The following is a 576,716-nucleotide window of genomic DNA, read 5'->3' as shown; positions in this document are numbered from 1 at the left end:
CATACTCCACAGCCTTCCATACTGAAAGGATTGATTACATTGAACCCAGACAATTAGTAACTCAACAAGCAGACTATGAACCTATCCTGTACTGTGGTCTTTGTAACCAATATGCCAAGTATCATGAGCACAATTGCGACTACGATCCTCCATGGGATCCCTATGATGGGTACCCATCCGGCCATGATACTGATTAAAAATCAAGAAGCCAAGAGTCGGAAGAAAAGAACTCTCCTGCCTTTTAAAAAAATTCCAGAACAGCTCTCGGATGCTCCAGAACAGCTCCAGAAGCCCCAGAATAGCTCAAGAACCACCTTTGCAACCCGGTTACTATTCTAGGAACAATACTCGCACCAGCAAAGCTGCCGACAGAGTACTATTCACTACACAGTACCAGAACACTGTGCAGAGTTACTATTCAGAAAAGCAAGGGGATAGAACACTATTCATGAACAGTGACTGTTACTGTTCACCCAACAGTACCCTGATAAAATCATTGAAGTTACTGTTTACTTTCGGCTAAAAAGAAATTCACCCAAGAGTAAAAGCAGTTTACCTTCTGTGATTTTCGCAATCTCCTGAACAGAGCCAAGGCTTCCTCCAGCTATAAAAGGAACCCTTTGCTTCAGTCTTCAATAGGTTCAGTTTTGGAAGTCCAGTTTGTAGGCTTAGTTCCATACTACCTCAGAGCTCCAGTTTTACTTTGTAATAGAAATACTTTGTAAACAGATGGCCCTCTTCTTCTCTCCCCTAGTTTACACTTGTAACAAAAATACATTTGTAACCTATTTATGCTTCCGCCCTAAGACTACCCAGAACGGCACTCTCCCCCCCTGTCTGTAACTTACCCCCATAGTCCTAACATGGTAGTCTGTTTTGAAAGTCTTTTTCAAGGACCACGATGATGACTTATAGACTTAGGTTGTGGGAACTTTGGGTATGTTCCAATCTCCTAACTTCTGTTCTAGATCTGAAAGCTGGTACGACTCCGAGTTTACCATTCCATCCTCTTATGGAATCTCAGGGAGGGTTGTACTGCTAGATCTAATGCTGGTGGATGAATCACTCCTTCTAAACATCCTATTTATCATCCTCGATTAAAAGCCTAAGAAATCAATTACCACCTAGACTACATTTATCTTCCAATATCTGAATCTAACCTTAGATCTGAAACAGGGTGTTCAAAGAGACTGATGCCTTCTGTGACTCTTGTTACCACTTATAGCCACTTACTCCTACTCTGGTATACTACAACTCCACCTTACGCAAACCTTAACGCTCTCCTGGCTAAACTGGAATTACTGCTTGGCCGCGAGTATTGACACACTTAGGATATTAGTCTTATCGGGCAACAAAACTGACACAGAACCAGACTGACACTTCTCAATAGTACACATCTGCAACAAATTTTAGGCAAGAAACAAAGATAGGAAAAAGAAGATAACTGGGAAGTAAAGGATTAGCTCAAACAGGTAATCACAAGATAATAAATAGAAAGAATGATCGGGAGGCTCAGCCTACCACCAAAAGAAAAAATAGTAAACACTGACTAGGATGAAGTAATAGAAGAAGAATGCTATGTATGGGAGTGGAAGCTATCAGAAAATAGATGTAAAACAAAATAATATTTGTTAGGGATAACATACTCAAAATAATGTATAATGCTCAAAATAATCGATAACTATGGCAGTTGAACCGGCCAACTTGATTGAAATTTGAAAATAATTACAGTAACTTACAACACTTACTATCGGCCACAACTTGTCTCTGATACCAAAAGGGGGGTAAGTTACAGACAGGGGGGCGAGTATTGACACACTTAGGATATCAGTCTTACCGGGCAACAAAACCGACACAAAACTGGACTGACACTTCTCAATAGTACACATCTGCAACAAATTTTAGGCAAGAAACAAAGATAGGAAAAAGAAAATAATTGGGAAGTAAATGATTAGCTCAAACAGGTAATCACAAGATAATAAACAGAAAGAATGATCGGGAGGCTCAGCCTACCACCAAAAGAAAGAACAGTAAACATTGACTAAGATGAAGTAATAGAAGAAGAATGCTATGTATGGGAGTGGAAGTGCTATCAAAAAATAGATGTAAAACAAAATAATGTTTGTTAGGGATAACATACTCAAAATAATGTATAATGCTCAAAATAATGGATAACTATGGCAGTTGAAACGGCTAACTTGATTGAAATCTTATATATTATTTTTTATTTATAGTCAGTGATAATCTTGAAATGATATATTAAAATAAGTCAATACTGAAATATTTCTTTCTATTGAACCAACTGAAATGAGGTCTGAAAACGGTATTTTTTTTGATAACCTCTGAAAACAGTATTTAGACTTTAAACCTTAAAATATCACATTTAAATTAAGTGTTGCACTCAAAATATTGGAGAGCTTCTGTGCTTTACACGTAGAAAACATGTGGGCTTTCACTTGTTTCCTTATAATTTTGATCACTCTCTAATTTTTATCAGCTTTTCCAATTCAAAATATGATTATTTTCCTAGTTTTCTCAAGACAAAATCCCATTATTACCTTCCAAACTCATTCCTACTTCCCATCCTTAATCTGCATAGAAGGCAGAGCATATCATCTCTGATGCTCCACTTCACCGATCTCTCTCTGTTGTTACTTCACAGTTCACAGCAAAACCAACATTCTTAATTTTCATTGATGGACTTGGCCTATTCCATTGCTGCAAGCGTTATTGAAAAGATAAGTTCCCTTGCTTACAAAGAGATTTGTTCTGCATGGGTCGTTTCCAGCGATCTGAAAAAGCTGGAGCTCACCATGTCCACGATCCAAGCAGTGCTGTTGGACGCCAAGGAGAAGCAAGTGAAAAACCGAGGTCTAAGTGTTTGGTTGGGGCAACTAAAAGATGTCTTTCATGATGCGATGGATGTGTTGGATGAATTCGAGTGTGAAGCTCTTCGGAGGCAAGTGGTGTGAACTCTGGTTGCTTTGGGTATTAATGCTGTGACTCATGACTTCAACTCTTATTTTTACTTACCCATCTAAATAATAAGGTTAGCCATAGCCTATACTGCAATGATCATCAGCCCAGTGACCTAAAACAAATTGAAATGAATATGACTCTAGGCTTATTTTTTCTTGATTTTCAGTTTATTTATGTGTAATAATGGTGAATCGTGTAGTCCATATTTTGTTTTTGTGTTAGTTATTCCTCATTTGAAACGACATTTTGAAAATTTCTAATTAGTCAAGTTTATTCTTCGGTCAAATAGTTAGTAGACAATCTTGACAATTCCTCATTTGTGCAGAATAAAAGTGCATATTATCATGACTTCTTTCCTAATCTCTATATATCTAAAAGTTGAAGCGTAAAATTTACTATTACTACATTCCTATTGAGTCACATCATCCACCCATTTCCAACGTTCTCCCTCTTCTTCTTCTTTTTTTAACTCTTTTTTTCTCTTATTAATTTCCCAACTTAATGTTATATTTTCACCAACTTTTCCCCTCCCCTTTATCTTTTCATCTCTCTAGTACTATCTATCTTAATATTACTTTTCCTCAATCCCTTTTGAAAGCTCAATTAGTGTGAAAACACTAATGTTTGTTTAGACTCCTAATTTTAAATTACGGCTTAATTGTTTTTACTCTAACTTATTTAAGTGCGGAACAAGAGTAAATAATGCGCAATAAACTGGAACACTACTTTAAGCCAGAAGCAAGTACAATAAGCGATAAATGTAAAGCTTAAAGAGTAGAGAAGAGAGATGCAAACACAAGAAAATACCGAGACGTGTTACCAAAGAGGAAATAGAAGTACTAGGAAAAAAACCTCTTCACGGTCCTCCAAGCCAAAATCGATCCACTAATGTATAAGTTGGAATACACAAATATCAAAAGTACCCTCCAAGCCTAATCTACCCAATGTACTTGAGCCCTCCAAGCTTTAGCTACCAATGGACTTTTCGGAGTCTTGTCTTCACTAGTTATCTGGATCCCGCAATTCTGCTCGATTGCATCCGACACTCAATGGCTTCTTCCAATACTTCCCATAGGCACCAAAACTTCTCTCAACACTTAGAATGGGTGAGGTAAGTGTTTGGACTAAGAACCTCTCAAGGATGTGTAGATGGAGAGGTAGGAGTAAATGGAAACTCTAGAGAAATGATGTAGAGAATTGTGGGTAAACAATCTCTAACTCTCAAGTGTTTGGTTAGGGTTTTCTCTCTCAAAAGTTTCTTGTGAATACTCCTTCTACTTCTTACATTTTGTGGGTAATGAGGGTTTATATAGTGTTGGTAAAGGAATGAGAAAAGGCATACTCAAAAGCAATCAAGCAGAGAGTTTTGCGGGTCACTCGTGACTTGGCTTGAGTTGCGAATGACTCGCAAAATCCAGTCCGTCAAAAGACTCTTCAAATTCCAATATGTGCTTCTCACATGGCCTGTTTCGCGGGTTAGCAGTCACGAGCTAGTCGCGAAATCCTCATCTTCACAAATTCTTCATCAAACTCTCACACACAACCCTTATATTAAATCCCATAAAAATATAGGGAAATGATTGAACAAAATTATAATCAAATTTGACATAAAATTAAAACCAACATAAAACATAGTTGTAAATCACAACTTTACACCTCATCTTCCTTTATTTTTGACTTTTCTTATTCCCCCTCTTACTTTAAATTTATAATTCTCAATTTCATTCTATACATAGTTTATAGTTTTCCCACACACATAAGGTTATTTATCTCTCTCAAATTTTTTTTGGTCTTTTTTTTTTAATATTATTTTTCCTACATCTTTACTTTAAGTTGACAAGTTTTTTGTATTATTTGAAACTCTATTTTGGGTTGATGTGATTAAGTTATGTTTTTAAGTTGTTATCATTTTTCTTCTCTTTGATTTAATAGATATTATCCTATTGCATTATATATAAAGATAGTATATAATAATATAATACTATTTTATTACATAACATAACATGACTTTTAGATAATTTGGTGTTATTACAATATTTTTTATTTTTCTTTTTTCTTCTCATATTATTTTCTATAAATTTCTTATTATTCTCTCACATTCTCTCTCTCTCTCTCTCTCTTCATTTTTTTTTTTTTTTTTTTTATATTCTTTCTTACAAATCTTCTTTATATTGATGAATCATTGTGATTTTTAAAACTCTATTTTGGGTTCATACGTTTTGGTGTTGTATTTTTTAGTTTCCCATTAAAAGTAGCATATTTTTCTCTCTTACAATTTGGGTTTGATATTTTTTTTTTTTTTTTTTGAGTTAATACTTGATTATCTTGGAAGTAAGAGTTTGAATTTATATCAAAATACAATCTTGGCTATGCTAATAATAGATTGGCATTTGGTCCACTTCATTAATTCGGTCTGATTTCGTCTACTTCAGTCCACTTTGGTCAATTTTGGTCCAATTCGATCTACTTCAATCCACTTCAATTCAATTAGGTCCATTTGGTCTACTTCAGTCAATTCAGTCCAATTCGATCTATCAGGTCTAGTTTAGTCCATTCAATCCCATTTGGTTCATTTAGTCTACTTTGGTCAATTTAGTCCTGTTCAGTCCATTCGGTCTAATCCAGTCCAAACAGTTCATTTAGTCCACTTTGATCTATTCAGTCCAATTTGCTACATATAGTCAATTAGGTCTATTTGGTCCAATTTGGCCAATTTGGTCTAGTTAGGTCTATTAGGTCCAATTTGGTCCATACAGTCCACTTGAATTCGATCCAATTTGGTCCATTCCGTCTACTTAGGTCTATTCGGTCCACCTACTTCTATTCGGTCCAGTTTGTCCAATTCGGTTCAGTTAGGTCTATTTTGTCCAATTTGGTCCATACGGTTCACTTGGCCAATTTGGTCCAGTTCGGTCTACTTTGGTCAATAAGGTCCTGTTCAATCCATTCTATCCAATTCGGTCCATTCTGTCCACTTGAATCTATTCGGTCCGATTTGGCCAATTCGCTCCAATTAGGCCAATTAGATCTGTTATTAAATTTTTTTTTTTTAAAAAATCGGTCCAATTAGGTCTATTCGGTCCAATTTGGTCCATATAGTCCACTTAGGTCTACTTGGTCCAATTTAGTCCATACGGTCCACTTAGGTCTATTCAGTCTACCTAGGTCTATTCGGTCCAATTTAGCCAATTCAGTTCAGTTAGGTCTATTTGGTCCATACGATCCACTTGGCCAATTTGGTCAAGTTAGGTCTATTCGGTCAAGTTCGGTCCATTCAATCCAATTCGATCCATTTGATCTAAGTTGGTCAATTCAGTCCTATTCAATCCATTTGGTCCATATTGTCCATTCAGTCCACTTTGATCTATTCGGTCCCATTTGGTCAATTCGGTCCAGTTTGGTCAATTCGATCCAATTTGGTCCATACGGTCAATTCGATCTAGTTACACACACATATATTTGTTTATTTATTTTATTTTATTATTTTTTTCTTGAATGTATAATCAACCTCATGCAATTTATTTAAAAAAATAATGTTAAAATAAATGAGTAATTGCCATAAATATTAGATTTGTATATTCATAGCCTTAATGTTTAGAAAGACTTTCACTTAAATTTAGCCGGACCGAAGTGGACTAAAATTCTATGTTAATATGGCTTAAGAAAAGTGTAGCAATAATAAATGTTATGCTTAAGATTTTAGATATTACGAGTTTGAGATACATACATACATACATATATATATATATATATATATAATAAATTTGAATTTAGAATAGGTATTCTCAATCTAAACATGTTTTTTCCCAGTATGAAAGTGTACAAAAATGGACCGAAGTGGACCAAAATGAATCGAAGTGGTCTAAAGGGACCAAAGTGAACACAAATGGAACAAAGTATACCGAATGGACAAAATAGGACCGAATAGGAACAAGGAGGATTGAATAGGACCAAAGTGAATTGAATTGGACAAAGTGGACTAATTAGTAACAAATAGGACCATAGTGGACCAAATAGGACCAATATTGACTAAATGGGACTAGGTGGAAAAATTGGACCGAATAGGACCAAGGTGGATTGAATAGAACCAAAGTGGGCAAAATGGACCAACGTGGACTGAATAATAGTTTTGAATATTAATCATTTTTATTGCGTTTTTAGGGCTCATATTTCTAATTTCTAATGTTTAGTTTGTTTGTATTTTTTAATTCAAAACTAAAGAATTTAGCCCAGATAAAATAAAATCTCATACTTTTCAACCCAAAAATTAAGGGAAAAAAGAAGAAGAAGAATTTTTTAGCTAAACTTGAAAGGGCAACCTACAAAAGAATCAATTTAAGTCTCAATTTGTCTAAAATGGATCGAAATTGATCAAGTGAACCACATTGGACCGAATGGGGCCAAAATGGAATGAAGTAGACCTAATTAGATCAAATAGCAATTGTTTAATTTTTAGAGAGAAAAAATTATACATTATATTACAATTACAATTACAAAATAATTATTTATTCCTATGCATCGCGTGGGTCTGCAACTAGTCTTACTAATAATTAATGAGTAATACTACAGGCACAAATTATTTTACAACATTTTTACAAACTGTTGATGTGGTCAACTTTTTATTGTTTTTCATCTAGGTCCACCATTAACGTCATTTAATATCATTTTTTTATTTGCCAATAACTACTCATCACGTCAGCAGTTTGAAAATTTTTTTGTAAAATAGTTCGTATCTCTACTGTAAAGTTGTGATTTACAACTATGTTTTATGTTGGCTTTATTCCATGACAAAAAGTGTTGTAATTGCTTTAATTTTGTTCCTTGTATTTTGTGGGATTTTATTGTATTGGGTTTAGTATTAAGTTGGTGAAGACTCAAGCTTAAATGAAGATCAGTGAATTTTGCAACTAGCTCGCAAGAAGTTCGCGAGTAGGGTTCCCGCGAAAAGGTATGTGAGAAGCATATGACTGGAAGCTGAAGAGTTGTGCCAGGCTGTCAATTTCGCGAGTATTTCGCACGTAAGGCCTTCCCGCGAGATACCCGCGAGACTCTCTACCTAGAGGATTTTTAAGTGTGACTTTCCTACCCCTTCACCCATATTATATATACCCTCATTACCCACAAATGTAAAGGAGGTCATTCAGAGAGAAAAATCCTAGATAGGTTTTCCACAACACACACACCCATTTTTTAGAGAAAGAGCTACTCATCCTTAGTGAGAAATCCTTGTAGCCTCTTCTCCTTATCTCTCACATTGTCATACCTTGAGAGAAGATTTGTACCCAAACACAACCCACACCTTTTCAGAGTATAAAGAGTGTTTTGGAGCTTGGGAAGCTTTGGGGAATTGCCAAAAGAAGCCGGTGAGGCTTGGCAGATGCAATTGGGTGTATTACGAGATCTGGTAAGCTAGAGATGACAAAGGTTCGGTGTAACCTCATTGGAGCAAGAAGCTTGGAGGGCTTAGGTACACTGAGTAGATTAGGCTTTGAGGGTCTTCTGCTGTTCATATATCCCAAATTTATTCTCTAGTGGATCGATTACCGCTTAGAGGATGGCGGAGAGGTTTTACATCGAGGACTTCGATTTCCTCTTCGATAATACATCACTGTGTTGTCTTTGTATTTGCATCTTTTTTCCCTACTCTTTTACCTTTCATTTTACTGTTATGTTATTATGAATATGGGTTAGAGTAACTTGTTTGTTTATACGCTCGCATTTACTCTTTTCCGCACTTAGTAAAAGTTAGAGTAAAATCTATCGAGCCATAATTTTAATTTGGGGGTCTAAATAGCTCTTGTATTTTCACACATTTTCAAGCATTCATCTACCACCAATTTCATAGATGTGAACAATGCTGGCAATGCTAAAGCTGCCCTCATGGCACAGATGCTGCCAAAAGCCAAGGTCCTCTTCACATATTGAATGGAGTTTTATTTATATTGTTGATGGTTATGTGGTTTGGTCTCTAGTGCTGAAAGTTCTCTTTATAATTCATCAATTCTTTCATATATAAAAAAGAAATTCATCAATTCTTGAATTTTGATCATGGTTAGTTTTTATTTTTGATTTTTTGTACATGGATTGGATCTCATATAATGTGTTGCTTTGAACATCATAGTTAATTAAGGATCTGATTAAAGTTGTTTTCGAAAAACTATTTTAAATGAACTATTTTTCTGTAGCTATGACAATATTTATTTTGTAAATTAATTTACCTATATGTTATCCATTTTCAATTTATGTTAACTCACAAAGAAAATGACTCCACTAATCAAGATTAAAAAGAAAAAGAAAAAGATACAAATAATGGTGGTGAGTGTTTAAAGCTTTTAATTTTCTTCTTTTCTTTCAAAAAAAAAAAAAAAAAAAAATCAAAGTTGTCAATATTTCACCAGGAAAACATCATGTAAGTTGACTCAAATGGCATTGTTCTTTATTATCATGTTGATCCAATTTTCTCGATTGGGATATCAATGATTGGTCTCTTTGCTCATGTAGGTAACGTGGATACTTATACCCTTTTGTCCTTCTATTTCTGTGTCTCTCATATTTATTATTCAATGGTATCTTTACAGAAAATGAGGAAGAGGGGGGAGGGGGGGTGGTTATGCCTACGTGAATCAAGTATAAAACTGAAATTTTTTTATTCCCAATCTTGGGATTTTAATTTGTTTTCTTTGCAAACCAATTTTATTCATCCGTTATAACTTTTAAAACTAATTTCTACCAGTACTTGAGTGTTTATTTTTTTCCTGAAAAAAAAAAGGTTTGTACTGCTTGTGAATATAACAATTTTATAAGGTCAGTTTTTTTAGCATTCTAATTCAAAATAGTAAATGTTAACTTTTTTTTTTCTTTCTAAACTGTACAAAAAATAATAGAGACGTAAAAAATTCTTATAAAGTTTAAAACAATTGGGTGGAAAATAAAGGAATATTTGAAACAATCATTTTCTGGCTAACGAACCATGTGGCAAAATTCAGTTGATCACTTATTAGTAAACGACAGAGAGAAAGTAAAATTGACTACTTATTATTGCCCATTTGCATCCACTACCCAAATGCCACAGCCAGGAGTACAACAACTTAAAATTCTTAAAAAAATAACTAAGTCGGATCAGACTTTGCTTTCCTTTTTCCAAAAGTAGGATAAGACTTTACTTTTCCAGCATAAAGTAACAAGAACCAACTTCTTTTTTATTTATCCATTACTATTTTTATTTGTATGGAAAACACGTGGAAGATAAAAAATTTTGGTGTAAATGCTTTTTTGGTTCCTACATTTTGGGGTCATTTCTATTTTGGTCTCTACATTTCTATTTTACCACTTTTAGTCCTTAAACCAATTAACGCGTAACATTTAAGTCTTTACCATTAGTCAACTAACAGAAAAAACTGACGTGACTAATAGAACATTTTATTAGCTGACGTGACACTGACGTGGTGATTAAAATATTATTTAACATTTTTATATGCCACGTCAGCATTTTAATTTTTTTTTAAAAAGATATGTTAGACAATTTAAACTAAAAAAATAATAAATTAAAAAACAAAATTAAACTCAATCCCAAGACTTCTCAAACCCAGAAAAACTAAACTTAAATCAACCACTCCACAAATCTCAATCCCAAGACCCACGGCGAGCTGCTACCCATAGCGCCACTAACCCAAGTCCACCCACAGCACCACGACCCCACGCTGATGTCCACCGTGACAACCCAAAATCTCAGATCGACCACCACCAAAACCCAAATCGTAACCTACACATCATGTTCCTCAAAACCCAGACCCAAATCAATCATGCTCCTCCTCCACAAATCAAAACCCAAACCCATAGATTGGCTTCACCGGTGACAGATTGAAGATGTTGGAGGTGGGTATGGCTTCGGAGGGTGGGGTGGAGTTGCGTCTGAGTGGCGTTGGAGTGTGGGGTGGAGCTGCGTCGGAGTGTGGGTGGATGTTGGACCTTCGACGGAGTGTGGGGTGGAGCAACTTCGATCTATCGTTGGTGCGTGGGGGTGGAGCTGAAGGGTTTCATAGTGGTTGCTTTCTCTTGGAATTGGAATTGGAGGGCTTGTGAGGCTGAGGGTTGTGAGTTTTGGGGCGAGCGAGAGTGTAGGGAGAGAATAAGCTGGTTGAAGAAAAGGAAGCAGCAACGGCAGCCATTTTTAGTTTTGGCTCAAACGAAATGAAAGAAGTGTCAAAGAAAAGTATTGGGAGTTTTTAAACCCAAACCCAGATCTGCTCCAAACCCAGAAATGACGCCATTGGATCTACTCCAAACCCAGATCTGCTCCTGATAAGAACATAAAAAAGGAAAGGAAAAAAAAAAAAAAAACCATTCAAATCTGGGTTGGTGTTTGTGTACAATTGATTTTTGTGGAAGAATTTGTGTACAAATTTTGGAATATTTTGGTTTTCTATTCTTTTGTTCTTGGGATTGAATATTTTGGGTTTGTTGTTCTTGTGTGTTCATGATCAAGATGAATTTGGAATAGGAATTTGATAATTTGAATGTGAAATTTATGAGTTTATGGGTTTATGAGTTTATGGGTTTCTAATCTTATTGTTCTTGTTCAAGGATTTGAGATCTCCATTCATATGATTTTTTTTTTTTAATTCAATTTGTAATTTTTTTTATTTAGTTAAAATTAATTTTTTTTTTTTAATTTAGATGCTGATGTGTCCTTTTTTAATGTCAAAATAATTTTTTTTTAAATTATTATTTTAATGTGCTGTTAGCCACGTTAACTTTTTCTATTAATTAGCTGACAGTAAGGACTTAAATGTCATGCTTTAATTGGTTTAGGGACTAAAAGTTGTAAAATAGAAATGTAGAGACCAAAATAGAAATGACCCAAAAAATGTAGGAACGAAAAGAGTATTTAAGCCAAAAATTTATGGACTAAAAACAAGCCACGTCAAACCTAAAACTTCAAAGATTTTTATATTCAAACTCTCATATTACGTGATTTCGCAGCCCCAGGGTTTAAAAGTTTAAACAATAGGAACAGGGAAATTGAGATTTGAGAGGGCTTTGTTTCACACACAGATAAACGAATTTACGAGAATATTAAATAAAAAATTTAAAAAAAAAATCGTGAAATTTTCACAGAGAATGAGAGATTTTGGGCCCGTTTGATCATAGTTTTCAAAAGTTGTTGTTTAAAAAGATGTGAAAATTGTGGTTTAAAAAGTGTTGTTGAAATACGTGTTTTTAGTGTGAGTAAAAAAAAAAAATGTGTTTGGTATCATATTTTAAACAACGTTTTTCAATGTTCAAGAAATATAAAATATGTGTTTGGTATGTGTGTTTTAAATGGTAAAAAAAGCTGACCAATGTACTTAAATATTATTTTTTTAATCGGGAGAGAGAACATGCATTATATTCCCAGCTCCTCTTTTCCTTCTTCAAATCTTCTCTTCCCTGAGAGCAGAAAACAAAACCCACGGTGTAGTCGTCACCTCCATCGACGCTAAAGAAGGTCCACGGCTGGGCTTCACGTTCCTCAACATCTCATCTCCACTGTCAGCACTCCAAGACCCAGCAAGAAATCGAGCTTTTGTCGCCGCCGTCGTCATCGACGCTAAAGAAGGCCCACGGCTGGGCTTCACGTTCCTCAGCATCTCATCTCCATTGTCAGCACTCCAAGAACCAGCAAGAAATCGAGCTTTTGTCGACCCATTTTTTTATCCAGGTTCGAATCTCACTTTCACCTTGCTTGTGTGAGATTGATAGGGGTTATTGGTGATGCGGTGTGTGGGATTTTGACGCATTTATGAAGCCACTGTGAGGATTAATGGCGCTGGGTCCGTGAGGGGTGAGGTGCAATGGCGCTGGGTGAGGGGAGTTATGAAGGTGGGTGAGAGTTCGGACTGTGTGATCTTCTTTGTACCAGGCATTTGGGTTTGGGGCGTGAAGAGATGAGGGTACAAAGAGGAGACAAAGATTCAAAAAAGCTGATCAGGTGGGCTCCTAGTGTGTTCAATTTTATTACCGAAATGCCACTGAAAACACCTGTTTGTTGTTTAAAATCAGCTCCGAGTACATTCCAAAAAACGCTGTTCAAACATGGGTTTTGGAACAATAATTTTCAAACAACCCTGTTTTGAAAATGGTGACCAAACACATTTTTTAAAATTTTGGACACAGTGTTCAGTGTTTAAACACTGAACACTGTATTTTGAAAAGGGTAACCAAACGGGCTCTTTGATACTACATGTCCTCTTGGGGTTCATTAATAATATTGCATCCAAGTACATGCGGCCGCAACTTTTACATTCCGGTGGCGTTTCTGACTTCCTGGCACAATTTATAGTCTGCCAAAGACATTTAGGTGGTAGATTTGCCAAGGGAGGTTGTTGAAAGTTGTGTGTAAGAGAGAAATAATTTAGGTTTTGACATAGCTTGTTTTTAATCCTTAGATCTTTTATCTGTCATGTGTCTTTAGGACGGTTGTAATATATAGGCCATTAAGGCAGTTGCCTGAGGCTCTCAAATAAAATAAAATAAAAAAGACTCATCTTATATTATTTTATATTTTAATTAAGGTTTATTTACCCTTTTACCTAGACTAAAAAAAATTCAAGGCCCCTTTTATAGTTTTATTAGCTAAATATAGAATACATTGTATATTAAAAAGGCCCCACTATAATTCAAAATATAGAATTTTAGTCTGTGCTCAAAAAATAAAATATATAAAAAGTCTATAGACTCTAGCCATTATCACGTGGGATGATGTGATCACATCAACCCATTTGTGATGTGACTTTATTTAAAATTTGATCACATCAACCCGTTTGTGATTTTACTTAAAGTTTGACCATATCAACCCAGTTGTGACTTTATTTAAAGTTTTTTTATTTTTAAAAAATTAGTTTTGATTTAATTTTTCCCATTTTCATTGGTACTTATTTTTTTTAATATTTTAAGTAATTTATTTAATTTGTATTGTTTAAGCATATTTTCATTAGTTATCCTTTTATGATAATCTATTTTTTTTATTAGTACTAATTTATTTAATTGTATGATAAATAAATTTTATTTGTGCAAATTTTGAGTATAAAGTGATTGCATCATTTAGTAAGTTGTAATCTTACTTTTGATAAAATATCACATTAAAATCAAGTGTTACACTCAAAATATTGGAGAGCTTCTGTGCTTTACACGTAGAAAACATGTGGGCTTTCACTTGTTTCCTTATAATTTTGATCACTTTCTAATTTTTATCAGCTTTTCCAATTCAAAATATGATTATTTTCCTAGTTTTCTCAAGACAAAATCCCACTATTACCTTCCAAACTCATTCCTACTTCCCATCCTTAATCTGCATAGAAGGCAGAGCATATCATCTCTGATGCTCCACCTCACCGATCTCTCTCTGTTGTCACTTCACAGTTCACAGCAAAACCAACATTCTTAATTTATTTGATGGAGTTGGCCTATTCCATTGCTGCAAGCGTTATTGACAAGATAGGTTCCCTTGCTTACCAAGAGATTTGTTCTGCATGGGTAATTTCCAGCGATCTGAAAAAGCTGGAGCTCACCATGTCCACGATCCAAGCCGTGCTGTTGGACGCGGAAGAGAAGCAAGTGAAAAGCCGAGGTCTAAGTGTTTGGTTGGGGCAACTCAAAGATGTCTTTCATGATGCGATGGATGTGTTGGATGAATTCGAGTGTGAAGCTCTTCGGAGGCAAGTGGTGAAAATGCATGGAAGCACTCGTGAAAAGGTACTTGACTCCGTTTCTTATTCTTTTTTTAACCTGCTTGGCTTCAGTTATAAGATGAGTCAGAAAATCGAGGGCATAAGAGAGAGTTTAGAAGAGTTAGCAAAGGATAGAGCTCAATTTCATCTTGAGGAACGATTTGAAGATCAGCGTATTGGGGACAGGAAGAGAGAGATGACCCACTCCTTTGTTCGTGATTGTGATGTTATTGGGAGGGATGATGACAAGCAAAAGATAATAGATCTTTTGATGCACCCAGGTGACAATTGTAGTGTTTCTGTGATTTCTATAGTGGGAATCGGAGGTCTAGGCAAGACCACACTGGCTCAGTGGGTGTATAATGATATAAGGATAGCTAAACATTTTGACTCTAGAATATGGGTGTGTGTGTCAGAAGACTTTAATGTTTTAACATTAGCGAAAGAAATCCTTAAATCTACAGGTGGTGGAATTAAACAGAACATGAGTATGGATGAAGTGCAAGTTAATTTACGAAGTATTTTAAAGAAAAAAAGATTTTTCATTGTTTTGGATGATGTCTGGAATGAGAATCGTAACAAATGGTTTAGTCTGAAGAATTTGTTAATAGAAGGTGGCCAAGGAAGTAAAATTCTTGTCACTACACGTAGTCACAAAGTTGCCTCAACGATGGCTCCTGGACCAATCCATGACATAGAAGGTCTTGTAGAGGATGATTGTCTATCATTGTTTTTAAGGTGGGCATTCAATGAAGGGGAGGAGAAACAATATCCAAATCTTATAAGGATTGGAAAAAAAAGGCGAAAATCACATTTTGGTCCCTACATTTTGACCCGATTCCCGTTTTCGTCCCTAAGTTTTTTTTTTACCGCTTTTAGTCCCTCTCCAGAAAAGCGGTTCCATTTTAGTCCCTACCGTTACTTCATAAACGGATATGGCTGATGTGGCAAACGGTATTGGTAGTCAATAATAAAATAATCTCTACAGTACCACTGTTATTTATTCCCGCCCATTCCTAGTCACTTACCACTCACGTGACGGTCCCTAACCAAACAAAACCCCAAATTAGTCAGATGAGATCTAACGGCAAACTTGCTGAAAATCCCTAATCTCTTACCTTTCCTTACCCGTTGCTCATCACAAGATCACAAGACCGATCAAAGAACCCACAAATCGGCAAGCACAAAAATCCCACAAATCGGCAAGCTTCAGTGTGTTTGTGTGTGCTGAGCAGATTGCGAAGGTCGTATTTCTCTCCAACTCTCTCTCTCTTATGTTATGAATGCCATTTTAAGTGCTGGGTAATCGTTCTGGGTTTGAATCGCAGTTGTTGGGTTTTGAGAATTTGGGAATTTTGAGATGTTGTGTTTTGTTATTGCTCTGGAATTTCAATCTATCTTTGTTTCTCTCTCTCTCGTTGTGTCTCACTTTCACTCGCTCTCTTCCTCTCTCCCTTTATAGCTTTTGTAGTGGACATAATACTGACCATGATAGTGGAATATTGTTTGGCTGTTGTGTGTTGCTTTTGTTATTTGCGTCTCCCTTTATAGCTTTTGTTTTACTTTTGTTTATCAGGGACCACATTATCAGGGACCACATTACTGACTGTATTTTTGTTGGCAATTGCATTGTTTGTCTGTACTATGTGTCACTATTGTTTATCAGGGACCACTATATTGACCTTTGATAAACCATGGAATCTTTGTGTTGGTATTTGCACTGATTGTCTATATTGTGTCTTGCTTTTCAAGAAGTGGCTGGGTCCCTGTGATCCCTTTGTCGGTATTATATGCTTTTCTATTTGTTTATTAGCCTAACAAAGTATTATTAATATCTGTTTTCATTTTCATTCTGTTTTCTTCCCGTGACTTGCATGCAGGATGAATGAGCTTTTTACTCTGCATGTCCACCATGGTGGGCATTTCATGTGGAACCCTCAAGCGTATGTGGGAGGGACAGTTGATATAATGGATAACTGTGACCCAGATAGGTGGTCAAAAGTAGAGATTGAGAGTATATGTAGGGATTTTGGCTACTCTGAAGTAGATAAGCTATGGTATAAAATGCCTGGTGTGGACCCAGAGCGGTCAAATTTCCATCAGGTGGTTGATGATGATGCTGCTATGTTCATGACTGACTTGGTGAAGGGATATGGGGAGATTCATGTCTTTGTGGAGCATCCAGTGCATGAACCAGTTGAGTTACCAGTGGAGGATTTTGATCCCTTAGCTGTTGCAGTACCTGGTAGTGAAGTAGAAGGTGTAGGTGTAGAGGTTTTTGCTAGTGACAGAGTGCTTCAAAATGATAATGAAGAGTACAGACCTGATTTTTCACAATTTGGAGGCCATGATGATGCTAAATTTGTTAATGAGGAAGTTTGTGCTAGGAGGGCTGGCAAAGCACCAGTTGTTAATGACCAAGTTGAGGAGAGTAGTGAGGGCAGTGAGGGTGCATACTTGGGCAGTGAGGGTAGTGAGGGCAGTGAGGATGAGAGGAGTGACTTAGAAGAAGAGGCAGAGGCAGAGGCAGAGCCAGAACCAGAAGTGCAACCAATGAATATTGGTGAAGATAGTCCTGATAGTTGGGACAATCAAGCTGAAAATGCTGAGGTTGAAGCAGGACAAATGGGTGGTGGTGTCATGAATTCTGACTATGAGAGTGAGGAGTTGCTTAGCCTTGATGAATCATCATCAGGCAGTGAGGGTGGTGATGATTCAAGTGATGATGACATCCCTGTTGCTGAGGTTGACAATTCTATTAGGAGCAGCAAATATCCAATCTTTAGGCCAGTAGCCAAAGCTGAGAACCTTAGGTTTGAAAAGGATATGTTGTTCATCTCAGCTAAACAATTTAAAGATGCTATAACTGATTATGCAGTCCATGGTGGGTGGGGTATAAAATTTGTAAAAAATGACTTGGTGAGAGTGAGAGCCCGATGCCAGCCAGGGTGCAATTTTGTTGCCTACCTTGCAAAGGTGCCAAGGGAGAAGAGTTTTAGATTGAAAACACTAAACATGGAACACACATGCAGCAGAAGCTATAGAAATCCAAGGTGCATAGCATCATACATTGGGAAGAAATTAGTGAAGAGGGTTAGGAGACAGCCTGGCATAAAGCTTAAGGATATTCAGGAGGCTGTGCATGAGAAGTATGTGGTTGACATAAGTGCAGGCAAGGCAAGTAGGGCTAGAGAGAGAGCTCAAGATGCTGTTGATGGGACCCACACTGCACAGTTCAACCAACTATGGGAGTACTGTGATGAGTTGAGAAGGTGCAGTCCTGGGAGCACAATATTGATGAAGGTGCATACTTATGAGGATGGTGATTTGGCAGCTGAGCATGGATTGGCAACCGGGCTGCCATATTTTGAAAGAATGTACATCTGCCTTGAAGGTTGCAAGAAGGGCTTCTTGGCAGGGTGCAGGCCAATCATTGGTCTAGATGCATGCCATCTGAAGACCAAGACAGGTGGTCAACTGATGTGTGCTGTTGGCAGAGATCCCAATGATGAATACTTCCCATTCGCATATGCAGTAGTAGAGGCTGAAACAAAGGACAGTTGGACCTGGTTTCTTAATTTATTGCTTGCTGACATAGGAGATGACAAGCAATGGGTGTTCATATCTGACCAGCAGAAGGTATGATAGTAGCTTTATTGCTTGTTGAATTATTTGTAGTTAATGGTAGCTTCATTGCTTGCTGAATTAAATGATTGTGCTTTGCAGGGGTTGGTGAACACCTTTGTTGACAATTGGCCACAGTACGAGCACATGATCTGCTGCAGACATTTATACTAAAATTTGAGGAAAAATCATCCTGGTGTCATTATTAGAGACATTTTTTGGAAAGCAGCCAAGGCTACCTATCGGCAAGCATTTGAGAGGGCAATGAATGAGCTAAAGGAGGTGGATGAAGATGCATTCAAATGGCTGCAATCTCAGTCAACAACTATCTGGGCTAGGCACATGTTCAAAAGTGATGGGCAGAGTGACACGGTCTTGAACAACATGTGTGAAAGCTTCAACAGCACGATAGTTAAGTTCAGGAGCAAACCTATAATCACCATGGTATGCATAATTCTCCCTTTCATGTGCATTATGATCCATAGACCTATGTAATTCATGAATGATTAATTCTCCCTTTCTCTCTATGTGCTTGCAGCTTGAGTGTATTAGGCTATATCTGATGACTAGATTTCAAGCAAACAGAGAAATGATTACGAAGGTGGAATCTGAGTTGTGTCCTAAGATAAGGAAGAGGCTGTACAAGGAGAAGTTGGCATGCAGCAAGTGGATAGCATGTTGGGCTGGTCGTATGAAGTTTGAAGTGAAGAGTGGGCTTGAGAGTTTCATTATGGACTTGGAAGAGAAGAAATGCAGCTGTAGGAGGTGGGACATAGTTGGCATACCATGTTGCCATGCCATTTCTTGCATATTTTTCAACAGAGAAGATGCTGAAAAGTATGTCAATGCTTGCTACAAAAAGACTACCTACATTGATTGCTATGAACCCATTATAGAGCCCATCAATGGCCAGAATATGTGGGGTCCTACTGGACTGCCACCTGTGCAACCCCCTATCAAGAGGAGACCTCCTGGCAGACCTAAGAAGAAGAGGGCACTGGAGCCTGATGAACCTAGAAGTCACAGAAAAAAAAAGAGGCCTAGGCATCTCAAAACAATGCAAGTTATGTGGGAAATTAGGACACAACAAGAGGAGCTACAAGGGAGAAGTAGGAGGGAACTCCTCCTTGCCTGAGAGTGCATCCCAAGCCAGTGGGACCACTAGAAGGGTAAGTATACACTTTGACTTAGATATCCTCATTGTTTTGTTTTTCAGTTGGCAAACTATTAATTGTTATTGTGCTTATGCTTGCAGGCAGCCAAGGATGCTCAGCTAACAGTACACAAGGCACAACCAAGCTCTAATGATGATGTGACCACAAGTGCACCTCCAACCCCCACTGATAACCAGTCCAATCGAAGACCAAAAAAACAGAGGAAGAGAAGTGCAGTCACTACTGAAACCTTGAATGCAACTGGGAATGCAGCAAGATATATGGCAGCAATGAGATCTGCTAAAAGATAGCAAACTGAAGCAGGACCTTTTTTTTGTTGTGCTATATGTTGAAGCACTCTTCATATATTTATGTAACTGCTAGAACAATTGGCATATGTTTATGGGTTGACCAAATCCTTTTTTGTATGAATGTGCTTTGTCACATATTTTGTAATTATTGTGGTACACCAAAAACTACAATTGGTGTTAAATATTTTGTAATTATTCTCCCATTATTATGATGATTCAGCTTCCATTATTCAGATTTGCTTTGCTGGTTTTTAGCTTTGATTTTTAAAATGCTTAAACTCAAATTTGCTGGTTTTTAGCTTTGTTGGGCAGTTTGGTGATTATGCAGACTTGGTGAGCATTGGAGTTTAATGTGCTGGGAGTAGCCACTTTAATGTGTAATGATGTATGAATAAATGTGTAATGATGTATGAATAAAGAGCTGCTGGTTTGGTAAGTTATGCAGAAACTATGCAGGTTTGGTAAATTATGCAGGCTGCTGGTGATGCATGCAGGTTTGGTAAATTTTGCAGCCAGCTCCTTTAATACATAAAGAGAATTTTGCAGCCATTCAAAATTGCAGGCTGCTACTGGTTTCCATTCAAAATTGCAGTGTCAAATTGACAGTTGATGCACAGTTAATATCACAAGCACAAACACTTAACAATAATGCAATAAATTGGTACACAAATCATAGATTAATTAAAAAGACCATATTCCATTGCTAAAGTCTTGGATTGCAAAGAGAATTACACCAAAAAATCAGGCCTTTTCCCACTACTACAAACAACACATTCCAACACAAATTATGGCCTTTTTCCACTAGTACATACACCAAAATTCAGGCCTTTTGCCACTAATACATACAACAAAATTCAGGCATTTTTCCACTAACACCTACCCACCTAATGACCCATTCCCCCCCACCTATTTAGCCAACCAGAAGAAGCATCAAACAAAGTAGCATCCCACTTATCACCAGAGACAGCCCCAGGCAAATGAGCAGCCTCTTCTCTCTCTTCCTGTAGCCTACAATTTGAGCTTCAAGGGTCAAAATCCGTTGCCTCTGCTCTGGAATCAGCACCTTCCCACGCTCGCAGATTTCATCATCAAGCCACTGAAAAAATTTACACTTGCGTCCAACCTAACACCCAAGGACGAGATAAATGATGTTAAATGAACAACCAAAATCATGAAAAACAGTAAAAATAGTATTAGCAAATACTACCTTACCAGAAACTAAAATAGTATTAGCACAATGTTCTTGTATTAGCACAATGTTCTTGTATTAGCACAATTTATATTGTCAGCAACAAGCTGAGTTTTTTTTTTTTTTCCTTAAATTTTTTAAAATTTTTATTTATTTAAGAAAAGAAATTATGGGTTAGACTTAGACTAAAGGGGATTGCAAGATTGAAGCAAGATTGAAACGAAAATGAACCTGAAGTGCTTCCAAAGTTAAAAACCCAGAAATTTAAAAACATTACAAAGAGAGATACTACCTTACCCAGTAATTTGGACAACCGTAGAACCTTCTTCCAGGGTTGTCAGATGTCCACGAAACGACCACAACGGGTCTCTCCGAGCAGAAGCATCGGGCTGGGCCCCTTTTCCTCAAGCTTCCACTCGATGACATCGAGCTTGAATCCATGGAAAGCAGTTGATTTGAAGGTGTTTTTGAGTTCGTGATTGGTGAGGGACTTCAATCCGTGTGGTGACTGATGAGCGAGGAGCTGAGGAAATTTGGGGGTTAGGGATTTCTATTTGGGTGATTTGGGGTTTTGCTTGGTTAGGGACTGTCACGTGAGTGGCAAGTGACTAGGAATGGGCGGGAGTAACTAACAGTGGTACTGTAGAGATTATTTTATTATTGACTACCAATGCCGTTTGCCACATCAGCCATATCCGTTTATGAAGTAACGGTAGGGACTAAAATGGAACCGCTTTTCTGGAGAGGGACTAAAAGCGGTAAAAAAAAAACTTAGGGACGAAAACGGGAATCGGGTCAAAATGTAGGGACCAAAATGTGATTTTCGTCGAAAAAAAATTGTGAAAAAATGTAGAGGTGTTCCTTTGGCTGTGAAGACTCTAGGGGGCTTACTTTATTCAAAAACTGAGGAGCGTGATTGGATTTCTATAAGAGATAATGAGATATGGAAACTAGAACAAAAGGATGATGACATTTTACCTGTGCTAAGATTGAGTTACAATCAATTGCCATCATACTTGAAACAATGTTTTGCTCATTGCTCATTATATCCAAAGGATTTTAGATATAGTAATTTGGACTTAATCCAGTCTTGGATGGCAAATGGGCTCCTCCAGAAATCCAACAAAAGTGCTCAAGAGTTGGAAGACATTGGAGAACAATATATAAAAGATTTTTTATCAAGATCTCTCTTTCAAGAATTTGAAGACGTTGGTACTTTCGTGACATTTAAAATGCATGATTTGATACATGATCTTTCATTATATGTTGCACAAAATGATTATTGCTTAATTGAAAACACAAATAACTCCAACAACTTTGAAAAGGCTAGGCATGTGTCAATTTTGGACCATAATATGGGTGTTGATGCAATGATAGCTTTTTTAAATAAGTTGAGTAATAGCATGCGGGCTATTAATTTCTCATGCGAAGATTGGGTACCAACTGAACACACTTTTAATAATAAACCCTTGGTGGAAACATGCATCTCAAGATTTAAGCAACTGAGGCTGCTAAATTTAAGATATTCAAGGTTGGAGGAGTTGCCAAGCTCAATTAGTACTTTAAAGCATTTGAGATATCTCAACTTACGGGGGAATAAGCAAATCAAGAAACTGCCTAAGTCCATTTGCAACCTGCAGAATTTGGAAACATTGATATTACGTGGCTGTGAAGAGCTTGAAGAGTTGCCAAGAGATATAAGGAACTTGATCAGCCTCAGATATTTGTCAATAACCACAAAACAAACTCGTTTTCCCACCGATGGAATCGAGTGCATGTGTTCTCTTCGAATATTGCATTTTGATAAATGTCCTAGGCTAGAGTCCTTTCCTGAAGGGATCAAGTGCCTTACCGCCCTTCGCTTTTTAGGCTTTCAAAATTGTGAAAGCCTAAACTCTTTGCCACAAGGTTTGAAACATCTGACAGCATTAGAAGTTATGTTAATTCAAAATTGTGAAAAGCTTAATTTGATAGAAGGGGATGACTACCCAACAAGTCTCCGAAAACTCAGCATCGGTAGATTGCCAAAACTAGTGGCTCTACCACCATGGCTTAAAGGATCTGCCAATACTTTAAATTTCTTAACTATCTTTGGTTGTCACAACTTGGTGGTATTGCCAGAGTGGCTTTCAGATCTCAATTCACTTCAAAAACTTATGATTCGGTATTGCCCAAAATTATCCTCTTTGCCAGAGGGGTTGGGTCACCTCACTACTCTAAGAGAATTGGAGATTGTTCGTTGTCCTAATTTGAGGAGAAATTGTGAGCGAAATATTGGCAAGGATTGGCCTAAGATAGCACACGTCCCTCTGGTCAAATTGATTTAAAGATTAGGTAAGTGCTAAAATCTTCTTCCTCTTTTTAGTTTGCTCTGTTTATTTATCTTACTAAGCTAATGCTTTTTTTTTTTTTTCTTTTTCTTTTTTAATTTTTAATTTTTAATTTTTTACTTTTTTGAAATTCTATTTTTCGACCGTAAACTATATCCCATTTTACAAGTTCATCCCTAAACTAAGTTTAACTATTTTGCCTTCTAGATTTAGGTACTTGTTGCTGCTCAAGGTTTAGAAATTCCTTAGCAGCTGTTTAAGGTGGGATATTGAGAAAATTTTAATATTGAGTTATGTCTTTCTTCTTGCATGCATGGTCTACTATGTTATTTGGTTGGCTTTTACTACCATGGATAATGTTGATGATGTATAGCTTGGAATTTCATTGTTGTCACACTTATAAGTACTCAACTTATGAGTGTTTAATGAAAATTTGGAATTACAACTACCAACATAGAGAGAGAGCTTTAAATTTTACTACTTACGAACCAGTTACTTCTTAATGAATGTATGTATAATCATTTGATCTCCAGTTTAAGTTTAGTTGCAAAGAAGTGGAATAGTGTTATTACAACTGTTGTGAAAGTTTTCCTCTGCACCTTACAGGATAGAATCGACGAAATTTAAGGGAGAGAGGCATCTAGAAAAGCAACACAGCCTTTCACATCATCAACGAGGCTCAAAAGTGCTGAGGTGTATCCTAATTTTTTTCCCTCTAAAACTTTTTGATATGATTTGAATTAGTTTGGATTAATTAGATGAAACAAGGAACTTCTTTTTACCATTATTGTGAAACCTGCAGATAAGTCAATTTACATAGATCCCAAAACCCTTTTTTGTTCTTATATATAGTATTGGGTACACACGTATGAGTGAAGTCTCACGTTAAATAACAATGAGAAAAATGAGTGGTTAATATAGCATAGTTAGGCCAAAACTCATATGCTTAAGCCTTTTGAGTTAATTGATGTTTTACTTGTTATATTAACTACTCAATTGGAGTCTCTCCAAAATGTTATCTCCCCAACATATGGTTTTCACAACTATTAGCCCATCTCTCTCTTCCCATGTAAGAGTTCCATGATCAATGGATTTGTCACATTTCTTTCACACAATTTATAGCTTTTATCTATCTTCTTCAGTTAAGGTGGCACTACATTTTTTTTTCAAATGACAGCTCTGTTTTTTTATCTGATTAAAGTTTGGGAACACTTATAATAATATCACAAATCATTACATCTTATATGCTATGATATGTAAAGGCTCAATCAACAATTTTCCCCCAAAAGAAGGAAGTATCAGAAGATATTGAAAATAATTAGCTGAACAATCATTAAATTTACATTTTATTGTACTTGAGTTGGTAGGCTAAGCAATTGCATTTCGTAGAGATATTCCATTGCTTATGGAAACCGTCAGTAGTTTAGCCTTTAATAAGTAAGATTATCTACAAATTCAGGTCCAGAGGACTTAACAATAGGTCATTTGATAATAACCTCATCAGCTAAGTTCAGAGTAGCTTGTGTTGTGGCTAATATTTTGGCAAGAACACCCTTTTGGTGAACATTTAAAAACAATTTCTAACTTTTCTAGCTAATGATAAGAAATATATTTATAATGGAATTGTTGTTAATCCATTATTTGATGTCCTGATATCTTAATTTTAACTGATAATATCTTAGATAAAGTCCATCTTGCATTTAATCCTAACACACTAGATATTACTGTGTCCATATCTTCTGCTCAAGATTGCAGGACCAAACCACATCGCTCAAGATCTTCTTATTGTACTTTCTGTATGGTTTTTCCAGGCTCCCTTCTTCTTTATCAATGTTTTTTCAATTCGTTTTACAACTATTAAGCTGCAATTATGAGTACTTTGAACACAAAAACACGTAATCGTGAATATTAATACTGCTAGCATCACCATAACAGTGCTATCAATTTAGAACTAGGCATCTTATGATTATAAATAACAGCATGGGTGTTTGCTGGTGTTGTCTATGAATGAGGGAGAATGTTGCTAACATTGACTCCATAGATGGTCATTTCAGTAAATTTGATGAAATGAGTTCTATTGAACCTTGTGCATATAGGCACAAATCTGCACCTTAAATGTGTGCCTCTGTTGTTGCCATATAAATACATTGTACTTCTCCCAGTTGGTTGCTTCATTGTCTCCTATAAGTTTCCTTCGAACACAAAAGAAAAAAATCTTGATTTTTTCCTCTTTTTTTCAAGAATTCATTTTTAGCATGGAAAATAAATCCCTACAAGTTATCTGCGGTTGCATATTTACTCTTTTGCTGCATATTGACATAAGTGTGGCATGAGTAAGATCAATGAGTTCTCACTCAGCTGGCATCCTCCTCCCCTTGCAAGTGCTAGGTAGACGGTGAGGTTGGGGGCTTCAAGACCTATTGGGAGCGTATGTTCAAATAGGGGGAAAAAAAAGGTGTGGCATGGCAGTTCCTTTGTAATCATTGGTGGTGGCAGTGTTCAAACTTGTAAGAAAGGCAGACATCTAAATTTAACTGAACAAATGTTGATTTATGTTGGCAGCATGGAGTATTTTTCTAAATAGACCAGTTAATTTACTATCCTTTAATAAATTAATCCCTAATTACTTATATTTGCAAGATCAGATGTTCTTTATAGTCTATCAACTAATTTTCTTTGCATAATGTTTTCTTTTCCTCACTAAATTGCTCTTTTGGCTGGATATTGTGCTTATCTTGACTTAGAAAACGCAATGCGTGCTTCACTTGCAGAATCAATGTGTGTAAAAACACAAAAAATAAGAATATTTTTCATGTCCAAGTTCTGCTGAAAAATTGCCAAGTTTTGTCAACAAATTGACTAGAACTACAACCATAGATGCGTTGATAGTGTAAGTGATTAATTCTCACACATGATTGTGGCATTTACTGTTTGAATTCTTTTCTCAGGGAGAGAAAATGCCAAAATGGGGCAGAGTTGTTATCGTCTATCATCACCATTTTCATTCATTTAAAGAAAATATACTAACAACTATGGGTGGCAATATCTTTACCTATATTGGAACCTATACTATTACAGCTTACTCAATGTAAACGACAAAAGAGTGACGGGTCATTTGCACTCCCTTTCTCAGTATTATCATGCTTTAATATTTTCCTGCATGTTTGTATTTGTCACGTAAATGCCCTTCCAAGATATACAATCTCAAGCTCTTCATCCTTTTTCTTAATCAGGTTGAAGACATTGTATTCAGTCATTTTATCCTCCTTGTTTATATGTTATAAAGTGTATCTTATCAGTTCTATCATGGAGGAACTCGATTTACTTGCCTATATTAACTTTTATTTCCAGGACCAATCAAGTCCAAAATTAGGGCAAACTTTTGGTCATATGGATGAGGTTACCTGTGGACCTGTGATGGATCTGCCTTGTAATTCTATGCAGTTATATGACTGAGGATGATAAGAAGAGGACTTGTCAAGATTGAGAATAAGGTCAATTTTCTTTCACTTTTGATAATAAGTGGCATTAATAAGCTTCCAAGTTTCATAGAGATATGTTAAGTTAATGACATATGCCCTTGTCCATGTTGTTTTATTTTATTTTCAAAAAGTTATGTTGCCAGTCTCTTCAAGAGCAGACATTTAGCTTTTTGAATGGAAATTCGCATCACTTCTACCTCACCTTTTCATGGTGATAGTTTTCTATTGGGTTCTAAGAATTTAGGTTTAAATGTATTAGAACTTCATTTTGTAATGTTGGCAAACCATGATCAAAACGTTTAGTCTTGTTTTAGACTTGCTCAAAGTATGTTTTTGTGTAAAGTTGGAATCGAGTGTATTGTAGGATTTATTGTGTAATTTTATGTGGCTCGATCGATCAAAAATTAGACTCGTTCGATCGAAGCTCATGCAGGATTGTTTTTCTGCAGAATTTTCCAACTCAACCCAAGTCCCTTTGACGTGTAGGGTTTTATGTTTTGCCTTAAGTATAAAAGAAAAAACCCAAGCCACGTTTTTAGGTTGCTCTTTATGCTGTGTGTGTGAATCTCTTGTGAGATCTAGAAGTGCTTGCCTTCATACACACTTAGGGTTTCCAATCTCAAGATTGATATCCAGAGTTTGGTGATCAATTAGTAATAGGATGTTAGTAGTCTAAGTCACTATTGTGTAAACTTCAATTCTTTCATAGTGGATTTGTTTTACCTTGAGGATAGTTATGTTAAATCATTTCCAGGTTTTTTACCGGTTTGGTTTTCTTGAGTTATCATATTGTTGTGTTTTTTTTTTTCCGCACTTTACAATGATATGATATATTTGCGTTGACCTAGATTTGATAATTTGACTAAGTATTTACTTGGCTAATTTACTAGGTTAATCTGGTTGTGTTTTATGGGGTCTAAAAACGTACATTTTCTGTGCAGTTGCTTTCTCTTAATTATTCTCTGCTGGTCCTTTTGTTACTTCTTTAAGGACATCCTAATTCTATTTTTGTCATTCTTGTTTCCACAATTAATTTAGTTTTACTCTGTCTTGTTAATGTACTCTCTTTGTGTGTTTATGAACATTAGAGAAAGCCTTGTAGCTAAGTATCTATCAACTTTAAACCACTAACAAAAAATTAATAACAAAAACAATAAAATTTGAAATAATGAACTAAACTTTTAGTGGCTACCCTTTTCTTGTGATATTTCTAGAGAAAGTCACAATTTCAATCATAAATGGCCTTATTTCTCCTGATTTAGTGGTAATCTTGAAATCAAATTGTCTCATTTAAGTCTATAAAGACTTTAGATTGTATCATGTAAAGATGCATATAGGGTTTCAGGTCTATGGTGTCACTTTGTGAATTGATGGTATCAATGTCTCATGTTTTTTTTTTTTTTTTTTTTTTGGGTCTTCTTAAAAACATGAAGACTGGTCATAAACTGAGTGGAAAGATTAAAACAAAATCTTATGAAAAAATGATTCATTAATCAATTGCAGCATGTATATAAATGAGACCTTCCACTGTCAGCACCTCATGTAAACTAACAGTGCCAAGAGAGCCAAGTATTTTTGGTAAGATGATTGGATAAATAATACAGATTGCTTTTCCTTGAAAAATATGTTAAAATACTTAGAAAAGTGATTTCAGTCTATTGTGTCTAATATTATTTATGGATTTTCATATTTTAATTAACTCATTTTCATTTTCTTGTTTAATTGATTTTTAGAGGTTTTTTCAGCTCTTCCTTTTATTTTTATTTTTATGAATAGCTCTTCCTTTTTTACTTTTCTTAGATTTTTTGTTTTCACTTAATATTATCACTATCATCTTTATTTACCTGTTTCTTCTCCGATCATTGAGGTAATATTATATTATTTTAATTTTTTTTCCTTTAAATAATATTTTACTTTTCAGGTAACTGGTCTTGGGGTATGCATACATATGGGTTGAAAAGTAATCTGGCATCAATGAAAAATACTGTATGGGGGGATAAAACTTGACAAAGTCTGAGGTCTTGGAGTTGGGTTGTGAACATGGATTCATCATCAAAGAAGAAAGCAACTACCTTCATAGGTGGGGAAGTTTCTTGTGACAAACATGAAGCTGGACGATATATGTTCCAAAATGATGGAATCCTTGATAAGAATAGTCATGATCTTAAGACGACAGTTGTTTGAAAGGAAAAAAGAAAATCAGTGTCATATTCATAAATTGATGAATTATACTCATATATGGTACACGCCAATTTACTTGGCCACTTTTGAACACATGAAGTGACTTGAAGGATCTTTACACTTGAGATTACAAAAATCTAGCTCTTCAAGTACTATCATATGAATTAAGCATGTGATGACCATAACAATTTAAATTGTTTCAAGTTGATTAATTATGTCAAATTACATGCAAATCGTGAAGGCACCAACAAATCACCAAAAATACTAACGGCAATGGAAAGTAAATTTAACATAGTAATTTGTTGACAAACGGGGAAAACCTTGCAAGGCAAAAACCCCACCAAGTGATTTTAAGGTCACCACTTCCAAGAATCCACTAATCAACAATCCACTAATCAACAATCAAACAGTTACAAGTATAAGGAATCTTACCAACTACCCTTGGCCTATCTCGAAATACCAACCTATAGTTGAACCTTTGCTCCAATACCCAATTGGACTTGATTTTGTAGTAGCCTTCTTTTCCTTTGATGCACAAACCTCCAATTTGGGACTAACCTTTTGCACGGATCCCAAGTACATGACTAACTCTAGCAATTTGAATAGATGTTGTTGGTTGCAAAATTCTTCACTTGATCAACAATAAAGATTTGGAAGCACTCGGTTACAAAATCCTATGGCGTACAAACATAGTAACTTCACATAGAGAAGAATAAATCTCTTGGTCTCTATATTCATGTGTGACGGCCTTTAAAAATAAGCCTTCTATATGTCCAGGGTTATGAGAAAAGAAACCCTAAACAAATATGCAAGGCTGGGCCGAATTTCAGATCTGGAAATTTAGAAATCATAATTCTAAATAGATCGAGCTGCTATTAAACTATCTATCAAGTTTCACATTAAATCTCGATAACAGGCTTCTATTGAGCTATTTGTCGAGACTTAATGAACAACTTTTCTTCACTTGTTTCTTGGACCAATCTTCATGTCTTTAATACTTAACTTGAATGGTATGTTTCTTGATGTATTAAACTCATCTTAAATCTATCCAGATACAAGTAAAGTGCATTTTGTCAAAAGATTAGCCAATTACACAAAATATGACCCTAACACTATTGATTATCTAAGAAGAATTGGATCTCTTTGGACTTAAACTATTAGGGAAGTTAAATCTCCTATCATTCTTGCCTGGTTTAGCTCATAAAATAATTTTAAAAACTTGATAGTGACTTATAATTATTTGTTATAATATTATAGTAACCTTAAAGATCAATGAAAACATCATTTATGAGTCTTCAGGATCAATTATATCGAACACTATGTTTTGGTTTGTTTTGTTTGCTGTCCTAAATCAGCAAAATAATGTTTCCATCGATGTTTGTTGTATTGGCTATTAGTGGTTTATATTATTTTTTGTCCTAGAGTAATAGGTAATTTGTACAAAGAAAGATTATAAGAAATAATCCCCCCTCCACAAAGTAAAAATAAAGCAAGATATGTGGATTGCAATTATGACAGTATGTGGAACCGGGCCTCCAACAATGGCTAACTGAGGCTTTAGTGTTGTTCTGAGAGGGGAAGGGTTTAGGTTTTTCTATTTCCACATGACCTAGTATCATAAGAGATATCATTTATTATTGATTCTCTTTCTCTACTTGTATGGAGTTACTTAGATGAGACTTTTTTGGAGGGAATGGGCAGAGTAGCAGTGTGATGGGCAAGTATGTAGTAAGTTAGGCAACGTTTCAAAGTTTTAAGAAAAATAGCATCTCGAGTTTAGATCCATATTAAAACCCGAGTCCCAAAGACTCGCTTTGCAAGTGTTTGGCTGGACGATTTGGACTAAAAATGCCACATAGATCTCGAGTTTTTAAGACTCGAGTTCCATGCAAAAAAAAATTTCCCCTATAGTGGCGTTTTTAAGTCCTATAGTGATGTTTTAAAGACCTATAGCGGCGTTTTCCTGCAAAAAAAAAAAAAAAAAAAAAAAAAAAAAAAAAAAAAAAAAAAAAAAAAATTTATTAGTGTGATCACCCATACTAGGGTTTGGAAGCCCTATAGTGGCGTTTTTAAGCCCAATAATGACGTTTTAAAGCCCTATAGCGGAGTTTTTCTGCAATTTATAGAAATCGAGTCTTTAAAACTCGATTTCCACGTGGATTTTTTTCCATTTCAGACCCATCTGCTTACAAATCGAGACTTAAAAACTCGAGTTTTATCTTGGAACTCAAGTTTTAGACACTCAAGATGCTAGTTTTCAGCATTGTTTTGAAACGTGACAACTAACTAAATTTTTTGATATTTATTGTTATTTGGAAAGGGTGTTCGACTTTTTTGTGTGTGTGTTTTATATGTTTATTCAAAAATATGTATTCATATCTGTCCTTTTTCTTCAGCTCCCATCTCTTCGCTACTCATTTTTCTCACTCTATATGTTTACGCTTTCCACCTACTGAACTTTGATATGTCAAAACCTTGCTTCTAGCTTCGTTTTTGTTCTAAACTAACCTCTTCCACTGTGGTCCATTTCACTTGGGCTTAAATGAGCCCATCACTTCAGCCTTAACTTCATTTTCACCAAAGCCCATCCAAATCTCTCCAAATGTTAATTGAGCCCATCACTTCAAATTATAATATTTTTTTAGGCAAAAATGCAAAACACACTATTTTTTATCAAAATTCATTTTAGTCCACTAACTTTACTTTCGTTCAATTCAATCCTTTAAATTTCAACCTTATTTAATTCAATCTTCCTGTTATTCTCCTTTAAAAATGTGCCTTTAGTGACTTCCAAAACTATGTTGTTTTGATTTTCAAGTTTCTTTAATTAAAAAAAAATTCCATAAAACTATTTAAAAAAAAAACACACAAAATGTAAACAATTTCCCAACTATTCTTCTTTAGAATCATTGAATGTACACACACACACACACGCATACACACACAAAAAAAACCTCAAAAATATTTTCAACAAAAGCATCAAACTCACAAGTCATAATAACTATTCTACAAAAACAAATTCTTTCTCCTTGTTCTAGTTCTGCTCTTTTTCTTGGGAAAAAAAAATCCTAATAAGTCACAAGTCTATATATATCTAAAAACATAAGCGTAATATTTATTGTTGCTACACTCCAGTTGAGTCACATCAGCGTCTACGTCATTATCTTTTTTCTTTCCAATTTTCCTATAATTGTTTTTAACATTTATTTTTATAAAACATTTTCACTTCTCCAACCTTTCTCCATCTCTTACCTTTTCATCTCCTCACTACTTTTCCAACCTTTCTCCCTCCTTTACCTTTTCATCTCTCCACTACCCTCTACATTATTATCATTCTTCCTCACAAAAACAAGTTCTCTCTCTCTCTCTCTCTCTCAATTTTTTGGTGGATTTTTTAATTTTTCTTTCATCTCTGCTTTAGGTTGATAATTTTTTATATTTTTTACAACTCTACTTTGAGTTAATTAATGCGATTTAATTTTGTTTTTTAAATTGTTGTTGTTGTTTTTTATTCTCTTTGATTGTATTTAAATGTTGTCCTATTGTGTTATAAAGAATTAAATATAGCATATAAAATATAATATTATTTTATTACATAGCATGATTTGGATAATTTGGTATTTATTCTATTACATAGCATGATTTTTTATAGTGCTCATTTTAGATGTTGAACTATGAGACTTTACTAATTTTTGTTTATTTTTTAATCCTTTGTGATGGACAAAGTACTCTTAATAGTTGTATTAGAAGTACTCTATAATGTCATTTATTTAGAGAAAAGCAAAGACTAGCCAAATGAATAAATCGAATGGGTGACAAATTTTAGCTTTTGCAATTTCATTTTAATTATTATTATATTATAACAATGCATGTATAGTAATTTAATTCTTATATTTTGCTAATAATTGTTTATTTGATAATATGTTTTGGGTGGACAAAATTACAATTTCTGCAAAGAAAATAATCTTAATAGATTATCAACTACAAATTATTTTCCTAATTGGTCCAACTAATCATTGTTAAATTTTATTAATTCTTTTAGTTACATTTTTCGGTGTTTTGTATTGTAAGCAGAAAAAATACGGTTTGAAAAAGTTTTTTTTTTTAACTAAAAGAATAATTTCCAAATTTTATATTCTTTTTAATGATTCACAAAATGTTATAAATAACTTTTATTAAAAAATGAATATTTGACGAAGCAAAAATTTCTTGCTTGCCACATGATTGGTGGTGAGCATATGCGTAGCTTCTTCAAAATTTTCCAAACCCTAACTATTAATTCCATAGTTATTGTAATCCACAATAGCAAAATTCAATTTTTTTACTAAGTGAAAACCAGAGAAGATATATATATATATATATATATATATATCTGACCAAGCAGGTCTAGTAGTATATGCACAACTTGTATTACAATTTTCTACTTAACATTATGTCACAGTGAACAAGACTTGGGCTCCATTTTGGAAGAACCGAATTGGAAATTTTCTCATAACCGATTGATACCTTTTGTATACGGTATTTCATAATTGAGTAAACTCTTTGGTTGCTTTGGGTATTGATGCTGTGACTTATGACTTCAACTCTTATTTTTACTTACCCATCTAAATAATAAGGTTAGCCATAGCCTATACTGCAATGATCATCAGCCCAGTGACCTAAAACAAATTGAAATGAATGTGACTCTAGGCTTATTTTTTCTTGATTTTCAGTTTATTTATGTGTAATAATGGTGAATTGTGTAGTCCATATTTTGTTTTTGTGTTAGTTATTCCTCATTTGAAATGACATTTTGAAAATTTCTAATTAGTCAAGTTTATTCTTCGGTCAAATAGTTAGTAGACAATCTTGACAATTCCTCATTTGCGCAGAATAAAAGTGCATATTATCATGACTTCTTTCCTAATCTCTATATATCTAAAAGTTGAAGCGTAAAATTTATTGTTACTACATTCCTATTGAGTCACATCATCCACCCATTTCCAACGTTCTCCCTCTTCTTCTTTTTTTTTCTTTTTTTTTTTAACTCTTTTTTTTTTCTCTTATTAATTTCCCAACTTAATATTATATTTTCACCAACTTTTCCCCTTCCCTTTATCTTTTCATCTCTCTAGTACTATCTATCTTAATATTACTTTTCCTCAATCCCTTTTGAAAGCTCAATTAGTGTGAAAACACTAATGTTTGTTTAGACAACTAATTTTAAATTACGGCTTCATTGTTTTTACTCTAACTTATTTAAGTGTGGAACAAGAGTAAATAATGCGCAATATACTGGAACACTACTTTAAGCCAGAAGCAAGTACAATAAGCGATAAATGTAAAGCTTAAAGAGTAGAGAAGAGAGATGCAAAAACAAGATAATACCGAGACGTGTTACCAAAGAGGAAACATAAGTACTGGGAAAAAAACCTCTTCGCAGTCCTCCAAGCCAAAATCGATCCACTAATGTATAAGTTGGAATACACAAATATCAAAAGTACCCTCCAAGCCTAATCTACCCAATGTACTTGAGCCCTCCAAGCTCCAGCTACCAATGGACTTCTCGGAGTCTTGTCTTCACTAGTTATCTGGATCCCGTAATTCTGCTCGATTGCATCCGCCACTCAATGGCTTCTTCCAATACTTCCCATAGGCACCAAAACTTCTCTCAACACTTAGGATGGGTGAGGTAAGTGTTTGGACTAAAAACCTCTGAAGGATGTGTAGATGGAGAGGTAAGAGTAAATGGAAACTCTAGAGAAATGATGTAGAGAATTGTGGGTACGTAAACAATCTCTAACTCTTAAGTGTTTGGTTAGGGTTTTCTCTCTTAAAAGTTTCTTGTGAATACTCCTTCTACTTCTTACATTTTGTGGGTAATGAGGGTTTATATAGTGTTGGTAAAGGAATGAGAAAAGACATACTCAAAAGCAATCAGGTAGAGAGTTTTACGGATCACTCGTGACTTGGCTTGAGTCGCAAATGACTCACAAAATCCAGTCCGTCAAAAGACTCTTCAAATTCCAGCATGTGCTTCTCACATGGCCTGTTTCGCGGGTCAACAGTCGCGAGCTAGTCGCGAAATCCTCATCTTCACAAATTCTTCATCAAACTCTCACACACAACCTTTATATTAAATTCCATAAAAATACAGGAAAATGATGGAATAAAATTACAATCAAATTTGACACAAAATTAAAACCAACACAAAACATAGTTGTAAATCACAACTTTACACCTCATTTTCCTTTATTTTTGACTTTTCTTATTCCCCCTCTTACTTTAAAGTTACAATTCTCAATTTCATTCTATACATAGTTTATAGTTTTCCCACACACATAAGGTTATTTATCTCTCTCAAATTTTTTTTTGGTGTTTTTTTTTTATTTTTTATTTTTTATATATATTATTTTTCCTGCATCTTTACTTTAAGTTGATAAGTTTTTGTATTATTTGAAACTCTATTTTGGGTTGATGTGATTAAGTTATGTTTTTAAGTTGTTATCTTTTTTCTTCTCTTTGATTTAATAGATATTATCCTATTGCATTATATATAAAGATAGTATATAATAATATAATGCTATTTTATTACATAACATAACATGATGATGAATCATTGTGATTTTTAAAACTCTATTTTGGGTTCATACGTTTTGGTGTTGTATTTTTTAGTTTCCCATTACAAGTAGCATATTTTTCTCTCTTATAATTTGGGTTTGATTTTTTTTTTTTTTTTTTGAGTTAATACTTGATTATCTTGGAAGTAAGAGTTTGAATTTATATCAAAATACAATCTTGGCTATGCTAATAATAGATTGGCATTTGATCCACTTCATTAATTCGGTCCGATTCCATCTACTTCAGTCCACTTTGGTCAATTTTGGTCCAATTCGATCTACTTCAATCCACTTCAATTCAATTAGGTCCATTCGGTCTACTTCAGTCAATTCAGTCCAATTCGATCTATTAGGTCCAGTTTAGTCCATTCAATCCCATTTGGTTCATTCAGTTTACTTTGGTCAATTCAGTCCTGTTCGGTCCATTTGGTCTAATCCAGTCCAAACGGTTCATTCAATCCACTTTGATCTATTCGGTCCAATTTGCTACATACGGTCAATTAGGTCTATTTGGTCCAATTTGGCCAATTTGGTCTAGTTAGGTCTATTAGGTCCAATTTGGTCCATACGGTCCACTTGAATTCAGTCCAATTTGGTCCATTCCGCCTACTTAGGTCTATTCGGTCCCCTACTTCTATTTGGTCCAATTTGGCCAATTCGGTTCAGTTAGGTCTATTCTGTCCAATTTGGTCCATACGGTCCACTTGGCCAATTCGATCCAGTTCGATCTACTTTGGTCAATATGGTTTTGTTCAGTTCACTCTGTCCACTTCAATCTATTCGGTCCAATTCGCTCGAATTAGGCCAATTAGGTCCGTTATTAAATTTTTTTTATAAAAAAAAAATCGGTCCAATTAGGTCTATTTGGTCCAATTTGGTCCATATAGTCCACTTAGGTCTATTTGGTCCAATTTAGTCCATACGATCCACTTAGGTCTATTCAGTCCAATTTAGCCAATTCAGTCCAGTTAGGTCTATTTGGTCCATATGGTCCACTTGGCCAAATTGATCAAGTTAGGTCTATTCGGTCAAGTTCGGTCCATTCAGTCCAATTCGATCCATTTGATCTAAGTTGGTCAATTCAGTCCTATTTAGTCCATTTGGTCCATATTGTCCATTCAGTCCACTTCGATCTATTCGGTCCAATTTGGTCAATTCGGTCCAGTTTGGTCAATTCGATCCAATTTGGTCCATACAGTCAATTAGATCTAGTTACACACACATATATTTGTTTATTTATTTTATTTTATTATTTTTATCTTAAATGTATAATCAACCTCATGCAATTTATTTAAAAAAATAATGTTAAAATAAATGAGTAACTGCCATAAATATTATATTTGTACATTCGTAGCCTTAATGTTTAGAAAGACTTTCACTTAAATTTAGCCGGACCGAAGTGGACTAAAATTCTATGTTAATATGGCTTAACAAAAGTATAGCAACAATAAATGTTATGCTTAAGATTTTAGATATTACGAGTTTGAGATACATACATACATACATACATATATATATATATATATAAATATAATAAATTTGAATTTAGAATAGGTATTCTCAATCTAAACATGTTTTTTCCCTGTATGAAAGTGTACAAAAAGGGACTGAAGTGGACCAAAATGAATCGAAGTGGTCTAAACGGACCGAAGTGAAAACAAATGGAACAAAGTATACCGAATGGACAAAATAGGACTGAATAGGAACAAGGAGGACTGAATAGGACCAAAGTAAATTGAATTGGACAAAGTGGACCAATGTGGACTAATTAATAACAAATAGGACCAAATAGGAGAATAGTGGACCAAATAGGACCAATATCGACTAAATGGGACCAAGTGGAAAAATTGGACCGAATAGGACCAATGTGGACCGAATAGGACCAAGGTGGATTGAATAGAACCAAAGTGGGCAAAATGGACCAACGTGGACTGAATAATACTTTTGAATATTAATCATTTTTATTGCATTTTTAGGGCTCATATTTCTAATTTCTAATGTTTATTTTGTTTGTATTCTTTAATTCAAAACTAAAGAATTTAGCCCAGATAAAATAAAATCTCATACTTTTCAACCCAAAAATTAAGGGAAAAAAGAAGCAGAAGAATTTTTTAACTAAACTTGAAAAGGCAACCTACAAAAGAATCAATTTAAGTCTCAATTTGTCCAAAATGGACCGAAATTGATCAAGTGAACCACATTGGACCGAATGGGACCAAAATGGAATGAAGTAGACCTAATTAGACCAAATAGCAATCGTTTAATTTTTAGAGAGAATAAATTATACATTATATTACAATTACAATTACAAAATAATTATTTATTCTTACGCATCGCGTGGGTCTGCAACTAGTCTTACTAATAAATAATGAGTAATACTACAGGCACAAACTATTTTACAACATTTTTACAAACTGTTGATGTGACCAACTTTTTATTGTTTTTCATCTAAGTCCACCATTAACATCATTTAATATCATTTTTTTTATTTGCCAATAACTACTCACCACGTTAGCAGTTTGTAAATTTTTTTGTAAAATAGTTCGTATCTTTACTGTAAAGTTGTGATTTACAACTATATTTTATGTTGACTTTATTCCATGACAAAAAGTGTTGTAATTGCTTTAATTTTGTTCCTTGTATTTTGTGGGATTTTATTGTATTGGGTTTAGTATTAAGTTGGTGAAGACTCAAGCTTAAATGAAGATCAGTGAATTTTGCGACTAGCTCGCAAGAAGTTTGCGAGAAGGGTTCTCGCGAAAAGGTATGTGAGAAGCACATGATTGGAAGCTGAAGAGTCGTGCCAGACTATCAATTTCGCAAGTATTTTGCAGGTAAGGCCTTCCCGCGAGATACTCGCGAGACTCTCTACCTAGAGGATTTTTGAGTGTGACTTTCTTACCCCTTCACCCATACTATATATACCCTCATTACTCACAAAAGTAAAAGAGGCCATTCAGAGAGAAAAACCCTAGATAGGTTTTCCACAACACACACACCCATCTTTTAGAGAGAGAGCTACTCATCCTTAGTGAGAAATCCTGTAGCCTCTTCACCTTACCTCTTACATTGTCATACCTTGAGAGGAGATTTGTATCCAAACACAACCCATACCTTTTTAGAGTGTAGAGATAGGTTTTCCACAACACACACACCCATCTTTTAGAGAGAGAGCTACTCATCCTTAGTGAGAAATCCTTGTAACCTCTTCTCCTTACCTCTCACATTGTCATACCTTGAGAGGAGATTTGTATCCAAACACAACCCACACCTTTTCAGAGTGTAGAGAGTGTTTTGAAACTTGGGAAGTTTTGGGAATTGCCAAAAGAAGTCGGTGAGGCTTGGCGGATGCAATTGGGCGTATTGCGAGATCTGGTAAGCTAGAGAAGACTAAGGTTCGGCGTAATCTCTTTGGAACAAGAAGCTTGGAGGGCTTAGGTACACTGAGTAGATTAGGCTTGGAGGGTCTTCTGCTGTTCATGTATCCCAACTTCATTCTCTAGTGGATCGATTACCGCTTAGAGGATGGCGGACAGGTTTTACATCGAGGACTTCGATTTCCTCTTCGATAACACATTACTGTGTTATCTTTGTGTTTACATCTTTCTTCCCTACTCTTTTACCTTTCATTTTACTGCTGTGTTATTATGAATATGGGTTAGAGTAGCTTGTTTGTTTAAACGCTCGCATTTACTCTTTTCCGCACTTAGTAAAAGTTAGAGTAAAATCTAACGAGCCGTAATTTTAATTTGGGGGTCTAAATAACTCTTGTATTTTCATACATTTTCAAGCATTCATCTACCATCAATTTCATAGATGTGAACAATGTTGGCAATGCTAAAGCTACCCTCATGGCATAGATGCTGCCAAAAGCCAAGGTCCTCTTCACATATTGAATAGAGTTTTATTTATATTGTTGATGGTTATGTGGTTTGGTCTCTAGTGCTGAAAGTTCTCTTTATAATTCATCAATTCTTTCATATAAAAAAAAAATTCATCAATTCTTGAATTTTGATCATGGTTAGTTTTAATTTTTTATTTTTTGTACATGGATTGGATCTCATATAATGTGTTGCTTTGAACATCATAGGTAATTAAGGATCTGATTAAAGTTGTTTTCCAAAAACTATTTTAAATGAACTATTTTTCTGTAGCTATGACAATATTTATTTTGCAATATTAATTTACCTATATGTTATCCATTTTCAATTTACGTTAACTCACAAAGAAAATGACTCCACTAATCAAGATTAAAAAAAAAAAAAAAAAAAAAAGATACAAATAATGGTGGTGAGTGTTTAAAGCTTTTAATTTTCTTCTTTTCTTTCAAAAAAAAAAAAAAAATCAAAGTTGTCAATATTTCACCAGGAAAACATCATGTAAGTTGACTCAAATGGCATTGTTCTTTATTATCATGTTGATCCAACTTTCTCGATTGGGATATCAATGATTGGTCTCTTTGCTCATGTAGGTAACGCGGATACTTATATCTTTTTGTCCTATTTCTGTGTCTCTCATATTTATTATTTAATGGTATCTTTACAGAAAAATGAGAAAGGCCCCGGGGGGGGGGGGGGTGGGGGGTGGGGGGTGGTTTTGGGGGTTGGTTTTGCCTACGTGAATCAAGTATAAAACTGAAATTTTTTTATTCCCAATCTTGGGATTTTAATTTGTTTTCTTTGCAAACCAATTTTATTCATCCGTTATAACTTTTAAAACTAATTTCTAACAGTACTTGAGTGTTTATTTTTTTCCTGAAAAAAAAAGTTTGTACTGCTTGTGAATATAACAATTTTATAAGGTCAGTTTTTTTTAGCATTCTAATTCAAAATAGTAAATGTTAACTTTTTTTTTTCTTTCTAAACTGTACAAAAAATAATAGAGACGTAAAAAATTCTTAAAAAGTTTAAAACAATTGGGTGGAAAATAAAGGAATATTTGAAACAATCATTTTCTGGCTAAAGAACCATGTGGCAAAATTCAGTTGATCACTTATTAGTAAACGACAGAGAGAAAGTAAAATTGACTACTTATTATTGCCCATTTGCATCCAGTACCCATATGCCATAGCCAGGAGTGCAACAACTTAAAATTCTTAAAAAAAAAATTAAAAAAAAAAACCCTAAACCAATTAACGCGTGACATTTAAGTCCTTACCGTTAGCCTACTAACAGAAAAAACTGATGTGACTAATAGAACATTTTATTAGCTGACGTGACGTTGACGTGGTGATTAAAATATTATTTAACATTTTTATATGCCATGTCAGCATTTTAATTTTTTTTTAAAAGTTATGTTAGACAATTTAAACCAAAAAACAAAATTAATTAAAAAACAAAATTAAACTCAATCCCAAGACCCAGAAAAATTAAACTCAATCCTAGGACTTCTTAAACCCAGAAAAACTAAACTCAAATCAACCACTCCACAAATCTCAATCCCAAGACCCATGGCGAGCTGCTACCCATGGCGCCACAAACCCAGGTCCACCCACAGCACCACGACCCCACGCTGATGTCCACCGTGACAACCCAAAATCTTAGATCGACCACCACCAAAACCCTAATCGCAACCTACATGTCACACTCCTCAAAACCCAAAGCCAAATCAGTCATGCTCCTCCTCCACAAATCAAAACCCAAACCCATAGATTGGCTTCACTAGCGACAGATCGAAGATGTTGGAGGTGGGTATGGCTTCAGAGGGTGGGGTGGAGCTGCGTCGGAGTGGCGTTAGAGTGTGGGGTGGAGCTGCGTCGGAATGGCGTCAGAGTGTGGGGTGGAGCTGTGTCGGAGTGTGGGTGGATGTCGGACCTTCGACGGAGTGTGGGGTGGAGCAACTTTGATCTATCGTCGGTGCGTGGGGGTGGAGCTGAAGGGTTTCATAGCGGTTGCTTTCTCTTGGAATTGGAATTAGAGGGCTTGTGAGGCTGAGGGTTGTGAGTTTTGGGGCGAGCGAGAGTGTAGGGAGAGAATAAGCTCGTTGAAGAAATGGAAGCAGCAACAACAGCCATTTTTAGTTTTGGCTCAAACGAAATGAAAGAAGTGGCAAAGAAAAGTATTAGGAGTTTTTTAACCCAAACCCAGATCTGCTCCCAACCCAGAAACGACGCCATTGGATCTGCTCCAAACCCAGATCTGCTCCTGATAAGAACATAAAAAAGGAAATGAAAAAAAAAAAAAAAAACCATTCAGATCTAGGTTGGTGTTTGTGTACAATTGATTTTTGTGGAGGAATTTGTGTACAAATTTTGGAATATTTTGGTTTTCTGTTCTTTTGTTCTTGGGATTGAATATTCTAGGTTTGTTGTTCTTGTGTGTTCATGATCAAGATGAATTTGGAATAGGAATTTGATAATTTGAATGTGAAATTTATGAGTTTATGGGTTTATGAGTTTATGGATTTCTAATCTTATTGTTCTTGTTCAAGGATTTGAGATCTCCATTCATATGATTTTTTGTTTTTAATTTTGTTTGTAATTTTTTTTATTTAGTTAAATTTTTTTTTAAAAAAATTTAGATGTTGATGTGTCCTTTTTTAATGTCAAAATAGATTTTTTTTTTTAATTATCATTTTAATGTGCCGTTAGCCACGTCAGCTTTTTCTGTTAATTGGCTGACGGTAAGGACTTAAATGTCACACGTTAATTAGTTTAGGGACTAAAAATGGTAAAATAGAAATGTAGGAACCAAAATAGAAATGACCCCAAAATGTAGGGACGAAAAGAGCATTTACGCCAAAAATTTAAGGACTAAAAACAAGCCATGTCAAACCTAAAACTTCAAATATTTTTATATTCAAACTCTCATATTACGTGATTTTGCAGCCCCAGGGTTTAAAAGTTTAAACAATAGGAACAGGGAAATTGAGATTTGAGAGGGCTTTGTTTCACACACAGATAAACGAATTTACGAGAATATTAAATAAAAAATTAAAAAAAAAATCGTGAAATTTTCACAGAGAATGAGAGATTTTGATACTACATGTCCTCTTGGGGTTCATTAATAATATTGCATCCAAGTATATGCGGCCGCAACTTTTACATTCCGGTGGCGTTTCTAACTTTCTGGCACAATTTATAGGCTGCCAAAGACATTTGGGTGGTGGATTTGCCAAGGGAGGTTGTTGAAAGTTGTGTGTAAGAGAGAAATAATTTAGGTTTTGACATAGCTTGTTTTTAATCCTTAGATCTTTCATCTGTCATGTGTCTTCAGGACGGTTGTAATATATGGATTGGGATCCCGTGCAATATCTAGGGTATTGCACGGTGTGCAATTCTATTAATATAAACCGTCGATTTAATCTAACGCTTATAAATTTGACACCTTATATAAGACAACCTAACGATCTGTGTGATTCACTTTTACCTTTCCCTTCTCTATTCTTTTGTCTTCAGTTTGTCCAAATTTCAGAAAGAAACAGTCTCTCTCTCTCTTACCGTCTTACCCTTGATCTTTCTTTGGCACACCCATGGTATGTGAATAAATGAAAAGAAGAGTTAGGTCATGGGAGTGGAACAGAATAATTAATGAAAGTAAATGGGGGTTAGTGGGACAAAATTGTAATAAAATTAAATGTTGTGAATAGTTAGGTTCATAGGTTGTCGAAATAAAAATATATTTATATAATTTTTGTTTTAGTGTGGTATCTCTCAACTATGACAGTATGATTTTTCTTATATAAAGTTAGGAAAAGAGGTTAATGGATGTTTTAAAGTATTTATGTAGTGAATAATTTTTTTAAAAAAAATTATGGACAAATTTTTTACAAAAAAATTATTTTAATAAAAATTGTTTACCATTTTCATATTTCTTATAAAATAATATCAAAGTTTTCTTAAAATAATTTATTGACCCTTATTCAATAAATACCATTTAACACATTTAACTACTTAAGACCGTCCATGAAATTATCAAGCAAAAATCAAAAGTATATTATATAAAACCACATTCTAAGTAGATGTGTCAATTTCATATTATGAAATAATGTGTTTATTTAAAAAAAATATTATGTCAATAATATTTTTATAAAATTTTCAAAACAAATTAGAAATGATAAATTATTATTAATAAGAAAAAAAATAATTACAATTTTAAAGTTTACTTAAAATCAATCACAACTTCCCGGATATAAATTGTTGTCAAATTATTTTAAAAAGCAGGGCGAAGTCGCAATGTGAAGATATTCACTAGAAAGTACTTCTGTTTCACGTGACACAAGCCAACGTACTACTACTGTCCGTGCACTAGTAATCTCTACTGACAAAGCAAAGATTTTTGAACTTTGAATGAAGACTTTCGTCCTGACTACGGAGCGAAAATGACAACTCAATAATCCTGTCAACAAAACTTCAGAACTCCTCATTATGAAGGTGACTACTCAATCCTGTACTTGTAGGATTGCTTTTCAAATTTCATTGTTAAATGTGAACTGCCGACGTAAAATTGCTGAAAAGCAATCCTGTACTTGTCATTGTTAAATGTGACTACTCAATCCTACGAGATTACTAGTGCATGGGCAGTAGTAGTACGTTGGCTTGTGTCACATTAAAATTAAGTGTTGCACTCAAAATATTGAAGAGCTTCTGTGCTTTACACGTAGAAAACATGTGGGCTTTCACTTGTTATAATTTTGATCCCTTTCTAATTTTTATCAGCTTTTCCAATTCAAAATATGATTATTTACCCAGTTTTCTCAAGACAAAATCCCATTATTACCTTCCAAATTCATTCCTACTTCCCATCCTTAATCTGCATAGAAGGCAGAGCATATCATCTCTGATGCTCCACTTCACCGATCTCTCTCTGTTGTCACTTCACAGTTCACAGCAAAACCAACATTCTTAATTTTCATTGATGGAGTTGGCCTATTCCATTGCTGCAAGCGTTATTGACAAGATAGGTTCCCTTGCTTACCAAGAGATTTGTTCTGCATGGGTCATTTCCAGCGATCTGAAAAAGCTGGAGCTCACCATGTCCACGATCCAAGCCCTGCTGTTGGACGCCGAGGAGAAGCAAGTGAAAAACCGAGTTCTAAGTGTTTGGTTGGGGCAACTCAAAGATGTCTTTCATGATGCGATGGATGTGTTGGATGAATTCGAGTGTGAAGCTCTTCGGAGGCAAGTGGTGAAAATGCATGGAAGCACTCGTGAAAAGGTACTTGACTCCGTTTCTTATTCTTTTTTTAACCTGCTTGGCTTCAGTTATAAGATGAGTCAGAAAATCAAGGGCGTAAGAGAGAGTTTAGAAGAGTTAGCAAAGGATAGAGCTCAATTTCATCTTGAGGAGCGATTTGAAGATCAGCGTATTGGGGACAGGAAGAGAGAGATGACCCACTCCTTTGTTCGTGATTGTGATGTTATTGGGAGGGATGATGACAAGCAAAAGATAATAGATCTTTTGATGCACCCAGGTGACAATTGTAATGTTTCTGTGATTTCTATAGTGGGAATCGGAGGTCTAGGCAAGACCACACTGGCTCAGTGGGTGTATAATGATAAAAGGATAGCTAAACATTTTGACTCTAGAATATGGGTGTGTGTGTCAGAAGACTTTAATGTTTTAACATTAGCAAAACAAATCCTTAAATCTACAGGTGGTGGAATTAAAAAGAACATGAGTATGGATGAAGTTCAAGTTACTTTACGAAGTATTTTAAAGAAGAAAAGATTTTTCATTGTTTTGGATGATGTCTGGAATGAGAATCGTAACAAATGATTTAGTCTGAAGAATTTGTTAACAGAAGGTGGCCAAGGAAGTAAAATTCTTGTCACTACTCGTAGTCACAAAGTTGCCTCAACGATGGCTCCTGGACCAATCCATGACATAGAAGGTCTTGCAGAGAATGATTGTCTGTCATTGTTTTTAAGGTGGGCATTTAATGAAGGGGAGGAGAAACAATATCCAAATCTTATAAAGATTGGAAAAAAAATTGCAAAAAAATGCAGAGGTGTTCCTTTGGCTATGAAGACTCTAGGGGGCTTACTTTATTCTAAAACCGAGGAGCGTGATTGGATTTCAATAAGGGATAATGAGATATGGAAACTAGAGCAAAAGGATGACGACATTTTACCTGCGCTAAGATTGAGTTACAATCGATTGCCATCATACTTGAAACAATGTTTTGCTCATTGCTCATTATATCCAAAGGATTTTAGATATAGTAATTTGGACTTAATCCAGTCTTGGATGGCAAATGGACTCCTCCAAAAATCCAACAAAAGTGCTGAAGAGTTGGAAGATATTGGAGAACAATATATAAAAGATTTTTTATCAAGATCTCTCTTTCAAGAATTCAAAGATGTTGGTACTTTCGTGACATTTAAAATGCATGATTTGATACATGATCTTTCATTATATGTTGCACAAAATGATTATTGCTTAATTGAAAACATAAATAACTCCAACAATTTTGAAAAGGCTAGGCATGTGTCAATTTTGGACCATAATTTGGGTGTTGATGCAATGATAGCTTTTTTAAATAAGTTGAGTAATAGCATGCGGACTATTAATTTCTCATGCGAAGATTGGGCATCAGCTGAACACTCTTTTATTAATAAACCCTTGGTGGAAACATGCATCTCAAGATTTAAGCAACTGAGGCTGCTAAATTTAAGATATCCAAGGTTGGAGGAGTTGCCAAGCTCAATTAGTACTTTAAAGCATTTGAGATATCTCAACTTACGAGGGAATAAGCAAATCAAGAAACTGCCTGAGTCCATTTGCAACCTGCAGAATTTGGAAACATTGATATTACGTGGCTGTGAAGAGCTTGAAGAGTTGCCAAGAGATATAAGGAAGATGATCAGCCTCAGATATTTGTCAATAACCACAAAACAAACTCGTTTTCCCACCAATGGAATCGAGTGCATGTGTTCTCTTCGAAAATTGTATTTTGATAAATGTCCCGGGCTAGAGTCTTTTCCGGAAGGGATCCAGCGCCTCACCGCCCTTTGCTTTTTAGGTTTTCAAAATTGTGAAAGCCTAAACTCTTTGCCACAAGGTTTGAAACACTTGACAGCGTTGAAAGTTATGTTAGTTCAAAATTGTGAAAAGCTTAATTTGATGGAAGGGGATGACTACCCACCAAGTCTCGAAAGACTCAGCATCGGTAGATTGCCAAAACTAGTGGCTCTACCGCTATGGCTTAAAGGATCTGCCAATACTTTAAATTTCTTAACTATCTTCTGTAAGGTTGAATTTATTCAACCATCTAATTGGCTTTATTCCGTGCCAAATTTGCTTGTAAATCAGCATTTAGTAACCCTGTATTTAGGTGGGATTGTTGTAAGGGTAGTGAGTGAGATAGTGTGAAGATTGCTCAAGAGTGTGCAAGAAAACAGAGTGTCGCGGCTGGGACTCACGGGTGGACTCGCGGCTTCAACCCGCCAGAAGATGCACACGTGCCAAGCATGCTGGAAGATGAACAGTCATGCTAGCTGGAGCACTACAGGACAAAACAGGACAACTGGCCATACGGTTAACTCGCGACTGGAACTCGCGACTTAGTCAAGCCGCGAGGTCAAGCCACGAGCCACCCCTGTTTTGGAAAAACCTGACGTTTCGCATTCCTCTTCACTCCAGTATAAATACCCTTTTAACCCACGATTGAAAGAGAGCTTCCAGAGAGAATTTTGAGAGAGAAACCCTAAAGAAAAACCAGATTGTTTCACCCACAATCTCTACCTTAGAGTCTCATCAAATTCCCTCACTCTCTTCCTCTCCATTGTCAAATCCTTGAGAGGCATTATACCAAACCTGGTTCTCACCATTATCATCCCTGTGAGACAGACGTTTGGAGTTCTGGGAAGCAGTTAGGAAGGAGCCAATCTTTATTGGTTGATGCTACGGTGTAGTAGCGGAATCCGGAAAGGTAGAAAAGAAAAAGGTTCGGCGCAACCTCGTTGGAGCAAGAAGCTTGGAGGGCTTAGGTGCATTGGGTAGATTAGGCTTGGAGGGTCTATTGCTGTCCTTGTATCCCAACTGTATTTTCTAGTGGATTGATTACCGCTTGGAGGGCGGCGGAGAGGTTTTTCGCCGAGGTCTTCGGTTTCCTCTTCGATAACATATCTGGTGTTATCCCTGTGTTTGCATCTTCCTTCCTCTCTATCTCTGCCTTTACATTATCTGCTGTGGTTTATTTTGTTATGGCTTAGATAGTTGTTTAATCAATTTCATATTATAGCATATGTTAAGTTTCCGCACACTAGTTGTTTAACATATTGCGTGTGTTGATTAAATTGGTTTTTGGGGGTCTAAACGTTCAAAAGTGTTTTTGTACACGTTTTTGAACTTTCAATTGGTATCAGAGCGGGTACACAGCTATTTGGTTTCATTACCATTTGTGTGATCCTAGACCCCTGAGTTGTGGTTGTTGTTTTTGTTTATACCATGCTGAATTGTAGCTCAAGTGTTTGTGAAAATGTCTCTATGCATATGACTGAAAGGTGTCTTACTGATGACCTTGTAGAGTTATTAAAAACTAAGAAACATGCTAGAGTTTTTGTTCACATGCTGAAATTTCTTGAGAATCAGAATCTTGTCTTACACAGTAGCATATCTGAATCAAAATCATTGATTAAGAAATATAAAAGAAAGAATAGAATGTTGTGTGAGATGATTGAGAATCTGAAAATGAAAAATCAATCTAAAAGTAGCATGAAACCTGATGATGAGTTTGTGTTTGAAGGTCAAGATTGTCTGTCACATGTGAACCTATTTGTGCATACCTCATTAAAGGTGTTTAATGCATGTTTGTGGTATCTTGATAGTGGGTGTTCTCGCCATATGACAGGGGATAAGTCACTGTTTAAGTCACTCAAAGAAAAGGTGGGTGACTATGTGACCTTTGGGGATGGAAGCCATGCTCAAGTCCTAGGCAAAGGAACCATCGAGATACCCGGTTTGCCTCTGTTGAAAGATGTGCTGTTCATAAAAGGGCTGAAGGCGAATTTGCTGAGCATCACTCAAATTTGTGATGACGACTTCCTGGTACAATTCTCCAAGAAAGGATGTTTGATCATCAATAAAGAGGGGATTCAGGTTTTGGAAGGAAATCGGACTACGGATAACTGTTATGGAATAGTTCCCACGGCACCAATATCATGTAGAAGTGCTCGGGTGGATATGTTGGAGCTGTGGCATCACAGATTTGGGCATGCCAACTTCAAACAAGTAGCCAAAGTCTCCAAACTTGAAGCAGTCGAGGGACTTCCTAAGTTTGGAAAAGTAAAGAAGACCATTTGTGGTGCATGTCAAATGGGGAAGCAAATTAAGGCAAGTCATCACAAGGTAAATGTGATAGCCACCTCTTGTTGTTTGGAGTTACTTCATGTTGATCTGATGGGGCCCACCAGAACTGAAAGCCTAGGGGGAAAAAGATATATTATGGTCATTGTGGACGACTACTCAAGATACACTTGGGTTGAACTCCTTAGAGAAAAATCAGAAGCTTGTGAGAGGCTGGAGATTCTGTGCAAGAAACTACAAAATGAAAAGGGGATTCCAATAGCCAAAGTTAGAAGTGATCATGGGAGAGAATTTGAGAATGCAAGATTCGAGTCCTTCTGTGAGAAGAATGGTATTAAAAGAGAGTTTTCAGCTCCCAAAACTCCACAACAAAATGGAGTGGTAGAGAGAAAAAATCGTGTGATTCAGGAGATGGCAAGAGTCATGTTGCTTAATAAGCAAATATCTCAAAATTTTTGGGGAGAAGCTGTCAACACCTCGTGTCACATTGGCAATAGGATTTTCTTTCGAGCTGGTACAAAGAAGACTGCATATGAGATATGGAATGAGAAGAAGCCTAAAGTGAAGTATTTCCGGGTATTTGGAAGTAAATGTTATATCTTAAATGATCGAGAGAATCTTGGGAAGTTTGATGCAAGAAGTGATGAGGGTATTTTTCTTGGCTACTCTACTACAAGTCGAGCATATAGAGTGTTCAACAAGAGAACAAAGACTGTGATGGAATCCATAAATGTCAAGATTGATGATGCCTTACCTAAGGTGGAAATGATTGATGATGTAGAAGGGCCGAGCACCGAAGAGCCTGATGTTGAGGTAGAAGCTTTGGATATAGAAGGTGAAGAACCTATACCAGAAGTGGAATCGACTCCCATCAACCCAAGAAGGAAAACGAGATCGATGTCTAGAACTTCAAGTCCTCTTACTCCTCCAGAAGTTCATCCTCCTATCTCTCGTAGTGATGAAGTTTCCACTTCAAAAAGGCCTTCCTCAAGAATTCTCAAGAATCATCCGGAAAGTAATATCATAGGATCACTTGATGACGGTCTTCGCCTCAGGAAAGGAAATATTCTGCTAGCCAATCATGTAACATATCACTGTTATCTTGCACAGTTTGAACCAAAGAGGGTTGAAGAGGCTCTTCTAGATGAGAATTGGGTTGAATCAATGCATGACGAGCTGAATCAGTTTGTGAGGAATGACGTGTGGGAACTTGCTCCACGGCCTGAGAATGTTCATGTTATAGGCACAAAGTGGATTTTTAAAAACAAAACTGATGAAGATGGAGAGATAATTCGAAACAAGTCTCGGTTGGTGGCTCAAGGCTACACACAAGTAGAAGGGGTGGATTTTGATGAATCATTTGCTCCGGTGGCAAGACTCGAATCCATTCGAATCCTCATGTCCATTGCATGCACTTTAAAGTTCAAACTTTATCAAATGGATGTTAAGTGTGCTTTTCTGAATGGATATCTAAATGAAGAGGTTTTTGTTGAGCAACCAAAAGGATTTGAGGATCCTCATTTTCCAGATCATGTATTAAGATTGAAGAAAGCACTGTATGGTTTAAAACAAGCGCCTAGAGCCTGGTACGATCGTCTTACACATTATCTTCTAGATAGAGGTTTCAAGAGAGGGTATGCTGATCGAACTCTATTTGTAAAAAATGATGAAGATTATCTCCTTGTGGCACAAGTCTATGTTGATGACATAGTGTTTGGAGCAACTATCGAAGATCGTGCTACTGAATTTTCTGAGGAGATGAAGAAGGAGTTTGAGATGAGCATGGTGGGGGAGCTCACATTCTTTTTGGGTCTTCAAGTCAAACAACAGAAGGAGGGTATATTTGTATTTCAAGAGAAGTATGCCAGAAATATTGTCAAGAAGTTTGGCCTAGACTCCAAAAAACATGCCTCCACTCCCATGAGCTCTTCCACTAAACTGAATGTGGATTCATCAGGAGTTGAAGTAAGTCCCACATTGTATAGGAGCATCATTGGAAGTTTGCTCTACCTTACAGCAAGTAGACCGGACATTGCTTTTAGTGTGGGCGTTTGTGCCAGGTACCAAGCTAATCCGAAGGAATCTCATCTGACTGCTGCTAAACGAATCATTCGATATGTGAATGGTACTGCAAACTATGGTCTGTGGTATTCAAAAGACTCAAATGCGTGTCTTGCTGGGTATTCGGATGCTGACTGGGCTGGCAGTGTAGACGATCGGAAAAGCACTTCAGGCGGCTGTTTTTATCTTGGTAACAATCTTGTTTCATGGATGAGCAAGAAGCAGAATTCAGTGTCTCTATCTACTGCAGAAGCAGAGTACATCGCTGCTGGAAGTTGCTGCACTCAGCTTCTTTGGATGAAGAAATTACTTCATGACTATGGAATTCCTCAAGAAACAATGTGTGTCTACTGTGACAACACCAGTGCCATCAATCTTTCCAAAAATCCTGTTCAGCATTCAAAATCCAAACACATAGAGATACGTTACCATTTCATTCGGGATTTGGTAGAGGAAAGAGTTGTGTGTCTTGAGTTCATACACACTGACAATCAAAAGGCGGATATCTTCACCAAGCCTCTCGATGGTCCACGGTTTGAATCACTCCGTAAGACCATTGGTGTCGGTACAATTCCTTGACTCTCTTGTGTGTTGTGTGCTTCATTTTTTGTTACATCTGTCTGTGCTGGAGCACACATTTTTTTTTGCAACATGTTTCTTGTTTGTTTGTTCTTTTGTGTTTACTGCTGGTTATGTTTCATTCTTTTTGTTTCTTGAGTCAAAAATCCAAAAATTACATAAAGAATTTGAAAATCAAAACGCTTGATTGACTTTGTTGAGTTTTGTTTTAAAACTTGTTTTGCCTTGTACGTTTGTGCTAATGGCTTTGTGCATTTTCGAGCATTGCTTGTTTTCATGCACTCATATCAATGTGGGAAAAATCTTGAAATCTATGTGATTGTTGTAAATAGATCTTCAAACTTGTCATGAATGATTAGTGGATGGTTATGTTGATCTTGAAACATGCATAGACTTGTGTCTATATCTCTTCCCACTTTTATTTTTTTTTGCTAAAAAGAGCTCATCAAATGTAAATCTCCAAATGAAAAGAGATATTGAGCTGCAAAAGCCTGTCGCGCATTCTAGTATTTGACTAGGAAAAAGGGTAAGCGACCTTGTATTAAAAGTGAAATTTCTTTCAAAAAGGCCAAAGGCCTGTTCTTCAAAAGAGAAATGTTATATATCCCTCTCACAATGAGAGATGATTGCCTCAAAAGATCAAATGTTATGGCAAAAAGTGGAGTCAAATGAAAAGCTCCAAGTTATGTTATCAAGTTATGTGGGAAGTCATATATTCATATTTCTATAATTGAGATTGGTCACATGATCTAGTGCTAATTGTGTATGCCTTGGTTGAATTGATCATTGAAGCTTCACATTAGACAAAGGACTATCTCATTATTGATATCCACACACAACACACAAGTTTATGTTCGATAAATGCCATATTCATTTGTGTGATTGTACTTGATAAAATGTGTTTTCACATGCTCAATCTTTGTTAATTCAAGCACAAAAAGATTTTTGAGTGTTTTAGGTGTTTTTGGAAAGTATTTTGTTGAAAAAATTTGAAAATTTCAAAAATCCTGTTTTTGCCCTGTTTTGGCGGCTCAGTCGCGGGTATGTCAAGTCGCGAGCCTCAGTCGCATCTTCGCTGGTCAGTTTTGGCGACTTGTTCGCGAGTGGAAGGTCCAGTCGCGAGATTCACTCAGAGATTTTCGCGGCTCAGCTCGCGACTCACTCGTGGGTAGACCTTCCAGTCGCGAAAAACACTTAGAAAATTTTTTCAAAATTTTGTTCTTGAGTGCTTTGGCGGCTCGATCTGGCGTCTATGTGGCGACTTAATCCAGTCGCGAAAATCGCGTGTTTTGGACATACAGGGGCAGTTTTTAAAATTTTCTGTTTTCCCTCGATCTTTTTGTGACTGTTCATTGTCTTTTTCTTCTGCACTTTCCCTTTCACACCGTACCTCCATTGTCGATCTCCATTGTCTGCTTCTTCTCAGCTAAAAATCGTCGACTAACAGGTATGGTTCTCTGTCTTGCACTCTCATTTTCCTAATATATTGGTTTTTCCTCTGGATTATTCACTTTTGCGTGTGGGTTTAGTGATGGGTTTTGTGATGTAATCATTGTCCTTTCTTAGCCCATGGTAGCCTGTGATTCTGGTTTTGAGCTAATTTATTGTGTTGATTGTGTTCTTCATCTTGTGCTTAGCTAGGGTTAGCTAATTTTTGTCTGATCTGCTATTGCTATCATGTTTCATATTGATCTTGTGTGGTACCTTGTTGATGTGGTGTTGGTTTTGGTCCTTTTTCAGTTGATTATGTGGTTATATTTGATCTCTCTATACTGTGTAGTTCTAATTTGGGCCTTTGATGTCCCTCATGGACCATACTCATCCAGCTGTTAGGGTTTCTTCCTTGTTCTTACATATTCACTAACCCACTGCTGATATAGTCTGTTGGATTGTGTTCTGTCTTTTTCCTTGTTTATAATACAGACTGGTCATGTCTCCATTCAAAAAGGCTGCTGTGAAAGGAGGCTCTTCCAAAGGGAAGGAACCCGTAATTGATGTTGATGAAGACACACCTCTCCCGAAAGTGACTCGCTCTTCATCACAGCGATTTGATCCCAATAAGTTCAGATCCTTTTCAGCCTATCAGTCATATGAGAACTTTTTTCTTCATGCCACACCGTTACTAGAGAGAGCTGTGGATCTGCCATCACTTCACAACACTGACATTCCGATATGTTTTGCTCACAAGGATTGGAATTACCTTCTCTCTGATCCGGATATCGTGTATGAAGAGTTGGTTAAAGAATTTTATGCTAACGCACTTGTGGAAGGAGATGAACTTAAGTGCTGGGTTCGGCAAAAGAGCTTTTCTGTCTCTCCTACATACCTGGCAGAAATTCTTCACATCAACAGACCCATTTTTCGTCATTCACCGGTCTATGATGATTTATGTCCTGATGAGGAGCTTCTCAAACAAAGCCTTGGTCAAGACTTGGAGTTCTCACCCAATGGCAAATCCATCAGTGTTTCCTCCCTTTCTCCGAAACTGCGAGTGCTTACAATTGTGATGTTTCACAATTTGTACCATTTATCAAGTACTGGGTATATGAATCTCGGACGTGCTTTGTTTCTTCATGATCTAATCTCTGATGAAGAAATCGACATTTGTGCTCACATCTTTCATGTTCTGCGCAAAACGGTTCTTCGCAGTGAGTCTCGGATCTGCATTCCTTTCTGCAGTCTTATTTCACGGATCTTGAAGCTCAAGAGAATTTATCCAACGGCTGATGAGTCTCCTATTCCCAAACCAAGTCCGATCAACATGCGTACATACAATGCAAGTGTTGGACATAGTCGGAAGAGAGCCAAACCAGAAACTTCTGCATCTCACAGTGACTCTCAGTTCAGCAATCTCTCCCTCGATGAGAAACTTGATCGCATTGTTTCCTCTGTCCACGAGTTGAATACAAAAATGTCTGGACTCACTGCTTCTCTACACCATCAAAGCAACCGATGGGATATGAAGTTTACTTCTCTTCAGACTCAGCTGGATCAAATTCAGAGAAAACTAGAGGAGGATGACTAGCCTATTCCATGACAAAAAGGGGGAGTGATAGGCATAATCAGAGGGGGAGGATATTACCCTAAGGGGGAGTGTCACTATCTAAGGGGGAGTGTCTCTATTTTTTTTGTTGTTTCCTTCTTCTCTTTAAGTTGATATATTATGTGTTGTAAAACTATTATTCAGGTATTTGTTGGTTTGTACCCATATGCTTATGTAAGCTTTTAGGGTTATTGTCTTATGCATAGTTTGTAGGCTTTATGGTTTGTACCATGCTTAAGTGCAGTCTTTATGCTATGTTGAAATCAGTACTTAATCTAAATGTTCTGCATTTTGGTCTATGTACTGTCACTCTTGTGCCCTTGTAGGATTGTTCCTAGATGCATATGCCTTGTGTGCTATGCATTGGTTGAGTGTTGAGCATACAAGTGTCTTGCCTTGTGCTTGTTAACTTGTATGTCCTTGTGTTCATTCCAAGTGTGAATGAGCACTGTGATCACTATCTTGTGGTGATTCACTTGGTTGATCAAGCCATGGTTTGTTTATTAACTCCATTCTTGCTTGATCTCATATTGCCTGCTTCATATGCATTTATAATTTTATGCTTACAATGATCATGGTGTATTGTTGTGTTTCAGGAGTTTATGTTCATATGATTCAAGTGCTTCACAGCTTCTAGAGTTAGGTGTGAGTGAGTTTTGATCAACTGTTCCCAACTCACATGTTAAGTCTAGAGTCTGTTTTAGGGTTTTGTCACGGAATAGCCAAAGGGGGAGATTGTAAGGTTGAATTTATTCAACCATCTAATTGGCTTTATTCCGTGCCAAATTTGCTTGTAAATCAGCATTTAGTAACCCTGTATTTAGGTGGGATTGTTGTAAGGGTAGTGAGTGAGATAGTGTGAAGATTGCTCAAGAGTGTGCAAGAAAACAGAGTGTCGCGGCTGGGACTCGCGGGTGGACTCGCGGCTTCAACCCGCCAGAAGATGCACACGTGCCAAGCATGCTGGAAGATGAACAGTCATGCTAGCTGGAGCACTACAGGACAAAACAGGACAACTGGCCATACGGTTAACTCGCGACTGGAACTCGCGACTTAGTCAAGCCGCGAGGTCAAGCCGCGAGCCACCCCTGTTTTGGAAAAACCTGACGTTTCGCATTCCTCTTCACTCCAGTATAAATACCCTTTTAACCCACGATTGAAAAAGAGCTTCCAGAGAGAATTTTGAGAGAGAAACCCTAAAGAAAAACCAGATTGTTTCACCCACAATCTCTACCTTAGAGTCTCATCAAATTCCCTCACTCTCTTCCTCTCCATTGTCAAATCCTTGAGAGGCATTATACCAAACCTGGTTCTCACCATTATCATCCCTGTGAGACAGACGTTTAGAGTTCTGGGAAGCAGTTAGGAAGGAGCCAATCTTTATTGGTTGATGCTACGGTGTAGTAGCGGAATCCGGAAAGTTAGAAAAGAAAAAGGTTCGGCGCAACCTCGTTGGAGCAAGAAGCTTGGAGGGCTTAGGTGCATTGGGTAGATTAGGCTTGGAGGGTCTATTGCTGTCCTTGTATCCCAACTGTATTTTCTAGTGGATTGATTACCGCTTGGAGGGCGGCGGAGAGGTTTTTCGCCGAGGTCTTCGGTTTCCTCTTCAATAACATATCTGGTGTTATCCCTGTGTTGGATCTTCCTTCCTCTCTATCTCTGCCTTTACATTATCTGCTGTGGTTTATTTTGTTATGGCTTAGATAGTTGTTTAATCAATTTCATATTATAGCATATGTTAAGTTTCCGCACACTAGTTGTTTAACATATTGCGTGTGTTGATTAAATTGGTTTTTGGGGGTCTAAACGTTCAAAAGTGTTTTTGTACACGTTTTTGAACTTTCATCTTCGATTGTCACAACTTGGTGGTATTGCCAGAGTGGCTTTCAGATCTCAATTCACTTCAAAAACTTATGATTCGATATTGCCCAAGATTATCCTCTTTGCCAGAGGGGGTAACTCACCTCACTACCTTAAGAGAATTGGAGATTGTTCGTTGTCCTAATTTGAGGAGAAGTTGCAAGCGAAATGTTGGCAAGGATTGGCCTAAGATAGCACACATCCCTTTGGTCAAATTGATTTAATGATTAGGTAAGTGCTAAAATCTCCTACCTCTTCTAAGTATGCTCTGTTTATCTATCTTACTAAGTTAATTATGCTCTTTTTTTGTGTGAAATTACACCTTTGTACCTTAAACTATATCCCATTTTAAACTTTCCACCCTAAACTAAGTTAACTCTTTTGGTTTATAGATTTAGGTACTTGTTGCTATTGTGTTCAAGGTTTTGCATACTTCCTATAGGTTTTTAATATATGGTACTCCTTGTAGATTTTTAATATTATGCTCAAGGTTCAGGTTGTTATTATCATGCTCAAGGTTTAGAAATTCCTTAGCATCTTTTTCTTTTTTTTTTGGGAAACGATTCCTTAGCATCTGTTTAAGGTGGGATATGGAGAAAATTTTAACATTAAGTTATGTCTTTCTTCTTGCATTCATGGTCTACTATATTATTTGGTTTGCTTTTACTAGCATGGATAATGTTGATGTTGTATAGCTTGGGATTTCATTGTTGTCATGCTTTTGAGTACTCAACTTATGAGTGTTTAACGAAAATTTGGAATTACAACTACCAACATATAGAGAGAGCTTTAAATTTTACTACTTATGAACTAGTTACTTCTCAATGAATGTACGTATAATCATTTGATCTCCAGTTTAAATTTAGTTGCAAAGAATAGTGTTATTACAGCTGTGGTGATGAAAGTTTTCCTCTGCACTTCACAGGATAGAATTGACGAAATTTAAGGGAGAGAGGCATCAAGAAAAGCAACACTTAGCCCTTCACATCATCAACGAGGCTCAAAAGTGCCGAGGTGCATCCTAATTTTTTTCCTTTAAAACTTTTTGATATGATTGGAATTAGTTTGGATTAATTAGGTGAAACAGAGAACTTCATTATAACTACTATTGTGAAATCTGATAAGTCAATTTACATAGATCGCAAAAACCCTTATTTGTTCTTATATATAGTGTTAGGTACACACGTATGAGTAAAGTCTCACATTAAATAACAACTAGCATGTAACCCATGCAAATGTATGGATGCATTTAAAATTAAACACAATTTTTATTATAGAAATATAAATAATTAGTCAAATTATTTATAAAAAAAATAGCATGTAACGCATGCATATGTATAGATACATTTAAAATTAAACGCAATTTTTATCATAAAAATATAAATAATTAGTCAAATTATTTTTTTAAAAGTAAACGTAATTTGTCGTATATTAAAATTCTTACCTATATTTAATACTAATTATAATAATTTTTTTATAATTTTTAATAAGATAGAATGTGTGATGATCTTTGTTGTGTGGTGATTTTTATTGAGTATACGTGATTGGTTTTTTTTTTTTTTTTTTTTTTTTTTTTTTTTTTAAATTTGTTTATATTTTATAGTTCATTAATATTAGATTCTTAGTATTCTGCACTCATTAACTCACTTGGCACAAAGATTAAAAAATTTAAGTGGACACATAGCACAAACTTAAGTAGATAATTATGGTGTGGTCCCCACATAAATTTAGACACATGGTGCAAAATTGAATTTTAATTCCAAATTCTAATTAAACTTTCTCTAAGTTATACCTATTAATATATATATATATATATATATATATATATACACACACATGCATATACATGATACACTTAAAGATAATGAGATATACAATAAGATGCATAGTATAATTCCTATATTTATAATTTAAATGTTATTGATAGTTATTTTTATATTTTGTTAACTCTTTAAAAAAATTTGTAAGGATATTATTGGGTATAAAATGTAAATTGTCCATATATATATTTTAATTATTGTGAATCACTTTATTTTTTTTTTACGATTCATTTATTCTAGACTCTTTAGTTTTTATACTTAATAACTCACTTAGATAAATATTTATAATATGGTCTCACATTTGATTCTAAAATTAAGAAATAAAACTCTTAAAGAATAAATAATTTAAGATACATGATGCAAAATTAGAACTCTTATTTAGAATTATAATTTGAGTTTCTCTCAACTTCACCTATTATTATTATTTTATATATATATATATATGAGAAAAGTTCGTAATTAGTATAGCATAGTTAGGCCCTAATTCATAGGTTTAAGTCTATTGGGTTAATTGATGTTTTACTTGTTTTATTAACTAGTCGCAAATTCGCACGTTGCGCGTAATAATTTTTTTTATGGTGACCTCATTAATTTTTTTTTTTTTCTATTTTTTGCAATTTGGACTAAAGCTGCGTTTGGATTGCGCTGATTCCAGTGCGTTTGCGTTTTTCTCCTTTTTTTTTTTTTTTTTTTTTTTCACACGTTTTTTGACTTGCGGTTACTGTTCATGCACTGTTCAATAAACAGTAACCGCAAATTTTGACTTTTCAAACTTTTTCATCCAATTAGTGCACATCGTGTACTGTTCATGGACCCATAAATTTCACTTTTCAGCAACTTTTTCATTAAAAATGGGTCCTACGGTACTATTCACACATTTAAAAATTATTTTGCTACAGTATTTTTCAGTTTTCAGTTTCAATTTTCAGTTTTCAGCTGTATCCAAATGGACCCTAATTTAATAAAGAGTAATGTATTTTATAATTATATTTTCATTTATTATAGTAACAATAAAAAATGTAATATATATATATATATATATATAATTTACGTCGTACCAAAATGAAAACAATACAATTTTTTATAGGAATTCAAAAGGCAAGTTAGAGAAAATATTCATTTTTTAATAAAATTGATTTATAATATTTTATGTATCATTAAAAAGTATATAAAAATTGTAAATTATTCTTTTAGTTTTAAACAAACTTTCTCAAACCCTATTTTTTTTACCCTTCAATCCAAAACACTAGAAAACGTATCTAATAAATTAATAAAACTTAACAATGATTAACTGAACCAATTAGGAAAATTTTTTGTTGTTGATAATCTATTGAGATTATTATCTTTGCAGAAATTACAAATTCATCCGCCAACAAAGATTATCAAATAAACAATTATTAGCAAAATCTTAGAATTAAGTTTCTATATATATGCATTGGCTTTTTTGATAAGTAAGAAAGAAGTATATTCAAAAGGCTACCTCATGAAAACAGAGGCAGAACAGACAATACAGAGAAAGAAACAAACAGAAAAAAGAAAAGAGAACAAGAAAACAAGCAGAGAACAACAAAGAACTAAATACAAGGAGAGAGCAAAGGAACAAAGGGAGAGAATCACTAGAGGTGAGTCCCCAAGCCCTAGACCAATCAAAGAGAGAACCATAAAATAAGCGAACAACTGGTCATCGGATTTGTCCCTGTCCTCAAAAGTACGCCAATTCCGCTTCCTCCAAATACACCACATTAGGCACAACGGAGCTAGATTCTAAATGCTAGAAGAGTGCTTTCCAAACCAGTTCCACCAACTGAAGAGCGTTTCTGCAACCGATCTTGGCAAGACCCATGAAATCCCAAAAGATCTGAAAATCAAGCTCTACAACTTATAAGCTTTTTCACAATGGAGAAGCAAATGATTCACCGTCTCCCCATTGCAACGCACATAATACACCAGTCAACCAGATCAAAGCCTCTACACCGCAAAGTGTCCCTTGTAAGAATTTTCTCCCAAGTTGCAGTCCAAACAAAGAAAGAGACGTGCGTAGGGGCCTTAACCTTCCAAATACCTTTCCAAGGAAAAGTAAAAGGCAAGGGACTTCGAAGCTTGTCATAAAAGGAGCGAATGTTGAAATCCCCCTTCTTCGACAATTTCCAAATCATGTGATCTCCTTGCTCGGAGTGAGGTAAATAAGAATCCAAGGTATGGAGAAATTCATCCACCTCTCCCATCTCCCAATCATTAGGATCCCTAAGTAAAAGAACCTTCCAGCTTCTCTGAGCCTCGGTCCCCAATCTTTCGAGAGACGAGGCCACAGAAGCCTCTCTATTAGTAGCAATCCCATACACAACCGGGAAGGAAAGATGGAGTGGAGAGTCCCCACACCACTGATCTGTCCAAAACTTCACTTTATCCCCCACCCCTACCTCAAACTGGATAGACTTGCTAAAAACCTCCCAACCTTTTCGGATACTTCTCCATAAACCACACCCATGAACACCCCTACCCAACTTGGAAGACCAACCCCCCCACTCTTCCCCAAACTTCAAAGCTACAACCCTCCTCCAAAGACGAGTTTCCTCAACCCCAAACCGCCATAACCACTTTCCTAGTAAGGCTTTATTAAAGGTAGTTAATTTCCTAATACCCAAGCCACCATTTGCCTTAGGAGCACACACCTTATCCCACCCCACCAAATGAACCTTCGACTCCCCTCACAGGAAGTCCCTCTGAATCTTCTCAATTTTATTAGCCACATGCGACGGGATGGTGAAAAGAGATAAATAGTAAGTAGGAAGGCTGGAAAGCGTACTCTTGAGCAGCGTCAATCTTCCACCTTTTGACAAATACAATTTCTTCCACCCGGCCAACCTCCGATTAATCTTCTCCAAGATAGGATTCCAAACAGAAGGGGACTTATGGGAAGCCCCCAACGGCATACCAAGATAGGTCATAGGCAAGGACCCAATCTGACAACCCAGAATCTCTGCCAAGGCATGAATATTATTAACCTCCCCTCCTGGAACCATCTCACTCTTCAGGAAATTAACCTTCAAACCTGTCACAGCCTGAAAACAAAGGAGAAGCATCCGCACATGAAGGATCTACTCCACTTCCGCATCACAAAACAGAATAGTATCATCCGCAAATAGAAGATGCGAGACACATTTCCCTTTACCCCGTCTTCCATCAGCCTTGAAACCCCTGATCAAGCCAGCACCTTCAACTCTTTTCAATATCCTACTTAAGACCTCCATCATGACTAGAAACAACATTGGAGATAGTGGATCCCCTTGTCTCAGACCCCTCGTGCTACCAAAAAAATCAGTTGGAGCCCCATTAATCAAAATAGAAAACTGGACCGTTGAGATACAAGTGCGGATCCATCTACACCACTTCTCCCCGAAACCCATTCTCTTCAAAAGATCTAGAAGAGCCTCCCAATTCACATGATCGTAAGCTTTCTCAATGTCTAGCTTGCAAATAACTCCCGGGATCTTACTCTTCACTCGACTATCAACACACTCATTGGCAATGAGAACTGAGTCAAGAATCTGTCTACCTCCCACAAAACTATTCTGAGACTCAGAAATCAGTTGATCTAAGACCAGTTTCAAATGATTCGCCAAAACCTTAGACAGAATCTTGTACAAGCTCCCCACCAAGCTAATAGGCCAAAAATCTCGAATATTGGAAGCATCATTCTTCTTAGGAATAAGAGCTATAAAGGTAGCATTCAAAGATTTCTCAAACTTACTATGTTGATAGAACTCCTCAAAAACTACTAGGACATCCCTTTCCACCACTCTCCAACAACGGTGGAAAAAGGCCATAGAGAAACCGTCTGGACCTGGAGTTTTATCTCTAGCCAGCTCGCTAACGGCTAGAAGAATTTCCTCCTTCTCAAACCTCCTTTCAAGCCGACCCCTCTCCGACCCATCTATCTGATCAAACTCCAAACCTTCCACATAAGGCCTTCACTCCTCCGTCTCCTTATACAAATTTTTATAAAAATTTACGACCTGGGCAGTCACCTCGGATTCCTCCTCATAAATCACCCCATCCACCTCCAAAATACTCAGATTATTATACCTTCTGCGGGAATTAGCCACCCTATGGAAAAATTTAGTATTATTATCTCATTCCTTAATCCATAACATCCTTGATTTCTGTCTCCATGAGATTTCTTTTAAAGAGAGAAGATTCTTTACTTCAGTTCTCATCACATCTCTCTCACAAGCCTCAGCATCAGAGAGGCCAAATTCCCCTTCCTTGGCATCAAAGGATTTCAAAGCCTCTAATAATTGCGACTTTTTGCGCCCAACATGACCAAACTCCAAACGGTTTCACTGAATGATATCTTCTTTCAAAGCCTTCAACTTTTTGGCAAATACAAAACTAGGAGTCCCAAAAAAGGAATGACGATTCCAGCAAGAATGAACTCTATCAATAAACCCATCTGACTCTATCAATAATAATAATAATGAAAATACAATTGCAAAAGTTAAAATATGTCATTTATCTAATTATTTTCTTTTGACTAACCTTTGCTTTCTTCGAATAAGTGGTATTATAAACTACTTCTAATACAACTATTAAGAGTTCTTTCTCTACAAAAACTACAAATTCTTCCACCCGAAAGGATTAAAAAATAAATAAAATTTAGTAAAGTCTCATAGTTTAACATTTGAATGGATCACTAAAAAAAATCAAATTCTAACTTGCAAAACAACTAATTATCAACCCAAATCAAATCAAACCAATGGGATAAAGAAAAAGAACTTGTGATCAAGAATTAGAATGCCAAAATACCTAAATATGCATAAAAGTCTGTACAAATTTATCAAAAAGAGAAACAAATGTGATGTGACAATTAAATCAATAATGACAAAAAGAACCATTAATGGAAAAAATAAGTGGTTGAAACAATAAAAAATCTACTGAAAGAGAAACAAAATCAGAGAGAGAGAGTATTGACCTCTTTTGTTGTGGACAACTTGGAAGGAATAAAGGAGGGGTGGAAATGAAATAATAAGAAATTTATATAAAAACTAAGATGGAAGAGGAATGCTGGAAGTAGATGAAGGTTGAACAAAATGAAACTGTAGAATTTAAGAAGATATAAATGAGAAAATTTAAAAATCTATAGAGGGAATCAAATGAAAAAATTTTTAAAAAATGATTGGGGGAGATGAAAGATTAAATAATTAAGAAGATGAAAAGTTGAACGAAGTAAAAAATACAAAAAACAAAAAATATAAAGGATGCTAAAGATGTGGTGCAAAAAGAGTTTTGTGAACATTCTTTACATGCCTCAAAAAATAAAAATAAAAAGGCTATTTGTTATATTAGGAGTTAAAAAATGGCAACAAATCTTTAAGAATATAATAGATCATAATTAATTTCACTCACCAAATAGAAATATAACCAATTTTTCAGTAGAGCAAATCTTAAAATTTTCTCTCATTTCATTGTATATTTTTTTCTGGTCACTTTAAATACAAGAGAAAGTCAAGTATCTGGGCAATAGTACCACTAAAACATCAACAAAAGACCAAATCCAAAATTATCTCTTGCACACGATAATATTTTTTATATTCATATTTATTATTCATACAACATGCTGATTAAGAAAAATGAAACAAAAATAAAATAAATTATAGACAGAATTACAATTTACAATAGCCAACTATACTGATAAAACTAAATTAAAATAATATCTATCTAATTGGACTTTTTTTTCTTTCGTTCCATCACAAGCAATAAAAAATAGGAGAATAAATAGGTTAAAAAGTAGAAGGAAACAAAAGAAATACTATGGAAACTACCAAAAATAAGAATACACCATCACCACATTCACAATAATATGGAGGAAAAGAAAAATAAATTAATTTATACCATGAAAATTATATTTAATTAAACAAAAGATACCCATAACATGCATTACCATGCATGATGGCACGGTGGATGATTCACTCTAAATAATGTGAAAATTTTTGTGGAATTTAGTTAAGAATAATTCAAAAGTATTGTAATTGAATGAATTTTACCTTAAGAAGATTGATATAAGTTTCTTTGTAAATAGTGTCTTTTGTGTAGCCTTGCTCTCTAGGAAAGTATGTACGCTTCATTTAAGGTGTCATACTCGTGTTATATTACAATTCTTCAAAATTGTTCATGTAGTTCCCGTGGCCATATCCATGCTTCCTAGCTTTCTCTTCTCCATCTTTGCAATCTATTTGCATATAAAGATGCTCTATTTGTACTTGTGAGTTGCTCCGGTTATATTGGCAACTCATTAGTCATCATCATAAAAGGCATAATTTAATAGTAATTTATCTTCTTCTTCTTCTTCTTTTTATTTTTTATTTTTATTTTTATTTTTATATAAGATAGATTTTTTACTCTAACTTAATCTAAGTGTATATGTGTGTGAAGCTCCCTCTTGGATACTTGAACCCCGACCCTTGCCTCCCACACCCCACAGACACTTATACTTGTGAAGTGACCATCGCACCAAGGTGTGTGGTGGTGTAATTTATCTTTAGATATATGGATCATACATCATTTGGGGTCCCTCCTCATAAATGTTAAGATATAAACCTTTGTAACCGAAAAATGGGTAAATAGTATAATGATTAGGGAAATTTAAGGATTAGTTTGTTGCTTAGTACTCATTGAAGGGAAAAAAAAAATATATATATATATATATATATAAAAATAAATAATGTTACTCTAGGAAGATAGATTTAATGTAGGAGAGATTGAGAAGACCATTTTGTATGTAATTATTAATGTAGTGGTTTATATGGAGAGAGAAAATAAAAATAAAAAAAAAATAAAAAAACTCTATATAATCTTATGGCCAGCCCATCAACTTAATGATAATGGAATATTAAACATTTAAATTAAAGTAGATAATATGGAGAGGCAAAGCTATACGTAAAATTAAAACCACCCAGAATGAATGTGTAAAGTCAATAATCTATTTATATATATTTTTTTTAAAGAACTTAGGAATAAAAAATAAATAAGAAAAATAAAGATTATGTGGTCAATGAGGTGGCGCAACAGAAGCATAATAACAATAAATACTACATTTCAATTTTTAGATATATATAGACTACTCAATTGGAGTCTTTCCAACATTTTCACAACTGGGAAATTATTGTGTACTCCCGGAGTACCATAAATGCATACTCCCTCCTCTCACATGAATAGTGGGTCCCACTAATTAAATTCATGGTGGGACCCACCATTTATGTGAGAGGGGGGAGTACGCATTTATGGTATTCCGGGAATATCTAATAATTTTCCTTCACAACTATTAGCCCATCTCTCTCTTTCCATGTGAGAGTTCCATGATCAATGGATTTGTCACATTTCTTTCGCACAATTTATGCCTTTTATCTATGTTCTTCAGTTATGGTGGCACTACATTTTTTTTTTCTTTCAAATGACAGCTCTGTTTTTTATCTGAATAAAGTTTGAGAACACTTATAATAATATCGCAAATCATTACATCTTATATGCTCTGATATGTAAAGGCTCAACGAACAATCCCCCCCTAAAAGAAGGAAGTATCAGAAGATATTGAAAATAATTAGCTGAACAATCAATAGTTAAATCTACATTTTACTGTACTTAAGTTGGTAGGCTAAACAATGGCATCTTGTAGAGATATCCCATTGGTTTTGGAAACTTTCAGTAGTTTAACCTCTTATATGTAAGATTATCTACTAATTCTGGTCCAGAGGACTTAACCATAGGCCATTTGATTCTCAAAAAAAAAAAAAAAAAAAACCATAGGCCATTCAATAAAGAATTGAAATTATAATTCATCAGCTAAGTTCAATGTAGCTTTTTTTGTGGCTAATATTTTGGCAAAAACACCCTTTTGGTGAACATTTTTAAAAAAAATTTTAAATTTTCTAGCTAATGATAAGAAATATATTTATAATAGAATTGTTGTTAATCCATTGTTTGATGTCCTAATATCTTAATTAACTGATATAATCTTAGATGAAGTTCATCGTGCTTTAAATCCTAACACAAGATATTACCATGTGTCCAGATCTTCTGCTCAAGATTGCAGGACCAAGCCATATTGCATCGTTTGATGCTGCTTTGCCATGGATAGGAGCCCCTACTATCTTATTGTACTTTCTGTATGGTTTTTCCAGACTCCCTTCTTCTTTTCAATTTGTTTTTCAACTATTAGGCTGCAATTATGAATAATTTGAACGCAGAAACACGTAATTGTGAATATTAATATTGCTAGCATCACCATAACAGTGCTACCAGTTTAGAACTAGGCATCTTAGATTATAAATAACAGCATGGATGTTTGCTGGTGTTGTCTATGAGTGATGGAGAATCTTGCTAACAGTTGACTCCATAGATGGTCATTACAGTGAATTTGACAAAATGAGTACTATTGAACCTTGTGCATATAGGCACAAATCTGCACTTTAAATGTGTGCCTCTGTTCTTGCTATATAAATGCATTGTACTTCTCCCAATTGGTTGCTTCATTGTCTCCTATAAGTTTCCTTTGAACACACAAGTTATCTGTGTGTGCATATTTGCTCTTTTGCTGCATATTGACATAAGTGTGGCATGAGTAAGATCAATGAGCTCTCACTCAACTGGCATCCTCCTCCCCTTGGAAGTGCTAGATAGACAGTGAAATTGTTGGCTTCAAGACCCATTGGGTGTGTGTATAACTTATGAATAGGGGAAAAAAAAAAAAAAAAGGTGTGGCATGGCAATTCCTTTGTAATCATTGGTGGTAGCAGAGTTCAAACTTGTAAGAAAGGCAGACATCTAAATTTCACTGAACAAATGTTGATTAATTTTGGCAGCATGGAGTATTTTTTTAAATAGACCAGTTGATTTACTTTCCTTTAATAAATTAAGCCCTAATTACTCATATTTGCAAGATCAGATGTTCTATACAATCTATCAACTAATTTTCTTTGCATAATGTTTTCTTTTCCTCACTAAATTGCTCTTTTGGCTGGATATTGTGCACATCTTGACTTAGAAAACGCAATGTATGCTTCACTTGCAGAATCAATGTGTGCAAAAACACAAAAAATAAGAATATTTTTCGTGTCCAAGTTCTGCTGAAAAATTGCCAAGTTTTGTTAACAAATTGACTAGAACTACAAGTACTACAACCATAGATGCGTTGATAGTGTAAGTGATTAATTCTCACACATAATTGTGGCATTTACTGTTTGAATTCTTTTCTCGGGGAGAGAAAAGGCCAAAATGGGGCAGAGTTGTTATCCTTTATCATCATCATTTTCTTTCATTTAAAGAAAATATACTAACAACCAAAGGCGGAGCCATGTTGAAGGGTGGGGGGCCATGCGCCCCCTCTCCCCCCCCCCCCCCCCCCCCCCCCCCCCCAAAATTGAAATTTTTAAATATATATATATATATATATATATAAAATTATTTTAATATTTTCAAATTTTAGTCTAAAAAAATAAGAGTCGGCCCCTCCAAATATTTGAATTAGTCTGCTCTTAAAAAAAAAATTGGTCTAATAGTTATAGAGACAACTTTATTTTTCACAATTCTATTTTTATTGTAAAATGTGCTTTTATATTTGTTAAATATTTGATAAAGTTTGGTACCAAACATATTTGAATCTATCTTTTTCAACCTGTTATGTGACAATTAACAAGTTATTGACTTATTAAAAAAATCTTGTTACTAAAACTACATATGAAATGTCTATTTAGTTGCCACATATATAATAGGTTAACGGAAGATAGCTTAAAGTATGTTTGGAGTCTAACTTGTTCCTCCAAGTTTTGGATCATTTATGTTTTCGAAAATTTCATTAGTTCAACTGAAAGATTTTTTTTACTTACTTTAGTATAAAATCTAATAATTTGTACCGAAAATGAAACTTTTTATGAATTCACTAAGAAAATGATAAAAATGAATTTTATTTTATGAAAGATCACCATCAAACGTAATTTTGATTAAAAATACTAAACTCTTTTTTTTGTTGAGTGTGTTTATATATATATATATATATATATATATAACTTATCAAATATAAAGTGTGTGTATATATGTGTTTATAAGAGATATCATTTATTATTGCTTCTCTCTCTACTTATATATGTGTGTTTTATATGTTTATTCAAAAAAAAAATTATTAATATCTCTCCTTTTTCTTCAGCCCGTCTCTTCGCTACTCATTTTTCTCACTCTATGATTTCGCTTTCCGCCTACTGAACTTTCATATGTCTCCCCTCAAAAAAAACTTTCATATGTCAAAACCTTGCTTCTAGCTTCGTTTTTCTTCTAAACTAACCTCTTCCACTGTGCCCATTTCACTTGGGCTTAAATGAGCCCATCACTTCAGCCTTAACTTCATTTGCGCCAAAGCCCATCCGATTCTCTCCAAATGTTAATTGAGCCCATCACTTCAAATTATAATTTCTTTTTAAGGCAAAAATGTAAAACACACCATTTTTTACCAAAATTCATTTCAGTCCACTAATTTTATTTTTGTTTAATTCAATCCTCTTAGTTTCAACTTTATTTAATTCAATCTTCCCTTTATTCTCCTTTAAAAATGTGCCTTTAGTGACTTCCAAAACTATGTTGTTTTGATTTTCAAGTTTCTTTAATTAAAAAAAATTCCATAAAACTGTTAAAAATTAAACAAAAAAAAACATACACACACAAAATGTAAACATTTTCCCAACTATTCTTCTTTAGAATCATTGAACGTACATATAAAGACAAAAAAATAAAAAATAAAATAAAATAAAACCCTCAAAAATATGTTCAACGAAAGCATCGAACTCACAAGTCATAATAACTATTCTACACAAACAGATTCTTTCTCCCTATTCTAGTTCTGCTATTTTTCTTAGGAAAAAAAATCCTAATAAGTCACAAGTTAATAATAATCTTTTTTTTGGGTAAGAAGTTAATAATAATCAACAAACCATGTTAGCTCAAAAAAAAAAAAAAAAAAACCATGAAATTGTCTCTACAAAGGATTTTTTTTTTTGGGTACATATCAACATAATTAGATGGCATTAATCAAAGTTACTTTATAAGCTTTTCGCTCTTTTTCTACTTTTCTCATTTGCATTCTTTTTAAGGAATTCATCTTGTACATATTGGTGTAATAAGAGTTCAAAGACCAGCTTGTATTTTTTAGACTATTAATAGTGTGAATTGAGTCAAGTTACTTGGGTTGAAAATTTTGCTAACCCAAACTCAACCTATTTGAAAAAAGACCCAAAAAAAAAAAAAAAAAAAAAAAGTGGCACCCAACGACTGTTTAAAAAAATGGGACCAAACAGAAACCGAAACTGGTCCAATGAAAACCAAAGAACTAGTCTATTTTTCAATTATTTGACCGTTCTAATTTTTAAGACTTTGCACCCAACCCATCAAACCATGAAATGCCAACCCATTATTAACCCCATAAATTTATAATAACACCAAAATTAACCCCAAGCAAGTGAGTTTTTGTTTTACACCACCAAGAAAAGTTATGACAATTAGATCCAACCCATTATTAAATCCATAGTTAATGTAATCCCAAAAAAAAAAAAAACAAACTTTAATTTTTTTACTCAGTGAACACTAGAGAAGATATATTTAGTTTTGTGTGTGAAGGCTATATTTTTTAAATCTCATTTTACACTTAAAAACCTTGATTCTTCCTGGATACTAATTAGGCTAAATCCACTAAATGAACTCTATTGACTTCTAGATTTAGGTACTTTTTACTTTCATTTTCAAGGCTTTGGATACTCCCCATAGGTTTTTAATTTTTGGTACTTTCTATAGATTATTAACATAATGTTCAAGTTTCCAGCCTTTAATATGTGGTCCTCTGGCTAGGTTGTTACTATCATGCTCAAGGTTTAGAAATTCCTTAGGATCTGTGAAATGTGGGATGTGGGGAAAAAAATTAACATTATTTATGTCTTTCTCATTGCTTGCATGATGAACTATGTTATTTGCTTTGCTTTACTTGCATGGATAATGTTGATGATGTATAGCTTGGGTTTTCATTTTTGACACTTGATATTTTGAGTACTCAACTGATAAGTGTTTCTCAATGAAAAATTGGAATTACAGCCTATCAATATATATAAAGAGTTTTATATTTTACTAATGATCCTATGTTTATTGGTTTAATCTCAATTTTAGGTTAGTCTAGAGTCATTACAGCTTTGGTAAAAGATTTCCTCTACAATTTACGGGTAGAATCTATGAACTTTATGGGCCAGAGGCATCCGGAAAAACAACACTTAGCCCTTCACATCATCAAGGAAGTTCAAATCAAAAGTTTTGAGGTACATCCTAATTTTGTCCTCTTAAACTTTTTGATCAGAAGTGTTTTAAGGTATAATTGGAATTAATTTGGTTTACTCAGGTAAACAGGAACTTCTTTCTAACCTGTTATTGTGAAATCTGATAAGTCAAGTTACATAGATCCCAAAACCCTTAAATGTTCTAATATATAGTTTTCACAATAATCAAAGCTAATTATAGATGCTCCTGCTAAACTTTCATGCCTATTTTAGCTATTATCATTTTGTCAAAGGCTGTTGAACCTTAAGCACCTCTCTCTCATGTCTCTCTTCCCATGTGAGAGTTCCATGACCAGTGGATTTGTCACATTTAGTTTTGCACAATTTATAACTTTTATATGTATTCTTCATTTATGATGGCACTTTTAATAGAAAAAAGAAAAAGATGATGCTCCTGTTTTTTATCTGAAGAAAGTTTGAGAATTGCTATAATAATATTGCAAGTCATTACATCTTATATGCTATGATATGTAAAGACACGACCAACAGTTACCCATGAAAAGAAGGAAGTATCAAAAGATATTGAAAACATTTACCTTAACAATTCGTTGTTTAATTTACATTTTACTATGCTTAAATTGGTAGTTTTAGCAATGGCATTTCATAGAAATATCCCATTGGTTTTGGAAGCTGTTAGTTGTCTAGCATTTTAAAAATTATCTTATCAGCTATGTTCAGCGTAGCTTTTGTTAAGGCTAATATTTTGGCAAGACCACTCTTTTGGTGAACTTTTACTTGTAAATTTCTAACTTTTCTAGTTGTCCATAAGATATATTTACAATGGAATTGTTGTTAATCCATTGTTTGATATCCCGATATCTTAATTTTAACTGATAATCTCTTAGATGAAGCCCATTTTGCAATTAATCTTGACACACTAGATATGATTGTCTCTAGATCTTCTGCTCAAGAATGCAGGACCAAGCCATATCACATTATTTGATGCTGCTTTGTCATGGACAGGAGCTCCAACTATCTTTTAGTTCTTGCTGTAAGGTTTTTCCAGATACTCACTTTTTCTTTATAAATGTTTTCTATTCGTTTTACAACTATTAAGCTAAAATTTTAAATACTTTGTACATAGCAACATGTAATGATAAATATTAAAATTGCTTGCGTCACCATAACAATGATAGCAATTTAGAATTAGGCATCTAATGAATATAGATAGCAGAATAGATATTTGCTGGTGTTATCTGTTAGTGATGGAGAATCTTGCTACTAGTTTAGTCCATAGATGGTAATGACAATGAATTTGAAAAAATGAGTACTAATCAACCTTATGTGTACACTATAAGCACAAATTTGTAAGATCACACTTAGTGATTGGCATGTAGGATTTTCAATCTTCTTTTTCTTTTTCTTTATTCTTTTTCCCCTTTTTTGGGTGTACATTAGATTTAATATGGCAGTCGTTGCCTTGGAGTGCTTTAGGTTCTGAGTTCAGAATATCTGCACTTTAAATGATTGTGGTGTTAGTTGTTCAAGTTTCATTAATACATTCACTAGAATTGCAACTGCAGAGCTGTCATTGTCATCATCATTTTTTGTCATTTAAAGAAAATATACCCAACAACTATAGGTGGCCAAATCTCCGTATGTTAACCTATATTGATCAGGTTTGCAGTTTGTTTCATCATTGGAGCCTATATTATTTCAACTTACTCAATGTAGACAAGAAAAGAGTGTTAAATTTTTTGCACTCTGTTATTTTCTTTCTCAACATTCTTATGCTTTAATACCATCCTAAAAGTGATGTATGCTAGCTCTGTTTTTTTTTTTTTTTTTTTTTTTTTTTAATCTTTTCATTTTCTCTCTCTAAAAGTGAACTGAAAATGGTATTAATGAATTTACTTGGCCTGTATTTTCTTAGTACCTGTGGATTTTCTTTAGTTTATACATTATACTCATCTAACGATTCCATGTTTAAAATGTTGCAGCTAATCAATTCAACAACTGGCATCACAGAAACATTGGAAAGTCTCAACCTTTGCTTGTATTGTAAATAATTTTAATAATATTGTGGTTTGAATTAAGTGTCGTAATGGTTAATGGAGTAATGTGTGTTTATATTTATGATTTCATTCATTTTTTATTTATTATCTAATTTGCACAACATTTCAGTAGCTTGAGTCATGTGTTATCAATTGTTTGTTTCTGCTTCTTGGTTATTTGCTGTGCTTTATTGTTCAATTAACAAAAAAAATTGAAGTTTGATCTTTTTGTTGTATGGTATGAAATACCTTACGACATTGAATATTTTGTAAACCAACAATGTAAAAGTTGAATCTAATGGAAGTGGAAGACTACCAAAAGGTCTGCTCTAGCCATCAAAATTGTCATATCTATTGAGGAGGATGCATGGCCTCAATGATGTACAAGGACTGAAGACTGAAGATTGTTCTAATTCAAATTGAAAATGGCAGGGAGGTATTGGTGAGTGTTGCGTATAATTTGCCATTTATATCATATTACCATGTGAATTTGGCTTGCATTGTTTGCGAAGAATTTGTAATTTTAGCCCATCAACATATAGAATGATCTTTAAATTTTACTTCTTATGAACCGGTAACTTCTAAATTAGTGAATGTATGTTTGATGATTTGATCTCGAGTTTAAGTTTAGTAGCAAAGAAGTGCAATAGTGTCATTACAGTTGTGGTAAAAGGTTTCTTCTGCAATTTTCAGGGTAGAATTGATGAAATTTATGGGGAGAGGCATCTGGAAAAACAACACTTGGCCCTTCATATCATCAAGGAAGCTCAAAATTGTTGAGGTGCATCTTAATTTTGTCCTCTCAAACTTTTTGATTGGAAGTGTTTAAGGTATTATTGGGATTAGTTTGGTTTGCTCAGGTAAAACAGGTTAATTCTTTTTTAACCCATTGTTGTGAAATTTGAAAAGCTTATTCACATAGATCCCAAAACCTTTTCTTGTTCTTATATATAGTTTTCACATCAATCAAAGCTAAGTATAAATCCTTCTATGAAGCTTTCATGCCTATTTTAGCTATTAGCATTCTGTCAAGGATGTTGAACCTTAAGCACATCTCTCTCTTTCTCTCTCATGTCTTTTTTCCTATGTGAGAGTTCATGACCAATGGATTTGTCACATTTCTTCTGCACAAGTTATATCTCTTATGTATGTTCTTCAGTTATGGTGGCTCTACATTTTTCTTTTCTAAGATGACACCCCTGCTTTTTATCTGAAGAAAGTTCAAGATCTAGTATTATAACAAATTAGCAAAGACTCAATCAACAATTCCCTAAAAAAAGGAGGAATTATTTGAAGATATTCAAAATATTTAGGTGAACAATTAGTAGATAAATTTATAATTTCCTATTCATAGTTTGGTAGTTTAAACAATGGCATTTCATAGAGAAATTTCATTGGTTTGGAAACTATCGGTAGTTTAGCCTTTTATAAGTACAATTATATACCACTTATGGTCCAGCGGACTTAAGTATGGTCCATTTAATAAAAAATCAAAATTATCATTTCATTAGCTATGTTCAGCTTAGCTTTTGTTAAGGCTAATATTTCCACCCTTTTGGTGAACTTTGTATTGAAAACTTACTTTTCTAGCTATTGATAAGAAATATATTTATAATAAAACTGTTGTTAATTCATCATCTGATGTCCTGAGATCTTAATTTTAACTAATAATCTCTTAGATGAAGCCCATCCGTCTTGATACACTAGATATCACTGTGTCCAATGCTACTTTGTTATGGATAGGAGCCCATAATATCTTATTGTTCTTGCTGTATGGTTTTTCCAGATACTCACCTTTAATGTAGCAATGTTTTCCATTCTTTTTACAACTATTAAGCTACAATTATTAATGCTTTTAATTTTTTAAATAGACAAGTTGATTTACTTTCCTATAATAAATTAGGCCCTAATTACTATATTTGCATGATGAGATGTTCGTCATACAAATATCCTCTAATTTTCTTTGCATAATGTTTTCTTTGCCTCACTAGATTGGTCTTTAAGCAGGATATTGTGCATATCTTGACATAGAAAATGCAAAGGATCCTTCAACTTCTTTTTGTTATTATTGTCATCATTTTCTGTCATTTAAAGAAAATATACCAACAACTATAGGTTACCAAATCACTATCAGTTAACCTGTATTGTTTTGCAGTTTGTTTCATTGTTGGAACCTATATTATTACAACTTACTCAAAGTAGACAACAAAAGAGTGATGGGTCACTTGCACCCACTTTGTCATATTCTTTCTCAATATTATCATGCTTTAATAACATCTTGCATGTTTGGATTTTTCAGGTAGCTGTCCTTGTCCTTCTATGTAAAATTGATCATATGATAGGTGGCACCTTCCAAGATGAACAATCTCGAATAATAACACAAGCACTTATTAGACTTCATTGCTTGTTCTGCAATCTCACTCTTATAAATTTTCTTGACCAGGTTAGTCATTTTTAACCTCCTTGTTTATATATGTTATGAACTGAATCTTATCAGTTCTAGCATGGAGGAATCCATTTACCTGCCCATGTTATCTTTATGTCCAAGTCCATTCAAGTCGAAAATCATTTCAAGGTTTTGGACATATGGATGAGGTTACCTGGGGTGGGGATGCCTGAAATTTTATGCAGTTGTATGACTGAGGATGATAAGAACAAGACTGCTCAAAATTGTCTTCTGTCACTTTTGATAATAAAGAGCATTTATAAGCTCGCAAAGTTCTTAGAGATAGGTTAAGTTATTTATATTGCACTTGTCGATGTTGTTTTATTTTATTTCTCAAAAAGTCATGCTGCCAGTCTCTTTAGAAGCAAATCTTTAGCGTTTTGAATAAATATTTGCATCACTTCTACCTCAACTCTTCATGGAAATAGTTTTCTGTGAAGTTGCTATCTCTTAAATGTTTTTTGGTTCTGTGTTTTCTTGAAGGATATCCTGATTCTATTTTTGTGATTCTTGTTTCCTCTATTATTTTAGTGTTACACTATTAAAGATGTCTTCTTATTGTACTCTTATCAAGTGTATATGAAGTATGAACATTAGAGAAAACCTTGTAGCTGAGTATCTATCAACTTTAAATAACTTTCAAAAAATTTAAAAACGAAAATAGAAACAAAAAACTTGAAATAATGAACTAATATTTTAGAGGGTTCCTAGTGATCTTTCTAGAGAAAGCCATAGTATCAGTCATGAATGGCCTTATTTCTACTGGTTTAGTGGTAACCTTGAAATCAAATTGTCTCATTTAAGCCTGATAGAAAAAAGGCTCTCTTTTCAGGCTAGACTTCTAAGTTTGGGCTAAGTTAGATATTCACAAGGCGTACAACTTCGTTCCTTGGGGTGCTGCCTTCAATACCCTTGAGTACATGAAATTTCCTGAAATTTAGGTAATTTGGATTAGAGAATAAATCTCCACATTCTCCTTTGCAGTTATGATTAACAGACTTTGGATTTTATCATATAATGATGCATATTGAGTTTCACGTATATTGTCACTTTGTGATTGATGGTGTCAATGTCTCAAAGGTTTTTTTGGTCTTTTTAACAACATGGAGATAGATCATGAATTGAGTGGAAAGATTAAGACAAAAGGTTATAAAAAAATGATTTATTCATCCACTGAACATACATATAAATGAGGCATTCGACTGTCAGAAGCTCATGTAAATTGACAGTGCCAAGAGAACCAAGTATTCTGGAAATATTATTTTATTTTAATTTTTTACCTTCTAATAATTTCTTACTTTTTAGGTAACTAGTCTTGGTGTATGCATGCAAATGGGTTGAAAAAGACTGAATGGGGAATGCAATTTAGAAGAGGCTTTTGCTGTAAGGCTGAAGAATTGGTTTGTGAGCATGTAGTCATCATCAAAGAAGGCAACTACCTTCATAGATGGGGAAGTTTCCAGTGACAAACATGAAGCTAGACAGTATATGTTCGAAAATGATGGAATTCTTGATATGATATCATGATCTTAAGAAGACAAACGTTTGAAAGAAAAGGAGAATCAATATCATATTCTTGAATAAATGAATTATTGTCATATATGGTAGGTGTCAAATTACCTGGCCACTTTTGAACACATGAAGTGACTTGAAGGATCTTTGCACTTGAGATTATAAAAATCTAGCTCTTCAAGTATAAGTGTTGCTCTTGATGTGTATTAAGCATTTGATGACCGTAACAATTTAAGTTGTTTCAAGTGAAAATGCCTTTTGTTTTTCTAGGAAGAATTGGGTCTCTTTAGTTTGTCTTGGGACTAAACTATTAGGAAACTTAAATCTCCTATCATTCTTGTCTAGTTTATCTTGTAAAATAATTTTTATAATTCTTTGTTTTAATATTATAGTAATCTTAAAGATCAATGAAAACATAATTTATGTGTCTTCAAGATCAGTTATATCTAACACTACGTTCAAGTTTGTTTTGTTTGATGTACTAAATCTGCAAAATAGTGTTTTGATCGATACTTGTTAGATTGGCTATTAGTGTTGTGCTAGAGTAATAAGTAATTTGCATAAAGCAAGATTAGATGAGCCAATTTATTCCCACCCCCCAACAAAGTAAGAATAAAGCAAGAGATATGGACTGTGATTAAAATAGTATGTGGAGCCAAGCCTCCGACAATGGCTAGCTAAGGCTTTATGGCCAGTTTAGATTGAGGAAAAGGGAGTTAAAGTAGAGTAGAGTTGGCCATCTAATTTTCAGCCAATTCTACTCTACTTCTCTTCTCTCCCCTCAATCCAAACTAGCCCTTTGTGCAATGTTGGGAGGGGAAGGGTTTTGGTTTTTCAATTTCCTCATGCCCTAGTATCAGAAGAGATATCATTTATTATTACTTGTCTTTCTTGACTTGTATGTAGTTACTCAAATGAGATTTTTTTTTGTGTGTTTTATATGTTTATTCAAAAAAAAAAAAAAAAAAAAAAAAAACTTCATATTTGTGGAAATCTGATTATTTTAGCCATATGATATGAATTACCCAATGACTTTGAAAATTCTGGTAACTCCAACACTATGAAAAGCTTAACGGTGATAGAATTGGAAGACTACCAAGCAAGAGGTTTGCTTAACCCTTCAATTGCTACTTTCCAATATTAATTCATTTTGTAAGTTCTGAGTTTCATACTTCTAACGTAGTTATCTATACTGGAGGAGATAGCATAGTCTAATAGTCCTAACAGTACTGAAGATTGAAATTGTCATAACTTGTATTAAAAATTCATGAGAAACTATGAAGGACATGCCAAGTATAACCTCTTATTGTAGTGATTAATATTTACAAAGGCATAGAAGATGTTTAGGTATGTGCAAATTCTTTCCTCTCTTCTAGTTCTTCTCTTTTTTTTAGGAAAAAAGAATCTTAGTAAGTCATAAGTTAATCATAACCAACTAAGATATCTGAAAGTTACTTAATATTATTTCTTTGTTTAAATTGAAAATTTCATGGGTGTCTCCTTCAAGTCTTGGGTTTATGAAACTTTAACTTTTATTAGGGATCTTTTAATCAAGTCTTTGGATTGCAATGTCGAGGACTACTAAATCTACTATAACCAAATACCTTATTAACGAGAATTATTATCATTATTAACACTATCTTGGTAAACTCCTTAAAAATAAAAATAATTTATCATTCATTGTTCGATGCATTGTCTAGATTTCATGTGATCCACTAAGTCAAGTCATAGAATTAGAAAGAAAGTTGGGATTGCGACTTGCCAGGTTCTTAGACACGGCATTTACAACCTTTTAAAGATATATATATATTTGCTTTTAAAAAAAACTATTTAGACTTATTGTTTAATATATAATTGCAATTAACATAATTGAGCACAATATTCTAAGGCTTAAAATCCAAAATAAATCAAACTAATAAATTGAAAATATAATTTTCAAATTATCAATAGCATGAGTTAAGTCAATTTACTTTAGTGGATCATTTTGCCAAGTCAAACTTGACCCAATCTAAGCTTAGAATATATAATATTTTTTACATAAAAGTTGAAACTTAATATTTATTGTTGTTATACTTCTGTTGAACCACATCAGAAGCCATATAATCCACTTATTTCTAACATTTTCTCTCTCATCTTTAATTATTTTTCTCCTTATTAATTTATGACTTTACAATTACTTTTCCTCCAACATTTTCCCCATTTTTACCTTTTTATTTCTCCACTGTTCTATTCCTCAACCTTACAATTCCTCTATACCTGGACATGGCAAAACGGATCAGAATTTTCTAACTCGATCTGACCCAACCCCGATTTTTTTGACCCAAAGCAAAAACGAGTTGACCCGTGACCCAACTCGTGTTTTTTGTGGGTCAACCCGACCTAACTCGCAACCCAAACCATTTTTTTTTTTAAAAATTGTAAAAAAAATAATAAAATTAAGACAATATTAGTTTAATTGTTTGTTGTGAGTTTTAAGGAAACAATTGAGACATTTACATAACTGCATGCAAATGAATTGAAAGATGAATAGTTGAGCATTTTGTATTAAGTAAAGATTATTATATATCAAACAGTAAAGTACATCTCAAGATAATCTGGTTATAGTAGAGTAAAAAACATAGATTTAAAATTGTAGACATGTGTGAGAAACATTCATAAGTGTGAAAATAGTGAAGCCAAAATATCAAATTAGCATAAATTAAGAATGCTTAAACCTATTTTTTAACAATATAAGTTCAAAATAAACGGCTTTTCAAAATAAATTATGATATTTCATAGAACGTGTGTTGCTTAACAATGATATGGTATTCATAAAAGAGACTATGTATAAAAAAGTAAACAATCAAACTTTAATGTGTATTCTCAAATTGAAATAGAGTGCCAATTACAATTAATAAGAGATTATAAAATTAATTTTCAAGATTGTAAATTTCTTATATGTTTTTATTCTTTGTTAAATGAGTTATCCAATAAGTCATTTGTAATTTTATTTTATATTTTGGGATGTTGATATTGTGTAGAAATAAAACTTGTGCATTTGTTTTACTTATCTTTGTGTTATTTTGTTTTAGTTAGTAATGTTGGGATTTGTATAATTTTTTAAAATTATTAAACAAGTATTAATAAGTTTAACTGAGTTCATTCTTGATATAAGTGGTGAATTTAAAGTAATGCATTTTGTATCAAGTAATTTGTTGCATAACTTTCCAAATGGCAAATACAAGTTGTTTTCTTTATTAAAAGAAAAAAAAATTCATGTGAAAAATACAGGTCAACCCGGCTCGACTCAACCCACAATCCGATTGACCCGAACTAGTTTTTAACCCGCTTAAAATAACCCATTTTTGACTCGCAACCCGTTTGACCTGCAACCAGATTGACCCGATTCGAACCCGACACGACCCGCTTGTTTTGCTAAGTCTATCTATACCTCATCTTTTTGTTTATTTATTTTAACTCTTCTTTTCCCCATTTTATTTACTTTATATATTTGTTTTTCCCTCTTCCATTAAATCCAAATTTTTTCCACACAAAAATGTGAACTCTCTCTCTCTCTCTCTCTCTCTCTCCCCTTTCTTTTGGTGAATTTTTAATTATTTGTTGCATATCTAATTTAGTTTGATGATTTTTTTTTCACTGAAATCTATTTTGGGTTGATGCATTTGGTTATATTTTAATTTAATTGATAAATGTTATCCAATGATATTATATAATGATATAATGTTATTCTATTACGTAGCATAGCTTGGATAATTTTTTTGTTTACAATTATACATTTTCTTTTGAGTATTTTTCTACTCATCTTCTTTTTATACATTTTTTTCTATTTCTCTCACATTCTCTCCTAGAATAAATGGTTGAAAATAAAAAGAGGAGAGAAAATATAAATAATTTAATGATATGGAAGATGTGGCTGAATTTAAATGTCAAATAAAATTAGTTGAGAAGAAAAAAAAAAGTAAAAATTAAAAATATAACAATAAACACCAAATTATCTATATCATGCTATGCAATAGAATAATACTATATTCTTATAGTACTATTTTTAATTATTTATAATGTAATAGGATAACATTTTATAATCAAAGAGAACAACAGTAATATTTGAATATGCCTATCAATTATTTGAGTAATATCAATTATAAATTTGCGATGAGATTTGTCAACCTAACCCAACTCAACCCAATTTATCAACAGAAAACATCAGGTCAGATTCGTTAGATTATGGTTTGAAATATACTTGTGCAGAATATAAATTTATAATTAAGACAAAAAGGTATAACAAATAGATCAAACCCATAATGGCCCGTTCGTCTTGGGCTTGGGCCAATGAACACTTGCAAGGACAAAAGAATAGCATGAAGAAATACTTTCAACCATCACAACAATGACGACAATAAAAGAATACTCAAATACAAAACACACAGTGAAATTATCAGGAAAATGAAATGGGTTTCTCACTTTCTCTACCTTAAACCCCAAAGCCAAAATCTTTACCTTAAATCCCAAAAGGCAAAACCTTTACAGGAATTCCTTACAAAAATGAGTTTCTTTACACCTTCACTAATGAACCATCTTTGTCTCAATGCCTTTAGCAGAAGACCTCGCCTTTCCACTCTGCTCTGCTCTCTCCACCAGGTATCTCTCTCTCTCTCTCTCTCTCTCTCTCTCTCCATTTTTATTTCACAGTTTGTTGCTGTAAACTTTCTGGGACATTGTAATTTTCTTGGTTTTTGTTACTGCTGAAGTTTTGGGGTTTGTTTGATTTCAATGCCTTTGTGCTTGACCTTAATTTTTCTGAACTGGGTTCCTAGATTTTGCAAAGTTTCCTTCTTTTTCGTTTTTGTGTATTTTGCAATGACTCCAATGCATGTTTGCATGAGTGTGAAATTGAAAAGATTAAAAATAATATATAGAGTTCTTGCTTTCTCTTTGCTTAATTTACATGTGAAAGAAGAAACAAAGGCCCATCTATAGCTACTGTAATTATAGTTAAAAAAAAAAAGTAAAGAGGAAACTATAAATTACAAAGGGAAGCCAGAATTTTTCCGATATTGATTGAAACTAAAGAGGGAATAAGGGATTTTATTGCTGGAATGCTAGAGTTTGTGATGGTAATAATGGAAAGAAGGAAGATAGGAAGAATATGTGAAATTGATTAGTGGAAGGAGGCTAGTAGTTGCAAGGGCATAAACATGGTGAGTTGAGTGCAGTAGTTGCCCTGTAATTCTACTTATCCAATAAAGGAAAAAAAATATTCCCTATCAGACCTTAACATCGTGTTCAAGTAGTGAACTCTTTTGACTTCTAGATTGGGGTACTTGTTACTGGTGTGTTCAAGGTTTTGGGTAGATACTTAAGTTCCGTAATATATGGTACTACTAGTAGGATCTTAACATTGTGCTCAACTTTTAGGAATTCGTTAGTAGCTGTTTGAGGTGGGATGTGGAGAAAAAAATAGCGTTGCTTGCATGGTCTACCATTTTATTTTGAGTGTCTTAACTATTAATTTATTAATTGAAAGAGTGGTCTTTGCATGTTATGCTTTAATCACATTATTTGCATTGCTTTTGCGCATGTGCATAAGGCTTAGCACTTCCTTGTTGCCATTCTCATGATACGCAGCTGATGAGTGTGTTTACATGAAAATTTGGAACTGCTGTCTGTTAACATATAAAAAGAGCCTCAAAATGTACCACTTATGGACCACTTACTTCTTGATGAAGGTATGATAATGATTTCTTCTCAAGTGTAAGTTTAGTTACATATAAATGGATTATGGAGTAGTGTCATCACAGCTGTGGTGAGAGATTTCCTCTGCACTTTGCAAGGAAGAATTGTTGAAATTTATGGGCGAGGCATCTGGGAAGACAACACCTGCCCTTCACATCATCAAGGTAGCTCAAAAGCTTAGAGGTGCACACTAATTCTGTCCTCTTGTACTTTGTGATTGGCGTTTTAAATATGACTTGAATTAGTTTGGTTTGCCAAGGATAACAGGAAACTTCTTTTTAACTAACCCATCATAGTATAATTTAATCAGTCAAATTAAAACATAGATCCTAAACCCTTAACTTTTTTAATATATGTTTATTACATTAATCAATGATATATATTTTTTTAATAAGATCCTTTTGCAAGAATTTCCTGCCTATTCTGCTTCTGGGCTTGTGCTTAAATTGCTTATCCCATCAAGGGTTAATGCCCCCAAATTACCCGCCAACTACTATGGAGGGTGGGGTTAGTTGCTCATAGGTTTTAATGGTTAGAGGCAATTCTAAAGGGCTCTTCTTTAGAAAGGTTCTCTACATTATCTAACATGGAAAAAAAGTTCATGCCTATTTTAGCTATTATCATTCTATCAAGAGATGTTGGACCTTATAAAAAAAAGAAAAAAAGTCAAGGGATGTTGAACCTCAATGAGTAGATTATTACAAATTCTAGTCCAAATGGTTCAAAGGACTTCAACAAACCATGGTCCATGGAATAAGATATTTCTATTGTCATTTCTTCAGCTATGTTCAGCATAAATTTTGTCAGGGCTAATGGTTCAGCTAGACTACCCTTTGGTGTACTTTCATTGGAAATATCACACTTGTCTGGCAACTGATCATGGGAGATTCTTCTTGTTTCTCAATTGACAAATTTTCATGGGAGATTGTTCTCATAGAAAGAGATGTTCCTTGCGCTTAAAATTGCCACTGGTGAGATGTATTTTTTATTTTTAAATTCAGTTTTCAATGTTCACTGTAATGATTCCATTGGATATACATTTCTTAGTGCCAGTGGATTTTCTTCAATTTATACTCATCTAATGATTCTTTGGTTTAAAACGTTGCAGCTTATCAATTCAGCAAAAAATGCAGCACAGAATGTCTCAGCCTTCTCTTGTATTGGAAATAATTATAATAATATTGTGGTGTGAATTATGTGTTGTAATGGTTAATGAAGTGATATGTGTTCATATTTATGATTTCATTAATATTTCATTTATTATCTTTGCACAATTTTTCAATAACTTGAGTCGTGTTATTGATTGTTTGTCTCTACTTGGTTATTGGAGTTATCCAAATGAAATTGATTGTTGTGCTTTATTGCTTAATTACAAAAATTTGAAGTTTGATCTTTTGTTGTATGGTGTAAAATACCTAATGGCATTAGAATATTTGGTAAGCCAACAATGTGAAAATTTAAATTTGATGGAAGTGGAAGACTTCTAAGAGGTTTGCTTTAGCCATCATATGTTGGTTTCGAATGTCAATTTATTTTTGAAATTTTGGTATTTTATACTTCCAAAATGAAAATTCAAGGGAGATATTGGTGAATATTGTGCATAATTTGCCACTTATATCATATTACCATGTAAATTTGGCCTCCATTGTTTGTTGAGATTCACAAAATTTTGAATATAATTGATGCCTCTTGTTTCTGAACTTTTGTGAGGTTTTCGTTGAAGATTGTTCTAAGGAAAAGGGATTCCTTTAGCATAAAACACCTTTTCCTGGTAAGATGTCAGAGATTGAATGTGACGAAAAAGATGATGATGTCAAAGCAACAATGAAAGACATTGAATTAGCCATTAACTTAGCGTGTCTCATTTGTGCACGGTGTTTGAATCAGTCTTTCTCTTAAGTCATAGATGTCTCTCTCAAAACTTGCTAGAGATTTTGGTACAGAATCTATGTTGTCATTGCAATGGTTTTCTAGCATGTGATATCTACTGGCTCATGAATACTTGTGAGAGGTCTAAGGTTTGGAAGATTAACAAAGGTGAATATTTGACAAAGCAAAATTTTCCTCTTGCCACATGTTTAGTGGTGAACATATGCATAGCTACTTCAAAATTTTCCAAGGCCTTAATTATTAATTCCGTAGTTACTGCAATCCAAAATAACAAACTTCAGTTATTTGTACTCAGTGAACACCATAGAAGATATATATAGTTTTGGGTGTAAAGGCTATATTTTTTAATCTCATTTTACACTTAAAAACCTTGTTTCCTCCCAGATATTAGTTAGGCTAAATCCTCGAAATGAAAACTTTTGACTTCTAGATTCAAGTACTTTTTTAAATATCATTTTCAAGGTTTTGGATAGTTTCCGAAGGTACTTAATTGTTGGTACTCCTTGTAGATTATTAATTTCATGTTCAAGGTTCAGGTATTTAATATATGGTACTCCTGCTAGGTTATTACTATCATGCTCAAGGTTTAAAAATTCCTTAGTAGCTGATTAATATGGAATGTGGAGAAAAAATTAACATTAGTTTTGTCTTTCTTCTTGCATGCATTCTCTACTATGTTATTTGCTTTGCTTTTACACGCATGGCTAATGTTGATGATGTATAGCTCGGATTTCATTGTTGAGTGTTGACACACTTATGAGTACTCAGCTGAGTGTTTCTTGATGAAAATTGTGAATTACAGCGTATTAACATATATATATATATATATATATAGAGAGAGAGAGAGAGAGAGAGAGAGAGAGAGTTTTATATTTTATTAATGATCCTATGTTTAGTGATTTGATCTCAAGTTTAGGTTTAGTTGCAAATAAATCTGGTATATTTACAGCGGTTCTACTGCTGTAATGAAGGTTTTGAAGGTTTTATTGGAAAATCTTGGATTTTAAAAAAATTGAGGAGTTGCCACTTATTTTATATATTTTAAAGGGAAAGTAAAACAAGAAAGAAAAACCTTTTTTTAAAAAAAAAAAAAATAGCTCCATGGATAAAAAATTGGTCTACGTCCACTAAGAATAAGTTCGGAGTCAAATTATGTCATGAGAAGGTGTAGGCAGCCATGCACGCTCGGTATATGTACCGGTCTCTACTAAGTAAATAAAAGTGATATTAATATTTATTTAATTATTTGATGGACACAAGATTATTAACCAAATTTCTTTCATCAAATCAAGCAAATAGTTAATTTTATGGCATGGTGGCCTAAATCTAAATTATGTGACAAAAGATAGATGATAAAAGAGATAATGTGATGATGAAATTAACAAGTGCTAATAACAAATATGTCATGAGAATTGAGTAAATAATAATTCATTTTATTTTCTTCGATAGTCTATCTATATTTTAATATTATCATAAATAAATAATAATTAATTTTATTATTAGAAAATTAATGAATTTAATCAAATATCTCTTTCTATGTCTTTAATTTTGTGTTTACCAACTAATAGATCTCACCTCGACACTTTGATGCCTCTTTAACTAAGGCAAACGCAACGCATGAACTATAATCCATGCCATCTTAATCGGCATATCTATCCACTATTTGGCATTATGAACTGTTGCAGCTTTGGTTATCATAACTAAGTACCATATCCCATAATCCCAACCTGCACTTCATTGGATTTTTCTCTAAATTCTGACTAAAACCAATCAGGTTTACCACTAGTTTATTTTGAGATCAAGTGACGCTTCTAACATGGAGTAAAATATTTGTTCAAGATTGGGTTTTCAACGGTATGATAAAAGTAGGCCTTAGCTATTTGAAGCAGATTAGGAGTATTTTATTATGAAACTTTATGTGAAGTAAAGCCACTATAACCATTAAATATGAAATTATGCTATTTAGGTTGGGGGTGAGTGAGATTATGCTCTCAATAGTGTTGAAGCACTACATATTCTTGTGAACACCATCATATATCCACACTATTTTTAAGGGGGATTTTGTTGTCCGTTTTGTATGTCCTAAATTTGCCTCATATATAACTTACAAGATCTTAATTTTTTATTTTTTTTTAACAAGGGATCAAATAAGTCAAAATAATAATTTTTAAAATCTTAAATTTTAGCACTTTTTTTCCCTCCATATACTTTTGAACATAATCTTATTAAAAAAAACTGCATTTTTTTTTCAATATAATTCAAAAAAAAAAGGCTATAGAGAAATATCAATATCGATTTAACTTTAGGTTCTCTTTGGTTGAGAGGGCAAAAAAGTAAAGGGATGAAAAATATTAGGAGAATAAAAAATGTTTTAATTTTCTACCATTTGTGTTTTGTTAAAATGAGGGAAAAATAAAAAGATGAAAATAAATATAAATTTTTTTTTTAGTTGAGAAGAAAAATGAAACGAAAAAAAAGTAGTTTGTATGAATATATTATTAAGTCTTTATTATATCGGCTACACTAACAGTGCCTTGGCTGAACTATGGACTCTTAGGGACGGATTAATTCTTGCTGAGGAGATGGGGATTCAGCAGCTAATTATTGAACTTGATGCTTTGAGTGTTGTGATTCTGCTGAATAATTGTACTGAAAATTTATTAATGGAACCACTCCTAACCGATTGCAGGAACCTGTTGCAGGAGTTTCTAGGCAAGTGTGTGACTCGTGTTTTGGAAAGCAAATCAATGCGATGATGCTTTAGCTAAAATGGGCGCACAATCTTTGTATAGTTTTCATGTTTTTTGTAATCCACTGCCTATGGTGGAAGGTTTGTTGTCTGCTGATAAAGCCAACATATTTTGTAATAGACTGGTTAATTCTTAGCTTTTATTTTGGGTCTGTTTGGATAGAACTTATTTTGCTGAAACTGAAAACTGAAAACTGAAAACACTGTAGCAAAATAATTTTTAAATGTGTGAATAGTATTGTGGGACCCATTTTTAATGAAAAAGTTGATAAAAAGTAGAGTTTGTAGGACCTGTGAACAGTGCACAAATGCACTGTTCACAGCAGAACTGGTCAACTATTGCGGCTGAAAAGGAAAAAAAAAAAAAAAAAAAAATTTGAGGAAACGCAAACGCAGCATAATTGCTATCCAAACGAGCACTTTATATCATGGTTGACCAAAAAAAAGACTAGTTTTTTTTTTTTTTTTTTTTTTTTTGATCGGATAAAAGACTAGTTTTTCTCCCTCTTTTTTTTACTGTATTTGGGGAGAATTATTTTTGTGGGCCCGGGTAAAATACCAAGGTTGTCCCATTTTCCGTGAACATGAGTTTCCTCTCCACACTTTGTTTTTTCCCCAAATGTCCTTGGTGTTACTTCCATCCGTGTCAGTGACGTGGGACAAAGCTTGTCAATGTCAGGAGTAGAGTGCAGATGTGGAGAAATTATTATTTACATTGGAGGACGCTGATGTGTTCATTTTTTTTCAAATGTCCTTGGTCTTACTTCCAACCATGTCAGTGACGTGGGACAAATCTTGTCAGTGTCAGGAGCAAAATGCAGATATGAAAAAATTATTAGTTACAAGGTGTGTTACATTGGTCTACGTCCATTATGAATAAGTTCGGAGTTAAATTACATCATAGGAAGGTATGAGGCATCCATGCAAGCTTAATATGTGTATTGGTCTCTATTAAGTAAATAGAAACGATCTTCATATTTAATTAATTATTTGATGGACACAAGATTATTAACCACATTTATTTCATCAAATCAAGCAAAATGTTAATTTTATGGTATGGTGGCCTAAAACTAAATTATGTGGCAAAAGATAAATGATAAAAGAGGCAATGTGACAATGAATTTTTTTTTTTTGGATAATGTGATGATGAAATTAACAAGTGCTAATAACAAATATGTCATGAGAATTGAGTAAATAATAATTGATTTTTATTTTCTTCAATTGTCTATCATATTTTAATATTATCATAAATAAATAATAATTAATTTTCTTATTAGAAAATTAATGAATTTAAACAAATATCTCTTTCTATATCTTTAATTTTGTGTTTAACAACTAGTAGATCTCACCTCGACACTCTGATACCTCTTTAACTGAGGCAAACGAAATGTAGGAGCTATAATCCATGCCATCTTAATCCACATATCTGTCCAATATACACTGTTTGGCATTATGAACTATTGTAGCTTTGGTTATCATAATTAAGAAGTACGAAAGGATAAATCATATATTTCATATCTCATATGTATAGAATAATTAGGGTTTCTTTGGTCGGCTAGGGTTTAGGGTTTTTCTCTGCCAAGCCGCCTGTAGAATTTTGTACCTAGCTTTGTCTAGGTTTTTAATTACCCTTTAGCCTCTTTAGATTCTGATAAGACAGTGGGTCTTGTGAGTTTGGTTCGTGGTGTGGCTGTGTTTTTTTTTTTTTTTTTTTTTTTTTTTTTTTTTTTGTGGTTGGACAAGGATTCATGGCTGGGTTAGATGAGATGTGGGTGAGGTTTTCTTTGTCGGAGGAAGAAGAACATGGGGTAGAAGTATCACAACAGAGGGCGTTGATCGTCCATAGGTTGGCAGGTAAGTTCCTTACAAAGAGGGTGTTGAATGTCGATGACGTGGCTCGCACGTTTAAACCCCTGTGGAAACTGATTGGAGAGCTTAAGATTCGGGACGTTGGCGACAACATTCTGCTATTTGAGTTTGAAGATATTCTTGATTTGGAACGGGTTCTTGAATTTGAACCTTGGTCGTATGACAAACACTTGGTGGTCTTTCAAAAGGCCATTGATGCCGAGTCAGTGCCTTTGCTGGATTATTCTTTCACTACCTTTTGGATGCTAATACACAATATACCACCTGACCTTGTTACTCAGGAAATCGGTGAGACTATAGGGAGCACGTTGGGTACAGTGGTGCAGGTGGCGGACCTGGAAGACGACGGAATGGGGGGTGAGTTCTTAAGGGTGCGGATTAAGCTTGATATTTCTCGACCTCTGCCTCACTGTTGTAAGCTCTGGAATGCAGGTAAACTTGTGGGATGGGTGGGCTTAAAATTTGAGAGACTCCCAAATTTTTGTTATTGGTGTGGGAGAGTCGGTCATGGGGACAGAGAATATGAAGTTTGGCTGCAAAGTATGGGTCGGTTGAGAAGGGAGGGTCAACAATACGGTGATTGGTTAAGGGCTGACACTTTTCGAACAACAAGAAAGACAGTGGTTGTGATTTCAAGCGTGGCTCGAAACTAGGCTCCTTGGCTAAAACAGAAGCAATGTAGATCTCATGACCATGGTGCAATGGGTGGGATGTCTTCTCAATCAAACTCTAGGACAGGCTCGGGGTTTGACAAATAGGAGGACTGCACTAGAGCGAAGCATGTGGCAGTGTCCAAACCAGTGGCATCCACAAATGATGAGGCAGGTCGTGGTTGTTCTTCAGATAGTGAAAGTATGGCTACTAGTGATTGTAGGGTGTGTTTGGAGCCTTAAGCAGCAAGGTTGGAGAAGAATATCATTGAACTGCCTATTAATGAGTCCATGGGTTACCAAGCTCCAAATAAGCTTGCTGCCACGAGCTCACGTGGACTGAATGCTTAACACTCGAGGTCGCTGGATGTTGATTCAGCCATTTCAAAACCCGCACCGCAATCTACAAGGGGGTGGAAGAGATTAGCACGTGAGGTGGGGAAGATTGATCAAGGAACTAAAGGGTGTAGTGGACCTGATACTGAGGGTGAGAAAAATGACTTTGGTAAGCGGGGTATGTGCATGGAGATAGACGTTCAAATAGATGGGAAGAAGCAATGCATGGGCTATGGTAGCTAAGGGGATGACCAAATTTCAAAGGTGGTTGCTGGGTCCCAGTACCACCAGTCATAATGAGTTACCTTAGTTGGAACTGTCGTGGGCTTGGGAACCCACAGACAGAGGATGAAGTAGTTGCCCTAGTAACTACATAAGATCCCAATCTGGTTTTCTTAATGGAAGCAAAAGCTGATAAACCTACTTTAGAAAGAGTTAGTAAGAGAATACATTTTACTAACTTGTTCTTTGTTCCTCGTGTCAATACAGGTGGCGGTCTTGCTTTGTATTGGAAATTGGATTTTGATGTTAATGTTCAGTCCTTTTCCAATCGCCAGATTGATGCTTTTATCAACCAAGGAGTGGATGACGCCTGGCGGTTCACAGGTTTCTATGGAGACCCTGATATTGCCAGCCAGGAAAACTCTTGGTCTTTACTTAAGGATTTGAGTCAACGTTCATCTCTGCCTTGGATTTGTATGGGAGATTTTAATGAAATTTTGTTTGCAGAGGAGAAATTGGGATGGTTGGATAGACTGGAGCGACAAATGCAGAGTTTCAGGGATGCTTTGGATTTTTGTAGACTGAAAGATCTTGGTTTTAATGGGTACCCTTTTACTTGGTGTAATCATAGACCGGGGGACCAAAACACATGGGTTTGGTTGGATAGAGGTGTAGCCACTGTTGATTGGATATTGCAGTTCCCTACCTCCCATATTCATCATTTAGATGCCTTTCACTCAGATCATAAACCGCTACTACTCTGTTCAGACTCTGAATTCAAGCAGTTTTACAGGAGAGGCAAATCATTCCGGTTTAAAAGACCAATCTTGTGAAGTAGTGATTAAAGATTCTTGGGGTGAACAAGCTGTGTCTGAATTGGTGTAGGGCTTTCAGCTGAAGATTGTGGCTTGTCAGCTTAATTTGAAGGTGTGGAATAGAAATTGTTTTGGGCATGTTCGTAATTCCTTAAACAGGAAGCTTAAAGAGTTGCAGGAAGCTGAAGAAGGTGGTAGTTATAGAACTAACCCGAGGAGAATCAATATGCTGAGGGAAGAGATCCAAAGGTTGAAAAACGGGGAAGAATGCATGTGGAAGCAGCGGTCCCGGAATACTTGGCTAAAGGAAGGAGATAGCAACTCTCGGTTTTTCCATTGCAGGGCAAACCAAAGGAATCGCCGTAATTTCATTGCTGGTTTGGAGGATGGTGATGGGGTGTGGAGGAAAGATGAAGGCCAAATGGGTAGCATTATTGAGAATTATTTTAGACATCTACACCACCTCTAATCCTTTAGGTTTTGATGAGATCTTGAATGGCATTCACCCGGCTATATCAGAGGAGGATGCTGGGTTGATTGGTCGTGACTTCCATGCCAATGAAGTTAGGTTGGCTCTTGATCAGATGGCTCCTCTTACTGCCCCTGGACCTGATGGTATGTCCCCAATTTTTTATAAGACTTTTTGGCATATTGTGGGTGGAGATGTAACGTCAATGGTGCTTAATGCTCTTAATTCTGGTGTGGTCCTAGAGTCACTAAATTCCACTTTTATTGCCCTAATTCCAAAAGTTAAACACCCAAAAAGAGTTGCTGATTTTCGCCCCATTAGTTTGTGTAATGTGGTTTATAAGTTGATCTCTAAGGTTTTGGTGAATCGTTTGAAAAAGTTTCTAGCTAGTGCTATCCCGGAATCTCAAAGTGCATTTTTATCGAGTAGGCTTATCTCAGATAATGTACTTGTGGCCTTTGAAACTCTACATTACCTTAAAAGGAAAACAAATGGGAAGGTGGGCCAGATGGCACTCAAGCTTGATATGAGTAAAGCCTATGACAGGGTTGAATGGGAGTTTTTGGAATGACTAATGAGGCATCTTGGGCTTGGAGAACGACTGGTAAGGCTTATTATGTCCTGCATTAGTTCGGTGTCCTATTCTGCTCTTCTTAATGGGCAACCTGTTGGTAATATCAAACCTAGTCGTGGTCTTCGCCAAGGTGATCCTCTGTTGTCTTACTTTTTCCTTATGTGTGCCATGGGATTACAAAGTTTGCTGAATAAAGCAGAAATGGAGGGGCAAATTCGGGGAGTGGCTATCTGTAGAAATGGACCAAAAGTCTCTCATTTATTTTTTGCAGATGATAGTGTGTTATTCTGCAGTGCTAAAGAAGAAGAGTGCCAAAAGATTCTTGATATCCTAGCAATCTATGAGAAGGGTTTAGGCCAGAAAATTAATCGTGAGAAGACTAATATATTTTTTAGCTTTAACACCCCTCATGAGGTTCAAGCCCGGATTCAACAGGTGTTGGGTGTCCCTGCTATTCGCCACTTTGAAAAATATTTGGGTTTGCCGGCATTGGTGGGTAGAGAAAAAAAAAATAGAGTTTCATCTACATTAAAGAAAGGGTGTGGAAAAAGCTTCAAGGGTGGAAAGAAAAACACCTGTCTCAAGCAGGTAGGGAAGTGCTAATTAAGGCAGTGATATAGGCGATTCCAACCTATACCATGAGTTGCTTTAAACTCTCTAAGGGGCTTGTTAGAGAACTGGAGGGTATGATTCGTAACTTTTGGTGGGGTTATAGAGGAGAGCATCGGAAAACTCATTGGGTAAAATGGGAGTGATTATGTGAAGCTAAAGAAGTTGGTGGCATGGGGTTCAAAGAAATTGAAAAATTTAATGATGCTTTATTGGCTAAACAAATGTGGAGAATGATTAATAATTTTGAATCTCTTTGTCATCGAGTGTTTAAGGCTCGATTTTTTCCAGATTGCTCCATATTAGATGCCAAAGAGTCCAAGTCAAGATCCTACACATGGAAGAGTATTATTGGGGCAAGAGATGTGATACGCAAAGGGATGGTTTGGCGCATTGGGACAGGAGAGGCTGTAGGAATTAAGGAGGATAGGTGGCTGCCTGTACGTGCAAATTGTTCAGTCATTTCACCCCTTCCTTCTTTGGTTCCGGATGCGAAAGTTAGTACCTTGATAGATCAAGACACCATTGCTTGGAAAACAAAGACTGTGTAGCAATTGTTTCTGCCTCATGAAGCTAAAATTATTCTGGGTATTCCTTTGAGCATTCGACGCCCCGTTGATCGCATTATTTGGGCGCACACGCTATCTGGTATGTTCACTACTTGTAGTGCTTATAAACTATTGGTTTCCTGTGATGCATCTTCTAGTGCAGGTGGTTCTAATCCTGAAGCCCATAAAAAATTTTGGAAGGGCATTTGGCAGCTCCAGGTCCCAAACAAAATCAAGCACTTTGTGTGGAGAATTTGTAACAATGCTCTACCAACAATGGTGAACCTTCATCGGCGTTAGATTGTACCTAGTGCGTGCTGTGCACTGTGTAATGTTCTTCCTGAAGACTCTCTTCATGCGGTTTGGTATTGTGAAGCCATTTCAGGTGTCTGGTTTACGTTGGATTGGTTTCACCAAACTGCACCGCCACATCCCACTTCCTTCACTGAGCTACTTTCCAGTTTTCTGTGCAACAAAGAGGAGTTTAGAGCAGAGATTTTCGTGATCATGGTGTGGTTACTGTGGAATAGGCGTAATGCAGTCCAGTTCGGTCACCCGCCTCTTCCAGTGGCTAGCATTTGCAGTTCTGTAGGTAGTTATTTGCAGGAGTTTCTTCAAGCTCAAAACGATGTGCCCAAACCGCCCCATCCTCCTCCCATGCAGCAGTGGCGACCTCCGGATCCTCAGTGTTTCAAAGTAAATTTCGATGCCGCTTTGTTTCGTCGCTCAAACTTGGCAGACATTCGGATCATTGCCCATAATCATGATGGTGAAGCTGTGGGTGCTCTGTCCTCACCCATTCCAAAGGCCCAGTCCGTGGCGGATTTAGAAGCCTTAGCATGCTTGAAGGCTGTTCAGTTTGCATTGGAAATTGGCCTCACCCGACTTGTGTTTGAAGGAGATTTTGCAGTCATCATCAATGCTCTTCTTCACGGTGCGGGTGAACTAGCTAGTTTTGGAAACATCTGGGATGATATTCGTTTACATTCCTCTGTTTTTCAGTTTGTGGAATTTGTTCATGTTAGTCGTAATTGTAATTCAGTGGCTGATGCTTTCGCTAAGAAAGCTAAGTCAAACGTTGGGGCTCAAGTATGGCTGCATGATTTGCCAACTGATATTGCCCCTTTAGTTTTGCATGATGTTCACTAGTTTTGGGTTGATGAATAAAGTTCCCAGGTCTCTGATCTGGCTTCTCAAAAAAAAAAAAAAAAAAAAAAAGTACCATATCCCATAACCCCAACCTGCACTTCATTGGATTTTTCTCTAAATTCTGACTAAAACCAATCAGGTTCACCACTAGTTTATTTTGAGATCAAGTCACACTTCTAACATGGAGTAAAATATTGTTCAAGATTGGGTTTTCAACGGTATGATAAAAGCATGCCTTAGCTATTTGAAGCAGATTAGGAGTATTTTATTATGAAACTTTATGTGAAGTAAAGCCACTATAACCATTAAATATGAAATTATGCAGCTTAGGTTGGGGGTGAGTGAGATTATGCTCTCAATAGTGTTGAAGCACTACATATTCTTGTGAACACCATCATATATCCACACGATTTTTAAGGGGAGATTTTGGTGTCCATTTTGTATGTCCTAAAATTGCCTCATGTATAACTTACAAGATCTTAATTTTTTTTTAAAAAATTTTAACAAGGGATCAAATATGTCAAAATAATAATTTTTAAAATCTTAAATTTTAGCCCTTTTTTCCCTCCATATACTTCTGAACATAATCACATTAAAAAACCTACAATTTTTTTCAATATAATTCAAAAAAGGGCTATAGAGAAATATCAATATTGATTTAATTTTAGGTTCTCTTTGGTTGAAAGGTCAAAAAAGTAAAGGGAAGAAAAATATTAGGAGAATAAAATATGTTTTAATTTTCTACCTTATTAAAATGAGGGGAAAGTGAAAAGATGAAAAATAAATAAAATTTTTTTTAGTTGAGAAAAAAATTAAATGAAGAAGATAGTTTAGATGAATTTATTATTATTTCTTTATTATATAATATTTAATAAGTAATTTCACACATTATTACAACGTAGTTTGTATGATTAAAATAAATATTAAAAAATAAAAAAAAATTTAAATCGTAGATAATTTTTAGTAATCAATTTTTGAGAGAGAATTTGAAACTATGACATCCACTCTTGATGATAGCTCTTTATCATCAGACCAAGACACCAATCAGTTTTTGATGTAGGCAGGGATTGAACCCCAGATCTCTTATACAACCATCAGAGATTTTATCAGTTAAACTAACTAGAATCCACAGTAATCAATTTAAAAAGAGGGGGAGGGGGAATATATGTGTTGCCTTGGTGACTTGGTGGGACTATAAATGTTATAATAAGGGTAAAATGACCTATTGGTTGTAAAGCCTAGTTTTTTTTCTTTTTTTTTCTTTTTTTTTTTTACCGTATTTAGGGAGAATTATTTTTGTGGGCCCGGGTAAAATACCCAGGTCGTCCCATTTTCCATAGGAATGGCAATGGGTCGGGTTCGGGCCGAGTTTTTCCATACCCGGACCCGACCCGACCCGCGGGTCAAGACCCACAGCCCAGACCCTGCCCGTTTACTAAATGGGTTTTTTTTTCGGAGCCCGGACCTGCCCCACCAGGCTCCATGGGCCCCGCGGGCCTCGTCCAACTAGGCCAAATTTGGGCCTAATTCTTGGACCAAATCATGGCCCAATCACAATCAATTTTTTTTTAAGGCCCAGATGCCAAAAATAGGCCCAACCAGCTTAAAATATGAAGGGGGAAAAAAAAAAATCTCACACCAAATCAGCTTGTGTAAAGATCTTGAGTATAAGTATATGCATTATGCCATAGTGTAAGATTTTTTTTCCTTTTTTTTTATTTTTTATTTTTTTTTTGTAAAAAAAAGAGGAAACAAATCAGTTCTTTTTTTTTTTTTTTTTTCTCTTCTTTGTTAATACAGATTTTTCACCATAAAAAAATAAAAAATAAAAATACAATTTACAATCCCAAACATAAACAGAAACACAAATCAGCTTGTTTTTCTTGCTCTTCTCTACTAATACATATTTTTTACTAAAAGAAAAAAAACACAAATCACAAACAGAAAACAAAATCAATAAATCCCTATTTTGATTCTTTTGTATCTGATACCGTCGTCGTCTCGTCGATGTCGCCGAGCGACATACGCGCCGCAGCGGCGTGTGCAACTGAGGCTAGGTTGCATAGATCGTCGGAGGAAGACATCACTGTTTTGATTGACACAGATGATTAGATGAGTATTACACTTAGCCAACAAGGAAAAACATCCGCTGGGCTTTGAAGGATCTGGTACGATCGGCTATGCCTGGAGAGTGAGAGTGAGGCCGTGAGGGTGGGTGAGAGTGAGTCCATGAGGGGGGCGACAACCATGCGTGAGACGAAGCGTGAGGTGTGAGGCCGTGTGCTGTGTAAGGCAGTGAGGGACGAGGGTGAGGACTGAAAAGGTTTGAGCAGAAATGAGGGAGTGAGGGTGAGGAGGCTAGAGGCGTGAGCTGAGAAATGAGGGAGTTAGGGTTAGTGTTTAACTGTTTATAGCTATATATATATATATATAGGGGTTTTTTAGTAATTTTTGGTAACCAGGTCTTATTTAGGTCGGGTTTCGGATTTTTTAATAAAACCCGGACCCGTTTCGGGTTTTTTTTTTTTAAACCCATACCCGACCCTATTCTTTATAAGGCCGGATAAAATCCGACCCATTAGGGTCGGGCCAGACCGGGTATCCACGGATCGGATCTAAATTGCCATCCATAATTTTCCATGAACATGAGTTTCCTCTTCACACTTTATTTTTTCCCCAAATGTCCTTGGTCTTACTTCCGTCCGTGTCAGTGATGTGGGACAAATCTTGTCAATTGTCACATTTCACACTTTCACACGTTTATGAGTCTGTGACTTTGGCTTTGGAGTTGCACTACAGCTAGTCAAATGACTCAAATTGTATGAGATTTTTTTTTTTTTTTTAAATGGTTGTCTTGTCTAAGTTGTCTCATTCTCATGATGTCTGTGAAGCTTAGCTCTTTGTGAAGCACAAATAGAGCCATTGTCTTGTCTTTTCAATTATTTATATAATAATATCGATAATTTATTGATTATTAACTTTTTTTTTCTTTGTTTTTTATGGACTTAGTATTAGAATGTAATTTAAATATTTTTTTAATGGATTAGATCACGGGTTATTTGGATCGAATCACAGTTTTGTGTGAAAGTAAAAGTGAAATTGAAAAAGTGTGGCTTGTGTTTGTCATGTGAGGAATTGAGGAAGCTAAGGGTATGTTTGGTAACTGTTTTTTCCTTTAATTTTTATTTTTAAAAATAATTTTCTATTTTTTAGACTAAAAAACTTATTTGGCAATCCAAAATGGACAGCAAACAAAAACGGTTCTCAAAACTCAATATGTGAAAGAAATTTGTAATTTTTAAAAGTCAATGAATAAAAACATTTAATTTAATGAATTTATCTTATTTAATGAGTTAATATTAGAATTCAAATCCTAATAACAACATATTTTAATATTTTCTATTTTTTTTTAAATTATCTTTTTAATTTCAACAAACCAAACATGTATTTGATTTTAAAAATACAAAAAAATTATTTTTTCTTTAAATTCTCAAAACCAAATTTTTAAAGATAAAAAACAAAAACTACTACAAAACATAACCTAAACTTTGACTTTTTTGTGGATTGTCAATTGTCACATTTCACCGTTTGTGAGTCTGTGACTTTGGCTTTGGAGTTGCACTACAGCTAGTCAAATGACTCAAATTGTATGAGATTTTTTTTTTCTTTTTTTAATGGTTGTCTTGTCTGAGTTGTCTCATTCTCATTATGTCTGTGAAGCTTAGCTCTTTGTGAAGCTCAAATAGTGCCATTGTCTTGTCTTGTCAATTTTTTTTTTTTTGGTTAAAAGGAAATACAAACACAACTAACTCACACTAGAGGTGAGCACAGCTTCAGTTATCCTGTTCACATACATGCCAACCATATCTACGTTAACTAAGTACAAAATATCAGAGTTTGGTGGCTGATCAAACACAACAAAAATTCCAGCCATAGAACCACCCCATCTAGCAAGCGCATCCGCGCATCTATCGCCTTCTCTGTACACATGAGTCACTTGGACTTGGAGAAATCTTCTCATTAAGCACCTGCAATCATATAAGAGAGGGGCATATAGTTTGTTAGTGACTGCATTAGACTTAACAAGATCAACTACCACTTTCGCATCCAGCTCCACAATCAACCTTTGGATTCCTGCATTCAAAGCCAGCTTTAACCCATCCCTTAAAGCCCAAAACTCAGCTGTAATGCTGGTAGCCAATCCAATGGACCTTGCAAACCCTTTAAACTAGCTCCCATTACAATCCCTTATAAGACCACCACCTCCCGCTCGGCCTGGGTTCCCACAAGAAGCCCCATCTGTGTTTAATTTGTATCATCCATCCGGTGGCTTGGACCATTTCACCTGGATAATGGATCTCCTATTCACTTGTCTCACCTTACCAACACAAAAGAAAAATTCCACAGCTTGATTAAGGCTATAGCTATAAAGATTAAGATTAAGAGGGGCATTATCAAAGACAATTCTATTACGATGCTTCCAGAGATTCCAAATGGCAATCGGGAATATAACACTCCAAGGAATGTGGTTGTTATGAACCTGTTTACTGTGACAGTTTTCATAAATCCACTCCCCCAAATTTGGATGAGGAGTCCCAATATTAGACCAAAAATGACGAGCAAACAAGCATTCCCTCAACACATGAACTATAGACTCATTCTGATTCTTACATATCGAGCAAAGAGAGTTGCAATTAATCCCTCTGTGCACAAGAACCTCCCTCACAGGAACGCTGTTATGCATACACAGCCACAAGTAACTCACAATCTTAGGGAGAATGTCTAACTTCCAAATCCAGGACCCGTTGAAAGTATTAGCTTCTCTCGATTCAACCGTTAAACTGAAATAGGCTGAATTTGTTGAAAAATCTCCTTCCTCCGTAAATTTCCACAATAATGTATCCTCCCCATTGCTAAATTCCTGAACTGGAATGGCTCGGATTATCTCTTTAACTGAGAGAGGCAAAACAAAGGACAAAGTCTCCCATTTCCAATCATTATTAACACGAAAATCAGCTATAGTTAGCTTCATGTCCTCCCTTGTTAAAGGCCCCTCAATAAGTTCCCTCAAAGACTGCCCCCTAATCCATTTATCCATCCATACATTCTTCCTAGATTCACTCCCAACCCTCCACCAAATTCCTTTGGAAAAAATGGGGAATCCCACCTTGATAGCATTCCAACTAGGGGATGAAGGAAGCCCATCTGGATTCCTGGAATTACTCCTAGCATTAGAGCAATATTTTTTTAAAAGCATCCTTGCCCATAAAGCCTCCTTTTCATGATACATTCGCCAATTCAACTTGGCCAAAAGAGCTATATTCTTAGCTCTAGCTGAATGGATCCCCAAACCACCCTCTTCTTTGGCTTTTATAACCTTTTCCCACCCAACAAGATGCATTCTCCTCTTCTCATTAGTTGATGCCCACAAAAAATCTCTATTGATTTTATCCAGCTTGTCACACAAATGTACTGGGAGGGCAGCTCCTTGCATGACGTGATTTGGAATGGCAGACATAACAGACTTAACCAACACCGCTCTTCCAGCAAAAGACTGAAATTTCGTCTTCCATCCAGCAAGTTTCTTCATAATCGGATCAGCCACAAAATTAAATTGGCCCCATGGAGCTCCTTTATGTCTTAAAGGGAACCCCAAATACTTCCCAAAGTTAGTAGTTTCAAACATACCCAATCTTTCACAAGCACTTTCCTTCAAATCAACTCCAACATTTGAGGAAAAATATATCCTAGACTTTTCACAACTAATTTTCTGACTAGACTCCTTACAAAAAGTCCTTAACACCTCCGAAATAGCTATGCAATTCTCAGTATTAACTTTAGCAAAGAGAATGAGATTATCCGCAAAAAATAGATGAGAAATTTTTATATTTCCACGTGAGGCCTTGAGAGGATACCATAATCCTTTAGCACACTTTTCTTCAATGAGATAACCTAAATACTCCATACACATGATGAATAGGTATGGAGACAAAGGATCTCCTTGCCTTATTCCCCTTGAAGGATTAAAGGCTTCAAGAGCACTACCATTCACCAACAGAGAAATAGATGTAGTCGAGATGCAACTCATAATGATCTTAATGAGATTGGGTGGAAAACGAAAAGCTTGGAGCAATTTATGAATAAAGCTCCACTCCAATCTATCATACGCTTTTTCAAGATCAACCTTCATTGCCATGTAGCCCTCTCTGCCCTTCATTCTGTCCATCGTATAAATTAATTCTTGGGCAATTAAAACATTATCCACTCCCCTTCTCCCCGGAACAAAAGCAGTCTGAATTGGGGAGATGAGATTATGAAGGAAAGGCCTAATCCTGGCTACTAACACCTTAGTAATGATTTTAGCCAAAGATTCAAGGTTATCACACTTAGGAATGAGCGTAATCAAAGTGGTGTTCAAGTATTCGGGAATAGTACCTAGTGTGAAGGCCTTTTTAACTTCATAGCAAACTGAGGCTTGCACATCTTGCCAAAAGTACTAAAAAAACACGGCATGCAACCTATTGGGTCCAGGGGCCTTAAAAGGTTTTAGGGTTCACAAGGCATCTTTGATCTCCACATCATCCACCTCTCTACCCATCCATCCTCTCTCCTCCTCAGAAAGAAAACAGCATGAGAATTTAGCAATAGGAGAATCCATTCGAGCCATACACATTTCAGTTGTATAAAGTTTGGAAAACCCAAGCTGGATGTGATCCTTAATTTTAGATTCATCATAGAGCCATTCACCATTTCCATCCATGATACAACTAATTTTATTTCTTTGTCTCCTGACCACTGTAGTAATATGGAAATACGAAGTGTTTTGATCCCCAAAAGTGGCCGCATTCAACCTAAATTTTAATGCCCAAAATTCCTCCTCTTGAAGCATAATCCCAGCATGCTCCTCAATCAAACATTTCTCCAATCTAAGAAGAGATTCACACGGATTGCAGGCTAACGCTTTCTAAACTCCACCCAATCTAGCTAACACTCTTCTTTTCCTTGCAAACAAATTCCCAAAAACTTCATAATTCCACTTCTTCACTCTAGTGGTAAACTCAGAAATAGTTGCCATAAGAGACCTATCCCCAGACCAAGCATCCTCAACCACCTTAGGAAATTGGGGATGGAGAAGCCACATGGTATGAAAATAGAAGGGCTTATTTACAACATTTGTTCTACTACCTATCACCTCAATTAAAACAGGACAATGATCTAAGAAAGTCCTAGGTAAATGGGTAACCGTAGCTTCAAGATATAACATTCTCCATCTAGGATTAGCAAAACATCTATCCAGCCTTTCAAGAATAAGGCTGGTAAGAGGCCTCTTATTAGTCCAAGTAAACTTTGGGCCAGCAAAGCCCAAATCCAAAAAGTTACAGTTATCTAAACAGTCTTTAAACTCCATGGCCCTATTTAAATTTATTTGGTTCCCTCCATATTTATCCTCATTGCTCAAAACTTCATTAAAATCACCAAGCATCAACCAGGGATGATTGTGGAGCTTAGCTATTTCTGAAAGGTTGGACCACACAAGTCTTCTTTCAGCCAAACGAGGGCTAGCATAAATAGTTGAAATAAACCAGGTCAAATTAGAACAACGTACCTTAACAGTAGCATGAATTTCTTGTTCCGTGGCTGGAAGAAGATCAATATCTGCTTCCTCCTTTTTCCAAAGCACCCAAAGGCCCCCAGCATAACTAATGGTCTTCGTCAAGATAAAACCATCAAATGGAAGGTCAGCAATAATCCTCTCAACCCTATCTCCACCCACTCTAGTTTCCGTGATCACTATAATTGCAGGATTATGGTTAATGGCAATTTCGAAAATCCTTCTTTTACAATCAAGGTTTAATGCACCCTTATAATTCCACATAAGAATATTCATTTGAGCAAACTGACCCAACAGAACTTCCACCGAATTAGGATTCATCATTGCAGCCTCCACCATGGACCAACCGAGTCTCCTCAGAAGGTCATTGGATGAATTCCACTCCGGCTTCCATATCATCAAATACTTGAGAATCCCCATTATATCCTCTCTGCACAAATCAACATATCGTAACTCTTGATCGGGACAAGAATCTGAATCAACTTCAACATAGGGTGGTTCCCCATGTGGGCTGAAGCCAATCCTCTAAAGTCCACAATCCTCTTCTCCTGGATGATCCACCTTGTTTCGTCGAAGTGAGGCATGACAGATGGCCTCCGCTGCCTGCTTAAAGTCTCCGCCTCCTCCCAAGATACTAGAGGAGTGTCTGTGATGAACCTCCATCAAGGATTGGGCGTTTGAGACCACGCCAGATGGTCCAGAGCAAGGTCCCCTATTCTGATGCTTGTAGGTGTTATAGGGAATAGATGCTTCCAAGCATTGCACAGCGTTGGATTGAACCACCCCGGTGTTTCTGTTGAAGCAGCTCTTATCTGAGCAACCATTTCGTCTGAAATCACCACTACTCTGCCCTTATGCCAAATTGCCCATCCTGACCGAGGAAGTGGCATCAATCCTAGAAATCTTGTTTCCATTTGAATCAACTTGAGAGCTAGGTGACGATGCTTGGTTACTCAAATTTTTGTTACCTGAAGACACAACATGGCGTTTCAAAGGTTTAGGGTCCGTTTGGTACATGTGTTTAAAAACTGAAAATTGTTGTTTAAAAATATTTGTGGAAATACGTGTGGGTAAAAAAGTGCATTGAAATATATGAAATGTTGTTTAAAAACTGAAAATGATTGTTTAAAAATACAAACCAAACACCCCTTTAGGGTTTTTAATCCCTAGATTCTTAGACGATCTTATTTTTGAGTTTTGAGGCAACTTCTTAAGAGGCGCCTCAGCTTTCTTGTTTTGTGTATCCATCATAGTGATTGCTTGGCCCACCTGGATAGACAGCATGTCATTTTCCACAGTATCCCCAGTCTCATTTTGGTTTGGACATGTCACCTCCTCACATGCCGGTTCATGCACTGTGTCTTCTAAAGCCTCAAAAGAAGATTTAGATGTTACATCATCCTCCACTAAATGAGACTTAAACTTCCCCTTTTGCCCTTCTATAGCCGAATTACCCTTGCCAACTGTGGGTCCTCATCTATTACAAAAAGCACTTCGTTTACTTGTGACCAGCATCCAAGGCCCATAGTTGGGACTTGGTTGAGATTCTTGACTAGATTCCTGAACTCTAACAGCTTCATCACCCTCACCACTCTTTTCACTTTGCTTAATACTATAACATCATCTTTCCTGTGTATGACCAAGTCGGCCACAACTAAAGCATAGCGCAGAAATGCCCTCATACAACACAGCTTGCCTACACTTCCCAATTCTTACCTACACACAAAGCCTTGCATAACTACCCCTTGACCCAGAGGTAGTATAAGAATCTATACACAGCACTGGTCCATTGGCACTACCAATATCTTTAAGGACTGCTCTGTCATAGAACTCAATAGGAAGCTCAAGAAACCTGATCCAAACAGCCACAGAATTCAGCTTAGCTTCAGAAGCTTTAAAATATGGTTTCCATGGTCTAATAGCCAAAAAATGGCCACCAATAAACCAAGGGCCCCCTTTCAACACCTTATCATAATCATCCACACAATCAAACCGTATCAGGAAAAAGTCCTTCCCCAAATCCACACAATCCATTTTTGCCACAGACTTCCACAACTCGTTGATTTTAAAAGAAAGGTAGTTAAATCATACAGTCCTAACAAAAACTTTTACTATCAACACCTTAGACCAGGGTTCTCTGATGCGTGACATAGTCTCCCTAGAAATATTAACATCAACCATACCTTCGATTAGGGGCTCCAAATCAGGCTATGCTTCTTCCTCCTCTTCTCTGGCTATATCAAACTTAAAAGCATGTTCATAAGCACTTGGAATCTCCCCCAATAATGTATCCTTATAGATAACTGGCACGCGATGCTGAAAAGCTTGCCTCACCCTTGTATTTTCTTTAAATCTTTTAACACTACATGAGCGTTTGGTTTCAGCTGAAACCAACGTTCACGTTTTCATTTCACGTTTCCGTCTTTTTTTTTTTTTTTCAGCGCATGAACAGTAAATTTATTGTACAGAGACAAAAATTATTGTTCATATACTGTAGCAGTACTGTTCACGTACTGTAACAATACTGTTCACATACTATAGCAGCACTGTTTACGTATTAAAAATATTAAAAATGAGTCCCACGATACTTTTCACACATTTAAAAATTATTTTACTATAGTGTTTTCAGTTTTCAGTTACCGTAACAATAAGTTCAATCCAAACGGAACTTACGTCCTAACTTGTCATCCTCTTCTTTTGAGCCGGGAGGATCAAAGGTATACTCAACTTCCATCACTTTCCTCTTCTCTGATCACTCTATACTGTTCACGTTCTCTCGTCACTGTTCACTCTTCTCGCGTTCTCCAGAAGCTTATCGTGAAGAAGAAACGTTGTACTTTCCTCCCTTATTATTGTCCTCTCTGTTCATCTTAAGTTTCCCTATGAAACAAAATATTTGTTCACACTCACTGACTCACACCAGCAGTAGTATCACCCCACTGCAAAACCAACCAACATTCTCATTTACCAAAGTCACAGCAACCGCAAGGTCCGCAACTCCTCTCTTCCTCCACCTCCAAAAAAAAAGGGAAATGACGGAGTTGGCCTTTTCCGTAGCAGAAAAAGTTATCGAGAAGCTAGGCTCCCTTGCTTCCCAAGAGATTTCCTTGACACGGAACATTGCAAGCGATTTGAAAGAGCTTCAGGATACCATGTCCACCGTCCAAGCCGTGCTGCTGGATGCTGAGGAGAAGCAAGCAACAAACCACCTGCTGAGCGTTTGGCTGGAGCGACTCAAAGTTGTCTTTCATGATGCCATGGATGTGCTGGATGAATTCGAGTTTGAAGATCTACGGAGGCAAGTGGTGAAAAAATATGGAAGCACTGGCAGAAAGGTATGTTGTTTCTTTTCATCTTCTAACTCGCTTGCCTTCCGTAATACAATGGGTCATAGAGTCAAGGGGATCAGAGAGAGGCTAGATTTGATAGCAATTAGAAAAGGATAGAGATCAATTTCAGCTTGAGATGCGACTCGATGATAATCGTATTGTGCACAGGGAGACCCACTCCTTTGTTCGTGATCGTGATGTTATTGGGAGGGCTGATGACAAGCAAAAGATCATAGATCTTTTGAAGCTCCCAAATGATTATGATAACATTTATGTGATTTCTATTGTGGGAATCGGAGGTCTGGGCAAGACTACACTTGCTCAATGGGTGTATAATGATGAATGGGTAGCTAAAAACTTTGACCCCAAAATGTGGGTGTGTGTCTCAGAAGACTTCAACGTTTTAAAATTGGCAAAAGAATTGCTTAAATTGGCAGGTGGTGGGATTAGTGAAAACATGAGCCTGGATGAAGTGCAAGCTAGATTACGAAGTATTTTAAATGAAAAAAAGGATTCTTTATTGTTTTGGATGATGTCTGGAACGAGGATCGTGACAAATGGATTGACCTTAAGAATTTGTTAATAGGAGGCCGAGGAAGTAAAATTCTTGTCACTACACGTAGCCCCAAAGTTGCCTTAGTGATGGCTCCTGGACCAATCCATGACATAAAAGGTCTTCCAGAAAATGATAGTTTGTTATTGTTCTTAGGATGCGCATTCAGGGAAAGAGAGCATGAACAATATCCAAATCTAGTAAAGATTGGAAAGGAAATTGTGAAAAAATGCGAAGGTGTTCCTTTGGCTGTGAAGACTTTAGGGAGCTTACTTTATTCTAAAACCGAGGAGCATGATTGGATTTCTATAAGGGAAAATGATATATGGAAATTAGAGCAAAAAGAAAACGACATTTTACCTGCATTAAGATTGAGTTACAATAAATTGTCATCATACTTAAAAAAATGTTTTGCTTATTGCTCATTATATCCAAAGGGTTTTAGATATAATAATGAGGACTTAATTCTGTGTTGGATGGCAAATGGGCTCCTCAAAAAGCCCAACAACAGTACTGAAGAGTTGGAAGATATTGGAGAACAATATTTAAAAGAGTTGTTATCAAGATCTTTCTTTCAAGAAGTTGAAGGTGAAGGCAAAATTGTTTGGTCATTTAAAATGCATGATTTGTTACATGATCTTTCGTTATATGTTGCACAAAATGATTATTGCTTAATTGAAGACATTAATCACACCAACAAATTTGAAAAGGCTAGACATGTTTCAATTTTGGACCATAAGTTGAGTGTTGATGCAGGGCCATTTTGGCCCATTAGCATTAATTTTTGAAATATTTTGGTCCGAAACACTGTTTAGGAAATAAATAGGTAAGTACCACCTTTGGTAGTACTCGAGCTTGGTGAGCTCGAGTACCCCATTTTTCTGTTCCAACGTGGCACCTGACGTTGGAACAGAAAAATTTAAAAAATAAACTTGGTACCCGAGCTCCTGAGGCTCGAGTACTGCTCACCCACATTGTCTCCCTATTACCCCACAGTTAAACCATATGTTCCCAGAGCTTAAACCATCTGTTACCCAGAGCAAAACATACCCACAAACCAAACCTCTCAATCTCGCTATCTCCCTCTCAATCTAAAGCTATTTCCACACAAATACTCTCATTCTGCCTCTCAATCTCGCAAATACTCTCATTCTCCCTCTCAATCTCGCGATCTGCTTCATTCTCCGTCTCCGTCTCGGTCTCGGTCTCCCTCTCACAAGGTATGTCTCGCTCAGCTTGCATGTTCAGCTTGTGGGTATTTTTGTTTGTAAATTTGTTATTTTTATGCATAGTTTGATTCTGGGTTTTGATCAAATTAGTTAGTTAGTTAATTTATATTTTTCGGTGATTACTAGAATGTTGGTCTGGTTGTGCTTGTCTTTTGGGTTCAATTCTGGATTCACTCATGAAAGGTTCTGTCCATGAAAGTCAGCAAATAATGAGGCCTACGGATTGAAACCCCAAATTCTACCTCAATAATTTAAAGATATAGGAATGATACCAATCTAGATATCGACATGGATGTTTCATTCAGATATGGACCAAACATAAAATTAAAAATTAAAAATTAAAAATTAAAAAGGATATTTTAATTTGGGACAAAATTTAGGCAAAAATAAGTTTTGTACATTAGGTTCCCCAAATAAATACAAACACATGGTTGCATTGACCAATGAAACACAAACAATATTATATTTCCAAAGACAAGTAACTTCAATGCAGCTGTGTTTGAACATAATTGGGAAACATATATTGCACCTAAGCACCTAAGATATTGTGCATAAACTTTACCCTTTTATTTGATTTAGTTTAACCACACATGAAATATAGAAGAAGAACAACAACAAAAACAAGAAATAAAAATCATAAGAATTTAGGTCTCCAAAGTTGTGCTGAGAATCGTCAGGCTGCCAATGTTGATAGGAGGAAGTGCCTTTCATGTTATAGTAGATAGATCACACTAATTTGAAGAAAAGCAGATCTTTGATCTTTATTGTGACCCTGTTAATGATTCTTAAACAAAAAGAGAAGTTTCATATCAAGATGATTTGATACATAGCTTCATAATCTAAAAGGAAAATTTCAGTTTGAAATAATATATAAAACATCATTATACCATTAATTTTTCTATATATTGGTAATTTACACACACACCTTGTATGGGTCTTGAACCCACAACCACACCCCCTACCTTGCTCTTACAAGGGAAGAAGCCATTCGAGCCAGAGCTCATTAGCTCTAATATCATTATATCATCACTGATATCTAGAAGCCTTTTACTGAACAATCGAACATAAAAACTATCCTAAAACCAGATAAAGTGCGAGCCCACAACAAAAATAGAATTAAACATAGTCCTCTTTACAAGAATGTATAATAAGCACCTTCTTCATGCGGGTCTTGATTTCAGATTTGCGGGATTTGTTGTAGATGCGCCTTTTCTCAGCTTGACGAGCCCTCTTTGCAGCTGAGTCTGCTTTCTTAGTTGGAGCCGCCTCACACACTGATTTATTTTGGCAGCTGGAATTGTTTTGAGACTGAAGTTCAGTTTGTCCTGAATCTTTTGGACCAGTGATTGAAATTTCAGTCTCTTTCATTGATTTAGTACTGAAGCCACCATTAGTCATGAAGTAAGGCTGTTGTTTAATAGAATTCATTTCCTCACATATTCTTCGCTGCTTTGCACCCAAACTAAGGTAGGCATGCTCATTTTGTTCCAATGGCCTTTTCGGAAATGATTCTTGACACATCACACCCTCTAATTCTCTCACATCAAGTAGAAGAACCAGTGTATTTAACTCTACTTGATTGCAGTAAAAAGAAACAAGATGGCCGTAAGTCATTTAAGACAACTCCTTGAGAGTGTGCAAAATCCACTAACTCCACAATCTGCCTGAATATAAGCACACTTTCAGCTTTGTTTAGTTTACTATGCCCAGGTTTAAGCCAATCCCTTAGGCTGATCCCATCATTGAACCGTTCAGGACCAGACCTATCAATTCTATGTGTGCAAGACTGACCATTGTTGGCACTTAATTTTATAATGAGAAATATATAATACAAATCCATAAAACATATTTTGTAGCATTGCTGGTTCCAACTTCCAAACATTTTTTTTTTTTCAAAAATTCTTGCAATTGGATTTGAAGTTTAGACCAAGGTTTTCAGACCCGGACCGTTCATTGAACCGTAAAAGGAAGAGGTTCAAGGTTTTTAAGGTTGAACCGAGGTTGAACCGAGGTCGAACCGTGATGACGTCATAATTAATTTAATAATTATTTAAAATATAAATTAATTAATTAAACTTAAAAGAGGAGTATTCTTAATATATATATATATATATATATATATTTTTGGTTAACTGTGGACTTATTATCAAAAAAAGTGTATTGATTTTCTATTTTTATATTTTTTAGATAAACGTGGCACTCTAATTTAAAAAAAAAAAAAAAAAAAAAAAAAAAAAAAAAGTTTAATGAAAAAGAAAACAAAACGTGGCATTACCTCCACCTACCCCCACTTTCTTTTAATGCCCACCTACCTCCACTTTCTTTTATTCTTATCTGATTACTTCATTCTTCTCTCCTTTTCAATTTTCAGTCTTTTCTTTTCTCTTCGTCAATTTCTAAGCTTAACTCTGCTCTCTCTTTTGCAGATACGGAAGAAGCATCAACGGCGACGCTAAGATGTAATCTACCAAGAAAATATTACCTTCTGTGTTGGGGGCATAAGTAGGATTTCTTTCTAGTAATTTATTAAGAATGTTTTTCTCTTTTTTCCCTTAATTTTATTTTTATATATGGGTCGGTTTTGAAAATCAGCTCCGACTGTGTCACTGCACCGGCGTCGGAAAGGTCATCAAGTTCCGTTCGTTGGCATCGGTTCGTTCAGTCGGCCCAAAGCTCGGTATGGTTTGGTCGATGAGGATCCGTTTTTCTGTGTGTGTGTGTGTGTTTTTTTTTTTTTTTAAAGGTTCAGATCAAAGGGAAGAAGTAGAGAACCGTGAGAAGCAGTCTGATCACGGTTCTCAAAACCGTGAGGTCTGACCGCGGTTCACACGGGTCCCTATTTTTTTCCCGTTGAACGGTTTTTGAAGCTTAAAGAACCGCAAAAAGGAGCGGTTCGAGGTTTTTCCGGTCGGACCGTACGGTCCGGTCCGGGTTTGAAAACCATGGTTTAGACTTAAAATATGGGTTTCTTCAAGTTTCTGTAAGACTTCTTCCATGTTTGGTCTTTCTTGTTCATTTGGAGTAGTACATTGAACAGCTATCGATAATACATTTTGAAATTCAGTTACAATATAAGCCCCACTTAAGCATGGATCTGCCATGGCATTTATGCTTCCTCCTTTCATTATTGCATTCCTTGCCTGTATCAGTGACAATTGACAATAGAAATATATTCAGCTAATCCACTGGAATTTACCATCTTAGGTGAAAAAACTACTTATAAAATAGTAACATGCTAAACTATATGGGAGACAACATGTTAAATAGAGCATACCTCTTTAAACAGAGATTCTGGCTTTCTTCCTGTCAAAAGTTGAAGTAGCACAACCCCAAAATTGAAAACATCATTTGTAGTGGTTTCCATCCTTTCAGTCTTTAACTTGTAGTTTGATAAGATGGGTCTAAAATCTTAGGCTCTAGTTTCTCAGTCAGTAATATATTTGCTAACTGAGACATATTGGAGTATTAGTTATTAGCACCATTACACTTAATATTAGCTATAGGTGAAATTAATTAATTTTACCTTTTTGTGACTCTACCTTTTAGGATTACCTTAAGGTATAGTTTTGTTCTTAAATTAGAAATAGATACTCAAACAATTAACATAGTATTGAAGTCATACATGCATGTACTTAGTTCGTTTTTGTCTTTGTTTTTGTTCCCCTTCTGTTGAGATCTTAGTCCACCATTTGATGTCATAGACTCACAGCCAGACAATATATGCAACTAGAGCTCAAATTTCAAGTTGGAAGAATTTCATAGGTTTTTCTTTCTTTTTGAAACTAACATATGGAAATCTGTTATTCTCTTCTTTATACAACGGTGAACTTCTAATAATCCTTAAAACTTTAGAGTTAATACTCTCAAGTCTCATTCTTTTCAAGTCTAAAGCAGCAAGTTAACCATGTGAAGAGGAAAGCTTGTAACTTGTTGGTTGAATTTGCACTTATAAAAATAAGAAGCAACATTTGTGATCGTTTTGGTCTTGTATGGTTCTCCATGATTTGTACTTTGTAGTTTCCCTCCCCATGTATTGATCTTTCCAACATTGTTCAATACGCATATCATGGAAGATGTTATTCTTTTTGCTAAATATAGTTAAGGAAGACAAGGCTCACACCTCAGTCCATACTTGTGGTGCTATTATTTCATAATTGCTGGAATTTTATTGTTTCTTCATTTTCTATTTGATTTTGTTTTCTTTCATTCTTTCTGCTGCTTCTTTCTGTTCAAGAATGGCAGTGGCTTTTGTCTCCAATATTTTTTTCAGCATACTGGGTTAATGCAAATGTGAATATGCAAGTTTATTTGAATATTTTAGATTTATTAAAAAGAGAATTTATGCAATTTGTATTGTGAAGAATGTTATTGCACCACACAATCGCGTACTCAAATTTTTTTTGTAATTCATTTTATTCAAGTCAATAAGCCATTGAAACTCTATATTTGAGAAGAAAATTGAACTACCCATGATGCGCTTACATTTTTGGCATTTTTTGGGTGTGATTGGTATGTAAATAACCCAAATGGCGAAAAGTGACAGCATCAAAATTTATTTCAAGATTTTGTACTAATTAAATCAATTAAAATTTATTAATGACTGCAATCTCTTATTCTTTAAGGAAACTGATATGGTTTTGAGAATACTGATTGCCAATGTGAACGGGAACTTGGTATTGTGGTCCAAATGTATATCTTTCCAATGTTACTCGGAAAATTATAATTGTATCCCGGACCCATGAGCTGCACAAATCTTTTCACGCACTCATGCACATGCACACATTGCAAGATAAAAAGTTCTGTCTCATGTTAAAAAATAGTGAATTTAATTATTATTTTAACACGTTTTTATGTTATTTATAATTTATTTTAGTAGTGTAGAGATAAGTTTCAATTGTAGAAACACATGCTTTGATACTATGTTAATTTATCAAAAGAAATGTTAATTTGTTAAATGAATCAATTGTCGAAACACATGCTTTGATAACTAACTTTTCTAAAATAATTTATTAAATCAGTGAAAGGCTGTATTAGATGAATAATGTTGCCATTTTCAGACAAATTTGTTTATAATTAAAAATAAATAAATAAGACTGTCTTGATGTTGTTTCCAAATGCCAGATATGGACCCACATGAAGCTATACAGACTTTGTTGACGAGGCAGGATGAGCATCGTTCAAGTTTGCTTTGGGATGCTCATTTGGAAGGCGAGGTATGCACTTGTTCAATATATGTAGTCGAAAGATGGGCGGAATTTAACTTTGAAGCGTACTTATTATGTGGTACTGTAATTATTATTAATACTACGCTGCTCTATTTGTAGGAAGCGCCAGGTGTATTGACTTGTCGTCACCGAGACAAAGGTCTGCTTGAAGGAGGGGTAGATGGGTTAGATCCACGAATTCTCGCTTATATCACTGATGCGGGGTTAGATGGGCTGCTTCGGGTCCCACATATGGACATTGACCACACATTGATCACAGCGTTGGTGGAGAGATGGCGGCCGGAGACACACTCATTTCACTTGCCCCACGATGAGATGACCATCACACTACAAGATATGGAGGTTATAATGGGGGTACCTGTAGATGGCTTGCCGTTGGTGGAAACTATACCCTCGACGGGCAGTTGGCGTGACGTCTGCCATAGATTGCTAGGGTACCAACCGCCAGATAGACAACTTGGAAAAAAAAAGAACACTGGAGTGCTGGAAGGGGCGAGCATAAAAGCCAAATGGCTTAAGGATCAGTTTCGCAACCCTCTCCCGGTTGACGCCCCTGAGGCGCTTGTGCAGAAGTATGCTCGTTTTTACATATTGGAGTTGTTAGGTGGTACGCTATTTATGGATAAGTCTGGAGAACGGATCTCAATTAGGTATTTGCAATATTTCGATCCAATCAGCAACGGAAAGAAGTATAGTTGGGGTAATGCAGCACTAAGTTGGCTCTATAGACACCTTTGTAAGGCATCAGAGAAGACAGCCAAGCAGATTGGGGGTGCACTACTATTGGTGCAGTTGTGGGCGTGGGCGAGGTTTCCCCACATATGTCCTGTGATGAGGCATCCACACCAGGCACTGCCTCCAGGTCCACTTGCTGTCAGGTATGTAGCATCTTAGATAGTTACCGTTTTACATTTCTTCATTAACTTTGTTCACATGGGAATTATGTAAGTAACTAATATGAAGGTTATGTCTATGTTGTTTGCTAGATGGAAAGGGGCTAAGATAACAACTGAACATTCGATGCACGTCCTACGTGCCTATCGTGTGTCGCTTACTTCACTACGGCCAAATCAGGTATCGTGTCTTACAAGGGGGAACCGCTTTGGCATGTAGTTTTTGTACTTACAATTCACTTTGGAGTAAATAAACATTCTTAATTTCAGAGTTACATGTATTGTTCACATTCGTTACACATTTTTTCTAATTATATTGTTAATATGGTTGTTTGCATCCGTTGAATCATTGCAGATTGTTTGGGAGCCGTACAGAAATTATTTGCGTTCTCTACCCACATATTGTACGGCAGGCCAACACATATGGAGGTCTATTGTGCCGCTCATACATTTTTGGGTGGTTGAAGGCCATCATCCCGAACGTGTTCTCCGACAGTTTGGGATGAAGCAAGGCATACCAGAAGATGTTGATACTTCAATTGAACTGCACAAGATCACCCTCCAGGGCAAGCACCAAGAAGATTGGGCCCAAATACATGCCCCGCATATTGCTAAATGGGCTACGCACGCCACAATTGCCGATGCACCGGCCTTTCACAGGGAGATGAACTACAATGACGAGTATATGGTTTGGTTTCGTCCCCGCACTGTTCACCATATTACAAAAGAGACTTCGTACTGGGACACTTTGGTAAATTTACAAAGACTGTTTCGTTATAAATGTACTTTGCTTCGCATAGTTTAGTTAAACCTACTAACATTACTCTTGTATATTTCTGACAGGTTGAATCGCAGTTGCGCATTATAATGAAGTGCGAACCAGGGTCTGAGATCTACACCGACTGTATTAATGCCTTGCAAGCTGTTGAAGAGATCGGTCGGTTATCCTTGGACCATGCACGTGACGTGGGCAACACAAGTGAACCAGTTGTACGACGTGGTCGGCAAGCAGGTGGACGTCAAGGGCGTGGAGGCCGTCAATCTAGCCAGCGTCATACATCTGGTCGGCCTCCTACATCTGGTCAGCGTCACACACCCGTGCCCACATCTAGTCGACGTCCCACATCTGCTCAGCGTCCTACATCTGGTTCGCGTCACACACCCGTGCCCACATCTAGTCGGCGTCACACACCCGTACCTCACACACCCGTGCCCACATCTAGTCGGCGTCACACACCCGTGCCCACATCTACTCGGCGCCACACACCCGTGCATAACCACACCATGGAGGAAGCAAGTCAGACAACAGATGAGATGTGGGACGACACTGCTTATGACGTAGGCTCCATGGCACTCGATGATGCGGGTCCATCCCATACGTTTGCCCATAGAGACACATTTGGGTCCCCATCCATAAGGAGCGATGGTACTTGCCCACCCACATCTCCTAGTATATCTCCGTTGCCCACCACCCGTACGTCTCCCCCACTGACTGCCGACCTTGCTCCCGCAGTTGTACATGGTAGAGATGAGATGAGGTTCATGCCCACTCCTGGGCGACCCACCCCTGTTGCTGTCCCCCCTGAATTTGTGCATACCGAGTTCATCCAGACACAGATACCCACCCCCCCACCAGAGCCTTTGCACATCGAGGATCGGCCACGAAGGCCGCAACGCACACGGACACATCCTCCTGAATGTGGGACTGGACATGGTACTATAGTTTGATTCTATACCGATTACATATACATCGCTTTATAGTTAAATCATTTGCATATTAATATTTGCTTGTGTTGTGTTCTTGTTGTGTTCTTTTCAGGCAAGGTGAGACCAGTCAAAGAACCGGTGAGGAGAAGAAAACGAGAATGATTCAAGAATGGGCAAGAATTTGTGCTACTTTGGGTTCGTAATGGTGTAGGATCTTTTTGTCATGTATAGGATCTTCTTGTTCTTTGGTGATATATATATAGTAGCACATATATTTTGGCAATGAACATGAACATTTGGGCTTACAATCTGATATATTTTTTGTTCGTAACTTGCAAAATTCTGCCAATGAACTTCAGAAATTTCCATTTGAGATCTATAGAATAACTTATGTAAATTATGTTTCAGTTGCACAACTGTTTTTTTTTTTTTTTCTAGTAAATTTAGGAGAAGGTGGTATTTGGCCAAAAGGTAGTCATGTCTACATTAAAAACTGAGATACACTTGAGCTCAAGGAAAAAACCCCTTCATATAACATTCTTTTTGGATTGATTCATTTGCCATATTAAATTTTGTCATTGATTTGAGCCTAAATTGTGAGGGGCAGGACTTGTCATTGATTTGAGTTCCATTGTGATGCTTGTGGCTGACTCTCGATTGAGATTCATTATTGTGCAATATTTGAATTTCTATGTGTGTGTGTGTATTTCGCAGGTTGAATTTGACAGGTTTTATATGTATGTGTGGATCAGAAAAATTGGGAGGTTCTATATGTGTGTGTATGTATTTGGCAAGTTGAATTTGATGGGTTCTATATGTGTGTGTGTGTATTTGGTAGGTTGTTTGGAATAGTTGTTGAATTTGACAAAATAAAATAAAAGTTTGTTGGAAAGAAATGATAAAGGCCAGGGAAAGATATATGTGTGTGTATGTATTTGGAAAGAATGTTTCCTCAGTTATCTAAAGTTGCTCATGTTATGGAATTGAACAACTGTGGAGTGAGAACAACTTGTAGAAGTTGGCTCCAGCCATTCAAAGGTATATATCAAAATTTTTGCAAACTATGTGCCCTTCCAGTTTGTCCTAACATTTTAAACATCTTTTAATGATGATGTGATATGTCTATTTGTGCAGCTTACTTTCAGCGTGGTTCACCTATATATTCTGCCAAATCTGTGAGATTTCGAATGGGTCATCCAAAAAGCCCTAATGATTTAGGGAGTCATCTTCTGTGTGACTGTCACATTACCTTCTGCTGATGCCCGAATGCCCTTTTGAGTTTTCGTTTTGGGGTTTGATGGGGTTGCTTTAGTAAGAGAGAGTGTTAATGGGAAGGTTGTGAATTGGCTTGGTCTGTTGTTGCCAGCTGCACAAAGCTTAGCTTGGTTTGTGTTGAGCTTTTCAGCTCTGCATTGTAAATTCAAGGCGTCTGAGAAATTCCCATTGTTGTTGAGGGTGTGGTGGTTTTTTTCCTTTTTGATTTGTCTGTGCACTCTATATATTGATGGAAGACAATTCTCAGTAGAAGGTTCAAAGCACCTGTGTTCTCATGTTGTGGCAAATTTTGCTGTGACTCCAGTTCTTGCTTTCCTTTGTGTTGTTGCATAGATTCTTAATGAATGTTTTCAGTCCCTTTTTTTTTAAAAAAAAGGCAGATTGGTACCCAAGTTTAGTGAACTCGAGTACCAATCTCCGTCGGGAAAAAATTTAAACCAAAAAAAATTCAAGGTACGAATATGCCTGTTTTTTGAAATTAGGCAGATTGGTACCCGAGCTATAGGCAGATTGGTACCCGAGCCTAGCAAGCTCGGGTACCAAAAAAAATCCAAGGTACGAATATGCCTTTTTTTGAAATTAGGCAGCTTGGTACCCGAGCCCAGGAAGCTCGGGTACCAAAAAATTAAACCAAAAAAAATCCAAGGTACGAATATGCCTGTTTTTTGATATTAGGCAGCTTCGTACCCGAGCCCAGGAAGCTCGGGTACCAAAAAATTAAGCCAAAAAAAATATCCAAGGTATGCCTTTTTTTGAAATTAGGCAGATTGGTACCCGAGCTTAGGAACCTCGGGTACCAATCTGCCTAATTTGAACTTTATGTTGGGCTACTATGATGAAGTTAGGCAGATTGGTACCAGAGTTTCCTGGACTCGGGTACCAATCTACATGACATCAACATTACGCTGGGCCACTCCTTTTGATTTCGAAGTTATGCACACTGGAGGGCTCAATTAAGTCCATGATTTTTCCAATACTACTACTGCGTCTTTGCCAGCATGATTTCAGCTTAAGAGAGTGAACATGCATTTAGGTACAACAAAAGCACCTTTTACTGATACAAAATCGATAAATTTAAGGGTCTGTAATGTACTTCTCTTTTAGCTGCTACCAAAACTAAAAATGATAATGCTAGCTCATATGGCCAATGGGAAACATGTACACATAAACAAAAGCTCCAAAAGAAAACACTACTCTATGCAAAAGACTGACCAAAGAAGGATGCATATACAACAGTACAAGTATCCATCTTCTGTTTATATAGGCACCTTCCCCCATCACAAAAGCAACTCCACTAACTGAAGCTCTAGAGCAAAATGGATCCTTCAGCAGGTATGTTGAGAGAGCCAACACAGTCAATTTGAAGCATAGGGTCATTCATCATTGTAATGGCCAAGTTGATAGTTGATTCATCAGGCACAAGGAAGTTCTCTAACTCTGCTTCCAAAGTCACATGGTAGTCACCATCCAGGCAAGTTTCATGAGTCTTTGTATTTTGCAGGTTCTGGCAATCCTTGAAGGCAGCCATTTCTTTCATTTTTCCCTTTCTTTGAAGGCAGCCATTTCTTTCACTCTCTACCTTTCTTTCTTACTTTCCTTATTATATGGCTGCAAGAATATGGAAAAGATAGTGAGATTCGGGGACATACACAGACACAATACTAACACTCGTAAGTCATATAAATTAACAAAAAATATAACATTCCTCCTTCCTGAAGTTGTGATATACAGGTGGTGTTTGGGAGAGTAGTTTGAGTTATGTTGTTTGGGTGTTTTTGATATATGTGTGGGTGAAAATGCGTGTGAAAATATGCGTAATGTTGTTTAAAATGTGTAGTTTTGTGTTTGAGATGGCTTGCCAAACAGGCCCGCAGTCATTAGACCCTGTTGACCACCTGGACATTTCTTTGTCTCTTTGTTTTTGGATGGCGTCTGTGGGGATAGTTTTGGATCTGCAGTTCTAGGACCTGCTAAAATTTGCAAACCCAATTAAACTACCCATATCATTTCACATAAGAATTCTACTGGGGATAGCTACAAATTTCTTCTCTGCACACTCTTTGGAAAACAATCAGCTCCTATGAACCAAGTCCAACCTTAGAATAGTCCATATTTTAACACAGTTTCAATTACATTACTTTCAACTAGTTGAGTTTTGGGTAGGACCATTTAAGAACAATGATGAGAAAACATTGGGGAAATAACCCACGTTCCATTTACCAAGTTTAAGTTTATATTCATGGGATGAATTTAGGCTTTACCTATTGACTAAGTAAGGAGGAAAAAATTTCAGGGTCAGCTTAGAACTTGATTACAATGCGGTTGTTCTTTATATCTTAAGTAAACAAATAATTTTCCACAATCGACCAATTAAAGGGGTAAACCATGACTAAAGACTGAAGGTTTTTTTTTTTTTTTTTTTTTTTTTTTTTTTTTTTTTTTTTTTTTTTTTTTTTCAGCTGATCACTTCATGGCAAATTTTCTCCAATTTCTGAGCCTTAAAAGATTACCACTTTCCAGTAAAACTCTGCATAATTCACCTAACAACGGGCAGAGCAATACAGGGGATCCAAATACATAGAAAACCTCAAAAAAATTTCATAACTAAAAAGGAAGCACGCAAGAATCATGATTCGAAGCCAAAAAAAATTCATAAGAACCTAGGCTAACGAATAAAAAACCACAATCAGATTTTTTTTAGGGTTTGAACCTACCACTTAAAAATCCAATCAAAAACCATGAAATTACCAAAAAACGGAAAATCCATAACAAATCAACGAAACCCATACCAATATGAACAGATTGATATCCAAAAAATAACCCAAACCCATCAAAAGTTCGAAATCCAAAATTTGGGGAAATAACAAATCATAAAACAAACCTTGAAGTTGGGTGCGGTGGCGGTAGCTCCAGAAACGGCGTGTGCAGCGGCATATGTGGCGGGGTGGAGTGCCGGCGAGGAGAGGAGGAGATGGATTTGGGGTATAGGCGTTTAGTTCTTTAGGTCTGAGAGAATATTGTGCATTCGTGTTTGAGGATTGTAGGTTTAATTGAGTTTTGATTGTGTGTGCTAGAGTGTATTGATTTTCCATTAAAATTGTGACGTGGCTTTTATTCATTGGTGGCGTAAAATAGAACTTTTCCGCCAGCTCCTGACTGAAGTTAAGCTCATAGAAATTAGGCAGAGGTACCCGAGCCCAAGAAACTCGGGTACCAATCTGCCTAAATTCAAAATTACGCTGGCCCAGTTTCCTGTAGCTGGGGGCATTTTGTAATTAGGCAGATTGGTACCCGAGTTTCCTGGGCTCGGGTACCTCTGCCTAACACCAAACCTGTACATTGGGTGAATTTTTTTAAAATTTTTTTTTGTTTTTTGGGTTGACGAGACTTTGAGAATTAATAAAAAATTTACTTGAATATGTACACATGTACAAAAAAAAAAAAAAAAAAAAATTATTTGTAACAAAAAATACTTGAACAGTCACTGATTTTACAAATTTTTTTTCTTCAATTTTCTTGACTTTATAACAAAAAATTATTATAATATGGTAACAATAAACACACATGCAACAAACCTTCTTTATTTCGTAATTACTAAATCATATAAAGTTATATTATATTTAGGGTCATGTTAACGGATACCCTTAAAGCAATTGTTATAATTTCCATAAAAGTAGTGACAAAACATTTCTCTTATATTTATAAAGAATAATGCACACACATTATTATTTACACAAATAATATTATAACAAAAAATAATGCACACACTCAATATTACATACACTCATACACATATAATATAAAGAATAATGCTAGAGATATCCACTATTTTTCAAAATTTTTTACAAACTGCTGATGTGGTGAGTGATTATTAGTAAATGAAAAAATTGATATTAATAAATAAAAACCAATAAAAAGTTGACCATATTAACATTTTGTAAAAATTGTAAAATAATTTGTGGTTGTAACATTACTCTAATATAAATTTATGACAGAGTGACACTTACAATCTACACACAATTATTCTATTTGTTACTGTTGGAAATATTTGTTATAGGAAATAATTTTTTTCTTGCATTCTTTTCGGCCTTACAAAGCTCCTGCCCACTTGTCTGACGCCAACTACCAACTTAATGGTATAGAGTGAAGCCAACTAAAGCCAACTACTACTAAGTTAATGGTATAGAGTGCAGCCAACTTCAGACATAATGGTGTACGTTCACCAGCTTACTTCTACAATTTATGAGATGGCTCTTGCACTTGCCAAGTCCATGTGAAGAGTCAGAATGCCCATGTGAAAGAATACTGAAGCAGAAGCTACTGTTGGGTCACCATCTATGGATCTTAGTGTCAGTGTTTTTCCATTGAAGACAAACCATTTAACCTTTGGATCCTGCCTGCTGTGTACATAGAGGTAATATAGTTAAATGTTTGTCTCATTGTGTATACATGTGTGGTTCGTATGAGATTATTTTTGCATGACCACAATTCATGAGTTGAGGTTGTGGCAAGATATCATGTTCACATATACAACTGCTGATTTATATATATATATATATATATATATATAACTTTTTCCTCAAAACAAATGGAGCACAACTATATTGTAACAAAATAAAATATAAAGAAACAATTGCAATTAGAAGCATATTTTTTTTTAAATAAAGAAAACAAAATAACCAATTCATAATTACTAATAGTTGAAAGAGAGATAGTAAATCCATAAATTATTATATGCTTTAGAAGAATAATACATAAAGTTTAGACATGTACTTTGATTCGTTAAAATAAATGAAGAAAAAAAAATAATCTCTAAGTTTTTAATTTTATTTTGTGAAATGAAAAAATATTAAAAATATAGCAAATACTTGTAAAGTTGTGTATATATCGTACTGTCTGATTGCTTCTTCAAATATGCCCCATTCAGCATTTATTTCTCTATCCTTCTAGATATTTAAAATTTAAGTTTACAACAAAAATTCAGATTTTAAAATTGTAAAAAAATTATGAAATAACAGGATTTCATCATTCATTTATGGGTTAAGCTATTTATGAGATAAGCAAGAAAGGCAAGTGCTGTGAATAGTGATATTGGAAAAAAAAAAGTGAACGTGTAGTAAGTGTCAAAATCCCATTGGGGGGAATTTGACAATTAACATAAACCATATATCTAAATAACAAAAAACTCAAGAAGAAGAAAAAAATTCGTGTCATTGTCATTATATTTGCCTATGCTTTGAAGAATTCATTTCATATTTTATGTTTCTATGTATTTATTTATTTAGATGTAAAAGAATACTATGTCATTGTATATTGTTTATTCTATAATTTACAAGTTATCTAAATATTAAATAAAACACAGTTTTTGTTAACAATTTGCTGGCAGCCAAGTATTGTAATTAAATATATTATAAATTATAGATATGTGGTTAAAACGATTGAAAATTATTTATATCTCTATACAGAAAGTTTAGGAGGTTGAGTTTGAATATAAATTGTTCTTATCATACGTCATCTTTATTTAAGTGGTTATAGATGATGACAACTTTTATATTGTTAATAACAGGTCGGTGATGGATTTTCACTTTTTCTATGTGTACTACGAGGGGGAGATGTATTATCATGAGTTGCATGGGTTGTCATACCAAGGCTCGAACCAAAAGCAAAAATATGTTAAGGTGAAACGTGGGATAGGGCTTACGAACTTGCAACGAAGAATATTGAAGGCGATGGGGTTAGACCACTCTAGGCATAAGATTTCCATCGTGTATCAAGCACCTCAACGGGTTGTAGACACGCAGGTTTTCTACAATTCACTACAATTAGCGGGTGGCACCGAAGTGAAGATAATGTGGGAAATGGTTGCACAAATGGTGGCTCGAGGATTCATTGTTTCGAATCTCTATGTCACTGTTGAGCCCGCCACAGTAGAGGCTGGAGAGGGTTCAGAACATACTGTTTTGGATGTAAGAGTAGATGAGCACATCGAGTCAATACCAGAAAGATCTTATCAAGGGTGTGTAGAGAACACAGGAGATGGGTATGGCAGTGAACCGTGGCAGACATTTGCCCATGGGAACTCGATTGAGGAGGAGGAAGGGCCCCACCAAGTGCATGAAGGAGAGCATTTACCTGATGATGAGCTCCATACGGGCACATCCGACAATAACCATAATGATCACGGACTTGGTGATGATGCAACCCATATGGATGTTACTAGGGATGACTTCGAGGAGCTCTTAGATACCATGGGTGAACATGAGGATGTTGATCATATCGAAGATGTGGTTGTAGAAGAAAATAGAGAGGCATGCCTCGGTCCCGATCCTACGCCGAAATGGTTCACCCAAAACAGTTGGGATAATATGTTTGATCCATCACCGGTTATGCAAGCGGAAGTATTACCATGGATGCCTGGGGAGCAGCCAATTAAAGGGATGGTATTCGCGACTAAATTGGCGGTGCGACGTGCGTTGACTTGGTACACAGTGCGAGAGAATTTTAGCTTCAAAACTGAGCATTCAGACTCAGAGAGGCTTATGGTGAGTTGCGAGGATGATTCCTGTCCATGGTCAGTCCGTGCGATATGTTGCAAGGGAGACAATATCTGAAAGATCGCAAAATGCAAGGGCCCCCACACGTGCGACAAAATTCAGAATGCTCATGATGGTCAGATGATTGATTCGGTGTTCTTAGCATATGTACTTGAGCGCTATATACGAGAAGATCCTGCGTATAAGATAAAGAACTTACGCCACGTTGCTTTGGCAAAGTTAAAACACGAAATATCTCATTACAAGGTATTCTATTCTTTAACTTGCATTATATTTTCAATACAACATAAAGACATCAGTCTTTTGGGAAGTATAATCATGATATTTTTTTTCCCAAAACCCATGAATACTTTATATTATGAAAATTGAAATTGAAAAAAGAAAAGAAAAAAAGGAATGCGGAGCGAAGAAATATTATAGTCTTACAAGTCTTGATTTGTTTTCTTCAAGTTTCTTTATTTAACTTGTATTCATTTCTAACGTAATCATTATGGTTCACATACAAGGTATGGGATGCCAAACAAAAGGCCGTTGCATCTATATACGGGGATTTTAAGGAGTCTTATGCGGAGTTGCCGCGTTTTTTGGCAGGACTAAAGGACGCAAGTCCGGGTACAGAGTATAAGTTAATAGTGGATGATAATTATGAACAGGGAACCTGTACATTCAAGTCCGTATTTTGGGCGTTTCGTCCATGTATTGTTGGGTTCAAGAAGTGTAGGCCTGTGATTAGCATTGATGCAACCCACCTCTATGGAAAATATAAAGGGAAATTGATGATTGCAATGGCGACAGATGCTAATAATAAAATTTATCTAGTAGCCTTCGCCGTTGTCGAGAGCGAGAGCACAGAGACTTGGGGTTGGTTCTTGGCTTGTATAAGAACGTATGTTACTGACCGGAGACACCTGTGTGTCATATTTGATAGACACCCTGGGATACAAGCTATCTTTAGAGACAATAATCGAGACTTTTCCCTGCGGCCTTCCATGACAGAACATCGTTACTGCCTTCGTCATCTATGTAGTAACGTCAACACTAGATAGAACAATGAAACTTTAAAGAATCTAGTATGGAGGGCAGCAAGTGCTACCCAGGAGCGAAAGTTCAATGCCACCTTCGAGTTAATTGAGAATGTCAACCGGGATGCGCACCAATATCTAAAGGATGTGCCCAAAGAGAAATGGGCTCTAAGTTTTGACAAGGGTTATTGTTATGGGGCAATGACGACAAACGTCTCTGAGTGCTTCAATGGTGTTCTAAAGGGTGCTCGTAGCTTGCCCATTATGGCAATGGTGAAATACACATGGTTCAAATTGAATTCTTACTTCGATGATCGTCGCAATAAGAGCATAGCACAGTCAAATTCGGGACAAAAATGGACTAAATATGCCTTGGATATCTTCATGAGAAATAAGGCAAAGGCGAAGTGTCACAGGGTGACAAGATTAAGCGCGCAACAACAATCATATCAAGTAGATACATCGCATAATCCAGAGAGTGCTGGACATGGGGATCACACACATGGAGTTAATTTGTTGCAAAGAAGTTGCACATGTCAAAAATGGAAGCTGTACAAGATACCATGTTCACATGTCATTGCAGTTTGTATTAGGTATCGACATGATGCAGAGCAATACATTGACCCATGCTATAGCGTGGATGCACTGTTTCGGAGCTATGCTCCCGTTTTCCCTGCGTTGAAAGATAGATTATCATGGCCGGATCCTGAAGAAACTCGAAGGGTCCTCCCTAACCCCCGATTGATTCGAGAGAAAGGCCGCCCTGTCTCAACACGAATCAGGAATGAGATGGACGAGGGTGGGAGACGGCCGAGAACCACACCGTGGAAGGAGGGGGGGAGGAAGGTGCAATGCGGGTTGTGTGACCAAGAGGGGCATAACTGAAGAACATGCCCTAAGCGGAATGAGGTACCGACAAGTGGTGGTGTCGCAAACTAGGTACACTAATTTTAAACCGTGGCATTCTTCTAAATGCAACTTGAAACAAAATGCATGCTATATGCCATTCAATTATGTATTTTTATAACTTAAGAAAGATTGGAAAAAATTTGAAGGACCAACTATGACATTTATCGTTAAAATATCATCATTGCTTGTGTACATGTGGTTCATTCCAATTAGTCTCTTGAGGATGCATACCCAATTCCAAAGTTTTGGGACTAAGACTTTCTCTTCTTATGCTTGGTGTTGATGACTGCATTATTTCTAGTGTTGATTTTGTATGTGTTGGATCATTATGTGTAAAATGTTGCATTTCTTACAAGTGTTTTTCAATCGTATCATCCATTGGATTGAAACAAAAAATAGGATATGATGTGAATGAAGTGATAACTATTCAAATTCAGCATGCTGAAGTCCCTATTTTTGCAAAATATTTCAACAATTGATGGTATTCTAATCAACTCATTTTCCCATTTATCAAGTGCTGTCATTTATCTACCACATTGTTAAAAAAAGTTCAAAAAAGTAGGACTTGTTTTGATTTTGTGTAATTATTAGCATGAACTTCCAGATACTAATACTATAGTCTATTTGTTTGATATTACATCATGAGCATGACTACTAGGTTGCTGATTTATATGTTTCTGTTGTTTTCCAAAGGATGCTTCTTCACATCGTCTGGAGGCTTGAGGAGTTATGAACACCCCCTTAATGAGGTGAAGCCTGTGCCAAGGGTGGACAGTTCTGGTCAGGTGTGTGGTGTAACTTTCACCGTGGATGAAGAGTCGAAGAGGGAAACTGTCGGCATGCCAAGAGTTGGAAGTGCTGCCAACTGCTCATCTAACTACTAATATTGTTATAGTTTCCTTTTATGGCATGGCTGTCATTATTAGTGGGCGCCTTTGATCTCCTTTTTGTTATCATACTACTCTCATCTTGAATGGCTTGAAATGCTTTTATGGGTGCTTAGATTTATATCCTTTTTAGTACTACCAAAGACATGATTTCATGTTGCTGTACATGTTGCGTAATGTCAAACTAAGCCAGGATCTCAAGTTTGATACAAGAAATAATATGATTGCTCTTCAAGACTGATCAATGGTAGATTTCTATTTGATATTTTTCTCCATTTTTATCGCTTCTTGAATCAGGCTTTGATGATGATAATAATTTCGGTCACATTCGTGATGATAATCAGGGCAGCTAAAGCTTTTCAATGCTTTCCTATTGGTCTGATTCATGATTTACAACTTTAAAGTAAATCATCACATGACGGATAAATACTGAAATACTGAAAGACAGTAAGACACACCAAAAAGAAATACTGAAAGAAGATACGAAACCATTCTAATTAATTCTCGCCAATTCAAAAAAAAAAAAAAAAAAAAAAAAAAAAAAAGAGAATTACCCATGTACCCGAGCTTGGTGGACTCGGGTAGACAGTCATTTTTTTCTGTTGTGAAATTTGGACTGGGTAATTTCGAAGTAGGCAGATTCGTACCCGAGCTTGGTGGACTCGGGTACTTCACAAAGTACCCGAGTCCACCAAGCTCGGGTACCAACCTACCAATTTTCAAAATAGGACTCCGGTAATGTTGACAATTTTGAAAATTGGCAGGTTGGTACCCGAGCTTGGTGGACTCGGGTACCTTCTGAAGTACCTGAGTTCAGCAAGCTCGGGTACCAACCTACCAATTTTCAAAATTGTCAACCGGAGTCCTATTTTGAAAATTGGCAGGTTGGTACCCGAGCTTGGTGGACTCGGGTACTTTGTGAAGTACCCGAGTCCGCTCGGGTACCAACCTGCCAATTTTCAAAATAGGCAGATTGGTACCCCGAGCTTGGTACTAATCTGCCTACTTTTTTTCAGAACTACAAGATCAAGTATAAATCCCACATCTACAATAAAGTCCAATTGAAGACACATATATTATATGTCATGAAATAATGAAAAAATATTGTTACATGTCATAAAAATTGATCTTTCTCTTCACTCTTCTAATTCTGTTTTTGGTCCACACTTCTTACTCTACCAACGGTTTAGGCTCTCAAGTATCCATTGTCTTAAGTCATAAAACCTTCATAAGTTGACATCGCCATATCACACAAGGTGACCACCTATTTAGAAATGAATGTTGTTTATTGCACCATACAATACAAATTAACAAACAAAATTCTTTTATGAACATAGGAAAGAACAAAATCAAGTAATCATCAAAATCAAGTAATCCCAGCAGAACAATACGAACTGCAAAATAGAAATGTAGAAAACTCATCAAATTTTCCCCACAAGTAAAACAATAGTACAAATACAGCATCAGTTTGTCACTGAGTCCCTAAAATTGAAACACTAAGCAAAAACTAGGCATCCACACTAAGCAAAATTGAAACACTATAGTTTGTTTCTGGCCTACATATAAAGGCCTCCTCGTGTACGATATTCATCAAGTCAATATACTGAGTATTCCTTCTCAATTCTAAGACTCAACACATTTACTAATTGGGAATCCAACTTGATGCAGTTCTTGGTCTTGTTTCTTTATCACAATTTCTATTTCATTTTTTTAAATTAAACTAATGAATCTATGGAATGGACATTGCATCGCTTGTTCAAGACATGGACTCAGAAAGTTTCGAGAGTACTACCCACATGATATATGCAGGACTTCACAGTTCTTTCCTGTTTAGATATGGAGAGTCTCATATGACTCGTGTGGGTAGCATTCTCTACCATGTGAAGTTCCAAGTATCAGACATTAATGGTGAACTGAAAATAAAGCTACAATAGATTAGCAAAATAAAAAATAAAAGACCACATTGAGTAATGTAAGACTTAATGGCGATCAATCCCTTCCGTCATAACAAATTACGAACTTTTAGGTGAAAAAAATTGAAGCCAGTAATAGCAGCACATTAGTTGGTTTTATAATATTTCTTGTGATTTTCTGACACAGCGACTGACTTTCTTTCTGAACTTGTCCCTTTGGTCTCCATTGTTTCTTTAGTTACAAAATTAACAAGTTGCAAAAGTATATCAGCAAATCAATCAGGTAAGCCACAATGAAAAACTTTAACCTATTATGTTTATTCACTTTGATACCCTTTTTTTTTTTTTTTTATATATAGATTAAAAAAATTGCAGCACAAAATTTAGGGTTGCATAATAATGATGAAAATATAACTATAGAGACTTACCGCAGCATCCACATTTGCAGGAGATTCATCGTTAGGGCTTGAAAGCATTGATATAATACTCAAAATTATGCTCTCAACCTGCAATTAAAGTCAAATCAGTTAGTAAGGTTGTACAAGAAGGTATAGAGATAAAGAGAATGAGATATGGAGGACACTAGAATTGGTCTTGATTTAGTAATAATTAATAGTTCCACCCTAACAACATTTTAGGCTATGGCACACCGTTTTTTGAGTTCTCTGAGTATGTATATAATATAAAATTGGCTAAACTGATGGCGAACCAGTATAAGAAACTGGTAAAAGAAGAAGGCACGGGATGGAAGATTGGTGGCAGAATCACACCAGTTTCACTTTCATATATTACTTCCAAGAAGAAAACCAAACAAGGAGGAAAAGAAAGTTACACCTATAATATTTGTTATGTCAGTGAATAATTCATTCATGGATGAAAAGTTATTGATATTTTAACATATCTTAATTACCATAGAGTATTTGTATAAAAGGCAATGTGTTAAGATTGAAAGATATTATCATAGTTGTCTTAGCCAACTGATAAATTTGTAACCAAAATGGAGCCAGTGATCTTGATTTCAAAAGGTTATGTGCTGTTGATCAAGGCTAGCAAGACTGTCTTAGCTAGGCTCTAGTTTTTTCACTTTTTTGTTTTACTTTGCATATGATTCTCTTCATCTTAAATCGGGTGTTTTCTGCTTCTTTGATCAAGTTATTCCCCGATTTTCTGCTTCATTGTTGCAAGTGAAAACACAAAGATATAATGAATAAGTAAGAATTCAATTCATAATAATGGGCTAAAAATATATAGGGTGAAACAAGGAAAGCAACATTTTGAAAAATCAAAACATACTGTATGGACTGGACTCCAACGTTCGCTTGCTCGCTCATAGCCATTTGGATCATCACCAGGGGGATGAAGAATTGAAATGCAAACCTTTCCATCTGAGTAAACTGCAGTTTAGAAAGATTTAAGACATTAGTCCAACTCAAGGAGAGAGAGAGAGAGATAACTATATTCAAAAATTCAAATACAGAAGACAAGTACTCACCATTAGGATGCCATATCTCTGAGGTAAACCTCACCGATGGAGGGCTGTTAGGGTAATTAGAGGGAAAGCTCATGATGGCATTAAGAAACCCCCCTCACTGCAACAAGCGAACACAAACAAGCTAGTAAGGTCAATGCACCAATATCCTAATTTAAAACCAACTGCTAAGCACATTTGTGATAAGAGCTGGTAAGGTCAATGCACCAAATATCCTAATTTAAAACCAACTACTAAGCACATTTGTGATAAGAACTCAATTGGAGCCTAAGCATATAGGTACAATGTAGAAGGCTTAAGTTTGAGATAAATCAGTGAAATACTACATAATGGTCAGGCGAAAAACAGAAGAAGTACAATTTTAACAAACCAAAACTGAGTTAAAGCATCAGTCTACAACACATTCAATACATATATCAAACCATGATTCCCAAATTAGAAACACCAAAGAAAGCTGAATGATCAATAAACAGAACATGTAAATTTTGCTTATTTTTAGAATTTGTGGTCATCATTCACTAGTGATTACATACCATTCTCAAAACTAAAAATCCATCAAACATTCACAGTGATCATATACCATTCAAATTTCCAACTTAGAAAAGAAAATTATATTGCAAACTGATTACAGACACTCCTTCAAAACTTCAAAAGCACCCATCTTTCTATTGTCAAATCAAACACAAAAACCAAAACTGAATTCCCACAGAAAAACCGATAAACAACCAAATAAACAAAATACACCTCCAAAGCAAAAAAACAACAAAAATCATGATCTTCAAACTCAAGTCAAACAATTATCATATCAATCTCAAAACAAAATAAAACCCATATACCAAAAACCAAAGCTCTGATAACAAACATCATTAAAAAAAAGAAGCTAAATAAATTTAAAAAATTCAAACTTTAGGGAAGAAGAACTGGATCACTGACTAGAGAGTATCAGGAGGGCCAATAATCGATACGCTCCACTCGAACACGTTTTCCTCGTCAACCAACAAAAAAAATAGGGTTTACAAGAACCACAAATTCAATGAATTCTAACCCATTCCCATTATCATTGACCCTCATGCAAGAAAAGAAAACAGTCTTATCCACCTACAGAAACAGATAGAGAACAGCCTCAGAAGAAAATCATAATCAAACGGCCCAAAGAAATTATTGACCTGGACCAGGTCAGTCAGGATGGAAGTCCTAGTTTTGAATTCCGGAAGACTAAAAGAATAGTTGAATTATCAAATACTGCAAAGCACGGGAGGTTCTTCTGAAGTTGGATGTTTGTGAGGAGGAGATTGCGAAACTGACTAGGTGGCACCGTATTGCTATGATACGCAAACTTTAAAGTGAGCAAGCTGCATCGGGGATTCAGATTGATCCCACAACTATCAGCAAGTATGTGCGTGGCCAGCAGATGTCATTTCTTCAACTGCAACAGCAGACAAGGGAGAAGTGTCAGGAGATTTGGGAACGACAAGTTCAGAGTCTTTCTGCCTTAGATCGTGAAAATGAGAGTGACTCTGAAGGAAATAGTGATCTTGATTCATTTGCTGGGGATTTAGAGAATCTTCTTGATGCAGAGGAATGTGAGGAAGAAGTAGGTAACTATGAGTCAAAGCATGACAAAGCAGATGGTGTTAAGGGGCTCAAAATGAGAAGGCGCCCATCCATAGCTCAGGCAGAAGAGGAAAATGAAGATGAAGCCGCTGAAGCTGCCGAATTATGCAGGTTACTCATGGAAGATGATGAGGCTGAGAGGAGGAAGAAGAAAAAGACTAAAGTTGTGAGGGAGGAAACAGGGCTGGCTTTGGGCTTGCAACCAAGTTTTGGTTTGAGAACACAAATTGGATCAAGCAAATTGTCAGTACTGCCCAACCTGATGGGTCCTATTCTTCCAAAGAGATATTTAATAAAGACATGAAGGAGGTAGAAAATGTTATTGCGAAAAAAGGCAAGTATGGAAAGGTGAAAGCTTTAACGAAAAAGAATGATATCACAAGTGTTGGTCTAGTCAGTAAGAAAATCAAAATATCGGGAGATAAAGTCAAGGTTTTTAAGGAGAAGAAATCTGCAAGAGAGAGTTTTGTTTGTGGGGCATGTGGTCAGCTTGGACATATGAGGACAAACAAGACAGGAAACATGAAAAATATGGATTTTAGGGTGAGATGGGCAAGGGATGCGCACCCTCAAAACCTTTTTCTTTTTCCCAGAGAATACACACCCCACAACCTTAATTATGGACTAACCTTTTTTTTGCTGTGAGGTGTACTTATTCTAGTAATGATCTCCTTGTCAATAATAGAATCCTAAACTGAATTTATACATTAAGAGAATCATGAAGCACATGCAGGAAACACAATTCTTGTGTCACCCCAAAGACAATGCATAAGACCATAATTCACAGTAATTTAACATTTAACTTGGTCCATATAAACACAATTATGTGGTCCATCTTATCTTAATTTGGTCCGTACTAACAATGCCCCCCTTCTTTCTTTCTTTTTTTAGTGGAAATCGCCATTTTGTTAAATGATAGATTTGTAGTAGTATCTCTTTTCATTTACAAAGAATGCTGAGGGTTTAATAATGTGGATTTGTTTGTCTATAACGTAAGTTTACATTATTAGTGCAATTTAAAGATATAAAAGTCTTCTATCACTTCTGTAAAAAAAAAAAAAAAAAAAAAAAAAAAAAAAAAAAGCTATGAAAGTCCAAGATTTATACCTTCAGCCTTCAGTGCTTCCAATTTTTCATTCAAACACACTAAGTTCCAAATTCACCAACACAACCTCACAACACCCACACAATCAAACTAGCTAAGTTCTTCACAACACATTATTCACCAAAAACTAAAACCCAGATAAAAAAATTAGAACTTCTTTCAAAAAAATCAACATGCTAAGTTCTTCACAACACATTATGCACCAAAATTCAAAAAAGTATGAAATTTCTTGAAAATTTAAAACAAAAACCAAGACATGGAATTGCAGCGCCAAAACCAGTTGGATTACTGAAAATTAAGAGAAAAAGAACTCAAATTTTTTGGAGAGAGAGAGCTTACAAAGCGCCATTGAAGGGGAAATGGTCCGCGTGGCAACTCTGTGAAATGAAATTGAAAACCCTAATTGGTCGGAGACAGGGAGAAGAAAGGGCGAAGAAGAAGATGAGGACGAAGACGACGTCACACCACTATCATCCAACGGAAAGGCCATTACCATCGCTCCTCCAACAACCACCACTTTCCCTTCTCCTATTCCCTCAGGCGCGACGGCGACGGAGACCACAATTCCACTCCCCCGGCCATCATCAATACGCGAAAGCGATCACAACGACGTTTTTAATTTCTGTCGCCGATGGTGTGAGGGTGTGAGGGTTTGAACGTTTGGGGTTTGAATGTTTAGGTGTAAGTGAGAGTGAGAGTGAGAGTGAGAGTTTTTTTTTTCTTTTTTTTTGGTTCAGAAACGTTGAGAGTGAGGTTTGTATGTTCAAGTGTAAGTCAGACTGAGAGTGAGATTGAGAGTTTGAAAGTTTGTGTGTTTTAAGTGGTGTTAGAACCCGAGTGGTACTCGAGTTGCATGAGCTCGAGTACTGTTTAAACAGTACTCGAGCATATGAAGCTCGAGTACTAAGGCAATATTAAATTCCCCCTTTTCCACGCCAGCATGCCACGGTGGAATGGGAAAATGTGGTACTCGAGCTCACCAAGCTCGAGTACCACAAAAAGTGGTACATCCCCAATTATTTCCGAAACAGTGTTCTGTTGCTAAATACTTCAAAATTAATGCTAATGGACCATTTTCCCCGTTGATGCAGTGACAACCCTTTTACTCAAATTGAGTAACAACATGTAGACTATTAATTTCTCATTTAACAATTGGGAAGGAGATGAAGGCCCTATTATTAATATTAATAAATCCTTGGTGGAAACATGCATCTTGAGATTTAAAGCACCTACTAAATTTAAGATATTCAAAGTTGGATACGTTGTCAAGCTCAATTGTTACATTAAAGCATTTGAGATATCTCAACTTACGTGGAAATTGGAAAAACAAGAAATTGCCCGACTCCATTTGCGATCTACAAAATTTGGAAACTTTGATATTATTGGAGTGTGTAAATCTTGAAGAGTTGCCAAGGGATATAAGTAAGATGGTTAGCCTCAGATGTTTTGAAATAATGACAAGACAAACGCGTTTACCCGCCAACGGAATCGAGTGCATGTCTTCTCTTCGACATTTGTACTTTCATAGCTGCTATGGACTAGAGCGTTTTCATAAAGGAATCCAGCGCCTCACCGCCCTTCGCTCCTTGGGCTTCAATGAATGTAGAAGCCTGATATCTTTGCCGCAAGGTATGAAACACCTAACTGCATTGGAATCTCTGGTAATTTATGTTTCTGAAAAACTTAATTTAATGGAAGGGGATGACTACCCGACGAGGCTTCGAGAACTCACTGTTTGGGGATTTCCACAATTAGTGAGTTTGCCCCAATGGCTTAAAGGATCTGCCAACACTATACAGTTTTTAGATATTTCTGATTGTGAGAACTTGGCGGTATTGCTGGAGTGGCTTCCCGATCTCAGTTCTCTTCGCAAGCTTCAGATTGAAAATTATCGTCTCTACCAGAAGGGATGGATCGCCTCACTGCCCTAAGAGAACTGCAGATTGTTTTGAATAGAGGAGAGATTACGAGCGAGAGGTCGGCAAAGATTGGGGCAAGATGGTCAAATTCAATATTTATTAGGTCAGGGCTAAAATCTTCTTCCTCTTCTACGTATGCTCTGTTTTTACTTGCTTCTTCTTTTCTTTTTTTCTTTTGGTTTTGTCTCTTAACCCTGATTGTTTATAGAATTAAATCACAATAAACAATAACCAACCAAGAAATCAATTTCTACAAAGTGACAATTTTTTTTTTTTTTTTTTGTTATAACAAAGATCAGATAACAATTATCATTGGTGTTTGTGAAAAGGTAAGTTATGAAATGTAAAAGATAGTTGTCAATTTTTTACTTTTTTTGTTTTAAAGATTGAGTCTATGGAAAATAAAAGAGTAGACAAATTATGAACTCTATTCTTGGGTTCTTCAAATATCACGTATTTTAGAAGGGACTATTTTAGTATCCTAATAGAAAAATAATAAAATATTCTTCCTTCAATTTTCTTTTCTTCTCTTTCTCTCCCTTTTGACAAATTAAGTGCAGAATTTTAAAATCTTGTAATCTTTTCATTTCCTCTCTAAAAGTGTACTGCACATTCATCTTAAAAAAGAAAAAGAAAAAGTGAACTGAACATGGTGTTAATAAACTTACTTGGCCTATATTTTCTTACTTGACTTTTGACCCATGTGTAACTTGCAATTTAAAGTCATATTATCAAAAAAGTATGAAATCTATTATGAATATATTTGATTCTTCTTGTTTCTAAATTGACAGATGTTCTTGCGAGATTATTCTCTCATAAAAAGGATGTTCCTTGGGACTGTAAATGTTATAATAAGGGTAAAATGACCTTTTGGTTGTAAGCCTAGTTTTTCTCCTTCTTTTTTTTTTTTTTACCGTATTTAGGGAGAATTATTTTTGTGGCCTGGGTAAAATACCCAGGTCCTCCCATTTTCCACGAACATGAGTTTCCTCTCCACACTTCATTTTTTCCACAAATGTCCTTGGTCTTACTTCCATCCATGTCAGTGACGTGGGACAAAGCTTGTCAATGTCAGGAGCAAAGTGCAGATGTGGAGAAATTATTATTTACATTGGTGGACGCTGATGTTTTCATTTTTTTTCAAATGTCCTTGGTCTTACTTCCATCTGTGTCAGTGACGTGGGACAAATCTTGTCAGTGCCAGGAGCAAAATGCAGATATGAAGAAATTATTATTTACAAGGTGTGTTACATCGGTCTACGACCATTATGAATAAGTTCGGAGTTAAATTAAACTAGTCGTTAATCCGTGCGATATACGGGATAGTTAAACAAAATTTATACACATTCATCTTTATTGGTACAATCATTTGAAGACAATTTTAACTAATATCCAAATGTAAGAGACATTGACTTACTATTTAAAGTAGCCTTCTGAAGAATTTACACATATTGTGCAATTAAGCCTTAATTTCTCATTAACGGTTAGAAATATAAACTGCAAATATATAAATAAAGACCATGACTTGAGAAGGACATTAAACTTCAAATTAGAGTAGTAATGTTACTTTCTCAATCTTTGCTCAGTTGTAATAATAATATAGAGGAAATTTAAAACATGGAAATAAAATAAAAATTACAACAATTAATTCCATTATCTTTCATGCTATTCTTTGTAATTGTACGAAATTAAGTCAACTCAATTTAAGTAGTTGTAATAAAATTGGCTTCTACTATTCTCTATTCTATAGAGATATGAACATATTGGATTTCTCAAACCCGGTATTGCAATAAAATGATTTATTATTGAAAATAATAAATAATTAAGCTCATCCCTTAAAGATTCACCTCTTGTACTTGGTAATTTCCATTCAAACTTTAAAATAGATTATTTGCCTTACCTAGATGTTTTTCTTGTGGTGAGGACAAATAAAATGAGACAGGTGCTGCATAACCTTCAAAGCAAAAAAGCTTTCTTCTAGTAAAAAACAAAACTCGTCGAAAGGAGTAAGAGAGAAAGAAATTACTCAATGAAAAACCATGGTGAATGGAGAAAAGATTTTTGAACTTCCAAAGATCCACACAGATTTTAGTCATAGGTGCAAAATGCCAAGTTAAGAAATATAAATATTGATCTACAGGTGCAATTTTTAAATAGAAAATAGCAATTTCATGAACAAAAACCCTAGCAACCAAATAGAAAAACTATAACCTTGATTTGATTTCTCATTTATCAATGATGGTGACTGGAGAATAAGTTGATTTAGTCCATAAAAGTGGCCCTGAGTAATTGCCGATGGCAAGTGCCAAAGATAGTAAGTAAATCAAATCAAAGAAGGAGAGAGTATAAATTATTTCACGAAATCAAAGATCTCTTTACATCCCATAAAATTTAAAATAAAGAAGAAAATCTCTCTATAGCTTAAGAAACACAATATAATAAAATTAAAGAGAGAAAATTTTCAGAGGACAGAATATTATATATAATTTAAAAGAATTTTGTTTTAATTCCTGAACACCGCAACTCCATAAAATTCATACTGATAATAATATTTTATGATTGCACAAACTATTTTTTTAGAGTGGTTGATCTCAATATTGGCGTACATTTAATCTTTCACTAAAAGCAAAGGGAAGTAGATCATGTGCATACATCTTTATGAGCAATTTTTGGCAGTCAAGCGTAACAAACGTGTAACCATTTTGTCCTATTCCTACCATCTAAGGACATATCCTCTCTTATAAGTTGATAATGCCAAGTTTTAACATATCCTCTCCTCTCTTTTTTTTTCTTTTTTTTCCCCAAAGAAATAAAAGGACTTTAAAGACATGTCCAATTTGTTAAAATGCAAGCAAGCCATAGAACGATTTAATGAAAATTGCAACTCCATGAATTGAATTTGCAAATAGTATTAACTATTGGCTATTAATGCGATTATTAAGTTGTACCACATTGAACATGTTTCTCTATCAAAATATATAAACAAACTAACCTTACAAAAGCTGAACTTTATAAGCTAAAATCTATACCGTGAGTTGTAGATCTTGAATGCTATACTGTGCGTTTAGGGCTTCCTACATCTGGAGAGAGAGAGTTTGCAGAAACCAAAAAAAATCTTTCTATAGCTTAAGAAACACAATATACTAAAATCAAAGAGATAGAATTTTTGGAGGACAAAATATTATAAATAATTTAAAAGGATTTTGGTTTAATTCTTGAACACCGCAACTCCATAAAATTCATACTAATAATAATATTTTATAATAGCACAGTTAGAATTTTGGTTTAATTCTTGAACACTTAATTGGAAATTGATTATATGAGTATTCAATGGTGAACAAAGTACTATGTATTAATTAATATATAAACAAAACTAACCTTACAAAAGCTGAACTTTATAAGCTAAAATTGCTAGGGTTTTGTAGATCTTGAATGCTTTAGGGCTTCCTACGTCTGGAGAGAGAGAGAGTTTGCAGAAACCGTGACTTTATATTTCTTAACTTGAGAGAGGGGTAAGGTTGCTAGGGTTTTGATATATATATATAAAACCGAAACCTTTGTTGGCATCACAATTTTCCACATCAGCACAATATTTAAAAAAAAAATTATAACTCTATGGCCCTCAATTTGATGAGTGGAATATATATCCAATTATTAGTCGGACAACCTTGCAAAAATGGCATGGTTAAGTAATTATGGCATGTTTGTGTATGGAGATGTTTTTTGTTTGAAATGGTCTCATCAAGTAGAGAAACACTAACAACAGTCAATGATCTCAACCCGATCTGAGATTATTAATGCTCTAGTGAATAAGCTGATTCTTATATTAATAATCAATATAAGAAAGAAGGATTTATTTTTATTTTTATTTTTTATATTTAAAGATCCATTTCATGGGTAATTACTAACTGATGGAAGATCTACCTTTCCTTGCCTCCTCTTTATAGCTCAAACCTATGGTTCTGTCAATCTTAACATAGTATTCAAAGTAAAATTTTGGTTGTGACATTCCTACTTCCATATCTTTATCGTAAAATGTTAATTGAGTCCTTTAGTGCATTATCTTTTTTCTAAGTAACTTGAAAAAAGGGAGAGGGGTGTATAAGGCCTATTAAGCATAATCCAAAAGACCACCCAAAAAAAAAAGGATAACTTTTTTTTCCCAATAATTTTGATAGACACACCAAAAGTGTAAACGAGTTAAATTATAAGACTTTTGTCATCGAAAATACAGGAAAAAAAAAAAAAAAAAAAGACCAAGCATTCATTAATTCTCGTCAATCCCCAAAAAAAAAAATATTTACCCAATGTAATCTGCCTGTTTTTAACAAATTAGGCAGATTGGTACCCGAGCCCACCAAGCTCGAGTACGAATCAGCCTAATTTTTTGAAATAAGATTGGTACACCCGAGTTTGGTGAACTCGGGTACTTCACAAAGTACCCGAGTCCACCAAACTCGAGTACCAAGCAACCTATTTCAAAAAATTAGGCTGATTGGTACCCGAGCTTGGGGGCTCGGGTACTTCACAAAGTACCCAAGTCCACCAAACTCGGGTACCAATCAGCCTATTTCAAAAAATTAGCCTGATTGGTACCCGAGCTTGGTGGGCTCGGGTACTTCACAAAGTACAGGTCCACAAAACCTGTACATTGGGTAAATTTTTTTTTTTTTTTTTTTTGGATTGACAAGAGTTTGAGAATTAATAAAAAATTTACTTGAATATGTACACATGTACAAAAAAAAAAAAATTTTGAAATTTTACAATTTCCTTCTACAAGTTTTAAAATTTTGAATTGTTATATGATAGTTCATTATGAGTATTAATTGTCATTGTGGTAGCTATGACCATTTTATTTTGTTAAGTTTGTCTAACATTTTTATTTTTATGCAGTTGTTATTATTTATTTGTCTTTTTTTTTTTATAAAAATATTTTAAACTGAATGGATAAACTGAACTCATTGGTTTTGTATTAATTATTGACGCACACAACCACAGTCATTCATACATAAATAACACATTACGTGTCTACTTAACCAATAAAATACTTGAACAATCACTGACTTTAAAAAAAAAAATTTCTTGAATTTTTCTGACTTTATAACAAAAAATTATTATAATATGGTAACAATAAACACACATGCAACAAACCTTCTTTATTTCCTAATTACTAAATCATATAAAGTTATATTATATTTAGGGTCATGTTAACAGATACCCTTAAAGCAATTGTTATATTTTCCATGAAAGTAGTGACAAAACATTTCTCTTATATTTATATTGTACACACAAACTTCCACACACATTATTATTTACACAAATAACATTATAACAAAAAATAATGCACACAATCAATATTACATACACTCATACACATATAATATAAAGAATAATACTAGAGATACAAACTATTTTTCAAAATTTTTTACAAACTGCTGATGTGGTGAGTGATTTTTAGTAAATGAAAAAATGGATATTAATGGTAGGCCTAAATAAAAACCAATAAGATGTTGGCCATATTAACATTTTGTAAAAATTGTAAAATAGTTTGTGGTTGTAACATTACTCTAATATAAATTTATGACAGAGTGACACTTACAATGTACAAACACTTATTCTATTTGTTAGAGTTGGAAATATTTGTTATAGGAAATAATTATTTCTTAATATTTCAGCCTTACAAACCTCCTGCCCACTTTTCTGATGCCAACTACTAACTTAATGCACAATGAATGGTGTACGTTAACAACCACCCTCATCAGCTTACTTGTAGAATTTATGAGATGACTCTTGCACTTACCAAGTCCATGTGAAGAGTCAGAATGCCCATGTGAAAGAATACTGAAGCAAAAGCTACTATTGGGTCACCATCTACGGATCTTAGTGTCAATGTTTTTCCATTGAAGACAAACCATTTAACCTTTGGGTCCTGCCTGCTGTGTACATAGAGGTAATATAGTTAAATGTTTTGTTAGATTGTGTTTACATGTGTGGTTCGTATGAGATTATTTTTGCATGACCACAATTCATGAGTTGAGTTTTTTGCAAGACCCTGCGTCCATTTACAACTGTTGATATATATATATATATATATATATATATAACTTTTTTGTCAAAAAAAATGGAGCATAACTATATTGTAACAAAATAAATTGTAAAGAAACAATTGCAATTAGAAGCATATATATATTTTTTTTTGTTAAAAGAAAGAAAAAAAATAACCAATTCATAATTACTAATAGTTGAAAGAGAGATAGTAAATCCTTAAATTATTATACGCTTTAGAAGAATAATACATAAAGTTTAGACATGTACTTTGATTCCTTAAAATAAATTAAGAAAAAAAAATCATCTATAAGTTTTTTATTTTATTTTGTGAAATCTAAAAATATTAAAAATATAGCAAATAATTGTAAAGTTGTGTATATATCTTACTGTCTGATTGCTTCTTAAAATATGCCCCATTCAGCATTTACTTCTCTATCCTTCTAAATATTTAAAATTTAATTTTACAACAAAAATTCAGATTTTAAAATTGTAAAAAAATTAAGAAATAAGAGGATTTCATCATTCATTTATGGGTTAAGCTATTTATGAGATAAGCAAGAAAGGCAAGTGCTGTGAATAGTGATATTGGTAAAAAAAATGAACGTGTATACAATATCAAAATTCATTTGGGGGGCCACAATTAACATAAACCATATATCTAAATAACAAAAAACTCAAGAAGAAGAAAAAAATTTGTATCATTGTCATTATATTTGCCTATGCTTTGAAGAATTCATTTTATATTTTTTGTTTCTATGTATTTATTTATTTAGATGTAAAAGAATACTATGTCATTGTATATTGTTTATTCTGTAATTTACAAGTTATCTAAATATTAAATAAAACACAGTTTTTTTTTAACAATTTGCTGGCAGCCAAGTATTGTAATTAAATCTATTATAAATTATAGATATGTGGTTAAAACGATTGAAAATTATTTATATCTCTATACACAAAGTTGAGGAGGTTGAGTTTGAATATAAATTGTTTTTATCATACGCCATATTTATTTAAGTGGTTATAGATGATGACAACTTTTATATTGTTAATAACAGGTCGGTGATGGATTTTCACTTTTTCTATGTGTACTACGACGGGGAGATGTATTATCATGAGTTGCATGGGTTGTCATACCAAGGCTCGAACCAAAAGCAAAAATATGTTATGGTGAAACGTGGGACAGGGCTTACGAACTTGCAACGAAAAATATTGAAGGCGATGGGGTTAGACCACTCTAGACATAACATTTCCATCGTGTATCGAGCACCTCAACGGGTTGTAGACATGTAGGTTTTCTACAATTCACTACAATTATTGGGTGGCACCGAAGTGAAGATGATGTGGGAAATGGTTGCACAAATGGTGGCTCGAGGATTCATTGCTTCGGATCTCTATATCACTGTTGAGCCCGCCACAGTAGAGGTTGGAGAGGGTTCACAACATATTTTTTTGGATGGAAGAGTAGATGAGCACATCGACTCAATACCAGAAAGATCTTATCAAGGGTGTGTATAGAACACAGGAGATGGGTATGGCAGTGAACCGTGGCAGACATTTGCCCATGTGAACTCGATTGAGGAGGAGGAAGGGCCCCAGCAAGTGCATGAAGGAGAGCATTTAGCTAATGATGAGCTGCATAGGGGCACATCCGAAAATATAGATGATCACGGACTTGGTGATGATGCAACCCATATCGATGTTACTAGGGATGACTTCGAGGACCTCCTAGATACCATGGGTGAACATGAGGATGTTGATCATATTGAAGATATGGTTGTAGAAGAGAATAGAGAGACATGCCCCGGTCCTGATCCTACGCCTGAATGGTTCACCAAAAATAGTTGGGATAATATGTTTGATCCATCACCGGCTATGCTAGCAGAAGTATTACCATGGACGCCTGGGGAGCAGCTAATTAAAGGGATGGTATTCGCGACTAAATTGGCGGTGCAACATGCGTTGACCTGGTACGCAGTGCGAGAGAATTTTAGCTTCAAAACTGAGCATTCAGACTCAGAGAAGCTTATGGTGAGTTGTGAGGATGATTCTTGTCCATGGTCAGTCCGTGCGATATTTTGCAAGGGAGACAATGTCTGGAAGATTGCAAAATGCAAGGGCCCCCACACGTGCTACAAAATTCAGAATGCTCATGATGGTTGGATGATTGATTCGGTGTTCCTAGCATATGTACTTGAGCGCTATATACGAGAAGACCTTGCATATAAGATAAAGAACTTACGCCACGTTGCTTTGGCAGACTTAAAACACGAAGTATCTCACTACAAGGTATTCTATTCTTTAACTTGCATTCTATTGTCAATACAACGTAGAGACATTAGTCTTTTGGGAAGTATAATCATGATTTTTTTTTTCCCAAAATCCATGAATACTTTATATTATGAAAATTGAAATGGAAAAAAGAAAAGAAAAAAAGGAATGCGGAGCAAAGAAATATTATAGCGTTACAAGTCTTGATTTGTTTTCTTCAAGTTTTTTAATTTAACTTGTATTCATTTCTAACGTAATCATTATGGTTCACATACAAGGTATGGGATGCCAAACAAAAGGTCGTTGCAGCTATATACAGGGATTTTAAGGAGTCCTATGCAGAGTTGCCGCATTTTTTGGCAGGACTTAAGGATGCAAGTCTGGGTATAGAGTATAAGTTAATAGTGGACGATAATTATGAACAGGGAACCTATACATTCAGGTCCGTATTTTGGGCATTTCGTCCATGTATTGTTAGGTTCAAGAAGTGTAGGCCTGTGATTAGCATTGATGCAACCCACCTCTATGGAAAATATAAAGGGAAATTGATGATTGCAATGGCGACAAATGTTAATAATAAGATTTATCCAGTAGCCTTCACTATTGTCGAGAGCGAGAGTACAGAGACTTAGGGTTGGCTCTTGGCTTGTATAAGAACGTATGTTACCGATTGGAGACACCTGTGTGTCATATCTGACAGACACCCTGGGATACAAACTATCTTTAGAGACACTAATCGAGACTTTTCCCTGCGGCCTCCCATGACAGAACATCGTTACTGCCTTCGTTATCTATGTGGTAACGTCAACACTAGATGGAACAATGAAACTTTAAAGAATCTAGTATGGAGGGCATCAAGTGCTACCCAGGAGAGAAAGTTCAATGCCACCTTCGAGTTAATTGAGAATGTCAACTGGGATGCGCACCAATATCTGAAGGATGTGCCCAAAGAGAAATGGGCTCTAACTTTTGACAAGAGTTATCATTATGGGGCGATGACTACAAACGTCTCCGAGTGCTTCAATGGTGTTCTAAAGGGTGCTCGTAGCTTGCCCATTACGGCAATGGTGAAATACACATGGTTCAAATTGAATTCTTACTTCGATGATCGTCGCAATAAGAGCATAGCACAGTTAAATTCGGGACAAAATGGACTAAATATGCCTTGGATATCTTCATGAGAAATAAGGCGAAGGCGGAGCATCACAGGGTGACGAGATTGAGAGCGCAACAACAATCATATCAAGTAGATACATTGCATAATATAGGGAGTGATGGACATGAGGATCACACACATAGAGTTAATTTGTTGCAAAGAACTTGCACATGTCAAAAATGGAAGCTGTACAAGATACCATGTTCACATGTCATTGTAGTTTGTATTAGGTATCGACATGATGCAGAGCAGTACATTGACCCATGCTATAGCGTGGATGCACTGTTTCGGAGCTATGCTCCTGTTGTCCCTGCGTTGAAAGATAGATTATCATGGTCGGATCCTGAAGAAACTCGAAGGGTCCACCCTAACCCCCAATTGATTCGAGAGAAAGGTCGCCCTGTCTCAACACGAATCAAGAATGAGATGGAAGAGGGTGGGAACCGGCTGAGAACCACACCATGGAAGGAGGGGGGGAGGAAGGTGCAATGTGGGTTGTGTGACCAAGAGGGGCATAACCGAAGAACATGCCCTAAGCGGAATGAGGTACCGATGAGTGGTGGTCTCGCAAACTAGGTACACTAATTTTGAATTGTGGCATTCTTCTAAATGCAACTTGAAACAAAATGCATGCTCTATGCCATTCAATTATGTATTTTTATAACTTAAGAAATATTGGAAAAAATTTTAAGGACCAAATATGACATATATCGTTAAAATATCATCATTGCTTGTGTACATGTGGTTCATTCCAATTAGTCTCTTGAGGATGCATACCCAATTCCAAAGTTTTGGGACTAAGACTTTCTCTTCTTATGCCTGGTGTTGATGACTGCATTATTTCTAGTGTTGATTTTGTATGTGTTGGATCATTATGTGTAAAATGCTAATGCCCATTTCTTACAAGTGTTTTTCAATCATATCTTCCATTGGATTGAAACAAAAAATAGGATTTGATGTGAATGAAGTGATAAGTATTCAAATTCAGCATGGTCAAGTCCCTATTTTTGCAAAATATTTCAAGAATTGATGGTATTTGGCCATTTTGGCCTATACCTTACTATGATTCATTGTAATATGCATAGTTCTAATATCAAAGATGTAGCCATCAAAGACTTTAAATTGTAGAGGTAAGCCGGCAGACCAAACTACGTAACCCCCTTGTGTTCTCTTTTTTTTTTTTCTGCATTCTCCTTACAGTATTTTCTATTTCATTTAAAACTTACTAGGAAATGAAAGAGCTATTTGTTTTGGCATTTAAGGGCCTTGACAGACCTTCTCTTTAACTTCTAGCTTTTTTTTTTTTTTTTTTTTTGCTCAATTTTACTTGACTGTAGATTTAATTTTGTAATTGTTTTGCTAAATGTTTTCTAATTGCAGATTTTTTATAGGATCTAACCATAGATTGGTCATGAATAATATGTGCCATTTTATTGGGTCTGGGCTAGTATATAATAGATTGGTCATATTATTGGTCATGAAAAATATGTGCCAGTTTTAACATGTTAGGGAAATGGTTGCCCTCATGGAGTGGTTAGTTAGGATTCTTTTTGCTTTTCTTAATGATCCAGATGTCAAAATTTTTGGTTTTAAAATATGGGGGATAAAGCTTTTATGTGAGCTTTAGGTATGTGGGTGACATCAAATTTCTATAGCAAGAACAAGCTTCAAAATCTACTTTCTAATCGACTGATTTTCCCATTCATCTTCCCTGTCATTTTTCTACCACATTGTTTAAAAAAAAAAGTAGGACTTGTTTTGATTTTGTGTAATTATTAGCATGAACTTCCAAATACTAATACTATAGTCTATTTGTTTGATATTACTTCATGAGCATGACTACTAGCCTGCTGATTTATCTGTTTCTGTTGTTTTCCAAAGGATGCTTCTTCACATCATCTGGAGGCTTGAGGAGTTATGAACACCCCCTTAATGAGGTGAAGCCTATGCCAAGGGTGGACAGTTCTGGTCAGGTGTGTGGTGTAACTTTCATCGTGGATGAAGAGTCGAAGAGGGAAACTGTTGGCATGCCAAGAGTTGGAAGTGCTGCCAACTGGTCATCTAACTACTGATATTGTTATAGTTTCCTTTTACGGCATGGCTGTCATTATTAGTGGGCCTTGCCTTTGATCTCCTTTTTCTTATCATACTACTCTCATCTTGAATGGGTTGAAAGCATTTTAATGGGTGCTTAGATTTATATCCTTTTTAGTACTACCAAAACTAAGACATGATTTTATGCTGCTGTACATGTTGCGTAATGTCAAACTAAGCCAGGATCTCAAGTTTGATACAAGAAATAATATGATTGCTCTTCAAGACTGATCAATGGTAGATTTCTATTTGATATATTTCTCTATTTTTATCGCTTCTTAAATCAGGCTGTGATGATGATAATAATTACGGTCACATTCGTGATGATAATAAAATCCATTTCTGAACAGTTGCCTGTTCACGCAATAACCATTGCAAAGAAACAATGAAGTCCATTGATTTTTAATATGGCTACTATGTTCACCAAAGAAGTTAAAGATGTATCTGGAGCATAGTTCAGGGCAGCTAAAGCTTTTCAATGCTTACCTGTTGGTCTGATTCATGATTTACAACTTTAAAGTAAACTACAGTAAGGATAACTTTTTTTTCCCAATAATTTTGATAGACACACCAAAAAGAAATACTGAAAGAAGTTGAGAAACCATTCTAATTAATTCTCGTCAATTCAAAAAAAGAAAAAAAAAAAAAAAGAATTACCCATGTACCTGACTTTGGTGAACTCGGGTTCCAAGCATTCATTTATTATAATTTTAATTTACCAAAATCAATTTATTATAATTTTAATTTACCAAAATCAATCCAAAAAAAAAGGAGAATTGGTTCACCAAACTCGAGTACAAATCTGACAGTTTTAAAAAATTAGGCAGATTGGTACCTGAGTCCACCAAGCTCGGGTATCAATCTGGCTATTTTCAAAAATTAGGCAGATTGGTACCCGAGTTTGGTGGACTCGGGTACCTCACAAATCTGCCTAATTTTGAAACTAGGCATATTGGTACCCGAGCTTGGTGGACTCGAGTACTAATCTGCCTAATTTTGAAAATAAGTAGATTGGTACCCGAGCTTGGTGGACTCGGGTACTAATCTGCCTAATTTTTTTACAATCTCTATTGTGAATACTTTATCTTCAAAGTTCCATCTTTTAACCTAAAAAAAGATTATTAAAAAAAAAGATGCTAGCAATTAGCAAGTGTCATACTTATAAATAAAGATGCCTTCCATTATTGCAATGTCAAAATTTGACGTTATATAAAGATGCACCCCACAAATGTGGGCATCAGTCACCAAATTAATCAAGATGTCTTTTTTTGAAGCATTACTCAAGTCTCAAACACACACCCACCCTTATACTAGTGGCATTGGTTACTAACCAAGAAAATCTTAAACACTATATTAGCATAAAAAGAAAAGTCTTAAACATAATAACATTATTTAGTAGCAATACAAGCTAGCAGAAAGAGAAATAGGGATCTAATGCAGTACATTCATAGCACCGTCAATGTGGCAACACTTGAAACTAATATAGGCCTCCATGACTCGTGGACACTTGGGACATTTCATATGCTCTGGGATCTTTCCAGTAGTAATGGGGATATCCACCAAGCAACAACGTCGAGTGTGAAGAAGCTTATCATGGTACTCCTTGAAGAAAACTTCGAAGCCTATTTGGCGCACATACTCTTTCCATTTCTCAAACTCCTCTAACACCTTCAAAAATGAGGTCCCATCCACTCTCATTCTTGTAGGAAAGCAGCTTTTGGATTTCATGTGTCACTGGGTCGGGTTCACTTTTCCTTTGTGTTTTGGAAAAGAAAAAGCTATCTATACGGTTCCTGAAATGCCCTAAGATACTGTGGTCATCCTCACCTTTGTTGCTCTTTCCAACACAAAGCAACTCTATAGAAACCCTTGTGTCCTTTATCACTGGATCGTTTGCAAGGGCATTTGCACTTTTAGTAAATTGTTGAATCCACTCTTTGTCCTTGCCACCATAGAAGAAAATGTACTTCTCCTCTTTGATCTGATTGAGCAAAATGTTTTAATCATCAATTTTTTTTCTGCATGAACATCACTAGTTTAATTATGTGTGAGATTAAATCACATATGTATACTCTCAGTATTTCAATTCATACTCCATTAAATATAAAAAATTTTGTTATTTTAAATGGAAAAAAAAAATACGCATGACAAAATGTGCAGAGTATTAAGTGGAATATTTAGAGTAAGATAAAAGATTTTTATTCATTTGTGAATGTGTGTGTTAGTGCCTAAACAATTGAGTTTTAGAACTTGTATTAGTTAAGTTAACTTTACCCAATTATGTAAATTTGGGTTTATGCCAGTCACTATGGATCCCATCCAGTCTCTTCCATTTGACAGAGCTTCTTCAACAGAGCTACTGAAAGGAAAGGCCCTCATTCCTCATACCCGAATCATATGGATTGCATTTGGGCACTCCACCTTCCCTTTTGGGTTCATCACCACGATAATAGGCTTGTTCTTGAAGTGCCACTCCTCTTTTATGAACCTAATACCAGCTATGGGTGAAAAGTACTGCACTACGTACCATGGCACCTTGGACTTGAGCATCTCAAACTTCTTACGCGTGTCATCATTCCATTGGTCAACAATCGGGATCCATACAATCTTGTACTGCTCCTCCTTCCTTATTGCATCATAAATTGGCTTTAAGAGCGAAATTTCATCAATAGAGAAGTCCATGCCCGAAATGAACAATAGAATATTCTTCTTTTTTAACACTTCAATGCTGACCTGTTTGTCAATACAATTGAGAACATCAGAGTCTCTATATTAGCACCAACTTTTTGCTCAAAAAAAATATTAGCACCAACTTCATACCCGATAAACTAATTATTCTTTGATTTTTTTATTGCACTTGATTCAATGAAATTAAATTACCAGTGGGTTCTAAAGAACTTGGTATTTGTTATGGTGACACATGGTTTTATCTTCATGATGATGTTATGTTTTCCTTCTTCAAAAAATAAAAGTTCTCTTAAATAGTAGGAGTTCAACTTTCGTCCATATTAAAAATCAGTGTTTTAGGTTGATGAGAAAAACTATCATAATGAATCCAAACGTTATATATTTATATTTTTATTGTTATTATTATTATTTTTAAAAAAGTCTATATTTCAGTCAAGTTAAATTATAACTAATGAAATGCTTTTACCTTTGTTCCTCGGATCCCATTCCACAATTATTTCTTGACAAAAGGTGAAGTTATTTTGACGTTGGTTGCAATATTGCATGTGTGGTATTCTTTCGATATATAAAATATTTGGTGTTTTATCATGTGTGCCGCTGTTTTAGAACATGGTATCTGGGAAGATATTATCTTACAGACAATTTTTTTCCTGAGAATCTTAAGGACAATTATGAATGGCAAACATATAGTGCTTTTTTTAGTTTATAATGCTAATATATATAGTGATTCAATTATTATAACTTTTTTGGATTCCATTTCCTTAAGCTTTGGATAAATATGACATGTTTATATAGGTTCTAGTTAACTTAACTAGTAAAGTCTCTTGTGATTGAATAAAATTTTTAAATTTAATCCTCGCCTATTTAAAAAAAAAAAAATTATTATCTTTGATCTGATGATAAAAGAGAATTATCAAGAGAGCAGCTAGCAGTACAATTGAACTTGTGGCTGTGATAAGGGTTAACAGTCATGGTAACAAACTATATAATGACGTGTTAAAAGAGCGCACCGTTTTTTGAGTAGAACCATCAATTAGTAGCTGCAGATTATTCTTGGCATAAATAAGCGCCTTGAAAACCTCCATAATCTCATTAGGGGTTTGAACGAGTTTCTTGATCTTTCTATGAGCCTCCAGATCCTCTGTGTAAACAAGGATTTTTCATGAGTAGTGTGGTCCATTTTGAAGACATTGCATTGCATTTTGCAACATAGCTAGGGAAGATAGCTTTCAGCATCTATGCATTCTTAAGAACGAAACCGCTTAGTGGCCTTTACCTATTTGTTGTTTGCAAAGTTGAATCTGCTTCTTTAATATGCTGAGGACAATGTTGAGCTTCTGAGCAAAGTGGGATAGTTCCTGCACCTGGTCCCTGAAAAGTGGGCAACCATTCGTGTTAATTTTTTTATGGAAAAATTACAATTTATTCTATGTGGTTTGCTTCTATATATTATAACTCAATTTAGTTCTCAAATTTTTAATTTTATAATTGACCCCTTTAAATTTTGATTAAAATGAAATTGTTAAGCTTTTGTCCAAAGTAAGAGATTTTGGGGGATGAGTTTCAATTACAACCAATTTTATTTCTTGTAGTTTAACTCTATTACAATCTAGTCACACAAATATTTTAATTCCTAAATTTTGAAGTCCTAAAGTTTCTATTAGAATAAAATTATTAAAGGATTTTTGAAGGGGATTCTGACGATTTCATTTTGGTCACGGACACCCATATACACCATGAGTTGTATGGTAATTTAGCCCAATTTAATAAACAAAAATTTATAAATCAATATTTTTAATGGTAAATGATAATATCTTTTTAGAACTATCAACAATAACTAGATTTCTTTATATTAATTACCCACTTATATTATAACAACAACAATATCATTTTCAAAACTTCTATTGAAAAATCTTTCACAAGATTTAATTTTCACTCAATTGTAAAAACTAAATACCCATTTCACAACAGAAAACGTGGCGATGAAACTTCATAAAAGGTTTTTGACTAAAGTTTGTGAAGATGATAAAATATAGAGCCTAATGGGCCTACCTTAATGGGCCTGACGGATCGAAACTGCTGGGCCTGTGTGAAGATGACCCCATGCGCTTTGAACGCCCATCGCTGACAGACATAGTAAGGGCCTATGATCCGAAGTCCCTATCGTCTAGAAAAGCCCTAAGATCCAAAAATGGAAATCCTTGCTCACCACGCTCAGAAGAATTTGTATTAGAGTCCCACATGGAAAAGATTTGGAAACCAAGAAGAAAAGCCAACTCTCTACCACTATAAAAGACCTAACACCCTCGCAAATCGAGGTACGTTTTAATTGACCCTCTCTAATGCCCTAAAGTGGGGAGAAGAATTCTAACTTGACCTTCGAAGAGTGTTTGGCCGGCACCACACCAGTGCTCTCTAAAGGTTTTCTTTCGATTGTTTCTGTTGTTCAGGTTCGTTTCGAGTCGCGAGTACGGTGTGACCTATTGGTGATAATTTTCGTCGTCATCAGTTGGCGCCGTCTGTGGGGAACGTAGCACACTATCGCTTCCTAGACAAAAGAGTTACATGGTACTCACACACTCGATGGCAACCACTAACGACGTTCAAGAAGAGGAAGCCCCTACGATTGCCCTTGAGAGACAGGTCAGGACGCTCGCCGCAGCCGTGGAGCGCCTCACCAAACAAAACCACGACCTAGAAGAGCAGCTGAACCAAAAGAGTGCGGCGGTCAATAACCAAGGAGCGGATCAAGAAGGGACCAACGCTGAAAGGAGAAATCATGACGGACCACAGGAGAGTAACGCCCCGAGCAGACCAGTGCGACGGGACACTAGCATCCCTTCAGTGACGGATACGGCTCCACAACCCATCATCGCGGAGATGCAGGCGATGAAGGAACAGATGGAAGTACTGATGAACGCTCTCAAGGGACGAGTGTCCAGTGATCTTGACGACCTTGTCAACCGGACTGACTCGCCATTTACGACAACCGTCAATTCCTTCCCCCTGCCGAGTAAGTTCCGCATGCCAAGTATGGATAGTTATGACGGAATCAAGGACCCTTTAGATCACCTAGAGACCTTCAAGACCCTGATGCACCTTCAGGGAGTGGCAGACGCGATTATGTGCAGGGCATTTCCTACGACCCTAAAGGGCGCAGCAAGGATTTGGTTCAGCCGGCTAGCACCAAACTCCATCAGCACCTTCAAGGAGTTAAGCACTCAATTTACTACGCACTTCATCGGAGGACATCGGTATAAGAAATCCACGGCTTGTTTAATGAATATCAAGCAGCGAGAGGAGGAGACGTTACGGGCCTACATATCACGCTTCAATAAAGAAGCGCTCTCGATCAACGAAGCCGACGACAAGATATTGGTGGCAGCGTTCATGAACGGGCTGAAGGGGGGTAAGTTTTTGTTCTCCCTATACAAAAACGACCCAAAGACCATGTCGGAGGTGCTTTACAGGGCAACCAAGTATATGAACGCTGAAGACGCACTCTTAGCCCGAGAAGATAGACCCAAGAAAAGAGACAGACAAGAGGATCCCCGACAGGATCAGGGGCGGAAGAAAGGAAGGATGGGAGACCGGAGGGAGGAGAGACGTCCAAAACCCATGGGCGGAAAGTTCACAAGTTTCACCCTGTTGACCGCTCCGATAGACCAAGTCCTAATGCAGATTAAGGACGAAGGATCCCTAACGTTTCCGGGAAAACTGAAGAGTGATCCCAACAAAAGATCCAGAGACAAATATTGCCGCTTCCACCGTGACCATGGTCACGACACGGCCGATTGCTACGACTTGAAGCAACAAATCGAAGCCCTTATCCGACAAGGGAAGCTGAAGAAGTTCGTCAGCAAGGAGAGAACGGATCAACCCCCACAAGAACAACACCCCCGTCGAGAAAACGAGCGACCAAGGCCCTCATTAGGGGACATAAGGATGATAATCGGAGGAACAGCTGCGGCCGGATCGTCAAAAAAGGCTCGCAAAACATACCTTCGGATGGTACAGAATGTCCAGTTAGCGGGTACAGTGCCAAAGATGGCAAGAAGGGAAAGCCCCATTATCGGGTTCTCGGAAGAGGATGCACAGCGCCTACACCATCCACACGACGATGCCCTCATCGTCAGCATGCGAGCAGGCAACTACAATATGCACTGAGTGTTGGTCGACAACGGCAGCTCGGCCGATATCTTGTACTATCCGGCGTTCCAGCAAATGAGGATTGACAGGGAGCAGCTAATACCGACAAACGCCCCGCTCGTTGGTTTCGGAGGGAGTAGGGTATTCCCTTTGGGCGCGGTCACGTTATCGGTGACGGTAGGAGATTATGAATGCAAGGGGGAAAGGTTGAAGAGATATCTTGATCAAGTAAGGGCGAGAGTCGACGGACTAAAAACAATGGTCGTCCAAATCCCCAGGGGAGAAAATGAGCTCGCCGATCGGCTAGCCAAAGCCACTTCAGCAGAACATATGGTGACACTGGGTAATGTACTTTCTTTTGTTCAACTTTTTCCACTAATAGACCCAGACAACATGCAGGAGATACGCTCCGAAAGAAACTGGACTACACAGATAACTTCATACTTAAAGGACGAGTTACTGCCAGAAGAAAAGGAGGCAGCAAGAAAGCTAAAAGTCCAAGCGGCAAGGTTCGTCTTAATAAAAGACATCCTTTACAAGAGAGGTTTCTCCCATCCTTATCTAAGATGCCTGGGGGCTGAAGAGGCAGACTACGTAATGAGGGAAGTTCACGAAGGGATATGCGGGAACCATTCCGGATCGCGATCGTTAGTGCACAAACTTGTACGAGCTGGGTATTACTGGCCAACCATGCAGAAGGATGTCGAGTCTTACGTTAAAAGCTGCGACAAATGCCAAAGGTTCAGCAATTTTATCGGACAACCAGCTGAGGAGCTAACCCCTATAACGGCTCCATGGCCGTTCGCTCAGTGGGGACTAGATATCATGGGACCTTTCCCAACGGCGGTAAGGCAGCTAAAGTTCTTGGTAGTGGGTATTGACTACTTCACAAAATGGGTAGAAGCGGAAGCCTTGGCCACCATTACAGAAAAGAACATTAGAAGTTTTTTCTGGCGGTGCATCGTATGCAGGTTTGGTATTCCTAGAATTCTTGTCTCAGATAACGGGAGGCAGTTCGACAACGGCCACTTCCAGGATTTTTGCACACAGCTAGGAATAAAAAACCACTACTCATCACCTGCCCATCCTCAGGCTAATGGCCAGGTCGAAGTCACGAATCGATCCCTGTTAAAGATTATCAAGACTCGACTCGAGGGGGCAAATGGCATATGGCCCGAAGAATTTCCGAGCATACTGTGGGCATACAGGACAACGGCGAGGACTCCGACAGGAGAGACGCCATTTCGACTGACATACGGGAGCGAGGCGGTCATCCCAGCAGAAGTTGGGCTCACAAGTTACAGGGTTCACAACCATGATGAGTGCAGGAATGACGAATCCATGAGGCTACAGCTGGACCTGATAGATGAGGTTAGGTCGGCGGCGGAGCAAAGGATCGCTAGATACCAGGATCGCATGACCAGACATTACAACTCCCGGGTCCGACACAGAAACTTCCAAGTAGGAGGCCTCGTACTCAGGAGGGTCATAGGTGCAACTAGAGACCCTACACAAGGAAAACTCGGCCCCAACTAGGAAGGACCTTATAGAGTTGCGTCATGGAAAAGGAAAGGAACATACCACCTGGAGACAACAGATGGAGAGAAGCTACCGCATCCATGGAATGCCGAGCATTTGAGGAAATACTACCAGTAATAGTGACACGGCGAACGGCAACCAGTTTTTTTTTAAGCTTTTTATAAGGTTTTCTTTTAACTGTCTTTTTGGCTACAATCTTGTTGTGCCTTTTTTAGGCCCAAAGGGGGCAGGCACTTTTTCCTTTACGCATTTCTATAATCAGATACGATTTTGATCTTCTACTTGGATGTCATTACCATTGTCTACAAAATTAACGGAAACTAAATAAAGTCCACCAGATGGACGGATCCTCCTACAGGGATGATAACTTAAAAAGTCCACAAGATGGACGGATCATCCTACAAGGACAATCACTGTCAGTCCACAAGATGGACGGATCATCCTACAGGGATGATAACATCCTACAGGGATGATAACTTAAAAAGTCCACAAGATGGACGAATCATCCTACAAGGACGATCACTGTCAGTCCACAAGATGGACGGATCATCCTACATGGATGATAACATCCTACAAGGATGATAACTTAAAAAGTCCACAAGATGGACGAACAAAATGCAGTCCACAAGATGGATGGATCACCCTACAAGGACGATCATTGTAAGTCCATAAAATGGACGGACACAAAGTAAAGTCCACAAGATGGACGGATCATCCTACAGGATGATAACATCCTACAGGGATGATAACTTAAGTCCACAAGATGGACGAATACAAATGAAGTCCACAGGAAACGGATCACCAACAGCGTGAAAGAACTATCCACAAAGTGGACGAATCACCTAAACGGTGTTATAATTTTATCCACAAAGTGGACGAATCATCAAAACAGTGAAAATGATTACCAGTCCACAAAGTGGACAGATCATTAACAAGATATAAAACTGTCCACACAGTGGACGGATCACCAAAAGGGTGAACGAAATTACAAGTCCACGTTGTGGACGGATCACTTGGTTAATAAAAACGTCCCCCAAAATCGACGGATCCCTAAGCTGATGGAAAATTTGTCCCAAAAATGGACGAATCACCAAAGACGGCAAACAAAATTACAAGTCCAAGAATGGACAGATAATGACATGCTGAAAAGTTGGCGGACCGTCCACGAGGCCGGACAACAGATCGTCCAAATGGACGGATCAATCAACCCAAAATAATAAGTCTACAATGTGGACGGAGTATAACGGATAAACAAATATTCTCTTGAAAATCCTTCCTCAAGGAGGAGGACGGACTTTTAAACAAGTTCCAAACAATAATAGAAAGCATATAAACATTAATAAGCCAAAAGCCCAGAAGGCAAGTGTTTAATACAATTAAAAAGGACGGATTGTTCTGAAAAGTAAATTAATAAACCAAAAAAAAAAAAAAAAAAAAAAAAGAGGACGGATTGTTCTCAAAATAAATTACATAGAGATTAATCCACTTTCTTTGGCTCAACAACTTGAACATCCTTCGACGGGACGGATTCTCCGTCGCCCTGAACAGCGTCTTCCCCAAAAAGGTCCTCCGTGTTTTCGGAGGCGACGGGGAGGGTAGAAGTCTGGCCTTGGTCGTCAAGTTTGACCATTGACAAATCCAGCTCAGGGTAGGCCTTCTTGACCTGATGGAGAGAGTCGTCGAAGCCTTGAAGGAAAGAGTCCGCCAGCTCGCCCAACAAGGACTCTGAGTCGCGGTACTCCTTGACGGCTACCTCTTTCACATGACGGATCTCTTCCTTCAGTTCTTTAATCTCCGCCTCCTTCTTCTCTATGACCATCAACGCCTCGACCATCTTCTCCTCCAGCTCTTTCCTTGCCTTCTCAGAAAGCTCCAGCTTCTTCTCCATATTGGACCTCCATCTATGGAGTTGACCAAGCTCTTCCTCCGTCTGCTCCGCCTTTGCACGCACCCGGTCCAAGGTACTCTCACGATTGAAACACCGGTCTAGTAATCCCTTCATCATGACCAAGGACTGCAAACAAGAAAAGAGCCCGTCACATAATGTACTAAACAACGAAAAAGAGAAACAAACATATTTGACGGACATAACCCACCTGAGCAACGGCAAAGAGGCCCATCTCCCCCATGGCCTCCGTCGAGTGGTTTCCAAGATCCTCATAGTCTTCCGCCGTGATAATAGACGACAGTTTCTCCAACGCATACTTGGAGTCGTCACGGAGGAGGGAAGGAGGTCTCTCTTGCTTAGAGTCTAGGGCCGTCATGAATCCTTTTCCCGTCCAATGCTTAGCTGGGGTGACGGTCTTAGTACCCTCAGCCATCAAACCAACCACAGGTTCAAGAGAGACCTTTGGTTGCTTAAACGGACGGTCAGATTTTGATGTCGGTTTCCTCTTCGGGGCTGAAGCCGACACCCTAGGTACCACCTCGCCGGATTCCTTCTTCTTGACGGCTTGAGACTTAATTAAAGCTCTCCTTTTTGCGTCTTCCATCTCTGCAAATAATGACGGATGAAATTAAAACTAAGTAAAGTCAATTAAATGGCAAAGTAAAGTCGACGGACTTACGTCTGTGAACTCGCTCGTCATATCTAATAGCCTCTTGGGTGGGCTCAGGACCGTCGCAGTACCAATGTATGGTCTTCGGGTTCACCAACTTAGCCCAAGTCCTTTCCTCCGGCTTAGTTTTTCTACAAATCTTTTCAAGGAAACTAAATTCCTCAAGGCTAACTTGCGGGCGCCGTCTACCTGCAGAGAAAGGCGATCAAGATATACACATAAAAATGGACGGATATGAAAAGCATTACAAAATTAAGACGGGTGCATACACGATTGATTTATCACTGCCCAGGTTGTGTCGACGGGCATGAACTCCGTCTCCCCTGGACGGCTCATCCATCTGTCACCCTCCAGGAAGAAGTAGCGACTCTTCCAGTCTCTATTTGAGTCTGGGGTCTCAAATATCACCTTCAACAAGGGGCTCCGACTAGCAAAACTATACATCCCCCTTGATCCAGAAATCTCATCTGGACGGTAACAGTGAAGAAATTCACGAACCGTCAGTCTCCTTTCTCCATTCGACATTGCACCATAAAGAATCTCCATGGCTATAAAGACCCTCCAGGCGTTAGGAGATATCTGGGTGACGGACAACCCCAGATAGTGCAAAAGTTCCCTATGAAGTGTAGAGAGCGGGAATCGAAGTCCAGCCTTCAACGCCTGCTCGTATACTCCGACACCGTCTACCCCTTCATAGTAACACTTCTCCGACACATAGGGTAGACGGATGGAAACGTAGTCCGGGATTTGGAAGTTGGTTCTAAAAGTGCTGAAATGTTTCTCCCTGATGACGGATGTGAACCTATGCACTGTCCACTCTGGCAACATGATGAACTGTCTTAGTCCATCAACACCTACAACGGACTCTAGTGCTTGATTCCCGTCGTCATCAGAACCCTCTATTTCAACTATTTCCATATCCTCATTTGTTGAGGATGAAGAGGAGGCAGACGGACTCCTATCTTCGTCGGGGCTCTCTTGGTCTTTATGACCGGACGGGTATACATCCTCGTATTCCGTCCCGTCACGAACCACCGACTGGTTACTTGACGCACTAGACATTTCCTACAATTGACGATGAAACCTAAGACTGACGGGTTTGAAAGTATTGACGGGTATAGTAAGCCTAACAACAATGCAAGGACGGAAATATAACTTGATTATGGTATTAAAGTAAGTACTTACCACACTTAGCAGAGGATGGGTGACGGTTGGTGTAATCGGTAGATACTCGTCCTCGACGAATTGCTCTGACAAGGTTGACGGCTTCACTCTGACAAACGATTTCTGATTGAAAATTGTAAAAATGAGAGTGTGAGGCGCCTTATATATATAGGAGATGCACGGAAGACGAAGCGACGCTTCGATCCTATACAACGGCCATTCAGAGATTGACACATGGCATGCTCAATAAATGTTGACAACCTATTAGTACGCATCAACAGATTTGTACCCATCGTGTAACCGTCAACTTTATGAATCTTCCTCTGACGGGTTGATCCATCTGGAACCGTCATCCTATCTTGCATAAATCCGTCAACCAGTTGTGACTAAACTTAAATTCCGTCATAAATCCGTCAATTTTTGTCTCACAGATCACATTCCGTCATAAAATACCCGTCATACCCATACGTTAGGATCATCACCCCATTGATCCTTTGACCTAAAAGCTGACGGACCATTGGGGTGAAGGGGGCAACTGAAGATGATAAAATATAGAGCCTGATGGGCCTACCTTAATGGGCCTGACGGATCGGAACTGCTAGGCCTGTGTGAAGATGACCCCATGCGCTTTGAAGGCCCATCGCTGACAGACATAGTAATGGCCCATGATCCGAAGTCCCTATCGTCTAAAAAAGCCCTAAGATCCAAAAATGGAAATCCTTGCTCACCACGCTCAGAAGAATTTGTATTAGAGTCCCACATGGAAAAGATTTGGAAACCAAGAAGAAAAGCCAACTCTCTACCACTATAAAAGACCTAACACCCTCGCAAATCGAGGTACGTTTTAATTGACCCTCTCTAACGCCCTAAAGTGGGGAGAAGAATTCTAACTTGACCTTCGGAGAGTGTTTGGCCGGCACCACACCGGTGCTCTCTAAAGGTTTTCTTTCGATTGTTTCTGTTGTGCAGGTTCACTTCGAGTCGCGAGTACGGTGTGACCTATTGGTGATAATTTTCGTCGTCATCAATTTGTGAAAACAAGATTGCTCGTATAATAATTAATAAGACTTATAACACGTATAGGATAGGGAAGTACTTCAAAGATTTGATCAAAACTTACTCTTCATTAGTGAGGCCACACATCTTAGTTGAGCAAGCTACAACAGTTATGATAGCCCAATAGACATCGACTGGAATACGGTCCATGGCAATTAACAATGCAGGTACATCCCTTGTATCATAGATAGATAGCTTCTCCAACTCAAAGATGCACTCTATCACTTCCAATGTGGTCTTGATCAGGTTGTTAAGTTCAACCAATGCTCTTCGATGTTTTTGAAGGCCTGGGCGCCTTAAGATAACAGGTACTCGCTTTAAGATCCCAATTGATTTGGCGAGTTGGTCTGATGGGTGAAGTTGGGCAAGTAGCCAGAAATCCTCATATTCTAAAGCAAAAGCAGCCAGTGTGAGCGCTGCCTTTGCATCCCAAGAATAGCTTGACAGTTTGTTAAGTATTGACATTGTTGTCTTGTGGGCAATTTCCTCACCAGGAGTCTTGCATTGCATCTGACATTACAAATCTTTTATTATGAAAAATTTTAATCTAATAAATTAAAATGATGCTTACTGGTATAATAATTGATAAATTAAGAACTAATGAATTTAATCACTTAAGCATTATTTAAACACTTTTAATTATAAATATTAATTTAATTATTTTCAAATAAAATTATATCATTCTGATTACCTCGCTGGATATTTTCTTCAATGTACATAATGGTGGATTAAAGTTGGCCTTAGGGGTCTTGTCTTCCAAGCTCTTTAAGTGTACTTGGGTACCCTGCAGTGAGTGTAAATAATTGTATTGAGAAAAAAAAAAGAGGAAAATTATTTTTCTAAGTAATGTTAGTTGAGTTGGCCATTTTATTGGTTCTTGTATGGTCACATCACTTCATTAGCTATCATTAACCACCTACAATAATTAAAAAATATTTTATGAAAATTGTTGTAATTAACTCTAAAATTTTTATATTTGTCCGGCCTCAGTAATCTAGAACACACCCAAATGCTTCACTTTGATTCTCATACCTATGCTCATCCCAACAAAATGGACTTGCATCACATATCCCTCATTTTAAAGAAACAAAAATGTAAAGCGACCTTGTGTGCTTATTCCACTTCGTTAAGGCTAAAGTGGTTTTTCAATTTCTTTGGTAAAAGTAATGGCTACCCTACCTCACTATAGTGTATTCCAAACTATGGAATGCTTCAGTCCAAGCTAAAATTCCGATTTAGGAAAAAGAAAATAAACAAGAGAGAGAAAGAGAGAGAGAGAGAGCATCTTATTCTAATAAAGAATTATGGTAGTGTACCAGTGCAATATGGTCAACAATCAGGGTGGCACGCTTAAGGATGTTTTCGACGAGAACGAAAAGAGACTCAACATCAAACTTTTTGTCACCATGAACATGGGTTGCGTAAATGCGGTTCATGATGTCGAGGTCGGACATGGTTAACACACTCAGCTCACTTTGTTGTACTGAACTCGGCACCAACTTGCTGCCCATAATGGATTACTAATTGGGTAACACAAGAAAAAAAAAAAAAAAAAAAAAGGTTAGAAAATCACAAGGTTTAGGGCAAAAGAGTGAGGGTTTGCTTGAGTTCTTGTTGCGAAAAAAACTTGAGCTTTTTATAGTCATCCAACAACGAATACTATAGGTCACAAGGAAAATCTAGTACTATATTATTTTCTTAACGAAATAAGTCCCCAGAATCCACGTCAACGAGATATTAACATTAAGCCTAATGCACAGGTACACTACCACAATTAATTTTTTTATTTTTCTACTCGAAAAACTGAGTAGGACAGGTCCATTTTGAAAATTTTGACTTTTTGGTCAAAGTCAAAGATCTCAAAATGCATGTTTGGTAATGCAAACATGCATTTTCTAACCGCACTTTTTCAAAGCACAACTTTTTTAAACTTCAATTTTTTCCTAGGTGAAGCTTTCTCAAACCCCATTTTCAAAAGGCTGAAAAATAAGTTATACAATACAAAAATATTACCTCTTCTGCTCAGCAGCTTCGAGCTTCGCTTCAAGGCGCTGACCAAGATCTTCCTCATTAGATGAGGACCGTGATGGGCTTCTGGGCTTCACTCGAGCCTTGTTTGACAATTTCTCATGGCCAAAATGGCCCAATACCATGTTTTTTTGAAATTTTTAGCAACAGAGCACTGTTTCGGAAATAATTTGGGATCTACCACTTTTTGTGGTACTCGAGCTTGGTGAGCTCGAGTACCATCTTTTCATTGGTCAACATCTTCTCAAAAAAAAAAAAAAAAAACAGTTGCCCGAAAACGTCACTATAGGGCTTAAAAATGCCACTATAGGGCCCCTTGAACCTGGTATGGGGACTTATAAAAAAAATTTGCAGGAAAACGTCACTATAGGGCTTAAAAACGCCACTATAGGGCCCCTTAACCTGGTATGAGGACTTATAAAAAAAATTTGCAGGAAAACGCCGCTATAGGGCCCGAAAACGTCACTATAGGGTTTAAAAACGCCACTATAGGGATCCCAGAACAGAGCGATTACCCTTATAAAAAAATTTTGCAGGAAAACGCCGCTATAGGGCTTTAAAACGTCACTACAGGGCTTAAAAACGCCACTATAGGGCACCCAGAATATGGGCCAATTACACTTTTAAAAAAATTTGCAGGAAAACGCTGCTATAGGACTTTAAAACGTCACTATAGGGATTAAAAACGCCACTATAGGGCTCCTTGAATATGGGGCGACGGTGGAATGGAAAAATGTGGTACTCGAGCTCACCAAACTCAAGTACCACAAAAAGTGGTAGTTCTCAAATTATTTCCAAAACAGTGCTCTGTTGCTAAAAATTTCAAAAAAACATGGTATTGGGCCATTTTGGCCATTTCTCATAGTATTGCTGCACCCAAAACAACATGACAGAATAAAGCTCATGTAAGATTCATTATTCAGAGGGACTAAGAACAATTAAAAAAAACCAATGTAGGATTCAAAAAATGAAAACACAGAAATGCCTACAAAGTGAATTTTTTTCATGGAAATAAAGATAGTGACTACAAAAAACTATTTTAAAAAATGGGTACAAAACTAAATTTCTTATTGAAAAAGTAAGGGATAATTTAAATTCAATTCAACAAGTAATCATTTTTTTTTTTTTTAAGGAAAGAATGTTAAAAAGCAAAATAATTTGAAAATGGAACAAAGAGACGCCCACCAGACGTGAAAAGGAAAGACCAGAAAGTGCAAAACAGAAAAAACTCAAACAGAAGAAGCACCCACCTTTACCTAACACCCCCCCCCCCCCCCCCGAAAAAAAAAAAAAAAAAAAAAACCCTTCAATACAAAGCTTTTAACTTTTAACCTCCCAAAAAATATTTATTTATAAATAAATAACATGACCCATGATTCTTTGAGATTCAGGAAGCTTATATCCAAATCCTATTACCATGTTTGGTTACCAAGAAAAAAAAATCAAAATTTTGATCTAGCTCCTAAGAAAATTACAGATTGTACCAACTTTTATGAAACGATCACACCGTTTGGTGATCTCTGAAGATTTTCTGTAAATGAAATTCAAATTGATAAGTCTTCAAAATGTTTAATTAACTAATCAGCACGTTTAAAACAAGAATCTTTAACTACCTGAAGAATTAATTGGCTCAGTTAAGTTCCAAGTAATTTCACAAACCAAGAAATTCTAGTTATTTCTTTCCCTTGAATTTGATTTTCTTAGTAAATAATCGAAAAGTTAAGAAATTAAACCATAACCAAAATCTCAGAATAATCATCAATTTAACAACAAAAAAAAACGCTCAAGATTCAATTTTCTAAGAAAACAAACAAACCGACTTTTTTTTAATTAATCATAATTAACGTGAGATTATGATAATTATATTTAATTAATGTGCAGTTCAAATAATTATATTTAATTAACCAAAAAAAAAAGAACAGTAGAGTTGATTTCTCAATCTTTTTCCGTTAATTTTCTCAATAAACAAACACGAACCTTTTTGTTAGTGATAATAGTAATTAATTAAATGAATTAAAAAAATTTCAAAAAAAAAAAAAAACAACAACGACAACAGTTGAGAAGAGTAAAGTTGAGAGAGAGTCTTCATATTCAAGAACTACACCAAAGAGAGAGAGAGAGAGAGAGAGACTTGGCGGCGAAGATCGGCATGGTGGAGCTTGGCTTCGATTTCTTCGACAGTACAGTTCTGTGGGGACTTAGACTCGGAGAGTCTCCGGTGAAGCCTAAGAGGCAATTTGGGCGAAGAAAGGGTGAAGAAGAAGAGGAGGACGAAAACGACATTGCACCACTGTCATCCGACGGAAAGTCCATTACCATCGCTCCTCCAACAACCACCACTTTCCCTTCTCCTCTTCCCTTAGGCAACGACGGCAACGGAGACCACGATTCCACTCCCCCGGCCATCATCGATACGCGAAAGTGATCACAACGACGTCATTTCAGTCTCTTAAGATAGTGAGAGAGCTGAGAGGTCGCCGCCGACGAGAGTCTTCTGGCGCCGACGGGTTTTCGGCCGCCGATGGTGTGAGGGTTTGGGGTTTGTATGTTTAGGTGTAAGTGAGAGTGAGAGTGTATTCTGGTAAGTGAGAGTGAGAAGTGAGAGATAAACCTAAAACCTGTGTGTTTTTAAAGCTGTGTACCACACTAACCAGATGCCATGTCATGGTGCCACGGTGGATTAAAAAAATATGGTATTTGAGCTCACCAAGCTCGAGTACCACAAAAAGTGGTAGATCGCTATATTGTTCCGAAACAGTGTTTTTGGGCAAAATATTTCAATAATTAATGGTAATGGGCCATTTTGCCCTGTTTTCCTTCTGAACTAATGCCCTCCACTATGGCCCATTTCCTCTGGGCTTCACTTAGCCCATCACTTCAGCCTTAACTCCTTTTGTGTCAAAGCGCATCCAATTCCCTCCGACTGTTAATTGAGCCCATCACTTCAAGGGCATGGAATTATAATTTTTTTTTTTAAATCATAATAATAGATAAGATAAGCACCTTTTGTTGTATTCAAGTCAAGTCTTTGTTCCTTCTCAAAAAAAAAAAAAAAAAAAAGTCAAGTCTTTGTTTATTGTGGGTATTAATATTAACAACGTCATGACCTAATTGGATGAGTAAAAATATAGTTGGTACCAGGTTGAAATTGCCTTCATCATTGTTTATTTATTGATTATTATTATGGTTATTAATTTAACGCCATGACCTTGAATGAGTAATAATACGGTTGGTTGGCAGAAATAAATTGTTCTTTTTCTTGGACTTAATTATTAACATGTCTACAACATATTTTTTAGGGGAGTTGTTAATTGAGTAAATTTTTGTTTATTGTGGGTATTTATCTCATGACCTTGAATCTCCTTTTAAAAAAAATCTCATGACCTTAAACGAGCAATAATAATTATAGTCAGAGGCGGAGCCTAGGGGGTCGAAAGGGGGCAATTGCCCCTCCTACCCTGCCAAAATTTCCCTTTTTTATGTGTGTAGCAGTAAGAGGTGGGGATTTAATTGAAACTGTGTATGAGTAATTGAGCTGCATTGAAAACCCCTTCATCTACACGTTTCAAAATATAAGCAACCACGTACATCCTTTTTTCTTCTTCTTTTTTTGTGTGTGTATATATCTCCCTATCTTTTTAAAAGTCAAACCCAATTGATATATCATATATCTTCATATCTTTTTTAACTTTATCAATATTTTTTAAAGTTCAAAATTTATAAAAAGAAAAACAATGATAAAAATAAACTTAAATAAAGAAGAAAAAGTCTTAATTGAAGAGACGAAAATACCACCCAAAAAAAAGTTTCCTCTCAAAAGTATAAAGCAATAAAATTTGGAAAAAATTGCAGGACAAATTCCATAATTTAATATTATTTTGAAATTAAACTCTAAAATTGTAGTTGCACTAATAGCTATATGTGGTTTAAAATTGTTATAATCTAATCATATTAAGTTTAACAAAAACTGTATTTTAGGTCTATTGATTTATTAAAAAACATTATATGATCCTATAAAAAATCATTATATGAGAATTATCAATGGAATTTTAACTATGTAAAAAATTACAATACAACTTGGCTATATATATATATACCCTCATATCATGAAAACCCTCACCCTTAATATCAAGACCCATGGAACCCTCATGTTACAAGGTGTCCAACAGCTAGCCTTAATATACAGAGTGTACTATAAGTGCATAAGGACGAACTTCAATGTTCAAGCACTTGACAAGAGAAAGATGGAAGAAACCACTCTCTTCCAAACCAAGGAAATTAGATCCAAAGTTCAGGTCCCTAGAACCTTGAAATGGTCAGATGTCACTTTCCCTTCAAATTGGACTCTAGATAATGAAAATCATCATCTACAGATCCAAAACCCAGCCAGGAATCCAAATCTAGATTTTGTCCAGCAACTAGCCGATGGAACGGTTAGACTTAGCTTTGAGCAGTCTAGGTTTAGGACTCCTTTAGATTATGATGAACCCCGGTCTAGATCCCCAATAGATCTATACCAACCTTTCAGGCAGTCACCTATCCTTCTTAGAGATAGACCTGCATCCCAGTGTAGCTCGTCTAGATCCTTAGCACCCTTTTCCAAATCTAGGAGAGACTTAGGACCAGAGCTCCAAGAAGTAAAAACCCAATCTCAAGTTAGTAACCTTTGTTACACAACCAAACAAGACTCAGTTGTCGATCAAGAAGAAGACAACACTAGTCAAAAACAGCCATCACCATCAGGAACTGATATGGAAGATCCTTTTCAGCAGGAGACTGAAATTGATCATCAGCTCATGGTGATAAGGAAAGAGTTCAGCCCTGATATGGATGCCTTAGGCAAAGAGTTTGACTCAAAAAAGAATAGGGTTAAGAGAGAAGCCTATAGAGCCAATCATACCAGAGAACAAAACAAAGAAGTTTCCGAAAAAAGATCTTGCACAATAGTTTCTCCTCCAATCAGAGAAGTTAGAGTCAGAAGAAAAGAACTCTCCTGCCTTTTCAGAAGCTTTAGTAAATCGCAATCCAGTTGATCCCTTCCAAGATTCCCAAGATCCTTATGATGGTTACAACTTGGATAGTGATTTAAGATATTTTGAATAGCTCCAGAACAGCTCCAGAATAGTCTTTGCAGTCCGGTTACTATTCAGCTACAGTACCTGCACAGCAAAGATTCCAAACAGATCACTATTCATACACAACACCAGTCACTTGCATGAACACTATTCCAGAAAAGTAAGGGGACAAGTCACTATTCATGAACAGTAACAATTACTGTTCATCAAACAGTGCCCGACAGAATCAATCAGAGTACTTTTTGCTTTCGGTGGAAAAGAAATTCATCCTCAGTAAAAGCAATTTACTCTCTGAAATTTCAGCAATCTCCTGAAGAATCCAAGGCTTCCTCCAGCTATATAAGGAACCCTTAGGCTCATTCTTCAGCGAGTCTAGTTTTAGTCTAGTTTAGGAAAACTACCTCAAAAGTCCAATTCTCATTACAACCCTTAAACTTGTAATCAGATGGCATTTCCAGTTTACATTTGTAACACCTTTATAGGTCTTCACATTTGTAACCAGATGGCCTCAGTCGGCCTTCATAGTCTGTAACTTACCCCATTTGGTATTAGAGCCAAGTTTGGCCGATCGTAAGTTATAAGTTACTGTTATTATTTTTCAATCAAGTTGGCGGTTTTACCAGCCATAGTTATCCATTATTTTGTGCATTATTCATTATTTTGATTATGTTATCTCCTACAAGTTATATTTTGTTTTACATCTATTTTCTGATAACTCTTCCTCTACCATTCATCACTTTCTTCATCTACTACTTTTTCTCAGTCTTTGTCTACTACAATTTCTTTTGGTGGTAGGCTGAGCCTCCCGTTTAAACTTCTATTTACTGTTCTATATTATCTGTTCAAGCTATTCAGTTACTTCCTAGTTATCTGCCTTTTCTTATTCCTGTTTTTAGCCCCAAAATTTGTTGCAGATGTGTACTATTGAGACAAGTCCAGATCTGTATATATATATATATATATATTAAAAAACTAATAAAATATACACAATATAATGATATGCAATGATTTTAAGGGATATTTCAATATTGAATGATCACATACTATTCATATTATTGGCATTTAATTGTCAAGTTTGGTTAATATTTTGTATATATGATGCATGTATTGTATGTTGCATACACAATATTTATTTTTTTATGAAGACACATGCATATTAATTATAAATTTTACCCCCTCCCGAAGGTTAAATCTTGGCTCCACCATTGTTTATAGTTGGTAGGTCAATATTATTTTCATTCTTGGACTTTAATTTTTCGGTGTTATTTGAGTAAGTCTTTGTTTATTGTGATGGGTATTAATCTATTAACGTCTTGGGCTCTTTTTTATTTTAGAATCACTAACATCATGACCTTGAATATATGTATGTATTATGTATGGGTCATTATACTGTACCCCCATTTTTTGAGGGGATATGATACCCACTTAAATCTTAGCCATAGATCTTGCTTGTTTTAATCCAGTCTGTTCATTCAATTTTATTAAGATACGTCTTACCAATCATCTAGGTTTTGTATAAAATCATGGGTTCCAGTTAGCTCAACTGGTAAAGTCTCTGATGGTTGTATAAGAGATCTGAGGTTCAATCCCCGCCTACACCAAAAACTGATTGGTGTCTTAGTCTGATGATAAAGAGCTATCATCAGGAGCAGACACCATAGGTTGAAACTCTCTCTCAAAAAAAAAAAAAGTGTTGTGTATAAAATCCAAAAAAACAAAACAAAACCTATGGGTTCTTCTTTTGTCAAAGCATTTGAGAGAGATCACAGGTTCTTCTATCTTGCCGCCTCACTCAAACCTTCATGGCTCCTGTCCTGTGTTCTACTTCTGTGTTTGGTATTCAAATCAGGATTTTGTTTTTAATCATTTTCCTCTCTATTGGTTGAAGTCACTGGAACCTAGAAAGATCAAATCCTACACCTACATGACCTTCATCAAGTCATGAAGAACGTTTAGATATTTTTTTCTTTTACTTAATCATTATAATTTAATTTTTGGGTTTGTTTTTTACTCTTCCCTGATCTGTTATTTGTTAAGTGGCACAATATGGTTTATATTAATTGTCGAACAAACACGGTTTTTGTGGGTCATATTACTCATAATGGAAGATTTGAATTTCTGGAAAACGTCAATCTTTTTCTTTTCTTTCTTATTTTCAGTCCAAATGTTACAATACAAACTTTTTTTTTTCTTTTTGGGTAAGATAGTGCTAACTGGAAGTTTTAGAGACCAAAACTGTGGAAATTTCTACCGATTTCTAAGAAAAATCTGCATTGTTTTACATGTATATATAGAAGATATGCTTTCTGAAAGTTCAAAAACGTGTACAAAAACACTTTTGAACGTTTAGACCCCCAAAAACCAATTTAATCAACACAGCAATATGTTAAACAACTAGTGTGCGGAAACTTAACATATGCTATAACATGGAATTGATTAAACAACTATCTAAGCCACAACAAAATAAACCACAGCAGATAATGTAAAGGCAGAGATAGAGAGGAAGGAAGATGCAAACACAGCGATAACACCAGATATGTTATCGAAGAGGAAACCGAAGACCTCGGCGAAAAACCTCTCCGCCGCCCTCCAAGCGGTAATCAATCCACTAGAAAATACAGTTGGGATACAAGGACAGCAATAGACCCTCCAAGCCTAATCTACCCAATGCACCTAAGCCCTCCAAGCTTCTTGCTCCAACGAGGTTGCGCCGAACCTTTTTCTTTTCTAGCTTTCCGGATTCCGCTACTACACCGTAGCATCAACCAATAAAGATTGGCTCCTTCCTAACTGCTTCCCAGAACTCCAAACGTCTGTCTCACAGAGATGATAATGGTGAGAACCAGGTTTGGTATAATGGCCTCTCAAGGATTTGACAATGGAGAGGAAGAGAGTGAGGGATTTTGATGAGACTCTAAGGTAGAGATTGTGGGTAAAACAATCTGGTTTTTCTTTAGGGTTTCTCTCTCAAAATTCTCTCTGGAAGCTCTCTTTCAATCGTGGGTTAAAAGGGTATTTATACTGAAGAGGAGTGGAATGCGAAACGTCAGGTTTTTCCAAAACAGGGGTGGTTCGCGGCTTGACCTCGCGGCTTGACTAAGTCGCGAGTTCCAGTCGCGAGTTAACCGTATGGCCAGTTGTCCTGTTTTGTCCTGTAGTGCTCCAGCTAGCATGACTGTTCATCTTCCAGCATGCTTGGCACGTGTGCATCTTCTGGCGGGTTGAAGCCGCGAGACCAGTCGCGAGTCCCAGCCGCGACACTCTGTTTTCTTGCACACTCTTGAGCAATCTTCACACTATCTCACTCACTACCCTTACAACAAACCCACCTAAATACAGGGTTACTAAATGCTGAATTACAAGCAAATTTGGCACGGAATAAAGCCAATTAGATGGTTGAATAAATTCAACCTTACACTTTCTTTCATATAGGCAATTGCCCAAATTGTAATTAGTCCCTCAATTATTAGCAAAATGGCAACCAATTTTTAATTTAATAAAGCTTGGTGATTATGTGGCTTCTTCCACAAGACTTAATTTAAATTTTAATATTGCAGGAGGAAGTTCTTTTGGAGCAACTTAAGAAGTCCAAAATACAGGTAAACTAAATATTATCTTTAATTTTTTTTTTTCTATCTTTTGGTTGCTTTTATGAACGAGCATCTTGATTAGGATCAATAACAAAAAAAGGGTCTCAACAGTTAGAAAGCATTTCTTTCTACCAAAGGTTGTTTATGATTGAACCTTTGAGTTATAGAACAAAAAGTTTTCACCTATTAACTTGGTAGGTCACTAACATGGTCCAACCAGCAAAGGTCCAAAAAGAGGGTGCCTTTGAATGTTTCCCTTTGGTATGAAAAGTAAAATAAATTTATAACCTCTTTAGTAAGATTTGTTTTTTGGTTATGTCATATATCAATTTGGAGATTTATTTTTAAAAATCGTTCTTTTGGTGTTTGAGAACTCAATTGGGATTCGAGAATAGTAATTAGTATAGCTTCTGTATTGGTTCCACCTAAGCATACTTAAAGTTTGCTCTCATGTGGTGATGGAAAATGAAATTTTTTTAAAGAATTCATATGTTTTTCTTGGGGGTGGTGGGGGCAATTTGGCATAGCATTTACTAGGGAATTAGTAATTAAGTACCTGTTTGGATTGTGCGTTTTGCGCGTTTGCGCTCAGCGTTTTGGTTTTTTTTTTTTAGCGCATGAATAGTAAAATCACATGAATTTACTGTACAGAGACAAAAAAGCACTGTTCACGCACCATAGCAGCACTATTCACGCGTTTAAAAATATTAAAAATAGGTCTCACGGCACTATTCACACATTTAAAAATTATTTTGCTACAGTGTTTTCAATTTTCAGTTTTCAGTTTCAGCAAAAATAAGTTCAATCCAAACGAACCATAAATGATATCTTCTGCTGAAATGTCCACGGTTGTATTATCATAGAAAGCAGGAAAAGACTCAGGCTGATGAAAATAGTAATGTAGAACCCAATGAGCATGCTTCATTGGATTACCATTCCATTTTTAACCAAATAACTTTGGTATGCCTTTTATCTTCTTTTTGGCTTTATTTACCTTTAGGAACAAAAGGCCCTGGTAGAGAATGAGGCTCTGAGCAAATAGGTGAGATCAAAACCATTTCTTCTATACAATAATTTTTGCATACAACAAAAATCTATTGCCTTCATTTTTCATGTTCAAATCATAAAAAGCTTGATGAAATACGGTGAACCTGCAATTCACCTTTCCTCGAATTCAACCCTTTGGAGAGGAAGTTTTTACTCTCAGGTTCAAAGTTGTTTCTACCTCTACATCTGAGGAAAATGAACGTTCAGACACTTCTTTGCATTTGGGGTATGCATCAATTTTGAATGAGTTCAGTTATTCCTATCATTCTTAGATGTCTATTTTCAATTTTTTGTCCAATGTTTTCCTACTTTCTTGGATATGAGATAAGGATTTAGGTAAGTTTTATCCTAATATAAAAACTGTCAAGAAAACGGAAAAAGTTTCATATATGCTCATTGTTCTCAACTTGTTGGTAATAACACTTCCATCTGACTCATTTTAGTGAGCTATGTAGAACAAGTGCAATGTGACTTGATCGAGAAATGAATGTTGCTGCAAATTACCTAGACCTTGCAGCAACAACCAAATGCAGAAGCATAGCATTGGTTTTCTTTGTCATGAGCTTGTGCTTGACAATTGGACTTGTTTGAGGATGTCAATTCTAATATATATTAATAGCTTTAATCAAATCTAGAAATATTTTTAATCAAAATTCAATTTAAAATTGGTCCTGACTCTTAATTTGATATTTTCTTATTTGTCTTTGACATTTGTTTCTTAGATTGTCCATAGATGTTTGTCGCAAGAGAAAATCACAGAAGATCGATCACACAGGCAATGACTCAGGGAGTCAAGCGGCTCTGGAGTGATATATTTGTTAAGAAGTTATTGTCTTGCAGTTAGAAGCTTTGTCTAGTTAGTTTCAACTATAAAATAGTTAATTTTCTTCTTTTGACAAATAGGGGTAGATGACTTGAACTAAGTTGAGGTGTTTTTAGATTTCTATAAATGCTAATGCTAATAAGGCATTTCAACAAAATTTTCAGTTCATTTGATGCGCTAGGGTGGTAATGCAAAGTGCAAATTACCCTAATATAATGTGGAGAACTGAAAGATTAATAAAAAAGAAAAAGAAATTGCCTTGAATTTTGATATGAAAAATGACTAATTATAAAGCTCTTTCCACCTTTGTGCTGCAACAATACTTATGTAAAAGACGCCCTTAGCATCAGCATTAGTGGTGCCAAAAATTTAGCAATTTGGCACCACAAAAAATTACTTTATCTATTTTACCATCTCATTTTACAAAGCATCCAACATCAGTGGTTTTATTTTAGTATTCAACACAACAAAATAATATAAACAACACAATAAAATAATATATCAACTACAATTAAAAACAACTACCACCAACACAATAAAATAATATATCTTTTAATAAAAATATTGTTTTTTTTTTCTTTTAAGTATTTCAGTTACAGTGCACATGCAAAGATAGTTGTGCGCCATAGTTCAAAAGGCAAAAAATTTGGCTTTGCCTCCACTAATGCATGAGCATTTTGTTATGTTTGGTTAGTAAATTTAGCATTTTAGAAATTTGCCTCCATCGATACTAATGCTCTATTATGTAAATTTATTCAATAAGTGGTCAAATAAGGAAGACTATAAGAGGTGGAAACAAAACCACCTTATTTTTGTGTCTTCAATTCTCCATCTCTAAGAAAAAGATCAAAATTCATTTGTGAATCATCTGAGCATAACTCATCACAGTTGAATACTCCAGTTATTTTTTAGGTTTCAGGGTCATTTGGTCTTTTTTAGGTTCTAAGGGTATTTTGATAAGCCTTTAGGTTCTAAGGATATTTCGGTAATTTTAAAGGGTTTTGGGGATATTTAGGTCAATTTTTGGGTTTCGAGGTCATTTCGGTAATTTTTAGGTTATATGGGTATTTTGGTGTTTTTTTTTCGATGGCATTACAGTCATTTTTTAGATTCTAAGGGCATTTTGGTCATTTTTTAGGCTTCAAGGATATTTCAATCATTTTTTTAGGTTTTAGAGCCATTTCAGTCATTTTTTAGGTTTCAAGTGTATTTTGATCATTTTTTAGGTTCTAAGAGTATTCCAGTAATTTTAGAGGGTTTTAGAGGTATTTTGATAATTTTATAGGTTTCGAGGGTATTTTAGTAATTTTTTAGGTTTCAAGTGCATTAAGGTCATTTTTTAGATCTTAAGGGTATTTCAGTTACTTTTTAGGTTATAAGGTCATTTTAGTCATTTTTTAGGTTTCATTTTGGTCATTTTTTAGGTTCTAAGGGTATTTCGGTCAAATTTTAGGTTTTAGGGTCATTTCGGTCATTTTCAAGGTTCTATGGGTGTTTTGGTAATTTTCTTAGGTTTCAAGTGCATTACTATCATTTTTTAGGTTCTAAGGGTATTTCAGTTATTTTTTAGGTTACGAGATCATTTCAGTCATTTTTAGGTTTCAGGGTCATTCAGGTTACAAAATCATAAGGTTTAGGTCAACACTAGGGCACTAAGTTGTGTTTCAAACTAAGAAATATATTAGTTAAGACAAACCTCCCACACACATGCATAAATACATGCATGCATGCATGTGTGTGTGTGTGTGTATACTAGATAGGTTTTTTTTAGATAACTAATCATATTTTAAATTCCAACAGTATACAACAAAATACAACAACTTAATAAAAAAAAAAGAAAATTTTATAAGTTCCACTAAGACTTTTGGGGGGGGGGGGGGGTGGGGGAAGCAAGTAGAGTGGTTATATAAAATTTTATTGTCATTTCGGTCTTGCAAATGAAGGTTTTAGGGGGTATTTTGGTCATTTGGTTATTTTTTAGGTTCTAAATGTAATTTAATCATTTTTTAGGTTTCAAGGGTATTTTGGTAATTTTTTAGGTTTCAAGGAGCATTACTACGGTCAATTTTTAGGTTATAATGTCATTTTAGTCATTTTTTAGGTTTCAGTTGCATTATGGTCGTTTTTTAGGTTCTAAGGATATTTCAATCACTTTTTAGGTTACAAGTTCATTTCAGTCATTTCAGTCATATATGATATTGGTATTGTCCAATGTGACGATAAAATTGTCAAATGTAAAAAAGGAAAATAATAGTCTCATCGAATGTTACAAAAGTATAGTCAAATGTGATATTGGTATTGCCTAGTGTAACGATGGAACTGTCAAATGTGAGAAAAAAATAATGGTACCACCAAATGTGACAAAAGTACAGTCAAAAGTGATGTTAGTACTACCCAATGTGACAATGGAACTGTCAAATATGAGAAAAAAAAGGGGTACCACTAAATGTGATAAAAGTACAATCAGATGTGATGTTGGTATTGCCTAATGTGAAATGGAACCATCAAATGTGAGAAAAAAAATAAAAGAACCATCACGTATGACAAAAGTATAGTCACATGTGATGTTGGTACTGTACAATGTGAGAATGGAAACATCAAATGTGAGAAAAAAATAAAGGAACCACCAAATGTGACAAAAGTACTGTCAAATATAATGTTGATACTATCGAATGTGATAATGGAACCATCAAATGTGAGAAAAAATAAGAGAACTATCAAATGTGACAAAAAAACAGTCACATGTGATGTTGGAACTATATAATGTGAGAATGAAACCATCAAATGTAAAAAAAAAAAGTAAGGGAACCACCAAATGTGACAAAAGAACTGTCACATGTAATGTTAGAACTGCACAATGTGATATAGAACCGTCAAATGTGAAAAAAAGGTAGGGAAACCATCAAATGTGACAATAGAACTGTTACATGTGATGTTGGAATTGTACAATGTAAAGATAGAATCATCAAATGTGAGGATTTGGTAATTTAGTATAGCAAATTTCCTACTAATGAGTATCGTAGCCCCTTTTTTGGGGGGTATAGTAGAATTACCGAAATTAGAAAGAAAGTTGGGATTGCTAGGTTCTTGGACACGCATTTACAACCTTTTGAAGATATATACACTTGGCTTTAAAAGAAACTATTTAGACTTATTGTTTAATATATAAAGGCAGTTAACATAATTGAGCATAATATTCTAAGGCTTAAAATCCAAAATAAATCAAACTAATAAATTGAAAATATAATTTTCAAATTATCAATAGCGTGAGTTAAGTCTTTTTCTTTAGTTGATCATTTTACCAAGGCAAACTTGACCCAATCTAAGCTTAGAATATATATATAAAAGTTGAAACTTAGCATTTATTATTACTACGCTCCTTTTGAACCACACTAGCAACCACTTCATCCACTTATTTCCAACATTTTTATTTTTAATTATTTTTCTCCTTATTAATTTATGACCTTACAATTACTCTTTTTCCAACATTTTTCCCACTTTTTATCTCCTCGCTACTGTATTCCTTAACCTTGCAATTCCTCTATCCCTTCATCTTTTTTTACTCTTCTTCTCCCCATTTTATTTACTATAAATATTTGCTTTTCTCTCTTCCATCCAATCCATATTTTTCCCACACAAAAATGTGAATACTCTCTCTCTCTCTCTCTCTCTCTCTTGATGAATTTTTAATTCTTTGTTGCCCATCTAATTTAGGTTGATGAATATTTTTGTTGAAATCTCTTTTAGGTTGATGTATTTGGTTATATTTTAATTTGTTATATTTTTTATTTTATTTTATTGTTAAATGTTATCCAATGATATTATATAATGATATAATATTATTCTATTACGTAGCGTAGCTTGGATAATTTTTTGTTTACAATTATAAATTTTCTTTCGAGTATTCTTCTACTCATCTTATTTTTATATAATTTTTCTATTTCTCTCACATTCTCTCCTAGAATATGTGATTAAAAATAAAAAGATGAGAGAAAATATAAATAATTTAATGATATGGAGGATGTGGCTGAATTTAAATGTCAAATAAAATTAGACAAGAAGGAAAAAAAAAAGTAAAAAAAAAAAATAATAACAATGAATACCAAATTATTCATATCATGCTATGCAATAGAATAATACTATATTCTTATATACTATTTTAAATTTTTTATAATGTGATAGGATAACATTTAAGAGAACAATTATAATATTTGAATGTGCTTATAAATTATTTGAATAATATCAATTGTAAATTTGCAATGAGATTTATCAACTTAAGCCAACTCAACCCAATTTATCAACCGAAGACATCGGGTCAGATTCGTTAGATCATGGTTTGAAATATACTTGTTCTGAATATAAATTTATGATTAAGACAAAAAGGTATAACAAATAGATCAAACCCAAAATGGCCCGCTCATCTTGGGCTTGGGCCAATGAACACTTGCCAGGACAAAAGAATAGCATGAAGAAATACTTTCAAACATCACAACAATGACGGCAATAACAGAAATACTCAAATACAGAACACACACAGTGAGAAATTATCAGAAAACAGAAATGGGTTTCCCACTTTTTCTACCTTAAACCCTTAAACCTCACTTTTTATGTATTTATTTATTTTTGTGTTCTTTACCTTAAACCCCAAAGCCAAAATCTTCACAGGAATTCCTTGCAAAAATGGGTTTCTTTACACCTTCACTTATGAACCATCTTTGTCTCAATGCCTTCAGCAGAAGACCTCGCCTTTCCACTCTACTCTGCTCTCTCCACCAGGTATCTCTCTCTCTCTCTCTCTCTCTCTCCAATTTTGTTTCACAGTTTGTTACGGTAAACTTTCTGGGACATTGTAATTTTCTTGGTTTTTGTTACTGCTGAAGTTTTGGGGTTTGTTTGATTTCAATGCCTTTGTGCTAGACTTTAATTTTTCTGAACTGGGTTCCTAGATTTTGCAAAGTTTCCTTCTTTTTCGTTTTTGGGTATTTTGCAATGACTCCAATGCATGTTTGCATGAATATGAAATTGAAAAGATTAAAAATAATATATAGAGTTCTTGATTTCTCTTTGCTTAATTTACATGTGAAAGAAGACACAAAGGCCCATCTATAGCTACTGTAATTATAGCAAAAAAAAAAAAGGCAAAGAGGAAACTATAAATTACAAAGGGAAGCCAGAATTTTTCTGATATTGATTGAAACTAAAGAGGGAATAAGGGATTTTATTGCTGGAATGCTGGAACTTGTGATGGTAATAATGGAAAGAAGAAAGATAGGAAGAATTTGTGAAATTGATAAGTGGAAGGAGGCTAGTAATTGCAAGGGCATAAACATGGGGAGTTGAGTGCAGTAGGTCAGGGAGAAAATGATTTTTTTTTGTCTCAAGTGAAAATTTTAGCTACAAATAAATGGATTATGGAGTAGTGTCATTACAGCTGTGGTGAGAGATGTCCTCTGCACTTTGCAGGAAAGAATTGTTGAAATTTATGGGCGAGAGGCAACTTGCAAGACAATGCTTGCCCTTCACATCATCAAGGTAGCTCAAACGCTTAGAGGTTCATACTAATTTTTTCCTCTTGCACTTTGTGATTGGTGTTTTAAATATGACTTGAATTAGTTTGGTTTGCCAAGGATAACAGGAAACTTCTTTTTAACTCATCATAGTGTAATCCAATCAGTAAATTTAAAACATAGATCCAAAACCCTTAACTTTTTTAATATACATTTATTACATTAATCAAAGCTAATTAATTTTTTTGATAAGATCCTTGTGCAAAAATTTCATGCCTAATCTGCTTCTGGGCATGAGCTTAAACTGCTTATCCTATCAAGGGTGAATGCCCCCAAATTACCTGACAACTACTACTGGAGGGTGGGGTCAGTTGTTCGTAAGTTTTACTAGCTAGAGACTATTCTAAAGGGCTCTTCTTTAGAAAGGTTCCCTATGTTATCTAAAAAGAAAAAAAGTTCCTGCCTATTTTAGCTATTATCATTCTATCAAGGGATGTTAGACCTTACTAATAAAAAAAAAATAAAAAATAAAAATCAAGGGATATTGGACCTCAATGAGTAAGATTATTACAAATTCTAGTCCAAACTTTCCTGAGGACTTCAGCAAACCATGTTCCATGCACTAAGATATTTCAATTGTCATTTCATCAGCTATGTTCAGCATAAATTTTGTTGGGCTAATGGTTCAGCTAGACCACCCTTTTGGTGCACTTTCATTAGAAATATCACACTTGTCTGGAAACTGATCAGAAATACATTTATAATTCAATTGCTGTTAGTCTGTTGTTTGGATGTCTGATATGTAAATCATGACTGATAATCTCTTAAAACCCATCTTGCAATTAATCCTTAGATGCAAGATACAACTGCATTCAAAACTTGTTCTCTAGAATGCAAGACCGTATCACATTGCTTCATGCTTCTTGGTCATGGATAGGAGCCCCTACTGCCTTCTTCTTTCTGTATGGTTTCTCTGGATAGTCACTATTTACTTTATCAGCTGTTCTTTTCTTTTTTTCCAGATTTTATGCTGTCTTAGCTCAGAGGTAGAGCATGTGGCTTTAACCACGTGGTTGTGGGTTCGATCCCCACAGACGGCGTTACCTTTTGTCTTTCACTTATCCAAAAAAAAAAATTACATCTATTAAGCTACAGTTATGAATGTTTTGTACGTGGCAACATGTAACTGTGAATATTAAAACTGCTAGCATCACCAGAACAGTGCGACCAATTTGAAGATTGATATCTTATGAACATGAACAACAGCATGGACCATCCATCACTGACAGACAGCATAAGTGATCTCCATGCTGTTGAATTATCAAAACAACAACCGCATGGAGATCTACTTATGCTAACTGTCAGTGATGGATGGTCATGACAGTGAATATGAAAGAATGATTACCAGTGAACCTTGTGATTATAGGCACAAATATGTAAGATCACACCAAGTTCTCGGCATGTTAGGATTGCCTATTTGTTTCTTTTGGGTATACCGATTACATTTAATACGGCAGTTGTTGGCCTGGAGTGCTTTTGGTTTGAAATCGAGAATATCTGCACTTTAAATTTGTGCTTTTGGTCTCACTATAATGCATTTTACTGATTCCTGGTAGTCGCTTCATTGTTTCCTAAGTTTCCTTTGAATGCAAAAGAAAATCTCAAACTGTTTCTTTTTTTCATGAGAGATTTTTTCGGAGCATGAAAATATAAACCCTGCTGGTGATCTGAGGTTTACCTATTTGGCCTTTTGCTGCTTATTGACATAAGTTTGGTTCTAGCAAAAACAAAGGCAATTCCTTTGTAATACTTGATGACAGCAGAGTGCAAACATGTTAAGAGCAGACATCTTAGTGCTTCATTGGATTTTCCTTTAATTGATTTGACCTTAATTAATTATATTGGTTACACTAGGCGTCTGTTTGGGATCCGTTTATTTTGCTGAAACTGAAATTTTTTGTTGAAAGTACTGTAGATAAAGATAAAAGATAGCTGAAATAGTACAGTGAGACCTATGAATAGTACCAAAAAGTGCAGTGGGACCCATGGATAGTAGCAAAAATAAACTGAATGGTAAAATAAGTTGGTTTTTTAATTTTTGCCAAACACACACTAGGTCTTCCTTTTGCTCTATTGTTTTTTTTTTTTTTTTTTTTGGGCCGGGGGGGGGGGGGGGGGGGTGGTGTTGTTGATTAGAAGATTGGGTTTTAATTCAAAGTAGACAAACCGAACTATTTTTTAATGAGAATTGCACTCATAGTGAAAGATAAAGGCACTATGCCAATACAACTTGCTTTGTGTCCTCACCAAAACTTTTTATTTATGTAAAGGACAACATTTAGCTCCAAATGTGTTTGGAGCCTTAAGCTTCAACCCTCAATAGGAAGATAACATGTATGACTCACTTAACCATAGTTAAAGCAACTAACCAAGTGAGTCATGTGCTGCATATGACAAGAATACATGTCATCCTTTTATTGAGGCTAAAGCCCATGTTTGAAGCCAAACTTTTTGTTAGGAACCCACATTTGGGTATAGAATGCATTTAGTTAGTTAGTTGTAAGATTGCAATAAGTTGAGCCAAGTTAGTTACGAGTTATTAGTTGATTATTTGGCTAAGCAACTTGTAATCCATAACATTTTGGATATTGAAGAATAAACCAATTGAATGTTTAGTGCATTTCATCTCTCTCGTTCTCTCTTAATATTTCCCTACAATTCTCATACATTCCCCTACAATTCCCATCCAACCACATTAGGAACCACTAGGTTCCTAACACATTTTCCTTGTGTAAAATATGTAAAATTTCCATATATATGGCTGTTTCTGAAAGAATTCTTCTAGGGATATAACAAAAACTCACAAACAATTTCACATTTCTTCATCAAAAGGGTCTTTTTTCATACATAAAATAAGACTCGTGGTTAAGATTATTATTCATTTTCTCCTGTTGAGCATTAGCATCGGGTCCCTATTTTTGAGTAAGAACCCAATTTAGGGAGAAAAACCCAAAGACACTCCTACATTAGAATTACTACTGGTTCCCCCATTTTAGATAGGGTAATTATTGGGCACTCCTGAAGTACCACAAATGCGTACTCCCTCTTCTCACATAAATGTGGATTTTACTAATTAAATTTATGATGAGACCTACAATTCATGTGAGAGGGAGGAGTAAACATTTATGGTACTCCTGTAGTATTCAGTAATTTTCCTTTTAAATAAACTTAGGAAATTTCAAATTCCTACTCAATTTAGGAATATCTGGAAATTGCAAATTGTGAAAAACTTAATTTTATGAAGGGGATGACTACCCAACTAGGCTTTGAACACTCGTATATTTCAATTGCCACAATTAGTGACTTTGACCCAAGGGCTTAAAGGATCTGCCAACACTTGGCGGTATTGCCGGAGTGGCTTCCCAATCTAAGTTCTCTTTGCAAACTTAAGATTTGGGATTGCTCAAAATCATCATCTTTGCTAGAAGGTATGGATTGCCTCACTGCCCTAAGAGAACTGGAGTTTCTTGGTTGTCCTGAATTGGAGAAAAATTGTGAGCAAGATTGGGCCAAGATAGTGCACGTCCCTCTAGTCAAATTCATTGGTAAGGGCTAAAATCTTCTCTCTTCTACATATGCTCTGTTTTTCTATCTTATTAAGCTAAAGTTGCTGTTTTTTCTTTCTCTCCCTTTTGAAAAATCAAGCACAAAATTTTAAAAGTCTAGTAATCTTTTAATTTTTTCTCTCTAAAAGTGAACTAAACATGGTGTTAGAGAATTTACTTGGCCTGTATTTTCTTACTTAGAGTGGGTGCGATGGTAAAATTATGAACCCAGAGGGCTGTGCGGAATGTTTGTGACATGTCGAAATGTGGGCTAATACTAAGATAATGGTTGGGCCAGCAAATTGGCACTACTACTTAGTTTAGTGAGAAGTTATGGCTTTTGGCCGAAATGGTTGGTATAGCAACTCTAGCGGAGAAGCACCCTCCATCCACTTCCCCTTTTCCGTGTGCCCAAAAGCCCGCCCGCCCGATTTATGAGCCCCTTTTCTGATTCCCTCACCCAATCTCGTGAGAAGCAAGCCCAACAGGCCCTGCGTTAAAACAAATTAATCCACACATAGCTTGCAATTTAAAGTCATATTATCGAGGAAGTATGAAATCTATATTTTTGTGAAATTTATACTCATCTAATGATTCCATGGTTTAAAATGTTGCAGCTTATCAATTCAGCAATAACATGCAGCACAGAAAGTCTCAACCTTTTCTTGTATTGTAAATAATTCTAATAATATTGTGGTGTGAATTAAGTGTTGTAATGGTTAACGGAGTGATATGTGTTTATATTTATGATGTCATTCATATTTCATGAATTATCTAATTTGCACAATATTTCAGTAACTTGAGTCATGTGTTATTGATTGTTTATCTCTGCTTCTTGGTTATTGGAATAACTCAAATGAAACTCTTTGTTGTGCTATATCTTTTAATTAAAAAAAAAAAAAATTTTGAATATTGATCTTTTGTCGTATGTTGTAAAATACCTAATGGTATTAGAATATTTGGTAGGCCGACAATATGAAAGTTGAATTTGATGGAAGTGGAAGACTACCAAGAGGTTTGCTTTAGCCATTAATTGCTGGTTCTGAAGCATAATCCTAAAATAGTGCACTGGACACACATCAAGTATTTAATGATAAAGAAAATCATTGTATTTAAATTTTTTTTTTATGACAAACCATTTAAAATAATTATAATAACATAATTTCATTAATTTAATCATATAATAAATTTGGGTTAATTCATGAAGTATGGTAATGGTGTGAACTTTGAACTTTGAACTTTTTTTGGTGTGTGTAAAGGAAATTAGCATGTGTTTGGATGGGACCCAGGTCCCACAAAAACCCAAGCTTAGAGCATTAGTATCAGCAGTGCCATCCCAAATGTCATTTTAACACAAAAGAACTTATTTTATCTATTTCACCACACTATTTTACAAAACACGCTACATCAAGTAGCATAATCCTAAAACAGTAATGGCTAAAGCGAGGATTATGCACTGTTGTTGTTTTTTTTTTTTTTTTTAAATAATGTCCCTAAACTTGGTGGGCCTAATGATGTAATCTAACGAGGAAGACATTGGATGAAGCAACTCAAACAGCCCACCAGTTGCCATCTACAACATCATCTCAGTGATATATCTAGAGGTACAAGATTTTAGATTTGTGCAAATTTCACATGTGAAGAGGGAAGGCAATCCACCAACAAATGAAATATATTGGCTCAGTATGCCTAGAGATTTGATTGTTATGTAATTTGGATAGAGAAAAATCTTAATATAATTGTGTTTGTGTTGGCTTAAAAGGTATAAATTTATCTTCTTCTTAATAAAGTTACAATATTCTTATAAAAAAAGAAAAGAAAAAAATGCCATAGCAACACTAGGCAAGATTCTAAAGAAAAAAAAAAAAAAACCCTCAAAATTCACTTGGCACGTGCAAAGCATATGCTTCAGTGCTACCAAACTCCGAATATTTTGGATGAACAAGTTCATCACACAAAGTTTGTGAAAAAGATTGATGGTAAAATTATAAATATCATTAAAATGAGACCCAAACTTGTGAAAAATATTATAAATTTCACAGGAAAGAAGCCCAAACTCGCATTTAATAGTTGGGATCCAAGGTGGGGGTAAAACCCATCATGAATGGATTGGAAATTATTCTCATTATGAATGCTTCCATACACTATCCTTTAAAATGATTAATGGAATATTGGAAATTAGTCCAATGAGAGTAATTTGATACTAAAAGGAGTTTGATAATAATAATAATAATAATCATTCTTGAGTGAGTGCATGCATCTCATGTGCCTAATTTCAATAATGATTTTAACAAAAATAGATGGAATAATGGATTTGAACAAGTATAGATAATGATAAGGTTAGTTAAAAAATTAGTTGTAGCCTACGGCTACGAAATTATTCAATATCTTTTTATTGAAGGTAAATTTTAACAAATTCACTATTGGATTACATTTTTTTCTTATATTTTCCATGTTTGTAAAATTTCTAAAAAATTTAAAATCAATAGTTATGTTATCGATAAATTATTTAAATTGCAAATTTTTGTGGTTTAAAATTATGCATAAAATGTAATATTATAGATTATATAGTAAATATTTAATTGACATAAAATTTGATATGTGTATTAAGAGCGTAAAAAATATGCAACCCAATGGTTATACTTTTAAAATATGTAATAATGCTAATGATATTGAGTAAGGTTGTAACCTTAAGTTACAACCATTTTTGTAACTAAACTTTATCTTATAGATAATGATCAAAAAAATTGAATACCTATGAACTAACTGTCAAAACTCAAAATTATGAATTAGTTACATGTTATCCTTTTTGATGAACTAAAAAATGATTAGGGGGGGTAAACAACATGACAATCCTATCTGAGTATAATCATAGTAGCACCTTACTCACTGGGTTTAGGGCCCTACTGGGGTGCAGGAGGACCACCTTGAGCCATAGCTTCTCAGCCCTACGAGGGATACTAATGAACCTTGAGTTGCTGAGAGAGGTAACCCAAGTGAGTCCATATTTGGACTTGAACCTTGGACCTTACACTCAGCGCATCTTGTGTATCACCCAAGACCACTAGACCACACCCCTCAATGGTTAGTTACATGTTATCCTATTTTATAAGGAAAGAACGTGCACATGATCTAACCAAAGGCATGTTGGCTATGAAATTATTACCCTAGCTAGAGCTTACAAGCTTCGCATGTCCATCCCAAACCCAACAACTACAGGTTAGATTGGCAAAATAAAATTTGACGGAAAAAAAAAAAAATGTCCTCAATATAGTATACACTAAAATCATGAAATCCTTGGTGGAAATTTTGAAGAATCCCCAATCTAACACTCTAAATGAAATGCAATTTATAATGGTAGAGTAGAGCATCAAAGGTGATATGACCAGTAAGACCTTGCAAGAGGGGAGTAGTGGTGAGATGTATACAATTTGAGAAGTTTCGAGCAGGAAGTGACTTTTTTGTTTTTATTTATTTTAAAAATTGATCTAGAATTATTCAATATAAATTAAAATTTATTATTATTTTAATAGTCATAGTTATCTTTAAGTGTGCCATATATATATATGTTGTGTGCCACGTAAGCATTTTTCGTTAATGAGTTGACGGTAAATACCAATGATTCAAAGCAAATAAGGGGTTGAGTTTCATTCTCTTTTTTTTTTTTTTTTGAGAAAAAAGTTTCATTCTCTTTATTGGCAATATCTGGATCTTTGTAGTTTTAGATCTTAGGTTTAATTTTAATTTTCTATGACATTTCTACATCTTTCTCAAGTCTTTTTTTTAATGCGTTCGTAAGTCTTTGTATATAGTAAGTATTAACGTCAAGAATCATGACCCTGAATGACTAAAAAAATATAGACCTTGAATGACTAAAAATATATGTAGTTCTTAGGCTTAAATTGTCTTCATTCTTGGAGTTTAATATCTTTTGACATGCTCTCTCTCTCTCTCTCCCTCTCTCCTAATCACAGGTCCAGTAGAAATTATAATTTTCCTATAAGCTCCACCTTTGAATTTTTTATTCACAATTTCATGCATGTAAAGATGATTTATGTTCTTAACATATATATCAAATTTCGTTCAAGTTAGATATTATTTACTATTTGATTAATAAACTTATTTTTTATACATAATTTTAAATCACAAAACTTGAAATTTAAACATTTTATTGATGACATAACTATTGATTTTTTATCTTTTTGAAAATTTTACAAACATGAAAGATATAATAAGAATGTAATTTAACGGTTATAAAAAGATTTATGAGGAGTCTAGCTAAAAGGTTTTTCTCCAAACTAGTTTGTGAAAAAACATTTTCCCATTAAAATAGTCTTCTAGTTTTTTCACAAACCATTTTAAGCAATAAAAAAAAAAAGATTTTACAAGCTAAATCTATGAGTGGGAAAGTTTAATGAGAGGATTAAAAGTATCACTAGTTTATAAAACTATGAGCAATGCTATATTGACAACCGTTTTACAATAAATCCTAAATAGTAAGTTGTTACTGATTCTAATTTGGGTCTACTCTTGAATATCACTTTTTTTTTATTTACCAATAACAAATTGCCACACAGGATTTGTTGTGCAATTATTGTAAATATATTATGGATGTAACATTCCTTGTAATATGTTGCAATTGTTTAATAAATACATATTTTGTTTATTATATTAAAGGTTATTATTTATACATAGTATGAAACCATCTGGAACGGACACAATATGTTGAAACTCAAAAAAAAAAGAAAAAAAAAAGAAAAAGAAAAAAAAAAAAAGAGAGGTATGAAACCATTAAAATTCAAGATTTGACTCTGTTGAAGGTTAGATAGACGCAGTCTTCTTAACTTTTTGTATTGTATAATATTCCAAAAGAGAATAAACGCATATTCACATATATTATATACATACAGTGTTAAAAAATTAAAATAAAATCCACCCCACATGATGTACATCTGGAAGCGTTCACCTTGAGAATCTAGAAATGTGCGAAACAACAGCGAAGTTGCACTTAATTTCCTCTCTTCTTATTGGCCTCTGCCAAGGAGATTTGCCTCCCGCGTGGCTGACAAAAAGTAAACCATCGGAACACAAGACAAAACCCATAATTAAGCTATACATGGTAAAAAAAAGTAGATCTTTTATATAGTTTCAATAATCACAATGATGTGATTAAATCTAGAATTAGGCTTTACAATTAAAAAAAGAATCATATTATCTTCATAAGGTTAAGGAAATTAAAGTATTAACTCACGAAGGAGAAAAAAGTTGTGATTTTTGTAAGATATATCATACATAAGATACGGGTAAATAATACATATAAAAGAACATTGTAAAGTATAAACTTTGATGACTTTGTAGTGTGCAAGTGTAAATAATACTTTCTTGAGTGTGTCCAATACACTGATGCTAATTCCTTCAATTATGTTGAAAGTTATTGTTTCAAAATTAAATATGGAGACAAAGAGAGATAATATTTGGAAACAAATCTATATAATGGTTTTTGTTTACCGAATAAATTGGAGGCTTTTTTCCGGTGTAAATATTGCTATGAAGCAGTTGCTGTTATGCTTGTAATGGTAAATACGGGAAGCTCTGTCTTCTTCCTCAATCTCATTCAATGATTTTCTTCCATTGTTTTTTTTTTTTTTTTAACTTGTAGTGGCCAAAATTAAATATTGTGTTAAAAAAAAATAGTAGAATGAATTCTAAGAATAAATAAGTAAATAAAGTAGCATTTAAAACAAAAAAAAAAAAAAAAACTGTAGTTCTACAACAGTACACATGACTACATGAGGCTAAGAGGGTAAGAAGAAGCAATTGTTTACCCAAAAAAAGGGTAAGAAGAAGCAATTGACTATAAGATTAAGATTGTGGAAAAATAGAAAGATATTCAGATCATCTAGAATTTATACACTTTAGAAAATTAAGGTCATTTAAAAAGAAAAATAAAAGTTGAGCTTTTTATTTACATGATGATGAGATTTTTGTTCATTCTAATATCCCTTCCATACATTGATAATCATGGAGTTATGTCTAAATCTGAGAAATCATGGAGAATCTGGCGTGTAGTTAGAATTTATATCTTAATTCAAGTAGAGAATCATGATATAGGAGAAAATCATGGAGTGTGTATTTCAATCTTTATCAAATAGCACCTTGCTGATCTTGAACCAATGTTGGAATTTTAAATTTTAACCCGGCATCTTCACATAGAAAAGAAAAAAAAAATCATATAAAAAAAATGATTTTGGTTAATATACCTACGGGTCATTGGCTCTCTGCATGATAATAATGTTTTAGATTACTTTTTCCCCCTTATTATCTTGTCTCTCTCTCACACACACACACGTATTATCATAAATGTAAAAAATTATGAATGTTGTTGAGTTAAAAATTGTTATAAACCATTTAAATAATAATAAAAAAATGTAATTTTTTTAAGTGTAGTTGATGGGAACAAATAAATTCACAATAAAATTATTGATAAGTATAATTAATCTAAAAAATTATGTATCTTTTTTAGAAGAAAAACATTTCTGTAATTTATTACAATCATTATTTTTTTTATCATAGTTTATTATATAGTGTATGATTAAAAAATGAATTTGAGATTCTATGTGTGTGTGCGCGCACACACACACGTGGTTTTGCTTTTGAACTTATAAGGGGATGTAAGCGACTAAATTTCTCGGTTCGAAATAAATCAAACAAGTAAAATAGTTTCACAAATGCGAATTTGTATTGATGATTGTGTGGTACAATTCTCTGTGATTACAAAAGAGTTATCCTCTGATTCGATCTCCTTAAAAGACTTGTTGATTGGATTTGTAGTAATGTGATTTTGATTTGAACACCCAATGTACTTCAATTTGGCTGAAGAATGGATCGAAGATCTTTGGAACAGAATTACAATGAATTTCTGGCTATGAGCTTGTTGGAAATCCTTTGTTCTTCACGTTCTTCGTGTTCTTCGTGTGTTCTTCGTCTTCGAAGGTTTGTTGTGGAAGTTCTCCGGGGCTTTAGAGGCTTGAATCCGTGGAGCTTCACTGATTTGTGGTTGTTTGAGGTTTCTGGAGGCTTTTGAGCTTGATTCCAGTGAACTTTGAGATCTAGGCAGATAGTTTGGATGATTCTGCTTTGAATGTTCTTTGTATTTGAAGATTTGTGGTGGAAGTTCTTCGGGGCTTTGGAGGCTTGAATCCGAAGAGCTTCACTGATTTGTGATTTGATGATGTTTTCGGACCTTTGAGCTTGATTCCCGTGAACTTTAGGATCTAGGCAGATGATTTGAATGATTCTGCTTCGAATGTTCTTTGATTTTGGGGTTGAAGTTCTTGAAGTTCTTGAAGGCTTTGAGGCTTGATCTTCGCAGAGCCTCTTCACTTCTGAATTCTGGTCCTCCTAAATGTCTCAAGAAGGCTTCTATTTATAGGAGTTTTGGGGTGGGTGAGCGACACGTGGCGGAGCTTGATTGGTGACACATGTCACAGCTTGATTGGTCCGCTTGAGTCATCGCTTACACATGCGAAGTTGCTTGAGTCATCGCTTACACGTGCGAGGCTGCTTGAGTCATCGCTTACACGTGCGAGGCTGCTTGAGTCATCGCTTACACGTGCGCTGCTGCGTGATTGGCTCTTGCATGACACTTGGCAAATTTCTGTTGGCTTCTGAATAGTGATAGCAAAACCTAGCAGCAATACATGGTGTTCTGTAATTGGCTGTATTTTGTGGACTTGGTAATGTGATGTGTCAGCTTGTGATAGGTCGGGAATTTTCCCTCTCTACAAATGCCCCCTCGAGACTCGTTCACACACACGATCTCGGAGTGTGGTGTGGGAATGAGTTTCGAAAAATGGATTTTTGGTACTTGACTCTTTAAGTGAAGTAGTTGAAGGTAGTGGAGCTGTTGAAGGTGGTGGAGCTGTTGAAGGTGGTGGAGCTTTCAGAAGGATAAGATTAAGTTGAAGTACTTTCAGAAGAGTATTTTGGATCGTTGGCGGCGATCACAAGATGTTGAAGATGGGGAAGATGAGAGAATGGTGGCTGGATACAGTATGCAGGGTCATGGAACTAACCTCGTGTTCTTAAGAACTCCTGGTGAAGTTATTTCAGAAGTTCATGCTTTGGATTACAACGAGGACAGGTGGGAAAGTGGTTGAATGTGCCTGCATAATTGCATCACTCGAGTTAAGTTGAAGTAATTTCAGAAGCTTATGTATTCTGGGTATGCTGGTAGTGGCAACGAAGAAGATGGAAATGAAGCAAAGCAAATGGGCAAAGCATACACCACCATGGTGCTGGCCCTGTATGCTGGGACCCTTCTGGTGTAGATGTTTATGGGAAGTACAACTTTGAATATGGGACTGACTGTGTGTTGCATGGGGTCCGACAGCAAGTAATCGAATGCGCCTGTGTAATAGGACCATGCTGTCGGACGTTATGTTGAAGTAATTTCAGAAGAGTATCTTCTGAAATCCTTCAAGCTGATTTTAAGTTGGAGTAATTTCAGAAAATGAGTTTTGAGGTACCAGCAACGATGACCTTTGGGTCCCATAGTAGTGGGGACATGGAATAAAGCTTTGATGACCATTTACCGGCACCAAAAGCTGAATTCTGATGAGCTGGCGCCTTGGAGGTTGTTTTAAGTGTTGGATGGAAAACAATTTGTAGGATACCCCAACACTTTTTACCATCTTCATCTACTGCCTCTTGTTGGAAAAGCACAGAAAAATGAAAGATGGAACCAACTTGTGAACCTGGTTTGGAAACCAGACAAGTTGCTGTTTGTTCCGAACCACTGCTGCTGCTGGAAGATCAAGCAATTGGAAAGAGACTACAGGAGCCCTAAGGTTAGGAACAGGTGTGTCCGCTGGACTTGGATTCCCTGGCCAACCAAGTCCACGGAAACATGGGAGGTCGATGCAGACCTTGTTATGAGTAATCTTATGGACAAAGGTGGTCGTTAAGTGGAGAAACAAAGTTTGTTTGGATCTCAAAATTGCAATGATGTTGTAAATAGGGTTTCGATCGAACCATGGGAGGGTTGATCTCAAACCGATTATGAAGCAAAATCGGTTGCTAGGTGTTGAGAATGATGAGGTCATAGTGAGAAATGGTTGTGAAAATGAGGATTTGAAAATCTGAAAGAGGCAAATCTTCATTTCATGATTCAGTGTTTTTTTTTTTTTAGATGAGTTTTTGATGAACCCGGCCCTCCTATTTATAGTAGAGAGATGAAGAATGGTAGGTAGGTAGTTGAGAATGGTAGTTGAGAATTTTTGGTGAGAATGGTAGATGGGAACGGTAGGTGGGAACGGTAGGTGGAAATGGTAGGTTGGAACGGTAGGTGGGAATGGTAGGCACCGAACGGGAATGGTAAGTTGGAGACTGGTAGGCACCGAACGGGAATAGCAGATTGAACTAATGACCTAGTGTAATTTTAAGACACACTTGTGAGAGTTCATTTGTACTTTGAAAGGCAAGCCTTGATGGAATCTGGAGAATAACCCTGCGAGGATCCCAATTAAATGGATGAATCTCAAATTTTGTTCTTGAGGACCTAAGTTTTGAACACTTGGAATTGAGTCATTTTTGCAATTTTCAAGTCTCAAATGACAGAACGGACTCCAAAATCGGAATGTACTCGAAAAGTTGAGCAAGATAGGTCCATCTCAAAAATTTTGACATTTGGTCAACATTCGCACAAAAGTCAACTTTTTTGGAAATTAGACGTTTGCACAATTTCTGAGCTTCGAATGAAGAAACGGGTCCCAAAATCGGAATGTACTCGAAAAATTGAGTGGGACAGGTCCGTTTTGAAAATTTTGACTTTCTGGTTAATATTTGCACAAAAGTCAACTTTTTTGGAAATTGGATGTTTGCACAATTTCTGAACTTCGAATGAAGAAACGGGTCCCAAAATCGGAATGTACTCGAAAAATCGAGTGGGACAAGTCCGTTTTGAAAATTTTGATTTTCTGGTCAAGGTCAAAGGTCCATTTGGTCAAAGTTTTTTTTTTTTTTTTTTTTTTGCAGGCGGTTCGGATCCGAGTCAAATTTCCGGGTCGGTCCGGGTCGAATCTGGACAAACGGGTCAGCAGTGGATGACGTCATCCATGACGTCACAGTGCTGAGGGTGCGTGTGGCACGTGCGGCATGTGTGGCACGTGTGACACGTGTGGCACGTGCGAGCGCTGGCTGTCCAAATCGGCGCGTGGGACTGAAGGCCGCGAACGCCGATGTTGCCGGAGGCGCGTGGCGGCGCGTGGCTTGACGTTTGGGCCTGAAATTTTCAGGTTTTGCAGATCGGAGGCCGTAGAACACGATGGTATGGTCAGCTTTCCAAAATCATGGGCAGATTTGCACAGATTTGAAGGTTTAGGCCGCGGATCGTCGCTAGCCTGTGGCGGCGCGTGGAGGCGCGTGCTTAGGTTTTTGGACCTGAAATTTCTGGGTTTTGTAGATCGTGGGCCGTAAAAGACCATGGTATAGTCAGTTTTCTAAAACCATTGGCAGATTTGCACAGATCTGAAGGATTAGGCCGCGGGTCGTCGCGAGTCTGTGGCCATGCGTGGCGGTGCGTGGTGGCTCCGTTGCTGCAGATTTTTCTGAGTTTTATACATCAAAGTCCTTAGAAGATTTCTGTGGGTTGATTTTTTGTGAAATCTTGTCAGAAATTTTAGAAATCCGGAATGGGAAACCGCATTGTTGAACTTGTTATCTATTCAGACTTTTTAGTCCGCTGGCTGCTCTGTCAGGACGTTGCATTTCAATATTCGGTGCAGCCTTCTTTGATTTTGAGTATATTAGAACCGCAATGTCTGACTTTAAACATTTTTGTGGCAGCATTTTTCCATTGGCCGGTTGGTGGAACCATTAATGGTTTGCTGACTTTCTTCATTTTTCTTGTTTGTTGTCACAGAAATTTTCTATATAAAGGCATGCCATTGCCTTCCTTCATCACTGAGATACATACTAACCTTCAGCTTCCTCATGCTTTCAAGAATTATTTATTTATTTATTTTTTTTTTTTTTTTTTTTTTTTTTTTAGTGCGTGCAATGAGATTTTCTTCTTGACAAATTTTTTTTTGTTGCTTATTTTTGTTTTGCAGCACAGTTTCTTTGATCTTTGGATTTTAACATCAAACTTTACACTGGTGTTCATGACGCATTGATGCTATCCCTGACACCTGTCTTTGAAGCTATTCTGGCTTTTGTCTTGGCAATTAAGCTGCATCAACACTTGCCTTTGCAACATTGTCACATCAACAGTCTTTACCATGAAGCCGTGTTGGCTCTTGTGTTGGCAATGAAGCAATACTAGCACCTGTCCTTGCAATGAAACTATACTAGCACTAATTTTTGCATGAAAGTGTTCCATACTTGTCTTTTCAACGCAGCCATCTCAAGAGTCTTTGCAACGTAGCCACATCAAGAGTCTTTACCATGAAGCCGTGTCAGCATTTGTCTTTGCCATGAAGCAATGTCAACACTTCATTTACACCGAAGCCGTGTCATCATTCATTTTTGCCATGAAGCCACGTCAACACTTCATTTGCACTGAAGCCGTGTCATCATTCATCTTTGCCATAAAGCCACGTCAATACTTCATCTTTGCCATGAAGCCATGTCAACACTTCATTTGCACCGAAGTCATGCCAACATCCATCTTTGCCATGAAACAATATTTGCACTTACATTGACTATGAAGTCGCGCCATTATTTGCACCGAAGCCGTGCTAACATTCATCTTTGCTATGAAGTCATGACCACACTCTACATTAGCACTAAAGTCATGCCAATACTCTTATTTGCCATGAAACCACGTCAACACTTCATTTGCGCTGAAGCCGTACCAATATTCGTCTTTGCTATGACATCGCGTCAACACTTCATCTGTACTGAAGTCGCACCAACATTGGCCTTTGAAGTTGCATTAGCGCCAATTTTTAGAGGCGAAAAAGTTCAAACATCGAGGGTACATAGTACTATCACCAGACATCAAGATTTTAGAGATGCCAACAAGACTTTGAAGATGCAAGGAACTCTCATAAAGACTTTGAAGATGCAAGAAGATGCCAACAAAACCTTGAAGTTTCAAGAAGCTCCTATTAAGACTTTGAGGATGCAAAGAGATGTCATCAAAACCTTGAAAATGCAAGGAGCCTGTATCAAGACTTTGAACATGCCACCAAGAATTTGACATTGCACGAATATGCTCTTAGAGGCGAGATGACACAACACCAACTTCAGATGCTGGAGGAAGGTGACGTTGTTCAGATTTCAAAGACATGATGTGAAACGGCATCACTCAGAAGGGAGATGATGTGGTTCAAATTTCGGAGTTGTGAAGTGGCACAACCTAGAAGAGAGACGATGTAGATTAGACTTGTAAGGTACAAGAAAATGCCTCCAAGAGATAAGTGATGCAAAGCATACTTCAAAGATGTGGGAGGATGTCCACAAAAGATGAGCAATGCCATGCAGACTTCATTCCTTGCAAAAGAGGTTGAAGATTTTATTTTGCTCCACAATCAAGAACCAACTTATGTTTATCATTAGTTCAAGAAAAGCTGAGTAACACCAATTCTTTGCAACTGTCATTTTCTACCACAATGATCTTTGAGCATTATGTAGTGAGCAATTGACTGATCTTAAGCGATGCCTTGCCAATCAAAGGGTTCTTGAAAGCACGTTGATGGCCTATGGAGAAACTCTTCAAGCTAGACAAGCAATCCTTCTTCTTTTCATGTGACTGAACTTAGTGAAAAGTACTAAGCTGCCTACGTACCCCAGAGAGGGATCAAGTCATCACGTAGTTCAACATATATATATATATATATATATGGATGATTTTTTTTTTTTTGTTTTTTTTTTTTGTGTTTTTGCAAAAAGAAGGGCGCAGTGTGTAATAGTGGGTATCACCACTAATCGAACCCGAGATGGCCTCAAGGGTGACACAGGCGTCCAATCGCTACGCCACACTCGCAATTGTTGACATGGAATGAGATTAATTTCTCCTTATTGGTACGCTTTGAAGGGTAATGGGAAGACATCATGTACTCTTGCAGCACTACAGTGGGTAGTTTAAGCTCTTACCGAGGAGCAATTCTTGATTTTCAAGTGTAGAAGTGTTTAAGGAACTTCCCATTGATGGGGACGATCCTTATGCCATCATCATTGTCGATCAACTTGTGAGCTCCAATGGTGTTTGCCCCCTGCTTGAGAGTTGGAAGTACATTACAAGCAACGGTCACATGGTTTGACCCAACAACTTGATTGAAGTTTAGATCAATCTTGTTTTCTTTGGCAAGCTTCATGATTTGTTCTTTGAAGACGAAGCATTTTTGTATTGGGTGGCCAATGATGCGATGATATTTACAGTAGTTAGGGTCATCAACTTTCCCCATGTCTTCTGGTCGCCTGCATTCTGGCAATTCAATTAGCTTCAATTGCAATAGTTGTTCTAAGATGTTTGGCACATCTTCATCGGGGAACGGATATACTTTTTGCTCACGTTCTTTAAAGGTCAGGCGACGCACTTCATTCTTTTGCCACCCTTCAAGTTGTTCTTCATTTGCCTTTGCTCCTCTTCTTGGAACCTTGATTTCGGCAGTGCTAACAACCATTGGGTCTTTGAGGCTGACTTTTGCATTCCTATCATTCCTCCTTACTTCCCTTCTGTTTTCCTCAGGTATGGGAGGGTTTGTACTTCCGCGGCTAGCAATGCTCAACTCCATGTCATGGGCACGAGTTGCTAACTCTTCAAATGTTCGGGGCTTTATCCCTTGAAGGATGTAAAGAAGTCCCCAATGCATGCCTTGGATGCACATCTCTATAGCAGATATTTCAGTAAGTCTATCTTTGCAATCTAGACTCAAAGAACGCCACCGATTGATATAATCAACGACGGGCTCATCTTTCCACTGTTTAGTATTGGTAAGCTCCATCATGCTTACCGTGCGTCGTGTGCTGTAGAATCGATTAAGAAACTCCCTTTCAAGTTGTTCCCAGCTATCGATTGACTCGGGCTCTATGTCTGTATACCAATCAAAAGCATTCCCCTTTAGTGAACGGACAAACTGCTTTACAAAGAGGCCTCCTTGAGTCCCTGCATTCTCGCAAGTTTCTACAAAGTGAGCAATGTGTTGCTTAGGATTTCCTTTGCCATCGAACTGCAAGAACTTGGGAGGCTGATACCCATTTGGCATTCTCATGTTGTCGATGCGCTTTGTGTAAGGTTTTGAATATGTGAGAGAACTTGTAGAAGAACCTCCATATTGTGCTCGGATGGTATTTGTTATCATGTCTTGTAATTGTTGGACTGACAACGAAGCAACCGAAGTAGATTGTTCTCGTCGGGGAGTGTTTTCAATTTCTCTCCCTTCGTCATCTTTCGTAGATGTGAATTTATGACCACGGCTTGATTCACCAAGATCTTGCACTTCGAGCTTGTTCATCAAAGTTGCAATTTGGAGGTCCTTATCTTCAAGTGCTTTTGTGAGAAGGACAACTTTTTGTTCCATTTCAGCCATCTTTTCTTCCATGGTAGAGGTGTTAGTCATCATGACTGACACAACTTCCCAAGATGATGGAGAAGAAAGTGAATTGATGTGAGTCGGTGAAATCTCATTTTTTGGGTTCCCTTCGGTGGGAGAGAAATCATGCGACCAACTTCTTGTGAAGGAAGAAGGGGATTTGCCCCCATACTTGAGGTGTTCCAAGGTGGAGACGTCCTTGTTGATGACCTTGTTTCTTGTAAGAGGGTCTAAGGAGATGATTGTCTGGACCTTGGCTTCCTTGGTTGTTTGATATTGAAGTTGATTGTTTGCTTTGGGTTGGCTACAATTGATTACACCAATGCAGTTGTTGGTGGTAGCCATACCAAGTTTAGTTGAAGTAGCTATTGTTGAAGCTTGAATGTTCTTGCTAGAGACCATTGAAGTTGGTAGCAAGGTGATATTGATTTCTTTCTTTGAAGGAGAATGAGATGAGAGGCAGAGACGTCCCACCAGGCGTGCCAGAATTTGTAAGCGACTAAATTTCTCGGTTCGAAATAAATCAAACAAGTAAAATAGTTTCACAAATGCGAATTTGTATTGATGATTGTGTGGTACAATTCTCTGTGATTACAAAAGAGTTATCCTCTGATTCGATCTCCTTAAAAGACTTGTTGATTGGATTTGTAGTAATGTGATTTTGATTTGAACACCCAATGTACTTCAATTTGGCTGAAGAATGGATCGAAGATCTTTGGAACAGAATTACAATGAATTTCTGGCTATGAGCTTGTTGGAAATCCTTTGTTCTTCACGTTCTTCGTGTGTTCTTCGTCTTCGAAGGTTTGTTGTGGAAGTTCTCCGGGGCTTTAGAGGCTTGAATCCGTGGAGCTTCACTGATTTGTGGTTGTTTGAGGTTTCTGGAGGCTTTTGAGCTTGATTCCAGTGAACTTTGAGATCTAGGCAGATAGTTTGGATGATTCTGCTTTGAATGTTCTTTGTATTTGAAGATTTGTGGTGGAAGTTCTTCGGGGCTTTGGAGGCTTGAATCCGAAGAGCTTCACTGATTTGTGATTTGATGATGTTTTCGGACCTTTGAGCTTGATTCCCGTGAACTTTAGGATCTAGGCAGATGATTTGAATGATTCTGCTTCGAATGTTCTTTGATTTTGGGGTTGAAGTTCTTGAAGTTCTTGAAGGCTTTGAGGCTTGATCTTCGCAGAGCCTCTTCACTTCTGAATTCTGGTCCTCCTAAATGTCTCAAGAAGGCTTCTACTTATAGGAGTTTTGGGGTGGGTGAGCGACACGTGGCGGAGCTTGATTGGTGACACATGTCACAGCTTGATTGGTCCGCTTGAGTCATCGCTTACACATGCGAAGTTGCTTGAGTCATCGCTTACACGTGCGAGGCTGCTTGAGTCATCGCTTACACGTGCGAGGCTGCTTGAGTCATCGCTTACACGTGCGAGGCTGCTTGAGTCATCGCTTACACGTGCGCTGCTGCGTGATTGGCTCTTGCATGACACTTGGCAAATTTCTGTTGGCTTCTGAATAGTGATAGCAAAACCTAGCAGCAATACATGGTGTTCTGTAATTGGCTGTATTTTGTGGACTTGGTAATGTGATGTGTCAGCTTGTGATAGGTCGGGAATTTTCCCTCTCTACAGGGGATTTCAATGAAATAGAAAAAAAAAAATCATTTTTATTTTTAAATAAAATTTGACATATAAAAGAAATAATTGTGTATTAATTGTAGTTTGAACTAAAAGAAGCATCTGGTTACGAAATACATAAAAGAAATTCACAAAAAAGAGGGGGAAAATCAACATATAAGTACTCATAATATTTTCAAAGGAACAAGATTCAAATGTAGTAAATCTCCATGACCAATTACCCAATTATCGAATAAATTTTTTTTTTTAAAAATGGTCGTCATGTGTGAGACAAAAAATTTTAAAAATGTCACCACTTTGGATTTTGGAAGCGTTGATATTGAGATTTTGAGATTCACTTAATGAAACTCTAGACAGCGAGAACAGCGCACTTTCCTCTCTTCATATTGGCTACTTGCAAGAAGATAAGATTGAGGGAGAATTGCCTCCCACGTGGCCGGCAAAAGTAAACGGTCAAAACTTCATATTTAAATTTAAAATGCGTTTGAATTTTATATAGGTTTTATTGCAAGAGGGCCAGTTGTCCTTCACGTGGATTTTTATTTTTTATTAAGGAAAAAAAAAAAAAAAAAAAAAAAAACGTAAGAAACAGCGTAAAAGAAATGCAGCACTTTCATTTCATCAGCAGCAAAACACTTCACATGCACTAGTCTGGTAGTGCCACACTAACCACTAACTTAAGCAACATTCACTCTTCATTCCTTCATTTCAGAAAACAAAAACAAAAAATGACGGATTTGCTCTTCACATCATCAAGGAAGTTTGGTTTGCTCTTCACGAGTCTACCATTAGTTTTTTTAAGAAATTTGGATCCTAATGCCGTTCACTTTATAGCTTTTTCTAGTGGAAACACCTTTGTAGATAACTAGGTGGTTTTAACCAAAAAAAATATAAAAAGCTAACTGAGTGGTTTGGTTGAAAAATTTAATAATACACGCTGACACTTCACTCGTTTAACAAGATGTCTAACCGACAAATTATAATTTATTTTTTATTTGCTTTTTAATAATCTTCAAAAGTTGTTTTTATTTATATATTCTAGTCTTTGCGAACAACGTTGGTTCATCTTCGAGTTCAATAATTTGAGAGAGAGAGAGAGAGGTATGAGTCAAGTCTTTGTTTATTGTCTTCTCACAATTAAAGTCTTTTTTTTTTTTTTTTTTTTTTTTTAATTATTGCGGGTATTAACAACTTCATGAACTAATTGGATTAATTATAATATAGTTGGTACGTCGAAATTTTTATTTTTAAAACTTCCAAAATGTTATTTTAACGCGCGTTTGAAGTTCAATTGGGTTTCATAATTTTTATTTCTCATAAGCAGCCAAAGAAGAACAACCAAACCACCTAAATTATTGGCCTTTCGTTTTATAACTTTGATTCTTTGCAATGGAAAGTGTAAAGAAACATAAAACATGAAAGGGTCATTATCATAAAAAGGCTTCAGCTTAAATATGTAATTTATCTAATGGTTAGATTTTCAATTAGTAGGAGTTGTAATAAAACTTTATTATATATTATCTCAATGAATTATTTATATTATTTAAATGAATTTTTGGTTAAATAGTAGGAGATAAGATAAAGCTTTATAGTAGCTATTTTTTAAGATAATGCGTCTCACTTTATAACTTTTTTCTAGTGGAAACACTTTTCTAGATGGGATTTACTTACATGTGCTCTTAAGATATATATTAATAATCCATTTTAGAAAACTTTTTATAGAAAAACGAAAAAATAATTCACTATTTTGATAATTTTTAAAATTTTTTTTAAATAAAAACTTTCCCATTAACACATTAACCCTGACCCTTTATGAATAACTAGGTGGTTTTAACCAAAATAAAAAGGTAACCGAGTGATTTGGTTGAAAATTTGATAATAAACGCTGACACTTCCCATGTTTCAAAAAGAAGACAAACAAACAAACTATAAATTATTTTTTATTTGCTTTTGACAAAGCTAGAAAAGATTTTTTTTTTTTAATTGCTTTTTATTAGTCTTTGTGAATAACGGTGGTTCATCTTCGAGTTCAATTATTTGAGAGAGAGAGAGAGAGAGTACAAGTACCTTTTTTTTTAAGAAATTATATAGTAAAATATATGATATATACCTAACAAAACTCATAAAAAATTATTCTGATTTTCTTTTTTTATACAAGTACTTTTTTAAAAAGATATTATACAATAAAATATATGATATACCTAACATAACTCATAAAAAATAAATAAGATCGTTGATGGGTATCATGGTTTCCAAGCGGTTGGTGATTTTAATATGACAATTGCTATCCTGAAGTGTTTTGGGTTCACTTGGTTGTCCTATAATTGATTTGGCCTCAATTAATTATATTGGTTACACCTACATTTTCTTTGTGTTAGAATTTATTTTCCTTTCTTTGTATTTATTTCTAAAAAAATAAAAAGTAATTATCTCACATTGCTTAAAAAAGTGTGTTATTTATAGTATAACTCATTTTAGAAAAATTCAAGGACCGTTTGGTAACGTTGTTTGTATTTTTTAGAAATATGTGTGGGTGAAAAAGTGTGTGAAAATACGTATAATATTGTTTAAAAACTAAAAAGTATTATTTAAACTACAGTACCAAACAACCCCTCATTACTCATTAAATTCCAATCCTAAACTCTTATTATTTTTCTTAATCAAGTAGCAAACAAATATATTTAGTCATTTTTAACCTCTGTGTGTGTATATGTTATTATTTTATCAGTTATATCAAGTTCGAAAGTCATTCAATTTCCCAAATTACCATTTATTTCTAGTTTCGATCAAGTCTAAAATCAGTGTGTGGACATGTGAATGAGGTCACCTCGAAATGTCTTTGAAATTCTATGCAAGTTTTTGGTTCAAGTTATTGTAATTATCATGATTTTAAGTTCAGCTTTGATGAAAAAAAAAAAAAAAAATATATATATATATATATATATATATCAAATCATCTTCGGAATGGGTTGGGGAAAAAAATAAAAATTGAAAGTGAACAATAAAGACATACTCTGATGATAAACTCAATATAATATATAGGTGACAAGTTGACGGAGTCTTTTGGGTTAATATTGCAAAATCTGAATTTAATTTGCGTTATAGATACTGTTTGAACTTAATTGGGAAATTGAGGAAAGAGAAAGAATTTCGGCAACAGTATTGCCGAAATTCAACAAAAGTAGTAGAGAGAAAGAGAAAAAGTTGGAGAGAGAAAGAAGAGGAATTTCGGCAACGCTGTTACCGAAATTCCTCTGCCCAAATTCCTGTTCGGTCCTGTGTAAAAAAGCAATTGCGGCAATACCATTGTCGAAATAGGGAAAAAAAAAAATTTTTTTTTTTTTGGTAATTGTGGCAATGGCATTGCCAAAAATGGGGAAAAAAATTGAATGAAATTATGGTTATGACATTGCCGAAAATGAGAGGAAAAAAAAATGTTGTTGCCAAAATCTGGGAAGAAATTTTAAAAAAAGTGTTATGTTCACAATATTTTTATGATACTTTCACAACAAATCACAGGTGATTAGTTATTATTAGTTCAAATTTTATTTTAACACTGAGATTACTTTTTTAATCTAATAATAACAACCTGCCACTTAAAATTTGTTGTAAAAATATTGTAAAAATTGTGTGTACCTATCATTTCTTAAAAATAAATAAATAAATAATAGAATTGTGGCAATGGGATTGCCAAAATAGGTGTAGAAAATTTTCACTTATTTCGGCAATGCCATTGCCGAAAATGTGAAAAAAAAAAGGAGAAGAATTGTGGCAATGGGATTGCCGAAATTCCCATTGCCACAATTCAAAAAAAAAAAAAAGAAAAGAAAGAAAGAGAGAAGAATTGTGGCAATGGGATTGCCGAAATTCCCATTGCCACAATTCAAAAAAAAAAAAAAAAAAAAAAAAAAAGAAAGAAAGAGAGAAGAATTGTGGCAATGGGATTGCCGAAATTCCCATTGTGAAAATTTTCTACCCTTATTTCGGCAATCCCATTGCCACAATTCTATTATTATTATTTTTTTTTTTAAGAAATGATAGGTACACACAATTTTTACAATATTTTTACAACAAATTTTAAGTGGCAAGTTGTTATTATTAGATTAAAAAAGTAATCTCAGTGTTAAAATCAAATTTGAATTAATAATAACTAATCACCTGTGATTTGTTGTAAAAGTATTATAAAAATATTGTGAATGTAACACTTTTTTTTAAAATTTCTTCCCAGATTTCGGCAACAACATTTTTTTTTTTTCCTCTCATTTTCGACAATGACATTTTCATAATTCCATTCAATTTTTTCCCCCATTTTCGGCAACGCCATTGCCACAATTACCAAAAAAAAAATTTCTTTTTTTTCCCTATTTCGGCAATGACATTGCCGCAATTGTTTTTTTATACAGGACCGGGCAGGAATTTGGACAGAGGAATTTCGGTAACAGCGTTGCCGAAATTCCTCTTCTTTCTCTCTCCAACTTTTTCTCTTTCTCTCTCCTACTTTTGTTGAATTTCGGCAACACTGTTGCTGAAATTCTTTCTCTTTCCTCAATTCTCCAATTAAATTCAAACAGTACCTATAACGCAAATTAAGTTCAGATTTTGCAATATTAACCCAAAAGATTCCAAGTTGACGACTTGACGTATTGGTCAAAACGTCATAAAATCGTAAAAATTCTTTTGAAAACGCATTCTATACTCATGAGAAATTATAAATAAATAAATAAAATATCATCAAATTATACTCTGACCATAAAGAAAAGACAAAGTAGTAAAACTTCCCAAACGGAGAGATTGTGAAGTACAATCAAAATTCACAAGTGGCCCACATAAAGAAAATCACATTTGAATTTAGTCCGCATTTGATTTCATTTGGGTTTCATTTGTCAAAAACCAAATGACGAAAAAGGCCTACCTTTTTGAAATTTGAAGGACTGATAATTTTGACCAAAAAGAAAGAAAACATTTAGAGTATGCAAAGAAACAGTGAAGAAGAAACGCTGCACTTTCCTCTCTTATTATTGTCCTCTCTGTTCATATTAAGTTTCCCTATGAAACAAAATATTTGTTCACACTCACTGACTCACACCAGCAGTGGTATCACCCCACTGCAAAACCAACCAACATTCTCATTTACCAAAGTCACAGCAACCGCAACTCCTCTCTTCCTCCACCTCCCAAAAAAAAGAGAAATGACGGAGTTGGCCTTTTCCGTTGCAGAAAAAGTTATCGAGAAGCTAGGCTCCCTTGCTTACCAAGAGATTTCCTTGACATGGAGCATTGAAAGCGATCTGAAAAAGCTTCAGGATACCATGTCCACCGTCCAAGCTGTGCTGCTGGATGCTGAGGAGAAGCAAGCAAAAAACCACCAGCTGAGCGTTTGGCTGGAGCGACTCAACGTTGTCTTTCATGATGCCATGGATGTGCTGGATGAATTCGAGTGTGAAGATCTACGCAGGCAGGTAGTGAAAACATATGGAAGCACCAGCAGAAAGGTACGTCGTTTCTTTTCGTCTTCTAACCCAGTTGCCTTCCGTAATAAAATGGGTCATAGAGTCAAGGAGATCAGAGAGAGGTTAGATTTGATAGCAAAGGATAGAGATCAATTTCAGCTTGAGGTGAGACTCGATGAGCGTGTTGTGCACAGGGAGACCCACTCCTTTGTTCGTGATCGTGATGTTATTGGGAGGGCTGATGACAAGCAAAAGATCATAGATCTTTTGATGCTCCCAAATGATAATGATAACATTTCTGTGATTTCTATTGTGGGAATCGGAGGTCTGGGCAAGACTACACTTGCTCAGTGGGTGTATAATGATGTAAGGGTAGCTAATAGCTTTGACCGCAGATTATGGGTGTGTGTATCAGAAAATTTTGACGTTTTAAAATTGTCAAAAGAAATCCTAAAGTCTGCAGGTCGTGGGAATAGCGAGAATATGAGTATGGATTCTGTGCAAGCTAGTTTACGAAGTATTTTGAAGGAAAGAAGATTTTTGATTGTTTTGGACGATGTCTGGAATGAGGATCGTGACAAATGGATTGAATTAGAGAATTTCTTAAGAGAAGGAGGACATGGAAGTAAAATTCTTGTCACTACACGTAGTCACAAAGTTGCGTCAACAATGGCTCCTGTATCAATCCATGACCTAAAAGGTCTTCCAAACAAGGATTGTTTGTCCTTGTTCTTAAGGCGTGCATTGATTGAAGGACAACATGAACAGTATCCAGAATTAGTAGAGATCGGAGAACAAATAGTGGAAAAATGCGAAGGTGTTCCTTTGGCTGTGAAGACTTTAGGGAGTCTACTTTATTCTAAAATTGAGGAGCGGGATTGGATCTCTATAAGGGATAATGATATATGGAAACTGGAGCAAAAGGAAGAAGACATTTTACCGGCATTAAAATTGAGTTACAATAAATTGCCATCGTACTTAAAAGAATGTTTTGCTTATTGCTCATTGTATCCAAAGGGTTTTAGATATGATAATGAGGAGTTAATTCAGTCTTGGATGGCAAATGGACTCCTCAAAAAGTCCAACAAAAGTACTGAAGAGTTGGAAGACATTGGAGAACAATATTTAAAAGAGTTGTTATCAAGATCTTTTTTTCAAGAAGTTAATCATCTAAACAATAGAATTTGGTCATTTAAAATGCATGATTTGTTACATGATCTTTCGTTATATGTTGCACAAAATGATTATTGCTTAATTGAAGACACTAATAACACCAACAAGTTTGAAAAGGCTAGACACGTTTCAATTTTGGACCGTAAGTGTGGTGTTGATGCAACAATAACTTTTTTACACAAGTTGAGTAACAACATGCGGACTATTAATTTCTCATCTAATCCTAGTTTTTGGTACCCATTTGATTCTATTAGTATTAATATTAATGAATCTTTGGTGGATACATGCATCTCAAGGTTTAAGCACCTACGATTGCTAAATTTAAGAAATTCAACGTTGGAAATATTGTCAAGCTCAATTGGTACTTTGAAGCATTTGAGATGTCTCAACTTAAGTAAAAATAAGAAAATAAAGAAATTGCCTGACTCCATTTGCGATCTACAAAATTTGGAAACTTTGATATTATATGACTGTGAAGATCTTGAAGAGTTGCCAAGGGATATAAAAAAGATGGTTAGCCTCAGATATTTTGTGATAACCACAAAACAAACGCGTTTACCCGCCAACGGAATTGAGTGCATGTCTTCTCTGCGACATTTGACCTTTTACAACTGTGATAGACTAGAGTGTTTTAATGAAGGAATCCAACGCCTCACCGCCCTTCGCTTCTTGGGCTTCAATAATTGTAAAAGCCTGATATCTTTGCCGCAAGGTATGGAACACCTAACCGCGTTGGAATATCTGGATATTACAGGATGTGAAAAACTTAATTTAATGGAAAGGGATGACTACCCGACATGTCTTCAAACACTCCTTATTGGGGAATTGCCACAATTAGTGAGTTTGCCCCAAGGGCTTAAAGGATCTGCCGACACTCTACAATTTTTACGGATTTATTTTTGTGAGAACTTGGGGGTATTGCCAGAGTGGCTCCCCGATCTCAGTTCTCTTCGCACGCTTCAGATTATGTACTGCCGAAAATTATCGTCTCTGCCAGAAGGGATGGCTCGCCTCACTGCCCTAAGAGAACTGAAGATTTCTAGTTGTCCTGAATTGAGGAGAGATTATGAGCAAGAGGTCAGCAAAGATTGGGGCAAGATGGTCAAATTCATTTTTGAGTAGGTAAGGGCTAAAATCTTTCTTCCTCTTCTCTTCTACGTATGCTCTGTTTTTCTATCTTACTTCTAACCTAAAAGTCTGATTGTTTGTGGAATTAAATCACAATAAACAACAACTAACCCAGAAATCGTTTCTATTTTTCTTTTTCTTTTTTAAAAATAAAAGGGTAATACATATTATAGCAATAGTATGATTTTTTTTTTTTCTACTTTTCTTTGGTTCATAATTTAAGATAGAAATAAATTGAAAAAAAAAAAAAAGTACGTTATGGAATGAAAAAGATAATTGTTTTTTGGTTTTAAAGATTGAGTCTATGGAGAATAAAAGAGTAGACAAATTATGAACTCTATTCTTGTCTTTGATGGGAGAAAATTTTAAAATCTTGTAATCTTTTCATTTCCTCTCTCTAGAAGTGAACTGAACATGGTGTTAATGAGCTTATTTGGCCCGTATTTTCTGACTAGGAGTAGATGCAATGCAAAATATAAAGTCATATTATCAAGGATGTACGAAATCTATATTTTTGTGAAATTGGCATTATTTTAAATATATTTGATTCTTCTTGTTTCTAAATTGATAGATGATCTTGGAAGATTGTTCTCTCAGAAAAGGATGTTCCTTGTGCTTAAAATTGCCACTGGTAAGATATATATTTTTTTAATTTTTAGTGTTTAATCTAGTGAATGATTGCATTGGATTTACATTTCTTAGTACCAGTGGATTTTCTTCAATTTATACTCATCTAATGATTCCATGCTTCAAAACATTGCAGCTTATCAATTCAGCCATAACATGCAGCACAGAAAGTCTCAGCCTTCTCTTGTATTGTAAATAATTTTAATAATATTGTGGTGTGCATTTAGTGTTTGTAATGATTAATGGAGTGATGTGTGTTTATGTTTATGATTTCAATTGTAATTCATGTATTATCTAATTTGCACAATGTTTTAGTAACTTGAGTCGTGTGTGTTATTGATTGTTTGTCTCTGCTTCTTGGTTTTTGGAATTACTCCAATGAAATTCTTTGTTGTGCTTTATCATTTAATTAAAAAAAAAAATTGAAGTTTGAAATTTTTTTCATGTGATGTAAAATAACTAATCGCATTAGAGTATTTGGTAAGCCAACAATGTGAAAATTATAATTTTATGAAAGTGGAATACTACCTAGAAGTTTGCTTTATCCATCAATTGTTGGTTCCGAATGTCAACCTGTTTTGAAATTTTGGTATTTTAAACACCCAAAGTTGTCATATCTACTGAGTGGCCTTAATGCCCAAAGAGGACTGAAGATTGAAGATTGTTCTAAATCAAGATGACAATGCCAAGGAGATATTGGTGAGTATTGTGTATAAGTTGCTTGTAAATTTGGCCTCCATTGTTTATTGAGATTCACACAATTTTGACTATAATTGATGCCTCTTGTTTCTAAAGTTTTGTCAGGTTTTCGTGGAAGATTCTTCTAAGGAAAAGGGATTCCTTTAGCTTAAAATTTCTTTTCCAGGTGAGATTTCAGAGTCTGAATGTAAAAAAATCCATGATGATGTGAAAGCAACAAAGAAAGACATTGAATTAGCCATTAAAGTAGCTTGGTGTCTAACCTGTGTGCACTTGATTGATTTGGTCTTTCTCGTAGGTCATTCGTGGCTCTCTCAAAACTTGCTGTTGATTTTGGTAGAGAATCTATGTTGTCATTGCAATGTTTTTTTAGCTCACAACATGCACTTGTGATATCTACTAGCTCACCTGTGATATCTACTGGCTCATGAAAACTTGCTATAGCTCTGAGGTTTGGAGGATTACCAAAGGTGAATATTTGACGAAGCAAAAATTTCCTGCTTGCCACATGTTTGGCGGTGAGCATATGCATAGCTTCTTCAAAAATTTCCAAACCCTTAACTATTAAATCCATAGTTATTTTAATCCTAAAAAAAACAAACTTCAATTTTTGTTCTCGGTGAACACTAGAGAAGATATATGTAGTTTTGTGTGTGAAGGCTATATTTTTTTAATCTCATTTTACACTTAAAAACCTTGATTCTTCCTAGATATTAATTAGGCTAAATCCACTAAATGAGCACTATTGACTTCTAGATTTAGGTACCTTTTACTTTCATTTTCAAGGCTTTGGATACTTCCTATAGGTTTTTAATTTTTGGTACTTTCTGTAGATTATTAATATAATGTTCAAGTTTCCGGCCTTTAATATATGGTCCTTCGGCTAGGTTATCACTATCATGCTCAAGGTTTAGAAATTCCTTAGGAGCTGTGTAGTGTGGGATGCGGGGAAAAAATTAACATTATTTATGTCATTCTTATTGCTTGCATGATGTACTATGTTATTTGCTTTGCTTTACTTGCGTGGATAATGTTGATGATGTATAGCTTGCGTTTTCATTGTTGACACTTCATACGCTTATGAGTACTTAGCTGATAAGTGTTTCTTGATGAAAATTTGGAATTACAGCCTATTAGTATATATAAAGAGTTTTATATTTTACTAATGATTCTTTGTTTATTGGTTTGATTTCAATTTTAGGTTAGTTTGGAGTCATTACAACTTTGGTAAAAGGTTTCCTCTGCACTTTACAGGGTAGAATCTATGAACTTTATGGGCGAGAGGCATTTGGAAAAAAAACACTTAGCCCTTCACGTCATCAAGGAAGTTCAAATCAAAAGTTTTCAGGTACAACCTAATTTTGTCCTCTTTAAACTTTTTGATTAGAATGTTTAAGGTATAATTAGAATTAATTTGGTTTACTTAGGTAAATAGGGAACTTCTTTCTAACCCATTATTGTGCAATCTTATAAGTCAATTTACATAGGTCCCAAAACCCCTGATTGTTCTAATATATAGTTTTCACAATAAGCAAAGCTAATTATAGATCCTTCTGCAAAACTTTCATGCCTATTTTAGCTATTATCATTTTTTCAAAGGCTGTTGAACCTTAAGCACATCTCTCTCTCATGTCTCTCTTCCCATATGAGAGTTCCATGACCAATGGATTTGTCACATTTAGTTCTTCACAATTTATAACTTTTATATGTATTGTTCATTTATGGTGGCACTTTTAAAAGAAAAAAGAAAAAGATGATGGTCCTGTTTTTTATCTGAAGAAAGTTTAAGAACTGATATAATAATGTTGTAAGTCATTACATCTTATATACTATGATATGTAAAGACTCGACCAACAGTTCCCCATGAAAAGAAGGAAGTATTAGAAGATATTGAAAACATTTACCTGAAGAATTAGTAGTTAAATTTACATTTTATTATGCTTAAATTGGTAGTTTGAGCAATGGCATTTCATAGAGATATCCCATTGGTTTTGGAAGCTGTCAGTTGATTAGCCTATTAAAAATTATCTTATCAGCTTTGTTCAGCGTAGCTTTTGTTAAGGCTAATATTTTGGCAAGACCACTCTTTTTGTGAACTTTTTATTGCAAATTTCTAACTTTTCTAGTTGTTCATAAGATATATTTACAATGGAATTGTTGTTAATCCATTGTTTGATATCCCAATATCTTAATTTTAATTTATAATCTCATAGATGAAGCCCATTTTGCAATTAATCCTGACACACTAGATATGACTATCTCTAGATCTTTTGCTCAAGAATGCAGGACCAAGCCATATCTCATCGTTTGCTTTGTCAATTGTGATGGATAGGAGCTCCTACTATCTTTTAGTTCTTGCAGTGAGGTTTTTCCAAATACTCACTTTTTCTTCATAAATGTTATCTATTCGTTTAACAACTATTAAGCTACAATTATTAGTACTTTGTACTTAGCAACATGTAATAGTGAATATTAAAACTGCTTGCATCACCATAACAGTGATAGCAATTTAGAATTAGGCATCTTATGAATATAAATAGCAGCATGGATATTTTCTGGTGTTTTCTGTCAGTAATGGAGAATCTTGCTACCAGTTCACTCCATAGATGGTAATGATAGTTAAATCCTACAAGATCCATTTGTTCTTTTTTCTCTGACAAATAGTCAGAACTTCATCTGGGTTTGAATCCTACTGAGAGGTCCACTAGAATTTGAAAAAATGAGTACTAATGAACCTTGTGTGTATACTATACGCTCAAATTTATAAGACCACACTTAGTGATTGGCATGTTCGGATTTTCCATTTTCTTTTGCTTTTTTTTTTTTTTTTTTTAAAAAAAATTCTTTTTTTTCCCTTTTTTGGGTGTACATTAGATTTGATATGGCAATTGTTGCCTTGGAGTGCTTAATGGTTTTGAGTCCAGAATATCCTGCACTTTAAATGTTTGTGGTGTGTGTTGTTCAAATTTCTTTAACACATTGACTAGAATTGCAACTATAGAGTTGTCAGTATCATCATCATTTTCTGTCATTTAAAGAAAATATACCCAACAACTATAGGTGGCCAAATCTCCGTATGTTAACCTATATTGATTGGGTTTGCAGTTTGTTTCATCATTGGAGCCTATATTATTACAACTTACTCAATGTAAACAAGAAAAGAGTGTTAGAGTTATTTGCACTCTGTTATTATCTTTCTCAATATTCTTATGCTTTAATACCATCCTGTATGTTTGGATTTTTTAGGTAGCTGCCCTTCTCCTCCAATGTGAACTTGCATCATTTGATAGGTGGCACCTTCCAAGATGTACAATCATGTATAATAACACAAGAACTTACAAGAATTCATTCCTCATTCTACCAATCTCATTCATAAATTTTCTTCACCAGGTTGAAGACAATATATCTAGTCATTTTTAACCTCCTTGATTATGTGTTATAAGCTGTACCTTATCAGTTGTAGCATGGAAGAAATCCATTTACCTGCCCATATTACCTTTTATTTCCAGGTCCAATCAAGTCCAAAATCATGGCAACGTTTTGAACATATGGATGAGGTCACCTGTGGTGGGAATGCAATGTAATTCTATGCAGTTTTATGACTGAGTATGACAAGAACATGACTGCTTCAGATTGAGGATAAGGTCAACCTTCTATCACTTTTGATAATAAGGGGCATTAATAAGCTTGCAAGGTTCTTAGAGAAATATTATTTTTTAAAAAGTCGTGCTACTAGTCACTTTAGGAGTAACCATTTTGAATAAATATTCACCTCACTTCTACCTCACCTTTTCATGGAGATGGTTTCTCTGTGCAGTTGTGTTCTATTAATTGTACTCTTATTGTGTGTGTAAGAACATTAGAGAAAACTTCACAGCTGAGTATCTACCAACTTGAAATAATGAACCAAATTTTTGGTTGCTACCCTCTTCCTATAGATTTTTTTTGCGGAAGTCACAGTTTCAATCATAAAGGGCCACATTTCTATTGAATTAGTGGTAACCTTGAAATATATTGTGTCATTTATGTCTATATAGACTTTATATTTTATCATATAATGAGAAGGGCATCCACTTTTCTTGGTGAATTTGTGCATATGGGGTTTCAAGTGCATGGTGTCACTTTGTGATTGATGGTGTCAATTTCTGAATTTTCTTCAGTCTTCTTAACAGCATGAAGACAGATCATAAACTGAGTGGAAAGATTAAGACAAAAGGTAATTAAGAAAAAAAGAAGATTCATGTAGCAATTGAAGCATAAATATAAATGAGACATTCCACAGTGAGCAGCCCAAGCAAACTGACAGTGCCAAGATAGCCAAGTATTTGGGTGAGATGATTGGGCTCTTAATAAATCTTCCTAGATGCATTTTCTTGAAAATTATGTCAAAATACTGAGAAGGCTATTGCTTTTGTTGACAATTATTTGATCTTTGCATAAAATTTGGTTGTGGAAGCTCTTGAATACATTATAGATGGATAAATAAATTTTATCATGGACAAGAAAATGGACTGAAATCTTTTGTGTACAATATTATTTATGGATTTTCATATTTTCAGTAATTTTGTTCCATTTTATTCAGGTAAATGATTTATTTATCAACTAAACATATAACGAGGCATTCCACGGTTAGAAGCTCATGTAAACTGGCAGTGCCAAGAGCACCAAGTATTCTGGTAAGGTGATTGTGCACTAGATAAATGATTTGTTTTCACTATCATCTTAATTTACATGTTTCCTCTTTGGTCAATGAGGTAATATTGTATTGTTTTAATTTTTTCCCTTCGAATAATTTCTTACTTTTCAGGTAACTAGTTTTGGGGTATGCATGCAAATGAGTTGAAAAGTAATCTGGCATCTTTTAGTAAAAAGGTTGAATGGGGGATGCAATTTGGCAGAGGCTTTTGCTCTTAAGTCTGAAGAATTGGCTTGTGAACATGGAGTCATCATGAAGGATGAAAGCAACTACTTCATAGATGGGGAAGTTTCTAGTCGCAAACTTGAAGCTGGACAGTTTATGTTTGAAAATGATGGAATCCTTGATAAGATAGCATGATCTTAAGAAGACAGTCATTTGGAAGAAAAAGAGTATCAATGTCATATTCTTGAATAGATGAATTATACTCATATATGGTTGGTGTCAAATTTCCTGGCCACTTTTGAGCACATGAAGTGACTTGAAGGATCTTTGCACTTGAGATTACAAGAATCTAGCTCTACAAATACTAGTGTTGCTCCTGATGTGAATTAAGCATTTGCAGATCTTAACAATTTAAGTTGTTTCAAGTGAAAATGCCTTTTGATGATCTAAGAAGAATTGGGTCTCTCTGGTCTGTATTGGGACTAAACTGTTAGGAAAGTTAAATCTCCTATCATTCTTGTCTGGTTTATCTTGTAAAATAATTTTTAAGAATTATAATTCTTTGTTGTAATATTATAGTAATCTTAATGATCAAAGAAAGCATCATTTATGAGTCTTCAGCATCAATTATATCTATCACTATGTTCAGGTTTGCTTTTTTTACTGTCCTAAATCTGCAAAATAGTTTTTTAACAAATGCTTGTTAGATTGGCTATTAGTGTTTTATGTAGTATGTGGAGCCAAGCCTCCAACAATGTTTGGCTATGGCTTTACTTTGGGGAAGGGCTTAGGTTTTCAATTTCCTCATGCCTTAGTATCATAAGAGATATATTTATTATTGTGTTTTTCTCTACTTGTATGGAGTTACCCAAATGAGACTTTTTGTGTGTTTTATTATTTTATATGTTTATTCAAATTTTTTTATTCATATTTGTGGAAACTTGATCCTTTTAGCCATATGGTATGAATTACCCAATGACTTAAAAAATTCTGGTAAATCCAACTCTGTGAAAAGCTTAATGGTGATAGAAGTGGAAGACTCCCAAGCAAGATGTTTGCTTTACCCTTCAATTGCTACTTCCCAATATTAATTCATTTTTTAAGTTTTGAGTTTCATCCATCCAACGTTGTCATCTCTATTGGAGGGGATTGCATAGTCTCACAGTCCTAAGAGGATTGAAGATTGAAATTGTCATAGCTTGTATTAAAAATTCTTGGAAGATACTAGTAAGGACATGGCAAGTATAACCTCTTACCATAGTGATTAATATTCACATAGGCATAGAGGATGTTTAGGTATGCGCAAATTCTTTCCCCTCCTAGTTCTGCTCATTTTTTAGGAGGATAACTTCTTAATAAGTCACAAGTTAATCATAATCAACTGAGATATCTAAAAGTTATGAAAAAGTATGTCCTTATTGAAACTGAAAATTTCAAAGGGTGGCCTATCTCCTTCAAGTTTTGGGTTTATGAAACTTTTATTAGGGATCTTTTAATCAAGTCTTTGGCTTGCAGTGTTAAGGGCTACTAGATCTAGTATAACCAAATACTTTATTAACGAGAACTATTCTCATTATTAATGCTATCTAGTAATAAAAATAAATTTTCATTCTTCTGTTAGCCTCTAAGTAATAATAACAAGAAACATGATCATATTCCAAATAAATTTTAGACTAATTGTTTAATATATAATTGCAATTTACACAATTGAGCATCATATTCCAACTAAGTCTTAAAATTCAAAATAAATCAAACTAACAAATTAAAAATATAATTTTCAAATTATCAATAGTGCTGGTTAAAATCGTTTACTTTTTTGATAATTTCACCAAGTCAAATTCGTCCCAACCTAACCTTAGAATAAAAATAAAGATAAAATTGGACCTAACCCAACCTATTAATTTATCAATCCAAGACATCAGGTTTGATTTGTTAGATTAGTGGTTTGAAATATACTTTTGCTGTTGTGCTGATTATAACAAATAGATCAAACCATCTTCCCAAAAAAAATCAAACCAATAATGGCCCATTCATCTTGGGCTTGGGCCGATGAAAACTACCAAGGTCCAAAGAAGAGCAGGAAGAATAGCCATGAACATCACAACAATGACAGCAACGACAGAACTCTACAAAAGTACAGAACACAGAAAGTGGAATTATCAGAAATGGGTTTCTCACTACGAAAATGGGTTTCTTTACATCTTCACTTACGAACCATCTACGTCTCAATGCCTTTCCACTCTGCTCTCTCTCTCTCTCTCTCTCTCTCTCCTATTTTATTTCACAGTTTGTTGTGGTAAACTTTCTGGGACATTGTGATTTTCTTGATTTCTGTAGCTGCAGAAGTTTTGGGGTTTGTTTGATTTCAGTTCCTTTGTGTTATTCCCAATTTAGGAATATCTGGAAATTGCAAATTGTGAAAAACTTAATTTTATGGAAGGCGATGACTACCCAACCAGGCTTCGAACACTCTCGTATTTTTCAGTTGCCACAATTAGTGACTTTGCCCCAAGGGCTTAAAGGATCTGCCAACACTTGGCGGTAATGCCGGAGTGGCTTCCCAATCTAAGTTCTCTTCGCAAACTTAAGATTTGGGATTGCCCAAAATTATCATCTTTGCTAGAAGGTTTTCATTTTCTCTCTCTAAAAGTGAACTGAACATGGTGTTAAAGAATTTACTTGGTCTGTATTTTTTTACTTAAAGTGGATGCGATGGTAAAATATGAATTTAAAAAATTAAAACAAATTAATCCACACATTGCTTGCAATTTAAAGTCATGTTTTCAATTTTGGACCGTAAGTGTGGTGTTGATGCAACAATAACTTTTTTACACAAGTTGAGTAACAACATGCGGACTATTAATTTCTCATCTAATCCTAGTTTTTGGTACCCATCTGATTCTATTAGTATTAATATTAATGAATCTTTGGTGAAAACATGCATCTCAAGGTTTAAGCACCTACGATTGCTAAATTTAAGAAATTCAACGTTGGAAATGTTGTCAAGCTCAATTGGTACTTTGAAGCATTTGAGATGTCTCAACTTAAGTAAAAATAAGAAAATAAAGAAATTGCCTGACTCCATTTGCGATCTACAAAATTTGGAAACTTTGATATTATTTGGGTGTGAAGATCTTGAAGAGTTGCCAAGGGATATAAAAAAGATGGTTAGCCTCAGATATTTTGTGATAACCACAAAACAAACGCGTTTACCCGCCAACGGAATTGAGTGCATGTCTTCTCTGCAACATTTGACCTTTTACAACTGTGATAGACTAGAGTGTTTTAATGAAGGAATCCAACGCCTCACCGCCCTTCGCTTCTTGGGCTTCAATAATTGTAAAAGCCTGATATCTTTGCCGCAAGGTATGAAACACCTAACCGCATTGGAATATCTGGAAATTACAACGTGCAGAAAAATTAATTTAATGGAAAGGGATCATGACTACCCGACAAGTCTTCAAACACTCTATATTGGGGGATTGCCACAATTAGTGAGTTTGCCCCAAGGGCTTAAAGGATCTGCCGACACTCTACAATTTTTATGGATTGCTTATTGTGAGAACTTATTGCCCTTCTCCTCCAATGTGAACTTAGATCATATGATAGGTGGCACCTTCCAAGATGTAAATCATGAATAATAACACAAGAACTTACAAGAACTCATTCCTCATTCTACCAATCTCATTCATAAATTTTCTTCACCAGGTTGAAGACAATATATCCAGTCATTTTTAACCTCCTTGTTTATATGTTATAAGCTGTATTTTATCAGTTGTAGCATAGAAGAAATCCATTTACCTGCCCATATTACCTTTTATTTCCAGGTCCAATCACGTCCAAAATCATGGCAACGTTTTGGACATATGGATGAGGTCACTTGTGGTGAGAATGCCTTGAAATTCTATGCAGTTGTATGACTGAGGATGATAAGAACATGACTACTCCAGATTGAGGATAAGGTCAACCTTCTGTCACTTTTGATAATAAGGAGCATTAATAAGCTTGCAAGGTTCTTAGAGAAATATTATTTTTTAAAAGTCATGCTACCAGTCACTTTAGGAGTAAACATTTAACTTTTTGAATAATTCTTCGCCTCACTTCTACCTCACCTTTTTATGGAGATAGTTCTATGTGCATTGTATTCTATTAGTTGTACTCTCATTGCGTGTATAAGAAAATTTGAGAAAACTTCATAGCTGAGTATCTACAACTTAAAATAATGAACCAAATTTTTGGTTGCTACCCTCTTTCCTATTGATCTTTCTTGAGAAAGTTACAGTTTCAATCATAAAGGGCCATATTTCTATTAGATTAGTGGTATCCTTGAAATATATTGTCTCATTTATATCTATACAGACTTTATATTTTGTCATATAATGAGAAGGGCATCCACTTTTCTTGGTGGATTTGTGCATATGGGGTTTCAGGTGCATGGTGTCACTTTGAGATTGATGGTATCAATGTCTCAATTTTCTTTGGTCTTCTTAACAACATGAAAATAGATCATAAACTGAGTAGCAAGATTAAGACAAAAGGTAGCTAAGGAAAAAAAAAAAAGATTCATGTAGCAATTGGAGCATAAATATAAATGAGACATTCCATAGCTAGCAGCGCACACAAACTGACAGTGCCAATATAGCCAAGTATTTGGGTAAGATGATTGAGCACTTTAAATCTCCCTAGATGCTTTTCCTTGAAAATTATGTTAAAATACTGAGAAGGCTATTGCTTTTGTTGAAAATAATTTGATCTTTGCATAAATTTTGGTTGTGGAAGCTCTTGAATAAATTATAGATGGATAAATAAATTTTTTCATGGACAAGAAAAGTGATTGAAATCTTTTGTGTCTAATATTAATTATGGATTTTCATACTTTCATAAATTTTGTTCCATTTTATTTAGGTAACTGCTCTTGGGGTATGCATGCAAGTTGGTTGAAAAATAATCTTACACATTCAATAAAAAGGTTGAATGGAGGGATACAATTAGGCGGAGGCTTTGGCTGCAACTCTGAGGTCTTGGATTTGGCTTGTTAACATGGAGTCATCATCAAATAAGAAAGAAACTACCTCTTATATCCAATGAGAAACATGAAGTCAAATGGTATATGTTTGAAAATGATAGAATCCTTGGTAAGTTAGTCATGATCTTAAGAAGGAAGTTGTTTGATAGAGAGAGAATCATATTAGATTCTTGAATGGTTGAGTTATAATCAAATATGTTAGATGTAAAATTACCTAGCTACTTTACAACACCTAAAGTGAGCTGAAGGATCTTTGAACTTGAGATTTCAAAAGTGTCTTTCTCCTCATGCATTGCTCCTAATATGAATTAACCAATTGACAACTGTAACATTTAAAGTTGTTTCAATTGAAAAAGCCTTTTTCATTATTTCAGTAGACAAACATTACAGCTCTTATGTGGTTGGGTTTCATTGGTTTGTCTTGGGTTAGGTCAACGGGTTGGAAAAATTTTGTCTAGTCAAATTAAAAAAAATAGATTTTCATTTAACTATTTAGGCTTATAATTCAATACAAAATTGCATTTTATATAATTGTACAAAATATTCTAAGTCTCAAAATACCAAAATAAATTAAACTAACAAATTTAAACTAGATATCAAAATCCAAAATAAATTAAATGAAAAAACTCAAAATTATGAATTGGGTCACTTATTGTGAAAATTTTGCTAATCGAAAGTTGTCTCATCAAGCTTAAAATAATAATAATAATAATTAATTCTCATTTTAGTTTGTGAATCCATGAAAATCCAAAATAAGGTTTGGGTTAGGTTGAATTGGGTGAGCTTCATCATATTTGATGAGTTGAATGCAAACCTCTAATTACCATAATCACAAAAAATGTATACTTGTGCCGGTTATTATAAATTTATTTATAACTAACACCACAAATAGTAAAATACTCCAGGCAAGTGAGTTAACGTCACCAAGAATTTAAGGTATAACAAACAAATCGAACCCATAATGCCGTTCATCTTGGGCTTTGGGCTAGGAACTTGGATTGATGAACACAACCAAGGACTAAAGAAGAGCACAAAAAAGTATGAACACAAACTTTGCAACAACTTGTGCATGTTTTAAGTAGTGATTGAATTACTTTTCACCAAGTACTAGTGCTGGTCCTATGTGTAAGAGATGTAATTGAATCACAAATTGACAAATGTGCAAGTTATGGCAAAGTGTATGGTCATAAAGAAAACCCAATAGGTGTAGGATCACAATGATGGCAACAACTTAAAATTCCACAAAACAAAAATAATTGCAATGATGGCAACAACTTAGTATTTTGCAATTTATTACAATTTTGGCAATAAATAACAATTTTGTGTAAAATAGGCTCTTGATTCTCGATCGATCAACAAGTGTGTTAAGAGGTGTTAAGCTATGTAAAAAATGCAACAACTTCTCTTTCCTTAAGCTAAACTTAGGTCTTCGTGTTGAACTGAAAAATGCACATTACAACTGATCAAGACTTACAATTTGTCAATTTACAAACACTTAACCTATAGAACCGAACAATCTCATCTTTTTTTGACAATCTGTAAACCATAAGTATATTAGATGCAGTGACAACATAATCCTGCAATTGATATCACTCGAGAACAAGTGAACACCAAGTACCAACCACTATAATCAGGCAAGAACTATTATCAACACTGATACTATTTTGCTATACTCTTATCAAATAAAAATAATTTTTCAATCTACCCTTTACTTACAAGTACTAATGACAAAAACACTGCACCAAAGGATATCATTAGACTTAGTCTAGCATGTTCCATTGTCTAGATTTCATGTGATACATCAAGTTAGGTCGCAACAATGTGATTGTTGTAAATACCAAACTAGCTGAAATGTTGGGATAGTTAGCCTTTTATTTATTTATTTATTTATTATTATTTTAGGATAGTTTGATAGATACAACAAAGGGGAATTTGAACTTTATATGTTTTCATTTGAAATACAATGAGGTGTTAGACTGCCAATTGATGTACATGACTCTTGGTAGAATAGCTAAGTTATTAGAGATACACATTTACAATCTTTTAAAATTATATATAGATCCACTTTAAAAAGAAAAAAGAAAAAAAGAAAAACTATTTAGACCAGTTGTTCAATATACAATTGCAATGTTCATAATTAAGCATAATATTCCAATTAAGTCTTTGATCCTAAATAATAAAACTAACAAATTATAAAATATAATTTTTAAATAATTGATAGTGTGGATTAGGTTGGTTTACTTGAGTTGATAATTTCGTCAAGTCAAACTCAACCCAACCTAAACTTAGAATAAAAATATTAATAAAATCCAACCTAATCTAACCCAACTCAACCCAAGACGCAGATTTGTTAGGTTAGATTAGTGGGTTGAAATATACTTGTGCATTTGTGCTGATTATAAATTTATAATCAAGACAAAAAAAGGCATAAGAAATAGATCAAACCATATGGCCCGTTCATCTTGGGCTTGGGCCAATGAACACTAGCAAGGACGAAAGAAGAGCATGAAAGAAAACCCATGAACATCACAACAATGACGCCGGCAAACAGAAATACAAAACACAAACAGTGAAATTATCAGAAAGCTGAAATGGGTTTCTCACTTTCTCTACCTTAAACCCCGAAGCCGAAATCTTCACAGGAATTCCTTACAAAAATGGGTATCTATACACCTTCACTAATGAACCATCTTTGTCTCAATGCCTTCAGCAGAAGACCTCGCCTTTCCACTCTACTCTGCTCTCTCCACCAGGTATCTCTCTCTCTCTCTGTCTCCAATTTTATTTCACGGTTTTTTGTGGTAAACTTTCTGGGACATTGTGATTTTCTTGGTTTCTGTAGCTGCAGAAGTTTTGGGTGTTGTTTTATTTCAAATTTCAATGCCTTTGTGTTATATCTTAATTTTTCTGAACTGGGTTCCTAGATTTTGCAAAGTTTCCTGCTTTTTTGTTTCTGGGTATTTTGCACTGATTCCAATGCATGCTTGTATGAATATGAAATTGAAAAGATTTAAATAATATATAGAGCTTTTGCTTTTTCTTTGCTTAATGTATATGTGAAAGAAGAAACAAAGGCCCATGTATAAATTGCAAAGAGGAAGAGAAGAGAAACTATAAATTGCGAAGGGAAGCCAGAGTTTTGCTGTTGTTGATTGAAACTAAAGAGGGAATAAGGGATTTTATTGCTGGAATGCTGGAGCTTGTGATGGTATAATGGAAAGAAGAAAGATAGGAAGAATTTGTGAAATTGATATGTGGAAGGAGGCTAGGTCTTGGAATTGCATAAACATGAGGAGTTGAGTAGGTCAGAGAGAAAATAAATAATGATCTCAACAATGTGTCTCAGATTTTTGTTTGAAAAAGACGTTGTTGATGAGGGTGGCACAAACCTACTTGACAGCCAGCAATTTGATCCTAATAAAAGGAGAGAGCTGCATCACGGAGGAGGAATCCTTGTTTTGTGGCTTTCACTGGTCATAAATTATTGCTTGAGGTAGAGGTGTTTGGTTCTTTAATTTGTTTTCAAAGCCTCTTTCACTTTAGGTCTTGAATCATTTGGTGAAGTTTGGGAAGGAGAAAGACTATAGGGCTAGAGGTGCATGGCATGTATGTTAGTTTGATAGGAGGTACACTGCTCAAGAATCTCTCCCTCTCTTTTATTTATTTATTTTTAACTTTTTATGCACTGAAGGAACATCCTTAATAGTTGTCAGATAGCATTTCTATGCCTTTTAGGCTGCTCGTTGATCTTTATTATGACTAAGATGATTGCTGAAGAGCTCTTTTTCTGTCTTTAACTTCCTTCAAGATTTTCAGGATCTATAGTGTTGTTGTTGTAGTTATGGTAAATACCACTATAGGCAACACCTGTACTACCGTCAATGTATGTGTGCCTTCTCATGGTCTTTCTTATTCTCAAGTCAATTGATTAATTCTTTATTTCTTCATTTCCACATATTAATTGTTTGATTCCTTCTGTTCTCAATTTTATATATTTTATTTAAATTCTAGATGAGTATTGCAATATTGCCTTCCTTGTTGTCCTATAACCAATTTTCTTTTTCCTTCCAGAGTGGAAGAAGAGACGAGGTAACCTCTATTGCCATGAACATTTGCCATCTTTCCACTGTAGGTAGAGAGCAGCTCATGATGCAATTTTATGTATATTTTGGTCATTTTTCAGACAAAACTTTCCTACTACTAATGCCATTTTTAAAATTATTTTCTTCTTGAAATTCGTAAATGTATATGATTGGTCTGCTCTAATTTGTAAATTCTAATGATATTCATTTTTTCAGCTGAAGTTTCAGAATTTGAATGTGACGAACTCCTTGATGATATCAAAGCAACAAAGAAAGACACTGCATTACGTCTAGCTCTCTCAAGACTTGCTAGTGATTTTGGTAGAGAATCTATGTTGTCATTACAACGGTTTTTTAGCTCACGACGTGCACCTGTGATATCTACTGGCTCATTGAAGCTTGATATAGCTCTTGGGGTTGGAGGATTACCGAAGGTGATTATTTGAAAACGAAAAGCAAAATTTTTCTCGTCACATATTCTGTGTGAGCATATGCATAAGTGTACACCCCACATATATGCTAGAGACAGGCAGTTTCCTGGTGCATTATACCAAAAGAGATGTGTGGGACATACGTGTATGACCCTGTACAGTCAGCTATCCTAATATTGTTTTTTGATACAGTTAGCTAGGTTAGTTGACCATAGCAATTATTCCTTTGTAGTTTCTGCTACCTAGATCTTCACTATGTTAATTTTCAATATGAATTAAAAAATATTGGCGCAGAGCATACATGTTATAATTACCTTTTATTACATATCTGACTATACATACTCTAATGTTGTTGGGTATTAGGCTCATCGAATTAAGAATGGTGGTTTTGTTTAATTTTTCTGCGAAATGGAATTTTAAACCCTTAAGTATTAATTCCATAGTTGTTATGAACTAAAAAGATGGATTTTAGGGATGTGAATGCTCTATGTTAGAGATTAAGTCTTTTTTTTTTACACTCTCCTTGATTGGAGTGTGGTCTTTTGTCATTTTTCTTGTTCTTCCCTTCCTGTTTACTTGATCGTTGTAATCTTGGTTCTTGATTTGTGCCCCCATTGTACATTCCCAAAGTACTCGGGTTGGTTGTTTTTCTTTGTTTAATAAAATTTTCGTTAATTATCAAAAAAAAAAAAAAGAAAGAAAGATGGATTTTAGTTATTTGTGCAAAGTGAACACTAGAGAGAGATTTTATAGTCTTTGGTGTGAAGCCTATTTTTTTTAGTGGGATCTCACTTCATGGTTAGACCTGGATTGTGCTTGGACATTGGTAAGGCTAAATCCACTAAACAATCAACCCCACCCCACCCACCACCCCCCCCCCCCCCCCCCCCCCACACGCACTCACCAAAAAAAAAGTGTGATTTCTGTTGTTGATGCCCAAACTTGGGATTTCATCTTATGCTTAAACATATCATCTAGGACACAAGTTGGAAAACATCATACTCCCTTTAATTTTACTTATCTAAAAAAGAAACAGTATTCTCTGTCAGTCATTAGCATTATGTTCAAGAAATGAACTCTTTTGGCTTCTAGATTTTGGTACTTGTCACTGTTGTGTTCAAGGTTTTGGTTACATACTATAGTTTTGTTATGCATCTCCATATAGGTTCTTAACATTGTGCTCAAATTTTAGGAATTCATTAGTAGCTTTTTGAGGTGGGATGTGGAGTAAAAAATAGTGTTGCATGCATGTTTGACCATTTTATTTTGAGTCTCTTTACTATTAATCCATTATAGCCAAGAGCCTTGTAGCTCAATTGGTTGGCATCTCCTGGTGTCTCCAAGAAATCCAGGGTTCAAATCCCTCCTCCCCTGTTGTAATTATTAAAGTATCAAAAAAAAAAAAATATTAATTCATTATATAAAGAGGGGTTACTTATCAAAAAAAAATATATATATATATATATATATATAAAGAGGGGTCTTTGCATGCCATGATTATGATTCTCAACTGATGAATGTTGTTTCATGAAAATTTGGAACTGCAGTTTGTGAACATATAAAAACTATAAGAGCTTAAAAACGTACTACTTATGTTATGAATCGGTTACTTCTTGATGAATGTATGTTAATGATTTTGATCTCAAAGTTTATGTTTAGCTACAAAGAAATGGAGTAGTGTCATTACTGATGTGGTTAGAGATTTACTCTACACTTTGCAGGGAAGAATTGTTGAAATTTATGGGCGAGAGGCATCTGGAAAAACAACACTTGCCCTTCATATCATCAAGGAAGCTCAAAAGCTTGGAGGTGCGTACTTATTTTTTCATCTTCCACTTTGTGATTGATGTTTTAGGTATGACTTGAATTAGTTTGGTTTGCCAAGGAAAACAAGAGACTTATTTTTAACCCATCATTGTGAATGAAATCCAATCAGTTAGTGTACATAGATCCCCTAACCCTTGATTTTTCTTATTTACAGTAATTACATTAATCAAAGCTAATTATAGATCCTTCTGCAAACTTTCATGCATATTTAAGTAATTATCGTTCTATCAAGGGATGTTGGACCTTAATGAGTAGATTATTATTTCATCACTTATGTTTAGCATAATTACTTGGGATCTGAATGATTGGGAGTTGGATTTAGTGGTGAATTTACTTCATATTTTGGAATCCAATATCCCTTCAACTGAAAATGGGGATTGCATGAAATGGAAGTTGAAGAAGAATGGGGATTTTGATATCTATTTACTTTATATTGAGTTGCAAGGTCCCCTCTCCATTGTCTTTCCCTGGAAAGGTATTTGGAAAGTTAAAGCCCCTCATTGAGTTCCTTTTTTTTGTTTGGGCTGCAGCTTGGGATAAGATAGTCACGGGTAACAATTCGAAAATTAGGGTTTCGCTTTTCTTGACTGGTGTGTTATGTGCAATTTTTGTGAGGAGATTGTGGATCATTTATAGCTTCATTGTGAGAAGGCTCATAGGTTGTGGTGTTTTGTTTTTTCGATCCTTTGGGAATCCGTGGGTTTTACCAAAAACGGTACTTGATCTTCTTTTGGTTGGTGGAATTGGTTGGGGAAGCACTTGTCAGACATTTGGAATTTAGTTCTGTTGTGGTTGATGTGGTGTACATGGAGGGAGCGTAATAGGTGGATGTTTGAGGATGTGGATAGTTCGGATGACCAGTTGCTTGCTTCTTTCAGTGGTTCTCTGTTTGACTGGTCACAACTCACAGGCTTGGAAACTAACATATAGTGAATCCCTCCCATTGTTTATTAGTTCTCTTTCTCTTTTGTATTTAAGTTTTCTTTTTTGCTTATTTTACTTTCTTTCTTTGTAATTTTTTACTATTTTGTGCTCCTTTGCACAAAGTGGCTTTATTTATTCAGATCTTTATTATTTATTAAAAAAATAATTCCGTCGAGGCTAATGTTTCAAAATGACCACCCTTTTGGTGAACTATTTTTTTTGGAAATTTCCCACTTTTCTGGCTACTGATCAGAAATATATTTATAATTCAATTGCTTTTAATCTGTATTTTAGATGACTAATATCTTATCATAGCTGATAATCTCTTAAATGAAGCCCATCTTGCAATTAATCCTCATATGCGAGATACAACTGCATCCAAAATTTCTGCTCAAGAATGCAAGACTAAGCCATTTCACGTTGCTTGATGCTTTTTGGTAATGAATAGGAGTCCCTACTGCTTTGTTCTTTCTGTATGGTTTCTCTGGATAGTCACTATTTTCATTATGAACGGTCCTATTACAGCTATTAATTGACTGTTATCAATGCTTTGTACATAGCAACATGTAACTGTGAATATTAAAACTGCTAGCATCACCAGAACAGTGCTAACATGAACAACCTTATGCTGATCTACTGGTGCTGTCTTGTCAGTGATGATGGTCATGACAGTGAGCTTGACAAAATGATTACTAGTGAATTCTGTGTTTATAGGCACAAATTTGTAAGATCACACCAAGTTCTCAGCATGTTAGGATTGCCTTTTTCTACTTTTGGGTGTACATTAGATTTAATATGGCAGTTGTTGCCCCGGAGTGCTTTTGGTTGTAAGTCAAGAATATCTGAGCTTTAAATGTGTGCTTCTGTCTTGCTATGTAAATGCATTGTAGTTCTTCCAGGTAGTTGCTTCATTGTTTTTTGATAAGTAGTTGCTTCATTGTTTCCTAAGTTTCCTTTGAATGCGAACAAAAAAATCTAAACAGTTCCCTTTTTCAAGAGATTTTTTTTGGTGTGTGAAAATATATACCCCTGCAAGGATCTGAGATCACATATTTGGTTGTGTGCTGCTTATTGACATAAGTTTGACATGAGTAAAAAAGTAAGCAGTTCTTTTTTAATCATTGATGATGGCATATTACAAACATGTAAGGAAGGCAGACATCTTAGTGCTTCACTGAGTAATTGGTTGTTTATTTTGGCAGCATGGATTACTATTATTTTTTAAATGGACTAGTTGGTTTACTTGTCCTTTAATAGATTTAGCCTTAATTAATTACATTTGTTATATGACATCTTCCTTCTACCCAATTTATTATTGTTCTTTATCTTGCTTTTTTTAATAGATCAATGCTTTCTTTGCCTCATAGAATTGTCCTTTTGGCAGGGTATTGTGCATATCTTGATGTAGAAAATGCGATGCACCCTTCTCTTGTAGAATCGATGGGTATAAACACAGAAAATCTTCTTATCTCCCGTCCAAGTTCTGCTGAAAATTTGCTAAGTGTGGTTAACACTCTGACCAGAAGTGGAGCTGTAGATGTTATTGTGGTTGATAGTGTAAGTGATTAATTCTCATACACGATTCTGGTGTTATCCATAAATCTTCCTCTGGGGGAGTAAAAGGGGGTGCCTTGCCTTGGTTTTTTTTTTTTTTTTTTTTTGGCTCACACCCACAGGTGGGTGTTGTTCAACTATGGTGCTTTGGCCAGTCTTTACCAGTTTGTTTTCAGTAAATTCGTTCTCCTCATGGATGATGTATTCTAGTTTGTACAGAAAAATAAAATGTGGGACATTTTGTGAAGCTGTTATTATTATTGTTAATATCATCATAATCTTTATCAATTAAAGAAAATACACCAATAGTTCTAGGTGGCAATATCTCCATCAGTTAACCTAAATTATATGGGTCATGCAGTTTTTTGTTTTATGGTCATTGGAGCCTTATTATTGCAACCTACTCTTTATATTTCCAAAAAAAAAAAAAAAAAAAAAAACTTTTTCCTTGGGTTATTTTTTTGTTATTGTAGATGACTAGAGATCCGTCAATTGGACTCATTGTTTTATTTTCTTTATCAGTATTATCATGCTCTAATAATGTCCTGCATGTTGGCCTTTTCAGGTGGCTGCCCTTGTCCCCCAATGTGAACTTGATCATATGATTGGTAGCACCTTTCAAGATATGCAATCCCGGATAATGACCCAAGCACTAAGAAAAATCAATTACTCATTATGCCAATCTCAAACTCTTATTGTTTTCCTTAATCAGGTTGAAGACGATATATTTGGTCATCTTTAACCTCTTTGTTTATATGTTATTATTTTATCAGTTGTAGTGATGATGAAATCCATTTACCTTCTCGTATTACCTTTTATTTCCAGGTTCGATCAAGTCCAAAATTAGGGCAAGGTTTTGGACTTGTGGATGAGGTCACCTGTGGCGGAAATGCCTTGAAATTCTATGCAGCTGTACGAATGAAGATGATAAGGACAGGATTACTCAAGGCTGAGGAAAAGGTTTATCTTTTGTGACTTTTGATAATAAGAAGCATTAATGAGCAATAGTGTTTTTGATTATTGCTTGCAGATATTATTTTATTATATTTTTCAAAATCTCATGCTACCAACCTCTTTAGGAGTTTGCATTTAGCTTTTTGAATAAATATCTGCATCTCCTCTACCTCATATTTTTGGGAAAATTACACATTACCATCTTAAAACTATACCCTTGATTATACTTTGCACCGAAAACTTTTCGAATGCATGTTTTACACCCTAAATTATAATCTTTGTTCACTTTGCACATTGACATCAAGTTTGCTATTAATTTGGAGAAATTACATTTTACCACCTTATACTATACTCTTGATTACACTTTGCACCCTAAACTTTGAATTTCCATCCAAGTTAACATTAAATTAATGTCGGGGTGCAAAGTGTAACAAGGGTTATTGTTTAGGGTGCAAAACGTGCATTTGAAAAGTTTAGGATAAAAAGTGTAATATGGGGTATAGTTTAAGGTGGTAAAGTGTAATTTCCCCCATATTTTTTTATCATGCTCAGAGGAAAGCGATTAATGCACAGGTAAGAAAGAGTGAGTTAATTTAAGTTGAGGGAACAAAAAATGGTAGATGAGGACAAAAAATAATATTAGTAGTAGTTGTATTAGTAGTAAAAAAAGACATGTCAATTAAGGAAGTTACAATGATTATGACTTTGAATAGCATAGAATGGAGGAAAAGAATACATGTAGCCAACCCTAATTAATTTGTTGTGGATCTATAGCCCACCCCAAAAGATTTGGGACTAAGGCTTTGTTGTTGTAACATTGTTGTTCACCTAAATAAATAAATAAAAATGGTGGCTTCCCTCTTCCTATTAATCTTTCTAGAGAAAGTTAGTATTAATAATAACGGGCTTTATTGGGTACTTTGGCATTAAATTGTATTTATGTGTCTGTATAGACTTTCTATTATACCAAATAATGACAAAGGCATCCCCCCTCACTCTCTTTTGGAGTTATGGATCTGTGTTTCAAGTATATGGTGTCGGTTTGTGATTGATGGTGTCATTGTCTCAAATTTTGTTGTCTTCATAGTAACAACATAAAGTCAGATCTTAAGTTGAGTGGAAAGATAAAGGAAAATGTTAAATAAATAAATAAGGATTAATTTATCAATTGAAGGATATATATAACCGCAACATTCCACTGTCAGCAGCTTGACACTTGCAGTAGAGCCAAGTATTCTGCTCAGATGAATAAGCAGTAGATGTTCTACCTAGATCTATTTTCTTGAAAAATGTGTCAAAATACTGAGAAAGCTGTTGTTTTGTGAACAATAATTTTATCTTTGCTTAAAATTTGATGGTGGAAGGTCCTAAATTTGATGGGTGAATAAAGGAATTAAATTAGCCATGGACAAGAAAGGTGGTTGCAGCCTATTGCATCTAGGATTATGTAGGGATTTTCATATTTTTTCTGCTCTTTCTTTTTACTATTGTGAGCATTTTTCTTTTGATTTATTGTGTTTACTTGATCATATTTTACTTGTTTTTGTTTATATTTTTTATTAGTATTTTTAATAATAACTTACGTTCCAGGTAACTGGCCTTGGGGTTTGCGTCCAAGTGGTGAAAAACAATCTGGCGCCTTCAATGAAAAAGGCCGAATTGGGGATACAATTTGGGAGAGGCTTTTGCTGTGAAGCTGAGGTATTGGAGTTAGCTTGTGAACATGGAGTCATTGTCAAAGAAGGAAGCAACTACCTAATAGATGGGAAACTTTTCAGTGGTAAACATGAAGCTGAGCAGTTTCTAGTCGAAAATGATGGAATTCTTGATAAGATAGTCTTGATATTAAGGAGACTGTTGTTTGAAAAGAGAAAAGAGCATCACGTTAGATCCTTGAATGGATGAGTTTTACTCAGATATGGTAGTTAGATGTCAAAGGACCCAGCCACTTTTCTAACCAGTAAGATCCTAGAACTTGAGATTACAACAGTGTCTTCCTCTTCAGGTACAAGTCTTGCTCTTGATGTGAATTAAGCATTCAACAACACTAATTGAATTGATTTAATCTGCAGTTCCCTTCTGTTATTTCAGAAGAAAGACATAATAGCTCATGTGGTTGGGTCCTTTGGTTTATCTTCAGACTTTCATTCTTTGCTTGTTTATCTTGTAAAATCATTTTAAATACTCTGATAATGAATTATAAATCTCTGTTGTAATATTATAGTAGTTGCAAAGAACACCAAAAACATCAATTTTGAGTACTCTTTGATGTATTATCTGTAAAATATTGTTTCAATGCTTGTTGGACCTTAGAGAAGAAGACAGAGACTTTTGTTAGACCTTCATTAGAGGCTTGGCCAAACGAAACTCTATCACCATGTGTTTGGATAAAGAATTTTACTATTTTATATAAATTTATAAATGATAGGATTTACAATCCGCTCATTTATTTAATTTTAAAAATTCTGTTGATTTCTCAATAGGGAGAGAGTAAAGAAATTTGAAAAATATTTTTATATTATTTTCCTTTCAGGACACTAAAATTTTCAACAAAATAGGTAAAATTTGATTAGAGGATTAAGAAACAAAAAACCATTGTATACATTTTCTCTATACTCAAACCACAAAACAATAAAGAATTTCATTATTATCCATTCTTTTAATTTTTGTTCTGGGCATGAGTATAAAACCCTTAGTCCATTAAGGGTGAATACCACTTATTTACCCAGTGTTGATGGCAAATTTTGAGAATATTCTACATGCCCATTGCAAGCAAAGCTTAGTACTCTTTGGACCCGTTATACATTTTGTAACATATTTTATTTTTTCATGCATCGCCTAAGCTTATATATTTTATTTGGGGACATTGAAGGAGTGTGGTCTTGAGGTAAATAGTGAGCCTATTTGGGCTTATTCCAGAGCCTAAACTTGCATTTTGCGAAGTTAGCTTTGAATACTAGTAAAACCTAAAGGTCTATGATCAAGCCTATGTGCTGGTCACAAACAAAACTAAAAACACTAATCTAGATTTGCTATATTTGCCACATTATCCCGAATTTCCATAAAGCTCAAAATAAGGCCATTTTTCTAAAAAAACCCAATAATTAAAAAGCCTTGGTTCTTATGAGTAGATGGATAGTAAGTGCCTCCCTAATCTGATTTAAATTCCACAACCATAACAAATAAAATAATAATAATAATAATAATAATTATTATTATTATTATTATTATAAAAAAAAAAAAAAAAAAAGGTGGGGGAAGGGGGGAGTGGGCTTCCAACTCAACTCTAGAAAAACTCTCTGACTCTTTTAACTTAACTTATAAACTGTATTCACTATTTTGACTTGGAGTAAATACAACAACATGAAATAGTAGCGTTATTTTTATTGTCTTTAATGCTATACCACACACATGATCTCGTGTGATGGCACGAGTAGTGTCCACTCTCTCCTTCATCACCTTCCTTATTCTCCCTATTTGTATAACATTAACGGCAAAAAAAAAAAATATATATATATATATATATATAAAATTTTTAATATTTCGATAATATTCCTTTTGTTTTCATTATGACTACAAGGCCTTTTACGATCTCTCTTTATTATGCATCACTAGTTTTTATTTAATACTAGAGTGAATTGTGGGCTTTATTCTCCCTTATTTTGAACTCAGGTTATAGACCTACTTTATTGGCATTATCAAAAATCAACCCAAGCACCCAACAATTGGTTCTGGCAGATGGGAATATTCACCTATAAGTTTTACTGCTTAGAAAAGGTTTCTTAGTTAGTTGTTTGGTTGTAATCTCACACGATAAATAAGTAGAGTTAAATGGCCCAAATATTAAACAAAATAAAAATAAGGAGTAACATTAAATTGTACAATAGAAATATAGAACAGAAGTAGAAGATAAAGAAGTAGCCCTTATTTATTCATTTAGGAAATATGAACTATCTCGGGCCAATTCTTTCCAAATTCTCACTCACAGTTTCTACTCAATTCAAGACATTCTCCAATCTTAGGACAGAGTGGCATTTTCTTGGCCTTTTTCGGATGTTAACAATTCACACTTATCTTTCTCCACTGTGCTTGACCCATATCCAATCAATCCGGTCATTTTCAAGGCTTCACTCAAGGGATCATCTCAAGATTGTTCCAAATTTAAGGCTTCATAAAGCTTTCACCTTGAGTTAAGTATGATTTGCTATTCACAAATTGAAGACAAAATCAAGATATTGGAGTGATCAATTACATTGAAATGAAATTAAAAATCAGAATATCCATGTAATAAATTAGTAATCAACCCATTTTCAAATTATGTGAATCCCATTATAAATATGGGTTCTCTTGTAATGTGTTATCAATCAAGTGAATACAAGATATAGCCATATAGCCTTTAGAGGTATGGATGTAGCAGCCAAGCCTAACCACGTAATTCTTTCTCTCTCTTTATCTCTTGTTGCTTCTAGTTTCTACATCAATTTTCTATTTCACCTTTAATTTTAACAGGTTCAAAGAGGGAAAAATTATAACTGGGTTTTTTTTTTTTTTTTTTTTTTTTAATTTTTAAATTTTAATTTTAATTTTTATGGTAGACTTTTCACTTAGAATGGTTAAAATTTAACCCCGAAAAATGGAATAATAGACAATTAATGGGACATATCAGCAAAAAGTCTTATAACTCAATTATCATATTTTAGTATTTAAAACAGATAATTCTCCCCCATTATAACTATTGATTTATTATTATTATTATTATTTAAAAGGGAGGGTGATGGAACGGGTACTAGAACTGCTATTTTAGAAAACCATTGTCGTTGAAGTAAATGCTAAGAAGGTAGATGGACAAGGCGAACTCTTAGACTTTTCAAAGGTGCTGAGCAAAGCCTTAAGATAATAAGGAGGTAGATGTGCTTTAAGTGCTGCAACTTCCAAGGCGTGCTTGACCAGCTAAAATGTGGAGTGAATAGCCACTAAAAAAGTCTCAAGCACTTGCATTTCCCCCCTATAAAAGGGCAAAGTATTAGTAGTCCTGGAGACATACTTGTTATGCTTAGCTTGTTCTTCCTCTTCTCATCAGTTTTGCTCAATGGCTAAATCCCATTCTGCTAGTACTATAAGCCCTTCCATGATTTCTATAGCGCCACTACTATTTGCCATGCTGATGGCTAGCTTAGACACAACAGGTCTCTCTCTCAATTTGCACCATATGTGTGTCCTAAAATCTCCCTTTGCCCCATCTTAGCATTTGTGGGATCATGATCCTTTTCCTAGGCCCTTGGATTAGGATCGTTAAAAGTTTCTTACGTAACTCCACTACGGTGTTCCTAAATATCTTATGAATTCATTTTGAAATGAATGGATTAGATTTGGCTGTCATTTTAGGAACTTTGTAGTAGAGTTACTATAAAAACTCTATAGGATCTTACTTCCATACCTTCATAGTTTTTATTCCTAATTTGATTAATACAACATCCTCAAAAAGATTCGTTCAGAAAGAAAATGTGCACAATTACTGACTTCTTGTATGATGTATTGCAGGTGCCCAAATAGGTGTTTGTTATGGAATGCTTGGCAACCTACCACCACAAAGAGAGGTGGTAGCGCTTTACAACCAATATAACATCCGAAGAATGAGACTCTATGATCCAAACCAAGCTGCTCTACAAGCCCTCAGAGGCACCAATATTGAGCTCATCCTTGGTGTCCCCAATGACCAGCTTGGAAACATTGCTTCCAACCAAGCCAATGCAAACACATGGGTCCAAAATAATGTGAAAAACTATGGCAATGTCAAATTCAAATACATTGCAGTCGGAAATGAGGTAGACCCCTTAGGTCCAAATGCAAGGTTTGTTGTCCCGGCCTTGAGAAACATACAAAATGCAATTTCCACTGCTGGCCTTGGTAACCAAATCAAAGTTTCCACTGCCGTTCACACCGGAATCCTAAAAGTATCCTTCCCTCCATCAAATGGCTCCCTCAAGCCCGAATTCCGACCATTTCTTGATCCTATCATCAGCTTCTTAGTGAACAACAAGTCCCCATTACTCGTTAACTTGTACCCTTATCTTAGTTACAAGGATAACCTCAATAGCATCCGCCTTGACTATGCTCTTTTCACTGCTCCTTCAACTGTAGTGAATGATCCCCCACTCAGTTATCGCAACCTTTTCGATGCCATTCTTGATGCTGTTTACACGGCTTTAGAGAGGGCCGGTGGGGGGTCTTTGGTGATTGTTATATCGGAGACTGGTTGGCCTTCAGCTGGAGGGACAGCGACAACACTTGATAATGAAAGGACTTACATCAACAATTTGATTCAACATGTGAAGGGAGGGACTCCAAAGAAGCCTGGAAGGCCAATAGAAACTTATGTGTTTGCCATGTTTGATGAGAATCAGAAAAATCCAGAGTTTGAGAAACACTGGGGGCTTTTTCTACCAAACAAGCAGCCTAAGTTCCAAGTTAATTTCAACTAAAGAGTGCATATCATGAGCACTTCATGCATGGAATAAGAAAGCTGCTTGTTCTTCCTTTTTATTATGATCATAAATAAAGAAGGCAAATAATCTTGGACTAAATATTACTCTATATTATTTCCTGACTACGAAGTACAAAGGGAGATCATCTAGGAAGTGAATTTCCTATAATAGATGGGTTTCAATATTCACACACATATTTTGTCTTATATTTGTACATTATTGCACAACACAACATTGATGGTCACACTTTCCCCTACATGTAATTGTCCACAACGACAAAAAACATTGCTTGCATGAAATTTAACAAAAAATATCATAATTCATATCCTATGACCTAAAAGATGGAGATCCTGAGTGCTTAACGTTTTCGACTCGAACTTATTGGGGAAAATTGTAAAAGAGGGTTAGAACATTGCGCAACTAATAAACAAAATATTATGCTCTGGAGACTACCTTAGGCAAACTTATAACTTACCCAACTATGGAACTTTAGTAACTTACCTTAGGAAGGAGAGTACTATATGTCAAGAACTTACGAAGAAATTTCCATTCGGACGTAAGGAACTTCTCTTTATTTATTTAATTTTTGTGTAGGATTATATCATACTAAAAAGACATTTTCCATGATTTCAATTAAGAAACAAATTTCTCTAAAATGATTTTTTTTTTTTGACACAAGATACAATAACAAAAAAAAAAACCGAAGCCAAAATCGTTTTTCTATTCGTGGGAGAGAACATGACTCATGTTGATGAATTCTTAGTCACATTCACATCGCATGGTTTTGTTTCTTTTTTTTTTTTTTTCATAAAAATAAAATTTGTTTATGCACAACTTTTTTTTTTTTTTAATTTTTTTGTAAATACAATTTTTTTTTAATCTAGTTTTTAAAACTAATTAAAATAAGCTATACCAAAGCAACGTATGACTGTAGTTCTTTCATCATAAATATGTTCCATTTGTAGAAAATGCATTTCGCTAGTTTGCGGCAAGAATGGCTAGCCATAAATAATAATTCAAGATTACAAAGATTTCAACATGAGCCGTTCTAAAGTCACAAAAAAATTCTTTTGATAACCCTTTTATGTGAATTGATAGATAAATTTGGAAGTTGTGTAAAAATTTTTGTGAATTTTTATTTTGATCCTAGATTTATTGTTCAAACATGGTTGTATTGTATAAAGGAACATGAGGAGTTCAAAATTCTTCTAACAGAAATGAGAAATTATGATATCTGAGAACTTGCAAAGCTTTATCTGTAGTTAGACATCCAATTTTAGGTTGGCAAAAGGTAAAAGTTCGATAAATCTTTTTTTTTGGTAATTGTGTTTTATTTTTGTGTAAGTGAGATGTGTGGGTATGTGTTGAGTTTAAGGTTGTCCAACCCAGACCCAAACCTAACCAAACCGTTTGATCGAGAGGAATCCGAACCAAAGGCCATCAGGTTTAACCATTGGATCGGTGAATGGTGGGTGTGTACCAAGAAAACCTGACGATCTCAGGTTGAGTGACAGGTTTCTTGATTTGAAATCTGACTCTGACCAATATGATAACTCCTCCTTCCTCCCTTCACCCAGAGTTTTTGTTCTTCATCGTGTGCCAACATGGTTTGCAAATTTGATGAGATCTCTATCCAATCTTGTGAGGCTCCACTGGATATGATAGCTACATCACTACGTGTCAATGCCACCAAATCTAACTTCTTTTCAATCGATTTGGTCATTGTAACTCTCAAGTTGTGGCAGTTAATGATCCATATGCTTGAGGTTGGTAACAATTTGTGTGATTCCAAAACCATTGAGACCAGCTTGATGCCAAGTTGACCACTTCAACTGACCTATGGATAGCTTGACCTAAGCCCCACATTGGATATTTACTAGGTAGATCTTGAGCATCCAAGTGATTACGAGGAGCCCTAAATGTAATTTGACAAGTCCTTTTGGGGTATAGACACAAATATGTTACCCTTTCTTCATATCATTACAAATAGAATCAAAACAAACCTAGTACATCATGTGGCTCAAGGGTATTGCAGCACATAAGGGGACTTTAACGAGAATGTTAGAAATTTAAGTGGGAAATATAATGATTCTTTAAATTGCGTGGATTCAAATTGATTGGATTGAATTGAATTGGATTGTATGAGTGTCTTGTATTATGTTTGGTTGTGTATTGAGTCCCAAATGTAGTGTTTACTTAGTAGATCTTTTGTATAAGTGAAGACTTGCTCCTTGCCTAGGACCGCACATTGATGTCCCTAACGCTTCTAACCAATTAGAAATTTAAGTGGGGAATATTATGACTCTTTAAATTGTGTGGATTCAAATGGATTGGATTGAAGTGAATTGGATTGTATGAGTGTTTTGTGTTATGTTTGGTTTTGTATTGAGTCCCAAATCATATGTTTACTTAGTAGATCTTATGTATAAGTGAAGACTTGCTCTTTGCCTAGGATTGCACATTGAAATCCCTAACACTCCTAACCTATTTACTTTACTTAGTAGATCTTAGGTATAAGGGAAGACTTGCATGCGCCTTGCCTAGGATTGAAAATTGATGTCCTTAACACTCCTAACCAATACAAGTAAACAATGAACATTAAAGATTTTTGTAAATTGAGAACTTTCCTTCCAAACTCAAGTTTTGGTGAAACCTCAAGTTAAGTCTTAGGGGATGTTAGAATATATAAGTATATTAGAAAAATATAATTTACTTTCAATGTTACTGGAGACCAAATCAAGATGTTAATTCTAGTAAAAAAAATCGTGGGATTAGCTAATAAATCAGGAAATTGATTGTTGAAAATTGTGGTTTTGAAGCAATATACAATTTAAATTTGAATTATATCATTGAATTTTGTACATAATCTCCATTACAAATATGCAAATATAGATTTCATTGTAAAATATTATCAAGAAAAGTAAATAAGAAAATCTAGTGTTTTGAGCACTACTTGTCCAGTGAATGTAGCCCACATGGCCAAACCACATAAACTATATTATTATTATTTTTCTCTTTTTCCCTCCCATTATCACAAAATAAGAAAAGAAAAAAATTGCCAATAACTACAATTTTATTCAATATTTTTTTATTGGATACGAATTTTGATAAATCTACCATTGGATTTCACATTCTTCTTATATCTTCTATACTTATAAAATTTCCAAAAGAATAAAGATCAATAGTTATCTTATTAATCAAATGTTTAAATTTCAAGTTTTTATAGTCTAAAATTATACATAAAAAATAAGTTTATAAATCGAATAGTAAATAACATCCGATTGTTACAGAATTTGGCATGCATGTTAAGAACATAAATATTATGCAATCCAATGGTCAAATATTAAAAATATGTAGTCATATTAATTTTTATAACGAGAGTTGTAATTATTGGCTACAACCAAATTTGTAATCAAATTTTGTCCAGAATATCTTTGAATATACACGTTCATATTTAGGAAGCGGCTAGAATATGATAACTGAATTAGTCCCATAAGTTTTTGAGGTGGCTCCCTTCCCCTAGTCACCGCATGAATTTGCGGTTGTCACTTATTGACCTATTGAGCACACCAAGTCCAGCAGCCAGAAGTTCTAAGTCATGGTCTACTAATCTTGATAAAATCAGCTATATATCGCACGCCTCTAAGGAAATAGGTCATGTTTGGACACAAATAACTATTGAAATCTCGATTTTCCACATTACAGTACATCAAGGATTACTAGCTTCCAAATGCTCTTTAAATCACACCTTTGTTCATTTCTGGAAGCTAGGATTTGGCATTTTGCCTTAGAGATAAGATAAGGACCTCTTTTTCTGATATTTTGGGTCACTAGCATTCTGTTTGGTGATTGTCACTTGTCAGTATTAGCATCATTTGTTTTGAAATGTCAATTAGAAAATTTGGCAGGTCTAGAGTCTAGTCTCATGTGGGTTGGTCTCCACTCCTTAGCCACCTCCTTCAATTCTTTAGCACATATTCACTGTCTTTATTTTTTAATTATATAGTTTGTGCACATTTAAATGCCTCATGGAAATACTTTTCCATTGTATTTAACAAGATTTTCAATTTAGGGCCGAGAATTTGTAATTCAACCGCTTAGCTTTTTTTAGTGTTTTTAACGAAAATATCTAGAGTTCAAATCAATGGTGTAGGATTCTGTGTGCATTTGGTTAGCTTATTTACAATTAGTGTTTTTTATTTTTTTTATTTTGGAGAGAGTTTCAACTTATGACGTTCGCTCCTGATGATAACTCTTTATCATCAGACCAAGACACCAATCAGTTTTTGGTATAGGCGGAGATTGAATCCCAGATATTTTATTCAACCATTAGAGAGTTTATCAGTTGAACTAACTGGAATCTACATCTACAATTAGTTTATTTGCTTAAATGTGTGACAAAAATTATTAAATAAGAAATAAAGTAACTTGTTAGTTAAAGTTGCTTTTTATCTCACATTTTAAGAAAATAAATTGACAACAGATAAGCTAGTCAAATGCACTACTCCAACTTATTTGCTTAAAAGTGAAACAAAAATGTTTCATCAAATAACAATTTATATTATTGTTTAAAGTTAATTTTTGACTCACCTTTAAGAAAATAAGCTAACCTAGTGCAATGATGCATCAAATAATTTTCACTCCCTTTATGGTCATTTCACTTCTACTTTTCCATGATTTTATTCAAATTTTTAGAAGTGTATATTTGTTTCAATGCATTTTTTTACCAAAAACAAAAAGGAAGAAGATATTTTTATTGTTACAAAATGACTAAAATTTAGCCTATTGATTTTTTCTTCAATTGTCAAATGACAAATGAGCCCTTCTAGTTTAATTTTTGCCAATTTTAATCCCATTGTCAAAATGAGTCAACAGAACCCAGTCCTATGATCTATGCAAATCTGTTAGTAAATTAAGTTGTTTAAATATAATTTTTTTAAGTAATACTTATCCAATAATAAGATCTATTAAATGACGAATCTCATAAATGCTTTCAACTAGATTTTTAGTTTTATTTTTTAAAAATGTTTAAAAGATATAATCTACTAATTACAAATTTGGACAAAATGATCATATTGACTCATTTCCAATTTAGAATTCTTGGTCATTGGATATTGAATTTTAGTGGCAGTTTTATCAAATACAAGAATGTTGAAATTTGAATTTCCTTCATATATGAAGACTAAAAAGTACTCACAACAAATAGAATTGTATTCAACAAAATCCTGCTAATTTGCTAACCATCACAAAACCAAAATATTCTTTGTCAGATTTCTCCAATCCCACTTGCCAAATACCACCATAGGGAAGAGTTTGTGTAGCAACATTGGACAGCTCATCCCCAATTTTCCTCCCAAACTTTTCAATGATCCTTTGCAGCCACCAAATTAAGTTAATGAAATCAACGAAACAACAAACTTAGAGACTAAATTGACAAAAATTAAATCTTAGAGAGTAATTTAACAATTGAAGTAATAGTTAAGGAACTAAATTATATTTTAACCTTTATATAACTAATTGTACAATTGAAGTAAAAGTTAAGAAACTAAATTAAATTTACACCATTATATAACTACTTGTACAATTGAAAAAGTCAAGGAACTAAATTAAATTTTAACCATTATACAATTAAGGACTTTAAGAGCCGTGTACCCAAAAATCCCATCGAACTTGATATAAGTGTCGGAGAAAAGTCTACCCATCAAATTGACATTTAATGCTCTAACCTACCACCACTCCTTCTGCATTAAATCCACCATACAACCTTGGTACAAGCACCTTAAAAATCCTTCCTTTAAATCAACTGGTAAATAAATAAACTTATATACATCCTTAGCTCAAGGAAGAGAGGGACGTATGTTCATCACAACTATTCAACTCATGTTCTTACAAAAAGTATAATAATAGCAAGGTTGGCTCAGAGGAGACTGAGGCAATTGCCTAAGCCCCAAATGGAAGAAGGTCCCCTCTATCTATTAAGGCCTTTTCGCTTAGAAAAAAAAATTGTCCCAAAAAATTTAATCAATAAAAATTAAGTTTTTTTTGGAAAAAAAAATAATGCTAGGAACAAAAAAAAAAAATCCACAACAACTTTTATTTCCTCATTGAATGTTGCGCATTCTCTTAAATTTGAATTCTATCTACCGTAGTTAAGATTGTACAAATTTTTACTCTCCCAAGAGCAGAAGTTGAAGAGTCTAACAAATTTAAATTCAAAATTAAAATTAATACTAGTTTTATGGAGTATGGACAAGTTAATTAATGAAATCCAATACTATCTCTAATATTAAATAAATAAACTTTATATTTATCTTCATTCTTGAAGGAATATCTACCCTTCTTCTCTGCTTACCTCTTGCTGCTCTCCATCTTGATTATCTTTTCAGCTTTCCTTTTTTTTTTTTTTTTTAGTTGCTCATAAATCGGTTGTACATTCATTTCAAGTTGACTTTTATTTACACTCCTTCTCTTTTGGATCTTCTTCTTCATGTTTTATTTTACCATTGCAAAGTTTTCTCCCTTTTGTTGTTCTTGGTGGTGAATGGAAGGGTAACTTTATCTCTATATTTTTATTATTATTTATTGCTGAGTATGAGGTCCTCTAAAACTCATTGACTGAATGTTATCTACTCAATGCTTATCCCAATTTATCAATATATATATATATATATATATTTTTTTTTTATATTTAGATTTAGGTTTTCTCTTTTTTACACACGTTACGTGTATAGAAGCCTCTCTATATATAATTTTTTTTCTTCTATTTAATCAACTAGATTTCTAAGTTTCTCTCTTTTACACGTGTTACTTGTGTACTACTCTTTATAGCAAAATTAGATATGCTGCTAGGCCTGATGTGATTACTGTAAAATGTAAAAGATCTCTATTCATTTATCACATCAAAAACTAAATTATTAAATTTATATTTCAAAAGAAGCAGAAAAATAGTTTAATTATTAATAATAAAAAAATATCAAAATTTAAATTAATATTTAAATATAAAAAGCAGGAAGTTTGCTATCAATCTTGGTTGGTCTTTCATTCGGAAACCATTTACCACCAGACATTTCACATTAGGGACATATTTTAGCTTTCTCTTTGTGAAAGCAAATATTACAACCTAAAATCCCCATCAGTAATTAAATGACATGTACGCTATGAATCCAAGCCAAAAGACCTTGTGGGACAGAGATTGTTTAATTGACATGTACGCTATGAATCCAAGCCAAAAGACCTTGTGGGACAGATTGTTTAATTCAGGGGCGTAGCCAGGAATACATGCTTGGGGGGCCGGGTTGTAACAGAGATATACCAAATATAATTTTTAAGTCTATTGGATACAAAATTATCAACTTTTATATATTATTATATACTTGAACATGTTGGGAATTCAACCGAAATTTCAAACCTGTGAGAAACAAAAAAATAGAGAATAAAATCATGTGATCCGGGACGACCTATTGGTTTCTTACTAAAAAGGTAGCAAGGTAGACAATATAATGCATCCGTTGTAGGTGAGTATTCCAACCAATCCTTATGTGAAACAAACCATGAAGGTTGAAATCGACGACGATGAGTATTATCATTGTATGGACAGACTATATCTTCAGGTTGGTATGGACCATTTATGAGATAAGCTCGTCGAATTTCATCTTGTTTGTTGATAGGAAATTCACATATTTGTTTACGTGTTCCTAGATCACGATCTATCTCTTCAGATTGAAATTTTGGACATTTGGAGGTGTGTTCATCAGGCATCGAAGTATTAACATTTGTTTCTACAGTCACAGGTGTCCTAATTTCTGAATTGCTAACATCTTTTTTCTTAAAGAATGCATCAATTGTTTTTCGTTTGCTCATAATTCTTTTAGCTTTAAGAATATGACTCAATTAACCTGAAAAGAATTTTAAAAAATAAAATTTTAATTAGAAATTTTTGCTTAGTTATATGAATATTATTCATACTCAAGGAAAAAACAAAATTTTTACTATAATTTAAACAGTCAACCCATTTTTAATACAACTTTAATTAATAATAACCCCTCAAATAATTTAATTAATTTATCTTTTATAATGTATTGGTTAATTTAATTATATAACTTTAATTATTGTTGTTTAGCATAACAATAAACTATATTGCTTTAATTTATTTGTCATTAATTATAATGCTTTAATCCTAGTTGGTAATTACGCAATATAGTTTTAATTTATTTGTCATTAATTTTAGCATAACATATCCTTTGTTACAATTCCTAAAATATAGCAATAAATAATTAAACAATTCTTAAAAAATTGCAATAAATAATAGCTAATAATTTAATTATTAACTTTTGAATAAATATTAATTATTATTTAATAATGTTGGTTTACACTAAAAACCAACACATTGACCATTGACCAACAATGAGGGATAACCGGATAAGATAAAGAAAAAAAAAAAAAAATCAACCAATGAATGATTGAGATGTATTCAGCCAAAAAAATAAAAAGAATGAGTGAGAATGTGAGATGATATTAAAGTTAAAAGAATAAAAGGGCTCAGGCAGAACAAGATTCATAAACAGTCTAAACCATTCGGTGAGATAGAGAGAGAGAGAGAGAGAGAGAGTCAGAAAGAAAAACCTTGAGGGAAGGCCGGATTGCCGGAGCCGGAGCCGGAGCGGAGGAAGCAACTAGTCAACGGTAGATCTCCGACGGCGATGAGTGATGACCGATCTACCGTCTGGCGTCGACGATCTACAAAGATTTCGTTCCATTTTTCATTTTAGTGACAGTGAGATAAAGAGAGAGAGAAATACCTTGAGGGAGGGCCGGTGGGAGCACCGGAGCAGAGGCCGATCTCCGATCTGCGATGAGGGGCGAGCGACGACGACGACGACAAGCGAGCTGCGGCGTCGCGGCGACGTGACCGTGGGTTTGCTGGGGTTTGGTTTTTATTTGTGTATTTGGGATTTTTTTTTTTTTAGATAAAACCTCTGTCTCTCTGTGTTCGTTGTGTTTCTCTCTGTGTTTGGTTTGCTGTTGAGTGTTGAGTTTGGTTTGTTGTTGAGCTTGATTTGCTCTGTATAGGCAGTATCGGGCATTGTGGTATCTGCCACCGATTTGATTTCTCTGCCAGCGACGTGATGGTTGGATTTTCTGATTCTCTGTAATTTTTTATTTTTTATTTTTTTTTATTTTTTTTTTTTTTCGGTTGAGAGTGCGTGGGCTTGCCGTGAGCGAGCTACTGGGCTCACCGTGGGCTTAGCTTGCCGTGGGCTTCTCTGTGAATTTTATTTTTTTTTTCAGATTTTAGTTCAATTTTTTTTGGGCTTTTTTTTTTTTTTTTTTTTTTGCTTGAAAGTAGAACAGATAATTTTTTTTTTTTTTATTTAATCTGAGGATGTTACTAATTTTTGATTGAGGCCTGGGAGAATGGGTGAGAAATTGGGAGGGGGGGCCGGCTGCCTAAGGTTGGGGGGGCCTAATTATTTTTTCTTCATAGTCTAATGGGAATTTTTTTTTTTTTGCAGGGGCCTCGGCCCCCCCAAGCCACTATGTGGCTCCGCCCCTGGTTTAATTATCTTTCGTAGAAAGACTCGTTTTATCGTCTAGTTGACCGACAGAAACTTGAAGTACCAAATTGTAGGATATGGAATAATGCTTTTCTCTGATTCTTTTTGTGTTTAAACCTACCAAAATCAAAGATTAATCGTATATAGTTCTGTTACTTTCAAGTTTTCTCCTTTAATTTGATAGGGAGGACTGAACAAAAGTAGGATGGATATAAAAATAAAGAAGAAAAAAGAGATTGTTAGTTTATCATAAATATTTGGTAGGAAGAATGCAAAAGTGAAAGAATGTCAAATGAAGATGACATTTATTTGTTTGGTAAAGAAGAAAAATGAAAGGACAAATCATTTGACTATGTTACCATAATATGAAAATAATATGTATATATTTCTCACTTTTTTTTTAATATTAGTCGATGCAAGAAAAATGGGAGGTTTTTATTTTTATTTTTTAGGTAAGAAAAACAACAGTTAGAACTTGAGATAACACAGTGTAGAGAATATATATCTGGATACTCAAAATTCGAATATTTTATAAGAAAAATTGCAAAGATTTCCTTTTAAGTTTTCCGTTCTAACATTTACCTCTCTTCTAGTTTAGAATAAGAAATTCATCTCCTCTAAAAATGTCAACTATTTATACTAACTTTCACTCAATAACTGAAAAAGAGTTTAAAATTCTTATATTTTATACTTTACCCTCCACTTGCATATAGGAAAATTTGAGATTAAAAAAAAAAATTTTATTTCAATTATCTAGGGAGGTCAATGTAAATAGTTTGTAATTTAGGAGAAGTAAGTGTCTTATTCAAAATTAGAGTAAATGTACGTGAGTACAATAATAATAATAATAATAACCTCAAGGAAGGTCAATGAAAATTTTTCATAATGCATATTAATTAAATCTAATTACTATTTGGTTTTTGGCCCATATGACTAGTTGGCCTATAGTGGACCTAGTGGAAATTAGTATCCACTCTCTTTGCTTTCCCACTTATTTTCTACTCATTTGAACAATTATTTTGGCCCATATGACTATAGTTGTGCCAATTGATGAATGATCAATTATTCACTTCTATGGGAGAAGTACTCCCTTGATAACAATGAGTTTCTGTAGAAACAACATTCTTTTACATCTAACAGCACTACAAGTAATCCAGACTTTGCACGTGATACAAATAAAATTGGAAAATGATTGATTGTAGAAATGAAAGACAGAATCCATCCATTAAATGTTGCATTGATGTAAAACGTAGGAACAAGATCATCTCTATTTATTTGATATACTTTCATGTAAATAGAGAGAGTACATTTCACCGTTAAGATTTTATTTCTTGAACTTGACAATGTAGAATTTTCACACCATAATAGATAGACTTTTAGATTTATGATATTTAATCTGAATTATAAAATTAAGTGAATCAATTTTAAATATCATCAAATTGGTAAGCACTATGCATATCCTTCACATAAACATGTAAATTTCCGTAGGAAGGCAACCAATAAGACTGTTTGTTTCAAATAAAACCAAATACGGTGGGACATTGAAAAATTGAAGACAATTCAAAGGCATGGGGAGAAATTTCCACAAATTAATGAGCAGTTAGATGTGCCTTGAATGATGCAAGTTGGTTCGTCTACAACTTGGTTCACGTAGAGTGCTTGACCAACAAAAATGCAAAATGTGGATATAGTCACTCAAAAAGAAATATATAGTACAGTTTCAAAAAAAAAAATATATATATATATATATATATAGTACAAGCATCCATCTATATCTCTCACTCTATAAAAGGGCAGCTAAACAATAGTATAAGGCATAGTTGGTTATCTTAGCTTTTTGTTTCCTATTCCTTCCATATATAGTTTTCTAAATGGCTAAATCCGGTCATGTTGGTAAAAGCCCTTCCATGATTGCCACAATAATGCTGGTGCTTGGGCTGCTAATGGCTACCCTAGGCACAACAGCTCTCTCTCTCTCTCTCTCTCTCATTGATACATGTCTTGAAAGTTTTTTACAGCCCAAATCAAATGCTTTTGTCTTAATTAACCCAAGGTTGAGGAGCTGTGATATTGTGACACACCCTCAATGTACTGCCTGGCCTCTTACACCCACATGTACATGTGGGTTCCATGTTGTTGTGAGAGGATGTACGGAACAGTGCCCTTATTAAGACACCAAATAGTACTATCCTTGGAACTATAGGAGTAGAAAGTAGAAACCACCAATGTTAAAGGGCTCCTAAATCAATTAATGTTGCCCTCTAGGCAATAGATTTTCCTTTGAGCTAAGCTTGATTGAACCAACCTTAGTCTCCACAAATCTGTCTTGGTCGTCATGCCATTTTTGGAATTGAAGCACGTTCACGTTGCATGCTCACCAAAAGTAGCCTAGAATGTAATAATAGCATTTAATTAAGCGCCACTCTATAGTTGTATTTAGAATGGGCACCTAATAAAAGGAAGTCACCGAATTACTTCTCTTAAATGAGCTACAACTAGCCTTCTAAGCATTTAAATTAAGAACTACTCCATTAGTTGTATTTAGCTCTGTGTGTGTGTGGGTGGGGGGGGGGGGGGGGGGGGTGTTGGGGGTAGGACCTTTCTTCATTTGTTTTGTTTGGTTTTGGCTCTCTCTCTCTCAAAATAATGGGATGAGAAATAAGGGAGAGGGGAGTCCAATAAAATCATGTGTAGAACTAGGATATTTTACCAAGTGATATAGGACAACATATGGGGTTTAATGTTTATCATTTGTTAGTTTTTTAATTTTTATATAATTATTGCTATCTTAGAATAGAGGATTTTATTTTCTTGATTCTAGGTGTTTTTAAGGGTCTTCTAATCAAAATATAATCATATTACTTGAAAAATAAGTTTTCTTAAGCCTTTAAATAGGCGTATAATATGTAAACAAAAATTCGGGTTAGAATTTCATGAATAAGAATTTCAAAAATATTTTTCTTCTTACTTTCCGTTGAATTCTAGTTATTCATTGTGGATTCAACTGGGAAGTTAGAAGACAAAATAGTCAATTCATGGTTGTGGCAAGTGGCAACAATTAGCTGAACAATTGAAAATTTCCATGATTACTTAATCATATAATATATCTTGTAGAAAATGCTATGCTAGTCCTTATTTTTATTACTATAAATTTCACATTAATGTGATTGATGGATTTTAACAACTTAATGAAAGAATATTTGAATTATTATTTTTTATAATTGGTAACACGTCAGTTTGTAAGGCTTACGTGTAATATCTCTAACATTACTATTATTATTCAATGAATCTTTCACTTTTAATATATTATTATATTATGCGAGCCTACAAACCCAAAGAATCTTCCACTTTCAATATATTTATAACATTCCTGCCCTGAGTCCCTGACTGAGATAAATTGCATAAGCATATTTATGTATGTAGAACCATTGACTTATTGTCTAATCTAACGCAGGTGCCCAAGTTGGTGTTTGTTATGGAATGCTTGGTAACAACCTACCACCACCAACAGAAGTTGTAGCTCTCTATAGACAAAACAACATCCAAAGAATGAGACTCTATGATCCAAACCAAGATGCTCTCTGAGCCCTTGGAGGCTCCAATATTGAGCTCATGCTAGGCCTTCCAAATGACAAGCTTCAAGAGATTGCTTCAAGCCAAAACAATGCAAATGCTTGGGTCCAAAACAATGTGAAAAACTTTGGAAATGTCAAATTCAAATACATTGCAGTTGGAAAAGAAGTAAAGCCTTCGGATTCATTTGCACAATTCCTTGTCCCCGCCATGCAAAACATTCAAAACGCAATTTCTGGGGCTGGACTAAACCAAATCAAAGTTTCCGCTGCCATTGACACTGGAGTCCTTTCACAAGATTCTTTCCCCCCATCAAAAGGCTCATTCAGAGCCAATTATAGGCCAATTCTTGATCTTGTCATTCGCTTCTTAGTGAACAACGGGTCCCCATTACTTGTTAACTTGTACCCATATTTAGTTACACTAGTAACACCAAAGACATTCATCTTGACTATGCTCTTTTCACAGCTCCTTCACCTGTAGTGAGTGATCCCCCACTAAATTATCGCAACCTTTTCGACGCCCTTCTTGACACTGTTTACTCGGCTTTAGAGAAGGCCAACGTGGGATCATTGGTGATTGTTATATTAGAGAGTGGTTGGCCTTCAGATGGTGGAGTAGCAACATCACTTGATAACGAAAGAACTTACATTACCAATTTGGTTCAACATGTGAAGGGAGGGACACCAAGAAGCCCGGAAGGCCTATTGAAACTTATGTGTTTGCCACGTTTGATGAGAACAACAAGACTCCAAATTTTGAGAAACACTGGGGGCTCTTTTCTCCAAACAAACAGCCAAAGTTCCAAGTCAATTTCAGTTAAGAAGAGGGCTTTATTAAGTGCATTAAGGAATAAGAGCCACTTATTATGGTGCATAACAAGTATTATTATAAAAAGAGTTTTTGCTAACTCACAATAAATAAGAAGTAATAACCTCGTAGACAATAAATATGAGTGTAATATCTCTGATGTAATATTATTAAGAATCATTTATCTCTAATGTAATGTTTAGGTATGTTTTATTGATGTATTGAATATCTACAAAATATTATTTCAGAGCTTGTTGGATTGACTTGTGTTTTTTTTTTTTTTTTTTTCCTGGTTGGGGGCTGGAGTTAATAGGTATTTTTCATAACATAAGATGAACTATTTGTGTATGTTAGTTATTATCATAGCATATGCAAATTGAAAATTTCAAAATCAAAATGTTAGTGATATGCAAATTCCAACAATTAACTCAATTAGTACAATCTTTTATTATTGTATAAGGGATTTGGAATTCTACCTATGCTAAAAAGAAACTTGTTGGCTCTTGACTTGATGAGAATGAACAATCACCAAGAACTATCACACAAGAACTTATATTAGAGCTACTATTACCTATAATGACCTCGTAGAAAGGCAACCGGTTATGATGAGATAAGTCATTTCAATATGTAAACATTCTCAAATCGCAAGGTAGAGAAGCTTAACATTTTCTTGAGGAAAGACAATGTCCAAAATAACAACCAGTTAGACGAGCTTTAAGTGATGCACTAGGTTGCCGTAGATAATTTAGTGTTACTTAATTTCCATGGAGTGCTTGATGGGTTAAATTGCGGTGGCATATAACTATTAAACAATCCATTTCCATGGAGTGCTTGACTAGCTATAGTCACTCAAAAATCTCAATCTCAAGCACAAGCATCTCTCTCTATAAAAATAGTATTGGAAGCATAATTGCTTTCAATCCAAGCTCTTAGTCTACATTTCTCTTCTATGTTTTTGTCAATGGATAAGTCTTATTCAACTGGGAACAGCCCTTCAACGATGTCCTTAATGCTAATGTTTGTAATGTGGAATTGCGAATGGCTAGCCTAGACATAATAGGTCCCTCTTTCTCTCTCCCTCTCTCTCACTCCTTTTGCACGTTATACAAAGTAAATAATTCTTCTGAAAGCACACCATTTGCCACAACTTGATGTGTGGTCGACTATGAGTGGTAATAAATCCATCTCCTTTTCTCTACTACTACAGTCAACCACTCAAGAGTTGTGGCAAAAATTGTCCCTAGACCTTCTTACAAAATAAAACCTCTATAAGATCACTTTATAAATTCTCATAAACCATACATATATATTCCATGTATTGCTTGAACAATTTCGATAAGTGGAGATCACAAAAAATTTCACAATAGCTTAAGTGACAAATAATGATTAATATACAATAAAGTAATGCCAATTATGTTTCTATTTGAAATTATACTATTCATAACCTATCACCTCAAAAGTTGTAAAAAAAAATTGTGAAATTATTTGTGTATGCAGCATTATTGGAACATTTAACATGTATGACATGAGAGATAATCTTAGAAAACCAATAAAGTGGTAACATGGACTCTATTCTTGTGTATTGTATGCTAGATGTTACCTTAGTAAAAAAAAAAAAAATTAATATCCACTTCTAGTCATGTTTTTAGTTTGTTTATAAAGCATAATAAAACCATGATTTTGAATATTTTATAAACTTATAGAGAAAATAATTTCTAATCATCTTAATGTTTGTTTAGCATGATAATGACAGATGCATGGGTAATATATATTAAATGTCTCTCCAATTATAAATTTGGTATAATTGAGTCTGCATTATAAATTTGGTAAAAATGATCTCATAAAAAGTTATAGGGTAGTATGATACTTTTACACTATGTTTGAAACGGAGAAAGATGGGGGGAGAGAGGAAAGTGTTGAATATACAAAAATTTATTGTATTCTAGTCATCTTCCATTTTCCTCTCTTCTAGTCTCCCCTCATCTCCCACAATCCAAACATAGGGTTAAAGTCTAACTATACATGTAGATTTAACCATAAGTGTATATATGACTGTTAACTTGTAAAAGGCTATGGGCAGTAGGCCCACCTTATTTTACTTGTATAGCACACATACTTGTACTGCACATTTTACCTCATATATAAAGGAACTCATGTATATTTTATTACTTGTGAAATACAATATAATTCATTCAGTATTTCTAACATGGTATTAGAGTTATTGCTCTGACATTTTCTTAGCAGTCTTATCTCTCTTTGGTGTTACTCCAAACTCACAGTTGCTTTCGCTATCACAGCTACCGCGCAGTCATTTGCCATTGAATCTCTGACGTCTCTCAGTCATTGTCTCTGGTGCTCCTTATCTAGTTTTTCACGTAGATTTCATTTTTGTAGTCCATTTTTTCATATTTTGCTTCTAAATGAAGAACAAGGAAATGTCTTCTTCTTGTTACAATAATTGTCGCCAATAATCCAACAAACTATTTTGCAATTTTTGCAAACGTCTTGGCTATAGTATCGAGGCTTGCTATCGTCCCCGACAATCCAACAAATGATTTGATTTTGAATTAATAATATGATATGCTATGATAAATAAACTTAAATTTCAACACTGTATGAATCAGGTAGTTATTGACTGTAGATTTATTATGTACTTTGTGAGCATATGATGGAAATATTGTCAAGACACAAAATTTGACATGTTCTATTTTAATCAGCTGCCAAGATAGGTGTTTGCTATGGAATGCTTGGCCACAACTTACTGTCCCCAGGAGAAGTTATAAATATGTACAAACAATATAACATCGGAACGTTGCGACTCTATGGCCAAAACTATGGTGCTTTCCAAGCCCTTAAAGGCACCAATATTGAGCTCATGCTCAATGTCCCTAATGAAGCATTTCAATGCACTTCTTCAAGCTATTTTTAATTTTTAATTGCCACTGGTAAGATATTTTTTTAATTTTTAATTTTCAGTGTTCAATCTAGTGAATGATTGCATTGGATTTACATTTCTTAGTACCAGTGGATTTTCTTCAATTTATACTCATCTAATGATTCCATGCTTCAAAACATTGCAGCTTATCAATTCAGCCGTAACATGCAACACAGAAAATCTCAGCCTTCTCTTGTATTGTATAAATTTTAATAATATTGTGGTGTGCATATAGTGTTTGTAATGATTAATGGAGTGATGTGTGTTTATATTTATGATTTCAATTGTAATTCATGTATTATCTAATTTGCACAATGTTTTAGTAACTTGAGTCATGTGTGTGCATGTTATTGATTGTTTGTCTCCACTTCTTGGTTATTGGGGTTATTCAAATGAAATTCTTTGTTTTGCTTTATCATTTAATTAAAAAAGAAATTTTGAAGTTTGAAATTTTTTTTTCATGTGATGTAAAATACCTAATAGCATTAGAATATTTGATAAGCCAACAATGTGAAAATTTGAATTTTATGGAAGTGGAATACTACCTTGAAGTTTGTTTTAGCCATCAATTGTTGGTTCCGAATGTCAATTTGTTTTGAAAATTTGGTATTTTAAACACCCAAAGTTGTGATATCTATTGAGTGGCCTTAATGCCCAAAGAGGACTGAAGACTGAAAATTGTTCTAAATCAAGATGACAATGCCAAGGAGATATTGGTGAGTATTGTGTATAAGTTTCCTGTAAATATGGCCTCTATTGTTTGTTGAGATTCACACAATTTCGAATATAATTGATACCTCTTGTTTTTGAAGTTTTTTCAGGTTTTCGTGGAAGATTCTTCTAAGGAAAAGGGATTCCTTTAGCTTAAAACTTCTTTTCCTGGTGAGATTTTAGAGTTTGAATGTAAAAAAATCCATGATGATGTGAAAGCAACAAATAAAGACATTGAATTATCTCCAAAATTTTTGCTCAAGAATGCAGGACCAAGCCATATCACATCGTTTGATGTTGCTTTGTCAATTGTCATGGATAGGAGCTCCTACTATCTTTTAGTCCTTGCAGTAAGGTTTTTCCAAATACTCACTTTTTCTTTATAAATGTTTTCTATTTATTTAACATTAAGCTACAATTATTAATATTTTGTACTTAGCAACATGTAATAGTGAATATTAAAACTGTTTGCATCACCATATTAGTGATAGCAATTTAGAATTAGGCATCTTATGAATATAAATAGCAGCATGGATATTTACTGATGTTGTCTGTCAGTAATGGAGAATCTTGCTACCAGTTCACTCCATAGATGGTAATGACAGTTAGGAATCCTACAAGATCCATTCGTTCTTTTTTCTCTAACAGATAGTCAGAATTTCATCTGGGTTCAAATCGTACTAAGAGGTCCACTAGAAAATGAGTACTAATGAACCTTGTATGTATACTATAGCATAAATTTATAAGACCACACTTAGTGATTGGCATGTTCGGATTTTCCATTTTCTTTTACTTTAAAAAAAAAAAAATTCTTTTTTTCCCTTTTTTGGGTGTACATTAGATTTGATATGGCAATTGTTGCCTTGGAGTGCTTTTGGTTCTGAGTCCAAAATTTCTTGCACTTTAAATGTTTGTGGTGTTAGTTGTTCAAGTTTCATTAACACATTAACTAAAATTGCAACTGCAAAGTTGTCAGTATCATCATAATTTTCTGTCATTTAAAGAAAATATACCCAAAAACTATAGGTGGCCAAATCTCCGTATGTTAACCTATATTGATTGGGTTTGCAGTTTGTTTCATCGTTGGAGCCTATATTATTACAACTTACTCAATGTAGACAAGAAAAGAGTGTTGAGTTATTTGCACTCTGTTATTATCTTTCTCAATATTTATCTTTCTCGATATTCTTATGCTTTAATACCATCCTGCATGTTTGGATTTTTTAGGTAGCTGCCCTTCTCCTCCAATGTTAACTTGGATCATATGATAGTTGACACCTTCCAAGATGTACAATCATGAATAATAACACAAGAACTTACAAGAATTCATTCCTCATTCTACCAATCTCATTCATAAATTTTCTTCACCAGGTTGAAGACAATACATCTAGTCATGTTTAACCTCCTTGTTTATATGTTATAAGCTGTATCTTATCAGTTGTAGCATGGAGGAAATCCATTTACCTGCCCATATTACCTTTTATTTCCAAGTCCAAAATCATGGCAACGTTTTGGACATATGGATGAGGTCACCTATGGTGGGAATGCAATGAAATTCTATGCAATTTTATGACTGAGGATGATAAGAACATGACTGCTCCAGATCAAGGATAAAGTCAACCTTCTGTCACTTTTGATAATGAGGGGCATTAATAAGCTTGCAAGGTTCTTAGAGAAATATTATTTTTTTAAAAGTCATGCTGCCAGTCACTTTAGGAGTAACCATTTTGAATTAATATTCACCTCACTTCTACCTCACCTTTTCATGGAGATAGTTTCTCTGTGCAGTTGTGTTCTATTAATTGTACTCTCATTGTGTGTGTAAGAACATTAGAGAAAACTTCATAGCTGAGTATCTACTAACTTGAAATAATGAACCAAATTATTGGTTGCTACCCTCTTCCTATAGATTTTTCTTGCGAAAGTCACGGTTTCAATCATAAAGGGCCATATTTCTATTGAATTAGTGGTAACCTTGAAATATATTGTCTCATTTATGTCTATATAGACTTTATATTTTATCATATAATGAGAAGGGCATCCACTTTTCTTGGTGAATTTGTGCATATGGGGTTTCAAGTGCATGGTGTCACTTTGTGATTGATGGTGTCAATATCTAAAATTTCTGCAGTCTTCTTAACAACATGAAGACAGATCATAAACTGAGTGGAAAGATTAAGACAAAAGGCAATTAAGAAAAAAAGAAGAAGATTCATGTAGCAATTGAAGCATAAATATAAATAAGACATTCGACAGTGAGCAGCCCATGCAAACTGACAGTGCCAAGATAGCCAAGTATTTGGGTAAGATGATTGGGCTCTTAATAAATCTTCCTAGATGCATTTCCTTGAAAATTATGTCGAAATTTTGAGAAGGCTATTGCTTTTGTTGACAATTATTTGATCTTTGCATAAAATTTGGTTGTGGAAGCTCTTGAATACATTATAGATGGATAAATAAATTTTATCATGGACAAGAAAAGGGGCTGAAATCTTTTGTGTACAATATTATTTTTGGATTTTCATATTTTCAGTAATTTTGTTCCATTTTATTCAGGTAAATGATTTATTTATCAACTAAACATATAATGAGGCATTCCACAGTCAGAAGCTCATGTAAACTGGCAGTGTCAAGAGCGCCAAGTATTCTGGTAAGATGATCGTGCACTGGATAAATGATTTGTTTTCACTATCATCTTAATTTACCTGTTTCCTCTTTGGTCAATGAGGTAATATTGTATTGTTTTAATTTTTTCCCTTCGAATAATTTTTTACTTTTCAGGTAACTAGTTTTGGGGTATGCATGCAAATGAGTTGAAAAGTAATCTTGCATCCTTTAGTAAAAAGGCTGAATGGGGGATGCAATTTGGCAGAGGCTTTTGCTCTTAAGTCTGAAGAACTGGCTTGTGAACATGGAGTCATCATCAAGGATGAAAGCAACTACTTCAGAGATGGGGAAGTTTCTCGTCACAAACCTGAAGCTAGACAATATTTGTTCGAAAATGATGGAATCCTTGATAAGATAGCATGATCTTAAGAAGACAGTCATTTGGAAGAAAAAGAGTATCAATGTCATATTCTTGAATAGATGAATTATACTCATATATGGTTGATGTCAAATTACCTGGCCACTTTTGAACACATGAAGTGACTTGAAGGATCTTTGCACTTGAGATTACAAGAATCGAGCTCTACAAATACTAATGTTGCTCTTGATGTGAATTAAGCATTTGCAAATCTTAACAATTTAAGTTGTTTCAAGTGAAAATGCCTTTTGATTATCTAAGAAGAATTGGGTCTTTCTAGTCGGTATTGGGACTAAACTGTTAGGAAAGTTAAATCTCCTATCATTCTTGGCTGGTTTATCTTGTAAAATAATTTTGAATACTTTATAATGAATTATAATTCTTTGTTTTAATATTATAGTAATCTTAATGATCAAAGAAAGCATCATTTATGAGTCTTTAGCATCAGTTATATCTATCACTATGTTCAGGTTTGCTTTGTTTACTATCCTAAATTTGCAAAATAGTTTTTTGACCAATGCTTGTTAGACTAGCTATTAGTGTTTTATGTAGTATGTGGATCCAAGCCTCCAACAATGTTTGGCTATGGCTTTACTTTGGGGAAGGGCTTAGGTTTTTCAATTTCCTCATTCCTTAGTATCATAAGAGATATTTATTATTGTGTGTTTTTCTCTACTTGTATGGAGTTACCCAAATGAGAATTTTTGTGTGTTTTATATGTTTATTCAATTTTTTTTATTCATATTTGTGGAAATTTGATCTTTTTAGCCATATGGTATGAATTACCTAATGACATTGAAAATTCTGGTAAATCCAACTCTGTGAAAAGCTTAATGGTGATAGAAGTGGAAGACTACCAAGCAAGATGTTTGCTTTACCCTTCAATTGCTACTTCCCAATATTAATTCATTTTGTAAGTTTTGAGTTTTATACACCCAACGGGTTGTCATCTTTATTGGAGGGGATTGTGTAGTCTCACAGTCCTAAGAGGATTGAAGATTGAAATTGTCATAGCTTGTATTAAAAATTCTTGGAAGATACTAGTAAGGACATGGCAAGTATAACCTCTTACCATAGTGATTAATATTCACATAGGCATAGAGGATGTTTAGGTATGTGCAAATTCTTTCCCCTCTTCTAGTTCTACTCATTTTTTAGGAGGATAAATTCTTAATAAGTCACAAGTTAATCATAATCAACTAAGACATCTAAAAGCTATGAAAAAGTATGTCCTTGTTTAAACTGAAAATTTCATTGGGTGGCCTATCTCCTTCAAGTTTTGGGTTTGTGAAACTTTTATTAGGGATCTTTTAATTAAGTCTTTGGCTTACAATGTTGAGGGTGACTAGAACTAGTATAACCAAATACTTTATTAATGAGAACTATTCTCAGTATTAACGCTATCTAGTGATAAAAATAAATTTTCATTCTTCCGTTAGCCTCTAAGTAATAATAACAAGAAGCATATTCCAAATAAATCTTAGACTAATTGTTTAATATATAATTGCAATTTACACATTTGAGCATCATATTCCAACAAAGTCTTAAAATTCAAAATAAATCAAACTGACAAGTTAAAAATATAATTTTCAAATTATCAATAGTGTAGGTTGGAATTGTTTATGTTTTTGATAATTTCGCCAAATCAAATTCGTCCCAACCTAAGCTTATAATAAAAATAAATATAAAATTGGACCTAACCCAACCTATTACTTTATCAATCCAAGACATCAGGTCAGATTTGTTAGATGAGTGGTTTGAAATATACTTTTGCTGTTGTGCTGATTATGAATTTATTACTGACACAAAGAAAAGGTATAACAAAAAGATCAAAACCCCCACCCCCCCCCCCCCCCCAAAAAAAAAAAAAAATCAAACCAATAATGGCCCATTCATCTTGGGCTTGGGCCAAGAAAACTACAAAGTTCCAAAGAAGAGCACGAAGAAAAACCATGAACATCACAACAATGACAGCAACAACAGAACTCTACCGAAGTACAGAACACAGAAAGTGGAATTATCAGAAATGGGTTTCTCACTTTCTCTACCTTCTCAAGAAATCCCTACGAAAATGGGTTTCTTTACACCTTCACTTATGAACAATCTTCGTCTCAATGCCTTCAAAAGACCTCGCCTTTCCACTCTACTCTGTTCTGCTCTCTCCACCAGCTCTCTCTCTCTCTTTCTCCTATTTTATTTCACAGTTTTTGTGGTAAACTTTCTGGGACATTGTGATTTTCTTGGTTTCTGTAGCTGCAGAAGTTTTGGGGTTTGTTTGATTTCAATTCCTTTGTGTTATACCCAATTTCGGAATATCTAGAAATTGCAAATTGTGAGAAACTTAATTTTATGGAAGGCGATGACTACCCAACCAGGCTTCGAACACTCGTATTTTTCAAGTGCCACAATTAGTGACTTTACCCCAAGGGCTTAAAGGATCTGCCAACACTTGGTGGTATTGCCGGAGTGGCTTCCCAATCTAAGTTCTCTTCGCAAACTTAAGATTTGGGATTGCCCAAAATTATCGTCTTTGCTAGAAGGTTTTCATTTTCTCTCTCTAAAAGTGAGCTGAACATGGTGTTAAAGAATTTACTTGGTCTGTATTTTCTTTCTTAGAGTGGATGCGATGGTAAAATATGAAATTAAAAAATTAAAACAAATTAATCCACACATAGCTTGCAATTTGAAGTCATATTATCAAGGAAGTATGAAATCTATATTTTTGTGAAATTGGCATTATTTTGAATATATTTGATTCTTCTTGTTTCTAAATAGACAGATGTTCTTGGGAGATTGTTATCTCAAAAAGGGATGTTCCTTGTGCTTAAAATTGCAACTGGTGAGATATATATATTTTTTTAATTTTTAATTTTCAATGTTCAACCTAATGATTCCATTGGATATACATTTCATAATACCAGTGGGTTTTCTTCAATTTATACTCATCTAATGATTCCATGGTTTAAAATGTTGCAGCTTATCAATTCAGCAATAACATGCAGCACGGAAAGTCTTAGCCTTCTCTTGTATTGTAAATAATTTTAATAATATTGTGGTGTGAATTAAGGGTTGTAATGGTTAATGGAGTGATGTGTGTTTATATTTATGATGTCATTCATATTTCATGTATTATCTAATTTGCACAATGTTTCAGTAACTTGAGTCATGTATTATTGATTGTTTGTCTCTGCTTCTTGGTTATTGGAATAACTCAAATGAAACTCTCTGTTGTGCTATATCTTTTAATTAAATTTTTTTTGAATATTGATCTTTTGTCGTATGGTGTAAAATACCTAATGGTATTAGAATATTTGGTAGGCCGACAATATGAAAAGTTGAATTTGATGGAAGTGGAAGGCTACCAAGAGGTTTGCTTTAGCCATTAATTACTGGTTCCGAATGTCAATTTCTTATGAAATTTTGGTATTTTATACTTTCAGAATTGTCATATCTACTGAGGGGGATGCATGGCCTTAATGCCCTAAGAGGACCGAAGACCGAAGATTGTTCTAAATCAAGATGAAAATTCTGAGGAGATATTGGTGAGTATTGTATATAGTTCGCCATCTATATCATAATACCATGTAAATTTTTCCTCCATTGTTTGTTGAGATTCACACAACTTTGAACATAATTGACTCCTCTTGTTTTGAAGTTTTGTTAGGTTTTCATGGAAGATTGTTCTAAGGAAAAGGGATTCCTTTAGCTAAACATCTTTCCCTGGTGAGATGTCTTAATGTGACGAAATCCATGATGATGTCAAAGCAACTAAGAGACATTGAATTAGCCATTAAATTAGCTTAGTGTCTCATTGTGTGCCCTTTTTTGAATCTGTCTTTCTTATAGGTCACACACATTTTCATTGCAATGGTTTATAGCTCACGACATGCACCTATGATTGTAGGAAACAGACAGCATAAGTAGATCTCCATGCTGTTGAATTATCAAAAAAAAAAAAACAGCATGGAGATCTACTTATGCTCTCTGTCAGTGATGGATGGTCTTGATCATGATTTTGACTTAATGATTACTAGTTAACCTTGTGATTATAGGCACAAATATGTAAGGTTATACCAAGTTCTTGGCATGTTAGGATTGCCTTCTTGTTTCTTTTGGGTATGAATTATCGGAGATTATTCATTGAAGAAATATCATTTTTTACTGGGTTTACTTGAACATGTAGGTTTTGAAATTTTTATTCACTATGGAGGTAATCTATAGAGCAATTTTGGTCAAAGTGGTAGGTATCAAAAAGGGACTTTTCATAGTTTAATTGCTCTTGAATTATGGTGATGAGTGATAAATTGTTGGCCTGGACTGGAGTACTTTTGGTTCCAAGTCAAGAATATCTGCACTTTAAATGTGTGCTTCTGGTCTCACTATAATGCATTTTACTTATTCCTGGTAGTCGCTTCATTGTTTCCTAAGTTTCCTTTGAATGCAAAAAAAAAAAAAAAAAAAAAAAAAATCTCAACTTTTTCCTTTGAAGCAAAGCCAACTTAGAAAGAATATTTTCTCCAGACTGTTGTGTTTATTTTGTGTTTGAAGGGGGGTGGGTTGAATTTATATTGGTGATGATAGTGTGAGCTGATAGGTGGAGAGTTGGTTCACGTGGATTGTGTGAGAGGGAGGTTTTTCTTTTCTCAAAGAGTTGGACAAATTAAAATCAAGGGAGGCTGAGATCATGAGATAAATAGTAGAAGGAACCTGATTTTTTTTGGGTAGGAGTAACAGAGGCTCTCACCACCAAGTGACAGTGGTGAACAATGGTGGAGTGAGAGAAAAGGTGACTAAAAAAGAGAGAGGGACTGTCAATTAGAGAGATGGTTGGGGTTTTGTTTTAGTTGGGTTGGGGGAGAGAGAGGGAGAGAGAGAGTGGTTAAGTTCTACCTGTGGTTAGAGAATTTGGTGAGTTTGGCCGGTCATGTGACAGTCACATGACCTAGGACGCATGTTGGCTTCATAAGTTGCCACCTAACCATGTTTGCTGCAACTCCTTGTCCATTAATTATTTCTAGAGGTATAGGTTTTTGGTTCTTTCATTTGTATTCAAAGCCTCTCAAAAAATAGCCTCTTTCACTTTAGGTCTTAAATCATTTGTTAAAATTTGGGAAGGTGAAAGACTATAGAGCTAGAGGAGCATGGCACATGTATGAAAGTTTTAGTAATAAACATGAAACTTAGCACAACCCCATCAAGATAGACTTTTTCAAAATCATTGATATCTTAGAAAATGTTGAGCTCTGTTTCCTTTGACGTTCTAAATCTGCAAAACAGTGTTTCAATGCTTGTTGGATATTGGCTATCAGTGTTATTGTATTATTTTTAGTGCCAGAGTTACGATAAATTTGCGTAACGTAATCAATAGAGAAAATTTACTTTTTATTTTTAAAATAATGATACAGATGTAAATTGAAAATACACAAAATGAAAATGAAAGCGAAATTGATTTTTAAGCATGAGCTGTATGACCAAGCCCAAATCAAGAAGCCAATGTCCAAGTTTAAAGAGTCAGGCAAAAATTAAAATCAGTATTGCATATCTGTCCAAGGAGGTCTAGTATACGCACTAGTTAACATTATGTCAAGGAGCAGGACTATGGCTCCATTTTGAAAGCATCGACTTGGAATTATTTCTCATGTCAATGAGGGGACCAATAAAAGAAAAAATCTAAATTAAGATATGGACACTGTCACACTCGGGAATTTGCATTTCTCTTACAATTACACGTACGTGATCCACAAAAAACCAAACATTTCAAATCCATAGTATTTGAATTTAAAGTGCATTTGAATTTCAATTGGGCTTTATAATTTTCATTTCTCATACGCAGCCAAACAAGAACAACCAAACCACCTTAATTATAGGCCTTTCATTTTATATCTTTGATTCTTTGCAATAGAAACTGTAAAGAAACATGAAAGGGCAATTTACATTAAGGAATAAAACAAATTCACCAAATTATATCATGGTATTAGTGAATTTAGCATCAACTTATTTAGCTTTTTGTTAAAAGTATCCTAAAGTAAACTTGTATTTTAAAAAAAAAAAATGAGATATTTTTTTTTTTTAATAAATTGTACATAAAACTTGTCAAAGTTGGAATTTAATTGGTATTTGAATTCCATTTAGGCTTAATTTTTAAAGAAGCAAGCAAGCAAGCAAAGGGCCTACCTTTGTGAAATTCTGAAGCACTGATGTTGACTGAAAAGAATAGGAAACAGTGAAGAAGAAACATTGCACTTTCCTGTCTCGTATTATAGGCTTCTGTTCGTCTTATGTTTTCTTTTGCTACAAAAGATTTGTTCACACTCACTCACTCACCAGTATCACTACTGCAACACCAATCTCATTTTACAAAGTCACAAGCTACTGTAACTCCTCCTTTCCTCCACGTCTGGTTGATCATCTTCACCTGTGGAACTTAACCACTCTTGTTAGGTAGAGTATATCCATATAAGAGAAGTCTTTAGCCTACAAAATCAACCATTGATAAAATGTGAGGCTTAATTCTCTTTGCCTCTCCTTGTGATTCAAATCTAGCAACTAGGGATGGAATCAGGATTCAAACTTAGGGGGGCTGAAGTTCTTTGTTCATAGATTTTAAAAAATTGGAATATCAATATTAGAGATTGGCAGCCTGCATCTTAGTTCTTCAGTTATGGTGACTCTACATTTTTCTTTTCTAAGATGATAGCCCTGCTTTTTATCTTAAGAAAGTTTGAGAACTGTTATAACAAATTAGTAAAGGCTCAACCAACAATTCCCTCAAAAAAGAAGGAATTATTAGAAGATATTCAAAATATTTCGGTGAAAAATTAGTAGATAAATTTATAATTTACAATTCATATTTTGGTAGTTTAAACAATGGCATTTCATAGAGAAATTTCATTGGTTTGGAAACTGTTGGTAGTTTAGCCTTTTTTAAGTACAATTATATACTACTTAGTCCAGAGGACTTAACTAAAGTCCATTTAATAAATGATCAAAATCATCATTTCATTAGCTATATTCAGCATAGCTTTTGTTAAGGCTAATATTTCCACCCTTTTGGTGAACTTTCTTTTGAAAGTATACTTTTCTAGCTATTGATAAGCAATTTATTTATAATGGAATTGTTGTTAATCCATCATCTGATGTCCCGATATCTTAATTTTAACTAAACTTCTTGTAGATTAAGCCCATCCGTCTTGATACACTAGACAAATATACTTCTAAATTTACAAAGTATGGTGCTTAAAAAAAAAAATTAAGATATACATTTATTAGTACCAGTTTTCTTCAAATTATACTCATCTAACAATTCCATGGTTTAAAATGTTGTAGCTTATCAATTTAGCAATAACAAGTAGCACAGAAAGTCTCAACCTTCTCCTGTATTGTAAATAAGCTTTATAATATTGTGGTGTGAATTAAGTTTGTAATGGTAATTGAGTGATGTGTGCTTCTATTTATGATTTCATTCATATTTCATGTATTATCTAATTTGCACAATGTTTTAGTAATTTCAATCGTGTTATGGATTATTTGTCTTTGATTCTTGGATATTTTAGTTACTCAAATGAAACTTTCTGTTGTTCTTTATTGTTTAATTAAAAATATTTGAAGTTTGATCTCTTTGCCGCATGTGTGGAATACCTAATGACATTAGAATATTTGGTAAGCTGACAATGTGAAAAGTTGAATTTGATGGAAGTGGAAGGCTATGAAGAGGTTTGCTTTAGCCATCAATTGCTGGTTCCGAATGTCCATTTATTTTGAAATTTTGGTATTTTATATTTCCAAATTGTCATATCTACTGAGGGGGATGTATGGCCATAATGTCGTATGAGGACTGAAGGCTGAAGATTGTTCTATATCAAATTGAAAATGACAGGGGGATATTGGTGAGTATTGTGTATAAATTGCCACTTATATCATATCACCACGTGAATTTGGCCTCCATTGTTCATTGAGATTCACATAATTTGATATACACTTTACGCCTCTTGTTTATGAAGTTTCAGGTTTTCGTGGAAGATATTTCTGTCCAAGAAAAAGTTATTCCTTTAACTTAAAACCTCTTTTACTAGTGAGATGTCAGAGTTTGAATTTGACTACATCCATGATGTCAAAGCAACAAAGAAAGACATTGAATCGGCCATGAAATTGGCTTAGTTGCTTGTTTGCAATCCCTTGTTTGAATCAGTCTTTCTCATAGGGCATGCATGGCTCTCTCAAAACTTGCTGGTGACTTTGGTAGAGAATATGTGTTGCTATTGCAACATTTTTTTAGTTCACAAGATGCACTTGTGATATCTACTGACTCATTAAAACTTGATAAAGCTTGACTACTTCAAAAATTTCCAAACCCTTAAATTTTAATTCCATAGTTATTGTAAACAAAAAAGAACCAGCTTTAGTTATTAATCTCATTTCACACTTAAACCTTGATTCCTTTTGGATGTTAGTTAGGCTAAATCCACTCAATGTACTCTTTTGACTTCTAGATTTAGGTATTTGTTACTATTATGTTGGGTTAAAGATTGACTTCTAAATTTATTTTCTTTTCTTTTTCTCCCTTTTGACAAATCAAACACAAAATTTTAAAAATTTGTAATCTTTTCACTTCCATTTCTGAAGATGAATCGAACATAGTGTAAGCGAATTTACTTGGCCTATATTTTCTTACTAAGATCGGATGTGAAGCTAAAATAAGAAATAAAAAAGGAAAAATAGATTAACCTGAACCATGCATAATTTACAATTTGTACTTTGTAGTCATATTATCAAGGAAATATGAAATCTATATATTTGTGAAATAGACATATTTTGAATATAATTGATTTTTCTTGTTTCTAAACAACAAATGCTCTTGGGAGATTGTTCTTTTAAAATGGGATATTCCTTGTGATTAAAATTTCCGATGGTGAAATATATCTTTAATTTCAATTTTCAAATGTTCAATCTATTTAATTGTTATATTATAAACAATGTCTTGAATGAGCAATATTCGAACATTCTAAGTATGACATTTTTGGAATATTATATAAAATGAGTCATACCTTCAGGCTTCAGGTTTCAAATTGTCTATATGCTTTGCTCTTCATGATCAAAAGCTTGATTAGCAAGCTAACCTCTTCTCCATACCAAATTTTATTATGTGTTGAAGGAATTGTACATCATCCAATCTTTTGTGCAAATGAAACATATTGTTTCCAAATTTACAAAGCATGGTGCCTAAAAAAATAAAGAGAAAGATATCTTAATTTTTTGTTAACACCAAAACAAAATGAAGCATACTTGTGTTGATTATAACTTTATAGTACCCCAAAAATACCTCGAGCAAGTGAGTTTGCTGTTTACGTCACCAAGAAAAGGAATTAGATAGATCCCATAACGGCCTGTTGATCTTGGGCTTGGGCCTTAGACCAATGGGCAATAACAGAAATACAGAACTCAGGAAGTGAAATCATAGGAAATGTGTATTAAGCTATGTTTCCTTTGATGTACTAAATCCACAAAATTGTGATTCGTTGCTTGTTTGATTAGCTATATTATTTTTAGTGCCAAACTAATGAGAAATTTGCGTAAATTAGATGAATAGAGATAATTTACTTTTTATTTTTAAAATAATAATGTATATATAAATTGAAAATGCACAAAATAAAAAATGCTAGTGATACTGATTTTTAAGAACGAAATGTCCAACCAAGCCAAGAAGCCAATGTCTAAAAATCCGAAAAGTCAGACAAAAAATCAGTATTGCATATATCACTCTGACCAAGTAGATCTAGTATACGCACTACTTGTATCTCAAATTTCTATGTCAAAGGCTCCATTTTCTAAGCACCCACTTAGAATTTTTCTCATAACCGATAAACACCTTTTGTATATGCTATTTGAGTTTACTGTTTGGTTATTGTGGGTATTAATTTTGTGTCCTTGAAGGAGTAATGAGATGGTTGGCGGTCAAATTTGTCTTCATTCTTGGACTTGAAATTGTCTATAACATGTCCACAACCTGTTTTGGGTTGTTGGGGTTCTAAATACAGGTCCACAGTCAAACTAATTTTCCTTTCAGGATCCACCTATTTATATTTTTCATTTATGAGTTTCACACACCATATTTGGGAATGAAACAATACTTTCCACCAAGCTTAATGTATACAGGATATGGTATATTGGTTGATCATTTTCTCCTGTGGAACTTAACCACTCTTGTTGGGTAGACTAGATCCATATAAGAGAAGTCTCATTAGCATATAAAACCAACCATTGATAATTTTAGCAAAAAAAAAAAACCAACCATTGATAAAATTTGAGGCTTAATTCTCTAGGGCACTTCCTCGTGATTCAAATCTAGCAACCACGTAGTTGTGTGGCCATAGGAAGCTCTCAAAGAGACCCATTACTTCGATCCAAGTGCCAATAGGTCGTGGGTTTGAGTGCTAATACTAACCCATACTTTCTAATATGCAGAAATCATGGTAATAGGACCGAGAAGCAGCATGCCCTATTGTGTGTCGATGATATCAAAAAGCCCAATTGATAATGTACTACAAGTGTGGAGCAATAATTACAAATGCCAGCCTTCCTTTTTTTTTTTTTTTGGGAAGAAAAATTAAAAAAAAAAAAAAAATATATATATATATATATATCTAGCAACTTCAAGATAGGTTGTGCTGTCATATCAGCATAGCTGGCAAGTAAAACAACATTAAAATTTAAGAACATTAACGTGTTGAAGGATTGATGCAACCTCCTACAATCACGCTCCAGTTGATGGATTGGGATCAGGGCAATTTCTAAGTGCAATTCATCCCAATCCTTCACAAAAAATTTTTATTTTATTTTTTACCTTTATTTATATTTTATATTTAATGATTAAGATTTAAAGTTTTTTTTTTAATTTTAATATGCTTTTTGACGAGCTAGAAATTTTTTTTTTTTTTTTATATATTGATTTTTATTAGTCTTTGTGAACAACTCTTCTTCTTTTTTTTTGGCTGAATAGTCTTTGTGAATAGCTTTGGTTCATCTTCTTCGAGTTCAATAATTTGAGAGAGAGAGAGAAAGAGAACAGAAGTGGGGGACAAAGCTTGTGAATGTCAGGAAGCAGAATGCAGATATGGGCTTGGCGTATTTTGGCTTTAGTGACTGTCATGGACAGTGATGGACTCACGGGTGTTTCATCATTCACGTAAGAGATTTTCAAGAAACCTCCTCCACGCTTCTTCTTCTTTTTTTTTTTTTTTTTCCTGACACAGTGAGATAAGAAACCTCCACTATACTGTAAGGAAAAGTAAATTATAATACAGTGCATCGGTGAAATTATTGTGATTTTCTTTTTTATACAAAAGTATTTTATTTAGGTATTATATAGTAAAATAGATGATATACGAATACCTAACATAACTCATAAAAAATAAAAAAGATCGTTGATGGGCATGGAGATCATCTACTTTTATGCTAGTCTGTCAGTGATAGACGGTGATGACAGTGAATTTGACAAAATGATAATCTCAATAAATAGGCGATAGTTGGCGTATTTGTCGAAATCTCATAAAATCGTAACAAGATTTTTTGAAAACGTATTCCATATTCACGAGAAATAAAACAAATTCATCAAATTGTACTCTGATAATAACTAATAAGTGTATGGGGCATTTCCAATTTTCCAGCTATCTGGAAAAAGCTAATAATTAATAATTAGATTACTAGCTTCATTGATATATTTAGGGTCTGTTTGGATAGAACTTATTTTGCTGAAACTGAAAATTGAAAACTGAAAACACTGTAGCAAATAAGTGAAAAAACGTGGATGATTATTTTGGTGATACGGGGTACTGTAGCTCAGCTGAAATTACTGTAGCAAATAAATATCAATTTTACTCTAATTTTTTTTTCTTTTCCTTCTTCAATTCACTCCTCACCGTACTAGCTAACGCCTATGCCATTGGAGAGTTCCACGCCCAATAGAGAAATCCACAAGAACGACCTATATCGATCCGACACCGGTGAAGAGCCGAGGAAGACAACCCAGTCCGACGCCGGCGAAGATCGGGTTCCTTCAGTGGTGGTGGATGGGTTGATCGGTTGCGGGTTTTTAATGGGTTTGATTTGCGTTTGCTTGGTGGATGGGTTGATCAGTTCCGTTTACTGGGTTTGATCATTTGATGGGTTTGATTTTTTTTTTTTTTTCACATGGGTTTACGGTTTTGGTTTCACTGTTTTGATCTTCTCAGTTGATGGGTTTGCTGGGTTTCAAGAAGATGAATCATGGGTTGATCGGCAGTGGGTAGATCCATTTGATCGTTGCTCCGGTTGATGGCTTGATCCATTTAATGACTATTGATTTTTTTTTCACATGGGTTTGATTTTTTTTCACATGGGTTTGATTCATATGGCTTTGGTTTCACTGTTTTGATCTTTTGTTTTGATGGGTTTGCGGTCCTTCATCATGTTCTGGGTTTGATCGATGAAGAACGCGAAAAATGGATTTGCTGGGCTTGTGCAATGAATCATGTTCTGGGTTTGATCATGTTCTGGGTTCATCATGTTCTGTGCTTGTGTAATGAATCACCGTTTTGATCAGACCAGCTGTGCTTGTGCAATGAATTTTGCTGCCTTGTGTTCATCGCGATTGGGTTTTGATGAAACGGTGCGTCTCGTATTTTCATTCCTGCGTTTCAGCTCATTCCTGCGTTTTTCATCTCAGCGTTTATTTTGGCTACTGTGGGTCTGTTTGGATAGAACTTATTTTGCTGAAACTGAAAACTTAAAACTGAAAACACTGTAGCAAAATAATTTTTAAATGTGTGAATAGTGCTGTGGGACCCATTTTTAATGAAACAGTTGATAAAAAGTGGAGTTTGTGGGACCCGTGAACAGTGCACAAGTGCACTGTTCACAGAGGACCGGGTCAACAATTGCTGCTGGTGAGAATATAAAAAAAAAAAAAAAAAAAAAAAAAAAAAACGCAGAAAACGTGAAACGTAGACGCGCAACGCTCTATACAAACACACACTGTGTAACGTGGGTCCCAGCAATTATTAAACGCAAACGTGAAACGTAGAGACAAACGTGGATCCAAACAGCCTCTTAGTTCAAGGTTTATGTCTTACTCCAATGAGATTTATGTATTGTCAATCACCAAAATAAACATGACGGAGTTGAGACCTAGTGACAAATAATGAATACACGTACACCTACTCCCATGCATGAAGGATGACTTTAATGCTATTTCAAATTTTTTAAAAAAAAATTTTTTATCTCATTGCACTCATTATTTCGGTGATGGGCAATGTGCTAATTTTATTTGACTGAGGCATAAATTTTGAATTAAATGAATTGAAAAATTTTATATTAAGGAATATATCAAATTAACCAAATTATATCTTGTTGCAAGTGCATTTGGCATCAATTTATTTAGTTTTTTTTTTTTTTTTTTGGTTAAAATATGATAAACTATATTTATACTTTGAAAATGTGAGCAAAAATAAGGTCTTAAAAAATTATACATAAAAGTTACTCGTAATAGCTAAAAATTTGTCAAATAAGTTGTAGGCGAACAAATTAAATCCAAACTTAAAATTTGAAGAACCACAATTGAATTTAATCTATGTTTGAAGTTCATTTGGGCTTCATTTTTCAAGTAAACAAGCAAATTGTTTATCCTTTTGAAACATCCAAAAAGAATATGCAATCTAATATAGTTAAATTTTTAAAATATGTAACCATGTTAATTTTTTTAGTAGGAGTTGTTGAATGTTCAAAATGTGTGTAAAACACCTTTGAACGTTTAGACCCCAAATTACAAATTATCAATTCAAGCTTATCAACAAATAATGTACATGCGGAAAATATAAATAAACTAAAACAAAATTGATAACATAATCTAAATCAAATAAAATCACATCCATAGCAGAAATTAAATGGCAAAAATTAAGGAAAGAGAGTTGCAAACACAAGGACAACACAGCGATGTGTTATCAAAGAGGAAACTAAAGCCTCCGGCATAAAACCTCTCCGCCGCCCTCCAACCGATCAATAATCCACTAAAGAATTAAGTTGGAATATATGAATAGTAGAAGACCCTCCAAGTCTAATCTACCTAGTGTACCTAAACCCTCCAAGCTCCTACTCCAATGAGGTTACGCCGAATCTATTTCTTATTTAGCTTACCGGATTCCGTTATAACCCATAGCATCAACCAATATGAATTGGTCCATTCCGAACTACTTCCCAGAGCACCAAAAAGCCTTCTCACATATACGAGTATGGTGAAAAAAGGATTTGACTAAAGAATCTCTCAAGAATGTAACAATGGAGAGGGTGAGAGTTGAGAAATTTGAAGAGTCACTATGTAAAGATTGTGGATGAGTCAATCTTGTTTTTGTCTAGGGGTTCTCTCTCAAAATTCTCTCTAGAAACTCTCTACATTTTGTGAGTATAAGGGGTATTTATATTGGAGTGAGAAAGGAATGCGAAGAGTCAGTTTTTCCATAATAGAGTGGACTGGCGACTTGGCCTCGCGACTTGACTGAGTCGCGAAGCTGCGAGCTAACTAAATGATCAGTCTGGATTTTTTGTCCTATAGTGCTATAGTTGGCATGACGGTTCAGCTTCTCTGCATGCTTCACTTGTATGCATCATCTAGCGGCTTGTCAATCGCGAGCTACCTGCAAGATCCAGTCGTGAGTCCCTGCTTCAGTGCACATTCTTGAGCATTTATTCACACTCTCTTACACACTACTCTTACATGGTTCCCACCTAAATACAAGGTTTCTAGGTGCTGAATTACAAGCAAATTGACACAGAATAAAGCCAACAAAATAGTTGATTAACTTCAACCTCAGTTGTAGACTCGTAGCTAAACTTATCCTATATTATTGCAATAAATTATTTATATTATTTTAATAAATTTTTGGTTAAAATAGGAGATAAAATAAAGCGTTAAAAGTAGCTATTTAAAAAAAATAAAAAAATGATGCTAATGAGATGAGCCTCACTTCTAATGGAAACACCTTTGTAGATAATTGGGTGGTTTGGTTGAAAATTTGATAACACACGCCACACTTCCCACCTACCAAAAATGGACAAACCGACAAACTATAATTTATTTTATATATGCTTTCTTTTTCTTTTTTTTGGCTTTGTGAATTTTATATATATGCTTTTTTTGACAAGCTAGAAAAGTGAGTCTTTTGGCACAATATTGTAAAAATTAGAGTTTATTAGGTTTATGTATACTGTGCAAAGTTTTTTAGCTAAATGAGGAGAGATACAAATTTCGGTATTGGTGATACCGAAATACAAGTAAAAGAAGAGAGAGAAACTGACAAATCTGATATAATTTTGGTATTACGGTATCCATATTGCCAAAATTCAAGAAAAAAGTGGAGAGAGAAACTAACATCAATTTCGTCAGTTGAATTGCCGAAATTGAATTTCCGTTAGATCTTTTTTTTTCTTTAGTTTTCCGTTTGGTTAGTTTATTCATAGTTTATTTTAGCTAAATGAGGAAAGATGCAAATTTCGGTATTGGTGATGCCGAAATACAAGTAAAAGAAGAGAGAGAAACTGGCAAATCTGATATAATTTTGGTATTACGGTATCCATGTTGCCGAAATTCAAGAGAAAAAGTGGAGAGAGAAACATAGTTTATTTTAGCTAAATGAGGAAAGATGCAAATTTCGGTATTGGTGATGCCGAAATACAAGTAAAAGAAGAGAGAGAAACTGACAAATCTGATATAATTTTGGTATTACGGTATCCATGTTGCCGAAATTCAAGAAAAAAGTGGAGAGAGAAACTGACATCAATTTCGTCAGTTGAATTGCTCAAGGGGATTGAACCCTTGCGCAAGGGTTGTTCCACATAAGAAGCAACCAGTAGACTACCGCGCAATTTCTCCGATCTATATGGGAACTAAATTAATTTATTCTAAACCTGGTAGGTATTTCAAGTTTTCAAAAAAAAAAAAAAAACACACACACACATTTTTTTATATACTTTCCAAAAATTGATAGTTATGATAACAAGAATGGTAAATTGAAATTATAGTTCATCCACGATGATGTCAAAATTAATTAATATTAACTAAATAAAAATAACAATTTTATAAAAACTAGTAACCAATTAAAAAGAACAAAGTTTAGTTACAAAATGAGTTGTAGCCTATGGTTATAACCTTACTCAATAAATTTTTATTGGAGGTGAATTTTGACAAATTCAGCAATGGCTTACATCTTCTTCTTATATCCTCCATGCTTGCAAAAATTTTAGAAAATTAAAGATCAATAACTATATCATCAATAAATTTTTTAAAATTAAAAACTTTTGTAGTTTAAAATTATGCATAAAATATAAGTTTATAGATCATATAGTAAATAATATTCAATTGACACAAAATTTGACATGTGTATTAAAAACATAAATGACATACAATTCAATGGTTAAATTATCAAAATATGCAGTAATATTTTATTTTATTGAGTAAGGCTACAACCAATTTTGTAACTAAATTTTGTCTAATTAAAAAATTATCGAAAAAAATTTGAATATTTTACAAACATATTACATGAAATAAAAAAGAAGATGATATTGTTAATATTTTTAAATTTAAGATAAATTTTGTTATTTATTTTATATTATTTTAATAGTATATCATAAGAATTTTTTTAGTAATCAAAGTTGGCAATACAAGTCATACTTGCATGATGTGTCTTGAGTTGTATAGCATAATTTTTCCATGACTTTTTTTTTTTTTTTTTTTCTTTTGAAAATTCACATAAATTGTATTAAAAATTCTTGGCGGATACTAGTAAGGTCATGCCAAATATAACCTCTTACTGAAGTGATTAATATTGACAAAGGCATAGAAGATGTTTAGGTATGTGCAAATTCTTTCCCCTCTTCAAGTTCTGCTCTTTTTAAGGGGAAAAAAATTTAATAAGTCACAAGTTAATCATAATCAACTAACCATGTTAACTCAAAATAAAAATTAAAAAAAAAAAAAAACAATGAAATGGGATCTACAAAGGATTTTATTTGAGTGTTTTTTCTTGTACCTATCATCATAATTAGATAATTGAAGTTACTTTCTAAGTTTTCCTTTCTTTCTCTCTTTATTTTTCTCATTTGTATTCTTTTAAGGAATTCGTCTTGCATATATTGGTGCACTATAAAAGTTCAAAGATTGGCTTGTATTTTTTAGACTATTAATAGTGTGGACTGTGGATTGAGTTGAGTTGAAAATTTTGCAAACCCAAACTTGACCTATCCTGAGTTTAAAATTAAAAAAATAATAAAAAATAAAAACTCAAGCCATGAAAAGCCAACCCAAAGATTTATAGTTAGGTTTCTGTAAGGACTCAATTTGTGACGATCTCAAACCGGTCTTGGGTTTGTACGTTAAAAAGGCCCAAACAATAAAATTTGTAGAGCGTGGGTGTTCAAGAACTAGATTAACTTCTTTAAAAGTAAAAAGATTCAACCTTACGTTTATAGATGGATTTGAACCGTTATAACAATCTGTTTTCCTTTGAAGCGAATACAGTTCTTTGGTTTTCAAGCTTTTTTCTTGAGTGTTCTTTGTGTTTTTCTCTATGTTCCGATCCTCTTCTGCATGCTTTTCTTTCATGTTATATACCGCCCTCTTCATACCATCTTCACGACACACGTGTAGGTTGGGTTCAGAAGATCTCTTTCTGTCCCATCTAACACCTTCTAGAACCTCCTTCTAGCAGCTGTAAGGCTGCTTCATCACTGTTCAGGCATCACTTCCACATTAATGCGGCCAGAGAGTTGGTTGAGAGGCAATTAATGCGGAGGTAGTTGTTGCCATAGATATTTGTTTGCCTTCTCTCTCTTACCTTTGGTCCCTTATCCCACATTTAGTGGTGACGTAGCTCCGAAGTATGTTTGTAACAAGATAGCGTCCTAATCGTCCTCGGACTCATATTGCCGAGAACGATTTTGTCCTCGGACGAATACTAAACTCATCTTTCGTGATATTCACTCTTCCTTTCGTTTGGTTACCCCTTCAATCTGATATGGGCCTCCTCGGATAGGTTTGCATCCTCAGATGGGCCACAGGCCCAATTAACTTGACTTTAATAATTTTAGTGACCGACCGGCCCGCACAGTTTCATTAGAGCACTAGCATTTAGGATACAAAAAAAAAAAAAAAAAACTTATTTTGCATCTTCAAATACTACTTTATTTATTTTACTAATTTATTTTTCAATTCATCCTATATCCCAATTTTTATTTTTACATACAACCCAATAAAATAATAAAAAGTATCCTTATCTCTCTCTTTCCTCCCACCATCTTTTTTTTTTTTTCACACACAATCACAAGATTAAATATTATTTTTTCTTTACAATTTATGAATAGTAAGGTTGCATATATGGAACCTTACTATTTAAAATTTGCAATTTTTTTAGGTATACAAACCTGAATGGAGTGGGTTTTTACTCTCTTGGGTTGTAAAATAGCAATTGAGAGGTGTTTACATCCCAATATTAGTGCTCTTAGACTAATGGGTTGAACAGACACCCCTAATTAACCATAGTCACAAAAACAAAACCAAGCATATTTGTGCTACTTATATATTTAACACCAAATTTATAAATAGCTCTTATTAATGAGTGTTCTCATGACAATTATTAAAAGTTTATTTTAGTAAAATTTTCATACCACTTTTAAAGAAATAAACAAAATTATCGAAATTTTTTTTTTTGTCTCATAATTTTTTTTTTAAATTGTTCATTAATAGGATTCGTTAACATTTCTGTAGGTAAATTTACAAATTTATGTATCAATCATATAAATACCTTTTTAGATAACTGGGAATAAGTGATTTGGTGAAAAATTGATCACTCATGCCGACACTTCCGGCAAAAAGAGGACAAACCGACAAATTATAACTTCTTTTTCTTTCCTTTTTGACAAGTTATATAGAAAAGTTCTTTTAATATAGTATTTTTTTTAACTAGTTCTTGTGAATAGTTTTGGTTCATCTTCTTCCAGTTCAATAATTTGAGAAGGAGAGAATTTCCTAAAAACCTATACTCTAATCACTAATGTAAAGGAAGAGTACGTAAGTCATAAAATATTGTGCAACATTGCATGTGCTCCGTGTTGGAAAAGTAAATCGTGCATCAATTAGATGAAAGGCATAAAATTTGAAGGACAAAGTTTAGATATAAAATTAATTGTAAAGTATAGTGTGCGTTTGAGAAGTGCGTTTGCGTTTCTAAACGCACGTTTTGCGTTTTCAGTTCTTTTTTTTTTTTTTTTTTTTTGCACGCATTTTGGCCAATTTTTTTACCGTTCATTCATTGTTGCGCAGCAAATATTTGACTTTTCTCCGTAAACAGTGCACACCGTGCATTGTTTACAGGCCCACAAATTATATTTTTCAGCAACTTTTTCATTAAAAATGGGTCCCACGGTACTATTCACACATTTAAAAATTATTTTGCTACAGTATTTTTCAGTTTTCAGTTTCAGTTTTCAGTTTTCAGTTTTCAGTTGTATCCGAACGGACCCTTAATATCTTTTTATTGGATGTAAATTTTGACAAATCCACCATTGGATTACATCTTTTTCTTATATCCTCCATGCTTGTAAAATTTCAAGAAAATTAAAGATCAATAGTTATGTCATCGATAAATTTTTTAAATTGCAAGTTTTTGTAATTTAAAATTATGCACAAAATATAAGCTTATAGATCGTATAGTAAATGATATCCGATTGACACAAAATTTAACATGTGTATTAAGGGCGTAAAGAACATGTAATTTAACGGTTAAATTTTCAAAATATGTTATAGTATTTATTTTATTGAATGAGTTTGTAGCCTTAAACTACAACCAATTTTGTAACTAAACTTTGTCCAAATTTGAATTAAATGAATGGAAAAAATTTACATTATTAAGGAATACAACAAACTAACCAAATTATATTTTGTTGCTAATGCATTTGTCATCAATTTATTTAGATTTTTTATGAAAGTATGATAAACCATATTTGTACTTCTACAACGTATAGAAAAATAAGGTCTTAAAAAATTGTACATAAAAATTAATAGCTAAAATTTTTTCAAATAAGTTGTAGGCAAACAAATTAAATCCAAACTTAAAATTTGAAGAAAAATCACAATTCATCTACCAAAAAAAAAAAAAAAAAAAACACACACACACACACAATTGAATTTAATCTTTTGGACTTCATTTTTCAAGTAAATAAGTAAAGTGCCTATTCTTTTGAAACATGTAAAATATATATATAATAGTTAAAATTTTCAAAATATATAACTATATTAATTTTTTTAGCAGGACATAAAAAACCAATTTAACAATTAAATTTTCAAAATATATTAATTTCAAATGGATTATTTATATTATTTTAATAAATTTTCAGTTAAAATAGATAGGAGATAAGTTAAAATGTTAAAGTAGCTATTTTTTAAAGAAATGAGCCTCACTTGAAAATTTGATAATACATGCCACACTTCCCGCGTTCCAAAAAAGAACAAACCAACAAATTGTAATTTATTTTTTATATGCTTTTTGACAAGATAGAAAAAGTTGTTTTAATATACCGCTTTTTATCAGTCTTTGTGAACAGCTTTGGTTCATCTTCTTCTTTTTCTTTGAGTTCAATAATTTGAGAGAGAGATAGAGTGAGGGGGTGGAGTCTAGGTACAAAGATTTTCAGGAGTAGAGTGCGTAATTTGGCTTTGACTTTTTATCTAAGAAATGTCCAAGAAACTTCCAGTCTAGTGTAAGGAAAGGTAAATCATAAAATATTGTGCATCAGTTCAAGGAAAAGTAAATCATAATATTGTGCATCGTTGATGGCTATTATGGTTTAGTGGTTGGTGATCTTAGTAGGACAATTGTTGGCCCGGAGTGCTTTGGGTTTATTGGGTTGTCCTTTAATTGATTTGACCTTAATTAATTATATTGGTTATATTTTGTGTGTTTCGTAAAAATTATTTTTGTCAATTTATTTTATTATTTAATTTATTTTTACTATTATTTATGGGTCTTATTATACTTTTTAGTATTATTTATGGGTCCTGCTGTACTATTTCAACTAACTTTTATCTTTATCTACAATACTTTTAATAAAATATTTTCAATTTTAATAAAATAGATGAATCCCAAACAGACCCTTACACTAAATTTGTTTTCTTGTTAGAACATTTTTCCCGTTCCTTTTTGCGTGTTTGATTCTAAAAATAAAAAAATAAAAAATAATTGTCTTACATAGTTAAAAAAAAAAGTGTTGTACTTAGCATAATTTAGTGGTGTAATTGTACATGATAGTGTAAGATATTATTCTCATACCCAATTCTGGTGTTATCCTTTTTCCTTTTTCAGTAAAGCCTTTCTTCTCACCTCGTTGATGAAGTTTTCTACTTTGTACAGACAAATTACACGTGGGATGTGTTGTCGCAAACCTGTTATTATTATTATCTTGTAAAGAAAATACACCAACATATCTAGATGGAAATATTTCCATCAGTCAAACCTATATTGTTTGGGTTATGCAGGATTTTTTTAAATGGATCAATGGAGCTTTTATTATTACAACTTACTATTTATATCATTTAAAAAAGAAAACTTTTTTTTTTTTTTTTTGTGATTCTAGATGACAAGAGAGTGATCTGTCATTTGGATTCATTGTTTTATTTCCTTTGATGTACTAAATCTGCAAAATAGTGTTCCAATGCTTGTTGTATATTGGCTATTAGTGTTATTGTATTATTTTTAGTGGCACTGTTAAGAGTAATTTGTGTAACGTAAGATGAATAGAGATAATTTATTTTTTATTTCTAAAATAATCATAAAGATGAAATTGAAAATGCACAAAATGAAAAACGCTAGTGATTTTGATTCATTGCAATAGAAGTGTAAAGAAACATGAAACATGAAAGCTCAATTATCACAGAGCAAAGTTTAAATTCTATCATATTTAAAAAAGAAAAAAAAAAAAGCGAGGGGTTTTTTTAAATTCTATCATATCTTCTAATTATTGGCCTTTGTTCCTGCTGATATTCATCATGTTGGTTTATCTTTTCTATGCGGAAAAAAGAAAAGAGGGTTTCACGCGTTTCGAAAAGAGGACCTTTATATATTGCTTCTTATTAGTCTTTGTCAACAGTTTTGGTTCATCTTCTTGTTCGAGTTCAATAATTTGAGAGAGAGAGAGAGAGAGAGTGGAGGGTGGGGACGGGGGGCAAGGCTTTAATTTTCTGGAGCAGAATGCAGATGTAGGGCTTGGTTACTTTTACGCATGATATGTAAGAAATTTTCAAGAAACCTCCAATCTAATGGATGTGTGGACATGGGGATGAGATGACCTGGAAATGATTTTAAGCTAAGCTTTGATGCAAACAAAAAAAAATATATATATATTTCTTGATGTTGCATTAAGAGTGAGTTTGAGAATAACTTATTTAATTGAAATTAAATTTTTTTTTACTGAATGTACTATAGGTAAGTTAAAAGGTAATTGAAATAGTATAATGAGATTCATGAATAGTATTAAAAAATACAATAAAACCCATGAATAATAATAAAAATAAATTGAATATACTTTGTCTTTAGAAATTCATAGTTAGAAACGTTGTCAAGCTCAATTGGTACTTTGAAGTATTTGAGATATCTCAACTTATGTGGAAATAGGAATATCAAGAAATTGCCTGACTCCAATTGCGATCTACAAAATTTGGAAACTTTGATATTATGGGAGTGTGAAGATCTTGAAGAGTCACCAAGAGATATAAGAAAGATAGTTAGCCTCAGATGTTTTGAAATAACAAGAAGACAAACGCATTCACCCGCCAACGGAATGAACAAAATTTCTCTCTAAACTAGTTTAGAGAGAAACCTACAAACTTATCATATATCTTTATAATGAGTGAATTTTGAAAATCAAAACGTTAAATTGCATGTTCTTATTACATTCTTAATGCTTACAAAATTTCAAGAAAATCAAAGATTAATTACTATGACATCAAGTAAATGTTATAATTTCAAGTTTTTGTGATCTAAAGTTGTATATAAAAAATAAGTTAATTGATCAAATAGTAAATAACATCTAATTTGAACGAAATTTGATATGTATGTTAAGAATATAAGGAATATGAAATTCAACGGTTAGATTTTCAAAATTCACAATATATACATATATATATATATATATATGAGAAGTTTGAAGAGTTTTTCTCTAAACTAGTTTGGAGAGAAACTTTGTACCAACGAAATTGATTGCATGCCTTCTCTTCGATATTTGTGAATGGAGGTCTAGCATATGCACTACTAAACACTATGTCAAGGAGCATGAAGAAGGCTCCATTTTGAAAGCACTTACTTTTATCATAGAAAGTGTAAAAAAACTTGAGAGCAATTATATATCATATGGAGCGAGGTTAAAATTCTATCATATTAAAATTTAAAAAGAAATGAAAAAGCAAACTTGTATTTTCATTTTCTTATCTTTTAAGGGTCATACTGACAAGTACCCTAAGGGCACTCGTTAACAATTTATTTTAGGAAAGTTTTGACATCATTTTTATGAGAAATGAAAAAAGCTGTCAAAACATTAATTGTTTTTTTTAATTTTTTTATTTTCCCATAAAAACTTTCTTTAATTGAATTCTTAACCAGTGCCCTAAGGACACTCGTTAGCATTTTCCATATTTTAATTATTGGCATATGTTCTTCTTGGTGTTCACCTTGGTTTATCTATGTGGAAAAAAGAAAAGAGGAGTTCACACTTCACAAGAATAATAACATCACTGTTAATTTTATTAGACTGAGGCATAAATTTTGAATTAAATGAATGAAAAAAATTACATTAGTGAATAAAACAAATTCATCAAATTATATCCTTTTTTTTTATAGGAACCAAATCATATACTATATTTGACATCAGTTTAAACAACTCTTTGCTGAAAGTATACTAAACTGTTATAGTATATTTGTATTTTTGAACCTTTTGTTTCTCAAAAAAAAAAAAAAAATTTTGTATTTTTGAAAAAGTAAAAAAAAATTTAAAAACTTAACATAAAAGTAAATAGTTAAAAAATTTGTCAAATAAGTTGTAGGCAAACAAATTAAATTCAAACTTAAAAATTGAAGGAAAATCACAAGTCATCGAAAAAACAAAAACCACAGTTGAATTTAATCCGTATTTGAAGCTCATTTGGGCTTCATTTTTCCAAGTAAACAAGCAAAGGGTCTCAAAATAAGATAAAGCTTTAAAGTAGTTATTTTTTAAGAAATTGGGATACTTTAACTTTTTTTCCAGTGGAAACACCTTTGTAGGTAACAAAGTGGTTTGGTTTTTTGTGTAAAGAAATTTCCAAGAAACCTCCACTCTAGCGTAAAGGAGAAAAAGTGAGTCATAAAATATCGTGCATCAGTGCATGTGCTCACTAGTGCAAGCAAAAGTGAATCATAATATTGTGCATCGGCGGTGAAATTATTGTAATTTTCTTTTTTATATACAAGTAATTTTATGTAAGCATTATATAGGATGTGTTTGGATAGAACTTATTTTACTGAAATTGAAAACTGAAAACTGAAAACACTAGCAAAATAATTTTTAAATGTGTGAATAGTACTGTGGGACCCATTTTTAATGAAAAAATTGATAAAAAATGAAATTTGTGGATCCGTAAACAGTGCATATGTGCACTGTTCACCATAGAAAGTCAACTTTTGTGGTTACTGTTCATTGAACAGTAACCGCAATACTCAAAACGCGTGAAAAAAAAAAAAAAAAAAAAAAAAAAAAAAAAAAAGAGCAAAACGCAGCAAGACAGACGCAAACGCAGGTTCCAGTATAGTAAAAACCTCATAAAATCGTAACAATTATTTTTTTTTTGGGTAGAAATTTGAAAACGCATTCCATATTCATGAGAGAAAAAAAAAAAAAAATCTTCAAATTATACCCTGACCAAAAGGATAAAGTAGTAAAAGTCTCCAAACGTTTGTCAAAAAGTGGCTGACAGAAAGAAAATCAATTTGGAATTTAGTCCGCATTTGTCAAAAAGTAAATGAGTAAAGCCCAACCTTTTTTTGAAATTTGAAGCACTGACTTTGACCAAAAAGAAACAGAGCGTGCAAAGAAACAGTGAAGAAGAAACGTTGCACTTTCCTCTCTTATTACTGGCCTCTCTCTCTCTGTCTCTGTCTCTGTTCGTCTTTTAAGTTTTCCTCCGCAACAAAATATTTGTTCACACTCACACCAGTTCCATTGCAAAACCAACGTTCTCATTTAACAAAGTCACAAGCAACTGTAACTCTTCTCTTCCTCCACCTCAAAGAACATGACGGAGTTGGTCTATTCCATTGCATCAAACGTCATTGACAAGATAGGGACCCATGCTTTCCAAGAGTTTTGCTCGGCAGGGGGCATTTCCGAAGACACGAAAAAGCTTGAGCTCACCATGTCCATCATCCAAGCTGTGCTGCTTGATGCTGAGGAGAAGCAAGTGAAAAACCGAGGCCTGACTGTTTGGTTGGGGCAACTCAAAGATGTCTTTCATGATGCGACGGATGTGCTGGATGAGTTCGAGTGTGAAGCTCTGCGGAGGCAAGTGGTGCAAAAATATGGAAACACTAGCAATCAGGTACGTGACTCCATTTCTTCTTCTTCTTTTAACCCGCTTGGCTTCAGTTATAAAATGAGTCAAAAAATCAATGGGATAAGAGAGAGTTTGGAAGAGCTAGCAAAGAAGAGAGCTCTATTTAATCTTGAGGAGCGGTCTGAAGATCAAAATATTGTGCACAGGGAGAGGGAGATGACCCACTCCTTTGTTCCTGATTCTGATGTTATTGGGAGGGTTGATGACAAGCAAAAGATAATAGATCTTTTGATGCACCCAGGGAACAATAGTAATGTTTCTGTGATTTTTATAGTGGGAATCGGAGGTCTGGGCAAAACCACACTTGCTCAGTGGGTGTATAATGATGAAAGGATAGCTACAAATTTTGACTCCAGAATATGGGTGTGTGTTTCAGAAGACTTTTGTGTTTTAAAATTAGCAAAAGAGATCCTGAAGTCTGCAGGAGGTGCGATTAGTGAGAATATGAGTATGGATTTGGTGCAAGCTAGTTTAAGAAGTACTTTAAAGGAAAAAAGATTTTTTATTGTTTTGGATGATGTCTGGAATGAGGATCGTAACAAATGGATTGGCCTTAAGAAATTGTTAATTGGAGTACAAGGAAGTAAAGTTCTTGTCACTACACGTAGTCACAAAGTTGCCTTAACGATGGCTCCTGGACCAATCCATGACATAGAAGGTCTTCCAGACGAGGATTGTTTGTCCTTGTTCATAAGATGCGCATTCAATGAAGGAGAGCATGAACAGTATCCAAAACTAGTAGAGATTGGAAAACAAGTAGTGGAAAAATGCAAAGGCGTTCCTTTGGCTGTGAAGACTTTAGGGAGCTTACTTTATTCTAAAACCGAGGTGCGTGATTGGATCTCTATAAGGGATAATGAGATATGGAAACTGGAGCAAAAGGAAGAAGACATTTTACCGGCATTAAGATTGAGTTACAATAGATTGCCATCGTACTTGAAACAATGTTTTGCTTATTGCTCATTGTATCCAAAGGATTTTAGATATAGTAATCAGGATTTAATTCAGGGTTGGATGGCAAATGGGCTCCTCAAAAAGTCCAACAATAGTACAGAAGAGATGGAAGATATTGGGGAACGATATTTAAAAGAGTTGTTATCAAGATCTTTCTTTCAAGAAGTTCAAATCAATGACACTATTCGGTGGTCATTTAAAATGCATGATCTGTTACATGATCTTTCATTATATGTTGCACAAAATGATTATTGCTTAATTGAAGACACTAACAACACCAACAAATTTGAAAAGGCTAGACACGTTTCAATTTTGGACCATAAGTTGGGTGTTGATGCAACAATAACTTTTTTACACAAGTTGAGTAACAGCATGCGGACTATTAATTTCTCATTTGATGATTGGGGCCAATTTGATTCTATTGATATTAATGAATCTTTGGTGGATACATGCATCTCAAGGTTTAAGCACTTGCGATTGCTAAATTTAAGAAATTCAACGTTGGAAACGTTGTCAAGCTCAATTAGTACTTCGAAGCATTTGAGATATCTCAACTTACGTGGAAATAAGAAAATAAAGAAATTACCTGACTCCATTTGCGATCTACAAAATTTGGAAACTTTGATATTATATGACTGTAAAGGGCTTGAAGAGTTGCCAAGGGATATAAGAAAGATGGTTAGCCTCAGATATTTTGAGATAACCACAAAACAAACGCGTTTACCCGCCAACGGAATCGAGTGCATGTCTTCTCTTCGACATTTGTCCTTTCACAGCTGTCATAGACTAGAGTGTTTTAATGAAGGAATCCAACGCCTCACCGCCCTTCGCTACTTGAGCTTCAGTGGATGTGGAAGCCTGATATCTTTGCCGCAAGGTATGAAACACCTAACCGCGTTGGAATTTCTGAATATTGGATATTGTAAAAAACTTAATTTAATGGAAAGGGATCATGACTACCCGACAAGTCTTCAAACACTCCATATTGCGGGATTGCCACAATTAGTGAGTTTGCCCCAAGGGCTTAAAGGATCTGCCGACACTCTACAATTTTTACGTATTGTTGAGTGTGAGAACTTGGGGGTATTGCCAGAGTGGCTTCCCGATCTCAGTTCTGTTCGCAAGCTTCAGATTGGGTTCTGCCGAAAATTATCGTCTCTGCCAGAAGGGATGGATCGCCGAAAATATTTAAGAGAACTGCAGATTTTTGTTTGTCCATGGAGCGCTGAAGAACACCGGGCCTTTACTCCTGAAGAGGACGATACCATAATCCGAGCCCATGCCCGGTTCGGAAACAAGTGGGCCACAATAGCCCGACTCCTCTCGGGTCGGACCGGCAACGCGATAAAGAACTACTGGAACTCGACGCTCAAGCGAAAGTGCTACTCCGATGGAGGGTACGATGGTAATTTCGACCAGCAACAGTTACAGCCGTTGAAGCGGTCCATGAGTGCGGGTTCGGTGCCCCCGTGCCCATTTACATGAACCCGAGCAGCCCATCCGGATCGGACGTCAGCGATTCGAACTTTTTATGAGCAGGAGGAGAGATTATGAGCAGGAGGTCGGCAAAGATTGGGGCAAGATGGTCGAATTCAGTTTTGATGAGTAGGTAAGGGCTAAAATCTTTCTTCCTCTTCTCTTCTACGTAAGCTCTGTTCTTCTATCTTACTAACCTAAAAGTCTGATTGTTTGTGGAATTAAATCGCAATAAGCAACAACTAACCCAGAAATCGTTTCTACTTTTCTTTTTCTTTTTTAAAAATAAAAGGGTAATACATATTATAGCAATAATATGATTTTTTTTTCCTACTTTTCTTTGGTTCATAATTTAAGGTAGAGATAAATTGAAAAAAAATAAGTTATGAAATGTAAAAGATAATTTGTCATTTTTTTTTTTTGTTATAAAGATTTGAGTCTATGGAGAATAAAAGAGTAGACAAATTATGAACTCTATTCTTGTCTCTCTGTTTTTTTGGTTGTATTTATTGAATTAATTCACAATAAAAAAACAACTAACCAAGACCGATTTTTTGTTTTTTGTTTTTTGTTAACAAAAGGGCAATAATAATTTAAGATAGAAATAAATTGAAAAAAAAAGTATGTTATGGAATGAAAAAGATAATTGTTTTTTGGTTTTAAAGATTGAGTCTATGGAGAATAAAAGAGTAGACAAATTATGAACTCTATTCTTGTCTTTGATGGGAGAAAATTTTAAAATCTTGTAATCTTTTCATTTCCTCTCTCTAAAAGTGAGCTGAACATGGTGTTAATGAGCTTATTTGGCCTGTATTTTCTGACTAGGAGTAGATGCAATGCAAACATATAAAGTCATATTATCAAGGATGTACAAAATCTATATTTTTGTGAAATTGGCATTATTTTTAAATATATTTGATTCTTCTTGTTTCTAAATTGACAGATGATCTTGGAAGATTGTTCTCTCAGAAAAGGATGTTCCTTGTGCTTAAAATTGCCACTGGTAAGATATATTTTTTTAATTTTTAATTTTCAGTGTTCAATCTAGTGAATGATTGCATTGGATTTACATTTCTTAGTACCAGTGGATTTTCTTCAATTTATACTCATCTAATGATTCCATGCTTCAAAACATTGCAGCTTATCAATTCAGCCATAACATGCAGCACAGAAAGTCTCAGCCTTCTCTTGTATTGTAAATAATTTTAATAATATTGTGGTGTGCATTTAGTTTTTGTAATGATTAATGGAGTGATGTGTGTTTATTTTATGATTTCAATTGTAATTCATGTATTATCTAATTTGCACAATGTTTTAGTAACTTGAGTCATGTGTGTGTTATTGATTGTTTGTCTTTGCTTCTTGGTTATTGGAGTTATTCAAATGAAATTATTTGTTGTGCTTTATCATTTAATTGAAAAAAAATTGAAGTTTGAAATTATTTTCATGTGATGTAAAATAACTAATAGCATTAGAATATTTGGTAAGCCAACAATGTGAAAATTGTAATTTTATGGAAGTGGAATACTACCTAGAAGTTTGCTTTAGCCATCAATTGTTGGTTCCAAATGTCAATCTGTTTTGAAAATTTGGTATTTTAAACACCCAAAGTTCTCATATCTACTGAGTGGCCTTAATGCCCAAAGAGGACTAAAGACTGAAGATTGTTCTAAATCAAGATGACTATACCAAGGAGATATTGGTGAGTATTGTGTATAAGTTGCTTGTAAATTTGGCCTCCATTGTTTGCTGAGTTTCACACAATTTTGACTATAATTGATGCCTCTTGTTTTTGAAGATTTGTCAAGTTTTCGTGGAAGATTCTTCTAAGGAAAAGGGATTCCTTTAGCTTAAAATTTCTTTTCCAGGTGAGATTTCAGAGTTTGAATGTAAAAAAATCCATGATGATGTGAAAGCAACAAAGAATGACATTGAATTAGCCATTAAAGTAGCTTAGTGTCTCACCTATGCATACTTGATTGAATTGGTCTTTCTTGTAGGTCATACATGGCTCTCTCAAAACTTGCTGTTGATTTTGGTAGAGAATCTATGTTGTCATTGCAATGGTTTTTTAGCTCACGACATGCACTTGTGATATCTACTAACTCATGAAAACTTGCTATAGCTCTGAGATTTGGAGGATTACCAAAGGTGAATATTTGATGAAGCAAAAATTTCCTGCTTGCCACATGTTTGGTGGTGAGCATATGCATAGCTTCTTCAAAAATTTCCAAACCCCTAACTATTAAATCCAGAGTTATTGTAATCCTAAAAAAAAAAAACAAACTTCAATTTTTTTACTTAGTGAACACCAGAGAAGATATATGTAGTTTTGTGTGTGAAGGCTGTACTTTTTAATCTCATTTTACACTTAAAAACCTTGATTCTTCTTGGATATTAATTAGGCTAAATCCACTAAATGAACACTATTGACTTCTAGATTTAGGTACTTTTTACTTTCATTTTCAAGGCTTTGGATACTTCCTATAGGTTTTTAATTTTTGGTACTTTCTGTAGATTATTAATATAATGTTCAAGTTTCTTATCTATAATATGGTCCTCTTTCTAGGTTATTACTATCATGCTCAAGGTTTAGAAATTCCTTTGGAGCTGTGTAATGTGGGATGTGGGGAAAAAATTAACATTATTTATGTCTTTCAAGGCTTGGGTTTTCATTGTTGACACTTGATACGCTTATGAGTACTCAACTGATATGTGTTTCTTGATGAAAATTTGGAATTACAGCCTATCAGTATATATAAAGAGTTTTATATTTTACTAATGATCCTTTGTTTATTGGTTTGATCTCAATTTTAGGTTAGTCTGGAGTCATTACAGCTTTGGTAAAAGGTTTACTCTGCACTTTACAGGGTAGAATCTATGAACTTTATAGGCGAGAGGCATCTGGAAAAACAACACTTAGCCGTTCACGTCATCAAGGAAGTTCAAATCAAAAGTTCTGAGGTACGTCCTAATTTTATCCTCTTAAACTTTTTGATCAGAAGTGTTTAAGGTATAATTGGAATTAGTTTGGTTTACTCAGGTAAACAAGGAACTTCTTTCTAACCTGTTATTGTGAAATCTGATAGTCAATTTACATAGATCCCAAAGCCCTTGATTGTTCTAATATATAGATTTCACAATAATCAAAGCTAATTATAGATCCTTCTGCAAAACTTTCATGCCTATTTTAGCTATTATCATTTTGTCAAAGGCTGTTGAACCTTAAGCACATCCCTCTCTCATGTCTCTCTTCCCATGTGAGAGTTCCATGACCAATGGATTTGTCATATTTAGTTTTGCACAATTTATAACTTTTATCTGTATTCTTCATTTATGGTGGCACTTTTAAAAGAAAAAAGAAAAAGATGACGCTCCTGTTTTTTATTTGAAGAAAGTTTGAGATCTGCTATAATAATATTGTAAGTCATTACATCTTATATGCTATGAGGTGTAAAGACTCGACCAACAGTTCCCATGAAAAGAAGCAAGTATCAGAAGATATTGAAAACATTTACTTGAACAATAAGTTGTTAAATTTACATTTTACTGTGCTTAAATTGGTGGTTTGAGCAATAGCTTTTCATAGAGATATCCCATTGGTTTTGGAAATTGTCAATTGTTTAGCCTTTTAAGATTATCTTATCAGCTATGTTCAGTGTAGCTTTTGTTAAGGCTAATATTTTGGTTAGACCACTCTTTTGGTGAACTTTTTATTCTAAATTTCTTACTTTTCTAGTTGTTCATAAGATATTTTTATAATGAAATTGTTGTTAGTCCATTGTTTGATATCCTGATAGTCTCTTAGATGAAGCCCTTTTTGCAATTAATCTTGACACACTAGATATGACTGTCTCCGATCTTATGCTCAAGAATGCAGGATCAAGCTATATCACATTGTTTGATGTTGCTTTGTCATGGAAAGGGGCTCCTACTATCTTTTAGTTCTTGCTGTAAGGTTTTTCCAGATACTCACTTTTTCTATATAAATGTTTTCTATTCATTTTATAACTATTAAGCTAAAATTATAAATACTTTGTACATAGCAACATGTAATAGTGAATATTAAAACTGCTTGCATCACCATAGCAGTGATTGCAATTTAGAATTAGGCATCTAGTGAATATAGATAGTAGCATAGATATTTGCTGGTGTTGTTTGTCAATGATGGAGAATCTTGCTACCAATTTAGTCCATAGATGGTAATGACAGTAAATTTGAAAAAATGAGTACTAATGAACCTTGTGTGTATACTATAAGCACAAATTTGTAAGATCACACTTAGTGATTGGCATGTTAGGATTTTCCATTTCCTTTTTCTTTATTCTTTTTCCCCTTTCTTGGGTGTACATTAGCCTTGGAGTAATGTTTTTGGTTCTGAGTCCAGAATATTTGCACTTTAAATGGTTCTGGTATTAGTTGTTCAAGTTTCATTAACCCATTCACTAGAATTGCAACTGTAGAGTTGTCATTGTCATCATCATTTTCTGCCATTTAAAGAAAATTTACCCAACAACTATAGGTGGCCAAATCTCCATATGCTAACCTATATTGATCGGATTTGCAGTTTGTTTCATCATTGGAGCCTATATTATTACAACTTACTCAATGTAGACTAGAAAGAGTGTTAAGTTATTTGCATTCTGTTATTTTCTTTCTCAATATTCTTATGCTTTAATACCATCTTGCATGTTTGGAATTTTCAGGTAGTTGCCCTTCTCCTCGAATGTGAACTTAGATCATATGATAGGTGGCACCTTCCAAGATGTAAATCATGAATAATAACACAAGAACTTACAAGAACTCATTCATCATTCTACCAATCTCATTCATAAATTTTCTTCACCAGGTTGAAGACAATATATCTAGTCATTTTTAACCTCCTTGTTTATATGTTATAAGCTGTATTTTATCAGTTGTAGCATAGAAGAAATCCATTTACCTGCCTATATTACCTTTTATTTCCAGGTCCAATCACGTCCAAAATCATGGCAACGTTTTGGACATATGGATGAGGTCACTTGTGGTGAGAATGCCTTAAAATTCTATGCAGTTGTATGACTGAGGATGATAAGAACATGACTACTCCAGATTGAGGATAAGGTCAACCTTCTGTCACTTTTGATAATAAGGAGCATTAATAAGCTTACAAGGTTCTTAGAGAAATATTATTTTTTAAAAGTCATGCTACCAGTCACTTTAGGAGTAAACATTTAACTTTTTGAATAATTGTTCGCCTCACTTCTACCTCACCTTTTCATGGAGATAGTTCTATGTGCATTGTTTTCTATTAGTTGTACTCTCATTGCGTGTATAAGAAAATTTGAGAAAACTTCACAGCTGAGTATCTACAACTTAAAATAATGAACCAAATTTTTGGTTGCTACCCTCTTTCCTATTGATCTTTCTTGAGAAAGTTACAGTTTCAATCATAAAGGGCCATATTTCTATTAGATTAGTGGTATCCTTGAAATATATTGTCTCATTTATATCTATACAGACTTTATATTTTGTCATATAATGAGAAAGGGCATCCACTTTTCTTGGTGGATTTGTGCATATGGGGTTTCAGGTGCATGGTCACTTTGAGATTGATGGTATCAATGTCTCAATTTTCTTTGGTCTTCTTAACAACATGAAAATAGATCATAAACTGAGTGGCAAGATTAAGACAAAAGGTAGCTAAGAAAAAAAAAAAAGATTCATGTAGCAATTGGAGCATAAATATAAATGAGACATTCCACAGCTAGCAGCTCACACAAACTGACAGTGCCAATATAGCCAAGTATTTGGGTAAGATGATTGAGCACTTTAAGTCTCCCTAGATGCTTTTCCTTGAAAATTATATTAAAATACTGAGAAGGCTATTGCTTTTGTTGAAAATAATTTGATCTTTGCATAAATTTTGGTTGTGGAAGCTCTTGAATAAATTATAGATGGATAAATAAATTTTTTCATGGACAAGAAAAGTGATTGAAATCTTTTGTGTCTAATATTAATTATGGATTTTCATACTTTCATAAATTTTGTTCCATTTTATTTAGGTAACTGCTCTTGGGGTATGCATGCAAGTTGGTTGAAAAATAATCTTACACATTCAATAAAAAGGTTGAATGGAGGGATACAATTAGGCGGAGGCTTTGGCTGCAACTCTGAGGTCTTGGATTTGGCTTGTTAACATGGAGTCATCATCAAATAAGAAAGAAACTACCTCTTATATCCAATGACAAACATGAAGTCAAATTGTATGTGTTTGAAAATGATAGAATCCTTGATAAGTTAGTCATGATCTTCAGAAGGAAGTTGTTTGATAGAGAGAGAATCATATTAGATTATTGAATGGTTGAGTTATAATCAAATATGTTAGATGTAAAATTACCTAGCTACTTTACAACACCTAAAGTGAGCTGAAGGATCTTTGAACTTGAGATTTCAAAAGTGTCTTTCTCTTCATGCATTGCTCCTAATATGAATTAACCAATTGACAACTGTAACATTTAAAGTTGTTTCAATTGAAAAAGCCTTTTTCATTATTTTAGAAGACAAACATCACAGCTCTTATGTGGTTGGGTTTCATTGGTTTGTCTTGGGTTAGGTCAATGGGTTGGAAAAATTTTGTCTAGTCAAATTAAAAAAATTAGATTTTCATTTAACTATTTAGGCTTATAATTCAATACAAAATTGCATTTTATATAATTGTACAAAATATTCAAAGTCTCAAAATACCAAAATAAATTAAACTAACAAATTTAAACTAGATATCAAAATCCAAAATAAATTAAATGAAAAAACTTAAAATTATGAATTGGGTCACTTACGGTGAAAATTTTGCTAATCGAAAGTTGTCTCATCAAGCTTAAAATAATAATAATAATAATAATTAATTCTCATTTTAGTTTGTGAATCCATGAAAATCCAAAATAAGGTTTGGGTTAGGTTGAATTGGGTGAGCTTCATCATATTTGATGAGTTGAATGCAAACCTCTAATTACCATAATCACAAAAAATGTACACTTGTGCCGGTTATTATAAATTTATTTATAACTAACACCACAAATAGTAAAATACTCCAGGCAAGTGAGTTAACTTCACCAAGAATTTAAGGTATAACAAACAAATCGAACCCATAATGCCGTTCATCTTGGGCTTTGGGCTAGGAACTTGGATTGATGAACACAACCAAGGACTAAAGAAGAGCACAAAAAAGTATGAACACAAACTTTGCAACAACTTGTGCATGTTTTAAGTAGTGATTGAATTACTTTTCACCAAGTATTAGTGCTAGTCTTATGTGTAAGAGATGTAATTGAATCACAAATTGACAAATGTGCAAGTTATGGCAAAGTGTATGGTCATAAAGAAAACCCAATAGGTGTAGGATCACAATGATGGCAACAACTTAAAATTCCACAAAACAAAAATAATTGCAATGATGGCAACAACTTAGTATTTTGCAATTTATTACAATTTTGGCAATAAATAACAATTTTGTGTAAAATAGGCTCTTGATTCTCGATCGATCAACAAGTGTGTTAAGAGGTGTTAAGCTGTGTCAAAAATGCAACAACTTCTCTTTCCTTAAGCTAAACTTAGGTCTTCGGGTTGAACTGAAAAATGCACATTACAATTGATCAAGACTTACAATTTGTCAATTTACAAACACTTAACCTATAGAACCAAACAATCTCATCTTTTTTTGACAATTTGTAAACCATAGTATATTAGATGCAGTGACAACATAATCCTGCAATTGATATCACTCGAGAACAAGTGAACACCAAGTACCAACCACTATAACCAGGCAAGAACTATTATCAACACTGATACTATTTTGCTATACTCTTATCAAATAAAAATAATTTTTCAATCTACCCTTTACTTACAAGTAATAATGACAAAAACATTGCACCAAAGGATATCATTAGACTTAGTCTAGCATGTTCCATTGTCTAGATTTCATGTGATACATCAAGTTAGGTCGCAACAATGTGATTGTTGTAAATACCAAAATAGCTGAAATGTTGGGATAGTTAGCCTTTATTTATTTATTTATTTATTTTTTATTATTTTAGGATAGTTTGATAGATACAACAAAGGGGAATTTGAACTTTATATGTTTTCATTTGAAATACAATGAGGTGTTAGACTGCCAATTGATGTACATGACTCTTGGTAGAATGGCTAAGTTATTATAGATAAACATTTACAACCTTTTAAAATTATATATAGATCCACTTTAAAAAGAAAAAAGAAAAAAAGAAAAACTATTTAGACCAGTTGTTCAATATACAATTGCAATGTTCATAATTAAGCATAATATTCCAATGAAGTCTTTGATCCTAAATAATAAAACTAACAAATTAAAAAATATAATTTTTAAATGATTGATAGTGTGGATTAGGTTGGTTTACTTGAGTTGATAATTTCGCCAAGTCAAACTCAACCCGACCTAAGCTTAGAATAAAAATATTAATAAAATCCAACCTAATCTAACCCAACTCAACCCAAGACGCAGATTTGTTAGGTTAGATTAGTGGGTTGAAATATACTTGTGCATTTGTGCTGATTATAAATTTATAATTAAGACAAAAAAAAAAAAAAAAAAAAGGCATAAGAAATAGATCAAACCATATTGCCCGTTCATATTGGGCTTGGGCCAATGAACACTAGCAAGGACCAAAGAAGAGCATGAAGAAAACCCATGAACATCACAACAATGACGCCGGCGAACAGAAATACAAAACACAAACAGTGAAATCATCAGAAAACTGAAATGGGTTTCTCACTTTCTCTACCTTAAACCCCGAAGCCGAAATCTTCACAGGAATTCCTTACAAAAATGGGTATCTTTACACCTTCACTAATGAACCATCTTTGTCTCAATGCCTTCAGCAGAAGACCTCGCCTTTCCACTCTACTCTGCTCTCTCCACCAGGTATCCTCTCTCTCTCTCTCTCTCTCCGATTTTATTTCACGGTTTTTTGTGGTAAACTTTCTGGGACATTGTGATTTTCTTGGTTTCTGTAGCTGCAGAAGTTTTGGGTGTTGTTTTATTTCAAATTTCTATGCCTTTGTGTTATATCTTAATTTTTCTGAACTGGGTTCCTAGATTTTACAAAGTTTCCTGCTTTTTTGTTTCTGGGTATTTTGCACTGACTCCAATGCATGCTTGTATGAATATGAAATTGAAAATATTTAAATAATATATAGAGCTTTTGCTTTTTCTTTGCTTAATGTATATGTGAAAGAAGAAACAAAGGCCCATGTATAAATTGCAAAGAGGAAGAGAAGAGAAACTATAAATTGCAAAGGGAAGCCAGAGTTTTGCTGTTGTTGATTGAAACTAAAGAGGGAATAAGGGATTTCATTGCTGGAATGCTGGAGCTTGTGATGGTATAATGGAAAGAAGAAAGATAGGAAGAATTTGTGAAATTGATATGTGGAAGGAGGCTAGGTCTTGGAATTGCATAAACATGAGGAGTTGAGTAGGTCAGAGAGAAAATAAATAATGATCTCAACAATGTGTCTCAGATTTTTGTTTGAAAAAGACGTTGTTGATGAGGGTGGCACAGACCTACTTGACAGCCAGCAATTTGATCCTAATAAAAGGAGAGAGCTGCATCACGGAGGAGGAATCCTTGTTTTGTGGCTTTCACTGGTCATAAATTATTGTTTGAGGTAGAGGTGTTTGGTTCTTTAATTTGTTTTCAAAGCCTCTTTCACTTTAGGTCTTGAATCATTTGGTGAAGTTTGGGAAGGAGAAAGACTTTAGGGCTAGAGGTGCATGGCATGTATGTTAGTTTGATAGGATGTACACTGCTCAAGAATCTCTCCCTCTCTTTTATTTATTTATTTTTAACTTTTTATGCACTGAAGGAACATCCTTAATAGTTGTCAGATAGCATTTCTATGCCTTTTAGGCTGCTCGTTGATCTTTATTATGACTAAGATGATTGCTGAAGAGCTCTTTTTCTGTCTTTAACTTCCTTCTAGATTTTCAGGATCTATAGTGTTGTTGTTGTAGTTATGGTATATACCACTATAGGCAACACCTGTACTACCGTCAATGTATGTGTGCCTTCTCATGGTCTTTCTTGTTCTCAAGTCAATTGATTAATTCTTTATTTCTTCATTTCCACATATTAATTGTTTGATTCCTTCTGTTCTCAATTTTATATATTTTATTTAAATTCTAGATGAGTATTGCAGTATTGCCTTCCCTTGTTGTCCTATAACCAATTTTCTTTTTCCTTCCAGAGTGGAAGAAGAGACGAGGTAACCTCTATTGCCAAGAACATTTGCCATCTTTCCACTGTAGGTAGAGAGCAGCTCATGATGCAATTTTATGTATATTTTGGTCATTTTTCAGACAAAACTTTCCTACTACTAATGCCATTTTTAAAATTATTTTCTTCTTGAAATTCGTAAATGTATATGATTGGTCTGCTCTAATTTGTAAATTCTAATGATATTCATTTTTTCAGCTGAAGTTTTAGAATTTGAATGTGATGAACTCCTTGATGATATCAAAGCAACAAAGAAAGACACTGCATTACGTCTAGCTCTCTCAAGACTTGCTAGTGATTTTGGTAGAGAATCTATGTTGTCATTACAACGGTTTTTTAGCTCACGACGTGCACCTGTGATATCTACTGGCTCATTGAAGCTTGATATAGCTCTTGGGGTTGGAGGATTACCGAAGGTGATTATTTGAAAATGAAAAGCAAAATTTTTCTCGTCACATATTCTGTGTGAGCATATGCATAAGTGTACACCCCACATATATGCTAGAGACAGGCAGTTTCCTGGTGCATTATACCAAAAGAGATGTGTGGGACATATGTGTATGACCCTGTACGGTCAGCTATCCTAATATTGTTTTTTGATACAGTTAGCTAGGTTAGTTGACCATAGCAATTATTCCTTTGTAGTTTCTGCTACCTAGATCTTCACTATGTTAATTTTCAATATGAATTAAAAAATATTGGCGCAGAGCATACATGTTATAATTATAATATTAGTAGGACTAGGGATGTTTCGGTCTCTGAGGTTTTGTGCTATGCTTATGGGAGAATTTTTTGGGACCTTCAATTTCGCCGCTTAGTGAATGATCAAGAGTCTCAATCTTTGGATTCTTGTTTGGGTTTGATCTATTCCACTAAGGTGCGAGGTGTTGGTTCTGACAAATTTAGTTGGAAGCCAGCCAGCAGTAGGGGTTTCTTGGTGAGCGGGTATTATCACTCTTTCCCCCTCTATTGTCACATCGTTCCCGTGGAAACTTTTGTGGCATTTGAAGATTCCCCCCCGGGTAGCTTTTTTTTCTTGGACTGCTGCTTTAGGCAAGATTCTAACTATTGATAACCTTCGGAAGAGGCATCTTGTTATTCTTGAGTGGTGTTATATGTGCAAAAGGTCTGGGGAATCCGTTGATCATCTCCTCCTTCACTGTCCTTTTGCTTTTGAGATGTGGAGTATGGTTTTTTGCTTGGGTGGTATTTGTTGGGTGATGCCGCAAAGGGTAGTGGATTTGTTAGACTGTTGGTCTTGCAACTTCAGGCGTCATCGTAATATAGTTATTTGGAGGATGGTGCCTCACTATTTGATGTGGTGTATCTGGAGGGAGCGGAATGCTAGAAGCTTTGAGGGTTGTGAACGGTCCATTCTTGAGTTTAAGTCTTTTTTCTTTCTTACTCTTCTCGAATGGTGCTTAGTTTTACCTTCTTTTTCTTGTTTATCTCTTCCTGCTTTGTTTGATCTTTGTAATTTGGTTTCTTGATGTTTTTGCCTTCTTAGTACATTTCCTATGTACGGGGCTGTGTTCTTCTTTAATATATACCTTCCTTTACTTATCAAAAAAAAAAAAAAATTACCTTTTATTACATATCTGGCTATACATACTCTAATGTTGTTGGGTATTAGGCTCATCGAATTAAGAATGGTGGTTTTGTTTAATTTTTCTGCGAAATGGAATTTTAAACCCCTAAGTATTAATTCCATAGTTGTTATGAACCAAAAAGATGGATTTTAGGGATGTGAACGCTCTATGTTAGAGATTAAGTCTTTTTTTTTTTACACTCTCCTTGATTGGAGTGTGGTCTTTTGTCATTTTTCTTTTTCTTCCTTTCCTGTTTACTTGATCGTTGTAATCTTGGTTCTTGATTTGTGCCCCCATAGTACATTCCCAATGTACTCGGGTTGGCTGTTTTTCTTTGTTTAATAAAATTTTTGTTAATTATCAAAAAAAAAAAAAAGAAAAAGAAAAAGATGGATTTTAGTTATTTGTGCAAAGTGAACACCAGAGAGAGATTTTATAGTCTTTGGTGTGAAGCTATTTTTTTTTAGTGGGATCTCACTTCATGGTTAGACCTGGATTGTGCTTGGACATTGGTAAGGCTAAATCCACTAAACAATCAACACCCACCCCCCCCCCCCCCTTCCACACGCACACACCAAAAAAAAAGTGTGTTTTCCGTTGTTGATGCCCAAACTTGGGATTTCATCTTATGCTTAAACATATCATCTAGGACACAAGTTGGAAACTATGATGGAATACATCATACTCCCTTTAATTTTACTTATCTAAAAAAGAAACAGTATTCTCTGTCAGTCATTAACATTATGTTCAAGAAATGAACTCTTTTGGCTTCTAGATTTTGGTACTTGTCAATGTTGTGTTCAAGGTTTTGGGTACATACTATAGTTCTGTTATGCATCTCCATATAGGTTCTTAACATTGTGCTCAAATTTTAGGAATTCATTAGTTGCTTTTTGAGGTGGGATGTGGAGTAAAAAATAGTGTTGCATGCATGTTTGACCATTTTATTTTGAGTCTCTTTACTATTAATTCATTATAGCCAAGAGCCTTGTAGCTTAATTGGTTGGCACCTCCTGGTGTCTCCAAGAAATTCAGGGTTCAAATCCCTCCTCCCCTGTTGTAATTATTAAAGTATAAAAAAAAAAAATATTAATTCATTATATAAAGAGGGGTTACTTATCAAAAATAAAATAAAATTATATATATATATATATATATATATATAAAGAGGGGTCTTTGCATGCCATGATTATGATTCTCAACTGATGAATGTTGTTTCATGAAAATTTGGAACTGCAGTTTGTGAACATATAAAAACTAAAAGAGCTTAAAAACGTACTACTTACGTTATGAATCAGTTACTTCTTGATGAATGTATGTTAATGATTTTGATCTCAAAGTTTATGTTTAGCTACAAAGAAATGGAGTAGTGTCATTACTGATGTGGTTAGAGATTTACTCTACACTTTGCAGGGAAGAATTGTTGAAATTTATGGGCGAGAGGCATTTGGAAAAACAACACTTGCCCTTCATATCATCAAGGAAGCTCAAAAGCTTGGAGGTGCGTACGTATTTTTTCATCTTCCACTTTGTGATTGATGTTTTAGGTATGACTTGAATTAGTTTGGTTTGCCAAGGAAAACAAGAGACTTATTTTTAACCCATCATTGTGAATGAAATCCAATCAGTTAGTGTACATAGATCCCCTAACCCTTGAATTTTCTTATTTATAGTAATTACATTAGTCAAAGCTAATTATAGATCCTTCTGCAAACTTTCATGCATATTTAAGTAATTATCGTTCTATCAAGGGATGTTGGACCTTAATGAGTAGATTATTATTTCATCACTTATGTTTAGCATAATTACTTGGGATCTGAATGATTGGGAGCTGGATTTAGCGGTGAATTTACTTCATATTTTGGAATCCAATATCCCTTCAACTGAAAATGGGGATTGCATGAAATGGAAGTTGAAGAAGAATGGGGATTTTGATATCTGTTTACTTTATATTGAGTTGCGAGGTCCCCTCTCCATTGTCTTTCCCTGGAAAGGTATTTGGAAAGTTAAGGCCCCTCATTGAGTTCCTTTTTTTGTTTGGGCTGCAGCTTGGGATAAGATAGTCACGGGTGACAATTTGAAAATTAGGGGTTTCGCTTTTGTTGACTGGTGTGTTATGTGCAATTGTTGTGAGGAGATTGTAGATCATTTATAGCTTCATTGTGAGAAGGCTCATAGGTTGTGGTGTTTTGTTTTTTCGATCCTTTGGGAATCTATGGGTTTTACCAAAAACGGTACTTGATCTTCTTTTGGTTGGTGGAATTGGTTGGGAAAGCACTCGTCAGACATTTGGAATTTAGTTCTGTTGTGGTTGATGTGGTGTACATGGAGGGAGCATAATAGGTGGATGTTTGAGGATGTGGATAGTTCGGATGACCAGCTGCTTGCTTCTTTCAGTGGTTCTCTGTTTGATTGGTCACAACTCACAGGCTTGGAAACTAACATCTAGTGAAATCCTCCCATTGTTTATTAGTTCTCTTTCTCTTTTGTATTTAAGTTTTCTTTTTTGCTCATTTTACTTTCTTTCTTTGTAATTTTTGACTATTTTGTGCTCCTTTGCATAGAGTGGCTTTATTTATTCAGATCTTTATTATTTATTAAAAAAATAATTCGGTCGAGGCTAATGTTTCAAAATGACCACCCTTTTGGTGAACTTTTTTTTTGGAAATTTCCCACTTTTCTGGCTACTGATCAGAAATATATTTATAATTCAATTGCTGTTAATCTGTATTTTAGATGACTAATATCTTATCATAGCTGATAATCTCTTTAATGAAGCCCATCTTGCAATTAATCCTCATATGCGAGATACAACTGCATCCAAAATTTCTGCTCAAGAATGCAAGACTAAGCCATTTCACGTTGCTTGATGCTTTTTGGTAATGAATAGGAGTCCCTACTGCCTTGTTCTTTCTGTATGGTTTCTCTGGATAGTCACTATTTTCTTTATGAACGGTCCTATTACAGCTATTAATTGACTGTTATCAATGCTTTGTACATAGCAACATGTAATTGTGAATATTAAAACTGCTAGCATCACCAGAACAGTGCTAACATGAACAACCTTATGGTGATCTACTGGTGCTGTCTTGTCAGTGATGATGGTCATGACAGTGAGCTTGACAAAATGATTACTAGTGAATACTGTGTTTATAGGCTCAAATTTGTAAGATCACACCAAGTTCTCAGCATGTTAGGATTGCCTTTTTCTACTTTTGGGTGTACATTAGATTTAATATGGCAGTTGTTGCCCCAAAGTGCTTTTGGTTGTAAGTCAAGAATATCTGAGCTTTAAATGTGTGCTTCTGTCTTGCTATATAAATGCATTGTAGTTCTTCCAGGTAGTTGCTTCATTGTTTTTTTGTTTTTTGATAAGTAGTTGCTTCATTGTTTCCTAAGTTTCCTTTGAATGCGAACAAAAAAATCTAAACAGTTCCCTTTTTCAAGAGATTTTTTTTGGTGTGTGAAAATATAAACCCCTGCAAGGATCTGAGATCACATATTTGGTTGTGTGCTGCTTATTGACATAAGTTTGACATGAGTAAAAAAGTAAGCAGTTCCTTTTTAATCATTGATGATGGCATATTACAAACATGTAAGGAAGGCAGACATCTTAGTGCTTCACTGAGTAATTGGTTGTTTATTTTGGCAGCATGGATTACTATTATTTTTTAAATGGACTAGTTGGTTTACTTGTCCTTTAATAGATTTAGCCTTAATTAATTACATTTGTTATATGACATCTTCCTTCTACCCAATTTATTATTGTTCTTTATCTTGCTTTTTTTAATAGATCAATGCTTTCTTTGCCTCATAGAATTGTCCTTTTGGCAGGGTATTGTGCATATCTTGATGTGGAAAATGCGATGGACCCTTCACTTGTAGAATCGATTGGTATAAACACAGAAAATCTTCTTATCTCCCGTCCAAGTTCTGCTGAAAATTTGCTAAGTGTGGTTAACACTCTGACCAGAAGTGGAGCTGTAGATGTTATTGTGGTTGATAGTGTAAGTGATTAATTCTCATACACGATTCTGGTGTTATCCATAAATCTTCCTCTGGGGGAGTAAAAGGGGGTTGCCTTGCCTTGGTTTTTTTTTTTTTTTGGCTCACACCCACAGGTGGGTGTTGTTCAACTATGGTGCTTTGGCCAGTCTTTACCAGTTTGTTTTCAGTAAAGTCGTTCTCCTCATGGATGATGTATTCTAGTTTGTACAGAAAAATAAAATGTGGGACATTTTGTGAAGCTGTTATTATTATTGTTAATATCATCATAATCTTTATCAATTAAAGAAAATACACCAATAGTTCTAGGTGGCAATATCTCCATCAGTTAACCTAAATTATATGGGTTATGCAGTTTTTTGTTTTATGGTCATTGGAGCCTTATTATTCAACCTACTCTTTATACTTCCCAAAAAAAAAAAACTTTTTCCTTGGGTTATTTTTTTGTTATTGTAGATGACTAGAGATCCGTCAATTGGACTCATTGTTTTATTTTCTTTATCAGTATTATCATGCTCTAATAATGTCCTGCATGTTGGCCTTTTCAGGTAGCTGCCCTTGTCCCCCAATGTGAACTTGATCATATGATTGGTAGCACTTTTCAAGATATGCAATCCCGGATAATGACCCAAGCACTTAGAAAAATCAATTACTCATTATGCCAATCTCAAACCCTTATTGTTTTCCTTAATCAGGTTGAAGGCGATATATTTGGTCATTTTTAACCTCTTTGTTTATATGTTATTATTTTATCAGTTGTAGTGATGATGAAATCCATTTATACCTTCTCGTATTACCTTTTATTTCCAGGTTCGATCAAGTCCAAAATCAGGGCAAGGTTTTGGACTTGTGGATGAGGTCACCTGTGGCGGAAATGCCTTGAAATTCTATGCAGCTGTACGAATGAAGATGATAAGGACAGGATTACTCAAGGCTGAGGAAAAGGTTTATCGTTTGTGACTTTTGATAATAAGAAGCATTAATGAGCAATAGTGTTTTTGATTATTTCTTGCAGATATTATTTTATTATATTTTTCAAAATCTCATGCTACCAACCTCTTTAGGAGTTTGCATTTAGCTTTTTGAATAAATATCCGCATCTCCTCTACCTCATATTTTTGGGAAAATTACACATTACCATCTTAAAACCATACCCTCGATTATACTCTGCACCAAAAACTTTTTGAATGCACGTTTTACACCCTAAATTATAATCTTTGTTCACTTTGCACGTTAACATCAAGTTTGCTATTAATTTGGAGAAATTACATTTTACCTCCTTAAACTATACTCTTGATTACACTTTGCACCCTAAACTTTGAATTTCCATCCAAGTTAACATTAAATTAATGTCGGGGTGCAAAGTGTAACAAGGGTCATTGTTTAGAGTGCAAAACGTGCATTTGAAAAGTTTAGGATGAAAAGTGTAATATGGGGTATAGTTTAGAGTGGTAAAGTGTAATTTCCTCCATATTTTTTTATCATGCTTAGAGGAAAGCGATTAATGCACAAGTAAGAAAGAGTGAGTTAATTTAAGTTGAGGGAACAAAAAATGGTAGATGAGGACAAAAAATAATATTAGTAGTAGTTGTATTAGTAGTAAAAAAAGACATGTCAATTAAGGAAGTTACAATGATTATGACTTTGAATAGCATAGAATGGAGGAAAAGAATACATGTAGCTGATCCTAATTAATTTGTTGTGGATCTATAGCCCACCCCAAAAGATTTGGGACTAAGGCTTTGTTGTTGTAACATTGTTGTTCACCTAAATAAATAAATAAATTGGTGGCTTCCCTCTTCCTATTAATCTTTCTAGAGAAAGTTAGTATTAATAATAACTGGCTTTATTGGGTACTTTGGCATTAAATTGTATTTATGTGTCTGTATAGACTTTCTATTATACCAAATAATGACAAAGGCATCCCCCTCACTCTCTTTTGGAGTTGTGGATCTGTGTTTCAAGTATATGGTGTCGGTTTGTGATTGATGGTGTCATTGTCTCAAATTTTGTTGTCTTCATAGTAACAACATAAAGTCAGATCTTAAGTTGAGTGGAAAGATAAAGGAAAATGTTAAATAAATAAATAAAGATTAATTTATCAATTGAAGGATATATAAAACCGCAACATTCCACTGTCAGCAGCTTGTGCAGATTGACACTTGCAGTAGAGCCAAGTATTCTGGTCAGATGAATAAGCAGTAGATGTTCTACCTAGATCTATTTTCTTGAAAAATGTGTCAAAATACTGAGAAGGCTGTTGTTTTGTGAACAATAATTTTATCTTTGCTTAAAATTTGATGGTGGAAGGTCCTAAATTTGATGGGTGAATAAAGGAATTAAATTAGCCATGGACAAGAAAGGTGGTTGCAGCCTATTGCATCTAGGATTATGTAGGGATTTTCATATTTTTTCTGTTCTTTCTTTTTACTATTGTGAGCATTTTTCTTTTGACTTATTGTGTTTACTTGATCATATTTTACTTGTTTTTGTTTATATTTTTTTATTAGTATTTTTAATAATAACTTACGTTCCAGGTAACTGGCCTTGGGGTTTGCGTCCAAGTGGTGAAAAACAATCTGGCGCCTTCAATGAAAAAGGCTGAATTGGGGATACAATTTGGGAGAGGCTTTTGCTGTGAAGCTGAGGTATTGGAGTTAGCTTGTGAACATGGAGTCATTGTCAAAGAAGGAAGCAACTACCTAATAGATGGGAAACTTTTCAGTGGTAAACATGTAGCTGAGCAGTTTCTAGTCGAAAATGATGGAATTCTCAATAAGATAGTCTTGATATTAAGGAGACTGTTGTTTGAAAAGAGAAAAGAGCATCACGTTAAATCCTTGAATGGATGAGTTTTACTCAGATATGGTAGTTAGATGTCAAAGGACCCAGCCACTTTTCTAACCTGTAGGATCCTAGAACTTGAGATTACAACAGTGTCTTCCTCTTCAGGTACAAGTCTTGCTCTTGATGTGAATTAAGCATTCGACAACAACACTAATTGAATTGATTTAATCTGCAGTTCCCTTCTGTTATTTCAGAAGAAAGACATAATAGCTCATGTGGTTGGGTCCTTTGGTTTATCTTCAGACTTTCATTCTTTGCTTGTTTATCTTGTAAAATCATTTTAAATACTCTGATAATGAATTATAAATCTCTGTTGTAATATTATAGTAGTTGCAAAGAACACCAAAAACATCAATTTTGAGTACTCTTTGATGTATTATCTGTAAAATATTGTTTCAATGCTTGTTGGACCTTAGAGACGAAGACAGAGACTTTTGTTAAACCTTCATTAGAGGCTTGGCCAAACGAAACTCTATCACCATGTGTTTGGATAAAGAATTTTACTATTTTATATAAATTTATAAATGAAAGGATTGTATTTAAAAATGATAGGATTTACAATCCGCTCATTTATTTAATTTTAAAAATTCTGTTGATTTCTCAATAGGGAGAGAGTAAAGAAATTTGGAAAATATTTTTATATTATTTTCCTTTCAGGACACTAAAATTTTCAACAAAATAGGTAAAATTTGATTAGAGGATTAAGAAACAAAAAACCATTGTATACATTTTCTCTATACTCAAACCACAAAACAATAAACAATTTCATTATTATCCATTCTTTTAATTTTTGTTCTGGGCATGAGTATAAAACCCTTATTCCATTAAGGGTGAATACCACTTATTTACCCAGTGTTGATGGCAAATTTTGAGAATATTCTACATGCCCGTTGGAAGCAAAGCTTAGTACTCTTTGGACCCGTTATACATTTTGTAACATATTTTATTTTTTCATGCGTCGCCTAAGCTTATATATTTTATTTGGGGACATTGAAGGAGTGTGGTCTTGAGGTAAATAGTGAGCCTATTTGGGCTTGTTCCAGAGCCTAAACTTGCATTTTGAAAAGTTAGCTTTGAATACTAGTAAAACCTAAAGGTCTATGATCAAGCCTATGCGCTGGTCACAAACAAAACTAAAAACACTAATCTAGATTGCTATATTTGCCACATTATCCCGAATTTCCATAAAGCTCAAAATAAGGCCATTTTTCTAAAAAAACCAATAATTAAAAAGCCTTGGTTCTTATGAGTAGATGGATAGTAAGTGCCTCCCTAATCTGATTTAAATTCCACAACCATAACAAATAAAAAAAAAATTAAAAAATAAAAAGGTGGGGGGAGGGGGGAGGGGGGAGTGGGCTTCCAACTCAACTCTAGAAAAACTCTCCGACTCTTTTAACTTAACTGATAAACCATATTCACCATTTTGACTTGGAGTAAATACAACAACATGAAATAGTAGCACTATTTTTATTGTCTTTAATACTATACCACACACATGATCTCGTGTGATGGCACGAGTAGCGTCCACTCTTCCTTCATCATCTTCCTTATTCTCCCTATTTGTATAACATTAACGGCAATATATATATATATATATATATAATTTTTAATATTTCGATAATATTCCTTTTGTTTTCATTATGACTACAAGGCCTTTTACGATCTTTCTTTATTATGCATCACTAGTTTTTATTTAATACTAGAGTGAATTGTAGGCTTTATTCTCCCTTATTTTGAACTTAGGTTATAGACCTAATTTATTGGCATTATCAAAAATCAACCCAAACACCCAACAATTGGTTCTGGCAGATGGGAATATTCACCTATAAGTTTTATTGCTTAGAAAAGGTTTCTTAGTTAGTTGTTTGGTTGTAATCTCACACAATAAATAAGCAGAGTTAAATGGCCCAAATATTAAACAAAATAAAAATAAGGAGTAACATTAAATTGTACAATAGAAATATAGAACAGAAGTAGAAGATAAAGAAATAGCCCTTATTTATTCATTTAGGAAATATGAACTATCTCAGGCTAATTCTTTCCAAATTCTCACTCACAGTTTCTACTCAATTCAAGACATTCTCCAATCTTAGGATAGAGTGGCATTTTCTTAGCCTTTTTCTGATGTTAACAATTCACACTTATCTTTCTCCACTGTGCCCAACCCACATCCAATCAATCCGGTCATTTTCAAGGCTTCACTCAAGGGATCATCTCAAGATTGTTCCAAATTTAAGGCTTCATAAAGTTTTCACCTTGAGTTAAGTATGATTTGCTATTCACAAATTGAAGACAAAATCAAGGAGTTGATTTTTTAGAGTAAATCAAGATATTAGAGCGATCAATTACATTGAAATGAAATTAAAAATCAGAATATCCATGTAATAAATTAGTAATCGACCCATTTTCAAATTATGTGAATCCCATTATAAATATGGGTTCTCTTGTAATGTGTTATCAATCAAGTGAATACAAGATATAGCCATATAGCCTTTAGAGGTATGGATGTAGCAGCCAAGCCTAACCATGTAATTCTTTCTCTCTCTTTATCTCTTGTTGCTTCTAGTTTCTACATCAATTTTCTATTTCACCTTTAATTTTAACAGGTTCAAAGAGGCAAAAATTATAACTGGTTTTATTTTTTTTTTATTTTTTTATGGTAGACTTTTCACTCAGAATGGTTAAAATTTAACCCCGAAAAATGGAATAATAGATAAATAATGGGACATATCAGCAAAAAGTCTTATAACTCAATTATCATATTTTAGTATTTAAAACAGATAATTCTCCCCCATTATAACTATTGATTTATTATTATTATTATTATTATTTAAAAGGGAGGGTGATGGAACGGGTACTAGAACTGCTATTTTAGAAAACCATTGTCGTTGAAGTAAATGCTAAGAAGGTAGATGGACAAGGCGAACTCTTAGACTTTTCAAAGGTGCTGAGCAAAGCCTTAAGATAATAAGGAGGTAGATGTGCTTTAAGTGCTGCAACTTCCAAGGCGTGCTTGACCAGCTAAAATGTGGAGTGAATAGCCACTAAAAAAGTCTCAAGCACTTGCATTTCCCCCCTATAAAAGGGCAAAGTATTAGTAGTCCTGGAGACATGCTTGTTATGCTTAGCTTGTTCTTCCTCTTCTCATCAGTTTTGCTCAATGGCTAAATCCCATTCTGCTAGTACTATAAGCCCTTCCATGATTTCTATAGCGCCACTACTATTTGCCATGCTGATGGCTAGCTTAGACAGAACAGGTCTCTCTCTCAATTTGCACCATATGTGTGTCCTAAAATCTCCCTTTACCCCATCTTAGCATTTGTGGGATCATGATCCTTTTCCTAGGCCCTTGGATTAGGATCGTTAAAAGTTTCTTACGTAACTCCACTACGGTGTTCCTAAATATCTTATGAATTCATTTTGAAATGAATGGATTAGATTTGGCTGTCATTTTAGGAACTTTGTAGTAGAGTTACTATAAAAACTCTAAAGGATCTTAATTCCATACCTTCATAGTTTTTTATTCCTAATTTGACTAATACAACATCCTCAAAAAGATTCGTTCAGAAAGAAAATGTGCACAATTACTGACTTCTTGTATGATGTATTGCAGGTGCCCAAATAGGTGTTTGTTATGGAATGCTTGGCAACCTACCACCACAAGGAGAAGTGGTAGCGCTTTACAACCAATATAACATCCAAAGAATGAGACTCTATGATCCAAACCAAGCTGCTCTACAAGCCCTCAGAGGCACCAATATTGAGCTCACCCTTGGTGTCCCCAATGACCAGCTTGGAAACATTGCTTCCAACCAAGCCAATGCAAACACATGGGTCCAAAACAATGTGAAAAACTATGGCAATGTCAAATTCAAATACATTGCAGTTGGAAATGAAGTAGACCCCTTAGGTCCAAATGCAAGGTTTGTTCTCCCTGCCTTGAGAAACATACAAAATGCAATTTCCACTGCTGGCCTTGGCAACCAAATCAAAGTTTCCACTGCCGTCGACACTGGAATCCTAAAAGTATCCTACCCTCCATCAAATGGCTCCCTCAAGCCCGAATTCCGACCATTTCTTGATCCTATCATCAGCTTCTTAGTGAACAACAAGTCCCCATTACTTGTTAACTTGTACCCTTATCTTAGTTACAAGGATAACCCCAATGGCATCCGCCTTGACTATGCTCTTTTCACTGCTCCTTCAACTGTAGTGAGCGATCCCCCACTCAGTTATCGCAACCTTTTCGATGCCATTCTCGATGCTGTTTACACTGCTTTAGAGAGGGCCGGTGGGGGGTCTTTGGTGATTGTTATATCGGAGACTGGTTGGCCTTCAGCTGGAGGGACAGCGACAACACTTGATAATGAAAGAACTTACATCAACAATTTGATTCAACATGTGAAGGGAGGGACTCCAAAGAAGCCTGGAAGGCCTATAGAAACTTATGTGTTTGCCATGTTTGATGAGAATCAGAAAAATCCAGAGTTTGAGAAACACTGGGGGCTTTTTCTACCAAACAAGCAGCTTAAGTTCCAAGTTAATTTCAACTAAAGATTGCATATCATGAGCACTTTATGCATGGAATAAGAAAGCTTCTTGTTCTTCCTTTTTATTATGATCATAAATAAAGAAGGCAAATAATCTTGGACTAAATATTACTCTATATTATTTCCTGACTACAAAGTACAAAGGGAGATCATCTAGGAAGTGAATTTCCTATAATAGATGGGTTTCAATATTCACACACATATTTTGTCTTATATTTGTACATTATTGCACAACACAACATTAATGGACACACTTTCCCCTACATGTTATCCACAACGACAAAAAACATTGCTTGCTGAAATTTAACAAAAAATAATCATATCCTATGACCTGAAAGATGGAGATCCTGAGTGCTTAACGTTTTCGACTCGAACTTACCAAGGAAAATTGTAAAAGAGGGTTAGAACATTGTGCAACTAATAAAGAAAATATTATGCTCTGGAGACTACCTTAGGCAAACTTATAACTCACCCAACTATGGAACTTTAGTAACTTACCTTAGGAAGGAGAGTACTGTCAAGAACTTACGAAGAAATTTCCATTCGGACGTGAGGCACTTCTTTTTATTTATTTATTTTTTGTGTGGGATTATCATACTAAAAAGGCACTTTCCATCATTTCAATTAAGAAACAAATTTCTCTAAAGTATACCAAAGCAACGTATGACTGTAGTTCTTTGATCATAAATATGTTCCATTTGTAGAAAATGCATTTCGCTAGTATGCGGCAAGAATAGCTAGCCATAAATAGTAATTCAAGATTTCAAAGATTTCAATATGAGCCGTTCTAAAGTCACAAAAAAAAAAAAAAAAATTCTTTTGATAAACCTTTTATGTGAGTTGATAGATAAATCTGGAAGTTGTGTAAAAATTTTTGTGTATTTTGATCCTAGATTTATTGTTCAAACATGGTCGTATTGTACAAAGGAACATGAGAAGTTCAAAATCCTTCTAACATAAATGAGAAATTATGATCTCTGAGAACTTGCAAAGCTTTATCTGTAGTTGGACATCCAATTTTAGGTTGGCAAAAGGTAAAAGTTCGATAACTCTTTTTTTTTTTTAATTGTGTTTTATTTTTGTATAAGTGAGATGTGCACGTATGTGTTGAGTTTAAGATTGTCCAACCCAGACCCAAACCTAACAAAACCATCTAACCGAGAGGAATCCGAACCAAAGGCCATCAAGTTTAATCATTGGATCGGTCAATGATGGGTGTGTACCAAGAAAACCTGATGATCTCAGGTTGAGTGACAGGTTTCTTGATTTGAAATCTGACTCTGACCAATATGATAACTCCTTCTCCCTTCACCAAGAGTTTTTGTTCTTCATCGTGTGCCAACATGGTTTGCAAATTTGATGAGATCTCTACCCAATCTTGTGAGTCTCCACTGGATATGATACCTACATCACTATGTGTCAATGCCACCAAATCTAACTTCTTTTCAATCAATTTGGTCATTGTAACTCTCAAGTTGTGGCAGTTGATGATCGATCCATATGCTTGAGGTTGGTTACAATTTGCGTGATTCCAAAACCATTGAGACTAGCTTGATTGCCAAGTTGACCACTCCGATTGACCTATGGATAGCTTAAGCTATGTCCCACATCGGATATTTACTAGGTAGATCTTGAGCATCTAAGTGATTACGAGGAGCCCTAAATGTAACTTGACAAGTCCTTTTGGGGTATAGACACAAATATGCTACCCTTTCTTCATATCATTACAAATAGAATCAAAACAAACCTAGTACATCATGTGGCTCAAGGGTATTGCAGCACAACGGGGACTTTAACGAGGGTGTTAGAAATTTAAGTGGGAAATAAAATGATTCTTTAAATTGTGTAGATTCAAATTAATTGTATTGAATTGAATTGGATTGTATGCGTATCTTGTGTTATGTTTGGTTGTGTATTGAGTCCCAAATCTAGTGTTTACTTAGTAGATCTTATGTGTAAGTGAAGAATTGCTCCTTGCCTATAGGACTGCACATAGATGTCCCTAACACTTCTAACCAATTAGAAATTTAAGTGGGGAATATTATGACTCTTTAAATTGTGTGGATTCAAATGGATTAGATTGAATTGAATTGGATTGTATGAGTGTTTTGTGTTATGTCTGGTTTTGTATCGAGTCCCGAATCTAGTGTTTACTTAGTAGATCTTATGTATAAGTGAAGACTTGCTCTTTGCTTTAGGATTGCACATTGATTTCCCTAACACTCCTAACCTATTTACTTTACTTAGTAGATCTTAGGTATAAGGGAAGACTTGCACCTTGCCTAGGATTGAAAATTGATGTCCCTAACACTCCTAACCAATACAAGTAAACAATGAACATTAAAGATTTTTGTAAATTGAAAACTTTCCTTCCAAACTCAAGTTTTGGTGAAACCTCAAGTTAAGTCTTAGGGGATGTTAGAATATATAAGTATATTAGAAAAGTATAATTTGCTTTCAATGTTATTGGAGACCAAATCAAGATGTTAATTCTAGTAAAAAAATGTGGGATTAGCTAATAAATCAGGAAATTGATTGTTGAAAATTGTGGTTTTGAAGCACTCAATATACAATTTAAATTTGAATTATATCATTGAATTTTGTACATAATCTCCATTACAAATATGCAAATATAGATTTCATTGTAAAATATTATCAAGAAAAGTAAATAAGAAAATCTAGTGTTTTGAGCACTTGTCCAGTGGATGTAGCCCACATGGCCAAACCACATAAACCATATTATCTTTTTTTTCTCTCTTTTTCTCTCCCATTATCACAAAATAAGAAAAGAACAAAATTGTCAATAACTACAACTTTATTCAATATCTTTTTATTAGATACGAATTTTGATAAATCTACCATTAATTGGATTACACATTCTTCTTATATCTTTTATACTTATAAAATTTCCAAAAGAATAAAGATCAATAATTATTTCATTAATCAAATGTTTAAATTTCAAATTTTTATAGTCTAAAATTATGCATAAAAAAGAAGTTTATAAATCGAATAATAAATAATATTTGATTGATACAGAATTTGGCATGCATGTTAAGAACATAAATATTATGCAATCCAACGGTAAGATATTCAAAATATGTAGTCATGTTAATTTTTATATTGAGAGTTATAATTATTGGTTACAACCAAATTTGTAATCAAATTTTGTCCAAAATATCTTTGAATATACACGTTCATATTTAGGAAGAGGCTAGAATATGATAACAGAATTAGTCCCATAAGTTTTTGAGGTGGCTCCCTTCCCCTAGTCACCGCATGAATTTGCGGTTGTCACCTATTGACCTATTGAGCACACCGAGTCCAGCAGCCAGAAGTTCCAAGTCATGGTCTACTAATCTTGATAAAATCAGCAATATCGCACGCCTCTAAGGAAAGAGGTCATGTTGTTTCGACACAAACAACTATTGAAATCTCGATTTTCCACAATACAGTACATTAAGGATTACTAACTTCCAAATGCTCTTTAAATCACACCTTTGTTCATTTCTGAAGCTAGGATTTGGCATTTTGCCTTACAGATAAGATAAGGACCTCTTTTTCTAATATTTTGGGTCACTAGCATTCTCTTTGGTGATTGTCACTTGTCAGTATTAGCATCATTTGTTCTGAAATGTCAATTAGAAAATTTGGCAGGTCTAGAGTCTAGTCCCATCAGAGTTGGTCTCCACTCCTTAGCCACCTCCTTCAATTCTGTAGCACATATTCACGTCTTTGTTTTTTAATTATATAGTTTGTGCACATTGAAATGCCTCATGGAAATACTTGTACATTGTATTTAACAAGATTTTCAACTTTGGGCCAAGAGTATGTAATTCAACTGGTTAGCAATTTTTGGTGTTTTTAACGGAAACATTAAGGATTCAAATCAATGGTATAGGATTTTGTGTGCAATTAGTTTATTTGCTTAAATATGTGACAAAAATTTTTAAATAAAAAATAAAGTAACTTGTTATATAAAGTCGCTTTTTATCTCACATTTTAAGAAAATAAATTGACCACAAATAAGTTAGTCAAATACACTACTCCAATTTATTTGCTTAAAGGTGAGACAAAAATGTTTCATCAAATAACAACTTATATTATTGTTTAAAGTTAATTTTTGACTCACCTTTAAGAAAATAAGCTAACCTAGTGCAATGATGCATCAAATAATTTTCACACCCTTTATGGTCATTTCACTTCTACTTTTCCATGATTTTATTCAAATTTTTAGAAGTGTATATTTGTTTCAATGCATTTTTTTACCAAAAACAAAAAGGGAGAAGATATTTTTATTGTTACAAAATGACTAAAATTTAGTCTATTGATTTTTACTTCAATTGTCAAATGACAAATGAGCCCTTCTAGTTTAATTTTTGCCAATTTTAATCCCATACTTTGTCAAAATGAGCCAACAGAACCCAGTCCTATGATCTATGCAAATCTGTTAGTAAATTAAGTTGTTTAAATATAATTTTTTAAGTAGTACTTATCAAACAATAAGATCTATTAAATGACGAATCTCATAAATGCTTTCAACTAGATTTTTAATTTTAAAAAAAAATGTTTAAATGATATCATCTACTAATTACAAATTTGGACAAAATGATCATATTGACTCATTTCCAATTTACAATTCTTGGTCACTAGATATTGAATTTCAATGGCAGTCTTATCAAATACAAGAATATGGAAATTTGAATTTCCTTCATATATGAAGACTAAAAAGTACTCACAACAAATAGAATTGTATTCAACAAAATCCTGCTAAGTTGCTAACCATCACAAAACCAAAATATTCTTTGTCAGATTTCTCCAATCCCACTTGCCAAATACCACCATAGGGAAGAGTTTGTGGAGCAACATTGGACAGCTCATCCCCAATTTTCCTCCCAAACTTTTCAATGATCCTTTGCAGCCACCAAATTAAGTTAATGAAATCAACGAAACAACAAACTTAGAGACTAAATTGACAAAAATTAAACCTTAGAGAGTAATTTAACAATTGAAGTAATAGTTAAGGAACTAAATCATATTTTAACCTTTATATAACTAATTGTACAATTGAAGTAAAAGTTAAGAAACTAAATTAAATTTACACCATTATATAACTACTTGTACAATTGAAAAAGTCAAGGAACTAAATTAAATTTTAACCATTATACAATTAAGGACTTTAAGAGCCGGGTACCCAAAAATCCAATCAAACTTGATATAAGCGTCGGAGAAAAGTCTACCCGTCAAATTGACATTTAATGCTCTAACCTGCCACCACTCCTTCTGCATTAAATCCACCATACAACCTTGGGACAAGCACCTTAAAAATCCTTCCTTTAAATCAACTGGTGATTTCTCAAAAAAAAAAAAAAAATAAAAAAAAAAAATAAAAAATAAAAAATAAAAAATTAACTGGTAAATAAATAAAGGCGAAAATCACATTTTGGTCCCTACATTTTCAGACGATTCTCATTTTGATCCTTAGATTTTATTTTTACCACTTTTAGTCCCTAATTAGAAAAACGACATCCATTTTAGTCCTTTCCGTTAGTGCCCTAACGGTAAAATCCTAGGTGGCAAACAGACGTATTAAAATAATAATAAAAATTTTATTTTGACATTAAAAAATACCAAGTCAATATCTAAATTAAAAAAATTAATTTATTAATTTTAATTAAATAAAAAAAATTAAAAACAAAATTAAAAACAAAAACAAGAACACAAACAACAAAATTTAAATACAAAATTTAAATTTAAGAACACAAAATTAAAAACCAAAATCACAAACCCAGAAAATAAGAACACAATTAAACTTATCCACATCAGATTAAACATGAAAACAAAATTTAAAACCCAAAAAAGTTGAACAAGAAATTGAAACCCAGCCATCAAGAAGAAGAAATCATGGAAGGTTTAATTCCATTTCTTCTCCAAGCCATCAAGAAGACGAAGCCATCAATGGGTCATCTCATAGGCTAACCCGGATTGAATTTCAGCCACCAGAAACGCCATAAACCCAAAACCCCACAAACCCATATCGGAATACAACATCGAAATACAACAGACATCACAAACCCACAAACCTAGATCAACATAGACCACAAACCCAGAAACCCAGATACACCACAAACCCAGAAATCTACGTACACCACAATCTCCGCTACTCGGTCCTAAGAAAAAGCCATTCACATGCTCGGTGGTGACGTTCCCTCCGTAGCAGTCACTGACAAAAACCCACGTGTCCTCCAAGCTCAACCACCTCATCTCCGAGTTCCAGTCTCTCCCAGAACCAATCGATCGTGTCAAGCGCTTGCTTCACTACGCGATTCTGTTGCCGGAGCTGGACCTATCTACCAAGGTTGACTTGAATCGAGTCATGGGCTGCACAGCCCAGGTTTGGCTCTAGGCCGAACTGGGCAGCGATTTCGAAATCGCAGCCCAGGTTTTTCGCCGACAGCGATTTCGAAATCAACCGAGGCTTCTGCTCTTGCCTTGTTTAGGTTCTCAACGGTGCGGCGTCAGAGGAGGTGACGAAGATCACCACAGATGTTTGGGTTTTAAATTTGATGTTTTCATGTTTTCATGTTTAATCTGATGTGGATTTGAAGTTTAATTTTGTGTTCTTATTTTCTGGGTTTGTGATTTTGGTTTTTAATTTTGTGTTCTTAAATTTAATTTTTGTGTTTTAATTTCGTTGTTTGTGTTCTTGTTTTTGTTTTTAATTTTTTAATTTAGTTAAAATTAATAAATTAATTTTTTTAATTTAGATGCTGATGTGTTATTTTTTAATTATAAAATAAAAATTATTATTATTATTTTAATACTTTCGTTTGCCACCTAGGATTTTGCCGTTAGGGCATTAACGGAAAGGACTAAAATGGATGGCGTTTTTCTAAATAGGGACTAAAAGCGGTAAAAATAAAATTTAGGGACCAAAATGAGAATCGTCTAAAAATGTAGGGACCAAAATGTGATTTTCGCCATAAATAAACTTATATACATCCTTAGCTCAAGGAAGAGAGGGACGTATGTTAATCACAACTATTCAACTCATGTTCTTACAAAAAGTATAATAATGGCAAGGTTGGCTCAGAGGAGACTGAGGCAATTGCCTAAGCCCCAAATGGAAGAAGGTTCCCTCTATCTATTAAGGCCTTTTCGCTTAGAAAAAAAAATTGTCCCAAAAAATTTAATCAATAAAAATTAAGTTTTTTTTGGAAAAAAAAAATAATGCTAGGAACAAAAAAAAAATCCACAACAACTTTTATTTCCTCATTGAATGTTGCGCATTCTCTTAAATTTGAATTCTATCTACCGTAGTTAAGATTGTACAAATTTTTACTCTCCCAAGAGCAGAAGTTGAAGAGTCTAACAAATTCAAATTCAAAATTAAAATTAATACTAGTTTTATGGAGTATGGCCAAGTTAATTAATGAAATCCAATACTATCTCTAAAATTAAATATATAAACTTTATATTTGTCTTCATTCTTGAAGGAATATCTACCCTATTCTTTTGTTAAATTAAGTTGGGCAAGGGGTGGGAACCTAGATCCTAAATGTCGCTGTTAGGAATGTTGGAGGTGTGCCAATTGACAAATGGTCAATTATTCACTTCTATGGGAGAAGTACTCCCTTGATAACAATGAGTTTATGTAGAAACAACGTTCTTTCACATCTAATAGCACTACAAGTGATCCAAACTTTGCACTTGATACAAATAAAATTGTAGAAATGAAAGACACAATCCTCCATTAAATGTTACATTGATGTAAAACGTAGGAACAAGATCATCCCTATTTATTTGATATACTTTCATGTAAAAAGAGATAATATATTTCACGCTTAAGATTTTATTTCTTGAATTTAATAGTGTAGAATTTTCACACCATAATAGATATACCTTTTGATTTATAATATTTAATCTGAACCATAAAATTAAATAAATCAATTTCAAATATCATCAAATTGGAAAGTACTATGCATCCTTCACATAAACATGTAAATTTCCGTAGGAAGGCAACCAATAAGACTGGTTGTTTCAAATAAAACCAAACACGGTGGGACATTGAAAAATTGAAGACAATTCAAAGGCATGGGGAGAAATTTCCACAAATTAATGAGTAGTTAGATGTGCCTTGAATGATGCAAGTTGGTTCGTCTACAACTTGGTTCACGTTGAGTGCTTGACCAACAAAAATGTAGAATGTGGCCGGATATAGTCACTCCAAAAAAATATATAGTACAAGCATCCACCTATATCTCTTACTCTATAAAAGGGCAGCTAAACAATAGTATAAGGCATAGTTGGCAATCTTAGCTTTTTGTTTCCTATTCCTTCCATATATAGTTTTCTCAATGGCTAAATCCGGTCATGCTGGTAAAAGCCCTTCCATCATCTCCACAATAATGCTGGTGCTTGGGCTGCTAATGGCTACCCTAGGCACAATAGGTCTCTCTCTCTCTCATTGATACATGTCTTGAAAGTTTTTTTCAGCCCAAATCAAATGCTTTTGTCTTAATTAATCCAAGGTTGAGGAGCTATGATATTGTCACACACCCTCAGTGTACTGCCTGGCCTCTTGCACCCACATGTGGGCTCCATGTTGTTGTGAGAGGATGTACGGAACAGTGCACTTATTAAGACACCAAATAGTACTATCCCTGGAACTATAGGAGTAGAAGGTAGAAACCACCAATGTTAAAGGGCTCCTAAATCAATTAATGTTGCCTTCTAGGCAATAGATTTTCCTTTGAGCTAAGCTTGATTGAACCAACCTTAGTCTCCACAAATCTGTCTTGGTCGTCATGCCATTTTTGGAATTGATTCACGTTGCATGCTCACCAAAAGTTGCCTAGAATGTAATAACAACATTTAATTAAGTGTCACTCTATAGTTGTATTTAGTATGGGCACCTAATAAAAGGAAGTCACCAAATTACTTCTCTTAAATGAGCCACAACTAGCCTTCTAAGCATTTAAATTAAGAACTACTCCATTAGTTGTATTTAGTTGTGTGTGTGGTGGTGGGGGGGGGGGGGGGGGAGGTGGAGGTAGGACCTTTCTTCATTTGTTTTGTTTGGTTTTGGCTCTCTTTCTCAAAATAATGGGATGAGAAATAAGGGAGAGGGGAGTCCAATCAAATCATGTGTAGAACTAGGATATTTTACCAAGTGATATAGGACAACATATGGGGTTTAATGTTTATCATTTGTTAGTTTTTTAATTTTTATATAATTATTGCTATCTTAGAACAGATGATTTTATTTTCTTGATTCTAGGTGTTTTTAAGGGTTTGCTAGTCAAAATATAATCATATTACTTGAAAAATAAGTTTTCTTAAGCCTTTAAATAGGCGTATAATATGTAAACAAAAATTCGGGTCAGAATTTCATGAATAAGAATTTCAAAAATATTTTTCTCCTTACTTTCCGTTGAATTCTAGTTATTCATTGTGGATTCAACTGGGAAGTTAGAAGACAAAATAGTCAATTCATGGTTGTGGCAAGTGGCAACAATTAGCTGAACAATTGAAAATTTCCATGATTACTTAATCATATAGTATATCTTGCAGAAAATGATATGCTAGTCCTTATTTTTATTATTATAAATTTCACATTAATGTGATTGATGGATTTTAACAACTTAATGAAAGAATATTTGAATTTTTTTTTTTTTTTTATAATTGGTAACACATTAGTTTGTAAGACTTACGTGTAATATCTCTAACATTACTATTATTATCCAATGAATCTTTCACTTTTAATATATTATTATATTATGCGAGCCTACAAATCCAAAGAATCTTCCACTTTCAATATATTTATAACATTCCTGTCCTGAGTCCTTGATTGAGATAAATTGCATAAGCATATTTATGTATGTAGAACCATTGACTTATTGTCTAATCTAATGCAGGTGCCCAAGTTGGTGTTTGTTATGGAATGCTTGGTAACAACCTACCACCACCAACAGAAGTTGTAGCTCTCTATAGACAAAACAACATCCAAAGAATGAGGCTCTATGATCCAAACCAAGATGCTCTCCGAGCCCTTGGAGGCTCCAATATTGAGCTCATGCTAGGCCTTCCAAATGACAAGCTTCAAGAGATTGCTTCAAGCCAAAACAATGCAAATGCTTGGGTCCAAAACAATGTTAAAAACTTTGGAAATATCAGATTCAAATACATTGCAGTTGGAAACGAAGTAAAGCCTTCGGATTCATTTGCATAGTTCCTTGTCCCCGCCATGCAAAACATTCAAAACGCAATTTCTAGGGCTGGACTGAACCAAATCAAAGTTTCCACTGCCATTGACACTGGAGTCCTTTCACAAGATTCTTTCCCCCCATCAAAAGGCTCATTCAGAGCCGATTATAGGCCAATTCTTGATCCTGTCATTCGCTTCTTAGTGAACAATGGGTCCCCATTACTTGTTAACTTGTACCCATATTTTAGTTACACTGGTAACACCAAAGACATTCATCTTGACTATGCTCTTTTCACAGCTCCTTCACCTGTAATGAGTGATCCCCCACTAAATTATCGCAACCTTTTCGACGCCCTTCTTGACACTGTTTACTCGGCTTTAGAGAAGGCCAACGGGGGATCATTGGTGATTGTTATATCAGAGAGTGGTTGGCCTTCAGATGGTGGAGTAGCAACATCACTTGATAACGAAAGAACTTACATTACCAATTTGGTTCAACACGTGAAGGGAGGGACACCAAAGAAGCCTGGAAGGCCTATTGAAAGTTATGTGTTTGCCATGTTTGATGAGAACAACAAGATTCCAGATTTTGAGAAACATTGGGGGCTCTTTTCTCCAAACAAACAGCCTAAGTTCCAAGTCAATTTCAGTTAAGAAGATGGCTTTATTAAGTGCATCAAGGAATAAGAGCCACTTATTATGGTGCATAACAATTATTATTATAATAAGAGTTTTTGCTAACTCACAATAAATAAGAAGTAATAACCTCGTAAACAATAAATATGAGTGCAATATCTCTGATGTAATATTATTAAGAATCATTTATCTCTAATGTAATGTTTAGGTATGTTTCATTGATGTATTGAATATCTACAAAATATTATTTCAGAGCTTGTTGGATTGACTAGTGTTTTTTTTTTTTTTTTCCTAGTTGGGGGCTGGAGTTAATTAGTATTTTTCATAACATAAGATGAACTATTTGTGTACGTTAGTTATTATCATAACATATGCAAATTGAAAATTTCAAAATCAAAATGTTAGTGATACACGAATTCCAACAATTAACTCAATTAGTAAAATATTTTATTATTGTATAAGGGATTTGGAATTCTACCTATGCTAAAAAGAAACTTGTTGGCTTCTTGACTTGATAAGAATGAACAATCACCAAGAATTATCACACAAGAACTAATATTAGAGCTACTGTTACCCATAATGACCTCGTAGAAAGGCAACCGGTTATGATGAGATAGGTCATTTTAATATGTAAACATTCTCAAATCGCAAGGTAGAAAAGCCTAACATTTTCTAGAGGAAAGACAAAGTCCAAAATAACAACCAGTTAGACGAGTTTTAAGTGATGCACTAGGTTGCCGTAGATAATTTAGTGTTACTTAATTTCCATGGAGTGCTTGATGGGTTAAATTGCGGTGGCATATAACTATTAAACAATCCATTTCCATGGAGTGCTTGATTAGCTATAGTTACTCAAAAATCTCAATCTCGAGCACAAGCATCTCTCTCTATAAAAATAGTGTTGGAAGAATAATTGCTTTCAATCCAAGCTCTTAGTCTACATTTCTCTTCTATGTTTTTGTCAATGGATAAGTCTTATTCAACTGGAACAGCCCTTCAACGATGTCCTTAATGCTAATGTTTGTAATGTGGATGGCTAGCCTAGACATAATAGGTCCCTCTTTCTCTCTCCCTCTCTCTCACTCCTTTTGCACATTATACATTAAGCTCCCAAATCAAAACTAGTCAAAGTAAATAATTCTTCTGGAATCACACCATTTGCCACAACTTGATGTGTGGTCGACTATTAGTGGTAATAAATCCACCACCTTTTCTCCACTATTACAGTCAACCACTCAAGAGTCGTGGCAAAAGTTGTCCCTAGACCTTTACAAAGTAAAACCTCTATAAGATCACTTTATAAATTCTCATAAACCATACATATATATTCCATGTATTGCTTGAACAATTTTGATAAGTGGAGATCACAAAAAATTTCACAATAGCTTAAGTGACAAGTAATGATTAATATACAATAAAGTAATGCCAATTATGTTTCTATTTGAAATTATACTATTCATAACCTATCACCTCAAAAGTTGTAAAAAAAAATTGTGAAATTATTTGTGTATGCAACATTATTGGAACATTTAACATGTATGACATGAGAGATAATCTTAGAAAACCAAGAAATTGGTAACATGGACTCTATTCTTGTGTATTGTATGCTAGATGTTACCTTAGTAAAAAAAAAAAAATTAATATCCACTTCTAGTCATGTTTTTAGTTTGTTTATAAAGTATAATAAAACCATGATTTTGAATATTATATAAACTTATAGAGAAAATAATTTTTAGTCATCTTGATGTTTGTTTAGCATGATAATGACAAATGCATGGGTAATATATATTAAATGTCTCTCCAATTATAAATTTGGTATAATTGAGTCTGCATTATAAATTTGGTAAAAATGATCTCATAAAAAGCTATAGGGTAGTATGATACTTTTACACTATGTTTGAAACGGAGAAAGATGGGGGGAGAGAGGAAAGTGTTGAATATACAAAAATTTATTGTATTCTAGTCATCTTCCATTTTCCTCTCTTCTACTCTCCCCTCATCTCCCACAATCCAAACATAGGGTTAAAGTCTAACTATACATGTAGATTTAACCATAAGTGTATATATGACTGTTAACTTGTAAAAGGCTATGGGCCGTAGGCCCACCTTATTTTACTTGTATAGCACACTTTACCTCCTATATAAAGGAACTCATGTATATTTTATTACTTGTGAAATACAATACAATTCATTCAGTATTTCTAACATGGTATTAGAGTCATTGCTCTGACCTTTTCTTAGCAATCTTATCTCTCTTTGGTGTTACTCCAAACTCATAGTCGCTTCTACTATCACAGCTACCGTGCAGTCATTTGCCATTGAATCTCCGACGTCTCTTAATCATCGTCTCTGGTGCTCCTTATCCAGTTTTTCACGTAGATTTTATTTTTGTAGTTCATTTTTTCATATTTTGCTTCTAAATGAAGAACAAGGAAATGTCTTTTTCTTGTTACAATAATTGTCGCCGACAATCCAACAAACTATTTTGCAATTTTTGCAAACGTCTTGGCTATATCGAGGCTTGCTATTGTCACCGACAATCCAACAAATGATTTGATTTTGAATTAATAATTTGATATGCTATGATAAATAAACTTAAATTTCAACATTATATGAATCAGGTAGTTATTGACTGTAGATTTATTATGTACTTTGTGAGCATATGATGGAAATATGGTCAAGACACAAAATTTGACATGTTCTATTTTAATCAGCCGCCAAGATAGGTGTTTGCTATAGAATGCTTGGCAACAACTTACTGTCCCAAGGAGAAGTTATAAATATGTACAAACAATACAACATCGGAAGATTGCGACTCTATGGCCAAAACTATGGTCCTTTCCAAGCCCTTAGAGGCACCAATATTGAGCTCATGCTCGGTGTCCCTAATGAAGAGCATCAAAGCATTGCTTCAAGACAAGATTATGCAAACACATGGATCCAAAACAATGTACAAAACTATGGAGATGTCAATTTCAGATACATTGCAGTTGGCAACGAAATAGAGCCCAATAGTCCATATGCACAATTTCTTTTCTCAGCCATGGAAAACATTCAAACTGTAATGGGATAATTATACATAACCCACCTGTGGTTTGGGTGAAAACCACTTTACTTACCCGTGGTTTGAAAAGTATCACTTAACCCACCTGTGGTATGTTCCATTTGTTTTCCGTAACCCACCTCTGTTAAAATTAGGGGTAAATAGGTATTTTTGCTCATATTTGATGTCTCTCTCCTCCCAAAACAAAAAATAGAACAAAAATGTAAGAGAAATAAGATCAAAAAGTGGTATTTGTCTCTCTCTCCATTCACACAAATTTTGAACATCAAAAACATACCCAAAAAAAATCATTCACCATGACAATCATTCATCACAGAAAACCCATATTCACTTTCTTATATACCCCAATTCCATATCGATCCAACATCACCCATATGATCTATATATACACACACTACAAACATTCACCATGACAATCATTCATCACAGAAAACCCATATTCACTTTCTTACATATCATCAACCTTAATTAATTACTACTTCTCATATGACCATGACCACTAGTCTCTTCTTCATTTCCCTCCTCTCTCTCTCTCTCCTCCGCCTCTCACCACCCCCCTGACCATTCTTCCTCCAACACCACACCCACCACTACTTCGATCCAACAAGTCTGTAAGCCACTCACTTCCCTAACCAATGTGTGAGCTCCTTATCCCAATCCAAACTCCCTCCAAACCCAACTCCTCTCCAGTGGCGGTGAAAAAGTCCGGTGGCAGTGATGGGTTTAAAGGTGGGGTTTCGATGGACTTGAAGGCGGACGTGACGATGAGTAAGGACGGAAGTGGGTCTTATAAGACGGTGCAGGAGGCAGTGAACGCAGCGCCAGAGAACGGTAGTAGGAAGAGGTTTGTGATAAGAATTTCCGTTGGCAAAGAAGAATGTCATGTTTTTGGGAGATGGGTTTGTTTGCAATTTGTGTGGAGGAGATGTATCTTCTTTTGTTGTTTTTGCTTGCTCATTTTTTTATATATTATTTTCTGGGTTTGTTATGTAGTTTGAGGCTGCTTGGGTACTTACAAACATTGCATCAGGAACTTCGGAGAACACGAAGGTGGTGATTGACCATGGAGCAGTTTCGATCTTTGTTAAGTTACTGGGTTCTCCTAGTGATGATGTTAGAGAGCAGGTATATATCCGAATGAATGTATATTTCTAATTTTTTAAAGCATAGGTTGTGTATTGTTTGAGGCTTTATCTGAGCCCTCGTGGAACCTGTGTATTTGTGTTTAATTTTTTTTTGGGTATGTTCTTTATGTTCAAAATTTGTGTGAATGGAAAAAGAGACAAATACCACTTTTTGATCTTGTTTCTCTTGTATTTTTGCTCTATTTTTTGTTTTGGGAAGAGAGCGACGTAAAATTTGAGCAAAAATATCTATTTACTCCTGATTTTAACAGAGGTGGGTTACGAAAAACGAATGGAACATACCACAGATGGGTTAAGTGATACTTTTCAAACCAAGGGTAGACAAAGTAATTTTCACCCAAACCACAGATGGGTTTAGTGTAATTACCCCAACTGTAATTTATAATGCTAACCTTGGATATAAGAATATTAAAGTCTCCACTCCCAATTATCAAGTTGCCCTTATAGAGTCCTACCCTCCATCAATAGGCTCCTTCACGTCTAAGTGCCGATCACTTCTTGATCCCATCATAGGCTTCTTAGTGAAGCATAAGTACCCATTACTCGTTAACATGCATCCATACTTTAGCTACATTGGCAATGTTCAAAACATTCATCTTGAGTATGCTCTTTTAACTACTCCTTCAGTTGAAGTGCAAGGTGGCGAACATGGATACCGAAACATTTTTTATGCCTTTTACTCAGCATTAGAGAAGGCCAAATGGGGGGTCTTTGAAAATTGTTGTATCCGAGACTGGTTGGTCCTCTGAAGGGGGACTGGCAACAAGTTTTGAATATGCAAGCACTTACAACTCGAATTTGATTAGGCATGTCAAGGGAGGGACTCCAAAGAGACCTAACATGCCTATAGAAACTTACATGTTTGCCATGTTTAATGAGAATCTGAAGACTCCTGATTATGAGAAAAACTTAGGGCTCTTTTATCCAAACAAACAGCCTAAATTCCAAATTAAGTTTAGTTAAGAATAGAACTAGCTAGTTCACTTCGGAAAAAGGATAGCTTTTATGTGCATTATAGCTATAAATAAGAATTACTTGTAATCCCTTTTCGTGGCAGGGAATCAAGTTTATGTATATATCCAAGATGTGAAAATAGTCTTTATAAATTTTGTTCTTATCAGAATATGATAATCTCTTTTGCATCTTTGCATATTAATTTGGTACAATACCGCATTTATTTTATATATTCAAAATTATACATGAATTAAAGTTCTATCACTTTAACGAGAAAAAAAGAAAAGAAAAAAAAAAAGAGGGTTCTGTCAGATTCATAGTTTTACATATTAAGACCAAGGCCTTTGTTTCTTAATCTGTTTGGAAAATTCTATGGCATCCTGCATAGTCTATAGCCTCAAATCCATTATGGAAAACTTTAAAATGGCCACAAAGAAATCAGGGTGCTTCTCTTCTATGGTAGAAAATGTTTTCACATGGTTTGTCATAAGAACACATGTTTTATTTATTTTTTTTAAAATGAACTTGATTGGATTTGTTTATTTGAGTTTGTATTGTGCATGTGTGTTGAATCCCACGTTGGATGTTTATTAGATGAATTATGGGTTTATAAATGATTACAAGGAATCCTAATTTCATATTGACTAGTCCTTTGAAAAATATGACTAGATTAAATTGAATTGAAGGTTTTGATTTTATGTTTTTGGAAGTGATTTTTGAAGGGAAGGGGAACCCTATGAGTATTAATAAAAGAGGGTTCCACTTTTATATATATAAAAGTGGAACCCTATGAGTATTAATAAATTTTATTTAAGTCATCTAATTTTATTTTTGTTTAATTGAGTCTTCTAAATTTTAAATTTATTCAATATAAGCATTTCACCCAATTTTATTTTTTTTAAAAATTTCCATTGAAATTTTATTTTTCTCACATGAAAAAAATCTATAAAATTAATAAAAGTATTTTATAGATTTTTTATGTGAGATTTTTTTTTTCATTAGTTAATTGCATACTTAATCACAATTTTGTTAGCAAAATTGGATTAGAAACCTGAATTTAATAAATTTGAAATTTAGATAACTTAATTTAACGAAAGTAAAGTTAGAAGATAAATAAATTTCATTCAAACTTAGTGATACAATTTGCATTTTAACCAACAAAAATTGAATTGTCAATTTTATCTTTAAAAATATATATTTCTTTAAAAGAAACCCACTCACCTCTCCTCTCCCCCCAAATTTTCAAACACAATTTCTTCCTCTTCATAAACTCAACCCCACACTCCATCCATCAAGAAAGAAGGTGAACCCAAAGTCGTAAATCTTTTAGTCAATTTTCTTTTCTTTTGCTTTTGTTTCTTGAGAAAAATTCTAGATTTTTACCTTATGGAGTTTCCGCAATGATGTTGCTGGAAGTTCTTGCTTGTTTTTCTTGTGTTGTCATAGGTTTGCAATGATTTCTTGATGTATGTGACTTGTTCTTGATGGGTCTTGATTATATTTCGATAAATTTGCACGGAGGATTTACTTTGCACTACTTGGTTGAACGCATTTGAAAATCTTGTTAGTCTTGGTTGCATTTCACATGCTTGATAAAATGCCACAAAGATAGAAAATCGTTGTTCTTTGAGAATTTATACATGAATTCTTCTGAAAAGTTTGTTTCTTTTCATGAAATAAAATATTATTTTAAAGTCAAAGATCATTCTTGGCAATGTTGGACTTTTTGGTGACGAAGAATGCTCATTACACTTGCACATGACTTTGATGAAACACGGTATTCCATGAAGTTTGAAAGAAACCTTAAAATTTTTGATAATGTGACTTAATGAAGACACGTAACCTTTTCCAAATGATAAATCTTGCAATGTAGTTGGTGTCATTAAGTGCAATACTTTACAATCGAGATTGAGGCATAACATATACCTGGTTGCATGAGATATGTGTACAAGTCTTGGCATGATTTGAAATTATTTCAAATTGACTCCATGAGTCATGTTTTGGTCTGATGTCATTGATGGAATGACATGCTTGCATCAGTTGCATGATCATGATCTGCATGTGATAGAGCATGCACTATATTGGAATCTCATACGTAACTCACTCTGTCTTTGTTGTAGTAAGCCCAGACTTGCAAGAATCAACGGTCCTTGTGCCATTCCTCTTCATGGTGGTCTAGGGCTTGTTCAGAAGTTGAGGCCAAGATTTGCGCAGCAGGTTTTGGATATTTCCTCGATGCTATCACGATGAAAGAAGATCATCGTCATGAGTAAGGATCTGATTAAATTTAGTGCTCCAGCAGAATTATTCTGGGAAACCACCAATAACTTTCACTTTTTAAATGTAGGCAAGGTAACTTTGTACCTGATGACTTCACACTAATCTTTGGCATCATGGCAGTCAATCTTGCAAAATTAATAGTCCTAGTTATTTTGGTTTTAGGGTCGCGTTTTGTTTTATTAAGTTATATGTAATGTCTTATTAGAGAAGTGTCAAAGGAGGAGATTACTAGGACTTAGGTTGTGCTGCAAAATTCATGTGCCAAAATAGGTGCTAATGAGGGTTGTAATCATTGCAAAATAAGTTAGGTCAATTTTAAAATTAGGAATTGCTGAAGATCTCAAGTTTTAGATGGTTCCCTCGAGCTAGCTCGGGACTCACTTAAAAAAAAACTAGGCAGAGACTTTGCTCAACTTTTGCTCAAGTGAGATTACCAATTTTGCAAATTGATTTAACCTAAACTTTTACCTACCTATAAATACATACCCTTTGATGAACGACTTTCAAAAGAGAGGATGTTGTACAAGGAGCATTCTAAGAAGCCTTCTTGCTCTGAGCCTAAATGGAGAAAATACTTCTCCCATTCTTTTCACATCGTGAACCTAAACTGATTTCCATCCAAAGAACAGAAATTCTTAACCTTTGTCAGTGAGTTCACTATCATACCGAAGTTTTGGATTGGTGCAAATGAGTTCATTCATGGGGGAGATTCTAATCTGCCGTTGGAGACAAATGGGTCATTTGCTTGGTTACACATCAATTCTAAGTTTGCAAAGTTTTGTAAGTATAGGCTAGTAGTAAGAATCGTTATCTTATAGTGAAACTTCATGTGGGATTGGTTATCCGAAGTGGATTTTCTTTTAAAAGTTCTACAAAAGTTTTCCACTCATCATGAAAATTCTTGTGTCATATTTTGCTTTATTTTATTGCTTTTGGATTGTGGTGATATTCATGTAGGTGTTTTATCATTGTCATTGTTAATGATTAATTAGGATACAAGTGGCAAAAAATGCGATAATTAGATTATTGGGATCAATATTGAATTTTTCAGTATATATATCCATGATCCTTGAAATTCGTTTAGTTAATCTTCATAAAAAAAATTTATAAGGAAAACTACATGATTTATGTGTTTACTTTGATTTTTTTTTTTTAATTATGTTTATCCTTTGTTATTTGCACCTCATATGTAGTTGGATTTTTCATTTCCTAGGAAAAAAATCTAATTCACAGAGGAAGAGAGCCCATTTTTGTATAGCTTGGAAGCCTATTGTGTGATAGCTGAAACTGTAATACAGTACTACTTACACTAATTGTTGTGCACTATATAGTATAATTTGATAGTTATAATCGGGGAAAGAGGATTTGAACCCTAAATGTCTCCACTAAAAACATCGGGAGATGTCAATCAATTAAACTACAAGGCTCTTAACAAACAAATGTTAATTACTTTTTTGAAGAATGAATACATTAATTTTTGACAAGGAATAAACTTTCTTTCTATACAAAGGAAACTTCAAAAAAGTAATCAAGTCAACTTCTTTTTCATGCCATGAAAAGTTGAAAAGTCAAACAGGACCCAAGTCCAAATAGGAATTTGTTATAATGGCTTTAATGTCACTACATTATAAGCACCTTGCCCATAACAACACTACTATTAGCCAATTCTTAAACCAGGTGGCAAACAATGTACCGTGCACTCCAGCCACTGTAATCATGTATATATACTAAGCCACCTATTTAGTTTTAGTGTATGTGAGAGTGCCGCATCATTGTTTTCTTGTCTTGTGTCATTAGTGAAAGTTTAAGGCAAACTGTGGGATTTGGGTTTCTTGAGATAGTTATTGTGCTACTATTGTAATCTTGCTTGAATTTTATCTTGTCTTGTGTCTTTTGTTAAAGTTTAAGGTAAATCTTGGGGATTTGGATTCCTTGAGTAGAAGAGAAGATTATTAGAAGAAGAATTCTCCTAGGAGAAAATTAATTTTAGAAGAAGAGCAATTTGATCATTCTATGGATTTTTTTTTTGATAATCGATCATTCTATGGAGTTAAAAGAATACCCAGATGAGAGTAAGAGAGATCATGAGTTGTAATTATTATTGAATTTAGTGGATTTGATTTCTCTTTCCATAGAGATAGGCTACTTGTTAAACCACATAATTTCTTGCATTTTTGTGTACTTGGTGCTTTATTTGTCTTTTCTGTTATTTGCTCCAATCTATGAGTCTTATTGCACAAGAGATACTAGAGCTTCTACTATTTGCACAAATGATATTTCATATTAGAGTTTTCACTATCACACAACTGTATCAGAGCTTTTATTACTCAATGAGGACCTTGTAGAAAGGCAACATGCTATAGTGAGAGATCATTTATATAAATAAACATTCTCACAACGTAATGTAGAGAAGCCTAAATTTTCCAAAAGAAGGACAAAGTCCAACAAAATAACAACCAGTTAGACGAGCTCTAAGTGATGCACTTGGTTGCCATAGATAATTTTGTATAACTTAATTTCCATGGACCAGTTAGACGAGCTCTAAGTGATGCACTTGGTTGCTGTAGATAATTTTGTATAACTAAAAAAAAGAATTTAAAAATCTTGAATTTTCTATTTTACCCTCCACTTGTATACCCCCCTAATAGGAAATTTGAAATTTAAAAAAAAAAAATTCTTTTATTTCAAGATTTTTAAATTATATATTTCAATCATCTAGGGAGGTTAGTGTCAATAATTTGTAATTTATGGGAGGCGAGTGTCTAATTAAAAATTAGAGAGGTGAGTGTAAAAAAAAAAAAAAAACCCTTAGGGAAGGTCAGTGAAAATTTTCCATAATACATATTAATTAAATCTAATTACTATTTGGTTTTCGGCCCATATGACTATAGTGGACCAGGTGGAAATTAGCATCCACTCTCTTTGCTTTCCCACTTATTTTCTACTCATTTAAACAATAGAAAAACTTTTAATCTTGACGTAGTTTTTATTCGTTCTCTCCCTCTCTTTTCTTTCTTACCAAATAAAGTGTAATACAAAATATATAAAATTTGCTAAAAACGTGTTACTATATATCCTTTTGTTAAATTGAGGGGCGGAAACCCTAGATCCTAAATGTTGCTATTGAGATTGTCGGAGGTGTGCCAATTGCCGAATGGTCTTTGATAAGAAAAATTATTCACTTCCAGGGGAGTACTCCCATGATAACAAGGAGTCCTTGTAGAAGCAACATTCTTTTACATCTAATAGCACTACAAGTGATCCAAACTTTGCACATGATACAAATAAAATTGGAAAATGATTGATTGTAGAAATGAAAGACATATTCCATCCATTAAATGTTGCATGGATTTAAAAACATAGGAACAAGATCATCTCTATTTAACGGTGTACAATTTTCATACGATAAGACTAAATATACTTTTAGATTTATAATATTTAATTTGAACCATAAATTAAATGATTCAATTTCAAATACCATCCAATTGGAAAGCCCTATGCGTCCTTCACATAAACATTTAAATTTCCGTAGGAAGGCAACCAATAAGACTGGTTGTTTCAAATAAAACCAAACACGGTAGGACAGTGAAAAATTGAAGACAATTCAAAGGCATGGGGAGATATTTCCACAAATTAATGAGCAATTAGATGTGCCTTGAATGATCCAAGTTGGTTCGTGTACAACTTGGTTCACGTAGAGTGCTCGGCCAACAAAAATGTAGAATGTGGATATCACTCAAAAAAATATGTAGTACAAGCATCCATCTATATCTCTCACTCTATAAAAGGGTAGCTAAACAATGGTATAAGGTAGAGTTGGCTATCTTAGCTTTCTGTTTCCTATTCCTTCCATATATAGTTTTCTCAACGGCTAAATTCGGTCATGCTGGTAAAAGCCCTTCCATCATCTCCACAATAATGCTGGTGCTTGGGCTGCTAATGGCTACCCTAGGCACAACAGGTCTCTCTCTCTCTCTCTCTCTCTCTCTCTCTCTCTCTCTCTCTCTCTCTCTCTCTCTCTCTCTCTCTCTCTCTCATTGATACATGATTTTAAAGTCTTTTATAGCCCAAATCAAATGCTTTTGTGTCTTAATTAACCCAAGGTTGAGGAGCTGTGATATTGTCACACACCCACAGTGTACTGCCTGGCCTCTTGCACCCACATGTACATGTGGGTTCCATGTTGTTGTGAGAGGATATACGGAACAGTACACTTACTAAGACACCAAATAGTACTATCCATGGAACTATAGGAGTAGAAAGTAGAAACCACCAATGTTAAAGGGCTCCTACATCAGTTAAAGTTGCCCTCTATGCAATAGATATTCCTATGAGCTAAATTTGATTGAACCAACCTTAGTCCAATCTCCACAAATCTGTCTTGGTCGTCATGCCATTTTTGGAATTGAAGCACGTTCACGTTGCATGCTCACCAAAAGTAGCCTGGAATGTTATAATAGCATTTAATTAAGCGCTACTCTATAGTTGTCTTTAGAGTGGGCACCTAATAAAAGGAAGTCACCGAATTACTTCTCTTAAATGCGCCACAACTGGCCTTCTAAGCATTTAAATTAAGAAATAGCCCATAAGTTGTGTTTAGCTCTGTGTGTGTTGGGGGGGTGGGGGGGGGGGGGGTGGGGGGTGGGAACCATTCTTCATTTGTTTTGTTTGGTTTTGGCTCTCTCTCTCTCAAAATAATGGGATGAGAAAGAAGGGAGAGGGGAGTCCAATAAAATCATGTGCAGAACTTGGACTTTTTACCAAGTGATATAGGACAACATATGGGGTTTAATGTTTATCATTTGTTAGTTTTATAATTTTTATATAATTATCGCTATCTTAGTACCGAGGATTTTATTTTCTTGATTCTAGGTGTTTTTAAGGGTTTGCTAGTCAAAATATAATCATATTACTTGAAAAATAAGTTTTCTTAAGCCTTTAAATAGGCGTATAATATATAAACAAAAATTCAAGTCAGAATTTCATGAATAAGAATTTTTCAAAAATATTTTTCTCCTTTCTTTCCGTTGAATTCTAGTTATTCCTTGTGGATTCAACTGGGAAATTAGAAGACAAAATAGCCAATTCATGGTTATGGCAAGTGGCAACAATTAGCTGAACAAATGAAAATTTCCATGATTACTTAGTCATATAGTATATCTTGTAGAAAATGCCAAGCTAGTCCATATTTTATTACAATAAGTTTACATATTAATGTGATTGGTGGATTTTAGCAACTTAATGAAAGAATATTTGAATTATTATTTTTTTATAATTGGTAACATGTTAGTTTGTAAGTCTTACATGTAATATCTCTAAACTCACTATTATTATCCGACGAATCTTTCACTTTTAATATATTATTATATTATGCCATCCTACAAACCCAATGAATAATCTTCCACTTTCAATATATTTATAACATTCCTGCCCTGAGTCCCTAACTGAGATAAATTGCATAAGCATATTTATGTATGTAAAACCATTGACTTAATATCTAATCTAATGCAAGTGCCCAAGTTGGTGTTTGTTATGGAATGCTTGGTAACAACCTACCACCACCAAAAGAAGTTGTAGCTCTCTATAGACAAAACAACATCCAAAGAATGAGGCTCTATGATCCAAACCAAGTTGCTCTCCGAGCCCTTGAAGGCTCTAATATTGAGCTCATGCTAGGCCTTCCAAATGACAAGCTTTGAGAGATTGCTTCAAGCCAAAACAATGCAAATGCTTGCGTCCAAAACAATGTGAAAAACTTTGGAAATGTCAAATTCAAATACATTGCAGTTGGAAACGAAGTAAAGCCTTCAGATTCATTTGCACAGTTCCTTGTCCCCGCCATGCAAAACATTCAAAACACAATTTCTGGGGTTGAACTAGGGAACAAAATCAAAGTTTCCACTGCCATTGACACTGGAGTCCTTTCATCAGATTCTTTCCCTCCATCTAAAGGCTCATTCAGAGTCGATTATAGGCCAATTCTTGATCTAGTCATTCGCTTCTTAGTGAACAATGGGTCCCCATTATTTGTTAACTTGTACCCATATTTTAGTTACACTGGTAACACCAAAGACATTTGTCTTGACTATGCTCTTTTCACAGCTCCCTCACTTGTTGTGAATGATCCCCCACTAAGTTATCGCAACCTTTTCGATGCCATTCTTGACACTGTTTACTCGGCTATAGAGAAGGCCGGCGGGGGATCGTTGGTGATTGTTATATCAGAGAGTGGTTGGCCTTCAACTGGTGGAATAGCAACATCACTTGATAATGAAAGAACTTACATTACTAATTTGGTTCAACATGTGAAGGGAGGGACACCAAAGAAGCCCAGAAGGCCTATTGAAACTTATGTGTTTGCCATGTTTGATGAGAACAACAAGACTCTAGATTTAGAGAAACACTGGGGGCTCTTTTCTCCAAACAAACAACCTAAGTTCCAAGTCAATTTCAGTTAAGAAGAGGGCTTTATTAAGTGCATCAAGGAATAAGAGCAACTTATTATGGTGCATAACAATTATTATTATAATAAGTAAGAGTTTTTGCTAACTAACAATAAATAAGAAGTAATCACCTCGTAAACAATAAATAAAAGAGTGCAATATCTCTGATGTAATATTGTTAAGAGTCATTTATCTCTAATGTAATATTTAGGCATGTTTCATTGATGTATTGAATATCTACAAAATATTATTACGGAGCTTGTTGGCTTGACTAGTGTTTTTTTTTTTGGTTAGGGCTAGAGTTATAAGTATTTTTCATAACATAAGATGAACTATTTGTGTTATTATCATAGCATATGCAAATTGAAAATCTCAAAATCAAAATGTCAGTGATACGCAAATTCCAACAATTAACTCAATTAGTAAAACCTTTTATTATTGTATAAGGGATCTGGAATTCTACCTATGCTAAAAAGAAACTTGTTGGCTTCTTAACTTGATGAGAATGAACAATCACCAGAGAGTAAATGTTTTAAATTTAAAATCCTATCACACAAGAACTAATATTGGAGCTTCTGTTACCCATAATGACCTCGTAGAAAGGCAACCAGTTATGATGAGATAGGTCATTTCAATATGTAAACATTCTCAAATCGCAAGGTAGAGAAGCCTAACATTTTCTAGAGGAAAGACAAAGTCCAAAATAACAACCCGTTAGATGAGCTTTAAGTGATGCACTTGGTTGCCGTAGATAATTTTGTGTTACTTAATTTCCATGGAGTGCTTGACGGGTTAAATTGTGGTGGCATATAACTATTAAACAATCCATTTCCATGGAGTGCTTGACTAGCTATAGTCACTCAAAAATCTCAATCCCAAGCACAAGCATCTCTCTCTATAAAAATAGTGTTGGAAGCATAATTGCTTTCAATCCAAGCTCTTAGTCTACGTTTCTCTTCTATGTTTTTGTCAGTGGATAAATCTTATTCAACTGGGAATAGCCCTTTAGCGATATCCTTAATGCTAATGTTTGTGATGCGGATGGCTAGCCTAGACATAATAAGTCCCTCTTTCTCACTTCTTTTGCACGTTATACATTAGGCTCCCAAATCAAAACTAGTCAAAGTAAATAATTCTTCTAGAAGCATGCCATTTGCCACAACTTGATGTGTGGTCGACTATGAGTGGTAATAAATCCACCAACTTTTCTCCACTACTACAGTCAACCACTCAAGAGTCGTGGCAAAAGTTGTCTCTAGACCTTTTTATAAAGTAAAACCTCTATAAGATCACTTTATAAATTTTCATAAACCATACATATTCTATGTATTGCTTGAACAATTTCGATAAGTGGAGATCACAAAAATTTCACAATAGCTTAAGTGATAGGTAATGATTAATATACAATAAAGTAATGCCAATTATGTTTCTATATGAAATTATACTATTCATAATCTATCACCTCAAAAGTTGTAAAAAAAAATTGTGAAATTATTTGTGTATGCAGCATTATTGGAACATTTAACATGTATGATATGAGAGATAATCTTAGAAAACCAAAAATTGGTAACATGGACTCTCTATTCTTATGTATTGTATGCCAAATGTTACCTTAGTAAAAAAAAATTTAATATCCAATTCTAGTTATGTTTTTAGTTTGTTTATAAAGCATAATAAAACCATGATTTTGAATATTTTATAAACTTATAGAGAAAATAATTTTTAAGCATCTTGATATTTGTTTAGCATGATAATGACAGATACAAGGGTAATATATATTAAATGTCTCTCCAATTATAAATTTGGCATAATTGAGTCTACATTATAAATTTGGTAAAAATGTCTCATAAAAAGCTATAAGGTAGTATGATACTTTTACACTATGTTTGAAACAGAGAAAGATGGAGGGAGAGAGGAAAGTGTTGAATATACTAAAATTTATTGTTTTCTAGTCATCTTCCATTTTCCTCTCTTCTATTCTCCCCTCATCTCCCACAATCCAAACATAGGGTTAAAGTCTAACTATACATGTAAATTTAACCAGAAGTGTATATATGACTGTTAACTTGTAAAAGGCTTCCCCAAAAAAAAAAAAAAAAAAACTTGTAAAAGGCTATGGGTCATAGGCCGACCTTATTTTACTTATATAGCACACATACTTGTATTGCACACATTACCTTCTATATAAAGGAACCCATGTATATTTTATTACTTGTGAAGTACAATACAATTCATTTATTATTTCTAATATGGTATTAGAGTCATTACTCTGACCTTTTCTTATCAGTCTTGTCTCTCTTTGGTATTACTCCAAACTTACAATTGCTTCCGCCATCACAGCCGCTACCGCAGCCATTCGTTGTTGAATCTCCGACGTCTCTCAGTCATTGTCTCTAGTTCTGGACCTATAATTGGCATCGTTGAGAAGTCTCACACCACAAGGACCATTGCCATTATTGTCGCTACTGTGGATTTTGCTTGATTATGCTTTTGCAGGTACCACTGTGAACATCTTGTCCCGATCTACTTAATTGTGGAAGTCTTGCAGCCATCGGAGCCTTCACGCTCTCTCACACATCGCCCAAGCAATCTGCATGAAAGCATGCACCTCACTCGCCTTCTTCTACTCCAAGCTGACATCACCCGTGATGTTATCAATGCCATGTCAGCCCTAGCTCACGTTAACATCCAGTCGCCTGCTTACGTCAGCCGCTTATGTCATCTTGCTAACGTCATCTCCATTGACTTCTGTTGACAGGCTTTAGTTGACTTTGACCGTTAGCTTTTTACATGGTTGCCCGTTAACTTTAATGTCAGAGTTGACTTTTTGTAGTCAAGGTGCTCCTTATCCAGTTTTTCGCATAGATTTCATTTTTGTAGTCTATTTTTGCATATATTGCTTCTAAATGAAGAACAAGGACATATCTTCTTCTTGTTACGATAATTGTCACCAACAATCCAACAAACTGTTTTGCAATTTTTGCAAACATCTTTGCTATATTATTGAGGCTTGCTATCGTTGTCCACAATCCAACAAAAGATTTGATTTTGAATTAATAATTTGATATGTTATAATAAATAAACTTAAATTTCAACACTATATGAATCAAGTAGTTATTGACTGTAGATTTATTATGTACTTTGTGAGCATATGATGGAAATATGATCAAGACACAAAATTTGACATGTTCTATTTTAATCAGCTGCCAAGATAGGTGTTTGCTATGTAATGCTTGGCAACAACTTACGGTCCCTAAGAGAAGTTATAAATATGTACAAACAATATAACATCGAAAGGATCGACTCTATGACCAAAACTATGGTGCTTTCCAAGCCCTTAGAGGCACCAATATTGAGCTCATGCTTGGTGTCCCTAATGAAGAGCTTCAAAGCACTGCTTCAAGCCAAGACTATGCAAACACATGGATCCAAAACAATGTGCAAAACTATGGAGATGTCAATTTTAGATACATTGTAGTTGGCAACGAAATAGAGCCCAACGGTCCATATGCACAATTTCTTTTCTCAGGCATGGAAAACATTCAAACTGCAATTTATAGTGCTGACCTTGGATATAAGAATATTAAAGTCTCAACTCTCATTTATCAAGCTACCCTTGCAGAGTCCTACCCTCCATCAATAGGCTCCTTCATGTCTAAATACCGATCACTTCTTGATCCCATCATAGGCTTCTTAGTGAAGCATAAGTACCCATTACTCATTAACATGTATCCATACTTAAGCTACACTGGCAATATTCAAAACATTCGTCTTGAGTATGCTCTTTTTACTACTCCCTCAATTGAAGTGCAAGGTGGCAAACATGGATACTGAAACATTTTTTTATGCCTTTTACTCATCATTAGAGAAGGCCAAATGGGGGGTTTTTGAAAATCGTTGTGTCTGAGATTGGTTGGCCCTCTGAAGGGGGATCGGCGACAAGTTTTGAATATGCAAGTACTTACAATTCGAATTTGATTAGGCATGTCAAGGGAGGGACTCCAAAGAGACCCAATGGGCCTATAGAAACTTACATGTTTTCCATGTTTAATGAGAATCTGAAGACTCCTGATTATGAGAAAAACTTGGGCTCTTTTATCCAAACAAACAGCCTAAATTCCAAATTAAGTTTAGTTAAGAATAGCACTAGCTAGTTCACTTTGGAATAAGGACAGCTTTTATGTGTATTATAGCTATAAATAAGACTTACTTGTAGTCCCTCTTCGTGGCAGGGAATCAAGTTTATGTACATATTCAAGATGTGAAAATAGTCTTAATAAAATTTTGTTCTTATCAGAATATGATAATCTCTTTTGTATGTTTGCATATTAATTTGATACAATACCGCATTTATTTTATATATTCAAAATTATACGTGAATTAAAGTTCTATCGCCTTAACGTCCAAAAAAAAAAAAAATGAAGAAAAAGAAAAAAGAGGATTCTGTTAGATTCATAGTTTTACATATAAAGACCAAGGCCTTTGTTTCTTAATCTGTTTGGAAAATTCTATGGCATCCTGCATAGTCTATCAACTCAAATCCATAATGGAAAACTTTAAAACAGCCACAAAGAAATCAGGGTGCTTCTCTTCCATGGTAGAAAATGTTTTCACATGATTTGTCATAAGAACGTTTAAAAAAAAAAAAAAGAATTTGATTGGATTTGTTTATTTGAGTTTGTATTGTGCATGTTTGTCAAATCCCACATTAGATGTTTATTAGATGAATTATGGGTTTATAAGTGATTACAAGGAATCCTAATTTCAAATTGACTAGTCTTTTGAAAAATATGACTAGATTAAATTGAATTGAAAGTTTCGATTTTATGTTTTTGGAAGTGATTTTTGAAGGGAAGGAGAAGAGGTTTTGAAGGGATTTAAAGAGGGTGAGATATCTTTCAATTCCAAATCCTTCAAATAGGGGAATTTGGAGGGGAGGAGAGGGTTCCACTTATATATATATATATATATATATATATATAAATAAGTGTAACTTTAGTAAGAATCTAAAACTTTACTAGGGAACCAATGCAGTCTTAGCTTTAGGAGAATTATTTTAGTAGTTTTGGCTACTTGTGCCGACAGTGTTAATTTTCTCCATATATATATAAATATATATAAACCCTTTGAGTACGAATAAAATTCATTTAAGTCCTCTAATTTTATTTTTGTTCAACTGAGTCTTTTAAATTTTAAATTTACCCAACTCAAGCGTTTTTTCCAATTTTTTTTTTTAATTTCCATTGAAAATTTATTTCTCTCACATGAAAAAAAATCTATAAAATTAATAAAAGTATTTTATAGATTTTTTATGTGAGATTTTTTTTTTTTAATTTTTTTCATTAGTTAATTGCATACTTAATCACAATATTTTTAACAAAAATTGGATTAGAAGCCCGAATTTAATAAATTCAAAATTTAAATGACTTAATTTAACGAAAGTAAAATTAGAAAATAAAATGAATTTCATTCAAACTTTGGGATACAATTTACATTTTAATCAACAAAAATTGAATTGTCAATTTTATCTTTATAAATAAATATTTCTTTAAATTGAACAAAAGAAGAAAAAAGAAGTATGTCGATTGTTTAGATGTCTTATTATTTCATCTCCCACTATTAAAAAAACCACTCAACTCTCCTCTCCTCTCCATCCAAGCTTTCAAACACAATTTCTTCCTCTTCATAAACTCAACCCCACACTCCATCCATCAAGAAAGAATGTGAACAAGTATGTGATTCCACCAACAAATGAGGAGCATAGGTTATTGCAAGAACCCAAAGTCATAAATCTTTTAGTCAATTTTCTATTCTTTTGCCTTTGTTTCTTGAGAAAATTTCTAGATTTTTACCCTATGGGGTTTCCGCAATGATGTTGCTTGAAGTTCCTGCTTGTTTTTCTTGTGTTTTCATAGGTTTGCAATGATTTCTTGATGCATGTGACTTGTTCTTGATGGGTCTTGATTATATTTCGATAAATTTGCACGGAGCATTTAGGTTGCACTACTTGGTTGAACGCATCTGAAAATCTTGTTAGTCTTGGTTGCATTTCACATGCTTGATAAAATGCCACAACGATAGAAAATCATTATTGTTTGAGAATTTATACATGAATTCTTCTTAAAAGTTTGTTTCTTTTCATGAAATAAAATATTATTTTAAATTCAATGATCATTCTTGGCAATATTGGACTTTTAGGTGACAAAGAACGCTCATTACACTTACACGTGACTTTGATGAAACACGGTATTCCATGAAGTTTGAAAGAAACCTTAACTTGAGCCATCTTCTTATCTTATGAAATTTTTGATAATGTGACTTAATGAAGACACGTAACCTTTTTCAAATGATAAATCTTGCAATGTAGTTGATGTCATTAAGTGCAATACTTTACAATTGAGATTGAGGCATAACATATGCCTGGTTGCATGAGATATGTGTACAAGTCTTGGCATGATTTGAAATTATTTCAAATTGACTCCATGAGTCATGTATTGGTGTGATGTCATTGATGGAATGACATGCTTGCATCAGTTTGCATGATCATGATGTGCATGTGATAGAGGGTGCACTATATTGGAATCTCATACATAATTCACTGTCTTTGTCGTAGTAAGCCCAGACTTGCAAGAATCAAGGGTCCTTGTGCCATTCCTCTTCATGGTGGTCTAGAGCTTGTTTAGAAGTTGAAGCCAAGATTTGTGCAGCAGGTTTTGGATATTTCCTTGATGCTATCACAATGAAAGAAGATCATCATCATGAGTAAGGATTTGATTAAAGTTAGTGCTCTAGGAGAATTATTCTGGGAAACCAATTATACCTTTCACTTTTTAAATGTAGGCAAGGTAACTTTGTACCTAATGACTTCAAACTAATCTTTGGCATCAAGATTGGTGGTCAATCTTGCAAAATTAATAGTCCTAGTTTTTTTGGTTTTAGGGTCGCATTTTGTTTTATTGAGTTATATGAATGTTTTATTAGAGAATTGTCAAAGGAGTTGCTAGGACTTACTTAGTGCTGCAAAATTCCATGTGCCAAAATAGGTGCTAATAAGGGTTGTAATCATTGCAAAATAAGTTAGGTCAATTTTAAAATTAGGAATTGCTAAAGATCTCAAGTTTTAGATGGTTCCCTCGAGCTAGCTCGGGACTCACTTTAAAAAAAACTAGGTAGAGGCTTTGCTCGACCTTTGCTCAAGTGAGATTACCAATTTTGCAAATTGATTTAACCTAAACTTTTACCTATCTATAAATATGTACCCTTTGATGAATGGCTTTCAAAAGAGAGGATGCTGTACAAAGAGCATTCTAAGAAGCCTTCTTGCTCTGAGCCTAAATGGAGAAAATACTTCTCCCATTCTTTTCACATTGTGAACCTAAACTGATTTCCATCCAAAGAACAGAAATTCTTAACCGTTGTCAGCGAGTTCACTATCACTCATGGTGGAGATTCTAATCTGCAGTGGGAGACAAATGGGTCATTTGCCAGGTTACACATCAATTCTAAGTTTGCTAAGTTTTGTAAGTATAGGTTAGTATTAAGAATCTTTATCTTATAGTGAAACTTCATGTGGGATTGGTTATCTGAAGTGGATTTTCTTTTAAAAGTTCTACAAAAGTGTTCCACTCATCATGTTCTTGTGTCATATTTTTGCTTTATTTTATTGCTTTTGGATTGTGGTGATATTCATGTTGGTGTTTTATCATTGTCATTGTTAAATTGTTAATGATTAATTAGGATACAAGTGGCAAAAAATGCGATAATTAGATTACTGGGGTTAATATTGAATTTTTCAGTATATATATCCATGATCCTTGTAATTCGTTTAGTTAATCTTCATAAAAAATTTTATAAGGAAAACTACATGATTTATGTGATTACTTTGACTTTTTTTTATTTTTTTATTTTTTATTTTTTATATAGCTTGGAAGAGGTGCAAATAATAAAAGATAAACATAATAAAAGGAGCCCATTGTGTGATAACTTTTTTTTTTTTGAAAGACCCATTGTGTGATAACTGAAACTGTAATACTAATTACAGTAATTGTTGTGCACTATATAATATAATTTGATAGTTATAATGGCCATAGAAGGATTTGAACCCTGGATGTCTCCATTAAAAATATCAGAAGATGTCAATCAATTAAACTACAAGGCTCTTAACAAACAAATGTTAATTACTTTTTTGAAGAAGGAACACATTAATTTTTGACAAGGAGTAAACTTTCCTTCTATACAAAGAAAACTTCAAAAAAGTAATCAAGTTAACTTCTTTTTCATGCCATGAAAAGTCAAACAGGAACCAAGTCCAAATAGGAATTTGTTATAATGGCTTTAATGTCACTACATTATAAGCACCTTGCCCATAACAACACTACTATTAGCCAATTCTTAAAGTAGGTGGCAAACAATGTATCATGCACTCCAGCCACTATAATCATGTATATATAGTATGCCACCTATTCAGTTTTAGTGTATGTGAGAGTGCCGCATCATTGTTTTCTTGTCTTGTGTCATTAGTAAAATTTAAGGCAAACTGTGGGATTTGGGTTTCTTGAGGTAGTTATTGTGCTACTATTGTAATCTGCTTGAATTTTTTCTTGTCTTGTGTCTTTTGTTAAAGTTTAAGGTAAATCTTGGGGATTTAGATTTCTTGAGAAGAAGAGAAGATTATTAAAAGAAGAATTCTCCTAGGAGAAAATTAATTTTAGAAGAAGAGCAATTTGATCATTCTATGGATTTTTTTGATAATCGATCATTCTATAGAGTTAAAAGAATACCCAGATGAGAGTAAGAGAGATCATGCGTTGTAATTATTATTGAATATAGTGGATTTGATTTCTCTTTCCGTAGAGATAGGCTACTTGTTAAACCACATAATTTCTTGCGTTTTTGTGTGCTTGGTGCTTTATTTGTCTTTTCTGTTATTTGCTTCAATCTATGAGTGTTATTACACAAGAGATACTAGAGCTTCTACTATTTGCACAAATGATATTTCATATTAGAGTTCTCACTATCACACAACAATATCAGAGCTTCTGTTACTCAATGAGGACCTCGTAGAAAGGCAACATGCTATAATGAGAGATCATTTATATAAATAAACATTCTCGCAACGCAATGTAGAGAAGCCTAAATTTTCCAAAGGAATGACAAAGTCGAACAAAATAACAACTAGTTAGACGAGCTCTAAGTGACGCACTTGGTTGCCATAGATAATTTTGTATAACTTAATTTCCATGGAGTGCTTGTGATGGCATGACTACTAAGCAATCGATTTCCATGGAGTGCTTGACTAGCTATAGTAACTCAAAAATCGATCTCAAGCACAATTTCTATGTTTAGGCATGTTTCATTAATTTCTATGTTCATTAATGTATTGAATATCATTAATGTTTAGGTGGGTTCATTGAATGCTTTTCATTCCAAGCTACTATTTGTGATGCTGATGGCTAGCATAGACATAACAGGTCTCTCTCTCTCTCTCTCCGCCACAGCTTGATGTGTGGTCTAGTGTAAGTGGTGATGAACCCACCTTTTTTTATCCACTATTACAATCAACCACTATTGAGGTGATATATTATGATTGATATACAATAAAAGTAATGCCAATTAATGACCCTTATGAAAGTAATGTCATACTAATCATGACTTGCCATCCCAATATTGTGAAAAAAAAAATGTAAAATTTGTTGTGTACATATAGCATTGTTGGAACTTGGAACAATTAACATGTGTGATATGAGATCATCATATAAAACCAAAAGATTCATTATATGTACTATCTATACTTTGTCTATTGTATGCCAAATGTTACCTTAAAAAGAAATTATTTATCATCCAATTCTATTATCATATTTTTAATTTGTTTTAAAAGCATGATAAAACTATAATTTTTAATCTTTTAAAAATTATTTAACTTAGAAAAATAATTTTAAATCATCTTGCATTTGTTTAGCATGATAATAATCGATATGTGTAATATTAAATTATAGCTGGGTTTGGATACGGATGAAAAGCAACGCGTTTTGCATCTGCGTTTTTTTTTTTTTTTTTTTTGAGCCTTGATTTTTGACTTTTCTGTCAATGAACTATTCACACTAGCAAAATAAGTGGTAGACAATGCACACCAGTGGGTCCCATGCATTGTTTATAGGACCCACAAACCTTACTTTTCAGCAACTTTTTCATTAAAAATGAGTTCCACGGCACTATTCATACATTTAAAAATTATTTTGCTACAGTGTTTTTAGTTTTCAGTTTTCAGCAAAATAAGTTGTATCCAAATGGACCTTATATCTCTTTGCAATTATAATTTTGATAATATTAATCTCTTAAAAAGTGGTTGGAATATCCTAAAATTTATTTCATTCTAATCATCATCCATTCTCCTCTCCTCTACTTTCATCTTATCTCCCTCAATCCAAACATAAGATCAAATGCTAACCCTACGTGTATGAAGAAGTAAAACCAAACTAGCTTCTCTAAACCCATAGTTTAACTTTAACCTAATGCTCTCTACACAGTACACACCCAACTTTTGTGCCCAATCTCAAATCCATCATTTGTCAATAACCATTCCATCCATATATATAACTCTTCTTTATATAAATAAACTTAAATTTCAACATTATATGAATCTAGCAATTCTTAACCGTAGATTTATTAAATACTTTGTGAGCATATGATGGGAATATGGATAGAAATTGACATGTTGTTCTATCAAAATCAGCTACAAAGATAGGTGTTTGCTATGGAACGCTTGGCAACAACTTACCATCCCCAGGAGAAGTTATAAATATGTATAAACAATATAACATCGGAAGGATGAGACTCTATGACCCAAACAAAGATGCTCTCCAAGCCCTTAGAGGCACCAATATTGAGCTCATGCTTGGTATCCCTGATAAAGAGCTTAAACGAATTGCTTCAAGCCAAGACTACACAAACACATGGATCCCAAACAATGCACAAAACTATGGAGATGTCACATTCAAATATATTGCAGTTGGCAATAAAATAAAGCTTGATGATCCATATGTACAATTTCTTTTCCCTGCTATGAAAAACATTCAAACTGCAATTTATAATGCTAGCCTTGGAAAAAAGAATCAAGTCTCTACTCCCATTAATCAAGCGGCCTTTGCAGAGTCCTACCCTCCATCAAAAGGTTCCTTCACATCTGAATACCAATTTTTTCTTGATCCTATCATTGGCTTCTTAGTGAAGTATAAGTACCCATTACTCGTTAACATGTATCCATACTTAAGTTACATCGGTGATACTAAAGACATTCGTCTCTCTCTCTCTCTCTCTCTCTCTCTCTCTCTCTCTCTCTTTATATATATATCATTTATTCTTTTTTGATAAATCATTGTATTTTTGTATATAATACTATTTTGGGTTGATATGATTTGGTAGTGTGTTTGATTTTTAAAGTTTTCGGTCACAACTCTTCTCTCTCCCTGTTTTTAGCTTTTGTTTGATTTTTTTTTTTGACATAATACTTAGTTATTTTGGAAGTGAGATTTTAAATTTATATCAAAATACAATGTTGGCTATGTATTTGAATGTGTCTATCAACTATTAAAATTAACCACCCAAAATGAATATGTATAGACAATATTTTAATTTTAACGTTTCATTGATTTATTATTTAGTTATAACATCAAAATTAAAGTAAATGAATATGTAAATTTAAAACTGCCTAAGATGAATTGTAAAGTCAATATATTTATATATTTAATATTTTCAAAAAATTAAAAGTAAAAAATAAATAATAAAAAGAATAATGATGTGACCAATGATGTGACGAATGAGAAGGCTCAACAGGAGCGTAATAACAAAAATGTGATATAAAGATCCAGTTAAAGGCAATTAAATCTTAATAAATAAAAGTATATGTAGTAAAAAAAAAAAAAATTAATCATGTTTTCTTTATGTTTTTATACAGATTATTCTTTCATTTCGATAGGTGAAGTGTTCAATTTTAGACATAAATTCTACTTTTTTCCTACATATTATTTTAAATATTAAATTTATAATATGGTATAATCTCTTAGAAATGTCTAAGAAATATACAGTTCCAATCTCATATATTCATATTAGTAAACAAAATTCAATCAATAGTTTGAAACTACTCCTACAATAAGAAAAATTATAAATATAATAATCTCTTTTTAAGAGAATGAAAATTTCGAATAATATATTTGAAACTCAAACAGTTTAGTTGTACAAAAAAACAAATTAGGAAAATATAATGCACGATAACATAATTTATCAAAATATAGACCGCCTAAAAAATGAATAATATCAATCAAATAAATCCAAATAATAAAATGATGATATATTTTTTGAGATAAATAAATGAAAAATAATTTTAAAAATTGTTTAAGTTTTTGGGAGAACAAATTATTTTCCATAAAATTTATAGAACAAATTATATATTATACCATAATTAAATAAAATTATCTATTCCCACGCATCGCATGGGTCTGCGACTAATCAATATTATATATAAAAGCAAAGACCTCATGTGAGAGTGCATAAGGTCCTGCCACGTGGCACTCTAATATTGCATTTAACCATTTTTACCTTTTTTTCGTTAATTTTTTTTTTTTTTTTTTTTTTTTTTTTTTGTTACTCTTACCCAATAAATCATAGTAACTTATTTTTACTATTATATACAATTAGCATTTTTTACCTCTTTTTATTAATTTTTTTTTTTTTTTTTTTTTTTTTACTGTTACCCAATAGATCATAGTAACTTATTGCATTTAACATTTTTTACCTTTTTTCATTAAAAGTAGACTAAACCTTATGAAAAACTCAGGCCCAGTTCTTACCTTACATATTATGACCCAAGTTTGACAATTCTCACGTGTAAATCAAAGCAAAAACTCTTACCCTCTTACAAACTCTCTTCTTCCTCCCCCACGTATAGATGATACTTCTAGAAAATCTCATTCTCATAAAATATCTCTTCATTTTTCTCCAATTTCAATTCAATATGCTTTTGTCTATTAATAATATTCTATGCAATTTATGCAGACAAATTCTCTGTCATCGACCAGTGCAACAAAAATATATATAAATCTTGAGATCCCTCAGGTTGTTGAAATAATTGAAAGCATATTTCCAAAATTTATAATAACAAAAAAGTCTAATAAATAGCTTATACTATCTCACAAAATGCCATTAACTTAATATTTTCTTTAAAAAAAATTCAATGATAGGAATGGTCAAAAACATGATCCTATTCAAGAAATACCAAAAATACATGCAAAACAATTTTCATAGGAGGATTTATCTTTAAATAATATGAAGACAATAGTAAAGATAAAATGCATTGAATGAGATCCTATGAAACAGGTTCGTTAATAATTTCAAATTATACTCATCATTTATGTAAAATAATAATAATACATCATATTATTTACATTAAAAAAATAATACATATTAATTTCAAAGTTCATTGCAAGATGTGAATTGCTAGGGTATTGCAATAATAAGTAACATTGATACAACAATGGGTTGGTATTACATTTTGTGCGTATTTTGTGAAAGGAATGTCAAATTACAAGCAGCATCATTTTGGTATGCAAAATGTAAAACAAAAATAAATCTTTCTATCCCAAAGTTAGAGGAACTCACATTAACTACATACTCTCCAAATATTTATAATATATTTATCTCACTATAACTACTATGGGTCTGTTTGGATAGAACTTATTTTGCTGAAACTGAAAACTAAAAACTGAAAACACTGTAGCAAAATAATTTTTAAATGTGTGAATAGTACCGTGGGACCCATTTTTAATGAAAAAGTTGCTGAAAAGTGTAATTTGTGGGTCAATGAACAGTGCATACGTGCATTGTTCACTGCGGAAAGTCAACATTTGCGGTTACTGTTCAATGAACAGTAACCGCAATACTCCAAAACGCGTGAAAAAAAAAAAAAAAAAAAAAAAAAGAACAAAAACGTAGGAACAAAACGCAACGCAGCTTATAAGTGAACCCAAACACACACTATATATATACAATTGCAAACTACTTCAGATACAAGATTCAAATTGAAGTTTTTAATGCAACCAACAAAACAAAGTTTGTGATATTTGATTGAGATGCTGAGAAAATCTTAAATAAATCTACAAGATCGAGATCTTGCTGAAAAATAAACTAAGGTACAACTTATTTAAATTATTGTAAAAATACTGATATTGGAGAAGGAATCCCACGTGATTTGAAAAAAAAAATTAGAAAAAAAATGGATTTCTCTACTTCATTTGAATGAATTCAATCTAAAAGATGGTTTTGAAAATTATATAGTTGCTAAGATTTTTGATGTGCCTTCAAATGATAAAAAGATATGGAAGGAAAAAAAAAAAAAAAAAAAAAAACACAATTCAACATGCTATATTAATTCTTTTTGCTGCACTATTCCAAAATTAACAAAAATAAAAAATTTATAAAAAACTTTCACATCATTGAAATTTTTTTTTTTTTGAGAAACAAGACTTTGCATTTCAATCAGTTAGGCCAATAAAGTCGGCCTCTAATACAGAGGTAATATCTGGTGGTACATCTTCCATCCAGACTTGATAATGGGAAATAGAGTTTGCTCTCTTTGCTAAAGCATGAGCTACAGTATTACAATGCCTGCGAACATGGGAATAATGTATCTCTGAGAAACAAGAGGCAAGATACTGTATGTCTTGAACTAAATGACCAAAATGGGATAAAGTGTACGAATTGTTTTGGAGGGCTGTGATGAGAACTTGCGAGTCTCCTTCAAGAATCACTCGATCAAAACCTGTCTCCAAAGCCAAAAGCAAATCTCTCCTGGCTGCCATTGCTTCAACCTCAATGGCCGTGAAGGGAAGCGTAGCTCTTTCGGTGAGTGAGACCATAGCTTGACCCTCGGAGTTCCTAAGAATCACGCCCAATCTAGCACACTGCTCTGCTGCAAACAACGCTCCATCAAAATTCAGTTTGTAAAGTGGATGATCCGGAGGAAGCCATCTTGTCGGTTGGCGTCTCACTGGTATATTGTGAACTGTATTGTGGAGTGCGAATTCCCGCAACCTTTCCTTAGCTTGATGCAGCACCTGATCAAGGGAGATGACTGCTTTTCTAAGTCTGAGGTTATTTCTACGGTTCCATAGAGTCCAAATCACCATGGAAAAGAGAGTCGGGTCCCTGTTATCTGCAAAAACACAACCAGTTAGATCAATAAAAGTTGCTGCCTGGCGAAGACTGTCGTGATTCCACAGAGGAACTTTGTTCCACAAGTCCGACAGCTTTGGACAATGGAACAGAGCATGGCACACGTCTTCATTGGCTTGCTGACAGCTTTCACACGTACTGCTAGTGATGATTTTTCGTTGAACCAGGTTCGTCTTAGTAGGCAAAGAATTTTTTGTTGCTCTCCAAACTAAATTCCTCACCTTACTCGGAACCGGTAAACTCCAAATCGCTTTCCACAGAGGTTTGAGTTGATCAGTATTTGACTGACCCGGATGCAAGTTCTGAGCTTCGTGCTGCAAAAATTTATATCCAGATTTTACTGAGTATTCTCCAGTAGGATTGAAGGGCCAAAAAAGCTGGTCAGGTTGAACCGTGTGACTGAGGGGAATTTTTTTAACCATTTCAGCTTCAAAATTCAGCAGGGTGGTATCAATAACTTCCACTTTCCATCTTCTATTTTCTTGATCAATGAATGAACTAACCTTAGCATCAGCCAGGCTTGCCACACACGGGGATACCACCTTAGGTGCAAACTTATTGGGAAGCCAACGCTCCCCCCAAATAGCTGCAGATTTTCCATCTCCAATCCGCCAGATTGCCCCCTTTTTTATTACTTCTCTGCCTCGTAGAACACTCTTCCAAGCATAAGATGATGAGCTTGGGTTAGTCGCCTCCATGACTGAACTATGGGGGAAGTATTTAGCCTTAAATACTCTATAGAAGAGCGAACTCTTGTCATGCAGCAGGCGCCAAGTCTGTTTAGCTAGCAAGGCGTCATTAAATTTGGAGAGGTCTTTAAACCCCATTCCCCCTTGAGTCTTTGGCTTGCACAAGTCTTCCCACTTAATCCAGTGTATTTTTCAGCTATCTCCTCTTTGGCCCCAAAAAAATTTTCTGATTAAACCTTCTATCTCATGACATAAACTAACAGGTAGTTTAAAGCATGACATTGTATAGGTCGGTAAGGCTTGGGCCACAGCTTTAATCAAAACCTCACGGCCGGCTTGGGAAAGTAGTTTCCCCTCCCACCCTTGCAAATTTTTCCATACTCTTTGTTTAATGTTATCAAAACTTGCCTTCTTTCCTCGGCCTATAAAGGATGGTAGTCCTAAATATTTTTCGTATTGTTGGACCACTTGCACCCCTAAAGCGCCTTTAATGGAATCTTGCATAGCTTGAGACGTGGATTTGCTAAAAAAGAGTGTGGTTTTTGAGCGATTGATTTGTTGCCCGGATGCTCGCTCATATATGGCTAGTATTTCCAAAAGCTTTTGGCATTCATTGTCATTTGCCCCACAAAAAATGAGGCTATCATCTGCAAAGAGTAAATGAGTTAGCCGAGGCCCGCTTCTACAAATGGATACTCCCCTTATATCTCCCAAGGTCTCAGCTTTCTTCAACAAGCCATGAAAGCCCTCAGTGCACAAGAGGAATAAGTATGGTGAAAGGGGGTCGCCTTGACGAAGCCCCCTAGTAGGTGTGATATCTCCATGGGGTTCCCCATTGATTAAAACCGAGTATGTGGCTGTGGTAATACATTCCATCATCAGTTTAATCCAGGACTCTGCAAATCCCATTTTCTCCATCACTTTCCTCATATATAACCATTCGACCCTATCATAGGCCTTGCTCATATCCAGTTTCAGAGCCATATAACCTGTGGTACCTGCAGAGTGATTTCTCATATAGTGCAAAGTTTCAAAAGCCACCATAATATTATCTGAAATTAAGTGTTCCGTCATGAAAGCGCTTTGATGTTCAGAAATAATATGTGGTAAAAATTTTTTCAACCTGTTTGCCAAAACCTTAGAAAATACTCTGTATAAAACATTGCTTAGGCTAATAGGCCGATATTGTGAGACATACTCCGGATTTTTAACTTTGGGGATAAGGGTGATAAAGGAATGGCCAAGAGCACTAGGAAGACTACCAGTATTTAGATAGTGTAAGATAGCTTCAATAACATCATTACCTACTAAAGACCAATAGTTTTGGTAAAAGAGTGGAGGCATACCATCCGGGCCGGGTGATTTGAGGGGTGCCATCTGTTTTATTGCATCTTCCACTTCCTGTGATGTAAACGTTCCTGTCAACTCCTTATTCATGTCTTCGGTCACTGTGATGGGTATTTGTTCAAGGATGTCATCAAAGCCATTTGGATTGCTTGATGTAAAAAGGTGTTGATAAAAGCCCACAATTGTATCAACCACACGGCCTGGGTGAGTTGTCCACTGCCCATCTGCATCATATAAACCTTTCACATAATTTCTTCGACGTCTTTGAGTGGCTTTACTGTGGAAAAACCGAGTGTTTTTATCACCGTCTTTCAACCATTGAATTTTAGACCGTTGAGCCCACATTTGAGCCTCACGATCCAATAGTTTATTAATCTCGACCTCAAGCTGCTTCATACGTCCATCACTTCCTCCTTGCATGGCTCTTTTTTCGGCTTGCACAAGTTGTTTCCTTTTCTTCTCTAACTCCCTACGTACGCTCCCAAAACACTGTTTACTCCATTTTGTTAATTCCAGCCCACACCGATCCACTTTCTTCAGAATTTTTTGCCCACCATTTGCATCATATGTATCCTTCCACACTGCTTCTATCGTCTCCCCACAGCCTTTGTCGGTCATCCACATTTGTTCAAACCGAAAAGGCCGGTTTTGTCTACAGTCCATACCGTCAGGTACTATCCATAGTGGCTTATGATTTGATGATGTAACATCAAGATGGTAGACTTTAGTATCTGGGAAAGTTTCCAACCAATCCGCCGTAGCTACTGCCCTGTCAAGGCGTTCCCAAACTGTGTAGTGCGCGAAGTGTTTATGCCATGTAAAATTTGAGCCAATGAAACCAAGGTCCAGGAAACCACAGTCATCCAATACGTCTCGAAAAGCCTGCATCTGTGCATGAGGCCGAATCCTCCCACCCAATTTTTCAGATTGCCGAATTACTTCATTGAAGTCTCCTGCGCAAATCCAAGGTGTCGACCCTCTGGATTTTAAAGTTTTTAGGCAAGCCCATGCTTCATGTCTATTTTGTGTAGCAGGTTCCCCGTAGAAACCTGTGCAAATACCTACGAAAAATCTTAGCAACAAAGTCCAAACTTTGTAAGATCTAATCAAGAATCTCTCGGTGCCAATTCATTAGTAATTAATACAAATGATGCAACAAAAGGAAAAAATGATGAAAGCTCAAAAATTGAACAAATATGGATGGACTAAATTTCAAATGATGAAGATGGAGAAACTGATGATGACAACAAGCATCACCATACCGCAATAACAAAGCATTGAAGAAGAAAAAATTCGTAATGAAGCTTTATATTACATCACATAATAAAAATCAATAATATAGAATGAATTAATATGCTTTTATCAACTTTTATTATACAATATTACTCCAAGTTGTTTTCATTATTGCTCATTACTTGAACAAAATAATTATAATAGATATATGTGTGCAATTTATAATTGTTACTTTTTATGATGAACTCATTACTACAAAAGTTTTATAATAAATATGCTATAATATATGTATAATATTTTCCAAAAACAAATTTACATAAAACATTATAACATTACCCGTGCATTGCACGGGAAACTTACTAGTTTGGTATAATACAAATATTTTATTCAAAAATATATACATGAATTAGAGTTCTGACACCATCATAGTTTTACATATTAAGACCAAGGCATTTGCTTCATAATCTGTTTGAAAAATTCTGTGGCATCCTGCGGAGTCTATCAATTCTTAAGTCCATTACAGAAAACTTTTCTTGTATTACACCTTTATCCACTAGAAATCCTAAAAAAAATACCCAAATAATAAAAATATAAAATAAAGGTTTGAAACATGTTTTTCCAATAAAACCAATTGCATCAACTAACGTATATCATTCTTGATACGTGTATGACAATAGTAGGACAGTCACCCCTGTTTTAGAAGCTAACAAGCTCTATTTTCAAAATAATGTAAAAGACAACCAAAGAAAGACAGTCATTAGATAGATGTTGCGGGCTAACTAACACCTATACTAAATCTTGATGATTAGTAGTAACTCCGTGTTTTTTAAAGTAAAAATCTCCCCATGCATATGCGAAATACTTTCAAGAACGCACGTTTTATTCCACATCGCTAGCTTAATGGGAGTCCATCACAAAAGCAAACTGGCCCTCCCACGGAGTCTGGGCATTGACAACTTACTCAAGCTAAGCATGTGAACTCTTGAAATCTTGACTGTTAAGCATTTGATTGTCAACTCAAAGTCAAACCACATGCACGGAAGTGAGAGAAAGACACCCCATGAAAATGGAATCGATCCGAGTATCAATTGTCGATCGGCACTTGATGACAGAAGTAAAGTGTCGATTACGAAGCTTTGACAACCGATTGGCAGTTAAGCTTCTCCAAATGACCGGGTTTCTGCTATCGCAGGACAGAACCAAATGTTGTTACCTAGGCCAACATGTGCCCATGATGACCTCGTAGAAACTAGAAGGCAACAGCTTAGGAATGAGATAGGTAGTTTTAGTAAATAAATAAAATACATTCTCACATTGTAATGTTGAGAAGCCTAACATTTTTCAGAGGGACAAAGTCCAAAAAAAAGAACAACCAGTTAGACTTGCTTTAAGTGACGCACTTGGTTGCCATAGATAATTTTTTTATAACTTAATTTCTATGGAGTGCTTGACAGGTTAAATTGTGGTGGCATAACTACTAAAGCAATCGATTTCCATGGAGTGCTTGACCAGCTATAGCCACTCAAAAATCGCAATCTCAAGCACAAGCATCTGTCTCCATAAAAAGACCAGCTATAGTCACTCAAAGAAAAAATCGCAATCTCAAGCACAAGCATCTGTCTCCATATATAAAAAGAGTGTTTCGTGGCATAGTTCTCTTCTATGTGCTTTTTCTCGATGGCCAAGTCTTATTCAACTGGGAAAAGCCCATCAGCAATGTCCTTGATGCTATTGCTTGTGATGCTGATGGCTAGCCTAGTCATAACAGGTCTCTCTCTCTCTCTCTCTCTCTCTTATGTTATACATTATGCTCCAAAATCAAAACTAATCAAATAAAACCTCTATATGATCAATTTATAAGTTCTTATAAATAGTACATATTCCATATATCCTGAGAAGGATTTTGATTCTACACATTCAACTCTTTAACATCATGCTTATATTCTTGCACACCATATGTAAAACTACCAGTTACCACCGCACTTGTTGGGCGAGTCTACACCTCTCGAAGCCCTAAGGCCAATTTGAATGGAGGGGGAGGACTTGGGTTTGAGCTTGGGGTAGCAAGAGAAAAGTTATCTTAGGAGTTCGAGTACTTTTTTTGGGATGGCCATAGGCCTTACACCAATAAGACCTTTATTTACTCTCCTTGGATACATCATGCATGCACAACCTCAAATCAATCATTTTTCAATTACCCTTCCATCCATATATATCGCATTTTCTTTATATAAATAAACTTAAAATTTCAAAACTATATGAATATCCAGGGAGTTCTTGAATGTAGATTTATTAAATATTTGGCAAGAATATATGGTTAGTACATAATTTGACATGTTGTTCTATCTAAATCAGCTGGCCAGATAGGTGTTTGCTACGGAACTGTTGGCAACAACTTACCATCCTCAGGAGAAGTTATAGATATGTACAAACAATACAACATTGGAAGGATGCGACTCTATAACCAAAACCAAGATGCTCTCCAAGCCCTTAGAGGCACCAAAATTGAGCTAATGCTTGGTGTCCCCGATGAAGAGCTTCAAAGCATTGCTTCAAGTCAAGATTACACAAACACATGGATCCAAAACAATGTGCAAAACTATGGAGATGTCACATTCAAATACATTGCAGTTGGCAATGAAATAAAGCCTGACGGTCCATATGCACAATTTCTTTTCCCTGCTATGCAAAACATTCGAACTGCAATATATAATGCTGGCCTTGGATATAAGAATATTAAAGTCTCCACTCCCATTTATCAACCTGCCCTTGCACAGTCCTACCCTCCATCAAAAGGCTCCTTCACGTCTGAATACCGATCACTTCTTGATCCTATCATTGGCTTCTTAGTGAAGCATAAGTACCCATTACTCGTTAACATGTATCCATACTTCAGTTACATTGGCGACACTCAAAACATTCGTCTTCAGTATGCTCTTTTTACTTCTCCATCAGTCGTAGTGCAAGATGACGAACTTGGATACCAAAATATTTTTGATGCCATTTTGGATGCCTTTTACTCAGCATTAGAGAAGGCCAATGGAGGGTCTTTGAAGATCGTTGTGTCTGAGACTGGCTGGCCCACTGAAGGAGGACAGGCAACAAGTTTTGAATATGCAAAGACTTACAACTCAAATTTGATTAGGCATGTGAAGACAGGGACTCCAAAGAGGCCTAACGAGCCTATAGAAACTTACATTTTCGCCATGTTTAATGAGAATCAGAAGACTCCTCCTGGTATTGAGAACAATTGGGGGCTCTTTTATCCGGACAAACAGCCTAAATACCAAATTGAGTTTAATTAGAATGAGCAAGTCTAGCTAGTGCACTTATAAATAAGGAAAGCTTTTATGTGTATTATCACTATAAATAAGACTTGTAGTCCCTTTGCATGGCAGGGAACCAAGTTTATTGTATTTGTATCTATCCAAGATGTGAAAATAGTCTTAATAAAGTGTTGTTCTTGTCACAATATGATCATCTCTTTTGCATGTTTGCATATTTGGTACAATACCACATTCATTTTGTATTCAAAATTATAAATGAATCGGGAGTTCTGACACCATCATAGTTTTACATATTAGGACCGAGGCCTTTGTTTCTTAATTTGTTTTAAAAATTCCATGGCGTCATGCATGGTCTATCAACTCAAATCCATTACTGAAAACTTTTAAATGGCCATAGAGAATCAGGATGCTTCTATTCCATGGTAGAAAATCATGTTTGAGAGAAATTTCCCATGATTTGTTCATAAGAACACATTTCTTTAAAATGAAGGATAAGTGGAGATGTAAAGACATTTCAAAATAGGTTCTTCCAAACAAGCTACCATTCATTCCAATTGTATACCAAGGAACTCTTTGCTAAGCTTAGGATTTAAAAAAAAAAACACCACCAAGAATATAGCAATAACAAGGGTGGAAAAAGGTATTTATCAACTTATGTACCTCAAAGATTAAATGGCTTTCACTAGAAACGAGATGTGGCAAATTCTGAAACCCTGTCACAATTTGTTTTTCAATAAGAGATTTTGAAGGGTTGACAAAAGCATATATGATTACAACAATAAATTTTCTCAAAAACTTGATGTGCATAGTGCGGAAGCTACAAAAAACAAAATACGTCTACTTCAAGAAAAATAACCTTGAATCTCAGAAGGATCTTTGAATTCACAAGGAGAAAGGGTATGGATCATCCACTAGAAAATAGAGAAACAAAATTCTTAATTTTTATTAAACTAAATCTGAATATTTTTAAATAAAAATAAAAAAAGACTTGAAGACCTATTTAACGGCTCTCTAAAACTTGACAAATAAGAAAACATATTCTAAAACTTATCATAATTAATACCCTATTGATGAAACAATTCACTAAACTCACAATTCTAACCAATTTTTATATTATATTACATATGATTTAGATCAAAAAATGGTAAGCACGAGCAGGTATAAAGAAATTCCTTTAAATAACTTTCTAATTTTTTCAGAAATAATTATTTCTGTAAGGGCACAAAATCTTTAACGGCCCAACAACGGTGTAGGGCTCGCACACGGAAAGTCCCTCACAATAATATTTGTAGAGAGTGGGATTAAAAGGCCAGCGTTGGATCACAGGGGGACATTTCGGGCCAGACTTTAGGTGAACCAACATGAGATGATGCTTTGGGCTGGATGTTTAGGCCCATCAATCTTGCGTCTAGGAGGATTTGGCTCCTCGGATCATGTCCGAGGAGCGATGGTGTTGTCCTCGGTTACCCGTCGGCGGGTTTTTAGGTGGTGTCCGGCATGTATTCTCCAGACATTCTCTTTCATCAAGTCTTTTTTAGAAGCTAGATGGGAGCGCCCCCTCCTTATTAGTTTATCTTTCCTTTTATACTAGCCTACGTTTGTTGTTCCCCGTCCACGTGTAGGGTCGATCTTTCCAGGACAGATATCTGTCCCATCAATTTAATCCCAAAATTACTGTAGATGATCCATAAAGCCTAAGATCCCGGCTCTGTTAGGGGCAGTGTCATGTCAGGGAAGGGTATTAAAGACAACTTCCCCAGGATATTTTCTGATCTTTCTAGCGTACTCGTGTTTCATTCCTATCCTTGAGATTTTGGGCCTGCCGAGGACGAAACCGTCCTTGGCTATGTCTTCGGGCTATTTTTATGTTTCCTAGTTTCGAGCTTGGGCCCTGGCCCCCTTCAGTTTAAGACCGGTGGGCTTCCCATAAGCGTGTGGGCCGGACCCATAAATTATTGGACCCCACAATTTCTATAATCTAATCTTTTATTTTATTATTTATTTTATTAATAAATTTAAGTAATAAATAATTATTATTATTAAGAATAAATAATTAAAATAAATATATAAATAAGTATAAGGGTCTCTTCTCATAACAAGACTCTAATTTGACTTTGAAAACATTAAATGCATCTAAAATCAAGAAAATAATAATCTAAACCTAGCTAAATTTAAAAAATACGTAAAAATACCAAAAATAATAAATTACAAAAATTAAATTATATATTTTGTTCAAAACTTCGCAAAGGCAACAAAATAGGATGATATAAAAGCTTTATTGTTATTCATATTGTCCCAACTCCTAACACCTTTATTGTTATTTGTTTAAGGATAAAATTTTGCTACAAACTTAGTTGTGGTCAATAGTTACAACTTCTACTAAAAAAATTAACATGTCTACATATTTTAAAAATACAGTCGTTAGATTGCATGTTATTTATGCACATACATCAAATTTTGTGTCAATCGGTAATATTAGACTACAAAAACTTGAAATTTAAACATTTGATTGATAATATAGCTATTGATCTTTGATCTTCTAGAAATTTTGCAAGTATGGAAGATAGAAGAAGAAAATATGATTTAATGATGAATTTGTAAAAATTCACATTTAATAAAAAGACATCGGGTGAAATTATAGTTTTTCACTACAACTAAATTTATAGCCAAATTTTATCATTTGTTTAAATCCTTGAGTGTCACTGCACAACAAGTGAAAGTTTCTACTATTTGAAAAAAATGGTATGATAGTTTTCGCTATGGCACAAGTAGTATATATCAGAGCTGCTATTGTCGCATGACAAGACCAAATGTTGTTACCCAAGTCAACAAACATGTGCACATGATGACCTCGTAGATAGATCATTGTAATAAATAAATAAATAACATTCTCACAACGCAATGTAGAGAAGCCTATAACATTCAAAAGAACAACCAGTTAGACCAAGTGATGCACTTGGTTTAACTTAATTTTCATGGAGTGCTAGACGGGTTAAATTGTGGAGGCATAACCACTAAGCAATCCATTTCCATGGAGTGCTTGACTACCTACAGTCACTCAAAAATCTCAATCTCAAGCACAAGCATCTCTCTCTATAAAAAGAGTATTTGGCAACATAGTTTCTTTCATTCCAAGCTATTAGTCTTCGTTTCTCTTCTATGTTTTTCTCAATGGCCAAGACTTATTCAACTGGGAAAAGCCCTTCTGCAATTTCCTTAATGTTACTGTTTGTGATGCTGATGGCTAGCCTAGACATAACAGCTCTCTCTCTCTCTCTCTCTCTCTCTCTCATTTTATGAGTTCTAATACTCCGTACGTATTCCATGTAACCTAAGAATATTTGAACAATTACAATAACTGTAGATACATAAAAAACTTCACAATTTTTGAAGTTAGTAGGTTGTGATTGGTGTAAAAGAAAATTAATGTCACCGGTAATTCTATATGAAAATGATATTATACTAATCGTAACCAGCCACCTCAAATGTTGCTAAAGAAATTGTAAAATTTGTTATGTAAGTAGCGTTGTTGGAACAATTAACATGTAGGACATAAGCTCGCCTTAGAAAACCAAAAGACTAGTTACATGTACTCTCTATACTTGTCTATTGTATGCCAAATATTACCTTAGTTATAAAAATTATTTATTATCCAATTCTATAATCATGTTTTCTGTTTGTTTTAAAAGCATAATAAAACAATAATTTTGAGTATTTTACAAACTTAAAAAGAAAATATCTTTTAACCTTCTTAATATTTGTTTAGCATGATAATGACAGATATATGAGTAATTTCATATGTCTCTTTGGTAAAATTGATCTAATAGAAAGCTATAGGTATGAATGATAGTTTTACACTATGTTTGGAATGGAGGAAGACAGAGGGAGAGGAGATGAGAGTAGAGTAGAAAGTGTTTGGAATATACTATTTAATACATTCTAGTCATCTTCCATTCCCCTCTCCATCTATCAAAACATAGGATTAAACACTAAGAATATGTGTAAATTTAACTTTGTGTATATAATGAAGTAAATTCTAACTAGCTTCACGACAGATAACTTCTATTAGACTTTGTATTTCTCTAAACCCATAATTGGACTTTAAGCTGATGCTCTCTAAATAGTACACACCCACCTTTTTGTGTCAAATCTCAAATTCATCATTTGTCAATCACCATTCCATCCATATACATCACATTTTCTTTGTATAAATAAACTTTAAATTTCAATACCAGATGAATCAGACAAACTATAACTGTAGATTTATTAAATACTTTGTGATCATGTGATGGGAATATGGATAAAATTTGACATGTTGTTCTATCAGAATCAGCTGCCAAGATAGGTGTTTGCTATGGAATGCGTGGCAACAACTTACCATCCCCAAGAGAAGTTATAAATATGTATAAACAATATAACATCGGAAGGATGAGACTCTATGACCCAAACCTAGATGCTCTCCAAGCCCTTAGAGGCACCAATATTGAGCTCATGCTTAATATCCCTAATAAAGAGCTTAAAAGAATTGCTTCAAGCCAGGACTACGCAAACACATGGTTCTGAAACAATGTGCAAAACTATGGAGATGTCACATTCAGATATATTGCAGTTGGCAATGAAATAAAGCCTCACGGTCCATTTGCACAATATCTTTTCCCTGCCATGCAAAACATTCGATCTGCAGTTTATAAGCTAGCCTTGGAAAAAAGATTCAAGTCTCCACTCCCATTAATCAAGCTGCCTTTGCTGAGTCCTACCCTCCATCAAAAGGCTCCTTCACATCTGAATACTGATCACTTCTTGATCCTATCATTGGCTTCTTAGTGAAGTATAAGTACCCATTACTCGTTAACATGTATCCATATCTTAGTTACATTGGCAATACTCAATATATTCATCTTGAGTGTGCTTTTTTTACTTCTCCATCAGCTGAAGTGCATGATGGTGAACTTGGTTACCAAAACATTTTTGATGCCATTTTGGATGCCTTTTACTCAGCATTAGAGAAGGCCAATGGGAGCTCTTTGAAGATCGTTGTGTCCGAGACTGGTTGGCCCTCTGAAGGAGGGCAGGCAACAACTTTTGAATATACAGGCCTTTACAACAAAAACTTGATTAGGCATGTGAAGGAAGGGACTCCAAAGAGGCCTGACGGGCCTATAGAAACTTACATCGTTTCCATGTTTAATGAGAATAAGCGGACTCCTGCTTACCAAAAAAATTGGGGGCTCTTTTATCCGAACAAAATGCCTAAATACCAATTGAAGTTTTAACAAGAATAGCAAATCTAGCTAGTGCACTTTGGAATAAGGACAGATTTTTATGTTTATTATCACTATAAGTAAGACTTACCTGAAGGCCCTTTACATGGCAGGGCATCAAGTTTATGTATCTATCCAAGATGCTAAAATAGTCTTAATAAAGTATTGTTCTAATCACAATATGATAATCTCTTTTAGATGTTTGCATATTTGGTACAATACCACATTCATTTTGTATTCAAAAGTATACATGAATCAGAGTTGACACCAACATAGTTTTACATATTAAGACCAAGGCCTTTGTTTCTTAATCTGTTTGAATAATTCTATGGCATGCTGCTTAGTCTGTCAACTCAAATCCATTGCAGTAAACTTTAAAATGGCCACAGAGAAATCAGGGTGCTTCTTGTCCATGGTAGAAAATCGTGTCTGGGAGAATTCCCATGATTTTTCATAAGAACACATTTCTTTAATGATAAATAAGTGGATATGTAAAGACTTTCCAAAATAAGTTCTTCCAAACAAGCAACCATTCATTGCAAATATATACCAAGGAACTCTTTAGAAAACTTAAGAGTTAAAAAGAACTCCACCAAAAAAATAGCAATATTAAGGGAAAACAATATAGCAACAACAACAACAACAAAAAAGAGAGAGAGATTAAATGGCTTCTACCAGAAACGACAAATTCTGAAAGCCTGTCAAAGTTCTTTCTTCAATAAGAGATTTGAAGGGTTGACAAAAGCGTAATTACAGCAATAAATTTCTTCACAAGCTTCACATAATCTTAACTTGAAGTTTCTTTAGCGTCTTTTTAGAACCAGTGAATGAACCAGCAAAATTCCACCAAAAATAAGGACCTGCTATCACTGATTCAAACTTAGGCGTATTGTGCTATGTCCACTAAATTGAATATCTTCGGGAGACCCCATTGACTGAATTTATTGCTTTATATTGAGGAGAAAAGCTGATGCATATTAAGGTCACTAATTGCTATTCATGCTTAAAGATATCTGCTGAGGAACACCTCTCTTTCTGATGGTACTAATGGGTTCACTATCAAAAGAAGACCAAAAGGATAGCCCATCTTTAAAAGTGTGATCAAAGCAACTGTCCAGGTATCCCATCCGTTGCTTTGGTGTGCTTAAAGACCTTGTTTTTGCCTTGACAGATTCTGTTGCACTCAGGTAAGTAGGAAAAATAGGAGAATTTGGCATCAAACTGTTATTACCAGCTGAATTCTGTTTTGCATGACAGAAAGATCTCCGTGGGAATGACCATTGTGAATCCAGTCCAAGAGAATCTAGCTTTTGTTCATTTCTTGGTTTAAGTTGTGTTCTTCCATGCCTTTCACCCAGAATGAGCACTGTAGGATTAAAAGTATCTAATCCTTCCCTATTCCAAGCCTCTTTTTCCATCCATTGTTCTAGCTGGCAGCTATTTCTTCCAAATTCCTTCTTGTCATCTGATTCTTCCAGCATATGAGTATTTCTCCTCTCCTGAGAAACACAATTTGTTGCAAAACGCAGATATCAACAGAAGAAATTTAATGCCTCTTTCTTTTCTAGTTGTCAGTGAAACAGGATAAAAGAAATGTGGAAGCAAGCAACATTTAGGAATGAAATGCTTTTCTCTATTTCTAGTCATAACAGATTGAATTACCCTGTGTGAAAATGAATATTTCTTCATGCGCTCTCTTTTGATAATGGCCTCTTGCTTTCTTAACCATATGGCTTCCATGTCTTCCTTTGAAAGTATGCTGTGATCCCAGTTTCTTTCACGGCTGCCTTCAAGCTGTTGATAACAAAATCTTGAGTGAATCTAATAAGAAAACATCTACACATAGTTGATTTACTGCCTCATTAAATAATGACATTTTCACAGAAACTTCAAGTTAAAGACATTCATACACGTTAATTCTTAAACATGCAACTGATTGGAGATCTTTGTCAAAGTCATTTCTCTATACAGATGGTACCACCTACTTCTAGGAGTTTTTTTTTTTTTTTTTTTTTTGGGGGGAAAAAAAAAAAAATCTCTCTAAAGGTTGAAACTTGAAAGGCACTACGAACACGGAAAAAATATTGCTTTGTGATCCACTGAGTTCTTTCATAAACAATAACATAAAAGGGCCACTAGACTCTTGGTTCTTCAGAGCTCATTCTTCTTAAAAGGGTTTTTTTTTTCTTTTTTTCTTTTTTTTTTAACATTCTTAAAAGTTTCTTTGAGAACACTTCAAAGGCATTCATCAAAATTGAAATATCTCACTACCTTTAAGTCCTCTTCCAATTCCTTTTTTTCCCTGATAGACTGTTTCTTATCACAATCTTTACAGGTTTCATCTGGAGTAGGAATCCTCCTTTCCTGGACCTCTGCCTGTCTTTTTGCATTGGGTGGCAAGCACTTTGATGTGACTGCTTGGCGTCTCACAGCACGGCCACGTGCTATGGCTTGAAGTCTTACTAATCCTTTCAATGCTCTGAATGCTTTCCTTGCCTGTTCCGCTCCCATTTGGAATTCAAATTAGGCACAAGAGGCAAACATTTTTCTTTTTCCATTTTTTTTATGTACAAAGTCAACACATGTGAAATCCTGCTTTCAAGTTCAGCTATCAGAAATTCAACTAATTGACATTAATACTAGGGGCCCATACTGTTTTGAACATTAACATCTATAGAGAAATTAGCCTGCCTTATCAGAATTTAGATAAAAAATTTGAAATTTCAGGAATATATAAGAATTTTAGATGCGTAATTCTTTTTTTAAAATCAATTTGGCTAATATTTAGGATGACAAGAAAAACTAAAATGAGTGTCCTTTGTAATATGTGACGGAAAAAAAACACTGTTTCTTACGGTTTGTGATTCTCTAAATCCTCAAATTGTTATTGCTGTTGACATCCCCATGCATTGTAAAAGCCTCTCATTATCTTTAAGGAGCATGTGAACAGCTTGAAATATTTGGAGGTCTTTATAGCGGAGTGACTACCAATTGACACTAGATTTTCCCAAGCTATTTGCTCAAAATATCAGTTAAAGTGATTTAAAGAAAAGGGCAGTTATCAACTGATTTGTAAAAAAGTAAACAAGACCGATTTGAAGGAAAAAGAAATACACTAATAGACATTTAAGCTCTACTGAGATTGAAAACCTTTGCACTTGAGTGCCAGAAACCATTCTAGAAGCCTAAACAAACAAAAATTACTTGTGGAGAAAGATAAGCAAATGTTTAGAGGAGCTCACAAGATGTGCACGGTAAGCACTTTGAATTTTAATGGCAGCTAAGTTTCTATCTTGCTGTATGAAATGCTGACAAGATTGAGATGCGCTTGTAAGTCGGACAACCTCAGCTGCAGCATGGGCAGCAGCCACTGCAGCCTCAGCTGCAGCTGCTGTTGCTATGGCAACAGTCAAAGCATGCTTTCTCTGCTCTTCTGTTGCTTCAATTAGTGTTCTCTGTGGTGCTGTAAGTGCAGGGTACTGCTTATATTTAACCTTTTCTAAAAGCCATCTCCGCTTCTTTGATTTCTGACAATGAAAGGAACAGAAAGATTAGTAAAGAGGAGTACTAGAAATCACCATTTCATACAATGAAAGCAGAAGGATGTAAATCAACTTTTTCTAGTTTCATCTTCACCTCAGAAGTAAAGAGCCTCCTCACCCAACCAAACCAGCACTTGTTCTTTTTAGCCATTGAAGATTTATATGATCATATTGACCAAATTCATCAACATCAGTCTATATTCTTCAAGTAGGCCCTATATCTGAGAAGGAAAAACAAAAACAACCATACCACATTAAGTTCAATAGAAGTTTAACAACCCAAGGAAAAACTTCTAGATAATAAAGATGTTTAATCAATTTTCTAGAGAAAACACACTGGGAAACAAATAATTGACCCTGTTTATGATAGAATTTCAGTTCATCAAAACCATTTTGGCCTGACTGAATTCGGAAGTACAAACATTTAACAATTTCAATACCATAAATGTTTTTATTCAGTTGATAATTATGAGTGCAAATCTAAAACAATCACTTACTCATATTCTAAAAAAGTATACTAGTACCTTCCCTTTTGCTTTATCAAGTAAAGAGAATCATTGATTCAACCAGAAAAAGATCACAAATGATAAGAAAGAAAGAAAAAATGCTAAAGCTTCAAAACCAAGAATTGACTCACTTTATACCTTGTTGATGACAAATCCCAAGTGGGATTTTCTCAAGCTTTTGGTCAGTGTTGCTTTTCAAGACCAAAGTGACTCAAGTAATACTATGGTTGAGGAAGTGAGAATGGAAGCAAGAACATTGTAGGAAAAGGGAAACCCATTATTACTCTATGGAGTTTAAAGTGAAGTATGAGGTCTTAGGTGTTCTTATTATGGGTTGTTTATGCAATGTAGGTACTTTGAGATGACTGATGAGGCTTGTCACTTAAGAGTTAGCGTCTTCAATTTCATGAGGGTCCCTTTTGCCTCCCTTTCGCGCTATACCAACTGTCACTTTCACAACTGCCCCTGACCACTTCAAACGTCTGTTTTTGTCAATTTACCTTTTTTAACCTCTGTATTTCCCACCCACCAACCATCTTAAAAAACACCTTATTATAAAAAACAAGTAAAATACACTGGATATTTATGAGGATTGGGCCGGCCAAGCCAAGACATTTCAAAACTGATAAATTTGGACCAAATCGTTATTATCTTTCTGCTCTTTGTCACGGTAATTAGGGACCAAATTGATCAGTTTTAAAATGTCTTAGACCTAATTGTTATTAGTCCAAACCTCAAGAGTATTGACTATAATTTACCCTAAAAAAGAAGAAGAAATAAGGGCCTTAAAACATAGTTTAGAGTAAGAAAATTACTACCATGAGAGGCCTGTAGCTTATTTGGTTTGCACCTCTTAACCGAGACATCCAGGATTTTAATTCCTCTACTCCAACTATTGAATTATAAAATAAAATAAAATAAATTAGGGAAATTGCTGAACGATTACCTATTTTTTTGGTCTGGATTTGGTGAATTTATGGTTTCAAATTACATTTTGCTAGATCAATTCACTATTAGGAATATATGTGTTGCATTTCTAAGTTTTGTTTAAAAGGTGAAAACATAGGATTTGTTCGATTAATCTGAGCTTGAGAAATGATTTGGGTGAATTTTCATGAGTTCGTACTACGTCTTGATAGGTCAAGTCATAATTAGAAAATATGTTAAATTTTTAAGGTCGGTTTTTTATGAGTTTCTATGAAGAAACCAATATCAGAGAAAAAGGACAGGAATTATGAAAATTGTTGTTTAAAAGGTGAGAAAAAACATGGGATTTGATCCGTTAATACAAGTGATTGTTTGTGGGAATGAAAGGTTCCTCTATTATTTGACAGGAGACAATCTACCTAAAGTTTTTATGAATTTCTTACCCAATAAATATATAGCTTCTTTCATGTGGAAAGTACAATTTCTTTGTGGACCAGTTTGTAGTGATTATTGATTAGCATAGCAATGACCTGCTCAAGGCTTTATTTAAAGTTTAGAACCTAAGAACATATTATGACACTGAGAAATGTACAAGTTATGGTTTTGCTCCTCTTTTCCTTGCTTTCCTTCCCCTTTTGTTATATAATTTTTGGCTAACCACTATGTTTAGAGTTTTTTGAGCACCTAATATGTAGTTTCATCATTCTACTCACACCAAGTAATTACAAGAACGAGTCCGTTGGGGATGGCCCCAAGAAGCTAGCTAAAGGTTTCAAACACATCCCTTCCTAATTTAGTCCATTTCCATGTTAATTCAAAAATAAAATTTAGGGTAAATTATATTTAAACTTTACCCTTGTGGTTCAAATTAGTGGGAAATGGGCAAAGATGTCAATGTGACTCATTATGCAAGCTATGAATTCAAGGTAGAGGGGTTGCATAATTAAAACCTATAATTTCAAAAGTTTCAAATTAAACCTAGAATTTTAAGACTGTTTCAAATTAAACCATATTGTTGTTGTTTTTTCCAAATAAAAATCTTGTATATTAAAATTTGTATTAATTTAATCCTCTAATAAATCCTTCAAATCAAACCTTAAAGCTTTAGAGTATAAATTGATATGAACTTTTTTTTTAAGAGATAATTACAATATATTGCTAACCCCGCAGCTCAAACCCTTTTTCCTAATCCCCTAAGCACTTTGTGCATGGGAGGTGCCAGTTCAATTACAAGGCCTTTGGCAATTTGATATGAACTTGAAAGCTAAGGATTTGTTTTGAAACAACAAAACTATAAAGTTTAGGAACTATTTGGTAAGAGTATTTAAATATAGTTTTTTTATTTTACAATCCATAAAATGGTGCCCGCACTTGAATTTATTGTTTGGCTAATATTTTCTACATATAGTTTTCAAAAAACTATATCCTATTTTCCTTATTTAAAACAGGATTTTGAAAACGGCTTAGGAGGTGCTTTCAGGATACAGAAAATGTTTTTAATGACGTAGTTGTAAATAAATTGAAAATAGTGAACCTCACATATTTGTCCAAACTCTTTTATCTCTTAAATTTAGGAGTTTATCTTTGTCACAAAAAGAATTCTTACACTTCAAATATGAAACTTATCATTAAAAAAAAAAAAAAAAAATGATGAGCTCTATTCTCTTATCATTATCCACACACACACACACACAAAATTGTAATCTACAGATTTTACATGTTACTTTTTGTAAATATATATTTTTTAAATCTCAAAAATAGAAATGGTCTTCCAAACAATTATTTTTGTTTTTAGTATTTTGAAAATTGTTCTTAAAAGTTGGAGCCAAACACGTAAAATATAAAAATTATTATCTGAAAACTAGTTTCAAGTTCAATTTTTTTAAATTGTTTTTATAATGTTTTGAAAACAAAAACAAAAATCCTCCTACTGATCAGGTCCTTAATTTTTAACAATTGCAAATTTCAACATTTAATTTAAAACTTTTGAAATTACTAAATTTAATTGAAACTACCCCTAAGATATATATTTAAAATGTAATTTACCCAAAAATTTATTTCACAATAGGATTAGAAGCATATTAAGTTGATAATAAATAGCTCAGACTCAACCTTAGTAAAACTTTGTTTATATTTGTCTAATGAAATCCAAATCAACCTTTTCTGTTCACAAACAAACTTGTGAACATGGAGCTTAGATTATTTTATGAAACGTAGATATACCGTTAGAGATTTTTGTGTCTAAGTTTATAGATTAGATTAGAAGATATACAATATCTATGAATTTAACTTAATGATATATATATATATATATATATTAGATGAGTAATATAAATTATTTAGTTCATGGTTATATATGTTAGTTGTTAAAATTGATTAATTTTATTTATAGGTTCATAAATGAAAAAAACTAATTTCACATCTAAACTATAACTTAAATTAATATAGCTATGAAATTTTAATCATGATATTTTCTTTGTACAAAAAGAACATAAGTTTGTGTGTCACTTGTTGGATGATCTGGAATTGCGAAATAAATTGTTCTTTTGGATAGGATGTGTTTTTTGGAAGTGGCATGGATTTTGGAGGATATTAAGCTGATTTGTGAACAATTTGTTGGTATATCCTTTGTTTTTTTTTTTTTTTTTCTAAGATACACTTTACTTGTGTTGCTCTAGTTCTTGCTAGAGTTGCAAAAGAGAATGAGGAGACCATTTGGTTAGAAGAATGCTCATCTTTTCTTTTTCTTATTGTATAGCATGATATTGAATGATAAAGTCTACTATCATTTTCTCTAAAATTAAAAAATAAATAAATAACATTTTTTTTTTTTTTGTGAGTAGAGAAGAACATAAGCAATTGTGAACAGGTTCAATTAAAATATAATTGTAGAGATTAATGTCATATTGTTGAAAACACTAGGAAGTGTTACCAATTGAAATACAGAGCCCTTGAATACATTCATATAAAATTAATGTCATGGAAATCCTTACCCCTAATGTTGTGAACATTTTAGGAATTTGGCTTTAATTCCAGTGAGTTTGGGGAAATTTGTTATAGTATTGCTCTTAGAAACTGTTTGTTGCAAGACATTTCAAGGCACAAAGTTTCTTTAAAAATAGTCAAATTTAGCTATATGGTTGTTAAATTTTTAGGTAGATTAGATTAAACATATGTCATTATTCAAAGCCAATGGCAAGATTGGTCCCCTTTTCTTTTATCATTAGCCATGTGAACTGGATTTGACTTGTCCAAGAGAATGGAACCTTAGCCCTTTGCCTTCACATTATGGCCCAGCACAGTGAGACCCATATTGGCTTTTTGCTAGTTAATGTTTTGAGACGGAAAGTTATAAATGTTGAAATTCCTGTAATTAACATAAAACTCTTTTTTTATGGATGGGGATGGCTTGGAATTTGCTTAACAAATTTGGGCTGACATGAGTAGTCCCAACTGGAAGAGATTAAAGTGCCTTTTGAGCTGTTTAATGGCCCAAGTAAATGACCTCTTCTTCATTTTTTTCTTTATTAATTAATTTTTATTGAAAGACAATAATGGTAGACTACACAATGGGGTAGCCTTCCAAGCCCTACCTAACCTTGAGTTTTTTTTTTCTTGGGTGGCCAATCTCCGAGGCTCTTAAAACAACTGACTAATCTTTTGGTGAATATAGTCGTCTTATCCCACACACATCGGATAATAACGAACATAAAGTACTTAGGTTGGCGTAAAGTATTGGTTAAGAAACTTAAACTCAAGACCTCATTACCTTATTTATCAAATAAGGGGTATGTTTTATTGATCAAAAGAGCTACAGTGATGTAAAGAAAATTGGGGAAATTTTTCTTAACCTATTCAAAATACCATCATAATCAGTGATTTGTAAAGAGAAACTGATTGGTCCAGCTGATCAGAGCAAGAGAACTGGAAAGCAATCTTCTCAGTCATAGTTATAAAGCCTGATTTAGAGATGAGATACCCAAGATTTAAACCCTTTTCTGATCTAATATCTACAATGATTTAAATCATGCAAATTTTCTAGTTATTAGTGTTGTATGTTTGTAAAATGTCAGTCATAAGATTCTGTAGTTATTGTTTTGTGCCTTTTTTTTTTTTTTTTTTAATTTTTTAATGATGTTACCTAACTTGCTGCATTGTTCAACTGGTTCAAAAACAACTAGCCCATAGCTTCCCCTTTTTTTAAAGAAAACAATTTTATCCTTTTAGCTGTGTTTCAAATATACTACTAACTCATAAAAGTTAGAATCAACTTTGCTTGATTCCACGTAAAGAAGCATTTTGTGAACAATGGGTCAATTTCTTTTCATCACTTGGATTTCAAATAAGTTGACCATCTAAGCATGAACAATATTAAAATCAAATTGCATATGCTTAGTTTGATTACACAAAACTAGAATAGCAACTTGTCATAACAAAGAGCCTTTTATGGATAACCAAAAGGGGAAAAGAAATATTTTCATAGTAATGTACCGTCACTGTCGTTATAATTACACACACATCCCCCCCATTTGCCAACATTAATGCATTGCTTAACTTGATTTTGATATTCATTAGAAAATTGCAGTGTTATTATGATGCTTTCCTCTGGAGTTTTAATCAAGTATTCCTTCTTTTATTAATCTTATCTAAGTATAGAGCGCGGCAGAGCCATGAGAGCTTTGATTCGAGAGGCCATGGTAGGTGCATTAAGATAATTTTACACAGAAACATTGATTACTGAAAGAAACAGAACCCTGGAAAAGTGCTTCTGGGAGTTTCTAGATATGGAAGGAGACCTGTTATGATGTGCCATGAAGCTGTTTTAACTTAAAAACATTTTCATCTACATCATAAGAGTTTGCCTAGGCAGAGATGAGCCTAGGAAAAAATTCTTAATGATATAGAATTGATCATTGTTCGAATAGAATGAAGAAACTATAAAGCTACTAATTTGAAAAGCTTGAATAAATTTAAAACTTAGATGAGGAAATACATTCCCTGTACCTAGTCATCATATATCTGGCTAAAAAGCTCATCAATATTCTTTGAGTTAAAAGATATTATGAAAGCTAATAATGTGTCATGCTGATAAAGAAAAGAAACAAAGGGAAAAAAAATGGTGGCCTCATGTATATAAAACATATACAAACTGATTATAAAATATACACACACATATGTACATCATGTCACATGTTTGATCTTGGGGGGAAGAGAGAAAAGAATATGCAATGCATATACTCGCACAGATATTATTGGTCCTTTTTTCTTTTCACAAATGTGATTAATTATATATTCCTTGATGGTACTCAAGGACTCAAGGTAACTCTGCTGTGTACTACACCGTCCTCCATCCTTATCCAAGATTTAATAGAGAAAGGCTGCTGAGTGATTTCTATAATTCTAGCTCCTCTAAGCCAGTTTCCATAGCCACCATAACCAGTATGCCTAGCATAGCAGAGCCAGAGTTTCTTATAGGGGCAGCACCAGTCCAATCCATGGTTATGCCCAACAAATACTGCCTGCAACAATAAAAGAGAGAGAACTCAAAATAATGCCATTCATATCTGTCAAACCCAAGCCACAGATTCATTTAGTTTCTGATATTCAGGAACCCTAAGCACACATATTGCATATTAAATATGTGGTTCCAATTACGAGCTTTTCTCAAGCCAAAACTGATCAGGATTTTTTCAACTTTCTTGCCGATATTAACATATTTGCTTATACTGCTTCCACATTTAAAAGAAATATATAATTACAATTACCAAAACGCAGCTGACCATCCTAAACCACATTTAGATGATTTAGGTGCAAAGTGTGTGATTTAAATGTCATGGGTGCATGAACTCATATTTTCAGGGAAATGTATTGTGATAGAACTGAAAAATGATAACGGTACCATACAAGCATGAAGAACCAATTTAAAAGGGAGCGGTAGAATAACATGATAAATTAGTCATGATGAACAACCAAAAGAAACATAACATGAAAAAATAAAATATAAAAAGAAGAAAAAGAAAAGAAAAGCTCCTTTTGACTGCAACGAAGTTATAAAAGACACAAATACAAGGTACTCAAATGTCAACGTGTCAAAACAAGTTTCATTCTTTTCTTATGTAATTCTTGTCAATAAAATGGAACAATAGCAAAAAAAAATTGGTCATTTTGGGCCACAGAAACCCAGTCATACATATCTAGCCAGGCGAAGCCTGGCCAGCTTGTGTATCAAGAAATTCCCTATTTGACTTGGTATTAGTAATCAATCAATCCAGATGAAAATGGGGTCATTCAAATTTTAAGGTCAAATCTAGACCCAGTCTGTCTAGGAGCACTGATTTGCATCATATGTGTATGAAGGTATAAGTACTTTTGTATGTACATATGTGCACATGCTTGTTCCTTTGTGTCGTTACCTAGAGAGCAGGCATTTAACATGAATATATGTATGTATGTGCAAATCTATATATTTACATATGATTACAGTTGTGCATTGCTTATTTTTGAAATGAATATAATTATGTGTGTCATGCTTGCTTATCTGTGTGCTTACCTTGACAGAAGGCCTTTTAACTAGAAGATCCATGATACCCAATTCAGCTTCTTGAGAAGCAACACTTTCTTTGTTAATTAAGCCTACACAAGGCTGGTGTATTCCAAACCTTGGAGCAATTTTCTTATATGCTTGACTTGGAATATGCCAGAATATTAGCTCGGGCACGCTGTCAGGTAACACTAAATTGGTTAAGAATATGAAGGAAACAGATTTATTTAACAAATTAAAAAAAAAAAAAAAAAAAAAAAAAAAAAAAAATTCTCCATATCTTATTGGTGCTCTCCAATGAAGAAAACCAAAACCTCAGCATTGTCAATCACAGCTATTTGCCTTAATGGAATTAACCTTTCTTTCCTTTTCAGTTTCTGTTTAATCTATCCACGTCGGGAGCAATGTTCCAAAGTTTTCTGTTCAGTTTATTCCTTTCTCTTGCAAATCATTTAAATCAATGAACTAGAGTCTGGCTATTTAAACCTTGTTTCCAATTAATTGTAATCAATGCTAATAAGGTTCCACAAAAAGTAGTTAAAAAAAAGAAGTATTTCTGTGTTCTAATACCTTGATTTAGGGTTGATCTCTTCAGATTTTTTCTGGAACCATTCTGCTTGGGCATTTGAGATAACTTCTGGATAGGACCCCCCACCAGAATCTAAAAAGTACAGGTATACCACAGGTGACTTTGGATCATCTGATGATGAGACTTGGAGAACATAGTTGGATATACTTGGCCAAAGCTCTTTAGGACCATTGCTAGAATAAGATAGCACATCATGCTCAATGTCATGTTTCATCAACTCGATACGCTGTGTGCCTCTGAAGCTGCATGCTTCTTCTCCTGCCAGAGGTAATGGCCCCATCAGAGAGAAGCTTATATAAAAATCTTTAAAGCATTCCCCCCCCCCCCCCCCCCCCCAAAAAAAAAAAGTATTTAAATATCTCATAAGAAGAGAATCATATATTATGATACTATTGAGAATTTGCATGTTAGAATGACATCATTTTCTATATTTTCAAATTTTGAAATAGTAATATATTATGGAAGATGAGAAAGGAAGAACGGAAGAGATTAACGTGGTTTCATCACTAAGACCTACGTACACAACACCAAAAGCCAAATGGCTACATCTTCATCCTCTTGATTGAACATATTACAAGGGAACTCAGACTTATAATGGAATTTACAGAATTTGAAAATAGGTAAACAATCAAATTATTACATACATATTTTGAATGTGATCTTCACATCTTTATAATTGATTCCTCCAATCCCTTGATTTACTCCATGCAATCAATTCCTTGATTGTCAACAATTTGTGCAAAATGCCATTCTTGCCAACATATATTAAACTATTATAAGTGAGCAAACATATATTGTTATGAACTTATGATTACTGATTAATTCGGTATCCCATCGCTAATGCATTATGGACATCATCTAAAAGGCTATCTTATGTTCATTTCAAAATATTGCGCGAGGGGGTTTTATTTTATGGTTCACTTGGTTCTGTAATTTCAGTATTCTTCATCATAGTTTGCGTGAATATCTTTTTGACTCTATAACAGCTTACAATAGGCCAAGCTCCAATGAGGCAGCTGTCCAAAACAATGAGAGATCAATCATAATCCTAGGAAACACTGACAAACCCAAGGAGTGTTGCCTGTCACTAGTGATGACTGGTTTGTCACCAGCCTTTTTACACCACATTTCATACAGCATGCTAACCTGAATATGTCGAGTTGACTGCTGGGCAAATAAGTGGAGGAATTCCAGGGGCTGAAAACCACTCCATCGGCCATTCAAATGGTGCATCATCATGGTTTCCAAACACACTGGCCCAAGGAATATTTCTGGATTTTGTTGGAGAGATTGCCTGATCCCAATACAAGCTGGCATTTGCTATTGGGATATTGTTGGCTGTAATGACATCTCCAAGGTATACAACAAAATCTGCTATCCAATCAGTTCGTTAGAGTATTAAACCGAAAAAACAATCTATAAATAAATAGATCAAAATATTAACTATGCAAAAGGGCTCTATATCAAGCTTTGCACGCTTAACTTTTTGAATTTAAAAATCATTGGAGTAATTTATTGAGGTAGACCGATACGTTAAGCAAAAATGTAACCTTTTAAGTCAGCTGAATATCAAACAATTCAAGATATCGGAATAGAGATGAAATTTAAGCTTTTTTAACATAATGCAGTAAGCCAGAAAATAATAATGGTCTTGTCTCTACAAAGGGTGACAGTCACCAAGTAAGTGACACTGATTCCCAGCATGTTAGTACAGTATAGATAGAACATTAAGACATCATACGAAAATTTCTTTGTGTAGCATTCAGAACTAACCATTTTAACAGAAAATAAAACAACAAACCCAACAAGTTCGTCATGCCTTTGCAATGATCTCTATTTTTTTTGGGCACAATATCATAATCTATTCCATGGAGAGTACCCATAAAAAGGAAATGAAAATCATGTATGTCAAAGTGGTACCAGGCATGCCTTAAGCCCTTAACACCCAACAACACATTGAAGTGTAGCAATTTGAATGTGTGGTCATGTAATTATGAAACAAATGCTATATCTATATGAAACAGTCGACCCAACTAGTGGACATCAATTCATTGAATAGAATCAATAGACTACACTCTATAAAGTCCTAATTATTCATTATGGCAAGGTCAAACCTACCAAATCTGCTCGTAGCAATTTGTAAGGCACTACACAACTGGTCAACCTTTGTTATTGTTTGATGAGAGCGATACAGTAAGCAAGATGTTAAGCTGCCCATGCTGTTCAATATATGAATGTCTATATATGTGCAGCATAATAACCTAAATGTATAGACAGTTTTGTTTCTTGAAACTAAGCCAAATTGCGGTAATCTTAATATGATTTAATCTAATTTGATCAACTTTGTCAACATTGAAATATTTAGAAGTCTAGATGGTACAAAACAACAACAACCAAGTCTTTGTCCCAAAATATTTAGAGTCGGTTATGGATCCTCAATAGACTAGTCAGCGTTGACCATATGAGATATCCATTTTTAATACTTCTAGTGTCCGAATTTTGGAAACAAAACTAAAATTCTATAGTACTTAAAATTAATAGATAGACCCTTCAAGGTGCAATTCTAAAACTTGTTTCCCCCTTTATCCTGACATGACAAAAGAGACAACAAACATGTAGTAGTAAGAGAGTGTAAGGCCCATATCATTGCTATTTCGAGTCACATGTGTAAGACACTTCACAAATGACCCACATGAACAAGTTGCTAAGTTAGTAGCCCCAGATTACTAATCCCAAACTCCCTTCAAGAAATTGGACTTAATACATTACATAAAAAAGTGTGCATTCACAAGTACTAAAGTATTAACAAACTAACCATTAACAAGTTATGGGAAAGGTTTTGCTGCCTGCTTGTAAAGGGGTACATGACAGCTAAAAGAAAGGGACAAATGTCTAGGGTTTACCTAGTCATGTGCATTGTATATGACCTTTGAATACATGTTTTTTTCTTTTTGCAGCCACATAAGCCTGTATGTAACAATTGCTGCGTACAAGTATACATCAAAACCTTTTGCATGTACATGAGTTGACTTTTCTTAGGTGAGCCCTCAAAAGTCAAAACCATACTCCCTCCGTCTCATTTTTTTTGTTCTTTATTTTATTTTGAGATGTTCCAAAATATTGCCCTGTTTCTAAAAATAAAAGTCAATAATTTACTAATGTTCCTATTATACCCCTATTAATTAACTAATTTAATTTTTTGATAAATTTTTTTTTTAAAGATAATTTTGAAAACTTATACATTTTTAAAAGGTAAACAAGACAATAAATAATATCCCCATAAAAAATTTAACTTTTCAAACAACATATTAAAAAAAAAAAAAAGACGGAGAGAGTATTTCTAGCTATGAATTTATATACACACTTCACTTTAAAATTTTGAAAAACACGAAATACTTTTTTTAAAATTTTAGAAAAAATGCTTTTTGTTGGACCTTTCCTCTTTCTCAAAAAAAAAATAATAAAAAAAAAAAAGTGACATGGCAACTGAAACAACATGGTACAACAACCACATTATTATCACACAACACAACAAAGCTAGCTAAGCTAAGCACGCACATGATTGATTAAAAAAGAAGTGATAACGTCACCTGTAGTAGTTTCATTGTCCAGCACAGTGTTCATGACCTTTACTGAGTTCACGTCCTGGACTGGACCCCAGTCTGTCCACGCGTTCTCCCCAAAATGCAGGTCTGCAAACACCGCTATCTTGAACGCTGCACCCGCCCGCATCTGAACATACCTCTCACCGCCTGAGGCCTTTGTTGGTGGTGGTGGTGGTGGTGGTGGTGGTGGTGGTAGTAAGGCCAGCACTTGGTCATCTAATCCGACGGTCAGGTTGAAGAGAGAGAAGCAGGTGAAGGATAAGATCGCTATTTGGGTCTGAGTTTGTGGCCTCTTCAACTCCATTGAAAGGAGAGAAGAGAAGAGAATTTGGGTGCAAATATATTGGGTTTTTTTTTTTTTTTGGTATCAGGAAGGTGATACTTTGGGTGGGTATGGTGGTGGAGGGAGTGTGTTTTGGTGGGAAAGAGGATGAAATGACGAAATTGTCCCTGGTCTGATTGAGATGGTTTTGGTTTCTTATGATGCCCCTGTTTTTTAGCATAATTTTTTATTAGGCCCCCATGGATTTTGTCATTTGCAACTTGTCATTGAAGGAAGGGAACATAACTCAAGTATTTTAGTCCGGGTGGCCCAATATAATTGGAGTCAGGTAAAAAATTTATGCAGGATATTTAATGTGTAAATATTAATTAAATAAAATTATTTAATACTAATCAAATCAATGTTAATTTAATTTTCAAAAAAAAAATCAAGGTCAATTTGATACATTAAATACATAATTTGATGAATAAAACCAATTAAACTAATGTTAATTTCATTTAAAGAATTGAATATTATAGTTGAACTATAAATATTAATAAAAATATATTACAATTAAAAAAGATATTTTATTTTAGATATATGATGATGCATAGTTAAGTAAAATTGTAATCTAATTTTTATCTTTATATCTTGTTTTTAAGAGAGAGAGAGATAGATATTATTTGATATGTGGCTTTGTAAGATATTAGTTTACAAAAACTAAGGTCTCAAACTATTAGGGGAGATTAATTTATAATTGATGATTTAACACATTTGCAACATCTTTTTAAAACATTTTAGGATTTTAATTGGGTTAAGGTTCTATTAGTCTTATACTTTGAGAATCTTAATAGAAATGAAAAGGAAAAATGTGCTAATTAAAAGCACTGTAAAATTTTCAAAACATAATGTAGCTTTTACTCTCATTGATGAACTTCATCAATTTAATTAATGAATGTTTATATCACTTTTTGTGATTAATAACATGTCAATTTGTAAACCAATAGTAAGATTTGTAGTTTCCTTAACATTACTAATAATAATAAAAAATGTACAACATACCTTTTAAATATATACAATTTTATAAAAATTTGGATCTTTAACCATAGGAAGTGGGGCCTTTTTCCCTAAGGGAATTTTTTTTTTTTTTTTTTTTTTTTTGGTGGGGCCTTAGGCCTAGGCCTAACTTGCCTAAGCATTGGCCAGCCCTGATTCTAGTATTTTTCAAAAAAATGTTCAAGGATTAAGGTGATAATTTTCAACATGACCTACAAATACATACAAAGTTAACAAGATAGGGTTAAGCCTTAGCAGGTTCATGTAATATTCAGATCAACACGAAAAAGCAAACACATGAAATTCGTTTTCAGTTGTTTAACCCCTTTAACTGAGCATCATTTTACCAATTTACCCTTTAAAACCTGAGCTATATAAACATATTTTTTCATCTAACTTCATCTTCTCTAGGACACCTTCAAATTTATGGTTGTAATTATATTTTTGTTGTTGGAGATTTTGTTTAGAATTTAGTTGTAATGTGTACATGTTATAAAACACAAGAATTGCTATTAACATGTTATTTGTATTAGGTAAACATGTCAACTTGGCTTATTAATCAAATGGGTCATGCCAAGTCATATCAATCGTAACACGTTGTAAAGTGGTGGGTTGTGCTAGTAGTGTTGGGCTGCTTTCTACCGCACTAGACCCAAGTTTTCTGGATAAGGGAGTTGAGACCGGTCCAACTACAACTCAATTTGATCCGGCTTGTGCGCAAACTATGCCTGGTTTGCCAGGAACGTGCTTGCGGCAAGTAGAGCTATTTCAGATTAGTTGTGGCAGATAGACATAATAACCAATATATATATATATATATATATATATATGGGTGCGGAAGCATAAATAGGTTACAAATGTATTTCTATTACAAGTGTAAACTAGGAAATAAACTAAGAAAGCCATCTGTTTACAATAGTAAAGAGAAGAAAGGTTTCTGAGTTCTGTAAAGTTGGAGCTCTGAGGTAGTGTGAAACTGGACCTGCTGAAGACTGAAGCAAAAGGTTCCTTTTATAGCTGGAGGAAGCCTTGAATTCTTTCAGGAGATTGCGGGAATCACAGAGGGTAAACTACTTTTTACTCTGGGTGAAAATATTTTCAGCCGAAAGTGAACAGTAAACTCAATGATTCTGTCAAGGTACTATTTTAGTGAACAATAACGGTCACTGTTCATGAACAGTTTGCTTTTCTGAACAGTGATTCTACATAGTGTTCTGGACTGTGGGTGAATAGTAGTTTGTCGGCAGCTTTGCTGGTGCGAGTACTGTTTTAAATAGTAACCAGGTTGCAAAGGTGGTTCTTGAGCTATTCTGGGGCTTTTGGAGCTGTTCTAGAGCCTCCTGGAGCTGTTCTGGAATTGCTTAATCAGTATCATGGTCGGACGGGTATCCATCGAAGGGATCCCATGGAGGATCATAATCACAATTATGCTCATGATACTTGGCGTATTGATTACAAAAACCACAGTACAGGATAGGTTCATAATCTGCCTTTTGAGTTACTAACTGTCTGGGCTCAATGTAATCAACTCTCTCGGTATGGAGGGCTGTGGAGTATGGCCTAGTGGTGAATACTGAAATCTTGCCAGTATTTCCAATAAAATGGTAATTTTGTCATAGTTCACTGGTGACATCTATAATCTCATTATTGAAGTAACTTCTCCAACAATCAGCAAGAGTGTCGGGGCCTTCATAAGAGAGATAAGAGTCTCCTTCATACCATGGACCATTATGGGTGTACCCATTGATGAGTACGAGATGGTGAGCGGGTTGGACAATCATCCAATTGTTAATATCCCATTGTGGGAGAGTACTCCAGTATCGGATGGAGACAAAAAGACTTTTGATTTCTGAAACAACCTGCTGGATGATTTGAGGGAATTGGTTGATCTGGTTATGGCTCGTTAGCTTGATGAGCTTGATAAAGCCATATTCAAACATTTGTGAAAGCCAGCTTGGATCTTCTTCAATGGACCAATCTTCATAATTGATTATTAGGCCAGGGAAGGGATGTTTCTTTTCATAGACCCGTGGCTGCTTCCAAAGTATTCTTCCCAGGTTGATTGGATGAAGGCATTGTCAATATCATCTGAGTCTTCACCATAAACTGGGAAATGGGTGGTGACCAATATTTTGAAATCCTTGAACCATAGGTCGCATGATTCAGACATAGCCTTGCTTCCCAAGATACGAACTTGTATGTCGGTAGGCAAGTTGGCAACAACACTTCTTAGCTGGTTTTAAGTCTTAAGACTGAACCTAGCATAATCGGTACCCATAATAGTCGTTTTATCCATTGAATGGATATCCTCTTTGCCAAAGAGTTGACTAATGGTAATTCGGCTTATTTCAATTTCTGCCTCAAGATTTACTAGGTGTATTTCTAGTGCTCTAAGGGTTTTTTGAAAAAGACGGTGGTTGCTTTGGGTAAAAGCTCTCTGAAGGTTATTAAGGATAATTTTGATGGAGGGTGGAAGTTCTGTGTACACTCCATTTGTAAATTGGAAATTCCTGGATAAAACTTCTTGTAAAGTGATGGCCACATTACCACTAGAAAATATTATTTTTAATGGAACAGATTCTTGAAGGGATGTTGCTTCCCTAGGTTCTGATCCAGAAGAAGCGTCGTCATGCCTTTGATAAGGAAAACCCTGGACAAGAGCTTTTCCTTTGTTCCTACTTGAAGAAGCCATTTTCCACTTACTAGTGGTACAAGTAAAATGAGATATTTGCTTTACTTCCTGCCATGTATTAACAAAATGGTTATTTTTTAAAACATTTTTGTTAAAATCATGAGATGCCATGGAGCAAATACTTTTATGCTGGATGCATGAAATGAGACATGATGGAAGTTTATGAAACTGATTGAGGTTCAAAGAATCATCATTTGTGAAAAGGATAGAAGGTTCAGAGTGATCAAGGTTCTTTTCTTGATTCGGATTTTTTGAAGAGATTTTGACAAGGTTAAGGGTCTTAGAGATAAAGACTTCTTGGAGACTGTTGATGTCTTTAGGCTCTGGGCTCCTAAGAAACTTAAACCTGATTGGTTGGCCAAAAGGATGGGTAGTGATTTCTTCACTATCCGTGATAAAAGGGTATAACAGACACATGAAAGGGTTTCCTAAGATGACCCTATCTGTCATATTTTTGACAAGAACAAATGTAGTTTTGAAACAAGCATTATCTTGGCAAACATGTGCTTTTGGGATTTTGAATTCAATCTGCATTTTTCCTCCACTTGCGGAAGTTAACCTTTCTTTGGTTTTCCGGAAGTATTTAGAGGGAATGATTCCTCCTTGAATGCAGTTGAGATCAGCGCCTGAATCTATTAAGGCTACAACCTTGAATTGAAAATCTCCGCTGATGACAATCCTAACTTTGGAGTGCCATTTTTGGAAGTTAATTCTACTGATGGTTTGCAAAAATGATTCATTGGTTGGTTCTTGTTCCATTTCTGCAGTAGGGTTAACTGTATCATCTACTTCTTCATCAGAAGGGTTCTGTAATGAGGTACCTTCCTCATTGCCTTGATGAGAAGTATTTTCTAACTGTTTGACTCTTTGGTCCATGAGATTATGGTCAACCCTAAGGATGGTTAATTCTTGCTTAAGGGTTCTCACTTCTGATTTGGTATCCTTAATCTCTTTCTGGAGATCTTGGACGGTTATCTCTTTCTTGGATTTGGTAAACCTATTGTAAATTTTTTCCAAATCAACTTTGGGTTCCTGAATCCAAGGTTTGGATGTACTGGCTTCCTTAACTAGGATTTTGTAGAACTCACTGAGTCTTTGAGCTTTGGTGACTGGGTCTTCGATCTATTCTATGAGGTCTAAGAGCAGCTCTTCTTGCTTAGAAAGAACACTGATAGTCTTCGATCCTCATTAAATCTATGCCAACCCTTTAGGCAGCCAACTATCTTTCCTAGAGAAAGACCCTCATCCCATAGTAGTTCATCCATAAACCTAGCTCCCTCTCCTAGATCTAGAAGAGACCTAGGAACAGAATTCCAAGGTGTAAAAACCCATTCCCAGGTTAGTACCCCTTGTTACACAGCCAAGCAAGACTCAGTTACTGATCAAGAAGAAGAAAGCACTAGTCAAGACAGTCAAAAGCCTCCTTCACCATCAGGAACTGATATGAGAAATCCTATTCAGCAAGAAACTGAATATGACTACAGCTCTTAGTGTTAAGGAAAGAGGGAGTTACAATCGCTTCTATGCATGACACAGGTGGTGAACACATCTTCATACCACCAGTATTCTCCAAGGTTCTTACATCTAAGGTTACTTAACTGGTTATAAATCCTAGATGTGATATTACTGGGTTTACCTACGAAGTGTTTCATGATCGTATAGATCAGGGTATTGACACCGTCAGGTACACCTCTTCCTATGCGTTCGTCAAAGATAGGGTTCTCTTCTTCATCTTTTTGGACAGCATGTTTAATGTCTTCTTTAGACTCTTCTGTTAGACAATTATTCCACCAATCTAACAGTTTTCCTGTGAATCCTAAAACTATGAGCTCAACGACCTCTGTGTTTTGAAGTCCATCATTTAGGTAGTTATTGGCTACCATGGTTATATGCTGGATTTTGTTTAGGATTTCTTGTTCAAATAAACCATCTATGTTCCATTCATAGAGTTTACCACTGGATACTATGAACTGGGTAGACCTTTCCTCATATTGGAGGTCAGGAGGTGTAGGTCTGGGATACCAATTCTTGGTAAGGCTGGTTGGGTTTACCTTGTGTTGGTAAATCCTATTTACCTGTAATCCTCAAAATTGGTCTTCTAGGTGTTCTATCTCCTTTTCAGTTTCTGAGGAGGTTCTGCTAAAACTGTTAGACACTGTATGGGCATGTAAGGTTTCCAGCGTAGGGTCTCTACTGGTTGTGGTATGATCTGGTGAAGGGGTGACTGGTTCCTTCTTCACAAGTTCTTCAAGCTTTTGGGCCACTATTTCTAAGGCTGTTTGGTCCTTAGGCTTGAGACTGACTTGTCTAGTTGTGGGGAGCTTGACTAAGGGTTTTTCTAGAGTTTGGATAGGTTTGCTAGGGTTTCCTGCCTGAAGGAAAACCTTATTGTCAATCCTATCTTCTATCCTATCAAGCTGTTTTCCTATGACTCCTAAACACTGGTTGGTATAGTTGTTTTGCTCTATTACTTTCTTGACAACCTTTTCTTCTGGGGTTGCACACTTAAAAGGAGAGGCAATTATATCTTCACTACCACGGTGGTTAAAGAGTATGGCTTCTTGGGGAGGATGACTAGACCTAACAATTTCTGGTTTATTAGACATTGGTGCATCTTTCTTGGGGAGTAACTTCCAGTTGGTTTTGGAAATGACACAAGACTTTTTATGCCATTTGAAATGTTTCTCAAAGTATTCAAAGAAAAGATAATCACTTGATACCTCCTTCATGAATAGTTTCCATTTTTCCAACACTTCTTCTTTTTGTTCTCTGGTATGGTTAGCTCTATAGGCTTCTTTCTTGGCTCTATTTCTTTCAGAGTTAAAATTCTTAGTTAGAGCATCCATATTAGGGGTGAACTCTTTTCTTAACACTAAAAGCTGATAGTCATATTCAATTTCTTGTTGAATAGGATTTCTCATATCAGTTCCTGATGGTGAAGGAGGCTTTTGACTTTCTTGACTAGTGCTGTCTTCTTTTTGATCAGCAACTGAGTCTTGCTTGGCTGTGTAACAAGGGGTACTAACCTGGGAATGGGTTTTTACACCTTGGAATTCTGGTTCATGTCCTAGGTCTCTTCTAGATCTGGGAGCTAGGTTTCTAGATGAACTACAATGGGATGAAGGCCTATCTCTAAGGAAGATAGTTGGCTGCTTAAAAGGTTGGAGTAGATCTAATAAGGATCTAGATCTGGTATCCTGGTACAGATCTATGGAAGATTTGGGCTGGGGTTCAACATATTCTAAGGGTGTCCTGTATCTAGACCGGTCAAAGCTAAGTCTAACCGTTCCATCGGCTAGTTGTTGGACAAAGTCTAGAGCTGGGTTCCTAACTGGGTTTTGGATCTGCAGATGATGGTTCTCATTATCTATAGTCCAATGTGCTGGGAATGTGACTTCAGACCATTTCAGGGTTCTGGGTACCTGAACTGTGGATCTAACGTCTGGAGTTTGGATAAGGGTGGTTTCACCAGCCTTTCTTTTGTCTATGGCTTGGACAGACATGTTTATTCTCATGCACTTATAATACACTCTGTATATAAGGGCAAGCTGTCTGGCTCCATGTAACATGAGAGTTCCATGGGTTTTGATGTTGAGGGTGAGGACCTTCAAGATGTGAGGGTCATCAAGTGCTATAGTGAGATTGGGGAAACAGTTGAAATGAACTGGTCCACCACTTAAACTGGATTCCATGGTACCTAGGAGGTTGTCATCAAATCTAACATGATGGGTGTCTCTAAGGGCCATAAGGATTGAATTGTTCAACCCTTCTCTGATCAGTGGTTTTACTCCTACTTGGACTAGACCAATGTGGCGGAATCTATGATCTTTTTCCCTGTGAGCTTTCACTGCTGCAGGGGATAACAAGTAGCATGTTTCATACTCCTTGTTGATGCTGTAAATTTGCTCTATAGTCCTAATATGGTAATCTGTTTTGAAAGTCTTTTTCAAGGACTATGATGATGACTTATAGACCTAGGTTATGGGTACTTTTGGTATGTTCCAATCTCCTAGTTTCTGACCTAGATCTGAAAGCTGGTACGACTTCGAGTTTATCATTCCATCATCTTGAGGAATCTCAAGGAGGGTTGTACTGCAAGATCTAATGCTAGAGGATGAATCACTCCTTTTAAACATCCTATTCATCATTTTGAATTAAAGCTTAAATTAAACAATTATAACCTAATTACCTTTATCTCCAAATTCCTAGATCTAACCTTAGATCTGAAACAGGGTGTTCAACGAGACTGATGCCTTCTGTGAATATTGTTACTACTGACTGTCGCTTATCCCTATGTTGATGTACACGAACCTTTCCGCTCATACCCTAACGCTTTCCTGGCTTGACGGGAATTACTGTTAGGCTCAGTTTCACACTACCTCAGAGCTCCAACCTTGCAGAACTCAGAAACCTTTCTTCTCTTTACTATTGTAAACAGATGGTTTTCTCAGTTTATTTCCTAGTTTACACTTGTAATAGAAATACATTTGTAACCTATTTATGCTTCCGCACCCAGACTGCCTAGAACGGCACTCTCCCCCTTTGTCTGTAACTTAACCCTTATATATATATATATATATATATATATATCTGGCTACTTAGTAGGAAATGACCAAATGATTTTCAAACACAATCACAGTAATAATAATCACTTTTACAAAAAGAAAATAACAAAATGGGGCAAATAGTAATATGTATGGGTTAATCAAAAGATGAAGAAATCAGCTTAAATCTGGTCCGCAGGAGCAAAACCAGAGAGGAAAAAATGTTCCTTCTCAATGCAATTAATCTCTTAAGAAAGTCCTGCCATGGAGATTAACTACCCTGAGGGAAACGGACCTGAATGGTTGATGCACAAGGGCTCCTTTTGGTTTTGACAGAGAGCAAGATTTCGTGAGAGAGAGAGGGAATCAATCTATCGGTACATGCCTGCCGTTCTAATTCTCCCTCTATTTTCTTTTTGGTTCTTTTCTTTCTTTCCCTCCCACTCGTTTCTTTTCTATTTCTTGGTATCTCTTTTTGAATTCCTATTTCTTAGTTATGATTCCCGTTGTTGCTCTGTCTTTTGTTCACGGCAAGGTTCTCTTTTTATAGTGCCTGCCGTGACCGGATTTTACTATTTTAGCCCTTAACCTCCTTTGTCTAGTCTGGGTGTACTGGCTGACCATCACTGGTCCGTCTGTGTGCCACCCCCCATCACCAGACAAAGAAGGATATTTTGTTTGTTTGTCTGTCGTGGCACCCTTTCTTGCTACGGTTTGCACCCAGTGGTTCCAACTCAGCTTACTTCTTTTTGGTAGTATGTCATCCCAGCAGGACACTTCCCCCAAAAGAGCCTGAGCCGAAACTTCAAAAATAGATTTTTTCCCTCTTCCCACCACCAAACTATGCTCTCTTTATCTCTGACCCACAACCTCACCATGCCCTGTATTGACTGGGTATAGGCTGGTGGTACCTAGGCCTTGCGCGTGCCTCCCTTCCATGTGTGTCAAAAATTTGCCTGCTGGTCGTTCGCCTGCCATGGTCTGGAGGCTTGCTTGCATAGTCTGTCGTCCGTTCCTTTTAACCTTTTATGTGAGCTGCTTTTCGATTTCTCGCTCTCCTGAGGAGCTGGGCTTTATTTAATACTGGGTCTTACATTTCTTTCGGCCCATTTCTTGATTACCCTTATTTCCTGCCATATTACTCTATCACTTCTACTGTAATGACTCAATCCTGCTGAGCCTCTTTAGGCCAGCCGTTTACTCTTTCCCCCAGTGGCCTAGTATGACCATTGATTTTCCTACTTATAGGCTCCTGTGTCCCTTTTGTCTTCCTCTTGGGCATCCTTGGCCCACTTACTTTCTTTGGGCTTCCCTAACCCTTTTACTAACTTTCCATTCCCATGGGCTTTTACTAACTTCATTGGGCTTCCCTGGCCCAATTACCTTATTCTCATCCTTGGGGTTCATGGGTCTGCCATTAACCCCTTACTTTCTTTGTTTGTATTACTTTGGGCCTGTGATGGCCCTTTCTCACTTTTCTACATCATATACTGCCCATGGATATGCTATTTCTCTTTTTCCGGGCTTCTTTAAGCCCACTTGCCTCTTCAAGGCCTATCTTGTTCATTTCATGGGCCTGTTATCCATTATTTCTGCCGCTTGGGCCTAATGGTTTTGCCATCTGTTTTGCCAATTCTTTGCTGCCCTTGTCATTGGGGTTTCTTCTTTCTACTTGGATTCTAAAAAATGACCATCAACACACGTCATGTTTATTAAACAAGTCATACAAGTCATGTCGTGTTACTAGTTTAATAAACATGTTGTGTTAAGGTAGGGATCCTATCACAATTAATAACGTGTATTGTTCGTGTTGACATAGATAGTTGAATACTCATGAATTGATAAGACATGAACCCAACACGTAAACATGAATTGTCACTCACTGCTTATCTAGTATTCAAATCCTCCCTCTCCCAACTATGAAATTATCCAAGAAAAAACAAAAACAAAACATAGAGTAATGCTAAAGACAAAATATTTTTCACAACAAATGTAACAACTATTATTGATTTTTATTTGGGTTTACCATTAACATCATTTTATTATTTAGTATTTATAGCTTGACAATTTATCCATTGTGAAAATAATTTTTTGTATCCACTAAAAGAATTTTTTTTTTAGTCTAACATTTACCATTATAAAAGTTTTTTTGTTTTTGTTTTTAATCTTGAAAAAATATTGAGTTTTTCGCATAGGGAACCATTAGACCAATCCCTAATGGTATTAAACAACCACATTAAAATTTTAGTCTTATGGGACAAGTCTTGAGTTCAAGTCAAATTAAAATTCAATCACACTTCCACTTATATGTATTTGATATTTACATGATTTCTTTACGGGTTGTATGTGTATCCACTAATTATCACTTTGAGGCAATGGGGTACCTATCTTCATACTGAAATCTACATTCAAATTAAAATTGAATCTACTCAAACACTAAAGAAGCAACAACAGTATAGCTTGTCTAAATTCTAATCCAATCCAACTCCAACTATTTAATTCCAACAAATCCTAATTGTTTTTGTTGGAGTTTTTATTTTGGTAGTTAAATGCTACCTTTCCCGGCATTATGATTTCTGGCTCTTTTATGATGGTTTTTGACTTCAAGAAGTAGCAACATAAAATAGCAGTAACAAAAGCTAAACATTAAAACTGAACACTATAATCTAATGAGTGCTTCGCAAACCAACTTTGACAATATACAAAAATAGAGATATTATACACCACACTTTTCTCAAATATATATATTTTATACACTAATATCATAAATTGAAAATTAATAAGCACTTTCAGAATAGATACGAAAGTTTTCCAAATTATATAAATAAATAAAAACTACATAAAAGTTAATTTTTTACGTGACTCTTTAAGTCTTTATTTTATATAAACATGATTTTATTATGTAACTAGTTTTTATTTATGTGAAGTACGAGGTTATTGTATAGTACAATATATGTTGTCTTTTAAGTTTTAAGTAAAATGAATCTTTTTTTTTTAGTCAACTTGAGAAAGTTTTAGCATCTTCTACCCCAAACTTACTGCCATTTTGACCCGATTACTTTCTAGCCAATGCCTCAGGCCCTAGGCTATGATAGAATTGAAATTATGAAACTGTCTATTCATTTTTTAAGGATTAAGACAGCTTAATCTTCATTGACAGAGATATTAAAACCAGTTTAGCTCTTAATCTGTTTGTGCCTTTGTGGCAAAGCAGCTTGGGTTTTTTTTTTTCTTTTTCTTTTTATAGTTAGTACTTCGTACGTATACATAAAAGTGATGAGAAAGGAAGATAATGTAGGATATAAAAGCTAATGACAGAAAAGATAGAGGTTCAAATGAAATAAATTAGAAGTTTGAGAGCTTAACTGAGAAACTAAAACTTGCCCAAAAAAACAATTAATTAAAGAACTTATTGGTCATTTCACTCAACGAAGTCGATGCAACACACAACCTATATTACGTATAGTTCCTTGGTATATTCTCTGGCATATAGATCCCCTAAATGTGACCTTTTTGACTTTTTTTTTTTGGCCTTAGGAAGAGTTGTGAAATTGAAGAACAAAATGATGACAGTGATAACCAAATCAATAACTCATCAATCCAACAAAACAAGGTAATCTTATTACCTAGTTGGAGTGTTGGACTCAACTTGTTTTGCATGTAAATAAATAGTTTTTTTAATAAAAAAAATGAAAAATGATTGAAGATTCTCTTGATTTTTTAAAATTACTCTACCCAAAATTCTTTAAACCATGATCATTCATGATTCACATCATCAATATATTAAATAAAAAATCAAATTCCTGTTAGTTAATACTCGTTTAAATATTAATATCGAAATAAAATTTGAACTATTCATTTAACTATCATCAGTAATTAAGATTTTAAGGATTCTACAATAATATAACTTGATATCAATCTATAAAAAAAACAGCTTGATTGATTGGAAACATGAAAGTTTACAATATCAAAACAACTTTGTGGAGTCATGTCATATAGCACAAAATCCATAAGATTGACCAAAGCCAAAATCTAGCCATTAGCATAGTTGCTCGATTAGCCTCTCTGCAAAAATGTCAAATTTTGTAACAAGGGAGTTGGGTCATGAACCACCTACAATCCTTAATAATAGAGGCAAAGAAAACACCAAAATTGAATTTTTCATGAATCATGCCAGCAACTAACTCACATACCTAAAAATTTACCTAGCTCAACCTCTAAATGAGTTAATTGATCGTTAGGTTCACAAATAATGTCTCAGCGATGCACGTATATATACTTAGTAGTAAATGCAAACCAAAAGAGCATTCTTTTGGAGTTTAGTTTTTTTCTTTTCTTTTTTGGCATGAAGAAAAGAGTGCAAACTACAAAGACAACAAAACAAATCTAAAGTCAAAACAGACATAAAATTAAGCAATAGATATTAATTAAGAAGGTCTCGTTAGGGTACTAGATGTCATAATTTAGAGTAAAGAAAGGGGATGAAGATGAAGACTCAATTCAAAGAACATGGACTCCTTATTGTTAGAAATGGCAAAATTGGACCTGACCCGAATCTAAATTTTTTGAGTCGAAGCAAAAATGTATGAAACCATAACCTGACCAAGCTAACTCATGATCTGGCCCATTTGTTAAAAACTTCTTTTAAAAAAAAATAAATAATAAATTAAGACATTGTTGGTTTACTTATATGTTTTGAGCTTTATAATACAAAATTCAAACTCAAATTTTTTTTTTTTTTAGAGCAATTCAAACTCAATTTCAATTGATAACTATTTCTCAAAAAAAAAAAAAAAAAAAAAGAAAAACTACAATTGATAACTATAATACTGCCATGTGATTGTTATTTTTTTAAAAATATATATATTGTTAATGTTGATAACTATAATACTGCCATGTGATTGTTATTTTTAAAATATATATATATATATATATATATTTATTGTTGATGTTTTCATAACGCCTTGGTGCTAGATTAATTTGACTCATTTATATTTGGTAATTAAAGTAGACTCCAAGGGTCACAAAAGTAATTCTACTTAATGTGCCTCGGAATCACAAGTAAACAAACGGAGTCTTTGTTGTCGCCTAGGTTGTGACTTTCCGAATATTACCACACTTTAACCGACAAGGTGTACAGTGACGGAATTAAATTAATTGACGCAGGTTATTTTCGTCAATTTGGTGTAGTTTGTAACATATTGCAACAAAAAAAAGATTTTGAAGTATTCTTTCTTTTTTTTTTTGAAAAGGATTTTGAAGTATTCTTTTTAATTTAATTTGTCTAAATTAAAGGATTGAGCCCTATTATATTTACCGAATAAATTTTTTTGATATATCAAGGATTTTTAATTTTTTAATTTCACCTAGATTTATTTTAAAAAAATTAAAATTGTTAGTATATACATTAGCCTAGCCCACTAGGTTTGGGCCTAGTGTATTGCACTTGTCATACACTTATATTACTTGTACTTCCCACATTACTTGTAGTCATCTCAAGAAAAGTTATCTCTAATTGTACTCTATCTCCTCCACCGACCAATATATTCACTAAGACTCACTCACTTGGTTGTCATCGAGATCTTATCCAAACTCCAATTGGCTTCCTCCTTACCACCTTGAATTTGAGGGGAGTGTTAGTATATATTTTAGCGCAGCCCATTGGACTTGGGCCCAAAGTATTATACTTGTAATACACTCATATTACTTGTACTTCATACATACTATGCTTATACAAAACTCTTTATTGTACAATATTATACACACAAAATATACATCAATATACAAACAATTCTCACTTCTCAGTCTCTCTCTCTCTTTATATTCTTAACAAAAATTAAAAAGTTAAACACATAAAATAACATAACAAAATAACTATCATTTGGTCCAAAGCTTTGTAACTAAATTGATTGGCACTTCCATGCACAACTTTGCTGTGTACTATACTGTCCTCCATCCTTATCCAAGTTCTAAAGGAGAAAGGCTGCTGAGTGATTTCTATAATTCTAGCTCCTCTAGGCCAGTCTCCATAGCCACCATAACCAGTATGCCTAGCAAAACAGAGCCAGAGTTTCTCATAGGGGCAGCACCAATCCAATCCATGGTTATGTCCAACAAATATTGCCTGCCACAATTAACAGAAAAACAACTCAACATGATCATATTCATATCCATCAAACTCAAGCCATAGATTGATTTAGTTTCTGACTTTCAAGAACCATAAGCACACACATTGTATATTAAATATATGTGGTTCCAATTCAGAGCTTTTCTTAAGACAAAACTGATCGGGCTTATTCAACCTTCTTGCCAACACAGTAACATTTTGGTTAAACTTCTTCCACATTTAAAAGAGAGATATAATTACAATAAACAAAACTCAGCTGACCATCCTAAACCACATTTAGATGATTTAGGTGCGAGTGTGTGACTCATATGTTATGGGTGCTTGAACTCATATTTTCCTGTAAATGGATTGTGAATCTGTGATGGAACTGAAAAATGATAATTGTACCATCCAAGTATGAAGAACGAATTTAAGGGGAAGCAGTAGAACAACATGGTAAATTAATCATGGTGAATAACCAAAAGAAACACAACATGAAAAAAAATAATAATAATAATACCATAGCTCCATTTGACTGCAAAGAAAGTTATAAAAGACAAAAATAAAAGGAAACTCAAATCCCAACATGACAAAAGATTTCAAGTTTTCATTCTTTTCTTATGCAATTCCTGTCGATCAAATGGAACAATAACAAAAACCAAAAAAAAAAAAAAAATGGTCGTTTTGGGCCATAGAAGCCAAGCCATAAATTTCAAGCCAGGCAAAGCCTGGTCAGCTTGTGTATCAAGAAATTCCAACCTTCCTAATTGACTTGGCATTGGTAATCAATCAATCCAGCTGAAAAAGGGGTCATTCGAATTTCAAGTTCAAATCTAAACCCAGTCTATCCAGGAGCACTAATGTCTCATATGTGTATGGAGGTATATGTACTTTTTTATGTATATATATGCCTATGCTTATTCAATTCCTTTGTGTCATTACCTAGAGAGCAGGCATCTTACATGAATTTATGTTATGTATGTGTGAATCTATATATTTACAGATGAATATGGTTGTGCGTAAGCATGATTATCTTTGAAATGAATATATTTGTGTGTACATGCATGCTTATCTGTGTACTTACCTTGACAGAAGGCCTTTTAACAAGAAGTTCCATGATACCCAATTCAGCTGCTTGAGAAGAAACATTTTCTTTGTTAATTGAGCCTACACAGGGCTTGTAAATTCCAAACTGTGGAGCAACTTTATTATATGCTTGACTTGGGATATGCCAGAATATTAGCTCGGGCACACTGTCAGGTAACACTAAATTGGATAAGAAAATGCAGGAAACAGATTTAGTTAACCCAAAAAAAAAAAATATTCACCATATCTTATTGGTGTACTTCAAAAAAGAAAACCAAAACCTCAGCATTGTCAATTACAACTATTTGCCTCAGTAGAATAAACCTTCTGTCTTTTTCACTTTCTATTTAATCAAACCATGCCGGGAGTAAAGTTTCCAAGTTTTCTGTTCATTTTTTTTTTTCTCACTTACAAACCATTAAAATCAACAAACCAGATTCTAGATATTTAAAACTTGTTACCTATTAATTCTAGTCAATGCTAACAAGGTACCATGAAAAGTAGTTAAAAAAAAAAAAAAAAGAGGTAATTCTTTGTTCTAATACCTTGAGTTAGGGTTGATCTCTTCAGATTTGTTCCGGAACCATTCTGCTTGAGCATTTGAGATTACTTGTGGATAGGACCCGCCACCAGAATCTAAAAAGTACAGGTATACCACGGGTGACTTTGGGTCATCTGATGATGAGACTTGGATAACATAGTTGGATATACTAGGCCAAAGCGCTTTAGGGCCGTTGCTAGAATAAGATAGCACATTATGCTCAATCTCATGTTTCATCAACTCAATACGCTGTGTGCCTCTGAAGCTACATGCTTCTTCTCCTGCCAGTTATGGAACATAAAAAAAAGATGAGAAAATGTCAATCAATTCCTTGATTTTGTCAACAATTTGTGCAAAATGTCATTCTTTCCAACATATATTGTTATGAACTTATGATTATTGGTTAATCTAACAACAGAAGAAGTGGTATCCTATCATAAATGCTATCTTCAAATTACAAAATTATAAATATCATTAGAAGGGGTATACTGTGTTCATATTTTATATAAAGGGGGGAGGGGGGGGGGGGGGGGGGGGATTTATTACATGGTTCATTTGGTTCTGTAATTTGAGTATTCTCCATTATTGTTTGCATGAATTTCTCTAAGACTCTTTCCCAGCTTATTATAGTTCAGTTCCAAAGAGGCAGCTGTCTGAAACTATGAGAGGTCAATCATAATTCTGGAAAACACTCAGAAGCCCAAGGCCTTTTGCCTGTCACTAGTGATGACTGGTTGTCACCAGCTTATTTATACCACATTTCAAACATCATGCTAACCTGAATGGGTTGAGTTGACTGCTGGGCAAATAAGTTGAGGAATTCCAGGGGCTGGAAACCACTGCTTCGGCCATTCAAATGGTGCATCATCATGGTTTCCAAACACACTGGCAAACGGAATACCTCTGGATTTTGTTGGAGAGATTGCCTGATCCCAGTACAAGCTGGCATTTGCAATTGGTATATTGTTGGCCGTAATGACATCTCCAAGGTATATAACAAAATCTGCAATACAATCAGTTAGTTATTAGAGTTTTAAACCAAAAAAAAAAAAAAAAACCAAAATATTAACTATATGAAGGTGCTCTATATCAAGCTTTGAGCGCTTCACTTTTGAAATTGAGCAATCATTGCAGACTTGCAGTAATCATGGAAATTTGTCAGGGTAGACCAAAACATGGGCAGAAATGCAGCCTATTAAAAGTCAGCTGAATATTAAACAATTCAGAAGAATCCAACTAGAGATCAAATTTAAGGTTGTTTAGTGCTAAGCTGCAAAACAATAATAATCTTGTCATCTACAACAAGTGATACTTATTCCCAGCACATTAAACAGCAAATGAAGATTTCTTAAGGTAGCATTCAGAGACAATAAACATGCAGTAGTAAGGCCCATATGGCCATATCATTGTCATTTCGAGTCATCTGTGAAAGACACTTGACAAATGATCGACAAGAACAAGTTGCTAAGTTACTAATCCCAGGTTACTAATCCCAAACTCCCTTCAAGAAAAGTGGACATAATACTTTACATAGAGAATGTGCATCGACAGGTACTAAGTACTAACAAACTAACCATTAACAAGTAATACGGTACCATGAGTTGACCTTTCTTTTGTGAACAAAGCTTGGGTTCCGGTGTCCAGTTACATTGGACATGTTAAGATGATGACACGTTTAGCACTAAATTTAAGCCAAGTCTTTCTTATTTGAGTCCTGAAAATCGAATTTCAAAATGATGAATTTATATACAACACATTCATTAGGGTCTTTTATTTTTTTATACTGAAATTCATTAGGGTCCGTTGGGTGCAATTATTTTGAAAAAATAAATTTTAAAAAAAAAATTAGACGAAAAGATGCTTTTTGAAAAAGCATTATCCTTTCCTCTTTCTAAAAAAAAATTACTTTTTAGTCTAAAATTTAAAAACAAAGGCACTTTTGGGATTTAGATACAAAAATCCAATAATAATAATAAAAATAAAGGCTTTCTGATTTTACTTTTTATCTTTTACATCAAAAAATAAAAACCTAATTACAGTATATCTTTTGTAAATGATAATAAAAAAGAAAAAACACACACAAACAAAGGCCGATTTTTATAACTTTACCTCTAAATCTCACAAATCACAGCATATGAACATTTTGCAACGAAAAAAAATAATAATAATGGGATTATTATTTATTCTATAGTAGGACAATATATAATAATAACATGGGACATGTACTTCACCAAAGTTTTAATAACGTGGGACTTTCTTTCTTTCTTTCACGGTAAATACAACGACAACAGACACACACAGCTAGCACATGATAAAAAGAGGTACTAACAAAATAGACAATTAGCTTGTATCCTGTATTTTCACACACGTTTTGGCGACAAATATCACTGTGATTGGTTACATATTACTGTTACATAAATCTGTTTTTTTTTTTGTTTTCTACCACTTACTGTCTATCATGTAAGACAATTATGGTAGTACTAGCATTATCGATAAATGGAAGTGATAACGTTACCTGGAGTTTCATCGTCAAGTACAGTGTTCATAACTCTTGTTGAATTCACGTCCTGGAGTGGACCCCAGTCAGTCGACGTGGCCTCCCCAAAATGCAGGTCAGCAAACAGCGCTATCTTGAACGGTGCACCCGCCCGCATCTGAACATACCTCTCACCTGAGGCCTTTGTTGTTGTTGCTGTTGTTAAGCCGAGCACTTGGTAATCTAATCCGACGGTCAGGGTGAAGAGAGAGAAGAAGGTGAAGGATAAGATAGTCATTTTGGGTCTGAGTTTGTGGCCATTCTGACTCCATGAACGGAGAGCAGAGCAAAGATATGGTTTTTTTTTTGTATCAACGAAGGTGAAGGTTGGTGGAGGTGGGGTGAGTTTTGGTGGGAAAGAGGATGAAATGACGGAATTGTCCCTGGTTTGATTAAGATGGTTTTTGGGTTTGTGATGAATGTCCCTATTTTTAAGCATAATTTTGATTAGGTCCCCAATGATTTTGTGAATTTGCAGTGTACCAAGAAAAACATGATTTTGTTCATAGTGTAAAATACAAAAAGTCAAAAACAACTCATGAGGTTGGGCTAAGCATATATATTATCAATATTTTTCAAAAAATATCTAATTCACTCTTTAAATTTTTTTTTTTTATTAGAAAGTTTCAACCTATAGCGTCAGTTCGAAACTTTACCAGTTGAGTTAATTGGAATTCACTACTTTTTCTAACCTTAGAAAAATAATATTTAATGTTATTTAAAAGTGCATTGTTCCCCTAAGAGCATTCGCATCAGGAAATTCTACTATATCCTATTTTACCATCTCAAAAGGCCACTTTATTAATTATACAATACCATTTTATAATACATCCAGCATCCTAACTTTTATTTTCCTATTCTACTCATTAAAATAATATATTTACACATTAAAATACATAACCAATACTCCTCTCAGAAAAACCCAGAAACCCACCTTGCCACCATCATGCCATCGACCAGCAACAACCACCACAACCAAACTCACCACCAACAACAACCACAAGCAGAGCCGGTTGAATGCTAGAGCAAGAAATGCAGTCGCCTAAGGCCCCAAGTAAAAAAAAGGCCCTCAAATTTTAACCAATAGGGTTATTTATAATTAATAAATAAAATAATATTTTTTTACCAGATGAAAAATAAATAAAAAAGAGAGAAAAATGTAACGTTCACAATATTTTTCATAATACTTTTACAACTAATGTTAAGTAGTAGGTTGTTATTAATGACAAAAAAATAATTATAGTGATATTTTCAAATAGAAAACAAAAAACAACTTAAAACCTAGGATTTGTTGTAAAAAAATATTGTGAATGTTGCACTTCTAAAAAAAAAAAAATAATAATAAGAGTTGAGTTAGCAAACTTTTACTAGTTCTCATTTAAGTCTATCAATAACACCGTTTTTTTACTTACCACTATCAATCTGCTACATCAACAAGTATGAAAAATTTTGTCAAACTTTTTCTATCTATAAAATTTCTAAAAAAAGAAAAAAATTCTACATAATTCATATTAATTAGTAGTAATTTTGCATCTAATACAAAATAATCAATTTTCACCTTAGGCCCCCCAAATGCATCAAGCTGCCCTTGACCACAAGAAACAACCACCTTAGGCGACAACAGAGGCTTGAAGACTGAAGGCGACAACAGTAACAGCTTAAAAATTGGTTGTTCTAGGTTTTGCTCACTTGGGTATTGGATTTAGATTGGTGCTTCTATGCTTGTTCTAGGTTATTTTGGGTTTTGAAAACCAATGCTTGAAGATTGGTTGTTTTGGATTTTGAACCGATGCTTCGTTGTTGTTGCTCCGCCACCGCCGCCATTCAACCTAGCACTTTAACCCCTCTACCCATTTTTCCCTTCACGCTTTCTCTCTCACAAACCCATATTTGCTCTCTCTTTTTCAACCGAACCCAACCAAGACAAAGAAAAATAAAAAACAATGAAAATCCATAACAATATCCACGAACCCAAATTTGCTAACAATATTCATCAGCTCTAATCAAATTATTTTTCTTGTCTTTTATTATTATTTTTTTCTGTCTTTGGGTTTAGATCTGAGCTATTGACATGTTTTTTTTTTTTTTTTGGCATGATTTTCATTGTAAGATGTTTGGGGAGTGTGTTAATGAGAAAACAGAAAGAAAGAGTTGAGAAAGAAAGAAGACGTCTCAGCCCCAGCTTCCTTCCAATCGCTTGTCTTTTTTTGTTTTCTTTTTTTGAGAAGATCCAATCGCTTGTTGTGATTGCATAGGTTTCATGGTAACTATAACCTCATTTGGTAGAGTGGTTTAACAACATGTTTTCAGTTTTTAAATAATATTAAACGTATTTCCATACACTTTTTTACTCACACGTATGTAAAAAAAATACAAACAACGTTACTAGAACAACATTATCAAACGGCTACTATATCATGAAAATCATATGTCTTAGCCAATAATAAATAAATAACAGTTAGAGATTAAAAAATAATAATAAGAAGAAGATTTCAAAAACCGCTACCAAACAAAAAGCCCAGTAACCAAGTACAAGTAGCATGTGCGGAAATTGGATTATTAAAGATTGGAATTGGACCCATGATGGCCCAATTGGGTGGCCTATTTAGTGGACTCAAGTGACAACTTGAACAGCTAAAAACTGGTCAAAATAACATGTTTAAAATGCTGGGTCCCTTTCTCTCCTCAATCTGTGTGGACCGTGTGGAGGTGACCAAATAGAAAATAATCTCTCTTTCAATTCTCTCTCTAAAAGTTAGGCCAAGTTTGGTCTGCGAGTTCAAACATATATTTTCAGTTTTTAAATAATATTATACGTATTTTTACACATTTTCCAAAAAAACAAAAAACTATTGTTTAAACACACATACCAAACGGGCCTTAAGGGTTTCTAGGTTGTGGAGTTGTGTGTTTTGCTCTAATATCAAGTGCCACCACCTAAGGGCGTAAGGTGTAACAATCTATGATATAATATGGGTATTTTTATGGGTATTTATATTGTCCAGTCCCACATCCTATACATATCATATATAAAGGAATCTCGTGTTTCTTATGCTAAATCACTTAAAATGAGGGTTTAAGAATTTTTAACTCATAACTTTGAGATGTGGGAACCATTAGACCAATCCCTAGTATTTGAAACAAACACATTAAGATTTTAGTCTCATGGAACTAGTCACGAGGCAAATTCAAATTCAATCAGACTTCCATTTATATAGGGACGGAGGGAGACTTGGATTGCCCCCCCTAATTTTTTTTTAATTAATATATACATAGTCACCAATTTTGGTAATTTTGTTCTATAAAATTACATTTTGCTCCCCTTAATATTATCATTGATTCTTTTAGGAGTACTACTCTAGTCACAAAATTTTCTATAACATATTTACAAACTGTTGTGGTAGTAAACTTTTATTGGTTTGCATTTGGGCTCATCACTTAAATCGCATTTTTACTTACTACTAACCACTCACTAAATTAATAATTTGTAAAAAAAAATTTGTAATTCTAGCATTTTCCTCATTTTAAAGGCCAGACCTAAAATCTAAGCAAAATAAACAAGCCCAAAAAAATTATTCAACAACAAAAATTATCAATATTAAAGCTAATTTTATCTAAAACAAACAATTTGACCCTTCAAAAAATTTTAAACAAAATAATTTTGTCCATACCTGGATGCACACATAAAAAACACAAAAAAAAAAAAAAAGACTCATTAGCTATTAAGCAACTGACCCAGAAGCTAGAGCCACCGCATGCAACTAACAATAAAATTGCCCCCTTAACTTCAAGTTTTGGCTCCGTCCTTGTATTTATATGTGTTTGATATACACATGATTTGTTTTGTGGGTCGTATGTGTATTCACTAAATATAGTTTGACAAAATATGTAATATTGGAGCTTTGAGGTGCCCACCTACTGAAATATATATTCAAAATAAAATTAAACCCGCTCAAACACTAAAATAGTAGCAAGTAACAAAAGCATAGCTTGTCTACTCCAATCCAACTATTCAATTCTAACAAAATCCTAATTGTTTATTGGATTTTACTAATGTGTGCCCTTAGGGCACACATTAATTTTCATTTTTGAAAAAAAATTTCTTGAGAATTGAAAAAGTAATGACAGCTTTTTCAATTTACAAAAAAATGTTTTCAAAAATAGAAAGTTTAATATGTGCCCTAAGAGCACACATTAACCAGACCCTTATGATTTCTCTATCTCTTATTACGAGGGTTTTTGACCTCAAGAAGTAGCAACATAAAAAATAAAAATAACAAAAGCTAAACATCAAAACTGAACGCTAAAATCTAATGAGTGCTTGGCAAATCAACTTTGACAATATTCAAAAATAGAGAGGATGGATGAGCTCAGCCAGATAAATGGGTATATATCTTATCATCAAACGAGCTTTTGTGGTTACCCCCAATCAGCTATTTCATTGGTTGAACGGTGAACTAAATTGAGTTTTCAAACAATCAAACTTTTAAAATATCATTATCTAGTCAACACACAAAATAATTAATGCGAAGATTTTCCAAATGAAAAATAAAAAAACAAAACCAAAAAATAAAAAACTCTATACAAAAGTTAATTATTGGCATGACTTTTTAAGTCTTTTAACTTTATACAAACATGTTTCTCGTAAAAACAAAACAAAACAAAACACTTTATATAAACATTATTTTATCAGGCAATTTGTTTTTATTAGTGTGAAGTACGAGGTTATTATATACTCCCTCCGGCTCACTTTGTTTGTCCTCTATTTTATTTTGGGATGTCCCAAAATATTGTCCTGTTTCTAAAAAAACAAGTCATTAATTTACTAATGTTCCTATTATACCCCTATTAATTTACTAATTCAATTTTTTGATAAATTTATTTAAGAGTAGTTTTGGAAACTTATACATTTTTAAAAGGTAGACAAGACAATAAATGATGTTCCCTTAAAAAGTTTGACTTTTCAAACAGGACAAATAAAGTGGAATGGAGGGGTAGAATATATGCTGTCTTTAAGGTAAAATAAATCCTTTTGACCAGTCATCTTGAGAAAGTTTGGTGTGAATCCACTGGTAAGTCCGCCATAAATATTTTTACAATTTCATCACGACTTTGCAACAGGACAAGTTATAAATAGTAGAATTAAAAAAAAGCAGATTTATGTGGATTTATAATTTTACTATTCACAAGTTACTACGTAGTAAAGTTATGATAAAATTGTGGAGAAGTTTGTGACATTAAATTTACCTGCGAATCTATCTCCAATATAACCTTTTCTACCCCAAATTTATTGCCATTTCGATCCGTCCTTTCTAGCCAATATATGCCTCAGCTAATTAAATAGCCTCTTCTTTCAATTATTTCTTGATAGAATTGAATTTCTGAAACTTCATTTTTTTTTTTTAAGGATTAAGACAACATAATCTTCATTGATAGAGATATTAAAGCCAGTTTATAGTTATTAATCTGTTTTTGGCAAAGCATTTTTGGTTTATTTATTTCTTATTAGAGTTAATTATAGTGCTTATACATGTGATGAGAAATGAAGATAATGTAGGCTATAAAATGTAATGCTGGAAAAGATGGAGGTTAAAATGAAATAAATTATAACTTTGAGAGCTTAATTGAGAATCTAAACTTGCCCCAAAAAATAACAGTTAGTTAAAGAACTCATTGGTCATTTCGCTCAACCTAGTCGATTTAACACACAACCTTTTATTATGAATGGTTCCTTGGTATATTCTCTGGCATATAGCTCCTCTGTCTTTTGCATTTTGTTTTTTGTTTTTGTTTTTATTTTCTTTGTGAGAGTTGTGAAATTAATTATCAAAACGATGACAGTGATAACCAGATCAATAGCTCATCAATCCAACACAAAGCACAAGGTAATCTAAAATACCTAGTTGGACTCAACATGACCAGGGGCGGCCCAACATAATTTGGGACCTAAGGCGAAAAATTTATGTGGAGCCTTTAATATATAAATATTAATTAAACAAAATTATTTAATACTAATCAAATTAAGGTTAATTTGATACATTAAATACATAAATAATACCAACTAGACTAATGTTAATTTCATATAGAGAATTGAATATCATAGTTGAATTATAAATATTAATAAAAAGAAATAAAAATATATTGCGATTGAAAAAGATACTTTATTTTTTATATAAGATGATGCTAATTAAATAAAGTTGTAATCTAATTTTTAATTTTATATTTTGATTTTAAGAGAGAGAGATATAGATATTATTTGGTGTATAGTTTTGTAGGATATTAGTTTACAAAAATCAAAGTCTTAAACTATTAGGGGAGATTAATCTATAATTGATGATTTAACACATTTGCAACATCTTTTTGAAATATTTTAGGATTTCAATTGAGTTAAGGTTCTATTGGTCTCGTACTTTGAGAGTCTTAATAAAAATGAAAAAGAAAAATGTGCTAATTAAAAATACTATAAAATGTTCAAAATATAATGTGATATTGTCTCTTATTGGTGAACTTCATCAATTTAACTAATGAATGTTTATATCACGTTTTTTTTGTGATTAATAACATGACAATTTGTAAGCCAATAGTAAAATTTGTACATCACTAATAAAAAAAAGTACAACCTTTAGAAAATATATATAATTTTATAAAAAATCGGGCCTTTAACTATGAAAAATGGGGCCTTTTTATCCAAGGAAATTTTTATTTTTTGATGGGGCCTTAGGCCTAGGCCTTGAGCCGGCCCTGAACATGACAACATGTTTTACGAGTAAATTAATCCTTTTTTTGTAAATAAAAAAAGTATATAGAGACCAATAATAAGAGGCTGAAACTAAATGAAAAATAAATTACCATTCTCTAGATTTTCTAAAATAACTCTATCATGGAATTTATCAAATAAAAACCAAAATATTTTTAGCTAATATTTATTTAGGCAAAAATTGTCAAATTTTGTAATGGGGAAATTGAGTAATGAGCCACATACAATCATTAATAATAATAGAGGCAAAAAAAAAAAAAAAAAAAAAGAACACCAAAATTGACTTTTTCATGAATCATACTAGCAACTAATTAACTCACATACCTAAAAATTTAGTTAGCTACCTCAACCTCCAAATGAGCAAATTGGTGGTTAGGTTTCACAAATAATATATTTTAGACAAAATTTAGTTACAAAATTGGTTGCAGCCTAAACCTACAACCTTGCTTAATATCTTTTTACTAGATATGAATTTTGACAAATCTATCATTGGATTACTTCTTCTTCTTATATTACTCATCATGCTTACAAAACTTCTAGAAAATTGTGGGTTCCAGTTAGCTCAACTGGTAAAGTCTCTGATGGTTGAATAAGGGATCTGGGGTTCAATCCCCGCCTACACCAAAAACTGCTTGGTATCTTGGTCTGATGACAAAGAGCAATCATCAGGAGCGAACGCTATAGGTTGAAACTCTCTAAAAAAAACTTCTAGAAAATTAAAGATCAATAGCTAGGTCATCAATAAATTGTTTAAATTGCAAGATTTTGTAGTTTAAAATTATGCATAAAATATAATGTTATAGATCATATCGTAAATAATATCCGATTAACACAAAAGTTGACATGTATATTAAGAGTGTAAAGAAAATGCAACTCAACGGTTAGATTTTTAAAATATGCAATAATGTTTATTTTATTAAGTAAGGTTGTAACCTTATACTATAACCAACTTTATAACTAAACTTTGTTTATATATTATAAATTTACATAAGGCATTTTGCGTGTATTATTTACGTAATTAATGCATGTACTTAGTAGTAAATGCGAGCCTTTTTTTTTTCTTTTTTGGCATGAAGAAAAGATTGCAGAGACGACAAACCAAAGAAGAATTTGGTTTGTCTTCTTTGGTTTGTTGTCTCTGCAGTCTTTTCTTCATGCCAAAAAAGAAAAAAGAAAAATAAATATCCAAAGTCAAACCAAACATAAAATTAAGCAAGTGTGGCATTAATTAAGAAGGTCCCTGTGAGCCACCAAATGTTATAATATGGAGTAAAGAAGGAGGATGAAGATGACGACACCCAATTCAAAGAACCTAGACTCTTCATTGTATTGATATGGATACCTAATTTGGAGTTTTGTTAGTTAATTTTCAACCTAAATTGATTATGATTGCTACAAAACTAATTGTTTCTTTCGTAAAAGTTGTAATATACCTACAAACAAGTAATACTACAGTTATAAATTATTTTATAATATTTTTTATAAACTGTTGATATGATAAATTTTTAATATGTCTAAAAATTTATAAACTCCTAATTCTTTAACCATGTTAGATTTAGTCCATGTGATGTGAAGATAGAGGTTAAGGCTGAAGTTATACTAAAGAATTAGGAGTCTCGGTGTAAGTAAGAAGACGTTTTATTATTAATTAGCTAAAGAGTTTTTTTAATAATTTGATACATCTTTATTTTTTGATATAAGATAGAAATTTTACTCTAACTTAATTTAAGTGTATATATGTGTGAAACTCCTTTCTAGAGACTTGAATCCCAGTTCTCGCCCCACACCTCGCAATCACTTATACTTTTGGATTGACCACCACACCAAGAGTGTTTGTCGTGCGATGATAAATATGTCTTTATTGAAAACAGTGAGAAGTGTTAATTGATTTATAAGACTCTTGACTACTCACTAAAGAGTTTTGCGTCTTGCCATTTTAAATATGCTAGAAGGGAATCTAATCTTGTAGCTCAGTTACCCTATAGGGTTGATATGGGTTTCATTTTTTTTTTTTTTTTTTTTTTGCCTTAGTCAATGGAGAGGGAAATGTCCACTGTCTAGTAATGTTCCAATTTAATAAAATTCTTCTTTTTCTAGAAAAAACAAAAACCTGCAAAAATTTTATTTATTATAATTTCTTTTCTTTTAAGAAAAATTTATTATAATTTCAAAGAAGTAATTTTGACCCTCGAGATAATCTTTATTGATGAGTCCATAAAAATTATTAAGGTCATCCATCTTAATGGACGGTCATTGCATCATTAGTAGGCCATCAAAGATAGATGAGCAACCGCCCAACACATTTAATAACAATCATCAAATGCCTTAAACCCTCTCATCAAGACAAAGAATGTTACAATTAGGGTAATAATCACCCTCATTTATGTCTAATAGCTACTTAAATCACCTATAAAAGGGACAATTTGTCTCACTTGCTAAGGTATGTCAAAAGCTACAACAAAACACTATCTAAATACGAGAAATATGAGTTGATACTAACTTAAGCATTGGAGGCTCCCCCACTAAGCACAACCCGATGGTCTCTTTGATCTATTTCTCTTTATCTTGCAGGTCCTACAAAATCGTCTAAAACTCTAGATTGGACAAGTGACCAAACTAACAATTTTGGCTTCATTAGTTTGGCGCTGTCTGTGGGGATCGATTAGCCATTAATCTCTTCCTACGACAAAGGGTCATTCAGTTCAAATTCATAGACAACGATGCAAGGGCCCATATCCAAGGTCTAAGAGATCACCAAGATGTCATTGGCCATGAAATCAAAGCTAAGTGCAACTTGTGGCTGCAAGACCCACCTAGGTCAGTCAATGGTGTAAGAGCCTCATGATCCAATCCATTACCTTCAAGGTACGAGACATAGGATCATTTGAGGGTCTACACCACGTATTGAAACAAAGAAACAAATCATGTAATTGGATTTGCAGTGAAGAAGTAATCAAAAGGCTTAGCCTTCTTTAATTCAAGATCCAATAAAGAAGATCCATTTGTCAATTTGGTTTTCAAAGACCAACACCTCAGTATTTCCGCACAAAATCACCCAAAGGTGGTTCGCTATACGGCACAGACTGAACATAAGACAGTCACAAACTTTGAAAGAGCATGACAGACCTTAACGGTATGGCCCAACTCCTAGGTGTTAAGGAAAGATGAGTTGCCTGTCATCTTGTTGAATGGTTTATCCACTTTTACCCTTCATATATCTGCAAAAATGCTCTAGTGTCCGTTCATTTCAGCATGAGATATTTATTTTTGTTATTGCAATAAATAAATAAATAAATGGGTCTAGAAGACTAAAAGTCTAAAACATGATAGTCTCGTCGAGAGCTTAGATAAAGCTACCTGGTGGAAACAAACAAAGAAGTTACTTTGTTAAGTCTCCCTTTGATGGGTGAGATTTTAGAAGGTGATTGTATATGACCATATAAACTCTGGCCACCTAAATGAAATGCTATGATGAAATTACCATTATAGTAAATTCATAGGCATTTATAAACCTTCCTTCCTTAGTTGCCTCAGATCCCCATTGTTAAAATTTGCATAAAACATTTATTACCTTACCAAAAATATAATTTTGAGCATTAAAGATGGTAAAGTCAAATTTAATTGCTTTGCCAAATATCAAAATCTCAATCTGGACATTTAATAGCATGGAACCAAATTTTATTAGGATTGAAATCCATTTAACAAAAAGCCTGAGATTGACTGGGAGCTGTTTGTGGCCACGGCATGGGGATTATGGAATCAAAGGAATACGGTCAAGTTTGGGGGACAACGCAAACCCGCTCATAGACTTTGCCGTGATATGGAGGAATATGTGAAGGAGTTTCGTTATGAAAATCCCCCCCCCCATGTAAGTCATCTAGACTATTTACTCCCTCTTGGAAACTGCCAAAACAGGGCTGGTATAAAGCTAATGTGGACGGGGCTGTCTGTAAGGAGAGGGGCTGTTGTGGTATGGGTGTAGTGATTAGGAATGCAGAGGGGCAGCTGATGGGGGCAGTGAGTAAAAGGCTGGCGCTTCCTCTTAAGGCCTTGGAAACTGAAGCTATGGCAATGCAGGTGGGGATTCAATTTGCGTGGGACCTGGGATTGAAGGATGTTGTGTTTGAAAGCGACTCATTGACAGTAATCTCAGCCCTCTTAAGCGATACTCCCCCACCTTGGTCGATCCAAAAGGTGATTGAAGGAATCAAGCAAGACCTCAAGTGGTTCAACACTTGGTCTGCAGTCCATGTTCGTCGTAGTGGGAACGTGGCTGCCTATCTCATGGCAAAAAATGCCATTACAGTTGTAGATAGTCTTGTATGGGTTGAGAATATCCCACCCGTTATAGCTCTGCAGGTCTCAAAAGATGTATCAAGCATGAATGCTATTTCATTCTAATGAAAATTCCAGAGTTTCTAATCCAAAAAAAAAAAAAAAAAATCCATTTAACAAGAGATTCTTGCTCCCTTTAAATTTGGAACGTAACATGCCTAAATTATTTCTCTGAATTTTAGCAAATGCACGTGCACAGCCAAATTAGTTACATGTGTGAGAAGTTATTTTCTTTTTGATCAACGATATCACATATATTATACACTGGTGGATGCAAGTAGTGGAACTATGGAAGGAATAATTCTCAACAGAATTGTTTTTAGGAGAAATCCTATAAGCGCATAAATGATTACCAAATTCATGCATAATGATCATGAACATATACATGCTACTTTGACTTTGAGAGTGAACATGTTTCGAATTGTCATCATATAATCTACTCTCAAAATAGTATCAGATTATATCTATATGAATTCTTTAAATGAGAAAGATATCAATAGTAGGAGACAACATTGTTCACATACCTCATGATATAACATGTTGTACCAAAATCTTTGGCTATGTATGCGTTTGGGGTTTTGAGTTTTCCTCCTGTATACTTGTCCAACATGCTTTTACAATTGATGCATAAATCCTACCACACACGGTTTCTTGAAAACTTTAGTGGTCTCTATATGTTTGATTATCATGCTTTCATAAATTGAGCTATTATTTCAGTGCTCGGTATGAATTAGACACGTGAATTGTAAATTACATTTCCTTTATATTATACACATATAAATAATTGCATGACGTAAGCATGCTAAGGGATACTATGATAAATACTGTCATGGACACATCAACATATACCGCCCATAAGCCACAACAAATTTTATACATTTGTGGTTAATAATATTTGTGAATTTCTTACTTGACAATGCTGCTCCAAGTCCAACACTTTGCACAGTAAAAGTACTAGATTATTTAATGTATATATATTCTTAAGTTCATAAGTTTTAGAATGAGAACTTGTCAAAAAGAAATAGCCAAGAAAGAGATTCAAAAATCTTAAGTGGAAAAATGAATACAATCAAAGATTGTGAAAATTCCTTTGACATCACAAATGGCGAATCAAGCCCTAGTAGCTTTGAAGCCAATATTAACCTAACAAAGAAGAGCTCGTTGAAAATGAATCAACTTGAAAGGATACCAAAAATCCAGTACACACATCCAAGTCACTTGTCATGTGCAAAAAGTGGTTCCAAGCCAAGCATGAATCTTCTAACATCCTTGCAAAGGTGGGCTCGGATATTCAATTTCTAAAAAAGTCTCCAAGGCCGACAGGTAATTAAAACCTTACTCTTCCTCCTATTAACTTTTTATAACTTAATTGTCAAGTGTAACGTATATAGTTTATATTTAAGGCATTGCATAATCTTTGGCATGATCACTCTGAATACCATAATAATATATGGATGTCAAGAAAGAGAATCCAAATCCTAAGATGACTACTGGTTGTGCTCAAAAGCGAAAAGTAATGGATTGCATTATTTAATAATTCAACTTTTTTTTACCTTTTAATATTTGCAATTCTGTGTTATTTTGAAAGTTAAATACCCATTGAGCAAGGTCAAAAAGGAGTATATATATTTACCCTCCCTCATATAGATTCAAACATAACGTGCATGAGGGGTTCAACCAATTGGTTGAATTACCCGAAACACCAATAGACTACCAAGTTTAATAGTAATCCTATGACAAAGGTCAACTATGTGGAAAATAGCTTTATAAAAATTGCTAAATGTGAGCCTACCAAAGAAAAAAAAAATTGTAAAAACAAAGAGAAACCTGTCAAGAATAGGAGTATCCAAAATAATTAACAATCTCTACTGTAGTCTCGACACTTTAAAGAAGCATATAATATAGCTTCATTCTTTATACATCATATAATACTTCTCTGTGATTTATATAGAGTACGCTTTGTCAAATGATATCAATTATTGTGCAACATGCAATTGCCTATTTGTATATTGTCATTACTAAAAAAATGCAGCTAGCTCTATCGAAGTGAGTCATCTTAAATGACCATGGTCAAAGCACTCCCATAAAAAAATAAGATTAAACCCAAAGAAAGGAAAATACAAGTTCAAACCATGATAGGCGATTCCTCTGGTCGTTGTCAGATAAGAATTGCACATTTCATGTCTAAACATGGGGCAAACCCTCTGGATATATCTACATCTTCAAACAGCTGGAACAAAATAAAGTAACGATGCTACCCAGTTCTTGGGCCTTAAGGTCAGATTTAAAATTTTCTTTTCCTTTTAGCTTATTTGTAACAACGTTTGAAGTCAAGTTTTAGGCATAATGACAAATATCATTATTATCATATAAAAACTTATCTATAAATTTAAAATAAGATTATAACTATTTACCATGATAAATATGATGATTGTTTATCATAATGGCAAATATCATTAAACATACTGAATTCCAACACTCTTTAAGAAGTTTAAACACTTTGCCAAGCGTTATTTAGTTGCACGAGAATAGGATAATAGTTATGAAAATGATTGTTGGAAAGGCAAATTGCTAAATTACAAGGTTAGTACAAACATGCACAATTGACACAAAAGGCTAGATAATTTCTTGCTAAAGTTAAAAGGCTTAATTAGTAATATCTACTCTAGATAGTGCGACATATTTTAGACTTTTGATCTCTAACCGATCATATGATCTTAAGTTCGTCCATTTCTTTTGCTATTCTACTATCGTCAAAACAAAGAAGAAAGTGGAAATGGTTGAATTGCCTATAGAGCATGTGCTTCATACATAAAATAAGACAATTCGGTTTGATCGCATAACATTAAGTGTGGCTTTAATCCTCACTGAGTTTTCATAGTCTTTACATGGAATGATATTGTTTGGACGTAAACTATAACAATTCACTCAAAATTTTGTATAATATGTAAACCTATAAAAGGTTTGCTAGATTACTAGCTTTAGATATGCAAAAAACAGATATTCCAAATTTTCTAAGGGGATGTCATAATTTGATGAAGAAAAACCCTTAAGAAGAAAAAAAAGATATAGCTAAAAGTTGTGAAAATTCCACCTACATCACAAATGTTGAGTTTAACTCTTGTAAATTATGGAGTTGTACAAATCCAACGAGGAAGAGCTCTATAAGTAAGAGTTCAATGATAAAGAGTTCGTCAAGAAGACTACAACAATGAAAAGATTGAGGTATGTACAAAATAGTATCGAGATTTAAGGTCTTCTATTAAGGTAATTCATTTCTTTCTTTCTTTTTAGTTATCCATGAGATTATTTTATTGAAGCTAAATAATATCAAGCTTGCATGATTATTACAAATGTGTATGTGGAACATGTTGAAAATATTGCTATAAAATTGTTACAATTATCACAATCAATATGACTATATTATTAGTAGTATATGTATCATCGTCATGAATCTAAGAAGTTCTATTAAGTTTCCTAAATTTAAAATGCTAGATGATTGTGTTCACAATATGCTCACGAGTTCAAGTCTCAATAAATTTCTGCTCACTAAAATCTCTTTAAATTGCTTTAAAAATCATATACGGTGCAAGCATCTAACAAAGACCAATTTAAAGAAGCTTATAATCAGATAGCTTCAATTTTTATACTTCTCTTTGATTCGTATAGAATGCACTTCGTCTTGTATAGCACACAATTGTACATTTGTACATTGTCATGTAGCTAGCAATATTGAAGTGACTTAAGCGTACAATTAAAGAAGAAGGAAGAGCTGAAATTGCTATTACAAACGAAAATGACCATAGTCATCAAAGCATGCCCAAAAAAAAAAGTCCCAATTGTGATAGACCATTCCTCTAGTCGTCAACAAACGAGAATTGTACTTTTCACGTTTGAATGGGGGCAAAAACGTGGCCTAGTTTTCATGCCTTCAAAAAATTGAAGCTAAAGAGATCTAGGTCTTAGACATGAAGTATCATGTTAAGCTTAAAAAAAAAAAAAAAAAAATCTTGAAAAGAGAAAAGCTCGTCATCTTAAAAAGGGAAAAGCCTGTCAAGAAGAAGATTGAGTTATGTGACAAAATAATATCGTCACGCATTTATCTTTGTCTCTTTTATATTCGTCTATAAAAATCTATTCCTAGTAAAGTTAAATGCAAAAACGTATGCATTACTAAACTGATCACAAAAGAGGTAAAACTCTAGGATTACAAGGAAATAAGAAAAAGGTCCAGCTATGCTATTGGTAACTTATTATTTATATATGAATTGTTCTAAAATTCTTGTTTAACCAAGTCTTGTCAAGTGCATGTGATACTTAATGCAGATATCAACATGGCCTCAAGAAAGTCCAAAACGACATAGTGTCAAGGAATCTTTCCAGCAACAAGTGACAAGATTTCTTAAATGGATATAAGTCACAAAAAAATGGCTAAGTGATAAGATTCCGCCAAAACAGATGTAAATCACTAATGAAGCCTAAGTGACAAGATTCCTTAAATGGATGTAAGTCACCAAAAAATGGCTAAGTGATAAGATTTCACCAAGACGGATGTAAATCACTAACGAAACCTAAGTGACAAAATTCCTTAAATGGATGTAAGTCACCAAAAAAAAATTGGACAAGATTCCACTAGCCCGATGTAAATCGCTGACGAAGTCTAAATGAAGAAGCTCCGTAACTGGATGTAAGTCACCTAAAAGTGACTAAGTGACTAAATACCCTTAGATGAGTGTAAGCAAACAAGGATTCTCACACAAACGCAAGTCACACGCAAATCAAGAAAATCAAATGTGACAACTAGAAAATGAATGAAAGAAGAAGCTTCAGCAGTGATAAAAAATGGTTGTCCAAAGAAATCACCTCGCTCTTCAGCAGTGATAAAAAATGGTCGTTCAAAGAAATCACCTCGCTCCTCAGCAATAATAAAAAATGGTCGTTCAATGAAATTACCTCGCTCTTCAGTAGTGATAAAAAATGATCGTCCAAAGCTCACTTTCAAGATCAAGCAATGATCCCTCAAACGTCCAAAAGGACCTTCAAAAGGCAGATACTAAGAAGTCGTCACAAAAATACTACCATTCTTGAAGAAGAAAATATTTGAAGATAAAGAAGTCTGAATCTAAACAAGTCAAGAATATTTCCAAAGCCTGACTAGCACAAAGCAAAATCAGACTTGGGAATCAGGGGCAATTGATGAGTCCATAAAAATTATTAAGGTCATCCATCTTAATGGACGATCATTGCATCATTAGTAGGCCATCAAAGATAGATGAGTAACTGCCCAACACATTTGATAACGATCATCAAATGCCTTAAACCCTCTTATCAAGACAAAGAACGTTACAATTAGGGTAATAATCACCCTCATTTATGTCCAACAGCTACCTAAATCACCTATAAAAGGGACAATTTGTCTCACTTGCTAAGGTGTGTCAAAAGCTACAACAAAACACTATCTAAATACGAGAAATATGGGTTGATACTAACTTAAACATCAAAGGCTCCCCCACTAGGCACAACCCGGTGGTCTCTTTGATCTATCTCTCTTTATCTTGCAAGTCCTACAAGATTGTCTAAAGCTCCGGATTGGACAAGTGACCCAACTGACGATTTTGGCTTCATCATTTATATTTTACTACCTTTTTTATGAAATTATATTTTACTACTTACATTACAACGTTGACATCACTCAGTACTTCATAAATGAAGTAAACGTATAACATCAATGATCAAAGGGGGTGGATGCTCTCTCGCCACATGGCCTTGATCATGCAATTTTTGAAGGAGTTTTGGAAGTGGTCTTCAAGGCTCTCTCAGAGGGAGTGGATGATCTATCGCCACTTGGTGGACATTAAGTTTATTGCGGGTTCACTGAGAGCCAATTCTTTCTCTCATACTAGAAAGTATGACTATTTTGTCGCCTATGCTTTAGTAAGGAGAGCTAGATCTTTTTTTTCTATTATTAGTCTGGATGAAATTTGTTCCTCTAGATCTTTTCAATTTGTAATTTATAATCTTTTTTAGTATTTGAAAATGTGGCGAGGTACTTTTTCACTAAAAAAAAAGAAACGTATAATATATTAAAGCAAAATTAAAGCTCCATCAAGTACAAGCTCAACACTTACATATGTTCAACTGTTGTTATTTATTTATTTATTTATTTTAATGATTTATGCTTTCTTTTTAGGAAAAAAGAGAGTAAAGTATTCTTTAAATTTGGGGTCGCTTCTAAATCGGTTTCTTAAATTTTAAAACTCACATTTACAACATCAAATATTAAAATGATGTCATTATACACCATCAAATTCCGTCAAATTATTAATGTTGACCCACAGAAAAAATAACATCATTCTTCACAATGATTTTATTTAAAAAGTAAAATCATAAATAAAAAATGAGAAATTATAAATTTTCACAATTTCAATTTTGTTTAAATATAAGTGGGACCGTTCTCTCTCTTATAAATTTTTAAGGTAGTGATAGTTACGTACACAAACACGATTTCAACTTGACTATGTACAAAAATGTGTAATTTAATATGTGCAATAATAATTAGCAATTTTATATGTATATACATCTCAAGTGAGAGAAATTTTTGTGTTTGGTGGAATTTCCCCTAAAATTAATGTATAACTATAACTTTTTGTATCATAGTTTTGAAGTGGAACACAAAGAGTTATGAAAAAAAAAAATTATGTAAATATTATAGAAAATTATTAATAATTTACTATATAAAATAGTCGTGAAAATGGTATATATCAATGTTGTGGTCCTAAAATTAGCAAATTATTATTCATTCTCCCCATTTGATAAGGAGTGTGGACCCTACTCATGGTCCCCACACGCGGGTGCCACCCCCTTTGCTGAGAGGTTCCTTTCCACTTCCTTAGTAGTAAATTAACACGTGCCGAAATTGACTTGTTGATTTTGGTAATATTTATTTTAATTTTAATGTAAATTTACATACTACACACCATGCTCGTGCCAAGTGTTTTAATATAAATTTACACACCATATGAACCATAAATTGGCCTTAATCAAAGGATTTTTTTAAAGGTGTGACTTTTGTCCAGTATCCTGCGACACTAAATCCGCTACAATCATAACACGTATTTGAAAATGAACACGTGTTATGATCGTAACGGATGCAATGCATGAGAGGTGCTGGACAGAAGCCGTGCCTCCTTTTTTTTAATCATGGAATTTGATAAATATATATTTATATAGTTTGTAGGTTTTTATAATAGTATTATGTGTGTGGTTTGGGTCTGGTTTCTAAAAAAAAAAAAAAGGGTCACGAAGGTAATTCTACCCCAAATATGGCTCACAATCACAAGTAAACAAACGGGGTCTTTGTTATCGCCTAGGTTGTGACTTTCTAGAATGTTACCCCATTTCAACCGACAGGGTCCACAGTCATGGAATTATATTAATTGACGGAAGGGTATTTTCGTCCATTTGTTGCATTCACAGTCTTATTTTCGTCCATTTCGTCCATTTTTTTTTTAATTTTAAAAAAAGGTCTTTCGGTTTCGCGGTTTCGGTTGTTTACTCTTTTCTCACCTGCGCCTAAAATTCCCCAATGCGCGTGCTTTTGCTGCGGATAATATATATATTGACTTATAATTTTTTTTTAATTTGATTTTTTCTATTTATATTTTGGGTCAATTGCAAATTACACTCGTAAAATTTGGAAGTGTTTGAATTTTATACCCTAAAATTTTAGAATTTGAATTTTACCCCATAAAGTTTGAGAGTGTTTAGATTTCACACCCTAATATTTCAGAATTTGAATTTTATCTCCTAAATTTTATAGGTGTTTGAATTTTACTCCTTAAATTTTAAGGATGTTTGGTTTTTACACTCTAAAATTTCAGAATTTTGGGAGTGTAAAATTCAATCACTCTCAAACGTCAGAATATAAAATCCAAACACCCCCCAACTTCAAGAGCTGAATTTCAAATTTAGGGTATAAAATCCAAATAGTCCCAAACTTTAGGGGTGTAATTTTCAATTTACCCTTATATTTTTCTTAAAAGTAGTGTCAAATCATTAAATGATCTATTAACAAATATTCTAAGGATATTTGTTAACTAGACTCAATATATATGTGTGTGTGTATATATATCGATGATGCAGAATTTTTCATTAGGTTGCTCATCCAAATTTCGAGTTTTGAAAGATCTCCTAGAATTTGCGAGGAAAAAAAATTTAATCAAAATGACCACTAGAATGTATCCTAGTAGAGAAGACTTTGATGCTTAAGTCAGTATGTGTTATCTTTTTATGAAAATATTTTTTTTCTTAGAGTCTATTCTCTACCTAATTTTTAGTTTTAATTCTCCTATTATAGGCATTGTTTTAAAAAACCAGATCGGTTCAACTAGGTACCGAACTGGGAATCAATCTGATCAAAACTGGGAAAGAATGGGCAGAAACCAAAAATCTATTTCTTTTCGAATTTTTGACAGTTCTAATTTTTAAAATCATGATTATAGACCTAAAATTGTAGCAGTTATGCTCATAAATGTCTTCATTTGTCATAATTGAAAAGGGTTATTATTCTGAACGTAACAGTCATTTTTTTAATGAGAGTTATGGTCGTTAGCTATCGCCGTTTAATGAACTTAATGACCTAGACGATTATGTCTCGATTTTCTTTATGGTTATATAGAGGTACAAGGTAGTCCATTAGGGTGGATAACCTCACCAACAATTATTTACCCATAAGAAGTGTTCATTTATTTAATTAGACTAAATTAAAGGACTAATTATTATTATTTTATTGGATAAATTTGATATATCAAGGATTTAAAAAATTAAAATTTACCTATTTGAGATCCATTTTTTAAAAAATGGTTAAAAACCTTTGTATTTAAAGTTTAATTATGTTTGAAAAAGTAAACACATAAAGCAACATATCAAACTTATTATCATTTGAATATATTATAATCCTAAATCAAAAAAGTAATTAATTAAATTTCAAGTGAGTAATGTATAAATACCAGTTTTTAAACCACAAATTAATAAATTGGGTTTTGAATCAAACCTTAGGTGGATAGAGTATAGGAAACTTTTTACCTCCAAACTGATTTGGAGACCAACTCATTGCGTGTGGATTGATAAAACTATCCATGTATATTTTTAGTTACATAATCTATTTAATGAATCTTGTAAAATTTTTAAATAATACACGTAAATGATTTTATGACTCATTATATAATAAGTTAAAGGAGATTCCTTTAAATCGGTTTGGAGATTTTTTATATTATAAAGTATAATAATCCTATCTATAATTACTTGATTTTTCTATAAAAACGCAAATTCTTTGGTGCTGCAACATGAATGACAACTCAGAAACTGATTCTCATCCATTATTATTACTATTTTTTAAAATATCCTAAACACTTGGTATTTAAATAAAGAAGTTAAAAATTGATTAAAATGTTCTATTCTTAAAGAATAATTGTAAAATTAGAAGTGTATTACCTGTTTTCCTTTTAAACTGAAGACGTATCGATTCATCATCTAGATTTAGAACACATTGAATATATTATTAGATTAAAATATTATGATGAATTATTTTCTAATGATTTAATCCTATAAGAGTATTAGATGACAACTTCTACTTGCTACGCAAATTTGAAAAACCTCTTTATTATCGTACTTCATTTTTAATAGGTAAATAATAGGGAGAGAGAAGGAGAATTGGAACTACATACATATATATAAGACACCATAAATAATGTCATTAATGTTGGGCAATTGCATGAAAACCATATTTAGAATAATGCTAAAAATACAAACTATTTTACTAAAATTTTTAATAGGTAAATAATAGGGAGAGAGAAGGAGAATTGGAACTACATGCATACATACAAGACACCATAAATAATGTCATTAACGTTGGGCAATCGCATGAAAACCATATTTAGAATAATACTAAAAATACAAATTATTTTACTAAAATTTTTACAAACTGCTTATATTATGAGTGATCATTGGTAAATGAAAAAGTAATATTAATAATGAGGTTAAATGAAAACCAATAAAAAGTTGGCCACATAAACATTTAAAAATGTTGTAAAATAGTTTGTAGCATTACTCCCATATTTAATATCATACTACATTTCACAATTATAAATATTGTAGAATAATACTATAGAAACAAATTATTTTACAAAAATTTTATAAACTGTTGTTGTGGCCAATTTTTATTGTTTCTCATCTGAACCTACTATCACTTTTTCATTTACCAATAACCACTCACCACATTAGCAGTTTGTAAAAAATTTTGTAAAAAAATTTGTATCTTTAGCATTTTCCAATATTTTATAGACAAATATTTTCTCCAATTTGGTTATATAAAGATTCATAAAACCATCTATATGTATTAAATCACATGACTCTTTAAGTTATTTAAACAAGTTACATGATTCATTGAATTATTCAAACAAATTATGTTGCTCATTAAATATGATATGCAATTAAAAGTACACATGAATGGTTGTTAGAGTTGCAACATTGTGAGCTGGACAAATGGGGGAATTTTCATCCAAACCAATTTAGATATAAACTCTATTTATATTTTATTTGGAAATGTTAAAAGTGCAACTTTTATTACATAAACCTTACAAACTAATACAACAATGAATGTGATTGGTAGGTTTAAAGTTTCAACTACCTCATAAATGAATGTTTTGAATTATTTTTTAATGATTAGTGACACATTAATTTGTAAGTTTTATGTAATAAAATTATTCTTAGTATTACTCATTTTATTAAATCAAATAATTTATGCTCATATAAAAAAAATTCTATTATACAAAATCGATTAATAGGTTTCTAAAAATGCATGAGTGTAATAACCTCCAAACCAATTTGGACATTATTCTATATTTTTCACAATTTGCTCACTAGAAAAGTTGTGTTTGGTGAACAATTTTAACACCAATTCCAGTTGAATAGGATATTATCACCACTTTTATTAACCGCTAATTATAATTTATCACCTTAGTAATTTATAAAATATGTTATGTCCATAAATATATTACTATTTATCATTATATACCATAATTTTTTAGTTTTATATAAAGAAAAATCTAAAGAAGAAGATAGAATATTTGGACAGAAGATTATTTGAATAAATTTTTTCCCTTTGGCACAGTGCATCTCCCAAAGGACCCAAACTTTACCTACTTCATCAACGGATTATAGATCTCCTGTTCGATTACTTTTCATTGTAATTTGTAATAGATTCTATCCTTTATTTTTCTCCCAAAAAAAAAAAAAAACTCTATCCATTATGAGATTTGCACCCTAATTATTGGAAAATTTCATTAGTTCAAGAGGCCTTCCCAAGTAAATTAATAAATATTGTGAGACAAAAATTTTCACAATTAATATCAATACATTATAATTATTTTAATCTTAACAAACACTGTTCGGTGCTTGTTAACAGTTGCCATAAAAATGATACTAGTAATGATTTCATCTATAAATAGTAGTTATCAATTTATAAGATAGAATATACACGGTACATAAACACACGTTTCGTTTTGTTCAGTATTTTAAAATTGTGGTAAAAAGGGTTTTGTGAGACTCTGTTTGGCAAATGGATTACGACAAAACAAAAACAATAAAAGAAATTATAAATAAACGTATAAGTAAATATGTAATGAATTTGAAAGACAAATTCAAGACTAAAAAATGGTTACATATGTTAATTTATTTCTTTTATTATAATTAGATTATTAGCATATTATGTTATCCTAAAAATAATTTTATAAGATTGTATAAAATACACACACACACACATATATATATATATATATATATATTCACTCAACTCAACTTAAAGGATATTGTTTTATTGTTCAATAAACATGAGCTTTTAATTTTTATTTATTTTTAAATATGAATGTATATTCATACATCATATTATATATAATAAAAGTTGGGCTTAGACGCTGTGGTTGCGCCAAGTGGCTTCACCAAATTGCAAAAATTTTAATAAATTTTTAGATTTTAAGAATAGATATATAAAACCAAAAGAAATTCTTACATTTTAATAAATTCTTATATCAACCAACATAGTACATTTATATTGTAGTCTAAATACTTACATTTTTTGTAATTTATGGATTTTTTTTTGGTAGTTTATGGAATTTTTTTTGGCCATATATGCAAGAAATTTATCTATAATTAGAATGGAAAGATTTTTAAGTGCCACACACACACACATAATCAAATTACAATTTTAATACTGAGATCTTTTAGAAATTTAAAACTTGCCATAATTTTTTTTAAATATTTTATAATATCTTTTTTTGCAAAAAAAAAAAATACTTACATAATATACATTTTCCATGTACTTAATTTTAAAAATATTTTTACCATTTTATTTGTTATTAAATTTGATTATATTATCAAAAATAATAATAATTTATAGGCACAATTGCACTTTTAGTCCCTACATTTTGACGTTTTTCCATTTTAGTCCCTACATTTTATTTTTTCCACTTTTAGTCCCTAAAACCAATTTACGCTTTTCATTTTCGTCCTTTCCGTCAGTCAACCAACGGAAATAGCTGAGGTGGCAGCCGGAGACATTAAAATATTATAAAAATGCCACATCACCTATGACACAACAGCATTTAAATTTAAAAAATTAATTTATTAATTTTAACTAAATAAAAAAAATAAAAACAGAATTAAAAATCAAAATTCAGCTTAATTAAGATTTAAAGAGTACAAACTCAAAAAAATCATACAAACCCATAAATCAAATACAGAAAAACCAAATCCACATCATATTAAACATGAACAAGAAATTAAACATGAACACATTAAACATTTGAACAAGAAGACAAACACAGAAAATTTAAATCCCAAAAAATTAGCATTAGATCCATATCAACACAAATTTATACATGAACAAGTCCGAAAAATCAAACCCCCACACCACCAAAGCATCAAACACAAAACTCAAACCCAGAATTTCTGGCCCCCAAACACAAAAACACTAAACTTTAAACCCAAATTTTCGGGCACCAAAGAAAATAGAAGAAAAGAAAGAGTATGATTCTCTTATCTTTTTGAGAAACCAACACAAAATCAACTTAAACCAACACAAAACTCAACAATCTGAAACCCAACGATCAACGACCCACCGATCTAAAACCCAACGATCTGAAACTCAACTCAAACCATCGATTCGAAACCTCCAAACACACCAGATCCACCACCTTTGATCTCTACTTCTGTTTCATTGCAAGGAACCCAGGCCGCCTCAAGCTTCAATCCTTCGTTGTTGACCACGACGCCACGAACGGCAATGAGTCCTTTCTGGGCTTGGTCTATGGGTTTCACATCAATGGACCTAGCCGATCCAAACCCAGAAAACCCAGATCTACCCAGAAAACTACCACCACAAACCCACCAACCACACCACCGCCGATCACCACCACATCATAACCCAGCAACCCAAATCAGCCAAAAGTCACGATCCCAGCCAAAACCAGATTCACGGCAGCCCACAGCCTGACCCACCAAGCCCACGACAGCCCACCGCCGCTGCATGTCCTTAACCCACGATTCATAGCCACCAAACCCGACCCACCACCAACATCAAGAGTAGGGGCCATTGAAGACGAAGGAATCGACCTCGGATCTGCCCAGAATGACTTGAACAATTGCTGGTCCACTCGTCGGTGGTGGAAGTACCATTAAGGCACTCGATGGAGAGGACCGTCGGAGAAAAATAAATAAGAGAAAGCCAAGAGAGGAGTTTGACCCGAGAGGGAGAGGGAGAGGGAGAGAGAGATTTGGGAAAATGAAAGATGAGTTTGGGTCTGAGTTTAGTGTTTATTGATGATTTTGTTTTGTTTGGTTGACAAGAAAATTTAAGAAAAATTGAGAAAGTTATTACAAGTTTTTTTTTTCTTACTCTTTAAATCTTAATTAAGGTGAATTTCGATTTTTAATTCTGTTTTTATTTTTTTTATTTAGTTAAAATTAATAAATTAATTTTTTAAATTTAAATGCTGATGTGTCATAGGTGATGTGGCATTTTTTATAATATTTTAATGTCTCCGGCTGCCACCTCAGTTATTTCCGTCGGTTGACTGACGGAAAGGACGAAAACGGAAAGCGTAAATTGGTTTTAGGGACTAAAAGTGGAAAAAATAAAATGTAGGGACTAAAATGGAAAAACGTCAAAATATAGGGACTAAAAGTGCAATTGTGCCTAATTTATATATAAGTTTTTTTACTAAGCCGTGCATCGCACGGGTATAATACTAGTATAATATACTTTACTATAATAACTATGGTAAAAATGATATTGTTTGGTTAAAAAATTCTTCATTTTTAGATTGGGTTTGGACCAAAACTTAACAACTTGGTAGATTACCCAAAAAAGTAAAATGAAAACATGGTTAAAAAGTAAATAGACATTTGCTTTTTCTTTGGTAAATCTACCAAGTTGTGAGTAATTAGGCATATAAAGAGATCCTTGCGTGAGGTGAAAAACAGGTACACGCACTTATGGCGGCGTGGTGTTTCACCAATCAGTGGAAGTCCTTATCAAAAAAACAAAGCAAAGGATGGACCAGACCAGTATGGTAATTCTCTTTTCTTTTTCATTTTTTAATAAATTTTTTCATGAACAGCATAGTAATTCAAACTTCAAAGTTTCAAACCAAAAGCAATGAATATTGGAAACAATATAAATATAAATACCTACACCACACTTTTAAAACTAGGGGCTTTACTTCCAAGCAACACTCATAACGTATCTAATAAAAACCTCGGACCAGTTCTCGTATCTTTTATATAGATCATCACTTTTTTATCCAACACCACCACCCAAAAAAAAAAAAAAAAAAAAAAAAAAAAAAAAAACTCTTTGATTGATTAACCCTATCAGACCCTTCTGACAAATCTGCCAATCAAACCCAACACTCTTCTATTTTTTAGAGATTTTTGCAGATTTTGTTTGTTGCTCAAAAACCCATTTTCTGACACTGTTTTTTTCTTGGGGTTCTTTTGGTTTTTTGTTGTCTTTGGGGTTTCACTGTTTTTTTTTTTTTTTTTGAAAGTAATGGGTAGTTGGAGAAGACAATCAGGTGGGATTCATCATAAGGAACCTCAGGGGACAAGATCAAACATCAGGAAACCACCACTGGGTATGTTTCTTTTTCTGGGTTCTTATTTGTTTTGTTCCAAGATTCTAGTTTTACACGAAAAATTACTAAAATCAGGTTGTGATTTTTCTGCGTAAATAGTTTTTCTTTAATGGGTTCTTGTTTCAAGAAAGTGGGGTTTTCTTGGAATTTAATATAGCCGTCTCTGTATGCGTGTGGATTTGTTGTTATTATCTCTTTGGTCCTTATTCTAAGTTGTAAGGTTGGTTATAATCTGTGATCTTCTTAAATGTTTGTTGTTTATGGGTTTTAGGTAATGACAAAATGGGTTTGTTTAACAGTTTTGACGCGGTTTCTGTTTGATCTTAAGGTATTTGAACAAAGAGCATATCTGTCTTGTGGGCAGGGTTTGTGTTTTTTTCTTGATTTCGGAGATTGGAGGGGTTGTTACATCCTAAAAGTGTTGTGATGTAGCAACCTAAATTTGGAATGTTATTTAGGTTTTTGGCTATGAGGTTGTATTTATTTATGTTTGATGGTTTTTATTTACAATGATCTGAGGCCATTTAAGATGGTACGACTTTGTTTAAGAGGAAGAGAGTAAATCTTCTGGAAATTTTCAATCAAACTGCTCAAGACTAAGAGGCGTTAGCTGGGATCATCTCCCCCCCTCCCCAAAAAAAAAAAAAAAAAATTTCTAACTTTTTTTTTTAGTTTTTTCCAAGTAGATTTTGTTAGGAGGGGGATGGATGCTAGAGGGTGTAGTCTTGCTTGTCTTGTTCGGTTCATGTTTCTGGTGTTGGTTACTCATGTGACGATTTGGGAAGAAAATTCACGTTCTGTAGTTTCATGTGGGGCTTCCTCTGTATTGTGAACTTTACTGGTTGAATTTACTGGAAAGTTGTAGGTTTGAGTGCTTGCTGATGTTTGTGACTTTCTGATGAATCATGAGTTAAGGTGAGTCTAAGAGATCTTAAGATTTGTATGCGTTACTTGGTACCTTGTTTGAGTTCTGGTTGTTTAACTCAATGTGGGTAACATAAGATAAACAAATGTGGAAAGATTGATGTTTTTGTTGGATGTGGTTCTTGAAAATGCGAGTTAATGATGTGAGAAGTTCTTCAGAAATGGGAAATGATGCTGATGAAGGATGGAATCCATGATGGAGTTATCCTATCTATTGTCATTTTCTGCTTGTTTCTTTTGTAGATTTGTTATATACCTGTATTCTGCATTTAGTTAAACTTATAAGATGCATTACCATGGTCCAAGGGGCTGAGCCCACCTGCAATGAATAATAGTGATGGCACTAGAAGGTTCCAATGATTGTAGGGGATCTTGTCCCCATTTGTTGCGTCACTTTCTATCCTGTCAACTCTGCTATTACCTTCTTCTAAGAGATAGATTTTAAGTATGATAGTGGATCCTTGCATGTGTAATTCAATTTACGTTTTTACTCATTTGGTTTCAGATAGTTGGCAGTCGTCCGTGCCTTCCTGGGAAAAGGAATTCTGCTTATTAATTGGTTCAGTTCCATGGCGAAAGCTCTTGGAAACCAAGAAATGTATGTATCTTTATGACAATGTTGTTCAATGGAATGACTCTGCTGGTGAGGAGGCATTTTGCAATGCAAAAAAACGATATTGGGCAGGGATTAATGGCCTTCCCTGCAACATATCATTGCCTGATCCTGATATCTATATTGACAAAGTAGATTGGAACTCCAGCATAGATCCAGAGTTGCTGTTGGACTTGGAACAGGAGCAAGAGACTCTTGATGAGGTAGATAAAGATGAGAAGGTTGTGATTCTTGGTGATTCGCTCTTGAATAAATCATTCTCTTGCACTGGATGGGGAGAAGATGAAGAGGAATTACAAAAAGCTGCTGACTTGTCCCGGCATCCTGGAAATGAGGGTTGGGACTGCAAAGTGGATAATGACAATAATCCTTGGGAAAATAGTAATGGTCAGAATAATGGAGCCATGAAAGATTATGGATGGGGAAGTCATCCAAATGATTCACAGGCTTGGAATAAGTGGAAAAATAGTTGTTATGAGTGGGAGAATAATTATAATGGGGTGGAGAATGTGGATGATAGAAGTGGTGGTAACTGGGGAGCATATGATGACAATAGCAGGAAGAAACAAGGCTCTCCTAGGTACATGTCAAGGTATAAAACCTCAAGGTTTGCAGGCAATGACTATCAAAGGGGTAGTAATGAATGGAGAAATGGTAGGGGAAGGAAGAAGGCAAATTTTTCATATGTGGTAGATAATAAACCTGCCTCGAGGCAGTGGAACTCTTGCGGTTATGCCATTATGGATTCAGGAGAGCAGCGATTCCAGTGAGTTGGGAGAAATCAGTTTTGTGAACGCTTTTGAGTATATAATATGTTGTCTACTTGAGTGAGTTCTATTCTTTTATTCTGCGGAAGGGATAAGTGTTAATAGTGTAATTGAAGCAGAGTCCTCCATGTTCAGTTTATGCTGCATTTTTTGCAGAATGCTTGGGATGATTCATTGCAGATTCTGAACATGGCTCAAGGCAATGGGATAGTAGGGTGCATTGTTACTATGTTTATTTTATATACTTTACTGTCATAAAATGCTTTGTTCTGTCTATGACAATCTAAATGTCAATTTCGGGGATGCTATTGCTAGGTTGAGATAAATTTTAGTTTTGAATGTAAAGTTCATCAAGATTTTCATCCGAATTATGAAATTAAATGTTCATATAGAAAAATTTTCCCGTTTGTTTTTGTTTCCTTATTTGGTCTGGGAAGGAAAGTTAATATCTTCCACCTAAAAACCAGTGATGGGATTGGATCCAGTCTGTTCTGTTCCTCGGTTTTTTTTATTTGCTTAATTTTGTCACCAAACTCTTTTTATTACTCACTATTTACGACAAGTCGGAAAGGAGAAATTAAGTAGTGTTATATACTAATAAGGCTCTAATGTCACGTATCACCTTTAAACTACAGTTGAGATGGATCCAATTGATCAGTACCATGATTTGAGCTACAAATGGTCTGGTTTGGTTAGGAATATTCAATGTTGATGAAGGGTATGTGAACAGGGAAAAACTCCAGCTTCTAATGCTCACTAAACACTTCAAGGATCTCAAAATAAAAAAAGGTCTTCTTGTTGCCTTGTTAGGTTTGTCCTCTCTTAGCCAAATCATCAAGAACAGTGCCCTTTCGGTACAATTTATTTTTTCCACTTTTGAAAATTACTAGTTGATTTAAAAAGCCATGAATGAAAAATAAAAATAAAAATAAAGCAAGAAGTTGTATTTAAAAAAGGACAAGGCTTGTGTTCATAGCATTAATGCATTAGACACAGTGAGATATAGACATGTACTCGCATCCTAATGTGTCCGGTGTAATTGATGCACTTCCAAGTCCTTTAAAAAAATAAGTGATTTCCAAACAAGATTTTAAAAGTTGTACTTTGAAAAAATACGATTTTAGATATCTTAGGGTGATATTATAATTTTTTTAGAGTAACACTACAAACACAATAATTTTTCATCACAGTTGAGTTGATATGTTTTTATTGTTTCTCATCGTTTATCATTCACAATTTGCCATCTTAATAGTTGTGAACTATTTTGTGAAAATCAATGTGCCTTAGAAGCTTATTGATTTTATTAAGGCATATATTAATTATCCGTTTTAGGAAACTTTTTATGAAAAATTGAAAAAATTGTCAAAAAAATTAGTCATTTTTTTATTTTCTTATAAAAATTTTCCTAAAATAATTTACTAACGTATGCTATAAGAAAATATTTTATGAAAAAATTGTAAAAAAAAGTTAGTCACTTTTCCTATGCCCAAGGATATATGCTACTAAAACCATTTTTTTTTTTTAATTTATATAAATGACATCCAATTTGTATGATTGCACGATGCACTTATTCTAATTGAGTAAGTTTGATGGGTCTTCCTAATTCTTGATGAGAAATTACACCATGTATTGGATGTATGTTTTCTTCCTCTCACATGTAGGTGGACCCCAAATATGTGAAACTCAACTCCATGTGAGTGGGAAGAAACTTGCATGCATGGTCTACTACCTCATTTTTGATCGAATGCTGATTGCTTAATTTGATGGAATTTTGTACCTCTGTAGTCATTGGAAAATGGATTGTTGACCGGTTTAGGTAATCTTTGAAAGTTTATTACCTGCAATTTGTTTGCAGCTGGCCTAGTGTTGAAGAAAAATATCCATTTCAAACCCAATAATAGTGGCTCTACACTGCTCATAATATGATTTCTTATACTACTATGTTTGATCCTCTTTATTCCATTATTTCAATTATCGAATTATTAAAAAAGTTATAAAAACATGCAATAACTTGATAGAACATGTTGATTTATCTTTTTTTTTTTCCACATTTAACTCAATCTCAAGTGTGGAAAACCTAAGCTAGGCTGCTACATGCAAACTATTCCTTAGAGAACTAGCATTAATTGTTCAAAAAAAAAAGAAGTATGTTTTAACACATAAAAAGAAGAAGAAGTTATTTTATCTATTTTAATATAATATTTGACAATACACTTCACATTATATATTTTACTTTTAACACATCACCATTAAAATCATTTTTTTAATAATAAAAAAAAAAAAAAACTCAGCCACAAAGTAGAACACTTGACCTTAAAAAAATAAATAAATAAAAAATTCTCAACCACAAAATAAGATACTTAACATGTGAGAGGAGAGAGAAAATGAAAAGAAAAATAATAACACATGGTAACGTAAACTTTTACTAATGCTAAAAAATTTCTAACATATAAAATATATGAAGCTCACTTTCTGCTATTTGATGTGCTAATATACTAAAATTTAACGTATTTAATACTAGTGTTCTAATTAGTGCCTAAATTTCTGCTACATCCTCAAAAAAAAGAAAAGAAAAGAAAAGAAAAGAATCTAAGTGTTGTGTCATAGATGAGTACCTCCTATTGCTTGTAAATTCCTAATTTACCATTCCACTTTTGGTCTTCACCCATGTGTTTCTAGTTTTGATATGGAAAAATAACACTATTCTCACAAAGTTTTTGACCCATTTGTGTTCACTGTTCAACTTACTATAATACCACTTCTAAATTAAGTAATTGACTACTTGGTTAAAGGTTTAATACTTACTCTGAGATTTGGTCTTACCTAATGCTTTTGAACTAATCCAAAAAAAGAAAAAGTTGAAGTCACATTAATCTGAATATTATAGTCCATAAAAATACATTGTTGTCCACAAAAGTGAGAGCAATGTTAAATTGATAGAGATGCACATGACATGACAAGGAATTTAGGCAACCTGAGTTGCTTTAAAAAGTAGAAAGATCATATCACTTTGGTATAAAGTATTATTCTAAATGGAAAGAGAAAAAAAAGGGTTTTGCTTTATATTATTCATTCATTCATTGATAATAAGAAATATTCAGAAAATTACTTGTGCCGTCCGTTGAGAATGTAGAGCATTGATCAAAAGTAACTCTTAATTCTTAAACTACACGTTGTGGATTCTTTTATAAAACTTAACCAAAAAAAAAAAAAAACACTTTTTGTTCTATACTATTCCAACTCTCTGCTTTTTTTGATTGGGCTGGGCTGGGCCAGGCCTAATCCTGGGCCCATTTGGATTAGTTGTATGAAAAAGTGCATTCTTTAAAATGTAAGTTTTGAAAACATATTATTCTGAAAATCATAATTAAACATTTGGGAAAACTTGTAAAAATTGTTGTATGAAAACAGTCTTCAAGTTCTTCTACCAACTTTCTTCTCAAAAAAATAAAAGTTCTGCTATTAAAATTATTATTTTGGATGTAAATTATCAAAGATGACTTTAAAAAAAAAAAAAAAAGACTTGACTGTGAAAATGTTAAGGTTATACGGTCATTTTAAACTTAGTCCATGCTAATGCTAATAATAATAGTAATAATAATAATATAAGGGAGAAATTAACGAGTATATTTGGTTTATGAAATATTTTAAGAGACTTTTCATGAGAGTTATATTAAAACTTTTCTAAAATGAATCATTAAGTGGACATCCGTTAATTTGACCTAATAAAAAAATTATAATAATAGCTTGCTTAGGATTTGTTTAGATACTGCTTATTGCTGAAAGCTGAAAATATTGTAGTAAAATAATTTTTAAATGTGTAAATAGTGCCGTGAACCCAATTTTAAAGAAAAAATTACTGAAATCCGTACTTGCGGGTCTCGTGAACAGTGCATGAGATCCACACAAAAAACAATAGCACAAGCATAAATGCAAATGCGTTTGTATCCAAACGGTGAGTATTCACATTTGAGTTTGTATAAAAATACCTATTTTAATACAAAAAAAAAGAGTTACTTTATTTATTTTACAATACCATTTTACAATTCACCCAAGCCAACATCCCATTTCTTATTTTTCACCTCAAATCCAACACTATTCAATTTCATTTTTGTTCATTTCACTCTCTTCTCTCTCTTCCTCTTAAGTTTGTTTCTCTCTTCATCAACGACAAAATAAAACCAGCTACCACCATCAATTCCCATAACCCAAAAAAAAAAAAACCGGTGACATGTAGTAGCTCTAAACACAAGGGTAACTTCGACATTTCGTTCCTCTCATAAAGGGTATTTCCGTCATTTCAAAAAACAAAAAACAGGTACCAGTGGATATCTTAAACACATTTCATTTGGATAGCCTCTTCTTCTTCCCTACTTCATGAGATAACACTTAAAACCTTAGCTGATGCTTTAACAATGGCTTGCTCGCTCAACTCCTCTTTTCAAACCAGGTCAGTACCCAATACCCAAATCTTCTCTATTTCTATCTTATACTTTGTTTTATTTATTATTATTTTTTTTAATGCTCAGCTTCATACATACTTGTGTTGCTTTAATGGGTTTTCGTTTTTGTGAGGTGTGGAGGTATATAACATTTGTTTGTAGTTGCAGGTGCACTTAAAATTCCATTTTAGGCTTCTGGGTATCTTTAATTTTATAAGAAATTTGAGAAATTTTGAATTTTGAACCTTTTTTTATTTGTCATTACATGGGGTTTCAGTTAAGCTACCTTAGGATAATGGCATTAATTTTTCCAAAATGACATCGAATTTTTATGTTGATATGATGTTAACTTGTTTTTATTTAGAGTCAGTTTGATGGGTCTTCTTTGATTGAAAGAAAGCCGAGTGCTTGATTTGATGGAGTTTTGTATGTCATTGTGTCTTTGGAAAATGGCTCCTCCTTAAGAAAGCTATCCTTTTCATACGCTATAATAGTAGCTCTAGTCTGTTGATAGTATGATTGTTTACACGTTATAGTGGATTTTTTTTTTTGGTCATAGACAATTGTACCTATTTTCCACTAAAAATATGTATTCTTTAATTTTGGGATATTATATTGTTTCATGTGTTATTTCCCAACTAGAATTTGTTTAGTTTTTGGAAGTTCTTGATTTTCTTTTTTCTTTCTGTAAAATATGACATGCTTTTGTACCAGAAGTCAGTTTCTTTGTACAATAGCTTAAGATTTTGAGGGTTTAGAATTCTAGAAGTAGGTTGTTAACTTCTAAGGTAGCTTGTAGTATAGACTTGTATGAATAGGTTCAGTGGTTTAATAATAAGAGAATATGTATTTTTTTTTTTTTGTTGATGTATTTTAAAATTTTCCTGTCAACATTGTTTTAGACACAAGCATAGTTTTTTTTTTTTGATAAGTGGAAACAAGCATAGTTGATTGATGTATTGGTATAATTAGTGGTTGTGATACTCCTGGAGAAAATATTGGAAAGGGGAAATTTCACTATGAGCCTTACGTTTTTTTGTTTTCAAAACTTATTGAGAAACTCAACTCAACTTCGCCAATAGCAATCTTTAAGCTTAGCAGAGTGCGGATATTGGTTTTTCTTGGCCTACATATTCATTTCCTTCCTGCATTTTATCAACAATCAACCAGAGGATTATGCATCATGTATAAGCAAGACAGTGTATTTGGGGAATCTTTATTATATCTAAACAAAAAGTTGATAATGATTTCTGTAATACTAGACTACTTCACTTGATGGTAAACTTATTACTCAAGCATGGAATATTTGAAATTTTGAGCCAATTCCTTTACTATCATGTTTCAGCAATTTGAGGACTGTATTTTTGGGCAAGAAAAATGAAGTATGTGTTTCTAGTGTTCCTGTAAATCGTGTTGGTTTCCTGAGGAAAACTGTGGTGTGTAAAGAATCAAGAATAGGAAAGCAACCAATTCAAGTGCCAAGCAATGTGACAATCACTTTGGAAGGTCAATTTTTAAAAGTAAAGGGTCCTTTAGGGGAACTTTCACAGTCCTATCCACGAGAAGTGAATGTTGAAAGGGAGGAGCCTGGTACTCTTAAGGTCAAAAAAGCAATGGAAACTAGAAGGGCCAACCAAATGCATGGGCTTTTCAGGTAAATTCTTCTATCCTTTTGGCATTAACACTTTCCTTTTTCTTTTGATATTTTATAATATGATTATGTTTATTCCTTGAATCCTAATACTAACAGGCTTTTATATTTTTAATTTTCTTGGCTTTATTCTTAAATTCTTCATGGCTCTTTTCTAAATTTGTGTATTTGTGTAGGAAGGTGGGGAGAGACTTTGCATTAGAAAAGTATTTGATCAAGATTATTCCCCCACTGTTTAATTTGAGAATCTAGAGATCATCATTCAATATCTGATGCTCTCTCTCTCTCTCATTGGTTGCAGTTTGTATTTTTGAGTTGTTTTTGGCACTTAACTCTGTTAGTCTTATTGTGTAGGAACTTGGCCTTCTATTGTTAATTGTTATGGAAAGTGTCCCATCATATATATTTTATCTCAAGGTTTAAAATTTAATTAATAAAAAAAAAAAAACTTTTGATTTGAAATTTAAAGAATTTGACTATAAGGTAAGAAGTACACACTGTTTGAGGATCAAGTAGTGGTTTCTGGACCCACGTATAATTTCCAATAAAAAAAGAGAGTAAGAAGTATTCACATAGGCATGCACACTAGCAGACTTTTGTATACATACATGCAGCTACGCTCTAGCACTTGTGTATCTCTCCACTTAGAGAGCAAACTTAATTGTACCAATTATGATGTGGCTTGTTGTTTATTCCATGAAGCTAGTATGATTCATTTATTTTATGAACTACTTGCCTATCAGCACTAGGAATGCATATGAAATTTGATGAATTTATAAGGCAAAAATTAATGTCATAAAACTGATTTATATGTTTGAATTGGTGAAATTACCATTCATAGGATAGAAGCCAACTCACTATGAGCAAGAGGGATTGGAGTTGTGGCTTTATAGTTTATATGATAGTGTAGATATTAGGAGAATGAAAATTCTGGCTTTTTCTTTGGCTTGAATAAATGCTCGTGTATTTATTTATCCCCATTTTAGTTATTTGTATATTACACGGACAGTCTTCTTTGTTGAGCAAAATTATGCATGAGTAGTCATTGATGTGTCTCACATGTACTGCTAAAGAAATCCAATAGACATGTTAATAGAGGAAGAGAAAAACATAGTGGGAATGAATGTTAGTTTCATAAATGTTTCTCTTGAATGAGCAAACTATTCATGGGCATTGCATAGAAACATCCAGTATGACTCATGATGATCATTGTATAACATCACAAACAAGGTTTCAGACTCAGCAAATCCATGAAATCTAAAGTAGGGGGCATAAGTATCTATGAATTGCACACTTCGATGCATACCCACTCATGATGCTTGCCTACCCATGAGAAAATTAATTTAACAGACCATTCATACTAACCATTGCTATCAATGTAAATTGGTTTAAGTATTCATCACCCCTCTGCCCCTTCCTCTTTTTTTTTTTTTTTTTTTTTTTTTTTTTTCTTTTTTCCTTTGAATATTTGAACACAAAACTGGGGTTGGCATTACTCCTGCAGTTTCCTTGTAGTATTCTTAATTAATCTTTTGATTCTTATAAAACAATTTGGTTAGGACACTTACTGACAATATGGTGGTGGGAGTATCGAAAGGTTTCGAGAAGAAACTTCAACTGATTGGCGTTGGGTATCGTGCAATGTTAGAAGGACAAGACTTGGTACTAAATCTTGGGTTCTCTCATCCAGTTAGGATGGCAATCCCAGATGGCATAAAAGTGAAAGTGGAAGACAACACCAGAATTACTGTCAGTGGATATGACAAAAGTGCTATTGGTCAATTTGCTGCTTCTGTTAGGAGATGGAGACCCCCAGAACCATATAAAGGTAAGGGTGTAAAATATGCTGATGAAATTATTAGACGAAAGGAAGGGAAAGCAGGAAAGAAGAAGTAATGAGAGGTTTTTGTTTACTTCTTTGTTTTTTGTTGTCTCATTGTTATTTTCAAATGTGCATTAGATTAACTGGATGTATTCACAGTTAAAGAAATTGATTACAATTTTCAAGTAGCTCACCTTTTTCTCCCCATTTTCTATTTGTTGTCTTGACAATTGAGTTTCCTTAGCATTGCAAAAAAGAATGGTCACTTGTGTGGGGTGTCAAAGAATTGTGTTGCTCTCATGCCGTTGATATTTATGGTCATAAAGGTGAGTGAAAGTTGTCATTTTCATGTTATGGAAAGCGTATGCAATACATCTGTTTAAATAGAAAGTAAAAAACAAAGGTGAATTCAAGACTAGTTTCAAAGACCCACCGGAAAGAGAGGAGATGAGAAGGTTCCATCAAAGACTAGTTCCATAGACACAAGGACTGATCAGTTTAGATTTAATGATTTATTGAGCATATCAGTGACGTTTCCTACATCAAACTGGATTGGCAAAGGCAATTTTTGAGCAATCTTCAGCGTTCTCTTCTCAAGTTCATCATCTAAAGTAGGTATCCCGTTCCTTGCATAGTCATCATCAACAAAGATGGCAATCTCTTTTGATCCATAAAAGTCAACTAAAAATCAGCCATAGCAGCCATTTGGTATGAATCACTTTGTGTGATTGGAGAAAGAATGGGAATTGGAGGGCATAAAGAGTTGGATCAGTGGCATCAAATGAGACAAGCGGCACTTGGAGACCATTTTCAATCTCAGAAATTATATGAGCTATAGCAGAGGGCTTCCTCAAATACTTGAAAATCTGCCCAAGAAAAAGTTGCAATCAAGATAAATTAGGTTGCAACTTGCAAGAACTCTATATCTGAGTTTAGAATTTAAAATATCAACTTTCAATGGAAGAAAGCACACAAAATTTTACTACTGTAAAGTCTGTAATTTGTAATAGACAAAGTTAAGGCCTCAAAAGCGTGGGATGATGCTACTAAGAAACAGAGAAGGGCTAATATCAGAAAAGACAACAGGAAAGACAAAAAAGAGCTCGGGAAGGGCTTATATTGATGAAAATTGCATTATCGGATAAATGCAGAATGGAAATGTAAAATTATGCATATCAAAATTGGATATTTAGCTTTAAAAAAAGAAAAGAAATTATAATTGAAGAGAATTCTGAAATTCATTATAATGAAATTAAAGCGGTAATTTAAAATTTTGCTGGACGTCCAAATTCACAATTTTAAAATTATGATGAATAAAATAAAAGAGAAAACTTCTGTTTGCACGCTTCCATGAATGGAAAAAAATCCCCATGAACCATAAGGAGAAAATGTTATTCAGGTAAGCTCTACGTTACTTATTAGTACAGAAGAACTAAATTATATTTCAAAGAAAATACAAAATGGACAATTCCAATCTGTACCTCCGACAGATCCCAATAAGGCAAACAATTTGTATCCTCTGTGGTAAATTTCCAAGGCCACCTACGCGGCTCGACCAAAAACCGAATTGAAACTAAAACTTTGGCAGTACACTCATGACTCAACCATTAAGGAAAACCCAAATCAAAACTATTACTCTCAGAACCACCGAGTGTTTCCTAGTTACAACAATACACTGATACACAGCCACCACACCAATTCTTTACTAATTACTACAAGGACTCAAACTTGGCTCAAACTAAGATTGCACAAGGTTCAAAATCTGGGTAAATGTGGGTCAAAATTACACTTTAATGACCACCCAGGTAACTTTTAATGGAGAACAGACTAGTGTACAGGAATGGTGACATAGACATGAAAGGGTGACCAACAAAGTAAGAGCACCTGACCAATTAAGATGTCCTAGAAATCCATCAACCAAAGTAGGAAAAGCAAGTGAAAGGGAGGAATAATAGGAAACCAATGAAATTGGAGGACTTGGAAAGAATGTTTCTACAATGAGTTATTCTTTCCGATCGTCCAATTCCGAAGAATTTCCATAACCCTCTCTCCCTTTCACTCTTGCTCCATTATTCTGACCCTCTCCTCTTATCTCTTTGATTCCACAAAAGAAGCAACTTTAGTACTTATCCACAAACTACATGAAAGAAAGAGATGAACAACAAAAATTTTGCAGAATGGGTGATTGGGGACTGAGGCGTGTTGGCACTAGAAATAGTGCTAGAGGGTTGGTAAAAGCAAAACTCGCCTTGCATGATTGCATGACAAAACGTAAAAAAGAAAATCAGCACACCATACAACCAGGGCTGACAGGGCTTTTTTCTTATTCTTTTTAATACTCTCATTTTTATTTTTTATTTTAATAATACATAGAACTTTCTAATAGTAAAATTTGTTTCGCTCATTAAATAGAATTAAAAAAAAAAGCTATCAAAAAAAAAAAAAAAAACATATGTGTAAACATACAATATGGTACGCACATCTAACCAGATGATATTACCATATGATATGCTAATGTTAAGGACCAAGTTAAATCATTGTACATGGAATTTGCAAGTATAAGATATTTTTAAAATAATTATTTTTTTCATCAAATTTATTACCTTTGAATTTCTATGGACTTGATAAATCCTCACAAGTCACAACAAGAACAAGCAAGATGTCTACCCGCCATAACTCAAAATATAATGAATAGAAGGAAACAAAAAGATTATACTAGGATTTACCATAATTCAAAATAAAGAATATTATTGTAAAAATATTGTGCAAATTTGTTGTAATACTAGACTTTTTTCTATTAAAATTGTAAAAATAAAATAAAGGCCCAATATAATTTTTAAACTTTATATTTTAAAAGTAATAAAGTAGACTAAAAAAAAAAAAACAAAGCACTCATCTATGTTAATATCTAATATCTAATAATATCTAAAATAGTAAAATCATGTCACATTCTCAGCATAATGTTGGTAGGTTTTTAATAAAATTAAAATTTACTTATTTTATTAAAGTATTGTATTTTTTTATTGTTCTTAAAAAAATATTATATATTTTTTCTATTAAAAGTGTGGATTTATTTATATTTATTTCTTCCTTAGGTTATTTAAGACATATAGAGGATGAATTGTTTGTAAAAATTATTAAAACAAATTTTAACCACATATTGTATTATTTACAAAAATATCTCCCCTTAAAGGTAAAATGCATTTTCTTAATAAAAAAATTACAAAATTTAAAAACATTTTCAAATAACAAATGTAAATTACAAAATTCACCCCTAAAATTTATGGTATTTATGGTTAGTTGTTTTCTTCCATTAGTAAACAGCCTTCCATTAGTGGACTCACGGCCCAAATCACATACCCAAACGGCCGAACCTGCTTGAGCTCCCTTCTTCTTCTTCTTCATCTTCTTCATCATCTTCAGTTTGAGTTTCAACAGAAAAACAAATACATCGTGCGACTAGTTTTTGATTTTAAGTTCGTATCACTACCACTGTTTACTGTGCCCATCTGTTTTGTGAAAGCACTATCTTTCGAGAGATAGAGGGGAAATCTTTCGCCACTGTCTGACCGTCTGAATCGCCACCGGTAACGTGTTTTTCCTTTTATATATACATATTTTGTGTGTAAAGTCTTGTTCGTTTTTGTGTGTGTGTGAGATTGCTCCCTGAATTTTCGAATTTATGCGTTTCACTAGTGCACACCACCTGTTTGTTGAATTGCCTGACTGAAAATGCATTAACTTTCGGTTCTGTTTGTTCAAAACCCTCTTCTGTTCCACAAACCCATTTTTGTTTCTGGTACTAAATATGCCTAGTTCGGCTTGTTTCTTTTGTTAAGTTAGGTTCTTTGTAATGGTTTCTTTTGTTAAAATTACAAAAGTTGTTTTATTTTTAATTTTTTTCTCCCAACTTGTTAATTTCACTTACCCAGAAAACATTTTTGAATGCTTAGCTTGATTAGATGTTTGGCTGTGTCTGGGTTTGGTTTTGTTTAAGCCAATAAGTAAATCTTTTGCTGTGCTTTGTAATTGTACATGGCAAATAACTGTAAAGCAGAGTTTGGAATCACTGTATAAGCTCTTTTTATTTAACATAAATGCTTTGGTCTGATTTTGATTTTGATTTTGATTTTGATTTTTCCTTGGTTAGGCTATCATGGAGGTGGACGAGGAAACCCCGGCATCAACTTCTCCTACAGAGGCATCTGATTTGGGTCCTGATAGTCAAACATTGGTTTCCAGTGTTCATGCTACTCCACTTCAGCCAATCCAACCTTTAGTTCCACCAGTTGTTGTGCCTCCTACTGCTCCTATTGTTCCTCCTATTGCTCCAATTCCTTCAATTCTTCCTCCCCCGGTTATTCGCCCATTGGCACCTCTCCCAGTCCGCCCTCCTGTTTTAAGGCCTCCCATTTTGCAAAATGGTGAGGTGAGAGAGAGTGACTCGGATTCAGACAATGAAGATTCGGGTCCAACCCGTACTGCTCCAGGTACAACTGGGGAATATGAGATATCTGAGGAGAGCAGACTGGTGAGAGAGCGGCAGGAAAAAGCAATACAGGAGCTCATGATGAAGCGTCGTGCTAAAGCTCTTGCTGTGCCTACTAATGACATGGCTGTCCGGACTCGTCTTCGCAAGCTTGGTGAACCTATGACTCTTTTTGGAGAAAGAGAGATGGAAAGACGTGAGAGGCTGCGGATGATTATGGCAAAACTGGATGCTGAAGGGCAGTTGGAGAAACTGATGAAAGCTCATGAGGAGGAAGAGGCTGCAGCTGCTGCTGCAAAAGCAGATGTTGAGGAAGAAATTATTCAATATCCCTTTTATACAGAAGGGACGAAGACTCTTAAGGATGCTAGAGTTGATATTGCAAGGTACTCTCTTGTGCAGGCAGCTTTGCGTATTAGACGTGAGCAGAGGAAAAGGGATGATCCAGATGAAGATATGGATGCAGAGTTGGATTGGGCTCTGGGGCAGGCAGCGAATTTGGTGCTTGATTGCAGTGAGATTGGGGATGACCGGCCACTATCTGGTTGTTCTTTCTCACGAGATGGAGAAAAGCTGGCTACCTGGTATTGCTCTCTCTCTCTCTGTATTTGCACCCACATGCATGCCTAGACATACGTGTTACTTTATTCATATGAGTTAATAGCCATTATGTCTTACCATTTACCGTGAACAAGTTCAATTTAAAGGACCTTGCTTGGGGGAACAGGAGAAGTGTATGGGTTTGAACTGTGGGGGCAGTATATTTAATATGTAACCATTTCTAATCATCTGAAAAAATTCGATAAGTTTTTTCTTATCAAAAAAATTTAAAGGATCTAAGCTCCCTCCTTCCATTCATTTTCCAACTAAAATTATATTTTACTGTCTAGAGTACAACCTTTTTATTAGCATTCAAGTGCGGATTTAATGTTTATACTTTATTGCCCACCCACTATTTAACTGATTGTGATGGGTTTCCTACAATGATTTGAAAGAGTACATGATGTCAAGTCCTCTGAATTGGCTGTTGCACCCCTCCCTTTTCCTAGGGTAAAGGAATAAACACTTATAGAGGAATTCTAGGTAAATATTGAGTTTGCCCTGCTTCCCAACTTAAACTTCTAGGTGTATGATTGGTAATGAGGCTCTGATCTAAGGCTTTGCTCTTATTATGGTATTGAAAGACTTATATGCTGCTAAATTGCAATGGTAAATGAAACTGACCAGATTCCTTATATTGTCTGCTTCTATCAGTTCTTTAAGTGGCGTTACTAAGTTGTGGAAAATGCCTAATGTTGAAAAGGAATCTACACTGAAGGGACACACAGAGCGTGCTACTGATGTCGCATTTTCTCCTGTGCATGACCATCTAGCTACTGCCTCTGCTGACCGTACTGCAAGGTTGTGGGACACTAGAGGATCTTTGTTGAGGACATTTGAGGGCCATCTGGACCGCCTTGCACGCATTTCCTTCCATCCTTCAGGGAAGTACTTGGGCACTACTAGCTTTGACAAGACTTGGAGATTATGGGATGTAGAAAATGGGGAGGAGTTGCTTCTTCAGGAAGGTCACAGTAGGAGTGTCTATGGGCTAGACTTCCACCGTGATGGATCACTAGCTGCATCTTGTGGACTGGATGCACTTGCTCGTGTTTGGGACCTTCGAACTGGCAGAAGTATTCTTGCCTTGGAGGGCCATGTCAAGCCAGTGAGACTCAAAACTCATCTGCTTTTCTTTTTCCTTTTTTGGTGTTGGGGGAATAAAGTCATGTTTACATATTATATATATGTACATGTGCATGTGTGCTTTTTGGTTGTATGTTTAACTGATACATTTATGTTCTTCCAATCTCTTTTTTTAGGTTTTGGGAATCAGCTTCTCTCCCAATGGATATCATTTAGCCACCGGGGGTGAAGACAATACCTGTCGAGTCTGGGATCTAAGAAAGAGAAAAACTTTGTATACGATACCAGCACATTCTAACCTCATTTCAGAAGTAAAGTTTGAGCCTCAGGAAGGATATTTCTTGGTAACTGCTTCCTATGACATGACAGCTAAGGTGTGGGTCCTTTCTGAGCACCATGATTCCTACATAATAATTTGAAGTTTAACCTTCTGTTTTTATTTCCTTTTCTGATTCCTATGTTGTTTACATATCATTCTTCTTGGGTGTGTTTTCAGATTTGGTCTGCCCGAGATTTTAAGCCTGTGAAGACACTTGCTGGACATGAAGCAAAAGTCACGTCCTTAGATGTTGCAGGAGGTAAGTACCTGACTGTAGATATGTTGAGCATATGGCAAGATTCTGATTTATTTCCTGGTTTCTTCATTTAAGCTTCTTAATAAATTGATGCATGGAGGAAGTGGAGATACACTACTCCAATTATCTTATATCTTCTAGGATTTAGTAACTTCATTTTTAACGTAAATACATTTTACCCTTACATATTTATATACATATGTTCTGTTGTTACCTCTTTTATTCCCTTATAGGATTCAAAATTCTAATAATCATATTATATAATTTAAAAAACTAGAGCTTCCACTTTCATGAGCTTAAAGAGCATCAACATTGGTGGTGCCAAATATTTAGATTCTACAAACTGTAGGTTCTAAATAAATTAATACCATTTCAGCTTAATTTATTAGTCATTTCCCAGGTTTACCTGTTGCAATTAGGTAGGACATTTGCACTTGCCTGGGTATTAGATCTCTTACAGGTGATGATACCCATCTATTAAAGGAAAAAAAATGCTCAAAGAGAGAGGTTTCAGTTGATATTTGGTTTTACTTTGTAGTAGATTTTTTGCAGTTCACAGTAATTGATGGTTTCATTACTTCTTTCAGTCTCAATAAAAAATATTTAGATAGCCATCCTCTAAATCATATGGAACTTTTTTGTTAAAAAGAGGATAATAATAAGCAGCTAAATTTTATTAAATTAAGTCGCTGCTGTCTCAAACTTAATTGTTTTTTAAATTTTATGTGAAATCTTGATACTGTGATATCGACTATTGAGTCCTCTACAAGTACAGTTTCTTGCTCGACCTTGAATACATTGTTACACAGTTGCATAAATAATTCTGCTTTCTGAGGTGGGATGTGCCTGCGATTTTACTGTAGTTATCATATTCATTTCTTTCCCCTAGTAAAAGAGTATTTGACTTTGTTTCATGCTCATAACGTGTTAGTGAGTGTATGTACACGTATAGTTGAGCTTATCTATATGTGAATGCCTATTTATCTGAGTAGTTCATTGGAATGGTAAAATTACACTAATCATATGAGCTGGTAGCAGTACTAAACTCATGGTTTTGTTACAGCACAGCATCAAGCTTTATTATCGTAGATAAGATTCTAAAGATGCCTTCCCACTCCCCAAATTTTTTTTAAAAAGATGCCTTCCCACCCCGACATTTTTTTAGTTCTCTTCCCTTCCCACCAAGGGGGTGGGGACCATGACCCTCTTGCTCTCCTGTGACCTATCGCCTTCTCTTTCTCTTCTCTCTCTCTTATCATTTTCTTTCCTCTCACTATGAGTGATGTTTGGGAGAAACATTGCCTTTGATTCTGAAAATTTATTTATAATTTTCCTATCACATCAGCCTTTCTAATTTTCTGTCCCTGCACCCCTGGGAGATGCAGTTGTGGTTTTCTTCTCCTCTTTCCTTATTCTTTTTGGTTAATGTTTTGAATTATATTCTTAAATGTGCTCCTTTTTTCCCCTTAATTTTAATGACATTGCTTGCAAAATGCAAATATCAGACACCCCTTCCAGATTACCAACCATTAGGTCTTGCATGGTTTTTTTTTTTTACATTGACATGCAATCTACAGGCTGACATAAATTGGTGTCTAGATCAATAACGAGTAAATGAGTTCGAAGCTCCTTGCAACAGTGATGTGGTTTCTATTATCGCTAGCTCATCAATCCTTTTGTCTTGTGGCTTCTGATGCTTAGATGCTCTATGTTGTAAAATGTCATGGTATCATTTACTGCTTTAAATAAATGCTCTAGGGACATGCAACACCATTAGGGAATAGGAAAAAGAAGATAGGGGTAGAAAATAATTTAGAAATTGCTGTTTGGATGCTTTTGTTGAATTTTGATTTAGTCAGCAACTTTGAGAGAAACTTTAGGTTTATTCCAGTGTTACTTCTTTGCTATATTGAATACTGTATTCTATGGTGCATTGGGAGGGAAAGAAATCAGTGGATATTTGAGGGGAAGGAGATTTTTATACCAAATCTCAAAATTTTTTTTCTTGAAAACTCTCTTTGAATGGGCAACACACTCTTTTACTATCTCAACCTTTTGTCTAATGGAGTTTTTAGACTCATTGTACTTGTATCTCTAATCTTATAGCTTCCTTTTCTTTCTCTTTTTTTAAATCTCTGTATACTTCCTGTATATGCTTTTCCAAATTTAATAGATTACATTTACTTATTAAAAAAAAAAACTGTTGTTGGTATATAGCTAACATGGTATGGAAGCCACCTTTGGAGTCTGGGGATGTTTAATTGGTAGATCCAATTTTTTAATGGTATGTGGAACTACATGTAGCAATCATGGCTGGGTTCTATCATCTATGGCCTTGTCAAAAATATAAAATGACACAATTTATAATCTAAACTGCCAGAACCCTAATTTTATTAGGAATCAATAAATGTAATCAAGTTAAAATGTGAATTATCTGCAATCCCTTGATGGTTCCTCGAAAGGTTTGTGTTTGTGTACACGTGTGTGCATGCACACAAAAATGTACAAACTGCATGCACCCAAAAATGTACAAACTGCATGCACCCAAAAATGTACAAACTGCATGCACATGCGCACATGCACCAGTCAAACATGCTGCATGCATCAGCTCTGAAACTTTTGAATTGTCCTACCTTAGAAGTTGTATCATATGTGGCAACTTTTTGCTTGATGGTTTATTTTCTGCTTCTGACTTCTAAATGTTTCTTTCTATGACAGATGGGCGTTATATAGCAACTGTATCACACGATCGGAAAATTAAGCTTTGGTCCAGCAGTAGCAAGGAGAAGGCTATGGATGTGGACTAGGTTGCTAAATGCTGGAGATGATAAAATATTGGTGGATCCTATTTCCTGGATTTTTTTGGTCTAGAAACCCTTTAGGGATGTGTGGATAACAAAGCACAGGTTGCTTCAGGTTCAAAATGTCTATTGTGGAGTTACACTTCTAACTATGAGAGATATGGTTTATGGGTAAATGGAAGCTTTCATTATATACTGCATTTTCCTGACTTAGGTTTCATCTACTGTGTTATTTTTCTTTTTCAAACTCTGATCAGACTTAGATAATTTGTTGTAAGAGATTTTGAGAGGAACCATACTAACTGAAAAGCTTGGTGTACCTAATCTTTACAGTGATAGTTGTGAAATCATCCAGCAAGAAAACAGGAGTGAGTCTACGCAGTGTTGAAAAACTGTGTTGTGTTTTCCTTTGTGAGTCTGCGCAGTGATAATTGTTGATTACTTGAACTTTCAGTCTATTGTTAATACCGATCATTACAGAAACTACAGCAAACTGTTTTTATGTCAGGGAGAAGAATAGCAGAGAAGATGCCACTGGCACAAGAATTAGTCAAGAACTACCAGACTCTCAGTATCTGATAGATGCAGTCTGATTTGATCAGCACTAGATTATTCAGGAATAAGAATAACCTAGAGAGTACAAAGAGCAAAAAATTTCAACTTGACTCGAACCCAATTCTGGAACACTTATTCTAGGCCTTGTCAACAGGCCTTTTTTATTTTTTTTGAATTTTGAAAGATAGTTACAATATGTTACTAATTGCACAGCTCGAATTCTTTTTCCTTAGACTTTCAAACACTTTGTGCATGGGGAGATGTCAATTTAGCTACAAGTCCCTTGGTAACAGATCTAGAGTTTCCTTGGTTTTTTTTTTTCTTGTTTTGTCTTTTTGTTTTTTATGTTTTGAACCAGAGATGCCTTGTTGGAGTTGTCACTCTGTTACATATAGATCAAAGTAGTCAGTCTTCGGCTTCAAAGTGGTATTTGATAAATTCAGTTACCATTTCAATCTCTGGGAAGCCATAACATGAGAATTGACTCAAACTTCTCTCCATCACAAGCTGTTCAATTAGCTTTGCTTTAACTTCCAAACATTATTAGTCACTGGCAATGGCGAAGCCTGGATTTGGCTCCAAAGTAGACAAAGTTCAAAACACTTACAATAGCTAACACATTAAATTCAACAATTATAAATTTATACAAACATAGAAGCAGTGAATTAAATTTTATTCTTTATACATCCAACAAAGAGTTTTAGCTCAATTGGCATCTCCTCTTATAAGTGTTAGGTTCAGCATGAGGTTGTCAGCTCCTATTGGAGGTGCATGTGTAACTTATCAATCAAAAAACTATTAACAATTGTTTATAAATAATACAGGAGAAAAAAAGGTTATAGCTATTGCAATGACGAGAGAGTCTATTCTAGTTTACAGAAAGTGTCTACGGGCTAGCCTTCCAGCATGATGGATTACTGGTAGTAAGTTGTGGAGCGGATGCACTTGGAGAGAAATAATTGACTTTATCCATATGCTGATATGCATACCATTTGAGTTTAACTTTTTGAATTAGATGTGTATATTATGTGAGTTTAGATCATAATTTTCACCAAGTACTTATAATTCTTGCATATCCATTATATTTGGATTTCAGTCTATATGACAAAGCGTGCATTTGGAAATTGTTGAAAAAAGTTTTGCTTTTTACTTTGTGCCTTTTGTCTTAGGTTTTTTTTTTTTTTTTTTTTCAAACACTAATACAATTACACCTTTTCATTCTATAGCATTTTTTATTTATATCTTTCTAAATTGCAAGTCAATGGAAATTACAAAAACCTAAACCACATGCTTTTAACAGTTTAACTCACATTTTCTTTTTAAGGGTAAAATTTTAAATTTCAAAAACAATTATGAAATGACAAAATATCCTCCGCACAACTTTTATCAATTTAAAAAATAATTTTACATTATATTACACCATAAACAAAACTATCCAATTTATTCTTATTATCCAATAAAGACATTCAGACTTTTTTTCAAATAACAAATTACATTTACCCTTGTTAATTATGGCGTAATTGTAATTTCCTCCTAAATTAGAATATTAAACAAAATAACATCTTTAATTGTTGTCACAGAGCACTTTGCACCTAGCCGTTAGGAATTTTGTCAACCTATTAATAGAAAATTTAAATTTTTATTATACATTTCCGAAAAAATTGACTCTATCATGTCATTAGATACCCCTTTTTCGTCAGTATTGTCTGACGGGTTGAGGAGAACATTAGATGATAGTTTTTGAAAAATATCTATATTGTTTAAAAGTGAGGTATTCAAGTGATAAGCTCCTGGTAATGTGCTTTTTTGTGTCTAATGTTGGTAGTTTGAATCCATCTCCTCCTCTCCACTATTTGCCTATAAAAAGAAATGTTTGAAATTTACATTAATTCAAACAAAAAGCCAATGTTCCACTATTAGCGTTTCACTTTGTACTCCATCAATTACAATGTTACTTAAAAATGGAAAAAAAAAATTATAGTACGTCAAGAGTATTATAGTTCAACTAACACTTTCTGCGTTTCAAATGGAAATATTTAGGATTCAAATGCTCACTCTCATACTATAGGAGAAAGTATCTAGTGAGCTAGGTGCATACACCCTTTGTGAAACTGGCATGTGGGCCCACATCTCAATCTCATAGAAGGCATAGGGGCCTAGCTCATATAATATTTTTTCCACAGTAATTATCGTGTTAGAAATTTAGACAATTAACAGCTAGATTTTACTGTAAACACTTGCTAATTTCAGTTTTGTATTGTGTAAATTTTAGTGGTAAAACTTCAACCCTTAATGCCCCCCGAAGTGGTCCAATGATATTCCACTTGATTCAGTAAATATGTTAAAATCAAGTTAATCAACCGCATGCAAAAGACCATAAATAAGAGCATTGTTGTAAAGAAGATAATATATAACCTTTCAAGAGAATACTCATTGTACTTTTGGCAATAAAAAAAAAAAAAAGGAAGTAGATGACCACTTAAATACAAAAGACCAATTACTCTTTAGTTTTATTTCTTGCAGCTACTACCTCCCTTTTTATTTTATAACATATCGAATTAAAAAAGAAAAAGAAAAAAAGGGCCAATCTTTGTAGATGGGCTGGGGTTTAATTCGAGAATTGATATCCTTAAACTTAAAAGCCCAATAATATGCCCAAAACCCAGTATAAGGGCTGATATAGCCTAGGTCGAGGCCCAAACCTACACCGACTAACTCGACCTTTTTTTGTGGTACAAAAAGGGAGCTAGGGTCTCAAACCCACACCATTCGGATTGTTATCGGCGATTTTTTCGATCAAATCAAAAATAACTCCCAGAGCAATCTTTAGCTAAACCCAGGTACTCTTCGTTTCTTTACTATTTAATTTTTTTTAATAATTTTTATTTTTAATTTTATATGATTTTCTTGTTAAAATTTTAGGGTTTTGTTGTTGTTGTTGTTGATCGAAGCTAAATTTTTTGTTTTGTTTTTAGCTTATGTTGATGATGATTATGTTTGCTATAGCTGGGTTTTCTGATTTTTTTTTTTTCCTAAAGTTGTAATTTTGGGGGGGAACAAAATATCTAGGGTTTTGTTATTGGGATTATTGTTGTTTTTCGATGTGATTAGGGTTAGTTTTGTTATTATCTTATCAGAAATTTTCATGCTTCATGTGGGTTTTGGGATTTATTGGGTTTTTGATTTTAATATGTTATTATGCCTCTCAAATTTTCAGGTTTATTTTATATATATATTTATATATATATATATATATATAAAAGAATATTTAATTTTTTTTTTTAATTTTAAAAAGTAAAGTTTTGGTGAACAAATTTTTGGTTGAGTTTGAATTATCTTGTCAGTGATGGGTTCTGAGGTTGGTTGGTTGGTTGGGGGGTTTGTTTTTTTTCCTTATTACGTGGAATTATATTTTCCTTGAACCTTAAAATTGTGGCCCTATATATGTGTTGTTTTAATAAAAGAGCTGGAGTCTATGATTTCTTACATTTTTTACATTTTTGTTTTGTATTTTTCCCCTTCTGAAGCCATTTTAATATGTGGGTTTCGACTAATTTATAATATTTTACTGCTAAATTCAAATTATTCATGAACTCCTACCTTTCACTGAACTATTGAGTTTGTACTTCTGTGCAAAGGTTGAATTCATGAACCTATGTCATTTATTAGGGAGTTTGGACTGATAAGTAGTTTTGCTCTGGTGCAGTAACAGAGTCAGTAGCCAACTAGCCATGCCGAAGAATAAGGGAAAGGGAGGAAAGAACAGAAAGAGGGGTAAGAATGAAGCAGACGATGAAAAGCGTGAGCTTGTTTTCAAGGAAGATGGGCAGGAGTACGCCCAAGTGCTTCGCATGTTGGGAAATGGCCGGTGTGAAGCGATGTGCATTGATGGCTCCAAGCGCCTTTGCCATATCAGAGGGAAGATGCACAAGAAGGTCTGGATTGCGGCCGGTGATATCATACTTGTCGGTCTTCGTGACTATCAGGATGACAAGGCTGATGTGATCCTCAAGTATATGCCAGATGAAGCTAGGCTCCTCAAGGCATATGGAGAGCTTCCTGAGAACACTCGTCTCAATGAAGGCATCATAGATGACGAGGAGGAAGGTGGAGGTGACGATTATATTGAGTTTGAGGATGAAGATATTGATAAGATATAGGGTTTGGAATTGTGTGTAGATTTTATCTTTAATTTTGAAGAGTAATGGTTAAGTGATACTTATAAGTCAAAATTTCCAATCGCACTTTAATGAATTTGGATTTTCAGGTGGGGACTTGGTTGTATTCCATGTAACACCTTCTCTTACTAATTAGTGTCTGTTATGTTTGCCCTCTGTTCTTTCTATGGATGTTGGTCGTCCTGCCCCCCCACCCACCAAACCGTTGATGATGCTTGTATAACGTAAACTCGCTCTTGGTTATTTCCCCAATGGAGTATGATCTTTGAAGTTTCTTTAGATTCTTCTGTTCTAAATTTTGCATTGGCAGAGATGTGCAATTCTTTAGAATTTATTTTTGTTCTACATCAGTGGGTTATTTGATGATTGAGGGTCACCTATATGGATTATCGCTTGAATAGCTGAAGTTGGGGTTTTGCACATTTGATCTACATTATGAATTGTATTATCTTCTATCGTAAATTTACCTCTTCGGGAGGATAGACTGATATTCAGTTCTATAGTCCTTAGTGTTGGTAAAAATATGGGATCATCTGGGATCCTTAAGCCTCTTTTTGTTGGTAGGCTTAAATCCATCCTTCCCTTTTGGTGCAGTTAGTTATTGTCAAATTGAACAGAGACCTCATTTGAGCCACAGCCTTCTTTTACCATCTCCTACTAGACCAAAAAACCTTTTGCCCTAGTATGAATCTATGATTTCTTTCAATTGCCTCAAGTTGCTTGTTCATGGTTCTCAACTGGGAGAGTTTCTGGAAGGTGGGGTGCCATCCACCGCTCTATCGGTCTAGCCCTTGTTGGGTTCTCTGCCATAGGCTTTGGTTTGTTCTCTCTTTGAACAGATCTGAGACTACCACAGATAGGATAAAGTAGATTTATAACTTATATCAGAAAAATATTTCAGATGTAGCTGTAGCAATAAGCTAGCGCTCCCTTGCACATAGTTGTTGCTTCTAGTTTGTTCTGAAACCTCATTTTTTGTGTTGCTACTCATTGTGCTATCATCCCAGTCTTCCTGTAAATTTCACGTGGTAATATACTGTACTTAAGCTTTGGCTCAATTGGTCTGGGATAGGGTTGAACAGGTAAGCTTTTGAATGTGACCTAGCAAAAAGTAGAAACATTGAATTGATCATAGTGTTTGAAGTTTTGAGTGTTCCAAACTGTAAATCATAATTGAGTGAATCGTCAATTATGCTCCAACTTTCCATTCATGCTTCAGATAACGGGTAAATTCGTGCAAAGATCTGTTTTGCAAGAACACATTCAATGTTAAAAGTACACCAATAGCTAGGCTCCAAGATTTGGAGCTAGTTATGATTGAATAGCAATAGCAGTGCACATACTATAATCTTCAAGTCTTAAGTCATTTTTGTTCATTTGATTTATTCTTCAACAAGTTTACTTTTAAGCTATTTCTATTCCGACTGGTTTCCATCCTTTTGATTAAAGTTGTACTACTTATATTTAGTATACATTTAAGCTCTAAGAGCATAACATAACTCAAGGGGTTTAGTTTCACTTCCCTTCAACTGGTTTTGAGCACTGTAGGAGAGACAATACTAAGATATGTATTAAAATAGGTACGTGTCAATCTCGTGTCCCGTCTTGTGCTCCTATTCACAAGAGGGAAGCCTCACCCGAACTCAAACTCTAAAGCTAAAAATCGAACAAAATCAATTCTAACTATTGTGTTTCAACTATTAGAGCCACATGTATACTAAATAATTACTAAATATAAGGATTACAACTTTAATCATAGAATGGAAACTATCATTACTTTAGATACATGTTTGATGAATGAATGCCACTTCCATCCTTTGATTAAAGTTGTCCTAGTTTATACTACGTGTTAGTATAATATATTACATGCTTAAATATTATCATACCATACTCTATCTAAAAAAAATATTGTCAGAAAATATACTCAAAAGTGGTGAAAAAAATGTGTTTAAAGCACTTTGAGTATTTCATATAAAATATTTCTAGTATTTTATAAATAAAAAAAATGTAATTAATAAAAATCATTTTGAAAAAAAAAAATCTGTGTAAAATATTTTATAAAAAAATATATTAAATGCTTTTTAAAAAATAAAAAAAAGCATATTCTTATATGTAAAAATCATGTTTAAAATATAAGTATTTTATATATATATATAAAATTTCAAATTTTCTATGTAAACATTTCATTGATAATATAGTATTCCAAAGATATTTGAAAAAAACCAAAAAAATTAAAAATAAATAAAGCTGTGTCATATTTTTTATTATTATAAATAATCTGTTTAGGATCGGGTCTGACTTGACACAGATCCAAACGGGTTGATACTGACCCGGGTTTTACCCAACGCCGGCACCTTTTGAAAACAAACAGAAAAGTTTTCTTTCTGTTCCATTAGGGAGGGACTTATATAATTTGGGGGTTAGGGTTTCTGAAAGTTTCGATTCAATTGCAAAAAAAATTGGAGCTTTTCTCAGATTCGTTGGAGATTCACTTAGATCTACTTCCATAAGGTACTTGAAATCCACATTATTTTGACACTCATTAGATCTCTCATCAGATTTTAAGCTTTTGAAATTCCTGTGCTTTCAATTTCATATACTCGCATTTGAGAGCTAAATCAATTCAATGATATTTATCTTTGATTTCTTTCTTTAATGTTTTTGAATTTCCACAATGGTCACACAAGTGATTTTGGTGCAGATCTGATGCAAGTAATTCAACAAAAACCAATGAATTTAGTATAAAAAAAAAGAAGAAGTAAAATCTGAATTGTGTGTTAGAAAAAAAATATATATATATAAAGAGACCCATTTCACACATTCAATTGTGCTCCTCACTTAAGCACTAATCTTCCTTTTTTTTTTTTTTTGGGTAACTTCTAATGGATGGCATTTATCTTAAGTTGAAGTAATAATGAAAATTTCATGAATGTTATTAATACTTAATATCATTTGGAGTTGGACTACTAAGCCCTTGCTCCTGATCATGTGCATAAATTGCATAGCCCTTCAGGGGTTAATGCCATTGGATTACCTGACAACTGGTTTTGGCAGGTGGGGGCAGTTGCCAGTAAATATTACTAGCTAGAGGAAAGTCCAAAGGGCTCTTATTTAGAAAGGTTCCCTACATTATCAAAAATCAAAAAGCAAAAGAGTTGGAGTAGTAAATCTTCGGGTAAGTTATTGGAATAATACGAGATGGGCATAAATTTCCTGTGTATGGATTGTGTTGTTTTTAAGCTGACCCTATAGAAGGGACTATTTGTGTGTTCGGATTAGCTTTATGCTTATTTTCTGAAAGTGGGCAAAAGTACAGTTTTACCTAGAAAAAAAGAAGGCTTTAAAAAGTTTGACATAAGCAAATAAACTACAAAGCTAATCCAAACGGATACTTTAGTTTTTAGCGCAATTTGGTTTTGTTATGCTTTGTATCATGCTAATTTGATTGTGGTCTCATTGAATGAAGCATCGGCAGGCTTAAAAATAGCATTATTTTCTGAAGCGAAGTTTACAACCAGCATAATTTTGTAGGAACTTTCACACTTGATAGCCTCTATGATCTCTGTGTTCACCGGGACAATTTAATTTTCTGTCTTTTCTTCATAGTAAGTCCATATTTTTTTATATCTAATGCAGGTCTAATGCAAGTTTGAAATTCAGGAAGAAAAATCAAATGGTGGTTTTGTCAGTGAAACCCTTGTTTATTATCCTAGTGGTGTTTCTCTCTCTCGTCCTTGCCATAGTTTTGCTTTTGCCTCCTTCTCCATTTTCCCAGACCGTGCTTTCTTCCAATTTAACACTGTAAGTCTCAAGTTTGGGGATGTTATTTTGTTTTTGGTTTTTTTCTGCTGTGTTTGGTTTCATGGAAAGTGAGGGAAAAAGGAGGAAAAGAAGATTTTCAATGCAGATATATAAATTTTTGTTGTAAACGTTTTTTATTATGCTTGGGTTGTTTAGGAAATAATTACTCCACAACTTTGTGTCTAAGTTTCAGTTTTTATTTTTATTTTTTTTTTAATTTTTTATATATAATTAATTTTTAATAAGTAACTTTATGCTAAGTCAGTTAATTGAATGGACATAATTCTTCCCTTGTTTCTCAGTAACAGATTATTGTCAATTCCTTTTCCTTTTTTTTTTTTTTTTTTTGGGTTCATCTCCTGAGAAAATATGGGGAAAGAAAAGAAATTGGAGTACTAGGATCTTAACATTTCCTTATTAGGTGAGGGAGGTTGTCAATGTTTAGAAATTGATAAGCATGGGTAGGGCATAAGATAAAATAAAAAAATTTAAATCTTTCCACAGTTTTTTTTTTTTTTTTTTTTTTCATCTGATATATGAATTTATGGATGCAGAGGGACATCGGACATATGGAGTGTCCGGAGGATGGTGGAGTGGAGGCCTTGCAAGTGGTGGCTACAAGGACACCTAAGTGGTAAGTGGAGCTTCAATTTTGAATTTCTCTGTCTTTGACAAAAATTTGTGGATCTATCGGATATATATAGGTTTTGGCAGATAGCCTACAAATGAATTTTTTGGGATATAATAATTGTTTGCCAAATATGGAGCATAGTCATTTAAAATTGAAGAGGAAGGAAAGCAGTTTACATGGAGAACTTAATAAGGGTTCTTGGGCCTTCTATAATTGTTTTGTCATGTATATCTTTGAGTTTGGAAAGTCACTGAGGAATGATTTGCAAAATCAAGAATTTTGAACTCTGTAATTATGTTTGGGATGGAAAGAGAATTATGGTTGGTATAGGGTTTCCATTTGGTTTGTGATATTCTGAGTCAATCTTAATTGACGTTCATTGCAGACAATTGCATTGGTTTTTTGTTAAAATGCTGCAGCTTTGCCACTTGAGAATAATGGATATATCCGAGTTGATTGCTATGGTGGGCTCAATCAGATGCGAAGAGATGTGAGTGCTTAAGAGAATTTCGTATTTGCAACTTTGAGATCTAATTTGAAAATTCTCAATTTTATTTCTTTGATAAAAGAAGGTTTATTATTTATAATGACTGCAGTTATGTGATGGTGTTGGTATTGCCCGTTTGTTAAATGCAACCTTGGTTTTGCCAAAGTTTGAAGTGGCTGCATATTGGAATGAATCAAGGTAATTTATGGTTATATTTATCAAGGTTGATGGGATAGCTATGAAATCTGATAGAATTGTTATTTATGTTTCAAGAATTTGTTTGCTGTGAAATTGACTGTATATGAATAAAATGTATTGTTTTATATAATCATATCATAGATAATTTATAGTTTGCCTTTTGTTTTGTTTTGTACAGTTGATAGAATGAATTTAGGGTAAATTATACATTTGGTTCTTGAAATATGGCTTAAGTTGGATTTTGGTCACTCAAAATTTTAAAACGTAATAGGACAGTGAAGTAAGAGATGGTCAACTGATTCCCCATTGCATTTACTCATATAACACCAATCTAAAAGCCACTCATTCTTTTTCCATAAGTTGGAGTTTTTTTGGGTGAGGATGAAATCTGTTGTTGAGTTGTTAGCTTGTTGGCCAAGTTGTTTTTTGTCATCATCGGAATGGTCATTTGTGGATGGAATGGTCATTTGTGGATGGCTGCCCCGCATTGTTTGATTTGGTGTATATGGAGAGAGTAGAACAATCAGAGTTTCGAGGACGCAGAGAGAGCTATGCCTGGTCTAAAATTATTTTTCTTTAGAACTTTGTTGGATTTGGATGTCAGCTTTGCATAGTCAGCCTATATGTTATGTTTTTGACTTGATAGATTCTTGTGATTGGTGTGATTGATTGTTTGGCCCCCAGCTGTATACTCCCTGTATACTCGGGTGACTCTATTCTTTGATATCAATAAGAATTGCATTCCTTATATATATATATATATATATATATAAAACAATTGAAACGTAATAATTTAATATCTGCATCTAACTTTTGTCTATTTTTTACTTTAATGTGTCTCCGAGAGTCTGAATCTTGTCACAACCACCAGCCATAGCCACCTTAGAATGCCTCCAAACTAAAACACCGTTGCACACCCCATAACATTGGTGACTCAGACCCCACCCCTCTTGGCCTTTGCCTCCACCCACCCACAACCGAACACACCATCAGCATGTCCACAAGCTGAGACCCAAAACCACCTAGGCCCATTTTTCACCCAATCCACTCCTTTACACCTCCTTTCATTCACAAGGATTACTTTCCTCTCAAAATTTCTCCAACTTTGAGCTACCAAGACTATCACAAACAAGAACAGGGTAACTTAACAAATATAACAAACTATCTAATACCCACATGACCTTTTGAGCTCCAATTCCAAATTTCCCACTCTTAGATTGGTAATATTTGAAGCACATCCACCAAATCAACAGCCCTTGAATTGGCGGTTTCCAACTCTTGTATCTTGCTAATTTGATTGTGGTCTCATTTTTTATGAGGCATGACAAATCTAAGTGGGTGTCGTTATTTTGGGGTGTTGATGAAGATGATGATGATGAAAGTGGCATAGTGAGAGAAGTGGTGGTGGTAAGGGGTGGCAACTTGGGCTTGCCAACTACGAATTTGGGTTTGGTGATTGGGATATTTGGTTTTTGTGAAGGAACTTTGAAGGGAGGTGAAGGAAAGCAAGTGAATGGTGCCACATCAGATAAATGAAAGCCATCTCAGTATACTGTTAGCCACGTATGCAAAAAATGGATGGGAAATAAATGAAAGAGACTAAATTGTTACCTTTTGAATATCTGAGAGATAAAATCAAGCTTTTTAAATTTAAGGAACTAAAATCAAACTTACTTCAATTTTCAGGGACCAAAAGTAATAATTTACCCAGTATTATATTGTGCATCCCTTTTTTTGGGTACCTAAATAATTTTACTTCTACTTTGACCTTCATAATCATATCAATTGGGCTTCAATTTTAATTTTTAATTAACTCTCAAAGGCTAACAAGATGGTTTGATAAGTTTTTTTCTCATCTATATTCTGATCATGCTCTCATTTCAGCAGTTTAGTCTGATGAACTGTATAGAATAAGCCTTCTTTTATCTTCGATTTGATCTTATAAAATGCTTCTATTTGTATGATATTATGTGTCAATGGCTAAAAGGTTTCCTCAAGCAACAAGAATAATGTTGTTCTTCTTCTTTCATTTTTTATAATCCTTTAAAATTTATCTTCTTTTTACTAAGGCAGTATCCTTTCATAACCGTTTGGTTTCACCTCAGTGGTTTTGCAGATGTATATGATGTTGAATACTTTATTCAACAGATGAATGGGTTTATTAAGGTTGTCAAAGAGTTGCCACCAGAAATTGCATCAAAAGAACCTTTTCGAGTAGACTGTAGCAAACGCAAAGGCCAATTTGATTACATTGAAACTGTTCTTCCATCCTTGCTGGAACATCATTATATTTCAATTACACCAGCAATGAGCCAAAGAAGAGATAGGTATTACCTTGTAGTTCTATATTTCCTGCTTAGTGATGGCACTGGAACCGTATTGTTGTGACTTGTGACTGAGAAATTCATCCCACTCAGAGAAGGTTGATTAATGAGATGTATAATGGCCATTAGTTTTTTTGATATAGAGTTGAAATGTCAAATGCAACATGTGGTCTGGTTTCAACATGTTAATATGAGGCGCTGGCCGCATATCTTAAGATTGGGTCTTGTGGATATACCTGTTTCTTATTTTAGGAAACTTTCATTTAGTGCTGAGAAAGATAAGGTGCTTTGAGGGCCAGAAGCTCAGATGAGTTGAAGTATGTGTTTTTGAAGTTTATATGAGTGGATGTTGTGCCGAATGTCCTCTTCAATTGAGGGGCTCCTAGATTTTATGGACTCCCTGGGCTTATAGCTGTTCTATGTTTTAACCTATGTTGTTTGTTTGATTTTTTTCCCCCATATACACCCTTGTACATGATTTGCGTTATTAATTATTCACTTAAAAAAAAAAAGAAGATAAATTGAAAGTTGACTGAACATCTTTTTTATTCTCATATGAGTTTTGATGTCTAACAAGATTGGTTTAACTTCCATATTTATGTGCTTTAAAAAAATAATAATAGTAATTAAAAAAAAATCCACCATATCTTTGATATTAATGGTATATTGCTGACTACTTTCTTTTTCTTGTAGGTATGCTCTGTATGCAAAAGCTTCCCTTTGTCAAGCTTGTTACAGTGCGTTGCGCCTCACTAGATCCTTGGAGAACAAGGCTTCTGAGCTCTTAGAAGCCATACCCAAACCCTTTCTTTCACTTCACCTTCGATTTGAACCTGACATGGTAGCATACAGCCAATGCGAATACTCAGGTCTTTCTCCATCTTCTGTCAAAGCCATTGAAGCAGCACGAGGAGATAGAAAACCATGGACTGGAGAGTTAGCCCACGTCTGGAGAAAACGGGGAAAATGTCCTCTTACCCCTAATGAGACGGCCTTCATACTTCAATCACTTTCCATTCCAACAGACACAAATATATATTTGGCAGCTGGGGATGGTCTGATGGAAATTGAAGGCTTAACATCTGTCTACACCAATGTAGTTACCAAGTCTAGCCTCCTAAGTGATGAGGATTTCACAAGTATGCACGGGAACACAAAAGCTGCATTGGATTATTATGTGTCTATTAATAGTGATTCTTATGTGGCTACATATTTTGGAAATATGGATAAGATGGTTGCAGCAATGCGAGCTTTTAAGGGCTTGTATAAAACCCTTTTCTTAAGCAGAAGAGCTTTTGCAGAGTTCACTTCCCAAGGTTTTAGTGGGAAAGATCTGATGCAAGCCCTATGGAAGGCTCATCTAGATGATTATGTCATGGGGAGAGGTTCTGCTTTGCCTGACTGCTTTTGTGAGTTCAAATTGTGATTTCAGTTTCATCTTTCTTGCCATATATTGTATTTCTTCATTTTTTGTATGTGATATGACTCTAGAAGCAGATTTTTTGTTAGGTGTTTCTATAATTTAGGGCTTGTAGAATAAAGAGTTTTCCCCTAATATCTTGTTTTTACAAGTTCTAACGTTATTGACTGACTTTAATTATGTATCTCTTGGCCAAAGTTTGGGCATTGCACCTAACCATTCTGTTTTCACTTCTACTAAATAAGTTTCCTTTTGCCACATTCGTAAATTCTTAATCCATCTCTTTACATTACCTATGCATGAATGTGTTTTATTTAAAAACTGCTTTTCAGAATAATCTATGATTAAGATTTCAATTGTGTATTCATTGGTTTTGATGGTTATCATACCCGCAGACCACACTAGAATTATTGAGATTGATTAGATGAATGTTACATTATAAGAATGTTTCTACAAGCAGGCAAAAAGGATTCATTCATCGATCAGTACTAGTATAATTGGTATGCTTGAAGCCTTGAGCATCTTGACTGCAGCTGTCATATGCTTTAGGTTACAAGATTTCCTAAGATCACATTCTCCTTCTTTGAGTGAAATTGCAGATAAAAAGGGACAGTGTAAGTCCATTTTAATGCTTTGGTTCACCTTTGAGCAAGCTTTGATCTGGGGTATACAGGAAAATTTCCACATGTATTCCCGGGAGACAGAATTTTCCTCTATTGCAAGCAGCATTTCTTCTATTGGTTATCACTTGAAATCTTGTATAACTGACTGGTTAATGGACCTTCAAATGTTAGTTTTAGTTTTTGTAATGCCATTCTTCATAAAATGACAAAGATCGCGACCAAAAAGCAGTATAGCATCATGGAGTTGATCCAACACAATTCTCTTCTGAAGTTCCTTGCAACTTGAAATTGAAGTATCATGATGGTATGTTTGAGTAAGTCTTGCTAGCTCAGTTGGTTAAGTGCTCGTCAGTGGGAGAAGGTTCACTAATCTAACATCAACTACATAAGCTCAAGTTTTGAATCCCATTTTGGCATAAGATTCAATATTTATTGAAATTATACTGTTCTATCAATGAAAAGGGTGGAATTTGTCAAAGAAAACTGTCAAGATAAACCAACTGTTTATTATTATTATCATTATTTCTTTTTAAAACTCAACAATTAAAAAAAAAAAAGAAAAAAAAGAAAAGAAGAAAAGAGCACCAACCAACCAGGCCCTTGGGGTTGATGTTGTTGTGTCTAGGAGAATGCTCACAGAGATACCTGCTAAAAATATGAAAATCTGTAGGTATACTGTTCAGTCCACTACCAAAAGTAGAGAATAAGGTTAATATACTGCTCTCTTTTTCAGGGAGAAGTATGTGCTATGTTTTTATGGATGATAATTGAGAAAATTTCTTAGTAACTAGTGAAAACGTTTTTTATAAAAGGTTTCTCTCCTGTAACCCTTTGTTCATATGATGACATTTTGAGCTAACCTGACGAAGAAAATTAAAAATATAATAGATTTTGGCTATTATCAAGAGAGGATGCTATAGGTTGAAACTCTCTCAAAAAAAAAAAAAAAAAAAAAAAATTGACATCTCCATAGTTTTGCACATTGTTTTGGATCCATGTGTTTGCATAGTCTTGGCTTGAAGCAGTGCTTTGAAGCTCTTCATTAGGGACACCAAGCATGAGCTCAATATTGGTGCCTCTAAGGGCTTGGAGAGAACCATACTTTTGGCCATAGAGTCGCATCCTTCTGATGTTATTGTTTGTACATATTTATAACTTCTCCTGGGATAGTAAGTTGTTGCCAAACATTCATAGCAAACACCTATCTTGACAGCTGATTAAAATAGAACATGTCAAATTTTATGTCATGACCATATTTCCATCATATGCTCACAAAGTACATAATAAATCTACAGTCAATAAATACTTGATTCATGTAGTGTTGAAATTTAAGTTTATTTATTATAACATATTAAATTATTAATTCAAAATCAAATAAAGTACATTCTTCATTACATAATATAGCATGTCATTGAGTAAGTTAAAAAATAATCTTAATGAAGAAAAAAAGTAAGGAAAAAGTTTAGCTTTAAAATTGATTGTAACTTAAGGCTACAAACTCACTCAATAAAATAAATATTACAATATATTTTGAAAATCTAACCGTTGAATTGCATGTTCTTTACACTCACAATACACATGTTAAATTTTGTGTCAATCGGATATTATTTACTATATGATCTATAAGCTTATATTTTGTTCATAATTTTAATTTACAAAAACTTACAATTAAAAAAAAATTTTGATGACAAAGTTATTGATCTTTTAATTTTCTTGAAATTTTGCAAGTATGGAAGATATAAGAAAAAGATGTAATCCAATTGTGGATTTGTCAAAATTCACCTCTAATAAAAAAATATTGAGTAAGGTTGTAGCCTAAAGATACAACTAATTTTGTAGCTAAACTTTGCAATTCATATGTGAGTAAAGTAAACAAGGGAAACACATTGTTAATGGAAAATAATAATAAAATGTCATATGTGAGTAAAGTAATAAAAAAGAAATAGGTTTAGTAATAAAAATAATGACTCGTTTATTTACTGAATGCAATTTATTGAAATGTATCGAAATGGATAGAATGAGCCAGAATTTAGGATGGGATTGAATAGAGTGATGATTCATATTAGTTAACTAACTGGAATGAAATTAATAACATTAGTTTAGAGAAATACAATTCTAATAAAAGTTATCATTGTGAAGCTAGTTAGTTTTTACTTTGTCATATATACACTTATGGTTAAATATACATGTCCAGTTAGACTCTAACCTTATGTTTGGATTGAGGGAGATGAGGGGAGAGTAGAGGAGAGGAAAATGGAAGATGACTAGAATATAATAAATTTTAGTATATTCCAGACACTTTCCTCGCTCCCTCCATCTTTCTTTGCTTCAAACATAGTGTAAAAATATCATACTACTCTATAGCTTTTTATGAGATCATTTTTACCAAATTTATAATGCGGACTCAATTATACCAAATTTATGATTGGAGAGACATTTAATATATATTACCCACATATCTGTAATTATCATGCTAAACAAATATCAAGATGATTAAAAATTATTTTCTCTATAAGTTTTTAAAATATCCAAAATCATGGTTTTATTATGCTTTATAAACAAACTAAAAACATGACTAGAATTGGATATTGAATAATTTTTTACTAAAGGTAACATTTAGCATACAATACACAAGTATAAAGAGTACATGTTACCAATTTTTTGGTTTTCTAAGATTATCTTTCATGTCATACATGTTAATTGTTCCAATAGTGCTGCATACACAAATAATTTCACAATTTTTTTTTACAAAATTTGAGATGACAGGTTATGATTAGTATTGTGGGGCCCGACAACAGATGGGCCAGATCCACCTATTCACAGGAATACTTAAGGCCCAGGCCGAAGAGGATAGTAGTCCCAGCCCAATAAACACAAAACACCAATGGGCCATAGAAACCGCCGAGGAGGGTACAGCCCTCGGCTAGCCCAGAGCTACACTAAGGAAAGGGGTAAAAGCGGCATAGGGATAATCTTGTAAGAAATCTAAAATATCTAGGAAAGGCTGCCCAAACTACCTGCCCTAGACGGAGCTTTGCCTCTCACAGAGTCGTGTCTCTTTAGCCTACTCAACCACTCCCAACAACTCAGGTCTTAAACTGATGGGACAAGTGTCAGGCTAGGAAAGTTCGACCCTACACGTGGACGAAGGAAATTGAATGCATGCTAATATAAAAGGAAAATTTGCAACCTAAAAGGGGGGCCTTCCAGAAAGGAGAGGAAAAAGGGGTGAACACCTCTAAATCATGCAGGAAAAACTTAACAAAACCACCGCCGAGTAAACATGACTTAGCCTTTCGACCCCACTCTCTACAAATGATATTGCACGGGTCCATTTACGTGCGAACCCAACCTTACCGTGGTCCAACGCAAATCGTGTCCCTACAATTGGCGCCGTCTGTGGGAAGGCTTGCATGTTAGCTCGAGCGGTGGCGAAGTTGAGCTTCTCTCGAACAAGGGGCTATGAAGGTGCCTATATCACCGGCGACATATTGCTGATACTCCAACATAAGCTCTTGCTAGGGGCTACGTTCCACGTTGTCAACGACATGGACAAGCCTAGGGGCTTCAAACACCAAGCTAGCTCCCCCCACCTTATTTGAGGAGCTAAACCTTCAGAAAACAAACTACTTAAAAAGAATCATACAAGTTTTGGACAGAACCAAGGCCTTGCATGGTCCTCGGACCCAAGCCTCTGGGGAAACCAACTACTTAAAAAGAATCATACAAGTTTTGGACAGAACCAAGGCCTTGCATGGTCCTCGGACCCAAGCCTCTGGGGAAACCAACTACTTAAAAAGAATCATACAAGTTTTGGACAGAACCAAGGCCTTGCATGGTCCTCGGACCCAAGCCTCTGGGGAAACCAACTACTTAAAAGGAATCATACAAGTTTTGGACAGAACCAAGGCCTTGCATGGTCCTCGGACCCAAGCCTCTGGGGAAACCAACTACTTAAAAAGAATCATACAAGTTTTGGACAGAACCAAGGCCTTGCATGGTCCTCGGACCCAAGCCTCTGGGGAAACCAACTACTTAAAAAGAATCATACAAGTTTTGGACAGAACCAAGGCCTTGCATGGTCCTCGGACCCAAGCCTCTGGGGAAACCAACTACTTAAAAAGAATCATACAAGTTTTGGACAGAACCAAGGCCTTGCATGGTCCTCGGACCCAAGCCTCTGGGGAAACCAACTACTTAAAAAGAATCATACAAGTTTTGGACAGAACCAAGGCCTTGCATGGTCCTCGGACCCAAGCCTCTGGGGAAACCAACTACTTAAAAAGAATCATACAAGTTTTGGACAGAACCAAGGCCTTGCATGGTCCTCGGACCCAAGCCTCTGGGGAAACCAACTACTTAAAAAGAATCATACAAGTTTTGGACAGAACCAAGGCCTTGCATGGTCCTCGGACCCAAGCCTCTGGGGAAACCAACTACTTAAAAAGAATCATACAAGTTTTGGACAGAACCAAGGCCTTGCATGGTCCTCGGACTCAAGCCTCTGGGGAAACCAACTACTTAAAAAGAAGAATACAAGTTTTGGACAGAACCAAGGCCTTGCATGGTCCTCGGACCCAAGCCTCTGGGGAAACCAACTACTTAAAGGGAAGCATACAAGTCTCGGACCCTCAACACCAAAAGGGCCGATATGAAATGGAGTAACATGTTTCTAAAAACATAATCAAAGTCGCTCGATGCTCAGTCACCCCCTTCAATGAATTATTTGGAGTTCATCGTTTCTCGGACAGCATTCCCGCACATATCACGGGACGTTCAACCGATACCTAGGTTAGTTTCCTGAATTTAACTTATTATCAATTATTATTATGCTTGGTAGTATAGGTAAGTTAGAACGAATTAGAACGAGTTGAATCGTGTTTCAAGGGGCTCCTGCCCTAAGTAGCGCTGAGAGAAAGCACATACGGGGAGTACACTCATTTACGAGGTGATGTGCCAAAAGAACCATACCCAAAAACAAGTATATAAACTGCTATTTTTATTACGATGAAGAAATAGTACATCGTGCAATGAAAAGCTGGAATCAGCCTACGTCAAAGCTTACTACATGAGTACTACATAAGCAAGAAAAAGAAAAATACAAGAAAGCTGTAGAAAGCCGAGGAGGTATGTCGGAGGAAAGGTTGGCTACAGCTCCGAGACCTTATTCTTCCCCCGCACCCTTACCTGCCCATAACTCAGGCAGCCAAAAAGACCCAACTTGAACCTGACACCGTTGAAGAAAAGGTGCAGGGAGTTGAAGGTGATGGGGCTTTCTCTAAATATACACCTGCCGCAAAGCAGAGGCGCTGATGGAGGAAAACCCTTCTTCTGCCATACCAAAGTGTTGGCATGAACAGAGACTGCTTCGGATTTTGGCTAAAAGAGGGAGAGACGCCGTTCTCCCTCGGTGGAGATGGAAAACTCTCCTGAACTTGTGCTTCCTGTGTCCATACCTTACTGTTATAAGCCTCATGAAGACACGGCGCTTCTGCGGCGGAGACATTTCTTTCTTCCCAACCCTCACTTTCAACATGTAATGCCAAGAAGGGAGAACTCCGAATATGGAAGCTGTGATGTGGGAGAAAATCTGAAGGATTTGTGCGTATATAAAGCAACTTTCTCTCCTTCCCATTTATTGGAAAAGACAAGGTGATGGCAGTCAACTCATGTGGCTTCCCAAGAAACGCTACAGACAAAACAGTCTTGGCTCAACTTCCAACATCAACTGCAACCACAAGATTAAAGAGCCTCGTAAAGGTGCACCTCGGTCCCCGTGACATCAGAGAGTACCACGTGGCCAGAAGTTGTAGAAATATCTCTTAAATCAGGGGCTAGGTGGATTCGTGGCCCCGGGCCCGCTTTGGGTAAGGGCCCAGGTACTTTGGCCGACGCCGAGCAATGACCATGGCCGAGAACAACCACTGTTAAGCACCTCGGGAAATGCTCAAAGGAAAGGAAAATTTGAACTCAAAGTCTCGGACAGAACCTAAGGCTTGCATGGTCCTCGGACTCAAGCTAAAAGGGAAAACCAAGTGCTAATGCGGACATTGGTCTCGGACAGAACCTAAGGCTCGCATGGTCCTCGGACTCAAGCTAAAAGGGAAAACCAAGTACTAATGCGGACATTGGTCTCGGACAGAACCTAAGGCTTGCATGGTCCTCGGGCTCAAACTAAAAGGAAAAATCAAGTACATAAGATAAAACGCATAAGTCCTGAACAAAACCCAGGTTTTGCAAAGTCCTCGGACTCAGGCTGCCCGGGAAATCAACTGCCCAAATGAAGAAACTTCTCGGCTTAAATACTGGAAAAGGTTAAGGCTCGCGTATCATCGAGATGGCAGAACAACCTAATGATCGTCAACTTAAAGAGGCCATTCATCCGGTGGGTAACACGTCCTCGGATAGCTACTTCTTATATCTAATCGGAGCATTTAATACCCATCACGGCTAATTTTAAGATAAGTCTCATTCCACACTGGTCGGATTGCTACGTTGAATAATTATTTTATTAAAGTCATCGTGGCATCTTTTTATCAACGATTACTTTGGCCTTATTTATTATTAATTGAAATGCTATACTATTATGCCGAGCAGCGCATTCACATTTGTTAAAGTATATAAACAAGACATACGAAATAGAGTAACAATCACTTTTATTAATATGAAAAATTGTTACAACCTACAAGGAAGGGCTTAAATGAGCCAATACAAAAAATGAACTGCTAAAACAGTAACAACATCTGTAACACAAATAATTAAACCATCAGGTGTCTTCTGAATTCGCCTTCAAAGTCTTTCTGAAATCTATGCCTCAGTACTGTTCACATCAGGAGAAGATCCTTATACAAAAATAATGAAGGACAAGGAAGAAGAATTGGAACACATGGAAGCACTTCAGCAAGCTCTTGTTGCTGAAAAAAGTAAGGGAAAAAGAAGATGGAAGACATGAGCGGGAAGGAGGAGAAGAAGAGGGAAGCAATGAAAAGAAAGTAAAAGGAGCAAAAGAGGGAAAAGGGGAGCCATATTAGGTATGCTCATGAGAGAGCAGATGGAGATGACAAGGGAGGTTTTTGACTCGGCCACACCGGAAATAGGATGTGACGAGCCCCTGCTTCGGATTTTGGCTAAAAGAATGGGGAGACAAACCTTGAGTCTCCACCACCCTTGCCCCGACCGAGCCATCTCAAGTTTCGTTAAGGTATGGTGTTTCTGGGAAAGGAGGGATTCATTCATGGTTGATCACTATGGGGGACGTGTTATCGACTGAGGAATAACCAGAGGGAAGAAGTGGATTCTGAGAAGGGTCTAAGGGATTCGCATATGAGAGAATCACCTTCTTATCTTCTCTCTTTATATAGGGAAAAAGACGAGGGTACGTGACACGCTCCGATCCTCTAAGAAATCTGCTAGTAAATGCAAAACCGTTTCGTTTCTCCAAGCTATCCATAACCGCTAGATTTAAGAGGCCTCGTAAAAGGAAGACATTAAAAGCGCACTACGGCTAACCAAACGGAATAAACGCATCACGCGTAAGTCAAGGGAAATACCTCGTAGACCGGCGCATTCCTTGGGGAGGTGAAAAGTCGCAGACGTTGATTAAGGTCCGAACATAATGAGCCGCAATAGAGTCTCGGTATCATCAAAACCCACCTTTCCAACCGAGGAGTTGGATAGCAGGGTTTTGAGGGGCTATTGTGGGGCCCGACAACAGATGGGCCAGATCCACCTATTCACAGGAATACTTAAGGCCCAGGCCGAAGAGGATAGTAGTCCCAGCCCAATAAACACAAAACACCAATGGGCCATAGAAACCGCCGAGGAGGGTACAGCCCTCGGCTAGCCCAGAGCTACACTAAGGAAAGGGGTAAAAGCGGCATAGGGATAATCTTGTAAGAAATCTAAAATATCTAGGAAAGGCTGCCCAAACTACCTGCCCTAGACGGAGCTTTGCCTCTCACAGAGTCGTGTCTCTTTAGCCTACTCAACCACTCCCAACAACTCAGGTCTTAAACTGATGGGACAAGTGTCAGGCTAGGAAAGTTCGACCCTACACGTGGACGAAGGAAATTGAATGCATGCTAATATAAAAGGAAAATTTGCAACCTAAAAGGGGGGCCTTCCAGAAAGGAGAGGAAAAAGGGGTGAACACCTCTAAATCATGCAGGAAAAACTTAACAAAACCACCGCCGAGTAAACATGACTTAGCCTTTCGACCCCACTCTCTACAAATGATATTGCACGGGTCCATTTACGTGCGAACCCAACCTTACCGTGGTCCAACGCAAATCGTGTCCCTACAAGTATAATTTCATATAGAAACATAATTAGCATTACTTTATTATATATAATCGTTACCTATCACCTAAGTTATTGTGAAATTTCTACACTTATCGAAATTGTTCAAGCAATACATGAAATATGTATGGTTTATGAGAATTTATAAATTGATCTTATAGAGGTTTTACTTTGTAAAACGGTCCAGGGACAACTTTTGCCACAACTCTTGAGTGGTTGATTGTAGTGGTGGAGAAAAGGTGGTGGATTTATTACCACTTATAGTTGACCACACATTAAGTTGTGGCAAATAGTGTGTTTCCGGAAGAATTATTTACTTCAACTAGTTTTGATTTGGAAGCCTAATGTATAACGTGCAAAGGAGTGAGAGAGAGGGAGAGAGAAAGAGGGACCTATTATGTCTAGGCTAGCCATCAGCATCACAAACATTAGCATTAAGGACATCGTTGAAGGGTTGTTCCCAGTTGAATAAGACTTAGCCATTGACAAAAAAGTAGAAGAGAAGTGTAGACTAAGAGCTTGGATTGAAACCAATTATGCTTCCAACACTATTTTTATAGAGAGAGATGCTTTTGCTTGAGATTGAGGCTTTTGAGTGACTATAGCTAGTTAAGCACTCCATGGAAATGGATTGTTTAATAGTTATATGCCACCACAATTTAACCCGTCAAGCACTCCATGGAAATTAAGTAACACAAAATTTTCTATGGCAACCAAGTGCATCACTTAAAGCTCGTCTAACTAGTTGTTATTTTGGACTTTGTCTTTCCTCTAAAAATGTTAGGCTTCTCTACCTTGCGATTTGAGAATGTTTACATATTGAAATGACCTATCTCATCATAACTGGTTGCCTTTCTACGAGGTCATTATGGGTAACAGAAGCTCTAATATTAGGCTGCGTTTGTTTCGGCTGTAAAGGAAATCGGAAAAATATTTTACACCTTTGAGGGTGTTTGGGTATGCATGAAAATTCGGTCAAACTGAAACAGTTGACCATAAAATAGAGTCCCTAACTCTGTAAAACTAACTCCATAGTTATTTTACCTTCAATGAATTTCTTGCCTCACTCAGAACTCAACAACCCGAAGAGAGAGAGAGAGAGAGAGAGAGAGAGAGAGAGAGAGCACCAGAGGAATCGAACTGCCGTGCAAGCTTTGGTCGCCATGCAAGCTCCGTCCATCATCCGCCATCGGCCGTGCAAGCTCCGTCCACCATCTGCCGTCCGTTGTGCAAGCTGCATCCACCGTCCCTCTTCTCTTCCTCCCTCGTTCTCTCTCTTTCCCTCTGACCAACCAAGGCCGAATCTTCAATTGCATGTCACCGATCTACAACCCACCACCCACCCCCGCCGTTGCTACCATTGATCTCGTTGCCCAAAGCCCCAAGCACAATACCGTTTCTCATGATCTTGCCACTGCTGTTACCCATCTCTTTCTCTCAAGCCATCTCTCTCCACCTCTCTCACAATTGGTGTTCTGTCTGAGGAAGAGGGCCAATTTTTTTTGTTCTGATCTCCACTCCACCCCCAAACCCACCTGATCTGGCCACTGCCATCCTCCATCCACTCCAATCTCTCTCTTTCCCAATCTATCTCTCTTTCCCTCAATCTCTCACTCTTTCTTCCTCCTCTCACCGAGTAAATCATGTATATGTTGTGAATAAATGTTTTTATTTTTATTTTTGGTTGTGTTAAGTGTATATTTTGAAATTTTCTGTTATAAAATTTGTTTGGAAGCTGAGAAAATGGCTGAGAAAATGTGAAAAATTTGTAGGAAAATAGCATTTTCAGAATGTTACCAAACACCAAAAATCGTGTTCCGGACTATTTTCCATTGCAGAACCAAACACCCGGATTTCATTTTCCTTACGGGAATTCATTTTCCTCTGCATTCATTTTATACTCGGAATTTGATTTACATAGAGCCAAACACAGCCTTAGTTCTTGTGTGATAGGATTTTAAATTTACAATAGTTACTCTATGGTGATTGTTCATTCTCATCAAGTCAAGAAGCCAACAAGTTTCTTTTTAGCATAGGAAGAATTCCTGATCCCTTAAACAATAATAAGAGATTTTACTAATTGAGCTAATTGTTGGAATTCACATATCACTAACATTTTGATTTCGAGATTTTCAATTTGCATACGCTATGATAATAACTAACGTACACAAATAGTTCATCTTATGTTATGAAAAATACTTATAACTCTAGCCCCAACCAAAATAAAAAATAAAAAAACACTCGTCAATCCAACAAGCTCTGAAGTAATATTTTGTAGATATTCAATACATCAATGAAACATGCCTAAACATTACATTAGAGATAAATGATTCTTAATAATATTACATCAGAGATATTGCACTCTTTTATTTGTTGTCTGCAAGGTGATTACTTCTTATTTCTTGCGAGTTAGCAAAAACTCTTACTTATTATAATAATAATTGTTATGCACCATATTAAGTTGCTCTTATTCCTTGATGCACATAATAAAGCCCTCTTCTTAATTGAAATTGACTTGGAACTTAGGCTGTTTGTTTGGAGAAAAGAGCCCCTAGTGTTTCTCTAAATCTGAATTCTCTTGTTGTTCTCATCAAACATGGCAAACACGTAAGTTTCAGAAGGCCTTCCGGGTTTCTTTGGTGTCCCTCCCTTCACATGTTGAACCAATTTGGTAATGTAAGTTCTTTCATTATCAAGGGATGTTGTTGTTCCACTAGCTGAAGGCCAACCACTCTTTGATATAACAATCACCAATGATCCCCCTTTGGCCTTTTCTAAAGCTGAGTAAACAGTCAAGAATGGCATTGAAAAGGTTGCGATAACTTAGTGGGGGATCATTCACAACAGGTGAAGGAGCTGTGAAAAGAGCATAGTCAAGACGAATGTCTTTGGTGTTACCAGTGTAACTAAAATATGGGTACAAGTTAACTAGTAATGGGGACCCATTTTTCACTAAGAAGCTAATGACTGGATCAAGAATTCGCCTATAATCGGCTCTGAATGAGCCTTTAGATGGAGGGAAAGAATCTGATGAAAGGACTCTAGTGTCAATGGCAGTGGAAACTTTGATTTTGTTCCCTAGTTTAGCCCAGCCCCAAAAATTGCGTTTTGAATGTTTTGCATGGCGGGGACAAGGAATTGTGCAAATGAACCTGGAATTACTTCGTTTCCAATTGCAATGTATTTGAATCTGATATTTCCAAATTTTTTCACATTGTTTTGGACCCAAGCATTTGCATTGTTTTGGTTTGAAGCAATCTCTTGAAGCTTCTCATTTGGAAGGCCTAGCATGAGTTCAATATTGGAGCCTCCAAGGGCTCAGAGAGCATCTTGGTTTGGATCATAGAGCCTCATTCTTTGGATGTTATTTTGTATATAGAGAGCTACAACTTCTGTTGGTCGTGGTAGGTTGTTACCATGCATTCCATAACAAACACCAACTTGGGCACCTGCATTAGATTAGACAATAAGTTAATGGTTTTACATGCATATATATGCTTATGCAATTTATCTCATTCGGGGACTCAGGGCAGGAATGTTATAAATATATTGAAAGTGGAAGATTCATTGGGTTTGTAGGCTGACATAATATAATAATATATTAAAAGTGAAAGATTCATTGGATAATAATAATGGTGTTAGAGATATTACATGTAAGACTTACAAACTGACGTGTTACCAATTATAAAAAATAATAATTCAAATATTCTTTCATTAAGTTGTTAAAATCCACCAATCACATTAATATGTAAATTAATTATAATAAAATATGGACTAGCTTAGCATTTTCTGCAAGATTTACTATATATTAATTAAGTAATAATGGAAATTTTCATTTGTTCAGCTAATTGTTGCCACTTGCCACTACTATGAATTGGCTATTTTTTCATCTAACTTCCCAGTTGAAACCACAAGGAATAACTAGAATTCAACGGAAAGAAAGGAGAAAAATATTTTTGAAATTCTTATTCACGAAATTCTGACCTGAATTTTTGTTTATATATTATATGCCTATTTAAAGGCTTAAGAAAACTTACTTTTCAAGTAATATGATAATATTAAAAAACTAACAAATGATAAACATTAAACCCCATATGTTGTCCTATATCACTATGTAAAATGTCCTAGTTCTACACATGATTTTATTGGACTCCCCTCTCCCTTCTTTCTCATCCCGTTATTTTGAGAGACTGAGAGAGAGGGAGAGCCAAAAAACCAAACAAAACAAATGAAGAAAGGTCCCCCCCACCCCAACCACAACACACACACACACACACACACACAGAGCTAAATACAACTAATGGGGTAGTTCTTAATTTAAATGCTTAGAATGCTAGTTGTGGCTCATTTAAGAGAAGTAATTTGGTGACTTCCTTTTATTAGGTGCCCACTCTAAAGACAACTATAGAGTGGCTCTTAATTAAATGCTATTACTACATCCCAGGCTACTTTTGGTGAGCATGCAACGTGACCGTGCTTCAATTCCAAAAATGGCATGACGACCAAGACAGATTTGTGGAGATTGGACTAAGTTTGGTTCAATCAAACTTAGCTCAAAGAAAAATCTATTGCCTAGAGGGCAACATTAATTGATTTAGGAGCCCTTTAACATTGGTGGTTTCTACTTTCTACTCATATAGTTCCAGGGATAGTACTATTTGGTGTCTTAGTAAGTGTACTGTTCCGTACATCCTTTCACAACAACATGGAACCCACATGTACATGTGGGTGCAAGAGGCCAGGCAGTACACTGTGGGTGTGTGACAATATCATAGCTCCTAACCTTGGGTTAATTAAGACACAAAAGCATTTGATTTGGGCTGTAAAAGACTTTAAAATCATGTATCAATATGTGAGAGAGAGAGAGAGAGAGAGAGAGAGAGAGAGAGAGAGAGAGAGAGCTGTTGTGCCTAGGGTAGCCATTAGCAGCCCAAACACCAGCATTATTGTGGAAATCATGGAAGGGCTTTTACCAGCATAACCGGATTTAGCCATTGAGAAAACTATATATGGAAGGAATAGGAAACAAAAAGCTAAGATAGCCAACTATGCCTTATACCATTGTTTAGCTGCCCTTTTATAGAGTGAGAGATATAGATGGATGCTTGTACTATATATATATATATATATATATATATATATTTTTGAGTGACTATATCCACATTCTACATTTTTGCTGGTCAAGCACTCTACGTGAACAAGTTGTAGACGAACCAACTTGCATCATTCAAGGCACATCTAACTGCTCAATATTTGTGGAAATTTCTCCCCATGCCTTTGAATCGTCTTTAATTTTTCAATGTCCCACCTTGTTTGGTTTTATTTGAAACAACCAATCTTATTGGTTGCCTTCCTACAGAAATTTACATGTTTATGTGAAGGATGCATAGGGCTTTCCAATTTGATGATATTTGAAATTGATTCATTAAATTTTATGGTTCAGATTAAATATTATAAATCTAAAGGTATATCTATTATGGTGTGAAAATTGTACACTGTTAAATTCAAGAAATAAAATCTTAACGGTGAAATATACTTTCTCTATTTACATGAAAGTATATCAAATAAATAGAGGTGATCTTGTTCTTACGTTTTACATCAATGCAACATTTAATGGATGGATTGTGTCTTTCATTTCTACAATTAATCATTTTCCAATTTTATTTGTATCACATGCAAAGTCTGGATCACTTGTAGTGCTATTAGATGTAAAAGAACATTGTTTCTACATAAACTTATTGTTATCAAGGGAGTACTTCTCTCATAGAAGTGAATAATTGACCATTCGTCAATTGGCACACCTCCGACATTCCTAATAGCAACATTTAGGATCTAGGTTCCCACCCCTTCCCCAACTTAATTTAACAAAAGAATAGTAATGCCTTGTTAGTAAGTGGGAAAGCAAAGAGAGGGGAAGAACGGATAAGAACCTTGTCAAGATAATTGTTTAAATGAGTAGAAAATAAGTGGGAAAGCAAAGAGAGTGGATACTAATTTCCCCCAGGTCCACTATAGGCCAACTAAAGACATATGGGCCAAAAACCAAATAGTAATTAGATTTAATTAATATGCATTATGAAAAAATTTCATTGACCTTCCTTGAGGTTGTTATTATTATTATTATTGTAAGGTCACAATTTGGTTCCTAAGTCCAAAAGGTAAAAGGATTTAGGCCTAAAGAGTCCAATACAATGAATTTATAGAGAGTGAGTTAGAAAACTAGGTTTTAATGAGTTAGGTAACAATTATAAAGGATCCAGATGACAAGAAAGTAAAGATAGATTGGTTTTATCTAAAGAAAATCGTTCTTGGCACAATTCGAGGAGATCAATTCTTGTATATATCTCTCGAATTTGATTACAGGCACAGTTCTTGTTGCTATAGTGTTTTTCTCTCAATTTTTCGATCCCTTTCCCTTTGGGTCTTCTTTTTATTTTATACTATTTTCCTTTCTTTCATCTCCACCTTCCAAGTGTAGATTAGATCGTTGGTGTTGATCCTTGTCCCATCAACACCTTCCTGAAGTCTTTGGGAGTAGCTGTAAAGCTAAAAATTACTGTTCAGATATCACTTCCTCATTAATGCGGCTAGAGAGTTAGTTACAAAGCATTCAATGCGGTGGCAACAGTTTTCTCTTAGATATTTTATGGCTTCTTTCTGTCTTGTGCTTTCATGATGTGTATCCTTATCAATAGAATCTCCTGGAACGTCACCCCATATGGTAGACCACATCTTCGGAACTCTGCTTGGCTAAGTCAAGGAGGCATTCCTCCTCGGACCACCTTCCTGGACTTTTATGACCAAACCTCACCTCTTCATTCACTAACACGGGCTCCCATGACAGCATTAACCCGTCCTCAGACTATTAACTGTCCTTGGATTGGGCCCCCGACCCAACATATATATATATATATATATATACTACTGGGTCTATCACGCCTACAATTATTATTATTATTATACTCACATTTACTCTAATTTTGAATAAGACACTCACTTCCCTTAAATTACAAACTATTTACATTGACCTCCCTAGATAATTGAATTTTTTTTTTTTTTTAAATCTCAAATTTCCTATTAGAAGGGGTATGCAAGTGGAGGGTAAAATATAAAATATAAGATTTTTAAACTCTTTTTCAGTTATTGAGTGAAAGTTAGTACAAATGGTTGACATTTTTAGAGGAGATGAATATTTTATTCTAAACTAGAAGAGAGGTAAATGTTAGAACGGAAAACTTAAAAGGAAATCTTTGCAATTTTTCTTATATAATATTCGAATTTTGAGTATCCAAATTAAATCAATGACTGAGCCTTTCATACATTACCATCAAACAGATATATATTCTCTATACTGTGTTATCTCAAGTTCTAACTCTCGTTTTTCTTCCCTTTAAAAAAAAAAAAAATCTCCCATTTTTCTTGCATCAACTAATATTAAAAAAAAGAAAGTGAGAAATATATACATATTATTTTCATATTATGGTAGTATAGTCAAATTATTTTTCCTTTCATTTTTCTTCTCTATCAAACAAATAAATGTCATATTCATTCGACATTCTTTCACTTTTGCATTCTTCCTATCCAATATTTAAGATAAAATAACAATCTCTTTTTTCTTCTTCAGTTTTATATCCATCCTACTTTTGTGCAGTCCCCCCATCAAATTATAGGAGAAAACTTGAAAGTAACAGAGCTATATATGATTAATCTTTGATTTTGGCAGGTTTAAACACAAGAAGAATCAGAGAAAAGCATTATTCCATATCCTACAATTTGGTACTTCAAGTTTCTGTCAGTCAGCTAGACGATGAAACGAGTCTTTCTACAAAAGATAATTAAACAATCTCTGTCCCACAAGGTCTTTTGGCTTGGATTCATAGCGTACATGTCATGTAATTACTGATGGGGATTTTAGGTTGTAATATTTGCTTTCACAAAGATAAAGCTAAAATGTGTCACTAATGTAACAATCTCTGTCCCACAAGGTCTTGGCTTGGATTCGAAGCGTACATGTCATATAACTACTGAAGGGGATTTTAGGTTGTAATATTTGCTTTCACAAAGATAAAGCTAAAATATGTCACTAATGTCATAATATAATAATATATTAAAAGTGAAAGATTCATTGGATAATAATAGTCATGTTAGAGATATTACACGAAACTGACGCGTTGCCAATTATAAAAAATAATAATTCAAATATTCTTTCATTAAGTTGCTAAAATCCACCAATCACATTAATGTGAAATTTATTGTAATAAAAATATGGACTAGCTTAGCATTTTCAGCAAGATATACTATATGATTAAGTAATCCTAGAAATTTTCATTTGTTCAGCTAATTGTTGCCACTTGCCACAACCATGAAATTCTGACCTGAATTTTTGTTTACATATTATACGCCTATTTTAAAGGCTTAAGAAAACTTATTTTTCAAGTAATATGATTATATTTTGACTAGCAGACCCTGGAAAACACCTAGAATCAAGAAAATAAAATCTTCAGTACTAAGAGATAATTATATAAAAATTAAAAAACTAACAAATGATAAACATTAAACCCCATATGTTGTCCTATATCACTTGGTAAAAAGTCCTAGTTCTACACATGATTTTACTGGACTCCCCTCTCCCTTCTTTCTCATCCCATTATTTTGAGAGAGAGAGAGAGAGAGAGAGAGAGAGCCAAAACCAAACAAAACAAATGTAGAAAGGTCCCCCCCACCCAACCACCACCCCCCCCCCCCCCCCCCCACACACACACACATAGAGCTAAACACAACTAATGGGGTAGTTCTTAATTTAAATGCTTAGAGGGCTAGTTGTGGCTCATTTAAGAGAAGTAATTCGGTGGCTTCCTTTTATTAGGTGCCCACTCTAAAGACAACTATAGAGTGGCACTTAATTAAATGCTATTATAACATTCCAGGCTACTTTTGGTGAGCATGCAACGTGAACGTGCTTCAATTCCAAAAATGGCATGACGACCAAGACAGATTTGTGGAGATTGGACTAAGGTTGGTTCAATCAAACTTAGCTCAAAGGAAAATCTATTGCCTAGAGAGGGCAACTTTAATTGATTTAGGATCCATTTAACATTGGTAGTTTCTACTTTCTATTCCTATAGTTCCAGGGATAGTACTATTTGGCGTCTTAGTAAGTGTACTGTTCCATACATCTGCTCACAACAACATGGAACCTGCATGTACATGTGGGTGCAAGAGGCCAGGCAGTACACTGTAGTGTGTGACAATATCACAGCTCCTCAAGCTTGGGTTAATTAAGACTTTTAAATCATGTATCAATGAGAGAGAGAGAGAGAGAGAGAGAGAGAGAGACCTCTTGTGCCTAGGGTAGCCATTAGCAGCCCAAGCACCAACATTATTGTGGAAATCATGGAAGGACTTTTACCAACATGACTGGATTTAGCCATTGAGAAAACTATATATGGAAGGAATAGGAAACAAAAAGCTAAGATAGCCAACTATGCCTTATACCATGTTCAGCTGCCCTTTTATAGAGTGAGAGACAGATGGATGCTTGTACTATATATTTTTTTGAGTGATATCCACATTCTACATTTTTGTTGGTTAAGCACTCTACGTGAACCAAGTTGTACACGAACCAACTTGCATCATTCAAGGCACATCTAACTGCTCATTAATTTGTGGAAATATCTCCCCATGCCTTTGAATTGTCTTCAATTTTTAAATGTCCCACTGTGTTTGGTTTTATTTGAGACAACCAGTCTTATTGGTTTTGCCTTCCTACGGAAATTTACATGTTTATGTGAAGGACGCATTGGGCTTTCCAATTGGATGGTATTTGAAATTGATTCATTTAATTTATGGTTCAAATTAAATATTATAAATCTAAAAGTATATCTAGTCTTATTGTATGAAAATTGTACACCGTTAAATAGAGATGATCTTGTTCCTATGTTTTTACATCCATGCAACATTTAATGGATGGACTGTGTCTTTCATTTCTACAATCAACCATTTTCCAATTTTATTTGTATCATGTGCAAAGTTTGGATCACTTGTAGTGCTATTAGATGTAAAAGAACGTTGCTTCTACAAGGACTCCTTGTTATCATGGGAGTACTCCCTTGGAAGTGAATAATTTTTCTTATCAAAGACCATTCGGCAATTGGCACACCTCTGACATTCTCAATAGCAACATTTAGGATCTAGGGTTTCCGCCCCTCAATTTAACCGAAGGATATACAGTAACACATTTTTAGCAAATTTTATATATTTTGTATTACACTTTATTTGGTAGGAAAGAAAAGAGAGGGAGAGAATGAATAAGAACTGCATCAAGATTAAAAGTTTTTCTATTGTTTAAATGAGTAGAAAATAAGTGGGAAGGCAAAGAGAGTGGATGCTAATTTCCACCTGGTCCACTATAGTCATATGGGTCAAAACCCAAATGGTAATTAGATTTAATATTTAAGGGAAAATCACACTTTACCATCCTAAACTATACCTCATATTACACTTTGCACCCTAAACTTTTTGGATGCACATTTTGCACCCTAAACTATGACATCTGTTACACTTTGCACCTCGGAATTAAATTTTCTGTTATATTGGATGGAAAGCTCAACCTCATGAGTTTGCATGTGACTCTTGCTTAAGTGAAACATGGTCCAAAGACCTTAATGCCCTTCTTCCAACCCAACATCAAGCCACTTTCTCTCTCTAAACTCTTCCACTGTTTTTGGCCACACACAGTCACAGCCACCAATTTACGGGCATGAGATCCGCAATCAGAACTATCAGTTTTTAGACCCCTTAAACAATTGATTAAACCTAGGTAATTAGCCAAGTTGTTACTTAGTCCAATTAAACAAGTCTAGGTTATCACAATATAAAAGATCAAATCATGCAAAGCAACAAAAAATAAATAACACAATGATATGATCACCCAGGAAAACCAAACCGGTAAAAAACTTGGGGAGGATTTAACCTAGCTATCCTTAAGGTAAAAAGCAAATCCACTAGAAAGAATTGAAGTTCATACAATAAGACTTACAAGCCCCCACGCTCGACTTCTTATTGCTACCAACCAGTAGAACTTACTGACACGACCACGTGCTAGCTCCAAATCCACGGACTCCTTCTTTCTTTGGCCTTTGCAAAACACAAACACCCCCGTTTGTGACTTTGAGATCCCACTCAAAGGTTTAGCAACACAAACTCTCCTGTTTGTGACTCCAAGACCACCCTTGAAGGTTTAGATCATCAACACCTTTGATAACAAGAGAAGGCAGCAACTTCTACAATACCGGATCTTGAGATTCTTCAAGGAATAGCACCGGTAGAAGACATGAGAGAGCTTTTTAGGAATAAAACCCTAAATACAAAAGAGGCACTCTCTTTTCTCTCTGAAAAGCCACATAAAAACGTGCTTAGGGTTTCCTTTATATAATGGGAGAAGTAGATTAGAAACCCTAATCCTAAATGGGCTTGAACTGCTGTTTGGGCTTAATTAAAATTCTGCAGATATGACTTTCGATCGATCGAGCCTGTCTTTCGATCGATCGAACCAAACATATTATGAAATCTTCTTCCTGCAGCTTGTATGTTCTTGAATCTTGACTTGAATCACATTGAGCATTGTCTAATAAAACTTATAGACTCTAAGATCTATATCTAGACAAGTTTATGTTCACGATTTGCCAATTGTTCTAAACATTTAGAACCTAACAAGAACCCACACATTGTTGGCTGTCTCACAACCAAAAACCAGATCAAAAAAAAAAAATTCATAGGGATACAAAATCATAAACACAAATTCGGACCAACCCACACAAGATCCACAAACACAAATCTCATTCAATCTATAACCAAGATCTGCTGTGAAAGTGAGAGAGAAAGAGAGAGAGAGGAGCTAAATCATACACAACCAAAATCTAAACCGAATCTGAATCGGGACCCAAGAAAAACCCAAATTGGAGAGAGAGAGAGAGAGAGAGAGAGCTAATCATACACAACCAAAACCCAACCCAGATTTGAATCGGGACCTAAACAAACCTAAATCAAATATGAATTGCAACCAAAACAAAACCTAAATCGGAGCTAGCCACCATTACCCACTACCATCTGCGACCCAGCCACTATACCACCCTCAAAGTCCACTGATCTGTGCATGCAAGAGACCCAAAACACCAAGTCACGTGTGAGAGAGAGGGACTGCCTGAGACCGTGATCTATGTAAAAGATATGAGGAGGTTCTTTTGAGTTTTGACTTGGAAGAGGGCATTTAGGTATTTTGACTTGCTGTTACTTAAATAATAGTCATGTGCTAGTCACGTGATTGAGCTTTCCATCCAATTTAATAGAAAATTTAAGTACGGGGTGCAAAGTGTAACAAATGTCATAGTTTAGGATGCAAAATATGTATCCGAAAAGTTTAGGATGCAAAGTGTAATCTAGGGTAAAATTTAGGGTGGTAAAGTGTAATTTCCCCTAGATTTAATTAATATGTATTATGGAAAATTTTCACTGACCTTCCCTAAGGGTTTTGTTATTTTTATTTTTATTTTTTATATATTACACTCACCTCTCCTCTAATTTTTAATTAGACACTCGCCTCCCATAAATTACAAACTAGTCAATTTGAAATTTGGATTCCTTGTAATCACTTATAAACCCATAATTCATCTAATAAACATCTAATGTGGGATTCGACACACATGCACAATACAAACTCAAATAAACAAATCCAATCAAATTCATTTTTTTTTTAAACGTTCTTATGACAAATCACGTGAAAACATTTTCTACCATGGAAGAGAAGCACCTTGATTTCTTTGTGGCTGTTTTAAAGTTTTCCATTATGGATTTGAGTTGATAGACTATGCAGGATGCCATAGAATTTTCCAAACAGATTAAGAAACAAAGGCCTTGGTCTTAATATATAAAACTATGAATTTGACAGAATCCTCTTTTTTTTTTTTGACGTTAAGGTGATAGAACTTTAATTCACATATAATTTTGAACATATAAAATAAATGCGGTATTGTACCAAATTAATATGCAAACATACAAAAGAGATTATCATATTTTGATAAGAACAAAATTTTATTAAGACTATTTTCACATCTTGGATGTATACATAGACTTGATTCCCTAGGGACTACAAGTAATTAAGTCTTATTTATAGCTATAATACACATAAAAGCTATCCTTATTCCGAAGTGAACTAGCTAGTGCTATTCTTAACTAAACTTAATTTGGAATTTAAGCTGTTTGTTAGGATAAAAGAGCCCAAGTTTTTCTCATAATCAGGAGTCTTCAGATTCTCATTAAACATGGAAAACATGTAAGTTTCTATAGGCCCATTGGGTCTCTTTGGAGTCCCTCCCTTGACATGCCTAATCAAATTCGAATTGTAAGTGCTTGCATATTCAAAACTTGTTGCCGGTCCCCCTTCAGAAGGCCAACCAGTCTCGGACACAATGATTTTCAAAGACCCCCCCATTTGGCCTTCTCTAATGTTGAGTAAAAGGCATAAAAAATGTTTCGGTATCCATGTTCGCCACCTTGCACTTCAACTAAGGGAGTAGTAGAGAGAGCATACTCAAGACGAATGTTTTGAATATTGCCAATGTAGCTAAAGTATGGATACATGTTAATGAGTAATAGGTACTTATGCTTCACTAAGAAGCCTATGATGGGATCAAGAAGTGATCGGTACTTAGACATGAAGGAGCCTATTGATGGAAGGTAGGACTCTGCAAGGGCAGCTTGATAAATGGGAGTGGAGACTTTAATATTCTTATATCTAAGGTCAGTATTATAAATTGCAGTTTGAATGTTTTCCATGGCCGAGAAATGAAATTGTGCATATGGACCGTTGGGCTCTATTTCGTTGCCAATTGCAATGTATCTGAAATTTTTTTTTTTTTTTTTTGAGAGAGTTTTAACCTATGGCGTCCGCTCCTGATAATAGCTCTTTATTATCAGACCAAGACACCAATCAGTTTTTGGTGTAGGCGGGGATTGAACCCCAGATCTCTTATACAACCATCAGAGACTTTACCAGTTGAGCTAACTGGAACCCACCAATGTATCTGAAATTGACATCTCCATAGTTTTGCACATTGTTTTGGATCCATGTGTTTGCATAGTCTTGGCTTGAAGCAGTGCTTTGAAGCTCTTCATTAGGGACACCAAGCATGAGCTCAATATTGGTGCCTCCAAGGGCTTGAAAAGCACCATAGTTTTGGTCATAGAGTTGATCCTTCCGATGTTATATTGTTTGTACATATTTATAACTTCTCTTGGGGACCGTAAGTTGTTGCCAAGCATTACGTAGCAAACACCTATCTTGGCAGTTGATTAAAATAGAACATGTCAAATTTTGTGTCTTGATCATATTTCCATCATATGCTCACAAAGTACATAATAAATCTATAGTCAATAACTACCTGATTCATATAGTGTTGAAATTTAAATTTATTTATTATAACATATCAAATTATTAATTCAAAATCAAATCTTTTGTTGGATTGTCGGCGATGATAGCAAGCCTCAATACTATAACAAAGACGTTTGCAAAAATTGCAAAATAGTTTGTTGGATTGTTGGTGACGATTATTGTAACAAGAAGAAGACATGTCCTTATTCTTCATTTAGAAGCAATATATGCAAAAGTGGACTGTAAAAATGAAATCGACACAAAAAACTGGATAAGGAGCACTTTGATTGCAAAAAGTCAACTATGGCATTAAAGTCAACGGTCAACCATGCAAAAAGTCAACGATCAAAGTCAACTAGAGCATGTCAATAGAAGTCAACGAAGATGACGTCAACAAGATGACATAAGCAGCTGACGTAAGTAGGTGACTGGATGTTGATGTAAGCTAGGGCTGACATGGCATTGATAACATCACGGGTGACGTTAGCTTGGAGTAGAAGAAGGCGCGTGAGGCGCGCGCTTTCATGCAGATTGCTTGGGCAACATGTGAGGGTGTGTGAAGGCTCCGATGGCTGCAAGACTTCCACAATTGAGTAGATTGGGGCAAGATGATCACAGTGGTACCTGTAAAAGCATAATCGGGCAAGATTCACGGCAGTGACAATAATGGCAGTGGTCCTTGTGGTGTGAGACTCCTCAACGATGGCGATTATAGGTCCAAAACTAGAGACGATGACTGAGAGACGTCGGAGATTCAACGGCAAATGGCTGCGGCGGCGGCTGTGATGGCAAAAGCAACTATAAGTTTGGAGTAACACCAATGAGAGACAAGACTAATAAGAAAAAGTCAGAGTAATGACTCTAATACCATATTAGAAATACTAAATGAATTGTATTGCATTTCACAAGTAATAAAATATACACGATTTCCTTTATATAGGAGGTAAATTGTGCAGTACAGTACAAGTATGTGTGCTATATAAGTAAAATAAGGTGGGCCTATGACCTATAGCCTTTTACAAGTCCTTTTTTTTTTTTTTTTTTTTTTTTTGATTGGAAGCCTTTTACAAGTTAACACGCATATATACACTTATGGTTAAATTTTCATGTATAGTTAGACTTTAACCTTATGTTTGGATTGTGGGAGATGAGGGTAGAGTAGAAGAGAGGAAAATGGAAGATGACTAGAATACAATAAATTTTAGTATATTCGCCACTTTCCTCTCTCCCTTCATCTTTCTCCGTTTCAAACATAGTGTAAAAGTATCATACTACCCTATAGCTTTTTATGAGACATTTTTACCAAATTTATAATGCAGACTCAATTATACCAAATTTATAATTTGAGAGACATTTAATATATATTACCCTCGTATCTGTCATTATCATGCTAAACAAATATCAAGATGATTAAAAATTATTTTCTCTATAAGTTTATAAAATATTCAAAATCATTGTTTTATTATGCTTTATAAACAAACTAAAAACATGACTAGAATTGGATATTAGATTTTTTTTTTTTTACTAAGGTAACATCTAGCATACAATACCCAAGACTAGAGAGTCCATGTTACCAGGTTTTTGGTTTTCTAAGATTATCTCTCATGTCATACATGTTAAATGTTCCAATAATGCTGCATACACAAATATTTCACAATTTTTTTTTTTTTTACAACTTTTGAGGTGATAGGTTATGAATAGTATAATTTCATATAGAAATATAATTGGCATTACTTTATTGTATATTAATCATTACCTGTAACTTAAGCTATTGTGAAATTTTTTGTGATCTCCACTTATCGAAATTGTTCAAGCAATACATAGAATATGCATGGTTTATGAGAATTTATAAAGTGATCTTATAGAGGTTTTACTTTGTAAAAAGGTCTAGGGACAACTTTTGCCACAACTCTTGAGTGGTTGACTGTAGTGGTGGAGAAAAGGTGGTTGATTTATTACCACTCATAGTCGACCACACAACAAGTTGTGGCAAATGGTGTGCTTCCAGAAGAATTATTTTCTTTGACTAGTTTTGATTTGGGAGCCTAATGTATAACGTGCAAAAGGAGTGAGAGAGAGGGAGAGAGAAAGAGGGACTTATTATGTCTAGACTAGCCATCCGCATCACAAACATTAGCATTAAGGACATCGCTGAAGGGATGTTCCCAGTTGAATAAAACTTATCCATTGACAAAAACATAGAAGAGAAACGTAGACTAAGAGCTTGGATTGAAGGCAATTATGCTTCCAACACTATTTATATAGAGAGAGATGCTTGTGCTTGAGATTGAGATTTTTGAATGACTATAGCTAGTCAAGCACTTCATGGAAATGGATTGTTTAATAGTTATATGCCACCACAATTTAACCCGTCAAGCACTCCTTGGAAATTAAGTAACACAAAATTATCTATGGCAACCAAGTGCATCACTTAAAGCTCATCTAATTGTTTGTTATTTTGGACTTCGTCTTTCCCCAAGAAAATGTTAGGCTTCTCTACCTTGTGATTTGAGAATGTTTACATATTGAAATGACATATCTCATCATAACTGGTTGCCTTTCTACGAGGTCATTATGGGTAACAGAAGCTCTAATATTAGTTCTTGTGTGATAGGATTTTAAATTTAAAACATTTACTCTCTGGTGATTGTTCATTCTCATCAAGTCAAGAAGCCAACAAATTTCTTTTTAGCATAGGTAGAATTCCAGATCCCTTATACAATAATAAGAGGTTTTACTAATTGAGTTAATTGTTGGAATTCGCGTACCACTAAATTTTGATTTTGAGATTTTCAATTTGCATATGCTATGATAATAACTAACGTATGCAAATCGTTCATCTTATGTTATACTTTAGCCTCAACCAAGAAAAAAAAAAAACACTAGGCAATCCAACAAGCTCTGAAATAATATTTTGTAGATATTCAATACATCAATGAAACAAAATTATTCTTAATAATATTACATCAGAGATATTGCACTTTTTTATTTCTTGTCTACGAGGTGATTACTTCTTATTTATTGTGAGTTAGCAAAAACTCTTATTATAATAATAATTGTTATGCACCATAATAAGTTGCTCTTATTTCTCGATGCACTTAATAAAGCCTTTTTCTTAACTGAAATTAACTGGGAACTTAAGCTGTTTGTTTGGAGAAAAGAGCCCCCAGTGTTTCTCATATTCTGGAGTCTTGTTGTTCTCATCAAACATGGCAAACAAATAAGTTTCAATAGGCCTTCCGGGCTTCTTTGGTGTCCCTTCCTTTACATGTTGAACCAAATTGGTAATGTAAGTTCTTTCATTATCAAGTGTTGTTGCTGTTCCACCAGCTGAAGGCCAACCACTCTCTGATATAACAATCACCAACGATCCCCCGCCTGCTTTCTCTAAAGCCGAGTAAACAGTGTCAAGAATGGCATCGAAAAGGTTGCGATAACTTAGTGGGGGATCATTCACAACAGGTGAAGGAGCTGTGAAAAGAGCATAGTCAAGACGAATGTCTTTGGTGTTACCAGTGTAACTAAAATATGGGTACAAGTTAACTAGTAATGGGGACCCATTTTTCACTAAGAAGCGAATGACTGGATCAAGAATTGGCCTATAATCGGCTTTGAATGAGCCTTTAGATGGAGGGAAAGAATCTGATGAAAGGACTCCATTGTCAATGGCAGTGGAAACTTTGATTTGGTTTAGTCTAGCCCCAGAAATTGCATTTTGAATGTTTTGCATGGCGGGGACAAGGAACTGTGCAAATGAATCCGAAGGCTTTACTTCGTTTCCAACTGCAATGTATTTGAATCTGACATTTCCAAAGTTTTTCACATTGTTTTGGACCCAAGCATTTGCATTGTTTTGGCTTGAAACAATCTCTTGAAGCTTGTCATTTGGAAGGCCTAGCATGAGCTCAATATTGGAGCCTCCAAGGGCTCGAAGAGCATTTGGGTTTGGATCATAGAGCCTCATTCTTTGGATCTTGTTTTGTCTATAGAGAGCTACAACTTCTGTTGGTGGTGGTAGGTTGTTACCAAGCATTCCATAACAAACACCAACTTGGGCACCTGCATTAGATTAGACAATAAGTCAATGGTTTCACATGCATAAATATGCTTATGCAATTTATCTCAGTCAAGGACTCAGTGCAGGAATGTTATAAATATATTGAAAGTGGAAGATTCATTGGGTTTGTAAGTTGACATAATATAATAATATATTAAAAGTGAAAGATTCATTCGATAATAATAGTGAGGTTAGAGATATTACATATAAGACTTACAAACTAACATGTTACCAATTATTAAAAAAAAAAAAACAAATATTCTTTCATTAAGTTGCTAAAATCTACCAATCACATTAATATGTAAAGTTATTGTAATAAAATATGGACTAGCTTAGCATTTTCTGCAAGATATACTATAGGACTAAGTAATCATGGAAATTTTCATTTGTTCAGCTAATTGTTGCCACTTGCCACAACCATGAATTGGCTATTTTGTCTTCTAACTTCCCAGTTGAATCTTCAAGGAATAACTAGAATTCAACGGAAAGAAAGGAGAAAAATATTTTTGAAAAATTCTTATTCATGAAATTCTGACTTGAATTTTTGTTTATATATTATACGCCTATTTAAAGGCTTAAGAAAACTTATTTTTCAAGTAATATGATTATATTTTGACTAGCAGACCCTTAAAAACACCTAGAATTAAGAAAATAAAATCCTCAGTTCTAAGATAGTGATAATTATGTAAAAATAAAAAAACTAACAAATGATAAACATTAAACCCCATATGTTGTCCTATATCACTTAGTAAAAAGTCCTAGTTCTACACATGATTTTATTGGACTCCTCTCTCCCTTCTTTCTCAACCCATTATTTTGAGAGAGAGAGAGAGAGAGAGAGAGCCAAAACCAAACAAAACAAATGAAAAAAGGTCCCCCACACACGCACACACACACAGAGCTAAATACAGCTAATGGGGTAGTTCTTAATTTAAATATGCTTAGAAGGCTAGTTGTGCTTGTGGCTCATTTAAGAGAAGTAATTTGGTGACTTACTTTTATTAGGTGCCCACTCTAAAGACAACTATTGAGTGGCGCTTAATTAAATGCTATTATTACATTCCAGGCTACTTTTGGTGAGCATGCAACGTGAACGTGCTTCAATTCTAAAAATGGCATGACGACTAAGACCGATTTGTGGAGATTGGACTAAAGTTGGTTCAATCAAGCTTAGCTCAAAGGAAAATCTATTGCCTAGAGGGCAACATTCATTGATTTAGGAGCCCTTCAACATTGGTGGTTTCTACTTTCTACTCCTATAGTTTGAGGGATAGTACTATATGGTGTCTTAATAATTGTACATCCTCTCACAACATGGAACCCACACATACATGTGGGTGCAAGAGGCGAGGCAGTACACTGTGGGAGTGTGACAATATCACAGCTCCTCAACCTTGGGTTAATTAAGACACAAAAGCATTTGATTTGGGCTGTAAAAGACTTTAATTAAATCATGTATCAATATGAGAGGGAGAGAGAGAGAGAGAGAGAGAAAGAGACCTGTTGTGCCTAGGGTAGCCATTAGCAGCCCAAGCACCAGCATTATTGTGGAAATCATGGAAGGGCTTTTATCAGTATGACCTGATTTAGCCATTGAGAAAACTATATATGGAAGGAATAGGAAACAAAAAGCTAAGATAGCCAACTATGCCTTATACCGTTGTTTAGCTGCCCTTTTATAGAGTGAGAGATATAGATGGATGCTTGTACTATATATTTTTTTTGAGTGACTATATCCACATTCTACATTTTTGTTGGTCAAGCACTCTACGTGACCCAAGTTGTACACGAATCAATTTGCATCATTCAAGGCACATCTAACTGCTCATTAATTTGTGGAAATTTCTCCCCATGCCTTTGAAGTTTCTTCAATTTTTCAATGTCCCACTATGTTTGGTTTTATTTGAAACTAGTCTTATTGGTTGCCTTCCTACAGAAATTTACATGTTTATGTGAAGGATGCATGGTGCTTTCAAATTTGATGATATTTGAAATTGATTTATTTAATTTTATAGTTCAGATTAAATATTATAAATCTAAAGGTATATCTATTATGGTGTGAAAATTGTACATTGTTAAATTCAAGAAATAAAATTTAACCATAAAATATATTCTCTCTTTTTACATGAAAGTATATCAAATAAATAGAGATGATCTTGTTCCTACGTTTTACATCAATGCAACATTTAATGGATGGATTGTGTCTTTCATTTCTACATTCAATCATTTTCCAATTTCATTTGTATCACATGCAAAGTCTGGATCATTTGTAATGCTATTAGATGTAAAAGAACGTTGTTTCTATAGAAACTCATTGTTATCAAGGGAGTACTTCTCCTATAGAAGTGAATAATTGACCATTTGTCAATTGACACACCTCCGACATTCCTAATAGAAACATTTAGGATTTAGGTTCCCACCCCTTCCCCAGCTTAATTTAACAAAAGAATAGTAATGCATTGTCAGTAAGTGGGAAAGCAAAGAGAGGGGAAGAACAAATAAGAACCGCGTCAAGATAATTGTTTAAATGAGTACAAAATAAGTGGGAAAGCAAAGAGAGTGGATACTAATTTCCACCAGGTCCACTGTAGGCTAACTATAGTCATATGGGCCGAAAACCAAATAGTAATTTTTTTTTTTTTTTTGGAGAAAAAGGTAAGGAAAATTTATTACGGTAAATCATTATGCATTATGAAAAAATTTCATTGACCTTCCTTGAAGTTGTTATTATTATTATTATTATTATTATACTCACATTTACTCTAATTTTGAATAAGACACTTACCTCTCCTAAATTACAAACTATTTACACTGACCTCTCTAGATAATTGAAATATATTTTTAAAAAATTTTGAAATAATTTTTAAAAAAAATCTCAAATTTCCTATTAGAAGGGGTATGCAAGTGGAGGGTAAAATATGAAATATAAGATTTTTAAACTCTTTTTCAGTTATTGAGTGGAAGTTAGTATAAATAGTTGACATTTTTAGAGGAGATGAATATTTATTCTAAACTAGAAGAGAGGTAAATGTTAGAACGGAAAACTTGAAAGGAAATCTTTGCAATTTTTCTTATATAATATTCGAATTTTGAGTATCCAAATTAAATCAATGACTGAGCATTTCATACATTACCATCGAATAGATATATATTCTCTACACTGTGTTATCTCATGTTCTAACTCTCGTTTTTCTTTCCTTAAAAAAAAAAAAAAAAATCTCCCATTTTTCTTGCATCAACTAATATTAAAAAAAAGAAAGTGAGAAATATATACATATTATTTTCATATTATGGTAATATAGTCAAATTATTTTTCCTTTCATTTTTCTTCTCTACCAAACAAATAAATGTCATACTCATTCGACATTCTTTCACTTTTGCATTCTTCCTATCCAATATTTAAGATAAAATAACAATCTCTTTTTTCTTCTTCAGTTTTATATCCTTCCTACTTTTGTGCAGTCCCCCTCCATCAAATTGTAGGAGAAAACTTGAAAGTAACAGAGCTATATACGATTAATCTTTGATTTTGGCAGGTTTAAACACAAGAAGAATCAGAGAAGAGCATTATTCCATATCCTAAAATTTGGTACTTCAAGTTTCTGTCGGTCAGCTAGACGATGAAATGAGTCTTTCTACTAAAGATAATTAAACAATCTCTGTCCCAAAAGGTCTTGGCCGGCTTGGATTCATAGCGTACATGTCATGTAATTACTGATGGGAATTTTAGGTTGTAATATTTGCTTTCACAAAGATAAAGCTAAAATGTGTCACTAATGTAACAATCTCTGTCCCACAAGGTCTTGGCTTGGATCACTAATGTAACAATCTCTGTCCCACAAGGTCTTGGCTTGGATTCATAGCGTACATGTCATGTTATTACTGATGGGGATTTTAGGTTGTACTATTTGCTTTCACAAAGATAAAGCTAAAATGTCACTAATGTGAAATGTTCATAGCGTACATGTCATGTAATTACTGATGGGGATTTTAGGTTGTAATATTTGCTTTCACAAAGATAAAGCTAAAATATGTCACTAGTGTGAAATGTGTGGTGGTAAAAAGTTTCGGAATGAAAGACCAACCAAGATTGATAGCAAACTCCCTGCTTTTTATATTTAAATATTAATTAAATAATATTAATTTAATTTTTGATATTATTATTAATAATTAAACTATTTTCTGCTTCTTTTAAAATATAAATTTAATAATTTAGTTTTTGATGTGATAAATGAAAAAGATCTTTTTCAGTTTACTGTAATCACATCCAGCCAGCATATCCAATTTTGCTATAAAAGATTAGTACACAAGTAACGTGTACTAAATAGAAAAAAAAATTATATATATATATATATATATAGAGAGAGAGAGAGAGAGAGAGAGAGAGGCTTATATATACGTAACTTGCGTAAAAAAGAGAAAACCTAAATCTAAATATAAAAAAAATTGATAAATTAGGATAAGCATTGAGTAGAGAACATTAAGTCAATGAGTTTTAGAGGACCTCATACTCAGCAATAAATAATAATAAAAATATAGAGATAAAGTTACTCTTCCATTCACCACCAAGAACAACAAAAGGTCCTTATCTTATCTTATCTCTAAGGCAAAATGCCAAATCCTAGCTTCCAGAAATGAACAAAGGTGTGATTTAAAGAGCATTTGGAAGCTAGTAATCCTTGATGTACTGTAATGTGGAAAATCGAGATTTCAATAGTTGTTTGTGTCCAAACAACATGACCTCTTTCCTTAGAGGCGTGCGATATATAGCTGATTTTATCCAGATTAGTAGACCATGACTTAGAACTTCTGGATTCTTGCCCAACTTTTTGCATAATGCCACATGGTCGCTTCCCCATGTAGAAATAGCAACTCCCTTTTGGTTTTCTGTTTCCTTTTTTGTTTTTTTTGTTTTTGTTTTTTAACATCCCTATATCTCATGGGGAGTAGAATATATGGAGCTGATTTAATTAGTTTGCTGAATCTATAATCAATCCTAGAATTTGAGACTAAAGCTTGGTTGTTATTATTCTTAATATTTTCTTTTTCTTTTTTACGGGGTAATTGTCCTTTCTTTTTCATTTTTTCCCTATGATTTTTAAGTCTTGCTCTCTAACAAAATTAAGGAGAATGAGAAACTTACATAATTTCTTTCTGAACTTTGACTACTATACAATTCAAAGCCATTGTAAGGAGTAACAATAAAATCAATTTTAAGCTTGTAATACCCGAAAAAAAAATAAAATAAAAGGAAGGTTATTTAAGTAAATTTGTTTATGGAGACAATTTTATAATTAATAATTATAAGGGAGTTTTTTAGAAAATAAGGTTGAAACCCTAGCTATATAAGCTTATTAAATCAACGAATATGGAGAGATATTTTGAGAGATGAGACTACCTAAAAGACTGAAGTAAAGAAGGATTGATTACACCTTTGAGGTGATATCTAAGTTTTTAGAGGAAGCATCAGGGAGAAGTTCCTTTTGATATGGCTTTTTGAAGTAAGTAACCTTATCCTAATTAGTTTTATTTTGCGTAATTCTAACTACTAAAAATTGTTTACAGTTGTTATAATTTTATTTCCATTGTATTATTGATTTTAAGTAAAGAATTATCACAAATATATCTGACTACTGAATATATGATGTATTTTATTTAATTGTTTTTTTGCTATATTGATTTTAAGTAAAGAATATAGAAATATCACAAATATATTTGAATATTGAATATATGATTATATATACATATTTGAATAAGATATATTTTTGTTAGAAACTATGATTTGATATATATGATTATGAACAATTTGACTATGAAATGATTCTGATACCCAAACCAATGGGGGTTATTCATTGGTACTCTGATACCCGGTTAATGGGGGTTATTCATTGATATTTTGTTACCCAAACCAATGGGGGTTATTCATTGGTATTCTGATACCCGGTCAATGGGAGTTATTCATTGGTATTCTGATACCCAAACCAATGGGGGTTATTCATTGGTATTCTGATACCCGGTCAATGGGGGTTTGATACCCAAACCAATGGGGGTTATTCATTGGTACTCTGATACCCAGCCAATGGGGGTTATTCATTGGTACTTTGATGCCCAGTCACGGGGATATAGCGTGACCATAGTCATAAGATTGTTAAGAATATGAATTACATTTGAGTATTTGAACTATTTTGAGTCACTAAAACTGCTTATGTGTTTTTGGAACCTATTGTAAGTTATAGCTTTTGATATATGGAAAACTGACTATTTTCTAAACTATCTATGATATATGTGTAAGATTAAAGTATGTGACCTATGTGGAACTTATTATTTTAAGATTATGAAACTTCTTCAGTTATTTTGAAAACACATAGTATACTATAACTTTTGAAAACACATATTACATCTTATACTTTACAAATCTATTGCTTGATAGAATTTATTAGGACTTAGGTCACTTATTGAGTTGTCAACTCACCCCCTTTTTCCACTCCAGTTTCAGATCGTGACGAATACCAAGTTTTGGGAGTTTTGATGTTGTGTTGTGAGCAGGAAAAGAAGCTTAGTGATTTTGGGATTGGATGGTCTTGTAATAGTTTTATATTTATTTGGCCAATTGGCATTATGTACATGAGGTTTGTATTTTGTTCCTATTAAATTATTGGAGATTTATTCATAAAGAAATTGTTGAGGTATTTTGGATTTATTTGATTTTAATTTTTGAGGATAAATTTTAGTTGCTAAGAAGGCCTTGCACACTTGTAGGGTGCTTACTTTATAAGCATGCGGCGGTTGTCATGTGCCTATCTTTGTAGTTGGGTTCGGGGCGTGACAAAGCTTACATCTCACATCTCTGTAATCTGTATCTTGCGGCTCTTGCCCAAGAGAAGAAATATTTGATTTTTCTGTAGTAGTTATGTTCCGAATAAAATTGCTTCAGCTAAGGCTAAAATTATTGATTGGAGGCATGTTACAATTAAAATAATGCAAACCCAAGTGCATATTTCAGTGAGTTCGAAGTCAATCCACAGGGGACTGACACTAATGTAAAAACCTTTATTATTAAGTAGTAAATAAGAATAGTTGTTTGTCTGTTTTCCAACCAAAGATGGAGCAAGATAATATTGAAACTACAATTGAAAATAGAAAAATAAATCTATGAGAAATTAATTGTGAGAAAACATTAGGGATTCAAGGATCCACCTAATATTTTATCATATGAACCTAGATGGTTTTTAACTTAATTAGGGTGGAGAGCCAACTCACCTAATCGGATGATAAAACAATAAAGTACTCAAACAATGTTTAAAGTAGATTGAATGAGTGATTGTGCAAATAAAGTGAGTTTCAACTTATGAAGTCCGCTAAGACACCAATTGGTTTTTTGTATAGGTGGGGATTGAACCCCAAATCTCTTATTCAACCATCAGAGAATTTACCAATTGAGCTAATTAGAACCCACTAGTACTATATATATATATATATATTTCATTATATTTAAATTGATATATTGGATTAATGTATTTAAGCTGATATTTGGGCTTATAAAATATATATGGATTTTGAATTATATGTTAATAAACATAAAAAGAAATAGATACATATATACATAAATAATACATATATGTATATAGCAGTAACTCCAAAAGCAATACACATATATAAATCACTACTAAAATATTTTATTCTCCTAGCCAAACCAAAATGGCATCCGATATGAAATTGACTCTTTTTTTTTTTTTTTGATATTGATCTTTGGGTATAGGGTTTAGAAGAGAAGGGTCATGGGTGGTTGATTTGAAGGGCTAAGTTGATAGAAATTATTGGGTTCAGAGAAGGGCAACCTCCCAACCATACACAATCTGAACCATCTTTCTAAAACTATTAAGAGTGTGAAGAAGGAGAAGCAAAGCCCTTTGATTCAAAATTGACTCTCTTAATACCAATTGCAACAACTTAACTAATGTGGTTATTTGATATAATTGAAGATTGTTAAGAATATCTAAGTTCTTATGCCTTCACTTGTTTAGAAATATAAACTCCAAAAAATAAAATATTGTAAACTCACTATCAAAAAATTGAGTTCAAAACAATCATGGTAAAGAAAATAACTAAGCTTACGTTTAGCAAGTGGTAGTTACTTTACTTTTGAATCATTAAAATCTTTTTAATGATAATTTTTTTTTTGGTTCATTTAATTTTGAATCTTAATATAAACCTAGAATTACAAAGAGTTTGAAATTTTATGGTAAAAAAGTTTCACATAAATGAAATTAAAAAAAGAAGAAAAGACATAACACACACATAGCACGTGCAATAGGGCTAATCACTTATTAGCGAGCTTATTTTCCCCAACTTAATTATGTTCAACTTTTAAAAATCTCATCTTTTTTCTTAGTAATAATTTGTCAAAATCTTACCAAAATGAGTCTCAGTATTTGAAATAATGTTTCCAAAACAAACTTACCCAAAGTTAATACTAATAATAAAAGAGGAGAATAACACGCTTATGTTAGGATTTACAATTTACCTAACGAGCAAAATTCATAGGTTATGTGTGAGTAAGAATGAGTTGAATGTCATTTCACATGATGCGAGCAATTAAATGAGGGGTATTGTTGTATGCAAGATTTTTTCATAATGTCTTTATCAATTAACAATAGAAGATGTACTCTCTTTTTTTCTTCCTCTTATTGTTAACTTTACTTGAAATAGTGGAGGAAACTAAAAATTAATAAATATTGAAGTTGATATTTGGGAGAGATAATTGGTATGCAAGAGATTAAATCCCCGTCTGCCCCATTGTTTGGGAATGGTCATGATAAGGACACCCAAAACAATGTGCAAAATTGGTCTTCACACATTTTTACTTATGATCGGATCTCAAAACAATGTGAAAAATCTCACTCGTTTTTGTCCTTAAATATCCTCCAAGGATTTTGAGTGAAAAATATCAGTGAAAGTGTCATGAGTTTTTGTTGGAAAATACCCTCCAAATTCTTTTTTGAGTGAAAATATCATTATTTTGTTGAAAAATACATTGTAAGGGTTTTTATCGAAAATCTCATGAGTTTTTGTTGGAAAATATCTTCCAAAGGTTTTAGAAAAATTCTCAAAATTTTTTTTTTAAAATTTTTGGATTGGGAATTCACATTACTAATCTATGTAGATAGCATGCAAAATCACATAAATCCAAGGAAAATTGATATAAGCACAACCATTAAATTAAAATAGGAAACATGGGATAATATTGACAAGTTAAGCATGTGAATTCAAAAAAAAGAACATCATGTAAACTCAATCAACCAAGTATGTGAATTTATTAACAAAATAGACACTTCAATTATCTGAGTGGAAAAGAGATTTTGGTAAACATAAGAGTTTTTGTGCAATTTATGAAAGTTTGAGGGTTAAAATAAAATTTATGAAGTTTTGGAGCCCAAAGTGTAAATTTGAAATATTTGGGGGCCAAAGTTTGATTTTTGAAAAATTTGGTTGTTGTGCTGAAGGCATTATTTTCATATTGGGCTTTGTTTATTTATTTTTGAGGCTGTGCTTAAGGTTTTTAGCCGGAAAAGGCTTACTAGGTTGATTGTTTTGAATTTTAATTGTGAACTTTTATTGGTGTGGTAAATTGATTAAGACAATAACAATTTCCAAAAAAATTATTGAAATCTTCTTTTGAAAACTTTTGTAGTCATATTTTAGTACATAATCTTATGTTGCCTAACATAATGCTATTAAGTTGATGTGACATCAGGGTGCTTTAATTAATTTGCCCAGTGGAGGTTTTTCTCTATGAATGCTTAAGTCATTCCAACATCAAGTTGAATAAGAACATGTTATCGCAGATAGTAATCATATTTGAACTTTTAAGAATGATTTCTTACCCTCAATTATACTCATTTTATGATATGACTGCATAGTTATTTATTTACATTAGCAACTGAAGATCCAAATGTATCTTCTAGTCAAGTGGCATTTTATTTTCACTACTGCACAATTGAGACAGCTTTAGAATTTCAAAGGTGATGGTCATCCAATCACTCAAAGTAGACCGGATAGGACCAAAGTGGACGAAAGTGGATCAAAATAAGCCAAATTAGACCAAAGTGGACCGAAATAGAACAATGTAGACCGAAATGGACCGAATAGACAAAAATGGACCTTAAGGATAGAATTGGACCTAAATGGATCGAAGTGGACAGGATTAGACTGAAATGGACCAAATGATACCTAATTGAACTAAAATGGACTTAACTAGACCGAAGTATACCAAATGGACCTAACTGGACTAAAATGGACAAGGTGGACCCAATTGGACAGAAATGAAAGAAATATGAATATTTATTTTTCAAATTCAAGAAGTAAAATGACCCTTTGTGCATGCTATTTTTAAACAGTAACTTTGTTTCTGGAATCCCTTTTGAATGTATGTACTGGTGTCATAGACGCAAAATCCCAAGAAGTTTGCATTAAAAGGGGCAAAATTCTTTGCAATTGGAATGAGTCCGAGGCCAATATCCACCAAGATTTGTATTCTAGTTTCATGGAGTAAACCTCAAGATGGGTTAGTTAAACTCAAAACTGATGGTTCATCTCTTGGAAATCCAAGCAAATTGGGTGGAGGTGGTTTGCTAAGAAGTGGCAATGGTGATTGGATCAAAGGCATTGCCAGATATTCCGGTCACTAACCAGGGTTATGGCTGTGCTCTCCAGGATGGCCTCTTTTTAGCCAAAGACCTTGGAATTTTTAACTTGGACGTAGAGCTGGATGCTTTGATTCATTGATTGTGGTTCATCTCATGAAAAATCTTATGGCCAATCATTCACTAGAACGTTTAGAAGTCCTTCCCTAACAGCCAAATTAAGCAAAGATTATGCAAAGCAAACTACTGTGCAGATGCTCTTGCTAAACTCGGAATTTATGTAATTAGTACTTACGTTTTATCCAATAACCCACTGCTTGTGGTGGAGAATTTGGTAACCCTTTATAAAAAGGGCAGATCCTGTAATAGACTTATAACTATTTAATTTCTATGCGCATTCCTATTTTTAAAATATGCTATGGTTCTTTTCCAGCACCAAAAAAAAAAACAAAAAAAACGAAGAACTTATCTCATCTGCTTCTAATTTTAGCCCTTTGCTTCTTCTGTTGTGTCCATGAGCTAATAAATTATTTTACACTTTGTGGCAGACTTCTTTGGTTAATGTGGCGAGCCTTTAAAGGATAAGTAAACTTGATCCATTTAATGGTATGCGGCACTTAAGTGAAAACTGAAAACCTCAGGGACAGTTGGATGTGATGGTCATTGCACATAATGGTAACTTAGTGCCTCCCTCCTCTAGTAAATCCTCATCAAAATTGAGGGGGCAACTCGAAGGAACTTCCACAGGGTAGAGATCATCAACAGACTTGAGGCTTCCAATGAACGAAGATTCAGTGTCATAAACCTCAACAATGTTAAATTCTTTCCAAAGCTCAGAAACAATCTTGGCCTCTGAAGGCTCTCCTTGATTCCTAATTGGGGGCATAGTGTAATAGGAATCTTACCTACAAAAAGATCAAATTATTAACTTACTTTTTTTCATAAGTAAAACAATAGATAATTAGGGGCATTCTGAGAATCAAACTCAACACCTCTAACACCCAAATTATTAACATCACTTTGCATCTTTATATATTACAATTTGCTTTTCTTGTTATCCCTTTGTTTGTTTGCATATTCCCAGGGCACATAAACCATAAATGCCTAACACATACCCTGATTCCAGTCATGCAGAACAATTCTTGCAGCAGCTTCCACATCCACAACACCACCCTTTTTCAGCTCACCCCTAACAGTAGCCACTTTTTGAAGGAAGTCATCGACCAAGTCAAGGCTAGGGAGCTTGTACAAAGTTACCAACATGCTGGGTGGGCAACGCCTTAGAATCTCCTTCAGTGCACAGATGGGGCAGGGACAGTATAATATCAAAATCCGCTGATATAACTTAATATAATAACACAGAATCCACAAAAATTCTTACTATCCAAAGGACTTCATCCTAAAGAAATATGCACCAGAATTTCTAAATAGATAATTTTTCTTTTTTTGACTTGTAAATAATTTTGTTTGATAATTCAATAGTTGGGGGTGAGGGGATTTGAACCTGGGCGTCTCTGTTAGAAACACTAGGAGGCACCAATTGAGCTTAATAGATAGTGGAGAATACATATTAATAGAATTTGATGTCACTGTAGCTTCCTTAATTAACATTTATTGTCCTTGATTCTATATATGCAATCTCCTTACATACAAAGGCAGTTGGAGGGAGAATGTGAATTAATGAGGGAATAGAATGCTGTATTTCTTTTGCCACATGAAAAGGTACTCAAGCAGAATAGCAAATAAACCAGCACAAGGACAAAGGATGAGTTCACTCACCAGGACCAATCGGATCATCCAACTTCTCAATTCTTTTGCAATTCCGAAGAGTTATAGATGCATCATTTGCTCCAGATCTAAGCATCATAACACCAGGGCAGTAACAATTTTACATCTTGTCTAATTGAACCTCTCGCATAGATCTTGTTAAGCCAGGAGTAGAACCAACATTAACAACATGGGATCTCTTTAAGCTATTAATGAGACTACTCTTACCAACATTAGGCAGGCCAATAACACCAACTGTAATTGATTTCTTGATCTGCCATAAATAACAGAGCACAATTGTTAATATGGCTGGCACTATTACTCAAACTCTAAAACCCAAATTCAAAAATATGGCATAACAAGTACCATTCAGTAGTAAAAAAAAAAGGGTAAAATAATCTTCACCATGGTTCCTAATTGAGAAGCTTTAACATGTGGAATAAAAACACCATTAACACAGGTTTTGAAGGTCATACTTTGAGACCCACTTTGAGAACAAAACTTCCCTAAAGAGAACATTAGGTTTTGGTCAACTAAGCATATATTTGCCTGATGTACACTAGAACAAAAGAAATAAGTATTGCATAAACAATGATCTAACTGACTCATATCAACTGAATAATCATCAACTTTTCTTTCCACTCATCCATAGTATTTAGTTTCCAAACAACTGCACAAAAACTCTTTGTAACAATAACTAACGTCCAACCAAGTAGAGTTAGATATAGCAAGTCAAGCAGACTCCACATGCTATCATATAAACTAATTTGTTCAAAACAATTCAAGGAATACATGTTGCATGCATGCAGATCAAGACAAACACAAGCACAGGTAAAATAAAAAGCATAATGCTATAATACCAATGGGACACGCGTAAGTCATTGTGAATTAAATATATGGTCATTGCTTGGTAGACTTACATCATGGCTTGAGTAATTCTTCAACAAATTAATAAGCGTTTCAGCTCCTATACAATCACTAGTCTGTAGAAGATTGCTTGGTTTTGCTGCCTTTGAGCTTGATTTCCACCCTAATTTTGATCTTTGCCCTTGTGTACTGCACTTAAATGCAACAGCTAGTAATTCTTCCCTAAGATACTTAAGCCACTTCTCAACAGCTTCTCGAGGAACAAGATCTGAGACACGAGTGACAAAGGTAAATAAAACAAGATGGAACCATAAGGACAAGGAAAATAGGTGAGACATCTCTCAGTCATTGCATGTAACATAGTCTATGAACTTAAATGGCAGCCATTATAAGATTAATTGCTGTTTGATTGTGAACATACAGAGCGGACTCAGAGTTATATCTGTCTATTATTAGAATGATGGTCCTCTGATATTTTGGTCATGCCACTCCATTACAAATCTAATCATAATGTGCTTCTTAACTGTTTTCATTTTCTAACTTATCCTAATTTATATGAACATAAGAGTCATTACACAAAAACTAAACGCCTTAAACATGCATGAGAGAGAGAGAGAGAGAGCAAAAGATTACCAATTTTATTCAGAAGCAATACTAGATGCTTATTAGGGCCTGCTTTCATCACCAAATTCTCCATATCAACACAACGAGTACACGAGCATCAAGAACTTCCAAAATGACATCTGGTGCTTCAATGACCTTCACCAACTCCTTGTAAAAAGTCCTATCTGAGTTATCTGTATGAAAATAAGAGATGTTAAAAGTAGCACAAAGATAAGTAGACACAGACAGTAGATCCAATGAAAAAAACCTTCCACCAAGAACACATATTTAAAAAAAAAGAAAAAAAAAAAAGGAAAAAGAATCAACATACCCTGGTTTTTCCCAACTCCAGTGGAAAATTTAGAGCTATCATCATCCTCTAGTAACCCCAGCTTTCTCTTTTGAGCCTGTAGAGTACCACTATGAATTTAAGGATTGAAAGGACGAAGCAAAAGTACAACAAGGTTCATAACTAATCAGTAAACTATCACAATTTAAGTTTCACCCACGAGCAATTGTTAGTCCCCAAAGTTTGAATTGATAACTTTTTTTTTTATAACACAAAATTTTATTAGAATGAAAAACAAACCCAGTACACCGGCGGTGTACTAAAGGAGAAGTACTATCAATTCAAAATACAATGCTCAAACAATTCTAAGAGCAAGAAACAAGGCAGAGAAAGAAAAGCAGCACTCCAATCCAGCAAAGTACGAAGGAAGAAGGCTTTAATTTCAAGGATAGTCCGATCACATCACTGAAAACTTCTGAAATTCTGTTCTTGCCAAGCAGTTAGACAGTGGCCAAAGATTTTCCCCTCTATCTCTCGTAAGATTGTGCTTTCACTTAACAGATGGCCACAGTACAGTCAACAGTGTAGTGTTACAAACTTAGGATCAAAGTAATCGCAAGATGTATTTGTTTTTCCATTAAAACTCAAACTGAAGAAGAAGAAGAAGGGAGCTCGAATCATAACATACACAATCATAACATAACAGATGGCCACAGTACAGTGAACAGTGTAGTGTCACAAATTTAGAATCAAAGTAGTCGCACGATGTATTTGTTTTTCTGTTGAAACTCAAATCATAACATACACAATTAGAGTAACAGTAAACAGAAACTTTGTTTCAAAATAAAAGAAATATAGAGAATTACATTAAAATGAACAAACAATATAAGTACAAGATACTGTCCTACTCTATCAAATAATGTTTGGATTTGGAGTTGGCAGGAGTTCTGCTCTCCAGTACAAGTAAATCAAAAAAATACACTATCAGGAAAAGTCACAGCGCATCTTCTTGCTCGGCCGGGCATCCTCTTCTGAATCCAGTAGATTTAGAAAACTCAGTGGGTCAAAATCGGGCTCTGTATCATCAGCAAGGTCGAGTAAAAGACCCTCCACCTCAGCTTCATCAAATCCATCAAATCCTTCAACTTCAGAACCCATGTTCTTGGTTAACCCATCTTCTCGTGAATCCAATACTTGGAATTGTGAATGACCATCAATGGCAGCAAATCTGGGACTTTCATCAAATGGGTCTTGATCATCATACGGGTCTTGACCCCCCATGCCCGTGTCATCAAAGAAATCCACCTGATCAAAAACACTCTTTGGAGAACCCAAAATACCAAAATCAAAAACTGGGTCTTGATCATCATATGGGTCTTGACCCCCCATGTCCGTGTCATCAATTCCGTCAAAGAAATCCACCTGATCAAAAACACTCGTTGGAGAACCCAAAATACCAAAATCAAAAACTGGGTCTTGATCATCATATGGGTCTTGACCCCCCATGTCCGTGTCATCAATTCCGTCAAAGAAATCCACCTGATCAAAAACACTCTTTGGAGAACCCAAAATACCAGAATCGACAACAACAGAGGGTGGTCTTTCCAAAGCCAAAGCCAAAGCCCTCTCCTCCTTCTTCTTATTCTTTTTGTAAATTACACAGAGAACCAAGTCGGAGCCCTTTTCAGCAACACTAAACTCATGCATCAACCAATCAGTGGTCTTCATCTCCTTACCCTCACCCTTCACCCTGAAATTCAACAATTTGTTGAACCCAATAATTGTCTTCCCAGACCCAGAATCATAGATTTTCTTGGTGGAACTTTCATGCCAAGTCCCATAGGAACCAACAGAACGAAGCACGCGATTCTTCCCCCTCTTTAACAGAGTGAAGAAATAATGCTTCTCATCATCCAACACCGCCGTCGAGTCCGTACAGAAATCCCATGGGGGTTTATTGTATAGTTCATCAGAAAAGCCGATGACATCCCAAGCCAAAACCTCGTTTCGAATCTTCGGAGAAAGGTAACTCGAAATCAGCACTGCATCGGAGGGCTCAAACCTCGCCCCCAATGGCAGAGGCAGAGGAAGCCTCCGCCGGAGAAAACTCATCGCTTCTGGGTATCTCAGAGAGAGAGAGAGAGAGTGAATTCAGAGAGAGAGAGTGAGAATGAGAATTTTGATGGAAAGAATGACGATGATGCCTTATATAATAGTCGGCGCAAGGGCGGTGAGCCCAACGGCTATTTTTTTTAATAATTATTTTGAAAATTAATTTTTATGTTAAATCAGCAAGGATATTCAGGTCTACGTGGATAATATGATTTGAACAATTTTATTTAATAAATTATAATTATTAAAATATTATTAATTAAAAAAACAATAACCGTTAGGCTCACAGCCTTGCACCTAAAGCACCATCGTTGATCAAAATTCTCACTCTTTTTCTCTCTAAACTCACTCTCTCTGAGAAACCCATTAGACAAATTAATTAAAGCATCCTGATGTGACTGTTTAGAAATTGATAAGCAGGGTAAGGCATAAGATAAAAAAATAAATATTTCCACAGTTTTGCTAGTATTGTATTTTATTTATTTATTTTTTCATCTGACATATGAATTTGTGGATGCAGAGGGAAATCTGACATATGGAGTGTCCGGAGGATGGTCAAGTGGAGGCCTTGCAAGTGGTGGCTACAAGGACACCTAAGTGGTAAGTGGAGCTTCAAGTTTGAATTTCTCTGTCTTTGACAAAAATTTGTGGATCTATGGGATACATATAGGATTTAGGAGATAGCCTACAAATGAATTTTTTGGTATATAATATGGAGCATAGTCATTTAAAATTGAAGAGGAAGGAAAGCAATTTACATGGAGAGAAAAATTATTATATTCTGAGTCACTGCAAAATCAAAGAATTTGAAATCTGTAATTATGTTTGGGAAGGAGAGAAAAATTATGGTTGGTATAGGGTTTCCATTTGGTTTGTGATATTCTGAGTCAATCTTAATTGAAAGTGTTCTTCCATCCTTGCTGGAACATCATTATATTTCAATTACACCAGCAATGAGCCAAAGAAGAGATAGGTATTACCTTGGTAGTTCTATATTTCTTGCTTAGTGATGACACTGGAACCATATTGTTGTGACTGAGAAATTCATCCCACGGAGAAGGTTGATTAATGAGATGTATAATGGCCAACAGTTTTATGATATAGAGTTGAACTGTCAAATGCAATATGTGGTTTGGTTTCAACATGTTAATTTGAGGCGCTGGCCACATATCTTAGATTGGGTCTTCTGGATATACCTGTTTCATATTTTATGAAACTTTCATTTAGTGCTGAGAAAGATAACGTGATTTGAGGGCCAGGAGCTCAGATGAGTTGAAGTATGTGTATTTGAAGTCTATATGAGTGGATATTGTGTTGAATGTCCTCTTCAATTAAGGGGTTCCTAGATTTTATGGGCTCCCTGGGATTATAACTGTTCTATGTTTTAGCCTATGTTTGTTTGATTTTTTTTTTTCCATATACAACCTTGTACTTGACTTGCATTAATTATTTACTAAAAAAAGAAAATCAAAGATAAATTGAAAGTTGACTGAACATCTTTGTCTTTCTCTTATGAGTTTTGATGTCTAACAAGATTGGTTTAACTTCCATATATATGTGCTTCAAAAAAATAATAATAGTGATTAAAAAAAAACTTCCGTAGGTATCCTTTGTATGCAAAAGCTTCCCTTTGTCGAGCTTGTTACACTGCATTACACCTGACTAGATCCTTGGAGAACAAGGATTCTGAGCTCCTAGAAGCCATACCCAAACCCTTTCTCTCACTTCACCTTCGATTTGAACCTGACATGGTAGCATACAGCCAATGCGAATACTCAGGTCTTTCTCCATCTTCTTTCAAAGCCATTGAAGCAGCACGAGGAGATAGAAAACCATGGACTGGAGAGTTAGCCCAAGTTTGGAGAAAACAGTGAAAATATCCTCTTACCCCTAATGAGACGGCCTTCATGCTTCAATCACTTTCCATTCCAACAGACACAAATATATATTTGGCTGCTGGGGATGGTCTGATGGAAATTGAAGGCTTGACATCTGTTTACACCAATGTAGTTACCAAGTCTAGCCTCCTAAGTGATGAGGATTTCACAAGTATGCACGGGAACACAAAAGCTGCATTGGATTATTATGTGTCTATTAATAGTGATTCTTATGTGGCTACATATTTTGGAAATATGGATAAGATGGTTGCAGCAATGCGAGCTTTTAAGGGCTTGTATAAAACCCTTTTCTTAAGCAGAAGAGCTTTTGCAGAGTTCACTTCCCAAGGTTTTAGTGGGAAAGATCTGATGCAAGCCCTATGGAAGGCTCATCTAGATGATTATGTCATGGGGAGAGGTTCTGCTTTGCCTGACTGCTTTTGTGAGTTCAAATTGTGATTTCAGTTTCATCTTTCTTGCCATATATTGTATTTCTTCATTTTTTGTATGTGATATGACTCTAGAAGCAGATTTTTTGTTAGGTGTTTCTATAATTTAGGGCTTGTAGAATAAAGAGTTTTCCCCTAATATCTTGTTTTTACAAGTTCTAACGTTATTGACTGACTTTAATTATGTATCTCTGGGCCAAAGTTTGGGCATTGCACCTAACCTTTCTGTTTTCACTTTTTCCATTAAACAAGTTTCCTTTTGCTACATTCGTAAATTCTTAATCCATCTCTTTACATTACCTATGCACAAATGTGTTTTATTTAAAAACCGTTATTCAGAATGATCTTTGATTAAGATTTCAATTGTGTATTCGTTGGTTTTGATGGTTATCATACCCGCAGGCTACACTTTCAATGAAAGTTATTAGAATTATTAAGATCCTGAAGAGATGAACGTTACATTATAAGAATGTTTCTTCAAGTAGGCAAAAAGGATTCATTCATCAGTACCAGTAAAATTGGTATGCTGGAACATCTTGATTGCGGCTGTCATATGCTTTAGGTTACAAGATTTCCTAAGATCACTTTCTCCTTTGAATGAAATTGCAGTATAAGTCCATTTTAATGCTTTGGTTCACCTTTGAGCAAGCTTTGATCTGGGGCATACACAGAAATTTCCGCATGTATTCCCAGGATACAGACTTTTCCTCTATTGCAGGCACCATTTCATCTAGTGGTTGCCATTTGGAATCTTGCATAACTGACTGGTTAATGAACCTTCAAATGTTAGTTTTAGTTTTTGTAATGTCATTCTTCATAAAATGACAAAGGTCGCAACCAAAAAGCAGTGTAGCATCATGGAGCTGATCCAAGACAATTCTCTTCTGAAGTTCTTACAACTTGAAATTTAAGTATCATGATGAATAGTCTGGTTGAGTAAGATTCAATGTTTATTGAATAATGTTCTATCATTGAAAAAGGTGGAATTTCTCAAAGAAAACTGTCAAGACAAACCAACTGTTTTATTATCGGTATATATTAAGAGGATTCAGAAAGTTAGTTATAGCATTTTTAAACTTACCAAAGTGTCCTTAATTTAATTAACTTAAAACTTAAAAATGGGGTTAAAAAAGTAAATTGACAAAAATATTAAATTCCTACTTCTACATTTTCAGCTTTTAATAAACTTCTACTTTTACGTTGATTTAAATTCTTACTTTTATTCACTAACTCCCTACAAAATAAGATTGCTCTTTTATCTATACTACTATTTAAGGGGCTGCACTTGTTTGAACCGGATTTTTTTTTTTTTGTTCCAAAATACCTACACATTTTTATGTTTAAGTAGAGACAAAATTAAAGGATAATTTGGTAAAATTATTTTTTTTGGTTCCAAAATATCCACACATTCCTATATTTAAGTAAAGACTAGCCTCTGAGCACGCGCTCACGGGCGTGCTCAGAGGCTCTTCTATTTTTTGGGTAAGGGTTAATTTAGAGCATTTATTATACTTTGGGATTACTACATTTTTCAATCACAAAAAAAACCTAGGGGTGTGATAAAAAATTATTTCACCACACATAATACTCATCACACCCCTAGGTTTTTTTGTGATTGAAAAATGTAGTGATCCCAAAGTATAATAAATTCTCTAAATTAACCCTTACCCACAAAATAGAAGAGCGCGTGCTCAGAGGCTAGTATATTTATGACAATTATGCGCGTGTTCAGAGGCTAGTATATTTATGACAGTTGTCAAGTTTTGTTCAATTCTAAAATATAGTGTTTTAATCCTAAAATTTAGCCATATACTACACGTCCATAACAAAAAGCTAAAAAGAGCTTAAATCTAAAATTTAGTAACTACCATTTTTTTTCTTTTACGGTAAAAGCTCAAATTTTGGTTGTTCCGATTTTTTTTTTTTTGGTTAAAGGAAAGGCTCCAGGATGCTTAAAAAGAGCTTAAATCCTAAAATTTAGATCAATGCTGCATCCACTTTTTTTTTTTTTTTTTTTTTTCTTTTAGGTGGTGTTGTTCCCTTTTTCTTTTTCTTTTTTGGTTAAAGGAGAGGCTCATAGTTATCAATTTTTGTTTAATTCAAAATTTTAGTTTTTTAATCCTAAAAGTTAGCCACTTACTACACATCCATAACAAAATTTAAAAAGAGCTTAAATTTAAAATTTATCAACTACCTTTAAATTGAGAAAATATACGTAACATTTTTGATGGAGTAGTAAATTTATAATTAAAAAAATATATATAAATTGAATTTCACATAGAATTATAAAAATGATAAATATAGTTTTTGTTACAAAAGAAATTTTTTTACAACAATTTCTTAGATAACAACAACTTCATATGAGGTTTGAATCTCACCCGAACTTATTTAATATTCCATTCCAACGCTTCCTCAATTCAATCCAATAAATTTGTGCATACGTCAACCCGACTTATCAAAGAATTTTGGAACTTTTTCATAAGACCCAATATTTTATTTTAATCCTTATATACATTAGCATATGTTACATCTTCTTTCTCAAAATAAAAATGATATTAAAAATAGGAAATGGACAAAGTAGAAGTTTGAAAATATCTATATTCTAACCTGGAATCTAATTACAGAAGCCAAAGAGTTCTTATTGTGTGCAATCTATCTATCAAAAACAGACTCTTAACGAAGTAACGGTTCCAAGGGGTAAGGTACAAAGACACAAACAGAGGGCTGCAAATTAGTCTATTTAGTAAGAATTTTGTTTTTTGTTTACAAAGACATAAACCATTTGAATTTTTATATGACTCTGTTTTTAGAATCTAATTTATAATAACTATGTGAGCAGGTTTACTGTACACTCTTCTGCGCTTTGGTTGACCTTAAATCATTCCAAATGTATTCCACTTTCTTTGTTGCACTTCGGGCTCTTCTTCCCTTATCTAGATTGATACCACTCCCGATAGCATGAGTATCTTGAATAGGGAATATATTAAAAGGATTGGTGCACGGAACATCAAACACATCACCCTTATCTTTCAAACCCAACTAATTACTTAAATCTTAAATAAACTTGCAGATGCAGTTAACATATTTGTTTTTTAGAGCTCTTCCATTTTTTTTCCCAAAGTACAATACTTTCAATTCAACATATTTGTTTTTTAGAGCTTCATAAGGACTAAGAAATTGTAACAAAGAGAGAAAATGTTAGCAATAAAAAGTAAGTCTCAACAAATGCACTTTAGAGCTTCATAAGGACTAAGAAATTGTAACAAAGAGAGAAGATGTTAACAATAAAAAGTAAATCTCAACAAATGCACGCTAATAATCAGAAAGAAACAACCTAGTTTTGAAAATTTTTCACATCAAGATTTTTTACAGAGAAGCAATTCAACTACACTGTTTATCACAAAGAAAGAGAGGAAGTGCAAATATTTATAAAAACCGGCTAAGAAACACATCAAAATCATAAAGTAAATACCTAAAATCAATAATTTAATTTTCTCACCTCTATTACTTAGATTCTGTAACAAATTAGCACTGGGGTAATTCATCGAAAACCTACCTCTTTTTCTGTCTTCAAATAAGCAAAGAATTTACTGCAATCGTCTTTTATAGTAGAAAATGGTAGCTTGGTTGGATAATGTTTTGGGAGTTAATTTTTTTAAAAAAAAATTTTGAAATTAACAAAAAAAAAAAAAAAAAAAACTGTTATAAAAAAGAGTGGTAACTGTCTATTAAATCGTGGATGTGAAACTAATTGTAAGTGGATAATTCAGGGGAAAAAAATGGAAGTGGGAATGTGGGATAACCGGATAAGGGGATTGAGGGAGAAAACCAAGACATGGATTTAGATGGCTATTAAAAAAAAAAAAGACATGAATTTAGACGGCTATAAAAAAAAAAGTTGATTAAAGAAAGAAACTTTCTTTTTAAAATTTCTAAGTAACGTGTTTTGATAGGAGTGATTAGAGCAAATTTGAATTCCTATTTTGTAGGAAATGTTTTAGGTAAGACTTAAGAGTAAACGGTCCTATTTTGTAGATAGTGTTTTACGTGGAAGTTAAAGAAGCATTTTTACCAAGTTTGGTCCTTACTTAAACATAGGCTGTAGGGGTATTTTGGAACAAAAAAAAATCCAGTCCAAACAGGTGCAGCCCCTTAAATAGTAGTATAGACAAAATTAAAGGATAATTTGGTAAAACTATGTCTTTTAACTCTTGCATAAATATTGCCTATAAAATAGAACCATTCTCTGTTCAAGTATTTGAAATGCTCCAACTACCCATGTTCCTTCCGTCAATAAACTCACGTTTGCAAATTTTATTTATTTATTTATTTATTTTACCTTTATCAGGGCTTAACCGTTTTAACATTAATAAAAAAATCCTTTTTTTTTTTTTTAAATTTGCAATTTCTTACTCTAATCTCACGTTACTTTTAAATTTTTTTATTAACTAAAAAAAAGGAAACGATTACTTTTTGTGTGAAAGTAAACTTCTTCTATTTGAATTCTAATAACACATTTGCGTACTCCACGTAAAACACTATCTACAAAATAAGATCACACTCCCAAGACACTCACGTTAGTTTTCAAACTCAAACCGCTTCTTTTTCAGTTCTCCAATTCTCTCATTTAGTGTTAATCTTCTTTTCACCATTATCATCATCGTTAAGAAACTCCTCTCACCCACATCTAGGCTTCAGATTTCACTACAAACAACAACAACAACAGCAGATAGATTTGAGGTAAGCTCTTTTTCTGATCAAATCTCAGCCCCCCTCTCTCTCTCTCTCTCTCTCACCTTTTTATTTCTACATTTCTCACTTCGATTTCTCTCTTTATTAATTGGCCATGTTTTACTTATTGTTATTTCGAGACTTATTGAATATTTTTGGGTTTATTGTTTTATAGGCCTTCACAAGATGCTATTAAAAGATGTTTCATTTTTTATGACTCTTCATTGATGTGTAGGCTTTGAGGTCAGTACTATTTGGCTTCATTATTCTCTACTGCTCTATTGTTTTACATTATCTACTGACATTAACGTTTTTTATGTTGGTTTTGCTAAAGAAGAATTATCATACTGACATTAACGTCATCATTGTAATGGTCATAAAAAATTTTACTTGAATCCATTTTTTATAATGGTGATCAAAAATATTAAAATACTGATGGGTATTTGTAATTTTTTATGTTGGTTTTGCTAAAGAAGAATTATCGTACTGACATTAACGTGATCATTGTAATGGTGATGAATATTACTTGAAATCCATTTTTTATAATGGTGATCAAAAATATTAAAATACTAATAGGTATTTGTAATTTTTTATGTTGGTTTTGCTAAAGAAGAATTATCATACTGACATTAACGTCATCATTGTAATGGTGATGAAAAATATTACTTGAAATCCATTTTTTATAATGGTGATGAAAAATATTAAAATACTAATAGGTCTTTGTAATTTTTTATGTTGGTGTGTGTGTGTGTGTGTTTTTTTTTTTTTTTTTTTTTGGTAGATGTTGTGAATTTGAATTTCAGATATGAGATTGATGCTGCATAGATCTCTTAAATATGTAGTTATCATTATCCTTTCCATATTATTATCTTATCTTATCTTATCATATCTTATCTTTTTTTTTATCTTTTCTTTTCTTTTATTTGGTCAGTTTGATGGGTGTTTAAGTATTTTCTTTAATTTATGACTATTTTTTAAAGATTAGGAATGATACATATTGATTTGTCTTCTTTTTTTTTTTTTTTTTTTTTTTTTTGTGGTTATCAGGTTTGACTCATTATTTTAGTGTGTGTTCTAAGTAGTGCCCTATCTTCCTCTTATTATTTTTGTTGTTTTTCTTACATTTAAGCCTTACTCTCTATTTTTTTTAGGGTGACATATCAACAATTTGGTTAGATTACATAACAGACACATTAGATGAATTCGGGTGAGCGAAGCAGTAGCCAATCTATCAAGTAGTTGTTAAAAAACATTTTTTTGTAAATATCTTACCTTATGAAATTTAATATTGTCTTTTTTTGTGCCTTTCATTGCACATTTGATGATTTTGTAAGCAATTGTCATATATGTGAATTTGCTAAAACAAGAATGATACTGGAGAAGTTATCTTTAAAGATAAATTTTAAAAATTGTGATGAAAATTGCTTCTAAATAATAGACTAACTTTTAGGGGTAAAAACCTACACCCTTAAATATATCTTATATTTAATAGTTTAAAATGTTACGTCATTTTAAATTTTAAAATTGGTAAAATTTAATCTGATCCAAAATAACTTACCAAAAGACAAAAAGACTCCAAACAAACCATGCCTTTTGAATTTGCACTAAGCGTTACGTGTTCTTAGTTAATAACTTGAGTCCTTCAACGTTTTGTTTTGTTTTTTTTTTTTTTTTTTTTTTTTTTTTTTTTTTTTTTTTGAGGGTGGTGAGTCCTTCAACGTTGGTTTCATACTTTTTTTACAACTTCAAGCAAAAAAAAAAAGAAAAAAAAAGAAGAATCCTGATGTTTTAGGTATTTTAATAATATGCAATTGAGTCCTTCAACGTTTTTTTTTTTTTTTTTTTTTTTTTTTTTGGAGGGTGGTGAGTCCTTCAACGTTGGTTTCATTTTTTTTACAACTTCAAGCCAAAAAAAAAAAAAAAAAAAATCCCGATGTTTTTAGGTATTTTAATAATATGCCAGCACTATTTTACATTTAAATTTAAAAACAAAAAATGTTTTAAGTATTTTTATTCCTAAAATTTTGCCTACTATTTAGATATTATTTAGAAGTAATTTTTTCCATGATTTTATAATTTTATATTTAAAGAAAAGAGGAAAAAATAAAAACCCATGTTTTATAGATTTTTACCCAGGTATTTTTTTATTTATCAAACTTTTGGGCTTGGGTTCAAAAAAATGATACATGCACCAAAAAAAAATTACATCGCTTGATATTAAACTTAGAGAATAGGTGGACTCCTCAAATGGTATTTATTTATATAAATAAATAAATTAAAAAGAAAAAAGAAAAGAGGCCCACCTAGAGATTCCAATGTTGCACAATATCTAGAAGCAATTAGTTGGCAATCACATTTAATCCTCATGTCATTTGTTCACATTGCATAGTGGTGCAAGCAAGATAGAAGTGTGAATCACTTGGCGTATTTCATTGGGAAATTAATGATCTATTAGTCTGTTTCTTTAGCACAGTATCATTTTTCTTTCATTTGATTGGTTGTCTTATCAATTTTCTCATATTTGATTTTTTTTTTTTTTTTTTTTTTGCAATGATTGAGAAGATCAAGGGATGACTATTTGAAATGCTTTGGATCAATTTTCAAAATCCAAAACCAAAACAAAAGTGTAAATTTTTGGTGTTAATCTAAATTCAAATACCTATCTTAGAGCACTCTCATCAGGTGTCCTAAATGTGCTAGATGCTATAATATTTGGCATTTGGCACATCAAACTCCAAAATATGAGCTTCATTAGGTGTTCTATATGTGCCATTTTTTTGGAACATGCTACAGTACACTTTCAAATTTGAGAGCATACTGTTCAACTTTAGTATAATTTATATTACTTTTTTATTCTCGCTGGGCACACTGCCTCTGTCTCCTCATCTCCTCTTTCTTCCCTCTGTCTCCTCATCTCCTTCATCGAAATGTATCAGTTCTCTCTCTCACTTCATTTCTTTGCTCTCTCTCTCTCTCTCTCTCTCTCTCTCTCTCCACGTCACTGCCTCCATCTCCGATGAAACTCAGGTCGGAGCATCAAGCCACGCCACGCCACGTCACACGAACCTGATCTACACTCTCAGATCGTTGCCCACCAACACAGCCACACAACCCGACGAAACTCAGGTCGGAGCATCAAGCCACGCCACGCCACGCCACACGAACCCGATCTACACTCTCAGATCGCCGTCCACCAACACAGCCACACAAACCCAACCCACCACATCCACAACAACCCATGGCCTGATCACCACGCCACACCACGCCGCCAAGCTTGTCGTGCCATCCACCACGTCATCGGAACCTCCCACCATTAGATTTCTCTTAATCGGCCTACAGTGGTGGGTTTTGCTTTTGGGTTTGTTTGATTTGGGATGTGGGTTTGTTTGATTTGGTTGTGTTTTTTGCCGTGCCGATCTCTCTAGTTGTGTTTTTTTTTTTTTTTTTTTTTTTTTTTTTTTTTTTTTTAATTGAGGTGGCGTTGGTGGATGTGAGTTTGTGCCGGTGGTGGTTGTCGGTGTTGTTGAGGCAATGGTGGTTGTGCCGTTGTTGTTGAGGATGAGGATGATCGGGAGTAATTAATATATTATTTTAATGTGTAGTAAATATTATTTTAATGTATAGAATTGAAGTATAGAATATTTGATAAATGATATGTTGTAAAATGATGTGTTAAAATGATAAAGTAGGTTTTTGATGTGTTAAAATGGCATTTTTTATGAGAAAGCTGATGGGAATGCTCTTACCCTTTTTTAGTTATTTTTATGGATTTTTTTACTAAGTGACTATCTTTTAAGATTATAATAACTTCATATATAAATACCTATCTTTTATTTTGTTTCTAATAATATATATTTTATTATTATTTAAAAAGAAAAAAACACCCCACGTACTGATAGTTAAAAAAAAAAAAAAAAAAAAAACTAACACATGTACTGATAAAAAAATAAAATAAAAATAAAAAATAAAAACTAAAACACGTAAATGTGGGTGTTTACATACATCTACAATTATTGCCAAAAAAAGAAAGAAAGTCGTACACCCACGTTTTAGTCACACACACAACTCCAAACTGCTACCTAACAAATTCAAATCTCCCCAGCTGTTATAATGTTATCAAATTACTTCTCATCTCTTTCATAAAAATGAAAGTACTCTCCATCTCCATCCTCAGGTCCCTACTTTTTATACTAAGAGGAACAAAAGTAATAGGTGACTACATGCCAGAGGAAGCCACCTAAAAAGGTATTTACTCATCATTTTCTTTCCATTCATGTCAGATAATTTAAGCTTTTATGTTTTTCGAATCCCTATCACCAAATTCTATTTAATACCACAGTTCTATAGCTTCTTTTGGAATTTGTTATTTACAGCATATTAATTAAGCTCAACAACTATGAGACTTACATAGCGGATGTGAAGTCAACGACAAAAATGTAAGTATCTTTCATCTATTCACTATTTACTTTCCTTTATTTGGTTTATATTTCGTTTTCTTGCTTTGTTATCATTATCCTTTCTATATCATTATTTTGTCTTCAAATATATAAATATATATATATATATATATATATATATTAAACGTACTGACATTAACGTGATCATTGTAATGGTGATGAATATTAGTTGAAATTCATTTTTTATAATGGTGATCAAAAATATTAAAATACTGATGGGTATTTGTAATTTTTTATGTTGGTTTTGCTAAAGAAGAATTATCATACTGACATTAACGTCATCATTGTAATGGTGATGAAAAATATTACTTGAAATCCATTTTTTATAATGGTGATGAAAAATATTAAAATACTAATAGGTCTTTGTAATTTTTTATTGGTGTGTGTGTGTGTGTTTTTTTTTTTTTTTGGTAGATGTTGTGAATTTGAATTTCAGATATGAGATTGATGCTGCATAGATCTCTTAAATATGTAGTTATCATTATCTTTTCCATATTATTATCTTATCTTATCTTATCATATCTTATCTTTTTTTTATCTTTTCTTTTCTTTTATTTGGTCAGTTTGATGGGTGTTTAAGTATTTTCTTTAATTTATGACTATTTTTTAAAGATTAAGAATGATATATATTGATTTGTCTTTTTTTTTTTTTTTTTTGTGGTTATCGGGTTTGACTCATTATTTTAGTGTATGTGTTCTAAGTAGTGCCCTATCTTCCTCTTATTATTTTTGTTTGTTGTTTTTCTTACATTTAAGCCTTACTCTCTATTTTTTTTTTGTATTTTTTTTAGGGTGACATATCAAAAATTTGGTTAGATTACATAACAAACACATTAGATGAATTCGGGTGAGCGAAGCGGTAGCCAATCTATCAAGTAGTTGTTAAAAAACATTTTTTGTAAATATCTTACCTTATGAAATTTAATATTGTCTTTTTTTGTGCCTTTCATTGCACATTTGATGATTCTGTAAGCAATTGCCATATATGTGAATTTGCTAAAACAAGAATGATACTGGAGAAGTTATCTTTAAAGACAAATTTTCTACCTTTCCAGTAAAAAAAAAAAAGATAAATTTTAAAAATTGTGATGAAAATTGCTTCTAAATAATAGACTAACTTTTAGAGGTAAAAACCTACACCCTTAAATATATCTTATATTTAATAGTTTAAAATGTTACGTCATTTTAAATTTTAAAATTGGTAAAATTTAATATGATCCAAAATAATTTACCAAAAGACAAAAAGACTCCAAACAAACCATGCCTGTTGAATTTGCACTAAGCGTTACGTGTTCTTAGTTAATAAATTGAGTCCTTCAATTTTTTTTTTTTTTTTTTTTTGAGGGTGGTGAGTCCTTCAATGTTGGTTTCATATTTGTTTTACAACTTCAAGCAAAAAAAAAAAAAAAGAAAAGAAAAAAAGAATCCCGATGTTTTAGGTATTTTAATAATATGCAATTGAGTCCTTCAACGTTTTTTTTTTTTTTTTTTTTTTTTGGAGGGTGGTGAGTCCTTCAACGTTGGTTTCATTTTTTTTACAACTTCAAGTAAAAACAAAAAAAATAAAATAAAATCCCGATGTTTTTAGGTATTTTAATAATATGCGAGCATTATTTTACATTTAAATTTAAAAACAAAAAATGTTTTAAGTATTTTTATTCCTAAAATTTTGCCTACTATTTAGATATTATTTAGAAGTAATTTTTTCCATGATTTTATAATTTTATATTTAAAGAAAAGAGGAAAAAATAAAAACCCATGTTTTATAGATTTTTACCCAGGTATTTTTTATTTATCAAACTTTTGGGCTTGGGTTCAAAAAAATGATACATGCACCAAAAAAAAATTACATCGCTTGATATTAAACTTAGAGAATAGGTGGACTCCTCAAATGGTATTTATTTATATAAATAAATAAACTAAAAAGAAAAAAGAAAAGAGGCCCACCTAGAGATTCCAATATTGCACAATATCTAGAAGCAATTAGTTGGCAATCACATCCTCATGTCATTTGTTCACATTGCATAGTCATGCAAGCAAGATAGAAGTGTGAATCACTTGGCGTATTTCATTGGGAAATTAATGATCTATTAGTCTATTTCTTTAGCACAGTATCATTTTTCTTTCATTTGATTGGTTGTCTTATCAATTTTCTCATATTTGATTTTTTTTTTTTTTTTTTGCAATGATTGAGAAGATCGAGGGATGACTATTTGAAATGCTTTGGATCAATTTTCAAAATCCAAAACCAAAACAAAAGTGTAAATTTTTGGTTTTAATCTAAATTCAAATACCTATCTTACCCTTTTTTAGTTATTTTTATGGATTTTTTTACTAAGTGACTATCTTTTAAGATTATAATAACTTCATATATAAATCTTATTAAAAAATTATTAAGAAAAATAAATTAATAACATGAAGCCTTTTCTATACCAAAATATATATATATATATATATATATATATATATACCCTTCAATAGTTGAAGGAGGGAAATTTCAAACAATTGAGCTATTATTTAAAACTAGAGCGCGTGCTCAGAGGCTCTTCTATTTTTGGGTAAGGGTTAATTTAGAGCATTTATTATAATTTGGGATTACTTTATTTTCTAATCACAAAAAAAACCTAGGGGTGTAATGAGTATTATGTGTGGTGAAATAATTTTTTCATCACACTCCTAGGTTTTTTTGTGATTGGAAAATAAAATAATCCCAAATTATAATAAATGCTCTAAATTAACCCTTACCCAAAAATAGAAGAGCCTCTGAGATTGGCAAATGCAATCAAGACTCAAACCATTCGTTGAGCAAACAGTTATCTTCCAAAATTCTTGGTAGTATTGATTTATGCATTTGTGGGGGAAATAATTTTTTCATCACACCCTTAGGTTGGGTTTTTTTTTTTTTTTCTTTTTTTGGGTGTTTTGTGATTGGAAAAAGTAGAAAATCCCAAATTATAATAAATGCAAATTATTAATTTTTATCCAAAAAATAGAAGAGCCTCTAAGCAGGCACATGAGCGCGTGCTCAGAGGCTAGTCTATAATATATAATATTATTTAAGGGGCTTCCCCTATTTAGATTCCTCAAATTTTTTTTTTCAAAAATAACCCTACATTTCTATGTTTAAGTAGAAACAAAACTAAAGGACAATTTCGTAAAAATACAACTCTAACTTCCACTAAAACGTTGCCTAAAAACTAGGGCCACTCTCCTGTTAATTTTTAAATTGCTTTATCCACTTACCTGTTAAATTAAAAATAAAAATAAATAAATAAAAACACAGAGCCTTTTCTTTGGTGAGAAAGCTATCACTGTATTTCTTTTCTGTTTTCATTTTGTAGTTTGAAGATTGAAAATGGGTTTTACTATTTGAGTGTTGTTACTTAAAAGATGAAATTTTTTCAGGAACTTAGAGGAGATCCCATGGGTCAGGCTGGAGCCAATTTTGTGGTTGAGTCCATTATTGTTTTTACCAAAAGGAAAAGGTTGTTGTCCATTTGAAGGTTTGTCTTTTCTTTTTTATTCTGTTGTAAGAAACTCTGTGTTATTGATCAAAAATGTGTTTGTGTTTTAATATCATATGGGGTTGTAAAAATCTAAGCTTTTCTTAGTTTTTTAATAAAATTCAATCGGGTTTGTTTTTGAAATTCTTTTTGTAATTTTGTGATATTAATTGACAGCACAAGAACAATCTTACAATCTTACACCTTCCTTTTTCTTCTCTTTTCCTTAAAAATTGAATTCTTCATAGTCATCCTTAGTCTCCAACAATGGAGATTCTGTTTTGAGGCACCAAGTCACCATCAATGGAGATTAAGAAAGTGGTTTGCAATAAGTGTATCTCTCTCACTCTGAGTATGATTTTTTTTTTTTTTTTGGTTATAGTCATGGGTTTTCATAGGTACATTTTGTGAACAGATATGTACATTTCTTATTTGTTTTTAATTTCATGTTATTATTGGCTCCTTAGATTACTACTTGCTATTTGTAATTAAGGAGGCCCGGAAGTTATTCGACAAAATATCCCATTGGATGAGTACTTTTTTTTCCCTTAATATGTTGTTTAGATTTTTATATCCATTACATTAATTGGATTTGGTATTTTACATTTTTTGTTTGAATGGGTGGGAATTCATGGAACAAACTGTTTAGTCAATATGGTTTTTAGTAGGGTGATATTTTTTGCTAGCACTGATTGAAGACATATTGTAGTTTGGTTAATATTTTGTTATTCATTTTCATTATTCCTATTTTTTTCATGACTTTTGTTTACTATAATCTATTGATTAATAGATTTGGGTTTAAGCATTTGGAAGTTTTGCTGCGAGTGAAATAATTTTTTGGTATAAATATTATCACATCTCCTTGATATTTTATGATTTGAAAATGTTTTCAAATTATGATGAATGAACACTATTAATCTTTACACAAAAAATAGAAGAGCCTCTGAGCACGCGCATGAGCGCATGCTCAAAGGCTAGTTGTTATTATTTCTCTTTACGACTGATAACAATTAAAAAAAAAAAAAAAAACCACCAAATTTGTAGGTACAATGTTCAGTCCACTACCAAAAGTAGATAAGAAGGTTATATACTGCTCTTTGTCTTTACGGGTGAGAAAAATGTACCATATTTTTTCATGTATGAGAATTGAGAAAATTTCTTAGTAACTGTAGTGAAAACGTTTTACATAAAAGGTTTCTCGCCTGTAACCCGTAGTTCATCCTATGACATTTTTTTTTTTGAGAAAAAAAAATATGAGGCTAACCTGATGAAGTAAACGAAAAATATCATAGGTTTTGGGTAATAATCTTAGCCCAACTTTTTACATAATGCCGCTTTCAAAAAAAAAAAAAAAAACTTTTTACATAATGCCACATGGTCGCTTCCCCATGTAGAAATAGCAATTTTTTTTTTTTTTTGGAATAAATGGAGCCAATTTAACTAGTTTGTTGAGGATCTATAACTAATCCTAAAATTTGAGGCTAAAGCTTGGTTGTTATTATTCTTATTATTTTATTTTTCTATTTTATGGGGGATATTGTCCTTTCCTTTTCTTTTTTACCCAGATGACTTTTACGTCTTGCTCTCTAACAAAATTAAGGAGACGAATGAGAAACTCACATGATTTCTTGCTGTACTTTGACTATTATACAATTCAAAGTAGTTCTTTTTTTAAAGGAGTAATAATACAATCAAATTTAAGCTTACATGTCACATCTCTGTATCTTGCCCAAAAGAAGAAATATTTGATTTTCTACTGTAGTTATGTTCCTAATAAAACTGCTTCAGCTAAGTTTAAAATTATTGATTGGAGGCACCTAATACTAACAGTTTAACTATATATATATATATATATATTACATTATATTTAAACTAATATATTGGATTATTGTATTTAAGCAAATATTTGTGCTTATAAAATATATTGATTTTGAATTATATGTTAATAAACATAAAAGGATAAATTGCATATTACACCTGTTTGGAAGAGTGTTTAGATTTTACACCCTAATGTTTTAAAATTTTGATTTTACCCCTGAAGTTTTGAGGTGTTTGGATTTTACACCCCTGACATTTTAGAATTTAGATTTTATCCCTAAGTTTTAGGGATGTTTGGATTTACTCCCCAAAGTTTGGGAGTGTTTGAATTTTACACCCCGAAGTTTCAAATTTTAGGGGTGTAAAATCCAAATACCTCCAAACTTTAAAGTGTAAAATCCAAATTCTAAAATATTAGGGTATAAAATTAAACACCTCCAAACTTCATGGGGAAAAATCCAAATTTTAAAACTTTAAAGTGTAAAATCTAAACACTCTCAAACTTAAAGGATGTAATTTGCAATATACCCAACATAAAAATAAATAAATACATATATACATAAATAATAATAACACATATGTGTATGTGTAAGTATATAAATAGCGGTAACTCCAAAAACAATACACAAATATCAATCGCTACTAAAAACCAAATCAAAACAATATCTGATACGAAATTAACTCTCTTAATACCAACTGTAAATCTCTACCAACTTTCATAACTCACTATTATTAGAGGTATGCAACTCAACTAATGTTGTCATTTGATATAATTGAAGATGGTTAGAATATCCAAATTGTTATGCCTTCACTTGATTAGAAATTCAAACTCCAAAAAATAAAATATTGTAAACTCACTATCAAAAAATTGAGTTTAAAACAATCATGGTAAAAAAAAAAAAAAAAAAAGCTTACGAACTACAAAGAGTTTCAAATTTTCTGGTAAAAGAGTTTTACATGAATGAAATTTAAAAAAGAAGAAAAGATGTAGTACTCCGGGCTAATCACTTATAAGCTAGCTTATTTTGCCTAACTTATTTATGTACAACTTTTTGAAATCTATCATTTTTCTAAGTTATAATTTGTCAAAATCTTACCAAAATGAGTCTTAGTAATTGAAATAATGTTCCCAATCAAAAGTTACCCAAATTAATGCTAATAATAATTAAAGAACAAAGAGGAGAATAACACACTCACCTCATGTCAGGAAATACAATTTACCTAATGAGCAAATTTTTTATGTTATGTGTAGGTAAGTATGAGTTGCATGTCATTTCAAATGACAAGAGCAATTAAATAAGGGCGCATTGTTGTATATAAGATTTTTTCATAATGTTTTTATTAGTTAGCAAAAGAAATTGTACTTTTTTTTGCCTCTTACTGTTAACTTTACTTGAAATAGTGGAGGAAACTAAAAATTAATAAGTATTGAAGTTGATATTTGGGAGAGGTGATTGGTATGTAATAAACTAATTCCCCATCTGCCCTATTGTTTGGGAAGGTCGATAATATGGACTAGGGCTGTTCACTCAGCTGATCGAGTTTGAGATCAAATTGCCACTCGACCCGCTCAAGTCGAGTGGAAGAAGTGAAGACCCGAGGTCGACTGACAACCACCACAGGTCGGGTCGGATTGGGCTTTGGCGGATGATCGGTTGGTTTGGTCGAAATCGATGAAGGAATTGTGGTTGGTGGAGGGTGTTAGATCTTTATCGGATCTGAATTTAGGAGAGAGATTCGGCTGGATTTGAGCAAATTTGAGCCAAACATTGCCTGATCTAAGCAATTCAATGTCAATCATCACCGAATTTAAGTGAATTTGAGTAGATTTAAACGCAGAAAGTCAAGCCAATACAAATTTGAGCTGCGAAAGGCCTAATAGATATCGTATCTAGGTAGATTCGAAAGTTCTTGTAGTGTTTTTCAGTTGACTAGAGTAGTTCGGGTTTTGGTGGAGGACACCTATCATTAGACCCGTCGAAGTTGGTTGAGCAAGCCATAAATTTTTTTTTTGGGTGGGAGTGAAAGAGGGATGTTGTAATTATTCTCTGGTCCCTACACTACCTTTGCCATTTATCTCTTATTGTAGCAAAGTTATTTGTATCAAATAAGTCAAGAAATAATTATAACCTTTGATGGTTAGTTTGGATGGTTAGTACTCAACGTACCGAGTTTAATATTCTAAAAAAAAAAAAAACACATTTGTTTCGCTGTTTGTTGCCCATTGATATCCCAATTGGGCTACATCATGTGTACTTTTTTTTTTAATTTGAAAATATCTAAAATTTGTGTTTTTTATTTTTATTTTTTTTAATATCCGTTTGGATTTATTTTTTATAGAAGGCGTTTATGTGGCTGTGGTGGTTTTCCAATGGGTCCCGTGCACTATTTACAAGACCCACAAATCTCTTTTTTCAACAAAACTTTCATTAAAAATAGGTCTCACGGCACTATTCACACATTTAAAAATTATTTTGCTACAGTGTTTTCAGTTTTCAGTAAAATAAGCGGTATAACGAACCCTTAATATATTATTTTAACTAATTTAATTAATCACATTTTTTATATATAAATAAATAAATAGAGAAAGCAATTTTAATAAAGTAATAATTGTTTTGTGTCACTTTTATAATGTGTCTAATTATATCTTATATATTTTCTCCAAAAAAAAAAAAAAAAATATTCCCATATATTATGTAATAGGTACATAAGAGAAAATTCATACAAACTACATTTTCTATCTTCTCATTTTTCTACCCAATTAAAAAAAAAGAAGAGTTTTCCATCACTCAACTTTTTTATCATTCCAAGTTCAAACCAAACACATGTGAGGAAAAATTAAATATTTTTTATCCTCCAATAGATTGGCTAGGGAGGCTTAAACGCGGAGCTATAGATTTGGCATGTATGCATTTGTTGTTTATAAATATATAGTATATACACACATCATAATTGATTTTTGTGGGAGAAGCAAATCTTTCCCCGATTAGATATTGATTGGTACACTCTTCCTTAGGCTCAATGCTTATAAGGCAAGGGTGGGAGGTTTCTCTCTCCAATGTGGGATTGAGTAAATCCGTGCGAGTGGAAGCAAGGGTCGACCCTGCCCATCCTAAAGCGGACAATACTTGATTGGGGAAAGATTCATTTCTCCCACAAAAAGGCAGGCCTAAGTGAAGGTGTACCACTCATGTGACATGAGTGGTACACCTCAGTGCTTATAAGCTGAAGGTGGGAGGCATCTCTCCACGATGTGGAATTAAGCAAATCCGTGAGGGTTTTCACCCAAAGCGGACAATACCTTCTAAGGGAGAGGTTTGTCTCTCCAAAATTTTTTTTAGAGTTTTTTTTTTTAGGAAATTTTTTTATTAGACTTTAAAAAGTAAAATTAAAGACTAAATATTATAACATTTTTTTTTCTAATGACAAAAAGGGTTCACGTGTGTGGTTACCATCCCATCCCATCCCATTTAAACTCAAATTTGACATAATATGGGACCACCCGAACAATAAAAGTACAAGCTAAATATTAGTAACTATAATAATCTAAATTAAAACATTATGAAAAAATTTTAATTGCTTTAGAAAATTTTATCTCTTTAGTACTATTATTATTATTATTATTTCTAAGTGTTTATAATTTTTTTATTATTAGCTAATTATTAATGACCTCAATTAAAAAAAAAAAAAAATCCAATGGAACGAATTCAACCACTATCTATCTTTTTTTGGTTTTTTGTTTGGTCCGGACTCCGGACCCGAACCCGAATTCGAATTTTATCTCATTCTAAACGACTAAAGTCACTAAACCGGTAAACCCTAGCTAAAACCCTAGAAAACGAAATTAGGGTTTCGTTTTTTTTTTTTTTTTTGATCTGTACGGTAATTCCAAGCTCTCTCAAAAATGGTGAAGAGGAGCAAAAGTAAGCTAATTGAAAATTTCGCACAATTCCCAATTTGAAAATTCCCTATATTTTTCTCAAAAATCTCTCTTTATTTTGTTTGTGTTTCAGAGAGCAAGAGCAAGAGGGTTCCTCTGAAGAAGAAGCACAAGATCATAAGGAAAGTGAAGGAGCACCATAGGAAGAAAGCGAAGGAGGCGAAGAAATTGGGTCTTAATCGCAAGACTAAGGTAGAGAAAGACCCTGGAATTCCCAATGATTGGCCTTTCAAGGAGCAGGAGCTCAAGGCTCTTGAAGCTCGCCGCTCCCGTGTTATCGAGGAATTGGAACAAAAGAAAGCCCTGCGCAAAGAAAGGGTATGGTTCATATTTGCTAAACTTCATTCACATGCTTAGATTTTGATTGGAGCTATACATTTGCTTTATGAATAAAGTAGGATTTTTTAAATTCTGGGTTCATGGCAAAATAAAGACTTGAATACAGTTTGCTAATATTTTCGTCTCAATTAGTCTAGAGACACAGATTTTTCACAAAATATGTGATAAAGTGATGTTAGTGGCGGGCCCAAATGAAAACCAAACGAAACCTGCCTACTTTGTGGTGTCTGTAGCATTACTGTTTTAGTCCCATACATAATTTGGTTGATTCCATAGGGTGGGACTAGAAGCAATCACTTCTAAGTTTGTTATTTAGGGACTAAAATCGATCACCTTTACGTTTTTTTCGAAACGATGACTTTAGGGGTTTAAGTGATAGTCAAGAGGTAATGGCATCCTTTGTGGTACACCATTATCTACCTATCTTAAAGAGTGGTCACTTTAAGTTTGTCAGGGACTAAAGGTTATTAATTCAACAGCTTGGCAGGGGTCTTTTGGCAAGCATAGAAACATGCTTTTTGGAAGTCTGTGCCACATTGCATTATGTGGTGCCTTCAGCAAGAATGGAATTTCAGAAGTTTTCATTGATGTGAATGGACTATCCTTGAAATTAAAGCCTTCTTCCTTCGTACTTTGTTGGGTTGGAGTGCTGCTTTTCTTTCTCCGCCTTGTTTCTTGCTCTTAGAATTGTTTGAGCATTGTATTTTGAATTGATAGTGCTTCTCCTATAGTACACAGCCGGTGTACTGGGTTTGTTTTTCATTCTAATAAAATTTTGTGTTATTAAAAAAAAAAAGTTATCAATTCAAACTTTGGGGACTAACAATCACTCATGGGTTCCTCTAATGTATATGGAATGCAACCAGTTATCACTTTTGCTTCGTCCTTTCAATCATTAAATTCATAGTGGTGTTCTCTACAGGCTCAAAAGAGAAAGCTGGGGTTACTAGAGGATGATGATAGCTCTAAATTGGCTACAGCCGCTTCTCCTGGAGAACTGAATGTTAAAGATATTTCCACTGGAGTTGGGAAAAACCGGGGTATGTTGATTCTTTTTTTCTCTTTTTTCTTTTTTTCATATGTGTTCTTGGTGGAAGTTTTTTTTATTGGATCTACTGTCTATGTCTACTTATTTTTGTGCTATTTTTAACATCTCTTATTTGCATACAGATAACTCAGATAGGGCTTTTTACAAGGAGTTGGTGAAGGTCATTGAAGCATCAGATGTCATTTTGGAAGTTCTTGATGCTCGTGATCCCCTAGGTACTCATTGTGTTGATATGGAGAATTTGGTGATGAAAGCAGGCCCTAATAAGCATCTAGTATTGCTTCTTAATAAAATTGGTAATCTTTTGCTCTCTCTCTCTCTCTCTCTCACATGTTTAAGGTGTTTAGTTTTTGTGTAATGACTCTTATGTTCATATAAATTTGGATAAGTTAGAAAATGAAAACAGTTAAAACGTACATTATGATTAGATTTGTAATGGAATGGCATGACCAAAATATCAGGGGACCATCATTCTAATAATAGACAGATATAACTCTGAGTCTGCTCTGTATATTCACAATCAAACAGCAATTAATCATATAATGGCTGCCATTTAAGTTCATAGACTATGTTACATGCAATGACCGAGAGATATCTCACCTATTTTCCTTGTCCATATGGTTTCATCTTGTTTTATTTACCTTTGTCACTTGTGTCTCAGATCTTGTTCCTCGAGAAGCTGTTGAGAAATGGCTTAAGTATCTTAGGGAAGAATTACCGGCTGTTGCATTTAAGTGCAGTACACAAGAGCAAAGATCAAACTTAGGGTGGAAATCAAGCTCAAAGGCAGCAAAACCAAGCAATCTTCTACAAACTAGTGATTGTCTAGGAGCTGAAACGCTTATTAAATTGTTGAAGAATTACTCAAGAAGCCATGATGTAAGTCTACCAAGCAATGACCATATATTTAATTCACAATGACTTACGTGTGTCCCATTGGTGATATAGCATTATGCCTTTTATTGTGTCTGTGCTTGAGTTTTCTTGATCTGCATGCATGCAACATGTATTCATTGAATTTTTTTGAACAAATTAGTTTATATGATGGCATGTGGAGTCTGCTTGACTTGCTATATCTCACTCTACTTGGTTGGACGTTAGTTATTGTTACAAAGAGTCTTTGTGCAGTTGTTTGGAATGTAAATATTATGGATGAGGTGAAAAGAAAAGTTGATGATTATTCAGTTGATATGAGTCAGTTAGATCATTGTTTATGCAATAGTTATTTCTTTTGTTCTAGTGGACATCAGGAAAATATATGCTTAGTTGACAAAACCTAATGTTCTCTTTAGGGAAGTTTTGTTCTCAAAGTGGGTCTCAAAGTATGGCCTTCAAAACCTGTGTTAATGGTGTTTTTATTCCACATATTAAAGCTTCTCAATTAGGAACCGTGGTGAGGATTATTTTACCCTTTTTTTTTACTACTGAATGGTACTTGTTATGCCATATTTTTGAATTTGGGTTTTAGAGTTCAAATAATAGTGCCAGACATAGTAACAATTGTGCTCTGTTATTTATGGCAGATCAAGAAATCAATTACAGTTGGTGTTATTGGCCTGCCTAATGTTGGTAAGAGTAGTCTCATTAATAGCTTAAAGAGATCCCATGTTGCCAATGTTGGTTCTACTCCGGGCTTAACAAGATCTATGCAAGAGGTTCAGTTAGACAAGAATGTAAAATTGTTAGACTGCCCTGGTGTTGTGATGCTTAGATCTGGAGCAAATGATGCATCTATAACTCTTCGTAATTGCAAAAGAATCGAGAAGTTGGACGACCCGATTGGTCCTGGTGAGTGAACTCATCCTTTGTCCTTGTGCTGGTTTATTTGCTATTCTGCTTGAGTACCTCTTCATGTGGCAAAGGAAATACAGCATTCTATTCCTTTATTAATTCACATTCTCCCTCCAACTGCCTTTGTATGTAAGGAGATTGCATATATAGAATCAAGGACAATAAATTTTAATTAAAGAAGCTACAGCGACATCAAATTCTGTTTATGTGTGTTCTCCACTATTTATTAAGCTCAATTGGCGCCTCCTAGTGTTTCTAACAGAGACGCCCAGGTTCAAATCCCCCCACCCCCAACTATTGAATTATCAAACAAAATTATTTACAAATCAAAAAAAGAAAAATTATCTATTTAGAAAATTTGGTGCATATTTCTTTAGGAAGAAGTCCTTTGGATAGTAAATTTTTTGTGGATTCTGTGTTATTATATTAAGTTATATCAGCAGACTTTGATATTATACTGTCCCTGCCCCATCTGTGCAGTGAAGGAGATTCTAAGGCGTTGCCCACCCAGCATGTTGGTAACTTTGTACAAGCTCCCTAGCTTTGACTCGGTCGATGACTTCCTTCAAAAAGTGGCTACTGTTAGGGGTAAGCTGAAAAAGGGTGGTGTTGTGGATGTGGAAGCTGCTGCAAGAATTGTTCTGCATGACTGGAATCAGGGTATGTGTTAGGCATTTATGGTTTATGTGCCCTGGGAATATGCAAACAAACAAAGGGAGAACAAGAAAAGCAAATTGTAATATATAAGGATGCAAAGTGATGTTAATAATTTGGGTGTTAGAGGTGTTGAGTTTGATTCTCAGAATGCCCTTAATTATCTATTGTTTTACTTATATAAAAAGTAAGTTAATAATTTGATTTTTTGTAGGTAAGATTCCATATTACACTATGCCCCCAATTAGGAATCAAGGAGAGCCTTCAGAGGCCAAGATTGTTTCTGAGCTTGGGAAAGAATTTAACATTGATGAGGTTTATGATGCTGAATCTTCATTCATTGGAAGCCTCAAGTCTGTTGATGATCTCAACCCTGTGGAAGTTCCTCCGAGTTGCCCCCTCAATTTTGATGAGGATTTACTAGAGGTTTGTGATCTCTCTTAGTTTTAAGCATCTATTTATGGTCTTAGGCTATGAAGTGACTTTGGGTGCTCCAAATCTCCATCCCTGAGAGAGCACACCTCCTCATTGTTTTCATTATACGTTATTTTTTAAATGTATGAAAGTAATACCTTAATGTCCAACTCTTTTGCATTTTTATGCATTAGAATGATGAACCAAAACATTCAAACCAAAGTGGTGAAGGCCCCAAAGACATGGATAATGATGGTGACGATGTGTCCATGGCATGTGAAGAAGATGAAGAAGGCAGGAAAAAAGGAAAAACTGCTACTAGCAGGCAGAATGAGAAGTTATATGCTGTTGAAGGTATGCTTAATACAAAGATGAAGAAAGCAGAGAAGAAGAGAAGGAAAAAAGCTGAAAAATCAATCCCAGAAGATGCCATGGACGATGACTATGACTTCAAAGTAGATTATGTCAAAAAAAGATCTGCCATGGATGTTGGTGATGAGGATGATTGTAATCAAATAATTGGTAAGGTGCCAATGTCTGGTATTGAGTTCACTGATGAGTGATGGAAGGCTAAAAATGGCACGCCTTATCTTTAAATTGAGTGAATGCTTTTGTATTTTATTTTGGTTGAGTCGGCAAATTTTGGAAAGGATAAAGAGAGTTAATTGAGTATTGTGATTTGGCTACTTATTGTTTAATCCCTTGCTTTTCTGTACTCTCTCTCTCTCCCTCTCTCTCTCTCTCTCTCTCTCTCTCAAATGCATTGGTGCGTACACATAAACATGAGTGGCAAATTTCACATCACCCTATTTTTTTAAGGAAATTTTAATTACTTCCTTTCCCACAATTACCAAATGTAGAGTTCCCCTACCTTGTGATCAGAACACCAGATTAACCAAAAAATTTGTCTAAATCCAAAATCCAAAATTTAGGAACCTTTAATCCACAATCTTTGGTGAACTGAGGCTTTTTGTTGATCCATTAAGCCTGAAATCAAAGTCATCTCTTCCATGATCCAAGCAACTCTTCGGGGGCCAAATTTTGGTTTAACATTTATACGTTTTGTGTTCTTGAATAATCCTTTTGAAAATGAAAACAAATTATGAAATTAATTGTCAAAGACCAAGCCATAAATGAAAACAAAAATCAAATCTCAAAATTTATGACATGAGTTTCAAGTATCTTATGACTAATTAGCTTTGACGGAATTATAAAAAAAGGATACATATATATATATATATATATATATATTTTTTTTTGGTAAAATAGGAATATGCATAGAAATTAAGTAGTCACAAGTCTATTACAAGATCTGCCCTCTTATCAAGGAGACCAAATTCTCCACCACAAGCAGTGGGTTATCGGATAAAACATAAGTACTAATTACAGAAATTCCAAGTTTAGCAAGAGCATCCACACAGTAGTTTGCTTTGCATAATGTTTGCTTAATTTGGCTGTTAGGGAAGGTATTCGAAAGGTTCTAGTGAATGATTGGCCATAAATTTTTTCATGAGATGAACAACAATCAATGAATCAAAGCATCCAGCTCTACATCCAATTTAACTGGAAATTATATTTCAGGAGAGCTAGTTGTGCCTCACTATAAAAATGTCTTTTCTGGGGTTTTTGGTTCTTTTTTTGCTAAATTTACTCATGGTGTCCTCACTGGGAAAAGGTGACTTCTTTGCCTATTTAGTTTTCTTCTTGCTGCTCTATCGTTTTGTAGTTAACTGAAATCCAAACTTTGTTCCTCTATCTATCTATCTATATCTATCACACTTTTATATGTTCAGGGTAGCTTCTACATTGGGTACTACTCTTCCTTCACCATTACCCTGGATGTTCATCCCCTACAAAGAGTATTGGTATCTCTGCTATGATTCAGTTCTTGCTTGCTGCAGATCGTGAATGTCTTCATATTCAATGATTCTTCCACTTTTTGACTAACATATTCTCCCCTGCAACCATTTCATGCTGCTCATCAGTTGCATTTAGAAATTTGCGGGCTATTCATCACATGATTATCCGTCCTGATTCAATTCTTGGATTGTTGTAGGAATGAGTTGATTTAAGAATACTGGTTCCTTTCTAGGTTGGTTATGTGTTAATTGAAGCCTTCTGGTTTATTTGGGATCTATGCTTGGTTATTTTGTATGCACTGGTTCCTTAATTCAAAATTTATTGATCAAATTTTGTAATTATGGACAACATGTACTGCTTCTTCACAACTGGCCATGACTTCATAACCAAGCAACTGCAAAAGATTTATAACTGATTGAATAAAATAGAGTTCAAGTGCCTCTGGTGAGTGGAAACAAACAGTATATAAGGCACCTGGCCAAAAAAAAGTGTCATAGGCAAATATGAGATTGTTTAGGAAAAATATCCAAAATATAGAATGATATCGCTCCGAATCAGTAAGGTTGATGGCCTGGCTTCGGTGGGCTATCGAAACGGCTGAAGGCCTGCAAGGAACAAAGCACAATCAAAGAGGAGACCGGAGAAGACCGGTCGAACCCCCTCCGATGGAGAAGTTAGTCTCGTAGAGAAGGAAGTTCCAAGTATTTGGGAAAATTGTCTCAGAGAAATTCTTACCGCTGTCGGGTTCAAACCGGTCCTTTATATAGGGAGTCTGGGACGGTTATTTGTCCAATAACCTCCCCAGGATTTGTGGAAGCCAACAAGTCCGGAGTTAATTACCTCAACAGCTATGAAACTGTAACCGCTAACGGAAGTTAACTTATTCGAAGGGTTTGTTGAGATAGTTGCGGGTTTAGTCGAAAGTTCTAAGTGTTGCGCTTCCGTCCGTCTGGTGTAGGACGGTTGGGTCGTCTAAGGACATCCGATGATTGCTCATGGACGACCCTAATGGACGATCATGTCGTCCGTGGGAGACTTAACTTATAGTGTGGTGCTATCCATGAACGTTTCTCCTTCTTCTGGGTTAACTCTTGGATCAACCTGCACTGTAGGCTCTGGACGATCCATTTGGACGAGCTGGAGATGGATTATTTTCTGCTTCTCTATCAGTTGCCCCTTTGTTCAAAGGGTCGTCTAGGGCATTGTTGTGATTTTAACAAAATTATCACTTTTTCGTACGCCACGTGTCGCGAAACTGTTGGTTGGCCAATCGTGTTGATCTCGCTTCCCAAAGGAATCGCCACGTGTCAATCTCTGAGTGGCGAGTGTCGTTTCGTTGACCCTGTTGCTGGGGCCTATAAATAGTGCATTCTCTTTCATGCCCCTCACTTTTTTCCTCATTCTCTCTTCTGCCAACTCGTCTAAGCTCCTCGTCTAGCTCTCGTCCTAGTTTTCATCAGGTATTTCCTCTTTTCTTTTTTAGGCTCTCATTTTAAGTCCTCTGCATTTCAACCATGTCTTCGTCTTCTAGTTTAGAGAGAGAGATAGACGAGTATCAGGACGGTTCTTCTGAGAGCGAGGGTAGTGTAGATAGTTCGTCCTGTAGTGATTCCTCAGACAAGCATTACTTGTCTGGGGTTCTTGGCATTCCTTTAGAGGAATTTCAGGAACAACGACGTAGGGCGGCTTTTGGATCTGGGGTTAGTTCGTCCAGACAGCCATCTAGTCCCCCTCAAGATGAGGAAAAGGACGAAGAAGATGTAATCTATAGTTGTGCCCCAGAGGTAGCATCCACCTTAGACGGTGCTAAGTTAAAAACTCTTGTAGATAGATATCAAATCCCTAAAGAGCTTAACCCTCGTCTACCCAAGGCTGGAGAATGGTGTTGTTCTCCTTCCTCTGGCTTAGGGGTATACGCTTCTTACCTTTTAGCTGGTCTTAGGTTTCCCCTAAATTCTTTCTGCAGAGACCTCTTCCAAAGGTTGGGTATTGGACCTAACCAGCTCAACCCCAATGGTTGGAGGACGATAGTTGCCATGCAAGTATTATGGCGTGAGGCATTGGAAGGGGACCGTCCAATTACAGTGGACGAGTTCCTTTACTGTTATAAGCCCTCAGAGATCAAAAAATCTGCTGGTTTCTACCAGTTCTCGTCCAGAGGTTCATATTACAGTTTAATAAAGGGTCGTAGTTCGTCTGACCGGCTTTGGAAAAAAGAATTTTTTATTATTTCTGGAAATTGGGCTGGGGACCCAACTGATGTGGGTAATCCCCTCTTCCCACCTTTTACTAGCCCTCTAGGTCGTCTTCGTCCTGAGGGTATGTTTTTCTTTCCATTTTATCACGTTTGTCCTTAAAATTTTTTTTATCTGTCAATCGTCTAACCCTTTCTCTTGGTGATGCAGTTGTTGTTCGTCCACACTTGGATAAGTTTTTCTTGGACCGTATAGAAGTGGTTCGCACCTTTTCAGGAAGGACTTTCCACGATCTAGTTACCCTTAGTCGTCTAGCAACTTGGGGACTTGGTCCAGTTCCTACTGCTGAGAATTTAAGTCACGAAGAGCTTACTCGTCGAAGTAAGTGTCGTCCATTATATTTTACTATTTCAGCTCTCCTTTCTTTTTAATTTTTTTTAATTTTTTTGATTAATTTTCTTCGTCATAGGGATAAGCACGATGAGGGAAAACAAAGAGAAAACAGTGGCTAGCGGGGATGAGGATGTTGTTACCCCTACTGCCAAAGTGGCTTCCGTCTAGGCTGGGAAGAGGAAGTCTAAGCCAATCTCAAGCACTGTGGACCTAGACGACCTCCCCATTCGTCGTGGCCACAAGAAGCAAAAGTCAAGTAAGACTTCCCTTCCAAAGGTTCCTAAGTTCGCACCACCAACAGTGAACTTGGACGAACCTGTGGTGGACGTGGAGCCCGTCCAAACAGTTCATCCTGTCCAGTCTGATCCTCCTCATCCTCCCAAAGCTCCTCATAAGCCTAGCCCTTCTAAGTCCTCTGATCGTCCACCAAATTTGGTTCTGGACGAGGGTTACGCATGGAGGACGTTCAAAGGAATCGTCACTGAGCATGAAGTTAACGAATGTTACAACATGTCAGTGAAGGAGTTTGAACGCTCTGGCATCCATGACCTTTTCAAGGTAAGTTTCTTCCTCATCCTTGTGTATAAACATTTTATCTTGAATGAAATGTCTAACTCCTTTTCGTCCAAATGCAGGCTATGTCAAAGTTTTATACAGCAACCTGTCAAGCTAAGGAGCTTGCTTCAGATGCTAAGACGACCAAGGATAAGGCTAAGGAGCTAAGCCATGAGATTTTATCCAAGAAGGGGGAGGTCATTAGGTTGACTGAGGATTTTAATCGTCTGCTGCGAAGTGAGACGAAGCTGAAGAACGAGGTGGAAGAGCTTAAGGCTGACAACTTAGAGAAGGATACCCGTGTCGTCCATCTCGAAGGAGAAGTTTCAAAGCTTACCTCGTCTTTGGAGAAGGCATGTGAAGAAGCTATAGTGGCCTTCAAGAAGTCTGACGAGTATAAGAATCGTTTAGACAGTCATTATGCAACTGGCTATGAAGACTTCCGTGCTGATGCCAAAGAGGCATATCCTGATTTGGACTTCAACTCCTTCAAGCTTCCTCTTGCTACAGAGAGTTCCGTGTTGTAGACGAGTTCCGAGGACGTCAACATCATGGACGATGCTAACACTGAAGTCACTCAGGACGACCCCAAGGCTAGTTTGCCTAAATGATTTGCAATTTAAAATTTGTTTTACTTTTATCTGGAAGTGCCCATTGTTTTGGGCTTTGTTTCTTTTTTTTTTTTTTTTTTTTTTTTATTATTATTATTATTCCAGTTCATGCAAGTACAATTGTCTCGTCCCAGATTGTGGACGAGTTTTATATACAGTTTCATTTTCACAACTTAAGGGGTTTTTGGACGTTGGTCGTCCACCCTTCTTTGAATTTCACGAAAGAAATGAATACTTCTATTTTCATCTTCCATTGTATTTGAATATATACATTTCCAGCTTTATGTATGAAATTTTTATTTTCATAAGTCATATCATTTGACTGTGTGGTTCGTCCACCCAAGAATTCAGTTCACCTCGCCTTGAGCATGGGGGTGAATTTTTATTACATCACCAAGATAGAGTAAATTGACTCCTTTTAGCTAGATTTTTCATCATTCCAAAATTATGGACGATCATTTTGTCGTCCTTGATGATTAGACTTTTCAGCGATTTCTCGTCCAATGCAATGGATTGTTAAGCTAGTTTTGAAGTCCTTGCTCGTCCGTGTCTCGGACAAACACTTCTGGGTCTCGTCTTGAGTTCTAGACGGGTATGCCCATAACTTAGGTTTCATCTCGTCCTATGTTCTGGACGGATGGACCTTAGCTTCATTTTCAGTTTAGGTTTCATCTCGTCTCTTGCTTTGGACGGTTTCATCTCGTCTCTTGCTTTGGACGGATGTACCTTTTCATTTTTCCTTTGGAGGAAGGCTTATGGACGATATATCCTTGCGTCCAAGGATTTCATTCGTCCATGCTTTCTTTTTTGCGGATCAATCTGAATGAACATACAAGGATTCCAATAATATACTTGAAAACACAATATATATATATATATATATATTTGAAAATCCAAACTTATGTAAACATTCGTCCACAGGCATGGCACATGCTCATGAGCTAGTGCCTTATTGAATTAAAAATACAAACCAACTCGTCCATGAATAGCACAAAAGTGAAAACACTAATGTACTTTCTAGGGGATTATTAAAATACTTAAAAACACTCGATAGTAGTACACTTCTGCTTGTCCAGGAATCTCGTCGAAGGACACTGGTGAAGAGTCAGCACTCATTGATGGTATTTCCTGAGGTGCTCAACATTCTAAGGGTGTTCTAGCCTCCGCCCATCCAAAGCTTCCAAATAGTAGGATCCTTGCCTTTTGCAGTTGATAACCCTGTAAGGTCCTTCCCAATTTGGGCCAAGTTTCCCGTAGGCCGGGTTTCTTGTTGCCAAGGTAACCCTCTTCAGGACGAGATCCCCGATGTTGAAACGCCTAGGCTTCACCATGGCGTCATATTGCCTTGCCATGAGATTTTTGTACCTCGTTGTCCTCTGTTCTGCATCCATCCTGACCTCGTCCATAAGGTCAAGGTTAAGACGGAGCTGTTCTTCGTTTTCTTTAGTTTGATACTTCCTCACCCTGTGGCTCGTCATGTGTACTTCTGCTGGTATAACTGCCTTACTTCCGTAAGCTAGTTTAAAAGGAGTTTCTCCTATTGGAGTTCTCGCTGTCATTCTATAAGCCCATAAAACACCTGGTAATTCATCCGGCCATATTCTCTTTGCCCCTTCGAGCCGAGTCTTGATGATCTTCAGCAAGGATCGGTTCGCTACTTCTGCCTGGCCATTGGCCTGTGGGTGGGAGGGTGAGGAGTAATGGTTCTTCATTCCAAGCTGTTCACAAAATTCACTGAAAGGTGTGTTGTCAAACTGTCGTCCATTGTCAGACACTAGTACTCTAGGTACCCCGAATCTGCATACAATGTTCTTCCAGACAAAGTTCTTGACATTCTGCTGCGTAATTTTAGCTAAGGGTTCGGCTTCCACCCATTTTGTGAAGTAATCTATTCCTACCACCAGAAACTTCATTTGCCGAGTTCCAGTCGGGAAGGGCCCCAAAATGTCTAGTCCCCATTGCGCGAAAGGCCAAGGGGCCATCATGGGCGTGAGATATTCTGTTGGTTGTCTGGGAATGTTGCTAAAGCGTTGACATTGATCACATACTTTGACATATGCTTTAGCATCAGCTTGGATGGTTGGCCAATAGAATCCGCTACGGATGACTTTATGGACGAGTGATCTGGCTCCCGAATGGTTTCCACATGCTCCTTCGTGAACCTCCCTCAACATGTAATTTGCCTCGTCCGGAGCCAAACATCTTAAGAGAGGCTGGGAAAAACCTCTTTTTTATAACACCTCGTCCATAAGTACATACCTGGCTGACTTGACCCTGAGCTTCCTAGCTTCGTCCTTCTTTTCTGGAAGCCTTCCGTCCTTTAAGTATGACACTATTGGGGTCATCCAATTTCCGTCACCCTCTATCTGCATCAGTTCTGGAAGGTCTATACTCGGCATGTATTGTACTTCATCCGTCTCGTCCAACGCCTCATTTGTAGATGCTTCCTTCGCCAGAGTGTCTGCTTCCACATTCTCTTCCCTTGGGATTTGAACAAAATCTGCTTTTTTGAATTTCTTTACAAGGCATACTACCTTCCTTAGATATTTCTTCATTCTGTCTTCCTTGGCTTCACATGTCCCATTTACTTGGCCTATGACCAATTGAGAGTCTCCCAAGACAAGTATTGAGTCTGCTTCTACGGACTTGGCCAGCTCCAACCCCTTTAAAAGGGCTTCATACTCCACTTTATTGTTGGTAGTCTGGTATTGCAAACGGGCCTTGTATTTCAATTTGTCTCCTTCTGGCGACTGCAAAACAACTCCTATTCCTCCAGCATACAATGTAGACGATCCATCTACATGGACGACCCATTTGTTATTGTACTCTCCTTCCCCCAGATCTTCGTAACTCGGAGTGAACTCTGCGATGAAATCTGCTAGGGCTTGAGCCTTTATTGCATTTCTCGGTTGATACCGAATGTCGAATTCACTAAGTTCCACTGCCCACTGAATTAGTCGTCCTGCGGCTTCCAGCTTGTTCATTGCCTTCTTAAGCGGATGGTCCGTCATGACATTGATGACATGAACTTGGAAGTAATGTCTTAACTTCCTAGAAGCCGTTATCAGTGCAAAAGCCAATTTTTCCATGAGCGGATACCTTCCCTCTGCTCCTCTGAGTGCTCGGCTAGTGTAGTACACCGGTTTTTGTACTTTCCCCTCTTCTCTGATTAAAGCTGAACTTACGGCGTGTGGGGACACCGCTAAGTATAGGTACAGTTCTTCTCCTTGGACGGATGGACTTAATAATGGGACTGATAGAGAAGCGGAAAATAATCCATCTCCAGGGTCGTCCAAATGGATCGTCCAGAGCCTACAGTGCAGGTTGATCCAAGAGTTAACCTAGAAGAAGGAGAAATGTTCATGGATAATAGCACCACACTATAAGTTAAGTCTCCCATGGACGACATGATCGTCAATTAGGGTCGTCCATGAGCAATCATCGGATGTCCTTGGACGACCCAACCGTCCTACACCAGACGGACGGAAGCGCAACACTTAGAACTTTCGACTAAACCCGCAACTATCTCAACAAACCCTTCGAATAAGTTAACTTCCGTTAGTGGTTACAGTTTCATAGCCGTTGAGGTAGTTAACTCCGGACTTGTTGGCTTCCACAAATCCTGGGGAGGTTATTGGACAAATAACCGTCCCAGACTCCCTATATAAAGGACCGGTCTGAACCCGACAGCGGTAAGAATTTCTCTGAGACAATTTTCCCAAATACTTGGAACTTCTTTCTCTACGAGACTAACTTCTCCATCGGAGGGGGTTCGACCGGTCTTCTCCGGTCTCCTCTTTGATTGTGCTTTGTTCCTTGCAGGCCTTCAACCATTTCGATAGCCCACCGAAGCCAGGCCATCCACCTTACTGATTCGGAGCGATATCAGTTGGCGCCGTCTGTGGGAAGAGAGGCTGTTTTGCGACTTTCTTTTCCGCGACAAAGGGTTAGAATGGTCAGGACCAGGTCGAGGGCTACTAGCCCTAGCCGTCAGGGAAGTAGAGGCGCTTCAAGTGATCCCCAGCGTGATCGCCAATCTGCACCAGTCATGCAGACGTCGTCCGTTCAACATGTGCAATCCATGGCGGCTGCAATGGCGGAATTGACTCGCCAAAACCAGGAGTTAAGAATGGAGATCAATCAGAGAAGACAGACACGTGAGGAACACGTAGGACAGACACAAGACCATGATGACAAAGAGAATAATGAGATTGGAAGTCAGTTTAGAGGCACCACTTTACGGGCGGTGCCACACTTGAAAGAGGAGATGGACCAAATGAAGAAAGTCATGGAGGAGATGAAGGAGAACATGAGGAGGACGAATCCTATAGAAGATTTGGTCTACAGAACTGACTCTCCTTTTACGGCTTCCATCAATGGCCACCCTCTACCATCAAAGTTCAAACTGCCTTCCCTGGACTCGTATGATGGGATGCGTGACCTCTTTGATCACATTGCAACATTCAAGACAACAATGCACCTTCAAAGGGTCCCCGATGAAATCATGTGTCGAGCCTTCCCTACTACCCTTAAAGGTCTGGCACGAGTTTGGTTCAGTAAAATACCCCCAAGTTCCGTAAGTTCTTTCGAAGAGTTGAGCAAATTGTTTGTTAACAATTTCATCGGGGGACAGAGGCACAAGCGCTCTTCGTCCAGCTTACTGACCATAGAACAAGGGGAGAACGAAAGCCTGCGGTCATTCATCACTCGCTTCAACAGAGAAGCCCTTAGTGTGGACGAGGTGGACAACAAGCTTCTACTGGCAGCCTTCCACAACGGGATTAATTCGGATTTATTTATCCACAAGCTATATGAGAAGGAGCCTCAAACCATGGCCGAGCTCGTCCATTCGGCTCAGAACTTCATGAATGCAGAAGATGCGATCATAGCCAAGAAGAGGAAAAGAGCTGAAAGGATGGAAGCGCACCCAGCTCGACACTCAGAACAAGCCCCTCGTCCAAAGAAGGGACGGACAGAAGATAAGAAGGAACGAGATAACAGGAAGACAGGTCCCTTGGGAAGAAGCCAAAATTATACGCCCCTGAATGCTCCACTTGATCAGGTGCTCATGCAAATCAAAGACGATCCTTCTTTAAAATGGCCAGAGAAGATGAAAGGGGATCCCAATAAGCGCAATAAGAACAAATATTGTCGCTTTCACAGGGACCATGGGCATGACACGGATGAGTGTTATGACCTGAAACAGCAAATTGAGAACCTTATCAGACAAGGAAAGTTGAGGCACTTCGTTGGAAGGGATCATAAAGATGAGAAGTTGAAAGGCAAAATAGAGGAATCATCCCGGCCCCCACTAGGAGAGATAAGGATTATTGTCGGAGGGAACTCGATGGGGCAATCTTCCAAGTCGAAGAAGACGTATCTCAAAGCGGTACAAAACGTCCAGCTCTCTGGACGATCACCAAGGACGAGATCAATGGACGAGCCAACCATTTCCTTCACTGACGAAGATGCTGAGAGGATCCATCACCCGCATGACGATGCAATCGTCATTACACTGCTTATTGCAGATTATACAACCAGAAGAGTGTTAGTTGACAATGGAAGCTCAGCAGACATATTGTACTACCCTGCCTTCCAACAGATGAGGCTTGGACGGGATCAACTTCGTCCAGTCTGCTCACCACTGATAGGATTTGGAGGAATGAAGGTGCAGCCCTTGGGTACCATTACATTACCAGTTGTGGTAGGGTCATACCCGCAACAGATAACCAGGGAAGTCAATTTCCTCGTGGTAGACTGTACCTCTTCATATAATGCCATTATTGGAAGACCAACTCTTAATAGTTGGAAGGCGATAACCTCTACCTACCATCTATCAGTCAAATTCCCTACGGAGTACGGGATAGGGCAAGCACAAGGAGATCAGTTGGCAGCTAGAGAATGCTACTTAGCCATGATGGCTTTGGACGAACAGGTGCAGACAATGAGCATCGAGGAAAGAAGAGTTGTTGCAGAGCCCACGGAAGTATTGGAAGATGTTCTTTTGTGAGAAGATGAACCCGAGAAATTCACCAAAATTGGAACAAGTATGAAGGAGAAGGCAAGAAAAGACCTCATCCAGTTCCTGAGAAAGAGTATCGACGTTTTTGCATGGAGTCATGACGACATGCCAGGGATCGACCCGAGTGTAATCACTCATCGATTGAATGTGTACTCCTTTTTTAAGCCTGTTCGTCAGAAGAAGAGGGTATTCGCTCCCGAGCGGGATAAGGCGATCAAGGAAGAAGTTCAGAAACTGACCACGGCATAGTTCATTAAGGAAGTCTATTATCCGGATTGGTTAGCCAATGTGGTGATGGTGAAGAAAGCTAATGGAAAGTGGAGAATGTGCGTAAACTTCACTGACTTGAACAAAGCATGTCCCAAGGATAGTTATCCTCTGCCACGCATTGATCAATTGGTGGACTCTACTGCTGGACATCAGTTGCTGAGCTTCATGGACGCCTTCTCAGGATATAATCAGATCAAGATGGATGAAGCTGATCAGGAAAAAACTTCCTTCATTACCAGCCAAGGTTTGTTTTGCTACAAAGTGATGCCCTTCGGTTTGAAGAACGCAGGGGCAACTTATCAAAGGTTAGTGAATCACATGTTTCGTCCACAGATAGGACGGAATGTGGAAGTTTATGTCGTCGACATGCTCGTGAAGAGCATAGACGAGGGAAGCCATTTAGACGACCTACAGGAAACCTTTGAAACACTTCGGCGATATAAGATGAAGTTGAACCCAAGTAAGTGTGCATTCGGAGTATCGTCGGGAAAGTTTCTCGGGTTTATGGTCTCGCAAAGAGGAATTGAGGCGAATCCAGACAAGATCCAGGCTATATTGGACATGGAGCCACCGAAGAGTATCAAGGAAGTCCAGTCCCTCACAGGACGAGTTGCCGCTTTGAACAGGTTTGTTTCGAAAGCCACAGATAAGTGTTTACCTTTCTTTAAAGTCCTCAGGAAGGCATTTGAATGGACGGACGAATGTCAAAGGGCCTTCCAAGACCTGAAGGACTATCTCACGACTGCCCCATTATTAAGTCCATCTGTCCAAGGAGAAGAACTGTACCTATACTTAGCGGTGTCCCCACACGCCGTAAGTTCAGCTTTAATCAGAGAAGAGGGGAAAGTACAAAAACCGGTGTACTACACTAGCCGAGCACTCAGAGGAGCAGAGGGAAGGTATCCGCTCATGGAGAAATTGGCTTTTGCACTGATAATAGCTTCTAGGAAGTTAAGACATTACTTCCAAGTTCATGTCATCAATGTCATGACGGACCATCTGCTTAAGAAGGCAATGAACAAGCTGGAAGCCGCAGGACGATGGGCAGTGGAACTTAGTGAATTCGACATTCGGTATCAACCGAGAAATGCAATAAAGGCTCAAAACAACGGGCACTTTCAGATAAAAGTAAAACAAATTTTAAATTGCAAATCATTTAGGCAAACTAGCCTTGGGGTCGTCCTGAGTGACTTCAGTGTTAGCATCGTCCATGATGTTGACGTCCTCGGAACTCGTCTGCAACACGAAACTCTCTATAGCAAGAGGAAGCTTGAAGGAGTTGAAGTCCAAATCAGGGTATGCCTCTTTGGCATCAGCATGGAAGTCTTCATAGCCAGCTGCATAATGACTGTCTAGACGATTCTTATACTCGTCAGACTTCTTGAAGGCCGCTATAGCTTCTTCACGTGCCTTCTCCAAAGACGAGGTAAGCTTTGAAACTTCTCCTTCGAGATGGACGACACGAGTATCCTTCTCTAAGTTGTCAGCCTTAAGCTCTTCCACCTCGTTCTTCAGCTTCGTCTCACTTCCCAACAGACGATTAAAATCCTCAGTCAACCTAATGACCTCCCCCTTCTTGGATAAAATCTCATGGCTTAGCTCCTTAGCCTTATCCTTGGCCGTCTTAGCATTTGAAGCAAGCTCCTTAGCTTGACAGGTTGCTGTATAAAACTTTGACATAGCCTGCATTTGGACGAAAAGGAGTTAGACATTTCATTCAAGATAAAATGTTTATACACAAGGACGAGGAAGAAACTTACCTTGAAAAGGTCATGGATGCCAGAGCGTTCAAACTCCTTCACTGACATGTTGTAACATTCGTTAACTTCATGCTCAGTGACGATTCCTTTGAACGTCCTCCATGTGTAACCTTCGTCCAGAACCAAATTTGGTGGACGATTAGAGGACTCAGAAAGGCTAGGCTTATGAGGATCTTTGGAAGGATGAGGAGGATCAGACTGGACAGGATGAACTGTTTGGACGGGCTCCACGTCCACCACAGGTTCGTCCAAGTTCACTGTTGGTGGTGCGAACTTAGAAACCTTTGGAAGGGAAGTCTTACTTGACTTTTGCTTCTTGTGGCCACGACGACTGGGGAGGTCGTCCAGGTCCACAGTGCTTGAGATTGGCTTAGACTTCCTCTTCCCAGCCTGGACGGAAGCCACTTTGGCAGTAGGGGCAACAACATCCTCGTCCCCGCTAGCCACTGTTTTCTCTTTGTTTTCCCTCATCGTGCTTATCCCTATGACGAAGAAAATTAATCAGAAAAATTAAAAAAATAAAAAAGAAAGGAGAGCTGAAATAGTAAAATATAATGGACGACACTTACTTCGACGAGTGAGCTCTTCGTGACTTAAATTCTCAGCAGTAGGAACTGGACCAAGTCCCCAAGTTGCTAGACGACTAAGGGTAACTAGATCGTGGAAAGTACTTCCTGAAAAGGTGCGAACCACTTCTATACGGTCCAAGAAAAACTTATCCAAGTGTGGACGAACAACAGCTGCATCACCAAGAGAAAGGGTTAGACGATTGACAGATAAAAAAAAGTTTTAAGGACAAACGGGATAAAATGGAAAGAAAAACATACCCTCAGGACGAAGACGACCTAGAGGGCTGGTAAAAGGTGGGAAGATGGGATTACCCACATCAGCTGGGTCCCCAGCCCAATTTCCAGAAATAATAAAAAATTCTTTTTTCCAAAGCCGGTCAGACGAACTACGACCCTTTATTAAACTGTAATATGAACCTCTGGACGAGAACTGGTAGAAACCAGCAGATTTTTTGATCTCTGAGGGCTTATAACAGTAAAGGAACTCGTCCACTGTAATTGGACGGTCCCCTTCCAATGCCTCACGCCATAATACTTGCATGGCAACTATCGTCCTCCAACCATTGGGGTTGAGCTGGTTAGGTCCAATACCCAACCTTTGGAAGAGGTCTCTGCAGAAAGAATTTAGGGGAAACCTAAGACCAGCTAAAAGATAAGAAGCGTATACCCCTAAGCCAGAGGAAGGAGAACAACACCATTCTCCAGCCTTGGGTAGACGAGGGTTAAGCTCTTTAGGGATTTGATATCTATCTACAAGAGTTTTTAACTTAACACCGTCTAAGGTGGATGCTACCTCTGGGGCACAACTATAGATTACAACTTCTTCGTCCTCTTCCTCGTCTTGAGGGGGACTAGATGGCTGTCTGGACGAACTAGCCCCAAATCCAGAAGCCGCCCTACGTCGTTGTTCCTGAAATTCCTCTAAGGGAATGCCAGGAACCCCAGACAAGTAATGCTCGTTTGAGGAATCACTACAGGACGAACTATCTACACTACCCTCGCTCTTAGAAGAACCGTCCTGATACTCGTCTATCTCTCTCTCTAAACTAGAAGACGAAGACATGGTTGAAATGCAAAGGACTTAAAATGAGAGCCTAAAAAAGAAAAGAGGAAATACCTGATGAAAACTAGGACGAGAGCTAGACGAGGAGCTTGGACGAGTTGGCAGAAGAGAGAATGAGGAAAAAAGTGAGGGGCATGAAAGAGAATGCACTATTTATAGGCCCCAGCAACAGGGTCAACGAAATGACACTCGCCACTCAGAGATTGACACGTGGCGATTCCTTTAGGAAGCGAGATCGACACAATTGGCCAACCAATAGTTTCGCGACACGTGGCGTACGAAAAAGTGATAATTTTGTTAAAATCACAACAATGTCCTGGACGACCCTTTGAACAAAAGGGCAACTGATAGAGAAGCGGAAAATAATCCATCTCCAGCTCGTCCAAATGGATCGTCCAGAGCCTACAGTGCAGGTTGATCCAAGAGTTAACCCAGAAGAAGGAGAAACGTTCATGGATAATAGCACCACACTATAAGTTAAGTCTCCCATGGACGACATGATCGTCAATTAGGGTCGTCCATGAGCAATCATCGGATGTCCTTGGACGACCCAACCGTCCTACACCAGACGGACGGAAGCGCAACACTTAGAACTTTCGACTAAACCCGCAACTATCTCAACAAACCCTTCGAATAAGTTAACTTCCGTTAGCGGTTACAGTTTCATAGCCGTTGAGGTAGTTAACTCCGGTCACAGCTGCTTGCTTTGCCTAAATATGTCCTTTTTTATTATTTATTTATTCTATATTCCTTATGCAAAAAAAGATAATGAAAACAATATGATGTGTGAACAAGGATTAATTTTACTTCTCCACCCAACTCTAAATTGGGGAATAGGTCCTGGTGGGGAAGTGATAAATATTTTTCCATGTTGTGTCTCTAGAGTTAAAGCGATATTATAAATTAGAGTTTTTGCAATGACCTAATATAATAAAATATTTAGTTCCTATTAAATATCCCTCTTTCTCTCTGTCTTTTTTTGGGCACTTGTATGTTACTGAGACTCAAGGTCATTGGCAAACATATTTTGAGTAGTTGGAATGCATTATATTGATCTACTTGATGTTGTTGATTTTCATTGAACTTTTTGAGGTTAACAGTTCTCAACCATATAAATTAACCTACTACAATGGCTGATATTCCAAACATTTTTTGTTGCATCTCTTGCTTCCTAGTTAGTACATCCTTTGTTCAAAATATTGTCATGATTCAACATTTCAATTTTGGCTATAGCGCATGATCTTGTAGAGTACTATGCTCACCTCGATGTCTTTCTGATTCCAAATATGCAGGCATTCATTGCCCTTGTCAACCGTAAAACCACCTGCTTCACCAGACCTCAACTGAAAACTTGAACAAATCTAATCACACAATATGATTATTAATTTGGCTAAACAAAAGTGTTTGTAATCCCCTTCAAGTCTGCTGAATTTTTATTTTATTTCGTCCAAAAAAAAAAAAAAAGTGAACGGGTGGTTTATACCTAGGTTTGAAAACATCTAACAATGACATTGATATTTTTTAGATGATAAATATCGCTTTTTAGCATTTGATAAGAGCAGCCTCCAATTTTTAGTTGATCTTATGCATTAATAGCCTGACTGGAATTGTTACAGTGAATTCAAACAAAACCAAAAGAATTTTCGAGCAATTTTATGATAATTACCAAATTTCCAGCTTAGAAAATTAAACCCTTTTCTAACAGGGGAAAGGTGTACATCTCAATATTCTGCATTTCTACTCATATATCTCCCAGTTTGCAGAGAACCCATCTAGCCTATTTAAACAGTTAAATGATCCACATTTCCTAACTTCAATGAATGATGTTTTCACTATATTAAACATTTAGTAGAAAATTATACTGATGGGAAAAAGAGCAAGCTTGATAAAAACCTGCATTCCTACAAGAAATAGGCAATATGAACTCCAACAACTTCATGAAAATTGGTTGAAGACTGAAATTTTATTAGTCCACCAAGGTTTGATACTTCAAAGAATTTGATCATCGGGTTGAGTCATTTTGCTCATCGACACTTTCCCTCTTTCCATTGCAACAAAAGAAGTGTGGCAACTTGACCTGACCACAGCTCGTGTGAAAGGAGTGTTGTAAATTATACAAACAATACATCAATATAAAGACAAGATTACTTACTGGGACCACGTAAGTACGTATATTCAATTTTTGAAACAGGTGTCGTAACTCATTAGTGTTTGCTTTAACACATGCATGAGGTGGAGGACACAAAACTTTAGCTTTTTACTACGCGTGTACTATTGTTATGTTTGAACTATTGTATTAGTAAATTTAGTCATAGAGGCTGCACTATGCTCACTTTGTAATAAATTCATTCCTTCATCTAAGGTTTTCAAGAAATGATTGAATATTAGTTCATGACATTATTATTTACAATTTCTCTCTTTCTTTTGCACACCCTTGAGGCCCTGCTTTCTCTTCTAAAATGAAGCAAAACCTCCCTAAGTAAATGATTTGTCACCTCACTAAGGCTTCATTTGGATAAGCTTATTTTTAAGGCTTTGTTTGGTTGGAGGAGTGGAAAAGTGAGATGATGGAAAATTATGGGAAGATAGAAAAGTTTTGGTTTTCTCTCGTATGTGTTTGGTTGGAAGAGTAGAAAAGTGAAAGGGTGGAAAATTCTTTTGTTTGATTGGAAAGAAAAGTGAGAGGATAAAAAATGTAGTTTATACGAATTGAGTATTATGTCTTTGTTATATAATATATAAGAAATAGAAATATTTACACATTAAATAATATAAAAATTAACAAAAATACATGTAATTTTATATTAATTATTTTATTATTATAATAATTTAAAATTTATGGCTCTTGCTTACTGCCTAGGAAGACAATTTCAAAAAAAAAAAAAAAAAAAAAAAAAAAACGGAATGACATAACAAACAACTGTTGGCTTGCACTTTTTGTGTCTATTGTTTAGTTATATTATATACGTGTTGTATGAAGACCTCTGGGAATAATGGAAAAAAATAATAATAATAATCAAATATCAATGGAGAAGTTGGAATATAATGAGGAGTCTTGAGGACAAGGCAAAAAAAAGAGAAAGAAAAGAGAGAAGAGTAGAGAACCTGGAGACGTGCTGTGAAGTGGGAGAAGGAGTTAAGTTGCTGAGAATGTGTGAATTGATAGGTTGTCTAGAGATGGGAAAGCGACAGGTGAGTGAGTGCAATAAAGGTAAGGGTATTTGTGTAATTTATTATCTACATTATCTTTTCTCCTTAATTTTTCTCCCAAATTGAGAGGACAAAATTTTGTGAGTGTGGAGGGATTATTTTCCATACCATTTTCTTTTTCTCTTGTTTTCTCTTCTGAACCAAATAAGAGAAAATTCTATTTTCCACCCTATTGTTCTCTCTCTTTATTTTCACCCCAACCAAATGGCCTAATAATTCATCCACCACATAGAGACTTCATGTATGAAGACAGTGAACCAAATAAGACTAAAAAATTAGTAAAGCAACCTAAAGTGTTCCTTAGAGAAAATCAAGAGTTAAGTAAAAGACAAACTGCCAATCAAGAGTTAAGTAAAAGCCTTGAATCATAACTGGAACCCAATAATACTTGAATACAAAATGCATTATTGGTTTTTTTAAACAAAATTTAAAAACACTTTCAAATAACAAATAAAGATAATAAAGTATACCCTAAAGTTTAGAATTACTTGGATTTTACACTTTGAAATTTCATTCCGTTAGTAAAAGCAAATCCGCCCCTTCATTAGTGGACCCGCTTACATGGGCCGTTAAGTAACACATTGGCACCAAGATCCACTCAAGACCTCTAACAAGTAAATTTTTTTGGTCACTTCAGCCTTCCCAAAACTGCTCTTTCTGCCTTTCACATGAATTAAATCAAATTGAAATCCACAGAACGTCGCGGTTTATCTACAGGGGCGGCTTAATTTAAATATGATTTTTAAAAATTTAAATTCAACTATTTTATTTTAGATGCAAAATTACTACTAATTAACATGAATCATGTAGATTTTTTTTTGAAAGTCTATAGACAAAAAATTTGACAAAACTTTTCACACCTATTAATGTGACAAATTGATAATTTGATAGTGATAAGTAAAAAAGTAATGTTAATGGTGGACTTAAATAAAAACTAGTAAAAGTTTGTCAACTCAACTTATGAAAAATGTTGTATTTTTTTTTTTTGTATTGCTCTTTTTTTTTTAGAGGTGTTATATTCATAATATATTCAAACAAATCTTATGTATTATTTTGTTATTGATTCTAATTTGAACTCATCACTGAAATTAATTTTTTATCATTAATAATACCCTGTAACAACCTGTCTCTTAGGATTTATTTTGAAAGTATTGTGAAAAATGTCGTGGACGTAACATTTTTTTTTCTTTTTTTCTTTTGCATTTGATAAAAAAATATTATTTTATTCATTGGCTAATACTTGGACTTAATTAATACTATTATAATTTTTTTTTAAATACCCTATTGATTAAAATTTGGGGGCCTTTTTTCTACTTGGGACTTTAGGCGACCGCATCAGTTGCTTTATATATAAAGCCGGCATTGCTTATCTGAAAAAACCCACGCCCTAGAAGGACGCCGTTTCACGAGAAACTCAAAACCCTGCTTGAGCTCCCTTCTTTCTTCTTCAGTTTGAGTTTCAACAGAAAAACAAATACATCTAAGTTTGTAATACTACACTGTACTGTGTCCATCAGTTTAGTGAAAGCACAATCTTACGAGAGATAGAGAGAGGGGAAGATCTTTGGCCACTGTCTGACTGCTTGAATCCCCACCGGTAACGTGTTTTGTTTTTCCTTTTATTTATAATAATAATAATAATAATAATAATAATAATGTTGTGATTATGGTTTAAAATGAAATATTAAAAAATGGGAAAAAAAAAACTCAGATTTTAGATAATGAAATATATAAAAGAGAAGGAAGAAAAAAGTGTTGGTAGCTACCTACAATTTAGATGGGAGGAAAATTTGAAAAAAGAAAAAGAAAAAAAAAAAATGAAGTTTGGATTGGACAAAAATGATGAGTTGGTGGCTGGAAGTGGTAACTTGGTAAGTGAATTTTATAATGAAGGATGAGAATTACCTTTTTCCTTTTGAGCCCGGGTTTTATCCCTATTTTCTCCTCAATTTAGAGAGATTAAATTTTGATAAGCTCGGGTGAAAAACACATGCACCACCCTTTTTCTATAGCAAACCAAACAATAAAAATAATAAGTGTTCTTTCTAATTTTCTCTCAATAACAAATGATGAAGAATAATTGAAACAAGATCAATTCATGTAAGTTGAACATTAACCTATATCCACATGAATTGTGGTCATTTGACGTTATACTTCTTGTTAATTCCAAATAATTTCATTACACAAGGAAATGTTATTATTTGAGCAATGTTTGATATTAAAGAGTGAGAATTTTGGAGGAGATGCCACCCCTACTTGGCTAGAAGAGTCCTATTAAACAATTCTATGTCCCTAAGACCTAGCTTGCCTGCATGTTCTGGTTGACACAGGGTAGACCAATTTAGCCAATGGATTTTTATGTCCAAACATGTTCCTTTTATCATATTAAAAGAGTAACTTTTTAAGCTCTCTGCAAAAGACAGTAGCCAAACATTTCTCATGATCTTAATCTCAAGAACCCCCCAAATTTGTTGGACACTCGTAATATTTTGAGAGAGGAAAATCGTTGTCTTAGCGCTCTTTCATATTAATTACTCAATGTCTCCACCAACTTCTCACAATTTTGGGATGTTGCTTCACAAAATGACAGTGAATTATCAGCAACGAAAACTTGGATGGGTTTGTGTTGGGCTTTGTGGAGCCTAGTTTTGTTTGATCCAGTTTGATGATCTGACCCGACCCGACCCGACCCAAATAATATTTTGTGGTTTTTAATGGGAGATTTACTGAGGCTTAGTCCATGGAGCGGAGGCTTGGGCCAAAGTATTGTAGCCGCAATTCTTGTACTCTGTATTCTTTCCTAATAATAGTGAAATTTCTGCAACTCTGTGGACGTAGGCAAATTACCGAACCACGTAAATACTGTTTTGTGCGTGTGATTGTTTTTCTTTGGCGTGTATTTTCTCTATTTTTTTGTTTCTCACAGGTTGGGAATTCGGTTTAATTCCCTACATCTTGGACTCCCCGCTAGTAGCAATTCCTCTTACATCTCCTTCCCTCTCAACCTGTCTTAACTCTTAACATGGAAGACATTCAACATAGAGGATAAGCAAACAAGGTGGCAAGGATCACCTTGATGTATGCCTCATATTACTCGAAAATAATCCACAAGTTCCACTGTTCAACAACACTAGGCGGGAGGTAGAAGACTAACGCATCATGATCAAAGAAAATTCACATTACCTCATGTAAAAATTCTTGTTTATTTTAACATAAATACTTTTTTTTTTTTACACAACTATTTTTCAAAAATGCCTAATTGAGAATATCTATCCTAAATGCTATTTCAATAAAATATTCATTCTTCATTCACATACCACTTTTTTAAAATACTCACATCACTCACACATAAACACACACCAACTGAAAAAGTGAACTGAGAATGAATAAAATGTCTTTACACTTGAACAAACATACACCAATGCACTAATGCAAGTGCTTTTTAAGATTGATGTAAATTTTAGGCCTATTTTGCATTTAGTCTTATCTAAGACACTAATCGATTTTTAGTGTAGATGGAAATTGAATCCTAAATCTCTTATTTAATAATTAGAGGTTTTACTAGTTGAGTTAAGTGAAACTCACACTCTTATCAATATTTTGAAAAAACCTAAACCTAGCTATGATAGCTTCCAAAAACTTCCATTCAATCATGTTGTAGGCTTATTCATTTCTAAATTATTTAGTGCCGGCCAACCTTTCCATTTTTCTTTCTTCTAATTGAATGTAGCATCTAAATGGCATGTAAACATTATCGAAGTTTTTATTTTTTAAGTAATATTTATTATTATTATTTAAATAATTCAATAATTACAATGCAATGAGGAATTAAAATACTGAATGTTTTCATTAAAAACACCAATATAACCTTGGGTAACACAATTTTCAATCTATTAACTAATGCCTTCAAAGTTAGGATAAGTGAAATACTTGTGGATAAGGAAAATATGTGTAAGGTTAATAGTTGGAATATCTTGGTATTTTCAAAACATCTAGGATTTAAATTATTTCTCATTGGCTTGTATAACACTATAACTATGGAATTATAATAAAATAGAAAATAGAAAATAGTGGGCAACATGTGGCATGATCTCAACACATATGAGACAATTCTAGTTATTACTTATTATAACTGTAGGGATAAAGGGTCCAGAAATGGATATTGAGCCGTGGGCCGTGTCCAAGGATATTAAGTCGTCCAGGACAAGTAGATACTAACTAGAACATTGTTGAATTAAATTTAAGTGCGGGGAATTGTGAAAAATAACTTAATAACCTTTAAATAGAAATTATATGCCACTGGAACGTAGCTTCACAATAAATAACAAGTTTCAAGTAATTTAATTACATTAATGCAAAAAAAAAAAAAAAGAAGTAATTTAGTTAGATGGTACAATTTAATATAATTTTTCTTTAGTAATTATTCTCCAAAAAAACATGCTACGGCTATGCATATATGTATCTCTATCCTCTAATCACGTCCAAGCCTCAATTAGTGTCTAAACTGGTTTATTTGAGCGTGTGTGTAAAAAGGTTTGCTTCAATCTGTGTGTCTTTTGCTAAGAAAATGAAAGAGAAAATAGTCCAATGATTTAAAAAAAAAAAAAAAAAATTAAGAGTTGATGTGGCAATTTTGAATGCTTATTAAAATAGACACTATAAGAGAAGCTTTGCAATCACCTTTTTTTTTTTTTTTTTTAGTAAACAGTAGTACTTATTAGAACAACACGAAAATAATAATAGTGTTTTAAATCGATTTATAATACATTATATAATCAAAGTATAACTACAAAAAGGTCTAGCCTTTGTAGTTGTAGACTGAAATTATAAACAGCGAATATTAGACACACAACTAATATGGGATAAACATTCACAATAAGCTCTATTGATATATTCTCTCATGTGCTAACGTGTTTACAAACTTGACCGCGCACTTGTATTCACAGTAATAATTAAATACCAATGTGTTTACAGATCCGCACGAATCAGATTTTTTGTAAAAAATATCGAGAGAGAATTGGATTTGGTTAGGCAACGTGTGAAAACCTTTCCAATTAAAACAAAATTGACACTTCAAGATGGAGGTTACTGATTTTTCGAATTTTTTTTTAAAATAACAATAAATATTAAACAATTTAGTTAATTGTCATATTTCAAAACAATTTTGAAAAATAACATATCGAGTATCTAAAACTCGAGTTCCAGATGGAACTCGAGTTTTTAAGTCTCGATTTGGAGAAAAAAAATTGCGCTGAAAATCGAGTTTTAGAGACTCGATTTCCATAAATTGCAAAAAACGCCGCTATATGGCTTTAAAACGTCACTATAGTGATTAAAAACGCTACTATAGGGCACCCTAAACCTGGTACTTACAAAAATTTTTTGTAGGAAAACGCTGCTATAGGGATTTAAAACGTCACTGTAAGGCTTAAAAACGCCACTATAGGTGAAATTTTTTGCATAAAACTCGAGTCTTAGAGACTCGAGATCTATGTGGCATTTTTCCACTCAGAACACGAGTGTTTGAAGGTCGAGTTTTTTAAGTGGATCTCGATTTTTTGAAACTCGAGATGCTATTTTCCAAAATTGTTTCAAACGTTGTCTAACTTACAAAATAGAAAGGCTGAAGGAGGTTATTTTGCTCAAAACCTCCTGATTTTTCGCTGGATGATGTTCTCTTGGATAATGTCCTTGAATGGTAAAAAAAAAAATTAGTATAGTAGTATATTATATAGCACTGGACAATTAAAGGGGATTGGTTGCTGAATTGACTTTTTAGTCAATTTGGTGCCTAGGGAGTAGCGACACCTACAGTTTTAAAGAATCTCATCCCGACCCAATGTCGGATCGAAAAACTTGGTTTGAAAAGTCAACGTAATAATTTTATCTAGTGCACCATAAATAATTCTATAAATCACCATACACGTTTATCGTACACTCACTATGACTCTTTACGGAGATCTCCGTGGCCGTTAACCCAAAGTTTCCCAAACTAGAATACTGGTATATTTTAGGTAGGGCTGTATCCAAACACTCACTATGACTCTTTACAGAGATCTCCATAGCCGTTAACACAAATTCTCCCAAACTGGTACACTGTAGTGCATTGTGTATTTTAGGTAGGGCTGTACACGGTGCGGTGCGGCCGTTTGGGGCCGTTTCTGCACCGCACCGGAAACGGTTCTCCGGCAACATCGGTGGTGGTTCTCCGGCGACATTGATTTACTCACCTGCGAAGTCTAATCAACTACCAGGCGATGGAGGCAGAGACAATACCTTGAAGATTTGACCTGGGTGGCACCGTGGCAGCAAAAGCCCTAATTGTAGGGACGAGGGAAGAGGGAAGAAGAAGAGAATGCCTCGGATACGTCTGCCACCGGGGTTTAAGTTCCAGCCAACCGACCAGGAATTGATTTTGGTCTATCTTTTACCAAAGATTCGAGAGAATTTGGCTGACGACTTCATTAAATTCTCTGATGACGTTTATAAAAAGCCACCCTCAGAGTTCTGTACTGATTCCACGGCTTTGTATGGACATGACAACATTGGGAAGCACTATTTCTTCACCCGCTTAAGGAGGTCCAATCGAAAGGTGGTTCGCACGGTTGGCTCTTGTGGATCCTGGCATGAAAGCAAAAAATATAATATAGTGAACAACGAAGTGACTATTGGGTGCAAAAGATTGTTGAATTTCAAACTGAAGGGTGAAGGTGAATGTAACGCTACAAAAACTACCGAGTGGATAATGCACGAATTCAGTCACAGCAATGAAAGCCCCGATATAGTTCTGTGTGTGATTCAGAATAAGAAGAAGGACGAGGAGAAGGGTTTGGGTTCGCCTTTGGTTTTGGGTTTGGGTTGGGGTTCAGGTTCGGGTTCTAGAAGAAGTTTAACAATTACATCGGTGGAATCGGGTTCGCCGAGGAGTTTTTTTGACAATCCGGATATATTTGAAGAGATTTACGCATTCCCCCCTTATTACGAAAAGACAACTGAGGTTGAGAGACGGCCTGGGGAGCTTAATGATCTTGCTGATGACCCAGTCATCCAATTTGACCCAATGTCTTTACTGCGCGACGAACCATGCCCTGCCCAAGATGAAGAAATCCAGCAGAGCATGAATATGGGACCTCAATGTGATAATGACCTATTCTCTGGTTGTTCTGGTTTCATTCCCCTGACACTGCTGAATGAAGATGCTCCAATTCATTCACCTGAATTTGATCAGTACTTCAATTAAAACCGAAGTAGATTTCTTTGATTTACAAACACCCCTTTTACTTGTACTTTGATAGTACGTAGATATCTATGACTTACAAACACCCCTTTTACTTGTACTTTGATTATAGCATGTCTCTAGTGGCATTGTTCTTTTTATCCTGGATTTTTTCTTTGGTCAGGAATTAATATGTGGAAATGCGATAGAAATTTAAAGCTTGAACTTTTTTTAGCCATTTAATATTGTCTTTTGTGATTGAATAGACGCTTGACACATGTTTTCTTGTTGATTGTTACTCCTGTTTTACTTTTAACACATATTTGTACTTCCTGAATGAAGCTGCTCTTTTCCATATTGAATTACTGCAGAAGGACAGTGAAATACCTATATAAATTTGAGTTTCCAGTTATACAACTCTGCTTATAATTGTGTAGCAAAAGGGGCATCACACTTGTATTGTGTCAACCTTCTTTAGTTTTGTAGGCAACCATGTGTCAAGCGTCTAGCTTTATAAAACTGCTTTCATGGAGATTTGAGTATCGCGTATCCCGCCTTTGCGAGAAGGAACTGGCATGCCGATATGTTATAAAAGTGGTACGAATCACGGAAATTACACCTTTCACAAAATGATGACAAGTTAGATAGCTGGTAGAATTTAGTTTATGCCATTTCTTTAAAGTTAGCTGGTGTTTTCAAAATCTATGCCATTTCTGCATCATACATACACTTATAACAATACCAAAAATAATCTGTTATAAAAGTGGTACGAATCACAGAAATGACACATTCTATTTCTAAAATTGAGTTTTGTAAAAAAAGGATACAACTGCAGGGTTTTGTATTAATAGCAAAGGTGGACAATAAGGGTAGAGCTCCTAGGTCACCTATTAAAGCTGAAATATGTAGAGGATTATGCTTTCGTGGTTGTGTCATGGTTTCTCATCTTAATTAGGACTTTAGGATAACTATGCACGTTCTCTAGGTTGTGTTCGCCCTTAAAAGCCTCATGAGAAGTCCTTATCATCTGCTACTTTTGGAGTTCACCAAGGTTTGATACTTCAAAGAATTTGATGAAAACCTGCATTCCTACAAGAAATAGGCAATATAAACTGCAACAACTTCATGAAAATTGGTTGAAGACTGAAAAATTTTGGGTCCACCAAGGTTTGATACTTCAAAGAATTTGATTATCAGGTTGAGTCATTTTGCTCATCGACACTTTCCCTCTTTCCATTGCAACAAAAGAAGTGTGGCAACTTGATCTGACCACAGCTCCTGTGAAAGGAGTGTTGTAAATTGTACAAACAATACATCAATATAAAGACAAGATTACTTATTGGGACCACGTAAGTACGTATATTCAATTTTTGAAACAGGTGTCGTAACTCATTAGTGTTTGGTTTAACACATGCATGAGGTGGAGGACACAAAACTTTAGCTTTTTACTACGCGTGTACTATTGTTATGTTTGAACTATTGTATTAGTAAATTTAGTCATAGAGGCTGCACTATGCTCACTTTGTAATAAATTCATTCCTTCATCTAAGGTTTTCAAGAAATGATTGAATATTAGTTCATGGCATTATTATTTACAATTTCTCTCTTTCTTTTGCAAACCCTTGAGGCCCTGCTTTCTCTTCTAAAATGAAGCAAAACCTCCTTAAGTAAATGATTTGTCAACTCACTAAGACTTCATTTGGATAAGCTTATTTTCACTCTAAAAGAGAATGTAAAACTTTTCAAAATACCATCATTTTTAAAGTACAGTTGTACTTTTACACAATAAACAAAATAAGCCAATAAAGGCTAATAATTCATCTACTACACAGAGACTTCATGTTTGAAGACAGCAAACCAAATAAGACTCAAAATTAGCAAAGCAACCTAAAGTGTTCCTTAGAGAAAATCAAGAGTTAAGTAAAAGACAAACTGCCAAACTATGGTTTTAAAACGTTAAAAGCCTTGAATCATAACTGAAACCCAATAATACTTGAATGTAAAATGCATTATTGGTTTTATTATAAAATTTAAAAACACTTTCAAATAACAAATATAAATAACTTAATTTAAAAAATCTAATATATTTTAAGCTAAATTGCAAAGTATACCCCAAAGTTTAAACCGTTTCGTAACTAAGTTTGAATAAAGTATTTTGGATGTTTTTGATATACATGTGGGTGAAAAATGTATAAGTATGTTTGAAATGTGAAAAATATGTATTGAGTAGGATTAGCAAATGTTTTTACACCTTAAAGATTCACTCCGTTAGTAAAAACAAATCCGCCCCTTCATTAGTGGACTCGCTTACATGGCTGTTAAGTAACACACAGGCACCAAGACCCACTCGAGACCTTTAATGTGACCTTTAACATGTAATTTTTTTTTTGGTCACTTCAGCCTTCCCAAAACTGCTCTTTCTGTCTTTCACATGAATTAAATCAAATTGAAATCCACAGAACGTCGCCGTTTACGGTTTATCTGAAGGAAAAAAAAAAACCCACGTCCAAGAACGACGCCGTTTCACGAGAAACTCAAAACCCTGCTTGAGCTCCCTTATTTCTTCTTCTTCTTCGGTTTGAGTTTCAACAGAAAAACAAATACATCAAAGTTTGTAATACTACACTGTACTGTGGCCATCAGTTAAGTGAAAGCACAATCTTACGAGAGATAGAGAGAGGGGAAAATCTTTGGCCACTGTCTGACTGCTTGAATCCCCACCGGTAACGTGTTTTGTTTTTCCTGTTATATATGCATATTTTTGTGTGTAAACTCTTTTTTTTTTTCTTTTTTTTTTTTTGATAATTTGTGTGTGTGTAAACTCTTGTTTGTCTTTTTGGATGTGTGAGATTTTACCTTCTTATATATATGTTGCTCCCTGAACATAAAGGATAATAATAACACAAATCATTAAATTAAACAATTTAAAAATAATAATCTTACTTTTTTTTTTATCTATATATTTTAATAAATTTGGATTTTTTTTGAAACCTAATAAATTGGATTTAAAATAGGTAAATCTCAACCCAAAACTGTATTTTAATCATTATTTCTATTTTTAAGTTAATGGATGGAATTAAACCGAATTGGATCAAAGTGGATCGAAGTGGACTGAAATAGACTGAAGTAGATCGAAATTGACCGAATGGACAAAAGTAGACCATGAGAATAGAATTGGACCTAAATGGACTGAAGTGGAAATGATTAGACCAAAATGGACCAAAATTGTGAATTTAAATAGTTGAAAATTGTGACTTCCTGTGCAAAAGTGGTGAGTATGTGAGCCATGTGTGAAAGTGTGTGAAATAGACATTTTCAAATGTGATGGGGCGTCCTATTGTATGAGATATTTATATTTACAAGAAAGTTTCCTCCCTAGTCTCCTCATTTAGAGAATTTGAAGGAAGAAAAAAACATTTTTATTTAGCTAAAATTTATGGTAAAATATAAAAATTATCATTAGATTTTACCCAATACTTGATACTATCAAAACTTTTAAAAGTACAAACAAAAAGCCATTCGAAAATTTATCTACTTCTGCTTCTTTTTTTCATCTCTAGTTGTTATTTATTTATCATTTGCTATTCAGACCCTCTTTTGTGCATCTAATATTATTAGATAATTGCCTGTTTAATAAAGGAATGGACTATGTTCTTTCTTTCTCTGTGTGTTTGTTTTCACAACTTCTCAATATCCTCTGTTTCAGCTTTCAAGTCAAATCAACAACTCTTTTGCTTAGTCTTCAATGCCTATTTTCCTTTGTTTTTTGTTTGGCATGGCAGAAGGGTCGAACTTTCTGGCTACTGCTACATGAAAGTCAATTCATTGATAATGATTCCCCCCCCCCCCCCCCCCCCTTTTCTTAATCCTTTCCTTTATCTTTTTTACTTTCTTTAAAATTATAAATAAATAACTAACTAAAAGGGAGATGGTAATTTCATGGCCAGCAATGGAGCCTATAATTGAAATTTCATTAAGATGTGAACACATGACAATTATTTGACACGTGTTCAAATCTCAACAAATCCAATGCACTGGATCTGAGCCGATTCCTTTACTCAGAAGTTTCATTCTTAGTCTCCTCGTTCGGAGTTGGGAAATTGGTCTCTCTCTCTCTCTCTCTTTTTCTTTTTCTTCTTCTACTTCTCTCTCTCTCTCTCTCTCTCTCAAAGATATGAATAGTGCTCAATTTTATCACATTCATGATTGATACCGGCATACCGCCATAATTCCAACAAGCACGATTTTTTTTCCCAAATAGAGGTAGAAATTTTATTGAATAGAGTAATGAAAGAATACGTCAAATCGCTGTATGGTGCTTCCCCTTGCCATAGTTGTGAGGACTTAATACAGTAGGCATGTTTAGCCATACACAATGCTCCTCTAATGTTGTTAGTCAGGTTGATATAAGATATTATTCATTTATTCATTCCTATGGGAGGACACATAGGACTGAACAATTCCTTGGTTGAATATATTGTCATTATTTATGACTAGCATCTTTGTATGCATTTGATTTTATAGACACACACGTACGCACACTAACAGATACTTATAAGTATATACCAAAAATTTGTAGTAATTCTATTTTCATTCTTACAAAATAGCAAAGATGGCATTAATGTCTTTATTAAGGAAGTTTAAATCTTAAAACTCTAAAATCTTCCACAACCAAAACATTGGAAAGAGTTCCCATTTTTCTTCTTTCAAGTTGTGAGAAATGGAATGGTGATATTACTGTGTTTTCCTTTCATACATTGGATAAAAATTAGTATTAGCCAAACGAGACTCCTTGGTAACATCTTACAAATAAAAAATCTTGTCCATTCAACTAAATAAACTCTGAAGTCTAGACTAAATATCTCCATCAAATATCCTCTCTCTTGCTTTTGATGCCTGAAACATCAACATAAATACAACTACGCATTCAAAATGGTTTAGTCTAATATTTTGTCCATTCAACTCAATTGGACACCAATTATTTCAGTCACAAATAGTTATAAGGTTCTCAATTTTCATACTATTTGATCAAGTTGAACATGAATTTTATTTGTAGAAAGGTGTAAAAATAAAACCAAATATATAGAAAGGATTAATTTTTTTGTACTAATAACCTGTTTTTCCCAATTTGCGAAACTTGTTTTAAGAGCAAGCAGATATGCCTATACAGTAGACCTTGTCAGCATTCCGATCCAAAGACCCTTTCCTTTCAAGTGTACAACGAAGGCCAAAACAACGCCTACTGGAACCCCAACCAGATAATATGCCCCAAGATTTACATAGGCTCCTATATCCTGCCAGCCACTTCCTCTAGCGACCCCTGATGCATATATAGCACAACATAACTTTGTGAGTTAATGGCAAGCAATATCAAGGAAGAATCACAACTTCTACATTGACATCTTTTGCTAATCTATTTTGATGAAATATACACAATATAATAATGATGGTTATGACTATGGCATAACAACTAACTAGACATTTCCTGTGAAGGATGTAAGGCTATTTGTTAAACCAGAAAGAAATTTACTTCCGAGAGTAAACTTGTTTAATTCTTTCCACACCATTAGTAAACTTTTTTATTGCAAAGAAAATATTCTAAATTAATAATGAACTAATGTGTATTTGATAGTATAGCTATAGTATTCACTTGAATTGATAAGAATTAAGAAGTTATAACTTTCAAAAATTTAGCTCCAACTCAAAGCCCATTACATGAGAGAAATATGAGAAAGTTACTTGAAAGTACTGCTTGTAAGCCATCCACGATTATTATTTATTAAGAGACAAAGCAAAGGACCCATATCTGCAATACGATCTACAATTTCCTTCTTACAGCTAAAGGCATAGCCCAAAACACGATGGCAGAAGAAGAGAATCATGGCTACAATAACCATCTCTGCAACTACAAGAACTATTATGGCCTTAACAGTTATTTTAGCTGCTTGTGCATTCCCAGCTCCCAACTCATTTGAAACCCGAGTGCGACAGAGCATTTAATGCATTCTTTTCCAAAACAATTGTATACCATGCTTAGACAAGTTTAGGCTTAAGGAAACAAATTTAAGAGCAAACCTTGCTGTGGCTGCAAATCCATATGGTATGTAGTAGTACAAATTAGTAATTGTAAGGCTGCATGCAGTGAAAAATTAGAAGCATTCTATTGTAAACCTCATATATTACATATGGAAAAGAAGCATACCATAGCAAAAGCACTGAAGTCTCCAATTCTGGATTTGGTAAAAGACCAGAAAGCAAAATAAGTCCCTCCAAACGACCACCATACAGACTATTATGATTAGCATGCAACAAAATGCTAAGAGACTTAATACATGTAGGCGAAAAATGAAGACTACATATGTCTTCTATTCTACACTGATTAAAAAACAAGGTTAATATTATTTTCAGCTATAATGCATGGATGAAATTTATCTAGAGGAGGATAAAGGAGACAAGGACTTTACAATGAGACTGTAGCCAGTTACAATGGCGTAAGAGGTGGCAACAGAGACCCCGGAAAGAGAAAGTTCATCAAGGTGTCCCACCATCATCAGGGAAACAGATGGCAGGCAATACTGCAAGACCAAGATGGCTACCATTGGTGCTGATAAAAAGCTCACCATCTTTAGCTCTATCACAAACACCTCCCACTTCCCTTCTATTTCCTACCTCAATTCCTTCTGAAACAAACAGTGCCTATTCACATTTCCAAGTCTGATTCAACCAACATATAGATTTAAGACCAGTTGTGCCAGTCTGAAATAGTTATAGGATTTGGAATATTCAAGCTTTACAATCAATTTGAGCATAAATATACTAAATTGCAGTAAGAAGAAGAATAAAATGGAGGGCTGGGGTGGGGGAACAATTATGTAGAAAGGAAGAAATTTTTGTACTAATAATAATTTGCTTCTGCCAATTAGTGAATTTTGTTGCATGAGCAAGCAAAAATGCTTGTACAAGACTGTCTCTACATCCAATTCAAGGGACTTCAGTATACAGCAGATAATATTCTCCAAGTTTGACATCAGCTTCTATATGTTGTCAGCAGATTCCTATAGCAAAATCAAGGAAGAATCACGAATTCTACATTGGCCTGATATGCTGATTTAATTTGACGAAAGATATTAACAATATACCGGTTAGGCCATATCTATCAACTAGACATATCCCAAAAATAATCAAAGAAGATAACATCAAGGGTGAACTTGTTTGAAGCTTCCAACAGTGTTTGTTGACTTTTTAATTGCATGGAAAATTTTCTAGAATAAAGACAGCATTAATGCTTAGCTAATCGTATAGCGTGATTGATAAAAAGTAGTAGCTTCTAAACGTCTCCAAAATTCACAACTCATGGACATTAACTCAAAATCACTACACAAGAGAATTGAGTGAATTTACCTGAAAGTATAGCTTGTATATCATCCAATAACAGTAGGCTCAATTGAATGCCATCCTACGGAAATCATTATAATTGACACGGACTAGAACCCTTTAAAAAAGTTAAGAAAAGAACCCACTCTACTATCATTATGAAACAAGATACAAGGATATGTCACTTGAATACATTTCCAAATAATTATAACTGAAAACATTTATAAATTTAATACAACAGACCAGGATTTTTATCTAAAAAGAAAAACAGTCATACTGACAGATATGCTTATGCAAGTCCAGTAACAGTAGCCTCAACTGAAATTCAAGCTATGAAAATCTTTGCTATTTAGCATCCAGTCAAAGTATAAGCAGGACATGAGTCTAGAGACATCAATTGTTATCACCTGCATGGCTGCATATATGTGAAAACTTAAGTTAGTACAGTACTATAATTAAAAAAATAAATAAATAATATTTCACTCATTAATAATCAGTACAATTGGAGTTCCTCCTTGCCCTTTCTGGAAGGCATAGCACCAATGATTATGACATATAGACATGGTAGAAAAGGAAGTACTATACAATCTCTAGTTTTCATGTTTCAAAAATTTTTTAGGAAAATTTCTCTTGCTTTTGCCAGCACTAAACAAGGCGAGTATGAAAATTAGCATAATACTTGAACACTTACAAATGGGATGCCATAATAGGACTGAATCATCTACATTAGCAAAATCCTTAAAGTTCATCATCATCATCATTCCCATCATCCCCATCATCATCATCATCGTCGTCGTCGTCATCATCATCCCCATCATCATTATCAACATCATCATCATCATCATCACCAACTGCATCTATGTGAAAACCTGAGTTAGTATGATAATAATAATAATTCACTCATTATTAATCAGTGTAATTGGAGTTTGCTTCCTTCCTGTTTTGTAAGGCATAATACCATTACACCAATGATTATGAAGAATATAAACGGTAAGGAAGGAAATACTATACAACAGTCTCTAGCTTTTACATTTCAAAAATTTACCAAGAAAAGTTGTATTGCATTTGCCAGCACAAAATGAATAAGCAAAATAGCATAATACTCTGATAGTTACAAATAGGATGCCAAAATAGGATTGAACTATCTAAATTAGCAAAATCCTTAGAGAAATGTAACGGGTTAAGCTTTAGAATGTATTTCCTATTATTCTTAACTACTTGCTTAGACAATTGTCAATAAACTCATGTGGCAAAATTTAAGTTTAATTTTTAGGAACTCAAAACATATAAGGTGATTGGGCTTGCTTGCACACACAGTGAGCCAAAAGAAGAAAAAGAAAAATTACTTGACTTACTTGCCAACGATGAAGGTTGTTTGAGATGGTCATTACTAGTGAATTCAGAGATGAAACCTTTCCCAAAGCTCTCAATCAAACATTGTGCATTTGTTTGGCTGAACTCGTCCACATCTTGCTCGTACACCAAATTGACCCCACATTCATGCACATGAAAGGCTAAGTCATAGGTCTCAAATATAACCTTAATCTTACGGCATTCACCATTCCCAACAGCAGCAAACCAATCATCACGAGACAAATACAATAGCCAAATACTGTCCTCACAATGCATGAACGTATTGAAAAGTTCAGAGGCATAGTGATTCTGAGTCATATCACCAAGGGCTGTCACACGAGCTCCAACACCAAATCTCTTCCCTTTACAAGCTGATACTGATGCACAGAGAGCGAACCCCATCCATTTACTATTACACCAATTTGAAGGCAGCTCTATGCTTATTGAATTTCCCACACTTTGATGAGTTAACCATGATGGAATTTCAAATCCGTGAATAGTTATCTGAAATTCAGTTATAGATCCATCTTCTTTCCTTTTGGAAGAAGTTTCATAAACTGTTTTACGACAAAGGAGTCCCTGTAACCAAAACACAACTACTGTTATAGGTAGCTGTTACTTTTGTCAATTAAAGAGAAAGAGAAGACATTACCTGTAGGTAACGGAACAATCTTGTAAAAGCTACTCCACTGCCGCTCTCATCATACGGATGCCACCGGAAGACTGGTTGTGACAAGCTACTTAGTTTGACCAGTGCTGGTGACGGTTTTAGAGAAAAGCAACATTGAGCATTTATAAATCTTAAAGTTGATGGAAGCCTCGGCAATGATTTTAGTTTTTTGCATCCGCGAAGAATGAGTGTTTCAAGAGACCTCAAATCATCCATGTTGCTTGGAAGACATTCAAGCTTTTTGCAGGAACTTAGATCTAAAAAAGTAAGGGCAGTCAAACACTGGATTGAAGAGGGTGCTAGTTTCTTAATAGCAGCCGCACCCAAAGAGATTTTCGATAGGCTTTTCATAATTCCAGTAAATTTCAGAATTGAACTGAAATTGTAGCAACAAGAAAGATCAAGAAGCGTAAGGGATTGCATTTCAGCAGACATGCTGGGAAGATCGGTAAGAGATTCACAGCTATCCAATTTTAAATACTGAAGCCTGCTGAGTTGTCCAATAGATGGGTGGATCTCAACCAAACTATCGCAGCAAGAAAGATTTAGTCCCTCAAGTCTCGGAACACCTGAAAAGTCAGGTGTCCTAATAAGGTTTTCTGAAAAACTAAGATCGATGAACTTTAACTTGACTGAATGCTGTTACAACCAAAAAAAAAGGAGCTTCCATTAAACATAGAAATTAATTTAATAAGTAAAGAATTCTTTTAATTAATTACACAACTTTATAAATGAAAGGAGGAAGCTCGTGAAGTATATTTGTAGCTACACCTGGTGGATTTTAGGTGGATAGAAAAAATGGGAGGGAAAAAAATTTATTAGAGTATTTGGTTGGGTGGATTGCCATATTTTCTCCTCGGCCCACCAAAATGTCGCCCCGAATAAAGGAGAAAACTGAATAGAAAATTTAGGAAAAATATTTACCTGCTTGTGCAAACTGCAAACCAAAACATACTTTGCAACTTTCATGTGATTTTGTGGATTTTTTTTTTGCTAATTTATTTATTTAATAGGAGCATGAAAGTAAATTTATACAAATAATATTTTCTATCTTCTTATTTTTCTTCTCAACCAAACAAATAAGTTTTTCAACTCTCAAATTTTCCATCTTCCCAACCAAACACACATGAGAGAAAACTAAATATTTTCTATCCTCTCACTTTTCTATCTCTCTTCCATTTTCTCTATCCTCCCACTTTTCTACACTTCTAATCAAACAAACCATTAAAAAAACAGAAATAGTAAATGATAGAAAGACAGTTAAAAGAACAAAATTACCATTACTCCTTCCCAAAGATATTCAAATGTGCCATGCGGCAAGCCAAGTTGAACAAGCTCCTTTGGTTGGAAACTAGATGCCAAACATCTTAAAGGACATGATGCCCATGAAAGATGTCTTAGCTCATTAGGAATAGCAAGATGCCCAGGATTGAGGGCCTTCGGGGAGTCCAGCTTTCCAAATCTCAGTGGCTTCTTAATTATCAGCAATCTAAGATTAGACATCTTTGAAAACATTTCAGGAAATTCTTCAAAGTTTAAATGCTCTTCCTCGTATTTGACAACTATGGCTCGAATTTCATCCGTTGCCTAAGATTTCAAAAACAAAAGCTTGCACGGTCAAATGATAAGAATAGTAGAATTACTCAAGTTTTATACTGTGTTAAAGCAGTGAAGGACATAAAAAATATCTAAATGAAATTACTCAAGTTTTGCATTGCAATTTTGTGGACAAAAAGAGAAATTTAAATGAAAATGCAAAATGATTGGTATGTGGCTTTGCATATTTAAGAAAATTACATTTTTTATTATAGGAGAAAAGTTGTGTTTTCAATTCACCGCTCATGAAAATTGCCAGAAAATTGCATTTTCACACGGCATTTTTTCATCTTAACAAAAAAATTTTAGATATTTTTCCAAACACTTAATTTCATTTTTTTTTTAAAAACACATTTTCAAAACACAACTTCTAAAATTTTCAAAACATTAATTTAAAAAAAAAAAAAAAAAAAAAAAAAAAAACTAACCCTAACAGATTCTAAGAGTCCCACCAGTAACTAAATAGATCGTGGTACAACATCATATGTTAATAGTAAAATGTACTACATATTAAGTCCTATTGATAGATTGTATTACATCTTTTTTTTAAATCTTTTTTTTTTCTTATTAATCTATTTAAAATTCATACATTAAAACTAAGAAGGTGCACTTCTACCATTTGGAAATTCAAGACCAACTAGGGAAAAAATAGGAAATCACAAAATTTACTTCTAAAGTGATGGAAAAAGAAAAAAAAAGCCTACATGATGATTTTTTTTTTTTTTTATATTAAAAAAAATGTTAAGACAGCCTTTTGTTAATGCAGTAACCAAGAGATGAATGATTAGTTCATTACATCAAGAAAATAAATTCAATTTTATAAACAATTACAAAGATATATATATATATATATGTATATATTCAAAATATAAGAAATCATCATTGGCAGTTTATTAGCATGTGAATGTTTTATTCTTAATTTCGTTACTTAAATACTTAGGTAACCACTTACTTATTGATTTTTTTTAAAGAACTACTTTATTGAAGAAAATCATGTTACTATACCTACTCAATATTATTCACTGAAATAAAATTATAGCTTTATCATTTTTCTTACCATATTGTTCTTCAATACACGAAGCAGGTCCTCAGTAAGCCACAACCTACTCTGCTTTCCGAGATTCCCACCTGATTCAAAATGAATAATTTTTTGACCCATTTCTGCTAGTAGATCATGCATCCCCAAATATTCACTATCATCCACAGTTAGGAGAGATCTTTCCACAAGAACACTAATACCAATTATTGCATCGAAATCACAATTCTCTAATATCTGTATTACTTGATCTTTCTTCCTCCGTCTAAAGAAACATGCAATATCTAAGAATATCTCCTTCCACATTTCTTCCAATCCATCATAACTTATTTTAAGTATATCAAATATATCTCCTTTAGTTTTTTTAAAACTTTTCAATGCACTTTTCCATTCATCTATTGTTCTTCCAACCAAAAAGGATCCCAAAGTAACAAGAGCTAATGGAAGGCCATTAGCATATTTTACAACTTCCTGAGAGAGCTGCATATAACCTTCTTTGGGTTGTTCCATTTTGAAGGCTTTCAAACAAAAAAGTTTTGAAGCATCTTCATTATTTAATACTTCAGGCTTATACCTTTTATGTACTCCATGTTGGACCAACACATGTTCATCTCTAGTTGTTATGATGATCCAACTCCCCAATCCAAACCAATCTTGCTCTCCAGCCAATTTGTCTAATTGGTCCAATCGGTCAACATCATCTATAACAAGTAAAACTTTTTTATGACACAACCTTTTCTTAATCATGTCAACCCCTTCATAAACATTCCTTATTTTTATATTTTGGTCCACCAAAATGTCTGCAAGAAGCTGCTGTTGTAATTGAGGCAATCCCTGTATTTTTGAATCTTCCCTAACATTGGCAATAAAACTAAAACCTTCAAAATGACTACGAAACTCATCATAAATAACTCTAGCAAGAGTTGTCTTACCCAACCCCCCCATACCATAAATCCCTATTATGCAAATACTATTTTCAAAACCTAAATATGAGGGGATCAATTTTGCCATAGTAGATTCTATTCCTACGAAGTTTTTGGTAATGCTTGAGGATTTAGAACTCAATTTCTCCATCATCTCATTCACAATGTGTTGGATAAATTCAGACTCATGCCTGGGAAGAAGATAGAAAAATTTTACATCATGGTCCAAACCAGTTATAAATAATCTTTTTCACAATGTGTTGGATAAATTATGACTCATGCCAATGAACAAGATAAAAAATAATTACATGATGGTCAAACACATTTATAAGACTATGGAAGGAAGAAAAATATTAGGCAAGAATACTCCTTGCTCAAACACATGTCAATTCATTAGCTCAAGCAACGTGGATACAAGAATTGTATATCATATTAGTTATATAGTTCAAACATACATATTCAAAGCTATAGTTTTTGTTGACTTGGTTGAAACATATCCATCAAATTTAAGCTTGCTTGAGTAGTTAAGCCTTAGTACCTGCACAAATGCAAGTCTTTACCTCTTGAGTCTAGGGCCAAATTATTTTTTCTCCCTGCTTAACTGCTTAAGCGAAAGTGTTCATTAAATTTCTATTTAGGCACTAATATCATTACAAACTACTAAAAGCTCTACTTCTTCAAAGTTATGTAAACAGTTTTTTACTAAATAAAATTATGTAAACAATTAATATGTAATTAAAATGGTTAAAATGTGCTTTAGGTTTACCCAAAACAATGATTGGGCCAAAACTAAATCGTTTTAAAAAGGACAAATTCCCAACGTAAACTTAATCCAATATATAGTTTGGAAAAAAGGTAATTTGGGGTTGTTAAAGCATCACATTGAGTTATAAAAAAGCGTTGTAAACGTGGAAGACAATAACCCCTCACATTTCCAACCATATTTAATTTATCAATTTTTTCTTGAATAATAGTGAGAAAACAATAACAAAAGTAAAGTTAAAAACAAAAGATGGAGAATATGAACCAGGCATCCAGCATGGCAACACCCAAGCCAAGAACTTGATCATGCTGCAAGGGAGGGAGAGGAAGTGGAAGAAATGAAATGAAATTGAGGGACAAAATTTGTCTGTAAAATGCAAATTCTGCTAAGTTGGATAAAAAAATCCAAATAGTTTTATTTTAGTCCAGACTTTAAGGAAATGAATATAGTAATTAAAATTTTGTGAACTAAATTGCAGAATGGCAAAACCACAAAGCGTAAATTATGATTTACCCAAAAAAAATGAAGATAATAGACAATTTCAATAGACTTATAATTCATAGAAATTTATGTCCTTAAAACCAAGAATTTCCTTTTAAATTATTGCAAAGGAGCATTTCCAAAGTCCTAAAGAAGTGCAACAAGATTCTAACTATTATATGTTGTAATATTTCAATCCATGCATATTATGCTACATTATATATACTTCATGAAATAAGAAAGAAGACTACTTGTTTAAATATCAAAAGAAATATATTTGTCATGGAAATTACCTATCTTGTAAATGCCAACCTGAGAGATTGGCTACTTCTCTCAAAGCAGCCCTCCACATATCCACCATCTTTATGTTATCTTTAAATCGTTTTTCGCGATCATTAAAGGCCTGTCCAAAAGTTCCTGTCTGTTTCCGTACATCAGATGGATCCACATCATAAAAAATAGGCCAAATCATCAATCTTCTCTCTCTCATGCATTTAACGATATGTGCAAGTTCAACCAAGCACCATGTTGAAAATGCATAATTTCTTGAGAAAACAACAATAGCAAACCTCGATTCTTCTATTGCTTTCAAAAGCTCCGGCGAAATAGATTTTCCTCTCTCAAGTTCTTCATCATCCCTAAAGGTCAAAATGCCTTTCCGTTGTAAAGCAGCATATAGATGGTCAGTAAAACCTCTACGGGTATCCACGCCTCTAAAGCTGAGAAACACCTCATATTTCCATTGAGGTGTTGAAGAAGAAGATGGTGATGACATTGAGGCTCCCTGACTGCTCATGGAAACAGTTTAAAATATACTAGAAAATGTTAAACTATTTTATATATTTTTTCATAAGAGAAAATATTCATGTTGAAGATGCATTTTTTTTTTAGAGGGTGATGATAGCAAACCTTGATTCTTCTTTTTCTTGTATAAGCTCTTGTGAAATACAATTTCCTCTCTCAAGTTCTTCATTTTTCCTAAAAATCCAAACGCCAATCCATCGCCAAACGGCAAATACAAGATCTACAAAAAATTTTCTAAAATTCCACCGAGGTGTTGAAGAAGAAGATGGTGATGATGATGATGACGATGAGATTCCTTGAGTCCTCATGGAAATACTGGCAAATCTTGAGAAATATAAAATTAATAGGAACGTAAATTAAGGAAGAAGAAAACAATTTGACATGGAAATTTCATTTCAAGATAAAAGGGATGAATGTGTGTGAAAAATGACTGACTTACAGATTTGGAAATAGAAATTACAGTAGACTAGTAATGACTGGCGATTTGTAATGCTCGAAACCCACTTGATAATTACGTGTTTAATAAAAGATTTGTACTCTGTTCTTTCTTTCTCCGTGTGTTTGTGTTCACAACTTCACATCCCCTGTTTTCAGTCAAGCCAAATAGCTAGTCTCCAATGCCTTTTCCCATTTACAATTTTTTTTTTTTTTTTTTTTTTTGTGACTTGGCATGACACAAATTACTTTCTTATTCCTTCACTTTATTGCTTATTATTATTATTTAAATCGATAGAGTACAGGATATTTTTGTGGTATCCAGCTATGACTATGAAACTATGTTTAAATTTATTTTTTTATTCAGAAAATTGAAAAAGAAGATTTTTTTTTTTGGCTAAAATTTATGGTAAAAATTATCATTAGATCTTGTTATACTATCAAAACTTTAAAAGAGTACAAATGTCACGTAAAGCCGTTTGAAAATTTATCTGCTCTTGCTTTACTTTCCTCTTTTTCTTTTTCATTTTTTACAAACTTCCTTCTCCATTCCTAATGGTTATTAATTTAACTTTTTATATACATAAAAAAAAAAAAGGTGTTTTTTTCCCATCTCTAAAAGAACACTTTTTTATGTATATAATATATTGAATATATAAACAAAATCTCACATAAAATAATAATAGAAATAGTGAGTAATTGAGTTCAAAACTCATAAATTTAAGTTTTTTTCATGCTTGTTGGACTCTGTTATTTCTCCTATGTTCGTGTGTATTTACAATTTCACATTCATCTTTTTAGTCAAGTCAACCTTGGTTTTATCCTTTACTTCCCTAGTGGTTATTCGACCTTTTTTTTCTGGTCCCCCCACTTTTTAAATCTTTTTCTTTATTATTATTATTACTAGTCGCTAACCCATGCGATGCATAAGATAGTTAAACAAAATTTATACACATTCACTTTTATTGATACAATCATTTGAAAACAATTCTAACTAATACCCAAATGTAAGAAACACATTGACTTACTATTTAAAGTAGCCTTTTGAAGAATTTACACATATTGTGCAACTGAGCCTTAATTTCTCATCAACGGTTAGAAATACAAACTACAAATATATAAATAAAGACCATGACTTGAGAAGGACGCATTAAACTTCAAATTAGAGTAGTAATGTTATTTTCTCAATCTTTGCTCAGTTGTAATAATAATATAGAGGAAATTCAAACCATGGAAAGAAAATAAAATTACAACAATTAATTCCATTATCTTTCATGCTATACTTTGTAATTGTACGGAATTAAGTCAACTCAATTTAAGTAGTTGTAATAAAATTGGCTTCTACTATTCTCTATTCTATAGAGATATGAACATATTGGATTTCTCAAACAATTACCAGTATTGCAATAAAATGATTTATTATTGAAAATAAGAAAAAATTAAGCTCATCCCTTAAAGATTTACCTCTTGTACTTGGTAATTTCCATTCAAACTTTAAAATAGATTATTTGCCTTACCTAGATGTTTTCCTTGCGGTGAGGACAAATAAAATGAGATAGGTGCTGCATGACCTTCAAAGCAAAAAAGCTTTCTTCTAGTCAAAAACAAAACTCGTCAAGAGGAGTAAGAGAGAAAGAAATTACTCAATGAAAAACCATGGTGAATGGAGAAAAGATTTTTGAACTTCCAAAGATCCACACAAAATTTAGCCATAGGTGCAAAATGCCAAGTTAAGAAATATAAATATTGATCTACAGGTGCAATTTTTAAATAGAAAATAGCAATTTCATGAACAAAAACCCTAGCAACCAAATAGAAAAACTATAACCTTGATTTGATTTCTCATTTATCAATGATGGTGACTGGAGAATAAGTTGATTTAGTCCATAAGAGTGGCCCTGAGTAATTGCCGATGGCAAGTGCCAAAGATAGTAAGTAAATCAAATCAAAGAAGGAGAGAGTATAAATTCTTTCACAAAATCAAAGATCTCTTTACATCCCATAAAATTTAAAATAAAGAAGAAAATCTCTCTATAGCTTAAGAAACACAACATAATAAAATTAAAGAGAGAAAATTTTCGGAGGACAAAATATTATAGATAATTTAAAAGAATTTTGGTTTAATTCCTGAACACCGCAACTCCTTAAAATTCATACTAATAATAATATTTTATGATTGTACAGACTATTTTTTTAGAGTGGTTGATCTCAACATTGGCGTGCATTTAATCTTTCACTAAAAGCAAAGGGAAGTAGATCATGTGCATACATCTTTATGAGCAATTTTTGCAAGTCAGGCGAACAAACGTGTAACCATTTTGTCCTATTCCTACCATCTAAGAACATATCCTCTCTTATAAGTTGATGATGCCAAGTTTTAACATATCCTCTCCTTTTTTTTCCCCTAAAGAAATAAAAGGACTTTAAAGACATGTCCAATTTGTTAAAATGCAAGTGCTTCAAGCCATAGAACGATTTAATGAAAATTGCAACTCCATGAATTGAATTTGCAAATGGTATTAACTATTGGCTATTAATGCGATTATTAAGCCGTACCACATTGAACATGTTTCTCTATCAAAATATATAAACAAACTAACCTTACAAAAGCTGAACTTTATAAGCTAAAATCTATACCGTGCGTCGTAGATCTTGAATGTTATACCGTGCGTTTAGGGCTTCCTACATCTGGAGAGAGAGAGTTTGCAGAAACCAAAGAAAATCTCTCTATAGCTTAAGAAACACAATATACTAAAATTAAAGAGAGAAAATTTTCGAAGAACAAAATATTATAGATAATTTAAAAGAATTTTGGTTTAATTCCTGAACACCGCAACTCCATAAAATTCATACTAATAATAATATTTTATGATAGCGTAATTAGAATTTTGGTTTAATTCTTGAACACTGAATTGGAAATTGATTATATGAGTATTCAATGGTGAACAAAGTACTATGTATTAATTAATATATAAACAAAACTAACCTTACAAAAGTTGAACTTTATAAGCAAAAATCTATACCGTACGTTGTAGATCTTGAATGCTATACCGTGCGTTTAGGGCTTCTTACGTCTGGAGAGAGAGAGTTTGAAGAAACCGTGGCTTTATATTTCTTAACTTGAGAGAGGAGTAAGGTTGCTAGGGTTTTGAGGAGTTATAATGTTTTTATTTTTATTTTTATTTTTTTAAATATTGTGCTAACGTGGAAAATTATGGTACCAGTAGAGGCTTCGGTTTTATATATATATATATATATATATATATAGATTATGGCATTTGTTAATAAATATCATAAAGGCATCCATTTTATGAGATTTGAGTTTATTGTAAGATACTACCATTTTTTCTCTTAATATTCAATTTACTATTTAAGCCCAAGAAATTAAATTCTATAAGAATGTAGTGTAAAATTTAAGTTTTACCCCTCTAATCCTAACATGTCATATCATCATATTACATATTAAAAAATAGACACAACTACACTTAATCAATTCTAATATTCATTTAAAAATTTAATTTAATTGTGAGTTTATTGAAATGTTATTATGTGTAATAGGATGTATTGAATTTTAAATAAAAAGTTGGTGTGACAATCTCTTATTGGATGATGTAAAACATAAGTTTTACATCCCGTCCTTACCAAATTTGAACTACTAAGCATAAACATCATTTAATACAATTAGAAAGATCTTTTGCGCATATAATTGGCATAACATGATGTGGTTCTTTTTCCAGATCTTACAATTATTTATCTACATTGGCTATAGAAATTTTTTCGTGTATATAATTGCCACAATGCAAGACATGCGCAGTTAAGGCAAATTATTGATATTAACCCCAATCTTAGGGAAAATTATTAGGTACTCCCGGAGTACCATAAATGCGTACTTCCCCCTCTCACATAAATGATGAGTCCCACCATGAATTTAATTAGTGGGACCCACTATTCATGTGAGGGGGGAGTACGCATTTATGGTACTCCGGGAGTACACAATAATTTCCCCAATCTTAGAGGTTGAATTTGTATTTTAGCCTAAACTTCATTTTAAGTGTTTTATATTTGGCATAACTTTCATTTTAGTTTTTTATTTAAAAAAAATATCATTTAGCCTTTAAAAAGTTTATTTTGACAAATTAACCTTTAAATTTGCAATAGTTGTGATGATTGTCATCCTTCCATCCAATACCTTTACTGAGTTTTAATTTTTAATTTTTCCAGAATTCATAATATAATAATACTAATACCCCCAATCTCATAATCACAACTACAAACCATATCATACACACTGCCACTGCCACTGCCACCATCAAACCCATGCACAGCTGCACAAACCCACCATCAAAAACCAAAGCCCCTCAAACTGCCACTGACCAAACACCCTCATTCAAAGTTCAAACCTCTACACAACCTTACCCACACCAGGCTAAACATCCAAAATCCCAATCAACCAAGTCTCCAAGTCCAACAAATTCATTGTCTACCTCTACCTTGAAACTTTGAAACCCACTAAAATAGACCCATGTCTCCTTCCTCCCTTTGGTCATGCCAGTAAGATGAGAGAGAGAAAAGAGATGAGAATATGAGATGATGAAAGCATTGTTCAGGGCAATCAGTCAAAGAGGAAGAAAAAAAAAAAGCAATATTTCATGAGAGGGAATAGATAAGGTGGATTTTTTTAATAAGAAAAAAAATATTTGATTTTACATTAATTTTAGAGAAAATATTTTTCTAACGCTAAGAAAAGATTTTAAAAAAATAAAAAATGATATAGTTTTAATAGTACTTTCAGGATTGCTTATTTACACGGTATCTATTAAAAGATATAATTTTTGATCATTTTTATGTTGAATGTGTGATAAAACGCTAAAATATAATTTATTTTCAAAAGGTAAAAAATTGAATTATTAAAAAAAAAAAAAAAAAAACAAAACAAAACTGAGACAAAAGCAAAATGTTTTTAGCAATAAGCAAGAAAAAGCTTTTAGATTTTCTAATAGTAATACGTGGAAGGATGGCATTAACAAAGATTGCAAACTCAAAGGACTAAATTAACAAATCAAATTTTAAATAATTGAAACGAGAATTAATCCAAGGTTTAAGAATGTAAAATGAGTTTTAGTCCCATTTTTATTATTTTATAAAGAGAAATAATATGTCCACAATATTTTCACAACATTTTTACAACAAATCATAAGTGGCAGGTTGTTACTGGTTGTTATTATTGGAGCAAAAAAGTAATCTTAGTGTTAGTTTCAATTTTGAACCAATAACAATTAACCACCTGTGATTTGTTGTAAAAATATTGTGGATGTAGCATCTCTCTTTTATAAAATACATTTTATTCCTTGCATTTAGGTTAATCCATTTTACCTTTAGAGCTTTTTTACAATATTATAGTTTATCCCTTGTGCTTTATTGTAAAGTAAAAAAATTAATATTTTTGTTGTTATTCATGTAATTACATATAAGAATGTTCTTTCTCTTTCTTTATGAGAGTGTATGTATCTTATGAGATGGATTTATAGAACACTTCCTCTTAATATGTGGATACCACAAGTGTGTAGGACTCATTCAATGTGAGAGGAGGGTTGCATAAATCCGTGTTATAAGATATTAACTCTTGTTTGGACCGTGTGTCCCAAGCAAGAACACATTCAACCAATATGATGAACCAGTGAATACTGAAGTATTGGAGCTACATGTAGCTCCAATACTTCCTAATTTTAATTTAGAAACTAGAGCCCCAACAAAGGGAAATATGGAAACAAAGAGTTGCACTTGAACTAAAGAGCATTGGAAGGATCAGACTCTTGAGTCTGAAAGTAGTGAATTTAGTGACTGATGTCAGTGTTAGTATAAATTCCTAGTTTTGATATTTGCTCTGCCGTCTGCCCCATAGGCTTGTCCGCATAAAGTCTCTAAAGCCCCAGCCTTTCCCTCCCTGATTAGCAATCACAAAAACTCACTTATCATTATACTTGAATATCAAATTCTCAAACTAGCAGACATCAGTGGTAAAATAATAATAATAATAATGATGTGTTAATGATAACAACAATGACAACAATAGATTTGAAAAACATCTATGACAAAAAATTATGGTTTCGGATTGTTAATTTGTATAAGTAAATTAACAGATATTAAATAGTTTATATCAGGGAACATGGTATAAGTAAAAGACACCACTGCTAGTGCTCTAAGCAGGCTAGCGGAGGTTGAGTCAAGCACAAAAATGGTCTAGTTTCCGCATGAAAATACTCAAATTTTATTTTGCTGAATCATGAAAATACTCAATTGAGAGAACATTTTTGCGGCTTTTCTATGTATACACTATACATATATTTCAGGAGCAGTTGAGTCCATCTAAACAGTGAAATTCTCTTTAAGTGTGCCTTTGTGTAGCGGCTGCGTTTGCTTTTACGTGCGTTGCGTTTTTTTGGCTGCTCCCATGGCACTGTTTATGGACCAGCCAAAGCACAATAACGCGTGAACAGTATTTTGTCTTTTAAAAAATATTTTAATATAGTGTTTTCAGCAATAAGTTTTCAGTTTTCAGTAAATAAGCGGTATTCAAACACACCCTAAGTCTCTTGGCATGGCACAACAACCACCACACTAGTCACTGATTATAAAAACACAGGAAATGTTTAGTAATTTTGTGGTGACTAGTTAATTCCTACGGGATGAATTAGAACTTACATATCTGTGGCTTGGTTGAAACTTAAGCTGTCTACATGTAGTTTGAAACTTAAAACTATACCTACCTGAGGTTAGCTCAATTAGATTTTCATAACCCTCCTTTATTAAAAACATGGCTAAATATGTAATTTTGCTCCACTTTTATGTTTCTTTTCTCCAAAAACACAAAATATATAAAAATACAAGATCAAATAAAATTAAAAAGAATCTAACGGAATACTTGTATTATGGGATTTCAAATCACATGTAGGCAACTTAAATTTCAGTCAAACCTCAAGTGGGTAAAGTGTCAAATTTCAAACCATAGATAGGCAACTTAGATTTTGGTCAAACCATAAGTAGATAAGTTGTAACTTGTCCATACTTACACTGTATGAAGCACTGTGTAAATTTTTGTTTTATTCATATGTCATTTACTACAAAAATTCATTGGAAAAAGAATGCCCTTACAAATTTACCTTACCACATGTCAAATTGTAATATCTAGCATCACAGACCGAGTAGATTCAAGAAGGAAGGGGTGAGACTCTAAACCAAATCGCAAACCCACCAAGATGGTGGTGGCAATAAGTAGCAAGAGGTGGAGGAGACAGAACTCACATATAAGGGTGGCAATTCGTGTTTGTGGATCGAATTCATGTTGTGTCGAGCCATGAGTATTCTGCTATATGGGTTAACCCAAACCGTTTAGTAAATGTGTCAAAAATCTTCAACCCTAACACGGCCTGGTTATTAAACAGGTCGACTCGACATGACCTGTTTAACCCGTTTAATTAACAAATCATGTAAAGATCAGCACAAATGACCCGTTTAATACCTTATTTAATTAATAGGTCATACTTGACCTAAATAACTGTTGAGGTCTAAAAAAACCACAGTACCCAAGCCCAAAGAAATAAGTGCAAGGGGGCCACGAAAAAGAAGAAATGGCAGGCCCAAGAGGCTTGAAGCCCAAAAAAGCATCAAGAAGGAAAAAGGGAAGCCCATAAAGCTTATGAGAAAAGAAGAAAGAAAAAGGAAAAGAAGCCCATGTCAGAGGGTTGAAGAAGAAAGCTGAGCCGGGATCCTCAGAGACTGCCAAAAAGGCTCGAGATTCCCCCAGACGCGTAAGCACAGCTGACAAAAAGATTAAGACAGTTCAAAAGAAAAAGACAAAAAAAAAAAAAAAAAGAAACATAAGGAACAGAGGAGAAGCCACGTCCTTCTTAAACGTCGAACGACCCAGCAAGAAAAAAGGAAGAATCAGCAACCTCTCATAGCGCAAGTGGGTAGCACCTCGGGGAACCGGAATGAAGGAGTATAAAAAAGGAGTAGCAGTGGAAGACTTTCAAACCGGCAGAATGGGATTCCGCCCATTTGAGAAAAAAGATGAAGAAGAAGAACTGCCAAAAGTTGGATCAAGAAAGGCATGACCTCAGCATGTTTCGAAATAAGTAATCAGCCATGGACTTTTAAAGAAACAAAACTAAAAAGAAGGAAAGGATGAAGAACAGGAAAACCGGACCTGCTGGGCGATGGGCACAATACATACTCTGGTGACCAAAGGGCAAAACAGGAGAATCAATAGTTCCCCTAGGACTCCAGAATATCACTATAAAAAGGGGGGAAGGAGTACGAAGAAAGGCAGAGAAATTAGAAAGGGGAGAACCATTGATAAAATTCTATCAAGAGGAGAAAACTCAGGGAAAACTAGTAGAATTACTTCCCGGTATCCTAGAAAAAGCCACTATAGCATATACTCGGATTCAAAAAGAATCAAACTTTGCAAGTCTTAAAGGTTAGAATAACCATTTAAGACTATAATTTTTGAGCTTGCTTGAACCTTGTATCACGTCTTAGTGAGCGTATTGTAATCGTAATAAAGAAAAATTCAATGAAATACTTTCCACTGATTTAAGGATCCCTAAACGTTACTTTGTGCTTTTATTATTTTGTTCTCTGCATTTACTTTGCTGTTTTGATTTGTATTCAATACAAATATCCTTACTTGTCAGTTTATATGTATTGTAGGAAGCATGCCCTGTGCACCACTTGATTTTTAAACAGCCTGTTAGCTGCGGTGAATCAAAACCCGGTCCACCAAACTACAACTATTCGGCCCGGGATCCTTGGGCCTGAGTGTTACGGAAAAAGCACTCTCACAATAACTTATTATCAATTCTCATATATCTAAAATTAAAATACAATTACAACTATAAATATAGTAATAAACATATAATTACAACAAAAAATTAAGTAATAGTAACAAAATAATAATAACAAAAGCTAATACCTTTATAAGTAAACGGATCAAACGGCTTGCGAGTAGACAACCTGCGAAAGGCCACGTGAGAAGTACATGCTGGAATCTGAACAATCTTTTTTCAAGCTATATTTTGCGAGTCATTTCGCGACTTGGCCAACTCGCAAGTGACCCGTGAAACTCTTTGCCTGGATGATTTTAAAGAGTGTTTTCCTCATTTCTTTACCCACACTATATAAGCCCACATTACCCACGAAATTGCAAGGAGACTTTCAAAGAGAAAACCCTAGCAATACACTTGAGAGTTAGATTGTAAACTCACAATCATCTACATAATTTCTCTTAGTTTTCCTTTACTCCTACCTCTCCAATTACAAATCCTTGAAAGGTTCTTAGCCTAAACACTTACCTCACCCAATGTGAGAATAAAACCGTCAAATGTGAGAAAAAACCACCACCAAATGTGACAAAAGAACTGTTACATGTGATATTGGAATTGCACAATGTGAGAATAAAACCATCAAATGTGAGAAAAAAAAATAAGGGAACCACCAAACGTGACAAAAGTGCTGTCAAATGTGATGTTAGAACTACACAATGTGATGATGAAATTGTCAAATATGAAAAAAAAAATAAAGGAACCACCAAATGTGACAAAAGAATTGTCAAATGTGATATTGGAACTGCACAATGTGAGGATGAAATCATCAAATGCAATGTTTTGATAACCTAGTATAGCGAGTTGCCTACTAGTGAGTACCGTACTGTAGAATTACCCTTAACTTGATGTGATATCAAGATGCTTTAATTAATTTGTTTTTGAGAAGAAAGATGATTTAATTAATTAAGCTTCCATTACCTTGAGGTTGAAGGCAGCTGCCTCGGGTTAAGCCATGCTGAATTTCAATGAAAAAAAAAAAAAAATCAGAATTTCACAAAACCTCTAATGATAATTATGGCAGTTTTGGAAATCACTTTTGTTGGAGGATTTAAAAAATCGTATCGAATGTCCATTTTATAAAATTTCATCATGGGAAAGTGACTAATTTTATGTGGCTATGCCGTCGTGGAGTTCGAGCCTCAGTGGTGATGGCCGCCCAAAAAGCATTTTAAGGTCACATTTTTAGCAAAACATGTAGGAATATGCATGAAGAAACATTTAAAGACAAGAGACATTTATCGATTGATCTAATTGAAACCTACAGGTTGTAGAAAATATTTACAATGATGCATTTGAATAGTGATGCAGATACAATGCAGTGACTCGGTTTATACACTTACAATCAGAATTAAGGCTTAAGACTATGGCAAATTGCCGATTTTCCATTTACCACTGCCTAGGAGGATCCAAAACCGTCCACTAATCATTTAGCTGTAACTTGTAAGGCTTTGTTTTCTTTTCTTTTCTTTTTTCTTTTTTTTTTTTTTTTTTTTTTGTGAGAAAGGCTGTAAGGCTTTTTGAACAAGTAATATTAGAAACACAACAATTTTCACCAATTATTTTTCTTAATTGTTAACATAATAAATTATCATGAGAACAGCATCACTTTCACGTGATCTCAATACCAACAAATCTAACTTGATTTTTTTTACCAAAAATCATAACATGATAACTCAATAATTACGGAAAAATTATAATAAAAAAATTGTTGTGTACACTTACTATCTTTGAACTTTTAACAGTTGAGATAATTCATTTAATGAAACTCCCTAAAAGACCCTCATAGTTGTTGAGACAAATTGGCCAAATTGTCTTTCATCAACTCATCATGCATACAAAGAAGTGAACGATGAAGTTCTTTAAACAACCAAGTTGTCGACTCATGATAGCCTCGTCACCCAATGACTCTCATACTTTCATTCTTCCTTTCAATTTTTATTTGGGTGGAAGTTCAATTTCACCCATGTATATTAAATTCTGTTCAATTTCATCCTTGAACTTTCAAAATAAAGTTTCATTAACTATCAATTATGTCAATTTTATCACTCAACTTTCAATATCAAGTCAATTTTATCCTTAAAAGTTGACTTATTAAGAATAAAATTAACTTAATTTTGAAAGTTAAATGGTCAAAATTGACACAATAAATAATTGAAGAATAAAATTGACATAATTAAATTTATAGGGATGAAAACGAACTTTCCCCATTACTGAGGAACTAATATCGTAATTTGAACTTTTTATTTACCAAAAAAGAAAAAAGAAATACGTGAATTGTCCGAATTTTGCAAATAGCTAACACAACTTAAAAAGTATACCACTCCACCAGGGTAGAGTCTAGAGGGGGAGGCGACTTCACTACAATGTCTCTAATTTAGGTCTGAAATCAAAGAGAGAAATGTTGGGGATCATGTATTTGGCTTGTCCCATGTTGTAAACAATGTCTCCATATTTTGAACGATTGTTGCTCATCGTAGTGCCTGCTACTAGAGCAAGTCACACAATATTCACGAACAAAGAACCATAGGACAGAACCCAAAGACATGAGATAATGGTAGAAAGGAAGAAGTTCTATTTTCCATGAGTTACACAAACAAGGGAGATTACACCCTTTTGTAACCCACTCCCATATAACCTATGTTACATGGGAATTAATCCCATTAAATGTGTCCAGCCAAAGGCCATGACCACTACTGGATGGCCAGACTGTCCGAATTCTAACATCTCCTACTCACACATAGTGGGCATGGCTCAAATAGACATTTCTCATGTCATTGTCCTTTCTATTCATACTGGTTAATAGGTTGTGTGACCATCGAGCTCACCTGAAAAAAATTTGGGAACAGTATACCAAATCTTATTAAAAAAAACCAGCATAGCGATATTCCTGAAGTGTCTTGTTATGCCCCAACTTACATGACCACATCGGATTAAGCATCTCCAATCCTTGTCGAGTTCGATCAACAACTCAGAGCTATGCTTAACCTCCACTAATATGATGTACCCATGGTTATGTTGCGACATTCAAGGAGCTACATAACTTGCCGGCAGTGAATACAAACATAGCATAGATGTGTACCACCCCAAATGAAGCCTAAGTCATTCCGACGTCAAGTTAAATAAGAACATGTCATCACAGATAGTAATCATACTTGAACTTTTAAGGATGATTTCTTACCCTTAGTTATATTCATTTTATGATATGACTACATAGTTATTTATTTACATTAGCAACTGAAGGTCTAAAGGTATCTTCTAGTCAAGTGGCATTTTATTTTCACTACTGCACAATTGAGACAGCTTTGGAATTTCAAAGGTGATGGTCAGCCATTCACTCAAAGACTTCCAATTACTGTGTATTGAAGATAATTAACAATCTCTAAATCACTTTGATACAACCCATAGATTTTTTTTTTTTTTTTGGTGTGACTATATTGGAGCACTAATAATATCATAAAAACTGCCATTGGCATCCATCCACATCCACACACACAGTATTAACTATAAAGTAGATATCATGTGATTCATTTAAACACGAATTCGTCTATACCTAATTGTTCCCTCACATCAATTAGGTGATGGGAAGGGAAAAAATTGCCAAATGCCCTTTTCGGGCAAAAATAGCAACTCTTTGCCCCCTTTCCCAAACTAATTAGTGAAATGTCCTTCTTTTGAAACTCGATTTGTGATAAATCGAGTTAGGCCCTATAGCGGCGTTTTTAAGGCGCCTATAGTAACGTTTTCAAGACCTATAGTGGCGTTTTGTAACTCGACCTTTATGAAATTGAGTTATAGGTAAAAAAATCTAAAAATTGTCGAGTTACAAAACGTCACTATAGGTCCTTAAAACTTCATTATAGGTTCTTAAAAACGCCGCTATAGGACTCCAAAATTTTTTTTTTTTTTTTTTTTAACTCGATTTATCTCAAATCAAGTTACAAAAGAGGGCCATTTCCTTAATTAGTTTGGAAAAAGGGGCAAAACACTGCTTAGTTTGGGAGAAAAGGGCATTTGCCCATTTTCTCCGATGGGAAGTGAAGAGCCCAACCCTTCCCTCTTCAGAATTTGTACTTTGTAAGCAAATTTGGGTGTAATGCTAAAAATAATAATGGTTGTGTCAATTTCGGGTTTACTATTATTTTTTTATATTTATAAATAAATATAGATATATATATATATATATATGTGTGTGTGTGTGTGTGTGTGTATTATGATAAATATAAAAGTTTACCATAAAACATTACCTCAATTTAGAACAAATTATTCATGGTTTTAGACTTTAGCATTAATTAAAAGAAAAAAAAAACAATATAAAAAATAGAAAGCTTAATTGTTCATTGCATACTAAAAAAACAAATAATACTAATAAGTTAATGTAAATAAGTTACTATTTTGCCCTTACAAAAATTCAAAAATTACAAAACTTAAAAAAATAAAATAAAAAATAAAACTTTTTTCTTTATCGGCCGGTATTGCTCGAAATTGGCCAGTATGGTCGGGACGGCCGATATTTAAACCGGTACGAAATGTTGGCGTTTCGATACTGGTATACGTACTGGTACGATACATACCGGCCGATACAACCGGTACCGGTATGGTATTGACTACACTGGTACAATCCCATCCATGAATCAAGTGTAAAATCTAAAATAGATAGCGGCTGATGACCAATATTAGAAAGGCTAGAGAATGTGTCATCAACAAGGTTGAGTCCATCATCAAATTCATAGTCATAGCGCATCTTCTTGCTTGGTTGGGTTCCCTCTTTTGAATCCAAGACTTGAAATTCAGAGTGATCATCATGGGCAGGGCATGGATTTTCATCACCTATGGAAGTAGAATCAAGCAGAAGATCTAGAAAACACAGTGGGTCAAAATAGGGCTCTGTGCAACATCTCCCTTTTTTTTATTGATTTATTCATCTAATTTTTTTATAATATTAAATATATTAGTCGAATAAATCTTGGACGGTTTTTTTTCTTCTAATAATATCTTTAGACAGTTTTAACTTTACATATATTTTGTAAACTATACTTTACATATACTTTACATCTAAAGTTGCACCAACGGCTATTTTTGATTTAATTTGAAAACTAATATTATTTTAATAACTAATACTATTTTTTGAATTTATTTGTAATTTTGTATATCTTGTATTTTTCTTCAAACTGTGTTTTAAAACACAATTTTGTTTTAAATGTCACAATTTCAAGTGAAATCATGCTTTAAAATTACCAACACTTAGAATTGTGCTAAAAAGTATGATTAAAAATACAAGACCTCTAAAAAATTATTTTTAAAATAATATAATTTTACAAATTATCTCTGAATCAGATGGCTTAAATTTCGCCCCCAATGGCAAAGGCAGAGGTAGCCTTCACCTTAGAATAATCATCTTCAAGTCTTCTTCTTCTAGATATGTGTCGAGAGAGAGAGAGAGAGAGAGAGTTAGTCTCTTTGATTGAAAGTCGAAAAGAACAAAATAGAGAGTGAGTCTCTATGTGTGTGAGTGTGAGAGTGATTTATTGTATATTCAAAACCCAAACACTAAAACTAAGTATCAGCTAGTTGAGTTGAGTAGAGAGAGTTGGGGCTGCGTTGGGTTTAAGTCGTAGTCTCTCCATTTCTAAGTTGGAAAACAAAACTAAGCCAAGCAAAGAGAGGGATTTATATTGAAATTCAAAACCCAAACCCTAACTAACGGCTAGTCGGTGACCACAATATTTTTTTTTCTTACTCCCCATTTTACCCCTCACTTTTACATTTATTACACATAACATGACACCCTCTTTTTTTAATGACACTTATTCTCCTTGTAAGAGCAAGATGGAGGGTAAGGTCATGAATTCAAGACCCACTGGGTGGTGGGCGTGTAACTTATAAGTAAAAAGAAAATGATCGTTGGACATGTAACTTATATGTGCTATTTGTAATCCCATTTCGCTTCTGGGTATTACTTAGAGTTCTAATCTTTTAGGTTGATGCAAGATGTCTTTTACTTTATAAACCAGCTTGTAGTCAGTTTTAACTTTACTTATGGATGGTTTTTTTTTTCTTCTTCTTCTTCTTCTAATAATATCTTAAACAGTTTTAACTTTACATATAATTATATACTATACCTTACATATACTTTACATCCAAAATTGCACCAATGGCTATTTTTGAATTAGTTTGAAAACTAATATTATTTTAATAAACTAATACTATTTTTTGAATTTATTTTTAATTTATATATCTAGTATTTTTCTTCAAACTATGTTTTAAAACACAATTTTATTTTAAATGTCACAATTTCAAGTGAAATCATGCTTTAAAAATACCAACACTTAGAATTGTGTTAAAAAGTATGATTAAAAATACAAGACCTTTAAACAATTATTTTTAAAATAATATAATTTTACAAAGTATTTCACTAAGAGTTTTAATATTTTAACATACAATCATACCTATTTAGCAGAATTTTTATTAGCGGAATATCAATTCATTATCAGCACAACCATCTATCTTTTTCTCATTTTTTTTTAAATTTTTAATAATTTGTAATCTCTTGTCAATGATATTTTAAATATTTATAAAATTATAAGGGGACCAAAATATGTAAAATTGTTATTTTACAAGAAAATATCAAAAAACCTTTCCAAAATTTTATGTTTGTTTTACTTAATTTGACAAATACTAATAATTTATATATATAGTGGAGATGTGATCCCCGATCAATGATGTTGTTGTCTTGTCTTTTATCAAATTCAGGAAAAACAAAACCTTCGAAGCCCTATCGTGAACCCCCCATGCTCCCCTCAGCGCTTCTTAGGCTGTGTTTGTTTTGGGTGAAAATCACTTCCGGAAATGCTTTTCCGTAAATGCGGGTGTTTGGTTGGTCCGGAAAATAGAATTTACCGGAAATCAATTTCATTTGACCGAAAAAAATAGGCCTTAACCACGGAAATTCATTTCCGTTCCTATTTTCACTTCAAATGATTTTCGGACCAAGAGAGTGAGAGAGAGAGAGAGCAAGAGGAAGAAGAGGGCGAACCTCGAGCTCCAGTCCAGTCTGACGATCGTCGGCAAACCTCGAGCTCCAGTCCGACAATCGCACGCACCAGTCGCACCGGTCTCGTCGATCACAGCACCGCGCCGCTCGATCTCGCGAGCTCCAGTCCGACGATCACACGCACCAGATCGCTCTGCGTCGATCGCAGCTGCAATCGCGCCGATCGCACCGCGCCAATCACACCGATCGCACCGCACCGCTCGATCTCGCCTCCGCGCGATCTCGCCTTCGACCCACCGATCTCTCTCTCTGTGTGATTTTGATTTCTATGTGATTTTGATTTTTGTTGTTGTTGTGGTGGTGTGGTGGTGGTGGTGTTTTGGTGGTTGTGGCTTTTGATTGCCGGAGTTTGCTGGTGGGTTGAATTGCCGTGTGAAAAATTTGTAGGAAAATAGCATTTTCAGAATAGAACCAAACACATGAAAATATTTTTTACAACAATTTTCATAATGCAACCAAACACTTGAAAATATTTTCCTTTCTGGAAAATAGCATTTCCAGAAAATATTTTACAGGAACCAAACACAGCCTTAGTATTGTTTCCATTTTCATTGCCATTACTATAGTTAGGGATGTAAAAAAAATTGATAAACCAAAAAAACCAGCGAACTGAGTCCAATTTTTTCGGGTTTTGGTGTCCCACACAAAAAATACTAACCTGGCTGCAGCCGAACTTAAATATATTAAATATTAATATATAGAAGTTGTTTCAAGATTGTTCCTGGTAGCATAGTGGCAAGGACACACGAGTTCACACCTCTTTTATGGTCCGTTTGGATTGAGGGGGAGAGAAGGGGAGTAGAGTAGAGTAGAATTGGCTCAAAATTAGCATATTTTCAGTCAACTCTACTCTACTCCTCTCCACTCCTCCTCCCTCCCCACTCAATCCAAACGGGCCCTTAACTCAGGTTCGACCCATGGTAAATGTGTTTTTATTTTTTCTCTCTTTATTGTAACAAAACTACGGCGATTTCGGTTTGTTTTATAACCCTATGTTTCATCTTTTATGCTTCTCCATTTCTTTTAGTCATATCCCAAAAACATTTAGGCGGAAATATTATTTTCGTCCTTACATTTTCACCCCATTTCCACTTTGGTCCCTACTTTTTTATTTTACCGCTTTTAGTCCCTAAATTGAAAACACGTTCTATTTTAGTCCTTACCGTCATCTTACTAACAAAAATTGTTTACGTGACAGACAGAGTGTACTGTTGGCACACTAAAGGCTAACGTGGCCATTAAAATAAAAAAAAAAATTATTTTCCATTAAAAAATGCTACATCAGCATCTAAATTTTAAAAAAATTAATTTATCAATTTTAACTAAAAACAAAAATGAAAAACCAAAAATTACATGAATTAAGATCTAAGTATATCTTGAACCAAAAAAAAATAAAAAATTTAAACACAAAATTTAAATTTAAGAACACAAAATTAAAAACCAAAATCTCAAACCCATAAAATAATAACACAAAATTAAACTTTAGATCTACATCAGATTAAACATGAACAAAAAATTTGAAGAAATTGAAACCCAGCCATCAAGAAGAAGAAATCATGGAAGATTTAATTCCATATCTTCTCCAAGCCATCAAGAAGCCGAAGCCTCACAACAAATATAATAGAAGCCACTCATACAACTCAAACCATAGCTACCATTTGTTAAATGCAGCAAAATCATTCAATGGTTCATCTCATAGGCAAACCCGATCTAAATTTCAGCCATCAACCATAGAGTTCGTACAGCAAAGATCTACATCATCTTCTTGTTAAAACCCTAAAAATTTAAAACCCAAAAAATTAACATCAAATCTGCATCAAAACAAAATTAAACATGAATTGTTGACGTGGGTTCAATTTGTGGCTTGAATTGCCA

General features: G+C 34.5%; 29 protein-coding genes, 11 long non-coding RNA genes and 12 pseudogenes across 74 annotated transcripts; 38 read left to right on the top strand and 14 right to left on the bottom strand.

The window, feature by feature from the left end:
• Positions 1-14,125: 14,125 nt before the first annotated feature.
• Positions 14,126-15,636, top strand: LOC126693656 (putative disease resistance protein RGA1). The gene has a single exon (XM_050389756.1). The coding sequence runs from the start codon at positions 14,413-14,415 to the stop codon at positions 15,628-15,630; it is 1,218 nt and encodes a 405-aa protein (XP_050245713.1). The 5' UTR covers positions 14,126-14,412; the 3' UTR covers positions 15,631-15,636.
• A 6,423-nt stretch (positions 15,637-22,059) lies between these two features.
• LOC126691498 (putative disease resistance protein RGA3) lies at positions 22,060-23,292 on the top strand. The gene has a single exon (XM_050386533.1). It carries the CDS (start codon positions 22,060-22,062, stop codon positions 23,290-23,292), a length of 1,233 nt encoding a protein of 410 aa, XP_050242490.1.
• Positions 23,293-44,210: 20,918 nt separating this feature from the next.
• On the top strand, positions 44,211-45,867 carry LOC126693659 (putative disease resistance protein RGA1). The gene has a single exon (XM_050389758.1). The coding sequence runs from the start codon at positions 44,413-44,415 to the stop codon at positions 45,271-45,273; it is 861 nt and encodes a 286-aa protein (XP_050245715.1). The 5' UTR covers positions 44,211-44,412; the 3' UTR covers positions 45,274-45,867.
• Positions 45,868-56,337: 10,470 nt separating this feature from the next.
• LOC126693664 (uncharacterized) lies at positions 56,338-66,678 on the top strand. Its single transcript, XR_007645459.1, has 3 exons — positions 56,338-56,578; positions 57,273-57,361; positions 66,236-66,678. It is a non-coding gene; the product is annotated as an uncharacterized LOC126693664 (long non-coding RNA).
• An 8,087-nt stretch (positions 66,679-74,765) lies between these two features.
• Positions 74,766-76,583, top strand: LOC126693665 (uncharacterized). Its single transcript, XR_007645460.1, has 3 exons — positions 74,766-74,966; positions 75,802-75,910; positions 76,275-76,583. It is a non-coding gene; the product is annotated as an uncharacterized LOC126693665 (long non-coding RNA).
• A 4,290-nt stretch (positions 76,584-80,873) lies between these two features.
• On the top strand, positions 80,874-83,499 carry LOC126693645 (uncharacterized). Of its 4 annotated transcripts, XR_007645444.1 has the most exons (4): positions 80,876-81,119; positions 82,107-82,397; positions 82,997-83,185; positions 83,323-83,499. It is a non-coding gene; the product is annotated as an uncharacterized LOC126693645 (long non-coding RNA). The 4 variants fall into 4 exon arrangements; XR_007645446.1 differs by having other exon boundaries at positions 80,874-81,119; positions 82,208-83,185; XR_007645443.1 differs by having other exon boundaries at positions 80,874-81,119; positions 82,107-83,185.
• A 17,148-nt stretch (positions 83,500-100,647) lies between these two features.
• LOC126691496 (uncharacterized) lies at positions 100,648-102,126 on the bottom strand. Its single transcript, XM_050386532.1, has 2 exons — positions 101,105-102,126; positions 100,648-101,020 (listed from the first exon to the last, which is right to left on the bottom strand). The coding sequence occupies exons 1-2, from the start codon at positions 102,124-102,126 to the stop codon at positions 100,648-100,650; spliced, it is 1,395 nt and encodes a 464-aa protein (XP_050242489.1).
• A 2,612-nt stretch (positions 102,127-104,738) lies between these two features.
• On the top strand, positions 104,739-106,376 carry LOC126691495 (disease resistance protein RGA2-like). The gene is made up of 3 exons (XM_050386531.1): positions 104,739-105,041; positions 105,166-105,526; positions 105,745-106,376. Exons 1-3 carry the CDS (start codon positions 104,739-104,741, stop codon positions 106,374-106,376), a joined length of 1,296 nt encoding a protein of 431 aa, XP_050242488.1.
• On the top strand, positions 104,908-115,015 carry LOC126693632 (protein MAINTENANCE OF MERISTEMS-like). Its single transcript, XM_050389685.1, has 7 exons — positions 104,908-105,041; positions 111,939-112,030; positions 112,142-112,920; positions 113,029-113,116; positions 113,291-113,686; positions 113,779-114,649; positions 114,755-115,015. Exons 2-7 carry the CDS (start codon positions 111,941-111,943, stop codon positions 114,802-114,804), a joined length of 2,274 nt encoding a protein of 757 aa, XP_050245642.1. The 5' UTR covers positions 104,908-105,041; positions 111,939-111,940; the 3' UTR covers positions 114,805-115,015.
• Positions 115,016-115,455: 440 nt separating this feature from the next.
• On the top strand, positions 115,456-116,204 carry LOC126693651 (uncharacterized). The gene is made up of 2 exons (XR_007645453.1): positions 115,456-115,680; positions 115,777-116,204. It is a non-coding gene; the product is annotated as an uncharacterized LOC126693651 (long non-coding RNA).
• A 741-nt stretch (positions 116,205-116,945) lies between these two features.
• On the bottom strand, positions 116,946-119,149 carry LOC126693646 (uncharacterized). Its single transcript, XR_007645447.1, has 2 exons — positions 118,799-119,149; positions 116,946-117,525 (listed from the first exon to the last, which is right to left on the bottom strand). It is a non-coding gene; the product is annotated as an uncharacterized LOC126693646 (long non-coding RNA).
• An 8,405-nt stretch (positions 119,150-127,554) lies between these two features.
• LOC126693643 (ubiquitin-conjugating enzyme E2 13-like) lies at positions 127,555-128,810 on the bottom strand. Its single transcript, XM_050389704.1, has 3 exons — positions 128,695-128,810; positions 128,496-128,596; positions 127,555-127,708 (listed from the first exon to the last, which is right to left on the bottom strand). Exons 1-3 carry the CDS (start codon positions 128,765-128,767, stop codon positions 127,586-127,588), a joined length of 297 nt encoding a protein of 98 aa, XP_050245661.1. The 5' UTR covers positions 128,768-128,810; the 3' UTR covers positions 127,555-127,585.
• A 17,420-nt stretch (positions 128,811-146,230) lies between these two features.
• Positions 146,231-159,601, bottom strand: LOC126693634 (protein SIEVE ELEMENT OCCLUSION B-like; annotated as a pseudogene).
• A 9,106-nt stretch (positions 159,602-168,707) lies between these two features.
• Positions 168,708-170,891, top strand: LOC126693650 (uncharacterized). The gene is made up of 2 exons (XR_007645452.1): positions 168,708-168,751; positions 169,743-170,891. It is a non-coding gene; the product is annotated as an uncharacterized LOC126693650 (long non-coding RNA).
• A 4,237-nt stretch (positions 170,892-175,128) lies between these two features.
• LOC126693635 (DNA repair protein recA homolog 2, mitochondrial-like) lies at positions 175,129-226,893 on the top strand. 8 transcript variants are annotated; one of them, XR_007645439.1, is made up of 10 exons: positions 175,129-175,308; positions 217,533-217,612; positions 218,931-218,987; positions 219,158-219,375; positions 221,094-221,181; positions 223,508-223,680; positions 224,243-224,389; positions 224,503-224,637; positions 226,222-226,636; positions 226,704-226,893. XR_007645439.1 is itself a non-coding variant. In XM_050389686.1 (9 exons), the coding sequence occupies exons 1-9, from the start codon at positions 175,220-175,222 to the stop codon at positions 226,534-226,536; spliced, it is 1,302 nt and encodes a 433-aa protein (XP_050245643.1). In that variant the 5' UTR covers positions 175,129-175,219; the 3' UTR covers positions 226,537-226,893. The 8 variants fall into 8 exon arrangements, 7 of the variants coding, with proteins under 7 accessions (XP_050245643.1, XP_050245647.1, XP_050245644.1 ...); XM_050389686.1 differs by having other exon boundaries at positions 226,222-226,893; XM_050389694.1 differs by having other exon boundaries at positions 175,167-175,308; positions 218,931-218,991; positions 226,222-226,893.
• Positions 200,837-252,171, top strand: LOC126693641 (DNA repair protein recA homolog 2, mitochondrial-like). 7 transcript variants are annotated; one of them, XM_050389703.1, is made up of 9 exons: positions 201,263-201,387; positions 204,218-204,277; positions 204,410-204,972; positions 205,069-205,138; positions 206,227-206,320; positions 207,238-207,332; positions 208,219-208,362; positions 209,555-209,648; positions 251,481-252,171. In XM_050389703.1, exons 3-8 carry the CDS (start codon positions 204,950-204,952, stop codon positions 209,576-209,578), a joined length of 450 nt encoding a protein of 149 aa, XP_050245660.1. In that variant the 5' UTR covers positions 201,263-201,387; positions 204,218-204,277; positions 204,410-204,949; the 3' UTR covers positions 209,579-209,648; positions 251,481-252,171. The 7 variants fall into 7 exon arrangements, 6 of the variants coding, with proteins under 6 accessions (XP_050245655.1, XP_050245660.1, XP_050245656.1 ...); XM_050389699.1 differs by lacking the exons at positions 209,555-209,648; positions 251,481-252,171 and adding exons at positions 213,661-213,845; positions 250,365-250,548; XM_050389700.1 differs by lacking the exons at positions 209,555-209,648; positions 251,481-252,171 and adding exons at positions 208,482-208,666; positions 250,365-250,548.
• On the bottom strand, positions 208,246-284,891 carry LOC126693644 (uncharacterized). The gene is made up of 3 exons (XR_007645442.1): positions 284,767-284,891; positions 250,102-250,176; positions 208,246-208,393 (listed from the first exon to the last, which is right to left on the bottom strand). It is a non-coding gene; the product is annotated as an uncharacterized LOC126693644 (long non-coding RNA).
• Positions 212,075-212,518, top strand: LOC126693652 (uncharacterized). The gene is made up of 2 exons (XR_007645454.1): positions 212,075-212,129; positions 212,228-212,518. It is a non-coding gene; the product is annotated as an uncharacterized LOC126693652 (long non-coding RNA).
• Positions 229,658-231,215, top strand: LOC126693638 (glucan endo-1,3-beta-glucosidase, basic isoform-like). Its single transcript, XM_050389697.1, has 2 exons — positions 229,658-229,817; positions 230,173-231,215. Exons 1-2 carry the CDS (start codon positions 229,721-229,723, stop codon positions 231,111-231,113), a joined length of 1,038 nt encoding a protein of 345 aa, XP_050245654.1. The 5' UTR covers positions 229,658-229,720; the 3' UTR covers positions 231,114-231,215.
• Positions 244,128-245,140, top strand: LOC126693640 (glucan endo-1,3-beta-glucosidase, basic isoform-like; annotated as a pseudogene).
• On the top strand, positions 253,658-255,900 carry LOC126693649 (uncharacterized). Of its 2 annotated transcripts, none has more exons than XR_007645450.1 (3): positions 253,658-254,563; positions 254,701-255,266; positions 255,389-255,900. It is a non-coding gene; the product is annotated as an uncharacterized LOC126693649 (long non-coding RNA). The 2 variants fall into 2 exon arrangements; XR_007645451.1 differs by having other exon boundaries at positions 255,380-255,900.
• Positions 276,889-281,161, top strand: LOC126693631 (putative disease resistance protein RGA1). Its single transcript, XM_050389684.1, has 3 exons — positions 276,889-279,944; positions 280,755-280,814; positions 280,952-281,161. Exon 1 carries the CDS (start codon positions 277,064-277,066, stop codon positions 279,818-279,820), a length of 2,757 nt encoding a protein of 918 aa, XP_050245641.1. The 5' UTR covers positions 276,889-277,063; the 3' UTR covers positions 279,821-279,944; positions 280,755-280,814; positions 280,952-281,161.
• A 3,621-nt stretch (positions 284,892-288,512) lies between the features above and the next one.
• On the top strand, positions 288,513-298,961 carry LOC126693636 (DNA repair protein recA homolog 2, mitochondrial-like). 2 transcript variants are annotated; one of them, XR_007645440.1, is made up of 9 exons: positions 288,513-288,746; positions 290,069-290,129; positions 290,296-290,513; positions 293,100-293,187; positions 295,521-295,693; positions 296,240-296,386; positions 296,502-296,636; positions 298,229-298,643; positions 298,714-298,961. XR_007645440.1 is itself a non-coding variant. In XM_050389695.1 (8 exons), exons 1-8 carry the CDS (start codon positions 288,651-288,653, stop codon positions 298,541-298,543), a joined length of 1,233 nt encoding a protein of 410 aa, XP_050245652.1. In that variant the 5' UTR covers positions 288,513-288,650; the 3' UTR covers positions 298,544-298,961. The 2 variants fall into 2 exon arrangements, 1 of the variants encoding a protein (XP_050245652.1); XM_050389695.1 differs by having other exon boundaries at positions 298,229-298,961.
• A 2,601-nt stretch (positions 298,962-301,562) lies between these two features.
• LOC126693637 (glucan endo-1,3-beta-glucosidase, basic isoform-like) lies at positions 301,563-303,197 on the top strand. The gene is made up of 2 exons (XM_050389696.1): positions 301,563-301,798; positions 302,155-303,197. Exons 1-2 carry the CDS (start codon positions 301,702-301,704, stop codon positions 303,093-303,095), a joined length of 1,038 nt encoding a protein of 345 aa, XP_050245653.1. The 5' UTR covers positions 301,563-301,701; the 3' UTR covers positions 303,096-303,197.
• An 8,209-nt stretch (positions 303,198-311,406) lies between these two features.
• On the top strand, positions 311,407-314,199 carry LOC126693639 (glucan endo-1,3-beta-glucosidase, basic isoform-like; annotated as a pseudogene).
• A 2,514-nt stretch (positions 314,200-316,713) lies between these two features.
• Positions 316,714-319,103, top strand: LOC126691494 (glucan endo-1,3-beta-glucosidase, basic isoform-like; annotated as a pseudogene).
• Positions 319,104-320,258: 1,155 nt separating this feature from the next.
• Positions 320,259-322,263, top strand: LOC126693648 (uncharacterized). Its single transcript, XR_007645449.1, has 2 exons — positions 320,259-320,397; positions 321,215-322,263. It is a non-coding gene; the product is annotated as an uncharacterized LOC126693648 (long non-coding RNA).
• A 4,627-nt stretch (positions 322,264-326,890) lies between these two features.
• On the top strand, positions 326,891-327,963 carry LOC126693642 (glucan endo-1,3-beta-glucosidase, basic isoform-like; annotated as a pseudogene).
• Positions 327,964-328,997: 1,034 nt separating this feature from the next.
• Positions 328,998-331,955, top strand: LOC126691493 (glucan endo-1,3-beta-glucosidase, basic isoform-like; annotated as a pseudogene).
• A 1,448-nt stretch (positions 331,956-333,403) lies between these two features.
• Positions 333,404-335,449, top strand: LOC126693647 (uncharacterized). The gene is made up of 2 exons (XR_007645448.1): positions 333,404-333,581; positions 334,431-335,449. It is a non-coding gene; the product is annotated as an uncharacterized LOC126693647 (long non-coding RNA).
• A 3,076-nt stretch (positions 335,450-338,525) lies between these two features.
• On the top strand, positions 338,526-340,917 carry LOC126691492 (glucan endo-1,3-beta-glucosidase, basic isoform-like). Its single transcript, XM_050386530.1, has 2 exons — positions 338,526-339,113; positions 340,868-340,917. Exons 1-2 carry the CDS (start codon positions 338,618-338,620, stop codon positions 340,915-340,917), a joined length of 546 nt encoding a protein of 181 aa, XP_050242487.1. The 5' UTR covers positions 338,526-338,617.
• Positions 340,918-347,819: 6,902 nt separating this feature from the next.
• Positions 347,820-349,765, top strand: LOC126693630 (glucan endo-1,3-beta-glucosidase, basic isoform-like). The gene is made up of 2 exons (XM_050389683.1): positions 347,820-348,079; positions 348,667-349,765. The coding sequence occupies exons 1-2, from the start codon at positions 347,974-347,976 to the stop codon at positions 349,614-349,616; spliced, it is 1,056 nt and encodes a 351-aa protein (XP_050245640.1). The 5' UTR covers positions 347,820-347,973; the 3' UTR covers positions 349,617-349,765.
• A 3,004-nt stretch (positions 349,766-352,769) lies between these two features.
• Positions 352,770-354,871, top strand: LOC126690930 (glucan endo-1,3-beta-glucosidase, basic isoform-like; annotated as a pseudogene).
• A 565-nt stretch (positions 354,872-355,436) lies between these two features.
• Positions 355,437-359,263, bottom strand: LOC126693629 (protein IQ-DOMAIN 12). 2 transcript variants are annotated; one of them, XM_050389682.1, is made up of 6 exons: positions 359,039-359,263; positions 358,496-358,622; positions 358,102-358,386; positions 357,131-357,355; positions 356,522-356,653; positions 355,437-356,358 (listed from the first exon to the last, which is right to left on the bottom strand). In XM_050389682.1, the coding sequence occupies exons 2-6, from the start codon at positions 358,550-358,552 to the stop codon at positions 355,846-355,848; spliced, it is 1,212 nt and encodes a 403-aa protein (XP_050245639.1). In that variant the 5' UTR covers positions 358,553-358,622; positions 359,039-359,263; the 3' UTR covers positions 355,437-355,845. The 2 variants fall into 2 exon arrangements, with proteins under 2 accessions (XP_050245639.1, XP_050245638.1); XM_050389681.1 differs by having other exon boundaries at positions 359,046-359,263.
• Positions 359,264-364,941: 5,678 nt separating this feature from the next.
• LOC126693628 (probable inactive purple acid phosphatase 16) lies at positions 364,942-389,710 on the bottom strand. 3 transcript variants are annotated; one of them, XM_050389679.1, is made up of 6 exons: positions 389,528-389,671; positions 370,555-370,716; positions 368,111-368,335; positions 366,946-367,222; positions 366,385-366,553; positions 364,942-365,353 (listed from the first exon to the last, which is right to left on the bottom strand). In XM_050389679.1, the coding sequence occupies exons 1-6, from the start codon at positions 389,628-389,630 to the stop codon at positions 365,141-365,143; spliced, it is 1,149 nt and encodes a 382-aa protein (XP_050245636.1). In that variant the 5' UTR covers positions 389,631-389,671; the 3' UTR covers positions 364,942-365,140. The 3 variants fall into 3 exon arrangements, with proteins under 3 accessions (XP_050245636.1, XP_050245637.1, XP_050245635.1); XM_050389680.1 differs by lacking the exon at positions 389,528-389,671 and having other exon boundaries at positions 370,555-370,939; XM_050389678.1 differs by lacking the exons at positions 364,942-365,353; positions 366,385-366,553; positions 366,946-367,222; positions 368,111-368,335; positions 370,555-370,716 and adding exons at positions 384,827-385,247; positions 386,314-386,482; positions 386,861-387,137; positions 387,635-387,859 and having other exon boundaries at positions 389,372-389,710.
• A 10,411-nt stretch (positions 389,711-400,121) lies between these two features.
• Positions 400,122-400,550, top strand: LOC126691491 (uncharacterized). Its single transcript, XM_050386528.1, has one exon. The coding sequence runs from the start codon at positions 400,122-400,124 to the stop codon at positions 400,548-400,550; it is 429 nt and encodes a 142-aa protein (XP_050242485.1).
• Positions 400,551-415,240: 14,690 nt separating this feature from the next.
• LOC126693627 (uncharacterized) lies at positions 415,241-418,386 on the top strand. Its single transcript, XM_050389676.1, has 2 exons — positions 415,241-415,675; positions 417,105-418,386. The coding sequence occupies exons 1-2, from the start codon at positions 415,591-415,593 to the stop codon at positions 417,980-417,982; spliced, it is 963 nt and encodes a 320-aa protein (XP_050245633.1). The 5' UTR covers positions 415,241-415,590; the 3' UTR covers positions 417,983-418,386.
• Positions 418,387-422,261: 3,875 nt separating this feature from the next.
• LOC126693626 (50S ribosomal protein L6, chloroplastic) lies at positions 422,262-426,101 on the top strand. Its single transcript, XM_050389675.1, has 3 exons — positions 422,262-422,429; positions 423,767-424,075; positions 425,632-426,101. The coding sequence occupies exons 1-3, from the start codon at positions 422,395-422,397 to the stop codon at positions 425,966-425,968; spliced, it is 681 nt and encodes a 226-aa protein (XP_050245632.1). The 5' UTR covers positions 422,262-422,394; the 3' UTR covers positions 425,969-426,101.
• Positions 426,102-429,218: 3,117 nt separating this feature from the next.
• Positions 429,219-436,319, top strand: LOC126693624 (U4/U6 small nuclear ribonucleoprotein PRP4-like protein). Of its 3 annotated transcripts, none has more exons than XR_007645438.1 (7): positions 429,219-429,481; positions 430,045-430,967; positions 431,638-432,091; positions 432,246-432,443; positions 432,566-432,647; positions 435,363-435,616; positions 435,954-436,319. XR_007645438.1 is itself a non-coding variant. In XM_050389674.1 (6 exons), the coding sequence occupies exons 2-6, from the start codon at positions 430,051-430,053 to the stop codon at positions 435,449-435,451; spliced, it is 1,740 nt and encodes a 579-aa protein (XP_050245631.1). In that variant the 5' UTR covers positions 429,219-429,481; positions 430,045-430,050; the 3' UTR covers positions 435,452-435,860. The 3 variants fall into 3 exon arrangements, 1 of the variants encoding a protein (XP_050245631.1); XR_007645437.1 differs by lacking the exon at positions 435,954-436,319 and adding an exon at positions 435,779-435,860; XM_050389674.1 differs by lacking the exon at positions 435,954-436,319 and having other exon boundaries at positions 435,363-435,860.
• A 2,359-nt stretch (positions 436,320-438,678) lies between these two features.
• LOC126693623 (eukaryotic translation initiation factor 1A-like) lies at positions 438,679-440,457 on the top strand. The gene is made up of 2 exons (XM_050389673.1): positions 438,679-438,840; positions 439,707-440,457. Exon 2 carries the CDS (start codon positions 439,732-439,734, stop codon positions 440,158-440,160), a length of 429 nt encoding a protein of 142 aa, XP_050245630.1. The 5' UTR covers positions 438,679-438,840; positions 439,707-439,731; the 3' UTR covers positions 440,161-440,457.
• Positions 440,458-442,532: 2,075 nt separating this feature from the next.
• On the top strand, positions 442,533-449,299 carry LOC126693622 (O-fucosyltransferase 13). 9 transcript variants are annotated; one of them, XM_050389666.1, is made up of 8 exons: positions 442,538-442,689; positions 443,233-443,353; positions 443,839-443,979; positions 444,534-444,613; positions 445,030-445,100; positions 445,207-445,295; positions 447,401-447,622; positions 448,313-449,299. In XM_050389666.1, the coding sequence occupies exons 3-8, from the start codon at positions 443,852-443,854 to the stop codon at positions 449,043-449,045; spliced, it is 1,323 nt and encodes a 440-aa protein (XP_050245623.1). In that variant the 5' UTR covers positions 442,538-442,689; positions 443,233-443,353; positions 443,839-443,851; the 3' UTR covers positions 449,046-449,299. The 9 variants fall into 9 exon arrangements, with proteins under 9 accessions (XP_050245622.1, XP_050245627.1, XP_050245623.1 ...); XM_050389664.1 differs by having other exon boundaries at positions 443,815-443,979; XM_050389665.1 differs by lacking the exon at positions 443,233-443,353 and having other exon boundaries at positions 442,533-442,689; positions 443,815-443,979.
• An 11,161-nt stretch (positions 449,300-460,460) lies between these two features.
• Positions 460,461-462,992, bottom strand: LOC126693621 (glucan endo-1,3-beta-glucosidase, basic isoform-like; annotated as a pseudogene).
• An 8,194-nt stretch (positions 462,993-471,186) lies between these two features.
• LOC126691490 (glucan endo-1,3-beta-glucosidase, basic isoform-like) lies at positions 471,187-474,003 on the bottom strand (annotated as a pseudogene).
• A 1,282-nt stretch (positions 474,004-475,285) lies between these two features.
• LOC126693620 (glucan endo-1,3-beta-glucosidase, basic isoform-like) lies at positions 475,286-478,113 on the bottom strand. Its single transcript, XM_050389663.1, has 2 exons — positions 477,946-478,113; positions 475,286-476,447 (listed from the first exon to the last, which is right to left on the bottom strand). Exons 1-2 carry the CDS (start codon positions 478,037-478,039, stop codon positions 475,504-475,506), a joined length of 1,038 nt encoding a protein of 345 aa, XP_050245620.1. The 5' UTR covers positions 478,040-478,113; the 3' UTR covers positions 475,286-475,503.
• Positions 478,114-487,725: 9,612 nt separating this feature from the next.
• Positions 487,726-490,795, bottom strand: LOC126691489 (guanine nucleotide-binding protein-like NSN1; annotated as a pseudogene).
• Positions 490,796-491,429: 634 nt separating this feature from the next.
• Positions 491,430-492,774, bottom strand: LOC126693618 (NAC domain-containing protein 67-like). Of its 2 annotated transcripts, none has more exons than XM_050389661.1 (2): positions 492,154-492,774; positions 491,430-492,036 (listed from the first exon to the last, which is right to left on the bottom strand). In XM_050389661.1, exons 1-2 carry the CDS (start codon positions 492,724-492,726, stop codon positions 491,599-491,601), a joined length of 1,011 nt encoding a protein of 336 aa, XP_050245618.1. In that variant the 5' UTR covers positions 492,727-492,774; the 3' UTR covers positions 491,430-491,598. The 2 variants fall into 2 exon arrangements, with proteins under 2 accessions (XP_050245618.1, XP_050245619.1); XM_050389662.1 differs by having other exon boundaries at positions 491,430-491,919.
• A 282-nt stretch (positions 492,775-493,056) lies between these two features.
• Positions 493,057-495,240, top strand: LOC126693619 (O-fucosyltransferase 13-like; annotated as a pseudogene).
• An 18,084-nt stretch (positions 495,241-513,324) lies between these two features.
• On the top strand, positions 513,325-518,462 carry LOC126693617 (guanine nucleotide-binding protein-like NSN1). The gene is made up of 9 exons (XM_050389660.1): positions 513,325-513,484; positions 513,575-513,819; positions 514,763-514,880; positions 515,011-515,184; positions 515,550-515,767; positions 516,412-516,676; positions 517,160-517,339; positions 517,548-517,759; positions 517,942-518,462. The coding sequence occupies exons 1-9, from the start codon at positions 513,466-513,468 to the stop codon at positions 518,308-518,310; spliced, it is 1,800 nt and encodes a 599-aa protein (XP_050245617.1). The 5' UTR covers positions 513,325-513,465; the 3' UTR covers positions 518,311-518,462.
• Positions 518,463-528,276: 9,814 nt separating this feature from the next.
• Positions 528,277-529,371, top strand: LOC126691488 (uncharacterized). Its single transcript, XM_050386527.1, has one exon. The coding sequence runs from the start codon at positions 528,277-528,279 to the stop codon at positions 529,369-529,371; it is 1,095 nt and encodes a 364-aa protein (XP_050242484.1).
• A 13,239-nt stretch (positions 529,372-542,610) lies between these two features.
• Positions 542,611-543,495, top strand: LOC126691487 (NAC domain-containing protein 2-like). Its single transcript, XM_050386526.1, has one exon. The coding sequence runs from the start codon at positions 542,611-542,613 to the stop codon at positions 543,493-543,495; it is 885 nt and encodes a 294-aa protein (XP_050242483.1).
• A 4,837-nt stretch (positions 543,496-548,332) lies between these two features.
• On the bottom strand, positions 548,333-551,258 carry LOC126691486 (protein DETOXIFICATION 8-like; annotated as a pseudogene).
• Positions 550,975-559,068, bottom strand: LOC126693616 (disease resistance protein RPV1-like). Of its 3 annotated transcripts, none has more exons than XM_050389657.1 (9): positions 558,910-559,068; positions 558,576-558,794; positions 557,960-558,454; positions 555,522-556,614; positions 554,147-554,455; positions 552,851-553,507; positions 552,201-552,777; positions 551,537-551,702; positions 550,975-551,260 (listed from the first exon to the last, which is right to left on the bottom strand). In XM_050389657.1, exons 2-8 carry the CDS (start codon positions 558,776-558,778, stop codon positions 551,584-551,586), a joined length of 3,453 nt encoding a protein of 1,150 aa, XP_050245614.1. In that variant the 5' UTR covers positions 558,779-558,794; positions 558,910-559,068; the 3' UTR covers positions 550,975-551,260; positions 551,537-551,583. The 3 variants fall into 3 exon arrangements, with proteins under 3 accessions (XP_050245614.1, XP_050245615.1, XP_050245616.1); XM_050389658.1 differs by having other exon boundaries at positions 558,576-558,785; XM_050389659.1 differs by lacking the exons at positions 558,576-558,794; positions 558,910-559,068 and having other exon boundaries at positions 557,960-558,087; positions 558,236-558,372.
• Positions 559,069-576,716: the final 17,648 nt, after the last annotated feature.

The sequence above is a fragment of the Quercus robur genome, chromosome 7, assembly GCF_932294415.1.
Source record: "Quercus robur chromosome 7, dhQueRobu3.1, whole genome shotgun sequence".
NCBI classification, from domain to species: domain Eukaryota; kingdom Viridiplantae; phylum Streptophyta; class Magnoliopsida; order Fagales; family Fagaceae; genus Quercus; species Quercus robur.
Note: the sequence above shows the minus strand (reverse complement) of the source record. Positions and strands in the feature narration are given on the sequence as shown.

Excerpts from the sequence above, each read along its gene's own strand:
- LOC126693656 (XM_050389756.1), top strand. The coding sequence starts at position 14,413 with ATGGAGTTGGCCTATTCCATTGCTGCAAGCGTTATTGACAAGATAGGT.
- LOC126691498 (XM_050386533.1), top strand. The coding sequence starts at position 22,060 with ATGGCAAATGGGCTCCTCCAGAAATCCAACAAAAGTGCTCAAGAGTTG.
- LOC126693659 (XM_050389758.1), top strand. The coding sequence starts at position 44,413 with ATGGAGTTGGCCTATTCCATTGCTGCAAGCGTTATTGACAAGATAGGT.
- LOC126691496 (XM_050386532.1), bottom strand. The coding sequence starts at position 102,126 with ATGGGGATTCTCAAGTATTTGATGATATGGAAGCCGGAGTGGAATTCA. Across the intron at positions 101,021-101,104 it reads TATGAAGTTTTTGGGAATTT|ATTGGAGAAATGTTTGATTG; the intron begins GTTTGCAAGGAA and ends ATCTCTTCTTAG.
- LOC126691495 (XM_050386531.1), top strand. The coding sequence starts at position 104,739 with ATGACGGAGTTGGCCTTTTCCGTAGCAGAAAAAGTTATCGAGAAGCTA. Across the intron at positions 105,042-105,165 it reads ATGGAAGCACTGGCAGAAAG|CTTGAGATGCGACTCGATGA; the intron begins GTATGTTGTTTC and ends GATCAATTTCAG. Across the intron at positions 105,527-105,744 it reads AGTGCAAGCTAGATTACGAA|GATGCGCATTCAGGGAAAGA; the intron begins GTATTTTAAATG and ends TATTGTTCTTAG.
- LOC126693632 (XM_050389685.1), top strand. The coding sequence starts at position 111,941 with ATGGACCCACATGAAGCTATACAGACTTTGTTGACGAGGCAGGATGAG. Across the intron at positions 112,031-112,141 it reads ATGCTCATTTGGAAGGCGAG|GAAGCGCCAGGTGTATTGAC; the intron begins GTATGCACTTGT and ends CTCTATTTGTAG. Across the intron at positions 112,921-113,028 it reads CCAGGTCCACTTGCTGTCAG|ATGGAAAGGGGCTAAGATAA; the intron begins GTATGTAGCATC and ends GTTGTTTGCTAG.
- LOC126693643 (XM_050389704.1), bottom strand. The coding sequence starts at position 128,767 with ATGAGCTTTCCCTCTAATTACCCTAACAGCCCTCCATCGGTGAGGTTT. Across the intron at positions 128,597-128,694 it reads AGAGATATGGCATCCTAATG|TTTACTCAGATGGAAAGGTT; the intron begins GTGAGTACTTGT and ends TCTAAACTGCAG. Across the intron at positions 127,709-128,495 it reads GTTGGAGTCCAGTCCATACA|GTTGAGAGCATAATTTTGAG; the intron begins GTATGTTTTGAT and ends CTTTAATTGCAG.
- LOC126693635 (XM_050389686.1), top strand. The coding sequence starts at position 175,220 with ATGTATTTATTTATTTTTGTGTTCTTTACCTTAAACCCCAAAGCCAAA. Across the intron at positions 175,309-217,532 it reads AAAAATGGGTTTCTTTACAC|CTTCACTAATGAACCATCTT; the intron begins CTTCACTTATGA and ends GTATCTATACAC. Across the intron at positions 224,638-226,221 it reads TACTCAAGGCTGAGGAAAAG|GTAACTGGCCTTGGGGTTTG; the intron begins GTTTATCTTTTG and ends CTTACGTTCCAG.
- LOC126693641 (XM_050389698.1), top strand. The coding sequence starts at position 200,866 with ATGCAAAGAAACAGTGAAGAAGAAACGCTGCACTTTCCTCTCTTATTA. Across the intron at positions 201,388-204,217 it reads ATGGAAGCACCAGCAGAAAG|ATGATCTTGGAAGATTGTTC; the intron begins GTACGTCGTTTC and ends CTAAATTGATAG. Across the intron at positions 204,278-204,409 it reads TGTGCTTAAAATTGCCACTG|CTTATCAATTCAGCCATAAC; the intron begins GTAAGATATATA and ends AAAACATTGCAG.
- LOC126693638 (XM_050389697.1), top strand. The coding sequence starts at position 229,721 with ATGGCTAAATCCCATTCTGCTAGTACTATAAGCCCTTCCATGATTTCT. Across the intron at positions 229,818-230,172 it reads GGCTAGCTTAGACACAACAG|GTGCCCAAATAGGTGTTTGT; the intron begins GTCTCTCTCTCA and ends GATGTATTGCAG.
- LOC126693631 (XM_050389684.1), top strand. The coding sequence starts at position 277,064 with ATGACGGAGTTGGTCTATTCCATTGCATCAAACGTCATTGACAAGATA.
- LOC126693636 (XM_050389695.1), top strand. The coding sequence starts at position 288,651 with ATGGGTATCTTTACACCTTCACTAATGAACCATCTTTGTCTCAATGCC. Across the intron at positions 290,130-290,295 it reads TTGCCATCTTTCCACTGTAG|CTGAAGTTTTAGAATTTGAA; the intron begins GTAGAGAGCAGC and ends TCATTTTTTCAG. Across the intron at positions 295,694-296,239 it reads ATGTTATTGTGGTTGATAGT|GTAGCTGCCCTTGTCCCCCA; the intron begins GTAAGTGATTAA and ends TGGCCTTTTCAG.
- LOC126693637 (XM_050389696.1), top strand. The coding sequence starts at position 301,702 with ATGGCTAAATCCCATTCTGCTAGTACTATAAGCCCTTCCATGATTTCT. Across the intron at positions 301,799-302,154 it reads GGCTAGCTTAGACAGAACAG|GTGCCCAAATAGGTGTTTGT; the intron begins GTCTCTCTCTCA and ends GATGTATTGCAG.
- LOC126691492 (XM_050386530.1), top strand. The coding sequence starts at position 338,618 with ATGTATAAACAATATAACATCGGAAGGATGAGACTCTATGACCCAAAC. Across the intron at positions 339,114-340,867 it reads CGGTGATACTAAAGACATTC|ACAAATTCTCTGTCATCGAC; the intron begins GTCTCTCTCTCT and ends CAATTTATGCAG.
- LOC126693630 (XM_050389683.1), top strand. The coding sequence starts at position 347,974 with ATGTGCTTTTTCTCGATGGCCAAGTCTTATTCAACTGGGAAAAGCCCA. Across the intron at positions 348,080-348,666 it reads GGCTAGCCTAGTCATAACAG|CTGGCCAGATAGGTGTTTGC; the intron begins GTCTCTCTCTCT and ends TATCTAAATCAG.
- LOC126693629 (XM_050389682.1), bottom strand. The coding sequence starts at position 358,552 with ATGGCTAAAAAGAACAAGTGCTGGTTTGGTTGGGTGAGGAGGCTCTTT. Across the intron at positions 358,387-358,495 it reads GGAGGCTCTTTACTTCTGAG|AAATCAAAGAAGCGGAGATG; the intron begins GTGAAGATGAAA and ends TTTCATTGTCAG. Across the intron at positions 357,356-358,101 it reads GTGCTTACCGTGCACATCTT|GCAAGGAAAGCATTCAGAGC; the intron begins GTGAGCTCCTCT and ends GGAGCGGAACAG.
- LOC126693628 (XM_050389678.1), bottom strand. The coding sequence starts at position 389,630 with ATGACTATCTTATCCTTCACCTTCTTCTCTCTCTTCACCCTGACCGTC. Across the intron at positions 387,138-387,634 it reads AGTCAACTCAACCCATTCAG|GAGAAGAAGCATGTAGCTTC; the intron begins GTTAGCATGATG and ends CATAACTGGCAG. Across the intron at positions 385,248-386,313 it reads TTAAAAGGCCTTCTGTCAAG|GCAATATTTGTTGGACATAA; the intron begins GTAAGTACACAG and ends TAATTGTGGCAG.
- LOC126691491 (XM_050386528.1), top strand. The coding sequence starts at position 400,122 with ATGGGTGTAGTGATTAGGAATGCAGAGGGGCAGCTGATGGGGGCAGTG.
- LOC126693627 (XM_050389676.1), top strand. The coding sequence starts at position 415,591 with ATGGGTAGTTGGAGAAGACAATCAGGTGGGATTCATCATAAGGAACCT. Across the intron at positions 415,676-417,104 it reads CATCAGGAAACCACCACTGG|ATAGTTGGCAGTCGTCCGTG; the intron begins GTATGTTTCTTT and ends ATTTGGTTTCAG.
- LOC126693626 (XM_050389675.1), top strand. The coding sequence starts at position 422,395 with ATGGCTTGCTCGCTCAACTCCTCTTTTCAAACCAG. Across the intron at positions 422,430-423,766 it reads AACTCCTCTTTTCAAACCAG|CAATTTGAGGACTGTATTTT; the intron begins GTCAGTACCCAA and ends ATCATGTTTCAG. Across the intron at positions 424,076-425,631 it reads CAAATGCATGGGCTTTTCAG|GACACTTACTGACAATATGG; the intron begins GTAAATTCTTCT and ends CAATTTGGTTAG.
- LOC126693624 (XM_050389674.1), top strand. The coding sequence starts at position 430,051 with ATGGAGGTGGACGAGGAAACCCCGGCATCAACTTCTCCTACAGAGGCA. Across the intron at positions 430,968-431,637 it reads GGAGAAAAGCTGGCTACCTG|TTCTTTAAGTGGCGTTACTA; the intron begins GTATTGCTCTCT and ends TGCTTCTATCAG. Across the intron at positions 432,648-435,362 it reads GTCCTTAGATGTTGCAGGAG|ATGGGCGTTATATAGCAACT; the intron begins GTAAGTACCTGA and ends TTTCTATGACAG.
- LOC126693623 (XM_050389673.1), top strand. The coding sequence starts at position 439,732 with ATGCCGAAGAATAAGGGAAAGGGAGGAAAGAACAGAAAGAGGGGTAAG.
- LOC126693622 (XM_050389665.1), top strand. The coding sequence starts at position 443,852 with ATGGTGGTTTTGTCAGTGAAACCCTTGTTTATTATCCTAGTGGTGTTT. Across the intron at positions 445,101-445,206 it reads TCAATCAGATGCGAAGAGAT|TTATGTGATGGTGTTGGTAT; the intron begins GTGAGTGCTTAA and ends TAATGACTGCAG. Across the intron at positions 447,623-448,312 it reads ATGAGCCAAAGAAGAGATAG|GTATGCTCTGTATGCAAAAG; the intron begins GTATTACCTTGT and ends TTTTTCTTGTAG.
- LOC126693620 (XM_050389663.1), bottom strand. The coding sequence starts at position 478,039 with ATGGCTAAATCAGGTCATACTGATAAAAGCCCTTCCATGATTTCCACA. Across the intron at positions 476,448-477,945 it reads GGCTACCCTAGGCACAACAG|GTGCCCAAGTTGGTGTTTGT; the intron begins GTCTCTTTCTCT and ends AATCTAATGCAG.
- LOC126693618 (XM_050389661.1), bottom strand. The coding sequence starts at position 492,726 with ATGAGTTTTCTCCGGCGGAGGCTTCCTCTGCCTCTGCCATTGGGGGCG. Across the intron at positions 492,037-492,153 it reads CAAAGAGTGTTTTTGATCAG|GTGGATTTCTTTGACGGAAT; the intron begins GTGGATTTCTTT and ends GTTTTTGATCAG.
- LOC126693617 (XM_050389660.1), top strand. Across the intron at positions 515,185-515,549 it reads ATTGCTTCTTAATAAAATTG|ATCTTGTTCCTCGAGAAGCT; the intron begins GTAATCTTTTGC and ends CTTGTGTCTCAG. Across the intron at positions 516,677-517,159 it reads GGACGACCCGATTGGTCCTG|TGAAGGAGATTCTAAGGCGT; the intron begins GTGAGTGAACTC and ends CCATCTGTGCAG.
- LOC126691488 (XM_050386527.1), top strand. The coding sequence starts at position 528,277 with ATGGAAGCGCACCCAGCTCGACACTCAGAACAAGCCCCTCGTCCAAAG.
- LOC126691487 (XM_050386526.1), top strand. The coding sequence starts at position 542,611 with ATGCCTCGGATACGTCTGCCACCGGGGTTTAAGTTCCAGCCAACCGAC.
- LOC126693616 (XM_050389657.1), bottom strand. The coding sequence starts at position 558,778 with ATGAGGACTCAAGGAATCTCATCGTCATCATCATCATCACCATCTTCT. Across the intron at positions 556,615-557,959 it reads GGTTGGCATTTACAAGATAG|GCATGAGTCTGAATTTATCC; the intron begins GTAATTTCCATG and ends TCTTCTTCCCAG. Across the intron at positions 552,778-552,850 it reads GATTGTTCCGTTACCTACAG|GGACTCCTTTGTCGTAAAAC; the intron begins GTAATGTCTTCT and ends TTTTGGTTACAG.